This window comes from Pseudorca crassidens, chromosome 4 (genome assembly GCF_039906515.1).
Source record: "Pseudorca crassidens isolate mPseCra1 chromosome 4, mPseCra1.hap1, whole genome shotgun sequence".
In the NCBI taxonomy this organism is placed as follows: Eukaryota; Metazoa; Chordata; class Mammalia; order Artiodactyla; family Delphinidae; genus Pseudorca; species Pseudorca crassidens.
In genome coordinates, this window is record NC_090299.1 from 126,111,729 (window position 1) to 126,688,444 (window position 576,716).

The following is a 576,716-nucleotide window of genomic DNA, read 5'->3' on the forward strand; positions in this document are numbered from 1 at the left end:
CTTTAAAAAAAATCTCTTTGTCCTTTTGATCTATTTTCTAAGAGATTTCTCCAATTTTATCTTTTAACCCTTATATTGATTTTTAAATTTCTTCTCCTTTTTTTAAAAATTTATTTTATTTTTGACTGCATTGGGTCTTCATTGCTGCACGCGGGCTCTTCTCTAGTTGTGGTGAGCAGGGGCTACTCTTCATTGTGGCGCACGGGCTTCTCATTGCGGCAGCTTCTCTTGCTGTGGAGCACAGGCTCTAGGTGCGTGAGCCTCAGCAGCTGTGGCACTTGGGTTCAGTAGTTGTGGCTCATGGGCTCTAGAGCTCAGGCTCAGCAGTTGTGGCGCATGGGCCTAGTTGCTCCACGGCACGTGGGATCCTCCCGGACCAGGGCTCGAACCCGCATCCCCTGTATTGGCAGGCGGATTCTTAACCACTGTGCCACCAGGGAAGCCCTAAATTTCTTCTATTATGCTTTTGTTTTCTAAAAGTTCTTTTTGTGGTTGTTCTTTGAATGTTCCTTATTTGTGGCATTTTGATCTCTTGTCATTATTAATGAGATATCTTCATGTATTGCTCTGATTTTTTTGAAAAAGTTTTTTTTTCTCCATGAATAGTCTCTATGTTCTACAAGTTGCATTTTAAATAAGTAATTGGTTTTGGCCTATCTCCCCTAAGTAGGGAACTAAAAAGCTGCTTGGGAGCTCTGAGCATTTTAGCAATGTCAAATTTGAGCTTTACTGTGAGTGATCTAGGTGGGACATTAATTGGGTATTCAAACTCCCTAGATAAATGTGTTCTACTCTTCCTGGAGGGGAAAGTTCTAGCCTCCAGCCTTCTGGCACTAGGAAATGGGCCATGGGGGTGGAAAGAGGATGTCTCAGCATCTTGCCTCCTTCCTATATGTGCAGTTACTTAATCCTCTTGCTTTCAGTAGTTTTACCATGTCCTCACTTGCTTGGGATCCTCCCAATTCAAAGACCCTCTGTTTTACCCTTTCCAGACTTCAGTGGGAGTGATGGAGAGGGAACAGGGGCAGTGGTGAGGAGCATTGCTCCGCAAAGTGGGGTAGGGGAAGATGTGTAGGTATCTAACCACTTCTCAAATAGCTTTTATCCAGTTCTCCTTATTTTAGGTTCTTACCTGCCTACCCACCTTTGTCCCGATTCTAGAGGAACTGGCGCTACCAGTTGTAGAGCATTTTGGGGAATCTGTTGTGTAACTTGTTAGTTCTTGGCTTTTCCTGCTGCCCACTTAAGATTGAGCTTTCTTGGGTCTGATAAGTCAATTACTACTTGTGCACCTGCTTTCCATCTTCCAAAATTTAGTTGGCATTGTCTCCTGTCTTGTTCTTTTTGTTCTTGTAGGTTCATGTCTTTAAAAAAAAGGCCAAATTAGATGCTTTTGTTCAATACACCGTCTTGCCCTGGAACACCCTATTCAAAATGTACCTTTGAATGGGAAGCTTTGAGAAGACAGATCTTAAACTAATAGTGCTCCAGGGTCTGATGTAGAAAGTTTACTTAGCTGTGAAGAAGGATTTATTTTTTGAGTTAAAAGGAAAAATATATCAATTAAAATTTTGTATTTGGGGTATAGATACTGCAACTGTGTCTTTCTTGTGTGGTAGTTTTCTATCCAGCCACCCATGTGAATTTTGAAAGTTAAGACAAAGTATAATGCAGTGAAAAGGATGACCAAGGGCTAAGTATCTATTTTAATGCAGTGAAAAAGTTCATCAGGGGATAAGTATAGCCTGACATTTCTGCAGAAAGATGCTCAGAACTCTGAGATATTAATGCAGTTGTCTCATAACCAGGGTCAAGTTGTTAATTTCTACAACTATTACAATAAAGTAAAATGCTAGAGGCTTTTATCATGACCAGAGAGGCCTGCATTGTCACTTTGTTGTAGGGGAGGGCGACATTTATAATTAGCCAGAGTAGAAGGTCTTTTTTCAATTTACATCACTCAAACTGGAGGCAAAGTGTAAACAGTTCCTTCTCTTTGCATTTTATACCAGGGATAAGACAGACAAAAGTACATTGTCAGTCAAAGGTAAAAGGAAGTTGTTATTACTTCTAACCTATTTGTGAACAATAGAGATATGTCAACAGTTTAATTATCAATGTTATTACAAAATGTTTATATGAAATGTAGCTAAATTTTAAGACGATACACTGTAAATAATATTTGGGGAATAGGAGTTTTTACTGTCACTTAAGGGGTGTGTGTGTGTTTAGATGATCTGGAAGGTAGGATAGATGAGATGAGAGGCTGAATTTTAACCATAAAGTTTGTAGAGGCTCCTCTACCATTATATTCTCATTTGCATCTTTGCAGTATGGAGTTATAATCATATACTTCTGGTGCTCATTCCTATTCTCCAATTAAAAGTTAAAAACATGTAGTCAAACTAAAAAGACTATCTGTAGGGTCATTTCCACATGACAAAGGATTTGACCTTTGTCATAGTGATATTTGGTGTTTAAGGATAGCTCTTGGGAATTTGATTCTAGGTTAAAAGAAGCATTTGTATTTCTCAGTTCACCCAGAGGAGTAATAAACCATACTTCAACTTCTGAAGTCTGTTTCAAAGTCAAATGCTCTCCTTTGAGAGTACTTTGCTGTTCACTTATGAAACTGGAAAAGGGCATTTCAGTCAATGCTTTATTCTCCAAGTCAGGAACTGAGGCTGAATAGGTGGCCACCAACAGGAATAATTTAAGGGACCCTCACAAGGCCCTTCTATGAAAACATATCTCCCTGAAGGAAGCCTATATATTTCTCCCTACTTTTTAGAACTGTTTCAAATTCTGCCTACTACAGATTTACTTAGATTACAGTGTCCTCTTTTAAAATAAAAATATCCCAGGGAAGGTTAAGTAGTCTATTAATCAATCATTCACAATTTAATGTGGCTTAGTTTAATTAAATTGCTTTTCTCTAGTTAATGGGAGTTTTGATGGGGGTCAGGAAGGGAGAAAAGGGAAGTAATTTAGTCCCTGGGGTTCTTAAGTATAAGGCAAGTCTTGAGCAGAGGGCACTAAAGTGGGCTTACTTTTGACATCCAAAGGGCAGCATGAGGGCACTGGATATTTGGCATTGGGAAGATGAGACTCAGAAGCTAGGAGATGCATGAGGAAAGAGGAGTGGGAAAATGGCAAAGACAAATTTTCAACTTTGGAATATTGTGGGCCAGTTCTTTTTCTATGATAAAGGCTTTTATGTTAATAGTATTGGGCACTATGGAGAAATGGTTTTGTATTTTTGCCTGAAATTTGTGTTATGTTTGTGTAATGCATATCTTAATATTATGGGAAGGAAAATATAGACTTTAAAAACAGACAAGTTGTATTAGAAATATGCCATAAAACATATATAGTGCTGTTATATTTTATTCATTAAACAATTGCTTAATGTTTAAACAATTAAACAAATGTTTAATTCAATTAAACATTATTCCTTAGACTTCCATCAACTAGAGGAAAGAAATTTAATTAAACTATTTTTATTTTAAACTTAAGGGAATAAATAATCAGGGTTATGAGACTAATTATTGTCAAAGGCAAAGAGATCTCTGAATTATTCAGTAAAGCAATTCTGCAACTCTGTTAATTGAAAGAAATATTTCTTTCAGATACATATTTTTTTCTTTATAGTTTACTACATGGCAAGGATAATGCAATGTAGTGTCCTTGGTAGGCTTGAAAAATATTTTAGCTTAAGCAGGTATTTCTATTTTTTTTAAGCTTGCTCTAAATTGTAAAGCCTTTGAAATATAATCTACTTATTTTAGGAATTGTTAGACTTGTTCTTATAGAACAGCATATGTGAGTGGAAAAGCAAGCTAACATATTTTTGGTTAATCACACCCATGGGAAACTGAAAGCCACACTGGAGTCCAGACACCACCTACCATTTTAGAGCTTTTAACCTTATAATAACTTATAATGTTATAGGTTATTATGTAATTATAATAGCCTATAATTACAGATATATATTACCTGTGAGGAAATAAATGATCTCATTCATACCAGTTTGGAAAAATCAAATCTGGAAAGTCAGAAGTTACAGCTTCATATCTAATAGCTAGGGTGACCATATGATGTATCATTGAATCCAAATCCAGATAATTTTCAGAACGAAAGGTGATATTCAAAATAATTAAAATGTTATCCATCTGTCCTTATTTATGCCCAGTTTAAACTTTATCATTTTGACCTCTCTCCAGTTTCAGTACTATTTTCTTCTTCAGTGTGCAATCTGAAGTCCATCCAATGAATTTTAAAATTTCAGATAGTTGTATTTTTCAGTTTAGAATTGCCTTTAGTTTTTTTTTTTAGAGTTTCCACTTATCTCCTGAATACTTCTATCTTTTCAACCATTGTATCTTGCTTCTATTGAATATATAATCTCCCGATTATGGGTTTCTTGTCTCTTTGCAGATCTTGTAGTTTAAAAAGTTATATCCTATACATTGTATACTAAAGAACAGTAAAGGCTGAAATATCTAAATCTGTGTATATATCTATCTTAACTTTTTATTATCTTCTTTTTACTCCATTATTTCTTGACTTTATCTTATAACTCTTCCATTGAATTTTAATTTTAGTAATTATACTTTTAATTTCCCTTAAAATCTTGTTCTGTAATTACTCCCCTCCCGCCAGACACCTCTTTTTATTGTATGGGTGCAGTATTTCTTAGACTTTGTCTTCTGTTATTGATTTTCGTCAAATGCCTGGTGATGCATGGTTGTTCATTCTTACTTGTTAATGGGGAAGTTTGATTATCATCACTCGGGGCAGTGCTTTCCTTTGCCATTGTTTACCTCTGTTTCCCCTGATGGAAAGAGTTGATTCTTTCTATGTGTACCTGAGTAGGCATGTTGACTACTTAATTTCAGAGGCCTGAATTTAAGATGTGCATTGTATAATAGTCTGGTGCTCTCCTTTGGAGTCTACTCCTTCCATGAAAAATCATTTAAATTCTTTAGCGATGGGCTGTGTCCTATGGCATTTCTGCCAGTTGTCTGACAGTGAAAGTGGGAGAGACTTGTCCAGCTGTTCAGTGGTCAGTCCTTTATTCAAATACCCTCAGTACTGCTGTATAACCTACTCTTGTCTTCCACGCCTCCAGCTTGTGCTGTTAGAACCTTTCTGGGGTTCTCTCTTGGGCAAAACAGAGCTATCTACCTTCTGTGCAGCCCTCATCTGCGTCCCAGGCTTTGTCTTCACACAGAGTCACCACAGTAATGCTGTGTCCTGTCTTCTCTAAATCCATTAAATATTGTAGCCCACTCAGAGTTTACTGTGCAGTAGCTTTCTTACCTCATTCACTTTTTGTTTTTATATTGACTTTTCTATGTTTTTAGATTCATTTCAGTGTGATTTGAGGGGGAGAAAGGTAGAAGTTTGTGCTCAGGCTTCCACCCTGCCTCAACAGTAGCATGCATTATGAATGTGATTTTGTTATTTAAGTATTGAGGCTTTTGCCTTTTTTTTGTTGTTTTTAAAGAATTTTAGGGGCATTGAAAATAGGTTTAAGTATCTTACAGGTATTTTCCCCCCTCTTTATCCTTATAGATTTCTCTCAATGAGTGGATACTGCACAGACCCAGTAAATATTTGTTGAGTGACTAATTCTTAAAACCCACTAGCATGGAACCATCACTGAAAGTATTTTAACAGAGATGTGAAAGTTTTGTTGTGGCAAATTTGTGTTCTGGCAAATGCATACGAGCTAAAAACCAACACTCCATATCCATATTTAAAATAGTATGTACTTTGAATGAATTTTACTTAAACCATCTTTTGCTTTGCCTGATTTTATAGTTATGAAGCAGGAAAGAATCGAAGGAATGGACTCGAAGCTCGTGAAATTAGAGGAAAGCAGCACTAGGAGGAGTGGAGTAGAAGAACTTGCAGATGGTGGGGAAAGAGGCGCCTGATGGTAAAAAGTGAAACAGGAAAATATCTCGTCTCTTACCTGTTGCTTCCTTTGGGCATGGAAGAAACTTTGATGTAGCTCTGACCCTGAACACTTAGAGCTCAAAACTATAAAAGAAAAACAAATTTGAGTTTCTCTTGATGATCTTGGGTATAAATGCTATGGATTCATTAGTTTTCTTCAGTCAGAGGGTAGCTATCTAGTTTTTATACCAGTGGAGTGTTTATGCGAACTCATGAGGAAATGCAAACCTCTCTTAACACTTCTTAATTAGGCTGAAATTCCATCAAGGGATTTGTGCTGACCTCATGAATAATGAATGTGAAATTAAATTTTCTAAAGTCACACGGGCCCAGTGAAGGGCACAGACAATATATGTATTTTTTCAGGATAGCCTTCTGCATGTGAACATTGCTCCAGTGCTGAGATGCATGGGGCCCAGTGTAGAGCCTGCTTTTATACCACGGTTGAAACCTTCTGAAAGCCTTGGCTCCCATGAACACTTTGGAGAACACTCAGGTGCGTTACTGCCTGACTCACTGTAATATTGCAGCATCACTTGTATTTTTTATGACTTGGTTGGCTGTGCTTTTCTAATCTCCAGAAGTGATCTAGTAAAATAAAAACAGTAAGCGTAGCAGCCAACTATGTCTTCTGTTTGTAAACACATTGAATAGTACTAATAATAGAAGACGGTAATGATGATGGGTCAAAGTCAAAAGTAGAGATAACTGATATGTTAGATTTTTCTGTTGTTTTATAATCACCTATGATGCATTTTAGGAATAACTGGACAGAAAATATTTTTTAAAATCTGCTTCCTTTGCAAGGCTATCTAACCTTCCAATGACAAATTGGCCCAAACATGTAGCTCTATGAAAACTGCAGTGTGACTCTTTAAATTATGATATTCTGTAATTAGCATCACATAATACAAAGTGCTTCTGTCTGAAAATTTTATATTTAATTTTAACTCATGGAATTACACTGTAATTGTATGAATAGGCTTATATTATCAAAAGTAAGTTTTAAAATGCATATTTTCATTTTTACATATGGTAAAATTTTCTCAAGTGAATTAAAATACTCTTAATCTTTTCATCGAATAATAAATATGGGCATCCCTCTGATATAATTAATGCAACTTATCCTATTCAGTAGAGGACAGAAATGTTAAATCATACATAAAAAGTGGCTAAGTGTATTTCATTACCAAACCAGTTCTGCAATTTCCATGGACTTATGGAAAATGTTATTCACCTCTTGGGGAAAATCTTTGGCAGAAAGCTGAGTTTTGCTTGGCATGCTGTTTGCTTCAGTTTAGTCTCTGGTTAGCCTGTTCTTGATGTCAGTTGTATACACACTCTCTTCATGTTGCGGAAGAAAAAACAACTTTAGTTCTCACCCATACTTATTTTTCTACTGGTATTTAATCTCTGTGTTGAGTTTAAGATTTGGGATTCCAGTGTGATAGTTTAAATTTGTACTGTTTGCAATAATGACAGTTTCCAAGTAATTGAATGGGATTCTGGAGTTTTGTTTCTTATTCTGTTATAGGCTGTTCTTCTAAACATCCCTGTGGTATAAAATAAGGACGTCATATGAAATATGGTTATGTTTCTGATGTGCAACAAACTGTTTAGAATTCTTAGCTATTCAATAGCATGACTGCAGAATGCACATTAAAATTTTTTTCTAGGTAAAAAGGATAATTAGAGTCAATGAAAGAAAGGTGGAGAAAAACAACAAAAGACAGTAATAAAATATAGTCAATAGTGTTACCTACAAATGCTATTTATGTGTAATGAAATACAAAGCATAAATCTTATCATTAATTCTCTTATTGGAATTTTTGGTGCCTGAATAAAATTACTTGTACTTCATATTGCTTGGCTTTTTAATTACTGAATATTTGATTATCTAAAATAACCATTGTTCTTTCTAAAATGAAGTCAATGATCTAACATATAAGAGAGTATTAAGGAGTATAAACTCATAATATGTGTCTTCATGTTAATATTGAAATGATAAATTTCAAAGACCATTAAAATTGGATGATTGAGTTACTTAACTCAAGTCATCAGACTTCATTAGCATAAATGTATAGGAGCTACATTTGGTGTCTGTTTAATTGATGCTTAGAGGGAAGTCGGTGTGCGTGAGTGTATGTTTTTCTTTGGCATGTGGCCTGACCTCTGGGTTGTCTCAGAGTGGAATTTATAGTTGCTGAGCTGTGCTGTTTCACTGTCACTTTTGATATTATATTATGATTTTAGCCTATCTTCTAGTAAGAATTTCATCCTTAATTATGCAGGGACCCTCCCACTTAGTCTTTAATGTATTCCTAAATTTGGGGACCAGATTATCATTTTCCAGTTACCCCCACGAGTTATACCATATGAGTTATTCATTCCACTAACACAGGGTTTCTTGCAACAGAGAACACATTTTATTTGAGTTTATCCTTTTATGGTATCTGATCCATAGTAGAGGTTATACTTAAGTGATTTTATTGACAGGACTCTTTAATTAATTCAAAGCAGTGTTCACCTTTCCAAATATAAATTGTATATTTGAATGGTGGTAGGCCATAAGAAGGAAATGTGCATTTATGTTTGCCTACTATATGATTTTTTAATTTCCATAATTCATCTATGGTATGGTTAGATTAGGTTATTATTATTTCTACTATAAAAATGAAGAAACTGGGCTTCCCTGGTGGCGCAGTGGTTGAGAGTCCACCTGCCGATGCAGGGGACATGGGTTCGTGACCCGGTCCGGGAAGATCCCACATGCCGTGGAGCGGCTGGGCCCGTGAGCCATGGCCGCTGAGCCTGTGCGTCCGGAGCCTGTGCTCCGCGATGGGAGAGGCCACAACAGTGAGAGGCCCGCATACCGCAAAAAATAAAATAAAATAAATAAAAAAGAAGAAACTAAGATTTAAGAGATTAGGTAACCAGCCCAAAGTTATATGGGATATAGAGTTTGAAGTCTTTCTGACTCCAGAGATGATACGTTTTAGGAGAGATACTGGTAAGCCACTCTCACCCGAGTGAGTGGGGAAAGCATGGAGCCAGCGGAGTCTGGGAATAGGCAATAGTTGCAACATGAGGGCAGTTATGATATCTACATCCATGGCAACCTAACACAATGTGTAGAAACTAGCAGGTGCTCAATAAAATTTTATTGAAAGAAAGAATGAATGAAGTGGAGGTGATTCAGGGCTGGGTTCATACAGAAAAAGAAACTCAGGAACAAGGAAACTTCGGAACTGCAATACTAGTGGAGTGTTTATTTTGAGGAATGCAGCAAGAATCCAGTTATTAGGTTCAGGGAACAAAGTCAATAAAGGGCCAACACCAAGGCTGAATCAAGACGGAATTGTTGATCTGGGGTGCTTAAATTCTTCAGGACTAGAAATCTTGATGCAGGACTGTGTTTGTAGTTGGGGGGATAAGTGGTCTCAGTTTTAAGAATTAGAAGGATGAAGGAGTGAGTCGTCATAGTAGAAGACCTCCCTAAACTGATTTTCTGGTTGAATCAGCAAGAGTATTATTTGTTTTTGTTTAGTCATTGTTTTCTTTTACTTTTTGCTTGTATTAGGTGCTTTTATATCTGCCACATTCTACTGATTGGGCTGGTGCAGCAAATTGGTGTGTTTTTACCTCCTTCAAGTTAATTAACGTTTAATACAGAATGTTTTGTTAGGGAACCTGGTTTCTTCTGACAGACGTTATCAGATAGGAACATAGTAGTCTCTGACGGGTATTTTAGCACGTGAATTCCAGACAGCCCCAAGTGAAAGGATGTTAGTGTCACAGGGTTTTTGTAGAGACCATGGTTTGATCTGTATATAAAATGACTACTAGCCTTGGATAGTGAAAATCAAAATTTCTGGTACCAAAATTAAAAAAATTTTTTTAATAAGATTTCTCTGATGTTCCTTAGAGAACTACATGTCATCTGTTTTCAGTCCCTGTGATTTGGGAATATCTCCAAGGGAGGGTATAACCCACGCCTGATCAGTGAGAATATTGTGATTTGTTCCCAGATAGACAGGTGGCCCAAGCCAAGACCTTCAGAGCCAATGATAATTTATTCATGGACCTTTGCTAAAATTAAAGCAGAGTATACTGAGCTTTGACAATGTCAGCTTAGAACTGTTGAAGCCATCTTTTCATTATATTGGGATCTTGCTGGGGATAGGGCCAACATAGATAAGGGCTGAGAGATGAAAAAAGAGAAAATGAGCCATGATGAAATTTTTAAGCCTCTAGGTCCAGCCATGCCTGAAATGTTTTGCTTTGTACTTCTTAATTGCATGAGCCTATATATTCCCCTTTTGTCGAGCTCAAGTTTTACTTTACTCTCTGAAACTTACTACAGAAAGAGAATCAATTTTCTTTGTTTATGGAAGGCAGGCAATACAAAATTAGTAAATGGTAAATATTAAACAGTGATAGAGGGTGAATAATTAAATTTCATTAGATGCTAAATTATATATTTTCTGAATGATTAAAATTATACTCATCTAAGGTAACATAGTGACATAGGGATAATTGATACAAAGGACCTCATTAGTTTAGATGAGGTATTTTAAAATAGTCAATGGCTTTTTACAGTAGCATATTTTGCTTTTAAGTGAAAAAAGACTTTTCAACATTCGTATGTAATTAAGATGCTTATCTCTTGATCTGAATTCTTGTCCTTTTCCGTAGCACGAGATTGATAAATTTGAGCAGATATTTGCTTGAGAAGTATCAATGATAAGAAAGCCATGTATCATGACATACTGACTAAAATGCTGATCACTACAGCCAGCTCTTTAATGGAGAAATATAGATACTGATACATTGTGTCACCTTTGTTTTTTAATGCTAGATATACTAGGGACATGAGCCCAGCTAAATATGCTGAGGACATATGCCAGGTTAGAGCTAAGAGCCCACAGATTGCATAGAAGATTTGTCAGTAAACAATATGGAGTATAACAAAAAGACTCAGGGGATTCATTTGGTTCTGTTTATTCAGTTTCCAGCAAAAAAAACTTAAGTAGACAAAAAATGTGGAACCGCTGGAATCATCTGCCTCTTTTCAATTCAGCTCCAATGTATGCTTACATTGAAAAGTTTCCTTAGGGAAAATACAATTGGTAAATTCTGATTTATTCAAGTAGATAATATGATAGTGGGTATTTTCGTTGATAAATAATACAAATCTATCCGTCATTCAGAGATGAACCGGTTTGCAAGGCAGAAATAGAGACACAGATGTAGAGAACAAACATATGGACACCAAGGGGGGAAAGCAGGGTGTGGGTGGGTAATGGGATGAACTGGGAGATTGGGATTGACATATATACACTAATATGTATAAAATAGAGAACTAATAAGAACCTGCTGTATAAAAAAAATAAAATTCAAAAAAGTTTTGTTTTAAAGGAGTCTAAATATTGTTTTGTTTTAAAGGAGTCTAAATTTAAAAGTCATCATAAAAATGTCTATAGGATATGAATTTTAATACGATACACCTGAGCATTTTTTACATTTACTGAAATCAGCTTACTGATTTCCTTGTTTAAAAAGTGAAGCCAGAGGATAATCATTCTGAAGGATGTGGTGGGGGATGTGATTTGCATTGCATCTATAGGAACATATTTAAAGAACAATTAGAAATTCTGTAGATACATTTTGGAAGACATATTTTAGTTATTTGGGTAATGTATGCAAAGCACTCTTGTAAAGAATATGCAATCTTAATGATATAGTAAAGCTAACTTGATCACATTGTTCTCTATATTTAGTTGACTGCTTTTAAGATGTCTTTTTTCTTGTCCATTGTAGGAATTTTATTTTGTAGGGGAAAAAAAAAACTTTACTTACTTTCAGGACAAGTGTAATCCCTCTTGAAGCTAGAATTGTCTTCTATCTCATTTTATCTCCAGTTCACTGCGTTAGGACAGAAACTTATTCTCTCCTTTGGTGGATGTGGGCCTGATATTGCTCTTTACATCGATATTTTCTCACAATTACATGAATTGATTAGATGGCTTTCCTTAGGTGTCCCAGTTATTTTGTAAGAGTAAAGTTGTAATAATTTTATAATTCCTCCCACAGCTACACTGGGGTACAGATACCATCCTTTCAGAGCCCAATTTCTCAAAAAAGTGGTTTAAACCATTTTCTCCGCTGCCTCACCACTCACTCACTGCTTAACACCCTGCAATCTGGCTTCTCCATCTCCACTTTGTAGAAGCTGTACTGATCTTCCAATTTCTAAACCAAATGGCCTTTTCTTAGCTCTCTTGCTTATTGAACTTTTTGCTGAATTTATTGCTGTTGATCACATATTCTTTCCTGAAATTCTTTTGTTCATTGACTTCATGACATTACACTAACTTGGGTCTTCAATCGTTATTATTTTCTAAAAGAATAATGATTTTAGTATTCTAACATGATATTTTATAAAAATGATACACACTCATTCTATCTAAAGTTACAAAGAAGAAAGCTGAAAATTGCCCCTATTCCCACTGAGAAATAGCCTCAGTTATTAAATGAACATTCTCTATGTTACAAATGGATGGATAGCCAGATCGAGTGAGTGGCAGTTACTCAGAAATAATTTTAGTAAAATGGGATCATACTATGTACCATATGTGACAGACTCTAAGATGGTCCCCATTTATCCCTGCTTTCTCGTATTCAGACCCCACCAGTGAAGCCATCTGGACCAGTTTTCTTTTTGGGGAGATTTTAAACTACAAATATGATTTATTTAATAGACTTCTTTGCCATTTGTTTATAATTTTTTCTTGAGTGACCTTTGGTAGTTTGTGTCTTTCAAGGAATTTGTCTATTTCAACTAAATTGCTTAATTTATTGACAAACTATTAAGTATTTACTGACATAAAATATTAAGTCTTTGTTATTTCTGGTGGCTGCTATCATTTATTTTACTATTATCAATACTAAAAACAAAATTAAAACACTGGCCTTAGACAAGAGGCCAGGATGGGGATGGAAATGCTTTATTTATAATTTCTCTTATTATATAAATTTCATGTTTACAGCATTATAATTTGATGTCTGTATACACTACAAAGTGATTAGCACCACAAGTCTAGTTATCATCCATCACCATGTAGCTGACTCCCTTCACCCATTTCATCCACCCCCAACCCCCTGCTTCTCTGGTAACCACTGATCTGATCTATGTATCTTTGAGTTTTTGTTTATTTTGTTTGTTTGTTTTTAGATTCTACATTTGAGTGAAATCATAGGTATTTGTTTTTCTCTGGCTTATTTCACTTAGCATAATACCTTCAGAGTCTATCCATGTTGTCACAAATGACAGGATTTAACTCTTTTTTATGGTTGAGTAGTATTCCATTCCACATCTTTATCTATTTATTCATCGTTGGACACTCAAGTTGTTTCCATATCTTGGCTGTTGTGAATAATGCTGCAATAAACATAGGGGTGCATGTACCTTTTCAAATGAGTGTTTTTGTGTTTTTGAGATAAATACACAGTGGAATAGCTGGGTCATATGGTAGTTCTAGTCTTAAGTTTTTAAGAATCCTCCATACTGTTTTGCATAGTGGTTATACCAATTTACAGTCCTACTAACAATGTAGGAAAGCTTTTTTCCTCCATATCCTCTATAACATTTATTTTTTGTCTTTTCGATAATAGCCATTCTAACAGGTGTGAAGTGATATCTCATTGTGGTTTTGAATTACTTTTCCATAATAAATTAGTGATGTTGAATATCTTTTCACATGCCTATTGGCTATTTGTATGTCTTCATTGGAAACATGTCTATTCAGATCCTCTGCCCATTTTTAAAATTGGGTTGTTTGTTTTAATGTTGTTGAGTTGTATGAATTCTTTATATATTTTGGGTATTAACCCCTTATGGGATATATAATTTGCAAACATCTTCTCCTGTTCAGTTTGTTGCCTTTTTGTCTTGATGATGGTATCCTTTGCTATTCTGAAGCTTTTTAGTTTGCTGTAGTTACATTTGTTTATTTTTGCCTTTGTTTCCCTTGCATTTGGAGTCAGACATCACTAAGACCGATGTCAATGGGGTTATCACTTATTTTCTTCTAGGAATTTTATGGTTTTAGGTCTTATATTCAAGTCTGATTTACTTTGAGTTAATTTGTGTATGGTTTAAGATAATAGTCTAGTTTCATTTTTTTGCATGTGGCTGTCCAGTTTTCCCAACACCATTTACTGAAGAGACTATCCTTTCTCCATCTTTGTTCTTTGCTCCTTTGTCATAAGTTAATTGTCCATATATGTGTGGTTTATTTCTGGGCTCTCAATTAATCTGTGTGTCTGTTTTTATGCCAGTACCATACTGTTTTGATTACTGTAGCATTGTAGTATAGTTTGAAATTAGGGCGCATGATACATCCAGCTTTGTTCTTCTTTTTCAAGATTGTTTTGGCTGTTCAGGATCTTTTGTGTTTCCATACAAATTTTAGAATTATTGATATTTGTTCTAGTTCTGTAAAATATGCCACTAGAAATTATTTAGGGATTGCATTGAATCTGTGGATTGCTTTGGGTTGTATGGACATTTTAACAGTATTAATGCTTCCAATCCATGAACATGCAATGTTTTTCTACTTATTTGTGTCTTCTTTAATGCCTTTCATCAGTGTCTTATAGTTTTCAGTGTTCAGGTCTTTCACCTCCTTGGTTAAATTTATCCGTTTATTCTTTTTGATGCAACTGTAAATGGGATTGTTTTCTTAATTTCTCATTCTGATAGTTTTTTATTAGTGTATAGAAATGACACAGGTTTCTGTATATTGATTTCATATCCTGTGACTTTACTGAATTCATTAATTCTAACAGTTTTTTGGTGGAGTCTTTAGGGTATCATGTCATCTGCAAATAGTGACAGTTTTCTTTCTTTCTGATTTGGGTGCTTTTTTTTGCCTAATTGCTGTGGCTCGGACTTCCAGTGCTATGTTGAACAAAAGTGATGAGAGTGGGCATCCTTGTCTTTTCTCTGATCCTAGAGGAAAAGTGTTTAGCTTTTCACTGTTGAGTATGACGTTAGCTGTGGGTTTGTGCCTTTATTATGTTCTCTCTCTATCTACCTTGTTGAGAGTTTTTATCATAAATGTATGTTGAATTTTGTCAAATGCTTTTCTGCATCTATTGAGATGATCATGTGATTTTTATTCTTCACTGTGTTGTCACATTGATTGATTTGCAAATATTGAACCATTCTTACATCCCTGGAATAAATCCTACTTGATTGTGGTATGTAAGCCTTTTAATGTATTGTTGGATTTATTTTGTTAATATTTTGTTGTGGATTTTTGCATCTATGTTCAACTATGTTCAACTCTTTAATTTCTGATTTTATTTAGTTGACTCCTCTATTTTTTTCCTAATCAGTATAGCTAAAATTTGATTTTGTTTATCTTTTCAAAGAATCAGCTCTTAGATATTTTGATATTTTCTGTCGTTTTTTAGTCGTAATTTTATTTACTGGGTTGGCCAAAAAGCTTGTTGGGTCTTTCGTAACATTGTATGGAAAAACCTGAATGAACTTTTTGGCCACCCCAATATTTATGCTCTGATCTTTATCATTTTCTTCTTTCTGCTGACTTTGGGCTTTGTTTGTTCTTATTCTAGTTCCTTTAGGTGTAGATTGTTTATTTGGTATTTTTCTTGTTTCTTGAGGTAGGCCTATATTGTTATGAAGTAATCTCTTAGAACCATTTTTTGCTGCATCCCATAGATTTTGGTATGTTGTAATTCTGTTTTCATTTGTCCTTAGGCATTTTTTTATTTCTTCTTTGATTTCTGCTATGACCCATTGGTTGTTCAGTAGCATGTTATTTAATCTCCACGTTTTTGTGGATTTTTCATTTTTTTCTTGTGTTTGATCTCTGGTTTTGTGCCATTGGGGTTGCAGAAGATGCTTGATATGATTTCAGTCTTATTGAATTTGAGACTTGTTTTGTGACCTAACATGTGATCTACCTTGGAACCTGTTCCATGGGCTCTTGAGAAGAATGTGTATTCTGCTGATTTTGGATGGAAAATCTTGTATATATCTGTTAAGTTCATCTGATCTAACATGTCATTTAAATCCAATGTTTCCTTATTGAGTTTATGTATGGATGATCTATCCATTGATGTAAGTTGGCGATTGAAGTCTCCTGTTGTTATTGTATTGCTTTCAGTTTCTCATTTTAAGACTGTTAATATTTGCTTTATATATCTTGGTGCTTCTCTGTTGGGTGCATATACATTTCTAGATGTTACACTTTCTTGCTGGATTGACCTTTTATCATTCTGTAATGCCTTTCTTGTCTTTTATTACAATATTTGTTTTAAAGTGTATTTTATCTTAAATGAATATAGCTACTCCAGCTTTTCTTTTTTTAAAAAAATTTATTTATTTATTTTTGGATGCGTTGGGCCTTCGTTGCTGCATGCCAGCTTTCTCTAGTTGCGGTGAGCGGAGGCTACTTTCTGTTGCTGTGTGCAGGTGTCTTATTGCCGTGGCTTCTCTTGTTGCGTCATGGGCTCTAGGTGCGCGGGCTCAGTAGTTGTGGCTTGTGGGCTCTAGAGTGCAGGCTCAGTAGCTGTGGTGCTCAGACTTAATTGCTCTGTGGCATGTGGGATCTTCCCGGACCAGGGCTTGAACCTGTGTCCCCTGCATTGGCAGGTGGATTCTTAACCACTACGCCACCTCTTTTCATTTCTATAGAATATCTTTTTCCATTCCTTCAATTTCAGCTTGTGCATTTCTTTTCTTCTGAAATGAGCCTCTTGTAGGCAGCATATAGATGTTTCTTGCTTTTTTTTAAAATTTTACTCATTTAACCACTCTGTGTCTTTAGTTGGCAAATTTAGTCCATTTACATTTAAAGTAATTATTGATAGGTATGTACTTATGGCCACTTTGTTAATTGTTTTCTGGCTGTCTTTGTAGTTCCTCTCTGTTCCTTTTTTCTCTTCCCTTGAGTTTTGGTGGTTTTCTTTAGTGTTAAGATCAGATTCCTTTCTCCTTTTCTTTTGTGTATTTACTATAAGTTTTTTTCCTTGTGGTTACCATGAGGTTCACATATAACATCCTATGTAAATACTAGCCTGTTTTAATTTGGAAACAACCAAAGTTTAAACACATTACAAAGCTTTATCTCTCCCACTCCACATTTTATACTTTTGATGACACATTTTACATCTTTTTATTTTATGCATCCCTTCACTAATTATGCTAATTTTAGTTAATCTTACTACTTTTGTCTTTTAACTTTCATGCTTGCTTTATAAGTGATTGATCCACTACCTTTATTATATATTTACTTTTTCCAGTAAGATGTTTTGTATGATTTCGTATTATTAATTAGTGCCATTTCTTTTCAGCTCAAAGAAGTCCCTTTGACATTTCTTGTAAAGATGGTGGTGATAAACTTCTTTAGCTTTTGCTTGTCTGGAAAACTATTGATTTCTTCTTCAATTCTGAATGATAACCTTGCTGAGTAGAGAATTCTTGGTTGGATTTTTTTTTCCTTTTAGCACTTTGGATGTGTCATGGCACTCCTTTCTGGCCTATAAAATTTCTGCTGAAAAATCTGATAGACTTATGGAGATTCTGTTTGATGTAACACATTGTTTTTCCTTTGCTGTTTTTAGGATTGTCTCTTTATCCTTAACTTTTACCATTTTACTTAAAATATGGCTTGGTGTATGTCTCTTTGGGTTCATCTTATTTAGAACTGTCTATGCTTTCTGAACCTGGTTGTCTGTTTACTTCTCCAGATTAGGGAGGTTTTCAGCCACTACTTCAAATAATTTTTTGGCCCTTTCTCTCTCTTGTCTACTCCTGGGACCCCTATAATGTGAATATTATTCTGCTTGTTGTTGTATTGAAGGTCTCTTAAGGTAACTTCACTTTAAAAAATTCTTTTATAATTTTGCTGCTCTGGCTGGGTGAGTTCCATTGTTTTGTCTTCCAGGTTGCTGATTCATTCTTCTACCTCATCCAGTCTGCTGTTGAACCCCTCTAGTGTATTTTTTAGTTCAATTATAACTTCTGTTTGGTACTTTCTTATATTTTCTGTCTCTTTGTTGAAGTTCCCACTGCATTCATCCATCCATTATTCTCCTGAGTTTGGTGAATACTTTTATGACCATTACTTTGAACTTTTTATCAAGTAGATTGCTTTTTTTTTTTTTGTGGTATGCGGGCCTCTCACTGTTGTGGTGTCTCCAGTTGCGGAGCACAGGCTCCGGATGCGCAGGCTCAGCAGCCATGGCTCACAGGCCCAGCTGCTCTGCGGCATGTGGGATCTTCCCGGACCAGGTCACGAACCCGTGTCCCCTGCATCGGTAGGCGGACTCTCAACCACTGCACCATCAGGGAAGCCCTAGATTGCTTTTTTGTTGTGTTTAGTTTTTTCTTTTCCCTGAGGTATTGTCTCGTTCTCTCAATTGGAATATATTCCTCTGTCTCCTAATTTTGTGTAATTCTGTTTGTTTGTTTATATGTATTAAGTAAATCAGCTATCTTGCCCAGTCTTAAAAGAGCGGCCTTATTTAAGAGATGTCCTGTGGGGCTCAGAGGCACAATCCCACGTGGCCACCAGAGCCAGGCACTCAAGGGGCATCCCTTCTGTTGGTTGAATGAAACCTCCTCTTTTATCGGGCCTCAAATGTTGTGGGCTACTCATGGGCAGGGCTATCAGTCAGCTGGCAGTGGGGTGTGGCCGAGGCACAGGGGTGATTGGGGCTCTCAGCAGGGCGCACCCACTGTTGATAACATGTTAAAGGGAGAATTTTAAAATGGCACTTGCCAGTGCCAGCATTTGCAAGATAGCCTGAGATTGAAAAATGCTCTTCCCTCCAGTGTCTCAGAGCCACAGGAAGCATCCTAACTGGTTCCTGCCTCTCTGGCAGAATTTTTAAGATTAATAACTGGGTCCCCCTCACCTGTGGTTCATGAATTTTTCACTCTGGTGTTTTCTCACAGGGTTTTGGGTCAAGTGTGTCTGTATGCAGGCCCTTTAAGAGCGGCCTTTGTCTTCCCCACAGTTCTTTAGTTTTCTTGTATATAATCTCTTTTTGTTTTCAAAGCCAGATGTTTTGGGGGCTCATCTCTCCCATGCAGGATCTAGAGGTTGCTGTGCTTGATGTGGAGCTTATGTCCCTCTCTGTTCAGGGAAAAGATCTGGACCTTTGTGATTCCTACCAATTGTGGATTGCCATGGCTAGGGTGTGGTTTTTTCCTTGGTGAGATCATCTCTTTACTTCTCCTACCTGTCTTGGTGCTGTCCTTTTACCCTTTGTTGTGGAGGCTCTGTTCATCCGGTTTTCAGGTCTCCTTTTGAGGAAGTTATTCCAGAGGTCAATGTGTTGTATTTGTGGAAGGAGGTGAGTTCAGGTTTTTCCCATGCCACCATCTTGAACCCTCTCTCTTATCCCTTTTTTTGCTAATGATTCTGGCTAGAAGTTTATCAATTTTATTGATCTTCTCAGGTAACCAGCTTTGGGTTTCATTAATTTTTCTCTATTTTTTCTGTTTCTATGTCATTGATTTTTACTTTGATCTTTATTGTTATTTTCTCTTGCTTACTATGGATTTAATTCATTTTACCTTTACTAGGTTTTTTTTTTAATGGAAGCTGAGGTTTTGTTTTGAGAACTTTTTTTTTAACCTAATATAGACATATGTTTCTCTATAGGTATTACTTTAATTAAATCCCACAAATTTTAGCATGTTGTGTTGTCATTTTTATTTAGTTCAAACTGCAATATAATTTCTCTTTTGATATTTTTCTTTGACCTATGAGTATTTAGAAGAGTGTCACTTAGTTTCCAAACATTTTGGGATTTGCCAGCTATATTTCTGTTATTGCTTTCTAATTCAGTAATATTGTCAGGAACATAATTTATATGATTTGTATTCTTTTAAATTTATTGAGACTTGTTTTATTCTCCCCAAAGTGGTCTACTTCAATAATTGTTCTGAATACACTTGAATAGAATATATATTTAGCTGTTGTTAGGTGAAGTATTCTATAAATGTCAATTATGTTAAGTTGACTGATAGTATGTACAAGTGTTCTATATCCTTACTGATTTTCTGCCAATTTATTCTGTTAATTACTAATATATATGTGTTGAAATTTCTGACTATAACCTCTCATTTCTCCTTCTAGTTCTATTAATTATTGCTTAATATATTTTGAAGTTCTGTTATTAGGTACATAAGTGTTAAGGATTGTCATGTCCTCTTTATCAATTAACTTCTTTTTCACTATGAAATGACTCTGTTTATCTTTGATAATATTCTTTGCTGTAACATCAACTTTGTCTGATATTAATATTACCACTTCAACATTAGTTTGATTAGTGTTACCATAGCATACTTTTCTGATTCTTTTTTTCTAATCTCTTTGTATTTATATTTTAAATGGGTTTCATGTATGCAGCATATAATTGATCTTGCTTTTTACTCAATAAGACAATCTCTGCCTTTGAATTGGGTGTATTTTTACCATTTACATTTAATGTTATTATTGATATGTTTGGGTTTAAAGCTATTTGTTATTTATTTTCTATTTTTCCATCTATTTTTGTTCTGTTTTTCTTTTGTTTCTACTGTGTTTTGGATTAACAAAAATAAAATAACTAAAAAAATTCTGGTTTTTATTCCATTTTATCTCTTATTGGTGTGTCAGCTGTAACTCTGTGTTGCATTATTCTAATGATTGCTTTAGGTTTATAGTAAACACCTTTAACTTAACACATTCTACCTTTAAATGACATTAAACTACTTCATGGATAATATAGATAACTTACAAGTTTTCTTCCACTTCTCTTCTCATGGCCTATGTGCTATTGTCATACATTTTACTTACATAATATGTTATATATATGTCACAATACATTTTTATTATTTTTGCTTTAAATAATTATCTTTTAAAACGATTTAAATGGATTAAAAAGTTTTATATTCACCCACATATTTACCATTTTCTGTGCTCTTCATTCCTTTATTTGGATCCAGGTTTCTATGTGGTATCATTTTCCATCTGCCTGAAGGCCTTACTTTATCATTTATTATAGTGCAGGGTTGCTGGTGATAAATTATTTCTGTGTTTCTGTGTCTGAAAAGGTGTTTATTTCACTTTTGTGTTTTTTAAACTTATTTAATAAGGTTCAATTAAGATACTATAAAATTAATCTATTTTAAGTATACAGTTTAGTGATTTTTATTATATTTACAGAGTTGTGTAACCATCCCAACAATTTAACTTTAGAGCATTTTCTTTACCCCAAAATGAAGTCTCATGCCTATCTGCAGTCACTCCTCATTCCTGCCCCAGCCATGTGCAATCACTAATCTACTTTCTGTTACTATAGTTTTGCTTTTTGTGTAGCTGGAATCATATAATACGTGTTCATTTGTGTCTGGCTTCTTTCACTAAGCGTAATGTTTTTTGACCTTCTTTCATCATGTGTAAGTATTGATACTTTGTTCCTTTTTATCACCAAATATAAATCTATTGTATGGATATAAACATGTCTTTTTAATCCACTCATCAGTTGATGAATATTTGGTTTGTTTCTACTTTTTGGCTATTGTGAACAATGCTGCTATGAACATTTATGTATAAGTCTTTGTGTGAATACATGCTTTCATTTCTCCTGGATAAACACCTAGGTGTTGGATCCATGCTGGATCACATGGTTATTATGTGTTTAGCATTTTCAAAAACTGACAAACTATTTTCCAAAGTGAATACACCATTTTACATTCCCACTAGCAGTGTATGAGTGTTCCTGTTTCTCTAGATCCTTGTCAACACTTGATACTGTTTGTCTTTTTTTAAATTATAGCCATTTTTATGTGTGTGAAGTGTTATCTCATTATGGTTTTGATTTACATTTTACCAAGGATGAACCTACATTGACACGTCATAATCACCCAAAGTCTATAGCCTATCTTAGAGTTCACTTTTGGTACTGTATACTCTATGGAGGTGGGGAAATGTATAATGACATATATCTATTATTATAATGTTATATTTATACAGAGTATTTTCACTGCCCTAAAAAATTCTCTGCTCTGCCTCATCTCCTCCTACCCACCACCCCACAACCACTGATCTTTTTTATTGTCTCCATAGTTTTGCCTTTTCCAGAATATATGTATAATTGGAATCATATAATGGTAATATGCATTTAAGCTTCCTCCATGTTTTTTCCTGTATTGACAGCTTTTTTCTTTTTAGCACTTAATAATATTCCATTGTCTGGTTGTACTACAGGTAAATGTACTCACTCATCTGCTGAAGGACATCTTGATTGCTTCCAAGTTTTGGCAATTTTGCTTTAAATTTTTCTTTAAATAATTATCTTTTAAAGAAATATATGAATAAAGCTTTTATAAACATCCTTGTGTAGGTTTTTCTATGGACGTTAAGTTTTCAGCTCCTTTGGGTAAATGCCAAGGTGTATGATTACTGGGTTGTATGGTAAGAGTATATTTAGTTTTGTAAGAAACCACCAAATTGTCTTCCAAAGTGGCTGTACCATTTTGCATTTCTACCAGTGATATATGAGAGTTCCCACTGCTCCACATTCTTGCCAGAATTTGATGTCAGTGTTCTGTTTTAGTCATTCTAATAGGTGTATATCTTTGTTGTTGAAATGTATTTTTTCTGGGTTTAGAATTCTAGGTTGATATTTTCTTTCAGTACTTTGAAGCTGTGACTCCACTGCCTTTGGCTTTTCAGTTTGTATCTGTGTTTCCTTGTATGCAACCTGTCTTTTTCCTTGGCTGCTTTTAAGAATTTTCTCTTTATCACTGGTTTTAAACAATTTGTTGTGGTTCATTTTTCTTGAGCTTGGGGTTTATTGAACTTCTTGGATCTCTGGTTATATAGTTTTCATCAAATTTGGAAAGTTTTTGTCCATTGTATCTTCAAATATTTTTCTGTCCTCTCCCTTCTTTTTCAAGGATTCAATTAAACAGATGATTAACAGAACATCAATAAGTTGTAGGACCACTTTGAGTATTCCCACAACTCACTGATGTTTTATTTTTTTCCGTCTTTTTTCTTTCTGTGTTTAATTTTTGATTAATTTCTGTTGATATGCTTTCAAGTTTAGTATTTTTTTCTCTTGCAGTGTTTATCACTGTTAATCCCATCCAGTGTATTTTTTATCTTAGACATTATAGTTTTCATCTCTAGTGGTTAGATATTAAATATCTTCCAGATTGTCCCTTAACATGCTCAGTCTTTCCTCTAGCTATTTGAACATATGGAATACAGTATTAAGAGCTATTCTGATGTTCTTGTCTACAAATTTTGTCATTTGTGTAATTCCTGGTTTGGTTTTGATTTAGTTTTTCCTCATTGTGAGTTATATTGGCCTGGTTCTTTGCATGCTTTATAATTTTTGATTGGATGTCAAACATTGTGAATCATACCTGTCGGGTACCTCTTGACCAAAAGTCAAGGAAGTAATGTATAGGAAGTCCTATACATTATCTTAAAATTTTGAAATACAAAAATACCACTGTTAACTTTACTTAAATTTGACAGAATACTAGAGTGAAAATGAAAGAACAACAGAATTTTAGCTCAGTGTTACTTAACTCTTAGCCAGGGGTCAACAAACTACAATAAGCAGGACAAATTCAGCCCATGGCCTGGTTTTGTGAAGTTTGAGGGCTAAGGTTGGTTTTTACATTTTTAAAGGGTTATAAAAGAAACAAAGCAATACAAATACAACAGAGATTGTATGTGGCCCACAAAAATCTAAATATTTACTTTCTGCCAATCTACAAAAAAGTTTGTAAAAAAAAAATTCCTCAAAGTTCTAATGCTAGGAAAATTATCTGGAAGGATAAATTAAGTTGTTTGGGTAATTTAAAAAATTTTATGTGTCAATTTTTGAGATATAAATTTTCTCCCTGATGTGAATTGTGAGGAAATAATTAACCTTTTCCTTCTAACTATCTCCTCACTAATCTTTCAGCTTTGTTGGTTATTTTTCTTCATCATGGTTTAAAACATTCAAGTTATATCTTCTAACAAATTACTGTTGTTGTTTAAATAGGTGTATTTAAATTGATTCAGTGCCCACTAACACTTATTCATCCTTGCCTTTTCGTTTCTGAGTCCCTTGTTTCATCTATTTCTTGATTGCAGATTTCACTTTTCATGAAACTATCATAGAAAGTGCATTTCTTATGATTTTGTGAGATTAATAAAGTCAGTTGCCTGAATCTCAAAGGAAAAGATGAGTGAGTATAAAATCCTTAGGTCAGGGCTTCCCTGGTGGTGCAGTGGTTAAGAATCCGCCTGCCAATGCAAGGGACATGGGTTCAAGCCCTGGCCTGGGAAGATCCCACATGCCGTGGAGCAGCTAAGCCCGTGCGCCACAACTACTGAGCCTGAGCTCTAGAGCCCGCAAGCCACAACTACTGAGCCCACGTGCCACAACTACTGAAGCCTGCATGCCTAGAGCCCATGCTCCACAACAAAAGAAGCCACGACGATGAGAAGCCTGCGCACCGCAATGGAGAGTAGCCCCCGCTCACTGCAACTAAAAGAAGGCCCACGTGCAGCAACGAAGACCCAACATGACCAAAAAAAAAATAAATTAATTAATTAATTAAAATAAAAGAGCCCTTCTCTTAAAAAAAAAAATCCTTAGGTCACAGTCTCTTTCCCTTAGAACATTTTAGTTATTGCTGCATTGTCTTCTGGAAGTTGCTGTGAAGAAGTACGAAGTTAGCTTAATTCCCATGGTTAGAAAAATTATATTATTTTCTTCACCTGAATCAGGTGGAATTGGGAAATTATTATTTACTGTAGCTCTGAATTCTTTTTCTGTTTCATTTGTTAGTTAATTTATCTTTATAAATTTTTAAATTTACTCTTCATATCTATTAACTTCTCTCTAAGTTTTTCAGTATCTTTGTGATTTGCTTTGATTAATTCGTTAACTTATCTCTCCATTTACTCATTTGTTTCTTCAACAGATCTCCCCCATGTATAGATTAACAGCAGTTAACAAAATAAAGTCACTGCCCCCTCGGACTTTACATTCTGGTACAGGGAAAAATACTATAAGCAGATAAATGAATAAACACATATCAAGTGGTGAAATGTGAATGCTGTGGAGAAAATAAAGCAGTCAGATGTTAGTGCATGCTGAGTGGGGTTAGGAATTCCTATTTTCTTTTTAAGGGAAGGTGTCTCCAGCACAGTAATCTTTAAATGGGTACCTGAAGAAGGTGAGCTGTGAGCTGAGCAGAAATCTGGGAACAGCATTCCAGACAGAATGTTTGAAGGCCCTGAGCCAGTGGTGAATCTGTCATATTTGATGAACTTGTAGGCCATTGTGCAATGACAAAAATGGAGGAAGATGAGGTTAGAGAGGGTAGCAAGGGCCCAAATTGTAGAAATGACTTGGGATTTCACTCTTAAGACAGAAAGCCATTGGAAAGTCTATTAGTTTCCTATTGTTGTGTAACAAATTATCACAAATTAGGTGGCTGAAAACAACACATGCATTTATCATCTCGGTCTCTGTGGGCCAGGATTCTGGGCATGGCTTGAATGTGCTTTGTGCTTCAGGGTCTCAGAAGGCTTCATTCACTGGATTGGCCAGGTTGCGTTCTCAACTGGAGAAGAATCCATTTCCTAGCTCATTAAGGTTGTTGGCAGAATCTATTTCCTTGTGGTTATATAACTAAAGAGCCCAACTTTTTGCTGATTGTTGGTTAAATATGGCCCAGGTCCTAGAGGCAACCTGCAGTCCCTAGAGCCCTTGAGGTTATTGCATTCTTTGCCATGTAGGCTTCTCCATATGGCTGCTCACTTCATCAAGCCCACAAGGAAAGTCCCTTCTACCTACTGTAGGCAGAAAAGATAAAAGGTCTCAGGGAATAAACCTCAACACAGCAATAAAATGAAAATTCCTTTACTGTTACTAGCAGTCTTTAAAAGGATGACATGTGAATCTCATCGATAAAATCAACTAGTTTTGAGTTTTATAGGAACTGCTGTCTTTTATTTAGAAAAAAAGAGATTTTAAAGGCTGAAAGTCATATAAAACAGGTTGTATCAGGTTATTAGGGAAATAATATTGAATTGGACAATTTCCATAAAAATCACAGGCATGTCTTTTTATCATGGGCATTTTTTTTTGCTTGTCTGAGTTGAATGATCTAATTCCGGATGTCAGTAGTTATGCATTCTTTAAAACTGCAAACAGAGACAAATGTGCAATTTAAAAATTTCCAAGAATTTGCTGCCAGTGGCTCTAAGAGTGGGGTAGAATTTTGTCTTAGAGGTAGTGTCTTTATCCTCAAAGGGGAGATCTTAGTAAGTTCTGTTGGTCATAGATATAAGATAAATCATTGTTTTGGTGATAGCTCTGGAATTTGGAGAAATATGCAAAGCAGATAATTCAGAGTGGGATGTTAAATATTCTGTTCAAGATTGTAAATATATGATATAACTGGGGCAGAAGTCTATGTACAGAATGAGAAGTGGTCTGGAGGATCTTGGGGCTGGTAGGAAGGGGAGCTTATTGCTGGAACACAGAAAAATTATAGAGTTTTAAAATATTTATCTTGAATCTAACCATCTTACCCATTTTTCAAGATTCTAGTCATTATCAGTAGTATTATACAATCTTATTAGCAAAAAGAGGTGTTTTTATCTCCTTTTATCCAGTATTTATTCATTCCAACTTTCAAGAGAATTTTGAATAATGGTGATGAAGACATCCTCCCTTACTTTCTGATTTTACTTGAAATTATTTTAGCTCTTATTTTTTGGTGTCAACTTTATGTTATATAGTTTCCTTTTATTAAACTGCCTTCATTTATCCACATAAATTTTACCATGAAAATGATAATACTGTCAAATTGGTAAATGTTTTCTTATATCTCTTTAGGGGTCTCATAATCAGAACTATGCTTCCCACAAGTTGTAATTATAGAATGTAGCTATGTATCTAGTGGATACAGTTATTGATGAGGCAATATGTTATAGTGGAAAGACATTAGATTTGGAATTAGAAAATTTCACCTCAAACCTTGAACCCATCATTTGTTAGCTGTGTGTCCTTAGGTAAATCATTTCATTTCGCTGAGGCTTAGTTTTCCCATCTAAAAGTGGGGATGGTGTATTATTTATCTCATAACTTTGTTTTCAGGGAAAAAAATAAAGTAAGAATTTTGAAAAGCAGTTAATAAACTGCAAAACGTTATATACCATAGTTAGGGTGACTTTATTTCCCAGTTTTCCTGGGACAGACTTGTTTATGTCTGTTACCCTGGCTTAATTTTTGAGAGTACCTCTGTCTCACTCTCAGAAGTGTCATAGCTTGAATAATAGATTTGTCACACAAAATATAGTTGTTGTTCTCTTCATACCTGTCATCCTAGGTAGATTGAAAACTGACTGAGGGCAAGGATAGTCATCCATCTTTGTGTCATGTATATCAGCTAGCCCAGTGCCTTTCATTTGGGGTGCTCTTAACCCTTGAGTTAATGGATATTTTTAAAATAGGTATTTAAACATGAGATAGTGTTTCATTATGAACATTGTTATCTTGACTGATATCAGAACTTAAAATAGGTTGAGTGGGAGGAACTTGCAGCTATATAATATACAACTTTTTTCAACTTGTGCAAACAAATTATAATTTAAGAGATGTACCAGCAATGAATAAGAAAATATGCACTTAGAATCATGAATTTGTTAAAATTGCAACACATGGTGAGTCTCCGACCTGTGCTGACAAATAGAACTGAAAAGAACATTATAAAATCAGAAATGAAGAGATTGTGGTTTTATCTCAGATTATTTAGTAGAATTTAGTAGTTTTTGGGATCCATTTCCTTGTCTCTTTATCAGCAGAGTTAAGGTTCTTCTGAGCTGCCAGTTAATGATTTGCTGGGTTATTATTAGCTTCCCCTTTGTAGATCTTTAAAAATTTTAGGCATTACTTCTTTACTTGGTCTGGAAATATGTGTTCTGGGTCATATTTTGAAGCATTTGTTTTTGGAGAAGGAATATTCAGTCAGATACTTATTTCAGAGAAGATTGTATTTACTCATTTCAGGAACATGGGTAAAATCAGGAGATCTATATCTTAGAGACTTTGACTTTAGGGGCAGAATGTAAGAAAGTAATTTATCTTTTAAATGTTCACCAAAAAGGAGGAATAATCCAAAGTGAAATACTCTAGTTGCTGCATTGCCAAAGTAACTTCTTGGATTTTATTTTTTTGGAGCAAAAAGAACCCAATAAAAATGTTGGCTTATTTCCAGGATCATTAAGCGGCAATGAAGCAGTCAAACCCATGAAGCTGTCCAGTAATGTGGAAGTGATTACTTGGTGGTGATAAAATGAATGTCTCCTCATTATTGCAGCATCTTAACCTGCTAAATTTTCTTTTTTAACATCTTTGTTGGAGTATAATTGCTTTACACTGTTGTGTTAGTGGCTGCTGTATAACAAAGTGAATCAGTTATACTTATACATATATCTCCATATCCTCTCCCTCTTGAGTTTCCCTCCCACCCTCCTTATCCTACCCCTCTAGGTGGTCACAAAGCACGAGCTGATCTCCTTGTGCTTTGTGGCTGCTTCCCACTAGCTATCTGTTTTACATTTGGTAGTGTACATATGTCAGTGCTACTCTCTCACTTCGTCTTATCTTACCCTTCCCCCTCTCCGTGTCCTCAAGTCCATTCTCTACGTCTGTCTTTATTCCTGTCCTGCCCCTATTAACCTGCTAAATTAAAAAAAAAAAAGAAGAATTTTCTCTAACTTCTCTTTTATATATATACTTTCCTTTTGTGAAAGAGAAAATTGGAGGTGTTTTATTTCATCTCTCTGAAAGTAATTTTTTTAAGGAAGTAGAGAATTTTATTTTATTGGAAAACTTGTCACTTTAGGTTTGTAAGTTGAGGTGACATATCTTACAGAGTTAGGCAGTTTGTCCAGCTAATTATACTCTTGCTATATTTGGGCAAAACTAAGGAGAAAAAGTGCTTAAATGCCTCTTAAATTTTTTTTTTAACAATCACTTTCTAGGTATGATAAGAAATAAAATGCCTATTACTCTTCAAACTGCATTTATAATTGCAGTAGCATTAAAACAATATATTCTATGACATTCAGAGAAACCTGATATTTGAATGATTTTTTTCCAGAAAAACAGATGTGAGGTGAAATATTTGTATGTTCTCCCCTTTTTTCACAAATGTATTAAAAATACAAGAAAATCGGGCAAAATGAACAGAAAAAGCAAATTATTAAAAACAGAAGGTAGAATGGTGATTACCAGGGATGGGGGCAGGGTGGATAGAGGAGTTGTTTAATGGGTATTTCAGTTTTGCAAGATGAAAAAGTTCTGGAGCTCTGTTTTGCAACAATGTGAATATACTTAACACTATTGAATTGTACACTTAAAAATGGTTAAGATGGTAAATTTGATGTTATGTGTTTTTTACCACAATAATAATAATAATAGAAGCAAAGTGTTACCTGGTAAATGTAGTCTATTTTCTGTAAATAAACTTTCTGGATGAAGAAGTCATCTGAAATCTACAATAACGAAGCCTAGAGATGTTTATGATCCATTCTCTTAGAGTGAATGACATCTACCTTAGAAGTCATGGTAGAGCAGGACAGAGGATCAAAGGATCAGTCATTTGTAAAATGTATATTCAATTGTGATAAAATCAGAACTCTGAGTTAGGCTAGATGAGCTCTGCATTATCATGCCATTTGAGATGACAGTTACATTCTAAAGCCTTAATTGTATGTTTAGTTAACAGACAGAAAACACCTAATACATGGGAACTAGATAATGGGGATAAAGTGGTTAAGGGAGCACATGCAGAATACAAATTTACCACTTTGGCCAGTGGTATTAAACTCTTACATGTAGTCTGGCATTTTAACTTTTAATGTGAGTAAGAGTCAACCATTTGAATGAACTCCTCCGCCCTCTCCACCTCTAGTGGCAGTGCTAATGAACAGTGAAGTGGCTGAGAATAATTACTCACTGACTATTAAATGATGATACATCAGCTTTATCATACAGTTTGATGTAAAACTAGATGTGAGCAATGTGGATCAAACCTTAGATATATTAACATTATATCATGCGAGATTTGGAGGGGTCATTAGAGAATAGTTGGTCTAAATACTCATCTGATGCCTAGCTTCTCTAAGACCAGATTAAGAAGGATATTTTTACAAACAACAGCAGATTCCTAAGTGGTTGTCGTGTGAGTTCTTTTGCACAGTAACAGAAGTTCTCAAGTGGTTAGGAAGGGGGAACTCACTGCCTGATGAGAACCCCCATTTCTTAATAAGTTAGCTCTGACCATCAGCTATTTCTTCACCAGATGATGCAAAACTTTTGTCTGCTTAAATTTTCACTTCTTTTCAATAAGTAGTGTGAGTGTCCTTAAGTCTTCTTCATATAACATTCAGATTTTTTTTTTTTTTTTTTTGCGGTACGTGGGCCTCTCACTGTTGTGGCCTCTCCCGTTGCGGAGCACGGGCTCCGGACGCGCAGGCTCAGCGGCCATGGCTCACGGGCCCAGCCGCTCCACGGCACGCGGGATCTTCCCGGACCGGGGCACGAACCTGTGTCCCCTGCATCGGCAGGCGGACTCTCAACCACTGCGCCACCAGGGAAGCCCCAGATTTTTTTTTAATGTTAGTTGCTATCCTTTAAATATGTTCCATTAAAAAAAAGTTTATTTTAAAGTGCCCGCAGTATAAAACTCAAGGTGACATTGGACTATTTTAAGTTTAAGACTACTGTCATGTGAAAAAAAAATGCACAATGTGAGAGTTGTGAGTTAAGTTTTATTTGGGGCGAAATGAGGACTGTAGCCCAGGAGACAGCCTCTCAGATAGCTCCGAGGAACTGCTCTGAAGAGGTAGGGGGGAAGGTCGGTACATATGTGATTTTAGTGAAGGGGAATGCAATCATGCAAACTTGACAGAGGGTTGCTGCTAGTCACAAGAAGGTTGCTGCTAGTCACAAGGAACAGCTGCCTCCGTTAATGATTTTAGTGCTTTTCTAGATATGAGACAATGCAAGAAATTGCGCTCATAAAATCTTCTCCAGAAAATACCCAGCTATCTGAAGGCCTGTTCTGCTAGTTTTTCCCAGAGCACAGAGTGCCGCATTCCTGATCTCCACCCTGAACTCCTTTCAGAATGTGTTGAAGCTCAGCGACTGCAGAAGCTACTTCATTCTTCTAGAAACAGATGCTGACAGTTTTTAGTTGGCACTACTATATACTACTTCAGTTTTAGATACTTTTCCTGTTTGAATTAGTAATACTTGAAAAGGATGACAGTCACAGAAAATGACCTGTTATTAACCAATCTTGCCATGTTATTTCTAAAGATGCTTCTTGCTTTATGTTTCATTTACTTGCTCAAACTGGTCTCTCCACTGCCAAAACTCCAAAGTGTATATTTTTCATCATTCTGATTCTCTTTCTCTTATGCTCTCGTAGTAATGTTTATTTTTTGCTGGTTATAAAAGTGATATATTGTTAAAGAAAATTTGAAAAGTATGGCAAAATTTGAAGAAAAAATTATCCATAATCATTATGCAGTGATAACCACTCATCATTTTGTATATTTCTATTTTTCTGAGTGGTATATGTGTGTTTTTGTATTAAATATATGTAATAGGGTGGGACTTATAAATACATTTTGTACTTTTTTGTCAAAATTTTGAACTTTTCTCAGTCATTAACTATTTTTGGTAACAATGTTTAAGCACTGCATAACATCCCATTTATTTATGAACCATTACTTATTCAACAATTCTTCTATTGTTGGCCTTTAAGTTGTTTACCTTTTGTGCCTGAATAATCCCATAACGGACATATTTACATACAAATGTACATCTCTGTATCTGTGGTTATTTCCTTTGAATAGATTTCTTGAAGAATTATTAGATCAAAAGATATGAAAATGTCTTAAGTCTCAGAGTAATCTCTCTAAAAGGTAGGCTGACCATGTAGTTGATCCTCCAAACCAGGACACTTTCACCAGAAAAGATGCTAAGCTGGACAGAACTGGAATAGATGGAAACAAAGACTCAGCTAATTGAAGTAGGATCTAGGATCAGTCATCCTACTAAAAGAAAGTATGATTATTTCCCTTTTAAATTAAAATTCCTCTAATTCTACCCCCATTAGGATAAAAAATCCCTTAGCATGACTGAATTTTTTTTTTTACATCTTTATTGGAATATAATTGCTTTACAATGGTGTGTTAGTTTCTGCTTTATAACAAAGTGAATCAGATATACATATACATATGTTCCCATATCTCTTTCTTCTTGCATCTCCCTCCCTTCCAACCTCCCTATCCCACCCCTCTAGGTGGTCACAAAGCACCGAGCTGATCTCCCTGTGCTATGTGGCTTCTTCCCACTAGCTATCTATTGTACGTTTGGCAGTGTATATATGTCCATGCCACTCTCTCACTTTGTCACAGCTTACCCTTCCCTCTCCCCATATCCTCAAGTCCATTCTCTAGTAGGTCTGTGTCTTTATTCCCATCTTGCCCCTAGGCTCTTCATGACATTTTTTTCCTTAAATTCCATATATATGTGTTAGCATACGGTATTTGTCTCTTTCTTTCTGACTTACTTCACTTTGTATGACAGACTCTAGGTCCATCCACCTCACTACAAATAACTCAGTTTCGTTTCTTTTTATGGCTGAGTAATATTCCATTGTATATATGTGCCACATCTTCTTTATCCATTCATCCGATGATGGACACTTAGGTTGTTTCCATCTCCTGGCTATTGTAAATAGTGCTGCAGTGAACATTTTGGTACATGACTCTTTGAATTATGGTTTTCTCAGGGTATGTGCCCAAGTGGGATTGCTGGGTCATATGGTAGTTCTTTTTGTAGTTTTTTAAGGAACCCCCATAATGTTCTCCATAGTGGCTGTACCAATTCACATTCCCACCAGCAGTGCAAGAGTGTTCCCTTTTCTCCACACCCTCTCCAGCATTTATTGTTTCTAGATTTTTTGATGATGGCCATTCTGACTGGTGTGAGATGATATCTCATTGTAGTTTTGATTTGCATTTCTCTAATGATTAATGATGTTGAGCATTCTTTCATGTGTTTGTTGGCAGTCTGTATATCTTCTTTGGAGAAATGTCTATTTAGGTCTTCTGCCCATTTTTGGATTGGGTCGTTTGTTTTCTTGTTATTGAGCTGCATGAGCTGCTTATAAATTTTGGAGATTAACCCTTTGTCAGTTGCTTCATTTGCAAATATTTTCTCCCATTCTGAGGGTTGTCTTTTGGTCTTGTTTATGGTTTCCTTTGCTGTGCAAAAGCTTTGAAGTTTCATTAGGTTCCATTTGTTTATTTTTGTTTTTATTTACATTTCTCTAGGAGGTGGGTCAGAAAGGATCTTGCTGTGATTTATGTCATAGAGAAAAAGGGTCTTGCTGTGATTTATGTCATAGAGTGTTCTGCCTATGTTTTCCTTTAAGAGTTTGATAGTTTCTGGCCTTACATTTAGGTCTTTAATCCATTTTGAGCTTATTTTTGTGTATGGTGTTAGGGAGTGATCTAATCTCATACTTTTACACGTACCTGTCCAGTTTTCCCAGCACCCCTTATTGAAGAGGATGTCCTTTCTCCACTGTACATTCCCGCCTCCCTTATCAAAGATAAGGTGACCATATGTGTGTGGGCTTATCTCTGGGCTTTCTATCCTGTTCCTATGATCTGTCTTTCTGTTTTTTTTGCCAGTGCCATACTGTCTTGATTACTGTAGCTTTGTAGTATAGTCTGAAGTCAGGAAGCCTGATTCCTCCAGCACCATTTTTCATTCTCAAGATTGCTTTGGCTATTCAGGGTCTTTTGTGTTTCCATACAAATTGTGAAATTTTTTGTTCTAGTTCTGTGAAAAATGCCAGTGGTAGTTTGATAGGGATTGCATTGAATCTCTAGATTGCAGCAGAGTCATTTTCACAATGTTGATTCTTCCAATCCAAGAACATGGTATATCTCTCCATCTATTTGTATCATCTTTAATTTCTTTCATCAGTGTCTTATAATTTTCTGCATACAGGTCTTTTGCCTCCTTAGGAAGGTTTATTCCTAGATATTTTATTCTTTTTGTTGCAGTGGTAAATGAGAGTGTTTTCTTGATTTCACTTTCAGATTTTTCATCGTTAGTGTATAGGAAGGCCAGAGATTTCTGTGCATTAATTTTGTATCCAAGCATGACTGATTTTTAATAAAGGTAATAGAAGTATACCTTTTGTCATAACAACTCATTATCAAGCATAAGAATTTATGCTTGCTTATTCATCAGAGTTCTCCTTATGAGTGAATGTGAAGCTACACTGAGTGTTAGAAATCACACATACACACAATTTAGGACCAACAGTGTAACTCCATTATAAAATTATAAAGAGATCTGAACATAACACATTTCAAAGTATATACTATCAAGGATGAACCGAGTAACCAAGTAAATAAAGAAGGATGAAAGAACTTTATTAGCCTGTAAGTCAATCTAAATAAAAAGGGAAAGGAATTCCACTCTACAGTGGACTGTGTTGAAATAATATTCACAATGTAAGTGAATGAATTAATTAGCTTGTAATAAAGGACATTTTAAGACAGTATGACATTTAAGTGTGACAACTATTTTAAGGCAGTCTTTGTCTTTAGCTTTTGTTCTTTTGCCTTTGTTTTACTTGCATTACATGCAGGTAAGGAATTGTGTTTGACAGGGGCAGATATTTAAATGATAATTCTAAGACAGTAATGAAGTAGGACATTTAAAAAAAAAACCTGCTAATTTCTAAGTGGTTACCGTGAGGATTCTTGACACACAGTGATATTCAGTGTGTTTAGCAGAAGTTCCCTTGGGTCATCTGACAAAAAAAATCTGTTCTTCATAGGAAATATATAATTGTTGATGAATGCTCTTGTTCTAATTTTAATGGTGGAACTCTTTTACTATTTAAAATATGTAAAGAGAGAAATTTTAAATTATAAAATTAGAGGTATGGTATCAATAGAAAGAACACTAGATAATAAAGGCAATTTTCCTTCTTTTCCAATCTGGATGACTTTCATTTTCTTGCCTTACTGCACCAGCTAGAACCTCCAGTAGAGGAGAGTGAGAGCAGGCTTTCTTGCCTTGTTCCTTATCTTGGGGGAAAAATGTTCAGTCTTCTGCCATTAAATATGATGCTTGCTGCAGATTCTGCAGAGATGTTCTTTATCAGGTCAAGGAAATTCCCTTCTACTCATAGTCTGATGAGAATTTTAAAAAATTATTATTAAGAATGGATGTTGGATTTTGTTTAAAAATTTTTTCTGAATTTATTGAAAAGATCGTATTTTTTTTCCTCTTTTTATTTGTTAATATGGTGAATTACATTTACTGATATTTGATTGTTAAGCTAATCTTGCATTACTAGGACAAACCTCACTTTGTCATGATCTATTATCCTTTTTTATATATTATTGGATATAATTCACTAATATTTCATGGAGGATTTTTGCGTCTGTGTTCATGAGGTAGGTTTTATTTTCTTTTCCTAGTATTTGTCTGGTTTTGTCTTAATGCTTGCCTCATAAAAGGAGTAGGGAGTATTTTTGCCCTTTCCAATTTACTAGGACAGCTTGTGTAGAATTGATAACACTTTCCTTAAATATTTGGTAGAATTCACCAGAGAAGCCATCTGGGCCTGGAATTTTCTTTGTGGAAAAATTTTAACTACATATTCAGTTTTTAAAATAGACACAGAGCTATGCAGGTTACCTCTTTTTTGTTCTTTTTTTTTAACATCTTTTTTGGTGTATAATTGCTTTACAATATTGTGTTAGTTTCTGCTCTATAACAAAGTGAATGAGCTACATGTATACATATATCTGCATATCCCCTCCCTCTTGCTCCTCCCTTCCAATCTCCCTATCCCACCCCTATTAGGTGGTCACAAAGCACTGAGCTGATCTCCCTGTGCTATGCAGCTGCTTCCCACTAGCTATCTATTTTACATTTGGTAGTGTATATGTCATTGCTACTTTCTCACTTCGGCCCAGCTTACCCTTCCCCCTCCCCATGTCCTCAGGTCAGTTCTCTACGTCTGGTTCTTTATTCCTGTCCTGCCCCTAGGTTCATTAGAACCTTTTTTTTTTTTTTTCTTAGATTCCATATATGTGTGTTAGCATATGGTATTTGTTTTCCTCTTTCTGGCTTACTTCACTCTGTATGACAGACTCTAGGTCCATCCACCTCATTACAAATAGTTCAATTTCGTTTCTTTTTATGACTGAGTAATATTCCATTGTATATATGTGCCACATTTTCTTTATCCATTTATCTGTTGATGGACACTTAGGTTGCTTCCATGTCCTGGCTATTGTAAATAGTGTTGCAGTGAACATTGTGGTACATGTCTCTTTTTGATTATGGTTTTCTCAGGGTATATGCCCAGTAGTGGGATTGCTGGGTCATGTGGTAGCTCTATATTTAGTTTGCTTTTTTTTTAAACATCTTTATTGGAGTATGATTGCTTCACAATGGTGTGTTAATTTCTGCTTTATAACAAAGTGAATCAGCTATATGTATACATATATTCCCATATCTAGTCCCTCTTGCGTCTCCCTCCCCTACTCCCTATCCCACCCCTCTAGGTGGACACAAAACACTGAGCTGATCTCCCTGTGCTATGCGTCTGATTCCCACTAGCTATCTGTTTTACATTTGGTAGTGTATATTAGTCCATGCCACTCTCTCACTTCGTCCCAGCTTACCCTTTCCCCCACCCCGTGTCCTCAAGTCCATTTTCTACATCTGCCTCTTTATTTCTGTCCTGTCCCTAAGTTTTTCATAACTTTTTTTTTGATTCCATATATATGTGTTAGTATACGGTATTTCTCTTTCTGACTTCACTCTGTATGACAGACTCTAGGTCCATTCATCTCACTACAAATAACTCAATTTCATTTCGTTTTATGGCTGAGTAATATTCCATTGTATATATGTGCCACATCTTCTTTATCCATTTATCTGTCGATGGACACTTAGGTTGCTTCCATGTCCTGGCTATTGTAAATAGAGCTGCAGTGAACATTGTGGTACATAACTATTTTTGAATTATGGTTTTCTCAGGGTACATGCTCAGTAGTGGGATTGCTGGGTTGTATGGTAGTTCTATTTTTAGTTTTTTTAGAAACCTCCATAACGTTCTCCATAGTGACTGTATCAATTTACATTCCCACCAACAGTGTATGAGGGTTCCCTTTTCTCCACACCCTCTCCAGCATTTATTGTTTGTAGATTTTTTGATGATGGCCATTCTAACTGGTGTGAGATGATATCACATTTTAGTTTTGATTTGTATTTCTCTAATGATTAATGATGTTGAGCATTCTTTCATGTGTTTGTTGGCAGTCTGTATATCTTCTTTGGAGAAATGTCTATTTAGGTCTTCTGCCCATTTTTGGATTGGTTTGTTTGTTTTTTTTGATTTTGAGCTGCATGAGCTGCTTGTATATTTTGGAGGTTAATCCTTTGTCAGTTGCTTTGTTTGCAAATATTTTCTCCCATTCTGAGGGTTGTCTTTTGGTCTTGTTTATGGTTTCCTTTGCTGTGCAAAAGCTTTGAAGTTTCATTAGGTCCCATTTGTTCATTTTTGTTTTTATTTCCATTTCTCTAGGACGTGGGTCAAAAGGGATCTTGCTGTGATTTATATCATAAAGTGTTCTGCCGATGTTTTCCTCTGAGAGTTTGATAGTTTCTGGCCTTACATTTAGGTCTTTAATCCATTTTGAGTTTATTTTTTTGTATAGCGTTACGGAGTGTTCTAATTTCATTCTTTTACATGTAGCAGTCCAGTTTTCCCAGCACCTCTTACTGAAGAGACTGTCTTTTCACCATTGTATATTCTTGCCTCCTTTATCAAAGATAAGGTGACCATATTTGCGTGGGTTTATCTCTGGGCTTTCTATCCTGTTCCATTGATCTATATTTATGTGTTTGTTCTAGTACCATACTGTCTTGATTACTGTAGCTTTGTCTGGTTTTGGTATCAGGGTGATGGTGGCCTCGTAGAATGAGTTTGGGAATGTTCCTCTCTGCTGTGTTTTGGAAGAGTTTGAGAGGGATAGGTGTTAGCTCTTCTCTAAATGTTTGATAGAATTCATCTGTGAAGCCATCTGTTTTTGGGCTTTTGTTTGTTGGAAGATTTTTAATCACAGTTTCAATTTCAGTGCTTGTGATTGGTCTGTTCATATTTTCTATTTCTTCCTGGTTCAGTTTCAGAAGGTTGTGCTTTTCTAAGTATCTGTCTATTTCTTCCAGGTTGTCCATTTTATTGGCATAGAGTTGCTTGTAGTAATCTCTCATGATCCTTTGTATTTCTGCAGTGTCAGTTGTCCTCCCTTTTCATTTCTAATTCTGTCGATTTGAGTCTTCTCCCTTTCTTTCGCGATGAATATGGCTAATGGTTTATCAATTTTGTTTATCTTTTCAAAGAACCAGCTTTTAGTTTTATTGATGTTTGCTATTGTTTGCTTCATTTCTTTTTGATTTATTTCTGATCGTATCTTTATGATTTCTTTCCTTCTGAAACTTTGGTTTTTCTCTTTTGTTCTTTCTCTAATTGCTTTAGATGTAAGTTTAGGTTGTTTATTTGAGATGTTTCTTGTTTGTTGAGGTAGGATTCTATTGCTATAAACTTCCCTCTTGGAACTGCTTTTGCTGCATCTCATAGGTTTTGGTTTGTCGTGTTTTCATTATAATTTGTTTCTAGGTATTTTTTTATTTCCCCTTTGATTTCTAGTGATCTCTTGGTTATTTAGTAGCATATTGTTTAGGCTCCTCGTATTTGTGTTTTTTACGTGTTTTTCCCTGTAATTTATTTCTAATTTCATAGTTTTGTGATCAGAAAAGATGCTTGATATGATTTCAATTTTCTGAAGTTTACTGAGGCTTGATTTGTGACCCAAGATGTGATCTATCCTGGAGAATGTTCATTGTGCACTTGGGAAGAAAGTGTAATCTGCTGTTTTCGGATGGAATGTCCTATAAATATCAATTAAATCTGTCTGGTGTATCATGTCCTTTAAAGCTTGTGTTTCCTTATAAATTTCCTGTCTGCATGATCTGTCCATTGGTGTAAGTGAGGTCTTAAAGTCCCCCACTATTATTGTGTTACTGTTGATTTCCTCTTTTATAGCTGTTAGCATTTGCCTTATGTACTGCGGTGCTCCTATACTGGGTGCATAAATATTTATAATTGTGGTATCTTCTTCTTGGGTTGACTCTTCAATTATTATGTAGTGTCCTTCTTTGTCTCTTGTAATAGTCTTTTTTTTTGTGTGTGGTACGTGGACCTCTCACTGTTGTGGACTCTCCCGTTGCAGAGCACAGGCTCCGGACGCGCAGGCTCAGTGGCCATGGCTCATGGGCCCAGCCGCTCCGCGGCATGTGGGATCTTCCCGGACCGCGGCACGAACCCATGTCCCCTGCATCGGCAGGTGGGCTCTCAATCACTGTGCCACCAGGGAAGCCCACTTGTAATAGTGTTTAGTTTAAAGTGTATTTTCTCTGATATGTGTATTGCTACTCCAGCTTTCTTTTGATTTCCATTTGCATGGAATACCTTTTTCAATCCCCTCACTTTCAGTATGTGTCCCTACATCTTCAGTGGGTCTTTTGTAGACAGCATATATATGGGTCTTTTTCTTGTATCCATTCAGCCGGTCTGTGTCTTTTGTTTGGAGCATTTAATCCATTTACATTTAAGGAAATTATCGATAAGTATGTTCCTATTACCATTTTCTTAATTGTTTTGGGTTTGTTATTGTAGGTCTTTTCCTGCTCTTGTGTTTCCTGCCTAGAGAAGTTCCTTTAGCATTTTTTGTAAAGCTGGTTTGGTGGTGCGGAACTTTCTTAACTTTTGCTTGTCTGTAAAGGTTTTAATTTCTCTGTTGAATCTGTATGAGATCCTTGATGGGTAGATTAATCTTGGTTGTATGTTATTCCTTTTCATCACTTTGAATATGTCCTGCCACTGCCTTCTGGCTTGCAGAGTTTCTGCTGAAAGATCAGCTGTTAACCTTATGGGGATTCCCTTGTATGTTATTTGTTCCTTTTCCCTTTCTGCTCTTAATATTTTTTCTGTGTAATTAATTTTTGATAGTTTGATTTATATGTGTCTTGGTGTGTTTCTCCTTGGTTGTACCCTGAATGGGACTCTCTGTGCTTCCTGCACTTGATTGAATATTTCCTTTCCCATGTTAGGGAAGTTTTCAACCATAATCTCTTCAAATATTTTCTCAGTCCGTTTCTTTTTCTCTTCTTCTTATGGGACCCGTATTATTTGAATGTTGGTGTGTTTAGTGTTGTCCCAGAGGTCTCTGAGACTGTCATCATTTCTTTTCATTCTTTTTTCTTTATTCTGCTCTGTGGTAGGTATTTCCACTATTTTATCTTCCAGGTCACCTATCTGTTCTTCTGCCTCAGTTATTCTGCTATTGATTCCTTCTAGAGAATTTTCAATTTCATTTATTGTGTTGTTCATCAATGTTTGTTTGCTCTTTAGTTCTTCTATGTCCTTGTTAAACGTTTCTTGTATATTCTCCATTCTGTTTCCAAGATTTTTGATCATGTTTACTATCATTACTCAATTCATTTTCAGGTAGACTGCCTATTTCCTCTTTGTTTATTTGGTCTGGTGGGTTTTTACCTTGCTTCTTCATCTGATGCATATTTCTCTGTCTTCTCATTTTGTTTAACTTAACTTTGTTTGGGGTCTGCTTTTCTCCGGCTGCAGGTTTGTAGTTCCCGTTCTTTTTGGTGTTTGCTCCCAGTGGGTGAGGTTGGTTCAGTGGGTTGTGTAGGCTTCCTGGTGGAGGGGACTGGTGCCTGTGTTCTGGTGGGTGCTACTGGATCTTGTCTTTCTGGTGGGCAGGGCCATGTCCAGTGGTGTGTTTTGGGGTGTCTGTGAACTTAGTATGATGTTAGGCTGCCTCTCTGCTAATTGGTGGGGTTGTGTGTCTGACTTGCTAGTTGGCATGGGGCATGCAGCACTGTAGCTTGCTGAACATTGGGTGGAGCTGGGTCTTAGCATTGAGACAGAGATCTCTGGGAGAGCTCTCGCTGATTGATATTACGTGGGGCTGGGAGGTGTCTGCTGGTCCAGTGTCCTGAATTCGGTTTTCCCACCTTGGAGGTTCAGGTGTGACACCATATCAGATCACTAAGGCCCTGTCAGTTGCACGACCAGGTACATGGGGATTTTTTTGTCTTTTGGGAAGTCTGAGGTCTTTTGCCAGCGTTTGTTAGGTCTTCTGTAAGAGTTGTTCCACATGTCACTGTATTTTTGTGTATTTGTGGAGTGGAAGGTGATCTCTACGTCTTACTCCTCTGCCATCTTGAAGGTCCCCCTGCAATAGGAGACTCCACTGAAGATGCCAACCTCCTCAAGAGCTAGAGGTGCAGAGGCATTTTTTTTCAGAGGTTTTTCAACTTGCTTTTTTTTCTTTGTGTTTTGTCTAGTTATAGTTGTTCACAGGGTGCTTCATACAGAGGCCTTGCAGCCAGCACTTCAGTTCAGAGTGCCTAGTGAGGAATTATGAGTTGAGAGCTTGACATTCAGTGTAGAACCAGACAGCTGAGTCCCTCATCTTATGGAGCACACTTCCTGGCCTGTGCAGAGGCCTTGAACCTTACACACTGGATTAGAGTTCCCAGCACAGAATTGCTTGCCTGATGCTTCGGCTTGGCCTACCTCTTTCTTTGCTTGATAGTATTAAGATGCATATATCTTTACTGAATTTCTGTGTGCTTTGCCTATCAATTATTGAGAGATGTTGAAGTCTCCAACTATAATCTGCAATTCTATCAGTGTTTTGCTTTGTGTAGTTTGTAGTTCTGTCATTAGGTACATAATCTTTTAGGATTGTTATGTCCTCTTAATGAATTGACCTCTTTATAATTATGAAGTGATCTTCTCTATCCCTTGCATATTCTTTGCTCTGAAATCTAGTTTAACTAATATTAGTACAACCATTCCAGCTTTTTTTTTTTTTTTTTTTGCTTAGTGTAGCATGGGCTATCTTTTCTATCTTTTCACTTTTAATTTCTTTTAGCTCTTAAGCACTACACATTTTTGGGCTCTAGGTTTCATGTGATGTAGGTCTCTGATCTCCCTTTACACTTTTTAGGGACCTGGAATGTGTTTTCTTTCCCACATGTGTGCCCCATTAAAATGCTGGGTCTGAATGGTTGGTAGTTTTACCTGCAGAGATACGGAAAGGGACACATTTTGTATATAAAAGCACATGGATTTTATCTGGTCAGGTTGAGTTTGTGATTCCTGATGGACAACCTTGAAGGAGATATGTCCAGTAGTCAGTTCTGAATATATGGTTCTATGACTCAGAGCTATCAGCCCATGGGAGCTACTTCAATTTATGGGTATAAATGAAATCCCCTAAGAAAGCTGTTCAGAAAGAGAGAAGAACCAAGAACGAAAACGTGGAAAATGTGGATATTTAATGAGAAAGAATATGTAGTTTAGGTTAAGTTCTAATGCAGTAGATATACTTATGGTAATGAAAGTCTCTTATGTTTACGAATTGTTAAAGGCAAATGACAATGAATCCTTTATCATGGAAAATAATTTTGATATTTCACTCTCTGATCTGTGCAGGTTTTAATATTCCTTCAAAAGTGCTTGATCTAAATATATTACCCTAAGTAGTTTAAATTATTCATAAGTATTTTTCTAAATTTAGCCTCAGATGCTGAAAAGAATTGAATTGTCCTGGTCAACAAGTTACGTAAAGTGCCCAAAGGCTCAAGTTTTTCAGCTGTTTTGTTCAGAACTCTTAGTGCCAAGTAATTCCATGGAGGACTCACATATTTTAAGCCTTCATTAGATACGTGATTCAATTGCCAAATCTCGTGAGAGTTTTCCTTAATGATCCATGGTCTCTGTTTAAGTGCACCTGTTGTTGAGTAACCTTACTGTGACTAGGGTTGGGGAAAATATTGGGATAATCAAATTACAGACAGAAATATCACAGGCTGGATTCTACAGGTTGGAACTTTTGGCAGGAGAAACTGAAGTTCCTAAGCATTGTGTGGGCTGTTCAAAATATTCATCCTAAATAGGAATTTATTTTAACTTTACTTTTTAATGAATTAATTAGTTTTTAACGTTTTTATTGGAGTATAATTGCTTTACAATGGTGTGTTAGTTCCTGCTTTATAACAAAGTGAATCAGTTATACATATACATAAATCCCCATATCTCTTCCCTCTTGTGTGTCCCTCCCTCCCACCCTCCTTATCTCACCCTTCTAGCTGGTCACAAAGCACTGAGCTGATCTCCCTGTGCTATGCAGCTGCTTCCCACTAGCTATCTATTTTACATTTGGTAGTGTATATATGTCAATGCCACTCTCTCACCTTGTCCCAGCTTACCCTTACCCCTCCCTGTGTCCTCAAGTCCATTCTCTAGTAGGTCTGTGTCTTTATTCCCATCTTGCCCCTAGGTTCTTCATGACCTTTTTTTTTTTTTTTAGATTCCATGTATATGTGTTAGCATATGGTATTTGTTTATCTCTTTCTGATTACTTCACTCTGTAGGATAGACTCTAGGTCCATCCACCTCACTACAAATAACTCATTTTCGTTTCCTTTTACGGCTGAGTAATAATCCATTTTATATATGTGTCACATCTTCTTTATCCATTCATCTGTCGATGGACACTTGGGTTGCTTCCTTGTCCTGCCTATTGTAAATGGAGCTACAGTGAACATTGTGGTACATAACTATTTTTGAATTATGGTTTTCTCAGGGTATATGCCCAGTAGTGGGATTGCTGGGTTGTATGGTAGTTCTATTTTTAGTTTTTTAAGGAACCTCCATAATGTTCTCCATAGTGGCTGTATCAATTTACATTCCCACGAATAGTGTATGAGGGTTCCCTTTTCTCCACACCCTCTCCAGTATTTATCGTTTCTAGATTTTTTGATGATGGCCATTCTGACTGGTGTGAGATAACATCATATTGTAGTTTTGATTTGCATTTCTCTAATGATTAATGATGTTGAGCGTTCTTTCATGTGTTTGTTGGCAGTCTGTATATCTTCTTTGGAGAAATGTCTATTTAGGTCTTCTGCCCATGTTTGGATTGGGATTTTTGTTTTTTTGATATTGAGCTGCATGAATTGCTTGTAAATTTTGGAGATTAATCCTTTGTCAGATTAATCCTTTGCAAATATTTTCCCCCATTCTGAGGTTTTTCTTTTGATCTTGTTTATGGTTTCCTTTGCTTTGCAAAAGCTAAGTTACCTTCGGTCCCATTTTATTTTTGTTTTTATTTCCATTTCTCTAGGAGGTGGGTCAAAAAGGACCTTGCTGTGATTATGTCATAGAGTGTTCTGCCTATGTTTTTCTCTAAGAGTTTGATAGTGTCTGGCCTTACATTTAGGTCTTTAATCCATTTTGAGTTTATTTTTGTCTATGGTGCTAGGGAGTGTTCTAATTTCATAGTTTTCCATGTACCTGTCCAGTTTTCCAAGCACCGCTTATTGAAGAGGCTGTCTTTTCTCCACTGTATATTCCTGCCTCCTTTATAAAAGGTAAGGTGACCATATGTGCGTGGGCTTGTCTCTGGGCTTTCTGTCCTGTTCCATTGATCTATATTTCTGTTTTACAGAAATGTACTGGTACAAGCCAGTATTATACTGTCTTGAATACTGTAGCTTTGTAGTATAGTCTGAAGTCAGGGAGCCTGATTCCTCCAGCACCGTTTTCTCAAGATTGCTTTGGCTATTTGGGATCTTTTGTGTTTCAATACAAATTGTGAAATTTTTTTGTTCTAGTTCTGTGCAAAATGCCAGTGGTAGTTTGACAGGGATTGCATTGAATCTGTCGAGTGCTTTGGGTAGTATAGTCATTTTCACAATGTTGTTTCTTCCAATCCAAGAACATGGTATATCTCTCCATCTATTTGTATCATCTTTAATTTCTTTCATCAGTGTCTTATAATTTTCTGCCTATAGGTCTTTTGTTTCCTTAGGTAGGTTTATTCCTAGATATTTTATTCCTTTTGTTGCAATGCTAAATGGGAGTGTTTTCAGTTTCAGATTTTTCATCATTAGTGTATAGGAATGCCAGAGTTTTCTGTGCATTAATTTTGTATCCTGCTACTTTACCAAATTCATTGATTAGTTCTTGTAGTTTTCTGGTAGCAGCTTTAGGATTCTTTCTATATAGTATCATGTTATCTGCAAACAGTGACAGCTTTATTTCTTCTTTTCCAATTTTGATTCTTTTTATTTCTTTTTCTTCTCTTATTGCTGTGGCTAAAACTTCCAAAACTATGTTGAATAATAGTGGTGAGAGTGGGCAACCTTGTCTTGTTCCTGATCTTAGAGGAAGTGGTTTCAGTTTTTCACCATTGTGCACGATGTTGCCTGTGGGTTTGTCATGTATGGCCTTTATTAGGTTGAGGAAAGTTCCCTCTGTTTGTCCTTCCTGGAGGGTTTTTATCATAAATGGGTGTTGAATTTTGTCGAAAGCTTTCTCTGCATCTATTGACATGATCATATGGTTTTTCTCCTTCAATTTGTTAATATGGTGTATCACGTTGATTGATTTGCATATATTGAAGAATCCTTGCATTCCTGGGATAAACCCCACTTGGTCATGGTGTATGATCCTTTTAATGTGCTGTTGGATTCTGTTTGCTAGTATTTTGTTGAGGATTTTTGCATGTATATTCATCAGTGATGTTGGCCTGTAGTTTCTTTCTTTGTGACATCTTTGTCTGGTTTTGGTATCAGGGTGATGGTGGCCTCTTAGAATGAGTTTGGGAATGCTCCTCCCTATGCTATACTTTGGAAGAATTTGAGAAGGATAGGTGTTAGCTTCTCTAAATGTTTGATAGAATTCACTTGTGAAGCCATCTGGTCATGGGCTTCTGTTTGTTGGAAGATTTTTTTTTTTTTTTTTCCTATGGAGCATTTATTTAGTTAGATAAATGTGGGAGTGTTCAGAGAGAAAATATATGGTCCTTGCCCTTTACGTGACTCACAGGATGCTGGAGAACATTAACAAATAAGCATACAATTCAAATTTAATGTAATTGTTGCTGTGTTAGACCAGTATAAGCACTGTAGAAGCTTGCAGTAGGGGCTTATTCTGTTTGGGCTTCCATAACAGATAGCATAAACTAGGTGGCTTAAACAACAGAAATTTATTTTCTAAGAGTTGTGGAGGCTGGTAAGTCCAAGATTAAGGTCCTGGCCAAATTCGTTTCTTGGTGAAGCCTCTCTTCCTGGCTTGCAGATGGCTGCAGCTACCTTCTTGCTGTGTCCTCACATGGTGGAGAGAGAGAGCGAGCATGCTGTCTGGTGTCACTTCCTATAAGGTCAGTAATCCTTTTCTTTTAAGGCCCCAGCCTCATAAACTCATCTAACCCTGATTACTTTGTTGGAAGATTTTTAATCACAGTTTCAATTTCAGTTCTTGTGATTGGTCTGTTCATATTTTCTATTTCTTCCTGGTTCAGTCTTGGAAGGTTGTGCATTTCTAAGAATTTTTTCATTTCTTCCAGGTTGTCCATTTTATTGGCATAGAGTTGCGTGTAGTAATCTCTTATGATCCTTTGTTGTTCTGCAGTGTCAGTTGTTACTTCTTATTTTTCATTCTAATTGTATTGATTTGAGTCTTCTCCCTTTTTTTCTTGATGAGTCTGGCTAATTGTTTATCAATTTTGTTTATCTTCTCAACGAACCAGCTTTTAGTTTTATTGATCTTTGCTATCGTTTCCTTCATTTCTTTTTCATTTATTTCTGATCTGATCTTTATGATTTCTTTCCTTCTGCTAACTTTGGGTTTTTTTGTTCTTCTTTCTCTAATTGCTTTAGGTATAAGGTTAGGTTTTTATTTGAGATGTTTCTTGTTTGTTGAGGTAGGATTGTATTGCTATAAACTTCCTTCTTATAACTGCTTTTGTTGCATCCCATAGGTTTTGGGTTGTCGCGTTTTCTTTGTCATTTGTTTCTAGGTATTTTTTGATTTCCTCTTTGATTTCTTCAGTGATCTCTTGGATATTAAGTAATGTGTTGTTTGCCTCCATGTGTTTGTATTTTTTCCAGATTTTTTCCTGCAGTTGATATCTAGTCTTATAATGTTGTGGTCAGAAAAGATACTTGATACGATTTCAATTGTCTTAAATTTACCAAGGCTTTACTTGTGACCGAAGATATTATCTATCCTGCAGAATGTTCTATGAGCAGTTGAGAAATAGTGTATTATGTTGTTTTTTCATGGAATGTCCTATCAATATCAATTAAGTCCATCTTGTTTAATGTATAATTTAAAGCTTGTTTTTCCTTATTTGTTTTCATTTTGGATGATCTGTCCATTGGTGAATGTGACATGTTAAAGTTCTCTACTATGATTGTGTTAATGTCGATTTTCCCTTTTATGGCTGTTATTATTTGCCTTATGTATTGAGGTGCTTCTATGTTGGGTGCATAAATATTTTCAGTTGTTATATCTTCTTCTTGGATTGATCTCTTGATAATTATATAGTGTTCTTCTTTGTCTTTTGTCATAAATAGTCTTTGCTTTAAAGTCTATTCTGTCTGATATGAGAATTGCTACTCCAGATTTCTTTTAATTTCCATTTGCATGGAATATCTTTTTCTATCCCCTCACTTTCAGTCTGTATGTGTCCCTAGGTCTGAAATGGGTCTCATAGAGAGTATATAAGTGTATTTTTTTGTATCCTTTCAGCCAGTCTGTGTCTTTTGGTTGGAGCATTTAATCCATTTAGATTTAAGGTAATTATCTGTATATATGTTCCTATTACCATTTTCTTAATTGTTTTGGGTTTGTTATTTTAGGTCTTTTCCTTCTCTTGTGTTTCCTGCTTAGAGAAGTTCTTTCAGCATTTGTTGTAAAGCTGGTTTGTTTTTGCTGAATTCTCTTAGCTTTTGCTTGTCTGTAAAGATTTTAATTTCTCCGTCAAATCTGAATTAGCTCCTTGCTGGGTAGAGTAATCTTGGTTGTAGGTTTTCCCCTTTCATCACTTTAAATATGTCCTGCCACTCCCTTCTGACTTGCAGAGGTTGTGCTTAAAGGTCAGCTGTTAACCTTATGGGGATTCCATTGTATGTTATTTGTTGTTTTTACCTTGCTGCTTTTAATATTTTTTCTTTGTATTTAATTTTTGATAGCTTGATTAATATGTGTCTTGGCATGTTTCTCTTTGGATTTATCCTGTATGGGACTCTCTGTGCTTCCTGGACTTGGTTAACTATTTCCTTTCCCATATTACGGAAGTTTTCAACTATAATCTCTTCAAATATTTTACCAGTCCCTTTCTTTTTCTCTTCTTCTTCTGGGACCCCTATAATTCAAATGTTGGTGCATTTAATATTGTCCCAGAGGTCTCTGAGACTGCCCTCAATTCTTTTCATTCTTTTTTCTTTATTCTGCTCTGCAGTAGTTATTTCCACTATTTTATCTTCCAGGTCACTTATCTGTTCTTCTGTCTCAGTTATTCTGCTATTGATCCCATCTAGAGAATTTTAAATTGTATTTATTGTGTTGTTCATGACTCTTTGTTTGCTCTTTAGTTCTTCTAGGTCCTTGTTAAACGTTTCTTGTATTTCCTCATTCTATTTCCAAGATTTTAGATCATCTTTACTATCAGTACTCTGAATTCTTTTTCAGATAGATGGCCTATTTCCTCTTCATTTGTTAGGTTAGGTGGGTTTTTACCTTGCTCCTTCATCTGCTGTGTGTTTCTCTGTCTTCTCATTTTGCTTATCTTACTGTGTTTGGGGTCACCTTTTCACAGGCTGCAGGTTCATAGTTCCCCTTGTTTTTGGTGTCTTCCCTCAGTGGCTAAGGTTGGTTCAGTAGGTTGTGTAGGCTTCCTGTTGGAGGGGACTAGTGCCTGTGTTTTGGTGGATGGGGCTGGATCTTGTCTTTCTGGTGGGCACGTCCACGTCTGATGGTGTGTTTTATGCTGTCTGTGACCTTATTGTGATTTTAGGCAGCCTCTCTGCTAATGGGTAAGGTTTTGTTCCAGTCTTGCTAGTTGTTTGGCATAGGTGGTCCAGACACTGTAGCTTGCTGGTCATTGAGTGGAGCTGGGTCTTGGCGTTCAGATGTAGATCTCTAGGATATTTTCGCCGTTTGATATTACATGGAGCTGAGGGGTCTCTGGTGGACCAATGTCCTGAACTTGGCTCTCCCACCTCAGAGGCACAGCCCTGATTCCTGTCTGGAGCACCAAGAGCTTGTCATCCACACGGCTCAGAATAAAAGGGAGAAAGAAAGAAAGAAAAAGATAAAATAAAATATAATAAAATAAAGTTATTAAAATAAAAACCAAAAGATAATTATTAAAATTTTTTTAAAGTAATTAAAAAATAGAATAACCAAACCAAAAGAGAAAATCCACCAATGATTTCAAGCGCTGAAAACTATGCTAAAAAAAAAAAAAAGAAAAGAAACGGACAGACAGAATCCTAGGACAAATGGTATAAGCAAGTCTATACAGACAAAATCACACACAGAAGCATTCTCATACACACCAAAAGAGAAAAAGGCAAAAAAAAAAAAAAAAAATGTGTATCGTTGCTCCCAAAGTCCACCTCATCAATTTGGGATGATTCATTGTTTATTCAGGTATTCCACAGATGCAGGGTACATCAAGTTGACTGTGGAGCTTTAATCCACTGCTCCTGAGGCTGCTGGGAGAGATTTCCCTTTCTCTTCCTTGTTCGCACAGCTCCTGGGATTCAGCTTTGGATTTGGCCCTGCCTCTGTGTGTAGGTCACCTGAGGGCATCTGTTGTTCGCTCAGACAGGACGGGGTTAAAGAAGCAGCTGCTTTGGGGGCTCTGGCTCATTCAGGCTGGAGTGAGGGAGGGGTACGGGCTGCAGGGCGATCCTGTGGTGGCAGAGGCCAGCGTGACGTTGCACCACCCTGAGGCGTGCCTTGTGTTCTCCTGGGGAAATTGTTCCTGGATCGCTGGACCCTGGCAGTGGTGGGCTGCAGAGGATCCCTGGAGGGGAGGTGTGGATAGTGACCTGTGCTTGCACACAGGCTGCTTCTTGGTGGCTGCAGCAGCAGCGTTAGCGTCTCATGCCCGTCTCTGGGGTCCACGCTGATAGCTGCGGCTTGCACCTGTCTCTGGAGCTCGTTTAGGCCAGTCCTCTTCCTGGGATGCAACCTCCGAAGCCCGAGCCTCAACTCCCAGCCCCCGCCCGCCCCGGCGGGTGAGCAGACAAGCCTCTCGGGCTGGTGAGTGCTGGTCGGCAGTGATCCTCCGTGCGGGAATCTCTCCGCTTTGCCCTCCGCACACCTGTTGCTGCGCTTTCCTCCGTGGCTCCGAAGCTTCCCCCCTCCGCCACCCGCAGTCTCCGCCCGCAAAGGGGCTTCCTAGTGTGTGGAAACTTTTCCTCCTTCACAGCTCCCTCCCACTGGTGCAGTTCCCGTCCCTATTCTTTTGTCTCTGTTTTTTCTTTTTTCTTTTGCCCTACCCAGGTACGTGGGGAGTTTCTTGCCTTTTGGGAGGTCTGAGGTCTTCTGCCAGCGTTCAGTAGGTGTTCTTTAGGGTGTTCCACATGTAGATGTATTTCTGATGTATTTGTGGGGAGGAAGGTGATCTCCATTTCTTACTCTTCCACCATCTTGAAGCTCCTCTCCTATTTTAACTTTAAAATGCACTTGTCCAGAAATTTTTAAAGAGATGAAATGATATTTGATATGCTACCTCTACTTACAAATTTGTTTTTTGTCAACTGTTGTTTATTATTGGTGTAAATTATTATGCCTGTAACAATTCAGAAAGTTAATAAAATCAGTTGATTCATTATAAGTTATTTATCTAGTGAGTAAACTTTTCAATTTCTAACCCTTTTTTTGGCATTCTGCCTCCTGGTGTTGCAATTAATCCAATCTCCAAATTGCAGAGGCGTCACAGTGATTGTGAAATTTTGTCTCTGCTGAAAGCATGATTAGTAATATTAATAGTTTAATCTACCCAGCCCTTCACATTTTTGGTGTGTGTGAAATAAAAGTTTAATTGGAAGCAAAATGTAAGATATGTGAAAAGAATGTCACCTCCTGTCAAGTTATCCTTCTAGGAACTTAGGTGATAAAATTATTTGTATCAGGGCTGTGAATTAATTTCCTTGAGACAGAGGGTGGTACTCACAGTCATTTTATATAGATTTTTCTAGGCTCATGTAACTAAAACTAAACCATATATCTAAGTTAAAAATAGAAAATACCCAAAACTCGAAAACAGATCTTCTTAGTACATATATAGTTAGAAAAGGCCATTTTATGTTTTCTCTCTCTCTTTTTAAAGTGTATCTGTAGTCCTTCCTACACTCCCATTCTTTTTTTTTTTTTTTTTTGCGGTACGCGGGCCTCTCACTGTTGTGGCCTCTCAGCGGCTGTGGCTCACGGGCCCAGCTGCTCCGCGGCATGTGGGATCTTCCCGGACCGGGGCACGAACCCGTGTCCCCTGCATTGGCAGGCAGACTCTCAACCACTGTGCCACCAGGGAAAGGGAAACCCTCCCATTCACTTTTATTTCAAAAGGACTATCTAGCTCTGATGTCTGTGGTGCCTGTTTCTGCACTGAGGGATATTGCAGCATCGTCATGCTGGAATCAGGCACTTTGGTCACAAAGTAAATTTGGAATTTTTTTTTTTTTTGAGGAAAATAAATTTTTTCCCCTGGCAAATGAGGCATATTCCTCAGCTCTACCACTACGACCACCAAGTACTTTGTGCTCTCAACTCCTTTTCCTCATTGCACAGATTCTTCCATGTCAAAAAAAAAAGTTCCTGACTCTTCAGGCATTGCCTCTTTCTGTGAGAGTTTCTCTTCATTCCTTTCATAATAAGAAGCAGCATGTCCAGTGGTTAAAAGCTTGAGTTTTTGAGTCAGAGGTTCCTGACTTGAACCCTGGCTTTGCCATCTTTAGCTCTTTGGCCTTGAACAAGTTACTGGACTTCACCAAGCTCCGATGTCTTTATCTAAGAAATCTAGATTATTAGAACTAAGTGCAGAGCATTGTGTGGATATTCAATAAAATCATGCTTTAGAGGATTTAGCATGATGAAGATCATACCCTGAGGGCTTCATACACCAATTACTTTTATTTTACAAATCTTTGTGAGATTCTCTCTGATGTTCAAGTTTAGGAAACACCTTGACTTTTGTGCTTCTCCAAGCATGTTTTCCTCCTTCACGACCTTCTTAAAACCACGTATTTTCATGCACAGCCAAACTTAACATGTTAAAGTATGACATTCTGCAGCGATTGCAAATGATATTTATTTGTTCTTGCTGCTGTCTATAAATCATGCTGTACTACTCCAGCGATATCATGTGTTGTCCATGTTATTGCTTTCTCATGACAGTGATAATGATGCACTCTGCATAAATAGGAAGCCATCATATTTTTTAGATAAAGGCCAATATTAGCTTATATTTAATTATATTTAAACCTCACTCATTGAATGTACTCAAAAGCTTTCTTCAGATGATGTTATCAGAGCACGGACCTGGCTGTGTGTGTGTGTGTGTGTGTGCACTCCATGTATACATTTTGTTTAAATTTTATATTTTCACTAAAGCTGCTACTCAAGATTGCTGCATGGCAAAGGATTAAGATCTCTGGGAACCCCTACTGAGAGTAATTAGGAAAGGTGATTTAAATAAAAAAGTAGTTTGGCATTTGTCTGTTAGGGGTTGGTAGAGATCTGTGGAGAACCTTGTCTCTGAATTATAACTGAATAGGCTTTTTATAAATTAATCTGAACTAGAAATTATTTTTTCTAGTCCCTCCTGTGCAACTGTGCCACCAGGGAAGCCCCTCCCTAATGATTAATGATGCTGAGCACCTTTTCATGTACCTGTTGACCATCTTTATATCTTCTTTGTAAAATATGTCTATTCAGGTCCTCTGTCCATTTTTTTAAAAGAATTTTTTTTGATATGGACCATTTTTTTTTAAGTCTTTGTTGAGGTTATTACAATATTGCTACTGTTTTTATGTTTTTTGGGTTTTGGCCCTGAAGCATGTGGGATCTTAGCTCCCCGACCAGAGATCAAACCTGCAGCCCCTGCATTGGAAGGTGAAGTCTTAACCACTGGCCTGCCAGGGAAGTCCCCTCTGTCCATTATTTACTTGGGTATTTTTGCTATTGAGTTAATGTATCCTTTATGTATTTTAGCTATCTTATAAGATATATGATTTGCAAATATCTTCTCCATTCGGTAGGTTGTCTTTTCATTTTGTTGATGGTTTCCTTTGCTGTGATTTTTAGTTTGGTGTAGTTGCACTTGTTGATTTTTGCTTTTATTACTTTTGCTTTTGTTGTCAAACTTAAAAAATCATTGTCAAGGAGCTATGTTTTCTTCTTGGAGTTTTATGGTTTCAGCTCTTTCAGTCTTTGATGTCTTTAATGCATTTTTAGTTAATTTTTGTGTATGGTGTAAGATAGTGGTCCTGTTACATTATTTTGCATGTGGCTGTCTAGTTTTCCCAGCACCATTTACTGAAGAGGTGGTTCTTTCCACATTGCATGTTCTTGGCTCCTTGACATCAGCTGTGGGCTCTCTATTCTGTTCCATTAATCTATGTGTCTGTTTTTATGCCAATATCATACCGTTTTGATTACTATAGATTTATAGTATAGTTTGAAATCAGGAAGCATGATACCTTCAGATTTGTTCTTCTTTCTCAGTTGCTTTGGCTCTTTGGGGTCTTTTGTGGTTCCACGCAAATTTTAGGGTTGTTTGTTCTATTTTAATGAAAAATGCCATTGCCATTACTTCTTTTTTTTTTTTAACATCTTCATTGGAATATAATTGCTTTACAATGGTGTGTTAGTTTCTGCTTTATAGCAAAGTGAATCAGTTATACATATACATATGTTCCGATATCTCTTCCCTCTTGTGTCTCCCTCCCTCAGACCCTCCCTATCCTACCCCTCTAGGTGGTTACAAACCACTGAGCTGATCTCCCTGTGCTATGCGGCTGATTCCCACTAGCTATCTGTTTTATGTTTGGTAGTGTATATATGTCCATGCCACTCTCTCACTTTGTCACAGCTTACTCTTTCCCCTCCCCATATCCTCAAGTCCATTCTCTATTAGGTCTGTGCCTTTATTCCCGTCTTACTCCTGGGTTCTTCATGAATTTTTTTTTTTCTCAGATTCAATATATATGTGTTAGCATACGGTATTAGTTTTTCTCTTTCTGACTTACTTCACTCTGTATGAAGACTCTAGGTCCATCCACCTCACTACAAATAACTCAATTTTGTTTCCTTTTATGGCTGAGTAATATTCCATTGAATATATGTGCCTCATCTTCTTTATCCATTCATCTGTTGATGGACACTTAGGTTGCTTCCATGTCCTGGCTATTGTAAATACAGCTGCAGTGAACATTTTGGTATATGACTCTTTTTGAATTATGGTTTTCTCAGGGTATATGCCCAGTAGTGGGATTCCTGGGTTGTATGGTAGTTCTATTTTTACTTTTTTAAGAAACCTCCATACTGATCTCCATAGTGGCTGTATCAATTTACATTCCCACCAACAGTGCAAGAGTGTTCCCTTTTCTCCACACCCTCTCCAGCATTTATTGTTTGTAGATTTTTTGATGATGGCCATTCTAACTGGTGTGAGATGATATCTCATGGTAGTTTTGTTTTGCATTTCTCTAATGATTAATGATGTAGAGCATTCTTTCATGTGTTTGTTGGCAATCAGTATATTTTCTTTGGAGAAATGTCTATTTAGGTCTTCTGCCCATTTTTGGATTGGATTTCTTGTTCTTTTGTTATTGAGCTACATGAGCTGCTTGTAAATTTTGGAGATTAACCCTTTGTCAGTTGCTTCATTTGCAAATATTTTCTCCCATTCTGAGGGTTGTGTTTTGGTCTTGTTTATGGTTTCCTTTGCTGTGCAAAAGCTTTGAAGTTTCATTAGGTCCCATTTGTTTATTTTTGTTTTAATTTCCTTTTCTCTAGGAGGTGGGTCAAAAAGGATCTTGCTGTGATTTATGTCATAGAGTGTTCTGCCTATGTTTTCCTCTCAGAGTTTGATAGTGTCTGGCCTTACATTTAGGTCTTTAATCCATTTTGAGTTTATTTCTGTGTATGGTGTTAGGGAGTGTTCTAATTTCATTCTTTTACATGTAGTTGTCCAGTTTTCCCAGCACCACTTATTGAAGAGGCTGTCTTTTCTCCACTGTATATTCTTGCCTCCTTTTATGAAGGATAATGTGACCATATGTCCGTGGGTTTATCACTGGGCTTTCTATCCTGTTCCATTGATATATATTTCTGTTTTTGTGCCAGTACCATACTGTCTTGATTACTGTAGCTTTGTTGTGTAGTCTGAAGTCAGGGAGCCTGATTCTTCCAGCTGCGTTTTTTGTTCTCAAGACTGCTTTGGCTATTTGGGGTCTTTTGTGTTTCCATACAAATAGTGAAATTTTTTGCTCTAGTTCTGTGCAAAATGCCAGTGGTAGTTTGATAGGGATTGCATTGAATCTGTCGAGTGCTTTGGGTAGTATAGTCATTTTCACAATGTTGATTCTTCCAATACAGGAACATGGTATATATCTCGATCTATTTGTATCATCTTTAATTTCTTTCATCAGTGTCTTATAATTTTCTGCATACAGGTCTTTTCTCTCCTTAGGTAGGTTTATTCCTAGGTATTTTATTCTTTTTGTTGCAATGCTAAATGGGAGTGTTTTCAGTTTCAGATTTTTCATCATTAGTGTATAGGAATGCCAGAGTTTTCTGTGCATTAATTTTGTATCCTGCTACTTTACCAAATTCATTGATTATCTCTAGTGGTTTTATGGTAGCATCTTTAGGATTCTCTAGGTATAGTATCATGTCATCTGCAAACAGAGACAGCTTTACTTCTTCTTTTCCGATTTGGATTCCTTTTATTTCTTTTTCTTCTCTGATTGCTGTGGCTAAAACTTCCGAAACTATGTTAAATAATAGTGGTGAGAGTGGGCAACCTTGTCGTGTTCCTGATCTTAGTGGAAATGGTTTCAGTTTTTCACCATTGAGGACAATGTTGGCTGTGGGTTTGTCATATATGGCCTTTATTAGGTTGAGGAAAGTTTCCTCTATGCCTACTTTCTGCAGGGTTTTTCTCATAAATGGCTGTTGAATTTTGTCATAAGCTTTCTCTGCATCTATTGAGATGATCATATGTTTTTTCTCCTTGAATTTGTTAATTTGGTGTATAACGTTCATTGATTTGCATATATTGAAGAATCCTTGCATTCCTGGAACAAACCCCACTTGATCATGGTGTATGATCCTTTTAATGTGCTGTTGGATTCTGTTTGCTAGTATTTTGTTGAGGATTTTTACATCTATGTTCATCAGTGATATTGCCCTATAGTTTTCTTTATTTGTGACATCTTGTCTGGTTTTGGTATCAGGGTGATGGTGGCCTCATAGAATGAGATTGGGAGTTTTCCTCCCTCTGCTATATTTAGGAAGAGTTTGAGAAAGATAGGTGTTAGCTCTTCTCTAAATGTTTGATAGAATTTGCCTGTCAAGCCATCTGGTCCTGAGCTTTTGTTCGTTGGCGGATTTTTAACCACAGTTTCAATTGCAGTGCTTGTGATTGGTCTGTTCATAGTTTCTATTTCTTCCTGGTTCAGTCTTGGAAGGTTGTCCATTTCTAAGAATTTGTCCATTTCTTCCAGGTTGTCCATTTTATTGGCATAGAGTTGCTTGTAATAATCTCTCATGATCCTTTGTATATCCGCAGTGTCAGCTGTTACTTGTCTTTTTTCATTTTAATTCTATTGATTTGAGTCTTCTCCCTTTTTTTCTTGATGGGTCTGGCTAATGGTTTATCAATTTTGTTTATCTTCCTCAAAGAACCAGCTTTTAGTTTTATTGATCTTTCCTCTCATTTCCTTCATTCCTTTTTCATTTATTTCTGATCTGATCTTTATGATTACTTTCCTTTTGCTAACTTTTGGGTTTTTTTGTTCTTCTTTCTGTAATTTCCTTAGGTGCAAGGTTAAGTTGTTTATTTGAGATTTTTCCTATTTCTTAAGGTAGTATTGTATTGCTATAAACTTCCCTCTTCGAACAGCTTTTGCTGCATCCCATAGGTTTTGGGTCATCGTGTTTTCATTGTCGTTTGTTTCTAGGTATTTTTTGATTTGCTCTTTGATTTCTTCAGTGATCACTTGGTTATTAAGTAGTGTATTGTTTAGCCTCCATGTGTTTGTATTTTTTATAGATCTTTTCCTGTAATTCATATCTAGTCTTATAGCGTTGTGGTCAGAAAATACACTTGATAAGATTTCAGTTTTCTTAAATTTACCAAGGCTTGATTTGTGACCCAAGATATGATCTATCCTGGAGAATGTTCCATGAGCACTTATGAAAAATGTGTATTCTGTTGCTTTTGGATGGAATGTCCTATAAATATCAATTAAGTCCATCTTGTTTAATGTATCATTGAAAGCTCATTTCCTTAATTTATTTTCATTTTGGATGATCTGTCCATTGCTGAAAGTGGGGTGTTAAAGTCCCCTTCTGTGATTGTGTTACTGTCTATTTCCCCTTTTATGGTTGTTATTATTTGTCTTATGTATTGAGGTGCTTCTATGTTGGGTGCATAAATATTTACAATCGATCTTCTTGGATCAATCCCTTGATCATTATGTAGTGTCCTTCTTTGTCTCTTGTAATAGTCTTTATTTTAAAGTCTATTTTGTCTGATATGAAAATTGCTACTCCAGCTTTCTTTTGATTTCCATTTGCATGGAATATCTTTTTCCATCCCCTGACTTTCAGTCTGTATGTGTTCCTAGGTCTGAAGTGGATCTCTTGTAGACAGCATATATACAGGTCTTGTTTTTGTATCCATTCAGCCAGTCTGTGTCTTTTGGTGGGAGCATTTAATCCATTTACATTTAAGGTAATTATCGATATGTATGTTCCTATTCCCATTTTATTAATAGTTTTGGGTTTGTTGTGTTAGGTCTTTTCCTTCTCTTGTGTTTCTTGCCTAGAGAAGTTCCTTTAGCATTTGTTGTAAAGCTGGTTTGGTGGTGCTGAACTCTGTTAGGTTTTGCTTGTCTGTAAAGGTTTTAATTTCTCCATCAAATCTGAATGAGATCCTTGCTGGGTAGAGTAATCTTGTTTGTAGGTTTTTCTCCTTCGTCACTTTAAATATGTCCTGCCACTCCCTTCTGGCTTGCAGGGTTTCTGCTGAAAGATCGGCTGTTAACCTTATGGGGATTCCCTTGTGTGTTATTTGTTGTTTTTCCCTTGCTGCTTTTAATATGTTTTCTTTGTATTTAGTTTTTGATAGTTTGATTAATATGTGTCTTGGCATGTTTCTCCTTGGATTTATCCTGTACGGGACTCTCTGTGCTTCCTGGACTTGATTTACTATTTCCTTTCCCATATTAGGGAAGTTTTCAACTAGAATCTCTTCAAGTATTTTACCAGTCCCTTTCTTTTTCTCTTCTTCTTCTGGGACCCCTATCGTTCGAATGTTGTTGTGTTTAATGTTGTCCCAGAGTTCTCTGAGACTGTCCTCAGTTCTCTTCATTCTTTTTTCTTTATTCTATTCTGCAGTAGTTATTTCCAGTAATTTATCTTCCAGGTCACCTATCGGTTCTTCTGCCTCAGTTATTCTGGTATTGATCCCTTCTAGAGTGTTTTTAATTTCATTTATTGTGTTGTTCATCATTGCCTGTTTCCTCTTTAGTTCTCCTAGGTCCTTGTTAAATGTTTCTTTCATTTTCTCTATTCTATTTCCAAGATTTTGGATCATCTTTACTATCATTATTCTGAATTGTTTTTCAGGTAGACTGCCTATTTCCTTTTCATTTTTTATGTCTGGTGGGTTTTTACCTTGCTCCTTCCTCTGCTGTGTGTTTTTCTGTCTTCTCATTTTGCTTATCTTACTGTGTTTGGGGTCTCCTTTTTCGCAGGCTGCAGGTTCGTAGTTCCCGTTGTTTTTTGCCATCTGTCCCCAGTGGTTAAGGTTGATTCAGTGAGTTGTGTAGGCTTCCTGGTGGAGGGGACTAGTGCTTGTGTTCTGGTGGATGAGGCTGGATCTTGTCTTTCTGGTGGGCAGGTCCAGGTCTGGTGGTGTATTTTGGGGTGTCTGTGGTCTTATTATGATTCTAGGCAGCCTCTGTACTAATGGATGAGGCTGTGTTCCTGTCTTGCTAGTTGTTTGGCATAGGATGTCCAGCACTGTAGCTTGTTGGTCGTTGAGTGAAGCTGGGTCTTGGTGTTGAGATGGAGATTTCTGGGAGTTTTTTGCCGTTTGATATTACGTGGAGCTGGGAGGTCTCTTCTGGACCAGTGTCCTGAAGTTGGCTCTCCCACCTCCAAGGCACAGCACTGACTCCTGGCTGGAGCACCAATAGCCTTTCATCCACACGGCTCAGAATAAAAGGGAGAAAAAATAGAAAGAAAGAAAGAAAGAAAGAGGATAAAATAAAATAAAGTAAGTTAAAATAAATTTATTAAAATAAAAAACAATTATTAATTTAAAAAGTTTAAAAAGTAAGAAAAAATAAAAAAAGGACGCACAGAACCCTGGGACATTTGGTGAAAGCAAAGCTATATACAGACAAAATCTCACATGGAAGCATACACATACATACTCACAAAAAGAGGAAAAGGGGAAAAAATAATATATCTTGCTCCCAAAGTCCACCACCTCAATTTGGGATGATTAGTGGTCTATTCAGGTATTCCACAGATGCAGGGTACATCAAGTTGATTGTGGAGCTTTAATCCGTTGCTTCTGAGGCTGCTGGGAGAAATTTCCCTTTCTCTTCTTTGTTCACACAGCTCCTGGGTTTCAGCTTTGGATTTGGCCCTGCCTCTGCGTATTGGTAGCCTGAGGGCGTCTATTGTTTGCTCAGACAGGACAGGGTTACAGGAGCAGCTGATTCGGGGGCTGTGGCTCTCTCTGGCTGGGGGCATGGAGTGGTACGGAGTGCAGGGCGAGCCTGCGGCGACAGAGGCCGGTGTGATGTTGCACCAGCCTGATGCGCGCTGTGAGTTCTCCCGGGGAAGTTGTCCCTGGATCACGGGACCCTGGCAGGGGGGCTGCACAGGCTACCGGGAGGGACGGTGTGGATAGTGATCTGTGCTTGCACACAGGCTTCTTGGTGGCGGCAGCAGCAGCTTTAGCATCTCATGCCCGTCTCTGGGGTCCCCACTGATAGCCGCGGCTCAAGCCTGTCTCTGGAGCTTCTTTAAGCGGTGCTGTTAATCCCCTCTCCTCGCGCACCAGGAAACAAAGAGGGAAGAAAAAGTCTCTTGCCTCTTCGGCAGGTCCAGAGTTCTTCCCGGCCAGCCGTGGCGCACTAACCCCTTCAGGCTGTGTTCTTGCTGCCAACCCGAGTCCTCTCCCTTCGATCCTCAGCCCCGCCTGCCCTGGCGGGTGAGCAGACAAGCCTCTTGGGCTGGTGAGTGCTGGTCGGTACCGATCCTCTGTGCGGGAATGTCTCTGTTTTGCCCTCCCTTCCCCTGTGGCTGCTCTCTCCTCCATGGCTCCGAAGCTTACCCCCTCCGCCACCTGCAGTTTCCGCCCATGAAGGGGCCTCCTACTGTTTGGAAACCTTTCCTCCTTCACAGCTCCTTCCCAGAGGTGCAGGTCCCATCCCTATTCTTTATCTCTGTTTTTTCTTTTTTCTTTTGCCCTACCCAGGTACGTGGGGAGTTTCTTGCCTTTTGGGAGGTCTGAGGTCTTCTTCCAGCATTCAGTGGGTGTTCTATAGGAGCAGTTACACGTGTAGACGTATTTCTGATGTTTCTGTGGGGAGGAAGGTGATCTCCGCGTCTTACTCTTCCGCCATCTTCTCAAATCTCTCGCCATTACTTTTTTTTTTTTTTTTTTTGCGGTACGCGGGCCTCTTACTGTTGTGGCCTCTCCCGTTGCGGGGCACAGGCTCCGGACACACAGGCTCAGCGGCCATGGCTCACAGGCCCAGCCGCTCCGCAGCATGTGGGATCTTCCCGGACCGGGGCATGAACCCGTGTCCCTTGCATCGGCAGGCGGTCTCTCAACAACTGCGCAACCAGGGAAGCCCTGCCATTACTTCTAATTTGCCTAGACTGATTAATCTGTATTCTGTCCTTCCTAAATTTGACAGCCAATATCCTGGTGCCTCAGTGTTTTTTTTTTTCTTCTGATGAACCATGCCTAGATCTTTTATCCTTTAATCATGAAGATTATGTTGAGAAACTTACATCTTTTAGTATCCAATTTAAAAAATTTGTGAGGTCTCGCTCTCATGCTTTCACTTTCTTAAAGTGTTATCTCCTTATCTATATATATATATATTGTCCCAACTTATAATTCAACATTGTTAATGGAGATCAATGCCTCAGTTCCTTACTATAAGCTGCCATACCGCTTCTTGAGTGTTGTTATGAATAACATCTACTTTAGTTCTAAGGTACTTAATGTTCACATTATGTAGCACACAACTATTTTTTCATAAATTTCTTAAGTTGAAATTTTTTTTTATTAATTAATGCTATGTATTTGAGAAATTGATACCCCAGAAAAGAGGTTATGTTATACAAGAAGTCAGCAGCTGAACATTTTTTTGGTACATATATTTTTGGGGAACTGGATTTTTCTATTGCTAATATAACCACTGTAACTTTTTGCTATACTTGTTTTACAAATAATTTTTGAACACTTACATTGAGAGAATTTTCGTAGGAACTGTGAGGGATATTATGATAGTTCAGACAGGAATATCATCCTTAAGACTTTTGCTGTGTAGTAGGGGAAATCAATTTACACACAAATAATCATAATATGAGATATAAAAGGACAAATGTTATAAACGAGAGATAGTGTAAGTGCTCTGGGATTCTTAGGAGAGAAGGAAGACTTCTGATGTGGAGGATAAGGAGAAAAGTTTGTGGAGGAGGAGGCATTTGATATGTTCCTCTAAGGAAAATCAGGATTAGTTGCTCTTTGGGAAATAGGAGGGTTGATATTGTAAGGTCGGATCTTAACAAACGGCACCGCGAAACAAAGGAAAGCTTCAAGTGAGCTTTATTAGGGAGCGCTCCCGGGCGAGGTTCACTGGTCCGAGAGAAAGGGGCCAGAGAAGTCGCACCAGGGCGAGGGTTGGGCAAGATTTTATAGGGGAAGAAGGGAAAGGGGTGTGGTGAATCTGGGAGGGCGCAGGGTATTCCTTATTTGGTGGTCTTTTCGGGTATCCTGGGGGACCGTTAGTCCCGCGCCTGGAAAGGCGGAAAGGCTGGGCTGGGTTCAAAGTCCCCAGGTCAGTTCCTGGAACTGGGTGGTCCGGAATGTCTCCAGGGCAGTTTCTGGAACTGGGTGGTCCGGAGAATTTCTGTCTGATGCAACCTGTGAATCTGATTGTGTTCCCCTGCCTCGGGCCAGTTGGCCTTACAGATATCTTGGTGGAGAAAGTGACACGAGCAAAGCTGAGGAAGGAGGAAAGCATAGGGTGGTGCTGGTGGGAATAGGAAATGAGAAGCTTGCTTACCATGCATAAATGAGATGTTGGGACTTAGAGTTGGATTTGTGGCTTTGGGTTATTTGTTTAGACACTGACACTTTGATCAAAAGAGAAACATGAATAGATCCATAGCTAAGGGAGATTTTTTTTTTTGATGTTGAAAAATAAGGTCATGTGTGAAGAAATAGCTGAATTATATATTATTTATTTGACACTAAATATCCTTGTTCAATTTCACATTCTGGTCTATATATCATAGGCATTTTGGGGCCATGGAATTGACAGAACAGTAGTGATTCTATATTTTGTAATTTTAGGGATGCTATGAAAGCTGGTTTTATAAAGACGTAACAGAATTCTCTGCTAATATCTGATATTTTCTTATACATATTCCTTAAAGGCAAGTGATCAATATCTTGATGTATTTTCCCCTGTTAAAATACAAAAAGCCTCTGGGCATAGTCTGAGAGCCCTGTGCAGGGAAAGGATATCTCAAAGGGGAAGAACGTTTCTAGAAGAATATCTAGACAAACACTAATTTTTTTTTTTTTTTTTTTTTTTTTTTAGTGCACAATTTTACCTAATGCTGTTTTGGAAGATCTCTGAAATATATCAGATATAAATAGATACATACATACATGTAAATAAGCTCAGTAAATACAGCATACTGAGTTCATTGGTAGTTCTTATATAATTTTTATTTAATACAATTTTAATTTTATTAAAATAAAATTTTTATTTATTAAGTAAAAATGAAGCAAAATAATCAGTGTTTCATACATAAAAGGTGTTTCCTAGCACATGAAATCAGGAACCAGACCTTGGTGGGTAGTTAGATTAGGTATTCTTCTCTGGAGGAAGATTGGCTATGCTTTCTTAATGAATACCTTGATTTCTGTAAATGAGCTATTCAAATGTATAAAAGAACAATTAAGTTCACTCCCAGCCTTCTGCTACATTATTTTAATTTTGTATGAATAGTTCTTAATAAAGTCATTTTATTCTGAATTGATTTTATTATATGCTAGCTTTTGCCTTAGAAAGGAGCACACTTGAAGAGCTAGCCTATGGTTACCTTATGCTGCTCTTCACTTGCCTCTAATGTATTTGATGCTCTTTGTGGTCTTTTTTCCTCATTCTCTGTAATTTCTTCTTCCATGTAGGACTCAGTACTTTCATGCTGCTCTTGGATGTTGGAGTCTTCCTCACTCTCCTGCCTTACCTGGACCTGTTTGGTCCATCCAGCATCCTAACATATTTAGACTTCTCTCCCCATCCTCTTCAGCCTTAAGTTTTCCTAATACTGCATATTTGCCTGCCTACTTGCCTGCCTTTCTCTCTCTCTCTCTCTCTGCTTTATGTGGTACCTAGAAACTTGTATATGTTGTCAGTATTTACAAAGGACTTGCTTTTAATTTTGTTGACAATCTCTATTTTTTCATTTTTTGTAGTTGTTTTCCATTCCATTCATTTTAAAAATTTATTTATTTAATTTACTATTTTTTATTTCTTTATTGGAGTATAATTGCTTTACATTGTCGGATTAGTTTCTCCTGTACAATGAAGTGATCAGCTATATGTATACCTATAGCCCCTCCCTCTTGGACCTACCCCAACCCCCATCCCACCCATCTAGATTGTCACAGAACACTGTGTTGAGCTTCCTGTGCTTTATAGCATGTTCCTGCTAGCTGGGTATTTTACGCATGGTAGTGTATATATATCAATCCTAATCCCCCAATTCGTCCCACTCTCCCCTTCCCCCACTGTGTCCACATGCCCATTCTCTATGTCTGCGTCTGTATTCCTGCCCTGCAAATAGGTTCATCTGTACCATTTTTCTAGATTCCACATATATGCGTTAATATACGATATCTATTTTTCCCTTTCTGGCTTACTTCACTCTGTATGACAGACTCTAGGTCCATCCACATCTCTACAAATGACCCAATTATGTTCCTTTTTATGGCTGAGTAATATTCCATTGTGTATATGTGCCACATCATCTTTATCCATTCATCTGTCATTGGACATTTAGGTTGTTTCCATGTCTTGGCTATTGTAAATAGTGCTGCAGTGAACATTGGGGTACATGTGTCCTTTTGAATTATGGTTTTCTCAGGGTATATGCCCAGGAGTGGGATTGCTGGGTCATATGGTAGTACTGTTTTTAGTTTTTTAAGGAACCTCCATACTTTTCTCTACAGTGGCTGTAACAATTTACATTCCCACCAACAGTGCAAAAGGGTTCCCTTTTCTCCACACCCTCTCCAGCATTTATTGTTTGTAGATTTTTGGAGTATAGTTGATCTACAATGTTGCTGCTATACAGCAAAGTGAATCCGTTATACATATACATATATCCACTCTTTTTTAGATTCTCTTCTCATATAGGCCATTGCAGAACATTGAGTAGAGTTCCCTGTGCTATATAGTAGGTTCTTATTAGTTTTCTATTTTATATATAGTAGTGTGTCCATTCATTTTTGCTCTTATCTCTGTTGGTTTCTTTCTTCTGCTTTCTTTGAATTTAACAATTTTTTGCTCTATATCTGTTAAAGTAGAATGTTTAACTATAATAAATACTACTATTTTGTTTAATAAATACACTTAAACGAATAAAAATGACAACTTTGCCTGCATTCCACAGGTTTAATTTGTTGTCTTCGTCTACTCTTGTTCTAAATATTTCATAATTTCCATTCTGATCTACTGCTTATAATCAATGAGTTATTCAGGAATACACTTAAAAAATCTTTATTGTTGATTTGTAACAATTATATTATTCAAATATTTAACATTTATTGAGACATTTCATGTGACAGAAAAAATTTTAATGCCCTATATGTGCTTGAAAAGAATGTGTTTTCTCTATTTCTGCCGGATTCTAAAAATACATATTAGATCAAGCATGTTTCTAATGTTAAATCTATATCCTTACTATTTTTTGTGTACTTGATCTATGTTGCTAATAGTGGTATGTTAAAATCTGCCTGTCTAATTGTCATTTTATTAATTTTTCCTTGTAATTCTATTACTTAAAAGTTTGGAGCTATTTGGGGGAAAGGAGGGGATAAATTGGGAGATTGGGATTGACATATACACACTACTATATAAAAAATAGATAACTAATAAGGACCTACTGTATAGCTCAGGGAACTCTTCTCAATACTCTGTAAGGACATACATGGGAAAAAAATTTTAGAAAGAGGGCATATATATATATGTATAACTGATTCACTTTGCAGTACAGCAGAAACTAACACAACATTTAAAATAAACTATACTCCAGTAAAAATTTAAAAAAAAGTTTGGAGCTATTTTGTTAGGTATATACAAATTCATGGTTTTCCTGTCTTCCTGAAGCACTGTTCCCTTAATCATGATTTAGTGTACCACTTCATTCCTATTAATAATTTTTGATCTGCTGTCTATTTTTACCTGATAGTATTAGTACTACAACAGTTTTTAAATTTATTATTTACTGGCAAGTATTTTTTTCATGAGTTTTCAATCTTTCTTATGTTCTTTGGTTTTAAATATGTCTTTTATAGTCAATACTTTGGTTGGATTTTATTTGTATTATCTTATTCGACAATATATGTCTATTAATAGATGATTGTAGTCTTTATATTTGTGGTACTTACTGATAATTTATGTTTATTTTACTATCTTATTTTAGGTTCTGTTTATAGTCCATTTTTTTCTTTGCTTTTTCTAACCTCTTGCCTTCTTTCTCTTGATAATGTTTTCAATAATTATTATATGATTCCTCTGATAGTTTGAGAGCTATACATTATATGTCCATTTTATTAGAGTTAGCTTTACCATGTTAGTGGAAATGTTTGTCTCTATTTTTTTTCTTAAAAAATTACTCAATATATTTATTCTTGTCTCAAGCAAGACCAGGACACTGGACTCTTAGTCCACTGAAAACTGCTCCATTCTGTGTCTTCCCTTCTCTTCCTGTTTATTGTATTTCAAATAGTTCCACATAAAAACATTCATATTAACTACTCATATGTTTTTGTAGGTAATAGTTATTTAAATTTATAAATATACTTGATCAAATTTCTGTGCTTACCATTTTTTTTCACATTCCATTTATTCCTTTTGGGCTCAGTTTCTTCTTATTGAAGTATATCCTTTAACAGCTCATTTTGGGGGAAATCTGTGTGTATCTGTGTGTGTGTGTGTGTGTGAGAGAGAGAGAGAGAGAAAAGTCTTTATTTTGTTCTCCCTTTTGCATGATAGTTTAGATTGATTCTGAATTTTATATTTGTTTTTAGTTTCCCTTAGATGTTTTAAGATGCAATTTGTCTTCTGTCAGCTATCACTGCTTATGAGAGGTTTTGTCAAAGTTGTCATCCCTTTCTAGATGGCCTCTTTTCTCTGTGTGAGAATTTAAGTTTTTTATTCATTTATTCATTATTCTTCAAATATTTATTGATTGACAGTTAGTGTTCTAGGCACTGGGGATTCATCGGTGTACAAAGCAGTCAAAAATCCCTGTACTTGTAGACCTTACAGTCTAGCAAGTGAATATATTAGCTAAGATAAAGCTAGCTACTGTCATAAATTAAACCCCTGATTATTAGTGACTTAATGCCTTGCAATTTTATTTTTTATTTATCTAACTATCTCTTATGTATGTTCCTAGTTAGGCAGCTCTCAAGATACAGGCTTCTTCTTCCTCGTGGCTGTGCCATCTTTAACATTTGGTTCCAGTGCTATCCTGGAGTCCCAACATTCTAGCAGCCAGAGAGGGAAAGGAACATGGAGAGTAGCATGGGAGGTTTTAAAGTACCAGGCCTGCAAGTGACGCTTTTCACTTTGGCCCACGTTCTCATGGTTAGAACTCAGTCACTTGTTCACATTTAACTCCAAGGGTGCCTGGGAAAGGTAGTTCAGCTATGGGCCCAGGAGAAAGAGAAAAACATTTGGGGATCAGCTAGTAGTCTCTGCCATGGAGAAACAGATAGTAAATAAGTAAAACACATAGTATGCTAAATAGAAGTATCAATGCTAAGGAGGAAAACAAACCAAGGAGGGGACTAGGGAGGGTTGTGGAAGGTGGGGTCACAATTGCATACAGGTGGCTGGTGAAGTCCTTACTCAGAGGGTACATTTAAGTATACACCTACAACAGTGAGGGCTTGGTACCTTGTGGAGGCTTGAGAGAAGAACATGTCTGGCACAGCAAATAGCAAATGGCAAATGTCTTGAGGTGGGGGCCATCCCGGCCTGGCCAGAGCCCCAAGGAAAGGAGTATAGCTCTGGGAGAGTGAGCAAGGGGCTGGGGTAAAAATGAAGTCAGTGAGGTAACAGATAATGTAGGGCTGTGTGAGCCATTGTAAGGACTTCCGATTTCACTCTGAGACTGGAAGTGGGTTTTGAATGGAGGTTATGATCTGACTTAGTTTTTAGTGGGATAACTCTGGTTGCTGGGTTGGGAATAGACTGTGGGACGTGGGCAGGGAGTAGAGTCAGACAGGCCAGTTAGAGAGAGGGTGCTCTAATAATCCAGGTGAAAGACAATGATGGCTTGGATTAGGGTGTTCACAGTGAAGGTGGTGTGAAACTATCAGATTTATGAATATATTTTGAAAGTATTGCTGAAAGGATATGCTAATGAATAGGATGTGGGATGTACAAAAAAGAGAAGAGTCAAGGGTGATAGTTTGGCCTCAGTAACTGGAAGAGTGGTGATGTTATTTGCTGAGTTTGGGAAAATTATCGGAGGAAGATTAGGAGCTCAGTTTTGATGTATAAAATGTGAGATGCCGTTATGACATCTAAATGGACATGTGAAATAGCAAGGGGACAGGACCAGGTTGAATATTTGTGAATCATCAACATAGAGACTGGCATATAAAGCCATGAGGCTGGATAAAATAGCAATGTAAATGTATGTGGTGGAAAAGATATTCAAGGTCTGAGCCTTGGGAAATTTTGATGTTTTGAGGTCAATGAGATGAGGAGGGACCAGCAAAAGAGACTGAGGAGGAGGTAAGAGATGGTAAAGAGAAAATCTAGGACAGTGGGGGTTCGCAGGGGCCAAACACAGAAAATATTTTAAGAAGGAGTCAGTTATAAAATATATAAGTGCTGTTAATAGGTGAACCAAGATAAGGACTAAGAATTGACAGTTGGATTTAACAGCATGAAGGTTATCAGTGACCTTGATAAAAGGAATGGCAGGTTGTATTCCCCAGGAAGCAGACTCTGAGATGGAGATGAACAAGAAGTTTGTAAGGAAGTGCTTTTGGAATCATCCTCTGCAGAAGGAAAAGGAAGGGAAGGAAGCAGGAATTGGAGAAGTTGGGCTGTGATGCAGTCTAATGAAGACCTCAGCAGACTCCACGGGGAGGTCTAAAGATGCCCCTTCAGAGTTGCCTGAATTGGGACGAGGTATCTGGACGTGCATAAACCTCTTGTTGACTAGTCACTGAAAGTGAGCTGATTTTGGACAAGGAAAGCGGCATGATTTTGGACAAGGTGGCTCTATAGCTAGTGAAATCTAAGGAAGAGTCATAGGTGAGGGCTGTCTTCTGGTAGCATTTCCAGCAGCCAGGGAGTCAGTTCTTCAGGAGGCTCTGGGTGGTGCTTTACTGAATCCGTATTACTGAATCCATTAGAATCAGTTTAGATGGAGGTCAAGGGCAAAAGCCTGATGAGAGTGGGTTCAAAAGAAAATGGGAAGACAGAAATCGGCCCTGATCCTTTGCCTCACATAGGGATTGTGCTGGTGTGAGTTTATTTTTATTTTTCTTGCTTAGCATCTGGAGTGTACTTTCAATCTCAAGATTCATGTCATACTAAACTTTAAATATTGCTTTTCCTCCATTTCCTTTGCTTTCCCCTGGAACTTCCTTTATATACACATTGGGGTCTTCCAATCTATCTTTTAATTATTATTTCATCTTTTTATCTATATCTCTTTTTGCTGGCTTTTGGGAAATTCCTCAGTATTATCTTTCAATTCACTGGTTTTCATATACTGTGTTAAGCCTAGATTTTATTGTTTATTTGGTTTATAAAAGTTTTTTTCCATAGAATATATTTTTATTTCCAGGGCTCAGATAGGCTCCTTTTTTTTTTTTTTTTTTTTTTTTTTTTTTGCGTTACGCGGTCCTCTCCCGTTGTGGAGCACAGGCTCCGGACGCGCAGGCTCAGTGGCCATGGCTCACGGGCCTAGCCGCTGCACGGCATGTGGGATCTTCCCTGACCGGGGCACAAACCCGTGTCCCCTGCATCGGCAGGCGGACTCTCAACCACTGTGCCACCAGGGAAGCCTGATTGGTTCCTTTTTAAAATTTAAAATTTTTTTATTTATTTATTTTTAACATATTTATTGGAGTATAATTGCTTTACATTGTTGTGTTAGTTTCTGCTGTTTAACAGAGTGAATCAGCGATATACTATATCCCCATATCCCCTCCCTCTTGTGTCTCCCTCCCATCCTCCCTATCCCACCCCTCTAGGTGGTCACAAAGCACAGAGCTGATCTCCCTGTGCTATGCGGCTGCTTCCCACTAGCTATCTATTTTGTATTTGGTAGTGTATATATGTCCAAGCCACTCTCTCACTTCGTCCCAGCTTACCCTTCCCCCTCCCCATGTCTTTAAGTCCACGATCTACGTCTGAGTCTTTGTTCCTGTCCTGCCTCTAGGTTCTTTAGAACCTTGTTTTTTTTTTTAGATTCCATATATATGTATTAGCATACAGTATTTGTTTTTCTCTTTCTGACTTACTTCACGCTGTATGACAGATTCTATGTCCATCCATCTCACTACAAATAAATCAATTTTGTTTCTTTTTATGGCTAATATTCCATTGTATATATGTACCACATCTCTTTATCCATTCATCTGTTGATGGACACTTAGGTTGCTTCCATGTCCTGGCTATTGTAAATAGAGCTGCAATGAACATTGTGGTACATGACTCTTTTTGAAGTATGGTTTTCTCAGAGTATATGCCCAGTAGTGGGATTGCTGGGTCATGTGGTAGTTCTATTTTTAGATTTTTAAGGAACCTCCATGCTGTTCTCCATAGTGGCTGTATCAATTTACATTCCCACCAACAGTGCAAGAGCATTCCCTTTTCTCCACATCCTCTCCAGCATTTATTGTTTGTAGATTGTTTGATGATGGCCATTCTGACTGGTGTGAGGTGATACCTCATTGTAGTTTTGATTTGCATTTCTCTAATGATTAGTGATGTTGAGCATTCTTTCATGTGGTCGTTGGCAATCTGTATATCTTCTTCGGAGAAATGTCTATTTAGGTCTTCTGCCCATTTTTTGGATTGCGTTTTTTTTTTTTTTTTTTTTTTTTGCGGTCCACGGACCTCTCACTGTTGTGGCCTCTCCTGTTGCAGAGCACAGGCTCCAGACGCGCAGGCTCACTGGCCATGGCTCATGGGCCTAGCTGCTCCGCGGCATGTGGGATCCTCCCGGACTGGGGCACAAACCCGTGTCTACTGCATCGGCAGGCGGACTCTCAACCACTGTGCCACCAGGGAAGCCCGGTTGTTTGTTTTTTTGATATTGAGCTGTATGAGCTGCTTGTAACTTTTGGAGATTAATCCTTTGTCAGTTGCTACATTTGCAAATATTTTCCCCCATTCTGAGGGGTGTCTTTTCGTTTTGTTTATGGTTTCCTTTGCTGTGCAAAAGCTTTACGTTTCATTAGGTCCCATTTGTTTATTTTTGTTTTTATTTCCATTTCTCTAGAAGGTGGGTCAGAAAGGGTCTTGCTGTGACTTATGTCATAGAGTGTTCTGCCTATGTTTTCCTCTAAGAGTTTGATAGTGTCTGGCCTTACATTTAGGTCTTTAATCCATTTTGAGTTTATTTCTGTGTATGGTGTTAAGGAGTGTTCTAATTTCATTCTTTTACGTGGAGCTGTCTTGTTTTCCCAGCCCCACTTATTGAAGAGGTTATCTTTTCTCCATGGTATATTCTTTCCTCCTGTATCAAACATAAGGTGACCATATATGCGTGGGTTTATCTCGTGGGTTTTCTATCCTGTTGCATTGATCTATATTTCTGTTTTTGTGCCAGTACCATACTGTCTTGATTACTGCAGCTTGGTAGTATAATCTGAAATCTGGAAGCCTGATTCCTCCAGCTCCGATTTTCTTTCCCAAGATTCCTTTAGCTATTTGGGGTCTTTTGTGTTTCCATACAAATTGTGACATTTTTTGTTCTAGTTCTGTGAAAAATGCCATTGGTAGTTTGATAGGGATTGCATCGAATCTGTAGATTGCTTTGGGTAGTATAGTCATTTTCACAATGTTGATTCTTCCAATCCAAGAACATGTTATACCTCTCCATCTGTTTGTTCCGTCTTTAATTTCTTTCAACAGTGTCATAGTTTTCAGTATACAGGTCTTTTGTCTCCTTAGGTAGGCTTATACCTAGGTATTTTATTCTTTTCATTGCAATGGTAAATGTGAGTGTTTCCTTAATTTCTCTTTCAGATTTTACATCACCAGTGTATAGGAATGCAGGAGATTTCTGTGCATTAATTTTGTATCCTGCTACTTTACCAAATTCATTGATTAGCTCTAGTAGTTTTCTGGTTGCTTTTTTACGATTCTCTATGTATGGTATCATGTCATCTTCAAAGAGTGACAGTTTTACTTCTTTTCCGATTTGGATTCCTTTTATTTCTTTTTCTTCTCTGATTGCTGTGGCTAAAACTTCCAAAACTATCTTGAATAATAGTGGTGAGAGTGGGCAACCTTGTCGTGTTCCTGATCTTAGTGGAAATGGTTTCAGTTTTTCACCATTGAGGACAGTGGTGGCTGTGGGTTTGTCATATATGGCCTTTATATTGTTGAGGTAAGTTCCCTCTATTTCTACTTTCTGGAGAGTTTTTATCTTAAATGGGTGTTCAATTTTGTTGAATGCTTTCTCTGTATCTATTGAGATGATCATATGATTTTTCTCCTTCAGTTTGTTAATATGGTGTGTCACATTGTTTGATTTGTGTATATTGAAGAATCCTTGCATTCCTCAGGTAAACCCCACTTGATCAGGGTGTATGATCCTTTCAATGTGCTGTTGGATTCTGTTTGCTAGTATTTTGTTGAGGATTTTTGCATCTATGTCATCAATGATATTGACCTGTATTTTTCTTTCTTTGTGACATCTTTGGTTTTGGTATCAGGGTGATGGTGCCCTCGTAGAATGAGTGTGGAAGTGTTACCCCCTCTGCTCTATTTTGGAACAGTTTGAGAAGGATAGGTGTTAGCTCTTCTCTAAACGTTTGATAGCATTTGCCTGTGAAGCCCTCTGGTCCTGGGCTTTTGTTTGTCGGAAGATTTTTAATCACAGTTTCAATTTCAGTGCTTGTGACTGGTCTGTTTATATTTTCTCTTTCTTCCTGGTTCAGTCTCGGAAGGTTGTGCTTTTCTAAGTATCTGTCCATTTCTTCCAGGTTGTCCATTTTATTGGCATATAGTTGCTTGTAGTAATCTCTCAGGATCTTATGTATTTGTACAGTGTCAGTTGTTACTTCTCCTTTTTCATTTCTAAATCTGTTGATTTAGTCTTCTCCTTTTCTTCTTGATGAGTCTGGCTAATGGTTTATCAATTTTGTTTATCTTCTCAAGGAACCAGCTTTTAGTTTTATTGGTCTTTCCTTCAATTCTTTTTCATTTATTTCTGATCTGATCTTTATGATTTCTATCCTTTTGCTAACTTTGGGGTTTTTTGTTCTTCTTTGTCTAGTTGCCTTAGGTGTAAGGTTAGGTTGTTTATTTGAGATATTTCTTTTTTCTTAAGGTAGGATTGTATTGCTCTTACTTCCCTCTTAGAACTGCTTTTGCTGCATCCCACAGGTTTTGGGTCAACGTGTTTTCACTGTCATTTTTTTCTAGGTATTTTTTGATTTCCCCTTTGATTTCTTCAGTGATTTCTTGGTTATTTAGTCGCGTATTGTTTAGCCTCCATGTGTTTGTAGTTTTTACAGTTTTTTTTCCGTAATTGATATCTAGTTTCATAGCATTGTAGTCGGAAAAGATTCTTGATACAATTTCAGTTTTCTTAAATTTATCAAGGCTTGATTTATGACCCAAGATTTGATGGATCCTGGAGAATGTTCCATGAGCACTTGAGTAGAAAGTGTATTCTTTCGTTTTTGGGTGGAATGTTTTATAAATATCAATTAATTCCATCTTGTTTAATGTGTCATTTAAAGCTTGTATTTCCTTATTTATTTTCATTTTGGTTGATCTGTCCATTGGTGAAAGTGGGGTGCCAAGGTCCCCTACTATTATCGTATTACTGTTGATTTCCCCTTTTATGGCTGTTAGCATTTGCCTTATGTATTGAGGTGCTCCTGTGTTGGGTGCAAAAATATTTATAATTGTTATATTTACTTCTTGGATTGATCCCTTGATCATTATGTAGTGTCCTACTTTGTCTCTTGTAATAGTCTTTATTTTAATGTCTATTTTGTCTCATATGAAAATTGCTTCTTCAGCTTTCTTTTTATTTCCATTGCATGGAATATCTTTTTCCACCCCCTCACTTTTAGTCTGTATGTGTCCCTAGGACTGAAGTGGGTCCTTTGTAGACAGCATATATACGAGTCTTGTTTTTGTATCCATTCAGCCATTCTGTGTCTTTTGGTTGGAGCATTTAATCCATTTAGAGTTAAGGTATTATTGATATGTATGTTCCTATTACCATTTTCTTAATTATTTTGGGTTTGTTATTGTAGGTCTTTCCCTGCTCTGTGTTTCCTGCCTAGAGAAATTCCTTTAGCATTTGTTGTGAAGCTGGTTTGGTGGTGTTGAATTCTCTTAGCTTTTGCTTGTCTGTAAAGGTTTTAATTTCTCTGTCGAATCTGAATGAGATACTTGCTAGGTAATCTTGGTTGTAGTTTTTTCCGTTTCATCACTTTAAATATATCCTGAAATTCCCTTCTGGCTTGCAGAGTTTCTGCTGAAAGATCAGCTGTTAACCTTATGGAGATTGCCTTTTATGTTATTTGTTGCTTTTCCCTTGCTGCTTTCAATATTTTTTCTTTGTGTTTAATTTTTGATAGTTTGATTAATATGTGTCTTGGTGTGTTTCTCCTTGGATTTATCCTGTATGGGACTCTGCATTTCCTGGACTTGATTGACTATTTCCTTTCCCATATTAGGGAAGTTTTCAACTAGAATCTCTTCAAATATTTTCTCAGTCCCTTTCTTTTTCTCTTCTTCTTTGAGACCCCTATCAATCGAATGTTGTTGTGTTTAATGTTGTCCCAGAGGTCTCTGAGACTGTCCTCAATTCTTTTCTTTTTTTTTTTTTAGATGTTGGGAGTAGGATTTTATTAATTAATTTATTTATTTTTGCTGTGTTGGGTCTTCGTTTCTGTGCGAGGGCTTTCTCTAGTTGTGGCAAGCTGGGGCCACTCTTCATCGCTGTGCGCGGGCCTCTCGCTATTGCGGCCAGGCTCCAGACGCACAGGCTTAGTAGTTGTGGCTCACGGGCCTAGTTGCTCCGCGGCATGTGGGATCCTCCCAGACCAGGGCTCGAACCCGTGTCCCCTGCATTAGCAGGCAGATTGTCAACCACTGCGCCACCAGGGAAGCCCCTCTCCTCAATTCTTTTTATTGTTTTTTCTTTATTCTGCTCTACGGTAGTTATTTCCACTATTTTATCTTCAGGTCACTTATCCGTTCTTCTGCCTCAGTTATTCTGCTATTGATTCCTTCTAGAGAATTTTTATTTCATTTAATGTGTTGTTCATCATTCACTCTTTAGCTCTTCGAAGTCCTTATTAAATGTTTCTTGTATTTTCTCCATTCTATTTCCAAGATTCTATATCATCTTTACTCTCATTACTCTGAATTCTTTTTCAGGGAGACTGCCCATTTCCTCGTTTTTTATTTGGTCTGGTGGGTTTTTACCTTGATCCTTCATCTGCTGCATACTTCTCTGTCTTCTTATTTTGCTTAACTTACTGTGTTTGGGGTCTCCTTTTTGCAGGCTGCAGGTTCGTAGTTCCCGTTGTTTTTGGTGTCTGCCCCCAGTGGCTAAGGTTGGTTCAGTGGGTTGTGTAGGCTTCCTGGTGGAGGGGACTGGTGCCTGTGTTCTGGTGGATGAGGCTGGATCTTGGTTTTCTGGTGGGCAGGACTGTGTCTGGTGTGTTTTGGGGTGTCTGTGACTTTATTATGATTTTAGGCAGCCTCTCTGCTAATGGGTGGGGTTGTGTTCCTGTCTTGCTAGTTGTTTAGCATGGGGCGTCCAGCACTGGAGCTTGCTGGCCGTTGGGTGGAGCTGGGTCTTAGGGTTGCGATGGTGATTTCTGGGAGATCTCATGCTGAGTGATATTATGTGGAGCTGGGATGTCTGTGGTAGTCCAGTGTCCTGAACTTGGCTCTCCCACCTTAGAGGCCCAGGCCGGACCCCAGGCTGGAGCACCAAGACCCTGTCATCCACACAGCTTTTGAGAAGTCTGAGGTCGTCTGCCAGCGTTCAGTAGGTGTTCTGTAGGAGTTGTTCCATATGTAGATGTATTTTTGGTGTATTTATTGGGAGGAAGGTGATCACCATGTCTTACTCCGCCATCTTGAAGGTCCTCTCTCTTCACACCCAATTAGAATTAAGTGTCATTTCCACCAAAGAGAGACAAGCGTTGTTGAACTTTTTCATTGCCAACTGGAAAAATTGTGCCACATTGTTGGACTTAACAGCTTAAAATTGCTTTCTCCTGTTGCTAGAGGATCCGCATTTCATCTGGAAAGGACATAAATGTGGCTATTTCACTTCAGGTCTAGCCCATCCACCTTTTTTCCCTTTGTGCTTAGTCTGTTTTACTTGCTCATAGTGGGCTCTGTGCAGAGGCCTTACCACCGCCCCTTCAGACCAGAGTTCCTTGTGAAATAGCTGAGCCGACACCTCAGCTTGGGACGTGCGCTGAAGCTCCAGTTCCTTTTTTATATACCTGTTTTATTTCTGGCTACTTTGTTTCATATTTTTATATCATTTTTAGGAATATTATTTTCTCCTCTATCTCTTACTGGAGTCTTAACCCACTTATTTAAAAATATTTTTCATATTCTTTTATTGTTTTCATTTTTGTTTCATAGTCATATTCTGTGGAAATAATTACTATCCTAATTGTTGATTTTATTGGCTGTCTTCCCTAGTATTAGTTTTCAACATGTGTTTTATAATTTCAAAATTATTTCATAACAATTTTCAGACTTTTATGTGAAGTAGGAAGTTTTATTGTATTGTTATATTTAATTTATTTATTTTATTTATTTTTGTAAAAAATTTTATTGGAGTATAGTTGCTTTACAAAGTTGTGTTAGTTTCTACTGTATAGTAAAGTGAATCAGCTGTACGTATACATATATCCCCTCTTTTTCAGATTTCCTTCCCAGTTAGGTAACCACAGAGCATTGAGTAGAGTTCCCTGTGCTATACAGTATGTTTTCATTAGTTATCTATTTTATACATAGTATCAGTACTGTATATATGTCAATCCCAATCTCCCAGTTCATCCTACTCCCACCCCTTTTCCCCCTTGCTATCCATACATTTGTTCTCTATGTCTGTGTCTCTATTTCTGCTTTGTAAATAAGATAGTGTATAACAGTTTTTTCAGATTCCACACATATGTGTTAAATATGATATTTGTTTTTCTCTTTCTGACTTACTTCACTCTGTATGACAGACTCCAGGTCCATCCACGTCTCTACAAATGACCCAATTTCATTCCTTTTATGGCTGTGTAATATTCCATTGTATATATGTACCACATATTTTTTTTCTAACTTTTTGTTTTATATTGCCGTATAGCCGATTAACAATGTTATGGTAGTTTCGGGTGCACAGCAAAGGGACTCAGCCATACATATATATGTATCCATTCTCTCCCAGACTCCCCTCCCATCCAGGCTGCCACATAACATTGAACAGAGTTCCCTGTGCTATACAGTAGGTCCTTGTTGGTTATCCTTTTTAAATATAGTAGTATACCACATATTTTATTTACTTCTACATTCACCACTTTCTGATTCACAGTATTATAGTTCCCACTGTGTTTCCCATTCCAGAACCAGGTCTTGTATTGGTTCCTTGGGGCTCCAGCTCCTGTGATTTTGATATTTCACATCCTGACTCTGAGCCAGTGGCTGGTGTGGCTAGGTCCTAGTGGTGAGACATGTGTGTGTCTTTTGCCTCTCCGAGTATGGAACTTATGATAAGCCCTCACCCCAAGTGAGAAGCGGGTGTTGTATTTTCTGCCTCCTCTCAGTCAGTAGTTTTTAGCGAAGCCTGGTCTTGATCCCCGGTCTCACATAGGGATTGCACTGAGTTCTGGGGATCCCATGGGGACTGAACTCCAGGCTGCCTCTGCCTGTGTCGAGGAGCTGGGACAGCATCCACAGCTTCAGTCCTCTCATCACTCTGCACTTATTTTCTATCTCTGGTTCTTGAAGATGACTGAAAGTACATCCCTACCTTATTTATGCCTATTTCATTCCATAGGGAAAAGCTTTCAATTAGATATTGGTGAGAAAAGGATATGTGTTTTGATATTTGTTTTTCAATGTGTTATTCCTCTTAGAGGTTTATTTCTAGAAGGATATAAATGCTGGATGTGGTACTGTATGCATAAATGATGTGGTTATGGTAGATATTTTTGGCTCTTTGGGGGATTCTTCATGTTTCTAAAGTTATCCCATGTAGAATAGAAAATATTATACCTATTTATCCCTTACCCTTACTTCTTCTTTCTTACTTTTCTTTTAATCCTTTATAAAATATAATCTACATATATTTATAGACTCAAGAGTCAGGACTTCCCTGGCAGTCCAGTGGTTAAGACTGCGTGCTTCCACTGCAGGGGACGTAGGTTCCATCCCTGGTCGGGAGACTAAGATCTCACATGCCACATGCCACGCAGCACGGCCACATAAAAGAGTAAAATTTATTAGTTAGCCCTTCCGTGCATGCCATGGCCCAGGAATTCCCTTGTTCCTTGTTTGATTATGTTGACCAATGTGGCCTTGAAACACTCTCCTTCCTTCTTAGTGTTCTCTTTCTTTCTGTGCTGTTCCACCCTCCACGAGTCTGTTGCTTGTCTTTTTTCTCAGAACACTCATTCTCTCTCTGAGCTTTACATATAACCTCTGTTTTAAACTGCTTTCAAATCTACTCTCCAACATAGAAAGAGATCAAGAGGAAGTGACTGGTATGGAAATGAGTGCCTGTTGTGGGCCAGGCTTAGGTGCTGTACATTCATTCATTTGGTCTCCCAGCAGCACTGTGAGGTATAAGAATTATTGTTATCCATATTTTACAGATGAAAGAGCTCAAGCTAGGAGAGTAAAGTAAGTAGCTGTCCTAATTTGTCTGGGGCTGAGATGGCTGTCAGGACTCAGGCAGAACCTTCAGTTTTAAAACCAGGAAAGTCCCAGGAAAACTGGGATAAATTTGGCCCCACAAGGCCCAAGTTCAGTGACTAGGAAGTGGCAAAGCCTGGACTTGAACCCAGGCCCACTTGAGCCTAACGTCTTTGCTCTTCACCATGATGTTTTACTGTCTCCATCAGAACGAAGTAGGGAAAAAAAAAAAAAAGGGCTGATTTAGAAAGGAGGTAGAAGGTAAAGGCATGAAGGAATTCATAGAGGGGAAATACTGTTTTCCGGAGGCGATTTCGTCAGGGGAAATTTCTGATTCCAGTACATTCACAAACCCAGTGTGGAGCTGAACAAATCACATCTCCATGCTGCCATTCCCTCCCCTGTAAATTGAGGGGCTAACAAGATGACAACTCCTAAAATTGTTTCCAGTTTAAAAATTATATTACTTAAAACTGTCCTTTAAATGTAAGCTCTCCAGAAGCATTTCATTGCCCATTAATATTAGCTAGTTTTTACACGGTCATTGAGAAAGAAGAAATCTGAAATGTATGCCAGGATTGACAATATTTCCTGATTTTGCTCAAATTTCTAGATCTAGCTCTTTAACATCAGTTATTATTTCTGAGTATAGCAAAATTCCACTGCAGCCGTTTAACAGTTTTTTTGCCCTTAATTTATTTTATTTGACTTGTGAATTAACTTTATGGTGTTTTCATTGTTGTCTTTAACTGTTTATATAATGTCCCAAACATCTCAGCAGGAATTGCTTTATAAATCAAGTTTTCACTCTTTATTGTTATTTATAAAATGTTAATGGCTTCTATTTAAGGCATGTGTGATTTAATAGCTGAGAGAATATACTTTTATAACAGCACTGTTTTAATCTGTGAAAATCACAAGAAAAAGAGTAAAACATGCCACAATTATCATTGAAGGCATAGCCCCATGTATTGACATGGAAATCTTCATAAGATATTTTGAAAGCATTTGTTATATAATTGACTACTTGAGAAATAAGGCACTATTACCTTATTTTTTTGTTCCTGGACACACGGGTTCTGTCTGATATGTTTCTAACCGGAATTCCTCCCACCCCAAATTTATATGATAACTTCAGGTATATTTAACATTTTATTCAAGAAAAGCCTCTTCTTGCTCTTCCTTTTACCTCTGCTCCTTTCTGTCAGCATCTTAAGGTTGAATTCAAGACTAAATGGGAAATTGAGGTGAAAAAATTATGGAATAATATGGGCCTTTCTGAAACCAGTTTGTGTGTGTGTGTGTGAGTGTGTGTGAGTGTGTGATTAGCACTCATTTTGGGCCAAAGTAATTAACTTCTTTTCTCATTTGGATCATTATGGTCTTCCTAGCAAGATAACTAAGTATATAAAATTAAACAAGCAAAGTCCATTAACCATACTGCAAAAAATTATGACAAGTTACATGGAAACTTTAGTAGGAGTGAGATTTCTAAATAAATATTAAGAACTCTGCGAAAATTAAGCAGATTGTAATATTTCAGAACTTCCCTACAGGAATTTAAATCAACTGCTTTTATGGGATACTTATTGCTTGGCTAGCCATGTACTCAGTCTTATGGAAGACATAACAGAAATTTGAAAAACTAGTTTCTTCTCTGGTGGGGCTTATAATCTAGCATAGATATTGTTCCTTTTAGCAAAGCTCAATGCTTCATATTTCTTTTGAGGAACACTAATTGTGGCATGTTTTGGCTCTGTTTTCCTTGTGATTTTCACAGATTAAAACAGTGCTGTTATAAAAGTACATTTTCTCAGCTATTAATCACACATGCCTTAAATAGAAGCCATTAACATTTTATAAATAACAATAAAGAGTGAAAACTTGATTTATAAAGCAATTCCTGCTGAGATGTTTGGGACATTATAGGAGAAATGAAACTACCTATAATGACAAAGGTTGTGTTTTCAGAGTTTTACTAGGTTACTTTGAAAAACTAATAATTAAAAATTAAAATGAAAATCTTACTGTTAAATAAATTTAAATTGATGCATAGCAAATAATAAGAAAAGTGCACTATTCCTAAGTGTACAGCTCAAGGAATATTCAGGAAGTGAACACACCTGTATGACTACTATCCAATGATAAATAGAACATTACAAGCACCCTAGAGGCTTCCTTGTGCCACCCTCAGACACAAAAGTCTCTCTTCAAAGGATACTAGTACCCTGTTTCTCTATTAGTAAAATTTGCCTGTTTTTGAACTTTGTGTTAATGAAAGCATACTGTATGTCCTTTTTATGCTGTTTCTCTCTCAAGATTATGTGTGTGAGAATCAGTCATGTCTTGTGTATAGCAGTTCATTCTTGCTGCTATGAAACACTACATTGTATGAATAAACTGCAATTTATCTATTCTACTGTCAGTGGACATCTGGGTTGCTTCTAGTTTTTTGCTGTTACATAATGGTGCTACTGTGATCATCCTTATGTGTGTTTTTCGGTCCACATTATAAAGTGTGTCTGTTGGGAGTGGGAGGGCTGGGTCCTACTTAGGTATAGACTTAGGTTGTGAAGATATTACCAAATAGTTCTCCAAAGATTACCAGTTTACACTCTGACGGGCAGTGTATGAATATTTCAGTATCTCTATAGTCTTGTCAACCGTTAGTATTTTGTTAAAGACATTTGTTTGGGTATGTGGTGGTGTGGCTTTACTTTGTGTTTCCTTGATGACCAATGAGTTTTAAGCATTTTTTCACATGCTGATTTCCTACTAGGAAATCCCCTTTGCAAAGAGTCTATTACAGTCATTTGCCAACTTTTATATTAGATTTGTCTTTTTCATTGATTTGCAAAGAATATTTATATTGTATATGTTTTGTTTCTGCTTTTAATTTTAGAATATACAGGGACTAAAATTCAAAATTTCAGTTCCCTCTAGTAGTTGATCTCTTTACTGATGTGTGGCTCCATGTGACATTGATTGCTTCCGCTTCCCACCAAGTTACTTGACGTCACCACCATGGAATGCTAATCTTCTCTCTACCACTCCAGCCCTTCATCTCCTGTTGGTAATCTCTGACTATCAGTGGCCCTCAATGTATGTATTCATGTATCACCAAATCCTACTTTATACATCTCTAGATTAAAACCCTAAGGCAAGATCACAGAAAAACTCCATAGCTTATGGAATGTGGCTAAGAAGGACCAGTTTTCTTTTACACAGTGAGGCAAAAGGTGAAACAATTAGTATATTGTAGCTAAAAAGAGTATTTGAAAGCATTTTAAAGTATAATGTGAGAGTCTTCTCAGTTTCGCTTCTCCTTTTTAATGACTTGAGAACTGCAATGAAGTTAATAGCTTTTGCTTGTGATTTAAAGATTTAAATATTTTATGTAAAAACAGGATATGTGGGGTATCTTAATTAGTGTCCGTGTCCATACAAGCCCACAGGGAAATAGAACATAATGTTGATTTTATGAAAGAGTTGAATCTTACAGGCAGAAGGCATCTGTGAAGTCACTGACTGGGCTTCTCCAATCCTGGAATGTTGGGGCTGGCGTGGGTGGGAGTGATGGGGAGGTTCTACGGGGAGAGGCTCTGAGACCCTATTTGGTAAGAACAGCCAGGCTTTCATCTGTCGTCCTCATTAAGTTCCTAGAGTTTCTTCAAACAAAGGTTGAAGCTGCTCTTCTAAAATTGTGTGTCTATTTTAAATCCTTCACTATGGACAAGGCGGTGGAATTAATTCAGTGAGGTTAAGCAGTTTGGAAGAGGTCACATACTACCAAGGCAGAATCAGGACTGAAATCCAAGTTTGCTCTCTCCATAGTGCTCTGAGACTCTGATGTTTGCGTCAGCTGCAGTAATATCCTAATGATTCAATTATGTCCTCTTCCTTCACACTTCCTGACTCTGAGAAATATATTAATCCGAGTTAATTAGAGAATCAGAGAGAGGTTTCGTGCCAGGAAAGGAGTGTTACTCCATGTGCTTCCCGCTGTTGAATGCGTCCCCAGAATCACAGCTTATCTGATATTAATGGTCATGAATTCATAGAGTATTTTCTTTCCAACTCATCTTATGGCCCTCTGACTAATTTGGTTCATAATTTTAATTATGCAATTATGAATTTTTTATTCTCCTACCGTCTGGTATACCATTTTATCCAATATATTGGCCTTGTTATATTGGATCTAGTTACGACTTTTCCTTGTTTTCTTTGCCTGTTCTTCTTACTCTTTTCTCATTCCTCTTGTTTGCTGCCAGCATATCGGATGTCTCGTCAGAGGGTGGCTAGGAGAGGGAAGATGAGGAGAAGCATATTTTGAAGTTAAAATGTAGAAGACTGATGGATTGGATGTGATAGGTAAAAATATAGGAGGAATCAAAGTTTGATGGCTTAAGCAACTGGGTGGATATAGGTACAATTTCTAATATAGAGAAGTGGGGGAGAGAGTCAACATGTGATGGACAGCTAGGAGGATTTGGATGGAGGGCAAGTGAGGAGAAAATTTGGGGTAGAAAATGAAGATTTGCTCCTGTTCACCATATATCAACTGGTGAAACTGTCCATCTAGATCCCTATCCCATGACCTGTTTCCCCGAGTCCTGCTGAATACCATAGGGCAGTTTCTCACCACCAGGATACTTAATTATACAGGATATCATGATAAAGACATAAGATTTATCTTTGGAAGGACAAGCTGTGGAAGGGGAAGCTAAGACGAAAAGGTAGGAAAATACTGTTTTTACTTCTGTTTGTCTTATATCCATGTAGGAATGGAATTAGAAATCCTCTGCATCCCTGTAACCTGATTTAGGGAAGCCTTAAGTTGCATCTTCTGAAGGAGAAGTTGTGAAAGGACTTTTTCACAAATATGCTCAAGGAGACATGGGAAGGTGGGGCATCCCTGTCTAGCATGTTGTTGCCATAGTTACTCATTTCACAAATATTTATTTATTTATTTACCTGGTTTATTGAGAAATAATTGACATGCATCACTGTATAAGTTTAAGGCATATAACATAATGGTTTGGTTTGCATACACTGTGAAATGATTACCACAATAGGTTCTGCTAACATCCTTCTTCTTTTATGGATACAACAAAAAGAGAAGAAAGAAAAAAAGAAAAAAAGGAAAAAAATTCTCTTATGATGAGAACTTTCAGGGTTTACTCTCATAACAGCTTTCCTATACATCATATAGCAGTGTTAGCTGTAGTTGTCATATTGTGCATGAAATCCCTAGTACTTATTTATTTATAGTTGGAAGTTTGTACCTTTTGACCATCTTCATCAAATCCCCCTGTCCCATTCCTCCCACCACCCCCAGCACCTGGTAACCACAAGTCTGATCTATTTTTCTGAGAGTTTTTTGTTTGTTTTAAATTTTATGTATAAATGAGATCATACATATATGCCAAGTATTAATTGGATATTAGCATAATGCCTTTAATGTCCATCCATGCCACAAATGGTTTCTTACTTTTTTGGTTTCTTAGTTTTTTATGGCTCAATAAAATTTCATTGTTTGTGTGTGTGTGTATATATATATATATATATATATATATATATATATATATGCTAAAACTTCTTTATCCATTCATTCATTGATGGACACTTAGGTTGCTTCCATGTGTAGGCTATTGTAAATAATGCTGCTGTCAACATGGGGGTACAGATACCTTTTTTGTTCTCCAAACTATTTTTCCATAGTGGCTGTACCAATTTACAATCCACCAACCATGTACAGAGGTCCCCTTTTCTCCACATCCATACCAGTATTTGATATATCTTATATTTATGATGATGGCCATTCTAACAGGTGTGAGGTGATATTTCATTGTGGTTTTAATTTGCATTTCCCTAATGACTAGTGATGTTGCACATCTTTTTATGTATTTGTTGGCCTTTTGTATATCTTCTTTGGGGAAATGTCTGTTTAGGCCCTTTGCCCATTTTTAAATTGAGTTATTTGTTTTTTTGCTACTGAGTTGTATGAATTCTTTGTATATTTTGGATATTAACCTCTTATCAGATATATGGTTTGCAAATATTTTTTCCCATTCTGTAAGTAAGGGACGTTTCAAATATTTTTTGAAATCCTTCTACATGCCAGGTCCTGTTCAAGGCCCTGGGAATACAGCAGGAAAAAAAAACAAAGTCCTTGCCTTTATGGAAGTTAAATTCCAGAACGCTAATTATGTCAGTACGCTGTTCAAAAACTTTGTTGCCCATTTCAGCAGCATAAGATTTAGCCTCTTGCTTAAATCAAACAGACTCACTACTTGCTGTCCCCCAAACCACATATGTTCTCACTTCCTTGCGTTTGTGCTCATTCTCTCACCTGCCTGCTTCTCTATTCCTCTAAGTGGGCCAACCTGACCTACTCAAGACTGGTATTCAGGGTGTGCTGGTCAGTATCCAGTTCTAACTGGTTGATGCTTGTGCTGAACCAGTTACTCAACGTTTCACTGTTACCCATGCACCCACCCTTCCAGGTGTAGCTCAGTCTCTTGAGAGCCTTTCCTAGTTCCTTCCTCAGTCTTCAGTGACCTCATCTTCATTTGAATTCATGGTACCCATGGGTTTATACCACTTATTTCACAAAGCTTACAGACTTTCTTAGGACATCTGACATACAATTGTTTGCATTTTATTTAAAAATTTGACGTAGACTTTTGTCTTTTCTTCCAAAATAGATGGCATGCTTCTTGCACAACTGAGACAGTAAATATGTACTTCTTAATTGATCAGTGCATCAGGAGGCACTCAGCATCTTGTAACTGTCTGCTGGGGACCTAAAGTGGAGAGGGACCCTATCTGCTGATATTCTGTGTCACTGTGCTTATCTTTAAGCAATTCCATCCTCTGGGGCTTTCTTCCAACCCCAGCTCCTATCTCAGAGTCGTCCCCCATCACTTTGGGTTTGCAGGGGCATTACCATGCCAGCACCCCTTAGGATGCTTGGCTAGTTTTCTGCATTAAAAGGACAGTGGAATATCTTGCTTGTCAACCAATTTAACGCAGGCTGACACTCCTGGCACGCTGAATTAAGGTGGAGGAGCCAACTGCCTCAGAGAAGAGTCCATTTCTATGGAGATTAAAACAAGAAAATGACAGAGCACAGACACCTTTGTTTTCTTTTTATATTTAAAAGGAAAGAAGACAGTAGTTAAGCCAGACCAGAAGATGAGTTTTGATTGTTAATTGCTAAGGGAGGTGCAGTATTTTAATTTATCCCAGTCATTTGTAGAACTAGGCAGATTAGGTACATATTCTGCGTTCTTTCCCATGATATAAGGCTGACAATTTGAGAATTAATCCTTTTTGGATGTTCCAGATTTGTTATTTTAAAACTATAACTGCGGTAGTCTTTCCCCTCTGGGTAGGAGCTGAGGAAAAGTGTTGTCGCCTTTTATCTAAGAGCATGTGATTACAGAGTCGTGACTTCCATAGGGCAAAGATGGTTTACAGATTTACTCAACTAATCCCTAAATTATTTAACAGGCCTCAAATACTTCACCACAGTTTGATGGTCTAGTCAGCTAACTGAACAATTATACTTAAAGTTTTAAAACAACAGTCTCCATAAAGCATTTAATATTCCTATTTCTAATTATAAAGCCACGTGAGCACAAACTAGTACGCGTTGATGTAACTGACTTTCTGGCTGTAGGGACAGCATTTGATGCATCTTGGATAATCCTTTGGAAGTAAATGATAATTTCAAATGTAGGAAGAATGGCTCAGCTCAATCAACCCATTCATCAGCCCTTTATTGAGCATCCAGAATGTGATGCACTGAGCTGGGAACCTTGAAGTTCAAAGAACAAGGCAACTCCAACTGAACATTTAAATCTTTTGGGAAATGTCAAGAATTGTAGATGTCTAGGCCCCACTCTAGACTTGGTGTATTTTTAGCATTCCCCACCCTCTCTCCAGGCACTTGTCATCCTGGGTTGAGTACCTCTGGTATAAAGTATAGTTTGGTACAAGGCAGTAGGAGTCTAATCGGGAATATTGAACTTCTATTTACATCCATTACTCTGCCTTTTTAGTTCCTTACCCAGAAGCATATGATACATTTCAAGTGAGAGGCATGGACAACATAACTACTGAGTTTAAGGGAGGAACAGATCTTGGAGGCTGGAGATAGGATTTGAATCTATGCTTTAAGGATGGGTAGGATATAAATAAACATAGATGTAAGAACAGGACATTCTGAGTGGAAGACTGGCATAAACCTGAGCTCAAGTGTGTAAGCTTAAGGTGAGAATGTGTAAGGTATATGCCAAGTATTAATTGGATATTAGTTGGAAAATTGTGAGAAATCAGATGGACCTTCACAGGGACTTGGGCCCAAAGATCTGGCTTTGAGTTCTGTACCTGCCACTGAGTAACTGCTTACATTGACAAGGTATTTTCACTTCTCTGAGCTCCAGTTGCCACATCTGCTGAAAGTGGGACAAGAGTTCTTATGGGATTGTTTAGAACCAGTAAGGTAATGTGTATACAAGGGCTTGATAAACCACAGAGCACTACCCAATGCTAGCTGGGTATTATTATTGTCTTTTGGAGGGGAAGGCATTGAAGGTATTAGAGCAGAGTAGTGATGTATTAAAATTTTTAATCATTTATGCTATTTCATCATAAATAAGTAAAAGAAATAGCTAAAAATAAGTATTCATTATCACTGAGTTACTTTATGTCATTGTGTTTAGGGACGTGAAGCCCTGCCTTCAAAAGAGAAGGTCCCCCTAACTGCCCACCATGGCTGCAGAGGCTGGGCCCGACCAAGCAGAAAGTGAGTATCACTGCTTTCCTAACAACTCAGTACACAGTGCATGATGCTCCAGTGGCTTTGAGGAAACTCTCCTGTTAGTTACTGGCTCTCAGAGTGCTAACTTTATTGGCAAGCCTGCAAGAATCCACCTCATTCCCTTTATTTAAGTATAACCAACTTTTGAGAGATATAGAGCAACTTTTGACTTAATGTGCTGTCCAATACGGTATGCAGTAGTCACATATGGCTATTTAGGGCTTGAAATGTGGCTAGTGAAACTAAGGAACTGAGTATTTAAATCATTTTACTTTCAATATGAAACCTGATAATTCAGTTATTGGAAAACTTTTAAGCATGTTTGGAGCAACTTGGGCATGTGAATCTATTTTTTCAAGTGGACATTTTGTAAATACAGCTAAAGTATTTCTGATAAAAATTTGACATCTGAATTGAGATGTATGTAAGTGCAAAATACGTACAGGATTTTGAAGATAGAACAAAAAGAGAATGTAAAATATCTTGTTAATTTCTAATATTGTTTAATATTGAAATGATAATGTTTGGATATATTTTGTTTAAATAAAACATTCTATAATAATTATTATACGTTATTAAAATTAATTTCACCTCTTTTCACTTTTAAAAATGCAACTACTAGAAAATTTTAAATTACAAATGGGGCACACAGTATACTTCGTTTAGAGCTGCTCTAGACTTGGCAACACTTCAAGTAATCTTGAATTTAGGCTTAGGTAGCATGATTGAGAAACATTTAGTACTGTATGTAGAGCTGGGATCATTAAGATTTTCTGTCCTGCTACCTCCCCTTGGCTCTTGTGACCCCAGGCAGTATATGATACAGGCCAGCTGACTTCTGTCCAGGGCTACAAATAGAGTGCATTGTGGATTACATTAACTCTCTTCCTATTTGGATAATACAGCACATTTTTCAAGATGGAAAGGGCAGAAAGGGAGGAAGATCCAGGAAGTGGAGGAGGAATGTTCTCTAGTTTCATTTTGCCTTTGGGTCATGCCCATAATTACTTAAATTATACTTGAAGTCTTGCATCTATGAGCTTGGAATTCCCCTACATCTTCTTAGCAACCTAACACCAGTCTGAGAAATATTACCATAGAGATTTTGGGGTGGCGGGTACATTGTAAAATCTCCCTGAGGTACTTAGGTAACCTATTAATCATATATTGTTGCAAAGAGAATAAGACATTTTGCTTAAGAAGAATAAAATTGGGGAAGTGAGGAAAATTGTAGCTATAAGAGACAACAGAATGCCTTTAAGTTGGAACTGAAAAGTTGGGTCTTAATGCAGTGTGTGTTGTGAAAAAAATTGTTGAATGTGGACTTTAGGAGATGATAGCCATATGCCACTTGAAATTTGGGTTTTGCTTGGTTTTAAAATTCTTTCTGAAAAGAAATTAGAAATAAATTTTCTTTTCTTCACTTGTAAGTAATGGAACTGAATATAAACTATTTTATTTGAGGTCTTTCTCAAAGAGCATCTGTTCACTTTCTAGCTTCTACAACTCTTTGCATGAGAACTAATTAAAGACTGTTAGTTCTAGCTTCCCTCTCCTGCTTCTCGTCTCTAAGTTTCTCTGGTCCCCTAACCCTTCATTTGTTTTTTAATGGTTTGGTGTGTGTTTGTTATTTTTAGCTAAGGAATTTTTTTCCTACAAAATAAAACTTAGGAAGAGTTCAAATATGTAAAACAGACAAGGTCTAAGCTGCTCTCATTGAAGAAAAGCCTCCAAGGCAGTGAAATTGATGAGACAGTTTTAAAACCACTGCCTGAGTCTGGATTTGATTCACTGTGTTATTTCTCTTTGGGATATTTTCTGTTTTAAATCTTATCTCTAATAATACAGTGGAAAGCCTTATATCTTTAAAGGGAAATTCATACATTAGTGAGCTGGCAGTAGGGGGTGTTGGTGATTTATTTTGGCCTGTGTCACAGTATTTTACTGAATGTCATGGCATTTATTTACAATTTTATTTTCTGACGTTAGGCTCTAAGCACCTGGAAGGCTGGGGTACCAAGTTGTCTTATTTATTTCAGCACATTTAATGTCAAAACAGCATCTAGGACTAGTAGGTGCTTAACGAATGTATGCTGAACTGAGTCTCATTGAATGTGAAGTAGTGCTTTTTTAACACCTGTGAAATTAGGCATTTAGGCACTAAGTCTGACTGTATAAGCAAGGGAGGGCTTAGCCACGTGGCCGTGCATCTTTGTTCAGGATATCTTCTTAGTAAGTTGTCACAAAGGCTCTGAAGAATGCAACCAGTTTGTAGGAAGAATGGGAACCCTGTGATTAAGGGCAGTTATTTTTGTTATGGTTATAAAAAACACGTTTGTTAGTCCCCAGGTCTTTCTGGATGCAGAAAAGACTTGTTTAATCATTATAATCAAGAGATGGCCAGTGGCTCATTTGCTGTCATAGTTTCCATAATTAGATCTTCTTCTGGTGTCTTCACTTCAGAGATTTACTAGAGCAATTATACAGAATCTATAAGGCATTGAGAGAAATCTGAAGTTTTATGAACTATTAATCATAATAGCATTAAACTGATGATGTATGAAGAGTGAGTTTTAAAAATATATATAAAATAAATGTAAGAAAATCTTTTAGGCTAGTGAAATCCCTTGGTATTAGAGATTCATTTTTTTCCCCCATGGGAATGTTAATATTTGCACTCATGTTTTAGATAAGTTTAATATGACTATTTCAACCTCTTCATGAACTTTATCATAAAATATTTGTTATTGCTTATAATGATTTTTTATTGCATTTTGGGGATTTAGTAACTTGAAGAATCCAAATTATGAAGAGATTTTATTATTTGCAAACCTATTAATTAATTAGTTTTGGGTATAAAGAATCTATAATAAGACCAGATTCTTTCAAACTAATTTAGGAAGTTGAAATTTATCTTTGTGTTATTGAAGAAATGAGGATTGATTAATGAAATTAATTATATAAACACTGTTGGGTAGATGTTTAGCCCAATGATAGTAATACAGCTATAACTACAGTAATAATAATTGCTCACATTTATTGAAAGCTTATTATGTGCCAGGCTCTGTGCTAAGTGCTTTGTAACCAAGTCCAATGTAACCATCAAGACAGTTCTGTGCAAGATATATTATTATTATCATCTTCATTTTACAAATGAGAAAATGAAGGCTTAAGGACAATAAAATATGGTTCATGAACAAATTGGAATTCAGAGCTAAACAGTATGACTCAGGAATGAGAGCTCTTAAAAATCATTTTATATGCTGTGGATATGTATTTGCAAATAAACAAAACCTTAATTATAGAATTTTTAACAGAGAAGGAGGAGACCTTGACAACTTCTTAATAACTGAAGTTATAATGTACACTTGAACATATAAAAGCTGCATGCTTACATACTTACCCTGTTGTGAACAAAGAAACAGAAGCCTCAAACATTATTAACTGGATGAATTTTTAACATCAAAGTTGTTTAATTTCTTGTAATTTTAGAATGCATTTGTTGAATATATACATATCCTTGGATATTATAAAAATAAAGAACACACTCTGTCTTTGCCTTTTCTAAGGCATTGAGATATGAGTTATCTGTGATGCTCTGAAAATTTAACTCTTTGGTTCCAAGGCTAATTTTTAGTTACGAGAGAAAATCAGAACAGCTGCCTCAGTATCTTAAATGATAGTGAGGGCTCAGGACTGCTGACTTGGTGTCTATGCGTCCATGTCTTCAGTGGAACCATTTCTAGGTCTGTGTGAAATCATTCTCTTCTGGTGGTGGCTGCCTTTCTCTGCCCTTTTAAGAAAATTTCAGGCCTTGTTCTTGAGGATGGTGAATATCAGGCACACTGGTCAACAAAGAGCCCAGCTAGAAAGAAAATGTTACCTTGGGAATTTAAACTCCTCTGTCAAAGGCTAATTTTTTGGTTAGGAAGGGGAAAATCAGAACGGCTCCATCAGCACATTACATTATAATGGGGCAAAGGATTGCTGGCTTGAAATGAAGGTGTCTTAGTCCATTCAGGATGCCATAACAAAATGTCATAATGTGGGTGGCTTATAAACAACAGAAATTTATTTCTCATAGTTCTGGAGGCTGGGAAGTCCAAGATCATGGCATCAGCAGATTTGTTGACTGGTGAAGGCCTGCCTCCTCACTAATAGGCTCATATGGTAGAAGGGACTATCTAGCTCTCTGGGGTCTCTTTTATAAGGGCACTAATCTCAATCATGAGGCTCCACCCTCATGGCCTAATCATGTACCAAAGGCCCCACCTCTTAATACCATCACATTGGGCATTAGGTTTCAACATATGAATTTTGGGCGGACGCACATATTCAGTCCGCAGTAGAAAATGTCAGTGAAATAGGAGTACTCCACTAGGGTGACCAGCCAAACCTCAAAGGTCTCCAGAACTCACAAGGAGTGCATGACATTAGGAAAAGCAGCAGATGTGTTAAAAACAAAAAACAGCAAGCAACTCAGAAGACCAGTACCTTGTGGGTTCCCAGCCTGGTTGACTTTAGAAGGCACTTGGGCTCCCTGTGTCTCAGAGCTTTCCCTGCAAATGAAGACTAGATTATCTCTAAGGTCTTGCTTGGAATGAAGATGCAATGGCTTTTGTGAAGGTACATTTTCACCAAAACCTAATGACTTAATCATTTCATATATTAATAAATGATATTGTTTGTCATGTGTATGACACATGGCAATATTGTAATTATAAGTAATTGTAAGGGAGGTTTGATTAGTCAGAAGAAGAGAATTAAAGGAGGAAAGATTTTCATGAGAGGAGAAAAGAAGAGGACAGTGTGTGGAGCCACACCTTGGAATGCCTCACTGCCTTTCCTCTGGGAACTAAGTGGTCTGGTTAGAAGCCCCCTCAAAGTAGATGTAGATTTTAGTTGAAACTTGGTGAAAGAGACAGTTTAAATCCCTGAACTCCTGTCTCTTCCATGTGAGGACAGTGCATCTTATGGCTTTGAATGGTAAACTTTGTATGAACCATTTTATGATTCACATGTGGTTTTGTGCTCTGATGTATTCAAAGAATATGTACACTTTTTCAGAAGCGTGTGTGTGAAGTCTTGACAACTACTTTTGGAAATAAGAAAAAAAAATCCATCAATCATTGTCCTTAGAAATATGTAGACAGCCCTGAATGTGGGCAGATACAGTGGCAAATGTGGGAGAACAGGGAGATTCGAGTTTGGTAATGACTTTACAGCACTGTCCATAGGTATGAGTGGAAGGAAGAGAGAAGAAAGAGAGCAAGAGGAGATGCTCTTTCTAGAATAACTGCAGTGACAATCTCATCCCAATGATGAGACAGCTTAGTAGATGCTTTCTCTCCTAACCCAGCACTTTTAAGGTGGGTTAGAGCCCATTTGTTCCGTTCATTGCTAGGGTCTCCCCCAGGTTCAGTCCTCAGGATGTCATTGCCCCAAAGTAACAGTGGCCTGTTGCCCACTAGTCTACATGGTGAAAAACAAGGGGAAATTTTGTGAAGGAATAAAGAGTTTGCCTCAATGTTTCATTATGAATTTTCAAACATACAGCAAACTTGAAATAATTTTGAATCAACACCCAAAGATCTACAACCCAGTGCTCACCATTAATATTTTACTGAATTTGATTTATCACATATCCATCCATCAATCAACATACATATCATTAGTCAGAATTCAGTGTTTGTTTATAGTTTTTCTTTTTTGATGTACAATGTACTACAATGAAGTGCAGAAATCTTAGGTGTATATTCATTGAGTTATAATAATATACCTGTGTAATCTACTGTGTATCAAGACATAGAACATTGTCATGTCCCCCAGAAATTTCCTTCATGTCCCTTCTCAGTCAGTCCATGAAGATCAATGTTCTGGCTTTTTTTCTCCTATATATTAGCTTTATTTACTCTAGAACATAAGTGGAACCATACAGTATTTGCTTTTTTGTGTAAGGATGCTTACTTGACATAATGTTTTTGAAATTCATTCATGTTGTCGTGTATGTCAGTAGTTTGAGTCTTTTTTTTTTTTCTTTGCGGTACGCGGGCCTCTCACTGTTGTGGCCTCTCCCGTTGCGGAGCACAGGCTCCGGACGCGCAGGCTCAGCGGCCATGGCTCAGGGGCCTAGCCGCTCCGCGGTATGTGGGATCTTCCCGGACCGGGGCACGAACCCGTGTCCCCTGCATCGGCAGGTGGACTCTCAACCACTGCGCCACCAGGGAAGCCCCTGATTCTTTTTTGTTGTTGAGTAGTACTTCATTGTATGAGGATATCACAGTTTGTTTACTGTTCTCTTGTTGATACCCATCTGAGCTCTTTCCAGTTTGGAATTATTATGAATATACCTGCTGTGAGCATTCTTATACAAGTCTTTTGTAAGTATAATGTTTCATTCTCTTTGGTAAAAACCTAGGAGTGGGATTTTGCAGTCACAGAGAAGGTGTATATTAGGTTTTTGTAAGAAATTGCTGTAGCTTTTCCAAATTGATTATCCTATTTTATATTTCCACCAATGACACATGAGGGTTCCAGTAGCTCCACTGTCTCACCAACATTGGCTGTTTTCATTTTAATTTCAGTCTTTTTAATTTTAGCCATTCTGGTGGGCATGTGGTGGTATCTGCTATAGTCTGAATGTTTGTGTCCCCCTAAAATTCATATGTTGAAATCCTAATGCCCAATGTGATGATGGTATTAGGGGTTGAGGCCTTTGGAAGGTGATCAGGTCATGAGGGTGGAACCCTCACGAATGGGATTAGTGCTGGTGTAAAAGAGGCCCCACAGACCTTCCTACTCCCCTCCACTATGTGAGGATACAACTAGACATCTACGACCAGGAAGAGGGCCCTCACCCGACCATGCTGCCACCTTGATATTGGACTTCCAGCCTCCAGAATTGAGATAAACAAATTTTTGTTGTTTATAACCTACCCAGTCTGTGGTATTTTGTTATACCAACCCAAACAGACTAAGATAGTATCTTATTGTGGTTTTGATTTGCATGAAGATGGAGTTTTTAATGGCTTAAAATTTGAGTAGGTGAAAAGAAGAGAGAGAAAATCTTGATCCCAAGGGTACTAAAGGAGGTGTAATTAAAGAAATGGGGAGCATACAGGCCAGACTGAAAAGCTAATTTTATAAGTAATATATTTAAATTTTACTGAGTCCAGGTTAGGAAGAGAAAGCCAAGAAACTTAAAAACATCAGAATCAGCTAATAATAAAGGAAATATATAAGTAGGAAATCTTAGATGAGACTAAATGAAGATGATGTATTCTATGTACACGCTATAGAATTCTATACATAGATCTGGGTAAAATGAATAAGAATCTTAGGAAAATACAGATGAGGGATGAGTTATCATTGTAGTGTTACCCACTTGTAGGTACATATATTTTTATTTCAATGCTATTCCTACTTAATAAACCTTTTGAGTTTTATTATGCAGTTATAATTTTATCAAGTTGTAACGTAAATATTCTTGAAGAAATGTACAGCCATATTAATTAGTCATCAGGTATAGAAAACACAGATAGACTTACTAATAATTTTTGTGTCCAAATCATGGTGTGTCTTCTGTATTTAAAGAACTTTCAGAACTAAAGGAGATATCAATTTTGTGTGTTTTCTTTGGTCTCCCTGGACTTTAATAATTTAGGATAATCTACTTAACACTCTGACCATTGTAAGCTAATGTTTTTTTTAAAGTAAAATATTACATTAAAGGAACATTACATTAACTTCCTTTGCATTCTCTTAAAACATCCACTTATAAAATTTTCTTTTTATAACATCCTGCAAATTCATAACTCTCCAGGGCTTCCCTGGTGACGCAGTGGTTGAGAGTCCGCCTGCCGATGCAGGGGACACGGGTTCGTGCCCCGGTCTGGGAAGATCCCACATGCCACGGAGTGGCTGGGCCCGTGAGCCATGGCCGGTGATCCTGCGCGTCCAAGCCTGTGCCCCGGAACAGGAGAGGCCACAGCAGTGAGAGGCCCGCGTAACGCAAAAAACATAACTCTCCAAATTTCAGTTTCATAGTTTTGCCAGTTTTGGTTAAGAAAGTACGTTAACTACATTAAAAAAAATAAACTATTTCTCTGTTTCTATTTTAGGTCCTATATTAGAGATTCCCAAGCAAGATTTTTTTCAAGAAGCAAAAACTCTCATTGCCCAACACTATAAGAAAATAAATGAGGTTAGTGCTTTGCATTTATCTAACACTGTATTTTTCAGGAAACTAATAGCAATTTTTATATACTACAATAATTGATCCAAATGATTGCATGAACCCTAATAGATTTTGAATAGAAGAGAAAATGAAATCCTTACTAGCTATAAAAATTGATTTCAGATTGCATTTAAAAATTTTAAATTTAAAAATTTAAAAAGATTTTTCAGCTGTACAGCTTATTTAATTACATATATTTTAAGTTTGCACATTTAATTTAATTTTTAATGTCTCCTGTTGATGAATTATAACAAGTTTTTGGATTAAATATCTCAAGTAAATATCCCTCTCTAAACACTGTTAGGCAAAGCTAACAGATAAAATATACTGTGAGAGGCGTCTCTCTTATGCCACCTGCATGACATGCTTACCTGTATCTTCTCCTACATCACTTTGTATTAGGACTGTTTACTAGTCTAATAGCTCCTTGAGGGCAGTAACTGTCTTTTTTTGAATGTTGCATCTCTAGCAGTAAGCCTTGTGTCTGGCTCAATAAATAATTGCTTAATGGCATGGATTTGGAAGGTGAGAAGGAATGAAAGGGAAAGGGGTGGCAAAGAGGCAGGAGGGTGGGTACAGGGTGAAATTTTGGAGGAGAGCATCTACAGAGGAGACGGATAATTTGGGGAGCAGCTGCCGTTGTGACAATGGGCCTTTGGGGAGACAGGTGAGGGCAGGGGACTTAGGATGGTTTACTGTGTGCCACACTATTCTTCTCCATTTTGAATACTTTAAAAAAAAAACAAACAGAATTTTAAATAAAGATTTTAAGTATTTTTCTATGCTTACTGTGAGGGGGAAGAGGATTATAATTTTTACATATGTTTCTTTTGAATGGTCCTCTAGGCTGAGACTGACCATAGGTTTTATTTAATCTTGTAATCAACATTGTTAACATTGCTTAACTAATTTTTGCCTCTAATCAATTAGAAGTATTTGATTTCACTAGTAGGCATGTGAGATGAAAAGTGCACTGTCTTCACAGTTAGGTAGCTGTGCCTTAGAACCTTCACCTATTTTTAGAATTTTATCTAATAATAACAGCATAATATTCTACCTTTGGTTGCTTGGTAAAATGTAATACTAGTCTACTAAAACCTCCTTATTGGCATCTTCTATTTTGTTTTTTTTGGCCGTGTCAGGTCTCAGTCGCGGCATGGGGGATCTTTCCTTGTAGTGCGCGGGCTTCTCTCTTGCTGTGGCACGAGGGTTTTCTCTTCTCTAGTTGTGGCGTGCAGGCTCCAGGGCGCATGGGCTCTGTAGTTTGCGGCCCGCGGGCTCTCTAGTTGAGGCGCGGGTTCAGTAGTTGTGGGGCATGGACTTAGTTGCCCCGTGGCATGTGGGATCTTAGTTCCCCAACCAGGAATTGAACCCGTGTCCTCTGCACTGGAAGGCGGATTCTTTACCACTGGACCGCCAGGGAAGTCCCCTTATTGTCATCTTGAGTTGGCAACAGCTTGAATTTGTCTAAATCTTTTCTTGTGGGGAGGAGGAGAGCTGTAGCTCTATCTGTGGGCCAGAGAATTGCTAGACTAAAACAATTATAATTGTTTGGATAATTGCCTGTCAGAGACCTGGGACTGTATTATTTTTCTGTTGCTCAAAGTAGTCAAAATTAATAAGAAATTAAGTTATTGAAAGGATCTAAAATACATATTCAATTAGTAATATGCTTTTTTTGAGAATCTACCTCCATGTATGAGCAGTTATTTCTGGTTCAACAGAGAGTTTTGGGGGTGTTAGCATTTTTTTGACATTTGAAGATTCTCCAAAGATGGTTGAAAATAAATTCTTATATGTCTATTTGAAAACTTCTATTTTAAAATGGACTTTAAAGCTGTATTAGAAAATATCACATTTGAGGAAAAAATCACTATTTTAAAATTCATATATTTTTTAAGTTGAATGTAACCCTTATGCTTGTTAAGGGCTTTTGGAGAACTATAAAGGATAACATGTGCTTTATCTGATTATTGTCATGTGCTTTAAGTTAAGGTACTTTGTAAAATATATTTAGTGGATATAATTTTATTAATTTATTAACAAAATTGATTACATAATTTTTTATACAGTTAAAATTAAATTTTATTAAATTTATTTTTGTTTTGTTCATAGAATAAAGTTCCAGGTACTTCTATAAATGTCTTTAGAAATAAACATCAGAAACCGAAATGTAGGAAATTCATACCTTTGGAGATCAAAAAACAGGAAACACTTGATACGGTCCGAGAACTTCAGGCAGCATACAAAATGATTTGTTTTCTCAAAGACTGTTCCAAAAGTGGACATTCTGAGGAGGCTCCATCACGAACTTCTTTCAAGGAGCCACACATTTTCAATGTAAAAAAAAAATACAAGGGGTCTATAGATCTAATTGTGAAAGGTAAGTTTTTGGTGGAGCAAAGACATTTAGCAAGCCAGCAGGCAAAACTGTTTGCTTATGGTGTGCTTGTAATGGAATTTCCTTGTTCAAACAAAATCCTACACTTTAAATGTTAGCAGTGAAAGGTAGGGAGGCATGATTAAAAGGGCTGCTAACCTCTGGGAGCCACCAGATATTGAGAAGAGGGCATCCTAATGGGAGAGAGGAATGCAGGGGAACGAAACCGGTTAGCCACTTCTTCCAACAGACACTGTTCCTAGAGCATGCAGAGGCTCATGGCTCTGGATTTTGTTGTTGAGCAGGGTAGGTAGGGTAGGCAAGCTATTTGTGAGTGTGTCCCCCCAAAACCCTAAAGGGATTTTTGGGAGCTATAGAGTTTCCTTTAAGACCAATTGTGATAAAGGTTTATTCTCTTTCAGGAGCTTGGTAAGGTGGAACCTGGAGGTCTATTTAGGCAAAGTTATACTGTTTTCTGAGACTAACTGGTTTTCCTGGCTGGAATGACCTCTTAAAGTACATTTCTAGTTATAAGCTTTCATAACTTCATCTGCATTTTCCCTCTTTTGTTATTGCTTATTATGTTATTCATTCATTTGAATTTTTTCATTCAGTGAGTGCCTGCTCTGTGCCAGGCAGTATGTTAGGAGTTGGAAAAACAAAGCTTAAAAGGCTCAGAGAGTAATGGTGGGGATAAATACTTGGGTAATTTCTTATCATATAGTGTGACAACTGCTGTACTAGAGTCAGTACAAAGCATTATGGAAGCACTGAGGAGTAACCAACCAGATGCCAGAATGAAACTTTCTCAGATGAGATCTCATTAGAAATGGGTTTTAAGGAGAAGTTTGTTAAAGGTAGGTGGTAACAGGAAAGGCCATATTGAACCATGGGAGAAAAATATTAAAGCTCTGAAGGACAAAAGAAAGTGATATGTTTTGGGAAAGGAGAGATACGGTAAGAAATGAAGTTGGGGAGAGGGGTGAGGCTAGGTTTTGATGTGAATATAATAGCAGACCTAGGAGTTGACCGTATGTGTAATGGAGAGCCAGTGATGATGGGGGTGAGGTATGACCGATTCTTTCTGTTTAGAAAAATAAAACTGGTGGTAGAGGCTGTGGAGAGAATGGTGCCAGAGAGATAAGAAAGGAAGCTGCCCAGGAAAGAGATGGTCCATGTAAAGGATGGCAGGGGCTTAAAGTAGGGCAGTAGTGAAGCATGAAGTGTGGAGGAGGGATGTTCCAGCAGCATTTCTCAAAGTGTAGTTTTCAGAACACTAGTCCTGAGTGATTCACCTTGACATAAGTGTTCTTGGTAAGGTGAGTTTGAAAAAATGCATTTACTTCTTGGAGATCCATATTGAGCATTAATATATTGAAAACTCTAAGAAATACTACAGAAAAGAAATCTGTTTAATGTTTTTTAACCTGGCTATCACCAATTTGTTTGACCAAAGAATTCCTAAAGAAAGATATTCAGGTTTCTAGACTGGAAAGCTCAACAGACATCATTAAGCTGAGTTAGGAATTCAGAAGGAGAAGCAGATTTAGGGCAGGTGAAGAAACGGATGTAAAAGATAACAAATTCAGTTTTAGACCTATTAAGTAGACATGCATATGGAGATAGCCATTAGAAAGTTGGAAATGGAGGTCTGACACCTGAGAGAGAGATAGGTGAAGATTCAAGATTGATGTTGTGGGTCGCTGCTGAACTGAAACTGTGGGGTTCATGCATTTGTTCAACCAAATTTATTTACTAGGTGAGATATAGAGAGTTAAAAGATATGCTACTTGCCCTCAAGAAGTTGAAATTTGCTATATATAATTTGTGTGTGGTTGGATGAAGGAGGATAAATAGATGATTATAGTACAGTGTGACTGACTATAATAAAAACAAGCTCTACCTCTTTAAAAATCAATTGGAAAGATACCTGATTCAGATTTAGGAATAGGGATGGATTCCCAGGAGATTTAAAGTCTGGTAAATTTTGAAGGATGAATAAGCGTTAACTCAAGAAGGAAGAAAAGTCCTATCTAGTCAGAGCGTCTAGTGTCTACATGACAATGAATATCTGAGAAAGTAATTATAGTGTACTTGAGGGAACTGAAATAATTTTACATAACTGACTTAGGATTGGGGAGTAATTAGAGATGAGACTAGAAGAACATTGAATTTTAACCTAAAAGTAATCCAGATGTTTTAAAGAAAAGTTGCAGTGGTCACATTTGCATTTTAGAACATATACTGGCAGCAGAGATGAGGTATGATGAATTTTGGAGGCACAGAGACCAATGAGGAGACAGTAACTCCCACGAGAAAGGATGACTTGAATTAAGGCAGTGGCACTGGGGATAGAACTGAGGGGAGAGATTTTAGAAATATTTGAGAAGCAGAGTTATCTAGATTAGGTCAACAATAAGGTGGAACATAACAGAGAAGGGCTGTAGGATTCATTGGCTTAGTGGTACTGAGTGGCAGCATGGAAACATATAGCAAATTAAAGGGTTGGAGATGCTTCTTATGTATGCAATAAACTGGAATCTAAACCATGTATCTACTGAGCTTTGTAGCTCTAGGTGAAGAAGTTGGGAAACAGCATTATTAAAATATGTTGGTGGTTTGGGCTGCCTTTGGGAAGTTTTTATAAAAAAAAGAGATGAAGTAAGAAAAGTATTGGCTGGTTTGCAATCAGAAATGAAAGAGCATAGAGAGGTACCAAGTATTTGGGTCCTTGGTTTTGAGCAAATATCTACTAAGACTTATCATTGTAGCAAAAATCAGATTAAGGGTGTGTTTTTTTCCCAACCCAGCTCATTGTTTCAGATGACCTAAAGGCACTTACTGTTGAGAGACTAAGGCAGGGGGTAAAGAAGTGAGGATACAAAGGATATTTTAAAGCTATGTATAAAAAATGAACTTTGAATGTGGTTATTGGCATGTAGAATTGGAAGAAAATAGATTAAAACGTCTACCAAGTATTTTAGAAGATTTTGTTGCCAAAGAAACCATGAACCTTGATTTAATTGAATGTTTAAAAGTAAAATAACCTGGCTTTGTCTGGAAGTGGATTACAAAGGCTATACAGTCTCCAAGTAGGATAATAACAAGATGTGGCCAAGGTGCAAGGAAAAATCTTCCCAGAGTTGACCCGGGGCCAATAAAAAAGTGAACAAGGGAGTGCTGCTCAGAACAGAATCCTTGTCTACTCAGAGAATTTCCCCACCTGCAGCGTAGGGGACTTCTCAGTGCCTCCCCAGCAGAATTCCATAACTTCTTTGGCCTAGTGATTGCTATGCATCTTCTCATTTCCCCTTTCACTAGTGGCGTTTTTACTGAGGTTATCCTATACCTGCTCCACTACTGGCTGTTGTGTGCTTTTGGAGAAAGGTGGAAATAATTTATGAATTTGGTGCACATTATTATTAGACCAGAAGGAGCCACATCTGGGCCTGATGGAAAAGACTACAAACAGCCAGAGATCCTGGGCTCTGAGCTGGATGTAGCGCCTTGGTGGAACTTTGGGTTGTCTCCTTTGTGTCGTGTCAGAGGATAAGAATGGATATTTGATGTCCAAAAGGGCAGACTGTGGCAGAGACTGGCTATATGCTCATCAAACTTACTATATCCTTTTCTTCCTGGGTACTTGGCTAAATTACATTTCTCATGTCCCTTGTAGTTAGGAGGAGCTATATGACTGAGATTTGGCTCAGTGGATTATAGCTGGAAGTGATGCACATCCATAAAAATGTCTTGTGCTCTCAACATGGCTCCCCACATTTTCAAGTATAAAGACTCTTTTTCAACACTGTTAAAAAACAATTGCAGTTTCACTCATGCGGGAGTGGTAAAAGTGCTTTTAATATCTGTTGCTTGAAAAACTTTTGTTCGGACATTGAGTAAATATACAAAACTTGGTGAGTGAGAAAAAATGGTCATGACTTGATCCCTCATGGAACTTGTAGTCTAACTGAAGAAACAGATATTAATTAAATCATCACTTATATACAGATTGAGAGTATAGGACATATGAATTGGACCTGGTCTGGTGGTCAGCAAAGGCTTCCTAGAGGAAGTGTCATTTGAGCTAAGATGTGAGAAATGAGAAAAAATTTCTTAGATGAGGAGTAATTCCTGCTTGGAGTTCTAGGCCATGGGAAAACTATTTGCAATGGCCCAAGTGAGGGAAGCACAGACGTGCTTTCAAAGAAGTGCAAAAAGAACAGATGTGCCTGCAGTTCTGAGAAGGAGCTGGAGAGGGGTCAGCTGCAGCTGTCTGAAAGGCAGAACCTTGTTGTCAGTGATGCTGTAGGACATGTGCAACAACTGGCTGTGGTGGGAGGAGGGAGCAAGCCTAATCTGCGGTTTTTGCCGATTTCCATAGTGTAAATACTCTCACATAGCCGATTTCAAGCTACCGATATGACATCACTGATCACTGGAGTTGGGAAGAGATGCTCAGTCTGCTCTCTGGAGCATTTTGGCAAACACCGTCCATACAGCTTGAGATCCTCTTGGCTCACTTCTTATTCCTTCCCCTGCTGTGGTGAGGTTCCTTCCAGGCTTCCCCAGCTCCTTCCTGGCTTGGGACACCCACAGGAATGGGCTCAGCTCTGACACATGAGCAGTCCAGTAAGGGAGGGTGAGGGCTGATGGATAATGTTTCCTCCTTTCTTCCCCTGGGCGGAAGGGTCTCAGTTACATTCTATAAATCTTCTCAGAAGGTCCCAAATAGTTAAGCAGCCAGTCTCTTGTGGTGGTGGTCAACTCAAAAAGGATTCTTACATTATTTCTCACTTCTTTCTTGTTTTATTTTTTTCCCTCATTGTTCATTCCTGTTCCGTAAGCTCAAGTCCTTAAAATACTCCCTTGAAAATATTTTGGTGGCAAGTTGTCAGTACTTGCTGAAAGATTGGGGGTGGAGTGTGAGGGAAAGGACGATCAAGGAAGGGTGATTCTTAGGCTTTAGGCCTGATGAACTGGAAGATAAGAATTGCCATTTCCTGAGATTGGGGAGAGAGAGATAGAGAGATGCAGTTTTGGAATAGGCAGAAACCCAGAGTTGAGATTTAGACACATTATGTTGAGGTTCTTTTTATCAATACATATATAAATGAAAATGTCTAATAGGTAGTCTGTTATGTAGGTGTGGGCATATAGAAAAGGTTGGAGTCATTAACGTAGAGATCAATGTCCAATAGAAATATGTTCAATAGAAATGAGAGCTACAAAAGTTGTAACTGAAAATTTCCTAGTGGCCACATAAAAAGTAAAAAAAAAAAGGCAGGTAAAATTAATTTTAATAATAGATTTATTTAACCTAATATATCTAAAATATTATTTTAATAATTAGTATAAAAATTATTAAGGAGATATTTTACATTATTTTCATCTTAAGTTTCCAAAATCCAGTGTATATTGTAGAAATTGGACTAGCCACATTTCAAATGCTCAATAGCTACAGTTGATGAGTGGCTACTCTATCGGACAGCAGAGGTATAGATTTTATTGACAATCACAGACTTAGATTAGATCATCTAAGAAGTAAATGTAGGTAGAGAAAAAAATCCAAGGACTAAGTCCTTGGGGGATTCTAATATTTAGGGAATAAGAAGAGGAGTACCCAGCAAAGGAAGTGGAAAAGAGCAGCTAGGAGGGAAATCAGGAAAGTGTGAAATATGTTACTCATGTTTCAATCAAGGAGGAGGAAGGCCTTAGGAGGAGCAAAGAAAGCTCATCCATTGTCAGAGGAAGGCAGGGTCATGGGCACAGACACAGGCCTTTTGGTAGATTAGGTGGTGTGGTTGCTTCTATTTTTCAGTGAATTTAGAAGTGAGGTCTTCACTTGAGGATGGGATGGGAAGTATTGGAGTTCTGAGGTGTGAGGAGAAGGGTGAGATAAACAAAATCTGGGAAAGAGTGAAAGTTAATGGACTATGAAAAGATAGTTTGCTGTGAAAAATAAAATCCACCCCCCCACCCTTTTTTAAGAGAAAAGAGAAATGATTGGGAAGTGTCAATAAAGATCAAGGAAGAAGTTGACTTTATCCTTAGAGTAGGGAAAGGGTGTACCCCTTGAGAGTTGCTGAAGAAGCTATGCCCTTAGGAAAATAAGAACCAGAAGATGGTGGAACATATAGAGACATAGCTAGAGTGTCAATTTAGCTGATGAAAGACCTGATGTTTCTTAGGGCACAGTGAAGGGTTTTGGGGGTGATTCAAGGAAGGAGGAAATATTGAGGGTCTGTGGAGATTAAGGTAAACAGCAAAGAGAGTGAGAAGACTAGTTCTCAGGGTCTCTTAGAAAAGGTGAGTAATCCCATCTTAATGATGGTCTGTCTCCGGGACCAAATCCCAGCACCGTCTCCCCTAAGAAGCTTGGGGGCCCCTGCCTGGCCCCCGCCTGCGCACAGCATCCTCAGTGGCCCTTCATCGTAGCGGCCCTGCCTGACTGGACCACACCGGCTCTGAGTACCTCTGGGTGTCTGGGGCGCTTGCAGGGAGAGGGGCTCGCCACCCGACACCAACACCCAACAAGTGCAATTAATGCGACCTAGGCCTCGGTCCTTCCAGAAGTTGCCGGGGTTCTACTCCTGGAGTCCTGGAAAGACTGCAGGAAGCCGTCCGGTCGCATGTAGCTCCTCTTAAATGTAGAACAATGACCAAGCGCCATAACCACTGTGCCGCCTAGGTCACCAGCCAGGCCGGAAAGGTGGCGGGGCTTTTCTTTTGGGGGGTTGTTCTCTTTAGTAGTTTGTAATCACGAGGCCAAGGTTTTGGGGGGTGGGGCGTGGGAGAAAGGAGTGAAGGATTGATTAGTAGCACAAGGAGGACAGTGGTCCTCCTGACAATCCTATTATAGTCTCTGTTGAAGTCAGAGACATTTTACTAGGAAAGTTTGCATGTGTCCCACCAGACAGCTGTGAAGGGCTGATCTCAGAGTTTATATTTAAATTAAAATTGCAATTCATTTCTCCAGGTTCTTATCTCAAAAAGTGTATATTAAGTCTGTAACTTGGATCTATTTTTTAAACATATTTCCAATATTCACTTCAGTGTGAATGATCTAAGATACGCATGATCTAAGATATCAGTCACATTAATTCCAGAACTTGATTAAAGTTTGTGAGATTAGAAAGAAAAGTGAGTCCTGTGTGTGGGGTATATGTGCCTTTTGCTCATGCTGCATTGACAAATTTGGTTGCGTTACCTTCGAAAAGCTGAACATCTTAGGTGAGGACAGGACAAACATTCCTTGAATTTAATCCAAGGATATCAACTTTAAAAATACAATGTAACAATTATAATATCAAATATCTTTAGTAAATATGTACCCTGTGCTTGCATGTAATACATGCCCATATTTTTCTTAATAGAGCAAAATAAAAAAATATGAAATGATTTCCTTTCTGAGTATATAGCTATTCTACAGTGCTGCTTAACCAGTTTCTATTTTCATGCTGCCAGCGACTTATGGGTCTTGATAATTAGAAATCACATGTAAAACTCAATTTTTTTTAATATACATTAAATATTAGTTTATAGTTACCATATATTATATAGTAGTCATCTACGTATGCATTCCCTTGGGAACAAAAAAATACGTAGGTCTAATTTGAGTCGTTTAAATTTGAAAACAGATTTTAGTTAATCTCAATAAGATGTCGTGATATTCAGGTCAAGCAAATATATTTAGGGGATATTGGATTGTTCCTTAGCCAATTTGGAAAGGAGTATGTGTGTGTGTTCCAAATCACAAATCTATTCCTTTAAATATAAAATGAAGGCATAATGAATTTTAACAATGCTTTATGATAAAGAATGTTCATGCTTTAAGATTAACAGTGTTTATAAAGTCTTTTATTTTATATTTTGATGACTTTACGTATACTAGGATATTAACAAATATATTAATACTATTTTTTTACTCATTCTCACAAAATTATTTGGAGGAACTTAAGACCAGCTTCCATAACAATTTATAAGAAACGTGGAAGCTAGAGATTTTTTTTTAATGAAGTGTAAAAGAAAATTGAATTAGATATTACAAAATAATTTGATTTTTGAAGATCTGAAACATATTTATCTTCCTCCATGTATGAAAACAGACTATAATTGAGGGATTTCTAAATGAGGGAATAAATTTGGGATAATGTCTTTAGAGATCATCATACAGAATTTTGCAAGTGCTTCTCTGCTTCTCTTAGTTTCTTTCTGCTTTAGATATCTATGTTTCTTCCCATTTCTTGTCAGGAATTTTCTTTTGCTTGTCTATAGTATTGAAGAAAGAACCTCAACAGAATTCTTAAAATTAGCAACTGAAAAGAATTATATATCCGAGCAGCCAATGTCTTGAACATAGTCCGTTCTAATTTATGCTTTTTCTCTTTTTGTACTGACCTTGTGAACTCTGAAATAGAAAGATGCAGGATGGAGACTCAAAGTAAGACAGGAGACCCTGTGCCTCTGTATAACGTGGTTTACCACACTGAAGTAGCCACAAAGTTCATAACTTTTAATAAATTAATAGCATCTTAAATATGAAAATTATTAAAACATTATAAAGGATTTAGAGACCATAGAAAGGCATTCTTTTTACCATCTACCTTCTACTAATTCTCTTACTAGCCCCGAGGACAGCTTACAGAGAACAGAAATCTTAGACTAGATTAGTGACTTACAGAGATTTTCTGATGAAGCACATTTGTTCCATGCTTTGCATTGGACAAGGAACACAGGCAGAGAAGAGTTAGGAGGCTAGTGACATACCTTCCAGTGGGCAAGGGTCCTTCCTAGGTCATTTGTGCATAAGCTTATGTACAAGTAAATAATACCAACTTCTCTGAGGAGGTAAACTGAGAGCAAGTTGCTTCCTAGAAATGGTTTCCTGTTTGTAGTGAAAACCTTCTTCACTGGACATTTGTTATTTTGGGTCGGCCACTCAGTGTCTTTTAACCTGACCTCTGGTAGCAACACTCTGATTTGACTTTGGAGAAATGCCCTCCCACTATGAGTTTGTGCAATTTGAGCAGGGCTGTCACCCTACCCCCTAGCTCCAGTGTTGGCATGTGATTCAGGCACAGTCAGTGAGAAGAGTTCATTCTCCTGGCCACGGCGATGGGTGGAGTGATTGGGTTTAAACCAGCAAGGATGTTGTGAGCTCAGAGGTACCAGAGAACACAACAGGGAATTCCAGTCTAAAATCAACATGGGAGAGTGAGCTGAATGATGCAGAGAAATCAAGTGCTGATGACATTGTTGGAGCCTCTAGCCCAATCTTTGCTGAAGACAAATGTTACCTGGATTTTTCAGTTTGTATGAATTTGTGAATTTTCCTCTTTTGAGAAAGCAGCATAGTTTAGTGGCTCCCTGGAACGTAGGAATTCAATGCCCTAGATTCAAATCCCAGCTTTCTCACTCATTTGTTTCTTCTATTTCTTTAACCTAACTTGGTTTTCTGGTGGTTTTCAGTGGTTGTCTGATGGAAGCACCTTCCTCATCTAGTCATTGTTGAAAAAATTACACTTAAAGTGTGTGTAGTAGGCTGAATAATGACCACCCAAAGATATCAGATCCTAATTCCTAAAACCAGTAACTGTTACCTTCTTTGGGAAAAGTGTCTTTGCAGATACGATTAGATTGAAGATCTTAAATTAAAGAGATTAGCTAGATTATTTTAGTGGGCCCTAAATGCCATCACAAGTATCTTTATAAGAGAAAGCCAGATGGAGATTACAGACACACAGAAGAGGAGACACAGTGTAACCATGGAGGCAGGGTTGGAATGATATGTCCACAAGCCAAGGATTGTGGGCAGCCACCAGAAGCTGGAAGAGGCAGGAACAGATTTATCTATAGAGCCTCTGAGGTGCACAGCCCTGCTGGCACCTTGATTTTGGACTTCTGGCCTCCAAAACTGAGAGAGAATAAACTTCCGTCATTTTAAGCCACCCAGTTTTGGGTAATTTGTTACGATGGGCATAGAAAACTAATATAGTGTACTTACAAAACGAGGTTTCAATTCTAGACGTCACTTAATTTTTTTGTTATAATGAGTACCGAAGTGTGATCAATGGGCTAATTGTTTCGACTTGCATTTCCTCATTCATGTATTTATTCAGCAGCTCTATTAAGCTCCTACTTGAGCCAGGTGCTGTGTACCATGGGCCCTACTCTCATGGAACTTTCAGTTTAGCAGCAGTGAATTACCCTTTCTCTCTTTTAAAAAATATAGATATTGTAGGGGTTTTTTTGTTTTGTTGTTGTTGTTGTTTTGTTTTTTCTGGTGATGGGAGTGGATAACCAGGGTTATAATAAGGAACACTGCCCTTTCCCTTCTGAGTTTGGAGCCAACTGAATTGAGGAATAAGACCCAAGAACTGGGCAGATGGAGATTGAAACGTTCATTTTGTTACAGAGAAAGCTGATGAGAGAATTTGGCTCTGGGTAAGTAGCCCGGTAGCTTGTTAATGCTCTCCTAGAATGAAACTCACCTTCCCAGTCGTAGGCAGTATTTGCCAGCAGCAACCTCCCACTCCTGCCCTCTGCACAAAGCAGCACATGTCCTCCTCTAACTCAGCCTTGCAGTGCAGAGGAGAGTTTACTTGCTGCCTCCATGCTGGCAGGCTGGAGAAACGCCAAAGGGACTAGTCAGAGTGAGGAAGCGGGCTGGTGAGTCAGGCCTTCTACTCACCAACCAAAGCCTTGAACTATTCTTTCTAGCGGTACCCTCATGTCTCTTGTATAACTGAGCTAAGAGAAAGAATAAATGTATCTGTGCTCCTCAACGAAACAAATTCCTAGCATCAGAGGTCACTATGTTACTAACTACTTGTGGGATTTGCCTAGAGTCTGAGGTTTACATACCTTTTGGAGGATTTGGAAAAGGAACGGCCATGAAGTGGGTTTTAAGGTAATGAAATCTTTTACTGAGTGGCATGTAATTTCCTCCTAGCAATGCTAGGCACTTTGGGACATTAAGAAAAGTGTAAGCCATGGAACATTTCCTTCCTCTCAATGTATTATACGTTGTAGCCAAGGGACCCACAATTATTTCTGTTCTACTTTGTGGAAGTGGGTCAAACCCAATCCCTAACACTTGTATTACTTTAACATTTTTCAGGCACATATCTGATCATCACATCCTAATTGGTAAATCAAGCAAAGTTAACTTTAAACATCGAGGCTGAATTTCTTATTAGAATCTTAGTTGTCTTTCTGAGATCATACCTTTCTGAGATGGATATATGTTTATATAAAAGAAATCAGCAGAGGCTAACTTAAATGACTTCCCTTTTTACTAATTTTGAAATGGAGTTATTTTTCTTTGCTGTCCACATAAGCTAAAGAATCTTGTTAAGATCATAATCACATTTCCCGTAAGAAGAAAACTCTTTTGTCATTTTGAGCCTACATTATTAATGTGTTCCCCTAACTTGTCCCCCTGCCTCTGATCTAAACCTGACTTAATCTTTAAACAAAGTTACGCCAGAGTGATTTTTTTTGTGTGTGTAAAATGAAAATCCTACACTCTTTTTTTCTAAAATCCCTCAATGCTTCCCCGGAGCCTAGAGGATAGAGGAAGTGAAGTTATGTATTTTATGCATCCCAACTATGAATATTTTTAAAAACTTGATCAACCATGATAGAAGAAAGAGTGAATTATCTTTCTATTCTTTGTATGGAAAATATGAAATTTTTGTTGCATGAAGAAGTAACCAAACACTATATAGCCAAAAAAGTAGGAAAAAGAGTATTATAGATAGATAGGTATATCTGGTAGTTAGTTAACAAAGATATTGTTATTTTTCTGGATTTTGAAATGTTGTGATTATTTGTTAGTTTTTTAGAATTTGTCATTTGTGTTGATAACCACAAAAAAACCCCTTCTTTAATTCTAGCATTCACATTCACACCTCGTTTTGTGTTTCTGCTTTGACAGACACTTCCTTTAGTTAGGCCCCACAGTTTTATGTTTCAGTCCCCAGAATATCTGACTTCACCACCGATGGAGAGGCAAAGTTAGAAGCAGAACGACTGGAGGCTGTGGCTGTAAAACAGAAGCAGTGAGATGGTGGCTTGGATTAGGGTGATGGCAAGTATGTAGGATTTGGGTTTGTCTTGAAGGTAGAACCTTCAGCAGGATTTGCTGGTGAGTTGGTTATTGCATGTTATTGGAGAGACAGAGAAGAATCAAAGATGAGCAATTCATCAGCAAATCCTATGGAAGTTTCTACCTTCAAATCAAATCCCCAAAATGCTTTTGCTCCAAGTCACTGAGGATGGAGATGCCATTTACCAAGATGGGGGAATCTATGGGAGGAACAGATTTGATTCTTATCAGAGGTTCAGTCCTGTACTGTCTGAGATGTCTGTTAAATATCTAGGTGGAGATATTGAATAGAAAGGTGGTTGTCTGGGTTTGGAGTTCCTGGCAGAGGACTAGACTCAGATGTCATTTTGTGATAACCTCAGCTTACAGTTAGTGTTTAATGCCCAGAGGCTCTATGATATGCCATGGGAGTGAGTTAGAGGAGTCCAAGGACTAAGCTGTGGAGTATTTAGAGGTCACAGAAATGAGGAGAAACTAGCAATGATGCCTAAGGAAGGAGCATTAAGTGAGGAGCAAAAAAGAAAACCCCAAAACAGGACAGAGATGTGCTGGAAACTGGGTGAAAAGGGTGTTTCTAGGAGGAGGGAGTGTTTGATCAACTGTGTTGAATTATGCTTATAGATGAAATAAGGCAAGGACTGAAAATTGACATTGAACTTAGCAATGACCTCAATATCTGCTGTTTTAACAGAGAGGTCAGTTACAAAGAATGGGTGAAGAGAAATTAGACAACAAGTAGAAGAACGACTTCAAGAAGTTGTAGAGGAGAACACAGAAATTGGGTGCCTGCTGTGGAGGTGAGATCAAGAGACAGTAGGTCTTTTGTTTTCTGATGTGGGCAATCAAGAGAAGAGAGGAAAATCACTAAGAGGGGAAGGAGAGGGGAGAATAGCCAAAGCAATGTCCTTGAGAAAGCGAGCGGGTGAGAGCTGTTGTACAAGAAGAGGGATTGCCTTTAGATTGGAATGTGGATGATTTTCACCTGCAGTAATGAGAGGGCACACAAAGTGTATGGATACAGATGCTCTCAGGAGGGCAGCTTTGGCAGTCTCTTTTGATTGCTTTTGTTTTCCCAGTGAAATTGAAAGCAAGGACATCAGCTCCAAGTAAGGTCAGGGGGCAGTGCTGGAAGTTTGAAGAGTGAGTAGAAAATATGAGCTAGAGAGGGGAGAGTGAATGGACTAAGGAGTTGTACTGTGATTACTGGGTAACATTCAGGTCCACTTGGGTTCTTATTAATGAATGTGAAATGAGACCAATCATGTTTTTGTTTCTCCCATCACATCAATTATTCAGGGTACAAATACCACAGAATAGGTGTAGACTTAGATTCAACTAGGGTTTTGTGTTTTCTCAAATGAGGATGACAGAATGCGGCGGGCAGGGGTGATGGAGTTGGGAGTCTATGAGAGAGAGTGGTCATAAAGATTGACTTTGGAATTTAAGCTGGCTTAAGATATGAAGGTGGTGAGGGAGAGTGAAGAGGTGGTGGTATCAATGAATTACACGTCCTGGTAGGGGTCAAAAATTGTTGGTGATGGGGAATAAATAGAATGTGGGGATTAGAGAGTAGGCAGCTTCAAATTGACTCATCAAGGAGCAGTGACTGGTACTGAAGAGGATTAAGGTATGAATATGAACACGAAAGGCTCCTTGAGGACAGACAATAGTTTCTTTTGGTTTTTATAACCCATATGTCAGCCTGACAGACATTCAATAAATGTTTCTGAATGAATTCAGAGAAAAAGTTGACTATCAGAATGGAGGGAAGGTGACGAAAGTAGGTCACTATGAGTCAGTGTTTTAATCAGCAACTGCATTTGTCCTCATGCATTTGTGGAGTGCACAGAACAAAAGACCCAAGCAGGTAAAGGGAACTTATTTTAATTTTCAGACTTTGCTAAATGCAAAAATGAGAACATAAACTACAGTGGGGCTTCATAACTGAAATCCCCCAGGAACTGAGGTCTCTCATGCAGCTTCTCCTGGTGGGACTGCTTTCCTCTGCCTTTCCTCATAGATGGGTCTCTTCTCATCTTACACACAGACCAACATGGGCACCTCAATCCTAAGTCAGTGTGAACTTTTGATTTCCCTCCACACATCTAACTCACTTTCTTAGTGCTCATGATTCTGGAAGAGGGACATGATGGGCCTAGGTTGGGTTAGGTGATCCCAAAGCCACAGTCAGGACAGGAGTGATGGTGATAAGGTACCATTATGGCCACTTAGGCCCAACCTCACAGCAGAGTCTATAAACGAGAGTGGTTTGGGGGAAGGGGGTTGCATGGGACAGGCAAACCCAAACAAGTCAACTTTTTGTGAGGGCAGGGATCAGGCAGAAAAAAGCAAGACATGTTGAATTAAGCAAACATATTCTTGTATTTATAAGAACATATGCTTTAGCTAAAATAATCCTCTTATCAACTAGTTGATATTGCTAATTTTGCTAGCTACCATTACTATTAGCAAGCCTTGGCCACCCAATGTCTTCATAAACTTCTTTCCTCTAATGAGGCTGCTTATTTGTACCTTGACCTACTCAGTTGATTTATACCAGAACATACCAAGATAAGTTATTTTTCAGGTCAAATAACTTTTTTAAATTGACGTATAATTGATTTACAATGTTGTGTTAGTTCCAGGTATATAGCACAGTGATTCAGTTTTTTATATATATGTGTATATATATATATATATATATACACACACATATGTATATATATACGTATATATATTCGTTTTCAGATTCTTTTCCCTTATAGGTTATTAAAAATACTGAATATAGTTCCTTGTGCTATACAATAGGCCCTCAGGTTAAATAAGTTTTAAAATACAATACCCTTCTTCATAGCTCTCTACTACAGAGGTACTGATTAAGCCGGCATTGTAAGGATACCTTGGGCAGTAGCTTCATGATGTATCAAGTCTTCCAGGATGAGGGGAAAGTGTCCTTATTACCATTTTAGAGGAGCATTAGGTACTCCTCCTATTTGTAGCTCCAATAACATCTATCAGGTTGCTTGCCTGTGTACTGATCTGGATTCTCTGCTAGAAAGTAAGCCTTTAGAGGGCAGGGATCATATGTGTCTTGTTTGTATCTTTATCCACAGTGCCTAAGCAGCAGAATGATGGGCTCATTTAGCCTGAAAGATATTCTATAAATATTTGTTGAATAGTGCAGCAAAGGAGGTGTGAGTGTAAGCATGTGTGTAAATTACTAACCAGGTTTAAGCAAGCCTGGTGGTTCTTCGAACTATTCCATGTAATATTGAGTGGATACTTCTGTTATAAGGTTCTGATCTCCCATGTTACAGCTTGGGAGACCGTGTGTGTGTGTACATGTGTGTGAAGTGTGATAGTTACTGTACAGGATAAAGAGACGATCCTAATCACCATCTGGCGTAAAACAGCTGTTGCCTGGGCTATTCAGTGCCCAAGGCAGTTATTCATTTCTCTGGCCTGCATGGATACTTCCAAAATGATTCTGTCACAGCATGTGTATTCTGGCATTCCCTCTGAACACTGGTAAACCTGGAGCCAAGGATCTATTACTGCCTGAAGTGTGGAATGTGTGACATTGATCATCCCCTCCCTGAGCTGGCACTGCTCTGAAGCAGCCTAGGAACTAGGGAAATGAGCCCACTGCCAATCCATCTGGTTTTGATCCCATCGCACTTAATGAGTCAAAACATTTTTTTTAGAGTTGCTTTATTTTTTTAAGTATTCCAGAAGCCAATGAGTACTCTGACTATAGTCAGGAAAGTGTTTCATGTAGTCACTGTAGAGACATTCATGAAGACACATAAAGTGTTATCACGTGTTTAATAGGTGCTCACAAGTACTTCCTATGTATGGAGTTGATGGCAGTTTCTACTGAAGTTTTTGATTTCCAGCTACACTAAATCCTAAGTGTGACCTTTAAGTAGTATTCAAAAATAGACTCAGATACCTGGTTGTAGTTCTGTAAATAAATGACCTTTGATTTTTTATTTCTCAGTGAACGTTTGGAAATCTCTATATATCTCTACAAGCTGATTTTAAGAAACTAAAAATGCTTCCACTGTTCTTCTGCTGGAAGCTAATTAATGGAGACTAAGACAGAGGGGCTACGGAATGTCATATATTGAGCATCTGCTAATTATTAGGCACTATGTTAAGCCATGCATTATCAAGTCTTGAAAGATAGGCAGATCGTTAGTTGCGTTCCACAGATAAGAAAACTCTGGCTCAGAGAGAGACCTGCTCCAGCTGCTGGCACCTATTGGCAGAACCAGGATTTGAGGTCTTTCTGACTCTAAGGCTTGCAAACTCCTTCCACTCATGTGCTGGGCTACATCCTCTTTCTTGGTGGCATTAGGAGCAGTCCAGGGTGCTTGGAGGACTGAGGGTCTCTCAGGTGCTCTAGTGGTGTGGAAATGGTTCTAAATCTTTTCCTTAATTCTTGTCTGCCTTGAGCAAGTCACTTTTCTCAGTTTGCCTCATAAAACTCATCTCATCCTTGCTGCTTTAGAAAACTATTTTATTTTTATGAAGAGCTATGATCTTGCAGAAGAAAGGTGACATTTAATGTGCCCAACCTCATTCTTAGATAGTAATGAAAATGACACCTTTGTCATTTACATCCTGCAGCAATTGAATGCTTTTCCAGTTCTTCCAAAGATGGTTCCAAGTGGCAGTGTTGTTTTTAGTAAGTCCTCACAGAGGCATCCTGTGGATGAAAAGGAAGAATGCCAGGGAGTGGTGGCAGTCAGGTAATTCAGCCCTGATTGCTTGTGTGGATCTGTAGTCAAGTGTTCGACTACTGGCTGCTGCTTTCGAGTTCCTGTCTGACCAAAGCCACAAAGACCTGTTTCATTTCAGAAATTGCCCCAGAAAAGAAATGACATCTGAGGCGTCTATCGTGCTATGGATTGGAGAGCTCAAGAATTCCCGGGAAATGAACATATAGTTGTTGATAGTAAAAATGAAAATACAGCTAGTGTTACACAGATATTTTAAAGGTTAGAATGTTAGCTTTCAGATGAACTTCAGCAGTTGCTTTCTTTTCTTTTTATTGTGAAAATGGTGACCGTTCTACATCTACCCAGAGAATCATTTCTAACAATACCACACTCGTTAATGGGAGAGTGTTGGTTTTCTTGAGTGGGAAGAGCAGCAGGAATATGGGGAAGAATGGACTGTTTCTGGAAAAGAGGTGAGGGCATGATTACTTTGCTGGGCCAGTAATAATCAACTGCTCCAAAATGGCCATAAAAGTATTCTTGGTGTTCCTAGACAGTTTCCAAAATAAAATTATGTGAGTAGTTAGAATTTAGCAATGACACTGTGTGTTTACAATTTTAGGATCCAGTGCTAGAATTACCAAGACCTTGGGTTTATACTGCCCAAGACATTTCTTTGCCTGGCTTTTATATGAAACCTTTCTAAAATTTGTACATAGTGCTTTTGCCTTGTTTAAAGGAAAAAAATCGCTGGAACCCCAACTTTTTCAAAACTGCCTTTTGCAACTGATTTTATTTATTTACAGTTCTATTACACTTAGAAAAAGATTTATGGCATCAGCAGTAAAATCAAAAGAGTGTGTGACTTTTCTCTCATTTATTTCCTACAGAAATTTTAATCATCCAGATCTCCAGATTTGGGTCTCTTACCCTTGAAAAAGGAATGTTTTTCAAGTGTTGATTTTCACTGTAACTAGAGGTTTTACTCCTATTGAGGTTGGCCTTCAAGTTTTATTTTCCTGAACCTGGAGTGAATTTCACATCTTCCTAGATTTGTTCCTGTGTCTGCAGCCCTGATATAAATGTCCCATCCATGAGGGGAATATTTGCACTCCGTAAAGAAGCAGTTTCTGTGGCTGGAGAGGGTGGGTAACAAGAAGACCTTGAATTTGTGCGTCCATACTGTGAACATAGTCCAGAATGATGGTCTGTGCGTGGAGGATAATGGGAGTCTAATAAGCGTGTCACACTTAATAAACTCTCTGCATCTTCTTGGGAAAGAATCGGAGATATAGAAGTGAAAATCAAAAATCAAGGTCTGGTTCTCTTACTGCATGATCTGGCCAAATTATTTAACACATTGGATCCTCAGTTTCCTATTTTGTTAAATGGTGTTGATAAAAATAACTGCTGACTACATTGCTGCAAGGACCAAGTGAGATTTCTGTGTGAAAACATAATGTAAACTAGAAAATAGCAGGCACATTATTAATGACTCGAAAGACTCATGAGAACATATATGCTGATACAGAAAAGCTGTGGTTGTCTATCGGTGTAAAGCAGTTACAAAGTGCTTTTGCAAAAAGAAAATTTATCTGGAAATATGAGTGGGTTGACTGTGTTCCCTCCCATCTTTTACTTCCCCTCAGTCAGCAGATCATATTCCAACTTGACACCGGGTAGGGAATCTAAAGCTTGGTATGATACATTTGCCTGGTGGTTATCTGAAAACTAATGTTCTAGTTTTATGTAAATGTGTTCAAGTTACATTGGTGCCCAAGTGTATCATTTGGTTTTAAAGTTTCATGTATCATGTGCTTTTAAGGAGTTAATAAAACCTTAACTACTTAATAAACTGCTAGGGAACAACTGTGACAAGTGTTGGCATCAAATATACTGGGGAATAAAGTTTTCAGCAGAAGTGTCTTAATTAGGAGTGAGGCCAGGTTCCATTCTCTGTTTCACCTTGGTTTCTGCTTCTGGTCAGCTTTATAGCCTAGAGTTTCGTGATTGGCTGCACATGAGTTAGATTCCTGTTCTGTGTGGTGGTTAATACCGTTGGCAAGTCTGTGTAGATAAACAACAGAAAGAGTGCCAAATCCATTTGAGGACAAACAGCAGGTCGTGGTTTGGCAAGCATCCTTGGTCCTTTCATGTAGACTTAGTTTTAGGCATGGGAAAAATATGACTCCTGATGCAAAGTGAAAAAATATGTCAAGGTGTTTGAGATATTTTGCCTAAAACAAGTAATGGTATGAAATTTGTTTCATTTGTTGAGGAAAGCTAAGAGCTGGTAAGAAAACAAAGAAAGAAAGGATCATTTATAAATAGCTGTTTACCTCACTTGAAAACAATAATCAGGAATTTGCATTTCTTTAAAGCCTTTCTGTTGGTTATATAATATCCCTACCCCTATTTCTCAAAAGACAATTATCACATAAAATGGCTTATAATAGAAGTGTTATTGCTTTCCTGGCGTTCAGCATGTAAGATTTTTATTGGTATACTTGTCCTTTTTTTTCTAAGCACCTGCAATTATATTTACATTCTGACAAAATATGGTAGAGGTGGCACTTAAATCTCCAAGTTTCTGTCTACGATCCTAAGCAATTTTAGTCCTTTCAGCTCTGCCTATTTTCTCTAACAACTTCAAGTGCAGTTAAGGCACAGAAGTATCATTTTGTAAAGCTTCCACAAAGACAGTGTATTTTGGGTTTTGGTGCTAGATAACATCACAGTTGTGTGCTTTATAATTAGTTTGGCAGATCTAGAATTAGCTCAGAATCAGAACCTCAGCAGTGAGGCTGTAAGAGCTTAGCTTGGAATGTGGGAAAAATTTTGACTTTCTGTGTGAGGAAAGAAGGGGCTGAGGTGCTGGCATTTGTCTTCAGTAGTGCTGAGTGGTTGGTAGGATGGGCTGTTGATGGTAGTACAGTGAATTAGCTGACGGATGACAATTTGTGAGAACCAGGAAGAAGGAAGATCACAAACACCACACAAATTCTCTTCCTGGTTCTAGATTAAAATATAAGACCCTTTATTCTACTAAGAATAGGTAATGCACTTACCTTAGATCGCTACTAAGAAAAAGTAATGAAATATTATATATGAGATACCCTAATTTTACATTCATCCAACAATCATGCATTCACTAAGCATCTTCACAGGACCTGTGATGGGTATGGGGTTTCCTCCTATTCACAAGCTAAAAATTTAGCCTGCCACAGTTTCATGGATGCCGGCTGACTGCAGACACAGAATCAGGACCTGTCAGAGACAAGGACTTCCTTACAGCATAGCATGCAGGCTGAGCTTCGTGTTCATGTCAGTTTCCCTCACCCCCAAGTTCCCTGGGGCCACATGGAGGGGCTCAGGTGAATGCTGTGCATGTGGGTTTGTGTTATGGCTCAAAGTATAAGTTTGGGGAATCTATGGCTTTCAAAGAAAATATGCTCTTTTTCCCAGGGGGAGGTATTACCTCACTCCTCAAGGTTGCCTGCTGTGAACACAACCCTGGGAAACAATCTGGGTAAAGAGCAGAGAACAGCCAGAACCTGCCATTCTTGGCATCCAGTATGATTGATTGTCAGGGGTGCTCAGAACCCACGGTGGACTGCCTCTTCCAACACTAAGGAACTCAGGACAATTATCTTCCAAACCATATGTGTGTGTTGTAACATGCATAAACTCTATGCACAGGTATTTGTAGTTTCAAAGCATTATTATTCCCTCTTTTGAGGCCCATTGTGTTTAAATAAGAAGCTAAAATCACAAATAAATGGCACAACAGGCATAGTCTAATGTTACCATTAGCTGTTTTGCATTACTGCTAAAGGATTGTCAGGCTATGATGGCATGGTGTTGTAGTGAGGACTTTTCCATTATTTTATATACTACCATGTACGTTTCAGGAAATGAGGTCTCCTTTTTCTCATCTGTTCCTGCATTTTGATTCTGTTGGTCTAGTGTGTTCCTACATCTTTTCCTCCCCTTAGCTTAGATAAATCTGTTTATTTCTAAAGGCCCATAGCTTTCACAAAGTTGTAGGAAATAGGGTCAAAACAATGAAATTGCCTGTTATAGAACTGCAGAGCTGTAGAGAGAAAATGTACATCAGACACAATTTAGTCTAACTACCCCACCTCCATTTTATGAATAAGAAAGCAGAGGTCCAGAAAGTCTCAGTGAATTGCCACCCAAGGTTAAAGGTCTTATTAGTGGTAAAGAGAACACCAAACCCAAGTTTTTCTGTATATAAAATTCATTGTTTTTGTCACTGCACTACATTGCATTCTGAAAGAAAAAGAATCCAAGGATATTGGCAGAAATTAGTACCTTCTGATTATGTGTTCCAAATTCTGTTTAGTAACAATAGTATTTCTGTTTTTCATATATAGGATAAACAATCTAGGTATTGAAATGAGAACAGAATTATAATTCCTTTAAATCATGGGCTACAAACTTAAATCCCCTTCTAAGACCAGCAGATAACAGAAAAATAGGCAGTGTGGTCAATGGGAGGAATGGCGACAGCAAACGAGAGAAGGCACACCCGTCAGACACCCTGCTTCAACATTTCTTGAGTATCATATGTCCCCCAGATCTATGTCTGCCTCTGGACTTGGCCCTCCAGCTGCCATTTTGCAATACGCATAGGCTTTCAGAGCTAAATAGAATATTAGTTGTCAGCTGCTGTCACCCATCATTATGCTGAAAGAGAAGCAAAGGAGATGCAGTGACTTGCTCAAGTCAGTAAAGCTAGTTTGTTATACCAGTTGTGGCTAGAACCGAATTTCCAAACTCCTCGTCCTGTGTCCTTTCTACTTCATCTTGAAACAGTTTGAAAAAAAAGAATATTCAATTTTGTATGAAAAAGCAATGGGCAAATCAGTTTTGACATGTAGTAACACAACTTGTGGACAACCTCTGTGCACATGAGAAGAAAGTGTAATCTGCTGTTTTCGGATGGAATGTCATAAATATCGGTTAAATCTATCTGGTCTATTGTGTCATTTAAAGCTTGTGTTTCCTTATTAATTTTCTGTCTGGATGATCTGTTCATTGGTATGTGAAGTGTTAAAGTCTCCCACTATTATTGTGATACTGTCCATTTCCTTGTTTATAGCTGTTAGCTTTTGCCTTATGTATTCAGGTGCTGCTATGTTGGGTGCATATATATTTATAATTATTATATCTTCTTCTTGGACTGATCCCTTGATCATTATGTAGTGTCCTTCCTTGTCTCTTATAACATTCTTTATTTTAAAGTCTATTTTATGTGATATGAGAATTGCTACTCCAGCTTTCTTTTTTTTTTTTTTTAACATCTTTACTGGTGTATAGTTGATTTACAATGGTGTGTTAGTTTCTGCTTTATAACAAAGTGAATCAGCTATATATATACATATATCCCCATATCTCCTCCCTCTTGTGTCTCCCTCCCATCCTCCCTATCCCACCCCTCTAGGGGGTCACAGAACACTGAGCCAATCTCCTTGGGCTATGCGGCTGCTTCCCACTAGCTATCTGTTTTACATTTGGTAGTATATATAAGTTCATGCTGCTCTCTCATTTCATCCCAGCTTACCTTCCCCCTCCCCGTGTCCTCTAGTCCATTCTCTGCATCTGCGTCTTTATTCCTGTCCTGCCCCTAGGTTCTTCATAACCGGTTTTTTTTTAGATTCCATATATATGTGTTTAGCATATGGTATTTCTTTTTCACTTTCTGACTTAGTTCACTCTGTATGACAGACTCTGGGTCCAGCCATGTCAATACAAATAACTCAATTTCATTTCTTTTTATGACTAATATTCCATTGTATATACGTGCCACATCTTTTTTATCCATTTATCTGTCGATGGACACTTAGGTTGCTTCCACATCCTGGCTATTGTAAATAGAACTGCAACGAACATTGTGGTACATGACTTTTTTTTTTTTTTGCGGTACGCGGGCCTCTCACTGTTGTGGCCTCTCCTGTTGCGGAGCACAGGCTCTGGACGCACAGGCTCGGCGGCCATGGCTCACAGGCCCAGCCGCTCCGCGGCATGTGGGATCTTCCCGGACCGGGGCACGAACCCGTGTCCCCTGCATCGGCAGGCGGACTGTCAACCACTGCGCCACCAGGGAAGCCCATACATGACTTTTTGAATTATGGTTTTCTCAGGGTATATGCTCAGTAGTGGGATTTCCAGCTTTCTTTTCTTTTCCATTTGTATGGAATATGTTTTTCCATCCCCTCATTTTCAGTCTGTATGTGTCCCTAGGTCTGAAGTGGGTCTCTTGTAGACAACATATATACGGGTCTTGTTTTTATATCCATACGGTGAGCCTGTGTGTTTTGGTTGGAGCATTTAATCCATTCACATTTAAGGTGATTATCGATATGTATGTTCCTATTACCATTTTCTTAATTGTTTTGGGTTTGTTTTTGTAAGTCCTTTTCTTGTGTTTCCCATTTAGATAAGTTCTTTTAGTATTTGTTGTAGAGCTGGTTTTGTGGTGCTGAATTCTCTCAGCTTTTGCTGTCTGTAAAGCTTTTGATTTCTCCATCGAATCTGAAGGAGATCCTTGCCGGCTAGAGTAATCTTGGTTGTAGGTTTTACCCTTTCATCACTTTAAATATATCATGCCAGTCCCTTCTGGCTTGTAGAGTTTCTGCTGAGAAATCAGCTGTTAACCTTATGGGAGTTCCCTTGTATGTATTTTGTCATTTTTCCCTTGTTGCTTTTAATAATTTTTCTTTGTCTTTAATTTTTGTCAGTTTGGTTACTATGTGTCTTGGTATGTTTCTTCTTGGGTTTATCCTGTCTGGGACTCTTCATGCTTCCTGGACTTGGGTTGATATTTCCTTTCCCATGTTAGGGAAGTTTTCGACTCTAATCTCTTCAAATATTTTCTTAGGTCCTTTCTCTCTCTCTTCTCCTCTGGACCCCTATAATGTGAATGTTGGTGCATTTAAAGTAGTCCCAGAGGTCTCTTAGGCTGTCTTCATTTCTTTTCATTCTTTTTTCTGTTCCGTGGCACTGAATTCCACCATTCTGTCTTCCAGGTCACTTATCTGATCTTCTGCCTCAGTTATTCTGCTATTGATTCCTTCTGTTTTTCATTTCAGTTATTGTATTGTTCATCTCTTTTTGTTTGTTCTTTAATTCTTCTAGATGTTTGTTCTTTAATTCTTCTAGGTCTTTGTTAAACATTTCTTGCATCTTCTAGATCTTTGCCGCCTTTCTTTTTCCAAGGTCCTGGATCATTCTCACTATCATTATTCTGAATTCTGTTTTCTGAAAGGTTGCCTATTTCCACTCCATTTAGTTGTTTTTCTGGGGTTTCATCTTGTTCCTTCATCTGGTATATATTCCTCTGCCTTTTCATGTTGTCTTTCTGTGAATGTGGTTTTCGTTCCACAGGCTGCAGAATTGTAGTTCTTCTTGCTTCTGCTGTCTGCCCTCTGAGTTGAATTCTCCCACATTTTTATTGGAATATTCTCAGCTACCCAACAGTTGACCATTAGTGTAATTTTCCTTTTAACAGTAGTCATTTTCCCTTTGGCAGTCTCAGGAATATTCTGTATTATTACTTTCTAAATATAATTAAAATGACTTCATATTCTTCCTGAGGTATTATTCTCTAAGTCTGTTGATGGCTCTGACCATAATTTTTCTAGCTTTTGTTAACCCTTTGGCATCTGACAAAGTCTGATACACAAAGGGCAACATGTTCCTAATTAAAGATAAGCAAACATAATTGACTGAAGGCCCTATAGGTCTCTTTAGAGACCGTAGTTAGAGGCCCTGGTCTACCTTCTATACCAATATTTGCCTCTCTTTTTGGAGGAAGTTGTGATAGTTATGAAGTTTGCATATATTGTGTGGTCCATTTCTTCCACTCCTCACCCCACCCCTCCACCCCCAGTTCTAAACCTGCCACTGGGAAGTGTTAATTTTAACTTTAATATGAATTATAATTCATTTATTTTGAGATCCTTTTTTTAATTTCATGTGGCTGTTTGGTACAATTTCAGTACTTTGGGGCTACAGTAAACCTAGGGTCAGAATGTTCAGTCCAGGTGGCTAATATAGGTAATCAAATTAAATCAAAACCTTTTAAATAGTGTAACATTGTTGCTTTCTAAGTAGCCTACTTTCATCCTTACTGTAAAGAAGTTGTATGTTTTAAATCTTTTGCTGTGGTGGTTGCTGCTAAGCATTTAATTGTGCGTGCATTTAAAGAGAAAGTTGCAAATGTGCAATATAATCAGTAGAGATCGTTTTGAATTTTTAGTGTTGCCTTGTCAAGTTAGAGTTTAGGTTAAGTTGGGAACACAGTCCAGACCATGCTAGCATTCTGTCTTGATCAGCTTTTCATGCACCCATTGTCCATTCTGTGGAGGTCAGCTTTGTCTCCACACACCCACTTTCAGGATTACCCGGGATTCCTGATGGAATATTTGAAACTAGAGTAGCCCCTTTGAATTTTTAGTCATTCTGGCAACACGTCAGCATTATCAGTCATTATTTGTTTCTTTGTTAAGCACTAGATGGAAAAGTTACTCTTTTACTTTCCAGCAATTGTAATCTTTCAGATTGCCACATTTAAGCATAAATTCCCTCTTCCAACAAGGGAAAAATTATTTTAAAGTGTCAGAGGGAAATCATTTCAGATATTAAAAACTTACAGCATTTGTAAACATGTCACTACTTTAGTTTCCACCTGTATTTGCTTATTTCTCTTTTGCTCTATTTTCATGCTCACCAATGGCTCTCAGTTTCTATTTGTAATGAAACAAACCAGACATTTAAACTTGAGGAGGTATCTTGTGCAGTTGGAAAGACAAGGGGAGGAAGAGGATGAACCTTGACTTAGTGCTTGATTTGTGACAAGTGCTTATTCTAGATAATTCTCTTGTGTGGGAAGCTTCCTTTTTTGTGTGTCTTAACATGTTAATTATTTGGTTCACACATGTTAACACACATGTTAACATGTGTGTCTTAACATGTAATTTTTTGGTTCACTACTGGACAGGTTATGTTAATTAAAAAATGCATTCAGTATTTGGGTGGTCAAATGCCCAACTGCTGTATGTGTGAAGTGTGTAAGTCATACCTAGCAAGAATATACAGTCAGAAATAGGTCATCAAGTATGTATTTACCAAAATTGACAGTAAAATCTGTCAATATTTGTAGATATCGATCAATATGTTGTTCAGTGTATGATCAGTCTTAATGCATTTATATTTGTGACAGATATAGTTATTCTATCTTTGTTTAAATAGGCTCACTTTAACACATTAAACTGAAACATGCGTCAAGATGTATAGATAGAAATTCAGTCAATATACTGGGTTAGATCAGGTGACTGAATGGAGGCTTTTGGGTTTGTTATGTTAGAGCATATGGGTAAGTTGTAGGCTAGAAAAGATGTATGGTATTTTCAGTTTCCTTCTAATTATAGAATCTTATCTACATCAATAAAAGTTTATGTTTAACTTTATAAGAACTGTATGTGGTGAGCAAAATAATTGTATGCATTCATGCATCTGTAAAACATAAATTAGATTTTGATAAAAAGTAAATTGATTCATGATAAAGTTCTGAATATTAATGAGACAGAAATTCCCATCTGATTCTAGCCATTTTCTATTCTTGCAGTATCTTTTTCAGTGATATAGGCTGACTTTTTTTTTTTTGGCACCCACATATAGCAAATAACTGTGAAACATTTCAAACCTCAAAGTGACACTAAAACTGTGAAGCATGAAATGGAAATGCCAGAGCATGTGAGACACAATTGCATAGTGCTGCTCAGAAATTCAGTGTGTGCATGCAAGAGAAATGACAACACCACTGCAGGATGCAACGTGATTAATGCTACCAAAAATGAATAAATGAAAACAGTCTCCATTTGCAAGCGCTCACTAATGCCTTCAAGTTACCACCATCTATGTTTAGCAGCCCTGCCCTAATAATTACTCCCTTCTCACCCCACTAATATCTGCTGTGAAGAATAAAATTATAAATGAATATCCTCCTTGCTATGTCAAGGTTACTAAATGGTTATAATAAAGGGCTGTGGTGTTGGAAGCTTCTCCGTGAGTGCTTGTGTTTTTCCCACCTGACAAGTGAATATAATTAGTTTTATATTGATTGTCTTTACACCTGTCACCCCTCCTAATGATTGTTCTCTTCCCAAGTTTCTTCAGACAGTATTCCAGCTAGAGTCGAATGATTTCTTTGAGTTCTTTGAATCAAAATCTGATTCAGACCCTATGTGAGAGTGTCCTTATGTTTTACTTGCTACTGAGACTCAGTTTGTTTGTATGTCTCACTTTTGGGAAGCATGTTCAAAGAGATTTGGACTTATTACTAAGTCTCCTATATTTCCTAGATCAGACACAATGGGAAGGAAAGATGAGTTCATAGGAGTATATCAGCCCTGTTTATGTTAAGTCTTATCTATCTGTCTGTCTATCTTCCATATATTCATCCATCCACATCTGTAATCCTGATAAGAAACATGAGGTTTCTGGATTGGAGACAGACTTTTAATTACTCAGAGAGCATCTTATCTCAGTTTCCTCATGCCTCAGGTACACTGGAGGGAGTACCACAGAAGAGGAAGTCTGAAATTATGAATCTTAGTGTTTATATAGGGCATTTGGCACAATTACCTCTCCTCCCCAATAGAGAGAGAGAATGTAAGCAAATCCATTCTGGGAAGAGGAGATGAAGTGAAGTTCTCTAAGTCTGTTACTTTTTGGAATGTAAGTAAATGGCTCCAGAGAAGGTGCCTCTTTAACTTTTAAGGGTCTTTAACTTCCATGGCTTGTTTGCTATTTGAGCATCCTTTAACCCAGGTTCCAGAATTTGTTGCTCAGAAATCCTTGACACTGCAGAAATTGTGAAAACATTCATGGAGCATTATTTCTTGACATCTGTTTTAATTTTGTGTAAGGGAAAGATCAAGGGATAAACTGACTAGAGATATACACCAGTATTTTCCCATCGGGTTGATTTGTGAGAGTCATTGAATTGTAGCCACATCTTTGGATTTTTGTTGTTGTTTGTCTTTTAGTTTTTTGTTTGGTTTTTGTTGGAGAGGGTAGCCCAAGAAGATCAATATAAACACATTTCTTCTGGACAATTTTGTTAAGCCTTTGGCTATGGTATTTATTTGGTAGAGATTCAGCTATTTTACTAAGGTATAACTGGCATTATTTTCCTTCTGGGAGAATAGTGTATGCTACCTAATTTGCCAAAGGCTTGATGAGTACTGTTGTAATTTATGACTGGGTAAGAGAGAAATGAATGCCTGATGGAGAAGTTTTAGGCATAGGAGTATTTATTTAGCATAATATGACTGTGTTTTGTTTTTAATATGTTGTGCTATTACTTCAAGTTTACATAATTGATATAGTCTTTTGGTAGCATTTTATCTTATGGCACTTATAACATGTTATATGTCTGCTTCATCTCCTGTGTAGACTGTAATCAATGTCATGTTCTTATAATTTTCATCATTATTACCATTGCATCACTAATTTTATTGAGCACTTACTATGTAACCAGGTGTTGTGCTAAGTATTTTGCATGTATCACTCATGCAGTCTTCATAGCAGTCTATTATCATCATAGACATTTTTACAAATGAAGATGCTGAACTCAGAGATAGATTATAACTTGCTGAGGGTCATACTGATGATGAAGTTCAAATGTATACCCCCTTGAGTCTGTCTGCTTTCTTAACCACTTCTCTGTATTATCCATCATAAACAATACAGTATACCCACCTGGAGGATGAGATTCTGATTCCTGAAATATATCAGTTAATTTAATAATTTGTACCAATAGATATCAAATTGATTATACTTGAGTAAAATATCTTAAAGCTTATTGGAATTGTATAATTTTTGTCCTCCTCTTCATTACTATTACATTATATTTTTATATTCCTGAAATAGTTATCTATTTTTTGTTTTTTTAAAAAATTCAAGATGTTTTTAAAAACATTTCACACTATTGTTTCATACACTGAGGTCTCATAGTGGAGTTAAATTGTGCTGGCAAAACATGGATTAATTTACAGTACTCTTCTGCTGACATCATGTGGAATTACATATTCTCTTGCATTTAATTCAATTCTGCTCTTGGTTCCTGGCTGACTTCTGTTTGTTCATTCAGCATTTATTGAGTACCTAATATATGCTAGGCTAGGCACTGAGGTATTTGTTCAACAATGAATGAATGACTACCATTACTTTGGGATTGATAGGATATGAACTTCTGCAAAGTGGTGGTGATGTTTCCCCCTTTTCCTGTAACCTCCATTGGCTCTGACACATAGCTGAAGGGAGGTAGTTAATAATAATTTATTTGTTGAAGGGTATTATACTGGACAATAATAACTACATGAGGGTGGAGTAGAAAAATGTAAGTGAAATCTGAAGTATTCAGATAACCTGTCTAGCACAAATGTCTTTATTCCGCTTTCTGACATGACAATGAAATCTGAAATTTATTACATCTATATCTAGTAAACACATTAATTACTTCATTTATTCAATTAATATTTATTGGGCTGCTGATTTATAATGCTAGGTGTGAGTTAGAAACGGAATAAAAATGTTCCATTTTAAATAGCTCATAATATACCAAGAGAAAAATTCATTCATTCATTCATTCATTATTTATTTATTAAACATCTATTATATGCCAACCACTCTTCTTGACACTGGTGATATAGTTGTGAAAATGGAGCTTATATTCTGCTGGGAGAAAATACACAAAAAGCAAGCAAAGAGATAGACAAGATAATCATGAAATGTGAAGGTCACAGTGAAGAAAATAGAGTGATGTAGTAGACTGGGGACATACTTTAGATGTAAATGTCATGAAGGTGTCTCTGAGGACATCTTCTTTTCTGCTCTAATTGCTGTGGCTAAAACTTCCAAAACTATGTTGAATAATAGTGGTGAGAGTGGACAACCTTGTCTTGTTCCTGATCTTAGAGGAAATGGTTTCAGTTTTTCACCACTGGGAACAATGTTGGCTGTGGGTTTGTCATATATGGCCTTTATTATGTTGAGGAAAGTTCCCTCTATGCCTACCTTCTGGAGGGCTTTTATCATAAATGGGTGTTGAATTTTATCAAAAGCTTTTTCGCATCTATTGAGATGATCATATGGTTTTTCTCCTTCAATTTGTTAATATGGTTTATCACATTGATTGATTTGCATGTATTGAAGAATCCTTGCATTCCTGGGATAAACCCTACTTGATCATGGTGTATGATCCCTTTAATGTACTGTTGGATTCTGTTTGCTCATATTTTGTTGAGAATTTTTGCATCTATGTTCATCAGTGATATTGGCCTTTAGTTTTCTTTTTTTGAGACATCTTTGTCTGGTTTTGGTATCAGGGTGATGGTGGCCTCTTAAAATGAGTTTGGGAGTGTTCCTCAGCCATAGTTTGGAAGAGCTTGAGAAGGATAGATGTTAGCTCTTCTCTAAATGTTTGCTAGAATTCGCCTGTGAAGCCATCTGGTCCTGGGCTTTTGTTTGTTGGAAGATTTTTAATCACAGTTTCAATTTCACTGCTTGTGATTGGTCTTTTAAATTTTCTATTTCTTCCTGGTTCAGTCTCGGAAGGTTGTGCTTTCCTAAGAATTTGTCCATTTCTTCCAGGTTGTCCATTTTACTGGCGTAGAGTTGCTTGTAGTAATCCTGCATGATTTTTTGTATTTCTGCAGTGTCAGTTGTTACTTCTCCCTTTTCATTTATAATTCTATTGATTTGAGTCTTCTCCCTTTTTTTCCTGAGTCTGGCTAATGGTTTATCAATTTTGTTTATCTTCTCAAAGAACCAGCTTTTAGTTTTATTGATCTTAGCTATTGTTTCCTTCATTTCTTTTTCATTTATTTCTGATCTGATCTTTATGATTTCTTTCCTTCTGCTAACTTTGGGGTTTTTTTTTTGTTCTTCTTTCAGTAATTGCTTTAGGTGTAAGGTTAGGTTGTTTACTTGAGATGTTTCTTGCTTCTTGAGGTAGTATTGTATTGCTATAAACTTCCCTCTTAGAACTGCTTTTGCTGCATCACATAGGTTTTGGGTTGTCGTGTTTCCATTGTCATTTGTCTCTAGGTATTTTTTGATTTCCTCTTTGATTTCTTCAGTGATCTCTGGGTTATTTAGTAGTGTATTGTTTAGCCTTCATGTGTTTGTAATTTTTACAGACTTTTTCCTGTAATTGATATCTAGTCTCATAGTGTTGTGATTGGAAAAGATACTTGATACGGTTTCAACTTTCTTAAATTTACCAAGGCTTGATTTGTGACCCAAGATATGATCTATCCTGGAGAATTTTCCATGAGCACTTGAGAAGAATGTTTATTCTGTTGTTTTTGGATGGAATGTTCTATAAATATCAATTAAGTCCATTTTGTTTCATGTATCATTTAAAGCTTGTGTTTCCTTATTTATTTTCAGTTTGGATGACCTGTCCATTGGTGAAAGTTGGGTGTTCATTCCTCTAGTATTATTGTGTTACTGTCGATTTCCCCTTTTATGGATGTTAGCATTTGCTTTATGTATTGAGGTGCTCCTATGTTGGCTGCAGAAATATTTACAATTGTTATATCTTCTTCTTGGATCGATCCCTTGATCATTATGTAGTGTCCTTCTTTGTCTCTTTTAATAGTCCTTATTTTAAAGTCTATTTTGTCTGATATGAGAATTGCTACTCCAGCTTTCTTTTGGTTTCCATTTGCGTGGAATATCTTTTTCCATCCCCTTACTTTCAGTCTGTATGTGTCTCTAGGTCTGAAGTGGGTCTCTTGTAGACAGCATATATATGGGTCTTGTTTTTGTATCCATTCAGCCAGTCTGTGTCTTTTGGTGGGAGCATTTAGTCCATTTACATTTAAGGTAATTATCGATATGTATGTTCCTATTCCCATTTTCTAAATTGTTTTGGGTTCGTTATTATAGGTCTTTTCCTTCTCTTGTGTTTCTTGCCTAGAGAAGTTCCTTTAGCATTTGTTGTAAAGCTGGTTTGGTGGTGCTGAATTCTCTTAGCTTTTGCTTTTCTGTAAAGGTTTTAATTGCTCCGTTGAATCTGAATGAGATCCTTGCCGGCTAGAGTAATCTTGGTTGTAGGTTTCTCCCTTTCATCACTTCCAATATGTCCTGCCACTCCTTTCTGGCTTGCAGAATTTCTGCTGAAAGATCAGCTGTTAACCTTATGGGGATTCCCTTGTATGTTATTTGTTGTTTTTCCCTTGCTGCTTTTAATATTTTTTCTTTGTATTTAATTTTTTTTTTTTTTTGCGATACACGGGCCTCACACTGTTGTGGCCTCTCCCGTTGCAGAGCACAGGCTCCGGACACGCAGGCCCAGCGGCCACGACTCACGGGCCCAGCCGCTCCGCGGCATGTGGGATCCTCCCAGACTGGGACATGAACCCGTGTCCCCTGCATCGGCAGGCGGACTCTCAACCACTGCACCACCAGGGAAGCCCTGTATTTAATTTTTGATAGTTTGATTAATATGTGTCTTGGTGTGTTTCTCCTTGGATTTATCCTGTATGGGACTCTCTGCCCTTCCTGGATTTGATTGACTATTTCTTTTCCCATATCAGGGAAGTTTTCAACTATAATCTCTTCAAATATTTTCTCAGTCCCTTTCTTTTTCTCTTCTTCTTCTGGGACCCCTATAATTCGAATGTTGGTGTGTTTAATGTTGACCCAGTGGTCTCTAAGATTTTCCTCAATTCTTTTCATTCTTTTTCCTTTATTCTGCTCTGCAGTAGTTATTTCCACCATTCTTTTTTTTTTTTTTTGCGGTATGCGGGCCTCTCACTGTTGTGACCTCTCGCGTTGCGGGGCACAGGCTCCGGACGTGCAGGCTTAGCGGCCATGGCTCACGGGCCCAGCCGCTCCACGGCATGTGGGATCTTCCCGGACCGGGGCACAAACCCGTGTCCCCTGCATCGGCAGGCGGACTCTCAACCACTGCGCCACCAGGGAAGCCCCACCATTCTTTTTTCCAGGTCACTTATCCGTTCTTCTGCCTCAGTTATTCTGCTATTGATTCCTTCTAGAGAATTTTTAATTTCATTTATTGTGTTGTTCATGACTGTTTGCTCTTCAGTTCTTCTAGGTCCTTGTTAAACGTTTCTTGTATTTTCTCCATTCTTTTTCAAGATTTTGGATCATCTTTACTATCATTACTCTGAATTCTTTTTCAGGTAGACTGCCTATTTCCTCTTCATTTGTTTGGTCTGGCAGGTTTTTACCTTGCTTCTTCATCTGCTGTATGTTTCTCTGTCTTCTCATTTTGCTTAACTTACTGTGTTTGGGGTCTCTTTTTCGTAGGCTGCATGTTCATAGTTCCCATTGTTTTTGGTGTCTGCCCCAGTGGCTAAGGTTGGTTCAGTGGGTTGTGTAGGCTTCCTGGTGGAGGTGACTTTCTCCTGTGTTCTGGTGGATGAGGCTGGATCTTGTCTTTCTGGTGGGCAGGACTGCGTCCAGTGGTGTGTTTTGGGGTGTTTTTGACCTTATTATGATTTTAGGCAGCCTCTCTGCTAATGGGTGGGTTTGTTTTCCTGTCTTGCTAGTTGTTTGGCATAGAGTGTCCAGCAGTGTAGCTTTCTGGTTGTTGAGTCGAGCTGGGTCTTAACTTTGAGGTGGAGATCTCTTGGAGAGCTTTCTCCATTTGATATTATGTGGAGCTGGGAGGTCTTTGGTGTACCAATATTCTGAACTCATCTCTCCCACCTCAGAGGCACAGGCCTGACCCCTGGCTGGAGCACCAAGACCATGTCAGCCGCACAGCTCAGAAGAAAAAGGAGAAAGAAAGAGAGAAAGAGAGACAGAGAGAGAGAGAGAGAGAGACAGACAGACAGACAGACAGAGAGACAGAGAAACAGAGAGACATAGAAAGAGAGAAAGAAAGAAAGAGAGAAAGAAAGAGGGAGGGAGGGAGGGAAGGAGAGAGGGAGGAAGAAAGAGAATAAAATAAAAACAAAGTTATTAAAGTAAAATTTTTTTTAAATTATTAAAATTAAAAAGTTATTAAAGAAAAGAAAATATAGAGAAAGAAGTAAGAGAGCAACCAAACCAAAATACAAATCCACCAATGATAACAAGTGCTAAAAACTATATTAAAAAAAAAACCACGGACCGACAGATCCCTAGCACAAATAGTAAAAGCAAAGCTATACAGACAAAATTACACAAAGAAGCATATACATACGCACTCACAAAAAGAGAAAAAGGAAAAAAATATATATCTATATACAAAAAAAGAAGAGAGCAACCAAATCAATAAACAAATCTACCAATGTTAATAAGCTGTAAATACTAAACTAAGTTAACATAAAACCAGAAACAAATTAGATGCAGAAAGCAAACCCCAAGTCTACAGTTGCTCTGAAAGTCCACCGCCTCCATTTCGGGATGATGCGTTATCTATTCAGGTATTCCAGAGATGCAGGGTATATCAGGTTGACTGTGGACATTTAATCTGCTGCTCCTGAGGCCTTTGGGAGAAATTTCCCTTTCTCTTCTTTCTTCACACAGCTCCTGGGGTTCAGCTTTGCATTTGGCCCCAAATTTAAATTTTGGCCTCTGCGTGTAGGTCGCCTGAGGGCATCTGTTCCTGCCCAGACTTGGGGGGGTTGGTTAAAAGAGTGGCTGATTTGGGGGCTGTGGCTCACTCAGGTTGGGGGGAAGGAGAGGTATGGAATGTGGGGTGAGCCTGCGGTGGCAGAGGCCAGCATGACATTGCAACAGGCTGAGGCGCACTATGTGTTCTCCCAGGGAAGTTGTCCCTGGATCACGGGATCCTGGCAGTGGTGGGCTGCACAGGCTTCTAGGATGGGAGGTGTGCATAGTGACCTGTGCTCGCACACAGGCTTCTTGGTGGCTGCAGCAGCCTTAGCATCTCATGCTGGTCTCTAGTGTCCACACTGATAGCCATGGCTCGTGCTCATCTCTGGGGCTTGTTGAGGCAGTGCTTTGAGTCCCCTGTCCTTGCGCACCCCGAAACAATGGTCTCTTGCCTCTTAGGCAGTTCCAGACTTTTTCCCGGACTACCTCCTGGCTAGCTGTAGTGTACTGGCCCCCTTCAGGCTGTGTTCACGCAGCAAACCCCAGTCCTCTCCCTGGGATCTGACCTCTGAAGCCCAAGCCTCAACTCGCAGCCCCCGCCCACCCCGGCCGGTGAGCAGACAAGCTTCTCAGGCTGGTGAGTGCTGGTTGGCAGTGATCCTCCGTGTAGGAATCTCTCCGCTTTGCCCTCCGCACCCCTGTTGCTGCGCTCTCCTCCGTGGCTCCAAAGCTTCCCCCCTCCGCCACCCGCAGTCTCTGCCCGCGAAGGGGCTTCCTAGTGTGTGGAAACTTTTCCTCCTTCACAGCTCCCTCCCCAAGGTGCAGGTCCATCCTTATTCTTTTGTCTCTGTTTTTTCTTGTTTTTTTTGCCCTACCCAGGTATGTGGGGAGTTTCTTGCCTTTTGGGAAGTCTGAGGTCTTCTGCCAGCATTCAGTAGGTGTTCTGTAGGCGTTGTTCCATATTTAGATGTATTTCTGGTGTATGTGTGGGGAGGAAGGTGATCTCTACATTTTACTCCTCTGCCATCTTGAAGGTCTCCCCCACATTTCCATTTTGAAAAGATATGTTGACCTTTGTGTGTAGACTGGAGTGAGCAGAGTCTAGAGGGAAAGTGGGAGGGTAATTAGAAAGCTAGTTTTCAGTCTAGGCAAAAGATAATGTTGGCTTAGATTGAGTTATTTTTCAAGACACATCCGCTCTCTTCCTCCTCCACCGTGGGTTGGAGTATGCTTCCCTTCCCTGGCCAGCCTTTGAGACTGACCGTGTGCTTGCTTTGGCCAATGGAAAGTGACAAGATATAACACAGGCAATAGTTTTAAATGTTTTAGTGCAGGGGTCCCCAACCCTTGGACCATGGACCCGTACTGGTCTGTGGCCTGTTAGGAACTGGGCCACACAGCAAAAAGTGAGCAGCTGGCAAGCGAGTGAAGCTTCATCTGTATTTACAGCTGCTCCCCATCGCTTGCATTATCGCCTGAGCTCCACCTCCTGTCAGCATTATGGTGAGTTGTATAATTATTTCATTATATATTATAATATAATAATAATAGAAAGGAAGTACACAGTAAATGTAATGGGCTTGAATCCTCCCAAAACTATCCCCCCACTGTCTGGTCCGTGGAAAAATTGTCTTCCGTGAAACTGGTTCCTGGTGCCAAAAAGGTTGGGGACTGCTGTTTTAGTGGTTTAACTTGTATGTCTTACTCCTTGGTCTGCCATGAGAAGACCATGCCCCAGGTAGCTGCCCCTCCGGCATGGCCCATCTAAGCCACATGCCTCAGAGCCTGAAGCGGAGCTGCTCTGGCCAAGTCAAAGAACCATGAGCAAGAATCATCTAAACTTAAAATCCACTGAGTTTTGGTTTGGTTTGGTATGTAGCATTATTGTGGTGGTATTAGTGACACTGGAGGAAATTGGTAAATTTGATATATATTTTAGTGACAGGTTATGAGTTTCTGGTTTGAGTGGGTGGCTGTGTGGTGATGTCATTTACTGACACAAGAAAGACAAGAAAGAACAGTGTTTGGAAGAGAAGACCAAGGTTTCTATTAAATACATTATATTTGAAATGCTTATTAATATGCAACTTCACGTGTAAGACAATTATATACATGGGTCTGAAATTTTGAGGACAGGTATGGCCTGGAGGATAAAGTTTTAGAGTCACTGATGTATGGACATATTTACCTAAGGAACTGGATGAAATCTCCCAAGGAACAAGTGAAGTTAACACAAGTGAAAGGGCTTATGATAGAGGCTCATGGGACTGCATTTTTTAGAGGTCTGATAGAAGAAGGAGAGAGATTGAAAATGAGCAGCCAGGTGTTCATAGGATGGAGACCAGGAGAACTTGTCACATAGTCCCTACACAATACTATGGGAATTTGTATACAGATACATCCGGTTAGGGTTAGTGTTAGGGTTAAGGTCTTATTGTATCAATGTTAATTTCTTGGGTGGATATTGTGAATGTGTAGAGGATGTGCTTGTTTTTAGGAGTTATGTGATGAAGTATTTAGGGGTGAAATGTCATACTGTTTGCAACTTTCAAATTGTCCAGCAAAAAATAATGTATACACACATATTTACATAACTGTGTGCATACACATATATCAGTAAGGCTACAAAGTATTTGACTTAAACAACTAAATTAAGAAGCTTAATTTATTAGATGAGTACAGAACAACAGTGAGAGGATGTACATTTTCAGACAAGTATGGAACATTGTGAAAACTGACTACACATTGGTCTATTAAGTAGGGGTCAATAAATTTCAAAGATTTTAGAATTATATAAATCATGGTCTCTGATTACAGTGAAATTAAATTTTTAAATAATAACAATGATAATTTAAAATCCCATTATTTGGAAAATTATGGATTATTTATAGAAAGTATGGAGGATGGATTGGAGAGTATCATGGTTGGAAGCAGGAATCCAAGTGAGGAAGCTATTAGTGTTCCAGAGAAGAGATGGTAAAGCTCTGTGTTGAGACAGTATGAGTGGAAAAGTGGAAGGGATTTGATGACTGATTGTACTAGGAGGCTGAGGGAGAGTGAGTAGTAGAGGTGACTTCTGGGTTTTGAATGGATGGTGGTGTCATTAATTGTGAGAGGGGACATGTTGATTGGAATGTCTTTGGGACATGCATATAGAGATAGTTATTCAAATTTGGCCCTTGAGAGTGGTCTGATCAAGATATAGAGATTTTGTGAAGTATCCACATTTACATGATGAATATAGCCATGGGAGTGGACCAAATCATTTAAGCAAAGGGTTAGAAGGCAGTCAAGGAAAGAGCTGTGGGGCATACACAACAAGACTACAAGTTGAGGTAGTCATAGCAAAATGAGCCCATGAAGGAGACAAGTGAAATAGTCAGAAGTGAAGGAAATTGAATGGATGATTGACTCCAGAGGAATGAATGATTGATTCCAGCTGAACTCTGAGAAAAACATGGTAAATAGTGTTAAGGACTAGAGTTTTTTGGTTGGAAGTTCTAATGCCTTATGTTTCATTTGTTTGATTTCATTACAAAACCCCCAAATGTTCATCACTTTACCTGCATTTTCTTTTCCCAGTCTTCCTGTCTCTTACTAATCATTTTAACCAGAAGTGATTTATAGTTTATGTTCCAGAACTGAAATTCTAGAGTTGATGTAATTGTTTTAGAGACTAGATTTTACATAAAGGGAATGGTTATGAACTCAGAAATGTTATAATTTGCCCAAAGTCACACAGTAAGTCTTGTTCCCCATCTAAAGGTTTATCTAAACTAATTAGAAGTAATGTAGGATTTTCATATGCTTTAATTGCCTTTCTAGAAATCTTCATTAACTCTATACTACTTAAAAAAATTTTATTTATTTTTAATTTATTTTTATTTTTGGCTCTGTTGTGTCTTCGTTGCTGCACACAGGCTTTCTCTAGTTGCAGCGAGCCGGGGGCTACTCTTTGTTGTGGTGTGCAGGCTTCTCATTGCAGTGGCTTCTCTTGTTGCAGAGCACCGGCTCTAGGCGCATGGGCTTCAGTAGTTGTGGCACGTGGGCTCAGTAGTTGTGGCTCGTGGGGTCTAGAGTACAGGCTCAGTAGTTGGGGCACACGGGCTTAGTTGGGGCACACGGGCTTGCTCCACAGCATGTGGGATCTTCCCAGACCAGGGCTCGAACCCATGTCCCCTGCATTGGCAGGAGGATTCTTAACCACTGTGCCACCAGGGAAGCCCCTATACTACTTTTTGAAAGGGGTGTAACTGCACATATTTTCTATTTTGGATGCAGTACTAACATGATTTAGTTAAATGGTAATGTAGAGGGCTTTCAGTTTAGCGATTAAATGGATTATCCCTAAAGTTTTTAATACTTTTTTCTCAAAATGGGCATATCTTTTGCTTTATTAATTATTGTAGTAGCACAAGCTTAGTTCCTTTAGCATCACTGTAAAATTCACTCTCTAGATATCTGGGTTGCACGTCTCCTGACATTTCCCCACATCCTTTTTCTCCTTCACTTTTCTGAGTGATTTTCAGTTAGTTATGCTGTCCATTGAGAGTGGCAATCTTTTATTAATCATTATATCCTATATCTCCTCTCTAGGAGTTAGCATGACAATTTTCACTCAGTAGATATTCCTTAAATAAGTAAAATTAAAAATATGCGTATTGGGTATCCTACTGATTAAGAATGCAGGCTGTAGGGACTGCCTGCCTGGGTTTGAATATTGCCTCTACCTCCTGCTAGCTGTATAACCTTAGGAAAGTTAATCTCTGTTTCTCTGCTTCAGTGTTCTCATCTGTAAAATGGGGATAATAATAGTACCTAATTTATGGGGTGGTTGTGAGAATAAAATATGCTAATCTGTATACAGCAAGTAACGCACTTGGCATATGGCAGATATTTTTAAATGTTTCTATTTTTACGACTCTAACTTATAAATTCTTTCTCTACTTCTTCACTTTAATACGATATTTCTCAACTTACTGTGTATCTTTATGTAAAGTGTGTCTTTTGAGCTCTGTAGTCACCCTCCAAAGTAAGCATGGCAGAAATTATCCTTTTCCCATAGTTAGGCACCTGAGGCCCCGGGAGCTCTGCCTGGGGGCAGTGGAGCAGAGTGAAGAAGAGTGAATTTACAGTCAGAGGGATATGGGTTTGTGCCCTGGCTCTGCACCTTTTAACTTAGATCTTTGGTAAACTGTTTTCCTGTATAATAGAGAATAATCACAATACTTCACCAAAAAACAATAGAACAGTTTTGAGGTTTAAGTATGAGATAATTCACAGGGAATGCTAACCAACACCCCTGATATAAATAGTCAATAAATATTAGCATTCTGTTTTCCATTTCTCCCAATTTTTTGTGTTCTTTGTTATACATTTTAAATCTAGATTATATAATGCTATCGACTATGCTCTTTTATTTGTTAGCATTTACAAACCAAGTAGTTTGTAAAATTTCTAAAACAGAGGGTTTAATCTCATATGTTCTCTGTATCTTTAATATCTTTTTAATATACCTGAACTAGTAGCTAGAATGTCTTTAATAGATACATGACTTAATATTTTGTTGCAGTGTTTCAAACTGTGTTAGTCCCATTATTTGTACAAAATAGAAAGTAATAGGTATTTAAAAAATATTTATGTAGGTTTCTTTATAGACTCTAAGAACTAGATTTTTTAAATAGCAGAACCTTTGCCTTTTGTGGACTTCAGTCTTTCTATCAAATGGAGGAGATTTCTGGAGCACTCAGTGTTCCTATTTACATTAACTAATGATTGCTAAATTATTTTAAAATAGCAGGCTCTGCAATAAAACCTAAGCCTGCTGAAGATAAGGATGATAATAATGCTGATATGTATAAACGAGGCTTTTTGTACTCATTGGAATGTGCTGTATTCTTGCAGACATTTCTCTGGAAGCTATCTCCTTTCTGATATATGCAGTTCATTTACTCTACACTTTCAGTCCTAATTTTTAGTAATTGCAAAACATCTGAGGAGCATGGGGTGGAAAAAAACACTTAAATGTTTATTTTTACCATATCTTTGTGTTAGTAATTTTTTTGAAAAATATCATACCTATTATTAAAAAAATCTGTGATTTGCAGTTTAATTCAAAGAATGCACTTAGAACTTGAAAACTAATAGTATACAATTAAAGCTTTTCTTTTCTTTCGAATTCCAGAACAAGTTAACCTGGGTAAAATAGTGACTAATATTGATTCAGTGAGTAAAAAAATGGAGAAAGAGAAGCAACAGCACCATGCGAAGACCAGGTAATGTGTAATTGGTTAACTTATAGAAAACATACACTATTCTACTTTGCCAGTATTTGTTGACCAATTGTCATGGTTTGTCAAGTCTGTTAACACCCCATGCATGAGGCTAATTTGTCCTTCTGCTTGAGTACCTCAAAGCATATTAATTATCAAAATTTTAGTTTTTAGTTCAATTAACTTTTGAACTGGAAGATGTCTGAATAGTTAAGCAAACCATCTGGGTTTTACAGTGCATAAGCTCAAATCCAATTTGTGGCTTTCTTGAGAAAAATGCCATATTTTATGATAATATTACATAAGTTTGGTATTTTAATAATTCATCTGCAGCTATTATGGAGCAGAGTTGTTATAATTTTTCTTTTTTAATATAATAATTTAAAGTTAGTCTTTTTCTAACAGAAGGTGAGGATGATCCTACTGAGCATAGTTTGAAGGCAGGAATTTTGAGCATTGCTTCTGCTTTCCAAAGGTGTCTGGAGATGGGTCAGTTACTTTTCTGAGTTATTCCACTAAATAACAGCATCATCTTTGGGGTAATGTTACAATTGTGTACATAATTTTTGGCCCTAAAGCTACAGATAGAACCTCTAAAGGCCCTTCAGCACATTTTGTAGGAACATTTATACTTCTAGAATGTAAATACTGCTCTGTTAAAATGTATTTTTCAGTGGCTTGTTTTGTATTAATTCATTATATAACATGGTCAGAAATGTGGGGTAATTGGCACAGCTATAAATAATAGAAATTAGAAAAAATGTTGCTGTGACTGTAAAGAATGTCCTGGATCTTCCAACATTTATCCTGCAAACTGTGCTTAGCACTACAAGTTTTATGCTCAGAAGTAACCACTTTCTTGGCTTAAAGTGTAATACGATACTGGAATTTGGAAGAGTGGAGTATATGTACAGCTTTAATACTGAGGGTTTGGTTTTATCCATGGTAAGAGAAGATATTAGGAAGGAAAATAAATGATTGTATTGGAAATATACTAGTTAAAAAAAATATTCTTTTGCCTTCACTTAAGTTAACCTGAGAGCCAGGTTGGTCTAGCAGAGTGTTACCTGCTAAAAGAGTAGTTAATATAGCAATTTAACCAAACAGTTTAGAATTTCAGCTAAACTTTAAAACTAGAAAAGCTAACTGAACTAATGTTGAAAAACTACCATTTTCAGTATATTTAGATGGGGCTGTAATCCAAGGAAGAATAGTGATAATTTAGGGAAAATTAGAGCACTCATTAATAAACCTGATCAGGTTTAACATCTTTCAGTATGTCTTTCTCAAGAGAGTTGAGTATTTCCCAAAGAATTGTTTCTTCAGCAACTGGTGAAAGATAAAGATCTCTTGACATCCTAACAATCCATGTTTAATGAAAACAAAACCTGCTTAATGAGGAAGATAACACCCTTTGAAACTAAGAGCAAGTACTTCAATGACAGCCTGGGGTACATAGAGACTGAACTTCAATCCACTAAGGCTGCCTTGTCTTTTTTTTTTTTTTTTTTTTTATGCGGTATGCGGATCTCTCACTGTTGTGGCCTCTCCCGTTGCGGAGCACAGGCTCCGGACGCGCAGGCTCAGTGGCCATGGCTCACGGGCCCAGCCGCTCGCGGCATGTGGGATCGTCCCGGACCGGGGCACGAACCCACGCCCCTTGCATTGGCAGGCGAACTCTCAACCACTGCGCCACCAGGGAAGCCCTGCTTTGTCTTTATTTATAGCTAACTTATGGCGGTAACTTGTTTCCTGCCACAGCAGTTGGCTTCTTTTCATAAATGTTAGAAGTGACTTAGCCATGAGGGTATAAGCAACAGAAAGGAAAATGGAATCAGTCAGGAAATCAGGTAGGGGGTTGTTAACAATGCAGGGAAGGCTTTCGGACTAATTAGCATGAACTGCCCAACTCTTTGTGAGACCTTGGAAAGGTTTCTGTTCAAGACAAATAGAACCCAAAGAGAGGAGTTGTACAGAAATGACTTTTAATTTCCTAGAAGATGCTGTGGAAAACACTAATTTTTAAGGTGACACATAATATTTTTAGGTAGACCATAAAAATATTGACCCAACAAAAGAAATTTCCTTGGAAAATACATGAAGAAATATGATGGAATCTTATAAATGTATGTTTTTTTTTCCTTTTCCCAAATTTCTCTATGTTTGACTTGCAAAGGAAAACAAAATTGAATACTTCTGCAGTTTCAAGTTTAAGCTTAAGGAACTGAAGTTCTTCAATACACCTTTGAATTCTAACTTCAAAGATTAATTGTCATACATTAAATACTCTTTTTATTTCAATAATGATAAATGTGAGTGCATTCTAAATATTAATTTTCCATCAAGGAAATTTATTTATTATGCATTTATTTATTAGAGCTAATTTTTTAGTTAATAATATTTGGTACATTTGAAGGTATGACAACTGCATTTCTGTAAACGCATTCTGTATTTCAGGCAAGTGAAATACTTCCCGTAGTTTTGTGATCAGTGGGAGTTTCTTATGTGTTACATAACAATTTGTATTTAGGTTATTCTGATCAATTTAATAGCAGAATGAGGGTATTATAAAATAATGATAGAATTCCTCATGGCATTTGGTACATTTGTGTTGAAACAACTCTGGTATTTCACCTTAGTGTTTGCACAATATTTTGCTTAAGTGAACGAATTGTGGTCTACTTCTGTTAGAATCTTTCATTAATAGGGAATCATTGAAAAATGCAATTAATAGTTCTAATTTGGAGATTTAACTAATAGTTAACCAGGGACTAGTTATAAGGAAGCAAAGCAAACTACAACTATGTATGTTGATCCCATTCTTGATCATATAAATAAAATTCTAGAATTTCAAATGGAGTTTTGCAAAGCTGCCTGCATACTCAAACCTCTCGTATTTTCCCTTGACAATGTGATTTTGTCATATAAGGGGTACCTCAGTTCTTTGGCCAACTGCATAAACGTGACCACATGAGTGACAGACTAATGGATCCTATAAGTCACTCATTTATTTACTATTTATTGAACACCTACTATATGCCAGATATGAAACTCAAAAGCGGACAGTCACAGACTTTCTTCATAGACCCTAGTTTTTTGATGGGTAGAATGTTTTAAAATCCTAAAAATTTATGTAACATTTCTTTAATATTTGAACTAGCAATTGCATTTCTATACCAAAATAATGACGTGTATCTTTGTGCATTTACAAAGAAATATATTCACTATATGTTATCACGTATAAAAAATAAGCTAAAAAGTTCATGTACATTTATGTACACCTAAACATAGAGAAGGTGTGGGGTATATTACACATGTTAATCATGACAAATGGAGTGAGTATAAAGTAGTAATAAGGCGCTTACTTAGTTCCTTAAATCCCACTGCCTGGATTCAAATCCTGGCTCTACCCATTTGTAGCTGGAGTAATCTGAACTATATACTATTTAACCCCTAAATCTCTTAGTCTCTTCCTTTATAAAATGAGTATAATAATAGTAAATATTCAGAGGCTTGTTGTGAGTATTAAATGTGGTAAGACACATAAAGGGCTTAGAATAGTGCTCAGCTCATAGGAAGCATTTAAGGCTTTGCAATTATTATTCATGTACTAGGGTAGTGAACTAGGGGTAATTTTTATTTTCTTACTTTTGCTTATTTACATTTTCTAAAGTTGCTACATGGTGCCCGTTTTTTGATTCAGCTGACTTGGTTGAAGCTCTCCAAGTCATGATAGGAAAACATATTACTTAAAATCTCTTGCAAAACAGAAGAAATAGATATGATGCATGTTCATTTTTCTGATTTTTATTAGAATTTTTCTTTCAGAAAGCAAATGTTCCTATGTTATCCCTGCTTAGATCCAGCAAAATTTGGTATTATTTTGTCTTCATTCAATAATAAATATTTATAGAGGGCCTACCATGTGCCCCTTACTCTGCAGTGAGGGTCCTGATGATACAATAGTCATAGTCTCTGTCAATAGGAGATGAGGTTTTCTCTCCATGATTAGCATCTAATCCTGTAACATTAGTCTAGAAAGTTTGATTACTAGTAAATCACTCAAAGCTCTACCTTCATGTTTTGGAAACAGAATGGTGGACTCATTTTGTGCCTTCCCCATCATCAACCTTGGCTTGCACTCACAACCCATGACCTCCTCTTCCATGGGGCTTTTGAAAGAAAATGGTGAGTCATACTGCTTAAGTGTGGTAGCAACACAGTGACTTTCATTATTTTGTATTCATTTAAAATGCAAAGTCAAACAGCTGGTATTGAACAGTCATTTCCTTTATATTTCATTTCAAATAATGTGTCACAAGATAGAGATTTCGGAAACAACCACTAATAACTAATTTTTTAGCTCCTTTATTTGAACTTTAGAGATTGAATTTTTTTTAATGTGTGTAAATATTGAAGGTTTTAGGAAATTATAAGGATAAATTCTTATAATTTTAAATGTGTCTCTATAGTTGAGTTTTTGTTGTTTTAAAAAAATATGTATTTCTTCAAAAGAAAATATAGATGACCCTCTTATGTCCCTTAAGTGTGATTGAGCAACTCTGGAACTTGGTGAGCTATGTGATGACCTTGGGGGCTGTTGATTCAAAAACTATTTCGTAGTTTTCCCTCTTTTTAACTTGTTAGTCATGTTCTTGAGCTTCAGGCTGTCATTAAGAGAAAACTCTTCTTGTAGGGTGGGACTTTGATTGATTTTGGAATGCATTTTTGAAAATTTGCAGAATAAACTCCTTCTTGGTTTCTCAAGGCACTCTTGTTTAAAATTTCCTTTATCCATCTACAATTTTACCAGCCTTTATTTGTTTGGATTATTACAGAAGGAATTTAAACATCAACTGGAGGCTCATCAAACACATTTTTATTAATCGAACCAATATTCATCCAAACTATTACTGTTTGTGAATATAATGTCAGAATCTTGAACACATACAATAGGTCTATTTAAAATATTTACTTCTTGTATTTGTCCATAGCTTAAGTTCTTTTAAGGCTTGATCAGATAATTTGAAGCCCCAGGGTAGTAGAATAATGTGTGGGTCTCAGTTGAGTCTAGCATTAAGTATGTATGTGAAGAGGTAAGTGCTATCAAAAATTCCTCATATGGTACAGGGTCTGGTGGTGAAATAGTTTTAATAGATAACAGTCTTAAAATCTGATAACCCTAGGGACTTCCCTGGTGGTCCAGTGGTAAAGAATCTGCCTTCCAATGCAGGGGACACGAGTTTGGTCCCTGGTTGGGGAACTAAGATCCCACATGCTGCAGGGCGACTAAGCCCGTGCGCCACAACTACTGAGTTCTTGTGCCTCAACTAGAGAGCCTGCGTGCTGCAAACTACAGAACCCACATGCTCTGGAGCCTGTGTGCCACAACTAGAGAGAGAAAACCACACATTGCAACTAGAGAGAAGCCCGCCCGCTGCAACGAAGAGCCCACATGCCTCAACGAAATTTCTGCGTGCCACAACTAAGACCCGATGTAGCAAAATAAATAAATAAGATAAACAAATAAAATATTTAAAAAAAAACCAACCCGATGACCCTGAAAACTGATGTTTACAGCCCTTAACTACGACGTAGTCAAAATTCTACTAATTGTGTGACATTTAGAGTTTATTCAGGATCATCCTAAGGGTTGATAAAAGCCTCTATTTTCAAATACCATCCACCTCAGGTAAATCACATGTGTCTTTCCCTTGTGGAGGAGCCTATTAGCCCATTGAAGTGTTTGGTAATTCTCATGGCTTTAGTTTGAAAGTAGATATGTGAGTCTTCTTTCTCTGTATATGTGGAGCTTACTATACAGGAGCTTGACCACTGTTCATTTAGTGCTAAAGATAAGATAGAAGACCTTTCTTCTAAAATATTTGTTGAGAGAATCCCAGTTACTAGCTATAGATTATTGTGAAATTGTGAGTGTAAGGCTGGCACCTACATGATATGTTTTGAGATTTGCTAAAGGTTCTAGCTGTGCAAAAATGTTCTGCTGAAATATCTGAAATATTTACTAATAGAACTATAGCTTCATGAAAGCTAAAGAATTCATATACTTATCACAGTGACTGCCACATATTGGGCATTAATAAACATTTGTTAAATGAATGTATGAATGAATGAAGATAAATTAATAGGAGAAGCCACTCAAATGGAATATACTTCTGTATGTATCTATGTGTCTGTTTCTATACAGTAAGCTAAAACTTGATAACTGATAAAAGAAAAAAGAATTTGGGAAAATAAAATACAATAATAACAGCAGTGAATATAAACATGCAAAAGAATAACACTGGATACTATCTTTTTATAGTTCTTATTTATGCTGATTTTATGTAGACTGCTCAGATACCATAAAAATAAGTAAAATGTTATGCAGTGTACTTTACATGATTTAAAACCAAATTGTTGGGCAGATTATTAGTTTTATGATGTAAGTCTCTCAATACTCATAAACCTCATGGGAAATTTAAAGTTAAACAGGCTAAAAGTATAAAAAATGGCAGTAAAAATCATTATTTCCAAATGCTACAGGGTAGCTATTCTTTTTTCCTTAAAATGAAAGGTATTTTTAATCAAGTAAGAATGGGAATTTCATCACTGCTTTGTTGTATGTGAGGTTTTTGTTTTATTTTGTTTGGTTTTAAGCTAAATTGCTCTTTTATAATTGCAACATTTTTAAAAATAAGGGCAGAAATATCTGAGGACCTGTGGCCAGAAACTTATTTTATGTAAGCTACTAGTAAAATGTGAAAAATGTTGATTTTCTTTTTGAATAACCTAGGTGTGGTCCTGGCTTTGTGTCTTGGGTGAAGAAATAATGAATATATTTTTTATGCTTGCTAATTTTTTAGTTCATTTTAAGACTAGAGTCTAAAAATTTGTACAACAAAGCCTTTTATCCACATATTATTGTAACTCTGTTTAGTAAGTTACAGCTTCACTGAATGTCTGAAACAGCCACTGAGGTCTGTTTAACAACAGAATGTTGCTTAAATTGTGAGAGAATATAGATCTTGTGGTTTTCTCTGGGGTGTATGGTAATTTACTGGGCTCTTAAAGTTGCCCAGTTTTTTTTTAGGATAAATAAATTATTCTTATTAAAGGAAAAAGGAGAGGAAATTAGAACATAGGAATTAAGACAAAGTCATGATTTCTATCCTTTTGATATATAGTATATAATAATAATATATTTATAGTATTATATATGTAAATGTATGTACCTAATACTGCTTGAAGCCTTGCCTTTTAAAGCAGTATAGCACAGTGATTAAGAGTGAAGGCACTGGAGTTATTGTAGTTACTCTAATGAGGTTAGAATTCTGACCCTGCCAGTTTCTAGCTGGGAAACCTCATTCAAGTTAATCACTCTGTGACTCAGTCTCCTCATTGGTTAAATTGGGAATAATAACAATACCTACCTAAAGTTTTTTTGATAATGCTTGTGAAGTATATATCATACATCCTAGTACTTAATAAATTGAGCTGTAATTCTTAGCTACAGTTCCCTTGATATACATAGTAAAGCATGATACACTTGAAAAGGCTTTGACCCTGTCCTGAAGGACGTATTACTAGAAGCACAAGACACACCTCATTACGACTTTGCCTTACACTATCAAAGCACTGAACTCAGGAAGTGAGGTTTATGGTTATTGTATAAACACAATCATGGCAGCCTTTCCTGGATTCAACTATTTTTGCCATTGTCATTGTTCACATCCTATTCTAGACCTTGACTCTGCCTGTTTGCCCTCCTATTTCAGTGAATTTGGAAGGTCATTCTTAAAATGATATTCCTCAAGCACACCTTTCACTGGTGATTTTTCTCCCCATCTTTATGATTCTAATGGAATAGGCCCATGGTAGAAACTCTTTAACAGACTTTATCAAAGAGAGTTCTAGGAAGGTGGCCATGTGTCAAAGAAGCCCACGTTGCTCTCCATAAGAACCAGTTCTCTGTGTGGCCTGGTGCAGATCCTTTCAGTTCTCTGTCATCCTCAAGGAAAGAATGAAACTGCCCTCAATGAAAGGGATGAAAGGTTAGAAAATGTCCTTTTCCTGTATGGCTGCTTCTCAGATATTAAAACCTCTCTACATAATCATTGGCAGGAGAGAAGAGGACCAATCCCCCCAGACTCTGCTCTTGGCAAGATTTCTTACCTCTCCCTACTTGCTAGGTTCACAGCCTTGAGACCCTCAGGATGAATCTTATTAAATATGTCCTTTAACTCTGTCTATATTAGTCTCCACAAGACACCAAGGACTTCCAGGTCAACTCTTATCATCAAAACCCCACTATCTATATAATTCTGTATGTCTTTCTTCTCTGAGTTTATCCCTCACCCTTCCCACCTCTGAAACCTGTTTACTGTTATCCTTGAACTGCTAGCCAGTAGCCAGCAAAAATCCTGAATCCTTAACCTCTTCTAAGTGTTCCTTTCACCTTCTTGGTCTAGTTGAAATCTGTGCTCTGTCCCCAACCCTCAGGACATTTATTTCTCTGCTGCTCTCTTAAGAGGTGATGGTCTTCTCTCTCTCTCATGCTTCATGTCTCTGGGACTGGAGATGGTGAGGTGATCTCCTTATTCCTCATGATGTTTCTAGGCCATTCTCCCTCCCTCTTCACTAAATCTGCCAGCTTTGAATATCATGTCATCAAATGATATCCTTCATTACCTCTCCTTCCTACTGTAATCTATTGATTTGTATCCATTCTCTCATATCCTAAAGAATTTAGCCCTTGGATCCTTGTAACTTTTACTAGCTCTAGTCTTGTAATAACTCTTTGTGATTTTGGTATCCAAATAAATGAGCTCTGTAACTCATTGGCTTCTTGATTCCTTGAGTTCTTCTCCTCCAATGAGTTTGGTGCCTTTCATACTATATACACATATGTATGTGTATATATATATATATATACACACACACACACACACACACATATACACACATATACATATATATATGTGTGTGTGTGTGTGTGTGTGTATATATATATATATATATATATATATTCTCTGAAAGTTATGACCTAGAGACCTTTGAAATAGTTCCAAAATCTCATTTTGAAGAGCACTACCAGTCAACCAGACTACCTTCTAAACTCCAACATTTTTTTTAACTCCCACTGGGTGTCTGGGGGCCCCCAATGTTCATAGGCCTGGAGATTAATTTTTGAATTTTTTCTCGAGCTATACTCATTCTCTTGGTAATTTTATCTAATCCATAGCTTTAACTACCATTTATATGCAGATGACTCAAATTTATATCTCCAGCCTGGTCATTCTCCTCAATTCCAGCTCACATTCAAATGCTTAATCAACATTTCTGCCTGGGTTTTTATTACGCATTTCGAACTTAACATGTCTGACTCAGGAACTTTGTATATGTTGTTTTCTGCCTGGAAAGCTCTTTACCTTAGACGTCACAGCATCACTCCATTACAAATTCTGGGCTTTGTTCAGATGCCTTCAGATCAGTGAAGCCATCCCTGACCAGCCTATTATAGTAGCAACTATACCCCCCACCCAGCCCCATTTACCAATCCTGCTTTATTTTGATCTCTAACATTTAAGTCCTCAGGACATATTGCCTACTTACTTATCTGGTTTTGTCTACTCCTGCTATAGTGTAATCTCCATGAATGCAGATAGTTTTGACTGATTAATTCATTAATAAATCCCTTGGACCCAGAATCATTCCTGGAACATAGGAAGTGCTCACTATATTTTGTTGGATGAATGAAGATAACTGCTATTTTATTTTCTAAAAGAGTGGTAAAAATTTTCATGTTTATTTTTTCTATTCAATGAGGAAAGTTATCTAATTTATCAGAATAAATATTTTCACCAATGGAGCTCAAATATGTTTTTGTCATTTTGAATAAAAAACTTACAGCTAGAAAAAATACAGCTCTGTGTGTGTGTGTGTGTGTGTGTGTGTGTGTGTGCACGTGTGCACGCATGTTTCTGAGCATATCGTGAACAACCATGTAAGGAGAGACTTCTGGGTACAGGACACCTAAAATTTCTAGTTAAATATTAAAAAAATAACTTTAGTAACCTGGCTGAACTGCCAGGAAAGGACAAAAATAATAAAAGCAGAAAATATAAGAAAGCCTGATTCCATAGGGGTTTAATGTTCCTTAGAGTGATTTGTTTTTTAGGGCTTATACTTATTCCTGGTGGCCTAGAACTTTCCTAGTTTAAAAAAAAAAAAAAACTGGCATCACTTTTCTCTGTTTTCCTGTCTGTCTATCTATCTATCTACGTATCTATCAGCATTTATTGTACATGCATGTATTTGTTGTCTGGCCTCAGGTATCTAGAATTAGATTAATAGAAATTACTGTTTCATGATGCATTATCATCACTTGTCCATGAATTGCCCTCTTTAATTTATTTTTTGTATTATTTAGTATTATCATGAACACAAATAAAATCATCCCTCAGCCCCAAAACTATAATATTGACAGAAACTATCATCTACCGTGCCTCTTGCAAATTCTATCCCTTTGCTTCCACCCCAGATTTGGAGGAATTCTGTTACATTCTTGGTACTAATCCTTTGTTAATTATATTGTGGCTAGTCTTTTCACTTTATTTAAGGTGTCTTTGATAAACAAATAATATTGATTCAAATACAGTAAAATTTAGCAAAAATCTTATCCTCTCCGGGATAATAAAAGGGCTATGAAGCACTTTAGATTTGCTCTTCCTCCGTTTTGAATTTCTTACTATCATTTTCCATTATTTCAATTTTCTCTTTTTTAAAACTTTAACCCCACAAGCCATGCCATAATTATTATTAATTATTAAAGATAATGTTTATTTAGATATACCTGCCTCCAGGTAGATTAAGAATTGAGAAAAACAAATTTTTAGAATGAAATACAGATGGATATGAAATATCCTTCCTTTTATTTAGGCCTTCTTAGAACTGTCTCAATAATATTTTATAATATTCTGCATTTTTAAAAAAGATTTATTTCTATGCATTTGATGTTTTTGATGCTATTTTAAATGGTGTCTAAAATTTTATTTTATCCCTACCCCCTTTTCTGGAATATAGAAATCCAGTTGATCTTTTTTGCATGGACCTTATATCTTTATGGCTTTTATAAATTAACTTACTACTTCTAGTAGTTTATCTGGTGTATATATTGCTCATTTTAGACTTTCTATATACACAATCATGTTGTCCATGAATGATGATAGTTTTTGTTCTTTCCTTCCTATTCTAGAGCTTTTATTTATTTTTTCTTACCTTATTGTGGTAGTGAACACTTCCTACACTATGTAAAATAGAAGTGGTGAGAAGGTTTCTTGTCTCATTTCCTATCTCAGAAGGAGTTATTATATATGTTAGCATTAAGTATAATGTATTGTGTTTATTATAGACTCTCCTTCTTATACTAAAAAGTTCCTAGGTTGCTAAGAGTTTATCATGAATCGATGTTGTACTTTATCAAATGATTTTCTCTTTATCTCTTAAGATGATTGTATGATTTCCCTCATTTGTTCTTTTTTTTTAAATAAATTTATTTTATTTATTTATTTTTGGCTGCATTGGATCTTCGTTGCTGTGCGCAGGCTTTCTCTAGTTGCGGTGAGCGGGGGCTACTCTTTGTTGCGGTGTGTAGGCTTCTCATTGTGGTGGCTTCTCTTGTTGCAGAGCACAGGCTCTAGGCCCGCGGGCTTCAGCAGTTGTGGTACACGGGCTCAGTAGTTGTGGCTCACGGGCTCTAGAGTGCAGGCTCAGTAGTGGCGCACGGGCTTAGCTGCTCTGCAGCATGTGGGATCTTACCGGACCAGGGCTCGAACCTGTGTCTGCTGCACTGGCAGGAGAATTCTTAACCACTGCACCACCAGGGAAACCCCTCATTTGTTCTTTTAATGTAGTGAATTATACTCATTGGTTTTCAGATGTTAAACTAATCTTCAACCCTGGAATAAACCTAATATGAATTCAATTTGCTAATATTCTTTTGAGGGTTTTTTCTTTTTACTGAAGAGAGAAATGACCTGCAATTTTGCTTGTTTTCATCTTCTTTCATTTTTAGTAAGTTATGTTTATAATGATATTCTAAATTGTCAAAAGTATTGCCATAAAATTGTCCACAGTAACGTTTGTACTGATGTCTTCTTTTTAATTTTTGATATTAATTATTTAGGCGCTCTCTCTCTCTCTCTTCCCCCACCTCCCTCTCCTCCTCCCTCCCCCTCTTCCTTCCTCCTGTTTCTCTTTGGTCAGTTTTGCTAAAGTCAGTTAACTTTATTGTTTTCTTTTTTATTTAAACCAAATTTTTAGCTTTGTCAAATTTCTCTATAGTACACTGCTGTCTATTTCATGAATTTCTATTAATTGCTATATTTTCCTGATCTTCATGCTGTGGTCAGCTCTGACTGAGCACCTTGAGACCCTAATATTTGTTATTTGGTTTTACTTCAGCATTTACTCATAACAATGAACACTTTCTAAATTCTGTTATATATGGTATTGTTATCTAATAAGTGTGATGCAGTCTTCTCTCAGTAAAATGGATGAGTTTTTTGAGGACATCAGTCCTTCTTTAAAAATAGCCGATAGAAAGTGGAAGACACATGAGATCTCAAAAAATGTTTTATAAATAGTCCTCGTTCCCCTGTGAAGATCGCTTAAAATGAAACCCTCACAATTAGACTCATATTAAGATCAATAGCAAATTTTTAGTTTTCATTTCTTTTTGTTATAAAAATACATATAATCATACTAAAGAACATTTGGAGAAAAGAAAAAACTTGTCCATTAGTGCCACCACCCTCTCCATGACTAACAACTTGTTTATTTCCTTCCAATTTTGTTCCCTTTGCATCTTTTTAAAACCTAGTGGCTATACAAATTTTGATTTTTTTCTAATTAAGTCTATTAATTTCCTTTCATTAATTGGATATAAATGTCCATTTCATTTCTTCCCAGTGATTGTAAGAGAATTCTCCTCCACGTACCCGGGTAGCAAACTCTCCAGCTTCTTCACCTGCCTGCCCCTCCAGGGCTTACTCAGTGTACTAGTTAGCTTGGGCTGCCACAACAAAATACTATGCACTTGGTGGCTTAAACAACAGACGTATTTTCTCACAGTTCCAGAGGCTGGAGGTCTGAGATCAGGGTGCCAGCATGACTGGGTTCTAATGGGAGCTCTCTTCCTGACCTGCAGCCTTGTAGCTGTTTTCTCACCTGGCCTTTCCTCAAACCATACATTCAAAGAGAGAAGTCTCTGGTCTTCTCCTATCCACTAATCCCATCATGAGGGCCGCATACTTATGATCTCATCTAAACCTAATTATCTCCCAAAGATGCCATGTCCGAATACCGTCTCATTGGTGGGCAGGGCTTCAACACATACGTTTTGTGGGGACACAGTTCAGTTCATGGCACTCAGTATCAGAGGAGGAAAAGACATGTTCTTTGTTCCTGCCTTCTGACACTGTGTGAAGGCAGCTGAAGGAAGAAAGGGAGGGAGGGAGGGAGGGAGTCTCAACCCATTTCAGAAGTGGAAAATAGATTTTTTAAAGTAACAAAATCTAAGATAGTAAAATCTCTAAATAGATTGTTTTATGCAAGTTTCCACTATATCATAACAGGTGGCGTGGGAGGTAGTTGATGCTTGTCTTGTGTACATTTATTTATTTATTTTATTGAAGTATAGTTAATTCACAATGTTGCATTAGTTTCAAGTGATTCAATTATACAAATATATATATATATATATATATATATACACACACATATATATTCTTTGTCAGATTCTTTTTCATTATAGGTTATTATAAGATATTGAATGTAGTTCCCTGTGCTACACAGTAGGTCCTTGTTGTTTACCTGTTTTATATATAGTCCTGTGTGTATGTTAATCCCAAACTCCTAATTTATACCCCCCCACCCCACTATCCCCTTTGGTAACCACAAGTTTTTCTAAGAGAGTCGCCTTGTGTACATTTAGACTGTTGATAGTTGCCCTTTTAATTCTGTCCTTACCTATCTCTCCAAATTCTACTGTAATCATTAAGTACCTTCTCATAAATATTTTCTTTCATTAGTGCAATTTCAGTTATTATTTTATACCAAGGTGATTATAAAAGTGATGTGAAAAAGTGAAATTTAAGATATTTAAAATATTTTTATTATTTTTGCCACAATGCCTACTCAAAATATTAACTGAAGGATAGGTGTGTATAATAAAATAATAGAACAAATTTCTTTTTAATATAATAATATACTAGTAATAAGTTTCTTTTTATATGTTGTCTCCTTGATTCTGATGGGATTTTCAGGCATGGCCAGTCTGACTTTTCTCATCTTTCAGGTGAAGAAACTAAATATCAAGAAGCTTGCAACTAGCTCAAGTCTCACCAGTATCAGGCTTCTGATTCTCAGTTCTTGTTCCATTTTACTGTTTTGCTTTATAAATGTTCATATTGTCTTATATGTAGCAATGAATATTTTGCTCTATAACTCTAAAATTAGGATATTTTAAAGCTGTATTTCAAGGCAGAACAGAATGATTCAATATACAATGAGCTTATAAAATGACTGTTTTGTGGTACATTTAATGTTATGGACTGAAAGCTCGTGTAAATTTGTGTGATTTTTGAATCAGTTTTAGTCCATCTGATCCCATACAGTCTAAATTTTGTTTCTTACTACTCTACATACTTTTTTAAATTGCATTTTCAGTCAGTCTTAAAAGTTCATCAATGATGTTACTGCATCTGCCTTTATATTGAATTATAAATTGGTTTGTATTGCTTTTTCAGTATGTAACAATATAATAGGAAAGATAGCTGTCTTGTATGATGCCCCACTGCTCATGTTAACAGACATTTCATAAAAGCACAAGTGTTTTATTGTCTGAAAACACAACTTGCCTCATCTTTTTTAGGAAAATGTGAAAAATATTTTTAATGTAACAAATTCTAAACAACCAAAAATTTTCATGCTGGGAGAATGCATGCTATGATATTAAAAGTGTTCAGGAAATCTCTAAGAGATACTTGTGGGGTGTAAAAACTGTTTTCAATCCATTACAAGCATGCTTGTGTCTTGAATCCAGGTATTTCTCTGTTCACCATACACTCTGTCAGGAAAAGAAAAACAAATACGCTTTAGCTAATTTTAGGCCAATTTTAAAAATCTCAAGAGAGATGGGATATATAGTCAATAAATATTGATGGTGGGAGGAAGATGTATTCCACAGTGAATTACATATATTTCTTATTCAAACAATCTCAAAATATAGTTGATTTAAATATGAAATTTCTTATTCAAAATAATCTTGAGCTATAACCTATAATTTTAAAATTACAGATAGGCAATTCATTTATATATCCTGAAGTAAGATTGAGAGAATATCTTTTGGCCAGTGATGTACAGTCGAAATAAAATTTGAGAAACACTTATAATTTACAATTTTCTAGTAGCCACATTAAACAAGTAAAGAGAAGCAACTGAAAGAAATTTTAAACACACTTTTTATTTAACCTAAAGCATATATACAAAATTTATCATTTCAATATGTAATCAGTATGAAAAATTATTAACATATTTAACATCCTTTTTTTTCTTACTAAGTCTTTGAAATCTTGTGCATAATTTAACACACTGTACATCTCAATTCATACTAGCCACATTTCAAGTGCTCATGGGCACATTGTTACCATACTGACAGCACAGCCTTGGATTCGGGGCTGCACCAGATCTCGGTCACTCATTTCTGTGATAATGCTTGGCACATAGTAAATGGACAGTAAATGTTTTAAAAAAGAGAAAAAGGAAGCAACGAAAGGTAATAGGATAAATTTGTAGTCAGATAGAACCATGTGTATACCCACTTACTAGCTGGATGCCCTTGGATTGGGTATTTACTCTTCCTAACATCTGTGTCCTTTTATGTAGGGGTGAGATATTTGTATCTGCCTTTCAGAATTATTGTGAAAGTGTTGAAGTATCATAAGCTGAGCACCTGATTGGTTCCCTTTCACCCCCTTTCTTTTCCGAAATTGAATTAAGTCACATATTAGATGACTTAATCTATTTGTGTCCACTTTTATTAGATCTTATTCATTACCCCACCAAACATAGTACTTTTTTTCAGTTACATATGAGTGGAAAGGAAGAAACTAGAATCAGAGAGTAGGAGGTTCTTGGCATCAAAAGTGGAGCCAAGGACAATTACGTTCAGTTGCTTAGCATGCTGTGGAATTAATTGCCTGTGATCTTAATTATAAATACTTAATTTATAAAACAGCCTTTAAACACGGAGGCCTACATTTAGATATAGGAACAATTCTGGTAAATCAGTTTCAGCCTGATAGCCAATTTAAAACGTTAATGACACAATGACTTCAGATCTTCTCACTTCCCTTCTACTCAGGCCTGACCCAGGGCTCTGGGACTTGCAGAAGGAAATAGAAGGGCTCACACACATGCGTGTGCAATATAACCTACAGGCAGAAATGAACAGAAAACATTATATGTATGTTGTGGGGCTGGCTTCATGGGTATGCGACCCTTCAGTCACATAGGACTACACCCTCAGAAGGGGTAAGTGCTTGGGCCTTAATGCTCTGTGGTTGCCATTGTGAAATTCTTAATAATTTTACCTTTAAAATTGTGGTTTGTGAGTGAGTCTGATAGGATAATAGAACATGCACTGGAAGCTTGGAGCCTTAGTTCCCAGTTGGTTCCACCTCCCGGCCCCTTCTCTGTCCACCGGGATGGGGTCTTGACCACCCACTTCCAGGTTCCAGCCCAGTGACTGCAGCCACCCTCTGCCCCTGATGCGGGTCGGGATGCAGGAGCAAGAAAGGCCCCATGGGTGTACGCAGCCTGCACACCTATGTGGGTCTGTGCTTGCCCAGCCAGTGTCCTCATGCTCAAGGGAGCACATTAAATAGCAAATAAAACCACACCATGACAGACAGAGAGACAGCTGAATAAATGAAAACCTGGTATGATGTGATGAAGAATTAACACAGTTACACAGTTAATCCTGTGTAAGCACTATGCAGCTCATAAAATAGGACACTGTCAGTGCCCAGTAGTCACCCCTCCACACACACCATTTCTCTTCCCACTAAGAACACTCTTATTCGCCCCTCAGAGTTAACCACTAGCTTTAGTTTTGTGTTAATAGTGTCTGTGCTTTTCTCTCTAGTTCTACCATCCAGAGTGATGGTGAATTATTTGTACATATTTTAAAAATTTATGTAAATTAAATCATACTGCATGTATTTTCTGTGCTTTACCTGTTTTGGTCAACATTGCTTATAAAATTTGTCCATGCTTCTAAATATTACTGTAGTTTGTTATTTCCACTGCTGTACAGTATACCATTTTAGGAATAGATCATGAAGTTTTTAGTCTATTCTTGATGGACGTTGAGCTGTTTTCACTTTAGGAGTGTTATGAATCATACTGTGTATATCTCCTGGTGCTCATGTGTAGGACTTTCTCTAGGGTTTATACCAAGGAGAGAATTTTCTGGTTCGTGATTATGTATACCTTCAACTTCTCAATAATGTCAAACTGTATTACAAGATTAGTGCTAATTCACATTTACACTTGCAGAGAATGAACATTCCCATTGTTTCACAACCTCTTCAGGTCTTAGAATTGTTAAACACATAAATTTGTGCCAATCAGTTGGGATTCAGTGTTTTAAAAATTGTTTATTTTAATTTGCATTTCTCTGATTTTTTATGAGATTGAGCATTCTTAACATATGCTTCTTGGCCATGTGGATTTCCTCTTTCAAAAAAATCTTGTTTAGTTGCTTCTTTTACAATTTTCTTTTGAGTGTCTTTCTTACTAAGTTGTAAAAACTCTCTGTAAAATTTTATAAACTGCATCTTTGTCAGTTGCATGTGTTGAAAAAATTTCTCCCGCTCCATGGTTTGTCTTTTTTTTTTAACATCTTTATTGGAGTATAATTGCTTTACAATGGTGTGTTAGTTTCTGCTTTACATGGTTTGTCTTTATATACTCTTTTATGGTGTCTCTTGATAAGTAGGAATTGAAAATTATCAATGTTTCCATTATGACTATTTCTTTTTGTATCTTGTCTTTAAAATATGAAATTCTTTGCTACCTATCATTGAATTAATGTCCATTATTATCTTCTAAATTATTTATTGCTTTTATGTATATATTTAGGTTTTTAAGCACACTGGAAGTGATTTTTGCACAAGGTGTGAGAGGAGGATCGAGTTTTATTCCCTCCCCGTTCTCCCCCACTCCCCTCTCATAGAGACCCTCAATTGTCCTAGAAATGTTTACTGAAAAATCCCTTCATTACCTAGTGGTCTTCAGGGCCACCTCTGCCATATAAATGTCCACATATTCATAGGTATGTTTCTGTGCTCTTTTTCTGTTCCATCAATCTGTTTGTCTAGCCTTGGAAGAGTACTACTACACTCTCCTAATTACCATATATTTATAATAAATCTTTTGTCTAATTTTCTCATTGTTTGTGACAGGAGGTCAATTCCCATAGCAGTTAATATTTCATGAGTAGAAGACATATTTTCTTTATACATAACTATGACTCCCTCCTGTGAACAATAACAGAATTTGTGTGTATCTATTTATTCTTCCCTCCGTTCTCTTTAACCCACCACCAGATTTTGTTAGATATGTGTTTTTCTCTTACTCTATACCTTATACTTTAAATATACCTCTTTTTGATCATGCAGTTTACTAATTCCAAATGGTACTTTTCCGCCTTGACTATAAATGATGTTGAAATCGGCTACTCACATCATTTACCAACTTCTTTTCCCTCTTAAAATTTCAGTTAGTTATTTATTAGTTGTGTCATCTAGGCTAGGATAAAAATCTTACGTTACACTCATTTTTCTTGAGTAATGTGTAGACATTTCTCCACTGCCTTTTAGCTTGTGACTTTGCTTCTTATAGGCGTATTGTTCTTTTGGCCTGGCTATTCAAAAGATTCTTTAATTCTGCATTCTAATAATGTTTCTGAGATATGTTTCGATAAGCATCAATCAGAGACAGTTTTTTTCCTGATATAAAGTATGTCCTTCAATTTGAAGATCCTAATTTTATTTTATTTTGGTAATTGCTCCTGAAACTATGTCCTTAATATATTTTTATTTTATTATTTTGTTCTTTTTTCTTTTTTCTTCCTTTGCCTGTTCTCTATGTGTATCATTTTCTTGTAATCCTTTTAAAGTCTTTATTGTTTTTCACATTGTTCTCTTCTATCAATCCTGTTTTCAGTGTCCCATAGTCAGTCTTCATTTCTGTTTTTTTAAAAAATTCAATTTACCTAAACAAAAAACAAAAACAGTTCACCTATTTCTTCCACCCTCCATCCCCTGCCTCTGGCAGCCACAAATCTATTCTCCATATCTGTGAGCTTAGCATATATATACATATACATATATGTATTCATAGATTCCACATATAAGAGACATCATACAGTATTTCTCCTTCTCTGTCTGACTTATTTCACTTAGCATAATGCCCTTGAGGACATAGACCTTCATTTCTGCAAATGACTTTATTTCTTTCCATCAACTCACATGGGTATTTCTATTGTCTGACCATATCTTTCTTCAGCTTTTACATTCCTTTGCAGGGGGGGAGTTATTTAATAGAAACAATTACCTTTTTTTCCCTCCAAAAACCTTAGGCAATATGTTTGGTCAAAATGTTTACATTGTTTGTGGCAATAGTTTTCATCCCTTTTGTTACCCCTGGAGACATTTTTCTTGTGGTATTTATCCATCATATTTTTTAGCATCTTTTCCATTTTATTTGTTTCTGCAGTATTTTTTGTATACCTTTTTTTTTTTTTTTTTTTTTTCATTACTCACTTTGTGGTGAGTTCTTCCTGTGCCAGCCACTTGTAGGAGTTTTGGAGGTTTGTGTATGTCAGGGGTCAGAGCAGTTTTCCAGATTAATGGGAGACACCACTAATGACACAGGTCCCTGTTTGTATATGAGTTCCTTTAGCCTCTACTTCCCGCTCAGCCATTCTGTGCCCACTCTGAGGGACAGCTCACATTGCTGTCTCTCCTTACCCCCACAACAAGGAGGTTGAGTCCTGAAAATATGCCCTATCTCTGTGTGATTCCTCATTCAGCCCCCTTTCCTGACTTCTTGAGACCTTGTAAGAACGTGGTCCACGGTGCTTCTGCTGTCAGAATAAGCACCTCAGTTCCGTTCTTCCAAAGGGATTCGCTCCTCGGGTTGTGGCTACTTGTCGTAGCGAGCTATTCTCTGCATTGTCTGAGATCTGCAACCATGGGCATCTTTAACTGCCCTTTCTTCCACTCTCATTTAACTTTCATGTGTATTTGGAAGCTCTTTCTTGGATAATGTGCTTCCGAGTTGTGGATGTCTTCTCATTTCATCTCAGGAATTTGCTTTTCTGATTTTTTCATTTTTATTATTATTTTTGGACTGTTTCTAAGAGAAGAAGGGGTAAAGACTATATTTTTACCCCAAAATTTACAAATGAAAAGGCATGATAATATTTTGAGTAACTAAAGCAAATGCCAAGAAGCAAGCCTCCCTGAAAAATCTGCAGTTCATACATTAATGTTCAACACAAAGCTCTTATTATTACCTATCTGTACTTTTATGTTAAATGATAGTCTTATAATTTCTTCAGAAGTTACTGATGAGTAAAATTAAACATAACATTTTAATAGGGTGTATTAATTTGTTAGGGCTGCCATAACAAGTTACCACAACCTGAGTGGTTTAAAACAACAGAAATTTATTCTTTCACAGTTCTGGAGGCTGTAGTTCAAACCCAAAGTGTTGGCAGGGCCATGCTCCCTCTGAAGCCTCTAGGGGGGACCCTTTCTTGTCTGTTCCAGCTTCTGATAGTTCCAGGCATTCCTTGGCTTGTGGCAGCATGACTCCAATCTCTGCTTCTGACTTCACATAGCTCTGTTCTACTAGGTCTGTGTGTCTCTCCTCTTCTCATAAGGACATGAGTCATACTGGATTTAAGGGCCCACTCTACTCTAGTATGACATCATCTGAATTTAACTAACCATGTCTGCAATGACCCTATTTCCAAAAAGATGACGTTCTGAGATATTTGGTGTTTAGGACTTCAACATTTCTTTTTGGAGGACACAATTTAACCCATAACATGTGGGGTAGTATCTTTTGGTAGAGAATGGATTAGCTGATTGTTATAACTCACAATTTATTTTTTAACAGATAAGTAATATTTTTGTGAAACAAATCTAAAGTATTCTTAAAAACACATTGTGCTTTTTATAACAGCTATATTGAACCATTGAGACATATTGATTTCCTTATTTTAATACTGTGTTTAAATTTGTGTCTTTGTTAAGTTGGGAAAAAGGTGTTTGGAGACCTGCCAGTGATTATTATTTCAGGAGATAGAAATATAGGCCAACATTGCTTAGTTATCTACTTATGGACAGATAAATACTTATATAAAACTATTAAAAAAGTGTTATTTAGCCAAGGAACTGTGGATATTGGAATAGTATCTTGTTTTAGTTTGTGCGTAACAAAATCTATTAAATTTTGGCTTTAATAATTCTAACGAGGTATTTATTTCAGTTAATGGAGAGAAATGTTATTTGGGTAAATCATCCATTTTGAAATAAAAAAAAATTTTAAATAAATTACGTTTTTAAATTATCTTAAAAATCACTGAAGAACTAAAAAGACAGTGGAGAACTCCACTGGTCAATTTTTGATTGACCACCTATTAACCAGAGTGAGAAGCAGAACATTCGAGTGGGAAACTTGTTTATGCCATGAAAGCATTGTGATACTGGACACCTGGGAAGAGGAAGCGTGTATGTAAGGAGCACAGAGTCAAGGTTCAGGGCCTGTCCATGTTGGAGACTTTTATAAAAGAGCCTCCCTACATTAAGCCAGTAAGAGCAATCTAGGATGTATCCCATTTCTTCTCCAACCAAAGCAAAAACGTTTTAAAAATGTGAAAAAAGAAACATTCCCTGAGGAGTTGTGGCCACTCACAGGGTCTTGCATGGATTTGTACCTTGTGTATGCATAGCCTAGCTTAGTCAGGGAGCCTCAAGTTATAACTTAGGTTAAGATGATTTCCAACTGGAAATGCCCCCAGGCTGCTGGCAGAAGGAAATGTAAACCCTCTTGAATGAAAGGAGCTTAAATTAATTTTTAAGGGCAATGAAGATCAAGGAGTCCATAATATCTAAGCACATAAAGAAACAATGCAAAAGGTACAAAAACCAGCTAAAAAAATACACAATAGTAACAGGCTCATTTAGATTCACATATTGGAATTATCAGAGTCAAATATTAGAACGACTGTACTTAGTGTGTTTAAAGAAATAAGAGAAGTTGAAAATATCTGTAGAGAATAGGAAATTATAAAAAGTGACATAAATTTGAAATTAAAACAACAAAACTTCTAGAAAATAAAAGCACAATAACTATATTGGCATACTTGGTAGCATATTGGTTACAGCAGAAGAGATAACCAGTGAAATGATAGTAAGGTTAGAAGAAATTATCCAGAATGCAACATAGAAAGACAAGTTGCAAAATACAGAAGAGAAGGCAAGAATGATACTATGAAAATACTATGAAGAGATCTAATATCCCAATGATCAGAGTCCAAGAGGGAGAGGATATCCCATCTAAGGGATATGGCAGAGGCAATATCTGAAGAGTTTTTGTTAAGTATTCACTTTTTAATATCTAGAATATCACTTTCATAATTGTGTAACTTTTAAACTAGTAGTTAAAAATAGCATTAAGCATAGTACATAACACAAATGAGGGCAAGAAGAGGGAGGAAAGGAACGTGGTAAAATAGAAAATGAAAATTAGAAGGTAGATACAAGTAAAAAATTACTATTGTTTATATTCATCTATAATTATTATCACATACATTGAACAAAAATGAACAAAATACTCCAGTTAAAAGTCAAAGAATTTCAGAGTATAGGGTGAAAAAAATCAACTATATGTTGTTTTTGAGATACATTTAAAATATAGACTATAGAAAAGTTGAAGTAAAAGGTTTTTCAGCTTTCTTTTGACTTCTGTTTACATAGTATATATATTTTTATCCTTTTATCAATATTAAGAATATAAAAGGTGATATCACTATAGAAATAGACTTAACAGAAAAAGAAAGGGAATATTGAGAACTTATACACAATAAGAAGGTTTCTGGAAAAATATATACTACCCTAACTAACTTAACAAAACAATAGAAAACCTGAAGACTTCTGCAATTATTGAAGAAAGTACATCTTTGTGAAAAATATTTTTCCCCAAATTACCAGGGCAAATGATTCTGCTGGTAAAGTCTATCAAGGATTCAAGGGATAAATTAATATTATATTTCAGGGGATGTTAAAAATTTATATTTCAGAAATATAAAGGATTTATTTTATTCTAAGTCTAATCAGGAGACATGTACTACATAGTGATTTAAACTGGGGAAATTTAATATAAAGAGTTATTAAGACATGGTAAAAGAGATGTCAGTGAATTCTATAGGGTATTTTAAGGCTGAAGGAGAGTATGCAGAGATGGAAGAATTTGGAAGGGACCTCCCTCCCCAAGACTGGAGAAGGTGTAGTTGCAGCCTGTTGCAGGCAGAGAAGTTCCCTGTGTGGCTGGACCATAGCTGGTCTACAGTTACTGGGTGAGCAGGAAGCAGCCTTCTGAGTTGCATGCGAGCCTCAGTTAAGGACAGACACCAGGCATGCAGGCATGCAGGGGAAGTGGGCATGCTGCTGTGGGTGAGAGGCCTGGTGGGCCTGGTGTCCACTTTGGGCAAGGATAGATGAGCAGAGCGAGTTGGAGAGCCAGTGTGGACAGGAGGTCTGGAGTGTGATGTCTCTATTTCTAGGGCTGTCAGACAGTGATCACCAGGCCAAGCTGGGGCTGTGAGTTTGCCAAGGGATCTATACCTTATATAAAAATACATGATATACCAAAGAGGTAGCACTACATATGCATGGGAAGAAAAGGGAATTTTCAATACATTGTACTAGAATAAATATCCTTACAGAAAAAAGCACAACTAGACAACTATTTCACATCACCTCACTCTTGGCGAGTAGTGACTGAAGGGGAATATTAGGGGAGCTTCTGATTGCTAGAAATGTTCTGGTTCTTAATCTAGTCATAGTTAACAAGGATGTTTGTGAAAAGTTACTAAACTGAATTCTTATGTTCAATTTTCTGCATGAATAACATTTTAATAAAAATGTTAATCTTTTAATTTTATAAGACAATATAGTGAAATATATCCAAGGTCATGGAGTAGGAAAGGATTTCTTAAACAAGACACAATATCACCAAATGTAAGTGAAAGAACTGATTCACTTACCTATATCAAAATTAAGAACTTCTATTCATCAAATGTACCAAAAAGAGTAATAAGACAAGTCACAGAGTGGGAGAAAAAAATTACAATATATATATCACCAACAGTTCTCTAAAACCTAGTGTATATAACAGATTCCTTCAAACTAGGGCGAAAGTGAGAAACAACCTGCCGAAAACTGGACAAAAGACTGGAAAGGGAGTTTAAAATCCAAATTCCTTATGAACTTATACAAAGATGCTCAGCCTTGTTGGTGATTAGGTATATGCAAAGGAAAGCTAGGCGATTCCAGACCACACCTACCAGATGGTTATGGATCTAAAAGACTGAGAGTACAAAGTGTTGGTGAGGATGTTGAAGGCTGGGGATGCTCATACCCTTACTGGTGTCAAGTAAAGCTTAATGGTAGTGATTCCACTCCTTAGCTCACTGTAGAGCAGTGCCTCTCACCCTGTACTGCATAGTTTCCACACAGACTTTAATGTGCAAATGAATCTTGGTAAGATGAATATTCTGATTTAGTAAGTCTGGGTTGGGACCTGAGCATCTGCATTTCTCTCGGGTTCCCAGATGATGAGGATTCTCCTAATCCATAGACTTGCATTAGAGAACCTCTGACACACATAAATTAGGAGGCACATACAAGAATGTTCAGGGACTTCCCTGGTGGCCCAGCGGTTAAGGCTCCATGCTCCCAATGCAGGGGGCCTGGGTTCCATCCCTCGTCAGGGAACTAGATCCCGAATGCTGCAACTAAGAGCCCGTATGCCACAACTAAAGATCCCACATGCCGCAGCTAAGACCCAGCACAGCCAAATAAATAAATATTAAAAAAAATAAAAAAGAATGTTCATAGCAGCATGGTCTGTAATAACTCCAGGCTGGAGACAATTCAAATGTCATCAACAGCACAATGATGAATAAATCACGGTAAATCCAAGGGAAGAGTATATTGCAAGAGAGCGGACAACCTGTATCTACATGCAGCAACATGGATGAATTTTATAAATATGATGTTGAGCACTAAAAGCAAAACACAGAAGTATTTTGGTAGATCGCGTTCAAATAAAAAGGTAAAACTAAGCGTTATATTTTAATACTATTGGTACATTTATAAAAAAAGACACAAATGTTTAATAGAAAAGTCAGGGAAGTAGTTAGGTCTTGGGAGAGGGAAAGTACTTTGATTGGGAAGGAAGCATTCTGGGGTGGGGCAAATATATTGTTTCTGGTACTAAGTGCTCCACTCTTTGTTAAAATCTGTGCATATAACATTTAGTGTACTTTCCTCTATGTATGTTACACTTTTACAACAGTAGATTTTTAAAAGATCAGCTTCACCAGGAAAAGCAAGGCTGAGTACCTATTCTGCTAGAGGCTTGGGAGTGGGACATCTTAGGGTGACCAACTGGCTCAGTTTGCCCTGGACCGAGGAGGTTCCCAGGATCTGAGACTTTCAGTACTAAAGTAGAGGCAGTCTTGGGCAAAATGGGATGGTTGGTCACCATGCATCTAGACTACTTTACACTGCAGAGGCCATTAGGGACAAAGGATAGGTTCTGAAGATCTCGTCGTGTATTATAAAATTATGAAGAAGGCAGAGTCTTTAAACTGGGGTTTAAAGCAAGAATTGAAGGGCTAAACCCCTGGAGAGATTTATTTGGAGTTTCTAGTTAAAACAACTAGGACAATGGCACAGTGTTAAACAATTTGTTAGGTTTCTTGAGAGGCTCCTGACAGCCCAGTCTTGTTCTGCCTGAGCAGCCTTGCAGGGTATTGTGGGCAACTTCTAGTTCGGCTGCGTTCTCTCACCTACACTCTACTGTCTGCCTAAACAGTTCTCTGGACTTAAGTCTCAGGGATCTCCAAAGAGGATTTGAGTGTCCTGAGAATGTAGGACTCAGAGCCCTAATTCCTCTAAGGGACAGAAACTCTTCTACTCCACGTTAGACCCACTTACCATCCTTGAGGGTCCCCTTACCAGTGAAGCTGCCCCTAGAGTTGCTTTGTTTCTGAGTGAGCCTCCACAGATAAATCTACTAAACACTTAGTACAAAGTGGTGGTGAGTTGTCTTTGTTTATTTTTCCCTACTAGACTGTGTATTTCTCAAAGCTTGGGGCTGTCTTGTTCATCTTGTGTTCTCAACATCTCGTGTTCTCAACATGCCTGCCACACCATAAGCATCCATTGTTTAGCTGCATCTAGTAAATATGAGATAAATATCTGCTGAGGTTGCAGATGACAAAACCATGTACTGAACTAAAATACTAGGTGTAACAATTAGTTTGGTCCTGATGAAAGCCATGCTATGTTATCTTTCTATGTTTAGTTAAGTATTGCTTGCCTGATAGAGTGTAACTGTGGTAAATAACAGTTTTGATTTGAAAAAAAGTTAAAAAAGTAAGAAAAAAAACTAAGCACTTATCTATAGGCTACTGATTCTTATTGGATATATATGTCTTAGAACATACACCCCTCTAGAGCAGATACTATGTTACGTGTGAGTTCTGCTAGGTAACCATCACATTTATTATTCCTAATTAAGAAAAAAACTTGATATGTTTTCTCTAATACATAAGGCAAAGGGTGATACAAATTTTATGGACTGGGAGACATGTTTGTGTCCTTCAATATATTTTTGAATCTGTCCTAAGTCTGAGGAGAACTATTCATTACTGTGTCCTAACCCACAGGGAAACCAAAGTCAGTCATTCTTCAAATTTAACATCCTGGAACGATATTCTTATGTTCTAAAATGTACTTTAAACCAATGAGAATCTCTGTTGTATTTGGATGATTGAGCTTTGAAGGAGCTCCAAATTTTCTTATGCAGTCCATGAGATGGGTTTATAGTTTAGACAGATGAAGGCAGTAACTGTTGAGATCGCAGAATATCCCTTCTTTGCTAAAGGGGGAAAAGGATACTTTTAGTCATTCCTGAATGCTTTGCAAAAGGTAAAATATTCCATTGCTTTTAAGTTGGAACTAATTTATAGCAAGTATTCAAAGAATCTATTTAATTACACACCAATGGGTATGAAAATGGATTTCCTATTTTTTGACCCTTAATTTTTATCAGTTTGTGCTACACTGTGTCCACTGGGAAATACAGTGTATATAAGGGATGTTTCTTTCAAGCATTTCATGCATATGAATCTTTTAAACATGAGGTTTTGAAACTATGTTGGCAAAATATGCTACAATTCTATTGCTTACAAACAAAAGCCAAGGTGGTTTTGACTTGAAGTCAAAAAGTGCCATTTATTAAATGTCATGGTAATGACTTGTACCATCAGTTCCATAAAGGAAATCTCTGTGAGAGCATTTTCTGAAAGTGTTTTTTTTTTTTTCTCTCTCTCTTATTGTCTGCTTGGAATATTTCTTCTTGAATATACACACTGTGAATTTGACTTTGTCCATGAACAACCAAAATCTTAATGTTAGTCCATTTACTTACAGTGAACTTTGAATTAATTTTTAGAATACAAAAAGCAAGATCTTATTCTTTTAACCTGGCCCCAAACCCTTTTAAAGGCAATTTTCCAACTAGATTTATAATCCCTTTCTTACACCTAAGGTAGTTTTCTCTGGTATAAGTTTTAAAAATTAGAATTAATGATTCATGACCATAGTAAATTACATGTATGTCATAGTATATTTTGCAAGCTTATCTGACTTAAGGAATAGAAGGCTAAAACATGGAAATAAGGAAAATAGAATGTTAGAAAGTTTTCTTTTTCTGGGTTTCTAATTTTTGACTTAAATTCCTCTGTGGGGCAAAACTTGATTTGGGAATGTATTGAAAAATATTTAAATGACTGATGCATTTTCTCTTATTGTGTTTTAAAAAAGGATATAATTTATCACTTTACAAGAAAGAAAAACAGACTTTTAGAAAGAAATCTTATGTTTTTCATGATCTTAATTGCCCCTAATCATTTTCATGTGAATGAAAGTGTTTTTCCACAGTTAATCTTGTAGAACATGAATTTTTAAAATAGTATTCACAATTTTTTTTCAATTTTTAGTGTTTCTGAAATAATACATAATTAAAAATAGAATTTTGTGTGTGATTCTAATACAGAGTCTTTTAAAAATAATTCTCATTAGAATTAGTAAATTGTTACAGAGGAAATTAGTAAGTAAAATGGCTAAATAAAATTAGAGTCATTTTATATTATTCTTTATAGTTATAATTCTGTTTTCTTTTTTTATTGTTTTGTTTTTGTCAGAGTTAGGTTTTTAATAATCAGTGAAAGTGAGAACAAATATTTTCTCAAGGTTGTTAAAAAACTTTTACTGTATTCTTGGCTCCATTAAAATTGCTTTTGTATCCCAAGATAGGCCTCAAAATGAAAAAAAAGTTTGATAAAAAGGATAATTTATTTAGGAAAAGTGAGGATCTTAACTAAGGAAAAAGCCTTAAATGGAGATGTATAGAGATAGAAAAATGTGGTTAGAATTTAACAGGAAAACAGTTAAACAAACTCACAGGAATTTCACTCATGATAAGAAGAGTAAAAGAAGAAAAAAACCAGAGTTTTGTCTTATTTATAATGAGTGAGGGAAATCCCTCTTTATCTATTTCTCATGGTGGATATAAGAATCAGATGAGATTGTTTTTGTAGAAGTTAACTGTAAATTGTGAAGTACTAAACTCTGATTACTATTTTTAGAATGGAGTATTAATACTTGAATCACAACATAACATTGCAGAAGGTCTAAAGTTAAAAAAGTCTCATACTAATGAATTTAAAATATCCACAGGAATTCTTATTCTCAACAGAAAACCACCTCAGTGCAACATATAGAAAACTATTTTTGAATTTAGTTCATTTCCCAGTGAGAAAAGTAAGAGCTTAGTCCCAGGAAAACCACTTGGCTATTTAGATTTTGAAATACTCTAATTTGTTTTGTGAATTATTTATTCTCAAGATGAACTTCAAATTAGAAAGTACCTTTAAGATATATAGGAGGAGCTTTTAACCTTTTAGGACTATAACTCAGATTTGATTTGGCACCATAACAAGAATAATATAAATTGCTCATGTGAAGATACTACTAGAAGATACGTAGAATATTTAACTTGTCTTTATTTTTTTACTTAAATATAATTTACAGTAGTGAAATGGTCTTATCTCAAATGTACCATTCAGTGAGTTTTGGGGAACAGATACTGAGACACAGCATTTCTATCACTTCAGAAAGTTCCTGTCTGCCACTTCTCAGTCAGTCTACCCCTGCCCCACTCTCCGCCTCTAGAAGTAACACTGATCTGATTCCTAGTGTCATTGTTTAGTTTTGGAAATTTAGGAATTTCATATAAATGAAGTCATATACTATGTATGTTTTCTTGTCTGACTTCTTTCATTTAGCATAATGTTTTTGAGATTTATCCATGTTGTTGCAAGTATCAGTAGTCCATTCTTTTTTATTGCTGACTAGTAGTCAACTGTTTGACAATACCACATGTATCTATCCATTCTCCTGTTAATGGACATCTGAATTGTTTCTAGTTTTTAGCTGTTATAAGTAAAGCTTCCATTAATATTTGTGTACAAGTATTTGTGTGGACATGTGTTTTTATTTTTCTTGGACACCTGGATACAGAATTAATGGATCACAGAGTAGATGTATGTTTAACTATTTTAGAAATGAGAAAGTTTTCTAAAGTGGTGGTACCAATTTGCATTTCCATTGGCCTTCCAGTTGCTCCACATTCTCTGACATTTGTTGTTGTCAGTCCCTTTCATTTTAGCCATTTCAGTGGGAGTAGCTCATTGGGGTTTCAATTTGCATTCCTCTGCCTGATGACTAATGATGCTGAGCACTTTCTCACATGCGTGTTTTACATTTGTAGATCTCCATTTGTGAAGTGACTCTGTCTTTTGCCCATTTTAAAAATAGAGTCATTTGTCTTTCTGTTATTGAATTGCAAGAGTCTATATATATTCTGAGATTTAGGTCCTTTGTCATGTGTTATGAATACTTACTCACATGTGTTATGAATATTTACTCTCAGTAGCTTGCCTTTTTTTCTTGCATTTTCTTATTAGCACAAGGTTTTATTTTTGATGAAGTCCAGTTTTTTCATTTTTTTCCTTTGTGACTTGTACTTTCTGTGTCTTCTTTAAAATTACTTTGTTGATCTAAAGGTTGTGAAGACCTATATTTTTTTCCTAGCAGTTTTGTTGTTTTAGCCTTTATGTTTGGACCTATGATCCATTTCAAATTAATTTTTGTGTATAGTTTAAGGTAGTATCATTTGTTGAAGAGGTTTCTTTCTCCATTGAATTGCTTTTGTGCCTTTGTCAAAATTTTTGATTGTATTTGTACACATCTATTTGAGGTCTGTTTACTCTGTTTCACTACCTCATTATCTTATTCCTGTAGCTTTATAGTAAATCTTGATGTCAAGTGGTGTATATCCTCCAGATTTTTTTCCTTTTCAAGATTGTTTTTACTATTTTTGTTCCTTTGCCTTTCCAAATAAAATTTTAAGTTATTTTGTCAATTTCCAGAAAAAAAGATGGCTGTGATTATAATTGACATTGCTTTGAATCTATGTATCAGTTGAGGGATATAGAACAACAATCTTAACATTAAGTCTTCAATCCATGAACGCAGTATAACTCTTCATTTGTTTAAGTCTTTAATCTCTCAGCAATATTTTTTTTTTTAATATACATTTTATATTTATATGCTATTTGTTAAATTTATCCTTAATGCTTTGATTTTTGAAGCTCTTGCAAATGATACTGATTTTTAACTCCTTTTTCTGTTTATGGTACTATATAGAATACAATCGATTTTTTAATTGACTTTGTACTTTGCAGCATTACTAAAATTCATTGTTTTCTTTCTGATTCATTAGAATTTACTACATACATGGTCATGTCATTCTGAATAAAGGTAGTTTTACTTTATTCTTTCCAAATTGTATGTCTTTTTGTTTTTTTCTCTTTGTCTTGTTTTATTGCACTGGTTAGGAATTCTAGCATGATGCTGATCACAGATATCCTATCTTGTTTCAAATCTTAGGCAGAAGGCATTCACTATCTCACCATCATGTATTACATTAGCTACAGTTTTTTGTAGGTTCCTATTGTCAGGATTTTGAAGTTTCCATTTTTGGTAGTTTGCTGTAGAACAATTTTTTTATTCATAAATGCTTGTTGAATTTTGGAAGATTTTTTATGCATGTACTTAAATATTATTTGATTTTTCTCTCAATGTATTATATATAGTACACTATATATAATACACTATATTATATATAGTGTATATAGTGAATTGCACTGATTAATTTTCACATATAAAACCAACTTTATATTCTTGGGCAACACCTAATTGTCCATAATATATTATGCTTTTCATATATTGATGGATATAAGGCTAAAATGAGATGGTGTTTGTAGAAGTTATTTTTAATACACTAAATAGATGTAAGTTACTGATAAATAATTTTCAGGAAGAAGCATACATAAATAAAACTTAAATCTTTGATGTGAATTTTTTTTTATAAATTTTATTTATTTTTGGCTTCGTTGGGTCTTTGTTGCTGCACGCGGGCTTTCTATAGTTGTGGCGAGCGGGGGTTACTCTTCGTTGCGGTGTGCGGGCTTCTTCTTGCAGTGGTTTATTTTGTTGCAGAGCATGGGCTCTAGGTGCGCGGGCTTCAGTAGTTGCGGCTCACAGGCTCTAGATTGCAGGCTCAGTAGTTGTGGCACACCGGCTTAGTTGCTCCGTGGCATATGGGATCTTCCTGGACCAGGGCTCGAACCTGTGTCCCCTGCATTGCCAGGCAGATTCTTAACCACTGCACCACCAGGGAAGCCTCTTGATGTCAATTTTTATGTTAATAGTTTAATACCTATAATTAATAATTTATGGTCTTTTGATGGTAATCAGGAGAGAGCATATTTTATATTCAGGAATAACTGACAAATATTTATTGAGCACGTACTATGTGTGCTCTGCTCATTGCTGGAGAGGCACTGGTGAACATGACAAAAGCTACTGACCTTGTAGTACTTATATTCTAGTGGAGAAGATAGACAGTAAACAAATTTTTGATGCTCTGCTCTACCTGAGGGAGGTTCTGACCTAGGATTTTAGAATATTGTTAACAAAGCCACCATGTGAGGACTTGGGGATTTTGCTTAGCTGAGCTTCCTTACACCTTATTGTTCAGTTCAATTCCCCCTTTTCCAAACCAGATTTTGCCAGATAGAAAAGTATGTTATTTATGTTTTGCTCTGTGTTCTGCTCTCTTTCCCTGATGATCAGCTATTTAATTCAAACTTTCCTTGGCATTGGAAAATTTATGTATTTTAGAATAAACAGATAGAAAGCCATTTTATTATAGAATAACTAAATATATACAAAAATAAAGAGAGTAGGATACCAAATCCATATGTATCCAGTAATTACTGGCTCCAGTAATTATGAACTCATGGTCAGTGCTGTTTCATCCATGTACTCACTCAGTTCCCGTCTCAGTTTGGATTATTTGAAGCAAATTTCTTGCTATCCATCCATAAGTATTTTTCAATTTTATTATAAAATATAAGGAATCTTTTTTTAAAGCACACCAAAATATCATAATCTCATCTAAAAATTAATAAGTTATTAATATCAACTAATAACTAGTAATTGCTCAAATTCCATATTTTTCATCATATTTTGATAAAACTTCATTCAAGTAAAGACGGAGTTGTTATATCATTTTTGCTTCCATCTTTTACAGGAATAAAGACATTTGGTATAAGTATCTATATAGAAGTAAAGATGTCATCTGAATTTTGAAGGCAATGAAATTGATTAAAGTTTTCATTTTTAACGTTTTAAAAACTGACCATAGAAAATGCTGTGCTAGATATATAATGAGTACAAAAAAATTTTAGACCTCAACCATGTCTTATAAAGAATTTATAGCGTTGTGGCTGAGTTATAACACAAAAGGTAACCCACAATACAAGTTGTGTTCTGTCCCAGTGATGGGGATGAGTGGCTCTCAGCCTCCATGACCATTCACATTGGTGTATCATATCAGGAGGTGATTGCAAGGCACATTTTTTAATTCTGGAAAGACAAAACTTTGAAAATTATTTACCTTTTAAACAATTAGAATGGATTCAGGATTATTGTTGTAATCATGCCAGTTACATTCCTTTGAATTCCAATATGCTTTTATGAGTGAAGAGAAAAAGATGATGGAATTACAGCTTGGCCTTGAAAGTTGGGTGTGCTTTGGGAAGGTGGAGACTGGTTAGGAATAGTGGCCAGGGTTCTTGAGAGGAACAGAACCAGTAGGATCTCTCTCTATAGATACAGATATAGATACAGATATAGATGTCTATTGATCAATATATGTACATAGAGGTCTAGGTAGACAGATAGAGGGATAAACAGATAGATAGATGGATAGATAGACAGATGGATAGATAGATTTCTCTCTCTCTTTCTCCATATGTGATTTAAAAAAATAAATCTCTCCCCTACCTCTCCCCCTCATATATGGAGAGATTTATTTTAAGGAATTAGTTTAGTTTTTACAGAGGCTAGCAAGTCTAAAATCTGCAGTATGGGCTGGCAGGCTGGAGACCCAGGGAAAAGCTGATGTTGAATCTCAAGTCTGAAGGCAGTCTGCTGGCAGAATTCTCTCTTCTGAAGGCCTTCAACTGATCGGATGAGGCCCACCTACCTTATAGAGAGCAATCTGCTTTACTCAAAGCAGATTTAAATGTTAATCTCATCTAAAAATACCTTCACAGAAGCATCCAGATATTTTTGACTAAGTATCCAGGTACTGTGTCCTAGACAAGTTGACACATGAAAATTAACCATCACAAGTGGGCACCATGGCATAAGCAAATGAGTGGAGGTGGACTTCAATACTCTTTTGGATTAAGGCAAGTAGAGCATTTAAACTAGAGGAAAAATTCATATATGGACATAGCGGTTAGTAAAACCACTAAGAAATGATCCTAATTTTGTCCTCAATTATTCTTAAAGTTGATGCTAAAATGATATATATTATGTTTCTTGAAAGAACCAAATTTTGTTGAATTTGATCTTTTGATGTGTAGTAGTAAGAAGACAGAGCATCTGTGAAATATTTGATTAGTACAGTCAATTTTCATTTATTAGTAATAATGGAAACAGGGTCCACATGGCTACTGAGCTTCATAGATAACATTTAACACATTAATATTCAGAATTTTCATCATCCACTCAGAATTTAAACTTTTACTTGTAGTTATAACAAGTAGAAACATTGATTTATGTTTTATCTTTGCTTCCTTTCTGATAATGGTTTAAAGGACTGAAAAGGACAGGTTGAAATTGACTGGTCCTTAAAAAACCAAATTGTAAATGTTGATCATAACAATGGAAAGTCCTTGTTGTTAGCTTATTTCACTAACCTTGTTTGTTATATTTATGTATGATACTTACTGTAGCTTTATAGACTTGGGCTTTGTGAATCACTTTGTACTTACACAAACCTCTAATTTTATTTTCTACAGTTTTCTGCCTGCAATTGAGTCTTAAGTTTTCACTAATCATATATGGTCTATATATGACCATACATATGCAAGGTGACAATCTATCTCGATACTAGCTATGACTAGGAGAGTTGAATAGAGTGAAACATTTGGAATAAACATACAAACACAAGCAGGGCTAAAATGCTGTACTATGATTATCCTTTTGTTTCTGCCACCAGAGTCTTTTTTCTTCTGTTGAATGTATTGCTTTAATGAGCTTTCAGTAAAGATAATGAAACATTAATGAACTTCAATCTTCTTACCACCCAATCATCAAAGACAGGGGGAAATAACTAAAAATTAACAATCTTTCATAGGGGATTAGATTCTTATTTTCATTTTCTAATTCCATTCCAGAATTTCTAATTCTCATTCCAGAATTTGCACAATAATTCTAGCTCATGCATAAACTGCAAATATGAGGAAAACACGATTAGGATAGCTTTCCTCAAAATGTGAGTCAGTTACGAAGAATTTATGAACCTCGCACTCAGCCTATTAGGAACAAAAGAAAAGAATACAGACAAAAATTTGATCAAACCAGAAGCTATCAGTTTTAGCAGTTCGGCATATTTTTGTTTAGTCTTGTTTATGAATTTTTTGGTTCATAATTAAAAGCATATGAATTATGAATTTGTTGGTTGTTTATAAATTTTTTGGTTCATAATTAAAAGCATAAGGTATATGATATTTTTAATTTTCTATATAATGTAAAAAACTTCATGGGCAAAATTTTTGTTATTGAAAAATAACCCAATGTATGTCTGTCTTGTAATTTTCTTAACGAATCTCCCATTACTGGACATTTATTTTATTTCCAATTTTATTATTGTATTGGGGATCCCAAAGACCACCCCCAGGCTTAATGATTTGCTAGGAGGACTCATGGGACTCAGTACATAGCCTTATCAACAGCTAAGTTTTATTATAGTGAAAGGATACAAAGCAAAACCAGCAAGGGAAAAGGCACATGGGATGAAGTCCAGAGGAAACCAGGAGCCAGCTTCCAAGAGTCCTCTTCCAGTGGAGTCACATGGATGCACTTAATTCCTCCAGCAATGAGTCATGACACGTGTAAAGGGTTGTAACTGGGGAAACTCGTTAGAGATTCAGCACCCAAGGTTTTTACTAGGACATGGTTACATAGGCGCCCTCTGCTTAGCATGTACCAACATTCCAGATTTCCAGAAGGAAAGCAGGTGTTCTGCATAAACCATGTTTTTTGCACAGTTTAGGCATAGTGAGATACCCTTATCTTTTAGGGAAAGTTTACATCAGTGGGTAAGGAACTGTTTACCTGCCAAGTACTTAGATGCCAGCTGAGGATCAACCCTTGCAAGCATCTTCTTCTAAGAATAGCAGTCTCAAGTTTGTTACGCTAACTCTTTTTCTGCACAATTATTATAAATAATGCTGTAATAAGCATCTTTGTTAATAAATCTTTTGGCATATTCCAGATTATTTCCTTATGAAAGATTCCTAGAAATTGATATTACATCAAAAATATGAGCTTTAAAAGACTTCTCTTACTGATAAATTACTTTCCCAGAAGTCTTTTCAAATTTTCACTTTCACCAAGCATGTATGAGTGTGGGCACCAAAAACCTTGACTAAAATAGGTGAGATCCATATGGTCCAAACAGCAATTCATCATAAACCTGAAAGAATTAATTAAAAATAATTGAGTTTTATGAGAGGAAACAAAGACTAATCGTTGCTTCCATTTGTGGGGGGCAGGGACATTAAGAACGCTCCCATTAAATTATCACCCAAAATGCACTTTTCTCCTGGACCTCTGTCTCTTTTTGCCTAGAGATCTATGACGTCATTGTCATCTGTAAAACACACACCATCCAATTCATTTTAACATTCATTTGCTTTAAACAATTAGCACATATTCTGTACTAGGCATTGCAGTTGTGTGGAGGATAAAACAGTGCACTGGGCCTGCCTTTTCTCCTTGCTTTTGTTCATTTTGTTTTTACATAATTTTTGCTTATTTTTACCTAAAATTTTATGGCCTATTTTAAATGTTTTTCCTAAAACTGTAATTAGTTGTAATAAATTGCAGAAAACTTGGAAAATACAGAGCACTCACAAAAAATGACAGTCCATTGGTATTCCACCACCCAGAGATACTCACTGTTAAATTCTGGTGTATTTGCTAGAATCTATTTTCCAGGTGTAGTTTTTCCCTTAGTTAAACGACAGAGCTCCATAAGAACCCTCAGAGGGTGTTCCTATAATATAAAGAGGAACTTTGTGAAGGGCGATGCCATGACTCAGGTGATTCAGTTTGAACTTTTGAAAGGAGAAAAGTCATTATTTAAGTTCTCTGAACCTGAAAATAGCCATTATATTGTTCTTTGTTATTCTTGTCTTATTTACTGAGTCTCTAGGTACATGTTCCAAGTGTTTAACCATTGTAAGTGCGTGACAGAACAACATTGGTTATTGGCTATAGAGCAAGATTCCATTTGAAAGAACATTTCATTTGAACTGTGAGTGAATTCAAGTGTATACCCTAGGAAACAAATTGTTTGGTTCCTGACAAAGTAGAATAGCAGAAAAGAAACTATGAAGTAAAGCCTGGAAGGACCAAGCTTTACATCAGAGCTACAGCATCCACGTACCACAAGTGATCCTACTAGAATTGCATGCTGGTACGGCAAGAACTGCTGGTACTCTTACAGCATGATTTCTAAATTCTTTTATCCTTGAATTTGATTCCCATCTTGGTCTTAGGTAAGTGTTTGTTTGTTTATTTACTTAAACAAAAACATATTTTTCTGAGCATATTTTCAGGGGACTGGTATATTTGAAAATGATTTGTTTCCTGGCCTTTATACATTGAGAACAATTTTGTTATGAAATTTCTGTTTCACACCTTTTCTTTTCCCTTGGTGGTATTCTGTTATTTATGGGTTCTTTTACTGTTTCACAGAAGAAATTTGGAAGGAACCTGAGTTTTGCTCCTTTGAGCTTTTTTCTTTCTAAATATATATGAAATTTTCTTTATTCTTATACTTTAAATGTTCTTTATTCCTTTAATTTTGCAGAATGTACTTGTGTACAAATCCTTTTTAATTAACTTATCCTAAAACACAGTAAGCCCCAATACTCAGAAGATGCAAATCTTTTTTTCAGCTCAGGAAATTATTATTCAGTAGTGTATTTTTTCATTCCTGATTGTTCTGTTTTCAACTTTGGTAAACTGTATGATTCCTTTCATGGATATTTATCTTTTGTCCTCTTTAATCTGTAATCTTCTCTCTCATAATTTTCGTCTTTGGACACTTTTCTTCTGCACTCTAGGAGTGCTTGCCAAATCCAGTCATTTGGTATTCTGCACTGTCTTCTACTCCCCCACTAACACTGAAGTACATTTTTGGTTTCCTTGTATTTCTTGCCTTTTTAAAAACACTATTTCCATTTTCGTTTACCTTAACAAATATTATTTTCTAAAGTCTTAGTTTATTTTTTCCTTGTTGCTTTTGACCTCTATTTTTTAGATTGAAATATAGTTGATTTACAATATTATATCAGTTTCAATATTTTACTACATTTAAAGTTCTTGTAAAATATTGGCTATATTTTTTTGTGTTGTACAATATATCCTTGTAGCCTGTTTATTTTATGCATAGTAGTTTATACCTCTTACTCCCCTACCCCTGTCCTCCCCCTCCCCACTTCCCTCTCCCCACTGGTAACCACTAGTTTACTGTCTATATCTGTGAGTCTGTTTCTGTTTTGTTATACTAATTCATTTGTTTTATTTTTTAGGTACCACATATAAGTGATAATTTGACATATTTGTCTTCCTCTGTCTGACTTATTTCACTAAGCATAATACCCTCTAGTTCCATCCACGTTGCTGCAAAGTGTCAGAATTTCATCCTTTTATATGGATGAGTAATATTCCATTGTATATATATATACACCACATCTTCTTTATCCATTCATATGTTGATGGACACTTAGGTTGCTTCCGTATCCTGGCTATTGTAAATAATGCTGCTATGAATATTGGGATACATGTATCTTTTCAAATGAGTGTTTTCATTTTCTTCAGATATATTTTCTCACATGATATACAAAAATAAACTCAATGGATTAAAGACTTAAATGTAAGACTGGAAACCATAAAACTCCTAGAAGAAAACATAGGCAGACCACTCCTTGATATAAATCTTAGCAATATATTTTTTTGGGGGGGACACCTGTCTCCTAAGTCAAAGGAAACTAAAGGAATAAACAAATGGGACCTAATTAAACTTAAAAGCTTTTGCACAGCAAAGGAAACCATGGACAAATAAAAAAGACAACCTAATGAATGGGAGAAAATGTTTGCAGGTGATATGACTGATAAGGGGTTAATATCCAAAATATATAAACAGCTCATACAACTCAATATAAAAAAAACCCCAAACAACCAGATTAAAAATGGACAGAGGACCTGAATAAACATTTTTCCAAAGAAGGTATACAGATGGCCAACAGGCCCATGAAAACATACTCAACATCGCTAATCATCAGAGACATGCGAATCAAAATCACAATGAGATATCATCTCACACCTGTTAGAATGACTATCATCAAAAAGTCTACAAATACCAATGTTGGTGAGGATGTTGAGAAAAGGGAACCCTTGTACACTGTTGGTGGGAATTGCTGCAGCCACTATGGAAACAGTATGGGGGTTCCTCTAAAAACTAGAAATAGAACTACCACATGACTGAGCAGTTCTACTCCTTGGTGTATATCCAATTGGTGTATAAAACACAAATTCGAAAAGATACATGCACCCCCATGTTTTGGCCTCTATTTTGAAGAGTTGGCTTGCTACAATATAGTGAGAATGCCAACACTTTTCTAAAATTTTCTTCTGAGTCTAGTAGAATATTTTACTAGATTTTCAGAATTGCAGACTGCATTGGTTTCCCATGGCTCCTCTAACAATTTACCAAAACTTACTAGCTTAAACCAATACATATTTATTCTCTTATAGTTCTAGAGTCTAGAAATCCAAAATTAATGTCACTGGACTAAGTTGTCAAGAGTCTGGACTTAGAGTTTTGGGACTCTAGGGAAGAATCTGTTTCTTTGCCTTTTCTAGCTTCTGAAGGCTACTTGCATTTCTTGGCTCATGACCTCTTTCTCTAATCATTCCAGTTTCTTGCTTCTGTCATCACATTTCCTTCTCCCCTTTTAGTCACATCTCCCCTTTGTAAGGACACTTGCATGTACGGTCCGTCAGGATAATCCAGGATAATCTTCCCCTCTCAGGATTCTTAATTTAATCATACCTGCAAAGTCCCTCTTATCCTATGAGCTAACATTTACAGGTTCTAGGGATGAGGATGTGATATCTTTGGGGCCATTGTTCAGTCTACTGTAGGGAACTTTCCCCTTGTATCACAGTCACATGGGCTTCAAATTCAGAATGACCTGGGTTCACACAACCACTTAGCAATTGTCTGAACTTGGGCGAGTGACTTAATTAGTTTTCTTTGCTATTAAACTGGGATAAACTCAGCACCGACCTCATAGGGTTACTTTGCCAATTAGATCAAGTAATGTAAAGTGTTTAGCAAACTAGGTCCTCACTAAATGTTAACTAGCATTGTCATGATTAATGTAGGCCCCAATGTGTTTACTCTGCCCTGAATAAGGAGAAACAGATCTATGCAAAGTGAGTGATTTCACAAATAGAGAACATGGTGCATTTTTCTCAGCTCCACTCCATGTTCACTTGGTTGTGTTGGTCACCTTTTCTTGTTCTATAGTTGAGGAGCAGGTGTCAATGCCCACTTCTCTGCGCAATTCCTGGTAACTGCAGACATCTATCTATCTGAAATAGGTTGGCTCTGCCAAGGTGGGGCCTTTCCTATTCCACCCCTTCGTTCTTTATTAGTTTTAGCTGTTCAGCACATGAGAATTATAATCTCCATTATACATTGTTATCAAGACCTGCCTGTCCCCCCCTCTGCACAGAGCTCTTTCCTTGAAATAGGACTGTATTAAATCCTACCACCAGGATTACTTCATTCCTAGTTGTTTTCTTGGAGCTGTAGTGTCCCAAGTGGATCATGATAGATGGGGGTATGGGGAGGGAAATGGTTTTTCAATAGCAGCACCCACATTTTATTTTATTTTTAAAAATTTTTTGAATTAATTTTTATTGGAGTATAGTTGCTTTACAATGTTGTGTTAGTTTCTACTGTACAGCAAAATGAATCAGTTATACATATACATATATCCCCTCTTTTTTTGGATTTCCTTCCCATTTAGCTCACCACAGTGCATTAAGTAGAGTTCCCTGTGCTATACAGTATGTTTTCATTAGTTATCTATTTTATACATAGTATTAATTGTGTATATGTGTCAATCCCAATCTCCCAATTCCCCCCACCACCCGCCTTCCCCCTTGGTATCCATACATTTGTTCTCTACATCTGTGTCTCTATTTCTGCTTTGCAAATAAGATCATCTACACCATTTTTCTAGATTCCACATATATGCGTTAATATACAATATTTGTTTTTCTCTTTCTGACTTACTTCAGTCTGTATGAGGGTCTCTAGGTCCATCCACGTCTCTACAAATGACCCAGTTTCATTCCTTTTCATGGCTGAATAATAATCCATTGTTTATATGTACCACATCTTCTTTATCCATTCCTCTGTTGATGGACATTTAGTTTGCTTCCATGTCCTGGCTATTGTAGATAGTGAGCAGCACCCACATTTTAGAGAAATGGTGTTTGTTCTGTTTGGTTTTTTCTTAGGTGGTATTAAGCTTCTTTCTAATGGCTTTCAGATGGGCTAGGGGTTTATTATTATGTAAAGATCACTGATTGCTTTCCTCAGTTCACTTCCATCATCCTAATTAATGAAAATTTTTTCTCAACTGCAGATAGGTGAATGCTTAAATTTAATGTTTTTGTGACCTTGACATTTTCGTCTTTTTATGATTGTTATAGTATTTTCTTGAGGCTATAAAAAGGGCTGCCTCACAGTCGAAGGTAACAAGCCATATTGAACCAGAAATCATGATTCTTTTTGAACATTTTTTATTTACTGTGAGCTTGGAAGTATCTGCCAAACTTGTTCAAATACTTGGCAATTCAGAAAGATATTATGCAACAGTGATGCTACTGTTCTATTATGTTATATCCTAATCATGATGAAGTTCTCATATATTTTTCTAACTCACGTTAAGCTTATCCTGCATCTTAGTATTGCCTCTGTATCTACAAACAACTGTTTCCATTTGATAGCCAAAAAAAAAAAAAAGACTAAAGCTATGTTTTATTTGCTGTCTCTCAGCACACATATAAAAGTGTTAAGTAGAACCTAGTACAAAAGGAGTTACTCATATTTCTTAGATGTTTTGTAACATATGATTTGGGAGCCATGAATACTAACTGGTATTCAGTAGATATAAATAAGTTAGTTTGTTGGATCATTATTTTTATTGAATCCTTTTGGAAGCGGTTCACTATAACCAAAAGAAGGTAGATAGTTTAAGTAATTTTAGAATACATATTGTTCATTTTTGACTATAAATTAACAATATGAATTGATTTAAATGGACATTTCAGTCATTGATTCTAAAATCTGAACTAATACAAGAGATGGAATTCAGCTGCCCAAGCAAGCTTCTGGGGTTTGATTATTCAACTGATTAAGATGCTATTTGTCAACTCTAGTTTACCACCCCTTTTAATTATATAGATAATCAAACTAAGAACTGCTAATTCTGTCTCCTATTAATTGATTGTAATTACCTACAGATTAAAACTGCATGTGCAATTAACTCAGAGAATTAATTGATAGAAGGGAATTGATAAAAGGGAAACAGAACGAGCTTGGCATAAAAGAGGCTCTAGGGACAACAGGCCTGCTGAAACCAGTGGTGTCTTGGGCTCTGTCAAGTCCTCATAAAGATACACCGCACTTGCCTCTGGACTTCTCTGGCTCTATCAGAGGCAGTTGCATAGATTATTTCCTATGAACGTTTGGTTTCTTTGTTGACTGAAACAATATATTTGAAAGGTTTAAAATCCTATTGTCTTTGGGTTTTGTGCTGATATTCAGACAATTTGGACAAATCTATCAATTTGCAATATGGAGGAAATGCTTGGCACTACAAAGATCACAGAAAAGTGGTGAATGTTTTACCTAGTTAGAGATCCTTCCTTCCTCCCTCCTTTCCCTTGTTCCTTTCCTCATTTTCTTGGCAATATCACCAGATACAATCTTACCAGTTTTCTGTGACTCATCTAAATAATTTGTTTCTAAAGTAATTATGCTTATTAGATTTTGAAAATCCCTCTCATCTGTGTAAATAATTGGCTCATCGTTAACTGCATAAATTTGAATGAAAATGGGAAATAAAAAGCCACCCCCAACTCATATGTATTTAAAAACGATTACCATTATAAACATCAAGATAAATATCAAGAGAGGGAAGATGGTCTGATGAAAAAAATATTTGGTCCTGAAAAAAAGAATTTTAAAAATCCCTTTTTAAAGACTCTTCCATTTTTTCAGATGTTTATATCAGTTGTATTACATGGGGCCTTTCACTCTCAGCAGTTTCCTGAGTGGCCTTTCACCCAATACCAAGTCAGTGCAGTAGCATATACTAAACATATGCTTGGGGCACAGCACTGTATTCAATATTATGGAGAATACAAAGCAAGTTAAAGACTCGCAAGTCTAGATAGGGAGATGAGATCTGAAGAAGACAACAAAATAACATGAACTAGTGGTATAATAAAGTTTTTCAAAGAGTCTAAATAAGTATTGAGGAAACACAAGGACACAAAGACATCAGTATGGATATTTAACAATTTTTTTAATGTTCAGAGTTAGCTAATAACTCCTTGTTAATCTGATGGGATATTTTGGTTTCTTTCCAAATTTTGCTATTGTATTTTCCCCAGATTTGTTTAATCTCAGAGTATTTTATTTTGTCCTGCTGGCTGGTAAACTGGGAGTTCTAACAAGATTTCTTATTTTTTCACCTATCAATATACAGCCTACTCTTGCTTCCCCCCCCCCCCACACCCTTAGATTTCAGAATCTTAATTTCTCTTTGGCATTATCTGTGAAGCTTGTTGGCTCTGTGAAGGGTTTGTGAAGATTTAGTCTGATGTATGACTTTGGTCTTCTTCAAACTATCAGCTTATAACTTTCGACTGACTTTGTGGAATAAATTGGAATTTGTTGCATGTCACCTTCTGTGCTTAGCTTCTGAGGAGGAGTCATTAGTATAGATCAGTGTGTGAATGATTACCTTGAGGATTTTAGTGGAGACTTTACTGCTTCCTGAAGTGGAAAAGTTATAGCTATATTTTCTAGTGTGATACCTGTATACTGGAGAAAATAATGTATGGCCTTCTTGATTATATGAGTCTGTTTTGTGGGTAAACAAGATAAAATATTTGAAATGCTCTGGAATCTCTTGGAAAATAAGTCATATAGCATTTAGTTTCATTTGAGGTTGGGCTCTTCAGTGATCAGGAAGATTCCCTTTTGCCTGTGAGATTTAACCTTGTGAGGCTAATTCTAGTTCACCAGTGTTTACATAGTAACTTTAATCACATTGCTAATGAACCAGAATCACAGAGCAATTCCAAGTAAGATATTGTCCTCGCCCTGGAGGAGTTTATACATTTAAAAAGGAGATTGGAAAGAGATGCTCTGTTATCTAAAATAGTGAGAACATTTATTGTAGAAGTTCATTGAAGGAAGTGGGCGAAATAGGGATAGTGCTAGTAAATTGAGAAATGCTTCAAATTAGTCAAAAAAGCTTCATAAGAAATGTGGGGTATACACATCTCTAACACTCCTATGCTATCCTTTTATATCCCCCTGGGTTTATGAAAGTCCCCAGTAAAGGATGACGTGTATGGCCTTTCCTTTGCTATCCTCTTCTCAGATACTAATCTTTTCAGATTCTCTATGATCTACCCATTATTGGCATTCGCTTCCATTAAAGATATTCATTTCTTCATATTGGGTTGTGATTGAGATACATAATTTGTTATGGTGCCTCTCCTAGAGATTTTTCCTTTTTGATAGAGGGCAGAGACTGACTGAAATTGAGGAAATATATGTAAAATTAAGATGGGGTAGGATATGTGTGTGTATATTGATTAGAATGTCTCTGAGATAATATCACATTTTTATTATTTTATGTTACTACTCTACCTCCCTATATATAGGACACTTAACTTATGGTCCTATAAATAAATTGAAGCAATGAAATGAGAGAATACATTCCTTCTGATTTTTCTCTAAATTTATATGAAATTAACTGGTCCATGGAGGACTCTATTAAATTAAAAATTTCAGGAAAGAAGATATGTATATGAATGAGTATTAGAAAGAAAATTGGAAATGTAAAAATAGATTGATTCATTTGGATGGCAGGATTAAATTGTATTTCTGAGAAATAAGTGGACAAATAAATCTGAAATCTCCTCTTCATTAAAAAATTTTGTGCAGAAATCCCACATAACTACCATGAGACAGAAGAAATATGTGGGCATGTACTGGCTAACCTTTTGCTCTTCCAACCTATTTACCTTAAATACTTTCAATAATTTTATTTACTTCACAATATCAAAACTAGCACCTTGATAATAATTTTGAATTCTCTTTTAAAGTGCTTATGTAACAGGGAGAGGAGGTTTTCTTTTGTTTTCATAAGTGCTATTCACAAATCTGATTTTGCTTTAAGCCTCCCTTAAAAAAGAAGTCAGTGTTCTTGAAGAGAAGAATCAAAAGAATGAACTTATTAGTTTTCTGATGGGCACACTGTATGTAATAAAAACACGAGAGCTTTACTGTGTGAGGAAGCCCATTAACTGAAGCCTCTATGCAGTGCTATCACTTCCTCATCTTGTTATGGTAGATGAAAAGATGTGATTTTAATACAGAATAGTGGGGCCATAAAGATGATTTACGTTCCTCTTTGTAACACTAAGCAGTATGATCAGTGTGTACTTTTCCTGGATAAATATTCTTTTAACCTGCATTGATATTTCCAACAGACAGAGCGTTCTATGATTGGAGAGGAGTAGTGTCTAAAAGGTTTTCCTGTTTGACTCATGACTCCAGTTGGCCTAGTTTCTCTGGATCATCGTCAGTATTTCAGGATTATTGTAGTGTAAGTATTTGTAAAACCGGACATAGAGTTGCATTACCATTTTTCTAGCAAATGATTGAATTCATTTTGATATAACATGTAAGATGTTACTATGGGCATATTTCATTCCTAAAATGATTCCCCATTGAAATTCATCTTTTTTCTGAAGCAGTGCTTTTGTTCTGTTGTCTTATTTTGTGTAAATCTTGCTGATCACCTTAACTCCTAAATATGTATATTAGTTTTTGTTTGAAGAGTGGTAATAGCCAAAGTGATCATCACAGTGGTTTGCCCTAAATGTGATAGCGACTATTTTTGTAATGGTACCTAGACTATCAAGAAAATACAGTGGAAGCCAGTGGAGAATAAAGATGTTTGTTAGGAGTGTGGCACTAAGAGGACTTAACAATCCAAGGACAATGTCACGACCACATACTAATGGTTTTGTGAGTGAGGGCTCTCCAAACTGGGGCGTGAGAATCTATGACTTGAAGATGGAATCAGGACTTCACATTAAGTTCACCTGCTCATCAGAGCAAGTTCTGAGATGTCTCTATGTAAATACAGTAAGTCCCCTACATATGAACCTCCGAGTTGCGAACTTTCAAAGATGCAAATGTGTGTTCACATGTCCAATCACGTAAGTTAGTTCACGTGTCTGGCATACATTGTTACATGCGTGCGTCCTGTATGAGTGGTTGTGCTTTTGTGTATTTTATTGTGTAGTACTGTGTAGAGTACAGTAGTACAGTATGTTTATTTCAATCCCAGGATGTCCAGAAGCAGGCGTAAAAGCAGCAGTATGTATTGTACTGTTCTTTTCAAGGTACTGTACTATAAGATTAAAAATGTTTTCTTTATTTTTTGTGTTTTTTATGTATTATTTGTGTGAAAAGTACTATTACAGTACAGTAGTATATAGCTAACTGTGTTAGTTGGGTACCTAGGCTGACTTTGTTGGACTTACGAACAAATTGGACTTAACGAACGTGCTCTCGGAACGGAACTTGTTCGTGTGTAGGTGACTTACTGTAGTAGAAGCAACTCATGTGATTCTGAAATCTTTAGCAATGATTTCTTAAAAGAGTGCAAAATGCCATTTTATAATATTTGTGTCTCACGGTGTCTGTATAGATGTCTGGAATTTTTACATCTCCTATATGTTCTGCTCTGTATGTGAATGTGTCTGTCTCATTTTCCTTTTCTTTCCTCTTTTTATATCATGAATTATTTTTCCTTTCGACTTGTGATTTGTATTAGTATTCTTGGGCTGCCATAACACAATACCACAGACTGGGTGGCTTAAACAACAGAGATTTATTTCTCAAAGTCCTGAAGGCTGGAAGTCCAAAATCAAGGTGCCAGTACGGCTGTTTTCTCCTGGGGCCTCTCTCTCCTTGGCTAGCAGAAAGCTGCCTCCTTTCTGTGTCCTCACATGGCCTTTCCAGTGTGTGTTTCTAGTGTCTCCCTCTCTTCTTATAAGGATGCTGGTCATATTGGATTAGTGCCCTTACCCATATGACCTCATTTAACCTAATTACCTCTCTAAGGGTCGCATCTCCAAATACAGTCACACTGGGGCTTAAGGAGTCATATGAATTGTGGGGAGACACAGTTCAGTCCATACACCATTAGAGAGCTGATAACAATTATTTTTCTTATCTACTGGATAGTTCGTTATCTAGTATTTTTAAAAATCTTGAGTTTTTATATTTTTTCTGTAAACCAAAACTTTTGAATCACATCATATTTAACTTCTGCTGCTAAATTCTTTGTGAGTAAATATGCTAAAACTAAATCATTGCATCCCTGTTTTAGATAAGGGTATTATACAAACATTATTAAGGAAAATTATATGAATTTAGATGAGGAAATTATATGAATATTGTTTAGTGAAATTCAAAGTCTTTGTAATCTACTATTTTCAGAACATAGTAATTAATTACAGAATAGACAGTTACCTCCAGCTAATTGGATGTCTATTGCTAATTCATACATGTCCTTAGCAAAAGTAACACCCATAAAAGGCTGTTTTCATTTTCATTTTCCAGTAAAGGTGAATAAATGAACTACTGCTTACCCTGTTTTACACTAATCATTTAGAGATTGCTCCTAGCTGTGTGAAGAAGTACATTTAAACATATTTCTTTGGGGAATAAGTTGGGCAAGAGTAGACATGACTGTGGAGAGCTCCAGATGCAAGACTGGGGAATTGCCCACGGGGGAATTACGAGTACAAAGAGCTACTACCCATGGCTTTGGCATAATAGATGGTGCTTTGGGTATGTGTACCTGTCTAAAGAAATTTGGGGTGGACTAGAGTGGAGACTGGGTGAGCATTAATAGGCCTTTTGCCTCAGTCCAGTTAGAGGTTTATCTTACTCTTGCAAACCCACTATGTTGGGGGCGGGGTGTGAATGGGTAAGAGGGGATAAGATTCAAACCTTCAGATTTCTTTCCTGCAGCTCACTGCATCTTTAATTTTCACCATTGAACGTCTAATTTATTTATTTATTTATTAAGGATTCCCCTTTCATTTATCCTTTAAAATAATAACAGTACTAGAAGGGATCAGATATCAAGTTCTAAGTTCATCTTTTCTGCCATTTTTTTTATTGTGGTAAAATACACATAACATAAAATTTACCATTTTAACATTTTAGGTGTACAGTTTGGTGGCGTTAAGTACACCCACATTGCTGTGTAACTATTACCACCATCCGTCTCCAGAACCTTTTTATCTTTCCAAACTAAAACTCTGTACCCAGTAAACACTAATTCCTTGTTCTTCCTTCCCCACCATCCTCTGGCAACAAGTATTTTACTTTTTCTTTTGGGGCTGGCTCATCTCACTTATATGTCTTCAAGGTTCATCCATGCTGTAGCATGTGTCAAAATTTCCTTCTTTTTTAAAAAGGCTGAATAATATTCTATCGAATATATATGCCATATTTTGTTTATCCATTCATCTGTTGGTGGACACTTGGATTACTTCCACAATTTGGATATTGTGAATAATGCCACTATGAACAAGGGTGTAGAACTATTGTTTGAACCCTTTCTTTTTCTTTTTTTGGATATATACCCAGAAGTGGAATTGCTGGACCATATTGTATTCCTATATTTAATATTTTGAGGAATCATCATATTATTCTGCAGAGTGGTTGCACCAGTTTACATTCCCTCTAGCAATGCACAAGTGCTCCAATTTCTCCACATTTTCATCAGCACTTATTATATTTCTGTTTTCTTAATAGCCATCTTAATGGGTGTGAAGTGTTAAGTAATCTTGATGTGAGTTTGTTCAATCAGGTCCAGAAGACAAAAGTAACTAGGAAAGTTGAGAATGTAGAAAGAAGTTTGCATTGTTAAAAGAGGAAAGAAGACAGGGTGCAGAAAACCCTGTATTTGATTTTGTAGGAGGAGAGAAAAATATAACATATTTTGCTTTCAAAACACTCTTGATAGCTTAGCTAATCATCAAAATTTTAATTTGCTCAAATAAGAAAGTCACTGTGGATATGCTTTCTTTAGGCTAAAAGAAAATATCCCTTCTAAGCCAGAGTTTCTGTTTTCTTTTTGAAGTATTTTGAATCCTATATGTTTTTAGTTCTAATTAAATAATACAATAATGTTATATGTCTTTAGTTTTAATGTTTCATTTCTGCAACTGCCGACTTATCATATTAGAATTGTATTCGAATTCCCAGTTATTTTAAACAGTGGCATATAGCCCCCTAAAACTTCTTTACATGAAGTTAAAGAAACTGCATTCCTAAGAAAAAGTTACTAATTCTACTTTTTATGATCTCTGAAGTCCTGAGACATTTGTAGCCTTAATTATCTTGAAAGATAATATTTATCCAAAGTAAGTGAGCACCTGTGAATATGATCCCTTGCATAATATAAAAATATAGTATTACATTTCAATAATATAGGAAACACCACCCATCTCCAACTTCGTTGTTGCAATTTCATTTCATAACTCTTCTTTACAAGGTTTTCTAACTTTATGATAATGTATGAAGCACTCTGGAAAACCACAACCTGAAGGACTGTAGGTGTGAAAAACAACTCTGGTATTTATCAAAATTCTGAGGTGCAAAATTTAGTATCAATAGTGCTCTTAAAAAAGCTAGGATGAAAGCAAATATTGACAGAACTTTGTATAAGAAGTTAATTTCTATCTAATATTTATGAACATATAGAGTAAAAACTTTTATTCATTAGTCATCAGTAAGGCAAAACTCTCCTCTGTGAGTGGCTAACTCACAACTCTGTTGCAGTGGCTCTGGGATCAGAATGTTCCCTGACGGGAACTCTGCCATTTGGTGACCCCTAGAATGAGGATGAGATGACAAGCAAGGGACTGCCCAAGCATGCATGCTTGCATACTTATTGTGGTGGTGACAGGGTTCAGGGATGGAGGATCAGAGGGGAAAGAACAGTTGTGGTTGTCTGAATGGGAGGGCAGAGTGCATTTCAGGAAGTGAAAGAAGTTGAGTGTGGCAAAAGTATAGCATTCAAGAGGGCAAGTGGCAAGAAATGAAACAAAATTTAAGCAAGTTCCATCGTCATGAAGTGCCTTCCTTGTAGGAAGACATTTGATCCCTTTATTTTCTTAATCTTGGATGGAATTTGCCTAGCCTTGACACTAGGAAGTAGAGATTACAAGGAAATAGAACTTGGTTTAATACCTAGTTGCATTATACATAGTTTCGTGTTTCAAAGAATGCACTGTGAGTCCTCTGGGCATTTGGATCTCCCTCCTTTCAAGGAGAACAAGTCCTATATGAGAGAAGAAACCAAGAGTCACTTGTCCTGTTTTTAAACATACTTATAGATTCAGCTCATAAACAAAACAAAAAATTATTAGTTTTGCAGAAACATATTTTTAGAAATGAAAAAAGAAATTCCATATATAACATTATGCTTCACATTAGCTTAATTTTGACCATGAAATGGGTAGACTAGATTTTAATGAAATTTCTTATCACTCTTCTCTGGAGAATTTTCTTGAGCCATTTTGGGAAAAGAAAACTGTAAGAATCTAGGGGGATATTCTTCTCTTAACTTGGAAATTTAGATATTTTTGTGTGATTCTTTACCAAATTATGCTGTCAGAAGACTGTGGGCATTCACTTGATTTTAGTACATAATAAAAAATAGTAAATTAACTTATAATATGTAAAATATCTTTGCTCATTTTTTTCTCCTCCATCACATTTTCTTCTCTCTGCTCTTTTCCTTCCCTCCACACATTTGAGAGGTATTGTAATCATTTTCATACTCATGATTTTCTCCTCTTGTGGGTTGCATTTGATAAAAAATGTCATCTGATTTGATTTTCTGATATTTCGAAGAATTAACACAAATCATTATGACTATTAAATTTAAAATTTCTATTTATTCAAATGATTTCCTAAATTTTAAAAAATCATTTTGGGTATCAATGAAATTACATTTTGAAAATTCTGTTCTTACAGAATTAGGCTTGGGTTTAATTTAAGCCTTGAGTTAACTACGTGACTATGATTTTTTGACATACTGAAGAGCATTCCAACAGTTTACTCTTATCTGATCTTTTAATTTGTTTGTTTTGGTACTATTACAAGCAGTGATGTCTAATGCTGTACATTATCTTCAAACTTCACATTTTAATTTTGAAATGCATATGTATTTTCCTATGAAATATAAAATTTTGAATCTTTGTGAAAGAATGATATATTTATTTTGATATATACATATAGGTAAAACTATTATTTTTTTAACGTATATAGTTGCAGTTAAAACCCCACATTTTAATAGTTATATTGCCTTGTAGCAATATTATCTGAGCCTGACATTTTTATATATTTTATATGGGCCTAGGTATTTTATAATCATCATTTATTTTATTTTTATTAAATCTTTCCTTCTAGATAAAAATTTCTACTGTTGCCTTAATTAAAGTACTTTTTGGGAAAAGAAAGAGGTACTCCATTGCAGAATTCCTTTAGCAATAAATAGGTTAAGATGTATAGACCAACAACAAATTGGTCAAGACATATATATTTAAAACTATTCTCACAAAGTTTTAAAAGAAAGCACTCTTGGTGATTGCAAGATTTGGATTGTAATGTTACTTAGGCTTACCAATGTACCATCATTTAAACAGCTCACAATACCGTTTACACTAAATGATATTCAAAAGTGGAAGGTTAGGTAAATAAACAGGATAATTTTAAATTTGTATTTTTGGATCAATATATTTTTATAGAGAGAAATCTTGATCTATACTTCTCTTTTCTTTTATCATAAAAGACCACTGGATTTTTAGTTTCGTAAGTAACTTCACAATCTTTCTTTACTGTAGAAGCCAAAAGATTCAATCAAATTCTGTCAATCATGTTGCCCCTTTATTCTGAGATGTCCTCGTGTGGGAAAGGTATTTGAGGGACACTAGGCCCATGGGCATTAGTAACAGTGCTCGTCGTAGTTCTAGTTTTATAATAACCTCCAGTCAACATGCACATTCTTTCTGAGATAAGCTGGAGTGTGATTGTTACCAAAACCTGGATGAAAGAATGAAAAGCTGGATGCAAAGAACATTGGAGCAGATATTAGGTTAAGGGAGTGAACAGACTGTGCCTACCCTGGGGAATCCCCCCACCCCCACCCTTCTGGGAAGCTAGGTACGCTTGTTCTCTAGGAAAGGGAACATTAACTAAATTTCTTAAAAAGTAATGAAAGAGAACAAACTGTAAAAAGGCAGCCAAAAAAGGCAAACATCTGTTACTGAACATGTCTCACTTGACTTCCTTTTAATGTTCTTAGGAATAAATTTATGAACTAGGAAAGGTTCAGCACTAATTAGATTGTTTTCATCAAACAAAATGCACCAGACATGGATGTTGAATATGAATGAAAACTTCAGTAGTAATAATAAGTAGGCATAGAAAGTGCCAGGAGACATAGAAAGTGCCAGGAGACATAAACATCCTGGGTTATGGCCACAGGCTTTGGATAATGCTATGGCTGTTAATATTGCATTGACTTAGATTTGTTGTGATATGCTTTTTTAAATGATCAGAGAAATATGTCTGAAAAGTCAAGTGTATTCATTAAACAGTAGATGGATTAGGTGCAAAATTTTCTCTTCAATTATACTCATTTAGGCTAATGAGATGTTAGAATGAATTGGAATAACTAATACAGAGGTACTCAAAGGCAAAGTTTTTTAGTAAGAGCAGCAGCAGTGGTGATAGTTGTAGCTTGTCGTAGGTGTGGAGATCCATGCTTTATTCAGAACTCTTGGGACCAGCCATATTTGGGAATCAGAAAATTTCAAACTTTAGAGAGGTAAAAAGAAAAGTAGATCTGTAATCAAACCTGTAATCAAAGCATGGTAATATTTTGTAGTAAATCATATGAATATTCTCATTAAGTGGGAGATACAGGCTGCTATATAGGTCATTTGTTTGTTGGTTCTGGTTAGGTTTTGACACCAAAGGTTAGGTGAGTTAAATTCTCCCCTCCATATGTGTTATGAAAAATTTGTTGGTTTTCAAAGCTTTCTGGATTTCTGAGTTATAAATAAGGAATCATAGGCTTATAGTAGTAATAGTGATAGCAAAAGTAATAGTAGTGGTGGTCATAGTAGATAAAGGTGATGGGGAAGATAAGGAGATAAGGACAGACAGACAGACACACACACACACACACACACAAATATATATATACACACTGTGAAAATAAATAAAGGGAACCTCATTTAAAATGGAGCCATGCAGCCTGAGGGGGAACTCTCACGTGTATACCACTCTTTGCACTTGCATAACCAGCAGGAAGAAGGAAGGTAAGAATTGTTTTGACAAGGGAAGACATTAATCACAGGGGAATTTTATCTCCTGCTTTTCAGAAAAAGAAGGAAGGTCCCCCACAACCTCAAGCTCTTGCTCTTCTCCAATGAACTTTTGTTCAAAACAGCCCTTCTTTATTTCCTCCTAACACCTACTCAAAAGCCAGACCCCTCTCCTTTATTTTTCAGACTTGCCTGTGATTCACCATAGCTTGTCTGTCCCAAATTGCAATTCTCTGCTATTCCCGAATAAACCCATTTTGTGGGTAAAATAACTGGCTATTTTATTTTTAAGGTTGAAAACATACACACACACATTATTAGTTCTATAAGGAAAATACCATGATCGTATATTCATTGTTATTGATACTTGATGCAAGACACGTCCTGGAATTAACTGCAGAATGTCCATGTTTATGTGATTCCCAATAGCAGAATCAGGCAGATGTGATTATATATCTCTGATAGATGCTACTCCCTGTGATTGTTCTTCCCCGAACCCCACCTAAAGGAACACGACTACTTTTATTTTTTCAGAGTGCATCATGAATCTCTTTACTGGTTTATTACTGGCCTTCCTCACTAAATGTAGGTTCCATAAGGCTGAGGACATTTTAGATCACCAGTGCAACCCCAGTGCCTAGAATGGTTTCTGTCATAAACTAGAGGTTTAGAAAATATTTGTTGAGTAAATGAATAATAGGCTATTTGACATTTCCCCAAGTGGAACACATAAGAGACCCAAGGTTCCAAAGCAGTGAAAAACACAACCATGATAATATTATTAAGAAGAGGAAAAAGAAAAAAAAGATGATTTAAGGATGTTGCATTAATTTTTTTTTTTTTTCTGTATTGACTGAAAGAGTTGTACGATCCTTAATTCTTTGCCCTGAAATGGACTTTTTGGCCCATTCCTCTTCTCTGGAATCCGTGGCCATTCTCATTTTGTCACACAGTTCTCCTGTTGGGTTCTTTTTTTCTTTTTTCTAACCTCCTCCAACAGTCTCATTAGAAGATCCCTTTGAGTCTGCAGACAGGATGGGTTTCATTGGCTGTCTGGAGAGGACCAAACAAATCCATCCCAAGGGCACAAACTCAAAACTCTGAGTTGTAGGAGATCTGGTGATGAAGACTAGGTTGCAGATGGTGAGATCTGGTTGGTAGTAATCAGGAGGCCACACACACTCCCATTCAGTTGTTGTGTTAGGAGAGTATCAGAGGACGATGATCCTCTCAGCCACACAAGGCTGCTTCAGGGTTCTGTCTGCAGTGATTGATTCCTAATCTGACTCCAGTTGTATCCTTGAACCAGACACATAGGACAACTTTTAAACTCAAATTATTTTAGGTCTTTGTGTTCTTCCTTCTCTGTTCTCCCTGTACTGTTACCACATAATTATGACCATCCTATAAAGCCTTTAACATCTGCTTTTTACCACGTGTTAAAATAATTTTTATAAATATGCTCGTAATACCTATATTTTGAAGGAAACACAGATGAGCCAAAAATGAGAAAATCAACCATACTTATTATAGCAACAATGCTTTATAACCTTATTTTTTTCACTCAAAGATATATTCTGAGCATCTTTTCTTATTAACATATTTTCTTTAATATTAAATAACTCATTTTTGGTTATCTTGGCAATTGACAATGCTTTAATGGAATGCAGTGCATTATATTTGTAATTAAATCTTGGTGCATATTCTAAATTTCCTTAGGATAAATTCCTTGTAGTGGAGTTGCTGGTATGCTTCCCCCTTTTGCTTTGTTTTTTATTATATACTGTTAATTTTTCCTCCAAAGAAGTGTTGCTTTTAGATTTTCACATAGATTTCCACTGCTTCTTATTCCTCAAAAACAAAAGTACACAAAGAAAAAGCAAACCAATAACCAACTAAAATTAGATAATTCTCTGCAGGTTTAGTTAGGCCCTCCCGACTCCATGGGTCAATAGCATTGTTATCATCCAGGAACTTGTTAAAAATTTAGCTTTCAGGACCCACCCCAAATGTATTGAATCAGAATCTGTATTTGAATGAGATCAGTAGTGATTTATAAGCATATAAAAATTTGAGAAACACTGTTTTAGACAATTCCCCATAATATTTTGCCTTTTAAGTGAGCTTTTGATAAGCAGTGACAGTCTATACAATGTAATTGTTTTCCTGACAAATACCTGAAGTACAGATACTCTATGCTGAATTTAGTCATGTGGTGGGATAAGAATGTGGTTTATTGTGAACGTTGACGAGTGAGATTATAACTGATCAAAGATATCAGAAACACATTTTCAAGTAATGAAATAGAACTACAGTGAATGTCAAAATTGGCCTGGGAAAATATGCCAGCTATTTTGATAATACAGCTTTCACCCAAATAAAATAATCTGGACAATTTCAATAAGCTGATATATCATCCAAGTATATCCTGAGTCTCTAGGAATTAGATCTTAGTGATTTATAAGAGCATAAAGTTTGATAAGCACTGTTTTATGTAATTCCCCATAAACATGCTCCAAACAAGGAGAAATAGTCAAGTTGTAGTTAGGGGGCTGGGGCAGCTTTTGACCACCCCCACCATGCATCTGATTGGCTGTTCTAAGTCCCATTATGATTAAGTTCTACTGACTCCCTACAAAATCATTGGAGATTTTCTAAAAGAAATGAGTGGAAAACAAAATTTCTGAGTGCCAATCAATTAAAAAAATTAATGTAAACTCTAATGCTGTCTTTGTTCACTGTATTCTATTTTCATAGATTAAAAATTTTCTACCTGTATTACCAATTTCACCTTCCGGATAGAGTAGTGTATTGAGTCTGAATGAATCCCAGTCACCTCCTTCCTACTTGTGTAATCAAGGTAAAGATATTAAACTTCTCAACTTCCTAAGGGAAAGTGAGAATTAAAGTATCTATTTTGCAGAGTCTTGGTGAATATTGAAGAACATGAACATAAAGCAGATAGTAGGTTCTAATTATTAGTTATAACAATTTATTAGTTCTGGGATGCAGTTCCAGATCTAGCACATAGTATATAAATCTTATGATGGTAACCAAACTCACTGTTTACAATGGTCTTACAGTTAAATAAGTCCCAAACAAATGCACAAATGAAAAGGATTGAATTCAAAAGTTTAAAATTCTATCCAGTTTATAACCAAATTGTTTAATAATAAATTAATTACCTGGGAGGGTATGTTATATACAAAGGGGGAAACATATTCAAAATCAAATAAGCACCTTACATTCATTTGAGCATCAACTTTAATATCGATATGAACACAAGCACATTAAAATGTCCTCAAATTGTAAAACATGAACTCATTTCCTCATTTTGTTGTTTTAATTCTAGCTGATAAAAAAAATTAATCATATGTATTTATAGATTCATACACTTAAAATTTCAGAATAAGACAACACAATCCTGGCAGCAGCTGTTCCATTGCTTGGCATTCTTGAATTTTGAAGTTTCCAAGAACACATACAAACCACAGGAGAGATTTGGAGCCATGTAACCTCCTAGTAAGTTTTGATATATTGAATACTTGGGAAACCCATAGATTCCCAAGATCTTTTCATTCTTTTCTTTCTCGGGGGACAGACACTCATCTTAAACTCAAGGAATTTTTTTACCACACTATTTAAAAAATTTGTATTGTTTTATGTATCAATTATACAAAACAGTGTATTATTCATATACGTATCTATTTATAGCTCTATATCTTAAAGAATAACACTAAAACAAATACCTGTAAAACTTAGGGAACAGAACTCAATGTGTCTTTTCTTTCCCTTCATATCCTGAAGAAACCAGTCTCCTTAATTTTACGTTAATTGTTCCCTTGCTTTTCTTTATAATTTAGCACATCTACACACATCTCTATTTAGTATTTTGCTTACTTTTACTTGTTTTTCACTTTATGTGTGTGGAATTATAATGTTTTCTCTCTCTCTCTTTGCCCAGAAATGTATTTTTTTTTTAAATAAATTTATTTATTTATTTTTGGCTGAGTTGGGTCTTTGTTGCTGCACGCGGGCTTTCTCTAGCTGTGGTGAGCGGGGGCTACTCTTTGTTATGGTGCACGGGCTTCTTATTGCTGGCTTCTCGTTGCGGAGCACGGGCTCTAGGCACTTGGGCTTCAGTAGCTGTAGCACGCGGGCTCTAGAGCTGCAGGCTCAGTAGTTGTGGTGCACGGGCTTAGTTGCTCCGCGGCATGTGGGATCTTCCCGGACCAGGGCTCGAACCCGTGTACCCTGCATTGGCAGGCAGATTCTTAACCACTGTGCCACCAGGGAAGTCCCAGCAATGTATTTTTGAGAGCCATCAGTCTTCATAAATGTTAATCTGTGGCCCCATGGTTCATTCATTTTCATGGATGCACAACATCCCATTGAATGAATACACTACAATTTAATTATCCTTTCTATAGCTGAGAGATATTTGCCTTTTTAAAAAGTTATGTCCTATTATGAACAATTCTGCTACATTCTTCTACAAGTGTTAGGTGCAAGAGTTTCTCTAGGGTAAGAATTCCCAGCATCAATATGAACCTGCATCCTGTTGCATCGAGAACGGGTTATATAGATGCCAGAATATTGATCCCTTCAGCCTGGGAGGCAGGTGGACAGGGCCTGGGCAGTAGGAACTCCATAACTGATTATTAACTGCCTGAATAATTGATTGCCTCTAGCCACAAGCAGCCTGGAGTAGACTGGCTGTGCTGGCCAGTGGGCGTATATTCAGTGTTACCAGGCAATATAGAGAACAGTTTTCCACTCCTAGAAACAGTTTATGAGAGTCTGCATTGCTTCATATGCTTGGTAACACTTAATAATATGTCAAAATTTTAACCTTTTCCAATTTGGAAGATATGAAATATTTCTTTGAGATTTTAATTTGCATTTCCCTAATGACAAATCAGGCTGAGAATTTTTTTTCACATATTTCTGGGCCACGATTATTTCTTTTTTGTGAACATCATACAGTTGTATTTTCAAAAATATATTTAGATGCATTTATACCCCTTCTGTTCTGTGTTCTCTATTTGTTCTTTCTATTTTGTCCTTTTTTTTCTCTTTTGCTCCTTTGTCTATTTTGGAAATTGATTGACATGTTTTCCCCTCTTGTTCCATTTTTCCTAGTACTAGTTTTCCTTGTACTAGTTTTGTACTAGTACATTGTACAAACTAGCATTGTACTAGTTTTCCTTGTTCTCGTTTGACCTTTATGTTCTTTTTTTACTTTTTATAAGTGGTTAACCTATGGATTTTAATACATACTTTTAAAGTATATTTATCCTTTTCCCACCTCATACAGAAATCTTAGATTGCCTTAACTACCAGAGTTTAATTCTCTTATTATTTTCACTATTTTTAACTTCACAAATTAGAAACCATTATTTTGTTTTCTACCCCCTTGTCTGTTTAGGTTTACCTACATGCTTACCAATTTTTTTTTTACCTGCCCTTATATCTAGCGTCACAGGCTATAGGATGATTTTCCTTCTTGAATTACATCCTTTAGAAGTACCTTTAGTAAGGGTCAGGTGGCAGAAAACTTCTGTTTATATCTATTTTTTCCTCCTCAATAATACATTCTCAGAATCTTGAAGTTATCTTTCCCCTGTTTTCTGGCTGCCACTGTTGCTGTTGAAAAATCAGATGTTTGTCCAGTTGTCTTTCCTTTGTGAGTAATCTCTCTTCTCTACTTCTAAGGACTTCTTTTCATTGTTCTGCTGTTTTATTATGAGATGTGTAAGTGTGTTTTTCTTTCTATTTATTCTGCTTGGTTTCTGTTTGGCTTCCTAACTATGAAAGTCAGTGTCTTTCAGCATTCTGGAAAAAAATCTCTGTCACTATCTCTTTAAATGCTTTTTTTCTTCCATTTTTTTCTTTATAAGCTCTGCTTAAAACTTTTTCTAAAACTCTCCTTACACATATGTTGTCTTCCATTTAATTGTCACTCTTTGTCTTTTTTTCCACTTTTTCACATTTTCCATCTCTTTGTCTCTTATTGCTATATCCTGGGTCTTATTTTCCCTCCTGATTCCTCTTTTATGTGTTTTCTTTTTGTGTGTCCATTCTTTTTTTTTTTTGCTACTCGTTGAGTTTCCAATTATTCCAATTATTATATTTTTCATTTTTAGAATGTCTAGTTGTTACTTTTCAAATCAGCTTGTCAGCTTTGAAAATTTTTGGTTACTTTAACATATTTCTCTAAACATATAGAAACGGAAGCTCATTCTTATTTTATATTCTGTATACCTTAGTTTCAGTACTGGAGTCTTTGAGTTTCTGAATGTGTAGTTTGTTGTTTCTTCTGATGCTTTGATTGCTTATTTTCTTATGTTTGATGATTTTCTGACTGTGAGCTCATTTTTCTTGGTATTTTATTGTGAGAATTCTTTGAAACCTGAATTTAAACTGCATTCTTCTAAAAATGATTGATATTAGCTTTTACTGGGTACTCTTTCAGTGCACTACCAACCTGGGACCACTTTGTTCTTAATTTTTTGCTTTTCTTTGATAGGAGGTGTTTAGGGAATTGCCTATAGTGTGAAGTCAGGCCCCAAATCCATATGAATGAAGTCTTATCCTGAAAAATTCCTATGAGTGACTTTTTCTCCTCTCCACCCAGAGGCAAGGCCATGACAGACAAGTGGTCTCATGCTATCTCTTTCTCCTTCTGTTTCTACTTCTTTCTTTCTCTCCCCAGGGGAATTTTAAAATCCTGGTTTATATTCTAAGGATATTGCACTTCCAGTACCTAGGTTTTATGAGAGGTGTTCTCAGCTCTGATATTCCTTCATGCTCTGGGTTCCAGTGTTTGTCTCCCAACTTCAGGGCACGGGGCTCATTAGAACCCAGGTTCTAGGTTGTCTAAAATTTCCATGCCATCCCCAAGGCTAAGACAGGCTCCAGAACTCATACAACAGTAAATTCAACATTCTCGTTGTTTTCTACCAGAAAAGAGTTCTATTACTTTCCCTTCATTTCAGCTATGCATTTAAAATATATTTGATTTTTCGTTTTAGAATATGTGTTAGTATTATGCTGTGATTTGTTGCTATGAACGTGCTACTGGAAACAACAGCCCTGTTATATCTTTTACAAATAGGTTCCAACCCTCAGAGGGACTTATAGTGGGATGTAAACTTCTCTGTCCAGCTCCCTCTTTCTCATCAGTCTTTGTATTGCCTCCTATGTGATACTTAAATTGCTAAATATCAAAGAGTTTTCATTTCCCTTGGAGGTTAAAGAAATTTTATCTAGTGATTGATAAAGGAAAAACCTATGTTTTGTTGGGCCACCTCCCTCAGTCTTGCCTAATTTGAAAGTTGAATGGCTTTTTGAGGTCATGGCTATTACAGAGTGACCAGCATTACCTATGGTATTCCCTCCACTTCTCTTAAGAAATGTAAAAGAAATACCACACTTGAGAACACCTTCACAATGGGGCTTCTGTGGCTCCACAAGAAGATTTTGAGAAACTATGGGTTTCCTGGGCCTATCACAACTTCCTGGGTGTGGCTCTATGGCTGGAAAACCCTTCTGTGGTTTGTATGTGTTCTTAGAAGCTCTAAAATACAACAGTGTAAAGATAATGACTTGTGAAAAATTCCAAAATGATGTGTTTGGTGCCTTCTGGTTCTGCATGTGTGCAAGTTACTGACAGTTTTCTTTTTAAAACATTTCTTACACAAGAAGCAGTAGCAGTACAAGGAATGCAACTCACTGCTATTTCACAGAATGTGCTGGTGACATGACTGACTTCTGCTGGGGAAACACAAGTTTCAAGCCTGGCAGAAAAAGCTTTTCAGTTTATTTCACATGTTTTAATGTGCAATTTTTAATTTTATATGTATATGCTATCAGTGATTTTCTCTTCACAGTTATCTATTTTTAAAGAAACCTTTCATTTACCTTGAATGGTGTGTTTATATATGCTTCTGGTAGGGTCACAAAGCTGTTTAAAACTATGAAAATTTCTTGCTACTTAGAAAATCCCCTTTAACCACATTTTAGGGTAAGTATTGGAGGTGTAATGTGCCAATTATAGATTACCTTGTTATTGCAAACATATTGCAGAATTTCACACTAATAGTAGTAATATAGAAGTATGGCTAGCATTATGATGTGAAATGAAAGGCTTTCTTCCATATTTCATCTGTGGTTAATCAATGCAAGAATTTAATCATCAGACTATGAGAGAAATTAGCAGCATTGTCAAAAGGAAGAAATAAATTCCAGATGAGATTTGGAAAGAAGGGGGAATTGGTGGATTAGGTAGCTGCTTCTAAAAAGAAGCTTGAGATTTAATATTATGTGAATTATCAGAAGTTGGTGCCGGTTAAGTTGTGGGATTTGAGAAAATATGTGGGGGAAAGGAGTCTGAAAAAGGTTTGAAATAAATTCACACAGGTTGTTAAAAGAATTGGAAAATTTTGACATGAGTATTTAATAAGTGACTTACATCATTATCCAAGTATTTAGAATGTGTCGCTTCAAATGCATTGTCATGGAGAGACTAGGATCTTGAAGAAGTCTAGAGAAGCAGCTGGCAGCTGTGGAAAGAAGAAACATTTTGAGAGAGAATGGAATTGAAACATCAAGGCAGAATGGACTTGAGATTTTAATATATAAGTATGGAGAAAACTAAGACTTAGAAAAAAAACCCCAGGACCCCTTAAAGAAAAGGACTGCTATTGACTTCACAAAAAGGTGACCAAACTCCCCCGCCACCACCGGTTTCTAATTATGGTAGGTAGGAAGAAAAAGACACAACAGAGGTAACTGGAAAAAAATCAGAGAACATTTTATTAAGAAAAATCCTCAAGAATGTTTGTCTGAGACTGTTTTGCTTAGTGGCCTTGATATTTGACACCTTTCATGGTGGAGAATATGAAAATCTCAGTTAGTCTGGCCAAGAAGGAAGCAGTTAAAAAAATTTAGTTGGCAAGTGTAAATAGTAGTATCACATAAGGACAGTGTGTTCCAAGCCAAGCACTTTGTTGTGTGCAAAAGTATGGACTACATAAGTTAAAAAATAATTTTTGTAGCCGTGAGTATTTTTTCTAGCCATGAATATGTGTCATGGAACATCTTGAGAGCAATATTTAAAATATAGGTGCTTCTTCTTGTTTTATTATCACTTACATGTTGCACATAAATTTTAAAAAGTACAGTATTATTTTTGAGGGTGAATGCTTTGAAAAATAAAACATGATCAGGGAATTCTAAAAGTGACAAATAGTTGAGAGGTGATGCAAGTTAATTCTCAAGGTTATTCTTGCATTCTAACATAACAGTAGAAGAAAAGTTAATCTTCAGTCTTAAACAATGAATGGCACGAAATACAAGTTTACATATACAAGTCAGACTGCATCCGAGAGAGCACTCACTATAGGACAGAGTGAAGCTTGTATTTAAAACAATCACTCTGCATCTTAAAACTGAGTATTTTTGCAATACAGATACAAATTTCTTCCACATTTCATCTTTACACTTTTTATATATCCTGAGATTTTATAGAAGAGACTTCTTTGGGTTCAGTTGCCAAATAATGGTTAAATACATATTAGCAACTTTATGTTTTTAAATAAATTTATTTATTTATTTTTGGCTGCGTTGGGTCTTCATTGCTGTGCGTGGACTTTCTCTAGTTGTCGCGAGGGGGGCTGCTCTTGGTTGCAGTGCATGGGCTTTTCATTGTGGTGACTTCTCTTGTTGCGGAGAGTGGGCTCTAGGTGTGCGGGCTTCAGTAGTTGTGGCACAAGGGCTCTAGAGCGCAGGCTCTGTAGTTATGGCGCACAGGCTTAGTTGCTCTGTGGCATGTGGGATCTTCCCAGACCAGGGATTGAACCTACGTCCCCTGCATTGGTAGGCTGATTCTTGTTTTAAAAAAATTAATTATTTTATTTTTGGCTGTGTTGGGTCTTTGTTTCTGCACGCGGGCCTTCTCTAGTTGCGGCGAGCAGGGGCTACTCTTTGTTGCAGTGCGTGGGCTTCTCATTGCAGTGGCTTCTCTTGTTGCAGAGCACGGGCTGTAGGCATGAGGGCTTCAGTAGTTGTGGCGCATGGGCTGTAGAGCGCAGGCTCAGTAGTTGTGGCGCATGGGCTTAGTTGCTCCACAGCATGTGGGATCTTCCCGGACCGGGGCTCGAACCTGTGTCCCCTGCATTGGCAGGCGGATTCTTAACCACTGCACCACAAGGGAAGCCCTGGTAGGCAGATTCTTAACCACTGTGCCACCAGGGAAGTCCCTATTTGCAACTTTAAAGCAAAAGTAAAATAAGCATTTTCGTTGTGGTATCAGGAGCATTACATCAATAGCCAAGGTACTTTCTGGCACCGACTTCTTATAGAGTCTGAGAGGGAAGACAACACCAACAATCCAAAATCCGTTAACCTTTACTCATTGTCAGGATTACCTCAAATTCCTCTTATCTGAGGCCATTTTTTCAAAAGCTATTTTGGGCAAAATAATTGTCATAGCAGATTATAAAATGGATATGCAATGCCTCTAGGTATCAGTTTAACCTTTGGATCACACCGAATGACCAGAAAGGGAATGACCCAGTTATTTTGAGATCTTGGAGAATCATCTCCTAAGTTGTTCTTTCAACTGTTGACTGACATTGAAGGACTGTGTAAAAGATCCATAGTAAACTCTCAAGTGTCATTGTTGAAGAGATGCTATTGAAGCTGACCATTACACTATCCCAGGCTTCTTATGAAGGACTCATGGAAGAAATTTTTCACAGAAAATAAGTTTACTTCTCTTATAGATATTGTGAATGTTAGAACTACTGTGTTTTCTTTGTTACTTTGTGTTTTAGTTTGCCAGGCCTGCCATAATACAATAGTATAGACTGGGTGGCTGACACAACGGAAATTAATTTTCTCACAGTTCTAGGGCAAAGTTGGTTTTTCCTGAGGCTTCTCTCCTTGGCCTATAGATGGCTGCTTCTTGCTGTGTCCTCACATGGCCTTTTCTCTGTGCACACATGCCCCTGGCATCTCTTCCTCTTCTTATAAGGTCACCAGTCCTATTGGATTAGAGCCTCACCCTTATGACCTCATTTAACCTTAATTACCACTTGAAAGGCCTTATCTCCAAATATAGTCACATTTCGGGATTAGGGCTTCAACATATGACTTTTAGGGGAACACAGTTCAGTCTGTAACACTTTGGTAGCTGGGAATTTGAGAGGCAAATCTTTGTAACACAGTAAGCAGTATCAGAAAACACTTGACATTATTTTTCTATCCGTATTTTCCCTTTAACTTGATATCCTTTTTTTTCTTTTTTCACACATACTATATTTTTTGTAAGCTACCTTAAAACTTTTTATAAGACAGAGGGCAAATAAGTAATTAAATAAATAAATTCTTATCTCTAGTAGATTTTTATGGCTATTTGCTCACTGAAATGATCAGAAGGAATTGTATTCCTGGGGGCCAAAAGATGCCGGAGGAGGTTCTGTGATCATACTCCTCTGAGTATACTTATTTATATGTGTTTAGGTTTATAATATATACTTATATCAACGTTTAGGCTTATATATTAAAATGGATCAGTTGTTTTTCCCTTTGATAATATAATAGAACATCAGTGGAATTAAGATTTTATAGACAATGAAGTTGGTTTCCTAATTGTGTCAATTCTTCTTTCTCTTATTCTAGAAAAGTTTTATCAAAAAAGAACAACAGTCTGTCAAGCCAGAATCAAAGCCACAACCCAGGTATATCTTTATATAATAGCAGAAAAGTTTAAATTAATATGCTTGCTTTTGGTTTTATCCTGACTTAAGTATCTGGTTTAAAGAAATGTAGGTTGTTGAAAGCTCAAGTTTTCAACGTATCTTTTTCAAAGTTCCCATTTAATTTGACTAAGGCAAGGATAAAAAATTCTTATTTTTTTTGAGTGTATTAATGCTCATTCAGTAGACCAGGCTGTAGGTTTACTTTGCAGTGGCAAGTAAAAGCATTGTAAACAGTACTGTATGATGTTTCAGCAGTTTTGTTTATTAGAAACTATGTCCTGCAATTCACTATGGTACAGCATGCCTTTCAGTGACTCCATGAGGCATTCTTAAGATTGCTCTGCTTCTTTGTGTAGCAAATTTGTTGACAAACTTTTGTGAAAAAATAACTGATTTTGTGAGATAGATTGGAGAGTGAGATGGAAAGAAGGGATTATGGAAAATTAACAGTGAAGTTTCTGAAAAGGACAGGTTTCAGACCTGTGCTTTCTTTTTCACTGGTAATGCATTAATTTATTAATTCACCAGATATTATTTTTGTACTGACTCGGTGCAAAGCTCTGTGTCAAGCCATATTGATGCAAATAGCAAAAGGGTAAACCTTGGAGACTGAAGTTTGTCAGAGCAACCAGTTTGGAAAACTTACCCCCTAGTAAATACAGGTTTATTCAAATATATTATTCAAGCTACCTTCTCTTACTTGACATCCTTCTTAATTCCTTCTCTCAGTTACTCAAAAGGTGTGGTCCATAATCCTTTATTCACAATTCCAAAATCTGGAAAGCTCCAGAAACTGAAAGTTGATGTCACCTAAGGTGGTGCCAAAACTCTTAATGTCAAAACCTGACCTGAAGTAATAAGTGATCATGATTACTCATAGTCTCTACTTTTCCCACTTCATGTGAATATTCATACTTTGCATACATATTAACATTAATTATATTAGCTAATTAATATTAATATGTTCAATGATGGGACACTGCCCCAGACATGTTACATAATATATGGTATACATGCTATATTAATTTCCTAGACTTTGAAACAAAATCTGAATTCCCAAATACATTTGACTCTAAGGTTCAAGTATTATGGAATTGCACTATATGGTAAATCTTGGCCAAATATGACTGTGAAATAATCCCAAATAATTGTTTAAACCTCCAATAAATAAATATCCAGTTTAAGATTAGGTGTTTTCTGAGATTTAGTCTCATACTAAATTTAGTAGTAGCTAAATTCATTAGTAGTAGCATTCATTCTGTGCTTAGTTTGTATGAGGTACTTTCATATAACTCCCGTAACAACACATGATGTATTTTATTATCACCATTTTACTGATGGGTAAACTGAGGTTGAATATTTCACTTAGGGTCAATCAGCTAGTCTGTGATAGAGCTGGATTCAAACATAGGTCCTTTAATTGCAGTCATTGCTACATACTATAAGCTAAATTATGCCAGAATGATCCCTGGCTAAAATTTCAAGTTCTGTGAGAGTAGGGGTGGTTGATTCTGTTAACTTTTCTATCTTTAGCTCATGGCACAATCCCAGCAATGTAGTAGATACTCAGAAAATATAACTGAACAAATGAACAATTTCCAGAGGAAAAGGAAAAACAGATTGTGTCTTGTCCTGCTCAGAAAATTTTCTTTCAGTCTTTCACAGTTTATTCATTTAACAAGATGCTAAGGACGGGATGAACAAGAGAGACTCCTTACATTTGTGGAATTTAAAGCCTAGGCAGAGTTCTCAGTTGCTGTTCACCATGGAGGGAGACAGAAGTTGGAGTTTAAGTCCTTTCAGATGACAGTACTTAGTAAACACCTCAGTCTCTCCATGGAAATCTTGGAAGGCCAACACCTATGGAGTGGAGAATATACCCCAGGACTAAGGAGTTCACCTTAGTACAAGGGGCGAAACAAACAGATTCACCCTAACAAAAGCATAAAACTAAGCCTCAACAAGTTCAAGATGATAAACCAGTAACTTAGCTGCCACCTAGAATTAAAAAACAATCAATATTCTTTCAAGGACGGTAACATAATCCACAATCCCTACAATATACAATGTTTAGTACACAACAAATAAAATGTTAGACATGTTAAGAAACAGGAAAATCTGGGTTACATCAAAGAAAAAGATATCCCAAATGTTAGAATTAGCAGACAAGAGCTTGAAAGCAGTTATTATAAATGTTCAAGAACTTAAAGAAAAATATGTTCCTAATAACAGAGAATCCCAGTGCATAAATGGAAAATATAAGGACAATAATCAAATGAAAATTCTGGAACTGAGAAATAACGTATCTGATGTGAAAATTTCATTGAATGGTTGAACACCATATTGGAGAAGGCAGTAGAGAAGATTAGTAAACTTGTAGATCTATAGAGACTAATCTGAACAAAACGATAGATTGAGAACAAAATGAACAAAGCCTGATGGGCCTATAAATTAATATCAAGTGGCCTATCATATGTGAATTGGAGTCTCAGAAGAAGAGAACTAGAATAAGACAGAAAAAATAGTTGAAGAAATAGTAGCTGGGGGCTTCCCTGGTGGTGCAGTGGTTAAGAATCCACCTGCCATTGCAGGGGGCATGGGTTCGAGCCCTGGTCCGGGAAGATCCCACATGCCATAGAGCAGCTAAGCCTGTGCGCCACAACTACTGAGCCTGTGCTCTAGAACCCACGAGCCACAACTGCTGAGCCCACAGGCCACAACTACTGAAGCCCATGCACCTAGAGCCCGTGCTCTGCAACAAGAGAAGCCACCGCAATGAGAAGCCCGCGCACTGCAATGAAGAGTAGCCCCCGCTCGTTGCAACTAGAGAAAGCCCATGTGCAGCAATGAAGACCCAATGAGCCAAAAATAAATTAATAAAATAAATACATTTATAAAAAAAAGAAAGAAAGAATAGCTGGAAATTTCCAAATTTAATGAAAAACATCTTTATGCGTCCAAGAAGATATCACATCTAAGCAAGATAAACACAAGAAAAAACACGTAGGCATATCATAGGCAAAGAGTTGAGAATTAAAGGCAAAGAAAAACCTTTGAAATAACCAGCAGGGAAAAGTACACATTGTACAAAGGGTTACAATTCTGAGAATGATGGATGTCTTCTCACTGGAAATGATGCAGACCAGAAGGCAATGAAATTATATATTTAAAGTGCTAAAAGAAAGATTATCAACTGATAATTCTGTATCTAGTGAAACTATCTCACAGTATTGAGGTTGAAAAAAAATTTTCAGCTAAATTAAAGAAATGAGAATATACTGCCAACTGATCTGTTTTTCACAAATGTTAAAGGAAGCTCTTCATGCTGAGAGAAATGACACCTGTTGTATATTTGAATCTACAAGAAGAAATAAAGAACATTGAACATAGAAAATATATGATGAAAATATATGAAAAAGAATATTTTTTCCAGTTATTTTTAAATTGAACATTTTAGGCAAAATCATAACATTATTATGGTACTTATAAGTAGGTAGATGCAAAAACATATATGACAATGCTAGCAAAATAATGGACTTATACTTTTCAAGTTTCTTTCATTTTATGTGTAGTGGTATTAATTCTAAGTAGAGTGGGATAAGAAAGCAAATTGTAATTCCCAGAGCAACCACTAATACAAAAAGATAAACCTAAAAGATAATACGAAAACTAAAATGGAATATCAAAAACTATTTGGTTATCCCAAAAGAAGACAGGAAAGGGAGAACATATAATGGGTGAATAAAAAACAAATAGTAAAATGGTAGACTTAAACCCAACTGTACCAATATTTCATATACAGAATAAACATGCAGTTAAAAGTAAGAGCTTGTCAGGATGGATAAAAAAGCAAGAACCAACTCTATGCTATTTATAAGAGATGAACATAAAAAGACATTAATTGGAAGTAAAAGGTTAGAGAAAAGATACACAATGAAAAAAAGCTAGCAGAAGAGTGCTAGGGTGGCTAGACATCAAAGTAGACTTCAAGGACGATTTCCAGACATAAAGAGGACACTTCATAATTGTAAAAGAATGAATTAATTAGAATTAGATAATAATCCTAAATGTGTATGACTTAATAATAGAGCTTTAACACAAATAAAGCAGAAATTGACAGGACTAAAGAATAAAATGGACAACTGCATAATTATGACTGGAATGTTTTTACACGTCTTTTAGTAATTGATAGGAAAATTAGTAAAAAGTAAATGACAACATAGCAGATTTGAACAAACCATCAACTGATTTGAACTAATTAACATTTGTAGACTACAACCAACAAATGTAGAAGATATGTTTTTTTTTAAGTGCACGTGTAACATTCGTTATAGAGGTAAGAACAGAAAGCAATGAAATAAAAAACAGAAACAATAAAGCAAATTAAGAAAGCCAAAAGTTGGTTCTTTGAAAAGATTAGTAGAATTTGTAAGCTCCTAACAAAACTAAGAAAAAGAGATAAAACACAAATTACCAATATTAAAAATGAAAGAAGTGGAATCACTATACATTGTATAGACATTAAAAGGAGAAAAGATTATATGAATAAGTTCATGCCTACCACATTCAATAACTGAGATGAAATGGACAAATTCTTGAAAAAAGACATACCAAACTGACACAGAACAAATAGAAAATCTGAATAACCCATATCTACTTTTTTTTTTTTTTTTTTTTTTTTTTTATTCTATTTCCTACAGCACATTGAAATCCTAGAGGAAAGTTTCTATTCCTACTGGTCTTTTTTTTTTTTTGCGGTACGCGGGCCTCTCACTGTTGTGGCCTCTCCCATTGCGGAGCACAGGCTCCGGATGCACAGGCTCGGCGGCCACGGCTCACGGGCCCAGCCGCTCCGCGGCATGTGGGATCTTCCCGGACCGGGGCACGAACCCGCGTCCCCTGCATCAGCAGGCGGACTCTCAACCACTGCGCTACCAGGGAAGCCCCACCCATATCTATTAAAGAAATTGAATTTGTCATCAAAAACCTTTTCATAAAAAGACTTGCTTTAAGAAAAAAATACTATATATTTTTAAACTATTTGATGGTGTTAGCTTATCTTCTTGTGTAAGTCTTTTTCCTGTAAATATCCTTTACCTGGTTAGTTTGAGTGGGAAGTCATTTTTTTTCTCATAGGTATTACTAAAGTAAAATTTGGTCCAGCCCTTTCAATAATAAAAAGTTGTACACTCTGAAAGGTGAGTGTTTATTGTATTTATTTTCCTGGAGCCAACCAGCTACTCTGAATGCTAAGCATTTTCCTGTACCGTCTGCCATCTGTTGCAGCATAAAGAGCTGTGGCAATTTTGCAGGGACATCTAGCTAACTTTTGCAGGGCTGTCGTAAATGTTTTAGAGGATGATGGCTGAAGGGAAGTTTAGAGATCACTTGATTCAATTCTTTTAATTTCCAGGTGAGAAAGTAAAAGTTTAAAAAGATTAAGTGTCTTCTTCAAGGTCACAAAAGTAAAAAGAAAAAAAAAACCCAAAATTGTTACTAGAGTCCAACACTCAATTCACAGCGTTCTTACTCAGTCATGCTGCTTTTATGCCATTTGTATCTTAAATTTTAACAGCCTTTCTGATGATTACTTAAGAGAAGTAGACTGAAATTAATGAATTAGCAAGTACAAGAGTGGCTCTAGTGATTAAAACGTATTACTAGATAGAATTCTGGAGGAAGAGAGATAAAAGAAAGTGAAACAATGTGAAAACAGAGTGAAGTAGTGAATGATATAAAACTAAATATTTCACATGCAGACACATTTCATTGAAAATATTTAAGTGAAACACTATTAAGATTTTCTTCTTCATTTGAAATCCTATACCATTTATGTCATAGAAATTCTGTGAAACTTTAGAATCCAAATGTTGGGACCCTTTAAGCTTGTCTTAAAGAGTTTTTCTTGTTAGAGAGAAATCTCTCATATATTTTCAGCTAGAGGTTTCCGTAGAATCTGCATGAGACAGAGTATATTATAACCTTCCATCAGTCATCTGTCAATTTCAGTAAGGTACTGGCCAATTTCTAAAGTACTTTTGCATTTCAAGGGTGAAAATATGTCACACATATATCACCATTGCCAGGCTATAATAAATATAAGAGAGTTTGGTTTTTTCCCCCTCTTCTTAGTTATAGAAAAAGAAATGATGGAATTTATTTACCCATAGCCACAAGCTTTGAGAGAACTCTCTACAGCTGGCAAATAGAACTGGCTTATGCACCCACTCAGCAGTGTTTTTTAAGGAGGCAGTCACTTGGCTGTTAAAAGGTTGGGATGGGAAGTTAAGCAAACTAAAAATGCTGTTGCTGCACTTGATTTGGAATTACTGCAAATTTGGGCACCCACTCCTGTTCTTGAGAGGGAAGGGAACCTGTTACCTTATATGGATAAAGAGTGGTAGATAAGGCAGAGTTATAATTATTTTTGTCCTAATCTTCAGTGATCATGAACCTAAAATGCATATTTTCACATTTCTATTTTTTTTGTCCATCTTCTAGTGTTTTCAACTGTAAAGATCTCAAAATTTAGAAGGAGAGAAAAAGATATAACAGTAGTGCTTAGGTCCATTTGCTATACAAATATGTATACAGATGTATATAAGACTTTTCATTAGCAGCATTATTAAACAAAGAACTATAATGCTCAAATCCAGTACATTTAGGATAAATTTACCAGGTTCCAGATTCCACACGGTGGCTACTTGATTTTATTTTAGGGTTCTTAAATATATATTTGTGTTATTTTTATGAGAGATATGATCTTATTGTCTTGATTTTCAATTCTGCTAAAAATACTCATTTCATACACACCCTTGCCCAACATTTAGAGAATATAAATTTCATAAATGAACAATATAAAGCAAAATTATTTGATTTCAGAATGCAAGTTTCTATTTCCTCAATATTTCAATTTAAATGGTAAATTTTGAAATTTTAGAACTCCGTAAATGTCAGAAGATTGTTAGAAATCCTTAAGGTTAAGGTATGGTTGAGAAAGCCTAAAACCTTTTTTAAGGGAAAAGAAAGGTTATGATGAGCTTTTCAAAGCGAGCCAAGCAATTTCATTTCAAATAGAATTGCCAAAGGAACGTTTTTACGAGTTTTATTGTTTTTCAAAGTAAAATACTTTATGTAAGATTTCTAAACCAGAAAGAATTAAAGCCCAATAGATGTAATTCTTAATTTGTAATTTAAAAAAAGTAATATGTACACAAATTATAGTATATATGTTTATGTTTTTACCCTGATAAAGGTAAAAAGTGAATGATATTTTGCAATGAAGTGGGATCTTGTCTTTTCCTAGCATCACCTTTTTTTTAATCTTTTCATTAACTTCTTCATGCTTAACACATTTTCTCTTATTTTGTGTGGTATCATAAATATAAAAATATCAAAAGCAGTTTATATTATTAACTAAAAGGAAATAATACATTAGCACACAGAGTTAATTCTCAATATCTAAGTGAAAATTGTGAACCAGGATTGTAATCTATTGTACTATTACCATGACATTGTACTTTTATTTTCTGTGAGAAAGATTTCTTCATATATCTTCCTTGAGGTCCACTTGAATTTGTTTGGCACCTCTAACTATATTGCAAATAGTATCTCCTTCTTTGTTCAGATAAACTATTGTATTTCATGAATAAAACACTTATTCTCTTTTGATGTCTTTCAGCAGTGAGCTGTTAATTCTTTGCAGATTCATCTGACTTTAGTGATAAATTTTCCTTTCGATAAATTTTCCTTTCGTTGAATTTCTAAAGTACATAATTGTTTTTTAAAATGACTGACTGATTTCCAAGTACAGAATAGAAAAATTGATGGGTCTTTAACTCATAGAAGAAAAATATTCTATCGTTAATTCATAATGTTAAAGTTGTAAGAAGTTGTAAGAAGTTGTAAAAGGTGGTCATCAGCCCTTCACCATTTTACTTTTTAGTTTGTTTCAATTCTGGATGATAAAAACATTGTTTAAATATACCATCTATGAAGTGTACCATTTAGAACCCTTAAGTTCCTCTTTTTGTTTTCATTCTTTAGGATTCTAAGCATCCAGATAGTTCATGTAAATATGTAGATGAGGAATAATTATATATTTTCCCTTCCTATTTTGTAGCATGCTAAAACTAAAAGGGTAGTAGTAACCAGATATGACTCACTAATATGTTACTGAAAAGCAAAACTGTGCTAAGAATTCTAAATTTTCTCTTTTTTCATATAATAGAATATAGTACATTTACTGTCATATCTAAGTATGAAATTCACATTTCAGAGTCTGGAGATTTAGCTAGGTACTTTAGTGTTTCCTTTATATCTCTAAAATTACTGCATTTGTCCATCATCATTTTTTCTGAAATGGGTCAAGTCCTCTTATTTTATCTCAAAACAATTTTACAGTTTACCACCTAATAACTTTCCTTTGGTCTCTTCTAAAATTTGTTAATTACTAATGTAATATTAGCTTGTTTATGGTATCTTCTGTGAACAGATTATTTTTTCTGGGTCAGTACCCAGCCTAAGCATTTTTTGAAAATAAATTTATAGTGGATATTTCTCCAATGATACTTCCTCTAGTTGTATTTTGTCTTTGGGGAATCATAGAATCTCAAGAGTTTAAGGAACCTTAAAGATTTTCTACTGAAACCCTCTATCCAAAGGGTGAATCTCCTCTATAACATGGTACCTACATCACCTCTACTTGAAAACTCCAGGGATTAGTAATTACTCTGTTCAAGTGGAATCCATTTCATTCTAATTAGTGCTCTGACTTTGACAGCTGTCTCTGTGAGGCTCAGCACCTATCCCCCTTGAGCTGGTACCCACTGGTCCTGATTCTGTCTTCTTGAAGCCACTCTAGTTACCAGTTCTCTCTTTAGATTCTCTCTTTCTATACACACACACATATCTTTATTATATTTATATATTTATTAGGATGCTAATTCAAATTAGCTTAAGCAAAATGGTAATTAAATCTGTTTGCTCATATAAGTAGAGGTTCCAAGAGTGTAGAGTATGTCAGACATCCGTTCTTTTTATCTCTTTAACATCTTAGGCTCAACTGATTCAACAGGTTCAAGTAATGTCTTTAGGATGTGCTCTCCTTTCATTCATTTTAAATCTCTGCTTGCCCCTATTTGGCCTTAAAACCTCTTACTATAGACTTTTTCTCCATGTGGTAAGCAAAATGATTGGCTTCCAGCTGTTTGTAATTGACTTACTTCCTGCTCTTACCAGAAAGAAAGGTCTCTTATTAGACACACACACACAGAGAAATATTCTGGCTGACCTTCCAGCTTGGATGACATGGCCAGCCCTAGACAAATCCTAGTCATACAAATGGAGAAGGAGAAGTGCAATTCCACAAGGGAAAGGAGGTAAAAACAGAGGAAAGGAACAGATGCCCACCATACTCAAAAGTATCCCTCTTGAAGTGTGATGCTTAGGAAAGAACATAGTATTTCAGATGTAATTTTATGAATAGTGTAGAGTGGAACCAAACTGTAGATATTCTAGATCAGTTCATGCAGTCCATCATATGTCAGCTTTGGGGGTCAGTCTCTTAAGGGCAATACTCACATTGATTTCATTTCTGAAAAATAAATAAAACCCCAGACAAGCAAACCCTGAGCCTTTCTCAGATATTCTAACGTATCCCTATTCTGTTCTTTTGCTGTCCCTCCTTTCTTTTCTTTCTCTATCCCTTTTTTTCTTCCCTTCATCTATTATACATTGCCAGGTACACAAGGAAAAGTAGTTGCTCTTAGGGAATTCAGAGTATAGAGGGGTGATAGACCAAGAGAATTAAGTTATGTCGTAACTACAATGATGGAGGAAAGGTACCTAACCATCCTCATGAGTCTGAGAGGAATTATTTGTACAATCATGTATATTAACCAATTGCAGAACTTTATAAGCATAGCTATCACATTTCAACATTGGATTTAACTCCTTATCACTTTTGCCTGAGATAGTTAGCTCACACGTTACCTTTTCAGTAATCCCACACCAGCCATAACACACTATTTAAAAGTGCAATTTCCACCCCTGCTAGCACTCCCCAACTTCCTTACTCTGCTTTATTTTCTATCAAAGCATACATTGCCTTCTAAAATACTCAATAATTAACTTGTTTACTGTGATTACTGTCTGTCTCTCCCACTAGAATATAAGCTTAATGAGGACAGGGAATTTTCTATGTTTTATTTATCAGTGTATCCTCAATGCTAGAAGAGTATCTTACACTAAATGAATGAATGAATGAATGAGTAAATGAATATATATTTGTTCAATGCATGGATTAAATTTTTGGATCTTTTCTCTGCCTTCTAATGATTTTTTTCCCTTTCAGGAATTTATAACTCCTATCTCAGACTTTCTGCTCCTTCCTGGGTATCTTCACTGGGATATCCTATAACCGTCTCTCAAAATTGCAATAATTATGTTTTCCCTTCCCCATGTCTTCTCTCCTATATTCCCTATCTCAGCTAGTAATGACACTATCCACCCTACCGCCCAAGACTGCCCAGTCAGCCTATATTTCTCTACCTTGTTTACAAAGATTTTATGAGAATCTTGAAATTTGCCCTCCTGAAATTGAGAAACATCATAAATAATTCCCTGGTATAGTAATATAGTGAAAACAAAACAAAACAGTAATAAAATTAAAACAAAGGAAATGAATTCAGGATGGCCTGGCATCCTTTTTGTACACATTCTGGCTCTTGGCACCACTACTACTTTCTTTAGTTCTTCACATACCATCTGATTGATAACTAATACGATCTGATATTAAACAAACACAAGGATACCTGCTTTCCTCAAAAAAGCAAGGAAGCACCCCTGCCCCCCAAACTCATTTCTAATAAAAACCTCCCTCTGGACAAACTTGCAGAAAACCAAACTGACTGTATCTTCTAGCTGTGTTTACATTGACAGTACCAAGAGGGCTTAACTACAAGGAAGTGGTATAAGCTGGCTGAACTTGAAATTGGGACAAAGGTCTCTCTACAACTATTTATCATCTCATTTTAATGCTAAAATTCCTGCCCAAGGACACCATGTTGGTTCCCTCTGCTTCTGACCCAAACTCCAAAGGACCATAAAAGGGCAGAAAAGAGGTGCAGACCCTGGTCCAGGAAATCACCACCCATTTCCATGAACCTAAATGACAAGACCTTTGCCCCATACCGCCCCTTTAGCCCCTTTTCCTATGAAAATCTCACCCTTGCCTACACTCAGGGAGAAGGGGCTTTTAGAGCAAGACCTCCTCCTCCTCCATTCCTTGGTCAATGAATAATTTTTCTGTCTGCTGCTATAAAAAGTAATTTTGCCTTATTGATGCGAACAATAACCGGGTAGGGAAAGAAGCAGACATTATTGGTAACAATTCCTGTGTGGAATCAGAAGGAAAACATCTGAGAAACAGCAAGCAGAATAATGAGAGGGAGAACACATAAGTTCTCATCTCTAAGTCACAGTAATCCTACCCAGAAAAGTAAAATAAGAATGAATGGAGAGAAGCAGATTTTCTCAAGCAGAGAAAATCAGATTTTCCATTACTTTTTCATGGAAGCATTCATACAGAGGGAGAGTAGGGAGGCAGAAGCATGGGGAGAGGGGGTTACAAAGTCCCATCCCTCTCCAGATTGTTCCAAAGACTGTCCACATTTCCTGTTTTTCTAGTAGAATTTGACCTGCTTTCTGACCACCACTCTGAGCGTGTTTGCTTGAGGGTCTCCTCAATTCCTGGAAATGACAGTACCTAAAACAGTTATGTGGGTGGGAATAAAATATTGAGTATAATATCAGAAATTGTTTTTAGAATCACCTGAACTGTTGTGGGGATTTATTTCATTACCTAAAGCCCAGTTCTAGGGAAAAGGAATCTGTGGACAGGCACCCATCTTCATTGTCTGCTCTTTTGGAGCAGAGATGAGAGAGACGGATGGCAGGGGGTAGAGCCAGCTCTTCTCCATAACTGACCAAAGTTTGGGTTGAGAGCAAAGGGCTACCCCAAGAGGAATAAATGAATGTTTTGGGAGAAAGACTATACAACTCATTATGTTCCCTATTGCATAGATAAGCTCGTGAAAAATTGACACCTCTGGGTGCTGTGCCACAGAAATATCAGCTCCCATTACACCTTTGGCATAAACACCCTAGTCATTACAGACATCTTCAGTGGTAATGTTTTTCAGTGCCCTTCAAATAAAAACATGTAGGTACAATAAAAAGGTGGTTTAAATGTTTGTTTTAGAGAGAATTCCCTGGAAGTGCATCATGCTTACCTTGCCCATAATGTCAGAATCAATTAAATTTGAACAAAACCAGTGTTTCCTCTCTGCTTTTGTTTTTGTATTGTCTGAAATGATAATTTCAGTTTAATTCATAACAAATAGTGTTCCTCCAAAAAGCTGATATGTGCAGGAAAGAATAATTGCATTTTTTTGAACTGAATTTGAAATTTAAAAAGCTCTATCTTGTTTTGAGGAAGAACTGTTAGAAACTTGAAACCAAGCAGCAGCAGCAGCAAAAATAAAACCCATCTTTCCAGATATATGACATGATGGGCTGGGAGAATGTCTTCCTAGGAAAATCAGGTATGGGGGCAGGGAGAAGAAATTCTCCCAGCCCGTTGTATGATTTGCATTTCTGGATAGGTACTAGTTAGAGCACTTGAGGTTGTAAACTGTTGAAGCCAAGTACCCTTGGCTTCAGAATATCAACCTCACCCTTTAATATGATCTAGTGAAAGAGATTGCCATGGAACTGGGAACTACCCAAAATAGGAGGGGTCTTGGGTTTTATGGCTCAGGGCAGGCTAGCATTTTGAGGAATGATCAGAACACAAAAAAAGTGTGGAAAGCACAGAAGAAAACACATCTCATTCACATATTTAAACTATTTAAAATTTTTGCCTTAACTAAACTGGTGTCTATCTTCCACTTCAGGAGGATTGCACCTATTTTTAAAAGTTCCAGGAATCCTGTTTTGATTTTTTTTAAGTGAATAGGTTTTGCTAGCATGAAGTACTAAACCCTTGGGAAGATTTGAAAATGGAGTACTAAATAATATTGAGACAAGATTTTTCATGGAAATGTGTAACATCCCTGTTCTTAAAAATCTCTTTCACCCATGCTGAATTTAATACATTGTTTTTAAACTGAACAGATCTCATATAGGACATTAAAGTAGGCCACAAACTTGTTTCACTTGTTAGCCAAGTTACTTTCAGATCCAGCATTCAAAGCATGAGGGCATCACGTGTTTCTACTTCAAGGCTACAAGTACAGGAAACGAAAGCCCTTGACACAGCTTGGTAGCAGAGGATCCAAATCAGAGTAAATTGTGTAAATTATAACTAAATTACAAAGCATTTGGACAAAGCAGGCATGATAGTCTAATCAGGAAAGCGGTGATATTTACTTCTCGATAATGCAGGTTGGAAGAGGAATTGGGGGTAGGGAGGCATCACAAATCTCTTTTAATGTATTTCCGAACTTGGCAACCTGAATTGATTTTGTCACATATTTGCAGCTTAAAAAGTATTTGGCTTCTACAACAGCCAAAATAAGTGTCCTTTAATCACTTTCAACCTATGAACAGATGGGCAAAGAGTGCTTTTATAAATGGAACATACAAAATACTTCAATATCAGCCAAAACTAATTAGTAGCAATATCTGAAACAAACTCTAAAACTGATGTAGTGTTTAATATATATTATCGTATAAGCTTTAGCAGTTGAAAGGAAATTCCCTGTTCAAATGTTTGCCAAGCTCAGTGTCTAATGTTTAGATATGATTAACTTAATAATGAACTTATTGTATCTTTTCTCACATGCAATCTTGTTTAATGATTCCTTCTTTCACTGAAAACTATCTGATCTGATAACCTTGATCATAGCCTAGATTCATTGGTAGGTAACCTATGATTCTACCTCTTGATGGTTGGGGCTATAAAATCACATTGCAAAGATAGGGACATAAGGAAGCATTAATTGGCCGTCAGTGTAATCAGTTTACCACAGTGAGCTCCTAATATATTTATATTAATAATATTTTAGTTGTTATATATTTAACTTAAGGAGGAGACTTTTCTTTGATTTTTTTTCATGGTTTGGACTTGGATAAATAGGACAACTTTCAATGTATTGACTATTTGAATATATTCAATAGTAGTGCTGAATTAAGTAAAACTATGGATCATTGTACTGAGTTCAAAGATCATGGGGATAATCAAGGAAAAGGCATGGCCATGAAGTGGCAATGGCACATAACAAGCTTTATCTGGGCATCATATGGACAGCTTTGCGTGAGAGGGGAAGTCTCTCACAGCAGGAGACCTTCTAGAAACCATGACATAGAGCCATCACCCAGAAGGGGAAGAGGGTAAGGGAACTCCTGTGGGAACAGGAGAGTCAGAGGGGGGCTTACATGTCTACGTGATATCACTCACAGCAAGATGGGGGTGTCTCTGGGTCAGAGAGCTCCAGTGGGCAGCAGTGGCTTGCGGTCTTTTATGGCCTCAAGGTTTGTCTTATCTGTGGCTGGTAGATGTTGGTTATAGTTTCATGGGACATGCAAAACAGGCAGGCTCTAAATGGCTAAAAAATATGCTTGTTTGGGCCATATTTAAAACAATTGGATGTTTAAGAATTTTGAGTTTGGAGCCAGCAGGCTTTTGAGCTAATCCTTGCCTAACATAAGAAGTAAACAACATAGGGGCCAATATACAAGGGCCATTTTTGACTCATTTATGTAACAACTATGCCACACATACCTTGCCATTTCTAGCATTCCTCCTCTTATACAGTGAAGGAAAAAAATCTTTGGTATGGTCTTGCAGCCATCTGGGACACCCAAAAGATAGGTTAAAAAGACATCACAACAGTTTGTTTTTAAATTTGGGGCTTGAATTTGAATTGGAAAGAATTTTCACAGGAGGCGCAGTATCAGTAAAAGTTATAGGTGCCTTTAGAGTAAAAAAAAGTAACATATCTACAAGTAACATTAAATATTAGGAATACCAGATTTTGTAAGAAGTAGATCACAAGGAAGAAGAAAAAAAAGATTTATAAGCCTGATAGGAGAAATATTTTTGTGATACAGGAACTTTTGTTTCCTAGGAAATCTATAATGAAGGTACTGAACGATTTTTCCTTTGTCATATTAGGAGCAGACTGTTATTCAAAAATCAGTTTCTCAGTGTAACAGAAAGAAAATCAAATTCTAATTTTCCTTTCTTTCTGTATAACACCTATACAACATTCCATAGCTGAGTATTCATTCACAGGCATTTCTCTATTTTAATATTAAGCTTGCTTATCAAAAGTGACCTAACTTTTTCAAAATTTTGTATATTTCATAGCTTCTTTTCAAACCCATTATTTGTAAATATAATTCACCTTCCATCAAGCCTTCAATAAATTATTCTTCAACTTTAAATTTCCCTTTCTTTTATTTTTAACATTCTAATTGTTTAGAGATGTGCTGTTGATGAAAGTCCATATGGCTAGGGCCTAAGATAAAATTCTTTTCTTCTTCAATTGATAAAAAAACAGACAAAACCTATCCATCATTTTGTAAACATGTTTGTGTTTCCTTATAATCCTTTTAATTAATGTAGTTCTAATCACTCATATTAACTACAGCTTTTAACCAAAAATAGCTAATTTCATTTCTCCTTCTCCCTTCCCCCGACCCCCTCCCACACTACATATACTTTTCATTACATGACTAAGAACTCTGAGCCATTCAAGGCACTTTAGGAGACCAGAAGAGATGTGGTGACCACTGCTGGTACTTTAACACTATGCATTACACATCACCTTACAGTCAGTCACACATATCCCTTTAAGATTTTTTTACACCTTATTGTTAGAACATGAAACTTTGACTATAAAGTTGGCTCATCTAGGTATTTCTAGAAGACTTATTTCTTCTGAGAAAAAGTCATCAACTCAGGATCCTTTAGATTTCACAGTAGGTCTTGAAACTCTGGCCAAGCCAGAAGTGACCATTTCTATTTCATCCACATTCCCAGTTTATCTCATACATGGAGGCCTGTTCATAAAAATTGTTATATTAAAGGGCAAAAATACTCTTAGAAGGCAGAGCTCCCTCTTTTCTAAGCTATTCAAAATCAATCTTAATTCAAACAAACAAAAATAAGACTTTGCCTTATTTTCTTTGCCTTTTCTAGTAGCTTTGTCTACTTGAATATTTCTCTACAGCACATGTTGTATTTTTGACTCGTTAATCTACAGAAATTTTCTCAAGAGAGAGGAGAAGAGAAAGAACCAACCAGAGATACAAAAAAGCTACAGTTACAAGAACATCATACAAGGCTAACTTCCTTTCTTTTGCAAAGACAAAAAGGACATTTTTCATTTATATACACAAACACAAAGAAATAACAGCCTCGGTTCTGTATCTTTAACTATAGGTCAAAAGTAAATATGGAGGACAATTTTCTGTGCTTGAGCAAATGTCATTGATCAGTAGTGGCTACTTTTTGTGCCAGTACCACACTGTCTTGATTACTGTAGTATAGTCTGAAGTCCAGGAGCCTGATTCCTCCAGCTCCGTTTTTCTTTCTCAAGATTGCTTTGGCTATTTGGGGTCTTTTGTTAAAAAAATAAAAAAATCCAGCAACAACAACAAAAAAGAAAAATATGTTTGTATGCTAAAAATTGCAAGGAAACTACACTTTGAACTTTGGAAGACTTTGAAAAAAACTGACTACCTATAAAAAATGCAACAGATATATAAAGGAAAAAAAGCAGACACAAGATTGCCAAGGTTACAGACAGTCTGTTCATAGTAGAAAGTCTGTAGTTTTCTCACATGGTCATCATCACTGCAAGGACGGACCATCCATATCAGCGATGCAGGGCTTGTCCTGTTTTCCAGTATGATCCCTCACTTCTGCGATTCTGTAGTCCATGGCCCTAACAATACACTACCCTGCCTCTCAGTTGAGTGCATTTGGAAAATAAAATTACTTTTCAGATGATGTTTGGTAAGTAGATTATCAGTGCCAAATAATTTTGAAGCAATCTTTAGTTTAAAATAGCTTCTGGGACAGGAAAGTTATTTTTACTAATGTGCCCTGTCATAGGAAAATATTTTGTTCCTTAGGTACTATATCTCTCTTTTGAATAGTTGTGGATAAGCTTTGACAGATTCACTTTCTTTTGGGTTTCCCTTCTTCAGAAGATTAATTTATACATGTTATATTAATTCTGGCATATTTAACCTTCTTTGGAGAGCTCTGTTGGAATGTTCAGCTGATATACCTATGAACTTTATGTGCTAATTAAAATATATTTCCTATTTCAATATATTCCCTATTTCAAAATATTCATTATGAAAGTGAATTTAAGACTTTTTAGAAGTTTATTTTTCTTATTAACTCTAATAAGAAAGTTTTATATTTTATTTTTAGCCCAAAATCTATTCTAAGTAAAAGTGATAAACTTGACAATAAAGTTAAAAGAATTGGACCACAAATGGAAAACTTCCAAGTGTTCCGGCGAAGGAAAAAATTCGCAATTACCAAAAACATTGTTAGAATGGTCATCATCATGCAGGCACTTGTCAGAGGGTGGCTCGAACGCAAAAGATTCCAAAGAATAATGATCAAGGTAAAGCATATATTGAATATTATAATGTGTTTAAAAAGTCTTTTATTCTTCCAGTTTTATTGAGATATAACTGATATACAGCACTGTACAAGTTTAACGTATACAGCCTAATGATTTGACTTACATCACAAAATGATTACCACAGTAAGTTTAATGACCACGCATCATCTCATATAGATACAAAATTAAGAAATAGAAAACAAATTTCCTTGTGATGAGAACTCTCAGGATTTACTCTTAACATCTCCCATATATAACATACAGCTGAGTTCATTATATTTGTCTTGCTATACATGATATCCCTTGTACTCATTTATCCTATAACTGGAAGTTTGTACCTGTTGACTGCCTTCCTCCAATTTCCCCTTCGCCTCCCCCTCTCCTCTGGTAACCACAAATCTGGTCTCTTTTTCTATGAGTTTGTTTGTTGTTTTTGAGGTGTAATTGACCTACAACACTATGTTAGTTCCTATTTCACAACATAGGAGTTGATACTTTTATACATTTCAAAATGATCACCACAACAAGTGTAGTTATCATTTGTCACCATACAAAGATATTATGTAATTACTGAGTAAATTCCCCATACTGTACATTTCATTCCTGTGACTCATATATTTTACAATTGGAAATTTATACCTCTTAATCTCTTTTACCTGTTTCTCTCCTCCCTCCGACCCCCTCTCCTCTGGCAAAAACCTGTTTGTATCTATGACTCTGTTTCTGTTTTGTTGTTTATTCATTTGTTTTCCTTTTTATATTCCATATATACGTGAAATCATGCAGTATTTGTCTTCCTCTGTCTGACTTATTTCACTTAGCATAATGCCCTCTAGGTCCATACAGATATCCTCTAGGTTGTCACAAATGGCAAGATTTCATTCTTTTTTTTTTTTTTTGGCTGAGTATAAGTATATAAATATACACATTTTTAGCCATGTATAAATGTATAGACTTATATATATATTTTAAATATATTTAAAATATAAATATATATTTATATATAAAATACATTTATGTATATACTTTATATATATATATATATATACACCACATTTTTTTTAAGCATTCTCCTGGATATTTATTTATTTATTTATTTATATGTTTATTGGAGTATAATTACTTTACAATGTTGTGTTAGTTTCTGCTGTATATCAAAGTGAATCAGCTATATGTATCCCCATATTCCCTCCCTCTTGAGCCTCCCTCCCACTCTCCCTATCCCACTCCTCTAGGTGGTCACAAAGCACCAAGCTGATCTCCCTGTGCTATGCAGCTGCTTGTCACTAGCTATCTGTTTTACATTTGGTAGTGTATATATGTCAATCTCACTTTCTCACTTCATCCCAGCTTCCCCTTCTCCCCTCCCCTGTGTCCTCAAGTCCATTCTCTACGTCTGCGTCTTTATTCCTGTCCTGACCATAGGTTCTTCAGAACCAATTTTTTTTAGATTCCATATATATGTGTTAGCATACGGTATTTGTTTTTCTCTTTCTGACTTACTTCACTCTGTATGACAGTCTCTAGGTCCATCTACCTCACTACAAATAACTCAATTTCATTTCTTTTTATGGCTGAGTAATATTCCGTTGTATATATGTGCCACATCTTTTTTATCCATTCATCTGTCGATGGACACTTAGGTTGTTTCTCTGTCCTGGCTATTGTAAATAGTGCTGCAATGAACATTGTGATACATGTCTATTTTTGAATTATGGCTTTCTCAGGGTATATGCCCAGTAGTGGGATTGCTGGATCATATGGTAGTTCTATTTTTAGTTTTTTAAGGAACCTCCATACTGTTCTCCATAGTGGCTCTATCAATTTACATTCCCACCAACAGTGCAAGAGTGTTCCATTTTCACCACACCCTCTCCAGCCTTTATTGTTTGTAGATTTTTGATGATGGCCATCTGACTGGTGTACCACATTTTCTTTATCCATTCATCCATCAATGGACATTTAGATTCAATTAAGCAGACTTTTGAGTAGTCACCTTGTCAATATACCTATGATTTTTCTAAATAAAGTTCTGTCTACATTCTTTGGTTTAAGAAAATTTTATTTATAATATACTCTTGTGACAGTTTCAGATTGTATCAAGCTGGAGACTGTGAACAAGTGCCTAGCTTATCCTTAACCCAACAGTTCTGGGATTACTTTTACTCTAAGGCTGGGACCACCTATTTGCATTGATTTTGTTTCTCCTATGCTATCTGCTTATTCTCTGTTTAAAGTAACTTTCCACTTCCCACACTCCTGAATACTCTTTCAGTGCATAAACCTTCACCTTAAAAAGAAACTACACACACATCCACACACCCACCTGAGCAACTTTTATAAACAGCAATCCTGACACTCAGAATAAAACATAAGGACCTATTTTGGCTGGGCAAATGCAGAAGAACCTGAGTGGATGGATTTTGGCAAAACTTTGAGAGAATCCAAAAATGTTTCACCTTGAGGACTAAAGTTGTGCTACTCATAAAGGAATTTGGAAAACCAACTAGAAATAGAAGAATAGATCAGGAGTGCCCACTTGAATTCCTGGATTATCTGGGAGGACCCCCCCCCCCAAATGGCCTCTCATTGGGCACCCTGAATGAATTTCTCTGAGAATACAGGCTTGCTGTTAGAAGTTAGTCCATTTGCCTATCGACGTGTGTATATTTGTACATGCATTAATATGTACATATAACATACATTTGTAGTTCTGATGATTCAATGTGATAATGCGTGTAAAACTCTGACAATAAGTAAGCATTCCATATAGTTAATCTTTCAGTAATTCTGTGAAATCTCTGCTTCACATTTTATATGTGAAGGAACTGATGCTCAGAGAAATTAAGTCATTTGACTAGAGTTGCCCTCCTGGTAAGTGACAGAGCTAGAATTCAAACCCTTGTCTGACCCCAAAGCCCATGCTCATTCTACATATTGTATCATCAACTTAAACTACTTTATAGCTGATTGCTCCCTAATCTAATCTAAGGCCCTATCCCAGACCTATCTCTCCAGCTCTAGATTTAGGCATTTAATTCCCCATTTGCAAGGTCCATAGTTAAACCAAACTCCACGGAGCCTTCAATGAACTTATTTTCTTACTCCACAAAGTTCTTCCTTTCCTGTACTACCTATTTTGGTGGACTGTCCCACCACCCATTGTCCAAGCTATACACCTGGAGTTTTCTTAGTCTCCTTCAACTTTCTCACCCCCATATTCAGTTGGTCACCACTTCCTTAACATTTCCTGTGCTGCTCTTCCTCTCTGGGCTCTTACCATAGCTCCTATTCATCACTCTTCACATGGAGAACTGCAGTAGTCTCCTAATTGGCCTCCCTGCCTGTAGACCTACTCCCATCTAATCTGTCATCTGCAGTTGAGGAAATTCCACTCTGATGACCTTATTCCATTTCTTTATAGTCTTTTGAAAGCCCCATGTTTCTTATCAGATGAAATATGAATTCTCTAACATAGTACACATGGCCTCCCTGGTCTGGCCATTTCCCACTGTCCAGCCTCATCACAGGACACTTCTTCACTAATACCCTGTGCTCTAGCAAAGCCCAAATCCTTTAATTCCCTGATTGTTTCCTATTATCTTATGTTTTTATACTGTTCTCTCAGACTGGTATACTCTTCCTAATTTTCTGATAAACTCCAACTCATTCTTTAAGATCTTGCTTAAGTGTTCATACCTAGACACCTTTTTTGGTCCATCAAGCAGAGCTGAGCTCTCTATTTTTGGTCGTTATTGTGCCCAGTCCTCTACATTTTGACCTTTTGTTTACACCTCTGTCATGGGCACTACAATTTCTGTGACCTGTTTGGGAGTACATACTCTTTACTTTTATATTATATAGCACCACATACTGTTTTGATACATGCATTCTCTCTTATTTTAACTATATTCACTTATTATCTGCTGTTTTTCTTGTTTATTTTCTTGTTTGTATATGTTTATATTGTTTTCTGTCTTGTTTGCTACCATGTCCAAAGGCTTAGAATAGTGCTTGGCATATGGTAGCTATTCCATAAATGTCTTAGAATGGATGAATTAATTCAACAAAATATAGTTGTAGAAGTTTATCAGGGCACTCTAATTATTCATATATATATATATAAACATATATAAATAAATATATCATACACGATATTATGTATATGATAATATACTTATATTATAATTTAACTTAATTTTAGCATTTCCTGATGTTGGAGAGAACGGTAGCATCATCCATAACCTCTGGGACAAAATGGGTCTAGAAAACGTAGAGAGCAAGAGTGAGCCCAAGATGATAGTGAAAAGGAGAGCTCGGCAAGGAAAATGTTGAATTTCTATGTGGAGGTAGAATTGAGATAAAAAGAATGAGAAGCCTTTTTCAAGGGTCTGAGCAAATATAAACTAGATTGTTTACTTTGATTTGGTTGTGAAATTTGTTATGATCATTGATTTTCTTTTTTATTCCACCATTGGTGTGTATGTTGCATGGCTGCTCTGCTGATACAGTTAATGTTGTTCTGCTTACTGTTGAAATGGTCATGTGGCAGGCCTGTAATGCATGCATAGTCCGGTTCCAGGACTGAGCCTTGTGCAGTGTTGCTGTTGGGGGAATTCCTGATAGACTTTCTGGTGTAAAGGCTGCACAGCAAATCACTGGGTAATTGTCAGCACTGTGGGAATCCCTCCACTGGGAAACTTACATAGTCATATTGTTCGGCTGGCACTTCAGAGCTTGTGGCTGTAGACAATATCTGCTAGAATGTTGCTCTAAAGTACCTCAGGAGACTGTATAGTTTCCACCATTTCCTGTGAAATGCTCTAGTTTGGGTTTATTTAGAAATAATGAAGCAGCATTGAATTATATCAGTCATAAGGAGACCACAGAAATTGCTGCCTTTAACCATCAGCATTATTTATTTCCACCATTAAAAATATCCTTTTCCTTTTAAAATTTCTATGTTGTTTGTTTGCATGTGTTTTGGTATAAGTTAATATGATCCAGAAAAAAATCCTAAAGACACAAAAACAGTATTTTCCTCAGTGTAATGCCTCTAAGATTTTAACTTAAAGATTTTTCCGTGAATATTTATAATTTAAATTTTAAAATTTTAGTCTTAAGTTGATATGTTCAGTTGCTGTTTGTCAAAAATACTGAAATTCTAAAACATTTGAATGGCTGGTGGTTGCAATAAAAAAGTGTTCAAAATTGGCTTTGAATAAATATTTGTTGAATAAATAAAATTGGAGAAATCCTAGAAATCTGAGTTTTAATATCCCATGCATAGGTCAGTGGTCTTTATTCTTTTGGGGGTTACAGAATCCTTTGAAAATTTGATAAAGTATGGATTTCCTCTCATTATCTAAAAAAAAACCCAATAAGAAATAAAAAGAAAATTCTGAAGCCCATTCATGGACCTGTGGCACTGGTGACCTCATATGGAATAGTTTTATTACATAAATGTGTTAACTCTCAGGTACTGGGAGAACTGTATTAATGTATTCCAGAACACTTTTTAAGAAATGTGATCATAGTTACTATTTACTAGATCTGATATCTTGCCTGATGTATAGAGCAAATAGTCCAGATAGAAATGGAGGTAACTAAGTCTTAGGTATTATTAGAGAACTTAGAAAGACCACTGAACCCAAAGGACTGTGTCTAGTGTGGGGGTAGTGTCAACAAATTGAGATCTGGAGGATGAAGGGTAGTTGTGTTTTGTCATGTAGATGGGGAGGTTGAGAGAGTTGTAGGCCCAGGGAATCTCAACGGCCTTAGACGATACAGACATTTAGGGGGCTGGCTGGGAGGAGGACAGTGGCAGTAGAGGAAGATGAAGGTAGGAGCAGATTAACAATGTTCTTAAAAACCATGCTAAGGAGTTTATACATAGTGTATGGGAATGGATGACTTTAAAGCAGGTCAGTGACATGAAGAGATTTTTTATTTTAGAAAAATTACTGACTCTGGACAATGAATTGGGGAAAGAAGGTGGCAAAATTAGAGAAAGAACAACTAGTATGCTTTTTCAGTAATCCAGTGCATGATGGTGGTGGCTTGGGGCAAAGTTGGAGAATTGCACAGTAGGTAGGACATTGGGTTTGATTAGATTTGGAGATAAGGGAGCTGGAAGAGTCAGGAATGGATCCTAGGTTTTTGTCTTGGGCAACCTGATGGATGATTGTGAAATATAGAACTTCGGAGGAGTGAGTGGGAGAGGTGGGAGGAAAGGAAAGGAGACAGAGTCGAGTTTTCAACACTGAGTTTGAAGTGCCTATGGAACATCCTTGAGATGTCTGGGAAGCAGTTGGGTATATGAGTCTAAGCTCAGAAGGAAGACTGGGCCATAGGGAAACATTTGAGATTCGTCAGTAGTTCTTAAACTTTTTCCACCTTAACACACCTGAAGAAGAATATAAAACCATCCCACCCATAAAAGTGGCTCAATTTGGCAATGATTGTCATTTTATCTCTGAGAAAGCTCTTTCCCAAGGTGACTGCATGGCTCTCTTATTTCATTCGTCTTTCTGTTCATTGTTACATTATCAAAAAGCCTGCCCCATACTACCCTATAAAAAAATAACACTTACTCTGGTCACTCCCTATTCCGTTTAAAACACTATTGTTCTTCATACCACGGACTGCCACCTAATACATATATATTTGTTTATTGGATTATTTTTCCTTCCATCAGAATGTAACTCATTGTGAGACAGGAATTTTGTCTTTTCTGTTCACTAATCTACAAGGTCTAGAACTTCCCTGGCACATGTCTTTGAATAAATTATTTTCAACATGGTGGAGAATGGGATGAGAGGATGTGAAATCTGGGAAATCTTTTCTACACATTTTGATTCAGGTCCCTGAACAAGGATACCCTCTGTACTCTGCCCTCATCCATAGATTTGAGAATCATTATTAGTGATACTGTCTAGAGACATTGGAATTGATGTCATTGTCCAGAGAACATATGTAAAGTAAGGAGAGAGGCATGAAAAGGCAAGAGTGAGAAATACCAATGCTCAAGGGAGAAGGCAGAGATGAGGATTCCACAAATGAATTCCATAGCTAGAGAGGTATGAAGAAAACCAGAATATGCTAGATCAAGGAAGTTCAGACACAGTATAATAAAGAGGGTTAGATCAGTGATTTCCAATGCTGCTAGGAATGAAGGCCTAGGCAAAAATAGGTAGAAGAACTAGTACTTCACAGTAGGAGAAACATAAATGGCTTGTAAACATGAAAGAAGCTACTCTTGCTAGTAATCAAAGAAATTAAGTTCCACTAAGTATCATATGGTAGTGGAATCCTCCCAACAAGCAGTCAATTCATTACTTTAAAAAAAGACATGACCATATCAAATAAAAAGCTGACTTACATTTGGAAAATATTTTTAAATCCTGATATACGATAAGCATGATACATTTACACTTTAAATCAACATGGATTGGAAAATTAGAATCAGTAATTTGCATTGTCTTTTATTTCAATATTGCTGTTGTAAATATCAATTTGTACATTTTTCTGATTAATTCTGTCTTGAGAAACGTTTAGAAATATGGTGAAAGATCCACATACTGAGATGACATAGCATCATAACTGAGGCATATTTCTGTACAGAAGGCTGGCAGAGAGGCATGCTATAATAAGAACCACACAGATGGACCATTGCCATTTTCTCTGACCCAAGTTCTTAACCATGAAAACCTCCTAGGTAGCCTTCTGAATGCCTCAGATCTGAGAAGGGTTTCTTCACAAGACAGGTTGTGTCCACAAAAGAGGATTTATTAAATTCAGAGGAAAAACACTCATATTGGGTTTGGTGACTGACCAAATGCCCCTGCTCTCTTAGCAAATGTCATCATTCAACTAAGCAACACTTCAAGCAGGGACCTTTTGCCTCATGTTCTAAGAATACAATTAAAACAATGCTTGATTCTTAATTATTAGCAAAAGAAACCTACTGGCAGACTTAAGCAGAAAGGTATTGACTAGAATATTGGGCAGAGGTCTGAAGAATTAAGCTCAGGAACATGAAGGAATGATGAAGGCTAGCCTAGATAGCTCCTTGGACTCCAGTCAAATCCTGCACAGAGTCTGTTGCAAATGCTGAATCCTGTTCTGCTTCCACCAATGCTACCCTTAGAAAATGGATATTGCTGCCACGGTTACTCTACCACACAAATAGATTTCTCACTGTTTGTTTCACTTTTAAAAGCATTATTAGTTTCGAGTGAAAACCTGAGTCTGGTGTAGATAATGGAGGAAGCTTTGTCACATGTCTGCATCCCAGCAACAGAGGAGGCTTGGATCATGAGCAACTGATTTGTGGCTTCAAATTGTAGGAAGTGAGTTATGCCTTCTGCTAAGATTCACATTATGGAGAGTGCTCCAAAAGTGTGGCTTACTTCACTCTGTATGACAGACTGTAGGTCCATCCACCTCACTACGAAATGTAAAATAGATAGCTAGTGGGAAGCAGCCACATAGCACAGGGAGATCAGCTTGGTGCTTTGTGACCACCTAGAGGGGTGGGATAGGGAGGGTGGGAGGGAGGGAGACGCAAGAGGGAAGAGATATGGGGATATATGTATATGTATAACTGATTCACTTTGTTATACAGCAGAAACTAACACACTATTGTAAAGCAATTATACTCTGATAAAGATGTTTAAAAAAAAATTAAAAACCATAAATAAAGTGTGACCAATCCATTATTTAAAACAAAACAAAACAACAACAACAAAATGACAAGAGCCTATTGAACAAAAGGCAGATTAAAAATACACACTGGAAAATGTTATTAAATGTTGAAAGACATTAGCAAACATTCAGAATCTGCCTGATTCTGATGGAATTCAGATGGAAGGAGAAAAGGAAAGTAGTGAAATTATGCTAATTTATTTTTTTATTTAGGTAAATCAAGAAATATTATTTCATTGATAGTTTTGATAAATTAAAAAATATAGGCTTAAACATAGTGTTTTAAAAAGGTGAAGAAAAATAAAATAATAAAAACAATCTTCCAAGAATCACGCAAAACAGAAAATAAATAAGAGCAAGAACAATCATAAGTGTAATAGTAACTATACTAGGAAAGAAACCAAAACAAAAATTTACAGAATGGGTGAAAAATGTGAAATTCAAGTAAATTAAGAGGAATACTTATATAATTAAAAGTGTGGGCTCTGAATTGTCCTTATTTTGAATTCAGAACCAATTCTGCAATTTACTAACTATAGGACCGTGGGAAAGTCATTTAAAGATGTTATGCTTTAGTGTTTTTACTTGTATAATGGTATGCAAAGCACATCAAAGGAAAGTGGACTCAGAAGGAATTTTATGAACTTCAGTACATTTGTAAAAAATTAATGAAAATAGGTTAATTAAGTCTTTAATTCAAGAAGCCAAGAAGGAGAAAATAAACCTTAAAAAAAAGGAATTAATAAAGATAAGTAGAGAAATTAATGAGCTAGAAAATAAAAATATTTGAATTGGTAAATAAAATGGAACTGGCTGTTTACAAAACCAAAAAAAAAAAAACCTGAAATAGATGAATTTTTATACTTTAATTTAAAAAAGTGTATTATAGGGCTTCCCTGGTGGCGCAGTGGTTGAGAGTCCGGCCGCTGATGCAGGGGACGTGGGTTCGTGCCCCGGTCCGGGAAGATCCCACATGCTGTGGAGCGGCTGGGCCCGTAAGCCATGGCCGCTGAGCCTGCACGTCCGGAGCCTGTGCTCCGCAACGGGAGAGGCCACAGCAGTGAGAGGCCCACATACCGCAAAAAAAAAAAAAAAAAAGTGTATTATAGTAGAATGTATAAAATGAACATACAGAAAAATATAGTCACAGATTAAAGGTAAACTGACAGAACAACATTTGCACATATGCTGAAAAGGGTTACTTTCTTTAATATTGATGGTGTTTTTAGAAATCAACAAGTAAAATCTGAAAATACCCAGTGAAAAATAGGTACAATACATAAATATATAATTTTCAAGAGAAAGAAAATACAAGGATTTGAGCACCCAGAGTGGATAGCTTAGGTAAGAATCATCCATTACAGAGTAATGCCTTAATAAAACTTCTATTTTTTTTCCTGGCTAAGTGGGCTACATATTATAAAAATCTGTACACCAGCCTAGGAAGCTTCTATCACCCATCACCAAAACCTCTTTTTTATGGGAAGTATGAGTATGTAATAACAGAGCAACTCAAAATGATGTTCTCTGAACTTTAGGGAGATTAACCCACTCTATAATGCATGTATTTAACCAAACTTATTTAAAAACATAAATAAAATACATCATAATCTGAGAAACTGGGTGAGACAGATGAAATGAATAGGGCAAAATCAGATTAAATATAAATAGCAGAAATATATAAAGAGTTCAGCTGTCTATATTGCTCTTTTATAGGCTTTGTATCATGGACCAGATTTGAGAACAGTTATAAACATGTATTGCAGACTAATCCATCGTGTTAAATATCGACTTGGTCTTTGGAGGACGAGACAAATTATAAACCTTACAGAGCTAGAGGAATGGATGGACAGAAAAAAATGTATGTGATGCTATCATTTCTGATTTGATTTTAGATTTGGAATTATTTTAACCATTAATAATTTACATAAAATTTACATATAATTACCCATAGACAACACAAGTAGGCGATATTTTTATTGCTTCAAGCTATTTACTTTTTAAGTTGATGTATATGTGGATTAATTTATTAGGATCTCATTCTGGCTAAACAAAAAGGAAATTTAAAGGAAAGATAGCTAAAGAATGAGATTTCAGAAAGAACATGAACCAGAGCTGCTCCAGAGATCTAAGGAGCAAAAAATAAGAGGCAATCTCTGTTTGCCTCTGGGGGATAGAAAAGCTGCTATCACTTTATGACTTTTTATTCTTGAGCTTTAAATTCAAATTCTAGGTTGGTTTAGCTTGAGTTATGTGTCCAACACTTTGCCTTGATAGGGCAAAGAAATCTGCTTGGGAGTTGCATAGAAACTTAGAAACTATATTCATTGAGGGGAGGGAGTAGCTCCCCAAAGGAAAACTACATATTTATAACAGAAGAACAGTTAAAGGACACTGAGCAGACTAAACAACAGATATCCATTACATGTTGCTTATTAGTGTTGAAATTCTGCGTGAAGAACAGGTTTTCCAATTTCTATCTTAACTTTCAGAATCCTGATTTTTATTATATTTAATGAATTTATTATTGCTTGATTAGGATGGATATTACAGTCTGTTTCTTGATTAAAAAAAATAATAAATGAGGACTTCTGGTTTCTGCTTCTGTACGTAAGGAGCTTGGAAGTCAACACTCTATCTTAACAACAAGTAAAAAAGCTGAACAGACTAAAAAATCAACAAGTCTTCTTGGATTCGTAAAAGAGGGGAGACACAGGGCAAACTGCTGCCCCTAAGACTGGAGAGACAGGCATACAAAGTCACAGCTTACCAGAGCAGAGACTCATGAGCAGAATCCGATGTGGGAACCAGTGCTGGGGTAAGAAAAATGAACTGTAATTGACAAATGGCAGGAGCACAATTCTGAGAGTTAAAAATTCCAGAGGATCCAGTCATAAAGGGGCCTCCACAATACTGCGATATTTACCTCCAGGAGCTCAATCAGATTCCCACAGTAAATATGAGAAAATGAACCATTTTGAAATATGCCAGAGCACTCCATTCTTCTTAACAAGGCCTGCCTTCAGAGGAAACTAATTAACCAGAGCCTAACCTGCTGGGTATTATCAGAGCCTAATTAAACCTGTGGAAGGGAAATACCCAACTCCAGTCCACTCTGACCATCCTGTCCCACCTAAGGAGGAAGAAAAAAACTGGGAAACATTCATAAAGTTCACAGTCAAGAGACATAGGCTCCATAAGAGACTGAGACCTAATCATTAGAACACTTCCTCTCCCCCAGCACCTTATCACCACGTTACTAAAGACCTTTTTACAGCAGTTTCTTTTACCCACTATGTCATGACTAGCTACATGTATACTACAAGGTATACAAAAACGCAAAAAACACAATTTGTAAAGACAAAGCAAATGTCAGAAGCAGACGTGGCAGGGATGTTGGAATTATCAGACTGAGAATTTAAAACAACTATGATTAAATATGCTGATTATGCATAAAATAGACAGCATGCAAGAACAGATGGGCAAGGTAGGCAGAGAGATGGAAATCCCAAGAAAGAACCCCAAAGAAATGATAAAAATAAAAAATATTGTAACAGAAATGAAGAATGCCTCTGATGGGCTTCTTGGAAAGGTGGCTGAGGAAAGATTCTCTGAGCTAGAAATTATATCAATAGACTCCTTGAACACTGAAAAGCAAAGAGAACAAAAACTGAAATAAAAAACAGAACAAAGTATCTAGGGACTGTGGGGCAACTACAAAAGGAGTAACATATGGGAATACCAGAGGGAGAAGAAAGAAACAGAAGAAATATTTATAACAATAATAACTGAGAATTTCCCCAAATTAATGTCAGACACCAAACCACAGATCCATGAAGTCCAGAGAACACCAAGCGGAATAAATTCCAAAAAACTACACCTAGGCGTATCATCTTCAAACTATAGAAAATTAAAGATAAAGACAAAAATTCTGAAAGAAGCCAGATGGGGAAGGCACCTGGCCTCTGGAGAAAAAAAAAAAAAAGAATTACATTTGACTTATCCAAAACCATGCAAGTAAGAAGAATGGCATGAAATAGTTAAAATGTTGAGAGAAATAAAACACCAACCCAGAATTCTGTACCCTTAAAAATTATACTTAAAAAATGAAGGACTTCCTCAGACAAACAAAAATTGAGGGAATTTGTTGCCAGTATATCTGCCTTGCAAAAAGTGTTAAAAGAAATTTCTTAGAGGGGAAATAATATAGGTCAGAAACTCAGACTACAAAAAGTAAAGAAGAGCACTGAAGAAGAAATAAGAAGGTAAAATAAAACATTTATTTTTCTTATTCCTAAGTGATCTTACAGATAACATGTTCAAAATAATACTAATAATATACTCAATTACAATATACATATATAGCTTAGGTATAATTATATATGCTGATATATGTACATGTATGTATAAGTGAAGTGAATGACAACAATTATACAAGGGATGGGAGGGAGGAATTAGAATTATTTTGTTATTGTAAGGTATTTGCACTACCCATGAAGTAGGATAGTGTTATTTGAAAGTGGATTTAGATTAGCTATAAATGTATATTGTGAACTCCAGGGCAACCATTAAAATAAAGTAAAAAAAAAAGGATAATAGGTATGCTTTGAAATGAGAGAAAATAGAAACATATAAAATCCTCAATTAAAATTACAAAAGGCAGAGAAAAGTAGAAGAGAAAAATAAGAACAAAGAACAAGGGCAACAAATAGAAAACCTATCAGATATAGTAGATCTGAATCCAACTGTGTCAGTAATCACTTTGAACATTAAATGATCTAAATCCACCAATTAAAAGGCAGACATTGTCAGAGTAGGTCAAAAAACACAACCCAATGGTATGCTGTCTACAAGAAACCCACTTTAAATATAAAGACATATATAGGTTAAAAGTAAATGGATGGAGAAAAATGTACCATGCTAACAATAATCAAGATAAAGCAGGAGCAGCTATATTAATTTCAGACAGAGCAGGTTGCAAATTAAGGAATGTTATCAAAGGTGAAGAAGAGCATTACATAATGGTAAAGGGGTCAATTCTCCAAGAATACATTAACAATTGTAATTGTGTATCTGCCTAACAACATAGCATCAAACTATGTAAGTCAAAAACTGATAGAACTACAAGGAGAAATAGATGAATCCACTAACATAGTTGGGCAAAATCCAACACCCATTCATAATAAAACCTCTCAGTAAACAGGAAATAGAGAGGAACTTTCTCAACTTGATAAAGACTATCTACAAAAAAACTACAGCTAACATCATACCTAACGTGAGTAACTCAGAGTTTTCCTAAGATCAGGTACATGACAAGGACATCCTCTCTCACCACTCTCTCTCACCACTTCTTTTCAACTTCATGCTGGAAGTTCTTGCTGATGCAATAAAGCAATAAAAGGATATAAAGGCATACAGATTGGGAAGAAAGAAAACTATCTTTGTTTGCAGATCATATGATCATTTGTGTAGCAAATCTGAAAGAATTGACAAAAACCCTCTGGAACTAGCAAGCCATTTATATCAAGGTTGCAGGATACAAGGTTAATATACAAAAGTTAATTGCTTCCTGGATACCAACAATGAACAAGACTTTGAAATTAAAAACACACTACCATTTACATTAGTACCCTCCAAAAATGAAATACTTAGGTTTAAAGATAACAAAATATGTATAAGATCTTTATGAGGAAAACTACAAGACTCCAATGAACAAAATCAAAGAACTAAATAAATGGATAGATATTTCATGTTAATGGATAGGTAGTCTCAATATTGTACAGATGTCAGTTCTTCCTAACTTGATCTATAGATTTAATGCAATCACATTCAAAATCTCAGCAAATTATTTTGTGGACACCACTAAAATGATTCTAAAGTTTATATGGAGAGGCAAAAGACCAGAATAGCTAACACAATATTGAAGAAGAACAAAATTGGAAGACTGATGCTATCTGACTTCAAGATTTATGATAAGGCTACAAGTTCAAGTGTGATATTGGTGAAAGAATAGACAAATAGATCAGTGGAACAGAATAGAGAGCCCAGAAACAGACCCCTATAAATATAGTCAACTGGTCTTTGACAAAAGAACAAAGGCAATATAATAGGGCAAAGATAGTCTTTTCAACAAATGGTGCTGGACTAACTGGGCATCCATGTGTAAAAAAATAAATCTAAACACAGACGTTACACACTTCACAAAATTAACTCAAAATGGATCATAGACCTAAGTGTAAAATGCAAAACTGTGAAACTCCTAGGAGGTAACATAGGAGAAAACCTAGATGATCTTGGGTATGGTGACTTTTTAGATACACCACCAAAGACATGACTCATTAAAAAATTAATTGATAAACTAGACTACATTAAAATGAAGAACTTTTGCTCTGTGAAAGACAGTATCAAGAGAATGGGAAGATGAGCCACATACTGAAAGAAAATATTTGCAAAAGACATATCTAATAAAGGACTGTTATCCGAAATATATAAGGAACTCTTAAAAGTCAACAATAAGAAAGCAAACAACTTGATTAAGATATGGGCCAAAGATCTCAACAGAGACCTCAGCACAGATAACAAATAAGCATATGGAATGATGTTCCACATCATTTGTCATCAGGGAAGTGCAAATTAAAACAACAAAGAGATACGACTACACACCTATTAAAATGGCCAAAATCCAGAACACTGACAGCACCAAACGCTGGCCAGGATGTGAAGCAGCAGGCACTGTTATTCATTGTTGGTGGGAAAGCAAAATGATACAGCCATTTTGAAAGACAGTTTGGTGTTTTCTTACAAAATTAAACGTACTCTTGCCATACAATCCAGCAATCATTCTCCTTGGTGTTTAGCCACAGGGGATTTATGTTCACACAAACCCTACACATGGATATCTATAGCAGCATTTTCATAATTGCCAAAGCTGGGAAGCAACCTTCCAAGCTTTTCCCTCCATTAGTAGGTGAATGGATAAATAAACTGGTGCACCCAGACAGTGAATATCATTTCGTTATAAGAAGAAATGAGCTGTTAAGCCATGAAAAGAAATGGAGGAACCTTAAGTGCATATTACTAAGTGAAAGAAGCCAATCTGAAAAGGCTACATTCTGTATGATTCCAACTATCTGACATTTTGGAAAAGGCGAAACTGTGGAGAAAATAAAAAGATCGATGGTTGCCTGGGGTGGGATTGGGTGGGGGGAAGGATGAAACAGCAAGCACAGAGGAGTTTTAGGACCATGAAACTATTTTGTACAGTGATGGATACATGTTATTATACATTTGTCCAAACCCAAAGAATGTACAACACCAAGGTAAACTATTGGCTTTAGTGATTATGATGTGTCAGTGTAGGTTTATTCTTGATAACAAACGCACCACTCTGGAGTTGGTGCATTGATTAATAATTGATAATGGGGGGAGGAGTTATCTTTGAGTGTGGGGGTAAAGGATTTATGAGAAATTTCTGTATCTCCTTCTCGAGTTTGTTTTAAACTTAAAACTGCTTTTGCACGTGCAGACTCAGTTCCTGGAGAAAGATGGCAACAGCCAAGAAGCAGAAACACGATGGGTGGGTGAAGATTGGCCCCTGCATCCTGGGGAACACGCTGGGGGTCAGGAAGTTCAGCAAAGTGAAGGCCCATAGAAACTTAGAATCCTGAAATTAGAACATTGGAGAGGAGACTGTGAGTTGACTTCTGATAGGCTATGAAGGATGAGACACAACTTCAAAAAGCAGAAAACTCTAGGAGCTGGAACATAATAGCCTGGGAGCAAGAAGTAACTCCCATGGATGTCACTGTGTGAGGGCACAGGGAGTAACTGATGCTCATACAAGGTGAACATTTGCTTGGTTCCCTGTCATCATTGTGTTCCATTTAAGAATTCTTGGATGGGACTTCCCTGGTGGCACAGTGGTTAAGAATTCACCTGTAGGGCTTCCCTGGTGGTGCAGTGGTTGAGAGACTGCCTGCCGATGCAGGGGACACGGGTTCGTGCCCTGGTCCGGGAGGATCCCACATGCCGCGGAGCCGCTGGGCCCGTGAGCCATGGCCACTGAGCCTGCGCGTCCGGAGCCTGTGCTCCGCAACGGGAGAGGCCACAAGAGTGAGAGGCCCGCGTACCGCAAAAAAAAAAAAAAAAAAGAATTCACCTGCCGAGCAACTAAGCCCGTGCTCCACAACTACTGAGCCTGTGCTCTAGAGCTCACGAGCCACAACTACTGAGCCCGCATGCTGCAACTACTGAAGCCCACGCGCCTAGAGCCCGTGCTCCACAACATGTGCACCGCAATGAGAAGCTCAGTCACTGCAATGAAGAGTAGCCCCCGCTTGCCGCAGCTAGAGAAAGCCTGTGCGCAGCAATGAAGACCCAACGCAGCCAAAAATAAATAAGTTTATTTAAAAAAACCAACAATGGCTTTTGTAACTTTTCTTTAAAAACGAAATAAAACTACAACAACAAAATGATCCGAATAACTTATATTTAACTGGAATCAGCAACTTATTGCCTTATAAAGTAAAGTGCTACATTTTTGGTAGTTTCAGCTAGTCATAAAATGTTTATTTTATAGTGGACTGTAAGTTCCATGAAGACAAGAACTGTGTCTGTTATGTTCATTAATACATACCCACTGTTAACAAATGCTTGGTTTATCAGAAGGGCTCAAAAATATTTTTTGAAAGGATAGTTTTCATTAAGCTTATTAATTATGCTAAAATTATGTAACAAAAGTATTTATCAATAACCAGAATTCTTTGAGTTAGAATGCCTCCTTTTTGGTGGCTAGAGGTTGAGGAAGGAATAATCCAGAGAGAGAAAGAGATTCTATGTAAGTCATAGAATCAGTCACAGAATCATAGAACTCAGATCAGTTTCCCCAGTCCAACAGCCTGGTTTCTAGAGAAAAAAGCAGGAAGGAGCAAAGTATTTGAGAGATGAAAAGGCAGGAAGAAGAAGGCAGAAAGAGAAAACAAGAGAGGCAGAGAAAGAGAAAACTCTTCTTTCATTAGGAAACTGCTGGGGCTTCTTTTACTTAATCCTTTAAAAAGTGAGAGGGAGTGCAACTAACTTATTTGGGGAAATACTGTTAGCAGAATGGAGAAATGAGTCAGGGAAGAGATGGAAGGAAGGAAAAGGTGCATCATCCATCCATCTAACCAAAGGTGCCCACATGGTTACCATGTGGGCAACCAGAGCTTAATCCCTCTAGGGAACAGTGTAGCCACCTTGCCTCAAGTGCTGTGTCTTTACCCACCAACTCCCCCAGTCAGAGATGAAGAGCTGCTCCAATGGGAGCCTTGATCGCCTGGCACTTCTGGCTTGCTGCACAGGTAGGCAGAGTGGAGTCCTGCAGCCAGAGGGACCCCTTAGGCAATGAAATGCAGGTGCTGGAAATTTAAATCAGATTAGCATGCACAGACATGTAAGGGACAAGGCAATATGAATGGAGACAGCAACTGCTCTAGTTTGCTTGTTAGAATAGAAAAAAATCATAGAGATATTAAATAGACATTTATGTTTATTTTCTGCTGTGTTTCAGAATCTGGAATAGCTACTCGTATTCAGGCAATCACTAAATGTTTCTTGAACTTGTTGATGGCTTATGACTGTCCATCTCAACTGAATGAGTGGATGAGTGAATGGATAGAAAATTGAAGTCTATATGGTTGATTGTCGGAATGATACATTAACTTCTGTTAGAAACCACTTTGGTGCCCTTTGTCATTGGGAGCCCGTATTTCAGAGCTAAACCTGTGCTGAGGACAGACCCTGTCAACTTGTAAATGCTGATTAACAATCAGATTTATGGGGCTAATCCATATACTTTAGAATGGAGACTCAATTTCATCTTTTTGAAACAAAAATAAAATGGAGAACTACACTTATGAAACGCGTGCATCAGTTCTCTTGGTCATTATCTAAACCCTGTCTAATGCCAAGTATGGGAAATAGGTGAGGGTTGTCCCGACTGAATGATTTTCTGGGGAAGCCTTGAGCCAGGAGTGACAAAAGACATTAAAGTAGGAAGTAGGAATGCATGATGTTACCAAAAAGTAGATATTTTAAGGGCAAAATCAGCAGTAGAATAAGCAGTCCAATGTGGAATCACCAATTCAAGTAAATAGTTAGAATGTGGGTAGAAGTCAAAAAGAGATGAAAAAAATTAGGGAAACTAATCAAAACTAATAAAAAATGCATGCTGAAATGGGTCAACAGAAATCAGGCCCCCAGAAGCCCTGAGCTATGTCTTATGATGTGGTTTGAACGTTGATATATGTAGAGTCTATGGACATCTGTCATGTAAACCAGGCCAGAGGATGCCAGTGTTCTCTTTGGGGAAGCAAGACCAAATTTCCCTCCTTTGGAGTGGGGGAGGGAGAAGCATGCCCACTTCCTCTGCCTGCCCCAGGAGGCTGACATGGTCCTACTCACCTCATGGAGGCTTATCACCAGACATCAAAATAAAACTGGAGTGAAAGTGTCTTCAAATCCAGATCACACTTTCAGGTGGGGTGTATATTTGATTTGTTATTTACAAAGAAAATATTTTATTTTATCTTTTTTCCTTGTAGTCTATGAAACAGTGTTTGCTAGAAGAGAAGATTGGCAAGGATTAGAAAGAAGTGAGCTCCTTAAGTACTTCAATGACTGTGGTCATTTCCCAATGCACCAGCAAATTGATGAGGTTTGGGACCTGGTCCATAGAGGTATTTTCTCATTTCTTTTTTTTGCTTTCTCCTTTCTTTTTTTCCTCCGTGTTTTCCTCCTTTGTTCTTTCCTTCCTTCTCTTACTTTCATTAAACTTGTCTTATAAGTCCCTTTTTTTCAAATTTTCAAAACCTGATTTTAATATATCAGAAAGAAGAGATTAAAAGAACAGGTTAAAAGAAGTTAATACGGTAAAATTATTTTTAGAGAGGTAGAAGAGATTCTTTAGCTTTTTAAGCTTTTAATGTATTTTTGATACAATATAAGTTATGTCAGGATATATTTTAAACCACCATGTATTTTAAATACTGATGCTAAAATGATTTCTGCTGAATAGATTTGGTACCAAAGAATATAGTCAAGTTTAAATGTTTAAACATTATCAATTATTTCAATGCAAGATTTTCACAGTTAGAAAATCATTTCTTTTCTGAACAGTCAATAAGTGAAATGATAATATTGTTTTTGTATGGGAATATTTAGTAAGTTAAATGGAACAACATTTCTCCATTCTCTAAAGATTAGTAATGGAGTGCAAATTGTCACCAAGGTTTGGGAAATCTCATTGAATTTTCCTTAACTCCTTAAGATTCTTCTCATCATTTCTTTCTGTGTCCACACTAATGCTATGGCTGGCTGCCATGTTTAAAGATGATGAATGATGTACCCGTAATTTAATTGAGAGGAAAAGATAAACAAGCAAAACAAAATATTTCAGGACCTTTTTTTTTAGTAGAGGTGAAGGGCCCACATACCAGTAGGAAGGTATGATTAATGTCAGAGTGACAAGATTGAAGCTTCATTAAAGGTTGAAGTTCTCTTCCTTTGTTAGTTCTTAGTGTAATTATCTAATTCTTTACCTATGTATGGACTTTGCTTTGCCACTGCTGAATCCCTAGTACCTAGAAAAGTTTTCTAGACTCTTGGTAAATATTTGTTCACAGTCTGGAGAAGCATCCAGATCATGTTGGATGTTTAAGCAAATTTTCCCTGATGACAAAAACATTAAATATTTATTATAGAAAATTTGGGAATATAGAAATATATAAGATTACTAACCAATAGCAATTAACATTTGATGTTCATCATTCCCAGTTTTTTTCTGTGCATATAACATTTTTATGAAAATTGGAATTTTCTAAATATTTGAAAATCTACTTTTTTGCTTAACAATACTCATTAATTTCCAAGCCATAAGTATCTTTTACATTATTTATGATAGAGTAATAACTTGTCATAAGGGTATTCTGTATTTACTGTTTATATTTAAATTCTTACCATTTTTCTTTATAATAAATAATAATAAAATTTTAAAAATTGAATGCAGCAAAATAAAATCAATTAGGGATTTCAGAAACTTATACTTCAGAAACTTGGTAATTTAAAATATGTTTTTCTTCAAATTAACAGTTTCATAGTGATATTTTCCTTCACTGATTATTTTGGAGTATATCATAAAGGCTTAGGTTTAGGGCATGGCTTAGTATTAGCTTGACTGGATTTAATTCCTGGCTTCAGCACTTATTAGCTGTATGTCTTTGGACAAGTTATTTATCTCTGCTATGCCTTACTTTATATATATGTAAAAGGAAGATAATACTCTAAGTCATTGGGCTGTTATGAGATTAAAATGAAATAATTCATGTAAAACATGTGGCCCATTATAAGTGCTCAATAAATGTTTGCTATTATTATTCTTAAATAATTTTAAGTATACTTAGATAATTATGACAATTAATTTTCATAATTTTTATTTTGAAAATGTTAAAATGTTGAACCTAATTGTTGAATGACGTATTTCTATAGAGATTTTTGTATTGAATGTTATCAACTGGTTTACACCCATATCATCTCTTGCTTACCATAATGACCTGTGTGCTAGAGAAGATGATATGCTCATTTTTGTTCATTTTACAAATGAGAGAACTGAGACTTAGAGACCTTTTTAAGTCATTAGGAGAGCAGAAACTATCCCTGGTCTATTCAAGTCAAGTTCAATGCTCTTTCCATTTTACTATGTGGAATAAAATTTAAAAGTTCAGTGTTACAAAAGCATAATTAGATAGATGGTTAAAATATTCTTGACAGAAAGTATTGCCTTTTATTGATCTTTCACAGACTAGATAATGCCTTGCAATATAGTAGGTTTTCTGAAAATGATGTACTCTATTAAATTTCTTATTAAAACTAGAATTTTCAAAAGAACAGTTAGTATAAAACATACTGTTTTTATTATAATGCCTAAAATTGGGAAGCTTTCCTTTATAGAAAGAAGCCACTCTAACATAATTTAAAATATATGTCCAATTATGCTGCTACATCCAGTTCAAAAATTCTAGTGGTTTATAAGAAGCTTTAATTTAAAATGGAGATATTCTAAAATAATGGAAAGAAAACAGAAAATTTATGGGAAATGGAGCTAAATTAATGTTTTCTGCTTGCTTCTTCTAAGAGAATCTGATTTTATGCATTTTGGATTGTCAATCTTCTTCATTCATACTGACTTATTTGATTGTGGATAATAGCTCCAGATGTGCAACCTACACATTTTTTCATCCAGTAGAATATTTCACCTAACCCATATGTACTTAATTAAACTGATTAACTTCGTCAGTGTATGACACCAAGTAGGTCAAAGTTCCAAAACTGTCTGTATGTGTTCAGGTATTTTTAGCTTTTTTTTTTTTTTCCATTTTTTTTCTTATCACTATGGTAACAAAAAATTGTGACTGAGGATGTGATTTTTGTCTGAAAATCTTCCTTTGGGATAATGAAGCCCCTTCAGACTGCATGTAGTGGCTGATCTTAAAAGCTGAAGACTATGCAAACATGAGAACCTTTACTTGATATTCATTTACATCTCAACAAATGAAACTAATAACAATAGGATGGCATATCTCAAAGGAAAGAAAATCATAATTTGGTTCTATATTATCTATCCTCATATCTAACTAATTTTAGAAGTTTGAACTTTGAAGGTTTTCCAGTGTTTTCTCAACACATAAATAGAACTTTTAGGTTGTTTTCTGCAATTGAAATGAACTCAACAATGAAGACAAATCCACTTTCACTGTGGAGCCCTAGACAAAAATGTTAAAACCCGAAATACCCTCTGCATCTGAAGAAACAATGGTCTGAGATAGGATATGAATTATTTCAGCCTCTCTGACTAGTTGGTGGCAAATTGTAACTGTATCCTGGGCCTCCTGCTCCTCAGGGCACAGCTTTACCCACTACAAGCAGACAACACTGGATTTTCTGTTATTTTCTCAAGATACGGCTTTATGTTATTAAATGGAGAGCATATAATGAGTTTCCCCTAAAATTGTTTTCATATGAACAAGCTGTCTAATAATAAGATTTTTATTTTTTAATTTTTTTTTTGCGGGACGTGGGCCTCTCACTGTTGTGGCCTCTCCCATTGTGGAGCACAGGCTCCGGAAACGCAGGCTCAGCGGCCATGGCTCACGGGCCCAGCTGCTTCACGGCATGTGGGATCCTCCCGGACCGGGGCACGACCCCGCGTCCCCTGCATCGGCAGGCGGACTCTCAACCACGGCGCCACCAGGGAAGCCCTAATAATAAGATTTTGATTAAGCATAGAAGGGATTAAAGAGGACTAAAAAAGGTAGTATTCTAGGGCATAAGAAATTTTAATGATAAAATAATGCAAGGAGATTGGTTCAAGATGGCGGAGTAGAAGGATATGCTCTCACTCCCTCTTTCAAAAACACCGGAATCACAACTAACTGCTGAACAATCATTGACAAGGAAACACTGGAACTCACCAAAACAGATACCCCACATGCAAAGACAAAGGAGAAGCTGCAATGAGAATGTAGGAGGGGTGCTATCACAATAAAATCAAATCCCATAACTGCTGGGTGGTTAACTCTCAAACTGGAGAACACTTATACCACAGAAGCCCACCCACTGGAGTGAAGGTTCTGAGCCACATGTCAGGCTTCCCAACCTGGGGGTCTGGCAATGAGAGGAAGAATTCTTAGAGAATCAGACTTTGAAGGCTAGCGGGATTTGATTGCAGGACTTCAGCAGGACTGAGGGAAACAGAAACTCCACTCTTGGAGGGCACACACAAAGTAGCGTGTGCATCGGGAGTCAGGGGAAGGAGCAGTGACCCCATAGGAGACTGAACCAGACCTACCTGCTAGTGTTGGAGGGTCTCCTGCAGAGGTGGGGGTCAGCTGTGGCTCACCAAGGGACAAGGACACTGGCAGCAGAAGTTCTGCATAGTACTCCTTGGCGTGAGCCCTCCCAAAGTCTGCCATTAGCCCAACCAAAGAGCCCGGGCTCCAGTGTTGGGTCACCTCAGGCCAAACAACCAACAGGGAGGGAACCCAGCCCCACTCATCAGCATCAAGCAGATTAAAGTTTTACTGAGCTCTGCCCACCAGAGCAACAGCCAGCTCTACCCACCACCAGTCCCTCCCATCAGGAAACTTCCACAAGCCTCTTAGATAGCCTCATCCACCAGAGGGCAGACAGCAGAAGCAAGAAGAACTATAATCCTGCAACCTGTGGAACAAAAACCACATTCACAGAAAGACAGAAAAGATGAAAAGGCAGAGGGCTATGTACCAGATGAAGGAACAACAAAGAACCCCAGAGAAACAACTAAATGAAGTGGAGATAGGCAACCTTCCAGAAAAAGAATTCAGAATAATGATAGTGAAGATAATCCAGGACCTCGGGAAAAGAACGGAGGCAAAGATCAAGAAGATGCAAGAAATGTTTAACAAAGATCTAGAAGAATTAAAGAACAAAAAAACAGAGATGAACAATAAAATAACTGAAATGAAAAATACACTAGAAGGAATCAATAGCAGAATAACTGAGGCAGAAGAACAGATAAGTGGCCTGGAAGACAGAATGGTGGAATTCACTGCTGCAGAATGGAATAAAGAAAAAAAATGAAAAGAAATGAAGACAGCCTAAGAGACCTCTGGGACAACATTAAATGCAACAACATTCACATTATAGGGGGTCCCAGAAGGAGGAGAGAGAGAAAGGCCCCGAGAAAATATTTGAAGAGATTATAGTCGAAAACTTCCCTAACATGGGAAAGGAAATACCCACCCATGTCCAGGAAGTGCAGAGAGTCCCATACAGGATAAACCCAAGGAGAAACACGTCGAGACACATAGAAGTCAAATTGGCAAAAATAAAAGACAAAGAAAAATTATTGAAAGCAGCAAGGGAAAAATGACAAATAACATATAAGGGAACTCCCATAAGGTTAACAGCTGATTTCTCAGCAGAAACTCTACAAGCCAGAAGGGAATGGCATGATATACTTAAAGTGATGAAAGGGAAAAACCTACAACCAAGATTACTCTACCCAGCAAGGATCTCATTCAGATTCAATGGAGAAGTCAAAAGCTTTACAGACAAGCAAAAGCCAAGAGAATTCAGCACCACCAAACCAGCGCTACAGCAAATGCTAAAGGAACTTCTCTAAGTGGGAAACACAAGAGAAGAAAAGGACCTACAAAAACAAACACAAAACAATCAAGAAAATGGTAAATGGAACATACATATCGATAATTACCTTAAACGTGAATGGATTAAATGCTCCAACCAAAAGACACAGGCTTGCTGAATGGATACAAAAACAAAACCCATATATATGCTGTCTATAAGAGAAAAACTTCAGAACTAGGGACACATACAGACTGAAAGCGAGGGAATGGAAAAAGATATTCCATGCAAATGGAAATCAAAAGAAAGCTGGAGTAGCAATACTCATATCAGATAAAATAGACTTTAAAATAAAGAACATTACAAGAGACAAGGAAGGACACTACATAATGATCAAGGGATCAATCCAAGAAGAAGATATAACAATTATAAATATATATGCACCCAACATAGGAGCACCTCAATACATAAGGCACCTGCTCACAGCTCTAAAAGAGGAAATTGACAGTAACACAGCAATAGTAGGGGACTTTAACACCTCACTTACACCAATGGACAGACCATCCAAATAGAAAATTAATAAGGAAACAGAAGCTTTAAATGACCCAATAGACCAGATAGATTTAATTGATATTTATAGGACATTCCATCCAAAAACAGCAGATTACACTTTCTTCTCAAGTTTGCATGGAACGTTCTCCAGGATAGATCACATCTTGTGTTACAAATCAAGCCTCAGTAAATTTAAGAAAATTGAAATCATATCAAGCATCTTTTCTGACCACAATCCTATGATATTAGAAATCAAGTACAGGGAAAAAACGTAAAAAACACAAACACGTGGAGGCTAAACAATACGTTACTAAATAACCAATAGATCACAGAATAAATCAAAGTGGAAATCAAAAAATACCTAGAGACAAATCACAATGAAAACAGGACAATCCAAAACCTATGGCATGCAGCAAAAGCAGTTCTAAGAGGGAAGTTTATAGCTATACAAACCTACATCAAGAAACAAGAAAAATCTCAAACAATCTAACGTTACACCTGAAGGAACTAGAGATAGAAGAAGAAACAAAACCCAACATTAGCAGAAGGAAAGAAATCATAAAGATCAGAGCAGAAATAAATGAAATAGAAACAAAGAAAACAATAGCAAAGATCAATAAAATTAAAAGCTGGTTCTTTGGGAAGATAAACAAAATTGGTAAACCATTAGCCAAACTCATCAAGAAAAAGAGGGAGAGGACTCAAATCAATAAAATTAGAAATGAAAAAGGAGAAGTTATAACAGACACCACAGAAATACAAAGCATCCTAAGAAACTAGTACAAGCAACTCTATGCCAATAAAATGGACAACCTGGAAGAAATGGACAAATTCTTAGAAAGGTATAACCTTCCAAGACTGAACTAGGAAGAAACAGAAAATATGAACAGACCAATCACAAGTAATGAAATTGAAACTGTGATTAAAAATCTCCCAACAAACAAAAGTCCAGGACCAGATGGCTTCAGAGGTGAATTCTATCAAACATTTAGAGAGGAGCTAACACCCATCCTTCGCAAACTCTTCCAAAAAATTGCAGAGGAAGGAACAGACCCAAACTCATTCTACAAGGCCACCATCACCCTGATACCAAAACCAGACAAAGATACTACAAAAAAAGGCAATTAGAGACCAATATCACTGATGAATATAGATGCAGAAATCCTCAACAAAATAGTAGCAAACAGAATCCAATAGCACATTAAAAGGATCATACACCATGATCAAGTGGGGTTTATCCCAGAGATGCAAGGATTCTTCAGTATACTCAAACCAATCAGTGTGATACACCATATTAAGAAATTGAAGAATAAAAACCATATGATCCTCTTAATAGATGCAGAAAAAGCTTTTGACAAAATTCAACACCCATTTATGATAAAAACTCTCGAGAAAGTGCACATAGAGGAAACCTACTTCAACATAATAAAGGCCATATGTGACAAACCCACAGCAAACATCATTCTCAATGGTGAAAAACTAAAAGCATTTCCTCTAAGATCAGGAACAAGACAAGGATGTACACTCTCACCACTATTATTCAACATAGTTTTGGAAGTCCTAGCCATGGCAATCAGAGAAGAAAAAGAAATAAAAGGAATACAAGTTGGAAAAGAAGAAGTAAAACTGTCACTGTTTGCAGATGACATGATACTATACATAGAGAATTGTAAAGATGCCACCAGAAAACTACTAGAGCTAATCAATGAATTTGGTAAAGTTGTGAGATACAAGATTAATGCACAGAAATCTCTTGCATTTCTATACACTAATGATGAAAAATCTGAAAGAGAAATTAAGGAAACACTCCCATTTACCATTGCAACAAAAAGAATAAAATACCTAAGAATAAACCTACCTAAGGAGACAAAAGACCTGTATGCAGAAAACTATAAGACACTGATGAAAGATATTAAAGATGATACCAATAGATGGAGAGATATACCATGTTCTTGGATTGGAAGAATCAATATTGTGAAAATGACTCTACTACCCAAAGCAATCTACAGATTCAGTGCAATCCCTATCAAATTTCCAATGGCACTTTTTACAGAACTAGAACAAAAAATCTTAAAATTTGTATGGAGACACAAAAGACCCTGAATAGCCAAAGCAGTCTTAAGGGAAAAAAATGGAGCTGGAGGAATCAGACTCCCTGACTTCAGACTATACTACAAAGTGACAGTAATCAAGACAATATGGTACTGGCACAAAAACAGAAATATATATCAATGGAACAGAATAGAAAACCCAGAGATAAACCCACGCACATATGGTCAACTAATGTATGATAAAGGAGGCAGATATACAGTGGAGAAAAGGCAGTCTCTTCAATAAGTGGTGCTGGGAAAACTGGACAGCTACATGTAAAAGAATGAAATTAGAACACTCCCTAACACCATACACAACAATAAACTCAAAATGGATTACAGACCTAAATTAGACTGGACACTATAAAACTCTTACAGGAAAACATAGGAAGAACACTCTTTGACATAAATCACAGCAAGATCATTTTTGATCCACCTCCTAGAGTAATGGAAATAAAAACAAAAATAAAGAAATGGAACCTAATGAAACTTAAAAGCTTTTGCACAGCAAAGGAAACCATAAACAAGATGAAAAGACAACCCTCAGAATGGGAGAAAATATTTGCAAATGAATCATCGGACAAAGGATTAATCTCCAAATTATATAAACAGCTCATGCAGCTCAATATTAAAAAAACAAGCAGCCCAATCCAAAAATGGGCAGAAGACCTAAATAGACATTTCTCCAAAGAAGACATACAGATGACCAGGAAGCACATGAAAAGGTGCTCAACATCACTCATTATTAGAGAAATGCAAATCAAAACTACAATGAGATGTCACCTCACACCAGTTAGAATGGGCATCATCAGAAAATCTACAAACAACAAATGCTGGAGAGGGTGTGAAGAAAAGGGAACCCTCTTGCACTGTTGGCGGGAATGTAAATTGATACAGCCACTATGGAGAACAATATGGAGGTTCCTTAAAGAACTAAAAATAGAATTACCATATGACCCAGCAATCCCTCTACTGGGTATATACCCAGGGAAAACTATAATTCCAAAAGAGACATGTACCACAATATTCATTGCAGTACTGTTTGCAATAGCCAGGACATGGAAGCAACCTAAACGCCCGTCAACAGACGAATGGATAAAGAAGATGTGGTACATATATACAATGGAATATTACTCAGCCATAAAAAAGTATGAAATTGGGTCAATTGTAGATATGTGGATGCATCTAGAGACTTTCATACACAGTGAAGTAAGTCAGAAAGAGAAAAACAAATATCGTATGTTAACGCATATATGTGGAACCTAGAAAATGGAACAGATGAACTGGTTTGCAGAGCAGAAATTGAGACACAGAAGTAGAGAAAAAACGTATGGACACCAAGGGGGGAAAGCGGTGGGGGATGAGGATGGTGGTGTGATGAATTGGGAGATTGGGATTGACATGTATACACTGATGTGTATGAAATGGATGACTAATAAGAAAATAAATAAATAAACATTAAAAAAAATAACGCAGAATTAGCAGAGGTAACATGTTACAAAAGCCTTATTTTAAATTACTTCTAAAAAAGAAAGGATTTCCCTGATGGCACAGTGGTTAAGAATCCACCTGCCAATGCAGGGGACATGGGTTCGATCCCTGGTCTGGGAAGATGCCACCTGCCGCGGAGCAACTAAGCCCATGCGCCACAACTACTCAGCCTGCGCTCTAGAGCCTGTGAGCCACAACTACTGAGCCCCCGCTCTCTGCAACTAGAGAAAGCCCATGTGCAGCAATGAAGACCCAACATAGCCAAAAATAAATAAAGAAATAAGAAATAAGAAATTTAACACATTCTTGTCATAAATCATTTTGAAAATGCATACAAAAAGCAAAGATGAAATGAAAAATACTGACAGTTTTATGATTCAGAATGACTAGAGGTCAACTACAGCAGGTAGCCAGGTCTTTTAAAGGTCTCTTAGTGCCACCATAACCATTTGGGGAAAGTGTCTGGCAATGTCTTCTTTTTTTTATATATATATTAAAAATGTGATCACACTATGTATTTATGTTGCTGGTACAAATCTCAATCCATGAACTCACTGTTTCTCTATAAGGAGTTAATTTTTATTTCTAACCTCCATCCATTAAGCTTTAATTTCAGTCAGTTTGGCTTTTCGTTGTCTTTTTATGAGTTTGTGGCCAGATAATGATGGCGGGCTATGTAGCATGTGGCGCGTCCTGCCCCACTGATCTGAAATATCTGCTCATTTATCTCTTATCAAGTGTGTTATGTATACTGTTAATGCCAATGGGTGTTGATTTTTTTCTTACCTCTTCAAATCAGTTTAGATTCCTTTGATGGCTTGTTATGCGGAGAAAATGATTCTCATTTTAGACATATTGATATTGGTCAGGTCTTCAGATCCTTGTCATGATCCAGTTCAGTAGAGCTCATGACGTATAGGTCTACATTTATTCACTAGAGGAGGATGAAATGCTCAAAAATGTGGAGGCAGGTAAATGAATATAATTCCTAGCACAAAATCTACTTATCAGAAATGAAGCAATAAAGATGATTAAGGCATGTGGTCAATATTAGGAAAGTCTGGCACCCATGCTGATGACTGAACAACAGGAATAGTCTTTCTACTATCACTTCCACTTCACCAATGAGTCCAATGAATTGTACTGCCATGAAGTTTTTTAGCAGGATTTAAGTATTTTGTTATGCAACACTGGATAGCTTGAGAAGTGTTTGACGTTTGTCCCACCTGCTCTGAGGGATTACTGCTAAGGTCCCCTGAATCTACAGACTCTTTCTGTGCATTACAAAGATATAAAGGTTTTGTCAGTGGTGTAGTGTAACCCTGTGTAAAAGGATGCCACTTTTTTCCCCCTGGTATTTTAACCGATATTCTCTAATGCTTTCAGCCATGTGAAAGGTACATGCACTTTCTCTTCTCTGATGGATAATTTCTGGTATAAGTCATAAAGAGAAAGGTAATGCATTAGAGCATATTATATGGATGTCTTCCTTGGTTGAGACAATCCAGAATCTTTTTTGATAAAATTGTTGTTGCAAATATATTCAACAAAGATCTTCTAAGCACTTAATATGTGCTATGAAATGTAATGTGGTTCAAAGGTTTCAGAGTCTCCATAATAACTGGAGGGACATGCACATATATAACCGGATAAATACAATGTTGTAAATGCTTACACATTCACACATGTATCAGGTGCTAAGATGATACAGATATTAATTATGTCTTAAGTTTGGAAATCAGGGAAAGTTATAGAGTGTATTTAAGACTTAGTCAATCATTGTAGGATGAGTTAACTAGATAAAAAAAAGACCAAGGTTTAACGCATAAGGGATTGTGTGCAAAGCAAATTAGAATTTACAGGGTTTCTGGTAACACTGAATAGAGGAGACGTGTCTGCTGGGTGGGTACCTGGAGAGGGCACGATGTTACTAAAACTGCTGACTAAAAGATGCCAGATCATTCACTGAGATCTAGTTGATGGGGGCTGCTTTTCCCTATAGGATTCCTCTTATTTTAAGTCCCTTATTCACCTGTCATCTGCCTATTGAAAATGGATGTTTCCAAATGCACAATGCAAATTAGATTTTGGATATAAATCAGTTTGTGACAGTAGGAGCTATTTAAACACTTTTCCCTAGAGCTTGAATACCCCTGAATAAACTAGAGACCAAACCCTAGGGGCAAAGAGCAATCCTGAAAGGTCTGACTCTCCTCACCTTGCTTCAGCTACCTAATCCAAGCAGCTGCTCCTAAAATTCTGCCTGCTTTCTCCTCTAACACTTTTAAAAGATAGTTCTTGACATTTTGTCTCATCTTACATTATTTAACACTGTTAATGCCTTTTTTTGACCCTATCCATGGCTCTGCAAAGCCTGTGAAAGCCTATGCTAATGATATGCCCTGGGAATGGTCATTGCCTGTGGAAAACTTTCCCCTTTCCTTTCTTTTCTATCCTACAGTCACATGAGTTGTTACTCCGATTATTAGGTTACCCTAATTAGCCATTCTGGGTTTCTTTAAAACTTTGAGTCTTTTATTATTTGGGTTGAAATATTTGTACCATTGTTATATAAGCTGCACAGAGAATCTGATTAAATTGTGTAATATTACTGAACACCAGCTATTCTTCTAAAGCCTGTCTGTTTTCTTTAAGTAGAAAATAACCATCTTTAAGAAACAGCAGGAACAGCAGGGGTTTGAGAGTGGTGTAACTTCAATAAAGGTATAATTACTTTTATAAGTCTGTTAGAGAACAAGGCTTTAGGCTTCTTTTGTTAGATCACTGTTTATTAAGATTACACACCCAGTACTCCCAACACACGGAGATCCACCAGCAAGTCTTTGGTTTATGTGATTGAATTACTATAAGATCAGGAATATAAACTCCTCGGTGAGAACAACTTTGCTCTGGAAGTCTCTGATAAATGGAAGAAATGTTAATATAAAATATTTCATCAGAAATTCTTATGAAATGCAAAATTTTATGTTACAGTATAATTATTCCAACATCATAAACACTGCATTAAAGAGCTTTATTTCTTTTGGCATTTCACTTGATCCAGAGTCCCGTTAATTCCCACAGTGAAATGAAAATGTCCAAAGGGCTTAAAGTAATTCTCAGACCTTTACGGTCAAGTAAGTTTTACAGTTCTCAATTCACTTCTTAAGTCACCTTTAGGAATGAACATTTTCTAGCATTCCTGAATCAAGCTTTTAAAAGGAATTATGCTCTGCTCAATAAAGCACCATGACACTCCTATGCTGTGAAGTCTATCATGCTGATCTAAGTTATAAGTGGTATTGAAATGAAAGCTTGTGATTCAGATTCATAAAAACAAGCCTCTTGCAGGATGCTGCCAGTTTGGCAGCATAGAAGCCAAAAGTTAATGCTAAAGGATTGTTTCCTTAAAGATTATCTCTTCAGGTACAAGCCCACGAGAGTTTCATTTTGGTATTTCTGTTTCCAAAATTTAAAATTCTGTGACTGTTACCACACTGAAGTCAACAGAAGTGTTTTGTTTTTTTTTAAATCAGAGTCATGTTGGCCTGTTGTGCAAGGAGATGTTTATAGAGTAAGCTTCTTTTAGAGCATAGTTTCTTAGGAATCTTAATGTAAATATCTTATTTTCCTACCATAAAGATGTTGGGTTTCTATTCTTTAGAAGTATTCCTGCCAGTGATTCTTTATCTACCAATGCTTATATATATTTTTAGCATGATGAGGGACCAGACATCTTTTTAGCTGATGTTGTTTAGTGGTTTGGATATAGAGGACTTGATTTTCATATACATCCTTAAATGCACTTATAATCCTTTGAGGTAAAAATAGGAATACCCATGTAATCACATTAGTATAGCATGTGCTTTATAGTTAGTAACTCCTATCAGTACTAATAACTGCCTATAAGAAAGGCAGATATCATAACCTTCTCTTCCTTTTATTTTTTTATGGAGTTTAATTCATAGTACCAATCAGAGAAGACACAAAATTGAGTGTACACCTACAATTTATTGTGCATATTTTCTAGCACCGAGATTTACATTGAATATTAAATAATCACTTAAACTAGTGGCTCTTAGCCAAGGTCTCATAACATATTCATGTATTTAAATAAGTTGTAAAGTGAATTCCAAATCTTTTGATTCTAAGAAAGTTAATGTACCCGGACTTTTAAAGTAAGAAATAAATTTGAATGGATTAAAAGATAATTCCTATAACTTTCACTTGCTGGAATTCCAAAGACTTTGTCAAGGAGAGAGAAGATGGAACCATCGCTAGAGTGCTAGAACTCCATGGCAGTGCGGTCTCTGTGCCATGCAGTGAGCCTCACCCTTGGGCTGTTGGAGCCAGAAAGAGAATGAGAACCCCTGTCTTGCATTAATGCCCCCTATGAGCTAAATAATTTCTAGCAGGTAAATCTTAATCTGCTTAATCTTCCCTTGGAAAAAAAATTCTAATTATTGTACAGAATAAGGAGTAGGGTTGCTTTTCGGGGATGAGATGATTGCTTGTATAACTACTGCATACCTCTTGCTGACGCCATGCTTTCGTATTTTCTGTGGATACCTAAAACCAATCATTGTTTGGAACACTTCTAATACTATGTTCTTCATGATGTTTTGGTTACAGTGAAAGACAAAGAGGTCTATTACCAACTACCATATTCTAAATGGTTAGTCTGCAGATGATAACTAGCTCCTTAACATAAAATTTACAGGATGTAGCATTTGGAGTACCTTAAGGAATTTTTATTTTTCTATTTACTTCCAGCTGTTTTGTGTTCTCAGTCTTCTGAAGGTGCTTGCCGATAACAGTTTTCGCTGCATCTTGAGCTCTCATTTTCTAGAGTCTTCATTTCTAATGATTGTATTTCGAAAGCTACTTAATTATAATACTTCCTAGGTTGTAACTAGATTTTTTCATTACCAGTAATATCTTCCATCTTTCTTTTCAGCCTATTACCCTCCGATCCCCTCCTCATATGTTTTTGGCTCTTCTCCCCTTTCAATAAATCTGCAACCCCATGGGGACATTCAATCCATTAACTTTACTATGTTTACAGTATTCATAACCCCTGAGATTTTTTTACCTTTCTCCTTACTCAGCTTAGATTCATTCCGTGGTACCCCTGCATACATTTTTAACCTCCTCACCCACCGCAGACTTATTTTCCAACAGGCTGACTCTGATAAAACAAACTTTCTGCCTAGTTCATGTAGATAAACATGACATGGCTGGAGAAAAATCATAACTAGGCTGATTTATTTCACTTTCAATTTCTGATCACAAATGTCAAGTGGACCCTCAGAATAGCCAGGCAATTTTATTCCACTTTTCAAGTTAATTCAGTCTCTTCCTCTCCCCAATTAATATTCCACATGATCTTGGCCCTCCTCAAACTATATATCTCATCTTCCTCCTTTCTGTTGATGACCTTGTCTCTAATAAAACTGATATAGCAGACACAATTAGAAAAGATTATTTTATCTTCCTACCTCCCAATCTATCAACCTTCCAGCATCTTCAGCCTCAGAACCTGCTTTTCTTCCTCCTGCAATGGATGAACTTTCCCTGTTATCCCTTCTTGACCACAGTCTCCTGTTGTCTCTGACTTACTCAGGGATTTTATTACTGTCTTTACTTTCTTTACTCCAGATTATTTCCTGTCTTACCTCTGTTATTTATTTCTGCTCTCCTGGACTGTATCTCAAGAGCATACAAACATGCCGAGAAATTTGCCATCTGACAAACACCCTCCCTAGATGTCACATAATCTATTGTTCTTCTTCAATTATCATTCCATTTCTTTGCTCTCCTTTATAAGAAACTCCTCAAAATATGGAGTCTATTTGCCAAGTCTACTTCCTTCTTTACCTCCTATACCATTCTTCTTTTTAAGACATATTATCAAGTACTTCAGACGTATAAAAAGAACCAGTAAAATATATAATAAACACCACTCAAGTAGTGAGCTAGTGCTGCATGTATCAACATGGATAAATATTTGTAAAAAGAATTATGAAAAAAGAAAGTTTCAAAAGGACACAATTTATGTAAAACTTGTTGATATTCAAAATGATATTTTATATTGTTTGAGAGCACATATATATGCAGTAAAAGCATAAAAACATGAATGGTAAAGGAAGACAGCAAATTCAGAATAATGACTACTTCTCTTTTTCTTTCCCACCAAAGAAGAAACAGCTTTATGAGGAGTCTGGGCATGTCAGGGAACCTCAGTCAGTTACAGAGAAGAGAGGCTAACATTGGTACAGAGCAAGAATCTAGCATTTAAAAAGCCAAATGTGAAACTAAAACCTCCATCTTAATAACCTCACAGTCAGAAATGCTGCCGAATTTAGCCCAGATGAAACTTCTCTGGAAGCTGCTGGTGAAATAATGAGATTTTTGCATAAAGGGAGAGCTCTCCAGCACAGCTAAGTCTGAGCTCCATATAAGGTTATGGGTCTGGAGTGAAAGAAATCGAGAAAAAGATAAGGGGGGTGATACACTGCTTCTACCAGATGTCAAATTTCCAACTAAATCTGGGTCTGTTTCCGGATATTCATTTCTATTTCTTTTATCTCTTAGTATATGCCTAAACTAGCACCCCAATTGGTATAGCTTTGTAATGAGCCATACCTGGCAGGGGAAGTTCTACTACTTTTTTTTTTTTTTTTTTTTGCCTTGGAACTTCTTGAATTTTTTCACTATTTATAAATGTGGGAATGGGGACTTACCTGGTGGCACAGTGGTTAAGAATCTGCCTGCCAATGCAGGGGACACGGGTTCGAGCCCTGATCCGGGAAGATCCCACATGCCACGGAGCAACTAAGCCCATGTTCCACAACTACTGAGCCTGCGCTCTAGAGCCCATGAGCCACAACTACTGAGCCCATGTGCCACAACTACTGAAGACCTCCTGCCTACAGCCTGTGCTCTGCAACGAGAAACCACCGCAGTGAGAAGCCCCCACACTGCAACAAAGAGTTAGCCCCTGCTTACCACAACTAGAGAAAGCCCGCACACAGAAACGAAGACCCAATGCAGCCAAAAATAAAATTAATTAATTAATTAAAAAAAAAAAGAATCTGTCTACCAATGCAGGGGACATGTGTTCAATCCCAGGTCCGGGAAAATCCCACATGCCACGGAACAACTAGCCTGTGTGCCACAACTACTGAGCCTGTGCTCTAGGGCCCGTGAGCCAGAGCTACTGAAGCCCACATGCCTAGAGCCTGTGCTCCGCACAAAGAGAAGCCATAGCAATGAGAAATCCATGCAACACAACAAAGAGTAGCCCCCGCTCGCTGCAACTAGAGAAAGCCCGTGCATAGCAATGAAGACCTAATGCAGCTAAAAATAAATAAATAAATTTATAAAAAAGAAAATGCGGGAATGAATCTTTTTCCTTGCATTAATAATGCAGTTAATAGTGAGATAATTTATAGAGAATTGACTTCTTTTTGATATTAAATCCTTTTCTTCAATAGATTGTCTTTATATTTTATATATTCTATAAAAATTATAAAATTATGTAGTTTTACATCATATACTTTGTATTTACATATTTTATGTTTTTCAGTGGTTTTATTTTTTCTCCCTAAAGATCTTATAAATTTTTGTTAGAATTATTTCCTTTTTTTAATTTTATTTTATGTTGTTGTAGTAGGAACACTTTCCATGAGATCTGTTCTACTAACAAATTTTTAAGTGCACAATACAGTACTGTTGAATATAGGTACAAAATACTACAGCAGATCTTTAGAGTTCAGTCATCTTGCTTTAATAGGCTTATTTCAAAGTACTTTCTTTAGTCTTGTAATGTTTCTTACGGCAGATGCTGGGTACACAGTGCTCATTTTCTTCCTTTGTTTCTTTTTTACATGTCTGAAATACTTAAAAATAAAATTTAAAAGTTCTCTAGTTCCTTCCTATCACTTGTAGAATAAACTTCAAACACCCAAGAAGTGAGACATTTTCTACCTTTCTAACCCCAGGTCCTATCACTCTCCCTCTTGCTTACTCTACTTCAGTCAGGCTGATGCCTTCTGCTTTTTTGAATACACGAAATTCTTTGCACTTGCTGTTTCTTCTATTTAGAATTTTCTTTCCTCATGGATCACTTTGCAAGAGTTTGACTCACATCTCCGCTCAAGCATCATTTGCTCATAAAGGCCTTTCCTGGTTTTCCTGTCTGAAACATCCCACTCTCCTCTCTCTGTCCTCTGCCCTCTATCCTCTTCCATCTCTTTAATGTTTAGTTTTCTTCATTCCACTTATCACTAACTGATATTTTATTACACACATATTTGTTTGTTCATGGTCTATCTCCTCCAACTGCCTGTTGATTTCAACATGGCAGGGTTCTTATCTTTCTTGTTCACTGCAATGATCCAGTTCATAGGATAGAACCTTGTATACAAAAAAGAGGGTAGATGTGGTGTCACCAGTCACAGCAGAATGAAGGACATATGCCAGTACTAAGGTGAGAGACATGAAAAGAAAATCTTTAACTACTTTCCTCTAAAATAAGTGGAGTAGAAAAAAATTAAAAAGGTAGAATATACCCATATAGTCCTAGAGATGATAAAAAGTAGATGATTTAGTTGCCCTATATCTTGTCTTGGGGCCATGAAGGGAAGTTACCCTTCAGAAAAAATCTGCTCCTCTTAGAACTTTCCAAAACTCTTCTCCAGGCAAGTTGGTGGAGATCCTATAATAATATTCAGGCTACAATTTCTTATTCATGAGTAATCTGTATCAGGCATATTCAGATAGTTTTCTGCACTGATCTGGTGAACTTAGGACATGTGTGCATAGCCAGCCAAGTGTGAGTCACCCAACAAAAGGGAAAGTTAGGAGGGGATTAAATCTGATTATGATTCAGATGCATGAGGTGATAAAGGAGCTGGACCTACTACTACCAGGCAAACTATGTAGCCAACAATGAAGCTTCAGTGACCAGTTATGTTAATCAGACACCTGCTATAAACAATATATTCATAGGAAAGTTAATAAACAGTACCAGGCCAGTGTCTGTTATGAGTCAGCAGAAATGGAGTGTTTAATCAGAACAAATGTTTAATATTAAAAAGGGGCATTATTCTTATTGTTAAAATAAAAATAAGACAGAATGATAACTAGTATGCAGTCTCCTCTGCAGGGCCTGGTTCTGTTAGTGCTGCATATAATGAATTTTAAAAACTGGTAGCTGCCAGCTTACATTCAAGAAATTATTATTTGTAATTGTTTCTGAAGACAAATGCATTGAAATTAAAAATACAGATTTATTTCACCAATAAATCTAGTGTCTTTGTCAGCTTGGACTGTGATAACAAAATACAATATACTGGGTGTTTAAGCAACAGATATTTATTCCTCACAATTCTAGAGGCTGGGAAGCCAAAGATCAAAATGCTGGTAGATTTGGTTCTCAGTGACGGCCACCTTCTCACTGCATCCTCATCTGGTGAGAGTAAGCTCTCATGTCAATTTCTTTTTTTTTTTTCATGTCAATTTCTTTTCAAATAAGGACACTAATTCCATCATGGGAGCTCCACTTTCATGTCATCATCTCAGCCTAATTACCTCCCAAAGGCCCCACTTCCTAATACTATAACATTGGGGGTTAGGGGTTCACCATAAGAAATTTGGGGGAGACAAACAACAGAGAAATGCATATGTTATATAAAGCAACACATCTACAGGTTCATAAATGTTAGAAACTTCATGTCCTTTCTTCCTATTCTGGGGAAAGGACTCAACTATCAAATCTGCTTTGGTTGGTGCTTAGTTTAGTGCTACCTACTTGATGAGAGTGATAATCATGATCTATTTATAGTAAACTGATCTGGTGATTCCCTTCACAGTTTGGTATCACTATTATACTTCAGTTCTTGCTGAGATCATAATTCCAGGAGTCAGATAGGAAAGTACTTTGGCATATAACTAGAATTCCCCTCACGGTACTCATCTGTAGATGTCCTATAACTTAACACATGTGTAATTACTTTTATGAGAGGTTATAAAAAATAGTAGAATTGATTATTTGTAAATTTTTATAATAAATAATTTCCTTAAAATAGAGTATAACACTTAGCAATAAGCAAAATGTGTAGGAAATAACAAAAAGTATGCCAGAATGATTATTTTATTGTTCTGGATGTTAATTCTTCATATTCAGTTTACATATTTAAAATATTGCCATAAGATTTTTTCTTTCATGGAATTTCCTAGTTCCAATGTTTACAAACATGTTCAATTGACAAAAGCAATATCAAATTGTTAAAGTTCTATTTAGAGCATTTTGTCATTGTACTATTATTTATTTATTTATAAATGAAACGTGGATTAGTCTCATGATTACACAGAGAAGTAGCTTTCATTCTGTGTAGATTAAATTTTCACTTCTGTAATGTAAGCAGGCTGCAAAGCATTTGAGGAAGAGCCATTTTTTCATATTGTATAGCTTTGAACTTTTTCACAGTAAAAAAACTTTTTGATGATGTAAATAATGTAGTATCATTGTAAAATTTAAATTTTCTTCTATGCTCTTCTTGCTTATATATACATATGAAAGTACATGTTTATGATTACTGTTTTTTTACAGACTAGAATCATATACATTTCTCAAAAATCTTTTTTCACTTAGCAATATATCATGAGAACCCTCTAACTCTTTCTCATGCCTTAATAATATTCCACAATACATATACACTCCAGTTTATTTAGTCATTTTCCTGTTGATTAGAGCTTACTTTGTTTACAGTTTGGGACCATTACAAACATCTTTTTGTATTGGTGCTTTTATTTCTGTGGGATAGATTTCCAAGAATGAGATTATTAAATCAAAGGTTATACATTTAAAAATTTTTCATTGAGATTTACAGGATAATTTTTAAAAAGGCTGTGATAATTCAAATTCCACACCCCCCAGCAAAGTTTGAGTGTATCCTTTTTATCTGAATTGCCAGTTTGGTGAGTAAGGAATAATTTAAACTTACCTTACGTTTCTCTCTCTATGACATTTAGCTGCTCTTCATACATTTGTGCTCTCCTCTAATTTGCCTATTTACAATTTTTGCCCATTTTCGTTATTTCTCTTTATGTTGTTGGTTTTAATGTGCTTTCTACAATATTCTATATAGTAATCTTTCACTTATCATATATTTTACAGTCATTTTCCAGTCATTTAATTGTAAACTATGTTTATATGGTGTTTTGTAATAAAAAATTTGTTTCTATCAATGTATATCTTTATACCTTTGGTTTTACTTTTTTGATTGAAAAGATTTTTCATAAAATAAATAAGCTACAAGGATATATTTTACAGCACAGGGAATATAGCAAATATTTTATAATAACCTTAAATGGAGTATAATCTGTAAAATTTTGAATCACTGTGTTGTACAACTGAAACTGATATAATATTCACATCAACTATAATGCAATAAAAAAAGGTTTTTCAAGTTCTGAGTTACACAGAGTCTACTAAAATTTTCTTCTAAAATTATTGTTATATTTTCTTATCTTTAATACACCTGGAGTTTATATCTGGTTATGACGTGAGTCCAACTTTCTTCGAAATGGATATCTGCTTGTATCAACAACATTTAGTAAGTTAATTATCTTTTGACCACTGAATGAAAATACCTCTCTGTATATTATATTCCCATAATGCTTAGATCTAATTAAAGACCCTTTATTCTGTTGTATTCATTCATGTGTCTATTATTTTAAAGTTTTTCTTAGGAGTGGCTGCTTGATTCAATCTGTTGCCAATTCAGCATCTATTGATCGCTTGTTTTTTTCTGTTTTAATATGTTTTTCTTGAAGTATAGTTGATTTATAATGTTAATTTCAGATGTATGACATAGTGGTTCAATATTTTTATAGATTATACTCCATTTAAAGTTATCATAAAATACTGGTTATATTCCCTATGCTGTACATTATATCCTGTATTTTATTTATTTTATATCTAGTAGTTTGTACCTCTTAATTCCCTTCTCCTATGTAACCCCTCCACTCCCCTCCTCGGTAGTAACCACTACTTTGTTCTTGGTTTCTATGAATAGTTTTTGATTTTTAAAATTCATTTGTTTGTTTTATTTTTTGGATTCTACATATAAGTGAAAAAATACAGTATTTGTCTTTCTGTGTCTGACTTACTTTGCTAAGCATGATCTCTCCAGGTCCATCCATGTTGTTAAAAATGGCAAAATTTCATTCTTTTTTATGGCTGAGTAATATTTTATTGTATATATATATGCCACATCTTCTTTATCCATTCATCTGTTGATGGACACTTAGGTGGTTTCCATATCTTGGCTATCGTAAATAATGCTGCAGTGAATGTTGGGGCACATGCATCTTTTCGAATTAGTGTTTTTGTTTTCTTCAGATATATATACCAAGGAGTGGAATTATTGGATCATATGGTAGTTCTAGTTTTAGTTTTCTGAGCAACCTCCCTACTGTTTTCCACAGTGGCTGCACCAATTTACATTCCTACCAACAGTGTACAAGGGTTCCTCTTTCTCCACATCCTTGCCAACATTTGTTATTTGTGGTCTTTTTGAAAAGAACCATTCTGACAGATGTGAGGTGATACCTCCTTGTGATTTTGATTTAAATTTCCCTGATAACAGTGATGTTGAGCATCTTTTCATGTGCCTGTTGGCCAACAGTATGGCTTCTTTGGAAAAATGTCTATTTAAATAAGTCTTCTGCTCATTTTTTTCTTTGGGTTATATGGATTTTTGATATGTAATTGTATGATGTCTTTATATATTTTGGATATTAACCCCTTTTCAGAATATCATATGCAAATATCTTCTTCCATTTAGTAGGTTGTCCTTTTAGTGTTGTTGATACAAAAGCTTTTAAGTTTAATTAGGTTCCATTTGTTTATTTTTGCTTTTGTTTCCCTTGCCTGAGGAGATAGATACAAAAAAGTTATTGCTAAGACTTAGTCAAAGAGTGCATTGCCTATGTTTTCTTCTAGGAATTTTATGGTTTCCAGTCTTATATTCAGGTCTTTAATCCATTTTGAGTTTATTTTTGTATATGGTGTAAGAAGGTAGTCCACTTTTATTCTTTGGCATGTATCTGTCCAGTTTTTCCAATACCATATATTGAAGAAACTCTCTTTCCCCGTTGTATATTCTTGCCTCCTTTTTGTAGATTAATTGACCATATTAGTGTAGGATTTATTTCTGGGCTCTCTATTCTTTTCCATTGATATATGTATCTGTTTTTGTGCCAGTACCATACTTTTTTGATTGCTTAGCTTTTCATGATAGTCTCAAGTCAGGGAATAGGATAACTCCAGCTTTATTCCTTTTTTCTCAAGATTGCTTTGGCTAATTGAGATCTTTTGTGGTTCCATACAAATTTTAGGATTATTTGTTCTAGTTCTGTGCAAAATGACATGGGTATTTTGATAGGGATTGCATTGAATCTGTACATTGCTTTAGGTAGTATGGCCATTTTAACAATATTAGTTTTTTCCAGTCCACAAACACGAATGGATATTCTTCCATTTATTTCTGTCATCTTCAGTTTCCTTCATTAGTGTCTTGTAGTTTTCAGAGTATTAGTTTTTCACCTCCATAGTTAAGTTTATTCCTAAGTATTTTATTCCTATTTTTGGCAATATCTTTTTTTTAGATTGAAATATAGTTGATTACAATGTTATATAAGTTACAGGCATACAATATAGTGATTCACACTTTTTAAAGGTTATACTGCATTTATAGTTATTGTAAAATATTGGCTATATTCCCTGTGTTGTATAGTATATCCTTATAGTTTCTTTTATACATAATAGTTTGTACCTCTTAATCTGCTACCTCTTTATTGCCTCTCCCCCTTCCCTTGACTACTGGTAACCACTAGTTTGTTTTCTAATTCTGTGAGTCTGATGCTTTTTTGTTGTATTCACTAGTTTGTTGTATTTTTTAGATTCCCTGTATAAGTGATATATACAATATTTGTCTTTCTCTGTCTGACTTATTTCACTTCACATAATACCCTCCAAGTCCATCCATGTTGTTGCAAGTGGTAAAATTTCATTCTTTTATATGGCTGAGTAGTATTCCATTATGTGTGTGTGTGTGTGTGTCTGTGTCTGTATATTTGTATAAATACATTTTGTGTATATCTATTATATCTTGGCAATTGTAAATAATGCTGCTATGAACATTGGGGTCCATGAATCTTTTCAAATTAGTGTTTTTGTTTTTTTCAGATTTATACCAAGGAGTGGAATTGCTGGATCTTATGTTAGTTCTATTTTTAGCTTTTTGAGGAACCTCCATACTGTTTTCCACAGTAGCTGTACCAATTTACATTCCCACCAACAGTACGGGAGGGTTCACTTTTCTCCACATCCTCACCAACACTTTTTATTTGTGTTCTTTTTGATGATAGCCATTCTGACCAATGTAAGGTGATATCTCATTGTGGTTTTGATTTGCATTTCCCAGACAATTAGTGATGTTGAGCATCTTTTCATGTGTTTGTTGACCATCTGCATTTCCTCTTTGGAAAAATGTCTTTTCAGTCATTCTGCCCATTTTTTAACTGGGTTGTTTGTTCTTTTGATGTTGAGTTGTATGAGCTGTTTATATATGGTGGATATTAATCCCTTATCAGTCATTTAATTTGCACATATTTTCTCCCAGTCAGTAGGTTGTCTTTTCATTTTGTCGATAGTTTCCTTTGCTATGCAAAAGCTTTTTAAATTTAATTAGTTTATTTTGTTTAATTTATTTATTTATCTTTGCTTTTATTTCCTTTGCTTTAGGAGACAGATCAAAAGAAATTTTGCTGCAATTTATGTCAAAGAGTGTTTTGCCTATATTTTTCTCTATGATTTTTATGGTTTCTGGTCTTACATTTAGGTCTTTCATCCATTTTCAGTTTATTTTTGTATATGGTGGTAAAAGACCTTTACTTGGAAAACTATAAGACGCTGATGAAAGAAACTGAAAATGACACAAACACATGGAAAGATATACTATGTTCTTGGATTAGAAGAATTAATATTGTTTTTGTTTGTTTGTTTTTGCGGTACGCGGGCCTCTCACTGTTGTGGCCTTTCCTATTGTGGAGCACAGGCTCCAGATGCGCAGGCTCAGCAGCCATAGCTCATGGGCCCAGCCGCTCCACGGCATGTGGGATCTTCCCAGACCGGGGCACGAACCCATGTCCCCTGCATCAGAAGGCGGACTCTCAACCACTGCACCACCAGGGAAGCCCAAGAATTAATATTGTTAAAGTGACCATACTACCCAAGGCAATCCACAGATTCAATGCAATCCCTATCAAAATACCAATGGCATTTTTCACAGAATGAGAACAAATAATTTAAAAATTGGTATGGAAACACAAAAGACCCCGAATAGCCAAAATAATCTTGAGAAAGAAGAACAGAGCTGGAGAAATCATGCTCCCTGATTTCAGACTATACTAGCAAGTTACATTAATCAAAACAGTATGGCACTGACACAAAAACAGACACATAGATCGATAGAACAGAATAGAGAACTCAGAAATAAACCCACACACTTAAGGTCAATTAATCTATGACAAAGGGGGCAAGAATATACAATGGAGAAAACAAATTGATGTGTTTATAAATAGGATTTTTTTGCATTCTCTTTCTGCTAGTTCATTTTTAGTGTATAAGAAAGCAGCAAATTTTTGTATATTAATCTTGTATCCTACAACTTTACTGACTTCCTTTATTGGTTCTAATAGTTTTGAAGTGGAGACTTCAGGGTTTTCTATATATAGTACCATGTTGTCTGCAAATAATAACAATTTTACTTCTTCCCTTCCAATTTGAAGGCCTTTTTTTTACTTTTCCTCATATGATTGCTATGACTAGGACTACCAAAACTGTTAAATATAAATAGTGAGAGTGAGCATCCTTGTCTTGTTCCTGATTTTAGAGAAAAAGCTTTCAGCTTTTCACCATTAAGTATAATGTTAGCTATGGGTTTGTCATAAACGGCTTTTATGTCAAGATATGTTCCCTCTGTGAAAACTTTGCTGAGAGCTTTTATCATGAATGGATGTTGAATTTTGTCACATGGTTTTTCTGCATCTATTGAGAGAATCATGTGATTTTTATCCTTCATTTTTTTAATGGGAGGGTATTACATTGATTGATTTGTGAATATTGGATCATCCTCCCATCCCTGGAATAAATCCCACTTGATCATGGTGTATGATCCTTTTTACATATTGTTGAATTTGGTTTGCTAATATTGTGTTGAGAATTTTTGCATTTTTGCTCATCAGGGATATTGGCCTGTAATTTTCTTTTTATTGTAGTGTCTTTTTCTGGTTTTGGTATCAGGGTAATGTTTGCCTCACAGAATGAATTTGGGAGTGTTTCCTTTTCTGTAATTTTTTGGAATAGTTTGAGAAGCATAGATATTAACTCTTCTTTATATGTTTGGTAGAATTACCCTGTGAAGCCATCCAGTCCTGGACTTTTGTTTGCTGGGAATTTTTTGATTACTGATTCAGTTTCACTACTAGAGATTGGTCTGTTTAGATTATCAGTCTTACTGGTTCACTTTTGGAAGATCGTAAGTTTCTAGGATTTTCTCCATTTTTTTTTTTTTTTTTTTTTTGGCATATAACTGTTGATAGTGTTCTCTTGTAATTGTTTGTATCTCTGTTGTAATGGTTGTTATTTCTTCTCTCTCATTTCTTATTTTGTTTACTTGGGTCCTCTTACTTTTCTTAATGATCCTGGCTAAAGGCTTATAAATTTTGTTTGTTTTTCAAAACGCTAGGTCTTGGTGTCATTGATCTTTTCTATATATATATATTTTTGGCCTCTATTTATGCTCTGATTTTTATTATTTACTTCCTTTTGCTGACTTTGGGCTTTGTATGTTCTTTTTCTAATTCCTTTAGATGTTAGATTAGGTTGTTTGTTTGACATTTTTCTTGTTTCTTGAAGTAGGCCTGTGTTGCTATAACCTTCCCTCTTAGAATTGCTTTTGCTGCATGCCATGGATTTTGGAAAGGTGTTTTTTATTTTCATTTATCTCAAGGTATTTTCTGATTTCCTCTTTGATTTCTTCTTTGACCCATTGGTTTTTCAGCAGTATGTTGTTCAGTTTCCATGTGTTTGTGTTTTTCCCATTTTTCTTTCTGTAATTTATTTCTACTCTCATATAGTTGTTCTCAGAAAAGATGCTTGATATAATTTCTGTCCTCTAAAATTTGTTGAGACTTGTTTTGTAGCCTAGTATATGATCTAACCTGTAAAATGTTCCATGTGCTCTTGAAAATAACATATTCTGCCGTTTGGGGATGGAATGTCCTGTAGATATCCATTAAGTCCAACTGGTCTAATGCGTTATTTAAGGTGACTGGTTTTTTTATTGGTATTCTGTCTATGATCTTTCCATTGCTGTATGTCAGGTGTTAAAGTCCCCTACTATTATTATATTATTGTAAATTTCTCACGTTATGTCTATTAATATTTGCTTTATATATTTAGGCTCTCCTATATTAGTTGCATATTTGTTTATGAATATGATAGCCTCTTCTTGTATTGATCCCTTTATCATTATATAATGCCCTTCTTTTCTTTTGTTATAGACTTTGTTTTAAAATCTGCTTCATCTTTGCAAGGCAGAAATAGAGACACACGTGTAGAGAACAAATGTATGGACACCAAGCAGGGGGTGGGGGGTGGGATGAATTGGGAGACTGGGATTGATATACATATACTAATATGTATAAAATACATAACTAATAAAATCCTGCTGTATAGCACAGGGAACTCCACTTTGCTGTAAGTAGAAACTAATACAACATTGTAAAAAAATCTTTTTAATTAAAAAAATAATAAAAAATAAAAATAATAAAAAAGAATGAAAGAGGATATTCTGGGTAAGGAGGTAAATAAAATGATCTTTTGACTGTATTGTTGGGTGGAAAATCAATGTACAGAGCAGTGTTTCTGGGCAAAAAGCATTTAAAATAATATTCTTAAATGTTAAAAAACATAAAGTCTACTTCATCTGATATGAGTATCACTACCCCAGCTTTCTTTTAATTTCCATTCACATGGATTTTCTTTTTCCATCTCCTTTCAGTCTGTGTGTGTGTTTAGCTCTGAAATGAGTCTTTTATAAGCACATTTTAAATTCTGTTTTTTTGGTAAATTACATATAACTGGATTTTGTGTTGTACTTATTGGGTCTGTTGTCATGTTGCTTATCTTTTCTCTGGAGATATTAAGCTCTTTTCTTTTCTCCCCTCTATCTCTTAAATTATTTCCTTCATGAATCTTCTAAGCTACTAAATCAGACTTTAATAGTGATTATTCTCTTTTTCAATTCACCCACTGAATTATTAAAGTAGAGAATTATATTTTTGTTACAAAAAGTATTTTTTATGCTTTTAATAGTACTTATATTTTCTTACCTTATTTTGTTTAGTGGTTTTCTGTTTCCATCAACAGTTCTGTTCTATTATAAGCCATCTGTCTGGGTGTTTTCTTTCTTTTTCTTCTGTTTGGCTCTTGGGTTCCTAGAGAGCAGAGCAATTTTCCTTTGATATGTATGGTTCTTTATATCTTGGTGGCCAGGGCTAGCTAACCTGAAGTTGTGACAGTCTGGATAATGGTGGTGGGAACAGCTGTCCTTCTGTATAGTTGGCAGGGACTGACTGGCAAGTTGGCAGTGGATGGTGAGGCACCAGAAAACCCTGGAAGAACCCTCTCTGCTCCCAAGTGGTCTTAACAGCAGAGGCTCTCTCAGCCTCTAGTGTCAGAAGCTCTGGGCTCACCTGTTTGTTCCTCTGTAACACTTCCAGTGAAAGGGAGACTAGCATTTGCTCTTTGGAATAGGCAGCCTTTTGTTTCCAGGGTTCTTATAACTCCTCGTCCCAACTCTCTCAGAGTAAGGGGTAGTGGTCTGATCCTTACCTGAGGATCCTCAGCCTCCATTATTTTGTATAGCCCAGAGGAGCTTAGATGTACTGATCCCTGGCAGATCCTAGTCTCTCAGACTCAGTAGCCACATCCAGTCTGGAGAACAGTGTAAGTACTCTGATCAGTAGGGCTGTGGTGGCAGAGGAGGGCAGCAGGTGTGAGTCTAAAGGGTCAGTATAACCTGATTGATTAATTCAGGAACTATTATTTTGTCTCCAAAACTGGATAGCGGAGGCAATGAAATTTGGTGTTTCTCTCAGTCACACCCACTTAATCCGGTAAAGCCTTTTATATTGTTGTTGAAGATATTTAAATAATAGCTTATCTTTGGAAAAAACTTAGATAATTGTCTAAAGGGTCAACTGACTTAGAGACTCTGCAAATTGAATGCATTTTAACGTAAAACCTCTGATCCTTTCTGAGGGATCTTGAAAGATTCACATATTTAAATAGAATTAAACAATTATAAAAATTAGGATAATTTTTCTTTCTGTCTCTGAGACTGAAACTGAGATATTCTTTATGGAAATTGTGAGCATTGTGAGGTAATTATTTGCATGGTGAGAAAAATAAAGGGAAAAAATCTTTTAATTCTTCTTTTCCTTCCTTCCTCCCTCCCACTCTCCTCTCCTTCCTTCCTTCCTTCCTTCCTTCCTTCCATTTCTTGTTCTCCCTCTCCTTCTTTTTATTCTCCTCTTCCTCTTTTTAATGCCTAGATACTAAGAAATATGGCAAAGAAGAAAATTGAGATGAAAGACTATTCTCTGCCACCTCTGATTTTCCAACTAGTAGACAGATTTGAGGTCTTGTGTCAAGAGAGTTTATGCCTATGAACAGAAAGAACTGTTCATGAATATCTTGGGAGATTTGAGTCAAAGATGACTCTTATGGACCCAGGTAAGGAAAAGCACCAGCCCACAGTGGGTTAGGGAGCCATTCTGCCCTTATCCCTGCTTCATCACAGAGCTCAGGGCAGCTTGGGACCCCACTACATCCTAGTAGCCACCAGCAGAGAGTTTATGTGCCCAGTAGAGCAATAAGAGAGTTTGGTGCACTTGAGAGAGTGATGTTCTTATGGGGCATATGGGATAGGAAAGATGTCCCTGCTAAGTGTAAGTAAGGCAGACTTCCACTGAGGAGGCAAGGTAGAAAAGCATGACTGCATGTGTCTATAGGTATGTGGTACATATTTTGGAGACCCTAATATAGCTGAGGAAGACTTCAAGGAAAGCATGGTGTTTTAGAATCATTCAAACGGGCTTAAGAGCAATTAGAATTTGTGCCCTAAAGCTAATGGAACTGTATTTATGCTGACAGGTTAGTGACACCTAGAGCATTCAAATTACATTTCTATAATAAGGAAAAGAACACTTTATATATTCTATAGCCCTTGGGGATGGTACATTTTAACTAATCTGCCTACTGCTTTTAGAAGCACTTTCTTTATTTTCCCTTTTTTCTTCAGCACTGCTAGCTTTCTGCCAGAGAGGCAGCACTGTGTAGTTGATAAGGGTTTGGGCTCTGGGGAGGCTAACCATATAATTTATCATCCCAAATGGGACACTTTGAGAATTAAAGGACATGCCATTAATAATTACACTGGAACCATAGGGAAAACTGTGAATCTTTGGTGTAGAGAAGGACATATTGTCAGCTGAGCTTTGGAGCTAGACTGTGTGGGTTTGAGTTGTGCATCTGCTGTTCATGAGAGCCTGAGTTCATTGCTCAAACTCCTTTTGCTCTGATTTTCTTACCTGAAAAAGATGATAAAGGTAACCCACCTTATTAGGTTGTTGTGTGGAATAAACAAGTTAATATACAGAAAGCACTCTGAGCAGTACCTGGAGTATAGATGTGTGCTGTAACAAGGTTACCTATCTGTTATTACCATGGCTTTACCATTTGGTGGGAATGTCTTAGCCAAGTCTAATAGATATTGCTTAGCAGATATCAAACATGACAGCATTTTAAAAGCAAGACACGTATATTAAATGGCACATTTTTAAGAAAGCAAATTCAAGGATATGGTCTGATTCAAGGAAAAGCCAATATCACTCTCTTCGCATGCAAAATAATTAGAATTTATTTTTCAATTTTCCAAAATGGTACAGCGTCAAATAGTCACCAAATACTCGCAGAAAACTAATCACAAATTTGCATAATGCTTTCTCTGTGTTGTAAATAGCATAAAGTTGCTCTTATTTATTTTTACTGGATTCAAGTACACGATTTCTATCTAGCAAAACAGCAGTAATGCCTGGTAAATGGTCTCTTTCACTGTTTGACAAGACCTCACAACACAGGGATTTAGTCTCATCTCTCTGCTATCTTCTCTAGACCAAATGATGTGACCTGTTATCAATTATTTATTGTACGGTGACTTGTCCTGAACAAGAAAGCTTAATTCAGGTGTTCTCTCTGTTTCCTTTCCTAGCTTTTCCCTAAATGCAGGAACTCCCCAAGAGTGTCTCTTTAACTGACTTCTGTACTTTTCCTCAGAGCTTTCTTAGGTGATCTCATCACCTTTCTCAACTTTCATTGTGATTTCTATGTACAAGACTTCCACATCTCTCTTCTATGTCTCTTTGTTTCTCTCTCTCTTGCACATGAGTGTGTTCTTGGCTGAATTCTCTCCTTACACTTTCAATACAGAATTGTGAGTCATTTCCATCTCAATATCCACTGGAACCTAAAATTCATTGTGATTCTTTCCATTTGTTTCACATTATCCAATCAGTTGTTAAGTTCTCTTGATTCTTTTGTCCTGGTATCTCTGACTTACTTTCTCCTTCCTTTCTATTTTCTTGGCTGCTACTTTATATCTGACCCATATAACTTATGAGTATACTACTAAGACAGTCCCCTAAATGTGCTCTTTTTTGGGGGGGGAAAAGACATAAAAATATATTCCTTTGTTCAAAATGTATTGTTTCCTTTCTGGAAAGTTTGAGTTATAATACAGGAGTCCTACATATCACAGAGACTTTACTCAAAGGAATAAACTTAAGAGTGATATTTTGGGACTTCCCTGGTGACCCAGTGGTTAAGACTCCATGCTTCCAATGCAGGGGGAGTGGGTTTGATCCCTAGTCGGGGAACTAGGATCCCACATGCTGTGTGGCCAAAGGAGTGACATTTTAGGTAGGTGATGATGAGTAGGATAAAACCCCTTCCCACGTCTTCCTCATCTACCCAGTTAGCACTAAGTTAGCAGTGATCTACTGTAATTTTCTTAAGGTAAATTAAAACTTTTAGACTTGTTAAATAGTCACTTCCTCCCTACCAACTCCATGGTAGGAGTATACATACTTTCCTACACCCCTGCTGTTGGACTTGGCCATGTAACTAGCTTTAACCTCACAGTGGATGGAATATGCTTCCTCACGGTTTGGCTTTGGGCTTGGCCATGTGACTTGCTTTGGCCAATTGGATATCAGTGAACGTGACACCAGCAGAGACTTGACATGTGCTAGTCTTCTTGTGCCTGTGTCGTTGCATGAGAGTGACATGCCGCAACTATTCCTCTGGTCCAAGGAGGATAAGAGACGTGGAGGCTGAATAAACCACTTGCAGCTTATAGCTGCCTAGATAAGCCTAGCTTAGTTCAGCTGACTCACATGAGCTAATGAAATGTTTCTCATCGATAATGTGCTAAATAAATGCTTACCCTTGTATGCCCCTAATATTCTATGCTGTTTGTTTCACAGCAGTAGTTCCCTGACATAAGTTTCCAGAAAGTTTTTTTAACTTCAAATAAGCTAAGTATTTCAGTATGTGATACTCATTACGAGAGAAAAAATAAATTCACGTACTTTATAAAAATTGTCATGGTAATGCTAGAGGAAAAGAGAGGAATCCTAATAGTCAGATATTCAGCATGTCCTTTCACTCAGCAGTCTACTTCAGTGGTCTTAAACCTTAATGTGATGAAGAACCACTTGGGTAGATTATTTATAGAACAAATCCCTGGCCCTAAGACTAGCAATTAATTCATTAGATTTAGGGTAACTACCAGCATTCTGTATCTTTAGCTGTCACTCCTAGGTAGTCTAAGAATCATTGATTGCATTTGTTTTGTTTTCTTATATTCTTTCATTTATTTTATTTTATTTTATCTTTTGGCCACGCCACATGGCATGTGAGAGCTTAGTTCCCTGACTAGGGATCAAGTCCATGCCTCCTACATTGGCAGGACAGTGTCTTCCCTGGACCGCCAGGGAAGTCCCTCTTATATTCTTTTCTCCTTCTTTCTTTTTAGGATTTCTTAGAGAGAAAAGTATAAGATATAGTTGGGTGACACATGAAACAAATATAAGGTAGAAAATAAAATGATAAGGGATCTACTCTACTCTCTTTTACCCTCCTGAATCTTTTTATTCATTGTGAGTAAAAGATTGAAGAGCAACATTATCCTGTTATTTTTCGTTTCCTGTAGTTCACGTCATAAGTTCAGTATGCTTTAATTTTTATTTTGCTATTATTTATAATTGATACCAAACAGTTCTCCAGAGGCCTCTTTTCAACAACCAATGTTCCCTTTGGCAGTGAAATCCACTAACCTTAACTGACTATGATTATACTTCAACCTAGTTCTCAGAGTCATGATGGTAATATTCATTTTACTATCCCAAAGGGCTCTTAGTATTCATCAAATATTTGATTAACATCATCTAATAAAGCTTATAGAATGCAGAAACATGAAACCTAACTCCATCATGATTTCTACTACTGTCCCTTTCATTAACACTGTGAGTTTCTTCTCTAAAATAATTAAAATCCATAATTGAATACACTAGAATAATTTTGGAAAATTAGTTTCATTATTCCAGTACTTCCATTTGGAAAGTTTGCATTATTTATTACAACTAAATGGGTAAATGTGGCCCCTCTTTTCTTTCTTTTCATTTTACACTTACTCTTTTGGAGAGAATATTTGTTTTGTATATTTGTAATTTTTTAAGGGTGTGAGTAATAGCTCTTAAAGCTATGTTGACAAGAACATAAGGATGACTTGGACACTGTAAATAAGATGAGTGCACTAACTGCAGAAGTCTTATTCACCTTCAGAATTTGGCTCATTATACTAAGAAATATCCAACTCCCTTTCCTCACTGAGTTTGCTGTCCAAGTTTTAAATTATGCTATACCCTTTAGAAGCGAAGTATACCATGGGAAATTATAGATCTTTCAAAGATTCTCTTTGGAATAAAGAGTAGATTTAGATTTCTCTACTCTAGACTTATGGTCCACTGGTTAGCTCAAGTGGGTTTGGGCTGCATGGAGTTCATTAGTCTGAATTAGCTCTGTAGTTGAGCAGGGCACCTAGGACATGGCTGGGTTATTTATGTAGCACAAAAACTGGAGGTATTTTATGGACTGGAAAATAAAAACCTAAACATGGTATTTTAAACTTTGACTAAATCCCTCTCGTTCTATTCACATAGCAATCCAAGCAATCTTACTGTGGGAAGTAAGGGTATCTTTATTAAAAACACTTCAGCTTTATGAGATAAAAGCTATGCAGAACACTGGATGACTGTAGTGACTTCATTTTTTTTTTGAAACATATTTATGAGAAATAGCAAAGGCTTCAGCGGAAATTACACAATTAATATTTTAGGAGGTCTGGGGTTCACCCAGTCAGCAGTAACATGAGGTGGCTGGGTCATAAGTCACAAGTATGCTTGGATTTCATAATTGTAAGCTTCACCTCTGACTTAGAATAATTCAACTGACAACACAGAATCAAATGAAAATACTCAAACAATTTGAAAGAGAAATAAATTAAACCTAATATGAAAGGTCAGAAGCTCTCCATTAAAATTTATATGTATGAATTCTCTCAAGTTAAGCTAAATAAATATCTATAATAAAGGGTCTTAAAATGCCAGTGTCATTTCTGTTGCCAAATTTCGTAGTCTAGCATTTGAAATAAAATTTGCAGGTCTAGGTTTTGCATGATATCACTGCAAAACACTGTGGAAATCTCCAACTTCTAAACCATTTCCCTTCCTTCCTTTCACATTTCTATCCCTCAATCCTACCCCACCTTCCCAACCCCTATAAACTACTTACTTGTGCTTTCTAAGGGAAGTTGATCAGTTAGAATAAGAGGACTTGATTTATATTTTCTGTTAAGTAGAGCTCATATTCCCTGGAAACTAAGAGGTTGATCAGTCAGTGTTGACAACCATAGTATGCATAAGTGACTTTTTGGAATGGTCTCCGCTTCTTAAAGGTTTTGTGATTTCTTGTGGTGTATGATTATAAAGTAACAAGAGCAGTTATGTCTGCCTTATACCCTAGGCATCTAGCACATATCTGGCACAAAGAAGGTGTTTAATAAATACTGGTTGAATGAATGCATGCATGGATGAATGAGTGAAGAGCAGTAAACAATTATTATTGAGGGCCACTGTAGTCAAGACCATAGTATTTGGAAGCAGCATTTATTTATTTACCATCAAGTATTTATTGAATATCTGTTATGTATCAGGCACTACGTTAGCCCCTGGAGACACAAAAGAAAGAGGAAAGACACTATCACTGCCCTATTGTAATGTGTAATCCAGTGCAGGATACGGAGGATTATAACACATAATAATAAGGTTTGTGACAGGGCAGGACAATGTGCTCTGGGTGCACAGAGATGTGTCACCAGACCCAAACTGGAGATCTCATGAAATATATTTGTGAAAAAAAGTGATATATCAGTTGATATCTGAAGAAAGAATGGGGCTCACCTTAGTGAAACAGATGTGAGGGAGAGAAAGGAAGAGTAGAATAGGCATGTCTGAATGAGGCTGTGGAAGATGGGAGGGTCACATCCTCCGTGGACTTGTGGGTCATGTTGAATAATGGCCCAAATGGTTAGTTACCAAAGTCAATCAATATCTCTAAAACAAAGAAGCCTCAGTGGTGGTGGTGGCCTGGCTCTTTAGCTAGTTGTATGGCTGGTGATGAGTTTATTCAAAAGAGCCTTAGTGGGATGCCTCTATAAAATGAATCCCTTGGCAATCAAAGCTTAAGTCAGGCACTTGCATTATAAAAAAGAAAAAAAATACTGTCAGGCCTTACGCTACAGTATTTGATTATGAAAAAAAATGTATGGCTTTAATGACTTGCTTCCAAAGAATAGAGTATGGAAAGGGAAAATTGGGAACTTTACAGTGGAGAAACCTGGCAAACACTGTGGTATGCAAGTGATGAAGGTTACCATCACCAGTGATGTCACACAGCATCAGATACTGCCTGATAATGTGTGATGGAGCACCTCTGTGGTACTATTTCCAAAAAACTCATCGCTCCAGTCTAATCATGAGAAAAACATCAGACAGATCCAAACTGAGGGAAAAACTACAAAATACTTGATCACTACAGTACTACTCAAAGCTCTCAAGGTCATGAAAAACAAAAGATTGAGAACCAATCGCAAACAAACCAGAGGATACTAATGAGATAACAAATCAAAGCAATGTGTTATCCTGGATTAGATCCAGGAGCAGAAAGAGAACATTAATGGTAAAGCTGGTGAAATTCGAATAAAGACTAAAATTTAGTTATTGGTAATATACCAATATTGAGTTCTTAGATTTGACAAATATACCATGATGATGGAAGATGATAACAGCAGGGGGAAACTGAAGCTAGGTAAAGAGTATTCATGAATTCTCTGTACTTTCTTTGTAACTTTTCTATAAATCTAAAATTCTTCCAAAATAAAAATTTATTTAAAAAAGTTTATTTTAAAAGAATGAAAAAATAACATATGGCTAAGATTTGATTGATTTGCAAATAATATTAATACTTGGGAAATAAATTTAAATTCTATACTATAGAATTCTATACTATATGAAATTCTATACTATATGAAAACTCTTTTAAATTGATATGAAAAAGACAAATAACTGAGTAGAAATGTAGGTAAGTGATATAAGGAACTTCCTAGAAGAGCAAGTTCACATGACAAATAAAACATGCTCAACCTCACTGGTGGTCAAGGACATGCAAATTAAAATAATGATGAGATATCTCTTTAGTTTGTTCAAAATTAAAAAGTGGTAATATCCGGTGCAAGTGGGGATTCCAAGAACATGGTACTCATATATTGCTGGTGGAAATTTTGTTAAATTCTTTGTGGAATTCATTTTGGCAATATATTAGAATATAATATACATATATATTCCTAGCAAACAGACTCCTGGAAAATGATTCCATAAAAATAGAAGTTAGTATAAGAGTGCATATTTCAGGGGTGTAGCAAAAAATTACTGAAATGAAATGAAAATCTATAATATGGGAATGATGAAAAAGCTGACATCAACACCAAGGTCTCAAAAACGACCATTATGAATGAATTAGAAATAAGCTTGGGAGGCTTTCCAGAGTGTATTATTAAATAACAAGAGGAATATATGAAAAATTTACAAAATATGTAAAATATGATTGCATTTTATAAATTTCATAGTGATGCACGATATATATATATACAAGATATCTATATTTATCTATCTATGTATATTATTTATTAAATGTGATAGTCTCAAGGGAATGCAAAAAGGAAATAACTTACTTTTCTCTACTGATGACTGAACAGACTTTCTGGGATATTCCTTGTCCCTGAATTAATCTTGATCTCAGATCTCTTGGCAGTTCCAGCCAATTTTTAAGATAATAAAAAATCCAGTCTAACCTAATACCAAAACTTCAATCTCTCAACCAATTCAAATCTTCTCCCTTACCCCTAGCTCAGGCTGGATTCTTGCTTCTTCAAAGTGGCAGTAAGGAAGATGGGAAGGGAGGGGTGAGTAGTGATGTAGTATCATCTATTCTTTCACTGTTTTTCTATCTTGTTCTTGCTTGCCTTCCTCACTTTCTTGCTGCTTCTGATTCTTCCAGTGTCAGAGCAGGGAGAAGAGATGAGAGGCAACCAGGCAGAAGCTGATGCTGTTTGGAGTTCTTTCTTGGCTCTTATATGCTGTCTTTTGTGACAGACCTCCAACTGCTGCTGGTTTCTCTTGAGAATGAATTTGTAGATTCTGCATTGCCACCGCTGCACCTTGGTGCAGTGGCCTTTTATATTCCACCTTTTCCTAATTTGAGTGATGCACTTTTGGTTTATCCTTTTATAATTTTCTCTTAGTTCCTTTTCAAAGGATTTATATTTGGGGTCATTTCCTTCTGCCAGTTACCCTGAAAGGGGATTCTTTTAAGGCAGCTTTAACCTACTTACATCTATAGTATCACTTGACTTATGGAAAACTTACCCTCTTGCCCCACATCTGTGGAAATGTACTTTACTCCCATTGCAATCTTCTCTTCTTATTCTGGTGTCAGGAGAATTCTAGCAGCCTCTGATTTTATGGCATATTCCCCAAACTCTTGTAGGACTATATCATATTCTCAGAATTCTTTTGTAATAGAAGTGGATATAGTGCTGGCTGGGCTGATGAGTTAGTTTCCTTAGGTCAACAAGCATCCAATCAGAAAATAACATGGCAGAATCTTCTTATGTAAGCCTCCTTTAATCTTCTCAAAGGATTTTATTACTGCCCTCCTCACTCCCTACTCTTGCACTTGGGTTGGTACCTGGGAAGATAGCATCCCATCCTATATTAGGAAGAGGAAATGCTGGCTCATTCTCAGGCCAACCAACACTCTTCATATTAATAAATATTCACACATAGGCTCAAGTTGGGGAGTGACTAAGATTCACAGGCCCCATTTTATTCACCTTTTAATAAGTCATGTGAAAATGTGTCTGGGGTCTCTCTTTAAAAATGGTTAGAATGTTTTGACACTTATCACTCATCATTTCTGTTTAGCGTTTCAGCACACTCTGAGTACAGAACCAATCCCAATTTAACATCTTCTTACAATTTAACATCTTCTTACACAAAAATTTGTACATGATAATATGAATATGGAATAAAGTAACAACCAGATCCTTAATAGTGATTTTCAGGATGGAGGATGGAGAGGTGAGAGAAAAGAAAAAAAGAGAAAAGTGCATATACAATAAGGACAGTATTTTAGAACAATCTCTAAATACACATTTTGACTGTGTGGTTATGTCGATGTGGAGAGACGAAAGAAAGGAACAGCAGCAGCAAAACATTTATGTGGTTATCTCAGGATGGTGTGACTTCAGATGATTTATATTTGCTTCTTTATACTGTTCTTTATGATAGTGTTTCAAATACATTTTTATATGATCTGGTAAAAACTATAGAGGTACATTTTTAAAAAAATATATAAGCTTTGGAAAGCTTAAAGAAAATGAAATAGATATCTTACTTTCAGAACTTTTCAGAGCCTTGTAATGTATTAATTGGGAATCTCCAAGAGTATTTGCCAATAGAATGGGACTATAGTATTCCCCCTTTTTCAGTGTGACACATCTTTAAGAAATGCTACATCAATAGATGTGTCAAAGAAAGATTATTTTAAAATTATATCTAAGTCATTGGTGTTCTATGAATTTATGAATTTGTTTTCTTTCTTACATACCTTTTAGGTATTATATTCAGAAATTTCAATGATGTGCCTATTGTTTCCCTTTTTTCCCCAATTACAGTGTAAACTCCATGAGATTAGGAATCTGAGCTGCCATATTTATTACAAAAGGTACCCATTTAGAATTGTACCTGGTACACAATAGGTAATCAATAAATATTTGCTCACTCAAGAGGGAGGGGATATGGGAATATATGTATACATATAGCTGATTCATTTTGTTATACAACAGAAGCTAACACACCATTGTAAAGCAATTCTACTCCAATAAAGATGTTAAAAAAATTAAAAAGAAATATTTGCTCAATGAATAAATGGATGATTTTTCTATATCATTCTTACATTCTAGTTTGTGTTCATTTTGTTACCACCAGTTGTCTATGAGAATATCCATTTATTCTCATCCTGGCCATCTTGGGGTAGTATCATACTTTTTCATTATTTCTAATCTGACAGATGAAAAATGATTTCACAGCATTGTTTTGAATTGTCTTATTCAGTTGCTAGTAAGAGTGAATCTTTTCTCATAGGCTTGCATGCCATTTGAAATTCTTCCTTTTTAATGGTCCATTTGAGTCATTTGCTAATTTGTTTAATGGTTTGGTTGTATTTTTCTTGATAATTTGGCTATGTTTTTATATACTAGGAATAATAACCCTTTTTCTATCAAAATTCCAGATGCTTTTTTTTCCCAATTTGATGTTTATTTTAAAATTTAGATGGTGTAAGTGTTTTGAAATAAGCATCTCTCTCAGTACCCTCTAGTCTATACTTTATAGTTCCTCAGTGTTTCTGGCTTGATACAGATTCTTTTTTATAGTTTGGTATTTTGTTGGTCATTTCAGTTTTTTATTTATTTTTTTCCTGTGGTTCACCTCTTGGTTGGCTGGTGTAAGCCTTCAAATAATATTTATAGAAAAAATATCTAATATCCAAGAGCTGTGGCGTTGAGAGAATCTTTCCTTTGTGTTTACACATGACCTACAATTTGGCTACACGTCAAAATCTTGGGTTACAGTTATTTTCTCTAAAAACTCTGCAGATGTAATTTCATTTCATTTTAGCATTTAATATTTGGTAGAAAAATTCTGAAGCCACTTTGATTCCCCTCTTCCCTCAAAATAATTCAGTCTGGATGGTTAGGGAGTCTTTGTCTCTGAAACTTAAAAATTCCATTGCCATGTAGCCATGTATGTTTTTTTCTGGATTAATTTTTTTTGTTTTTTAGTAAACCTTTTAGATATACAGATTCAAGCATTTCTATAGATCAGGAAAGTTATTTTTAATTTAATTATGTATTTTTATTCAGATTTTTCCGGTATTTTCTTTAGGAACACATAGATGTCTGTTGAATACCAATTTTCAAGCCTTTTTGCTTGCTTGGAAATTTTCTCCCTTTTGTCCCCTACATGATGAATTCAAGTTTTCTGTAGTGCAAGTTTTACTATTCATTGCTCCTGATGCATATTTCAGTTCTGTGATTGCGTTTCTTCAGTCTCTTACCTCATTGTGATCTGTTTTCTTCTTTTTCTCAGCCTGTTGCTTTACCATTTTATTTTTTCATCTCTGGTTTCAGAATCCATTTTTTACTTGATGTTTATAGTGATCACAATGTTGATATATTTACAAATTTCACTTTTGTTTTCTATAGTAAGTTATTTTGGCAAAAGTCCCTCTGTCTCTCTTTCTCTGTCTCTCTCTCTATATATATATTCCTTTATATATTTATACACTTTTAAAACTTATTCATTGAGCATAAGGCTATTTATAGATAGTAATTGCCCATAAAGAGCTTAATGGGTTCTCATTGTCTAAACTGTGCCATTAAAATCCTTTATCATATCTTGTGATTTTTGACTGGTGGACTGCATTTACTTAACCAGTGATCTAATAGCCTAACGTGAACTGAGAGGGAACTAAAATTATAGGAAGTTCTATAACTTTACTATAAGGACTTTCCTCTGTAGCTAACAAGGGAACTTCCTTATAGAGCATTTTCTTCTTTATTAATGAATGTGCTATGTTGGGAACTGGCTTCCAGATGATGTGTTTTCTTTTGGCTCTCAGCCTTATACTCACATCAGCCTTCCTGGTACTGCTGCTGCTCTACTCATCTGCTGACAATGCAGCCCAAGTGCAGCCTCCCAGGACCATTGATTTCCTAGTGGCGGACAGGAGTCTAAATGTGTGCTCCATATTGGTCATGCACTGTCCATGAATCCAGTATTTCCTCTTCAAAGTTAAGTGGTGTTAGTGGGTTTCTGCATGGGTTTTCTTCCTTCCTGCTGATTCTTAGCTTTCACAGCTGGAGAATTTGGGCATCATCTCTCAATTCCCGTCTTCAGTATGATCCCATCTATACTACAGTTTGTACTAAAAACTGTTGTCATGTTGGTGGACCCTTACATTATTGATCAAATTTCTCCATATCTTTATTTTCATGTCTTTATTTTATCTTACAATCTCTTGGTCCTTTCCGTAGGAATCTGGAGCAATGAATGGTTAAATGTCTTTCATGTTACCAGGAATTTTCTTTTCTAATATCTAGATATTCTAATATCTAGGTAACTGCAGTTTCTTCTGCAATTTCTGATAAGAATTTTTCACCATCCCAACTAACATCTAAAATCATGCAAGTTGGTTTTATTCGTCAAACAATGAATACCTATTATGTTTCAGACACTCAGAATGCCAACATGAATTTAAAGAAAAATATCCTTTCCTTTCAAAGGATCAAGACAGTCACAGTCTAGATGCTGAGCAGCAAGTAAACAACTAGTTTACAACACAATGTGATTAGTTCAGTCACACAGGTAATAGGAAAAATATCTCAGTAGCCCAAAGTATGAAAGTGAAAGAATTTCAAGTATCTCATGCTAATAAATCTAGATTTTTGTCTTCTACACATGGATAACCATGACTTCCATCTTTTCTTTTAAGTCACCGGGAAACAAAATTGCCAAAGGAAAGAACCCAGTGGCATAGAACAGCGTAGCACTCCGGGTTGCTATTTCATTGTTCCATATCTTTCTACATCATGTTCCATGATACCATGTGATTTTTTTTTAATATTTTAATGAAATCAGGGCCATGAATGTCTGAGGTATTCTTCTACTCTTCTAATAGAAAAGTAGTACTGACCCTAGTTGTGCTCCTTTGATTTCTAACCTTTTTTTCTCTAAATATATACAAGTCATCTGCTCAAAAACCTGTCCCATAATTTTATCTTGAGATTGAAGTCAGTGTTTCTGTGGTTTCTGAAACCCATCCTTAAAACTAAAGGGACAAGACACCTTTTGCCTACCTTAGTCTTTTGCTGCCTTTTCAAGTTTGTATGGCTCCTAAAAGTTAATTCAAGATAGTGTGTGTTCATATCTGATGATTCTTTCAGCCATCTCTGATTTGGTCATCTGGATCTGAGTATTTGAACTCTTTTTATAAACTTACATGTTCTTTTAATTTCTTCTCAATTATCTTAAGGTTCCATTCAGTACATCTAACACAAGATTGTTTACCTCCTTCCTAGATGAAGTGAGAGGATTTATGTTATCTCAAAGATACTAACTTAAGCCTACATTTGGCACTTTGCTGGCTTAAGTCATAAATATTCATGTAGACTTCTACAAGGGAAAAATGAAAAGTGTTGCAGGGATATCTCCCTTTATTGATAGTTGAGACCTTTCTCATATAATCATTCTTTATTGCTATCTTAGATTCTTTACCTTTCAAACTGAAAGAAAGGTTATTGAAACAAAATTTCTCAACCAAATTGTATTTGTACATGTTGTGTTTGGACAAACAGAAGCTTATTAATTGGTTGTTCATTTAAACCATTTTTTCCCAGAGAGGGTTTGGAAGGTCTGCCACATTGAGGGTGTTGCCTTAGGTCAGCTGAAGAAAGAGCAGGATGTTCTCTGGATGGAGTGAGTTTCAGGAAGGTGTTGAACAAGGAAGGTTCAGACAGAAGAACTTACGTAGTCTTAAGGCAATTTCTGAAACCTTTTTTTATTCCCCTGCCTCAAATATTCAAATAAAAATTACATCCCAAAGTAAATGCTGCTGACTCTCTGTCCACTGTTTTGAGCAGTCTACATTTCCTTTTTCATTACAATGGGTGATGGAGTAGACATATTGAATTTATTTCTAAGCCACCACTTTAATTATTATCACATTACTGTAACATAAAGTTTGGATTTAAAAAAATCATGCCTTTAAGAGCTTTTATTTCTTGCCTATGGGGTATACAGCTGTTACTTAGATAATAAATAAGGACTATTTCTATAAAAAAAAGTCTCTGGTAGCAATTTTTGCTTTGCTGAAGTAAGCTGTTAGTCATCTGTCTCCAAAGGGTAATCAGTGAGGTTTTAAATATTGCTGTGTCTTTCTGCTTTTACAATATATTTGATTAGCCAATAAATATAGGTTAGTATATTTCCAAATTAGAGTTACTATGTTTGCATTCTCCTTTACTAAGGCAAATTATTTTTTTCCTAATATTTTGATGAAAAAATATTGTTTGTGAAATTTAAAGGAGCTAAATAAAACTGTGGAGATTGTACTATGTTGTTTCTAGAAAAAGTAGCAGGTATATGCACATGTATGTGTATTTTTAACTTACAGAGCAATATACGATAGATGAGCACTTGCACCTAACATTCCCAGTCTCTCTATAATATCCTCCCTTCCCCTGTCCTGTTTCTCAAGAGCCAGAATTGTGTTTGTGTTTTAGGGACTTTAAGAAAGTTGATTATGTGTTTTTCTCCACTCATTTGAAAGGGATAAATCAAGATATCACTTGTAAAATCTAAGCTCTGACAAAGTGAGAGAGTGGCATGGACATATATACACTACCAAACGTAAAATAGATAGCTAGTGGGAAGCAGCCGCATAGCACAGGGAGATCAGCTCGGTGCTTTGTGTCCACCTAGAGGGGTGGGATAGGGAGGGTGGGAGGGAAGGAGACGCAAGAGGGAAGAGATATGGGGACGTATGTATATGTATAACTGATTCACTTTGTTACAAAGCAGAAACTAACACACCATTGTAGAGCAATTATACTTCAATAAAGGTGTTAAAAATAAATAAATACCCAGCTCTGCTGGTAGACCCCAGTTATTGAACAGTATAAACTTTGTGGGGAACATTTATTTTTGTTTCTTTCTTCATTCACCACCTTCAAACATGCCCCTTACAAGTCAGGGTATACAAACCAACTTGCAATTGATAGTAATATAGAGAGCTTTTTGGTAGTTGTTTTCTTTTTAACAGTGAAATAAAATTTCAACATTATTTTTTACCTTGATAAACTTTCAGGAAAATGTGACATTTACCCCATAAGATCTAGCCTTCTGGAGAGGAAACAAAGGATTGATTTTGTCGAGGATACCTGTGCCTAAAAGCCCTGTGGCTTTTCTATTGTTCATCCTGAGAGACATTCTCAGGCCCAGGCCCTCTATGAGTTCCTCCAGCTCTTCCAGGAAACTCAGGACCCAGCTCAGGGGGCAGTAGCTGCCATCACTCATAGACTTATCCCTTGGCATTCCATTCTCTGAAAGATTGACTGGAGAATGGAGTATTTATACAACTTCCTAGTACAATGTCATAGTTCTGTCCAACTCAGGATTTTTAGTTATTCTAACAAAAAAGAAAAAAAAGAGAGACAGAGGGAAAAGATTCTACGAAGGCTTTCTGAACACTTCTCCTCATCCCGCCCCTCCACAACTAGCAGAACTTGTTTCCTTTCTTTGTCTCCCCACTATTTCCACACTCCATCACTTAAAGCAGTGGTCTCCAACCCCCAGGCCATGGACTGGTACTGGTCCATGGCCTGTTAGGAACTGGACTACACAGCAGGAGGTGAACGGCAGGCGAGCAAAGCTCCATCTGTATTTAGAGCCACTCCCCATTGCTCAAATTCTTCTAAAAAACTGAAGAGGAAGAAACACTTTCAAGTTCATTTTATACACTTCCAGGTTCATTTTATGAGGCCAGCATTGCCCTGATACCTAAGCTAGACAAGGATACTATAAGAAAAAACAAAAACAGGAATTAGATTCTCATAGGAGCGCAAACCCTGCTGTGAACTGTGCATGCGAGAGCTCTAGGTTGTATGCTCCTTATGAGAATCTAATGCCTGATGATCTGAGGTGGAGCTGAGGGGGCGATGCTAGCACTGGGGAGTGGCTACAAATACAGATTACCATTAGCAGAGAGGTTTGACTGCACAGAGACCATGATAAATCAGTTGCTTGTAGACCCATATCAAAACCCTATCAGTGAGTGGCAAGTGAAAACAAGCTCAGGGCTCCCACTGATTTTGCATTATGGTGAGTTGTATAATTATTTCATTATATATTACAATGTAATAATAATAGAAATAAAATGCACAATAAATGTAATGCACTTGAATCATCCCCAAACCATCCCCCTATCCCTTGGTCCATGGAAAAATTGTCTTCCATGAAACAAGTCCCTGGTACCATAAAGGTTGGGGACCGCTGACTTAAAGGATTTTATTGCACTATCTGTTTTTGTCCCTTCCACTAGACAGTGAGCAAATCTCTTGTCTTATTTACCATCATATTTTAGGCAGTAAAGGAGACCTTAGCAAGCCTTGACGCTTGATAAACGTTTGATGAATAAAGGGATGAATGATCACCAAGGATATTAGCCTGTAGTTTTTTGTTTTGTTTTTTTTTTCTTACAGTATCCTTGCCTAGCCTTGGTATCAGGGCAATGCTGGCCTCATAAAATGAACCTGGAAGTGTATAAAATGAACTTGGAAGTGTTTCTTCCTCTTCAGTTTTTTAGAAGAATTTGAGAATGATTGGTATTAATTCATTTGAAATGTTTGGTAGAATTCACCTGTGCAGCCATCTGATCCTGGACTTTTATTTATTTATTTTTGATTACTGATTCAGTCTCCTTGCTTGTTATTGGTCTCTTTAGATATTCTATTACTTGATGACTCTGTCTTGGTCTGTTGTATTTTTCTAGGAATTTATCCATTTTTTCTAAACATATATGCAAAAGTCCTCAACAGAATACTAGCAAACTGAGTTTAAGAGCACATTAAAAGGATCATACACATGCAAAGATGGTTCAACATCTGCAAATCAATCAGTGCTGTACACTACATTAACAGAATGAAGGGTAGAAATCATATGATCATTTCAATAGATGTAGAAAAAGCATTTGACAAAATTCTACATCTTTCATGATGAAAACTCTCAACAAATTAGGTATAGAAGAAATGTACCTCAATGTAATAAAGACCATATATGACAGACCCACAGATAACATCATACTCATAAGTAAAAATTAAAAACCTTTTCTCTAACATCAGGAAAAATACAAGGATGCACATTCTCACCACTTCTATTCAACATATTACTGAAAGTCCTAGTAATAGCAATTAGGCAAAATGAGTAAAACACATCCAAATTGGAAAAGAAGATGTAAAATGATCTCTGTTTGCAGATGATATGATCTTATATATAGGAAACCCTAAGACTTCAAAAAAATTCTGTTAAAACTAATGAACGAATTCAGTAAGGTTGCAGGATAAAAAATCAACATACAAAAATCAGTTGCACTTCAATGCATGAACAATGAACAACAAAAAAGAAATTAAGAAAACAATCCCAATTCAGAAAACAATCCCAATTTCAATAACATCAAAAAAAAATACTAAGGAAAGTATTTAACCAAGGAGGTGAAAGATCTGTACACTGAAAACTATAAGACATTGATGAAAGAAATTGAAGAAGACATAAATAAATGGAAAGATATTATGTGCTCATGAATTGGAAGAATCAGTATTGTTAATATATACATACTACCCAAAGAGACCTACAGAGTCAGTGTAATTCCTATCAAAATTCCAATGAGATTTTTCACTATAATAGAAAAAAATAATCCTAAAACTTATATGGAACCACAAAAGACCCTAAACAGCCAAAGCAATCTTGAGAAAGAAAAACAAACCTGAAGGCATCACATATCCTAATTTCAAACTATGTTACAAAGCTATAGTAATCAAAACATACTGGCATATACACAGACATATAGATCAGTGGAGCAGAATAGAGATCTCAGAAATAAATTCACACATTTACATTCAATTCATTTTCAGAAAAGGTGCCAAGAACTCATAATGGAGAAAGGATAGTCTCTGCAATAAATGATGTTGAGAAAACTGGATATCCATATGTAGAAGAATGAAATTGGACTCTTATATAAAAATGGACTTGAAATGGATTAAAGACTTAAATGTAAGACCTGAAGCTGAAATATTCTAGAAGAAAACATAGGGAAAAAGTTTCTTGACATTGGTCTGGGCAGTGATATTTTTTGGATATGATTTTAAAAATACAGGCAAAGAAAGCAAAAACAGACAAAGGGATTGCATCAAACTAAAAAGCTTTTGGACCCCAAAGGAACAATTGTCAAAAGTGAAGAGAAAACCTACTGAATGGGAGAAAATATGTCCAAACTATACATTGAATAAGGGGTTAATATCCACAATATATAAGGAACTCAAACAACTCAATGGCAAGAAAACAAGTGACCTCATTTAAAAATGGACAAAGACCTGTATAGACATTGTTCTGAAGAAGACATACAGATGGCCAATAGATACATGAAAAGGTGTTCAATGTCACTAATCATCATGGAAATGCAAATCAAAACCACAAGGAGATATCACCTTACCCCTATTGAATGGCTATTATCATAAAGTTAAGAGATTACAAATGTTGGCAAAGATAGGGAGAAAAAAAGAACTCTTATACACTATTGGTTGGAATGTAAATTGGTGCAGCCACTATGGAAAACAGTATGGAGGTTCCTGAAAAAATTAAAAATAGAACTACTGTATAATCTAGCAATTTCACTCCTGGGTATATGTCCAAAGAAATGAAATCAGTATCTCAAAGAGCTATCTACACCCCTATGCTCATTGTAGCATTATTCACAATAGCCAAGATGTGGCAACAACCTACGTGTCTTTTAATGGATGAATGGATAAAAAAATGTGATATATCTATGTATCGACATTAATATATCTCTATATCTCTATCTCTATCTACCATCTATCTATCTATAATGGAATATTATTCAGCTATAAAAAGAAGGAAATCCTACCATTTATGAAAGTAACATGGGTGGACCTGGAGGCCATTATGCCAAGTGAAATAAGCTAGACAAAGAAAGACAAATACTCTATGGTATTACTTATAGATGGAAACTAATTAAAAGAAAGTCAATTTCGTAGAAACAGAATAGTGGTTGCCAGGAGTGAGGGGGAGGGGGAAATGAAGAGATGTATGTCAAATGGTACAAGCTTTCAGTTATAGGAAGAACAAGTTCTGAGGATCTAAGGTACAGTGGTGGTGACTATAGTTAATAACATAGTTAATAATGTAGCATTGTTTACTTGAAATTTGCTAAGAGTAGATCTTAAATGTTCTTACCACACATACACACCCAAACACACCCACCCAAAAGTTAACTATGTAAGGTGATGGATATGTTAATTATCTTGATCTTATAAATCATTCTACAATGAATATGTGTGTGTGTATGTGTGTGTATATATATATATATATATATACACATACACACAAACAATCATCACATCGTATGCTTTAAATATATAAATATATCAATTATTCCCCAATAAAGTTGGAAACAAAAGGAAAGAATGAATGTTGAACAAAAGGAGCAATAAAAAAATGAGCAAGCTACAAAAATTATAGACTACTAGTTTCTTATTGATGCTGTAACAAATAACTACAAACAGTGGTTTAAACAGCACACATTTATTATCTTGCAGTTCTGGATGCCAGAAGTCCTAAAATCAAGATGTCAGTGGGGCTGCACTTCTTCTGGAGCCTCTAGGGAAAAATCTATTTCCTTTCTTCTCCAGCTTCTAGAGGCTACCTGCGGTCCTTGGCCGGTGGCCCCTTCTGTCTTCTTCAAAGCCAGCTTCAACTCTCTCTCTTATCTCTGCTTTCATCTTTACATCTCCTCCTCTGACTCTCACTCTCCTTCCTCCCTCTTATAAAGACCCTGTGATTACACTGGGCCCACCCAGGTAATCCAGGATAATCTCCCCATCTGAAAATCCTTAATTTAATCACATCTGCAGGGTCTCTTTTTGCCATGTAAGGTTTTGGAAATAAAGATATGGACATCTTTGAGGAACCATTATTCTACCTAAATTAGGTAGAATTGCAAGATTCTAGTTCTTAATGCCTGACCCCATTAGGGATAAGTAAGAACCATGTCAGGTTGGTATACATAGTATTGTTATTTGCCAATACTCCCCTCTCTACCCTGCTTACCTCCCTACTCCTCCACCCTCCAGTCTGAGTCTCCCTTTAGAAAAGATCTTGCTGGCCACTCCTGAAAGGTAATTTCACTTCCCTGTACAAAGGCCTGTAGATGGAAACTGCCAGGTCCCATGTTATCAGAATCCGGTTCTATTTGCTTAATCTCATGCAGCTAAATATCTCCTCCTCTTCTGAGATGGTAGAACACTCGGTACGCAGGATTTATGTAAGTAATGAGCTATCAGATTCTCACCATTATTGAAATGAATTAAACAAACCCCTCTACCAGCTTAGTATAGACATTTGCTTTGTGTCAGTTGTTTTGGCAAATCATGACTTAGACAAAATTGTATCTGAGAAGAAGTAATTTCTCAAGCTTTCCTTGGATTCTCTAATGAAGGTGCCTTTCTTTTACCCGTTTTATACTTATACTAACCATTTTGCCTTTTGTGGTGTTAGCAAGCACACCATGCTCTTCCTTTCTGTCAAAAACTTACCTAGCCATCAAGGTTTGTTCTGCATTGCCCTCCTCAGAGTGGCTTTTCCACATTCCCAGATGCTTAGAGTTGGCATCAATCTTTATTCTATTGTACCTTTACCATAGAACTTTGCATGTGTGTGCGTGCATGTGTGTGTACCTGTGCACAAGTGTGTGATTTGAAAGTTGTATGGTATAAAAGGTTAAGGGCGTACACTTTGGAGGCAGACTGATTCAACTTTAAATCTTAGCTCTAACATTTATCAGCTGGGTGATCTTGGGCTTGTCGCTTTACTTCTCTGGGCCCCAATTTCATCACGTGTAACCTGAGTTTGTGTGAGGTTTAAATGAGAAAAGCTCTTAGACTAGTGCTTAGCTCATATTTTATGTGTTATGATTACTTATATTTGTCTCTCTGTGTTATAGTAGATTGTAAGCTATTAAAAGGCAATGGTGGGCTTCTCTGGTGGTGCAGTGGTTGAGAGTCTGCCTGCCGATGCAGGGGACACGGGTTTGTGCCCTGGTCCAGGAAGATCCCACGTGCCACAAAGCGGCTAGGCCCGTGAGCCATGGCTGCTGAGCCTGTGTGTCCGGAGCCTGTGCTCCACAACGGGAGAGGCCACAACAGTGAGAGGCCTGCGTACCACAAAAAAAAAAAAAAAAAAAAGGCAATGGTGATGACAATATTTATGGTTATACAGTAGACAACGCTTGATACAGATCAGAAACATGAAAACTGTTGACTTAAATTCTATATAAGCTCTCATTCTGTATAGGCTTTCCCCTTGCCCTGTGTTCCCTGTCTCTGTAAATGGCATCCTCCTTCTCCTGTGTGCTGAGGTCCCAACCTGACTCGTTCTTTACCTCTTCCTTTTCCTTTCTCCTCTAATACCTGCCCTTGATCTGTCTATTCTTTCTGCCTCTATCGTCCCACCTCTGAATACCAAACCAGCCACTACAGTAGTCCATATGTGGTTTCTTTGGTTTCATTCTTGACATACAATCTATTTTCTAACCAGCTGCCCAAGTAACCTTTAAGACACATAAGTAAGATCATGGTGCCACCTTGCTTAAAACCCTCTCATTTCTTCATTGTACTTTTTTTTTTTTAACTGTCTGGCTTTTTTTAAAATTAATTTTTATTGGAGTATAGTTGCTTTACAATGTTGTGTTAGTTTCTACTGTACAGCAAAGTGAATCAGCTATATGTATACATATAACCCCTCCTGTTTGGATTTCCTTCCCATTTAGATCACCACAGAGCACTGAGTAGAGTTCCCAGAGCTATACAGTAGATTCTCAGTTATCTATTTTATACATAGTATCAATAGTGTACATATGTACTTAGAATAACATCCATTCCCCTTATCCTGACCTACCAACCTTTCCACAGCCTGCTTTTCCAACCTCATCTTGCTCCTGTGGCATTCTCCCTACTCTTCATACTGTCCAGCGCCCTCCCACCTTAGGGCATATTGTTCTTTGTGGGTAGAGTGCTGAAGGCTTGCCATGTTTGTTTCGGACTGAGGCATTATAATTCCTTTCTGTTGTGGAGATGATGCAGTCACCCAAGTGCCATGAGTTCTCTGCTGGTGTCTTTGGCACAAACGTGAAAGTTTAAGTCTTGGTTTTGGTTTTTGTTTCTTAATCAGTGTTCTCATTTTTTGGCATTAAAAGTACAAGCTCATTAGTGACTGTGGGGTATTGAAATTACTGAAGGCAGCAAAAGATCAGAGCTTTGAATGACATTCATACTCATGCCATTGTATTGAGACTTGTTTCCTGGCTCGCTGCTGGTTATTTTTCTTTATAGCCCCTTATTTGTTGCAGAGACTTGTTGCAATTGTTATAAATGTTTATATCTACTTATTAGAGTGATTACTTTGCATTTATGTCTCAGCAGTGTGCATACTGTAACTCATGCAAAATGTTAGCTGTTAAAAAAGACTGCTGGGCCTGAGTTAATTAAAAATACAGAGGAGGCTGAATCTTATTGTGGGTGTAGCATCAGGCTCTGTTTGGACAGGAGTTTTTATATATTATGAAGTAGAAAAGGCAGAAAATAAAAAAGAAGAAGAAAAGCATTGTATCTGGATAGAGCCACATGCTTGAACCACAGTTGCTAATTTTTATACAACAGAGTAGATGGTTTATGTTCAGTTATGATTCTCCTTTTCAGAAATTTATTCTCCAGCAAGCACTAGGCAGAATGTAGCTTTTTGTGCCATTTCCAAATTTCTTTCTCTGTAGTCCTCCCCACTACCCGCACCCACCTATTATTTATTTATTTTTCTCCTCAGTGAAGGGCAGTGTTAGCAGCAGCAACAGCACTTGAATTAACCTAATTTCTTTTTCTGTGTGTTAGCAGAATGGTTCAAGGTCCAGAGCAAGGTGAATTTTTCTTAGACTATGCACACATTCTCTAACTGCAGAGATCACCCAAGGGCAAAAGTACCTATTGCTGAGAGCCATTAGGATCCCTTCCCTTCACTTCCTTTAAAAAGAGAGTTGCTTGATGCCTGAAACATGATATCTTTCTCTAACCCACATGGTTACAGGCAATTTCAACATATATGTTTTGGGGAGTTAATATATGATAACAGGCAATTCTAGACCTGCGTGGAAGGACTAATAGTATTCAGTCCACATTTATGATGATAAATTGGTGACACATTTTCCAAAAATGGTAACATTGTGCTGTGCAAGTTAAAGTATTATTTTAAAAATCTTAGTGCTGGCTTTTAATGAGTCTAAAAATATTTCTTTTAATTCAAGGTAAAGCTCATTCAAGTTTTTGTTGTAGGAAAATTATTTTCTCTTCTATGCCCACCTTCTCAATGAGAAAAAAATGAGAGAATTATTGAGGATGATAAGAAAAATAAAAATTTTAAGATATTTAAAGGTTGTTATCTAATGGAATATAAGGATGTGAGAAAATTTTCTGATTTCCTGCTTGGGTGGTTGAGCTAGCAGTGTTACCATTAACTGAGGTAGGGAACATAAGAGAAGGACGGCTTGTGCAGACTAATTCTAAGCTGGGTTTAGTCTGTAGATCATTGAGTTGGAGACGCCCACCAGGCAATTCGATGTGTCTAAGTAATGAGGGTGATCGCTTATCCCACTGGTGCTAGAGTTGATTTCAGTCATCTAATTTGCTAGGTCATACACAGTCTTTTCTTCCCTTTCCACCCTACATTCTGTAACCTATCCAAAGCTGTATAAGAGGATGACATTCCCTGGTATAAGAGATGCTTTCTTTGGTCAAAGACCTATTTAGGAGTTGTAGTCATCTACAAGAACCTCCAACACGGGTCTGGAGTTCAGAAGTCAAAGCTGGCCGTTTAGATATAATTATTTTAGGCACCATCCATAGGCTAGTGGATGGCAAAAGAGAAACTTGCAAACAACCATCAGCTCAACTCACAGTTTATTAGCAGAGAAGACATGAGAGCAGCATGGGAGTCAGTGTATCTAAGCTAATGCTTCCTCCCTCCTGTTCCCTCATGGGCTATTGACAGGGTGGCTGCTAGGGTTAGTAATCTGCTTGTGGCAGGCAATCATCCAGGTCACAGAAAATTGCAGTCAGTACTATGAAGGATAAATACATCTATCGTATGCATTATTAGCAGGTAATATTTCATTAGAGAATGGAGTTTTCAATGGGATAGCTGATAGCAGGAAGAGAGGTACTGGAGATGCTACAAACATCAGACCTCAAAAATCGTGTTTGACTATTGAAAAATGCATTGTTATGGAGGGAAAGGACTGATAAGAAAGTAGTGGGAAGTATATTTATTCTATTGAAACAGAATAATGGAGCAAAAGGATAAAGAGTAGCCAGAGATACATTGATAAGTAAACCAGTCTTACTGCTTTGGCTCATAGGATGTTTTTATTTTCTATTGAAGTTCTATCTTAAAAATAAAGATTCTTTTATTATGAAAACTCAATACCATTAGAGTTGGCAATAAAACATATTTGAAGTGCATGGCTTATCTTTTTGATAAATTGAAAATGTCTGCATAATAATAAAGGGCTATTATGCTTATTGTTATTGTTTTTAATATTTAATAGAGTGGGACACTTGGCTTCAAAATGCTTATCAACATATATCTATCTAGATACATAAATCTCCTATTATGTGTGCTGTTAAATATTATGTGCATATTTATATATCTGGTAAGTGAAATTCAAGGAATTTTAAGAATCACAGCTAGTCTTTTTAGAACCATTATTTTAGTACTTTGACTTTTTTCATGGATTATGCAACTTATTTTTCCAACTTATTATAGAAATATTTCACACTTTATTAATCTGTTCACTTTTAGTAACTTATTATAGAAATATTTCACACTTTATTAATCTGTTCACTTTTAGTAACTGTTTTTCTGGTGTTCATAGACCTAACACCAATAAAATGCAAAATTGAAGACACCTACTCTCTCTAATGTTGGATTTTTTTAACACATATATTGATGTTTGCAGTTAACCAAATAAAAAACAAATATTTTCATCATTTTTATGTTTATCTTGTATTTCAAATTCTAGACAATTTCTCACTAATATATTTGTTATACTTAAGAGGATTCCGGTAGACTGATAAAAAACCCTATTTTATGTTTATATATATGCATGTATATATTTATATACATATGTATTTAATTATAGAGATATCCTTGAGCCCATAAAGCATGACAGCAAAGCAGGTCAATTTCTTAAGCAACAGTATTTCATTCAGTACCTTGGTGGTTGTAATTAACATTTCTGTTTAGTTCTAATTATAGTTTTTGTACCACAGCCATTATGCTAATGGTGTTATTCAGTAGTATGTGAGATTGCATTCATTATCACTGGTGAATTAAACCTTTATTAAAGAAAAATTCCCACAGGCCTCATTCTGGAGTTAAGTAATTATTCATTTGGTTTTATCCTAGCAATTAGCTTATATACTGTAGCACTCATTGTTGGGTTTCTATACCTCACTGAATGAGATTAACCCACCATGGTAAATAAATGCCTAACAGCTCCCAAGCTCACAATGTGTTGCTTTTTAAGCATATTATTATGTAACAAAATGAGGAATCAGAATGCACTGAAGCAGTATTCTGGCTTCCAACACATAATGTACTTGCTGGGAAGACCATGTTGGGCATTTTGTGTTTAATTCAGAATTAAAAAAAAAAATGCAGTTGAAGCCCTCCAATGCTAAGTTCACCTTTGTGGGTGTATGTTTTCCTTTGTTTAATTCCATTCCATTACTTGCTTGCTTGTTGAATTATGTCACTATGCCCATTTGATGTTGATAAAAGCCTTTTTCAATAGCACAGACTCTAAATAGAACATCCAATTAGATCTCCATTCCAAATGTATTTGGAGAGGGCTAGATCATTGAAGTCTTTTAGCTGGATGAGATCTTGAGCCATTCATTATAAATCACTAGACTTTGTTTGATCTATAGTTTTAGTAAAACTATTTTAAATTAACACTCTGCTTTTTACATAGCCATTCATGTCATCAAAATGTCCACCTTCTCACCGTCCTATAGAAAAGCCCACCCATGTTTTCAAGTTTCCACATTCATTATCAGCTGATGTTACCTTTTGAGATGAAGTGTCTGCTATTACCTTTTCTCTTCTTGGGAATTAGTCTACCTACTCTGCCTCCTCTATTTTTTTCCAGAATTTACTTAGTTCACAAAACACTGCAAATTAAAGTATAAAATGGAGTCCTTTGGGGTCATATTTGCATCTTTTCAGTACCTAAGAAGAGAATTATCACTTTTCTCTTTACACATTTTAATGCAATCTGGAGTCTGTATATTAAGGGACAACCTCAAAAACAGCAGTGTGAAGTTTGTTATCATGGCAATGATATATCTGGAAAGGTTCTATTAACAACTTTTCATAATGTATTTATATTCTGGACCTGAAATGAAAGTTATATGAAAATGAATTTCAAAGTTTGGTTGTTTCCAATTCCTAGTCTATCCCAAATACATTTTTGAAAAGTGAACAGCATTTTCATAGGGAGCATTTTTATCATCTTAAATTAGTTTGCTCATTTTAGCATAACTGTTTTTTTATGCCTGTTTTGCAACTAGGATATTTCTTATGGTACTGGATTATATTGGTAAGTATTTGTAAGGCAAATTAATATATTTATTTCTGAGTGCTATTTTTGAGTAAATAAATACTGCATGGTAACCATATATTTTTCACATGAAATCCTTTACGGTATAGCAATACCAATAAACTCATACAAAGAGTTTTATGTGTTAAAAGAATCAACTATCAAGAAAAAAAATCTATAAAAAAATCTATCTATCTATCATCTATCTATATCTATCTAATTATCTTTTAAAAACACTATTTTTAAATCATAGTGATCAGGGGAGGGTCTACTGATGGCATATTAACAATGCTTATCCTGTTTGAACAGAGGACTTTTACATGTCAGTAGTCATATAAAGATCATCCTTTAATATCTGTCAGTGGCCTATAATTGCAGATCTATTTGCTGCTCTTTTTCTTTTATACATCGTCTAATGTTTCTGCATACTTTATTTTCCTGGGTATCACCTTATTCCCTCTGTGGCAGTCATTATTCCAAAAGGTCTAGGCATTTAGCACACTATTTGATATCAAGCTTTCGTACAATCTCTTGGGCATCATCTTGGGCTGTTTGTACATGGCTGTCTTCCTCACTCCCTTTAGGATCCAGTGCACTGTGCCAGGCTGTCCCTCTGCAGGGGTACCCTTCTTGTTCTGCCCAGACCTTCACTCCATCACCCTGTGCCAGGCCAGAGGACTGCGGCTCGCCTACCTGGTGTGGATGCCTACCATGCTCAGTCTCATCTAGTGACTTTAGGACTGCCTTGTTCAGGAAAGGAAAAGAAGAAGAGGGGACTCCCTGAATTCTTACCTTGGCTCTGCCACTTAAAATTGGTGTGACCTGTAAATGTTAGTTTACTGTTTCCCAGGGTCCTCTTCCTTTAAAGGAAGTAATGAGTACCTTTCTCTTAGAGTTGCTAAGAAGATCAAAGGCATTGATAGGTGTTAAGCCCTTAGAACAGTGATTGGCAAAGATAAATACCCCCAAATGATAGAAGTTTATAATTATGATCATCATTATTATTTTAAAATTTAAGTGACATGCCCAACATATCATAACTGAGGCCATGTGGCAGAACCAGGACTGGAAGAGTGTTTTTCCCTCTATACACCAGGCCACTGGGGATGAACACTTTTGAAAAATACATAGTTTATCTTACTGAATTTCTATCTCATACTTAAGCTAATAGGGTCAATATGGTCAGTCATTGGCATTAAGTGACTCAAATATGAATTATTCCTATTAAACTCTAAAGAGTTTTCTATTCCTGCTATGATATTTTCTCTCCAGCAACACTTGTCCATATTTTGAGACAGAGAGAAACTGAATGATTCTTTACTTCTAAGATCTGGAATTCTTGCCTCCTTTGAGTCTATTGAAACCAAGACTCACCTTTACCATCATCAACTGATATTTATTAAATGGCTATTTTATTAGTAGTTTAGGAGATATAGTGTATAGTCTGCAAGGTTACATTTTACTTGGAAAAATAACAAGCATATATATTCCAAGTATCCCCAGTCATCATCAACCTGTAGGTACAAATGAAGTTGCATTAATGTTAATACCCAAATTTCACCTACTTATAACCTGAACTAATTGCAAGGAGTTCTGTAAGTATCAGGAAATCTCACCCCGTACATTCCTGGAAGACCCAGAAGGACTCTTTTAGATTCTCATGAACAAGAGCACTTGTGCCCTCCTTTTGTCCTCAGATCCCTTGAGGGAGGCTCAGGCCATTGTGCTATTGCCTGCTGCTGTACTCCCCATGAAATTGCTCATGAGTGTGTCTCCTGGTGGTTCAAAGCAGCAGAACTCTAGAGGAACCAAACATATTATGTTCCCTCTAAGCCTCACTGAGCCAGAACTTTGTGTGTTTGGTGCCTTAATGGGAAGACTGCCCCTCTGGCTAATTATGTATTATGACATCCTTGTGACTTGGTACCTGAGCTGCAGAGTTTGTGCCCCATGTATCATAATGCCCTGTAGCCGTTTGCTATATTCAGGCCCACAACTCTTGTTCCAGGCTGGGGAATCGCTCCAGGCTGTCAGAATGTAGGAATCTGAGAGATCTACATCCTCTCAAATGGCTACAATCTCGTACCTGCCATTATCCAGACAAGAAACACCAGTCCTATGATGGCTAAAACTGCTGCCCACCTCCTATCAAAGACTGTTGAAACTTGCTCACTAACTTCTTGTCACAGTGGCTTTCTTTCTGTTCTTTGAACATGCCTTAGAGGCTTTTCACATGCTTCTCCACTATCTAAAATTATAATGATAATATTAATAGACAATACTTATTGCACACTAACTCTATTCCTGGCACTATTCTAAGTAACTTATAGGTATTTACTTGTCTCATTCCTCAAAATAACTCCATAAGTGTTATAACCATTTAGAGATTAATAAGACACATAGCTTAAGAAAGGTTCATACATTAGAAGGTGTAGAGTCAGGATCTGAAGCCAGGTAGTGAGATGCCAGAGCCCTGCACCTTGCATACCACACTAAGCTGTCCATGGCCTTCTGCATGGCCCACTCTCTCTCTCTGTCCCTTCACTGCTATCTGGAATGATCTTGTTTACCATTTTGCTATAGTTATTGTTTCTTTTAAGAATATAAGTTGCCTGGGCTTCCCTGGTGGCGCAGTGGTTGAGAGTCTGCCTGCCAATGCAGGGGGCACGGGCTCGTAACCCGGTCCGGGAAGATCCCACATGCCGTGGGGCAGCTGGGCCTGTGAGCCATGGCCGCTAAGCCTGCACATCCGGAGCCTGTGCTCTGCAATGGGAGAGGCCACAACAGTGAGAGGCCCGCGTACCACAAAAAAAAGAAAAGAAAAAAAGAATATAAGCTGCCTAATAACAAACATGTATAGTCCTGTGTTCCAGAAGATATTCTAAATGCTTCACAAAGACTAAGTCATATAATCCTCAAACTTATTAGAAAGGTGTATTATATATTACAGATGTGACAGTCAAAGTTTAGAAATGTAAAGTAACTTGCCCAAGGTCACACAGCTAATAACTGTTGTAGCCAGAATTTAAATCCATGCGGGCTGGCTCCAGAGTCAGTGCTACTAACCATCCAACATCTACTACTTGCTAGTGAAGGGAGGGACCTGCTTCTTTAAGGTCTCACTGGATCATCAGCCCTGGAACCCATGGGGATGCTTAATATTTGTTCAGCTGTTAAGTAAATGAATTAACCCATCTTTTCATCAGTCAACATGCAAAGTATAGGCCCTCGGCCCAATAATATTTTACTTTTCTTTCCCTGATTCTTTCCCTGATTCATCTCCTCTCACTTTATGATAGCCTACCCTTGGAGCTGCTGGTCCCCCAGTCATCCAACCCTGCAATATCCTCACTCTTGTATGTAGTTTCTTTAGCTCCTGGACTTACTATGAATGTGGCTCTCTCCTGAACATGCCAGTTCTCTCGTAACCCTTTCAAGTATTGGCTCTTTGTTTTCTTAAGATCCAGATACCTCAGAGCAAGATATGGGATTGAAATGTTTCTGACATCCCACTTTTGCTTGCAGACCATTAAGTCCTTCTTGTAAAAGATTTTGTTTTAAAAGGTCTGTGCCATTTGACCATACCACTCACACCACCCAGCATCTGCCACACCACACACAACTATTTTTGCCAATATACCCCCCAAAATCATACCTTCCATCATAAGTGCTCCATTTCTGTTTGCATTTATCTGTGAGACTATTTGATTTGACGTGTGTCTCCTCCCAGCCCCCACCAGACAGTAAAGCCCTGTGAAGTTAAGAGCCATGTCTATGTTTGCTTCCTTATGTACCCCAATTTCCGAGAAAAGTGTTTGGTACAAAGTAAATGCTCAATAAATATCCACCTCCTGGTTATTCATGTTTCTTCCCCTTCTCAGCAGAGAGGAATATCTTCTTTGAAGGCTCCCTTACCCTTGTGCAAATCAGCTCTTGTTAACAGGCCCCTGGCAGATCACAGCCTGCCAGTTCATCAGAAAATGCCTAAAAGTCAGTCCTGGTTTAGGTTTATCTGAGACATGAAAACATAACTTTAATAGAAAGTAGTCTAAGATAAGCCCCAATGAACATCATCAATTGATTTATCAAAGACAGGAGTAAGGGCTTTCAGATCCTTAGTTTTAACTTTATGAACACAGCCATATTTCACAAAACAATATCTTTTAGTAGATGTATGACCTAATGCTTATTTTCCCCTGAAATTCGTCTTTGTTATGTGATTAAACAAAAATGAAGAGAATTTGGGACAGCGCTGATGGCATGTAAACTTCCAAGTAGCCAGCTGTCTTCCCAGAAACCAGATTTCTCTCCTTCCTCTATTTGTGAGACTCCTTTCAATTTAATTTCCATTTAATGTAGTACAAAGCTTTGTAGATTGTTATTCAAATAAAAGGTTGCTATTATTGTACTAATAGGAATATAATTAAATAGCAAGAGGACTCAATGCTACTGATCTGAGATGGGTTCCTGGGTCTGACGGGCAGGGAGGTGTGCCCTCTCAGTTTTTTTCATATCTGGCTCATCACGTTTCTTGTAACTGGCTAAAAGGAAAAAAAAATTAAGGAAATTTCTCTCCCTACAACTTATACCAAATCTAGTCTGTTAGAAGATATCTGGAATCTGACTTCCTTGGACCTTTAAAATAATTAGCAATTTATTTATTTTTTTCTAGGTTACAGAGGATACACTAATACAAACTTCTACTGCATTTTCAGGCCTATATTCCCAGACTCTTCTTGCCTTTAGGTGGACTCAGAGAGTGACTATGCTGAAAGTGACACAGCCCAATCTTACTGCATGTCACTTAAGACTTAGTAATGCTTTGATCACTTTCTATCTTTAAGATAAAGTCAATTTACCTATACATTAATTTAGTTTCATACTGTAATATAAGTCCTCACTCATAATATAAAACCAGCCTTCTTCCTGCCACTCTGGGGAGCTTAAGTAAAGAGACTCAGATTTATTTTGAATTTTTTACCCTACTATCAGGCAAACAGGCTAAGCATTGTTCCTTACAAGAAATGTTCATGCTTTTGTTACTTCCATCAGTTACCCTGTCTTCCTCTTGCTACCATAGATGCTCCAATTGATTCATGTTCCAGTCTTAAGTTGGTCCATTCAGTTGTGCCCTAGATCCAGCACCATCTTGCCTTCTTAAGGACATTGCTCCAGCAACCCTGATATCTCTCTCCAAACCATCAATCTTCCTTTTTACTGGATATTTCCCATCAGTATACAAACATGCTGCTGTTTCTCCCATGCTAAAAAAAAAATAAAGTTTCTTCCTCTGTTAGTTCCCACTTCTTTTGCAGCAAACTTTCTTGAAAGAGTTGCCTACACTCCTTGTCTTTGATTTCCTCTCCATTTATTGTCTTTCAAACCCACTACTGTCAGGCTCTCATGTCCTTCCTCCCCATTACTCTAAAGACACTGTTCTTGTCAAGGTCACCAAAAGCCTTCATTCTGCTAAATCCAGTTTTGTCATCTTACTTGGCCTATAAACATCATTTCCCACAACTGGTTATTCCATTCTCCTGGATAGACTTATTTTTGTTGTTGTTGTTCAAAGACATCTCCTGGTTTTCCTCCCCTCTCTCTGTCTTTTCTTTATCTGTCCCCTTTGCTGATTCCTCATCTTCTTCCTACCACCTTAGTATTGCAATTCCCTGAGCCTCAGTCCTTGGCCCTCCTACCTTCTCTATTCATACTCACTCCCTTGGTGATCTGTTCCATCTCACAGCTTTAAATATGTTGACCACTCGCAAATTTCCATTTGCGGCCCAGACCTCTCTCCCGACTCCAGGATCATTTGTCTGCCTAGTCAATATATCCACTTCAGATTCAGTAAGAGATTCAGATTCTCCTATTCAATATATCCAAAATAAATTGCTGATCTTCTGGTTCAAATTGGCCCCACTTACGTTCTTGCCAGTGCCATTCTTCCCATTGCTCCAAGGCAATCCAGGGGCATCCTTGACTCCTCCGTTTCTCTTATCCCAGCATCTAATCTATCAGGAAATCCTATTGGCTGTACCTTCAATTATATCTGACTACTACTAAGCTCTGCTTTCACACCCTAGTCTGAGCATCATCTCACTTGGATTACTGCAATAGCGTCATCACTCGCTGCCCTGATGCTACCCCTGCCTCTCCCTGCCACAGTCTATTTCCAACACAGCAGCCAGAATGATCCTTTGAAAATATGTAAGGTCGTGTCTTTACTCTGGTCAAAACCCTTCTTCAGTTTCCCACTCAGCTCAGTAAAGACCAAAGCCCTTTCAATAGCCTTTAAAACCTTGCATGATCTAGCCCCTTGAAACACTCTGTCTCCATCTCTTACTATTTTCCTCCCCACTCACTCTGCTCCTTATTTTTTCTTAAAACACAACAGCCATACACAGACCATTCCTTCTTCTTGGAATATTCCTTACCCTGATATTCAGCTGGCTAACTTCTCTATCTCCTTCAAGTCTTAGTTGAATTGATACCTTCTCAGTTACATTTACTCTAGTCATTTTATTTTGCAATACCCTCTCCTGATCCCTAAACTTTTTATCCCCCTTTCCCTACTCTGTCATTCTTTGGATTACTTTCCATATTTATTACCTTCTAACATACCATCCTGGATATTTTTCATTTGCTCCTTCAGAGCCATTCTCTACCCTGCTGTATGCCCTGGGATAGTAAAATGTATGAACCACATCAGTAGGCTCCCTAGTCCTTCAGGTTCCAATTGAGTGTAGCCAATGGGAGGCAACAGTGCTAGATCAGAGGGGAGAAAGGAAATGAGGCTGAGGTATTTATTTCCCCGGCTCCTTCCCTGCTGTGTCTCTACCATTGGCTGTTCTTCTCTACTGAAAGCCACATGGCCCTTTCTGAGTTCTGATAACTATGCTCTTTGCTTTTTCCATTGGGCCTTCCATGTAACAGCTCCCTGAAATTGCTTCCCTGGGATTTTGCATCAGCCCTTGTTGGTTTCCCTAAACCTTGCCCTTACCTTTTTAAAGAAGTGTTTTCATTAAGTATGTCGTCTGTTTCCTACTGAGATCCTAGTTGAAATGTACTTATTTATTTTCTGTATTCCATAACAGTGACCGTTGACTGTTTTGTTTGTTGAATAGTACCTGGCACACAGTATACCCTCAATACATATCTGTTGTTAGTATGAATAAGCAAATGAATTGAGAATTCTCATCATGTCTTTTCTCCTTCCTATAATAATGTGGTTCTCTATACCCTTATTCAGATATTCTCCCAAATTTAAGATCATAGCTTATCAGTGTTGGAAAGTATGTTTGTGGGCCTCTATTCTCGTGCTCAACAATCCTGAAAAGTGGTTATCTGGCCACACAGCCAGTGTCAGAACACTATTGCCTGTGACAGAATATTTTCATTTTCAAACATCACTAATTATTAAATAATATGTCATTACACTGAGTGAAAACTTCTCTCTCTGAAATTCACATCATTTTCTCCTAATTCTGCCATCTTGCCTGTCTTTCCTCTGGCATTTTTCCTAACATTTGTACATAGCTGCCAGGGCCCTCTGCGATTTTACTCTTTTTTATATATATATAATTTTTATTGGAGTATAGTTGATTTACAATGTTGTGTTAGTTTCAGGTGTACAGCAAAGTGAATCTGTTATACATATGTCCACTCTTTTATAGATTCTTTTCCCATATAGGTCATTACAGAGTATTGAGTAGAATTCCCTGTGCTATACAGTAGGTTCTTATTAGTTATCTATTTTATATATAGTAGTGTGTATATATCAATCCCAATCTCCCAATTTATCCCTCCCCTCCTTCCCCAGGTAGCCATTCGTTTATTTTCTACATCTGTAACTCTGTTTCTGTTTTGTAGGTAAGTTAATTTGTAGCCTTTTTTTAGATTCCACATATAAGTGATATCATGTGATATTTGTCTTTGTCTGGCTTACTTCACTTAGTATGGTAATCTCTAGGTCCATCCATGTTGTTGCAGATGGCATTATTTCATTCTTTTTTATGGCTGAGTAATACTCCACTGTATATATGTACCACATCTTCTTTATCCATTCCTCTGTTAATGGACACAACTTTACTATTCTTGAAGGTAAGCATCCCAGCTCTTTCCTGATAAACAGTACAATAATCCTTGGAACCTTCCTTTGGTCATGTTCCTCTTGATAAAAAGTCTGCAAAAAGTGTAATGCATAGAATTTAGTATATCATTTCAGATGTGGCCTGCCCCATACAGAAGAAAACAGAGCAGACATCTCCTTTGATCAGATTATCGCATTTGCACTAGTGCAAACTAAGGAAGCACTAGTTAATTGAATGTTATTATTATACCTCAGTTATGCACCAAGCATGAAGAAAGGCTCTCAGGCTATATGATACATGCAACAGACTTCCTTCACTGGAGAGGCTTGCAGCCTATCGGGAGGGATCTAGACAGATAAACAAGTGAGAGTAATGGTGTGTCCTAGCTGGTATGATGGACGTGTGCACGGAGAATTGTTCAAAACCACATCACATGTTGATTTACTGAAGCAATATTTATGGCAGTGAAAAAGATATTGAGTCAGCCTAGATTTTGATTCTACTGTATTCAACATTGTCAATTTGTTTACTTTTTGAAAATTTGATGAGCAAAACGAGATTTCAGTTGTTTCAATGTATTCTTCTCTGGTTGTAAACAAGGTTGACATTCACATCTTCATTAGCCATTCATATATCTTCTGCAGTTAAGTTTTGATAATTATTTTTTACTATTTCTCTATTTGTTAGATTTTTTTTTTAACATCTTTATTGGGGTATAATTGCTTTACAATGGTGTGTTAGTTTCTGCTTTATAACAAAGTGAATCAGTCATACATAAACATATGTTCCCATATGTCTTCCCTGTTGCGTCTCCCTCCCTCCCACCCTCCCCATCCCACCCCTCCAGGCTGTCACAAAGCACCGAGCCAATATCCCTGTGCCATGCGGCTGCTTCCCACTAGCTATCTACCTTACTGCGTTTGTTAGTGTGTATATGCCCATGACTCTCTCTCGCCCTGTCACAGCTCACCCTTCCCCCTCCCCATAACCTCAAGTCCGTTCTCTAAGAGGTCTGCGTCTTTATTCCTGCTTTACCCCTAGGTTCTTCATGACATTTTTTTCTTAAATTCCATATATATGTGTTAGCATACGGTATTTGTCTTTTTCTTTCTGACTTACTTCACTCTGTATGACAGACTCTAGGTCTATCCACCTCATTACAAATAGCTCAATTTCGTTTCTTTTTATGGCTGAGTTATTTGTTAGATTTTAAAAATTGATTTGTTAGAGCTCTTAGTTACTAAGACTAATCCTTTGTTATATAGGTTGCAAATATTTTCTCATTATTTGTATATGGTTGGATATGCTATATATATTTTTTTTTCTTTTTTTTTGCGGTACGCGGGCCTCTCACTGTTGTGGCCTCTCCCATTGCGGAGCACAGGCTCCGGACGCGCAGGCTCAGTGGCTATGGCTCACGGGCCCAGCCGCTCCGCGGTATGTGGGATCTTCCCAGACCGGGGCACGAATCCGTGTCCCCTGCATCGGCAGGCGGGCTCTCAACCACTGCGCCACCAGGGAAGCCCGATATGCTATATTTTTATTATCATTTGGTTCAAAATATGTTCTACTTTCTATTGAGATCTATCTCTCTATCACCTATCATTTATCTGAGAGTACAATACTTAATTTCCAAACATTTGTGGATTTACCAGTTATCTCTTTAAAAAAATTGATTTCTAACTTAATTTCACTGTGGTCAGAAAACATACTTTCAATTATTTTATCCCTTTAACATCTGTTGCAATTTGCCTTACGGCCCAGGATATGGTCATTTTTGGTAAATGTGCTATGTGCAATTTGAAAAGAATGTGTATTTTAGGTCAAGCTTGTTAATTATGTTGTTCAGATCTTCTATAATCTTGCTGATTATTTTATTGAAGTATAATTTACAATATTTTATTAGTTTCAGGTATACAGCATTGTGATTCAGTAGATTTACAGATTATACTCCATTAAAATTTATTATAAGATAATGGCTCTAATTCCCTGTGCTATACAATATATCCTTGTTGCTTATCTATTTTATACACAGTAGTTGTATCTGTTAATCCCATACCCCTAATTTGCCCCTCCCCCCTTCATTCTCCCTTTTGGTAACCACTAGTTTGTTTTCTATATCTGTGAGTCTGTTTCCATTTTGCATATACATTCACTTGTAAATATTTTTTAGATTACACATATAAGTGATATCATACAGTATTTGTCTTTGTTTGACTTATTTCACTAAGCATAATATTCTCTGGGTCCATCTATGTTGCTGCAAATGACAGAATTTTATTCTTTTTTATGGCTGAGTAATATTCTATTGTATATATGCATACCACATCTTGTTTTTCCATTCATCTGTTGACGGGCACTTGGGTTGCTTCTGTGTCTTGGCTGTTGTAACTAGTGCTGCTATGAACATTGGGGTGCATGAATCTTTTCAAATTCATGTTTTTGTTTTTTCTGGACATATATTGAGGAGTGGAATTGCTGGATCATATGGTAGTTCTATTTTCAGTTTTTTTGAGGCACATCCATACTGTTTTCCACAGTGGCTGCACCAATTTACATTCCCACCAATAGTGTACAAGGATTCTCTTTTCTCCACATCCTCTCCAGTGTTTGTTATTTGTAGACTTTTTGATGATAGCCATTCTGAAAGGTATGATGTGATATTTCATTGTTTTGATTTGCATTTCTCTGATAATTAGAGATGCTGAGCATTTTTCATATGCCTGTAAATCATCTGTATGTCTTCTTTGGAGAAGTATCTCTTCAGGTCTTCTGCCCATTTTTTGAGTGGGTTGTTTATTTTTTTGATATTGAGTTGTATCAGCTGTTTATATATTTTGTATATTAATGCCTTGTAAGTGATACCATTTGCAAATATTTTCTCACACTCAGTAGGTTATCTTTTCATTTTGTCAATGATTTCCTTTGGTGTGCAAAAGCTTTTAAGTTTAGTTAGGTCCTATTTGTTTATTTTTACTTTTATTTCTTTTGCCTTAGGTTCAACTTGTGAAGATTTCCTAATTTTGTTTGTTTGAATAGATTTTTTTTTTCATTTTTCAAGAATAAGTTAGTTGGGTATAAAGTTCTAGCCAGGTATTCATTTGCTTCAAATTTTGATGATTTAATTCCACTATATTTAGGCTTCCATTATATTATTAATAAGTCAGGCCAGTCTTATTTTTCCTCTCTTGAAGGAAATGTTACTTTTTTCTGTGTTCTTTTATCATCTTGGTTTTGATTTTTAGAAAATTGTTATCCATACTTACATATAATTTGCTTTGTAGTTATAATTCTTGGGTTTCTTAGTGCTTCCTGAATTTCTGGTTTGATTTTTGAGTTTCTCATTATCTCTCTTCTTTCCTTCTGAGATTTCATTACATATGTGTTAACAGTTTTACATTTTCCACAAATATTTTTATACCTTTTTCTGTGAATTTAATTTTTTGCTCATCTTGTTAATTGGGCACACGTTGTGATACATACACATGCATGCCTGGATGCGTACACTCACACCTATACCAGTGTATATTTTTCTGATTCAGCTCTAAGTGATTTACATAAGGATGTCATCTCATTTTGGAGTAAAGTGAAATAATTTAATAACGTTCCTCCAGCTATCTTGTATCAACCTCCACCACACATTTCTATGCTGGGAATACATTTATATTAATGATGTCTCAGTATAATGCAGTAATGTTTCTGTCACTTCCAGTTACTAAACCACCCTCATTTCAGTTTGGTAAGACTCTGACCAACTAATTTTATATTTACAATCTTAGAAACTAAGCCCCCCTCCTTTCTCACACAGGTTGACCTGTGAGTTAGAAAGGTGGAATGAAAATTGGTAAAGATGCATGGTTTGTACTTTCACTTTCCCATACCTTCTCCTGGGCAATTACTGTCCTAATGTTGGGCAGGAGTGGGGTTAGGAAAGGCAGTGATGGCCTAATTTAACTTCCTGTGCCAAGGTTGGTGGTATCTGTTGTTCTAGCTTATTGTATATAGATGTAGTATCTGTGGTGAGAGCTTCATAAAGACTCCCTGGAGAAAGGCTCATACCCAAGAAGCCCCTATAGGCTTTGATGGCCCTTTGCTAGGATGTACTACATCTTCTGTTGTTGGTGTCTTGGTATATTCCTCTAATGCTCAGATGTGTTTGCATGATTCTTTCAGCGTCTGAGGCAAAACTTGGCCACACATTCCTCCCCTGCCTCCTCCCAATCCGTCTGTGCTCCTTGATCTCACAGAAAATGGGGACATAGGAGGCAGCCCTTCTTTTGCCACCTGCATGTTCTATCATGTAGTTTTTCATTATTCCCCCATGTTCTTTTCCCCTGCTCCAGTAGCACAGAGCAGGTCTGTAAGCATAGTGCCTAACAGAAAGCCAACTACAACCCAAAAAGCCAATTTCCCTTTTTGAAGAGGCCACCATTATTTACAATCAATTCTTTGGACTCTTTCTCATTTGACTTTGGGAAGGTTCCCAGAAGGAGGTGAGAAGGAACAACTTTCCTAAAGTGGTCTTTCCTCAGAGGCGCCTTTATTTCTCCCAGTGGCTGTGGTGGTTGTCTAGTGAGGTAAGTCTTAGGGGAGTTAGAACTGGTTCTAGAGTATACATCACTCAGCATGCCCTGAGGGGAGATAGCCTCAACAGTAATACGTAGCTTTCTAAACTTAAAATGTAGTGTCTCAGTTTCTCATACTCACCTGGAGTCTTAGTTACCTATTTTGTCCCTTGGCTCCTAATATCATTCCATTATACATAGAAACGCTATGTTTTTAGTGACAATGCCACAAAGGTTTATGTGGACTTGGAGACCAATTAAAAGCATGTGTATTATTTATATAAACTGTGCTTTTCAAGCCACATATTTCACATTTTCTGTTAAGTAATTTGTTTAAAAACCAAAATGTAAAACTATTTTTCTCTTCATTGAAGTTTTTTCCTTATCCAATAGTCTAAGAAATGGTACACAAAGATTAGCATTTAAATGTCATTTCTTCTTTTTCTTTACATATCATCTTGAATATGTTGTTAGTTCTTATATTAATGGTTTGTGTACTCGCACAAGATGGTTAGTAACACAGAGATAATGAAAATGGGGGGGGACAAAAACGAAAATAAAATCATGGTTTTCTTCTATCTGTATCTCTATGTACATCTAGACTTCATGACTCTTCCTATTTATCTTTATATTATGATTTTTATTTGTAAACTACCAAGAGGTTAGGGGAGGACCTGGATCTGAGATATCTAATATGATATTCAATTAATCAAAATTTTAAAAATTCAGGGGCTACACTAATATGTATAAAATGGATAACTAATAAGAACCTGCTGTATAAAAAATTAAATTAAATTAAATTTAAAAATTAAAAAAAAAATGCAGGGCCTTCCCTGGTGGCACAGTGGTTGAGAGTCTGCCTGCCAATGCAGGGGACATAGGTTTGAACCCTGGTCCGGAAAGATCCCACATGCCACGGAGCAAGTAAGCCCGTGTGCCACAACTACTGAGCCTGCACTCTAGAGTCCGCGAGCCACAACTACTGAAGCCCACGTGCCTAGAGCCCGTGCTCTGCAACAAGAGAAGCCACCACAATGAGAAGCCTACACACCGCAAATAAGAGTAGCCCCCGCTCGCTACAACTAGAGAAAGCCCGTGTGCATCAACAAAGACCCAACACAGCCAAAAATAAATAAATAAAATAAATTTATTTATTTAAAAATTTTAATTCAGTTCCTTAGTCACACTAATCACATTTCTAGTACTCAAGAGCCACAAGTTCCCAATGGCTACCATTTTGGGCAGCACAGATATAGAACATTTCCAACACCCCAGGAAGTTCTATTAAGTAGTGTTGATCACATAAAACTAGAACCCTGAGACAGGATGTAGATCTCCTGTGTCAGGCAAGACAATCTCCAAAGGTTCCAACAAAAACTATAATTGGAGGTACAATTAGACAAGTTAAGTCTGCATGAGAAAGGCTTAGTGGTTTGCCATAGGTAAGAAAGGCATGACATCTGAGGGTATAGGCAATAGTCAGAGGTCAAGACAAGGAAATCAGACCAGTCTGGCAAGAGAGTGGCTTTAGGGGCTGGGTGCCTAGTCCAGAAAGCTCCAGCAAGATCCAAGCAGGATAAGTTCTAATCCTTGATAGGACTAGACACATATAAGATATTGTGTCAAGAATTTAGTTAGGGGGACAGGAAAAATCCCCTGGGTGCTGGATTTGGAGTAATTTTAAGATGAAGACTGTGGTTTATTTATGAGGAACTAGTCTGGAAGCCAATTAGTAGAATTAAATTATAATCTTAGAATAGGACTAATTTGAGAGCAATTCAACTCCCTCTGATTAAGAATGTGATGTAAAGCAGAACCCTGAGGTAGGGTTTAGTGTCCTTTCTGTGGGGTGATAGGTATGCACAATCTGAGATCAGTAGTTCATTTTATTTAGCTGAGTAGCAATATTTACATATACAATAAAAGAGGGAAAAGATGAATACCACCAAGCTTTATGATTCTACCTCCGTACCCAACCTAGAAAGAAATATGCAGTTTACCCTAATTTCTTATCTGATGAGCTACTTTGAGATTCAAGTTTTCTTTCCAAGTAGTGTGATTAGGAACTTTCTAAAAAGTTTCCTACTTATCAGTTCTACTGGTGTTATTTTCATGTTTTACTTTTCAACTTTTTTTTAAAGCTTAGTCTGTGTTATTTCTCCAGAAATGCTGAACATCTAGTATGACAATTGTAATCATTCTTTTATATTCACTAGGATTTTAAGGTTGGTTCTCAGCCATCATATTTTGAAATACCATACTTGCTTTAAGTTACCTAATCAAAATGTTATAGGTATCTTATAAAAGAACAATGAGTTCATTTTAAAGGGAAACAAAATAAAAACCTATATGCTTAGTACTGAGGTAGTAGTTACAATAATGCACTATATAGGGACTTATAATTTAGCCATCATGATTTCATAATCAATTGTTCCCCATTCCTCAGGGATTAAGAATATGGTTTCCATGGTAATTCTGGATTCTAAAAATGCTCATCTTTTCCCTAAATGAATAGTAAATAGTTTGAATAGAAAATGACCTGTTAACCAGAGTTATGCTTTAGTGTTATAAGAAGGAGAAATACACTACCTCTTTAAAAATAGAATAGACCATAATAGGTTCCAAGTCTGTAAAATCACAACCCCTTGATTGCCAGTGTTAACAAAAGCTTGTTCTTTAATTACCTATATTGCATTCAGCTTCTGTTTCCTTCCAAAACCCAATTATGGGTAATAGCAGCGGTAAGCTGTACTCCTGTTCTTTATGGCAGTTCATTTTAAAGTGCTCTGTTTGATCATCATTTGCCTTCATGACTTAATGAATCAGGTTCAGATTTTCATTGGACACTTCCAGTTTAGTAGTCTTCACCTTGCCTGTGTATATAAACGGAACTGTTATGTAATATGGCTGTCTTTTTATATTTCCTAACCAGAGGCTGTTCCCTCAGTGATGGAAATCATGCTATTTTCCTAAGTACTTTCTAACAGTTTTTTTTTTAAATGCAGTAATTCCAGTGCCTCACAGCAAAGGGATATTTTGAAATTTGTAGAAAAGAGATGGAGAACTTTTATTTATCCCTTCCTCCCACAGATCCATTTTCTCCCAGTGTGTTGTTCATTGCCTAATCATTCTCTGCAGCTCAGATTCATATGTTCTCCTGCAGAGACTAGCAGTCTGCCTTCTAGAGTTGAATCCAGAATAATTCAGCAGTCTAATTTCTGATTTAATTTTGCTTCTGTCCAACTGTGGTGTAAACCTAGCTCTGAGAACTGAATAACTTGTGGCACTTTGCCTCAGTTGAAAATACTTATGTCTGTATTCCTCATGTACATTGTTTCCATTGTTTCCATGAGTCATTGTTTCCATGATAACTAATGGGATCCGAGTGGAAAATGGAGAAAAAGACACATGTAAGATAAACAAGAAAAGACAGAAATTCAAACAGTAGGAAACCTATTGCTTTATTGAAAATTAACTTCCGTATACTGTATGTACGTGGTAGGTGCTATTGTGAGATGGGAAAAGATGAGTAGTTTTTCATTTGCATCCATCCCTCTAATGCTCCTTCTTCTGCCTCCCATGTCTTTAGAATAGTCAAGGAAACACATGCACAGTGAGACAATGGGGCTGGCCTGCCACTCTCTACTGTTATTTGTCACTATTTTGACTGAGTCATTTTCTGAAGAAAGGTCATTCTGATTTTGATGTATCCCTGAAAAAGACCCTTCCCCTGTATTGGTTAGTCAGCCTGGTAGAACCTTTCCACTCAGTGTTCATTGATATCAGCAACATTGATGTCATTTGGGCTTATGTTAGAAATGCATGATCTCAGTCTCCACCTCGGACCTACCAAATCATGGTGTGCATTTGGGCAGCACAGATATAGAACATTCCGTTGATAAGATCTCCAAAGAATTCATAGATGACTTAATAGACATTACACATAAACCCTTTTAGGTACAATGTATCTAGAGAGGTACATAATATATATGCAATAAAGCCTGTAAAAACATCTGATTTTTATAGGGTAGGAAGGATCTCTACTTTCTCATTTACTAATGCTTTATTTCATTTTGGGGTTTTTTTCTTTACTATTTGTTTTTTCATTTTAGATTTTAAAAAATTTTATTGAAGTATAGTTGATTTCAATGTTTCAGGTGTACAGCAAAGTGATTCAGTTTTATTCTTTTCCAGATTCTTTCCCATTATTGGTTATTACAATATATTAAATATAGTTCCCTGGGCTATACAGTGGGTCTTTGTTGTTTATTTATTTAATATATAGTAGTGTGTATCTGCTAATCCCAAATCCTTAATTTATCCCCTCCCCTTTGGTAACCATAGGTTTGTTTTCTACATCTGTGAGGCTATTTCTGTTCTGTAAATAAGTTCCTTTGAATTATTTTTTTTAGATTCCACATATAAGTGATATCAGACGATATTTGTCTTTGTATGACTTACTTCATTTAGTATGACAATCTCTAGGTCCATCCATGTTGCTGCAAATGGCATTATTTCACTCTTTCATGTCTGAGTAATATTCCACTGGGTATATATATACCACATCTTCTTTATCCATTTATCTGTTGATGGACATTTAGGTTGCTTCCTGTCTTGGATAGTGCTGCTATGAACATTGGTGTGCATGTACCTTTTCGAATTAGAGTTTTCATCTTTCCCAGATATACACCCAGGAACGGGATTGCTGGGTCATATGGTAGCTCTATTTTTAGTTCTTAAAGGAACCTCCATACTGTTCTCCATAGTGGCTGCACCAATTTACATTCTCACCAACAGTGTAGGATTCCTTTTCTCTGCACTCTCTCCAGCATTTATTATCTGTAGACTTTTTGATGATGGCCATTCTGACTGGTGTGAGGTGATACCTCACTGTAGTTTTGATTTGCATTTCTCTAATAATTAAAAGAAGGCTCATTTGGAATAGAAGTTTGCTTCAGTTCTCAGGCTTCTATATCTTCCCTCTAGCTTAGATTTGGGGTTTCTTCAAGTAGTCCTAAGGTAACTAATATTTACCTTCTATGCAAGCCACAGCCATTTTGACCATTTATATTCTGGGCATATGTTTTCTCTAAAACCTCTTCACTCTTTAGTCATTTATCACTTCTTTTCCTAGATAGTATAATAAGCAACCTCATAGAATGATGCAAGACAAGATATTTCTATTAGGACGAATCCAAGTTTTGATAAAATTCAGTCATTTTTTTTTTCTTCTTTCTTTTTTTTTTTTTTTTTGCGGTACACGGGCCTCTCACTGTTGTGGCCTCTCCCGTTGCGGAGCACAGGCTCCGGACGCACAGGCTCAGCGGCCATGGCTCACGGGCCCAGCCGCTCCGCGCATGTGGGATCTTCCCGGACCGGGGCACGAACCCGCGTTCTCTGCATCGGCAGGTGGACTCTCAACCACTGCGCCACCAGGGAAGCCCAAATTCAGTCATTTTTAATGGAAATTTCTTCTCTTGAAAATGATCCAGGGACTTTCCTCTTGGTGCAGTGGTTGAGAATCTGCCTATGCAGGGGACGTGGGTTCGATCCCTGGTCCGGGAAGATCCCACATGCCGCGGAACAACTAAGCCTGTGCACCACAACTACTGAGCCTGTGCTCTAGAGCCGACGAGCCACAGCTACTGAGCCCGTGAGCCACAACTACTGAAACCTGCACGCCTAGAGCCCATGCTCCGCAACAAGAGAAGCCACTGCAATGAGAAGCCTGCACACCACAACAAAGAGTAGCCCCCGCTCACTACAACTAGAGAAAGCCTGCTCACAGCAACGAAGACCCAACGCAGCCAATAAATAAATAAGTAAATAAAATAAAATAAAATAACCCTTTTCCCAAAATCCATCAGGGAGTTTGGGTCTTTAAATAAATAAATAAAACTCTATACCCATTAAATAATATTCCCTTTAAAAAAAAAGAATAAAATGATCCACAATGTCACGTTTAGCCTCAGGATGTATATATGTAAGTTATTCCTTCAGTTTTATTGGCTTCATGTTACCATTAACAAGAAATTTGCCACACTACAATTTTTCTTATTTTTTTTCAACCAATTTTAAAATTGAAAATAAAATCAAAGGTGATATGTTTTCCTCGTGTTTCCTTTCTTTGACATTTTCTAATCTAGTCTGATATAAATAAAGCTAGATGTTCGTAAGCATAATTGGTATTTTTTCATTCTTATCAAGGAGAAATGATTCTTGATGTTATAAAATGATCATTAGATGTTACCTTACCATGAGCAGTAGCATTCCATGTGCCCCTTTAGCTTACTTTAATGACATATTTTGACATTGACTTTTTTAACAGAGAAAAATTTCGAAGTAATATAATAGTAACATGTCGAGGGATCCAGCACGGATTTTGAAAATCCATACTTGATTATTTTTAAAAGCAGATATCTTTATTCCATTAGAAATAAAGATTTTCCAGTGACTTTCGGTACCTTTTATTCTGCGTGGCAGTGGTGAGTATTAAAATGCATTACAGCTTTCTGTGTCCATAGGTTAATTTATACTGTTAGTCATTTGATCCTTCCTTCCTCCCCTCCTCCCTCCCTTCCTTCCTTCCTTCTTTCCCTCTTTTTTTCCCCCTTTTTTCAATGTATTAGTATTGATCCTCTTAGCTGACACTCTACGTTGTACCAAAAAAATTCCATCCTTGATCCCAGAGATTTTTTTTAACCTGGGGCATTATAATTATGTTACTCAGGCTAATTCAGACATTTATTTGAGTAACTCTAGGGTGGACTTTTTATACAGCTAATAATGTTATGCGTGTACCTACCCATTTCTAAAACTTTGAAAGCAAGTTAATTGAGAAAAAAATTATAGGGAGGCATTTCTTATTTTGTTTTTGCAATTTCTTCTTCATTGTTCTCTTCTCAGTTAATCCAACAGTCAACATTTATTAGTAGCTAAGTGCCAAACATTGGCGAGACAGGGATGAATGGCCAAGAATGCTATATCTGACCTTAGGGAGAGAAAATGAGATAAATACCTTAACACAGAGCATCCTTAGTTTTCATCCTGTAGTCTGTTTGATCCCATTGAAAGCAGAAGAACAATAATTATTTCATGTTCATCTTGAACATATGATCATGCCACAGCCTATTAGAATAAGGAGTATAATGTTTCTTGAGCTATTTAGACCTTATTTGTTTCAGTATAGTGAAACCCACTCTATGAAACATATTGGAATATTTTCAAGGCATCATTCAGGGATTAACACTCCTACTGCACTGTAATCTAGTGGTGCTGAAAGTAAAATACCAATAACAGAAACCCTCCATCTAGCTTTTTGTTATGCCGTATGTTAGACATATACTAGACTGGATGGCTGCCTATGGTACCCAAATGATAAACTATTTAATCTGTGGTAAAGCATAATCCCAAAATCTAGTACTTTTCAGACGATCATGGAAAATGGTGTTTATGGATTGGGTTTGTTTGTTTGCAATCTATAACTCAATTATTAAACTTCTCTATTTTTGCTAATTGGAGAAAGATTTTGCACCTAAAATACTGAATTTTGAATTAACTTTCAAAATGTTTGACACCAAACTAATTTGTCTATAAGAACATTGGATAAAATAGTTTGAATCTCTCTTTTCTAATCTTTTCTATAAGAAAATTAACTCGTTTTTTTCCTGTTTTGCAAAGTAGATGTTATCAAATTAAAACCCACCAAACAACAGGATTACTAAGATTGGAAATTAAGAAAAGTAAAAAAACAAAACAAAAACAAAGCACTAAGAGGATTATGGAATAGTCTTATACTTTAGAATTTAAATACTCTCAATATTTTCATTCTTTTTTTAATTGCTTTTCATTAATCTTGACCTCTAAATTTACTTATAGGATATATATATATATATATATATATATATATATAAATTTTACTTTATTTGTTTATTTTAACATCTTTATTGGAATATAATTGCTTTACAATGCTGTATTAGTTTCCACTGCACAAAAAGTGAATCAGCCATATGCACACACATATCCCTATATCCCCTCCCTCCTTCATCTCCCTCCTAGCCCCACAATCCCACCCCGCTAGGTGGTCCCAGAGCACAGAGTTGATCTCCCTGTGCTATGCAGCTGCTTCCCACTAGCTAGCTATTTCACATTTGGTAGTGTATATATGTCAATGCCACTCTCTCACTTCGTCACAGCTTACGCTTCACCCTCCCAGTGTCCTTAAGTCCATTCTCTACGTCTGCGTCTTTAATCCTGTCCTGCCCCTAGGTTCTTCAGAACCTTTTTTTCTAAGATTCCATATATATGTGTTAGCATATAGTATTTGTTTTTCTCTTTCTGACCTACTTCACTCTGTATGACAGACTCTAGGTCCAACCACCTCACTACAAATAACTCAATTTCGTTTTTTTTATGGCTGAGTAATATTCCATTGTATATATGTGCCACATCTTCTTTATCCATTCATCTGTTCATGGACACATAGGTAGCTTCCATGTCCTGGCTATTGTAAATAGTGCTGCAATGAATATTGTGATACATGACTCTTTTTGAATTATGGTTTTCTCAGGGTAAATGCCCAGTAGTGGGATTGCTGGGTTGTATGGTAGTTCTATTTTTAGTTTCTTAAGGAACCTCCGTACTGTTTTCCATAGTGGCTGTGTCAACTTACATTCCTACCAACAGTGCAAGAGGGTTCCCTTTTCTCCACACCCTCTCCAGCATTTATTGCTTGTAGATTTTTTGATGATGGCCATTCTGACTGGTGTGAGGTGATACTTCATTGTAGTTTTGATTTGCATTTCTCTAATGATTAGTGATGTTGAGCATCCTTGCCATGTGTTTGTTGGCAATCTGTATATCTTCTTTGGAGAAATGTCTATTTAGGTCTTCTGCCCATTTTTGGATTGGGTTGTTTGTTTTTTTGATGTTGAGCTGCATGAGATGCTTGTATATTTTGGTGATTAATCCTTCTCTCAGTAGCTTCATCTGCAAATATTTTCTCCCATTCTGAAGGTTGTCTTTTTGTCTTGTTTATGGTTTCCTTTGCTGTGCAAAAGCTTTTAAGTTTCATTAGGTCCCATTTGTTTATTTTTGTTTTTATTTCCATTTCTCTAGGAGGTGGGTCAAAAAGGATCTTGCTGTGATTTATGTCATAGAGTGTTCTGCCTATGTTTTCCTCTAAGAGTTTGATAGTGTCTGGCCTTACATTTAGGTCTGTAATCCATTTTGAGTTTATTTTTGTGTACGGTCTTAGGGAGTGTTTTAATTTCATTCTTTTAAATGTAGCTGTCGAGTTTTCCCAGCACCACTTATTGAAGAGGCTGTCTTTTCTCCACTGTGTATTTGCCTCCTTTATCAAAGATAAGGTGAGCATATGTGCGTGGCTTTATCTCTGGGCTTTCTATTCTGTTCCATTGATCTATATTTATGTTTTTGTGCCATTACCATACTGTCTTGATTACTGTAGCTTTGTGGTATAGTTTGAAGTCAGGGAGCCTGATTCCTCCAGCTCCATATTTTTTTCTTAAGATTACTTTAGCTATGTGGGGTCTTTTATGTTTACATACAAATTGTGAAATTTTTTGTTGTAGTTCTGTGATAAAAGTCATTGGTAGTGATAGGGATTGCATTGACTCTGTACATTGCTTTGGATAGTATTTGGATAGTATTTTGTCATTTTCACAATGTTGATTCTTCCAATCCAAGAACATGGTATATCTCTCCATCTGTTTGTATCATCTTTAATTTCTTTCATCAGTGTCTTATAGTTTTCTGCATACAGGTCTTTGTCTCCTTAGATAGGTTTATTCCTAGATATTTTATTCTTTTTGTTGCAATGGTGAATGGGATTGTTTCCTTAATTTCTCTTTCTCGTCTTTCATTGTTAGTGTATAGGAATGGAAGAGATTTCTGATTTAATTTTGTATCCTGCAACTTTACCAAATTCATTGATTAGCTCTAGTAGTTTTCTGGTACCATCTTTAGGATTCTCTATGTATAGTATCGTATCATCTGCAAACAGTGACAGTTTTACTTCTTCTTTTCTGATTTGGATTCCATGACAGTTTTACTTCTTCTTTTCTGATTTGGATTCCTTTTATTTCTTTTTCTTCTCTAATTGCTGTGGCTAAAACTTCCACAACTATGTTGAATAATACTTGTGAGAGTAGGCAAACTTGTCCTGTTCCTGATCTTAGTGGAAATCGTTTCAGTTTTTCACCATTCAGAACGATGTTAGCTGAGGCTTTGTTATATATGGCCATTATTATGTTGAGGTAAGTTCCCCCTATGCCTACTTTCTGGAGAGTTTTTAATCATAAGTGGGTGCTATATTTTGTCAAAAGCTTTTCTGCATTTATTGGAGATGATCATTTGGTTTTTATCCTTCAATTTGTTAATATGCTGTATTACATTTATTGATTTGCGTATATTGAAGAATGCTTACATTCCTGGGGATAAACCCCATTTGATCATGGTGTATGATCCTTTTAAAGTGCTGTTGGATTCTGTTTACTAGTATTTTGTTGAGGATTTTTCATCTATGTTCATCAGTGTTATTGGCCTGTAGTTTTCTTTTTTGGTGACATCTTTGTCTGGATTTGATATCAGGGGGATGGGGGCCTCATAGAATGAGTTTGGGAGTGTTCCTCCCTCTGCTATATTTTGGAAGAGTTTGAGAAGTATAGGTGTTAGGTCTTCTCTAAATGTTTGCTAGAATTTACCTGTGAAGCCACTGGTCCTGGGCTTTTGTTTGTTGGAAGATTTTTAATCACAGTCTCAAATTCAGTGCTTGTGATTGGTCTGATTATATTTTCTATTTCTTCCTGGTTCAGTCTTGGAAGTTGTGCTTTTCTAAGAATTTGTTCATTTCTTCCAGGTTGTCCATTTTATTGGCATAAGTTGCTTGTAGTAATCCCTCATGATTCTTTGTATTTCGGCAGTGTCACTTGTTACTTCTCTTTTTTCATTTCTAATTCTGTTGATGTGAGTCTTCTCACTTTTTTTTCTTGATGAGTCTGGCTAGTGGTTTATCAATTTTATCATCTCAAAGAACGAGCTTTTAGTTTTGTTGATGTTTACTATCGTTTCCATCATTTCTTTTTCATTTATTTTTGATCTGAAATTTATGATTTCATTCCTTCTGCAAACTTTGGAGTTTTTTTGTTCTTTTTCTAATTGCTTTAGGTGCAAGATTAGGTTGTTTATTTGAGATGTTTCTTGTTTCTTGAGGTAGGATTGTATTGCTATAAACTTCCCTCTTAGAACTGCTTTTGCTGCATCCCATAGGTTTTGGGTCATCATGTTTCCATTGTAATGTTTTCTAGGTATTTTCTGATTTGCTCTTTGATTTCTTCAGTGATCTCCTGGTTATCAAGTAGTGTATTGTTTAGCCTCCATGTGTTTGTAGTTTTTACAGATTTTTTCCTGTAATTGATATCTAGTCTCATAGCATTGTGGTCCAATTTTCTTAAATTTACAAAGGCTTGATTTGTGACACAAGATATGATCTATCCTGGAGAATGTTCCATGAGTACTTGAAAAGAAAGTGTATTCTGTTGTTTAGGGATGGAATGTCCTATAAATATCAATTAAGTCCATCTTGTTTAATGTATCATTTAAAGCTTTTATTTCCATATTTATTTTCATTTGGATGATCTGTCCATTGGTGGCAGTGGGGTGTTAAAGTCCCCTACTATGATTGTGTTACTGTCGATTTCCCCTTTATGGCTGTTAATATTTGCCTTATGTATTGAGGTGCTCCTATGTTGGGTGCATAAATATTTACAATTGTTATATCTTATCTTGGATTGATCCCTTGATCATTATGTAGTGTCCTTCTTTGTCTCCTGTAATAATCTTTGTTTTAAAGTCTAAATAATCTTTGTTTTAAAGTCTATTTTGTCTGATATGAGAATTGCTACTCCAGCTTTCCTTTGATTTCCATTTGCATGGAATATCTTTTCCCTTCCCCTCACTTTCAGTCTGTATGTGTCCCTAGGTCTGAAGTGGGTCTCTTGTACACATCATATATATGAGTCTTGTTTTTGTATCCATTCAGCCAGTCTATGTCTTTTGGTTGGAGATTTTAGTCCATTTACATTGAAGGTAATTATCGATATGTATGTTCCTATTACTATTTTCTTAATTGTTTTTGGTTTGTTATTTTAGGTCCTTTCCTTCTCTTGTGTTTCCTGCCTAGAGAAGTTCCTTTAGCGTTTGTGGTAAAGCTGGTTTGGTGATGCTGAATTCTCTTAGCCTTTGCTTGTCTCTAAAGGTTTTAATTTCTCCATCAAATCTGAATGAGATCCTTGCTAGGTAGGGTAATCTTGGTTATAGGTTTTTCCCCTTCATCACTTTAAATATGTCCTGCCACTCCCTTCTGGCTTGTAGAGTTTCTACTGAAAGATCAGCTGTTAACCTTATGGGGATCTTGTGTGTTATTTGTTGTTTTTCCCTTGCTGCTTTTAATATTTTTTCTTTGTATTTAATTTTTGATAGTTTCATTAATATGTGTCTTGGCGTGTTTCTCCTTGTATGTGACTCTCTATGCTTCCTGGACTTGATTAACAATTTCCTTTCCCATATTAGGGAAGTTTTCAACTAGAATCTCTTCAAATATTTTCTCAGTCCCTTTCTTTTTCTCTTCTTCTTTTGAGACCCCTATCATTCGAATGTTGTTGCATTTAATGTTGTCCCAGAGGTCTCTGAGACTGTCCTCAATTCTTTTCATTCTTTTTTCTTTATTCTGCTCTGCAGTAGTTATTTCCACTATTTTATCTTCCAGGTCACTTTTCCGTTACTCTGCCTCAGTTATTCTGCTATTGATCCCTTCTATAGAATTTTTAATTTCATTTATTGTGTTGTTCATGACTGTTTGCTCTTTAGTTCTTCTACGTCCTTGTTAAACGTTTCTTGTATTTTCTGCATTCTATTTCCATGATTTTGGATCATCTTTACTATCATTATTCTGAATTCTTTTTCAGGTAGCCTGCCTATTTCCTCTTTATTTGTTAGGTTTGGTCAGTTTTTACCTTGCTCCTTCATCTGCTGTGTGTTTTTCTTTCTTCTCATTTTCCTTAACTTAGTATGTTTGGGGTCTCCTTTTTGCAGGCTGCAGGTTTGTAGTTTCCATTGTTTTTGATGTCTGCCCCCAGTGGCTAAGGTTGTTTCAGTGGTTGTGTATGCTTCCTGGTGGAGGCGGCTAGTGCCTGTGTTCTAGAGGATGGGGTTAGATCTTGTCTGTCTGGTGGGCAGGTCCACGTCTGGTGGTGTGTTTTGGGGTGTCTGTGGGCTTATTATGATTTTCGGCAGCCTCTCTGCTAATGGTTGTGGTTGTGTTCCTGTTTTGCTAGGTGTTTGGCATAGGGTGTCTAGTACTGTAACTTTCTGGTCGTTGAGTGGAGCTGGGTCTTGGCATTGAGTTGGAGATATCTGGGAGATTTTCACCATTTCATATTACATGGATCTGGGAGGTCTCTTATGGGCCAATATCCTGAACATGGTTCTCCCATCTCAGAGGCACAGCCCTGATGCCTGGGTGGAACACCAAGAGCCTGTCATCCACATGGCTCAGAATAAAAGGGAGGAGGGAGGGAGGGAGGGAGGGAGGGAAGGAAGGAAGGAAGGAAGGAAGGAAGGAAGGAAGGAAGGGAAGGAAGGTAAGAAAGAAAAGAAAAGAAAGAAAGAAAGGGAAAGAAAGAAAGAAAGAGAAAGAAAGAAAGAAGGAAAGAAAGAAAGAAAGAAATAGAGAGGGAGGGAGTGAGGGAGGAAGGAAGGAAGAGAAAGAAAGAAAGAAAGAAAGGAAAGAAAGGGAAAGAAAAAGAAAGGAGATAAAATAAAATAGAATAAATTTATTAAAATAAGAAATAAATAATTATTTTTAAAAATTTGTTTAAGTAATAAAAAAAAAAGAAAGAAGGAAGAGAGCAACTAATCCAAAAAACAAATCCACCACTGATAACAAGCACTCTAAGCTATACTAAAAAACAAACAAACAAAAAAAGAAACCAGACAGACAGAACCCTAGGGCAAATGGTAAAAGGAAAGCTATACAGACAAAATCACACACAGAAGCATACACATACACACTCAAAAAAGAAAGGGAAAAATATATATATATCGTTGCCCCGAAAGTCCACCTCCTCCATTTGGGATGATTCGTTATCTATTCAGGTATTCCACAGATGCAGGGTACATCAAGTTAATTGTGGAAATTTAATCCACTGCTCCTGAGGCTGCTGGCAGAGACTTCCCTTTCTCTTCTTTGTTTGCACAGCTCCTGGGGTTCAACTTTGGTTTGGGCCCTGCCTCTGCATGTAGATCACCTGATGGCGTCTGTTCTTCGCTCAGACAGAACGGGGTTAAAGGAGCAGCTGATTCGGGGGCTCTGGGTCACTCAGGCCGGGGGGAGGGAGGCATACGGAGGTGGGGCGAGCCTGCGGCAGCAGAGGCCAGCATTACATTGTACCAGCCTGAGGTGCGCCTTGTGTTCTCCCGGGGAAGTTGTCCCTGGATCACGGGACCCTGGCAGTGGCGGGCTGCACAGGCTCCCTGGAAAGGAGGTGTGGATAGTGACCTGTGCTCACACACAGGCTTCTTGGTGGCTGCAGCAGCGGCCTTAGCGTCTCATGCCCGTCCCTGGGGTCCGCGCTGTTAGCCGTGGCTCGCGCCCATCTCTGGAGCTCCTTTAAGCTGCGCTCTTAATCCCCTCTCCTCGTGCTCTAGGAAACAGAGAGGCAAGAAAAAGTCTCTTGCCTCTTCGGCAGCTTCAGACTTTTTCCCTGACTCCCTCCCAGCTAGCTGTGGCGCACTAGCCCCCCTTCAGGCTGTGTTCACGCAGCCAACCCCAGTCCTCTCCCTGGGATCTGACCTCCCAAACCCGAGCCTCAGCTCCCAGCCCCCACCCTCCCCGGCGGGTGAGCAGACAAGCCTTTCGGGCTAGGGAGTGCTGGTCGGCACGATTCTCTGTGCGAATCTCTCTGCTTTGCCCTCCGCACCCCTGTTGCTGTGCTCTCCTCCATGGCTCCTAAGTTTCCCCCCTCTGCCACCCGCAGTCTCCGCCCGTGAAGGGGCTTCCTAATGTGTGGAAACGTTTCCTTCTTCACAGCTCCCTCCCACGGGTGCAGGTCCCGTCCCTATTCTTTTGTCTCTGTTTTTTTCTTTTGCCCTACCCAGGTACGTGGGGAGTTTCTTGCCTTTTGGGAGGTCTGAGGTCTTCTGCCAGCCGTCAGTAGGTGTCATGTAGGAGTTGTTCCACATGAGATGTATTTCTGATGTATTTGTGGGGAGGAAGGTGATCTCTGTGTCTTACTCTTCCACCATCTTGAAGCTCCTCCCTCCCCCTATTATAAATTTTTGATAAGAGGTTTTATTTTTTCTTCCTGAACTTATTTTTGTTCATGCATTCAAAATTTTTTACTGAACATAATATACTTCATTGATCTTATTTTAATGTGATGAAATCACATTATTTCTTAGATGGCCAGGATAATTTAATTAAAGTGATTAGCACAGTGCTTGAGTTATTAAGTACTTTCAAGCACAAAATTAAACATTTAAACATTTTCCAACACTTCCACTTTTGCTTTCTCAATGAAATTTTATAATTTTTCTTCCGTGCGTGTTACATTTGACTTTTTTGTTAGTTGTGTGACATATATATCTCCTTATTCTATATTTTTTCATGGCATGCCCATTTTTGTATTCCTTCCTCTCTTTTCTCTGAGATCACATATGATGGAGTGCATATAGCACTGCTTAATTTACATTTCCTGAACTCACTTTAACTGAGATATGTAGGGAAAAGGAAATAAAGTAACAAGTCAAAATAAATTTCTGGTTTTTCACTTTTTCTCTTCACACGCATACAAACATTTGTCCTCATTTTTAAAAAGAAGCGCAGTTGAAATAGAAAATGTTAGTCATAGAAAAAAGTAGAATTTAAAATTTTTCCCTTTGTCTCTAAAACATTGGCATCATGGTACACTTTTTCCAAATCTTTTTTTTCATTTTATTGTTACACAATTTTGATCATGCTTTTCTATCTTTTTTGTTTTTTTCACCCAGCCAAACTCTGATATGTCTTTTTTCATTTGTCACACTAATAGCAAAAAACAAGTAATGTTTTCTGATGACCTTGTTTTGGATTTCCTCATATTTATTATAAATTAAAAAAATCAGCTATGCCAGGGTTGATGAGACTTTGCTAAAGCCTGTTCTGGAAATGCATATTCAAAGAGAACACACTGTTCAGTTTATCCTTTCTATTACAGGGCACATTTATATCACTCTGCCTCTGTTCTTCTAATGCTAGTGACCAGAGGAACTCACAGGAGACTAGAGAAGATAAAGAGAAGATTTCCAGGGCTAATGCATGTCTGTTTGTGGACAAATAGGACACTGCTTTTCCAGAAAGTCCTAATTGTAATGCAATCCAAGAGCAGAGAAAGTTTCTCAATGTTTTCTCATAACTCTAGTTATAACTAAGTGAGATATGGAAGAACTGTACCAATTTTAAGAAAGAAAGAAAATAAAAGATTGGTATTCTTTTTATTGTGGAATAAGGAAAAGAATTGAAATCAGACAAATCTGAGTTTGGAACCACAGTGACCTCATTTAGAGCTGTGGAACATTAGGCAAATTTAACCTCTCTGAGCCTTTAAAACAATCTCTAAATGAGAATTAGAACAGAAACATAAAACCTCTGTGATCCATGAAATCTCATGTATGGCAATGCCTAGGACACCACTGGGCTTATAGGAAACTTTAAATGTTAATCTACATCATTACTTTTCTTTACTGATAGCTTTAATAAAACTAAAGTCATTTATTCATTAAGGCATTAAACAAATGTTTATTAAATCCAGGTGTGAACTTGGTATTTGCTCTACAACTTACAGCAAGATACACATGGTCTCTATTTTCTAGTCAAGTGGGCACTGTAACTTGAAGATAATGGTAAAGAGGATTCCAGACCAAGGGAACTACACATCTCGCAGTCTAAATAGATAACTGATTTCATGGATAATTGTTTTATTTATATATTTTATATAAATATATGTTGTATATATATACTTATATGCTACATAATTATATTTAATATTTATATAGTTATATAACTTTATAATATTTATATTTACAAACATATATGTGTATATATATATATACACACACATACAGAGAGAGAGAGAGAGAGCCAGCATATATTTATAAATACAGCCCAGTCCTGTCCTCTCAGTTTCTGATTAGTACATCTAACTTACTACTTGACAGTATCACTGAGTTAATAGTTTTGCCAGGAGTTACACTTGATTCTTCTTTCTTTCTTAACCCCCACATATAATCCATTACCAAATCTTGTTTTTAATTTATGTGTATTGTATCTGAAATAATTTTTTCTCTTTCCTGTTTTTCATGAACAGTTTTATTGAAATATAATTTACATATTAGAAAATTCATCCTTTTAAAATGTATAATTCAGTGGTTTCTAGCATATTCACAGAGTTGTGCAATCATCACCATAATCTAATTTTAGAATATTTTAATCATCTCCAAAAGAAACCTTGTATCCATAGCAGTCACTCCCCATCCCCTGCTTGGCTGCTATCTACACCCAGTCCCCAGCCTTAGGCAACCACTAATCTACTTTCTGCCTTTATGGATGTACCTATACTAGATATTTTACAGAAATGGAATCATACTATATGTGGTATTTCATAAGTGACTTTCTTCATTATTTAGAAGTTCATCCATGTTGTAGTATGTATCAGCACTTTATTCTTTTTTTATTACCAAATAGTTTTCACTGAATGGATAAGCAGCATTTTGTTTATTCATTGATCAGTTGATGGATGTTTAGGTTGTTTCCACTTTGGGGCTATTCTTAGTAATGTTGTGATGAACAATTATGTACAAGTTTTTATGTGGACATATGTTTTCATTTCTAGTGGGTAGATCCCTATGAGTAAAATTTCTGGGTCATATGATAATTCTATCTTTAGCATTTTGAGGAACTGCCAAACTCTTTTCCAAAGTGGCTGCATCATCTTACAGTCTCATCAATAAAGTTTGACGGTTCTAACTTCTCCATAATCTTTGTTGACCTCTTACTGTCTGTCTTTCTGATTATTGTCATTCTATTAGGTGTGAAGTGGTATCTCACTGTAATTTTGATTTACATTTCCCTGAAGACCAATCATGTGAGCATCTATCTGTGTGCTATTGGCCCCTTGTATATCTCCTCTGGAGAAAAATCTATTCAGATAATTTTCCCACTTTAAAAGTTGGGTTGTCTTTTTATCATCGAGTTATAAGAGTTCCTTACCTATTCCGGATACAAGTCCATTATCACAAATAAGATTTATAGATATTTCCTCCCGGTCTGTGGGTTGTCTTTTCCTTTCCTTGATAGTGTCCTTTGAAGCCAAAGTTTTTAATTTTTTCAAAGTCCAGTTTATCTTTTTTTATTTTGTTCCTGTCTTTTTGATATTGTTATCTCAGAAACCATTGCCTAATCCAAGATTATGAATTCCTTTGTTTCCCTCTAGGTAGTTTTACAATTTAATGCTTATATTTAAGTCTGTGAACCATTTTGAGTTAATTTTTGTGTATGGTGTGAGGTAGGCATCCAAATTCATTCTTTTTCAGTGCTTAGTATACAAGTCTTGCATTTCTGTGATTAATTTTATTTTTAATTATTTTCTTTTTTATGCTATTGTAAATGGGATTGTTCTTAAAAGTCATTTTTGGATTGTCCCTCTCTGCCCCCTTTTTACAAAGCCCCTTGTTTTGTGCCTGGATTACTGCAAGTAGCCTCTTAGCCAATCTGTATCCTTCCACTATTGCTTTTCAGCACATAGGAATCAGAGTGGTCTATTAAATATGTAAATTCAATCATAGCATTAGCCAGAATAAAACCCTATTATGGCCTTCCATTATATATATAACAATTAGTAATTGTTGTCTACAAGGCTAGATGTTTTCTAGGCCTTGCCTATCTTTCCAATCTCATCACTAATCTTCTCCCACAGTCTCTATGATATAGCCACCTGGGTCTTTTACTTCCAGTTGATTACATCGCATTTCCTGTTTCTTTAAAGCTTTTCTACCTACCCTTTCTCTTTTAAAACTTAGTTTCTAGTTTTTTTCCAAATTAAACTTTTCTAGAAAATAATCCATTTCATTTAAGTTGTTGAACAGCTTTATTGAAACCTAGTTGACATATAATAAACTGCACATATTTAAATGAACTCAAAGTTTGATGTTTTGACATTTATTGAAAAGACCGTCTTTCCTAAACTAAACTGACTTTGTATCTTTGTCAAATATCAACTTGACCATATATAACTGGGTCTATTTCTGGACTCTCTATTCTGTTCTATTGATCATATTTGTATATCTTTATGTAAATAATCACACTATATTGAATACTGTAACTTTATAATAAGACTTAAAATTATGTGGTATAAACCTTCCAACTTTCTTCTTCTTTTTTCAAAATTGCTTTGGCTATTTTAGGTACTTTGCATTTCCATGTGAATTTTAGAATCATCTTGTCGATTTCTGCAAAAAAAGTCCTATTAAGACTCTGATTGGTATTGCATTGAATCAATAGATCAATTTGGGGAGAATTGACATCTTAACAATATTGAGTCTTCTGATCTTTATGATATATCTCTCAATTTGTTTAGGTTTTCTTTAATTTCTCTCAGCAATGTTTGTAGCTTTCAGTGTTCAAGCCTTACATATATTCTATCTAATTTATCTTTACATACTTTGTATATTATCAAATTTTTAATATCTAATCAGATTTTTTGTTACATATAAAAACACAATTGATTTTTTATATTGCTCTTGTAATCTGCAAGCTGGCTAAAGTTACTTATTACTTCTAGTAGCTTTTTGTAGATTCCATAGAATTTTTTGCATAGACAGACATGTAGCCTGTGAATAAAGACAATTTTACTGCTTCCTTCCAAAGATAGATGACTTTTATTTATTTATTTTTCTGGGCTTATGACACTAACTAGAACCATGAGTGTGTTAAAAAGAAGTGGTAAGAATGTTTATCCTTGCTTTCTTCCTGACTTTAAGAGGAAAGTACAGTCTTCCCTCAATATCCTTGGGGGATTGATTCCAGAACCCTCTGCAGATACCAAATCCGAGGATGCTCAAGTCCCTTACATAAAATGACATAGTATTTGTATATAACATACACACATCCTCCTGTATACTTTAAATCATCTCCAGGTTACTTATAATACCTAATACAAAGTAAATGCTATGTAAATAGTTGTAAATACAATGTAAATGCTACATAAATAGTTGCCAGTTCATGGAACTGTCTGTTAATTCTATCATCTAAGTTATTTGTGTCTGTTTAGGTTGATTGATTTTTCTCCTCAGTATGGGTTGCTTCTTTGCATGCCTAATATTTTTTATTGGATGACAGACATTTTGAATTTTACCTTATTGATATTTGATAATTCTATTTCTATAAATATACTTTCAATTTTTATAAAGCAGTTTCTTTAAAACCTAGCTAAAGTGATTCAATCTCCTTCTACCACTCACCATATTATTTTCTTTCATGTCTTTTTCCTTTGTTACATGAATAATAATTTGTATGTATATATTTGTTGATTTACTTTCTTATTATCTATCTCATATCCAAATAGACCAGATTCAAGGAGGAAAGTGCCACTTTGCTCACTTTTTATCCCTAATATCTAACAGTATCTAGCATATAATAATTACTCAATAAATAAATGAATGATTTTAGATTTTGGCTATGTTAATGCCATAGATAAACGTTTTGGTTTGGGGATTTAACATTTTGACAGCATTTGAATTTCACTTAATAAATTTTAAAATATAAACCATCTTCAAGTTCATAATTCTGGTTATAAGGAATTATAATTGATTATCCTGGCTTTATTTTAAGAGATTTTAAAACAGCGTATTTGCCCTAAATTTCTCTAATGAAATGTTCTACTAAAATGAACGCTTCATGGAAATACGTTTATATGTACAATTTAGAAGAATGCATACTGTCTTTAATTTGAATTTTTAACATGAAATCTATAGCTGTAAAGTTAATGAATAAGTGTAAGACCCATTATTTTCTTCAACTATTTCCAGAGACTATTAAAATTAAGGTCTTGGTGTCATGTAAAAAATTCTGTTTTCAGTTAGCTATAACTTCTCAAGTTTTCCCCCATGCCTGTGCAATTTACTGTCCATTAAAATGACACTTTGCATCTTAAACACTTTTTTAAAAAGCAAATATATCTTCCCACATATTTTTATTATTGTTGAAAGTTTAAGTATTATTTATATTTGAGCCAGCTAGCTCCTTTGAATGGAGCATATTAGAAAGACCTAGCAATATAGATTCAGTTATTTCATGGGCCAGTTAGCTTGACACAAAGAATCCATTGTATTCAACTGCACAAAAATGAAATCCTCTTTAAAGACAGCTTTCTTATAAATACATCTCAGGGATCGTAGGAGTCACCAGATAAGAAAACATGAATGGCCCATGCCAAATTTCTCGTGACAACTAATAAAAGAAAAAAAAAATATTTAAACTGTATTTTTAGTATTTTAATTCAGTAACATAATTTTATCTAAAATATTACATGTCAGAATATAATAATTTTCACATTTTTTTAGTCCTTGGTGATTTCTCTGAAAGTTAGATAAAATAAGGTCAAAATTCTGGGAGCGGGGGTGTACTCATGCCAACACCATGGAGGAATATATAGAAAATATTCTTTAGTTTGGAACAATGATTTTAAATCTCATGTGAGTGTAGGGGGAAACTTTTTTTTTAACCAGATCAGTAGCAGATCACATGACAGCCCAAATGAATGGGCAGCTATATTTCTCAGAAGAAAAAATAAAGATATTCCCTTTTTATTTCCAACTGATAGCCTGAGTAAAACATGTTGATGCTGCTTGAAACATAAACCTTCCTTTAAAATTTTGAATCAAGATCCCAGATTTTAGGGTAAATCATCAGAGAAACAGCTGTTAGTCTGTTATGAAGGGATGCAGAGAGTAACAATACAGAAAAAAATTCTGAACTAACTAAAGTTTTTATGTTACTACCCAGTGATGATAACAATTACCCTAAGCACAGGCAACATTTAACAGCACTGTTAAATCAGGTCCCTGCAACTTATCGTTTTGACCCAAAAGTTAGGTTGTATAATTTATTTTCTTTCATTACAATCACATTTCTAACCACCAGTTGGCTGGTTTAATGTATTGATTTTAATTCTAATTTTGAAATTTGATATCTGGAGTATCAAATGTATACATACTAAAAAGCTTGATAATGTAAATTAGAAATAACTTTATACATATTCCATGTCCTCTGTTAAAATAGCCTAAAACTCAGGCATTTATATAAATACACATATCTAAACACAGACATACCCATAGTTACCTGAGCTTCTGCGGGAATAGAAATTTACCTTACATTGACAGCCAGGCTGACCATTTAGCCACCATTCTCTCAGTCACTTATATCTAGTTAATGCTAATTTTTGACCAAGAAGAAGACTGCACTGAAGTGCAGAAAAAAAGTGCACCGAAAGGCCTGTCTACAGGTTATACTGTTCATCAGGAGGAGCTGGTTGTCAACAAAATCTCTTGACTGTGCTTCAGGGTTAACAGTAAAAAATGAACATTGTGACTGATAAAATCTATATATCATGTTATCAGGTTGTGCTTATAAAGGGTTTTTCAACCCAAAAGGAAGTGAAGATTAAGGGGAAAAGTGGTCCAGTAGTTTTTAATTTTAATGTAGTCATAGTCATTTATCTTTTCTTCTTTGTACGATTTCTGAAGATTATCTCAATGCATTTTCTGAACTACATTATGTTAACGTTTTCCCCTTTTTCTCAAGACAATACAATATGTTAGGCTCATATTTGTTATCAATTTAACTAATATCTGCTGTCAATTTGCCATGGAACACTAGAAACAATCTGTTTATTATTTCTGCCAATCCATTTGATCTTAGTCCCTGCTAATCTGTTTTTCTTTAATTTACATTTAATTTTTTAATAAAATCTTCTTTAAAGCCCCATTAAAATAGAGAGATATCAGGACTCTAATTTATCCTTTAAGCTTGTTATCACATGAAAGAAATTAAATACAGCACAGTGGATGACATACACATTTATAAATTATGTAAGCCTATCTTTATTCCAGCAATTAATCTTGCTCTTTTGGAAAAAACCCAAGGGGAAATAACCCAAGTTATCTTATATTTCCAAGAAACGACATGCACAAAACACTGGAATTTTGCAGCTTACCCAATCTCAAATGTAAGAAATATATCATTAAACATCACTTTTCTCCCAAATGCAATTATTAGATAACTTGATTGATGAATGTTTACTTAGATTTAGAAAACAGCATAGAATTATATATATATTATAGAAAAAGTATGATATTTATGTCTTTATAGAAAAAGTATCTCATGAGAGTTTTTTTTTCCCAAATGCCATTAATTCATTTGGAGAATGCGGTGAAGATACCATAAATATATATGTGTGTGGTCTTTCCCCTTTTCATTGGTAACCAAACCTCTAAATTGTTAGAGGCAGCAATATGTCTGGCTAAAATACTATATATACTACTCAATGGGAGTTTAGCTTTATCAGGAATTATTCTGCAATGTTTTGGGTCTTTTTAAAGAATACTTTAGGAAATTTAGGGGGGACAATTCAAGATGGCAGTGTAGGAAGTTACTGAACTCACTTTCTCCCATGGACACACCAAATATACGGCTACATATTAAACAATTCCCTCTGAAAAAGACCTGAAATGTAGCTGAAAATCTCCTTCCACAACAGAGGATAAAAGGGCCACATTGAGATGTGTAGGAGAGGCAGAGATACAGTCTCCCCCAAAGCCCTACCCCTGGTGCAGCAAACCATAATTGGGAGGGATCTCAGAAATATGGAGCTTCTCCCTGAGGATCAAGGGGTTCAAGCCCCTGTGGGATAAATTGGGAGATTAGGATTGACATATATACACTAATATGTATAAAATAGATAACTAATATACCTGCTGTATAAAAAATAAATAAAATTCAAAGAAAATAAGTAAAGATAAAAAAATTTTAAATTAAAAAAAAAAGGTTCGAGCCCCACATCGCACACCCTAAACCTTGAGACCTATATCAGAGAGAAGCCCCCAAGATATCTGGCTTTGAAAACAAATGAGGCTTAACATCCAGGAGACCAAAAGGGCTGTAGGAAACAGAAATTCTACTATTAAATGGCTTGTGCACAGACTCACTAGCTCTGGGACCCAGAGCAAAATCAGCAGTTTGAAAAGTGCCTAGACCGTATGTGTAGGAGATTAATCTGCTAATCTTAAAGAATCTGCCAGAGAGGCAGGGGTCTGTTGGAACTCTCTCCAGGGACAGAGGCTCTGTTGGGTGATGTTTAGCACTCTCCTTTTATTTTGCTGGTGCCAGCAGGCCTACTTCTTCCCAGTACCCTCCTACTGCCCCACTAAAGCCAGCAGGCAGGTTTTCCCTCGCCTGGTGCCACCCCACCAAAGCCCTATGAAAGCCAGCAGGTTGGTTTGCCCTGGCCTGGCACTCCCCTCTGGCCCTGCCAAAGCCAGTGGGTGTGCACAGTCCACACAGGGGATTCCCCCTGAATGCCTAGCTCTGGGCCCCATGGGACTGAAAAAACTGGAGAGACAGCTTTGCGCAGGCTACCACCCCTAGAGCATTGCACAAACAGATGACTGAAACACCCCCCCACCCCACCCCGTTCTTCCTGGGTCAATCCTTCAAGACTGGGGGAGTAGCTGTTTCACTTAATACATAGAAACGAATAGAGAGTCACACAAAATGAGGAAACAGTGGAATATGTTCCAAATAAAAAAATAAGGTAAAACCCCAGAAAAAAATCCTTAATGAAATGGAAATGAGTAATTTACCTGATAAGAGTTAAAAGCAATATTCCATTGTAGGTATGTACCACATCTTCTTTATCCATTCACCTGTCAATGGACATTTAGGTTGCTTCCATGTCTTGGCTATTGTAAACAGTGCTGCAATGAACATTGGATGCATGTATCCTTTCAAACCATGTTTTTCTCCAAATATATGCCCAGAAGTGGAATTGCTGGATCATATGGTAGCTCTGTTTTTAGTTTCTTAAGGAACCTCCATACTGTTCTCCATAGTGGCTGTACCAATTTACATTCCCACCAACAGTGTAGGAGGGCTCCCTTTTCTCCACACCCTCACCAGCATTTATTGTTTGTAGGTTTTTTGATGGTGGCTATTCTGACAGGCATGAGGTGATATCTCATAGTTTTGATTTGCATTTGCATTTCTTTAATAATTAGCAATGTTGAGCATCTTTTCATGTGCTTCTTGGCCATCTGTATGTCTTCTTCGGAGAAGTGTCTATTTATATCTTCTGCCCATTTTTTGATTGGGTTTTTTTTTTTTTTGATATTGAGCCACATGAGCTGTTTGTAAATTTTGGAGATTAATCCCTTGTTGGTCACATTATTTGCAAATATTTTCTCCTATTTTGTGGGCTGTCTTTTCTCTTTGTTCATGATTTCCTTTGCTGTGCAAAAGCTTTTGGAATATTACTCAGCCTTTAAGAAGAATGAAAAAATGCCATTTGCAGCAATATGGATGGACCTGGAGATTATCATACTAAGTGAAGTAAATCAGAGAAAGACAAATATCATATGATATTGCTTATTTGTGTAATCTAAAAAAAATGATACAAACGAACTTATTTACAAAACAGAAACAGACTCACAGACTTAGGGAATGAACTTATGGTTACTGGGGGGAAGGGAGAGGGGGAGGGATAGATTGGGAGTTTGGGATTGACATGTACACACTGCTATATTTAAAATGGATAACCAACAAGGACCTACTGTATATATAGCACAGGGAACTCTTCTCAATACTCTGTAATAACCTAAATGGGAAAAGAATTTGAAAAAGAATAGATACATATATATGTATAACTGAATCACTTTGCTTTACATGTGAAACTAACACAACATTGTTAATCAACTATACTCCAATATAAAATAAAAATTTTTAGAAAAAGATAATGAGAAAAAAAGTTAAAAGTAATGGTCATAAAGATGCTCATTGATCTTGGGAGAAGAATGATGAGCACAGAGAGAACTTCAACAAAGAGATACAAAATATAAGAAAGTACCAAACAGAAGTCACAGAGCTTAAGAATACAATAACTGAACTGAAAAAATACACTGTAAGCTTCCAAGAGCAGACTAGATGAAGCAATAAAAAAGGATCAGTGATCTAAAGGACAGAGCAATGGAACTTAGCAGCAAAAATAAAGAATTTTTAAAGAGTAAAGATAGTTTAAGGGACCTATGGGACAAAATTAAGCAGAACAATTGCATTATAGGGGTCTCAGAAAGAGAAAAGATAGAAAAAGGGACAGAAAACTTATTTGAAGAAATAATGGCTGAAAACTTTCCTAACCTGGGAAATGAAATAGACATCCAGATCCAGGAAGCTTGGAGAGTTCCAAATAAGATGAACACAAAGAGATCCACACCAAGACACATCATAATTAAAATGCCAAAACTTAAAGATAAACTTAGAGAATCTTTAAAACAGCAAGAGAAAAACAACTTGTTATGTACAAGGGAACGTGCATAAAACTATCAGCGGTCTTTTTAGCAAAAACTCTGTAGGCCAGAAGGGAGTGGAAATGCTAAAAGCAAAAAAAATCCAACCAAGAAAACTCTATCTGACAAGGTTATCATTCAGAATTGAAAGAAAGAGTTTTCCAAACAAGCAAAAGTTAAAGGAGTGCACCATCACTAACCAGTTTTGTAAGAAATGTTAAAAGGGCTTTAAGGACTTCCCTGGTGGCGCAGTGGTTGAGAGTCCACCTGCCGATGCAGGGGACACGGGTTCGTGCCCTGGTCTGGGAGGATCCCACATGCCGTGGAGCGACTGAGCCCATGAGCCATGGCCGCTGAGCCTGCGCATCTGGAGCCTGTGCTCTGCAACGGGAGAGGCTGCGACAGTGAGAGGCCCGAGTACTGCAAAAAAAAAAAAAGGGCTTTAAGCTGAAAGAGCACTAATTAGTCTAAACAAGAAAACATATGAATATAAATCTCACTGATAAAGGTAAATATATAGTAAAATTACTGAACTAATCACTTATAAAGCTAGTATGATGGTTAAAAGACAAAAGTAATAAAAAATAACTATAACTACAATAATTAGTTAAGGGATACACCAAGTAAAGAGATGTACAATGTGACATCAAAAACGTAAAATGTTGAGGAGGTAAAAGTGTAGTGTTAGAATGTGTTCAAACTTAACTTACTATCAACTTAACTTAAAATAGACTGTTAAACATATAGGTTGATATATGTGAACCTCTTGGTAACCACAAAGCAAAAACCAATTGTAGTTACACAAAAGATGAGAATGTAATCTAAACATAGTACTAAAGAAAATCATCAAACCACAAGGGAAGGGAGCAAGAGAAGAAGAAAGAAATACAAAATAGCCAAAAATAATTTTTAAAATGGCAGTAATACATACCTATCTATAATTACTTAAATGCAAATGACCTAAATTCTCCAATCAAAAGGCATAGAGTGGCTGAATGGATAAAAATATAACACCAATCTATCTGCTGCCTACAAGAGGTTCACTTCAGATGTAAGGACACACACCAACTGAAACTGATGAGAATGCAAATTGGTGCAGCCACTATGGAAAACAGTATAGAGGTTCCTCAGAAAACTAAATATAGAACTATTGTAAAATCCAGCTGTTACACTCAGGGTATTTATCCAAAGAAGACGAAAACACTAATTTGTATGTGCACCCCTGTGTTGACTGCAGCATTATTCATATATATATATATATATATACACATATGTATATATATATACATATACATATATGCCTTGTGTATATATGTATATACACAATGGAATACTACTCAGCCATAAATAAGAATGAAATTTTGCCATTTGAAACAACATGTATGGACCTTGAGTATGAAATATGCTAAGTGAAATCAGTCAGACAGAGAAATACAAATATACATATATGTGGAATCTAAAAAATGAAACATGAACAAACAAAGCACAACAAAACCAAACTCATAAATGTAGAGAATATAATGGTGGTTGCCAGAGGGAGAGGGGTTGGGGCTTAGGCAAAATGAGTGAAGGGGATCAAGAGGTACAAACTTCCAGTCATAAAATAAATGTCATGGGGTTGTAATGTACAGCATGGCAACTATAGTCAATGGTATTATATTGCACATTTTATTACTTTGTATGGTGACAGAGAGTAACTAGACTTATCATGGTGATTATTTCTACAGTGTATACAAATATCAAATAATTATGTTCTATATCTGAAACTAAAATTACGTTATATGTCAATTTTACCTTAATTTAAAAGAAAGGAAATTTAAATATAATACTTAAAGTTTTTGCTAATTGATCAAAAATCTCTACTGACATCCTACAAATATAATGAGAAAATTATCACATTTAAACTTCCTTTTAATTCTACTCTAAAACCTCTCCCAATTTTAAAATTATATCTTATGATTTTTGAAAATATTTTCAAGGTTTCTAATATATGTACTTTTTCTCTAAGGCCTACAGTGGTTCAGCCTTGTAGTTCTATATATTTACATGGGCTCAATACTTAGCAGTTTCCTTCCTCCCTCCCTCCTTCCCTCCCTCCCTCCCTCCCTTCCTTCCTTCCTTCCTTCCTTCTTTCCTCCCTTCCTTCCTTCCTTCCTTCCTTCTTTCCTTCCTTCCTTCCTTCCTTCCTTCATGTTTTACCATGGGCTTCTCCATTCTTTAGTTCTTTATATTAATTCAATTTTATTTGGCTTGATTTTAACAAAATGTAGTCTTTTATTGTTTTGTTTTATTCCAGGAAGAGGTTGTGGGTGCTTTATTTCTTGAGAATATATTTTGATATCTTTAAACTTGGCTTCATATAAAACTCATGGATTACATCTTCTCTCAGCACTTTTTAAGTATTTTTCTTCTTTTGTTGAAAGTTGTTTTGGAAAAACTGAAGCCAGCTCTTACCATCTGTTGGAAGTGATTTGGGTTCCTAATGGATGCTTTCTATATTCTTAAGTTCATTAAGCTTGTCATGGTCATGTGTAAGCTTGAGTAGACTACAATTCCCACTTATTCAGTCAAACACTAATCTAGATGTTGCTGCAAAGGTATTTTGTAGATGTGATGAAGTACATAATTGGTTGACTTTAAGTAAGGAAGATTATCTGTATTGGGGTAGGCTTGATACAATCAGTTGACAAGCCTTTAAAAAAGAGCTGAGGCTTCCCTGAGGAAGAAATGCTGCCTGTGGATGGTAACTTCAGTCCCTGCCCAAGAATTCCAGCCTGCCCGTCCTGATGGCCTGCTCTATAGATTTAGGACTTACCTAACCACTCCCTAACTTATACAATTGTATAAGCCAATTCCTTACAGTAAATCTCTTTATATATATATATCTCTTACTGGATCTGCTTCTCTGGTTGAACACTGACTGATAAAGATTGTCTAAAAATGTAGAACTGAGCAGGTGGAGGTTAGAATACTGTGGACCTTCATAGGAAAAGCCTGGATTGCCTTCCATAGACTGTTAGTAGAATTATGGATGCTAATGATTCTGCTAATATGGACTCAGAAGGAAATGAGGAACATAGTAGAGAAATCCTAAATCACTTTAGAGAATACCAAAATCAAAAACAGACTATTAGTAAGAATATGGATGTTTAAGTTGCTGCTACTAAGGGCTCAGAAGGAAATGAACATGTTATTGGAAACTAGGGGAAAAAGAGATCCCTGTTCTATAGTGGCAGAAAGCTCAGTGGAATTGTGTCTTACAGTTTTGTAGGAAGTAGAATGTTTTATCTATGACCTTCAGCTGAGGAGTTTTCCAAGCAGAGTTGATACTGCAACCTGGCTACTTTTTGCTGCGTATAGTAAAATGCAATAGGATAAATTGAGGGAAGAACTGTTAAACAAAAAGAAACCAAGACTAGGTGATTTGGGAAATTCTCAATTCATTCCAATTATGAAAGATGCTAAAATTAACAAGTTCACTATCAGGAAAAAATGCTCTAGAGGAAAAGCTGAAAATGTGGCTGGACAATCTTTTGCTAATACATCAGAAAGATGAAATAAGGGAATTCAGTCACACAAAGGTTCTCTGAAGAGAAAAAAATACGTGACTCATTGAACTTCTCAGTCATCTAAGCAGAAGAATGGGGATGAGATTTTCCCGGAAAGATGTCTGGAGAAGCCTCATGTCTAATGGAGTGGATCTCCATAACATATATGAGAGAACCACAAGATTCTTGAAAATTTTACACCAATGGAACATTGCCAGCTTGGACGAAAAAGGGACAGAGACAGTATGGAATGAAAGAAGGCTGCTGGACACCCAAAAGTGTATAGGCAGGAAAGAGACTAATAAAACTACTCAGCTACAAATCCATGCTACCCTTCATGAAAAAGGAAAGATGATTCAGCGGATGGAGCTGAAAATCACAGAGGTTTATTTCCAGCCCTTGAATCTAATGGAGTTCTTCCAGCTGGATTTCAGAAACACTCCATGTTTTCTTTCAATTTTTTCCCTTTTGAATGGCGATATCTTAATTGTTACCTTACACTTGTTCCACCTTTGTATTTTGGGAGCAGACAACTTGTTCTTAAGTTTCAGAGGCCCATAGGTAGAGAGGAATTGTGCACGAAGATGGATCATACAGAGAGCTTCACCCATAACCAAGTTTAAGTGATTTAGGAACTTTTGAGCTGATGGGAATTTTGGACCGACTTGATGCTATCAGTGGTAGAGACTAGGGAACGCTGGGACAAAGTGGATGTGGTTAACGCGGGAGACAAACATGAATCTCCTTCCTTCAGCTCTGCCTCAACTGTCATTCTGAGGTGTGGCATGGACTGGATTTCCCAGTTACATCTTTTGTTTCTTCTCTGTTTCATCCACACACATAAGTCTTGTCACTTCCTTAACAGGTCCTTGAAGGGGTCTTTCAGGACTACGATTCTTCCTTTCAGACATGTCTGTATCTTGTCTGAGGACTGAGGAGGTTTGTGTCAGTTTTAGGCATTCTCTCACTTAGGTCTGAATTTTATTGTTTCTGTCACATATTCTTCAAAGTTATTGGAAGTTGTGGTAATTTTCATGTTTCATTAAAGATGTAAATATATTTGTATTTTGATAGATTAAACATGTTTCTTTGGGGTGTCCTGGGAGAGGAGGAGAGGAAAAAATTCCTTTTGCTATACCATGTTTTTTTGTTTTTTTTTGTTTTTTTTGCGGTACACGGGCCTCTCACTATTGTGGCCTCTCCCGTTGCGGAGCACAGGCTCCGGACGCACAGGCTCAGCGGCCATGGCTCACGGGCCCAGCCGCTCCGCGGCATGTGGGATCTTCCCAGACCGGGGCACAAACCCGTGTCCCCTGCATTGGCAGGCAGACTCTCAACCACTGCGCCACCAGGGAAGCCCCTACTATACCATGTTTAATGAGGGATATTATTACCTATTGATACCTGTAAATAAATTAAGCCAGGAAATTGGACATTTGTTAAATAAGTAAATTCTTCCACTTAATAATTAGCTTGTACCCAACCTTGTTTCATAAAGAATTCAGATTAATCTTAACTTTTCTATAATCAATAAACAGACCTCGAATTATAGACCCTTTACTGGTATTGGGAAATCTAAATTATTCTGGTGAATGAACTCCAAAAAGCTAGAGAATGGTTTAGTTCTAAAAGGCAGCATCAACTGTTTAAAAAAATCAATATCAAATAATTTTCCAAGTGAATACCACTTGGTATTTGGTATTCACTTGGAAAATCCATCAGGAAAGATTCTTACTGATTTGGAGTTCATTTTTGCTGTATGAAATAGCATGGTATTAGTTTTGTCTCCAGAGTTTAGAGACAATCCTAAGCACATAAAAGGGAACGTAAATCTTTGGGGTTTTGTGAGAATATTTTTTGCTTGCAGGATGACATTGTTGAGTAAAGGTATAGAGCTAAGCCTGTTATAGTCATCTGCCAATTATTGCATTTTTTGCTCAGGGATTGAGATAATATGGGACAGTAATACTTACAATGTTGAATTGTGTCTTTAACTTCAAATTCCACTCCCCTCCCCCAGTATACCTTTTAAAACTCATATTACCAAGGAATAGCCTACAGATTGGTTGAATTTTCCCCAGTCCTTAAGGATATGTATACATATAGGAAAATAACCAAAACGATGGCAGTATGTGGCAAGAAAGACAAGAGGATTGGGTAATTCAAATGTAATTTAACAATTTAGAATAGCTATATTTATTTGGAATTTTTATGCTTCCAACCCTGAAAGGTGACTTTCTTTATTAAAATACTCTTCCAAACTAAGAGAAAAGAAATATGTTTTGAATTATGTATGGTGAGTCCAATAAAAACTGACACTGTGCTAAGTTTTAAGAATTTTTTGTGCTATTATATTTTTCTCAAAGTGAGAACATTTTAACTAAGGTGAGAGGAGCATTTGTCTTTAGTCTGTCAGAGTAAAGTCGTGTTAATGGATTTAATCTGGCTATCCTGAGACTCAGACCTTCAGAGAAAAATGAAGGGCATATTTTTAAAAGTACTTAAAATTAATCATAATACTAATCATTTATGAGACAATGTTTGCATTACTTCTAGTACACAGACACACACACACAAACACACACACAGGCTTTTATTATTGTTTTCAGCTGTTTTGTTTGCGATTTAAAATTTTTTTAATCATTTTTTTTCTAGTATGTATTCTAACAAGTTTTTCTTGTATATAGAAAGACTGTTAATTTATATGTTTATTTTATAATCAGTAGTTGTATTTTACCCTCCTAAATTATAATAATTTTCAGCTTATCTTGAGTTTTATAAGTGTGTAATTGTTTCACCTGAAAATGGTATAAAATTTTTTCTAATTACACATTTATTATTTACGATATGATTAAAGATATCTTTTTCTTGACTTTTGCATTAATTAGAACTTTTAAAACATTAGATAATATTGATAATGATGAACATTGGTATTTTCTCACTAATTTTAATGTTATTGTGTACCATTGACTTGTTTTAAGTTGTATCCTTCTCTTCCTAGTTTACTAGATGTCTTTATGAAGAGTTTTAATTTCATTTTTATTAAATACTTTTTGAAATCTATGGAGACAGTTTACATTTTATTTGACCTATTGCATTCCCACCTTAAATCTTTGTTCCTCATTATGTGTATTTAAGTATGCTCTTGGGTATTTAGATGTAAAGTTCTTTTAGTCTTTGTTGTTTAATAACAAAGTGCCATTTTTAAAATGCAAATTTATCATTGAACATTTCTTTAGCAGTTTATTATAGGTTTTAACATATTTTTATTAACATCGCTTTTAAAATAAAAGAAAATGCCGCTCATAAGGAATCCTTATAATTTTATCAGAATTATTAACCAAAATTATTTGTTTTATGTAGCTACGTGACATGTTAATATGGCTTAATATGTTCTGTGTTTTTGTCTAAATTCCATGAAGACAGAAAAAGGGAAAGGTCTTTTAGCTTTCTTCATCCAACACTTGCAAATGTATTTAATTTGCTTATAAGTCTAAAAGGCAAAAAAAATCAATATGGAAATAAAAATAAATGTTAGCATATTTATGAACTCTGTATACTTATGCCACTGAAGAAGTGAACCTTTTGAAATAACTGTACTTTGATTATTGAACAATCAAGTGGCTGCAATCACCTAGTTTCCTATTTTATATTAGAAATTTGATTGGATTTATAAAGGTTTGTATGTGTTAATGACACAGTGTTCCCACATTTAACCTTTTGAATTATATAATAAAGAAAGTTCTGGTGGAATTTATAATATGTACTTTTTTTTCATGAAATGAGGGGATTTAAAAGTAGTAATTGCTATATTTAACTATTCTATTTTTTATTTTTATTTTTTATTTTACTGGAGTATAGTCGATTTGCGTTGTTTTAGTTTCAGGTGTTCAGCAAAGTGATTTAGTTATACATATACATATATTCATTCTTTTTTAGATGCTTTTCTCATATATGTTATCACAGAATATTGAGTAGAGTTCCCTGTGCCATACAGTAGGTCCTTGTTGGTTATCTATCTTATATATACTAGTGTGTGTGTGTGTTCATCCCAAGCTTCTGATTTATCCCTCCCCTGCCCCCACATTTCCCTTTGGGCAATCATGTTTGTTTTCGGTATCTGTAAGTCTGTTTCGTAAATAAGTTCATTTGTTTATTTTTTTTTAATCGGATTCCACATATGAGTGATATATGATATTTGTCTTTCTCCTTCTGACTTTACTTAGTATAATACTGCTATACTTTAACAAAATTTTAATTAATTCATGTCCTTATTTTATATTCTTTACTCTGATTCAAGTGTTAATGAACGTTTTTGTTCTTCTTTAAATTAAACAATGTTGGTATTTAATTGTAATATAAGAGATCAATGTTCCTTGCATTTATTCTTACCGGTTGTATCATCCAGTGGCATGTTGTTTAACTGCCTTCTTAACCATTTTGCTCTTTGTTTTTTTTTTTTTCTTAACTTATTTATTTTATTTATTTATTTTTGGCTGCATTGGGTCTTCATTGTTGCACATGGGCTTTCTCTAGTTGTGGTGAGCGGGGGCTACTCTTTGTTGCAGTGCGTGGGCTTTTCATTGCAGTGGCTTCTCTTGTTGTGGAGCATGGGCTCTAGGCACGTAGAGCACGGGCTGTAGGCAGTAGTTGTGGCGCATGGGCTTAGTTGCTCTGCGGCATGTGGGATCTTCCCGGACCAGGGCTTGAAACCCGTGTCCCCTGCATTGACAGGCAGATTCTTAACCACTGTACCACCAGGGAAGCCCCGCCCTTTGGTTTTGATTCTTAACGTTTTGCTCTTTCATCAGTGATCTTTAAGATCTCATATTTCAGCTTAAGATAAATTAAATGTAAGAAAGTTTCATTAATTTATGAATGGCGATGCTTTAGATTCACTTTCCCTTGTTCATAATATATGGAATTTTTTATACTGATAAATTGGCATTCTTCTTTTAAATTTACTGATGAATAGAGAAAGCTTAGATAAAAGTGTCATGACAAAAAAGTATGACATTCATCTAATTCAAATCAAAGAAAATGAATGCAGCATAAAAACATAAAGTGCTCTAACAGTGACAATATATTAAAAGTACAACATTTAGAAATTGGTCATTTACACTGGGTTATAGATTATTTGACCACCACTTTGAACTCACGTTTGATAACCCCATGCTGAAAACCTCATATGACTGGTCAGTGGCCCATGAGAGCTAAGTTTGCATTTTAATAAATGCATAATATTCACAATGGAAGGAAATCTTGATTATCTGTCACCATTGTTTTTAGCCTGTGAATTCTTTGTTCATGTGAAGATTATGAAGTGTATTTTTACCTTGGTGATAAATTTAGTTACATAATAATGCAGGAACTGGGCAAAGGGAAAGGATTAGGCTATTTTTACCCATACTTGCAAATACTTCTTAATAATTGACTTCAAAAATGAGGTCTTCTATTCTGGTTTAATAACCCAGGGTCACTAGTAAAGCTTTATTAGCCATCTAACTCTCTCTTGATACACTTAGGACTGGTCCTCAACTTAACAATTTATATACGAGCCCTTTTTAAGTAGTAAGTCGGTGCTGGGGATTTGTGTTGAGGACAGGCCCATTAGGAAGAAATTCACACTTCCAAAATTCCTAGAAGCTCAATTTCTCATCATTTGCTGTAAAGTACATTTACTTGTGTACTGTGTACATGACTGAGATTAATAATAATTTTAGAAAGGAACAACTGCGATGATAGATGTTTTTTCTTTTTATCACACCTACCTATAATGTAAAGCTGACAACTTTATGTCTGTTTCCTAATTCTAAGAATGATCTGCCACCAAGTGTCCTGTTAGTACTAATGTGCTATTATACATTCTTGGGGGTTGTGGGAGAAAAAAATCACACACATGGGATTAGAGTTGGCAAATGCTGAATAATAATTATTCCTTATACTTTTTTGTATTTCCAAAATTTCCTATCATGAACATATAATGCTTTTATTTATTTTTTTAATATTTAAAAAAAATTTTATTGGAGTATAGTTGATTAACAATGTTGTGTTAGTTTCAGGTGTACAGTAAAGTGAATCAGTTATACATCTATATATATATCTCCACTCTTTTTTAGCTTCTTTACACATATAGTTCATTACACAGTAAGAAATAATATTTTTTCACAGTAAAAGTATATCCCAAACATTTCATAGAATATGCTTATACTAAAAAATTGTTATTTTTTTAAACATCTTTATCAGAGTACAATTGCTTTACAATGGTGTGTTATTTTCTGCTTTATAACAAAGTGAATGTTATACATATATATATATGTCCCCATATCTCTTCCCTCTTGCATCTCCATCCCTCCCACCCTCCCTATCCCACCCCTCTAGGTGGTCACAAAGCACAGAGCTGATATCCCTGTGCTTTGCGGCTGCTACCAACTAGCTATCTATTTTAAGTTTGGTAGTATATATATGTCCATGCCACTCTCTCACTTTGTCCAGCTTACCCTTCCCCCTCCCCATATCCTCAAGTCCATTCTCTAGTAGGTCGGTGTCTTTATTCCTGTCTTGCCCCTAGGTTCTTCATGACCTTTTTTTTTTTAGATTCCGTATATATGTGTCAGCATATGGTATTTGTTTTTCTCTTTCTGACTTACTTCACTCTGTATGACAGACTCTGAGTCCATCCACCTCACTACAAATAACTCAATTTCGTTTCTTTTTATGGCTGAGTAATATTCCTTGTATATATGTGTCACATTTTCTTTATCCATTCATCTATTCATGGACACTTAGGTCAATTTTGTTTATCTTCTCAAAGAACCAGCTTTTAGTTGTATTGATCTTTTCTATTGTTTCCTTCATTTCTTTTTCATTTATTTCTGATCTGAAATTTATGATTTCTTTCCTTCTGCTAACTTTGGGGTTTCTTTGTTCTTCTTTCTCTAATTGCTTTTGGTGTAAGGTTGGTTGTTTATTTGAGATGTTTCTTGTTTCTTAAGGTAGGATTCTATTGCTATAAACTTCCCTCTTAGAACTGCTTTTGCTCTATCCCATAGGTTTTGGGTCGTCGTGTTTTCATTGTCATTTGTTTCTAGGTATTTTTTGATTTCCTCTTTGATTTCTTCAGTGATCTCTTGGTTATTAAATAGTGTATTGTTTAGCCTCCATGTGTTTGTATTTTTCACATATTATTTCCTGTAATTGATACCTAGTCTCATAGTGTTGTGGTCAGAAAAGATACTTGATACGATTTCAATTTTCTTAAATTTACCAAGGCTTGATTTGTGACCCAAGATATGATCCATCCTGGAGAATGTTCCATGAGTACTTGAAAAGAAAGTGTACTCTGTTGTTTTTGGATGGAATGTCCTATAAATATCAATTAAGTCTATCTTGTTTAATGTATCATTTAAAGCCTGTGTTTCTGTATTTATTTTCATTTTGGATGATCTGTCCATTGGTGAAAGTAGGGTGTTAAAGACTCCTAGTATGATTGTGTTAATGTAGATTTCCCATTTTATGTCTGTTAGTATTTGCCTTATGTATTGAGCTGCTCCTGTGTTGGGTGCATAAATATTTACAATTGTTATATCTTCTTCTTGGATTGATCCCTTGATCATTATGTAGTGTCCTTCTTTGTCTCTTGTAATAAATAGTCTTTGTCTTACAAGCTATTTTGTCTGATATGAGAATTGCTACTCCAGCTTTCTTTTGATTTCCATTTGCATGGAATATCTTTTTCCATCTCCTCACTTTCAGTCTGTATGTGTCCCTAGGTCTCAAGTCAGTCTCTTGTAGACAGCATATATATGGGTCTTGTTTTCGTATCCATTCAGCCAGTCTATGTCTTTTGGTTGGAGCATTTAATTCATTTACATTTAAGGTAATTATCAGTATGTATGTTCCTATAACCATTTACTTATTGTTTTGGGCTTGTTATTGTAGGTCTTTTCCTTCTCTTGTGTTTCCTGCCTAGAGAAGTTCCTTTAGCTTTTTTTGTAAAGCTGGTTTGGTGGTGCTGAATTCTCTTAGCTTTTGCTTGTCTGTAAAGGTTTTAATTTCTCCATCAAATCTGAATGATATCCTTGCTGGGTAGAGTAATGTTGGTTGTAGGTTTTTTTTCCTTCATCACTTTAAATATGTCCTGCCACTCCCTTCTGGCTTGCAGAGTTTCTGCTGAAAGATCAGCTGTTAACCTTATGGGGATCCCCTTGTGTGTTATATGTTGTTTATCCCTTCCTGCTTTTAATATTTTTTCTTTGTATTTAATTTTTGATAGTTTCATTAATATGTGTCTTGGCGTGTTTCTCCTTGGATTTATCCTTTATGGGACTCTCTGTGCTTCCTGGACTTGATTAACTATTTCCTTTCCCATATTAGGGAAGTTTTCAACTAGAATCTCTTCAAATATTTTCTCAGTCCCTTTCTTTTTCTCTTCCTCTTCTGGGACCCCTATCATTCGAATGTTGGTGCATTTAATGTTGTCCCAGAGGTCTCTGAGACTGTCCTCAATTCTTTTCATTCCTTTTTCTTTATTCTGCTCTGCAGTAGTTATTTCCACTATTTTATCTTCCAGGTCACTTATCCATTCTTCTGCCTCAGTTATTCTGCTATTAATCCCTTCTAAAAAATTTTTAATTTCATTTATTGTGTTGTTCATCACTGTTTGTTTGCTCTTTATTTCTTCTACATCCTTGTTAAAAGTTTCTTGTATTTTCTCCATTCTATTTCCAAGATTTTGGATCATCTTTACTATCATTACTCTGAATTCTTTTTCCGGTAGACTGCCTATTTCCTCTTCATTTTTTAGGTTTGGTGGGTTTTTACCTTGCTTCTTCATCTGCTGTGTGTTTCTCTGCCTTCTCATTTTGCTTATCTTACTGTGTTTGGGGTCTCCTTTTTGCCGGCTGCAGGTTCGTAGTTCCCATTGTTTTTGGTGTCTGTCCTCAGTAGCTAAGGTTGGTTCAGTGGGTTGTGTAGGCTTCCTGGTGGAGGGGACTAGTGCCTGTGTTCTGGTGGATGGGGCTGGATCTTGTCTTTCTGGTGGGATGGTCTGCATCTGGTGGTGTGTTTTGAGGTGTCTGTGGCCTTATTATGATTTTAGGAAGCCTCTCTGCTAATGGATGGGGTTGCGTTCCTATCTTGCGAGTTGTTTGGCGTACGGTGTCCATCACTGTAGCTTTCTGGTCATTGAGTGGAGCTGGGTCTTGGCGTTGAGATGGAGATATCTGGGAGATTTTCGCCATTTGATATTACGTGGAGCTGGGAGGTGTCTTGTGGACCAGTGTCCTTCTGAATGTGTCTCTCCCACCTCAGATGCACAGCCCTGATGCCTGGCTGGAGCACCAAGAGCCTGTCATCACACGGCTCAGAATAAAAGGGAGAAAAAAAAGAAAGAAAAAAAGAAAGGAAGAAGAAGATTTAAAAAAATAAAGTAAAATAAAATAAAGTTATTAAAATAAAAAATAATCATTAATAATTTTTTAAGTAATAATAAAAAAAGCAAAGAGAGCAACCAAAGCAAAAAACAAATCCACCAATGATAACAAGTTCTAAAAACTTTCCAAAAAAAAAAAAAAAAACAAAAACGGAGAGACAGAACCCTAGGACAAATGATAAAAGCAAAGCTATACAGACAAAGTCACACACAGAAGCATACACATACACACTCACAAAAAGAGAAAAAGGAAAAAAATATATATATATTGTTGCTCCCAGCGTCCGTCTCCTCAATTTGGGATGATTCGTTGTCTATTCAGGTATTCCACAGATGCAGGGTACATCAAGTTGATTGTGGAGATTTAATCCACTGCTCCTGAAGCTGCTGGGAGAGATTTCCCTTTCTCTTTTGTGTTCGCACAGTTCCTGGGGTTCAGTTTGGATTGGCCACGCCTCTGTGTCTGGGTCGCCTGAGGGCATCTGTTCTTCGCTCAGACAGGACGGGGTTAAAGGAGCAGCTGATACGGGGGCTCTGGCTCACTCAGGCCAGGGGGAGGGAGGGGTACGGATGCGGGATGAGCCTGCGGCGGCAGAAGCCGGCATGACGTTGCACCAGCCTGAGGCGCCCCGTGCGTTCTCCCAGGGGAGTTGTCCCTGCATCACGGGACCCTGGAAGTGGCGGGCTGCACAGGCTCCCGGGAGGGGAGGTGGGATAGTGACTTGTGCTTGCACACAGTCTTCTTGGTGGCGGCAGCAGCAGCCTTAGCGTCTCCTGCCTGTCTCTGGGGTCCGTGCTGATAGCCGCGGCTCGCTCCCGTCTTTGGAGCTCTTTAAGCGGCGCTCTTAATCCCCTCTCCTCGCGCACCATGAAACAAAGAGGGAAGAAAAAGTCTCTTGCCTCTTCGGCAGCTCCAGATTTTTTCCCGAACTCCCTCCCGGCTAGCCGTGGTGCACTAACCCCTTCAGGCTGTGTTCACTCCACCAGTCCTCTCCCTGCGCTCCGACCGAAGCCCGAGCCTCAGCTTCCGGCCCCCGCCTGCCGCGCGGGTGAGCAGACAAGCCTCTCGGGCTGGTGAGTGCTGGTTGGCACCGATCCTCTGTGTGGGAATCTCTCTGCTTTGCCCTCCGCACCCCTGTTGCTGTGCTCTCCTCCGCGGCTCTGAAGCTTCCCCCCTCCGCCACCCGCAGTCTCCGCTCGTGAAGGGGCTTCTAGTGTGTGGAAACCTTTCCTCCTTCACAGCTCCCTCCCACTGGTGCAGGTCCTATCCGTCCCTATCCTTTTGTCTCTGTTTATTCTTTTTTCTTTTGCCCTACCCAGGTATGTGGGGAGTTTCTTGCCTTTTGGGAGGTCTGAGGTCTTCTGCCAGCGTTCAGTAGGTGTTCTGTAGGAGTTGTTCCACGTGTAGATGTATTTCTGATGTATCTGTGGGGAGGAAGGTGATCTCCGCGTCTTACTCTTCCACCGTCTTGAAGCTCCTCCTCCTGTAATGCTTTTAAAACCATAAAATAATGTTAAAATAATCATGGAACAAAAATATTTACCAAACAAAAGTATGTCTTTAGTATGATTCCATTTACAATGTTTTTTAAAATCCCTGTGATTCTTGAAGTACAAGTCTGGGGACCACTGCCTTAAATATTCAAATTCAGGGCCTGCAGTAGGGAAGCAGTGAGACCTGAATAATACAATCGGCCTGTGCAGGAGAGGGAGGGACAGGCATCTTTGGGTCCTCTGAACACTCACCATCTATTCTAAATATTAAGCATAATGAGCCTTGCTTATCTGAGAGGCAGGAGATAACTATAGGTGTCTAAGGAGGTCCCACTGTGGGGTTTTATTCTGGCTTCCATCCTTAGCAAACTAAAAGGGTTATAATCAGTTGATGAACTGTGGTTTTGACCTGAGGGGTTGTCAATAGTCTGTAGAAAATAAATTCTTGTGGAGAAGACTAACATCAGAAAACCATCTGGAAAGAGCTATGAGTTCTTGTGAGAGAAACCATAGTGCTGACTATGCACGGACAGCTAAAGGATTTAGAAAGATTGGAAGAAGACTTCAAAGGGAGAGGCCATCAGAAAACTAGCAACCCCTGAAGGCGCTAACAGTCCCATGATACCAGGAACAGTGTGTTTAAAATGATATGGCATCCTCATTGAAAGGACCGACTTTCAAGTTAGAATTAAGATTATACTGGCCTCACCACTTACTGTGAGGCCATGAAAATGCTCTTTAACCTCTATATGCCTCAGTGTCTTGAGCTATGTTATGAGTATGCTAGTATTGAACTCATAGGATTGTCAGTAAGTCACACATATGTGATTTTAGGATTAATTTAGCTAATGTACATAACCTGCTTAGCACACTGCCTGCTATATACTAAGCTCCCAATGAATACTATTAATTATTGTTGTATTTATTTGTTAATTAAAAAGCCTTTTATTGACCCTTTCCCAGTATCAGGCACATGGCTAGGTGCTAGGAGATTCAATGGTTAGCAAACAATCATGGACCTTGTCTGCCTGTAACTGATAGTCTTGTGAACGAGGCAGATCTCAAGTAATAATAGGAATAATATAATTACAAACTTCAGTAAGTGTAATGGAGGAAAAGTACAGAGAACAATAACTCTGAGATGATATAATGTGAAAGCTTGATCTAGTTGGTGAGAGTTAGAGGACACTTTGAGAAGAGACATGAAGGTGTTGTAGACGTTGATGAGGCAACGGAGGAAAGGGTTTGGGAGGAGAACATACCAGCTACACAGAACATCTTATGCAAAGCTTCTGAAGTAGGAGGATGCAAGATGTGATTCTGAAACTGAAAGAAAGCCAAGGTTGCTAGAGTAGAGATGGAAGAGGAGGCAGGGGCCAGAATGTTCAAAGTCTTTCAGGGCATAGTAAGGACTTGGCATTATTTTAAGAGCATCAGGAAGCCATTGAGTAGGAAAATGAACCAGGGAAACTGCTGAGTAGGAAAATGAACTAGGGAACTGCTGAATAGGAAAATGTATTAAAAATACTTTAAAAAATATTATTCTGGAGCTTCCCTGGTGGCGCAGTGGTTGAGAGTCCGCCTGCCGATGCAGGGGACACGGGTTTGTGCCCCGGTCCGGGAGGATCCCGCGTGCCGCGGAGCGGCTGGGCCCGTGAGCCGCTGAGCCTGTGCGTCCGGCAGCGGGAGAGGCCGCGGCAGTGGGAGGCCCGCGTACCGAAAAAAATATATATGTATATATTATTCTGGCTGCTGTTTAGAGGCAAGATCCAAAGGGCCAAGAAGACTGTTTAGGAGGCAAAAATGCTTGTATAAAAATAGATGATAGTTTTTCTAGGAGGGTGGCAGTGGGTAGTGCGGTGTCAAGATCTAGTTTTCTAGGTTGTGCCATTAAATAGGGGCTATTTACTGAGACAGGGAATCCTAGAACAGGACAGACATTGGTGCCTATTTGTTAGCCAAGTGGAGTTGTCAATTAGGCAACTGGATATCATGATTTTGCCATATTTTGTTAACGCTAAGATGTATATTTTCATATTTTAATGTCTCTAAAATTGAGCTATATCTTATAATCAATGGTATGCCCTAGTTAAATTTCCAGTCTTTTATATTTCTTCGTGGTGTGTAAACTAACGGGGTCATCAACATCTATAATGTCTTAGATTCAACAAAATATGCTAATAATAGCAACAAGGAAGACCACCATAACATCAGTTAGTAGCTCACAAGCACTAATTAACACAAAACTTCTGATCAGTATAGAACAGGAACCACTTACCCTTAGAATATCCAAAATAGTGTAGGAGTGACCAGAAAGAGCAACGACTTCAGGATGACTGTCCACTTTTCCACCCACCCATCCAGAAGACAAGTAAGATGGGGGACAAGACAGGAAACTGCCCTCATTATCTAAATAGGATAGAGGCTGTACCAGCATCTGTTAAATGAAGAGCATGATAATAATAGTAATAACACTTAAATAATGCTGGCCATAGACTAGGTGTTCTTCTAAAGACTTTATATCAGCTCATGACAACACTATTATGTGAACAGTTTTACTATGATACTGAGCTGGAAAGAGGTTAGCTAACTTGCTTCGGGTCACACAGATCATAAATGGCAGATCCAGGTTCACACCCAAGCAGTGGTCAGCTCTAAAGCCTCTGCTCTCAACCACTGCTGCTACCTCTAATGAAGATAATTAATTACTTGGTGACCTGGGAGCAATAGAGATTTATGGAACTATTGTGTGGGCTTTTGCCAGACCTAGACACATACATCTAAGATCTTCAGAGTTTTACTATGTACATGGCTTGGGGAAGAAGGCATAAGGAAGAGCTCTTATTCTTTTGAGTTCTGAGAACTGTATTATTACATCTAAATGTAATGTGGCAATATTGACTTAGTGACTTAGCAGTGTATCAAAAGGAAGGTGCTTTATAAATAACACATTATCAATATCAGCAACAAAAATTAAATTCCTGTTTTTATCTTGGGATGACATATGTAATAAAACAAAAAGAAGAGGACATGTTTTACAAGCCATATGTCTTCTAAAATGAAAAATGCTTACTTGTAATCAACTTTGATATTATGAAAGGAGGTACAATTATTCCAAAATCATTATGCCTTGTTTATATAAGCTCTAAGTCTCCATTTGTATTACCTGATGGCAAATGGTGGCATTAGCAAGATTCTGAGCTGAAAACCTTGAATGTGTGTCTGATACTATAGCTATCACAATATCACATTGTCATGGCAAGTTCAGCTTCCACAGACTTCATGTGTTTCTGCTTAAGTCTTCAATCAGGATAAGCCAGGAAGAGAAAGTGGCAGGTCTACATTCACCACTGCTTAGATTTTAGTGTAGGCATTTTATTTTTCCCCAAATGAAAACATTTGCCTTTATGGAAAATAAAATGCTTTATTAAAACTGATAAGCATAGGACTTCCCTGGTGGCGCAGTGGTTGAGAGTCCGCCTGCCAATGCAGGGGCACGGGTTCATGCCCCGGTCCGGGAAGATCCCACATGCCGCGGAGCGGCTGGGCCCATGAGCCATGGCCGCTGAGCCTGCGTGTCCGGAGCCTGTGCTCCGCAACAGGAGAGGCCACAACAGTGAGAGGCCTGTGTACCGCAAAAAAAAGAAACCCCAAAACTAATAAGCATAGCCCTATTAAATAACGTTACTAAACATCTTGTTTAAGCTAAAGGAATTAGAAACATATAAATCTTGAAGAGGAGAGAAATCTAAGTGTAATTTGGTTCTTCACACTAAAAAGGCTGCTATTATTGCTAGATTTTTTTGCTACTTTATTTTTTTTTCTTTATGGTTTTGAAGAGGGAAACTCTGATCTATTTTATTTCCTCACTTTGTGTGTGATGGAAAACTTCAGGATTGTATTTAATTTCACTCTATGATTTCTCATAATGTAATTAATGCTGCATCCTCCTTCACAATTCATCCTCCTTCACAAAACGCTGTCGCCTTCACAACTTGAAGAGACCTCTACTGCCTGAGGATCTCCCTTGATCAACTTCTTGAAGAAGTATGATCAGAATGAAAAAGTAAAGCAGGGTTGACTCTTTAGCACTGCTTTGTAATAGTTCTGGCTTCCTTTCTTCTGTTGACAGTTGAGAAAGGATTTAGAATTATTTAAATGAGCTATATCTAATAACTGCATATCTGAGCACATATGAAGATGTCTGCTTTTTTAGTTAGAGGGGAATAATTTTGAACTTTTCCTTTTAAGAAGAGGCAGAAAACTTCCTAAGATGTTTATAATTGAAAGATGCAATAACTTTATTTCCTGGCTCTCTCATGGTTTTTATTAGTGTTGGAATAATACTAGATGAAAATTAAAACTAACACACTCATGTAGTACTTATAGACATGGTGCTATAAATTTTGATATATCTCTTATATCACTTAATCCTAACAATAACCCTATGATGTCAGTATTATCACCAGGAGATAAATGTGATTCATCTAATATTTCATAGCCTGTTAATGGTGGTTCAAGAATTAAAACCCAGGTCTGTTTGTATCAATCAGGATCCAGTTAGAAACTAAAACTACATGGTGACTTGAGAAGGAAAAGATTAATATAAAGAATTATTAACTATGATGGTGATTAAATAAGATTGGCTACGAAGGGTAAAAAAAAACCTAAAGAATTGAGAAGAGCAGATATAAGGAGTGGCGCTAACCCTCGGTCTGAGGCAGAGCACTTAAGGAAAGAACAAATTTTAAAGAGTGCCCCTTACCCTCTCCCTTTACCCTGGGATCCAGCTCTTCTTGAAGAGGACATAGCTGTGACCCAGTGAGTGGCAGAGACGTTTGCTGAGGTAGCATGCTAGTGGAACTCCCAGGGAAGCCACTCTCTGGGGTTCTGGGGAAACTTCCCATAAGGAGGTGTCTCAGTGTGGAACCCATTCAAGGGAAGTTGGTGCCTCACGGAACGTGCTAGCCAGCTCCTAGAGTGTGAGTCAGGGAAGCCCTGTGGGGTGCCAAGCAACATGGCCCAGAAGGTGCCCTGCACTGCTGCTGGTCACTATGCACAGTAGGAGCTATCAGACAAAAGCCCCCGGAACCAGGAAGAGCCTCTTTGTCCTCTAGTTTCCTACCTTACCCTCTATGAAGGATGCTTAAAAATTTCCCATATGGCAAGGGAGAAATATTCTAGTCTCACAAATAGGACAATGAAGGGTGGATTTAGGGTGAGGCAATAGATGGATACTACCCGCCAACAAATCTGCTTTCTTAATCATTTAATCATTACGTTGTACTGCCTTATACTTACTGTACCACAAAATATGATATTTGAAAAAATAAAGGGGAAAAAAGGGAAGGAAGGTAGAGGTAGGAAGAAAAAGATAGACAGTGTAACAGGATTATAAATGAAGATTTACATCAGTATCTCTCTTTTCTTTGAAATGTTTCTAGGTAGAGTCACTTTGAATTAATTGCTCAGGAGACTGCCTTATTAAATTTTAGAACATTGGCTTATCAACCAAAAACTGAAGACACAAACTGCAGGCCCAAGGGCCATAACCAAAGATTTTTCACTCTACAATTTAAATTATTTTTTAATCCCAGCTTTCTCATCTACTGGTTAATGCAGGTCATGTTCACTTGACAAACATTTGTTTGCAAATAAGAGCTTCTCCTCAGACAATCCAAATCCTAATTGCATCATTTACAGACTCTAAGATTTAGGCAAGTTATTTAATTTCTTTGGGCCTCCAATTCCTCATGTAAAATGATGATAACAACAGTATCTACCTTACAGATGTGTTATGAATATTAAGTGTGTTAATATTCAAAAGCACTTGGGACCATTTCTTGCATATAGTAAGTGCTATATAAATATTTGTATAGATGTTATTATATTTTCTTAAAGACCATAGCCTAAGAATATGTATTCTTTCAGTAGTTCCAGTTTATGGAACTCTTCATTTAATCAACATTTTTGTCAGATTATTCTGATTTCATAGTTTAATGGCAATTAAAAAAATATGATTACGTTATAGTATGTATAATGTGAATGCTGTTAGTTGGTTATCTTACTTTTTTCTACAGCTATTAACAACAGTGCTTTAAACTGATAGTGTTTGAAGATTCTACTAGCAAGCCCGTACTCCTTAATTTTTGCTATGAATTATCTAAACGGTAAGATTTTTGGTGAAGTATTTTTGGCTAAAGAAAACTACGTTGTCAGCATAACCATTAGCATTCAAATTATTCAATAGTTTTAAATTTACATCCCTTAAAAGAAACACATTAGAAATTTTGTAAAAATGTCTAAAATTAAAAACAAATTAATGTTCTTTTTTTTTACAGAACACCATGCAAAATACTCTGATATCATCAAGAAGTCCAATGCAATTGAAATGTTATTTACACTCTACCCTCCTCAAGGTGCCCATGTGCGTACTAATATGAGGCTTAGGTCAACTTGGCTAAGACCCATAGTAAATGGGGAAGAAGGATATAAATATATAGGTAAGATGCTGAACCTTATAATTTCCTTTTATAATAAGGCAGAAATGACCTTGTACTTTATATAACCCTTATCCATCGCTTAGATGATATGGGATGATAGGCCCTATAGAATATTCCCTTTCGTTCTTGAGTATTATGCTTGCAATTTAAAAAGTGGCTGATTTATACTTTGGTGACTCCATTAAAATACTGGAAACACTGTGTTTATCCATTTATCTGATGATGGATATTTGGCTTGTTTTTTAGAAAAAGTGATACTACAAGGAAAGCTGCTACGAACATTCATGTACTGGACTGTATATAGACACATGTATGCATTTCTCTTGACTAAACTGTTTTCCAGCATGGTTAAACCATTTCATATTCCCCATCAGTAGAAATATGAGAGTTGCATTTGTTCCATGGCCATATCAATACTCAGTGTAATCAGTTTTTCTAATTTTAGCCATTCTAAGAGATAGCGTTGATATTCCATTGTGGTTTTAATTTGCATTTCTCTAGTAGACAATGATATACAGCATATTTTCATGTATTTGTCATTTGTGTATCTTCTTTGGTGAAATGTCTGTTCAAATTTTTGGCCAGTTTTATATTTTTTGCTGTTGTTTTAAGTGTTGAGAGTCCTTTAGATATTCTGAATATAAATTATTTAACATATATATGCTTCGCAAATATTTTCTCCCAGTCTGTGGCTTGTCTTTTCTTTCTCTTAATAATATCTTCTGAAGAGCAGAAGATTTTAATTTTGATGAAGTCCAGTTTACCACTGTATTCTTTTATGACTCACGCTTTTACTGTCATATCCAAGAAATATTGGTTAGACCTCTGGTCACAAAGTTTTCTTCTAGAAATATAGTTCTAAATTTTATATTTCAGTATATAATTTGTTTTGAGCTCTGTTTTGTACACGACTCAAGATTGAAATTTTGTCTTTTTTCTAACATATTGATACCCAAATGTGCTAGCACTATTTGTTGAAAAGACTATCCTTCTATGAATTAACTTTGTATTTTGGAAAACCAGATAGTCCAAAGAAAATATATAGATGGCAAATAAGCACATGAAAAGATGATCAATATTATTAGTCATTAGGAAAATACAAATAAAAGCCATAATGTCATACCACTACTCATCTATTAGAATGACTAAAATAAAATTTAAAAATCTGACAATACCAAATCTGGCAAGAATGTAGAAAAACTGGAACATTCATACATTGCTGGTGGAAATACTAAATTGTACAACCCATTTCTAAAGATTTTGATACTTATAAATTAATATGCTCTAACCATAAAGCCTAGCCATCATACTCCTAGGTAATTTCCTAAGAGGATTGAAAGTATTTGTTTACACAAAAACCTATATATAAATATATGTAGCTGCTTAATCATAATTGCCAAGGGCTGGAAAAACACAAATGTTCTTCAACTGGTGAATGGATAATCAAAATTTGTTAACATTTGTACAGTGAAATAGTATCCAGCAATAAAGAGGAATGAGATACTGATACAATAACATGGATGAATTTCAAATGCATCATGTTAAGTGAAAGAAGCCAAACTCAAAGGCTATATATTGATTCCATTTAAATGACACTTTGGAAAAGCAAAACTAGTAGGACAGAGTCAGCCCTGTGATTGTCAGGGGTTAATGCTGGTGGGAGGGTTTGACTACAGAGAGGTTGCATGAGGGAGTTCTTAGGGTGATGAAACTGTTCTGCATAGCTAAAACAAACTGTATGCCAAAAAGAATGAATTTTGCTGAAAGTAAAATTTTTAAAATAAACACAAAATAAAAAGAGAATAATTTAAGAATGGCAAACAAATCCAAAAATGATGCGCACTGCTATTAGTCATTAGGGAGATGTAAATTAAACACAGTAGGATACCACTACACACCTACCTTAAGGGCTAAATTAAAAAGTCAGAACACACCAAGTGCAGCAGCTGGAACACTAATATCCTGCCAATGCAAATGTAAAATTTTAAAATCACCATGCAAAATGGTTTGACATTTTCTCAAAAAGTTATAGATACACTTACTATATGACTCAGCCATACCACTCCTAGATATTTGTCCATGAAAAAGTATACGTACATACAGGGACTTGTACATGAATATTCATAGATTCTTTTTTTGTTAAAGACCCAAACTAGAAACAACTCAAATGCCCATCTACAGGTGAAAGGATAAACAAATTGTGATATATCCATGCAGAATACTACTCATCAATATAAAAGAACAAACTATTGACAGTATATAATACATATAACAAACAATATGGCTGAATCTCACATGAATTATGCTGAAAAAGGTTAGACAAAAAAGAGTACAAGAGTATGATTCCGTTTATATAAAAGTCTAGAAGTTGCAAACAAACTACGCCTGTGACAGAATCAGATCCGTGGTTACCTGGGACAGAGGTGGGAAATAGAAGTGAGACCTGATGGATTACAAAATTTGAGGGATGCTGTCAATAGAAATGTTTATTAACTTGATTGTGGTGATAGGTGATGGTTCCATGGATGTAAACATATGTCAAAATTCATCAAATTATACACTTTAAGTACATGTAGTTTTTTATTTACACTTCAATAAAGCTGTAAAAATAAAGTTGAAGACATAAAGTTAAACAACCAAGATAGTTAAATTTGTATTTTGGGATTTTTTGAAAGATGACTTCTCTTTAAGTTTAAAAGTAGCATATTAGAACTCATCTGGAGAGTCACAAATTTAATGCAGTCTCATTTGGCTTGTGCATATAAAGATCTATTTAAGTGCTCAGTTCTGAAAGATAACCTGGAAGAAGAAGCGGGAAAGAAAGAGAAAGAAAATTATGAAAAGGAGGTTGAAGGCTTTAGGTTCTATAAGATGAACCAAGACCCTGATTGCAATTTATTTTCTCTTTGCAATTTTCTCTCTGAAAGTTAACCTATCATTCTAAAAGATTTGTGTTCATTGTCTAAAGCCCATTTGTGAACATTTGGTTCAAATAAAACAAATAGGAAATACGGAAGTGGCCTTATAAGTTGAGGACTCCATCTTCTGAGGTTTTATGCTTTCTTTCTCCTTTTTAGTAGGTGGCCAGGGCCTTGCATCTTTTTGAATTATAGTTGTTATTAAATTGATTGACAATAGAGTTTGCAGCATTTGCCTTGAAAAAGACTAGTCTATTATAGAAGTGCTTTCTGAAACTCAGTTAACTCCTTGACTATAAACATTTTAGGGAATATAGCTCTGGGAATTTATTACATGTTCCAATATTAATACTCCACAATGTAGGCACTCCTGTTTATTGATTTCACTCTGTAGATTTAGAGATGTATCATCAGCAAGAACTGAAGAGTAGTTAACAGAGTTACTGAATGCTCTGTAAATGGCATGGGCTACTAACAAAGTATGTAGTATTAAGACCATACATACTCTAAAAATATTTCATATACCCATATTTTATATCCCAGAATTCCTAGCACAGTGGCTTGAATGTAACTGGAGTGCTGCATATGTCATAATTTCAAATTGCTTAATAGGCACAAAGCATTTATTCTGAATCATAATTTTGTAATCTTAGACCATCAATGAAGTTAAAAAAAAAAGTCTTTAAATTTTTTTTCCGGGAGCATAGTCTTGTCAAACCTGTTTTCGGAAAGGTTATTTGGAGGGCTAGTCTTTTAATATGTCTTTGGTTATCTTTCCTTATGAGTTGTCTGTCTCTGAGCTCCCCTGACCTTATGGCCTATCACAGGTACACTGAACTTGTTCCTCTCCTTCATTAAGTTTTTGTGACTTTGGTGAATTTCCAGCCTGGAAGCTGTATATTACATTAATGAGCTCTTGGAATTCTAATAGGAATACCTTGAAAGGGGTAGGTTAGTCATTGTCTTTCAGGGAAGTAATTTAGGGAATACAAATGAATGATTAAACTACTTTCTCAAACCAATGGTCCATTCTTAACTGAAATCATATTGTTATATTAATGTAAGTTTTCTAATCAGTTCAGATTCTGAGTAATGAGCAAAGACCTCTAGTTCTATTTCTTTTTCATACATCATTTTGAGCCCTTATATAGTAAGTTTTACTTACCTTTATAACATATGGTTATTTAAGTTGTATAATTAATACTGGAACCTGATTTCCTGGCCTAATCACTATTATGTTACCTATTACGAGTACAAGGTATCTTTTTATGCCCTTCAGTTTATTCCACTGCCTTCAGGCAAGACCTGATATACATTAGCCAAATGGGAATCTGTCCCATCTTTAAAGACTGTGGCAATTACTCAGTCATCCTTGACAGCTCAGAATTTTCTACTTTGCAACATGACTTTCTTTTCTTATGCATCCTTTATTGCAGTTGTAGCTGTTTCACTCTCCACAAAACAAAGGCTATGCCTACAAGATTAAGACCTTTTCTTTTTTCTGAAAATATTCCTTTTCAAACATTATTCCTCAGAAGTCCCCTTTCTAATCCTTAATGTCTTTTGGCACTTCTCTCTAAACTTTCCCACATTTTCTCATTTGTTTTAAGTGATGGAACTCAGACTAATATATAATAATCCAATAAGTCTGATTTATTATGAATATAATCCTACTTACTACATGTTCTGCTTATATCTTTGTGCTTTTTTAGACCTTTAAAATACACATCTCCGGGCTTCCCTGGTGGCACAGTGGTTGAGAGTCCGCCTGCCGATGCAGGGGACGCGGGTTCGTGCCCCGGTCTGGGAAGATCCCACATGCCGCGGAGCGACTGGGCCCGTGAGCCATGGCCATTGAGCCTGCGTGTCTGGAGCCTGTGCTCCGCAACAGGAGAGGCCACAGCAGTGAGAGGCCTGTGTACCGCAAAAAAAAAAAAAAAAAAATACACATCTCCGCATTTACTTGGATTTCTATCTATCATTTTTAATCTCCTTTTATGGACATATTTCTTGTAGCTATTTGATATATGTGTAATTTATTTTGCCTTCTTAAATTTCCTACCCTGACTTCTCCTGATTTTCCTTGACTTATTTAGAATATGGACATTTATTACTCTTGTCAAAACTCAGTTGACAATGTTGAACCCATTCTCTGAGGTGTTTTATAAGATTATTATATAATGTAAAACCCAAATAAATCCTGATTTGAAAGGAGCTATATATATATATATATATATATATATATATAAAATTAACATCTTTATTGCAGTATAATTGCTTTACAATGGTGTGTTAGTTTCTGCTTTATAGCAAAATGAATCATTTATACATATACATATGTCCCCATATCTCTTCCCTCTTGCGTCTCCCTCCCTCCCACCCTCCCTATCACAACCCTCTAGGTGGTCACAAAGCACTGAGCTGATCTCCCTGTGCTATGCGGCTGCTTCCCACTAGCTATCTATTTTATGTTTGGTAGTGTATATATGTCCATGCCACTCTCTCACTTTGTCCCAGCTTACCCTTCCCCCTCCCCATATCCTCAAGTCCATTCTCTACTAGGTCTGTGTCTTTATTCCCATCTTGCACCTAGGTTCTTCATGACCTTTTTTTTTTTTTTCTTAGATTCCATATATATGTGTTAGCATACGGTATTTGTTTTTCTCTTTCTGACTTCACTCTGTAGGACAGACTTTAGGTCCATCCACCTCACTACAAATAACTCAATTTCGTTTCATTTTATAGCTGATTAATATTCCATTGTATATATGTGCCACATCTTCTTTATCCATTCATCTGTTGATGGACAAGTTGCTTCCATGTCCTGGCTATTGTAAATAGAGCTGCAATGAACATTGTGGTATATGACTTTTTTTGAATTATGGTTTTCTCAGAGAATATGTCCAGTAGTGGAATTGCTGGGTCTTATGGTAGTTCTATTTTTAGTTTTTTAAGGAACCTCCATACTGTTCTCCACAGTGGCTGTATCAGTTTACATTCCCACCAACAGTGCAAGAGGGTTCCCTTCTCTCCACGCCCTCTCCAGCATTTATTGCTTGTAGATTTTTTGATGATGGCCATTCTGACCGGTGTGAGATGATACCTCATTGTAGTTTTGATTTGCATTTCTCTAATGATTAATGATGTTGAGCATCCTTTCATGTGTTTGATGGCAATCTGTATATCTTCTTTGGAGAAATGTCTATTTAGGTCTTCTGCCCATTTTTGGATTAGGTTGTTTGTTCTTTTGGTATTGAGCTGCATGAGTTGCTTGCATGTTTTGGAAATTAATCCTTTGTCAGTTGCTTCATTTGCAAATATTTTCTCCCATTCTGAGTGTTGTCTTTTCGTCTTATTTATGGTTTCCTTTGCTGTGCAAAAGCTTTTAAGTTTCATTAGGTCCCATTTGTTTATTTTTGTTTTCATTTCCATTTCTCTAGGTGGTGGGTCAAAAAGGATCTTGCTGTGATTTATGTCATAGAGTGTTCTGCCTATGTTTTCCTCTAAGAGTTTGATAGTGTCTGGCCTTACATTTAGGTCTTTAATCCATTTTGAGTTTATTTTGGTGTATGGTGTTAGGGAATGTTCTAATTTCATACTTTTAAATGTAGCTGTCCAGTTTTCCCAGGACCACTCATTGAAGAGGCTGTCTTTTCTCCACTGTATATTCTTGCCTCCTTTATCAAACATAAGGTGACCATATGTGCATGGTTTATCTCTGGGCTTTCCATCCTGTTCCATTGATCTATATTTCTGTTTTTGTGTCTTGATTACTGTAGCTTTGTCATATAGTCTGAAATCAGGGAGCCTGATTCCTCCAGCTCCATTTTTCTTTTTCAAGATTGCTTTGGCTGTTCAGAGTCTTTTGTGTTTCCATACAAATTGTGAAATTTTTGTTCTAGTTCTGTGTAAAATGCCAGTGGTAGTTTGATGGGGATTGCATTGAATCTGTAGATTGCTTTGGGTAGTAGAGTCATTTTCACAATGTTGATTCTTCCAATCCAAGAACATGGTATATCTCTCCATCTACTGGTATCATCTTTAATTTCTTTCATCAGTGTCTTATAATTTTCTGCATACAGGTCTTTTGTCTCCTTAGGTAGGTTTATTCCTAGATATTTTATTCTTTTTGTTGCAATGGTAAATGGGAGTGTTTCCTTAATTTCACTTTCAGATTTTTCATCATTAGTGTGTAGGAATGCTAGAGATTTCTGTGCATTAATTTTGTATCCTGCTACTTTACCAAATTCATTGATTATCTCTAGTAGTTTTTTGGTAGCATCTTAAGGATTCTCTAGATATAGTATCATGTCAACTGCACACAGTGGCAGCATTACTTTTTCTTTTCCGATTTGGATTTCTTTTATTTCTTTTTCTTCTCTGATTGCTGTGGCTAAAACTTCCAAAACTATGTTGAATAATAGTGCTGAGAGTGGGCAACCTTGTCTTGTTCCTGATCTTAGTGGAAATGGTTTCAGTTTTTCACCATGGAGGACGATGTTGGCTGTAAGTTTGTCATATCAGGCCTTTATTATGTTGAGGAAAGTTACCTCTATGCCTAGTTTCTGGAGGGTTTTTATCATAAATAAGTGTTGAATTTTGTCGAAAGCTTTCTCTGCTTCTATTGAGATGATCATATGGTTTTCATTCTTCAATTTGTTAATGTGGTATATGATATTAATTGATTTGCATATATTGAATAATCCTTGCATTCCTGGGATAAACCCCACTTGATCATTGTGTATGATCCTTTTAATGTGCTGTTGGATTCCGTTTGCTAGTATTTTGTTGAGGATCTTTGCAACTATGTTCATCATCGATATTTGCCTGTAGTTTTCTTTCTTTGTGATGTCTTTGTCTGGTTGTGGTATCAGGGTGATGGTGGCCTCGTAGAATGAGTTTGGGAGTGTTCCTCCCTCTGCTATATTTAGGAAGAGTTTGAGAAGGATAGGTGTTAGCTCTTCTCTAAATGTTTGACAGAATTCGCCTGTGAAGCCATCTGGTCCTGGGCTTTTGTTTGTTGGCAGATTTTTAATCACAGTTTCAATTTCAGTGCTGGTGATTGCACTGTTTATATTTTCTATTTCTTCCTGGTTCACTCATGGAAGGTTGTGCATTTCTAAGAATTTGTCCATTTCTTCCAGGTTGTCCATTTTATTGGCATAGAGTTGCTTGTAGTAATCTCTCATGACCATTTGTACTTCTGCAGTGTCAGTTATTACTTCTCCTTTTTCATTTCTAATTTTATTGATTTGAGTCTTCTCCCTTTTTTTCATGAACAGTCTGCCTAATGGTTTATCAATTTTGTTTATCTACTCAAAGAACCAGCTTTTAGTTTTATTGATCTTTGCTATCATTTCCTTCATTTCTTTTTCATTTATTTCTGATCTGATCTTTATGATTTCTTTCCTTCTGCTGACTTTAGGGGTTTTTTTGCTTCTTTCTCTAATTGTGTTAGGTGTAAGGTTAGGTTGCTTATTTGAGATGTTTCTTGTTTCTTGAGGTAGGATTGTTTGCTATAAACTTCCGTCTTAGAATTCCTTTTGCTGCATCCCAAAGGTTTTGGGTCATCGTGTTTCCATTGTCATTTGTTTCTTGGTATTTTTTGATTTCCTCTTTGATTTCTTCAGTGATCTCTTGGTTATTAAGTAGTGTATTGTTTAGCCTCCGTATGTTTGTATTGTTTGCAGATCTTTTCCTGTAAATGGTGCCTAGTCTCGTAGCATTGTGGTCAGAAAAGATACTTGATACGACTTCAATTTTCTTAAATTTACCAAGGCTTGATTTGTGACTCAAGATATATTCTATCCTGGAGAATGTTCCATGAGCACTTGAGAAGAATGTGTACTCTGTTGTTTTGGATGGAATGTCCTATAAATATCAATTAAGTCCATCTTGTTTAATGTATCACTTAAAGCTTGTGTTTCCTTATTTATTTTCATTTTGGATGATCTGTCCATTGGTGAAAGTGGGGTGTTAAAGTCCCCTACTATGATTGTGTTATTGTCAGTTTCCCATTTTATGCCTGTTAGCATTTGCCTTATGTATTGAGCTGCTCCTATGTTAGGTGCATAAATATTTACAATTGTTATATCTTCTTCTTGGATTAATCCCTTGATCATTATGTAGTGTCCTTCTTTGTCTCTTGTAATAGTCTTTGTTTTAAAGTCTATTTTGTCCGATATGAGAATTGCTACTCCAGCATTCTTTTGATTTCCATTTGTGTGGAATATCTTTCTCCATCCCTTCACTTTCAGTCTGTATGTGTCCCTAGGTCTCAAGTCAGTCTCTTGTAGACAGCATATATATGGGTCTTGTTTTTCTATGCATTCAGCCAGTCTATGTCTTTTGGTTGGAGCATTTAATCCATTTACATTTAAGGTAATTATCGGTATGTATGTTCCTATTACCATTTTCTTAACTGTATTGGGTTTGTTATTGTAGGTCTTTTCCTTCTCTTGTGTTTCCTGCCTAGAGAAGTTCCTTTAGCATTTTTTGTAAAGCTGGTTTGGTGGTGCTGAATTCTCTTTGCTTTCACTTGTCTGTAAAGGTTTTAATTTCTCCATCCAATCTGAATGAGATCCTTGCTGGGTAGAGTAATGTTGGTTGTAGGTTTTTCTCCTTCATCACTTTAAATATGTCCTGCCACTCCTTCTGGCTTGCAGGATTTCTGCTGAAAGATCAGCTCTTATCCTTATAGGGGTTCCCTTGTGTGTTATTTGTTGTTTTTCCCTTGCTGCTCTTAATATTTGTTCCATGTTTTTAATTTTTGATAGTTTGATTAATGTGTGTCTTGTGTGTTTCTCCTTGGATTTATCCTGTATGGGACTCTGTGCTTCCTGGCCTTGATTAACTATTTCCTTTCCCATATTAGGGAAGTTTTCAACTAGAATCTCTTCAAATATTTTCTCAGTCCGTTTCTTTTTCTCTTCTTCTTCTTGGACCCCATCATTCGAATGTTGGTGCATTTAATGTTGTCCCAGAGGTCTCTGAGACTGTCCGCAATTCTTTTTTCTTTATTCTGCTCTGCAGTAGTTATTTCCACTATTTTACCTTCCAGGTCACTTATCCGTTATTCTGCCTCAGTTATTCTGCTACTGATCCCTTCTAGAGAATTTTTAATTTCATTTATTGTGTTGTTCATCACTGTTTGTTTGCTCTTTATTTCTTCTACATCCTTGTTAAATGTTTCTTGTATTTTCTCTATTCTATTTCCAAGATTTTTGATCATCTTTACTATCATAATTCTGAATTCTTTTTCAGGTATACTGCTATTTCCTCGTCACTTGATAGATCTGGTGGGTTTTTGCCTTGGTCCTTCATCTGCTGTGTGTTTCTCTGTTTTCTCATTTTGCTTAACTTACTGTATTTGGGGTCTCCTTTTCGCAGGCTGCAGGTTTATAGTTTTGTTTTTTTTGGTGTCTGTCCGCAGTGACTAAGGTTGATTCAGTGCGTTTTGTAGGCTTCCTGGTGGAGGGGACTAGTGCCTGTGTTCTCGTGGATGAGGCTGCATCTTGTCTTTCTGGTGTCAGGTCCACGTCTGGTGGTGTGTTTTGTGGAGTCTGTGGCCTTATTATGACTTTAGGCAGCCTCTCTGCTAATGGGTTGTGTTGTGTTCCTGTTTTGCTAGTTGTTTGGCATAGGGTGTCCAGCACTGTTGCTTGCTGGTCGTTGAATGGAACTGGATCTTGGCCTTTAGATGGAGATCTGTGGGAGATTTTTGCTGTTTAATATTACATGGAGCTGGGAGGTCTCTTGTAGACCAGTTCCTGAACTTGGCTCTCCCACCTCAGAGGCCCAGCCCTGATGCCTGGCTGGAGCACCAAGAGCGTTTCATCCACACAGCTCAGAATAAAAGGGAGAAAAAATAGAAAGAAAGAGAGAAAGAGAGAGAGAGAGAGAGAGAGAGAAAGGGAGAGAGGAGAGAGAGAAAGAGAGCGAAAGAGAGAAAGAAAGGAAAAGAAAGAAAGAAAGAAGATAAAATAAAATAAAATAGTAAAAATAAATTAAAGCTATTAAAACAAAAAATTATTAAGGAAAAGTTTTTAAAAGGTAATAAAATAAATGGACAGACAGAACCCTAGGACAAATGGTAAAAGTAAAGATATAAAGACAAAGTCACACTCAGAAACGTACACATACACAGTCACAAAAAGAGAAAAATGGAAAAAAATATATATATCGTTTCTCCCAAATTCCACCTTCTCAATTTGGGATGATTTGTTGTCTATTCAGGTATTCCACAGATGCAGGGTACATCAAGTTGATTGTGAAGATTTAATCTGCTCCTGGGAGAAATTTCTCTTCCTGTTCTTTGTTCGCACAGCTCCTGGGGTTCAGCTTTGGATTTGACCCTGCCTCTGCGTGTAGGTCGCCTGAGGGCATCTGTTCTTAGCTCAGACAGGACGGGGTTAAAGGAGCAGCTGATTTGGGGCCTCTGGCTCACTCAGGCCGGGGGGAGGGAGGGGTACGGATGTGGGGCGAGCCTGCGGCGGTAGAGATCATCATGACGTTGCACCAGCCTGAGGCACGCCGTGTGCTCTCCCCAGGAAGTTGTCCCTGCATCACGGGACCCTGGCAGTGGCGGGCTGCACAGGCTCCTGGGAGGGGAGGTGTGGAGAGTGACCTGTGCTTGCACACAGGCTTCTTGGTGGCGGCAGCAGCAGCCTTAGCGTCTCAGGCCCGTCTCTGGGGTCCACACTGATAGCTGCAGCTTGCGCCCGTCTCTGGAGCTCCTTTAAGCGGCGCTCTTAATCCCCTCTCCTCGCACACCAGGAAACAATGGTCTCTTGCCTCTTAGGCAGTTCCAGACTTTTTCCCGGACTCCCTCCCAGCTAGCTGTGGCGCACTAGCCCCTTCATGCTCCTCTCCCTGGGATCCGACCTCCGAGGCCCGAGCCTCAACTCCCAGCCCCCGCCCGCCCCGGCTGGTGAGCAGACAAGCCTCTCGGGCTGGTGAGTGCAGGTCGGCACCGATCCTCCGTGCGGGAATCTCTCCGCTTTGCCCTCCGCACCCCTGTTGCTGTGCTCTCCTCCGCGGCTCCGAAGCTTCACCACTCCGCCCCCCACAGTCTCCGCCTATAAAGGGGCTTCTAGTGTGTGGAAACCTTTCCTCCTTCACAGCTCCCTCCCACTGGTGTGGCCCCGTCCCTATCCTTTTGTCTCTGTTTATTCTTTTTTCTTTTGCCCTACCCAGGTACGTGGGGGAGTTTCTTGCCTTTTGGGAGGTCTGAGGTCTTCTGCCAGCATTCAGTAGGTGTCTTGTAGGAGTTGTTCCACGTGTAGATGTATTTGTGGGGAGGAAGGTGATCTCTGTGTTTTAGTCTTCTGTCATCTTGAAGCTCCTCCTTCCATATATTTTATATCTCTTATATCTGCTCAAACATAGGAAATGGTCTGTTATTATTTGGAGAAGTTTAAATGTACTATGGCTAGTTCAATGTTGCAATTTACCTATAGAGGTAAATCTTCTTGCTTGAGGAGAATAATGTGGTCACTTGAAATTTTTCAAGTCAACTGAACAGGAAAAATTGTTTAGGTGTATACCCATTGATCTCCCTTTACCAACTATAAACTCCCAACAACCTCTACTTTCATATTCTTTAATGTCTCATATTCTTTAATGTCCCTTTGATTTTCTTCATTAAGGGCAAATGATGTGAATGTGTTTTTGTGATAAGTGTAATTGCTGCTAGGAAAAGTGTCATTTTATTTTTATATGGTTCAGTTGGTTAAAACTTTCAACGTTTAGTACACTCACAAGAATAACCCAATGGAAAGATAAAAATGAACGCTATATTGTATCTGGTTAAAGTGTTTCTTAACTATTGTCAAATTACTAAAAATTCTTTAGGATGATGAAATATATCTTCCTCATTGTGTTCTTTGTGACTTCCATTTCTTTTCTTGGGCTTCAGTGGTAAAATCAGAGATGTGTTTCCCATTCCCTCAACCCCAGTTTTACCAAGCAGGTTGGAAGCATTGAGGAGGCAGACTTTAAGATAAGGCATCAGATCCATAAGTTAAAGGAAATGTGAGTTGCACATTTACAACCACCTACCACTCCATACTTTACTGCTTATCTTTGTAAAATAAAAATTGTAGGATCATTGTTTCATTATTTGCCTTCTGCATCTATTTATTTAACAAGCATTAATTAGGTGTCTACTATATGCTTGGCAACAGAGATTGAGAAACAATTAAAGCTTAATCCCTGCCCTAGAAGTGTTCACATTCTAGCAGATCCAAAACACTATGAGATTTTGGCTCAGTTAGTCTCAGTGAGCACCCCTATTGGTCCATGAGTCAAATAGAGTGATATCAAATGAGGATCTTCCAAAAATTTTTTGGAAGAACATCTCCAAATAACGAAGGTTGCCATTAATACTCAGTATCTGAAATAAAAACTCAAAGCTGAGTTCACTGTCCATCTAAGTAAGGGAGAGTCATGCCTAGTGATGGTATGTGACTTCTCAGGCTAGGCCATAGAAGACTTTGTGGCTTCTCCCTTGCTCTCTTTTGGATAAGCTAGTCAGGAAAGCTAGCTACCATGTCATGGAGACACTCTAGCAGCTCTGTTGAGAGGTCTATGTGCTGATGAACTGAGGGCATGTGCTACAGCCAGTGAGGAACTGAGGTCTGTGTGAATAATGCAACATGGAGGTGGAACCTCCAGCACCAACAGTACTTCTACAACGATGACTGCAGCTCCAGTGACAGCTTGACTGCAACTTCATGAGAGACCCGGGCCTGACCCACGCAGAAAATCCAGTCCAGATTCCTAACTAATATTATGTGAGACAAATGTTTGTTGTTTTAAGCTTTTAGTTTGGGGGTAATTTTTTACACAGCATACAAGTCAGTGATTAGTGTTTTTTAACAGTGGAAGTGAAATGACATAGGATTGAGTGTAGTTCCTCAGGAAAGACTGGGCTGCTGGTTGACTGACCTTCAAAAAACTTTGTAACTAGAGTGAAACTTTTGTTCATTGGTTAACTTTCAAAAGTAGGATCTCTCACTGATTGGTTGGCTTTCAGAAGTGTGTTTACTGAGGTGAGTTTTTACCAGCTGATAAAACAGGCTTGATATTGGTTCTGGGGGTTACTTGTCAGCATGGCTATGGAACTATAATTGATTGGTTAAAGAGGTATAAAAAATAGTTTAAGTATTAACTTGTTACATAGCTGTAGAACTGTTAGACTTCTCTTAATACTGTGGGGAAAAAGTTATTTTCAATAAATAGGCACAGAAAGAAACAAAGATTACATGGTAATTGATTTACTAGACGCAATTAAGCATAATTATGAGCCTAGGAAAAGAGAATGACTATATCTGGCAGTATTAGAAATGATTTTATAAAGATGATGATATATGAGTTTATCCTTACAGAATAGGTTAGAATTACTAAGTACAGAAGAGAAGAAAGATTGTAGGCAAAGGGAAGAGCATGGGAGAGTCCACATGTGGGAACTAACTGTTTTAAGAAGCTCTTTTTTATCAAATTCTCCTGAACAATTTAGCAGAAGGCTCTTCTTTTCTTATTGTGATATAATTGGCATATAACTTTATATTAGTTTCAGGTGTACAATATAATGATTTGATATTTGTATGTATTGTGAAATGATTAAAACAATTAGTCTAGTTAACATCCATCATAATACATAGCTACAAATTTTTTTCTTGTGACAAGAATTCTTAAGATCTACTCTCTTAGTAACTTTCAAATATACATTATAGTATTATTATATACAAACTATACATTACATCCCCATGATTTATTTATTTTATAACTGTAAGTTTGTACCTTTTGACCACCTTCTCCCATTTGCCCCACCCCCCCACCTCTGGCAACCACCAATCTATTCTCCGTACCTATGAATTAAGGGTTTTTTGTTTTTGGTTTTTAGATTCGATATATAAGTGCAATTGTATGGTATTTGTCTTTCTCTGTCTGATTTATGTCACTCAGTCAGCATTATGACTTCATGGTCCATCCATGTTGTTGCAAATGGCAAGATTTCCTTCTTTTTATGGCTGAATAATATTCCACTGTATGTGTGTATATATATATATGTACATATATATACAATATATATGTATATATATCCCTATGTCAATGAATAGAGGGATTAAAAATTGTGGCGCATGTATACATATATATATATATATATATGTATACATGCTCCACAATTTTTAATCCCTCTATTCATTGATGGACACTTAAGTTGCTTCCATGTCTTAGCTATTGTAAATAATCCTGCAATAAGCATGGGTACATATATTTTTGAGTTAGTGTTTTTGTTTCCTTCAGATAAATACCCAGATATGGAATAACTAGTTGGTAGTTCTATTTTTAACTTTTTCAGGAAACTTCATATCTCTTTCTCTGGTATTTCTATTAGTTTTTGAGAACATATTCCTTATTTCCAGACTAAAATTCTTTAGCACATAGTAAGCATTTATGCATTAACTATTTGTTTTATGAATGAATGCATATGTGAAGTATTACTATAGCAGTTAAGCCATTTTTTTCATCTTTTATATATTAAAATTCCTTTTGTTTACTCTCTCTGGATTGCTTCAGAGATTACTGTAGTGTGATATGGATATAATATAGTATGGCACAGTTCTTTAATATTTAACCATTTTAATTTAATAAAATATAATTTAACCATAATGGAGGCAGAAAGCCAAGGTAAGAAGAGCATTATTCAGTCACTCCACAAATGTTTATTGAGTGCCTTGTGTTCAATGCTTTGTGATAAATGTGAGGAAGTTTCAAAAGTTAACAGAATAGCTTCCCTCTTGTGTGTTTATGATTTAGCCTGGGGCAATGATACATATACATAATTAACTACAATAGAAGACATAAAGTGATGAGTCTTGTAAAACAAGCACATCTCAGCTGCTCTGCTTAACAGTCTTGTCAGGCAGGGCACAGAAGGGGCTTTGCAAGAGAGGAGCCTGAGCTGTGGCACAGACACTCCCGGCATCTTTGGAGAGCTGTAAGGATAATTCTAAAGTTATTTCATGCTCACGTTCATAATGTGCATAGCCAGCCCTTCTAAAATAACAATAATTAAAAACAGTACACTTGTTGAAGTAAGTCAGAGAAAGACAAATGTCATGTGATATCATTTATATGTGGAACTTAAAAAAAGACACAAATGAACTTATTTACAAAACAGAAATAGACTCACAGACATAGAAAACACACTTATAGTTACTAAAGGGGAAAGAGGGGGAAGGGATAAATTAGGAGTTAGGGATTAACATATACACTACTATGGATAAAATGGGTAAACAACAAAGACCTACTGTATAGCACAGGGAACTATGTTCAATATTTTGTAATAAGCTATAATGGAAAAGAATCTGAAAAAGTATATATATATATATGTGTGTGTATAACTAAAAAATAAAACAGTACATTTGTTTACTAAAGAGTAAGCACTACTTCAACTGTAGTGTATTATACATTGATAAGAGTAAGCACTACTTCAACTGTAGTGTATTATACATTGATATTGTTATGTATAAATTTAATATAAAGATGGCTTTTAGAAAATTTGTAAAATTATAAAAATAGGGAAGTATTACTAAGAATTCAGTTTCTTTAATATAACCACTTTTTATTATCTTGGCATATTCTTTTACAGTAATTTGTAAAACTACTTGTAACTAGAATATTTAAGCCCTGGAAGGGACACTACATGTCATTTTGCCCAATTCCCCTTTCATTGTTATGGGGAGTCAGTTAGGAGGTATTAGAAAGGTATCATTTGAATTGAGAATCTGAGGATGCAGAGGCTAAGTCAAGGTCATGACCTTCACTGTAACTGTGAAGATGATGATTCAAGTTCAGAGTCGCATCAGGCCCATCACCCCCACCACTACCACACACAGACATGCTTCCCAAGCCATCCTGGCTTTTTATGAAAAGTAATTTTTCTGGACAAAGTAAGTACCACTGTATCTGCCTTTGAACTAGTCTTTTTTTTTTCTTTTCCTCAAGCTTTACAATTGCTGCTACTTTTGTCCTTTGAATATTTTCTGAAGCAAAATCTGAAAGAAATATACTCACTCCCCCTTTTGCTCTATCTTGGGAGTGGAGGTGAGGCAGAGGCCTGGAGTCCAGGCAGCCTGGCCCTGCAAAAGCTCTTATTGCCTGTGGACAGATTGGGTTCCAAACTCCTTGGAAAGCTCTGACCACGCATTTTTGGCCCCTCATATGTTGCTTCGCATGACTGTTTTAAGCTCAATTCCTTTCTTTTTCCAAACACACATATTAAATAGTAGGACATAGTATTTCATCATGAAACTTCACATAAAACAAAAGCTGATCCTTATTAGATGTAAATATTTTTTAAGCTGAAAATCCTTTAATATCCCTGTGGGAGAATGATGACTTTTCTCCCCAAGACTGCAGTATAATGAGGTAAAAATGTTTTCACAATACTTTGGAATTGTTATAATTGTCTTCTGTGTTGTTTGACTGTCAGTTAAATGAGAACATTTGATAACTGTAGGGAGCTGATAAGACTTTCTATTAAAGTTACGTCATTATGTTAATCTGGGTTCAAATATAGTTTGCCTGAATCCTATTTTGATTATATTAGAATAAATTAACCTATTAAATAAAATTACCCTAGAGGGCACAGAACATTTTAAATGCCTTTCAAGTTACAAGTATATAAAATCATGTACTACTAAATCTACAGTTGTCTTTCCTCCTTAAGGCCTTTATGATTTGGAGCATAGATATTTCCACATAAATACAGATTGTTTGAGACTTAACATCAACCAATGAACAAGATTATTTAGCTTTTAACTCTTTGCATATTGTGGGAAAATAGTGAGTAGTGAAGTTTAAAAAATGTAGAGGCTCCCAGATTGCATGTGGTATGCAAACAACCAGAGACTGGAGTTATCTAATAAATATATTGACAGCTGCTTGTACAAAACACATAACTTTATTTTAAAAAGTTGATCTTCGTGTCATGGTGCAGATAATAGAGGTCTTCCAACAATTTTAACTGTAATTCCTTTATCCATGTATGGGAAGGACTCAGTGACCATGAGTACCATACATAAGTTTATAAACATTCACATAACAATTATATACTGTCCACTTTACAGTGATATGGTCTGCTTTTATTCAGAGTAAGTTTGACATATGTTTATGTAAAAATGAACTATTCTAACTCACCTAATTTAAAAGAAACTTCCACAACTTCATTTATTTATATATTCATTCATTCAATAGATATTCTGAAGTTCATGCTATGATACTATGTACCAGGAAACTGTCGCAATATAGAGACATAAAAGGATCATAGAGCAAACTGAACATTGAGTAGATTTCTTTCTAGTCAATATAGCTGACACCTGAGAGTGTGGATTCTCAGGACCACTCAACTAAAAACTTTTTGGTGTTTTGGTGCCATCAAACATTTGTGCTTTTCATGAGTATGCATATTAATCTCCATCTGACTGTCTAATGGGCTCTTATTAGAGATTTTAAGAGTGGGATTGTAAAGGCAGAAGAGGGAAAAGTATAGATGAGATGAGTGGGAGAGGAATTTTATAGTAGATGCCAGTACCTAATTATTTGCAAAAACATCACCACACCATTACACACTGTCATAGGTACGGACAGAAGTCAAGAGAACTATTTCTGGCTTTTAAAAAAATTGCTGATATAATATACAATCTATGTATGTAAGTAGTAAAACAATTCTTCCACACTGTAGAACGCACTAAGTGTGCTCTTCAATATATACTCCCTGTTTAAGAATAACCTGGTATTGTGATTTTGGTTTCTGGCTTTAAGTTTGAGGTTAATCAAAATTCTTTAAAGTCAAAGCAAATCAACATCTGTTTAGTGAACTAGAACTGTGCTCCAGATACTATATTATTTGGAAAAAAAAAAGAAAAATAATTATACTTCACATGTATTGAATGCTTTCTATATGCAAAGAATTATGCTAAATGATTTACCTGAATTCATTTAAATAATCTTATTTAATCCTCCTAGAAACCCAATGGGCCATGCACCATAAGAACACTGAATCACAGAGAGGCAATATATCTAAAATGCATAGCTAAAAAGTGGTAGAGTTATGACGTGAAACCCCAGTGTTCTGACTTTTCAGCCCATGGTTTCAAAATATTTAAAGTAATGTAGGATTTCCAACATGTAACCTGTAAAAGAAGTAGATCAGAATAAAAGCTTCAAACAACAGTTCAAAAGCAAGGCCAACACTTATACACAATTATTTGGATGGTAATTATTGAATATTGTAAATAGATATAATGTTTTACTGGCAATTTTAGGTGGTAATCAATAAAATCTTTTTTTGGGAGGACAGAGGCATGCAAAATTAGTTCTTATGAGCCAACATCAATTACCAACGTTGCATTTTATTGCCTTTTTTCTTAAAAAGACTGCAACATTTACTTATTACCAAAAACTTTTTACAATTAGAAAGGATAAAGAAGAAAATTCATTCATTTATTCAACAAATATTTATAGAGTGTTAAGATCACCTATAAAATAGGCCACCAAGAGATAACTACCATTAACTTTTTGCTGTATTTTCTAATGTTTTGTTTTTTAAAATACATACTTGTAATGACAGGGTACACAAAAATTATACATACACATATGAACTTCAAAATCCGTTTTTCTGATTATAAACATAATACATGCTCATTGTGGAAAATTTAGAAAATGCAAATAAGTAAATTTTTAAATAATACTTGGAATATCTACCTCCTCAAAATAATCTGTTAATATTTGTGTGTATTTCATTAATTGCATAATGAATTATAAGACATTTCACTTACTGTATAGGTTAATAAAGTTAAACGCATCTGTAGGTATTGATTTTTATCACAGTGAACTCAAGAATATTCATATGTCTGAATGAAAAATGATAATGGAAGAGTACAATGAAAACATACTATTAGCTTGGGAAAGCTTAATAATCTTTCTTGATTGAATAATTGAGTGTTCAGGGTCATTCGACATGATTCAACAGATGCAGAAGAGCGTCAATCACGATTCTCCATAAAGAATATGGCCAGTCTGTTTCTCTATCCTCTGCTTATGTTCAAGGAAAAGAAAAATTAGTAGTACTCCCAGCACAGTATCCAACTGTGTAAACAGTTTAGCCAATAAAGAAGTTCTAGAAGATAACAGAACCCATCATGGCTTTTGCTAGGCTCAAGTGTACGTAGGTAATGACCCTCACTGATCCCACAAACCCAGATTACTATTTATATGCTCCCACAATCTTCAAGTTTCTAGTTTTGCCTGTTTAAATTGCCTTTAATGAAAAACAGTGAGAAAGGAAATAGGGAATGTTTTTTTATTGCTTGGCATCTGAACATATATACACCCAGTAGCTTGGAAGAGTCTAGCCTAAAGGGCGAATCACTGAAGAAGAGACAGGAAAGCACATCTCTCTCCTGTAGAGCAGAGGGGGATGACTCAGCTGTACAACTTAGATTGTACAACTTAGCTGTACAAGTATTAGATTGTGGACTTTGAGTCTAGCAGGTTTTGTGTACCAAACAATGACACACCCATCCAAAGTGTCCACCGTGATGTATAGTGAATTATGTTTCTAATTAGTCACGTTAGAAAACTGCTAAATTAAATTCCAGTGGACTTAAGCTAACAGAATGAGGTAACACCCAGAAATATCTTCAAATAAGATCAATTCCAGTGGAACCAAAGTGCTCCAGAACAACTAGCTGCAGAGTGCTGAGCCCACTGGAATGTAAATACGCTGCAGTTCCGATCTGACATGAGGTGATAAAACCTCATGTTCAAGGAGAGAAGCACTAAAATGCAAATTTAAGGGTGAGTCCTAAAAGATCTTATTAGTCATCAGCCTGGCAAGAAATCCCATCTAAAATTGTGGGTTAAAGGGTGTGGCACAAGAAATACATTTCCTGAGACAGGGAAAGCAGCAAAAGCAGAAACACTGCTAAGGACAGAATCAAATCAGGCTGCACCAAAGTTCTGACACATGTAATCAAACAGGACACTTGAGTTTGGGCTCCAAGCTGAATAAGGGCAAACCTATTATACACAACGTTTCCACCCTTAAGTGTAGTTTTGATTACTCCATCTGTTAAAATCCATCTAAAAGATTTTGAATATATGTCCTCACATAGCTGTGAAAGTTTGTCCCTTCAGAGAGCTAGAAAGCATATGAAGTTCGTGGGTCCAACTCTTTTCCCTCAAAGGCGCATAACAATTCTTCATTTATTCTACATATTTAGACTGCTTTTTATTCCCAGAAATTTTCAACATGCACAAAAATAGAGGGAATAGCCCAGGGCACCTCAGTACCAGCTTTCTCAGCTATCAGTGTTTTCTTGGTGTTCAGAACATACCTTGTTCTTTCTCCACTTCCTCCATTCTTACTCAAGTCACATTATTTCTAGTCTGGACTGGTTAAAGTCTCTCAATAATATTCCCTTTGCTCACCTACCAGTCTATTTTCCACACAAAGTCAAAATGGTCTATAACTGTAAATCAGATCTTGCCACTCCCCTGCCTAAAATCTCCTATGTCCTCTCATTTAAAAATCCCGAACACTTATGGTCTGGAGAGCTTTCTGATCTATCTCAGTTCAGATGTCACCTTTTTTTTTTTTTTAACCTCCCTCACCACCCCATCAAAAATGTCCTGCCCCAGTCCCTTCAGTCCCTCTCCCAAGTGCAACAAGCTGTTTTGTTTTCATCATGGCTTTCATCACTATCTAAAATTTTATTATTTCTCTGCTTTTGCCCCAACTCTTACCTGGAGAACGCTGGCTCCAGGACAGCTGGAATCTTGTCCATGTGTTCACAGCTTTCTCCTCCACCTCTGGCCGAGTGGTTCTCAACCTTGGTGGCACATTAGAATCACCTGGGCAGCACTGACTAATATAATTTGCCTTGGGGCCCAGGCACCATTAGTTCTTTTCAGACCCCCCCCCAGGTGATTCTAGTGCATACCAGGGACTGAGAAACACTGCCTCCTGAAAATGCCTGGCACATAAAAGGTACTGAATAACCTTTTGTTTAAACAAATGAATGAGGGCTTGCCTCCTACTTCAATTATATTTTGAATACAGCAGTAGATAATGTGTCAGGAATACGTTATTCCTCTGAGTCTTCAGGATCACTTTGGTTCTGTGGTATTTATTTTTAAGTCCATATTGGTAGAGAGATAGAGAGGGAGAGAGAGAAAAGAGGGAGGGAGAATGTGTAAGAGAGGGAGAGGGAAGCATGGGTTGGTGGGGAGGAGAGAAAGGAAGAGAGAGAGACTGATTGTGTTTCCTCTGTTTTCATCCCTGAATCTTTCTTGTACTAGTGTTAACCACTTGTTCATGGGTCATACTCACTCAGCCCTCTGATTAGGAGGCTTCTAAACTAACTCTACTAGCAGGCTTTTCCCCAGTCCAGCGACCTTACTGCCCAGCTCTTTGAATAGATGAGTTTGTGAAAAGCTGTCCTTTCAGAAGGCACTACTACTTTACCTATAATCTTACACATCTCAGAATGGAAGATGCTAGCATCTGTCCCTTTCCTGACGTTTTTTTTTCCTGGCTCATTTGCAATATGTGAATAGGTGTGGAACGAACATCACTGTTAAACTGGGAAATTTAGAAAAGTACTCTGGCTGTTCTGAAAACTCAGGAGCCACAAAGCAGAGTAACAGTCATTCAGCAAGCTTCTGCCGTCTTCCTTATGAATATTTGCAGTTGTTCTGTGGTTCACACAAAGCATTATAAAACTCACTGATCACTGTCACTGTGAACATTTCAATAATACCGAGGCAAGTATTAGGTAGGTAGACAGATAGAGATAGACACAGATAGATAAACCTTTTTTCATTTAGCAGAGTTGAAAACTGAGGTTTAAGGAAATTATGTCTTGCCCAAGATGCCACAGTCAGTTTATGGTAGACTCCTTTTCATATGGTGGTATCATCAATTACAAAGAATGATGAGTAGGAAATAGTGATTGAGCTTTCTTCACAAACCAATGCCTGCAATGTAATTTTTCTAGGTAACCTCAAAACTTCAAGCGTTCAAGGCCGTCCTTTTCCAATGCATTTTTAAATGTGATGAAAATGTGGCATGATGGCATTTTAATTGAAGTATCCATTTCTTTTTCCAACATAATTGACATTTTTAGATGTTGTGTAAAATGAATTTATTTTCAACTAGATACAAGTACTATGGAATATAAGTGGAAAATAAGAATTATAAAAGAAAACATATAATTGAGCCCATATTATAAAATATATTTTTATTAGATTTGATGCAAATAATTTTCTCCATGAATCTACAAAACAGAAGAGTTGCTTTAATATTTCTGATATTTGCAGTTTTTTCCCTATGTGATTTATTGTCCTATAGGAATCCAATTAAAATTTTCTATTTTGTTAAATTTTACATTTGAAACCTCTGATTGTTATTCCACAAAAGTGAGAATAAAATTCTTAGGTAGAACTATTGATATTAGAAGAAGTCCTCAGTTTGTTAATATTTTTGGATTGTTATTTTTTTCATTTATAAAGATTAATGACAAACATTAATTGTACAACTGAGAAGTATCTGCAAATATGGAAAATTCTCATGGGGCCTTTTAAAAGGGGAGAGGGAAAAGATAAAATGAAAGTATTAAATTTTTATCACAGAGAGCATAATGGACCAACTCTGAGTGCATCTATGATTATTTATTTCATGAATCTGTGATTCTCTCTATGCACTTTAAGTGGGTTCATACCTCACTTTCCAGCACTGCTTTTCCCTTGTAATTGAGAGTAAATGAATGTACCATGAATCAGAGACTAAAATTCACACCTCAGTATTATTATATAACATAGAAAATCTATCATCGTGAAAGCAATTCCCTTACTCCTGAGATAATTCGAGGTATCCATTTTGGACAGGATCATCCTTTATGAAGAAGGTACAGAAGTATCGATTGAGTACTTTAGTGATATTCAGAATTTATTGGAGCTCCATAATCTTAAGTAGTCGGATGAAATGAAAATGCTCTGAATGTAATCATTAGTTATTCCTCAAACCTCCCTTAGGAAAACATTCATTGTAAGATAGGACTTGGTAAGGTAGGACAGGGATTTTAAATATGAGAAGCATCAAAATAATTACTCTATGTGGCATTCATCACCTTCAAAAATGTGCATATTTTAAGTCATTGGATTTTAGGCAAGACTTTGCAGTCATACCAGAATCAGAAATGTTTTTATAACATGCCTGGAGGAAAATTCTTTGTTACGCCTTCACTGAACACATTAATTTTGTATCAGAAGAGGGGAGTTGATAGCAATTTTGCACCTATCTGCAGATGTATGAAATGTTTAGTCATTTTAAGGTAAGAAGTGCTCACATGTCAACATTTCACTGAATTTAACAAAACTGCTTCGTTTCTGTAAGAAAAATGTAATGTTTAATAATCACAGGTATCAAAATTCTCTGTTAGTTAGTGAAGTAGATTTAAACATGTAAGCATGTAAATCTATTTTTATTTTAACATATTTCCCAACATAGAGAAATACAGCAACTAATATAATCAGCACCCACCTATTCACTACCCACATGGAACTCTTAAAATTTTGTTCATATACTTCTCTGTATTTTAAATTTCTATTTCATTTCTTTATCTTTCTTTAACAAGGTCTTGATATAAAAGGTGCAGAAGAAGAGTTCCTCTAAGAACTGTGTGTATATGGTTCTGAGTAGCCCCGGCAGATGGATAGTTAGACCCTCAGCGTGGTCCTGGCCCTGCCCCTCCCCGACTGCCTTCCCTGCCTGCTCCCTTGCAAGGATCTCATCAGTCACAGCCCTTGCTCCTGCTTCAGGTTGAACCCAGGTTCCCAGCAGCCCCCCTGCTCCATCGCTCTAGGCTCCACCTGATCTCTTTCAGTCCATTCTCCACTCAGCTCCCTGAGTTAGTCTCTTAAAAAAGCAAAGCTGATGGTTTTCAAATCTCTTGAATGTTCGTTGCCTACAAAAGTTGCTTCTCAAGTGGGGTGCAGAGACAAAGGAGGATCCACGGGGTTGGGAGAAGAAAATCCCAGGACCTTTATCTGCCTTTATTTTTTATATAGTATTTGAGATTTGTATTTAATGTGTGTTTTAGAATGTACGTAAGTTCATCTATACATAGATAAATATGCGTATACTGGGGGAATCATACTAATAGAGGTGCAGAGTAAAATATTTTAGAGACCACTGTCTTGGAGAACAAAATTCAAGCTCCTTCTTAGTCTGGCCCTGACATTTTTCTCCCTACCCCATCACCTCCTGCTTACCTACCTCCTTGGCACTTTGAAATTTTTAAATATCCCTGGACCTGCCTCAGCACAGATTCCCTTGTACAGAAAATCCTCTTCACATACCTCAACTAAATCCAATGGCACCATGGCATGAAAGTTAATATTTCCTTAATGACTCTATCCCCTGTGTTCCCATAGCCCTTTTTTTCAGATGTTGAAAATGCCTAGCACAATACATTATAATTTAGATCTATGCAGATCTGTTTCCTAAATTCGGTGGGAATCATTTCTTATTAACCTTTGCATCTACAGTACCTTGCACACTGTCTGGTACATCACAAGTGCTCAATAAATACTTCTGAATATGTGTGAATAAGTGTACAGAAACATGGGCCTGTATTACAGAGATACTACTGCTTATAACCAACACTAAGGCAAATCAATATATGGCTGTAAATTTAGTTACATTGACTCCAAGAAGATATTAAAATACAAATATAGGAATTTTCTTTGGGAAGGCTCTAGGTATCCATAGTTGTATATTTTCAATGGTCAAAACATAAACATATTATAATTTATGTACTTTTAAAAATTGGGGTATAGTTGCTTTACAATGTTGTGTTAGTTTCTGCTATACAATGAAGTGAATCAGCCAGATGTATGCATATATCCCCTCCCTCTTGGACCTCCCCCCCCCCCACATCCCACCCATCTAGGTCACCACAGAGCACCGAGCTGAGCTCCCTGTGCTACACAGCAGGTTCCCACTAGCTATCTGTTTACACATGGTAGTGTGTATATGTCAATCTCAGTCTCCCAATTCATCCCAATTTATGTACTTTTGAGGAGAAAACCTTACTAGCCTTGTTATTTTTAAGTCTTGAGGAATTTCTTAGGCTCAGGGTGACCTGGGCTCACATCTTCTTTTTTGCCTTAGAGCCCAAAGATATAACTTTTAGACCCTCATATCCACTGTGGCCACCATAATTGTTTTCCTGTTCTATTCTCCAAGACTGGTTGCAGAATGAGAGGCCAAAGAACAAACAAACTAACAAAACCAAAAAGTATATATATAAATAAAATTTATATGTATTAAGATATATATGTGATATATATGAAGATATATAAAATATAAATATGAAGTTATCTATAAGACTAGTTTAATTGATTATATTTATAATAATAAAAATATATAGTAGAGACCTTGCATTCTGGAGTAGAACAGTAGAACAATTTGGGCTCAATCTTGCCTCCATCACTATCGATTGTGTATATTGGGACAAATTCTTTACTTTCCTCAGCACCAGTTTTCATATCCATAAAATAAAAATTCTGAAAAGAATATTATGTGGTTTGAATAATGTAAGGTGCTTAAGTAACATAGCATAGTGCCTGATTTTAAAATACCTAGTAATTTTTAGCCACCTTCATTATTCTACTTCCTAGTAAACATAAGCTACTTTTTTTAACCTAATAAAATGGATCTTATGGTGAACTAGAAACATACTAACCTAGTAAAAAACACCTCAGGAATTCCTTTTACTCCTCTTTCTCTGGGTGGAATATTTAAACAATAGATTCCATTTTTCTATAGAGTCAAAATGTGATTTACTTATTTCAGCCTCTGTTAAAGCTGCCAAATAAATTTTCATTCCAAAATACAAACTAGTTAATACAATCAAATCACCTAAAAGAAACCTTGACACATCGTGAGCACTCAAGAAATGTTAGCTACAATTGACGTTTCTACTGACAGGTTTTTAACCTATTTTGCATGACCACAATATGTGTAAAAATACAAACATATTTTGAACTGTTAAACAATTATGTTTTATCCAACAGAACTGCAATGAACAGAATCTGTATTTTGTTTAAAAATACACGAAAATATTAATCATTTAAAAATGACATTTGAAAAACATATTGTAGGAAAAAACTGCTACTAAAGACTCTATTGAAAGTAAAATATTGAGGATACATAAATTTTATAAATTTAATGGGACATTGCAATAGAAGTGTTACTTGGTAATTGGTGATTTTAATGAGCTTCAATTTCTTTGAAAAGACCCTTATTATAAATAGGACGTTTATATCCATGGTAACAGGGAGGATGCCTCTTAGCTTTTCAAAACATACTAAGAAAATTAATTAAGTTTTCTTCATTTCTTTTTTTTTCTCCATAATTTAAAAACAACAATAAAGGAGAGTTTTGCTCATTTGTTCGCCAGGATATTATACATAGTTCCAGTGTAAAAATTAAAATCTAGTGAGGTGAAATAAATCAATAAAGTTCACTCTGTTGGTGGATTGGGAATAGGTCCTTGGTCCACAAAAACTATTGGACAGTTGTAAGATAGCTTCCTTAAGACCTTCAGTGAAATCCACAAAATCTCCTCTTCATCAGATATCACTAGATAAAGATGGAAATCTGACTTTGGCTAATTTTAGCCTAAATGTAATTGAAAATAGCTCTTTTTAAGGCAGAGATACATGAGCAATGTGCTTGCCTAAAAAAAACCAGTATAGACAATGTAAATGCTACTGTTAATATTCTAGGTCTTGAATTTCAGTCTATAAAAATGCAAATTTACCATCAACAACCAGTTGTTTATAAATTACAAAATGAAAATATTACATATATAAATTTTATTTTTATATATTGATGTATATCATATCCTCTGATTTAAAATATGGAAATATTACATCTGAAAATAGTATATCTAGCAACTAGCTATGTATTTGTGTATATTTCCTTCCCCACAGGAAGGAAAGCTTATTATAATAATTTAGCATTCCGTTTTATGCTATATAAATATAGTACTATAAACTATGATAGCTAAAATTGTGATTTCAAGGAGTGCTAGGGTCAAAAGTGAGCATTTTGGTGCCTTTTGCTGTAGAACTGGCTCTCTTGGAGTACTGGTGTGATACAGAATGCAGTGTGGATAGCTGGCAAGGGAGGTATAGCCCAGTGAAAGGCTTTTGCTACTTCTACTTCCCCTCTCTGTGTTACTGCTCTGCTACAGAGATGCATGCATACTTCCTTTAGAAAAAGGGCAGAGGGTCTTCATAAGCAGAGAGAGGCCATTCCCTAGGAAAGAATAGGGACATTTTCAGGATTCCAGATCATTAAACACTCAGAGCTGTTCACAGGCCCTTTAACACACTACCAATGTTTTATAATTCATTAAAAAAACCAGTTCTACTCTATGCCACCACAGAAATTTCTAATTGACTTCAAAAAGGGATTTGGTGGGAGGAGCTTCAAGATGGCGGAAGAGTAAGACACGGAGATTACCTTCCTCCCCACAAATACATCAGAAATACCTCTACATGTGGAACAACAACTACAGAACACCTACTGAACGCTGGCAGAAGACCTCAAACCTCCCAAAAGGCAAGAAACTCCCCACGTACCTGGGTAGGGCAAAAGAAAAAAGAGAGACAAAGAATAGGGATGGGACCGGCACCAGTGGGAGGGAGCTGTGAAGGAGGAAAGGTTTCCACACACTAGGAGCCCCTTCGGTGGGGAGACTACGGGTGGCCAAGGGGGGAAGCTTCAGAGCCGCGGAGGAGAGCGCAGCCACAGGTGTGCGGGGGCAAAGTTAAGCGATTTCCGCACAGAGGATTGGTGCCAACTGGCACTCACCAGCCGAGAGGCTTGTCTGCTCACCCGCCGGGGCGGGCGGGGGCTGAGAGCTGAGGCTCGGGCTTCGGTCGGAGCACAGGAAGAGGACTGGGGTTGGCTGCGTGAACACAGCCTGCAGGGGTTAGTGCGCCACGGCTAGCCGGGAGGGAGTCCAGGAAAATGTCTGGAGCTGCCGAAGAGGCAAGAGACTTTTCTTGCCTCTTTTTTTCCTGGTGTGCGAGGAGAGGGGATGAAGAGCGCTGCTGAAAGGAGCTCCAGAGACGGGTCCAAGCTGCAGCTGTCAACACGGACCCCAGAGACGGGCATGGGATGCTAAGGCTGCTGCTGCAGCCACCAAGAAGCATGTGAGAAAACACAGGTCACTATCCACACCTCCCCTGCCGGAGCCTGTGCAGCCCGCCACTGCCAGGGTCCCATGATCCAGGGACAACTTCCCCGGGAGAACGCACAGTTCATCTCAGGCTAGTGCAACGTCACTCTGACCTCTGCCGCTGCAGGTTCACCCAGCACTCCGTACCCCTCCCTCCCCCGGCCTGAGTGAGCCAGAGCCCCCAAATCAGCTGATTCTTTAACACCGTCCTCGGACCGAAGAACAGACGCCCTCATGCAACCTACATGCAGAGGCGGGTCCAAATCCAAAGCTGAACACCGGCAGCTGTGCAAACAAAGAAGAGAAGGGAAATTTCTCTCAGCAGCCTCAGGAGCAGTGGATTAAATCTCCACAATCAATTTGATGTACCCTACATCTGTGGAATACCTGAAGAGACAACGAATCATCACAAATTGAGAAGGTGGACTTTGGGAGCAACGATATATATATATATTTTTCCTTTTTCCCTTTTTGTGAGTGTGTATGTGTAGGCTTCTGTGTGTGATTTTGTCTGTATAGCTTTGCTTTTGCCATTTGTCCTAGGGTTCTGTCTGTCTTTTCTTTCGAAAAATTTTTATTAGTAATTATTTTTTACTTTTTATTTTAATAACTTTATTTTATTTATTCTCCTTCCTTCCTTCCTTCCTTCCTTCCTTCCTTTCTTTCTTTCTTCCTTCCTTCCTTCCTTCCTTTCTTTTTCCCTTTTACTCTGAGCCATGTGAATAACACGCTCTTGCTGCTCCAGCCAGGCATCAGGGCTGTGCCACTGAGGTGGGAAAGCCACGTTCAGAACACTGGTCCACAAGAGACCTCCCAGATCCATGTAATATCAAATGGTGAATATCTCCCAGATATCTCCATCTCAGCGCCAAGACACAACTCCACTCAAGAACCAACAAGCTACAGTGCTGGACACCCTATGCCAAACAACTAGCAAGACAGGAACACAACACCACCCATTAGCAGAAAGGCTGCATAAAATCATAATAAGGCCACAGACACCCCCAAAACACACTATCAGACATGGAACTGACCACTAGAAAGACATGATGAAGCCCCATCCACCAGAACACAGGCACTAGTCCCCACCAACAGGAAGCCTACACAACCCACTGAATCAACCTTAGCCACTGTGGACAGACACCAAAAACAACGGGAACTACAAACCTGCAGCCTGCAAAAACGAGACCCCAAACACAGTAAGTTAAGCAAAATGAGAAAACAGAAACACACAGCAGATGAAGGAATAAGGTAAAAACCCACCAGACCTAACAAATGAAGAGGAAATAGGCAGTCTACCTGAAAAAGAATTCAGAATAATGATAGTAAAGATCATCTAAAATATTGGAAATAGAATGGAGAAAATGATTAACAAGAAAATGATTAACAAGGACGTGGAAGAACTAAAGAGCAAACAACCAGTGATGAACAACACAACAAATGAAAATAAAAATTCTGTAGAAGGGATCAGTAGCAGAATAACTGAGGCAGAATAACGGTTAAGTGAGTGGAAGGTAAAATAGTGGAAATAACTACTGCAGAGCAGGATAAAGAAAAAAGAATGAAAAGAATTGAGGACAGTCTCAGAGACCTCTGGGAAAACATTAAACGCACCAACATTCGAATGATAGGGGTCCCAGAAGAAGAAGAGAAAAAGAAAGGGACTGAGAAAATATTTGAAGAGATTCTAGTTGAAAACTTCCCTAATATGGGAAAGGAAATAGTTAATCAAGTCCAGGAAGCACAGAGAGTCCAATACAGTATAAATCCAAGGAGAAACACGCCAAGACACATATTAATCACACTATCAAAAATGAAATACAAAGAAAAAATGTTAAAAGCAGCAAGGGAAAAACAACAAATAACACACAAGGGCATCCCCATATGGTTAACAGCTGATCTTTCAGCAGAAACTCTACAAGCCAGAAGAGAGTGGCAGGACATATTTAAAGTGATGAAGGAGAAAAACCTACAACCAAGACGACCCAGCAAGGATCTCATCCAGATTGGATGGAGAGATTAAAACCTTTATAGACAAGCAAAAGCTAAGAGAATTGAGCACCACCAAACCAGCTTCACAACAAATGCTAAAGGAACTTCTCTGGGCAGGAAACATGAGAGAAGGAAAAGACCTAAAATAACAAACCTAAATCAATTAAGAAAATGGTAATAGGAACACACATATCGATAATTACCTTAATTGTAAGTGGAGTAAATGCTCCAACCAAAAGACATAGACTGGCTGAATGGATACAAAAACAAGACCCATATATATGCTGTCTACAAGAGACTGACTTGAGACCTAGGGACACATACAGACTGAAAGTGAGGGGATGGAAAAAGATATTCCATGCAAATGGAAATCAAAAGAAAGCTGGAGTAGCAATTCTCATATCAGACAAAATAGACTTTAAAACAAAGACTATTACAAGAGACAAAGAAGGACACTACATAATGATCAAGGGATCAATCCAAGAAGAAGATATTACAGTTGTAAATATTTATGCACCCAACATAGGAGCACCTCAATACATAAGACAGATACTAACAGCCATAAAACGGGAAATCGACAGTAACACAATCATACTAGGGTACTTTAACACCCCACTTTCACCAATGGACAGATCATCCAAAATGAAAATAAATACAGAAACACAAGCTTTAAATGATACATTAAACAAGATGGACTTAATTGATCTTTACAGGACATTCCAACCAAAAACAACAGAATACACATTCTTCTCAAGGGATCGTGGAACATTCTCCGGGATGGATCATATCTTGGGTCACAAATCAAGCCTTGGTAAATTTAAGAAAATTGAAATCGTATCAAGGATCTTTTCTGACCACAACACTATGAGACTAGATATCACTTACAGGAAAAAATCTGTAGAAAATGCAAACACATGGAGGCTAAACAATACACTACTTAATAACCAAGAGATTACTGAAGAAATCACAGAGGAAATCAAAAAATACCAAGAAACAAATGACAATGAAAACACAATGACCCAAAACCTATGGGATGCAGCAAAATGAGTTCTATGAGGGAAGTTTATAGCAATACAATCCTACCTCAAGAAACAAGAAACATCTCAAATAAACCACCTAACCTTACACCTAAAGCAATTAGAGAAAGAAGAACAAAAAATCCCCTAAGTTATCAGAAGGAAAGAAATCATAAAGAACAGATCAGAAATAAATGAAAAAGAAATGGAGGAAACGATAGCAAAGATCAATAAAACTGTAAGCTGGTTCTCTGAGAACATAAACAAAATTGATAAACCATTAGCCAGACGTATCAAGAAAAAAAGGGAGAAGACTCAAATCAATAGAATTAGAAATGAAAAAGGAGAAGTAAAAACTGATACTGCAGAAATACAAAGGATCATGAGAGATTACTACAAGCAATTGTATGCCAATAAAATGGAAAACCTGGAAAAAATGGACAAATTCTTGGAAATGCACAACCTTCTGAGAGCGAACCATGAAAAAATAGAAAATATGAACAGACCAATCGCAAGCACTGAAATTGAAACTGTGATTAAAAATATTCCAACAAACAGAAGCCCAGGACCAGATGGCTTCTCAGGCGAATTCTGTCAAACATTTAGAGAAGAGCTAACACCTATCCTTCTCAAACTCTTCCAAAATATAGCAGAGGGAGGAACACTCCCAAACTCATTCTACGAGGTCCCCATCACCCTGATACCAAAAGCAGAAAAAGACATCACAAAGAAAGAAAACTACAGGCCAATATCACTGATGAACGTAGATGCAAAAATCCTTAACAAAATATTAGGAAACAAATCCGACAGCCCATTAAAAGGATCATACACCATGATCAAGTGGGGTTTATCCCAGGAATGCAAGGATTTCTCAATATATGCAAATCAATCAATGTGATACACCATATTAACAAGTTGAAAGGGAAAAACCATATGATCATCTCAATAGATGCAGAGAATGCTTTTGACAAAATTCAACACCCATTTATGGTAAAAACCCTCCAGAAAGTAGGCATAGAGGGATGTTTCCTCAACATAATAAAGGCCATATATGACAAACCCACAGCCAACTTCATCCTCAATGGTGAAAAACTGAAATCATTTCCACTAAGATCAGGAACAAGACAAGGATGCCCACTCTCACCACTATTATTCAACATAGTTTTGGAAGTTTTAGCCACAGCAATCAGAGAAGAAAAGGAAATAAAAGGAATCCAAATAGGAAAAGAAGAGGTAAAGCTGTCAGTGTTTGCAGATGACATGATACTATACCTAGAGAATACTAAGGATGCTACCAGGAAACCACTAGAGCTAATAAATGAATTTGGTAAAGTTACAGGATACAAAATTAATGCACAGAAATCTCTTGCATTCCTATCCACTAATGATGAAAAATCTGAAAGTGAAATCAAGAAAACACTCCCATTTACCATTGCAACAAAAAGAATAAAATATCTAGGAATAAACCTACCTAAGGAGACAAAAGACCTGTATTGTGTACGGCCCCGGGCGTCCCCGGGAGTCCCGACCAGCAGGACAAATCCTTGTGAGTCTGAGGAGGAACCTGTGGGGGTTGAAAAAAGGGGGAAGGGCAGGAGACGCGGAAGAATGGAGGCAAGACAGAATTCTGATCAAGCCTCAAACTTTTATTGCTGCGGTAGCTGTATTTATACACTGCAGAGAAAGGGGGGCGGGATTCAGAATGAGGGAAGTACTTGGCTAATCATCATTGGTGCTGCGTGCGCGGGCTTTCATTTTAGGCGCGAACTTCTATCTCATAAATCAGGAAGAGAAGCAGGGTGTCGGCCATCTTCTAATGGCGAAAACTTCTTGGCTCCCAACATTTCCTCCCTTTTTATTTCTTTTAAGGAGGTGGGCATTAACCGAGTGAGGGAGTAGTGACCTGAATCCTCCCGTGGACAAGGTATGTGTGTCCACACTCATCGGCTCTTGGTATCTTTTGGGGAGGAGAGGCAGAGCCAAAGATAATCTTAGCTACTAAAAGCCAAAAACAATGTTTAGATACCAACCTCTATCATAATTCAGGTACACTCACAGGGAATAACAGAGATTACCTTGTATATACATATATACACGTTTTCCCTTGTGCATGCTTTGCTGCCACACTCAACTCGGTACCCATACCCTCCATCAAAGAGGGGGGTAGGCATGTCTCTGTTTCATGCCGCTCCAGTGGAGGGGCAGCCAGAATCATCCTTTGGTTCTGCTTCTGTAATGGCGAGGCGATGGTAATGTATCAGGTTAAATTTTGAGGCAAGTGGGGAGTGCTTTCAGCCTGTCCAACAACCAGCAAAGATGACAGGATCAGGGTCACAACGGATAACTCATGTCGTCTCTGCCGCTCTTTCAATATTAGGAGGGTCTCCATCTTTTTCTGAAAAAGAAAAAGAAATACAATCTCAGGGAAAAGGGCCCTGGATAAAATTTATTACTTTATAGAACTTATAGGTTTAATAAGGCGCTCAGGCAACCAGCGTGCTCCACCTTCTTTGGTATTATATACACATGCGGATCCCCTCCCCCAGATGAGGAGTGGATCGGGTCCATGCCATTTAAAGGTCAAAGGGTCTTTCCACATAACTTGTGCATATTGATTTTTAGTTTCTTGATGCCAAAGGCGATCGGCGGCAGATCTACCATTATTATCTAATTGTAAAAAATTAATTACAAACAGGGCATGACTAAGAATATTTTTTGGGGAATTTTTTGTAGCAGTTAAATCATTATTTTTAAGCTTGGAAATGGTATTTTTAAGGGTTTGATGGGCTCTTTCTACTATGCCTTGACCCTGGGGGTTATATGGAATTCCCGTAAGATGTTTTATTTGAAGCCGGGTGCAAAAATCTTGGAAAGCCTGGGAGGTATACCCAGGCCCATTATCTGTTTTAATTATTTGAGGCTTGCCTAAAACTGTAAAACATTGGAGCACATGTGAAATAATGTTTTTTGTGGCTTCTCCTCCCTGAAGGGAGGCATATATAAAGCCGCTAAAGGTATCAATGGACACATGAATAAATTTTAATTTTCCAAATTCAGCAAGATGGGTAACATCCATCTGCCAGATTTCATTAGGTAATAGACCTCTTGGGTTTACCCCAAGATGTGGAAGAGGTAAAAATGTAACGCACCCTGGACAATTTTTTACAATTTGTCTTGATTGTTCTCGAGTAAGCTTAAACATTAAGCGAAGAGTATGTGCATTAACATGATGTAGCTGATGAAATTGAGTAGCTTGAGAAACAGAATCAGAGGTTACGGTGCACATCAGGCGGGCATTTTTATCAGCTAAATCATTGCCCTGAGAGAGGGGTCCAGGAAGATCTGTATGAGCCCTAAGATGATCAATAAAAAAAGGCGCTTGTCTTCGAAGTATAAGACTTTGAAGTTGTTGAAAAAGGGGAACAGCATTGGAAGAGGGTTTAATATATGGAACAGTTTCTAAAAGGGGGACGGACAAAGCTATATATGAGCTGTCCGTATATAAATTAAAGGGGATATTCTGTAACATCTCAAAAACCTGAAGAATGGCAAAAAGCTCAACAAGTTGTGCTGATAAAAAGGGGGACTGTACCCTATAGGGCTGATTATTTATAACAAATACAGCAACACCGGATGATGATCCATCAGTGAATACTAGGGCAGCATCTCCCAGAGGAACAGCAGAAGTGATTTTGGGAAATATAAACAGATGTTTTCTAGCAAACTGAAGGAGCTTATCAGGTGGATAATGATTATCAATATTACCCTGAAAGGAGGATAAGGAAACAAGCCACTTATCATCAGTTTGTAATAACCAACTAAGCTCTTCTTTGGTATAGGGGAGAATCAAATGATCAGGATCTCTGCCAAAAAATTGACGGCTTTTTTCTCTGCCCAAAGTAAGAACCTGTGCTACTAAGGAAGGGTAGGTCTTAAGCACTTTATTAGGAGATACGGACAAATGTATCCACAAGAGGGGATGATCTTGCCATAGGACTCCAGTGGGTGTATGTGCAGTGGCACAAATAATCAAACTAAAGGGACGACCATAATCTAAAAAGGTAATCTGTTGACATCTAATGGCCTTTTCTACTAATTGAAGAGAATTTTTAGCCTCCTTAGTCAGCCTACGGGGTGACAAGGGATCTGATGGCCCTTGTAAAATTTCGAATAAGGGTTTTAACTCTCCCGTAGTAAGTTTAAGATACGGTCGTAGCCAATTAATATCTCCCAAAAATTTTTGAAAATCATTGAGGGTTTGCAAATGTGATACTTGTATGTGTATCTTTTGAGTGGTAATTATTTTTTTGTTTAATTCGAAACCAAGATAATAGTATGGATCTTTTAATTGTACCTTATTTGAAGCAATTTGAAGGCCAGAGGAAGCAAGATTATCTTTTAAATCTTGATAACACTTAAGGAGTTTATCAGTTGATTTTCCAGCCAAAAGAATATCATCCATATAATGAATGATATAGATACCAGGCCAACGAGCCCTAAGAGGGTCTACAGCTTGTGCAACAAATTTTTGACATAAGGTGGGGCTATTGGCCATACCCTGCGGGAGGACCTTCCATTGAAAACGTGGCATTGGGCCTTTAAAATTAATTACTGGGAGACTAAATGCAAAACGCTCTCTATCCTGAGGATGGAGAGGGATAGTAAAAAAGCAATCTTTAAGATCAATAATGATTTTAAAATAGCCAGCTGGAATGGCAATAGGAGAAGGCAAGCCAGGCTGTAAAGCTCCCATAGTAAACATTGTTTTATTAATTTCCCTAAGATCTTGGAGAAGTCGCCATGAGCCAGATCTCTTTTTTATCACAAATATAGGGGTATTCCATGGCGAAGTAGTGGCTTCTAAATGTCCAGCGGCCAATTGTTCCTGCACTAACTTTGTGGCAGCTGTAAGTTTTTCTTCTGTTAGAGGCCATTGGTCCACCCAAACGGGATCATTAGTTTTCCATCGTATTTTGTCCGCATGGGGCACAGGAAGGTCAATGGCCGCTAAGAAAAAGGCGAACTGCCTAGGCCCTGGCGATTTATGTTAGATGCCAGGGAAATAGGTCGTGTAATACCCTGATTATTTTTTCCTAAGCCTAAGCCTGGTAGAAACCCTTGGTTTAGCATTTGTTGGGTCACCACCTCATTGGGGCTGGCCATGATTAACTTTAATTGTGACAGGATGTCACGTCCCCAAAGATTCAATGGGATATGTGGCAAAATATAAGGTTGTACCTGTCCAGTATTACCTTCAGTATCTATCCATATAAGAACTTTAGAGCTCCGTTTAGGATTGGTAGAATGTCCTATGCCTTGTAAATGAGTTATAGACACTGTACAAGGCCAAGAGGAGGGCCAATATTTTTCCGAAATAACTGTTGCATCAGCTCCTGTATCGACTAAACCCTCAAATTTCTTTCCATCTAACCACAGGGTTAGGAGTGGCCTTTCAGGAGTAATTTGTTGGACCCAATAAACATCTGAGGAGCCAAAAGCAGCATCTGCTCTAGGACAATTAGTATGGCTCTTATTTAAAGAATTTAGGGGCAACAATACTAACTGTGCTATCCTTTGACCTTTAGGGATTGATATAGGGCCTTGTAAAGCAGATGCCAAAAGGGTAATTTGACCTGAATAATCATTATCAATAACACCAGGTATAATTTGGAGGCCAGCCAAAGCGGAACTACCTCTTCCTAAAATTAAACCAAAAGTATTTGGGGGCAGGGGGCCATAAACTTCTGTGGGAATTGGTTGTACTCCTTGTTCTGGGACTAATATTGAGTCGGTGGAGGCACAGAGGTCCAATCCTGCGCTTCCGGGTGTGGCTCGACAGAGGGAGCCAACATCTGGGTGCAGGGAACTTGTCCAGATTTTTGAGGAACAAACCGAATTGCCCCTTGGTTTGGTTCCAAGGAAGGGGCCAGGGGCTGGCCCCGTGAAAAGTTTCCCTGTTTTTTGGGGAGCAATTGGCCATTTATATCCGTTTTTGAAAAACATTCTGAAGACCAATGTTTGCCTCTTTTACAACGAGGGCAAACGGTGGTGGGAGGAGCCCGGGATTGATATCGGGGTTGTTGTGGGTTAGCCTTTAATGACTGTCCTTGTCTATGTAATGAACAATCCCGGGCAAAATGTCCAGGTTGTTTGCAATTATAGCAAGTTTTTTGTTGTTTATCTAGGACGGATGTATCTTTAATAAAATCTTTTAGAGCAGCTCCAATCGCAAGACCAACAGAATGGGAGGGACCAATTCCGGAGCACAACTTAATGTAATCAGCCAGCCTACCACCACGATGAGCCCGAAGGGCAGCTTGGCAGGCCGGATTGGCATTTTCATAAGCTAAATGTTTAACAAAGGCATTATCAGTTTCACTATCACCCACTACACGCTCGGCGGCGTCCGTGAGGCGGCTAATAAACTCACAATAAGGCTCTTCTGGTCCCTGGCGAATTTTTGCCAAGGAAGTTGTGGGCGAACCCTTAGGCGGAAGACGGCGCCAGGCCTTAAGGCCAGCATTTTGTATTTGAGCCAACAAACCAGGGGGAAAAGCAGCCTGAGACTCATTGGATTCATAGGGGGGACGGCCAAGTAATTTATCTCGGGTCCATGATCGGGAAGTTCTGTTTTCAGCATTTCTTTGGGCAGTTTCTCTACAATTTTCCGCAAATTCAGTGCGCCATAAAACAAAATCTCCCCCAGAAAGGGTGGACCGAGCCAGGGTAAGCCAATCATTTGGGGTCAGCCAGCGATCGCTTAATCCCTCCAAGATTGCCAATGTATAAGGGGCTGTGGGCCCATAATTATTGACAGCAGATTTTAAATCTTTTATATGTTTTAAATTGAGGCGGCGATATTTATGTTCAAAAGGGCCGCCCCCAGAAGAATTATGAATATCTGGTCCCTCATCAGGTTCAGGAGATTCTTCTCCCTCTTCCTCTTCCCCTTCCTCACTATCTTCAGCTTGAATTTCACCTTGAGTGGGTAAATTTTGACTGCGAGTAACAGGGAAGGCTAACTTAATGGATCCTGGTTTTTGTCGAAGCGGGGGTTTATTGGGACCGTTCGAGACATTAAAAGAAGTAAGCTCCACCTCAAGGGCCTTAAGCTCCTTTAGGAGATCCAAGCGTTCCCGTTTTTGTTGTAAAACATCTCTCAAAGAGGAAATTTCCTGGGTTAAGGCCATCTTAGCCTGTCGAAGGGGATCAATCAGGGGGGCAATGGGAGCGGGGGCGCTAAAGGCAGGCATCTGATGAGGAGTATTATAAGATGGTGGAGGCTTCAAAAGGGGGAATCCCCAGGGATCATCATTGCGATGATAACGAGCAGCCTGCTCATCGAGAGTTTCCTGATCTTGGGGGGAAAGCTGGTCATCATTGGGATCACCCTTAATAGCAGTAAGGGAAGGATAAATCTTTGGGATAACTTTATCATCTGTGGGATAATGATGACCGGTTTCTGGAATTTTTGGGAACTCTTCATTTGAACCCATATCAATGGTAACGGATGGACAAGCTGAATGGAGACGAGAGGCTGCTTTAAGAATTGTTTCCCCGGTCTCTACAACCTTTTGGACATCGGGGTCAAAAAAATGACCCATGAGAATCTCCCTAATTAAATTCCAATACGAAAATGCAGTCACAGGCACTTTAGAAGGCCCAAAGGTTTGATAATAATCATTTAAACAATTTCCTACATGATTCCAGCATTTTTTATCTATTGTCCCTTCCTGTGGGAACCATGGGCAAACATCAGACAAGAACATAAAAAATTCACGCAAATCTTTTTTTTCTAGCCTTAATCTTCCGCATCTTGAGGGAATCCTCGATCCCCTGAAGAAAGAGTTCATGGGAACTCAATTCCTGTCCCATATTTATAGCTCCGCTTACCTTATCCTCAGGTCACGACTGCCGAAGGGCGGCCAGTCCTCCGGGGACCTAATCAAGCTGCACTTTCGAGTAAGTCTCGCGGCAGCTCAGTGGGTGCCTGGCCAGGCGTTCGTAAGCGTGCTACCTCCGTCAGGATCCGTTCCTCAGGCCCCACGTTGGGCGCCAATTGTGTACGGCCCCGGGCGTCCCCGGGAGTCCCGACCAGCAGGACAAATCCTTGTGAGTCTGAGGAGGAACCTGTGGGGGTTGAAAAAAGGGGGAAGGGCAGGAGACGCGGAAGAATGGAGGCAAGACAGAATTCTGATCAAGCCTCAAACTTTTATTGCTGCGGTAGCTGTATTTATACACTGCAGAGAAAGGGGGGCGGGATTCAGAATGAGGGAAGTACTTGGCTAATCATCATTGGTGCTGCGTGCGCGGGCTTTCATTTTAGGCGCGAACTTCTATCTCATAAATCAGGAAGAGAAGCAGGGTGTCGGCCATCTTCTAATGGCGAAAACTTCTTGGCTCCCAACACTGTATGCAGAAAATTATAAGACACTGATGAAAGAAATTAAAGATGATACAAATAGATGGAGAGATATACCATATTCTTGGCTTGGAAGAATCAACACTGTGAAAATGACTCTACTACCCAAAGCAATCTACAGATTCAATGCAATCCCTATCAAACTACCACTGGCATTTTTCACAGAACTAGAACAAAAAATTTCAAAATTTGTATGGAAACACAGAAGACCCCGAATAGCCAAAGCAATCTTGAGAAAGATAAACAGTGCTTGAGAAATCAGGCTCCCTGACTTCAGACTATACTACAAAGCTACAGTAATCAAGACAGTATGGTACTGGCACAAAAACAAAAAAATAGATCAATGGAACAGGTTAGAAAACCTAGAGATAAACCATGCACATATGGTCACCTTATCTTTGATAAAGGAGGCAAGAATATACAGTGGAGAAAAGACAGCCTCTTCAATGAGTGGTGCTGGGAAAACTGGACAGCTACATTTAAAAGAATGAAATTAGAACAGTCTCTAACACCATACACAATAATAAACTCAAAATGCATTAAAGACTTAAATGTAAGGCCAGAAACTATCAAACTCTTAGAGGAAAACATAAGCAGAACACTCTATGACATAAATCACAGCAAGATCTTTTTTGACCCACATCCTAGAGAAATGGTAATAAAACCGAAAATTAAAAAATGGGACCTAATGAAAGTTAAAAGCTTTTGCACAGCAAAGGAAACCATAAACAAGACCAAAAGACAACCCTCAGAATGGGAGAAAATATTTGCAAAGGAAGCAACTGACAAAGGATTTATCTCCAAAATTTACAAGCAGCTCATGCAGCTCAATATCAAAAAAACAAACAACCCAATCCAAAAATGGGCAGAAGACCTAAATAGACATTTCTCCAAAGAAGATACACAGACTGCCAACAAACACATGAAAGAATGCTCAACATCATTAATCATTAGAGAAGTGCAAATCAAAACTACAGTGAGATATCATCTCACACCAATCAGAATGGTCATCATCAAAAAATCTACAAAAAATAAATGCTCGAGAGAGTGTGGGAGAAAAGGGAACCCTCTTGCACTGTTGGTGGGAATGTAAATTGATACAGCCACTATGGAGAACAGTGTGGATGTTCCTTAGAAAACTAAAAATAGAACTACCATACGACCCAGCAATCCCACTCCTGGGCATATGCCCTGAGAAAACCATAATTCAAAAAGAGTCATATACCAAGATATTCATTGCTGCTCTATTTACAATAGCCAGGTCATGGAAGCAGCCTAAGTGTCCACCAACAGATAAATGGATAAAGAAGTTGTGACACATACATACAATGGAATATTACTCCGCCATAAAAAGAAACGAAATTGAGTTATTTGTAGTGAGGTGGGTGGACCTCGAGTCTGTCCTACAGAGTGAAGTAAGTCAGAAAGAGAAAAACAAATACTGTATACTAACACAAATATATGGAATCTAAGAAAAAAAAAATGTCCTGAAGAACCTAGGCGCAAGACGGGAATAAAGACACAGACCTACTAGAGAATGGACCTGAGGATATGGGGAGGGGCGAGGGTAAGCTGTGATAAAGTGAGAGAGTGGCATGGACATATATACAGTACCAAACGTAAAATAGATAGCTAGTGGGAAGCAGCCGCATAGCACAGGGAGATCAGCTCGGTGCTTTGTGACCATCTAGAGGGGTGGGATAGGGAGGGTGGGAGGGAGGGAGATGCAAGAGGGAAGAGATATGGGAACATATGTATATGTATAAATGATTCACTTTGTTATAAAGCAGAAACTGACACACCATTGTAAAGCAATTATACTCCAATAAAGATGTTAAAAAAATATTTGGGAAAGAAATGTAGAAATAGTTTCCTGCCATCTCTTGTTCTGTTGTCAGTTTGGCCGTCACAAAGCAGAACAATAGCAACCCCATGAGTTTTACTTTGTGAAATGCCAGGATGATAATTTCTGGACGATTTGTCACATCCTGTCACTCAGTGTGCAGCCGTAGGGAGTGCCAGAATGTCTGAGTGGAGACCATTCTTCTGTGGGCCATGAATTTCTGGGCTCTGGGTTGACTAGCATGGGTGACAGACTGACCCCTGCCAGGTCTTTCTATACTTCAATTCACACACGCCACCTTGGACTTGTCTTAGAGTCAGCTGTAATGTCTTTGGACGCCCCATCTTGACTGACCTTTTGTGAATCTTCTTGGTAAATATTTTCTCATCTGGCTTCTCACCCACTGGATAAGGGCCAAGGGCCCTGGAACTGGCTGAGGGCCACTGTTGGTGTGAGAGTCCATCCTTGTTTTCCAGAATGGCCTCGGACAGTATTTCTGTCATCTTCAGGAGGGTTGCTGAAAGTTGTTGATCACTTTACATAACTCTACCTCATTTGGAAACTAAAAGTAACTGCAGAAGTAATTTTGTCAAAGGTTGTGTTGTGTGCTTATATCTGACCAAAGTGCTGAATAGCTAGGTTGGAGCAAGGTTAGGTTTTTCTGGGATGGCATGAAAAACAAACTTCTAGACCTCCCTGCTTTTCTTTCATATTATGTTCTTTCTCATTAGCCTGAGAGCATCAGTTAGGAACACAGGCTCCTCTTAAAGAGGAACAGTTGTGTTTTGTACTATGGTATTATCTGAAAAAATAAAATTAAAACATAGAAAAAGCTTTAAAGGATATTTTTTCGATTTTTAAAAACAATGTTACATGCACACACAGTTGCACAAACACAGACATACTATAGCTAGTAATCAAAGATGTATTTGGAACTAAATGGAATCTAAACAAATTTAAACAAAGTTCTTTAAGACTAACCTCCTGTTGTTACAGTAGCAAGAATAGGAACTCAGTGACTGCTAAAGTCACTTCTTAAAATTGCCTGGTTTCTAGTGGGAATTTCTTAGATGATAGGAAACAATTGCGTTGAAAGGCAAAAGAAGCAGTTCTGTTGTTTATTTGAGTACAGATGGCATAGTGTATCAGTTCAGGAGGGACTCTTACAGATTTTAGGATGGCATATCTTATCAGCATTTATTCTTCATCAATTATTTTCTAGCCAGTCTACTTGTCTTACTTTTAACAGAATAATCATCTGTTGAATACATGTATCATTCATTTTCTTTATTACTACATACGTCACAATGAGTCGGTCCAATTTTAAGCAGAAAAATACCTGCTTTTCCTGGCATAGTTGAGAATTAACTGTTTCATGCAATCTAATTTTTTAGATAACTGAAATCTACCACAGAAGCATCAATTTTTAAAACATATTCATTTTAATGGAAAACGCTGAAAATATTTACAGCTTCCAAAGTTCCATGCACTCATAAGCAGAATACTTTGTGTGTGTGTGATTATTGTGAATCTGATCATGTCACAGAGTCTGCTTCTGCTTAAAAAAAGCCATTCTTTTTTTTTTTTGCGGTACGCGGGCCTCTCACTGTTGTGGTATCTCCCGTTGCGGAGTACAGGCTCCGGACGTGCAGACTCAGCGGCCATGGCTCACGGGCCCAGCCGCTCCGCGGCATGTGGGATCTTCCCGGACCGGGGCACAAACCTGTGTCCCCTGCATCGGCAGGCGGACTCTCAACTACTGTGCCACCAGGGATGCCCGCCATTCATTTTTTTCACCTTGCTCTTAGAATAGAGACTAAAGTCTCTAGTATGATCTTAACCCCCTTGCCGCCTTCTCCAGCCTCATTGTACATTACAGCCCTCTGATGTTCTCATTGCTTTACCCATGTTGTTCTAAAGTCTCTTGCCATACTCTCTCCAGCCACAGGACCTTTGTGCATGCTGTTACTGCTACCTTGAACATTTTTCCTTCCCTTCTTTCCTAGATCATCCTACCTATCCTTCAGATCTCAGTTCAAGTGTCACTTTCTCAAAGAAGCATTTCCTTACTGCCCTGACCATTAATATGGGCTCAGAACTATCCCCTAGCATTTGTCACTGTACTGAGCCTGTATTAATTATCTCCCTCTCTAGATAGTGAGTTCCATAGCTTCAGAGACCTTGTCTGTTTTGCTCACCATTAACCAGTTCAGTGCCTGGGAATCAAGAGCTGCTAGACTTGATTTTGTACCCCAAGAAATAGACACCACCTTCTCTCTGTGCATTTCTTATATTCTCTTCTACCTCTGTGTTCATAGATTGGAACTTTTTATAACATCTCTACCTCCTGTGTATATCAGTGTTTTTAGCAATGATTATTCAAACTCTCCCTGGGTATCTTTTCATTTGATAAACAGTCAAGAGCCCAGAAACTCTTCTCTGAGATTCCACCTGTTTAATATTTCCAAGCACCACTTATAAATAGAGGACAAAAGTCGACTATTCAGAATCTGGAAAATTGTGTTGATTGGCCAACAGAGATGTGGCAGCTGGAGTTGCCTCAATGTACTCAGTTTTTGCCTCAATATACTCAGTTTTATCTCTGTAACTCCAGATAAATACCTGAGTGAATTGAAGCAATGGTGTGAGATGTTTCACAGGACGGGTGTCTTACTCATTTTGTCCACCTCTATATCTATTTTGCGTGACAGAGTGCCTGACAAATATTGGGCATTTAATAACTGCTTGCTGAACACTTGATGATGAAAAAAATACTCACTTGGTTGTTTGTCCATACTTGACTCATTTCTCTCCTTCATCAGCACCATTTACTTTCTAACTAACTCATCTTTAATTCTGCCCTAGTATTATGAATATTTAATAAATGAAAAATTGAAGATGTTTAATTACTTTTCCATAATGTATTATCTGTGACATCAACTACCTAATCAATATTTTACCTCTAATTGAATGTGCACACTAAGGACATTATAAATGATGTTGTACGCACTCAATTTTGTCTTCTGACTCCTGAAAGCTTTTCCTTTCTCCTCGATCTGTTCCAATGTGCCCCCGATTTGATGATGATGCTACTGTCTGCAGGGGCATGTGTGTTTGTAGGTTGAGTGAAAAGACGCATGCAGGAGCTCATCACTAATTAGCCATGCATTTCCCATAGTGAAAAACTGGCCTAAAGTTTCAAGAAAAAAATAGAGTTCCTGAAGTTGAAAATTAGTCTGCCAGTTCAGACCCATAGCAAATGGTTATTGCTCTCAAACTTAGGATTTACAATAGATAATTGAAGATTCTCTTAACTAAGACATTGTAAATGGCATAACTATAATGATCCTATTTGGAATTCAGCCCTTGTTTTCAGGGATTTACTGTTTTGAAAAGTGTTTGATAAATTTATAGCAGAAGAGAAAATACTTCTGCCAACTATGTAAGTGCTTTTGACATAATTTGTATTCCTGCTGTTACATGTAAAAAATTGTGCTAGAGGGGAGAAAAAAACAAGTAAAAAGAAATGTTGTTTGGAAAGAAACCAGCAGTCTAGAAAGGTAGTTTTGATCTATAAATATCTCTCTTAAGGAGATTTGAACACCAACTAATGTTGCTACCTTGAACATTTTTCCTTCCCTTCTTAAGAAATAAAATGCTTAAGATAATCAAAATATTCCATTCACTTAAAGATGCTTATACTGGATATATTTTTGATGAATTTTCAAATAAGAATGACATGAGGATTATGATACATTATATCATAATGAAAAATGGAAAAACTTGTACATGTTATGTATCATGAAATGTAACTAACCATGTTATAATGGAGATAACGAGACAGAATTGAAAGACCTTGATTAGCAACTTGGCTTGCCATTTTAGGCATATGCCATTGAAAAACCTAGATTTTCTCATTTATAAATGGAGGCAACTACTCAAAAGTTAAGAAGTTTAGATAAAACCATGTTTGTGAAAGTGCTTTGTAAATTGTGTAGCACCATACCAACAAAAAGGATTGTATGACCTGGGATACTCCAAATAGAGAAAATTTCTAATAAGTACTTAAGAAATATGTTATAATCACATAGTTCTACCTGTTGATCAAAGCATTGTTAGACAATTTCTAAATTTTGTTTACGGAGTACTAATCCCCATATGGGTATTTCATGAAAAAAAGGAAGCGTGCTTACTGAATGTGAATAAACGTCATTGAGTTCGTGGTCCTCTCTTCTCTCATTCTGCCTCAATCCTCTGTAGGCCAAGCTTCTCCTCACCTTGCCTTCATGGACAAAGGAATCAATGATGGCCTAGAGTTTAATATCAGTTATATATATATATATCTTCTATTGATTTTCATTTTGTACAGCATTATCTTGTAAAGACAAGATACAGTGACAACCTCCAAGCTATTTGCATATCAGAGCTGAAACTGAAAGTATCTCCATAATTGAATTTTCACTTATTTGTAATAAGTTTATCCTTAGGAGGATACTTTCATAGTGTTTGATCACAGATGAGTTTGGGCGTTGCTATCACTCAATAATGTTAAGCTTCTGTCAGGTTCTCTCCTATACTATATATTAATTTTTTCTCCATGAAGCAAATATTTATTGGTGGCCTGTGGGAATAAGATACACCTAGGTCCTCTTTCCTTGGTATATTCACAAAAGCCTCTGAACCTAAATTTCCAAGTCAGGCCATACTAAGGCCTGGCATAATAAGTTTTCATCGTTAACAGGTTTTTTGTGTTTGTGGGGTTTTTTTTTTTTTTTTTACATCTTTATTGGAGTATAATTGCTTTACAATAGTGTGCTAGTTTCTGCTTTATAACAAAGTGAATCAGTTATACATATACATATGTTCCCATATCCCTTCCCTCTTGCGTCTCCCTCCCTCCCACCCTCCCTATCTCACCCCTCCAGGCGGTCACAAAGCACCGAGCTGATCTCCCTGTGCTATGTGACTGCTTCCCACTAGCTATCTGTCTTACGTTTAGTAGTGTATATATGTCCATGCCTCTCTCACTTTGTCACAGCTTACCCTTCCCCCTCTCCATATCCTCAAGTCCATTCTCTAGTAGGTCTGTGTCTTTATTCCTGTCTTACCACTAAGTTCTTCATGACACTTTTTTTTTCTTAAATTCCATATATATGTGTTAGCATATGGTATTTGTCTTTCTCTTTCTGGCTTACTTCACTCTGTATGACAGACTCTAGGTCTATCCACCTCATTACAAATAGCTCAATTTCGTTTCTTTTTATGGCTGAGTAATATTCCATTGTATATATATGCCACATCTTCTTTATCCATTCATACGATGATGGACACTTAGGTTGTTTCCATCTCCAGGCTATTGTAAATAGAGCTGCAATGAACATTTTGGCACATGAATCTTTTTGAATTATGGTTTTCTCAGGGTATATGCCCAGTAGTGGGATTGCTGGGTTATATGGTAGTTCTACTTGTTAATATCAGTTATATATTTTAAAAGGCATTTTCAGAACAAATAGATGTCCACCAAAATGATCTATAGACCTGCAAATACTAATTTCTGAGACACACATTTTCAGTTGAACACATCTGGACATAAACTCCCTCATGTGTATTTTGTGCCCTTAGAGCTCCTCCTCTGCTTCTTCTGCCTTGAATTTTTACAAAGGTATGGGTAGAAGATCATGTGGAATAGCTGTTTTCCCAGAGCCCTACAATATAAACTAATGGTTTTGGCAAGGGAATATAGAAAAATGAAAGCTGGTGGGAGAAGAGGAATCCAAGGACCTGAATATTGGTTTATGCCTTAATAACATTCACCAAATGAGTCTTGAATTTCAAAGATTTTTTATTCTCTCTGCACCTAGATATGTGTGTCTGTCAATAGCAATAGCAACAACAAAAGAAACATTATCATCCAGCACAAATTGTCTATATAGTCATTATGCAAAATCACAAATTATGTCAGTGCACCCACCTTTCCCTTCCATAGAAGTGTTGTGTTAAGTGCATTTTCACATAATCCAATTGAACCATTATAGTTTTGCATTAAAATATAATTAACGTTCAATCAAAATTGCACATACAAAATGCTTTCAATATCCTGGAAACTATCGACTCTTGTAAAAGAATCCACTAAACTGTGCTAAGTTTTTATGATGTAATCATTGGAAAGTTGTCGTTTTCATTAACAGCATTGTGATCATTTAGAAAGTTTCATCACTCTAAAGTTACCAATGAAATGTAATGTTTAACACCTGCATTTTAAAATATGCATTCATTGTATCATGATCAGCAGCATTGTTCCTGTCCTATTAAAATAAATATTTATTTGCTAGTTTATATGGGGACACAATCAGGTTATCTATTACATAAATATTGGTAAAAGCTTAGCTACAAATATATGAATCAAAGGTCCTTAACTAAGTGTTCCTGACCAAACTTCAGGGGAGTCCTTGAATCTCCTGAAATCATGTGCAAAACTGTTATCTATGGATATAGGAGCATTTATTGGTAAGGATTGGATGCCCAAAGTGACCCATCATCCACTGAAAGATAAAAACACTATTCTATATAATACATATAAATTTAAAAATTTTGTTTATGTTTGATAAACATAAACATTTGATAAAAACATAAATATTTCCCTCTGTCTTCCTTGATTTCATTTGAACACTGTGAATTCCCAGAATATTTTATTTTCATTCACCTTAAGATATTTATAGCATTCTGCTCATATTATAATTTTCAGAAGTTACATTGTCATATGCTCTTTTCTGGTTGTGAGGTTGTGAGGGTCTGTCTGATTCACGTACATTTTGTACATCCAGAAGCATCTAAAGAGATATGCATTCAATTACTTATTGTACATTTATTGAGCCCACAGCTATTTTAGGAGTTGGTGTTAAAAGACAAGCAAGTCAATACTTCTAACATATGTGAAAAGTGCCAGAGCAAAGTGTGCAGCAACAGCACAGAACACGGCCCCTGGGTTCCCCTCGGCAGACATGGTCCACCACAGGGTTAATCTTAAGGCTTTACCTAAGAAGATGTGTGGACAAGTGTCTTTTTTTTTTCAAATTGATGACTTCTTAAAAAATTATTGAGTTCTTTCCTTCTCCATCATTTGGTCATGCCTGATTTATCAAGTATTATACTTTTAGATATTTATTAGACTTTAATACTCCTCCATTGATCTAACATTTATTTGTCACCCAGAGATATACTAATTTTGCTAATTTTGCTTCAAATGCATTTTAATATGCAGAAGGTCTGGTAGTATTAGTGTTCCTCCTTATTCTTTTTCTGAATATTCTTTGATATTCTGAACTACAAATTATCAAAAGTGGAATTTAAAATGAAAACATTATGTTTTCAGAAAAATTTTTATAAGATTTTGATTTCTATCTCTATCCGTTAGGAATGCATTTGGTTGAAAAGACCAGAAACCAGACAAAAAATAGCTTTCAAAAAGTAAAAATTGTTCTCATTATAACAATTTAGAGAGTGCAGCAGCTCTGTGGTGACATAAGGAACTCAGGGTTTTTCTACTTTTCATTCTTCTATCCTTAAACTGTAAGACTTTGTCTTTAAGCTTCTTTTGCCTTAAGGCCTGAAAGTAGCTTATGTACCATTAGACCACAGGTCTGAGTTCTGGGTAGAAAGAGGGATGAAGGAGGGAAAACAAACAAACTCTAAAAGCAAACAAACAAAAAACACTATTCCCCATGTCCCAGTGATACTTGGCTTCTTTATGGGATGAGAAGGTCTGGGACTCTCACCTACTCTCATTGACCATAATAACGTTTCATGGCATCAAGAGCTGCAGTGGAGGATAGACAGTTGAGTAACAGAGGTTTTCAGCCTCTAAAGTTCAAGAGATAAGCAACAAAGGTGTTGCTACTGTGTTTTGGTAGCCAGTCCAAAGCCTATAATCGTATTTCATCAAATTAGTAAATATCTTGGAGTCAATTTACACGTATGTGTGTTTATTACCTTTCCCTAAAATCAGCAGGGTGTTTTTCTCAGTAATTCCAGGCTTCTTACATAATCTCTCTAAAAGGACAACAGTTAACATTTATGGAGAGCTTTCTATTTTATAGGCATTGTGTTAATAAATGCTTTGCATACATTCACTCATATTCAATGTAACCTGTGAGGTAAGAGAAATGGAGATGCCCAATGTACACCGATATACAGAGATCACAGGTATAAAACTTTAAGTGAACAAAACTGCATACAGCATGCTTCCTTTCACATAAGAATTTATGTATTTTTCTCAGTAAAAGAATTGGAAAGCTAAACCAAAGTCTAATTAAAAGAATTACCTATAGATAAGGTAAGACATTTGGGGAGCAATTGTGGCAGTTTGATCATGGACTGGCCATTGTATGAGATTAGGATATTGTTATTTCTGTGTGAGATAATGGTATTATTGTTAGGTAGCATCTGCAGCTTTCAAACAATTTGGTAAATTATGTATGTGTGCATTCGGGTGTGTGATAGATCATCAACTATGAGAAAAAGCTGATAATGCTGAATCAAGTTGATTACTTGGTAATGTAGGCGCTCCTTGTAGTATTCTTTGAATTTTCATGTTAAAAATATTTATAATTAAAAGTTGTAAAAAGTAAATATTAGACATGACTGACTTGAACTCGATGTTGACCTTTATTCAGAAACATCAAAAATTTAACAAAAGCCACCCCAGTTTTTGCTAATTTACTACTTGTGAGGAAAAAGTAAAATGTGAGTTTTATTCGTAAAGGAAATCTGAAGAATAACATTAGTGTTTTCAGGGTTACGAGGATTTTTATAAGATGCAAAATGTCTAGTCATTTTCCCCTTCTGGGAATAGAGAACAGAATCTTAATACTAATTATAAAACTTGCATTTGCATAGCACTTTATTGTTCCCAAAATACTTTTCTGTCTCCTGATAGGCATGGTTGTAGGAAATCGAAGTGAGCTACTTAGAATAATTTATGATTCACCCTCATTCTTTGGCAGAGAACAGACAACCCCATGACAGATGGGTTGTACAATTCACCAGTGGTTGAAGAGAAGCAATGTGTAACCCCTTGGGATCCCTTTCACTTTATGCTTTTATAATTTCCATCCTTTGTTATACAAAACAAACTATGCTTAAATAAAACATTAAATACAAAGTAAACATATGTAAACCATTCTCCAAAGAGCAGCACTTAATGAGACCTGAGGTCTATTTATTCACATACTGTTTTTTTTTTTGCCTGAAATCTGTATATATTCAGCAAATGATATTTCTATAATAGAAGCAGTTATCATTACTGCAAAAGTGAACCTTTACAATTCGTGTAAAGTGGCACTTGCTGAGTTTTAAAACACATACAATACCCCTAATACTTTGGATTCCAAGACAGGTTAGCCCTTTAACTGCTGGCAATGAAAATATGATTTTCTTCCTAGTTGCCATGTGTTTCCCAGAGGAACGTGTGATCAAAACAAATGTTAGCTATAGATATGTTTATATGTTTTGCTTTGCGACATCTTTCCCATTTGAATTGGCCTCTTTTAAATTCTTAGATTTCACTGGGGCATATTTAGATACCGATTTGTGGACATGTGCTCTGCTCTTCCTGTTCCCTTAGCTAGGTTTTATTTGGTGGGAATTCCAAGATATTTTCTGTGTCAGTTAAATTATAGGCCAGTAAAAAGCAAAATAAGATTGTTTGGAGGCAGTGATGTGGACCTCAAGGCAGTGTAATTGCTTAATCAAGCAAATTCTCTAGAAGCACTTGGTTCAAGTCCCTTTCTCTGACTTAAGTTAATGAACAACTAGGTAAAAATATTCAAATTAGTCTTTTTCTCAAGATGAGGAGATTAAATGTACAAAACTAGTTAGAATAGATCTTTCAGATTAAATCTTGCAAGTGTGTAATTGCTGCTTCAGAAGACAGATTCTATGAGCTTCAGGTTAGTTTGCAAGTAGTGGGATTGAATTTAGTTGGGCAGAACCTAGGCATGCAACCTGTAGGGACTCCCACCTTGGCATTCACCCTTGAGGCCATGGAACCCGACCTCACTCCAAAAGAGGCCAAGATAACTGCTTGAGCTAGGAAAGAAAGTGAGATGACCCAGTGGGACTTTTATAAAGTAAGTGATCAAGGCACCAGAGGGGGATGATGTGACTGAGCAAACTTAGGGAGGAACACAAATTAAGCCCAGAACAACAAACAGAGAACCAAAACATTGCTTAGAAACCAATAATATAATAAACATTTTTAAAAAAAGGAATCTTTGCAAGATAAAGAAATATCTCAAAAGAAAAGGATGGAGTACATAAAAAATAAAAAACAAATGAAAAATAACAACCAAATGTAAGAAAATTAGAGGATTAATCTGTAAGGTACAACTCTGAAATATTAGAATTTCAAAAAGTAAAGATAGAAAAAAATGAAGGGAGAATATAGAAAATTTTCAAAGAACTAATGGAAGAAAACTTTCCAAACATTTAAGATCCCTCAATATAACCATCAAAATAAGTGCAGTACGACACCCATCAAGATATGTTACTTTAAATTATTCAAAAGCTTACAAAGACAATAAAACAAGTAAAAAGAGGTTACATTCAAATTGTTATGAACAAAAATGGCATAGAGCTTGCCAAGAACAACACTGACTATGAGAAGACAATGAAGAAATACATTTGAAATCGAGCCTCCTGACTTAGAAACTATTATTCAGTGTTTTTAGGCCCACCTACTTACTGTTTATCCATTCAACATTTGTTTAGATTTTTTTGTGTTTTTACCAATTTCTTTGCTCATCAATTTTTCTTGAATCTCCAACTTCCTTCTGGGATCCTTCTTTTTCCAGACATATATCCTTTAGAAATTTTTTTATTTGATGGTAAACATTCTCATTTTTATTTCTTGGAAATTATCTTTGTTTCCATTTTGGTCATGAATGATAGTTAAGCTGGGCATTTAATTCTTCACCTATAGTCATTTTTTCTCAGTACTTTAACAATATTAATTTGGTCTATTGTTGCTGCCATTTTTATTGTCACTCATTTTTATGTAAGTATGTGCCCTCCCTTGATTCTTTTAAAATATCGTCTTGGTCTTTGATTCCATACAGCTTCACTAAGAGGTGTTTAGATGTGGAAAATATATTTTTTAATTTCTAAAAAAAATAAAATTTTATTTGTTTTGTTTGGGATTCCAGAATCTTGAATTTCTATGTTTCATTATGTTCTTAAAATTCTCACCTACTATTCTTTAGAACATTTCATCTTTTCCATTATATTCTTTTCTTGTAAAGCTCCCATTAGGTTTATAATGGAACCTCTCATTCTTTCCTTCATATCTCATAACTTATCTTTCATGTTTTCGATCTACTCTATCTTCTTGCTAAGTTTTTCAACCTCTTCTTTTGGTTTACTCATTCTTCTTCAACACTATCTATTTTGCTATTTCACCAATATTGAAGTTTATCATTTCAATTATTATATTTCTCATCTCTAGCCATCTATTCAGTTATTTTCCACATCACTTGATATTTTGGTAGTATCTTATTACTTGGTCATCTTTTTGATCCAATCTTATTACTTTAAACTTTAATTAATTTTTATTATATCATATATTTTTTAAAATTCAAAGTTCTCAGCAGTCAAAATCTGCAGTATGTTGTTCTGCTTTCAGTAATGTCTGCCTATTTCCTGGGGCATTATGTAAATTTTGGATTATGAGTCTATACATCTCTTAGAAAAGATTTGTTGTGGCTTCTTTCCAAGTTTCTGGGACATCCCTATCATGGAAAAACTATAAATTTATATTTGAGTTTGGAGTTTTTTGGGACAATATGGTTAATGTAAATTTAAATCCTAAACCCATGAAAGAACAGTGGTTATAAATTCTCAATGAAGGGTATTTTCTTTTTCTGTTTTTTTCTTTTCTTTTTTCCCTATCTAGTGTCCAGGTTATATCAGACATGTTTCTTTTCCCCATGGGCAGATTTTTGTCCAGTCCATTCTTTCACTGAAGTTGAACTATGTATGGATATAATATATAGAACATTATATGGAGAGAGTAACTCCAATTCTTCACTTTAAGTAACCTCAAGGCTTGTCTTCTGCTTTTTGTTCACAGCTGTAGTTATTGGTTATAGAGGACAAAGTTTAACAAATGACCCCTGAGAAGCTATAGCTTCTTCAGCCTTTTAATTCCCTATTTCTATCTCCCTATTAATTTTTGCCCCATGTGCATTTTCATTACTTTAATGGGGGGGTCATAGAATCTCCAGTTTGCAAGGAACATGACTTTTCTACCTCCCTTCTCCCATTCCCCATAATTCCTATGTTTTAATATAACACACTTCCAGAGTCTTCTTAGAGCCACGCTTGCCTCAGTTATCAGGCATGGATTCCTTTTAAAGGTAGTCCATCCTTCATTTTATGATCGCTTGTTGACTACATTTAATTTTTGCATGATTTTATCCAGATTAATCTTTATATTTGATAAGCTTTAACCATTCATTACACTGCCTCATCCTTAAAACTTTTATATCATGGTGGTATTTTGTACTTACATGTTAGTTTGATTATTTTAAAGAATCTAATTTGAAAAGAAAGGTTCAGTTGAACTGTGGTATCATATTTGTCAGAAATTAGCTTATTTCACAAATCCTAAAAAAATTTATTTCATTTGTTTATATAAATTTTAGATATGTAATAAAACCTCACTAATTTTTATTAATTGGGAAGAAAGTGATAAAGGTCAACAAGAAATATTAATAGAATCTAATAGGAAATTCAGAGTCATTGCTTTTAGTAAAACAAGCTACTAGCTGATAAGATATTGCCAAGAATATGTGACAAACATCTATAAACCATATTTGCCTGCTGACAGAGCCCCAAACTCCATGAAGCAAAAAAATGACAGAAATAAAGGGAGAAATAGAAAATTCAAAAATAATAGTTGGAGGCTTCAATTCCCCACTTTCCATAATGGATAGAAAAACTAGGCAGAAGATCAACAAGAAAACTGAAAACTTATAGAAGACTGAAAACCAACTAGACTTTACGGACATCTGTAGAACACACTACTGAACAGCAGCAGAATACACAGTCTTCTCAAGCATATTTAGAACATTCTCCAGGATAGAGAATATGCTAGACCATGAAACAAGACTCAATAAATTTACAGGTATTTTATTTATGCAAAGTCTGTTCTTTGACCACAGTGTATCTAAGTTAGAAATCAACATCAAGAAAATTTGGGAAATTCACAATATGTGGAAAATAAGCAACACTGCCTAAATAACCAATAGATCAAAGAAGAAATCACAAGTGAAATTTTAGAAAATACTTAGAAATGAATGAAAATAAAAACACAACATACTGAAACTTATGGGATACAACTAAAGTAGTGTTTAGAGGGAAATTTATAGCTGCAAATGCCTATATTAAAAAAGAAGAAAGATCTTCAATCAACAACCTAACTTTCCACCCTAAGAAAGATTTCCAATCAACAACCTAACTTTATATTTTATTTAAAAAATAAATTAAAATAAAGTTTAAAGAGGGAAAAATGAAATAAAGAATAGAAAAACAATGGAGAACTCACTCAAGTTGGAAGCTTCATGATTTTAAAACTTCGCTACAAAACAGCAGTAATCATTTTTGTTTTTATTTCCATTTCTCTAAGAGGTGGGTCAAAAAGGATCTTGCTGTGATTTATGTCATAGAGTGTTCTGCCTATATTTTCCTCTAAGAGTTTGATAGTGTCTGGCCTTACATTTAGGTCTTTAATCCATTTTGAGTTTATTTTTGTGTATGGTGCTAGGGAGTGTTCTAATTTCATACTTTTACATGTACCTGTCGAGTTTTCCCAGCACCACTTATTGAAGGGGCTGTCTTTTCTCCACTGTATATTCTTGCCTCCTTTATAAAAGGTAAGGTGACCATATGTGCGTGGGTTTATCTCTGGGCTTTCTATCCTGTTCCATTGATCTATATTTCTGTTTTTATGCCAGTACCATACTGTCTTGATTACTGTAGCTTTGTAGTATAGTTTGAAGGGATCTAATGAAACTTAAAAGCTTTTGCACAGCAAAGGAAACCATAAACAAGACCAAAAGACAACCCTCAGAATGGGAGAAAATATTTGCAAATGAAGCAACTGACAAAGGATTAATCTCCAAAATTTACAAGCAGCTCATGCAGCTCAATAACAAAAAAACAAACAACCCAATCCAAAAATGGGCAGAAGACCTAAATAGACATTTCTCCAAAGAAGATATACAGACTGCCAACAAACATATGAAAAAATGCTCAACTTCATTAATCATTAGAGAAATGCAAATCAAAACTACAGTGAGATATCATCTCACACCAGTCAGAATGGCCGTCATCAAAAAATCTAGAAACAATAAATGCTGGAGAGGGTGTGGAGAAAAGGGAACACTCTTGTGCTGTTGGTGGGAATGTAAATTGATACAGCCGCTATGGAGAACAGTATGGAGGTTCCTTAAAAAACTAAAAATAGAACTACCATACGACCCAGAGATCCCACTCCTGGGCATATACCCTGAGAAAACCATAATTCAAAAAGAGTCATATACCAAAATGTTCATTGCAGCTCTATTTACAATAGCCAGGACATGGAAGTGACCTAAGTGTCCATCAACAGATGAATGGATAAAGAAGATGTGGCACATATATACAATGAAATAATACTCAGCCATAAAAAGAAACGAAACTGGGTTATTTGTAGTGAGGTGAATGGACCTAGAGTCTGTCATACAGAGTGAAGTAATTCAGAAAGAGAAAAACAAATACCGTATGCTAACACATATATATGGAATCTAAGGAAAGAAAAACAAAAAAAGAAAAGGTCATGAAGAACCTAGGGGTAAGACGGGAATAAAGACACAGACCTACTAGAGAATGGACTTGAAGATATGGGGAGGGGCAAGGGTAAGCTGTGACAAAGTGAGAGAGTGGTATGGGCATATATACACTACCAAACCTAAACTAGGTAGCTAGTGGGAAGCAGCCCCATAGCACAGGGAGATCAGCTCGGTGGTTTGTGATCACCTAGAGGGGTGGGATTGGGAGGGGTGGGAGGGAGGGAGACGCAAGAGGGAAGAGATATGGGAACATATGTATATGTATAACTGATTCACTTTGTTATAAAGCAGAAACTAACACACCATTGTAAAGCAATTATACTCCAATAAAGATGTTAAAAAAATTAATTAAAATTAAAAAAAATTAAAACAACAACAAACAAACAGCAGTAATCAAAACAGTGTGATTGCTATGAATGTATTCTTCCCAAATTCATATGTTGAAGCCCCAATCCCCAATGTGACTGTGAAACACACAGCATCACTTAAGTGTTCTTGGTGGGAGGAGATAGGAAGGACATTAAACCTGAATTTATTTAAAACTTTCAAGGTAACTTCCAATTTACAGAAAGTTTCCTGGTAAAATAAGTTAAATGAGACCACAAAGGAATCAAACTGAGACATTTAAGTTATAGAGCATTCTATAGGACAGCTAACCAGTTTCTTCAAACTAATGGGATGAAAATTTTAAAAATGGGAAAAAGGACTGCTTCGGATTAGGATTTAGGAGACATCACCAAACACACTGTATGGACCTTGTTTGGATCCTGATTCTAATAACTGATATGTGAAAAAGACATTTTTTGATAAAATTTAAAAATTTTAAATTCAGCTTTGAATCAGATAATACCAAGGAATTCTTACTGTTTTTGTTAGGTATGATAATGACATTGTAGTTTGCAAGAAGGTGTGCATATTGTTAAAGATGCCTATTAAAACATTCTGAAATGAGGTGACATGAGGTTTAGCATTTCCCCTAAAATACTTCAGCTACAAAGAGTAGAGTATAAAATATCGATAATTGTTAAATGTATGTGTTAAATGTTTGTTATATATTCTCTATACTTTGTGTTTGAAAATATTTATAATCAGAAATTTTGTTTCAAAAAGTGTGTGCCATGTGGGATCACCACCTTCCTCCCCAATCTTTTCCCTCCTCTTGTATCCACTGAAGTATGGCAAACTCAGAGTTCCCAATTATTCAATGTGGAGGTTGACATCACAGTGCAAATCCTATACAGTGGTAATAAATTACAAGTACACAGACACACATTTCTCATCTTGTTTTGTGCAAGACAGAGCATTAACCAACCCATTCATGCAGGACCTTTTAAGCCTTATTAATTTTTTTTCTTTAAAGCCAGTGTGGTTTTTATATAGGAGAATGGCATGATAATACTAGAGAGCTGAAAAGACCATTTTTCCCCTTGGAAAATGAATTAAAGGTAAGCAAAAGGGGTACAAGGAAACCAGTTGAGTCAATCATTTATTCAGTATATTTACTGAGCATTTACTATGTACTAGGCATGCTTCTAAGTCCTTAAGTAATGCAATAGTAGAAGTGGTTGATGCTCATAGTTTGAATTACAGTAGTAATGGAGAAAATTGAAAAACTTGAACTTATTTGAAAGGTATTCTGCGGGTAAAATCAATAACTTGACAATGGTTTGATAATAGAAAGAGTCAAGTTTGACTCGAATTTCTAACTTGAGAAACAGATGGAATATCTATAGTGAAGAAGACCAGATTTGTAAGGAAAGATTTTAAGTTGGGTGTTAAACATGTTGAACTTGATGGATTTGTCAAGTCAGTTGGATATTTGGGTCTGTATTTTGGGGAAAACGTCTTGGCTTCTAGGAATCTTTGAGATGAATTTGTGATTGACTCAGTGTAAAAGTGGCATATCTTACTTATCACCTTCCTCTTCACAGGCAACTTTTCATGAGCTCAAGGGCCACCTTCTGTATTCATTTTTGTCAACCCATACTGTGATATAGTTATCTACTCTCGCCTTTGTCCTTCTGTTATTCTGGCAACAGGCTACTATCATGGTGTCTGTAATCTCTTCATTCTACTCCTTGTTTTTTAAACTGTCTCCTCATGTTCGACTGTAAGCCCTTTAAGGATAGGCATCACGGCTTCCTCATTTTTAGCAAGTGTCTGATATTTTGTAAGCACTTAACTGTGTTCAGGGTATTAATAAGGAGGCAGATTAAGACTATTTAAAAATTAAATCCTGAAATATAGCTAGTGCCACAACTTTAAACCAGTAGGCTCTCTCTCCCTCTCATATCGTTCTAAAACAGTCTTTTAGGATGAACGGCAATAGCACCCACTCCCCGCATCTCCCCTTCTCCTGCAACACGTGTAGAAGATAAAAGGGATGGAGTTCTGAAGTGGATAGTGTAGGATGTACAATTTTTTAAGTAATAAAGCTAAATCACCCACAGCTAGATTATAAACACACTGTGGAAATAGCTGTTTCTGAGTAAATTCTTAACTCAGAAATAGCTGTTTCTGCGTAAATTCTATTTAACTGAGTGGCAAATAATCGTTTGTCATGTAGGGCAGGAAAAACTTTTCCTCTACCCTCTTAGGTTTATGAATGAGACTTGCAAGTTAAGCTGACAAAAGACAGACTAACAGGAAAAAAAGCATGCATATTTTATTGACTTCAATACTTTTACATGCAATGTATGGGGAGGGGTTCACAGAGAAGAAATGAAAGTCCCAAAGAGTCAGTTAAACCTGCGGGCTTATATACCATTTTACCAAGTAACATTAGGTTGTGGAGAAGTAACTAGACAAAGGAAAAGGGGTTTGGGCTTCTAGGTGTAGCAAATTTTGGGAAGGTAAATATATGGGGATACTAGTGGAACATATGGATTGTTTAATAAAGTTTGTTATGCAGGCTCAAGTCAGTGACTCTGCAGTGAGATTAAAAGTCATTCTCTTCCTGTTACAGGAGAGGGGAGGAGAACACCTTCACAAAGGAAAATGTATGCCCTGCTTTTAGGCAGAAAGTGGAAGAGCAGAGAGTTCTTCCTGCCTCTGCTGCCCTTCAGTTGCCCTCAACTCAAAATAATTCTTTTGCCAGAGTGACGTATTTTGGGACTGCATATTCTGATCCCCTTCAGTCACATAATGCAATTATAACTATTAATATGACTCCATATCATTTTCTTTACTGGAATTGAAACTTCTTATCTGTAAAATGAAAGAAAAAACTGAGCTTAGGTGATCACCAGTGTTCTTCTCAGGTCTCAAATTTCATTAGAAGACATACTTTCCATCATCTGTCCTACATGATTTTCACATTCATAGAAACTGTAACTTCATAAGAAATTCTAATGTATAACATACTCCAGAATGTTCTATAGAGAATGTGAGGATTAATAATGGAGGAATTTAGCCCATCCTTTCAGTCGACATTTGGCCAAAAAGATCCAGCTGTCCAAATTTAATAGTCAATTTTGCAGCTGAATATTTAAAAATTTCTGAAATCAGCTACTCAGTTTGTGACATAACTTTAATTGTACACTTAAAAAACAGAATTGTGTCAACTGTGTTTTATTGAATATGCCAGAATGCTGTCCATCTGATCTCAGTGTCACATTCATGTGGTAAAAAATTCTAGTGTCTAATTTGGAATCTGCATTATCCTTAGAGGGCCATAGAGATATTCATTATCCACATATTTCAAACATAATTTAATGACTAGAGATCCTCTAAATTTCCTAGATTTATGAGCAAGTCAAAATATATGTATGATGCATTTTGTCTCTGGTTTCTATCACCTACATCATTTTTTAAAGTGTCTACATATGGCAATGGAAGCAATTACCAGTCTAACCAGACTTAAAAATCTTAGAATGTGAGGGCACAAGAGATTCAAGACAAGGACAATTAGTATTACTATTTTAGCCTGGGAACAGGCAGGGGTCTCAAGATACTTTTAATGCTGGTGTTGTCCCATTAGGACATATGTTTGTGTGTATTTCAGGGTATTGATACCACAGTATAATTTTCCTTTTTTTTTTTCTGTTCAAGAATATGATCAATAATGTCCAAATAAGACTAAAAAGAAAACTCAAGTTTCCATTTTTTTCATTTTGGTCTAAACTAGATGCACCAGCCATTGTTAATATTGATGAGCTTAAGTATGTGTCATTGTCCTAACTGATGTATCCAAGCCTCTGGGTGATTCTGCCTTTGGCATCACTGAAACTTAATGTGAACAATATCATTCAAAACAATAACATAATAGGGCCTTTATTGTTGGTTCATTAGCATATAGCAAGGGATTATTCCCTTCTGGTCTGCAGGAGATTTTTTTCCTTTCTTCTCACTGACTCTGTGTTTTTATCTGAGAAGATTGCTGTGAATGATCAGGTGCCAAATACAACATGAGCTTTTTATCTAAGTTTTGTAAAAAAATAAAAGGACCTGGGAAAGTACCCATTCTGCCACTAGAAAAACTTTATAGTGGAAATTAGAATTATAATATGGCATGGTGTCATATTAAAGCTAGGACCCACTGCCAATTTCATTGTAATCAGTTTACCAGGCATCCATGGAAACAACTTTTTCCCTGACTAAATTACTATACATCCCCAAATTTTGGAAACGAACTCTACACAGATGCAGAATCAAAATAGAACAAAACAAAGAGTTGGCAATATTCCATTGAATTAAGGCAGTGGAGGCAAATAGTTTGTGTAATTCAGCCATTTTTCCAACTTCACCCCCACAAGTATTTTTATTTATTATCTGAATTCACTCATTCATTTATTCAAAGGTTTATTGAGCATCTACTATATAGTAGGCATCATTCTAGGCACACGGGGATACAGCTCTGATCTAAATAGTCAACAATTTCTGCCAGCCAAGAGTTTATATTCTAGTGGAGAGAAACAGAAAATAAACAAAATGAATAAAATACACACTGTGTTATATGGTTGTAAACTGTATGGCAGAAAGGGGCTAGAAGTGATTAGGTTGTCCTGGGAGTAGGTGGTGCTTCAATTTAAATGGAATGAGCAAGGAAATCTGCATGTAGAAGGTGCCATTTAAGCAAACACCTGAAGTGGTGAGGAATTGTGCCAGGGGGATCATTGAGGAGAAATTCTAAAAAAAAGGAACAGCAAAGGCAAAGAACCTGAAAGGAGAGTGTCTGGAGTGTTTCAGGACAGCAGGGGAGCCCGTGTAGTGAAGGAAATAAATGAAGAGGTGCATAGTTAGAGGGGAGGTTACAGAGCTAAAGAGGCAGGGGTCATTATCAAGTTTTTGGCTTTTAGCCTGAGGGAAATGGGAAGCTTGATGGAGTGTTGATCAGAAGAGTGACAAGATTTACTCTGGCTGCTGTGTAGAAAATAGACTTGAGGGGTGGGAGGGTGAGGCAGAGAGAGGCAGAAGCAGGGACTAATAAGAGCTATTGCAATAATCCGGGCAGGAGAGGATAATGGCTTGGAAAAGGGTGGTGACAATGGAGATGATGAGAAGTATTCAGATTCTGAATATATTCAGAAGATAGAGCCAGCAGGACACGCAATGGGAGAGGATACAGTTATGTGTGAGAAAAGGAGTCAAAGTCTAATGATTTTAGCCTGAACAACTAAAAATGTTGGATTTACTGAGCTGAGGAAGAAGAGGAAATGTGAATGAAGCAGCTTTGGGGGAAATTCAGTTCAGTTTTAGACGTGAATTTTGAGATGACTAATGCACATCTAAGTGGTGATTGCAAGAGGTCAATTTGGTACCATATCTTGATGTTAGTGGGATATTTTTTTCTCAACTAAATCTTTAACGGCAATTTTTAATAAGAACTTTTAAGCAAAACATGTTTATTTAAAAAACAGAATGTAGGCACATGAAACCCAATTGCAGACAGCAGAGCCATGCTACATGGGATTATGGGTTATGGAATGTCAACTTGCCTTCTCTCCCTCTTTCCTGAACCACAGGATCTCTTAGCACTGTTGCTCTTTGCATATTTGCTTTATTCTGCCCATTACTATCTCATTTCCTCTGCTCTATAACACATTACTCTTCACAGCAGCAATGTCAGGCAGAATATATACCTATGACTCTCCAACTTTGATGTTACTGAACAGAGAATTGGGAAGAGATATGTAAAATCTCCTCTAGTCAGTCTAGGATATCACTGAAAGTGTTCATTTTTCTTACCCTTGATATGCAGTGGATTTTAGGGTCCCCTTTCACATCAAATCTGGAGCTTAGAGAGCTATTGAAGCTGGAGATATCAATTTGATAGCTGTTAACAAATGTATGTTATTTAAGGGCATAGTTCTGGGGAAGAAGGGGGATAAAGATAGAGGAGGCTTCAAGGCACAGAATTTGATACCAAGTCAGAGAGAAGGAAGAATAATCCTTAAAAGAATAAGAAGCAGCAGCTCATTATGGTAAGAGAAAACTAGAGTATTGCCTTACCTAGAAATCCTGTGAACATCCTTCCAGATGAGACTTGAAAGGTAGGAAGGGGCCAGACCTTTTAGAGCCTCACAGATAATGTTAAGAAATGTTTTGTTTATCATAAGCCAACAGTTGGTTTGTGTCTTGAATTGGGAATGTTACAAAAATTTCAATCTAAATATTTCATTTCCTTTCAGAAGTTCAAATGTTTCAATCCTATCAAATTGGCCAATGTGCCAAAATATCTTGAAAATATAATTTTTAGTTAGACGATTTAAAATAATGAATTTTTAAAATTTTAAAACTAGAAAATTTCAATGTTCTGGAGAAAAAGAACAGATTATAAAATATTATTCTAAACTTTAGTTTGACCCAGTAGTTTAATGTGCTAATTCATATGTTTAAAAATTAGAGACTGACGTAAGCTAGTGTGAATGGTGGCATGATTACATTAAATCATAGAGATATTTTTCCCTACCTATTTTCCCTTCATTTATAGCAAATACAAGCTGTAAATCTTAACTAAAGTCTTGAATAGGCACACAATATTTAAACCCTTTTTAAAAAGCAGAAAGATTTGTGTTTATTGTTTTTTATGTACACATTAGGCTCAGTTAGATAAAAGTAAGTGAAAATAAACCCACAACATATTTTTAGTTCATTTTTTATTGCAGAAAAATGCATTTCTTATCTCTGTTACCACATAAATATTAATCTGGTATCTTGTTAGAGTCACTGAATGATCTTAAAGACTGAGCGGCCAGTGAGTGCCATTTGTGAATCACATCAACAATTTCAGATGGTCCCTATCATCTGTCACTGCACATTGTCATCTCAGCTGGGCAACCCTGGCAATATTGCAGCAGGCTATTGTTTATTGAGAAAGCTAATATTAGGAGTAGATGTGATAAGAATGCCCTTAAAAAACTAATTGAATGCTATCTGTTTTTGGCAATAGCATCTTATATCTCTCTGTAGTTTATCGCTTTAGAGTCCTTTATTCAGTCTTTTTATAAAATCCCATTATTTAAAAATCGAGGGCAGAGTCGTGACATGTAAGGAGCTTTATATATTACTCTGATACTCAAAGATAACCCTTCTTCCTCTACTGCTCAACAAAACCTGCATTATTGAAAAACATGGGAAAACCTGCCGAAAACGTTGAGATATGAGTCATAATCTCAGTGTTCATTTCAAACATCCTCCAAATGTTTATAGAAATGTTTAGAGAGGAAAAAGCAAAGTCAAAATGTTGAAAATATTAAGAGTGAGGGGATTTCTATTCAGTCATGCCCATGTTTTTCAGCTCATTCTTCCTATTATTTGATTACAAAATCCTTAAACAGGGCGGATAGATGGAGAGATACATGATAAAGTCCAGTAAATTATTAATTGTAGAATCTAAGTGGTTTTCATTGTATAATTCATTCACAGTTTTAGTATGTTTGAAAATATTCATAATAAATTGTTGGAAACAAAATACTCAAATATTACCCTCTGGCCCTGTCAATGAAAATGGAATAGACATTTGCTTATTTCATTAAATGATTATTTATAGTAAATTTAAATTAAAATAATCTTGCAGCATCTAATACTATTTGCTAAGGAAATTCCATACTTCCAATCTGAATTTAAAGAGACATAAACTGGGAGGAAGAATCAATGAATTATAATATTTAGGAAAAACACAATGGAATAGCAAGAAGATGTAAATGGGAATTGTGTTTATGTTTTTGTAAAAGATCTGGAAAGAAACCAGAGTGCAAAAAGTCCCAGTTCTTTCCACAGAAGTGCATTAACCCGATTAACTTTCAAACTAATGTTTGAAATAATCTGAGAGTGGAAATTGTATTTTACTTAATTTTTTTTCTTTTTTTCTACAAAATCCTTGCCATCCATAAACCAAAAAGTAGGAGCTAACTTAGCTCCTGTTGACAAAGACTTTCTCCTTTGTTAGGATATTCCTCTGGTTTGGCCATGGCATTTTGGGACTTGGGCATAGTTTTTGGTCTCTCTGTCTCCTCCTTCCCTTCTTCAGAGAAAGAGGATGAAAGCAGAAGTATCAGATGGGCTGTAGGCGCCCATCTATGTAGTAGCACAAATACCAGCTGAACATATTTTTGGTCAGGTACAAAGAAAGAAATGGCGGATGGTTTCCCCAAATGTTGTTTACCCTTCTGATAGTCTTCCCAACAACCATCACATATAAATATGTATGGTATTTATTTTAGTGTTTAGCTGAGAACAAATTCAGCAAGGTGCTCTGGTACCAATATTTATTGTTTGATATGAACTTACTGAGCTTTTTAACTGAATGGATTTGGGACTTCCTTTTTTTTATATACAGCAGGTTCTTATTAGTCACCCATTTTATACACATCAGTATATGTACGTCAATCCCAATCTCCCGGATTTGGGACTTCCTTAATGGCTATTCCTAGGCTAAATTTTGCTCATAAAGAATATCCTAAAAAAAATAAAATAAAAGGTGGGATTTTCAGCACAAAGGATTTTGTGCAAAACTGTGGCAGAGGCAAGGGACTTGGCATGATCTTGACCACTAATTTTTATACACACTTATCTTGAAAACATTTCTATTTTGTGACAAATGCAAAATATCAAGTACAGTACCTACACTACTTTTCGAAACAGAATTTTCAGGGCAAGGGTGAAGCAGCAATAGTAGCAGCAGCAAAGGATGTAGCAGCAGTGGTGAAAAGTGGTAGGAGCTGGGGATCAGGACATATTTCCTGGTTTAAATATACCAGAGAAGAGAAAAAGAAACAAACAAAACTTCCCTTCATTCAGAACACTGTCATTTTAAATGCCTTAAAACAAACATTCTATTTCCTGAATTTTCTTTTTCTTTCAAAATGATGTTAACATTCCTAAACTGGAACCAAGGGATAAATTAAGCTTGATTGACAAAATAGTTTCCATAAATGGTTCTAAAGTAGTGAATGGACAGGATTACTAAGGAAAGGAGGACTAGGTGAGGACGATGGACCAGAATGCATGAAAAGAAAAAACTGCAAGATGCAGCAGCTCCACAGTCTCTAAAAGGCATCAGCTTCAAGAACTTTTACCAGACAGCAGTAATACAATTCAGACAATGAATACTTTATCAGTCAAGGCTCAGCACAGGAAATGAAAAGCACACTAGAAATGTTAAGAAGAAACTGATTTGATGCCAAAAATTAATACTTTAAAAAATGCTGAATGAAATAATGCCATTTGCAGCAACATGGATGGACCTAGAGATTATCATACTAAGCGCAGTAAGTTAGAAAGAGAAAGACAAATACCATATGATTATTATATGTAGAATCTAAAATATGACACAAATGAACCTATCTACAAAACAGGAACAGACTCACAGACATAGAGAACAGACTGTGGTTGCCAAGGGGGGTGGGTGGGGAAAGGATGTGTTGGGAGTTTGGAATTAGCAGATACAAACTATTATATATAGAATGGATAAACAACAAGGTCCTACTTTACAGCACGGGAAACTAGATTCAATATCCTGTGTTAAACCATAATGGAAAAGAATATGAAAATACTATATACATGTAAAACTGAGTCACTTTGCTGTACAGCAGAAATTAAATACAACATTGTAAATCAACTATATTTCAATAACATTTTTTTAAAAAGACCTGTAAAAAATTGTTGAATGGTGAAGGGATGGTTTCTAGTTTGGATTTCTAGGAGTGACTCTCAGAGCAATGAAGGTCTGACCCACTAGGGAAGTTACCATCTTGGTGGCTGCCACTGGAGCTATGAATACAAGAACACATCCCAGTAGCTGTTCCGGAAATCAGGATGTGAAGTCACGAAGATGTTTTTGTTGCTGCTGCTGCAAATACTTCTAGTCACCCAGGAGTTTAGGTAAGAGTCTTTGGAATACTTGAGCAGAACAAACTTGCCTTTCTTTGACCTTATCTACTAGCAGAAAGAAAAAAAAGAAAAGGGTAGAAAGATGGTCTCCACATCACTTTCCCTTCCAAATCTTATGAAAGTGTAGCTAGTTGGTAGAAGGCAATTAACATCCAGAGTCAGTTTCAAGGCCATCTCAGAAATACAGTTTTTGTATCTCCGGTTGCTCTAGATCGAGGTGGAAGGTTGAAGGGAGGAATCAATCCACTACAGAATCGAGATCCAAGAATAGAAGATGTTTATAAATGCTTGTATAATTTTAAATTTAAATTCCTAGAGCTAAAATCATAATGTGCATAAAATATTTGTGTACCATATAAATATATATCTCAGTTAAATATGTATGCAAATAATTAACATTCAGACAAAAGGCAAAAGTACAAAGTCTGTTGACCGGCTAGATTCAAATCTTGAATAGTAGTGTGTATATGGGCATTTTCTTATGATGAGTAAAAATTAGAATTCTTTATCATTACCCTAGATTATGTCAGAAACGAGATCACATGAACCCCTGAATTATATTGGGGTAACATTGTGGGATCTATAATCTAGAGTTTTAAACCCAACTTGCTGGGCTCAGCATTAAAATTACTCTGTAATTGAGCCAAGAGTACATTTCACCATTTTTTTTTTTTCTGATCAAAGGGAGCTGCAAAGGAGAGAGACATCCACGAAACTGAACTTGTGCTAATTACAATTGTGTTTAGGATGACCTACTTAAGGCAAGAAATGCCAGAAAGAGAAGAAAACCTATTCAGCACCATATAAATTTACTAGATTAAGGAAGTACTTTTTAAAATTTTCAATTGGACATGAGTTTTAACCAAGTCTCAATGGAGACCTAATTTTTGAAGGGTTTAAAATTCTTCTGTTCAGAGAATTTTCATGTCAGATAAACTTGGGCCTCTGAGAATGTGTCCACTGCTGTGGAACTTGCAATTAAGCAAGTTTTTTTCTTGGTTCAGAATAATTACAATAATTTTTTAAAAACTTGAGAAATTCATAAGAAGCATCAAATAGAGAAAAAGGACTTGGTCATGATTAGAACATGCCACTAAATCTCTAGGGCTGGGCTTCTTTGTAAGTACAAAATGTTAAGTGTGATGTAGAATGCTTAGAACTGGGGTCTTTTCATGACCTCAGCTCCACAAAAATGTTTCTGGGCTGGACTTATTGAAAAACTGTTGCTGGAATTTATCTGTTCAGTTCTTGTGCATCTTTGAGAAAGAAAAATGCCCATTTTCAGCCTGAAAATTAACTTCCATGACCTGTCAGCAGTAGTAGAATGAATCTTGGAGAATCAGGAACAATTGGATCATGTTTACATAGGAGTTTTACATGGTAAAGATGTATTGGTTTTCATCACAAAATTGGAAGCTCATCTGAGTTCTTGCTAGTGACACCACAGTCTGATACCATAGTGACAGCACAGTCTGTGGGGGTAAAAGGTGATTCCATAAGCCTCTGGAATGATGGAGTGTGGAAAGCTGGATACTGTTGGAGATAGAAACACTGCAGGTAGCCTTCAGCCCACTGGAGGTGGGTACCTATTAAATGAGGTTCTTGTTGGTGGAGATAATTGGATTTTCCTATCCTCATCAAGGCCAGACTTGGTCTTACATTGGAAATTATTATTTGCTTCCAGTGTGACAAAGTCACTGTTACTGTTAGATGTTTCTCAGGTGCAGGCCAAGTGCCTACTGCAGAGCATTTTGGTAGTAGGAAGTGACCCCACATTTGCTTCGATATGACAAAGAGTGCCATCTAGTGGTAAAGTATAACTGTGAGCGAATTTACCCTTTGAACATACCCTGTTCTCAACCTTTCCGCAGATGTGGATCCTGTATGGAAAGGGATTAATAATTAATAAATTAATAAATATGCTTGCTCAGAAGTTGTCATTGCCTAGATTCAAGGTCTGGGAAAATGAAACTGGTGGAACTCTACCAGCCTGAGTCTTTCAATATTTCCAAGTTTTGCTCATAAAAGAAGGGAGAGGTGGGAGGGCAGGAAGTTTGGGCTGTGCATTGGTAGATCTCTTATACACACCAGATAGATTTATCTATCCGATTAATTGAAGAAGATTAAACAAAATGAAATTTCTATTCCTCAGAGTTTAACTTGGGAAATGTGTGTGGGCAGGGGAGCTAGTGTTGTGTATTGAAACCCAATCAGAATGGAGAAAGAATTGTACATTTCAGTTGTCTTCACATCAGAATGTAGGCGCATCAGTGGTAAATAGAGAATATATAGGAAAAATTTAGAGGAAACAAACTGGCGGTCCATTGGAAGAGGTTGTTTGCCTGTCTGGAAGTTGCATTCACATAGCAAACACACTTTTTTTTTTTTAACCTCAATATACCCAATAAATAAATATATACTAAGGCAGATGCTGATAAACTAATCTCCATCTCAGTAAAGGATGACTGAAAAAAAAAATGAGAAGGGCAATAACAACAGCTAAAATTTATTAAGAAATTATGATGTATTCAAATCTAAATCAAGTGCTTTGTGTGCATTTTCTCATTAAATTCCTATGCTAATCCTTTTAGGTTAAGTCCTCTTATTATCTTCATTTTACAGTTGAAGAAAGGCAAGCTCATCTTTCCTGAGAACACAGAGGCGCTAAGTTAGTAGTGCCAGTATTTGAATTCTCTTCTTGCTGATCCCAAAATTTGCTTTGTGCTAAAAATGTCACAAGAATTTTTATCACTTCCTGGTGAGATATTGACCATCCTGCTTTGTTTGTCCTTAGCTAAATCCCATTAAGATCAATTGGATTTCAGTTAGAGCTCAGTAGGTTATAACACAGATGGTTGAACCATCTTTGCTCTTTTCCAGTGTACACATATATTGGAACACTTTAATTTTCTTGTGATTGTTTCTTCTCAGAGGCAATTCAGCAGTTTGAATCTTCACTATGCTATTGTCCTAATATAGACTAAAATAAATAATGAAGCACTTGTTTGAGTATTTCCTAGTGGATTTTTGTAATAATACCATACCACGTTCATTTTATGACAAGGAGATGGAAAACCAAGGAAGGTCAAGAGATATACTAAGTTATGGAGAACATCTGGGGTAAAATACATTTGTACACATTTTTTCCTAGGATTTAAAAATGTGTTTTCTAGATGGGCCTCCTCCTCAAGTTAATCTCATATATTTGTTTGGAATGTTAGGATCTACATCAACTCAGAGAAATTTCTTATTTGTGTGTTTTACATATATTCTAAAGTCTTATGCTTGTGTTAATTTGTCTTTTTCTATCACCCCCTTAAAGAAATATGATGAAGGATTTCTATTTGAAAATTCTAGAATTGCTCTTGTATTTTCATCTCTAACGTCTTTGCTTCAAAGCCTCATTTCTTAGCCACTGGTCAGAGAATGAGAACCAGCTCATGGAAGATGCCCAGGTCACTTTTATGTAAACCTGGCTGAAGGGCTCTTACTAAGAGTTGATTTCTTGTAATTGGGCCTGAAAGATCCAAAACAGTTTCTGACAGGGTGGAAGAAGTTGGCAGTCTTTGCCTTAGTAGTCATGAGTACAGAGTACTTGGAGACAAGTAAGTTGTCCCAGCCATCGATTAAACATTCTGTTCCAAACAGAAGGATGATACCATATTAAGAATTAAGAATTCTATTCCCATAGTTTATTACATCAACATTTTTAGGGAGAAAAAAATCATATGATAATATCAATAGATACTAAAAGAGGCAGTTGAGAAAGCTGAACAACCATGTAAATAAATAAATAGGTATATAATTAAGTAACTAACTAAATAAATAAATCTGATAGGAAATCTAGAGAACTACATATTTAAGGTAGGAGCAGGAAAGATAGTACTCAAAAAGAATACAGAAGAAAAGAAAAATGACCTTGCTTATACATAAAACTTTCAAAACTTTTCTATGAAAAAACACCATAAGCAAATTTATTTAAAAAATTGATTTGGATTCAAAAAGACACATGCACCCCAATGTTCACTGCAGCACTATTTACAATAGCCAGGTCATTGAAGCAACCTAAGTGCCCATCGACAGACAAATGGATAAAGAAGATGTGGTACATATATACAATGGAGTATTACTGAACCATAAAAAGGGACGAAATTGGGTCATTTGTAGAGATGTGGATGGACATAGAGACTGTCATACAGAGTGAAGTAAGTCAGAAAGAGAAAAACAAATATTGTATATTAATGCATATATGTGGAACCTAGAAAAATGGTACAGATGAACGGGTTAGCAAGTCAGAAATAGAGACACAGATGCAGAGAACAAACGTATGGACACCAAGGGGGGGAAAAGTGGTAGAGGGGTGGTGGTGGTGGGATGAATTGGGAGATTGGGATTGACATGAATACACTGATGTGTATAAAATAGATAACTAATAAGAACCTGATGTATAAAAAATAAATAAAATAAAATTCAAAAATTCAAAAAAAAATTAAAAATAAATTTGATTTGGAGTGGAATTGCATTTTTGAAGGCAGAGGTTTAATACAGTGAGCTATTTAAAATCGGGAACAAGGGAACAATCATAGCAAAATAGACAAAAAATGTAGAGAAACCATTCACAAAACAAAAATCCAACAGCTATTGGATATATGCAATGATGCTCAAAGTCACTAGTGGATGAGGAAACTCAGTAGATTAGCAGCTTTTAGATCGGCCAAAATTAAAACAAAACAAAATAATTGCTATTGTTGGCTGGGATATGAGCAAAGAAGTACCATCACACATTGCTGGTAGAAATATGAATTTTACAGTGTTTTAGAAAGCACCTTGACAATATCAATTAAAATTAAAAATGTGTTTCTGCACTCCATCTTGAGAATCTATCATATAGAAATAAAACCACTACCTAACAAACAAACAAACATGCTTATTTTAACATTATTTTTCTTTGGAAAAACTGAGAAACAAAGTAAACATTAATCAGTAGAGGAATATTATGGTCTATTCATATCACAAAATACTATGTACCGCTTAAAATAATGAATTAGAGCTATACTAGTTAGCTTGAAGGAATTTCCATGAATTAATCCTTCTTGAGTGAAGAAAGCAAAATATGCATGGTACGATGTCATTTTTATAAAACAAAAATAAGCATTATCAAAATTATTTATTGAACACTCATCTATCTGCAAGACACACTCATAGAGATTAGTGCACTGAGAAAAAGAAGTGAATTATTGATATTTTGAAGATACAGGACAAATGTATAAAAAAAGAAGCAATAATATAATGTAACTTAGACCTACTTTAAAAATAAGTGATATATATAGAGTGCTATGTTTTCCAATGAGTTGTTATAAAAGGTTCTGCAGTCCATATGTAGATCAAGAATTATTTATCCATTGAAACATGTCACTGATATGAGTCTTAGTTTCCTATAATAATAATCATGATAGCATCAGGTATTGGTGGAAAGAGAAAGTAAGGTAAGTAAAGTGCTCGGCACAGTGCCTGGCACAGAATGAATGTACATTAAATGACAGCTGTTATTCTCATTGTTATTGTTTTTTTAAATGCTGAGATTATACATTTTTTGAAAGAATGTCAGAGGTGACGTGCCCTCCTCACCACATCATATCAGCAGGAACATGCTATCAATATGACTTATCCCCAGTGCTGTTAACCTTAATCACCTGGCCAAGGTAGTATTTGTCAGGTTTCTCCACTCACTATAAAGTAACTTTCCTCCCATCCACCTTCTGCAACCTATTTTTTGAAAGCATATATCTAAGTCCAGCTCACACTGGGGGAGGGAATGGGGAGGAATGGAGGAATTCAACTTTTTTCTTGGAGGTGGGAGTATCAACATAAATTATTAAGAATTATTAGATATTTTCTCCCCTTTTATTCAATCATTTATTTATATCAATATGTACTTATAAATATTTCTTTCCTACATATTTCTTTCCTACTATGAGTTATAATCTAAGACTACATTATTCTGTTGTTGTTGCTGAAATTATTCCAGCATTAGACTTTGGGAGCTTTTTCAGGTTGGTTCCTGAGTCTCTTTAACGTTACTTTACCCTTTCAGGTTTTTTTGTTTGTTTGTTTTGTTTTGTTTTGTTTTTTGCGGTACGCAGGCCTCTCACTGTTGTGGCCTCTCCCATTGCGGAGCACAGGCTCTGGAGGCGCAGGCTCAGCAGCCATGGCTCACGGGCCCAGCTGCTACGCGGAACTACATACATAATCACAAAAATAGTGGCACATAGAATTTTCTACCTACTCTTATGCAACTTCTGGTCTCTTTGAAAGCAATCCTGGTAGCTGCAGTTATTTCTAGAAGTTCTCCTAGGATATCTCACTTGTGCTCATAAATACACCGTTCTAAGCTGCAACATAGAAATTTCGCCCCCCTCCCACCCACCCCCTTGCAGTGCTGTCTGCGTTGTCACTCCAAAGCTCAGGAAGCCTGATGGAGGTGTCTTGCTGCTGCTATTGCCACTAGCACCTGTCCAGGCCATGGTGTGTGGATTCCATATGGGCCTAAGCCAACCTGCTGAAGGGAAAAGCCCATCGCTCTCCTGGCCTTGTAACCCAGTTCCCTTAATCTCAGAGCACTGATACCCTGTTCTCTCAGTATCCCGAGAATATGGTATAGGAAAATAGCTTTTTCAGCTCCATTATTTTCTCATTTGAGTCTTCCTTTCACAAGGCTATAGGCCAGAATCTCTTTGGCGGGGTGGGAGGGTGGGGAAGAAGGGAGTGCAGAGTCAAGGCAAAATCATCTTAGCAAGAGGTAGCTCAGAGCACATGAAACCACTCATCCCTGCCAACAGCCATCATCTTATTGGACCAAGATGAAAATATTCAGCTCACTCTTCTCATATTAAGAATTTTTTTCCCCAAGAAGATTTCTTGGTCTTTCTTTGCAGAGAGATCTCTAGAGCATTTATTCAGCCAGTCTTCATGGACGTAACTCTGTTTGAAATACTCAGATGCACAAAACTTGGGTTCAAATTTGTACCCTTGCAACATATAAGCATCAAATGTAACTACTTAAATACGTCCTTTATTGTTTGTCATCTAGGACTATATTTTTGCTTTGTATTCACTATGATAATCTTCTGGTGGGCAGGGCCATTATACCGCATTAGGTAGATACTTTCATTTTTTAAACTAAATGTCTATGAGTAGCATAATAATTGCAATTGTTTGTTTGTTTTTTTAATTGTTTCTGGATTAGGAAATGAAGACCCAGAAAGGTCTCAGCTAGTGCCTTTTATATCACCTCATAGCCCTTAGCAAGAACCTGAACAAATAGGACTCAATAGATACTCAACGACCTAAATGTGTATTTTATGTTCTAACACAGTCAGTGTTTGTTTTCTTTCCAAGTTGCTCTACAAAGATTCATTTTGAAGCACTGACAGGAAGTAGCCAATAGTGTAGAATAATACAATATATAACCTTGAGTGGGTCATGGAAATGGCATGAAAAATCATAAAATAGACTTGTGAACATAAAAACATAGAGATGGTTTAGAAGAAAACAGAGGACAAAAGCTTACTTTGAGCCTTTGAGGAAAATTTAGTATCCCTTTTCTGAAAATACAGCCTATTAAATGAATATTAACCATATTATCTATTTTTATTTGATTATTTTCCCAAGTTGAAATCATTTATTCAAATTATTGACTATCAACAAAGATCTAACTTCTGATTATTCATTATCTACAATAAAAATGACTTTCTACCGTATATTCCAATCTAGAAACTTGAACATCTCTAATACTGTTATTTTACATAAATAATATCTTCTGTCATAAATATGGATAAGCGAAAAGAACTAAAGCTAAATTATAATTCCAACCACTGTGAATATTTTGGTATTTAATACTGTACATGGTTTCCTATGCATATAACTTTTTTAAAAACTGGGATCAGGGCTCCCTGGTGGCGCAGTGGTTGAGAGTCCGCCTGCCGATGCAGGGGACACGGGTTCGTGCCCCGGTCCGGGAAGATCCCACATGCCGCGGAGCGGCTGGGCCCGTGAGCCATGGCCGCTGAGCCTGCGCGTCCGTAGCCTGTGCTCCGCAACGGGAGAGGCCACAACGGTGAGAGGCCCGTGTACCGCAAAAAAAAAAAAAAAAACTGGGATCACATTGTAGATACTGCTTTGTAGCCTGTTTTTCTATTTAAAACTGATTGTAACATATAAGGGTTTAATAAAATATGTTTCTATGACATATTTTAAAGACCTTGGTTGAAGTTGCTTTCCTCTAGAGAGGTGTTTTCATTTGTTCTTGGGGCCCAACAAACTCTAAATTTATTTAAGGTATTTTGGACCACACAGGTGACATGAACCAGGGCATCAAACAATGGTGGCTTTGAGGCTCTGCTCCATCTACCCAGCTTCATGGAAAAGGGAAAGGTTCCTTGCTGTCCTCTTCTTTGAAGTTTTCTCTTCTCTTCCCTTGCCTTCATTTCCCTGCCCTTCTCTCTCTCTCTCTCTCTTTCTCCTTCTCTCTCTTTATTTTGTGATATTATCCCACCTACTCTGATGTGTAGCCCTCTGGGGCCCCGCACTCTGCTGTGATCTCATGCCGGGCTTCCCATTTTGAGTGAACCTTATGCTTTACCTCCTGACCCCACTCCCCTCACAAGGCTGAAGCTCAGATATCCAGGGCTCAGCAGAAAACCTTAGAAAAAAAAACTGGCTTTAGCACTCAAATATTCACTAAGGTTACTGATTTTACTTTTTTTGGCCTTTGCATTTTCTTCCTTCTCTGCCAATTTAGCAATGCAGTTAAAATACACTTAATGTTTTATTCAGGATTTGAGTTGTTTTAATCAAAAAGATTTTTCTCTGAATCTGTTCTGCCATATGACAAAAATGAAGGTCGAGAATACTTACTTTGAAGGGTTAAAAATATATCATGTATACTTACATTTTTATCCTTCCTAAAATTAATGATCCTTTATTTAATTGAAATATTTATGAAATTATATATTATGCAATTTAGGATTCTGCTCCCAGTCCCACTTCCGGTCACCAACTAAGATTCTGGTCGCCAATTCCAATGTGTGAGTTTTGTTTTTTCCCACGTCAACAAGCAATTCTCTGACACTAGCTGGGTGTCCTACAATTTTACTCAATTCTGACACAATCCACCTGGAGAGAGAATCAGATGCCAGTCAGATCTCCCAGGTTAAGTGCTCCATCCCAGGAGACTGTCCCCCACTTCAGATGCCAATTACAAGTAGTAGGTTATCAAGTTATCCACAACTTGTGTCCAACTTGGCTACAAATCAGAGGTTCCCATAACTCCCTCCTCAGGTTTTATCAATTTGCTAGAGAAGCTCACAGAACTCAGGGAAACATTTACTTCTATTTACCATTTTATTAAAGGATAGGATAAAGGATACCAACGAATAGCCAGTTGAAGAGATAAGTGGGGTGAGATCTGGGAGAGTCCTGTACTTCTGTTTTCTGTCCCTGTGGCATCACCCTTCCGGTCCAAGGATGTTTTCATCTACCTGGAAGCTTTCTAAACCCCGTACCACTGGGATTTTTATTGAGGCTTTATCACATAGGCATGGTGGACCATTAACTCCATTTCTAGCCCCTGTCCCTCCCTGGAGAAGTGTTGGTGGGAGGGGGCTAAAAGTTCCAAGCTTTTAATCATGGCTTGGTCTTTCTGGTGACCAGCCCCCATCCAGTAGCCCACCCAGAGTCACCTCATTAGAACAAAAGATGCTCCCAGTGCTGTTATCACTTAGGAAATTGTAAGCGTTTTAAGAGTTCTGTGTCAGGAACTGGGGACAGAGACCAATATATATACATTTGCTATTATCTCACACAATTATTAGTGATTTCTTTATAAAGCCTACATATATTATAACTTCATAGTGTAAATAATAATAATACAGCAACTATATTTTGAATACTTAATGAATTGTCAGGCACATATCTTTATTTTTAACTAATAGACTTTATGTTTTTGAGGAATTTTAGGTTTACAGAAATACTAGTGGAAAGTACAGGGTGTTCCCATATACCCCCTCACCTGCAACCCCTTCCTCCTGTTGCCTATTATTAACACCTTGCATTAGTGTGGTATATTTTATAATTGATGGGTCAATATTAATACATTATTCTTACACATATATCTCTTGACATATGTTTTTGGATCCTTTTAACAACCAGACAGGATAGATATTATCCCTGTTTCAAAAATAAGGAAACTAAGATTGAGTATTAAATTTGGATTCACTCACAAATGTATAAGAACAAGAGCTTGGACCATTATATTCACTTTTTCTTCTATTTTACCTACTTTGAGTAATCCTGTATTTCAGCTATTCTCTGCCTGATGAAATATATGGTTGGTATTGCATATTATCAAAAAAATTGCAGTAGGAAATCATTTAGTCCTAAGATCTCACCTTTAGAACTAACACACTTATCTTGTATAACTACTATATTGGGACATCAATTGGTGATTGCCTTTCCCTGTGATTACACCTGCAATGATAATTACTAATACTAATTATTTCATAAATATTCGGAATGTAGTCTAATTTAGTTTTTTTATTATAAGCCTTGCTCTTTTTCTAATGGCAATATAGATAAACCTGAAAACAACAATGCCCTGCTTCTCCTTTTACAACACATCAAGTCATTCATTTTCTGTTAGTAATGAGGATTGTTCTTCTCACAACTTTAACTGTTTTTTTGTAGTTGGTTATGTTTTTGTTTAATAACAACAATAGGTCTTAAAAGGCAAAGTATATGACCATATCTGTAAATTAGTACTGTCTAAAATGGTGTCTGCAGTAAATCTATGTTTTTTATTTATTTGAAGGCATTTTATACATAAAGATGAATCAAGTACAAGCCATCTATAAAAATAGTGCTTTGTATTGATTTGAATATCAGTATCAGAACTGATTCCATTGTAATGCAAAAATTTTCAATGCTGTTGTTCTTATGGTCAAACATATGTTGCATCTAATTTATTTATTTCAAGTATGCTGTAGATTGGTGGAATCCAGATTCTGCCATCCTTCCTCTCAACTCTTTGGTCCAACAGTAATTCTTGCTGAATCTCGTGGTATGATATATAATGTATCTCAATACACCTGAAGGAAATGTGCCCAAGTCAAATCTTTGTTTTAGCACAACCATAACTGATTTCCTATAATATTTTAAAATTATTTCAAAAGCATGATACATTGTGTCATATAATTTAAAATTTATTAATGTAATTATATATTTTGTCTTACAGTCAGCGGACATCCAATACTCAAAAGAGCTAACATCCAGATTGTTGGGAACCTGGTGGCCGGATCTATGAGAGAAAGGAAAATGAGACAACAGTATTCATCATGAGAAGTAAGATAGTATTTTCAATACAATGTTGAAACCTTAAGAGTTGAACCTATCTACCCAAAGACATAGATTAACATAGGCCATGGATTAATTCTGTATCAACAGGAAAAAAGGACAAGCATCTTTGCACATCCAAAGAACTTCAACAAGTCAGTCTATAATTACTAAATATCTTTGGATGAACCATTCATTGGACCTTTTTTTATAAACGACATCTCTTTTATCGTAATGAAGTTGAAATCACATAGTATCAAGAATTCCTTTCATTAGACTTAAATTTGGTTTGTTGCAGTACCAATAAATGCCATAAAGAAATGTTAAGATTCTTATTTCTAGAACCTCACATTTTTTTGGAAATGGTTTCTCAAAATGTGTTTTAAAATATTTTATTAGTGTAGTCATCATATTATGTTTTCCCTATTCTTATTGCTCACTTTAAAGTGAAAAACTGAAAGCTAATATATAGTATTCCTGAATTACCTACCTTAGTTCAGAAAAGATTTGAAGCACAGTGGCTAACACCAGTCTCTAAAGAATCTTGAATTTAATTTTATCTATCCATCATTCATCCATCCATCCATCCAACCATCTAACCAGCATTCATCCCTCTCTCCCTCCCTTCCTCCCTCCATCTATGAATGAGATTGTAGAAATAATAGTAGAGGGAACAGAATCCATGCACAGCACAGTGACTTGATATGAATAAAGAGACAGGAAATACATGACAGGTGTTCCATTTTCTCAATTCTTGGCCTGATCTATTACCTCTGTAATAGACACTTTGGTTTTAAAAAAAAAATCTCTCAGACTACTTCATGAACTGTAAATATGGAAGGTACTAGAATGAAATTTTTAGAAGGCTAATTACAAGAATCATGTTAAGTCAGGGCCTCACCAAAACCAGAACCAAGATGGACTAAAAAACATGCTGATACCCTATTCAGAAAATGTTAGCAGTAAAACGTTTGATAGGGGGGAAAAGTGATTACTGGCTAAAATATAGAGGTTAGCTTATCTGTGAAATTAAATGATCTGTATTATCCCAGTTGATAATTGAGAGAGCCTGATTTTAAAGAAAAACATTTTATTTCAGTACTGAAAAAAAGCTGGAAAATGCGCAGTTAAATAAAGGGAAAAAAATCACACATGAGTTGAGTCCCAGCATGATAACAGATCAGAAGCCTGCTCCTTTTTATAGCATTATTAGGATAAAAATTTCACTAGATTTCTGCCTTCAATATTCCAGAGAATTGGGAGCAAAAGCATAGAATATAATGAAATGCATTTATAAACTAAAACACAAGATTTCCTAATGAGTGTTGTGTAATGAGTGCCACTATTTCAAATGGCAAATGTATTTATAAGAGAAAACAATTAATATAAAAACAATATCAAAATTACCTTATAACAATAAAATATAAAAATTAAGTTATGATTATGACAATCGGGGGCAGGACACAGAAGAAATTTATTTTTCCTTTAAAAAAAAAAGTGTGATTGTTCTTGTCTCATATTTTCTAGATTTGACTATTCTTCTTGATTTTTTAGCAAACTGAGGTAGGGCTCCTGAATGTCTTTTAGAGGTGTGATCCTACATTAAGTTCAGTGACATGTCACTCTAGACCTGTAGAAGACAGTGTAAGGTCAATGAAAAAAGCCTTCACTTTTCAATAGTCAGTTTCTATATAAAAATTGGCAGTTGGTGCTCATCAAAGAACAAGAAATATTGGATATGCTCGAAATGTCCATTGTGTTTTTGAGCCAACTACCTGATGGAAGTCATCACTTATATGTAAATGAACTGTCAATGGCTTGCCACTGTTGGCAATCACTGAACTGTGAAGGGTATGTCTTAATAAGAACCGAAGCTCTTCACAGACTTTGATTTACTGGAAATAAATTAGAAAAGTCCTCTGAGACTACAAAGGACACTTGTTTCAGATAAAACGTCTAGACAGTAGCAATATATTTAGGGCTTTTATTATAGCAAAACTGCAAATTAGAATGGAGTGGTGAGAAAGTTCCTGTGACCCAGCTGAGTTCTACAGCGCTGCTTCTGACTAGAGTAATACAATCTTTAAAATAGCTAAGCCAAATTAAATAAAAGTGCGTTAAGAAAAAGAAAGCAGAAACAACAAAAGGTCAAGACTTAGCTTTCTTACATCTTTTAAATGATCTGTCTTATGTCTTACATTTTCTTATAAATTGATATTTTTCTAAATAAATGCAGCTATTAGAATAATTGAAAGCCAAACTTCCATGATCCTGCAACATGGACTACTTTTCAGAAAATTCAGATTTAAGGTAATTTTTCCTTGTTGATTCATTCCTTTCCCCAACTTCCATTCTAGAACACAAAATTGAAATACTGAATTCCTTGACACTATTAATATTTTTATTAATGTTGTTAATAACAAAAATATATTAAATTTGCAAAATGCTTTAGAATTTGCAGTATACTTTCACACAAATGTGAATTACGGAAACTGTGTTAAAAATGATAAGACAATCTAAGTGATTTCATGAAGTGGACAGTCTCCATTTGGAGAACTGCAAAATGGGGTGGAAGACAGGAAACTTTTATAGGATAAAAAAATAAAGAAAAAGGAAGAGAAAAATAGAAAATGTCTGATTGGCTGGGGCCACACAGGCAACCTTGTTTGGGTGAAAAGGAACATGGAAATAAGTGTAGAGCCCAGAGTTGGCTTGGTGTTTGGGGATTGGCTGTGTTTCTGGTCAAGTGGAACATGTAAGGGACACAGAAGTTATCTAAATTTTGGTTTGCTGTTGTGGCACCCTGAGTAGCAGCAGCTCTATCTTGGGCCTATTTCAGCAATAGGTAGACCAAATTTTTATATTAACTGCTTTCTCCCAAAGCATATTATGTTCAAAGAAGTATATAATTCCAGGTAGGTTAATAGCTTTGAAAAACAATCCCCCAAATCCCATTAGCTTAAATAATAACTTCTTTTCTGCTCACTTCACAATCCAATGTGAGCCAGCAGGTACTGCCCCATGCACTCTTTTAGACATTCAGGCTTTTTTCATCTTAATAGCTTTGACATGCTTTAGGGCCTGTACTGTAGTCTTCACAGCCAGGCTGTAGATAAAAAAAAGAGTGTGGAGAAAGCATACCCACTGCTTATCTACTTCAGTCTGAACTTGGAACATATCACTTCTACTCACATTATACTAGAGAGAATTTGTTACCTGGTTCCATCTAAATGCAAGGGGCCTAGGAAGTGTAATCTAGTTTTACATCCTGAAAGAGAATATGCCACTTTAAGGCATAGGGAGTAAATTGCACTCCTCGTTAGTTTAGGGAACAGGAAAAATTTCAAATGCCTTCACTTGAATGGTCATCATTCTGGTTTAAAATATTCTTATAAGGAGTCTGGATCAAGATGACAGTGTTGGAAGATCTTGAGCTCACCTCCTCTAATAGCCCACCAAAATTACAGCTACTGATAGAGCAGCTATCTCTAAGAATGATCTGAAGACTAGCAGAAAGGATTTTCCACAACTAAAGATATAAAGAAGGGGCCACAATAAAATGGGTGTGAGGGGTGTAGACATGGTCTACTTAAGACCAGACCATCAGCATAATGACTCGCTGCTGGAGGGATAACATAACCATGGAGGTCCTCTCCAAGGAACGATGGATCCATGCCCCACATTGGGCTCCCAATCCCAGGATCCTGAACTGGGAAGACAAGCCTTTAAAAGTCTGGCTTTGAAAGCCAGTGGAGCTTTGGGTCAGGAGAGCCAGAGGGCTTTAGGAAACCAAGACTCCACTCTTAAAGTGGGCACATAACACCTCACTTGGTCCAAGTCCCAGTGCAGAGGCAGCAGTTTGAAAGGTGCCTGGATCAGACCCATTTAATGATCTTTGAGAGCCTCCTGGTGAGGCAGGAGGTAGCTGGGACTCCCCCTGCGGACTGAGAAGCTGATGGCAGCCAGCTAACAGCATACTCAACAGTGAAAAGCTGAAAGCATTTCCTCAAAGATCAGGATTAAGACAAGGATGCCACTCTGGCCACATTTATTGTTATTTTATTAATATAGTATTGGAAGTCCTAGCCACACAGATAAGAAAAAGAAATAAAGGCATCCAAGTTGGAAAGGAAGATGTAAAACTGTCAGTATTTGCAGGTGACATGATACTACTATATATAGAAAATCCTAAAGATTTCACAAAAAACTGTTAGAGCTAATCAATGAATTCAGTAAAGTTGCAGGGTGCAAAATTAATATACAGAAATCTGGTGCTTTTTTATACACTAATAATATATGAGCAGGAAGAGAAGTTAAGAAAACAATCCCATTTACAATTACATCAAATAGAATAAAATACTAGGGAATAACCAAGGAAGTGAAAGACCTATACTCTGAAAACTATAAGACATTGATGAAATAAAATTGCAGATAATACAAATAAATAGAAATATCAATATATACTGTGCTCAGGGACTGGAAAAATTTATAGTGTTAAAATGTCTAGACTACCCAAGGAGACCTACAGATTCCGTCTTCTCAGGCAAGGGAAACAAAAGGAAAAATAAACAAATAGGACTACATCAAACTTAAAAGCTTTTGCACAGTAAAGGAAACCATCAACAAAACGAAAAGGCAACTTACTGAATGGGAAAATGTATTTGCAACTGATATATCCAATAAAGGATTAATATCCAAAATATGCAAGGAACACATACAATTCAATATCAAAAAAAAGCAATCAGGTTAAAAAAGTGAGCAGAGGACTCGAACAAACATTTTTCCAAAGAAGACATACAGATGGCTATGAAAAGATGCTCAATATCACTAATTATCAGGGAGATGCAAATCAAAACCACAATGAGATATCAACTCACACCTGTCAGAGTGGCTATTATCAAAAAGACAAGAAATAACAATCATTAGTAAGGCTGTGGAGAAAAGGAAACCCTTGTGCACTGTTGGTGGGAATGTAAATTGCTGTAGCCACCATGAAAAACAGCATGGAGTTTCCTCAAAAAACTAAAAATACAGCTACCATATGACCCTACAATTCCAAATCGACGTATGTATCCAAAGAAGCAAAAACACTAATTTGAAAAGATATATGCACCCCTATTTTTATTGTGGCATTATTCACAATAGCCAAGATATGGAAGCAATCTAAATTTCCATTGGTCTTAACAATATATTTTATGATCTGTCTTCTCAGGCAAGGGAAAGAAAAGGAAAAATAAACAAATAGGACTATATCAAACTTAAAAGCTTTTGCACAGTAAAGGAAACCATCAACAAAACGAAAAGGCAACTTACGGAATGGGAAAACATTTGCAAATGATATATCCAATAAAGGATTAATATATACATATATATATATCATATATATAAAATGAAATATTACTCAGGCATAAAAAAGAATGAAATCTTGCCTTTTGCAACAACATGAATGGATCTAGAGTGTATTATGATAAGCAAAATAAGTCAGACAAAGACAAATACCATATGATTTCAATTATATGTGGAATGTAAAAATCAAAACAGGTGAACAACAACAAAAAACCCAAAACAGAAACAGACTCATAGATACAGAGAACAAACTGGTAGTTGCTAGAGGGGAAGGAGGTGGAGGAATGGACGAAATAGGTTAAAGGGATTAAGAGATACAAACTTCCAGCCATAAAATAAATCAGTCACAGGGATGTAATGTACAGCATAGGGAATATAGTCAACAACATTGCAATAACTTTGTATGGTGACAGATGGTTACTAGACTTATTGTGGTGATTATTTCGTAAAGTATATAAATGTCAAACCACTGTGTGGTATACCTGAAACTAATATAATATTGTAGGTCAACTATATTTCAATAAAAAAATACCAGCAAAAATAATTTATTATAAAAATATTAAAATAATCCAGTCTTTTTTAGTTTTTTAGCATTTTGATGCTAATTCCCTTCCTCATACAATTCATCAAGAATCCTGAAATATCTAGCATCAATTTAAAGGGAAACCATTTTTCTTTTTTATTTCTGACATATGTGCTTTTCTTTCTAGAAATTGAAGAACTTCGGGTTTTATTTTTGTTATTCAAATAAATATGTCAAATAAATAATTTTCAATAATATGTTGATAAGAATCATCTTTTTATATTAAAAAAAAACTTATTTCCAGTTTGAGAAGCAGTCTATCAAAAATTAATGCTTGCAGAGCAATAGAGGGAGACTTTTCTATATAAATAATCAAGAAAAGAAAGGATAATAAAATGGTACTAAGGCAAGACTGACTTACCATCTCAGAAGTAATTCTTTTTATTTCAATGGCAAGAATATTGAGGAATTAAAAAATCCCCATTTTTAAAGTATTTTTAAACAACTAAGAGGAAAGAAAAAGAGAAAACTTAAAGAAACAAAATTCTAAATAGGTTTGCTGAAAGTTTTGAACACATGTGCTAACTTAGGTACATTCCCTTGGGTATCTCTTTCTGGAATAAATGCTTGAAACTTTCAAGTTTGGGGGTTATTAAACAAATTTCACTTTGGACTTCTATTTGTGTTCTTCCAATTATTTTTAAAAGTCTGCACATTTTACTAGTTTTCCACATTGTAAAACATACATTTACAATGTAACAATAATAATAATAATGCATGCTATATTTTCAGCCTCCTCCATACAAAATTTTGCTTAGGAAATGAGCTATGTAGGGATAAAAGGTGAGCACAGAGCATTGACCCTACTAGAATACTTCATGGCAGTGTCCTGGCCTTGATCAGCGGGTATGGTGTAGCTTTCTGATTCAGAGTTTCCTAATTTTGTTAAGCCAGTTCCTGAGGTGATACAAGGGGTGATTCATGGAACTCCTGCCATCTGTTTTTTCTGCCATCCCAAGTTTTTTTAGTTGTCTATATCTCTTAATAAATCTCTTCCTGATTAATATAGCTGGTGCTGCCATGTCATCTTCAACTGAGAAGCAATTACATATGTTGAATTATCAAATATATTCCTTTTTTTATTGAGGTATAGTTGATTTACTATATTATATTAGTTTCAGGTGTACAACATAGTGATTCAAATTTTTATAGATCATACTCTGTTTAAAGTTATTATAAAATATTGGCTATATTGCCTGTGCTGTACAGAATATAAAGTCCTTGTTGGATCCTGCCTCCCAGGCTAGCCAATGCAAAGTGTTTGAGGTAAAGAACCAAAGAATTAGAATTTTTTAAAGTTTCTTATGTAAAAATACTTTACCAATTCTCCTTTTTGTCACAATACTTCTTGGATTTGTCCCTTTCTTTTTCACTCTCGCATTCATTCTGTTAGGTCAGAACCTTATCAGTTCTAATCTAGACTACTTAATATGTCTCAGAATTTTCTCAAATATGGATGTCCCATTCACCAATCCATCTAGCAATGTATGGCCTTCCCACTCAAGTCCCTTGTCCATGAATTTCCAGACCCTCAGATGAAGTTCAGTTTTTACCTTTGCATTCTATGCTGCTTGCAACACACCTTCACCTTCTTGCCCAATCTACAGACCACCCAAGGAAAGACATCTTCCTGCCCTAGTTCATGGCACCTCTTCCATTTTCTCCTCATCCACACAAGGTTTAGCTAGTCTTCTCAGCAACCAATCCTAGAGTTACCTTAAAACCTTTCCCAGAAAACTGTCATCCTTAGTCTTTTTTTTCTCTTCTGCCAGAGTGAATTTGCACCATTTATTTGTGTTCTTGATGACGTTATTTTGCACCAATTTATACTGGTCTCAACCAGTTGTTTCATGTGCATGACTTTTAACTCACCAGAAAAAAGAAAAAAACATCCCTGAGAGCAAGGATTATGCCATTATACCTAAACATAGCACACATTTTTGAGAAATGCTCATTTTATTAAGAGGGTTTTAAACTAGACTGCTCAATCAAACAGAAGAGGCTACCAAGGGTTTTACCAAGACATGAAAGGCACCAGTCTGTAATTATATAGCGAATGCTTGAAAAAATACAGACAGAAGCAGGTCACAAAAAAGCTAATGAAAAAATGTATCATCCAAACGGAAACAATTGTGAGAGTAAAGATGGTATTAAACATAGCTAAAATTATTTTTTTCAATGAACTCATTTTATTATATCAGTGGATCTATAAAATAAGTCAATTGAAGCTCTTTTCAAAGATAAAATTCTTTTTTAAAAAGTGAAAACAACCTTCATCTATATGCCTTAATGTAACATAGCAAAACATCTTTTTAGTGATTATTTGAACAATAAAAATGACAAGCAGAATGTTTGTTCTTGTTATTAATTCACATTTTTAAATCACATACTTTAATGAATTACATAGCTGTTTAATGCCATGACATTTGTATCTTTCTCAAATATGGTATCACTTTAATTTTTTCATAAAATTGCCTGAAGTATTCTTCTAAATTGCATTTTATGTTTAACAGATTTAAAATTGACACTTTCCATTGAATGTTCTCCATAGATTATATTATTTGGAATTGAGAAAACACTCTTTTTATATGTGCTGAGGTAAACTCAGAGCAAATTCTGCTAAGTGGAGAATATTCTCAATTGTAAATTTTTTGTATTGATGTATATAAATATTTCAACCCAAATATTTTTACCGTATAAAAAATTAATAAGCAGAAATCTCAATTACATACAGTCAGGAGGCCAGAGGGGGAGATCTTGCTCCCTGTGATAATAGCAGAGCCCAACAGGAAGAAAAAAAGACTCCTCTTCTTTCCTGTCAAGGACTCACCCAATGAAAAGCCATGGACTCTGTGTTTACTATAGCCCTCCCAACTCCCTTTTCCCCTCTATAAAAGAGTTCTTCTTCCCTTGTGAGGTCTTGTGCATGGCTTGCCATGGTTGCAGACCCCAAACCCATGGTTGCAATTTTCTGCTGATTCCAAATAAATACGTCTTTGCTGGAGAAATATCTGGCAGTCTATTTATTTCAGGTCAACAACAGATAATCACATTTAGCCTCCAGTTAGAGACCATTCTTTAATATTTTTACATGGAAAAAGTGTATTACCTATGTTCTCAGTATGATTTTTTGAATGTTTTATTAACTTCAGATTGTGCAAAATTACGCACAATTTTTAATTTCACTGCATTCCATAACATAACTTATACAATTAAATATTAAAACTCCAATAACATTGTTTTCCTACTAAAGATACTCCAAAGTGAAACTATAGAATTTTAGAATTAAATCTTATATATCATTTAAGCTACTATTGTCTAATTTGCTCACTCCGTCTCTTGCTTTTATATGGATAAGTATCAGATATGAATAAAAACCAGTCTTCCTGTTCACTAGTATTGTTTTTCAGTAATTGCAATGCAATAAAATCTTTAAAAAATGGCATTTTGTCAACTCCCGTTATTGATTATTTTTAGGAAAGATTTCATATTGAGGGCTTCCCTGGTGGCGCAGTGGTTGAGAGTCCACCTGCCGATGCAGGGGACACGGGTTTGTGCCCCGGTCCAGGAAGATCCCACATGCCGCGGAGCAGCTAGGTCCCTGAGCCATGGCCGCTGAGCCTGCGCGTCCGGAGCCTGTGCTCCGCAACGGGAGAGGCCACAACAGTGAGAGGCCCGCATACCTCAAAAAAAAAAAAAAAAAAAAATTTCATATTGATTCTGAAGAAAATAACCCGCAAATACAGAGGACTCACAAAAAGTTTATTAGTAAAGTAGTTTAAAGAAAAAACACTTCTAAAATGGGCAGCAAAGAGAGAAATTGCATACTGCTATGCAGAAGTATTGCTTCATTTTCAATGTCCTCTTCATCCTGCAAACTTTGTATCCATAGTATAGTTATTCTAACTCTGGTTACAAATGTGTGTGTATGTGTTTGTGTGTGTGTGATATTTAGCAACTGCAGTTTCTATTTCAGAATACTGCAGCTTGTTTGTATGCAATTATGAATTCTCTGTGTACTACAACCAATTCTAAGAATATTTCTGCCCCAAATATTTCTTAATATTGTAAGAACATTTTTTTACCATAATCCCATTCTTTAAAATATATTTATTTATTTATTTATTTATTTATTTGCCTGCGCCGGGTCTTAGTTGCAGCAGGTAGGATCTTTGTTGCTGCGTGCAGGCTCATAATTGCAGCATGCGGGATCTAGTTCCCTGACCAGGGATCAAACCCAGGCCCCCTGCATTGGAGTGCAGACTCTTAAGCACTGGACCACCAGGGAAGTCCCCATAATCCCATTCTTAACAAAATTTATATTGATATTACTACTGCAAAAACAAAAATTGTATTTTCAATGTTGAACTTTTTAACTGAATTTACAGAAACATTTATAAAAATATCAGATTTCTCACCTTTCAAAGAATGAAATTTCAAAAACCTTTACTTTAATGACATGAAGTATATGAAAAAAATTATATCATTATTAGACTTACCTTAATTGATATCTTTGTAGGATCTGATGATATTAATATAATATGGTTTGTGTAATTATTTTCTGCTAATAGAGTTAGTACATTAATGACTATCATTTAACTTGGAAATTATTAAAAGAAAACTTTGAATTGAAAATAAGCAAAAATCCAGTTAGTAATTAAACCAGTGTTATACTTCACAGAATTATACTTAATGGCATCTTCTGAATCTACATTTTAAGTCATGATCTTTGGGCATGGTCTTCTTAAAATAACTACTGGAAAATTTTATTATTCATTTTTTCAAGAAATAAATTTAGTTCTTAATTTTTAATTGAATGTAGACATTGTTTCCTTGAGTTCATGGCTACTAGAAAGTGTTTGTTACAAAATTAAAATGTTACCATACAAGATATGGGCTAATGATTCTGAAACTATTTTACACCTGTACTAGGCTTGGACAAAGAAGTAAATATGTTTCAGATAATGAAACCTAAGACTCTCACTTTCTGAGAAGTTACAAATAAAGTGTAATTTTTTAGAATAAAATTTTCTAAATGCTAGAATGAACTCTAATAATACTATTGGATTTTAACCCCAAAATTAAAACAAAATCAAAAGAAAACAAAAAACTCCATGAGTTCATAATAATACACATAAATGATTGAAAAAAATAAGAGAAAATGTTATCAAAATAAATGTAAATTATAAAGCCACTGTGCGAGACTATTTAGATTACACCCTATGTTTGATTACTGACTGTTCAGCATCCATTTCCTCTACGTATTCCATATACATCTAACCTGTAATTTGCCATTATTTCCTATGGACCCCACAAACTCAAAATCTGGAAGTTCTGTGCATCTTGTGAACTGGGAGAGGGGCAATAGCACAACTGTCTGGTACATCATGTGGCTGGCAGAGGCAGCAGCATCAAATACATCTCCCACTTGGTTGTGGGAATCCTTCTGTAATGTATATGTACAGGCATACCTCGTTTTATTGCACTTCACAGATACTGCTTTTTTTTTTTTTTTTTTTTTTTTTTTTACAACCTGAAGGTTTGTGGCAACGCTGCATGGAGCAAGGCTCTATAGGCATCATTTTTTCAACAGCATTTGCTCACTTCATGTCAGGTTCACATTTTTGCAATTCTCGTAATCTTTCAAACTTTTTCATTATTATTATAATTATTATGGTGACCTGTGATCAATGGTCTTTGATGTTACTATTGTAATTGTTTTGGGGAGAAGCAAACTGCGCCCATATAAGACGGCGAACTTAATTGATAAATGTTGTGTGTGTTCTGACTGCTCCACCAACTGACTGTTCCCCTGTCTCTATCCCTTTCCTGAGACCTCCCTATTCCCTGAGACACAACAACATTGAAATTAGGCTAATTAATAATCCTACAATTGCCTCTAAGTGTTCAAGTTAAAGGAAAAGTTAAGTGTTTCCCACCTTAAATCAAAAGCTAGAAATAATCAAGTTTAGTGAGAAAGACATGTCAAACCTAAGAAAGGCTGAAAACTAGGCTTCTTGCACCAAATAGTTAGCCAAGTTGTGAATGCAAAGGAAAAGGTTTTGAAGAAAACTTAAAGTACTACTGCAGTGAACACACAAATGATAAGAAAACAAAACAGCCCTATTGCTGATATGGAGAGACATTTAGTGGCCTGGATAGAAGACCAAAGCAGCCACAACATTCCCTTAAGCTGAAGCCTAATGCAGAGCAAGACCCTAACTCTATTCAATTCTATGAAGGTTGAGAGAGGTGAGGAAGCTGCAGAAGAAAAGCCTGAAGCTAGCAGAGTTGGTTCATGAGGTTTAAGGAAAGATGCCATCTCCATAACATGACAATGCAAGGTGAACCAGCAAGTTATCCAGTAGGTCTAGCTAAGATAATGAAGGAAAGTGGATGCACTAAAAAACAGATTTTCAGTGTAGATGAAACAGTCTTATATTGGAAGATGCCAACTAGAACTTTCATAGCTAACGAGGAGAAGTCAGCGCCTGGCTTCAAAGCTTCGAAGGACAAGCTGACTCTCTTGTTAGAGGCTAATGCAGCTGGTGACTTTAAGTTGAAGCCAATGCTCACTTACCATTCTGAAAATCCTAGGGCCCTTAAGAATCATGCTAAATCTACTCTACCTCTGCTCTATAAATAGAACAACAAAGTCTGGATGATAGCACATCTGTTTACAACATGGTTTACTGAATATTTAGAACTCCAATGTTGAGATCTACTGCTCAAAAAAAGAAAAAAAAAAAAGGATTCCTTTCAAAATATTCCTGCTCAATGACAGTGCACCTGGTCACTCAAGAGCACTGATGGAAATGGACAATGAGATTTGTCCATGCCTGCCAACACAGCATCCATTCTGCAGCCCATGGATCAAGGAATAATGTTGACTTTCGCGTCTTATTATTTAGGAAGTACATTTCGTAAGGCTATAGCTGTCATAAATAGTGTGATTCCTCTGATGGATCTAGGCAAAGTAAACTGGAAATCTTCTGGAAAGGATTCACCATTCTAGATGCCATTAAGGACATTTGTGATTCCTGGAAAGAGGTCAAAATATCAACATTAACGAGTTTGGAAGAAGTTGATTCCAATTCTCATCGATGACTTTGAGGGGTTCAAGACTTTAGTGGAGGGAGTAACTGCAGATATAGTGGAAATAGAACTAGAATTAGAAGTGGAGCCTGAAGATGTGACCAAATTTCTCCAAGAGATGTTAAAACATTAAGTGTTGAGGAGTTGCTTCTTATGGATGAGCGAAGAAAGTAGTTACTTGCAATGGAATGTACTCCTGGTGAAGATGCTGTGAAGATAGTTGAAATGACAACAAAGGATTTAGAATATTACATTGAACTTAGTTGATGAAGCAGTGTCAGGATTTGAGAGGATTGACTCCAATTTTATTTATTTATTTTTTAAAAGTTAATTTAATTTAATTTTTTTATTGGAGTATAATTGCTTTACAATGTCGTGTTAGTTTCTGCCACACAGCGAAGTGAATCAGCCATATGTATACATATATCCCCCCCCCTTGGACCCCCCTTCCTCTCCCCCCATCCCACCCAACTAGGCCATCACAGAGCACTGAGCTGAGCTCCCTGTGCTATACAGCAGGTTCCCACTAGCTATTTTACACATGGTAGTGTATTTATTTGACTCCAATTTTAAAAGAAGTCCTACTGTGGGTAAAATGTTATCAAACAGCACTGCATATTGCAGAGAAATTGTTTGTGAAAGGAAGAGTCAACTGATGTGGCAAACCTCATTGTTGTCTTATTTTAAGACATGGTCACAGCAGCCCCAGCCTTCAGCAACCATCACCCTGATCAGTCAGCAGCCACCAGCATGGAGGCAAGACCCTCCACCAACAAAAAGATTACAACTTGCTGAAGGCTCAGATGATGGTTAGCACTTTTAGCAATAAAGTATTTTTAAATTAAGTATGTACATTGTTGTTTAGGCATAATGCTTTTGCACACTTAATAGACTACAATATTGTGTAAACCTAACTTTTTCTTTTTTAATGAAGACTTGAACCATTCCTATTTGAAGATAGCAATGCTCCTCAACTCTTTTACTATATATATATATATATATATATATATATATAAATATATATAAATTTTACTTATTTTTGACTGCGTTGGGTCTTCGTTGCCCCGCATGGGCTTTACCCTAGTTGCGGGAGCAGGGGCTACTCTTCGTTGCAGTGTATGGGCTTCTCACTGCCATGGCTTTTCTTGTTGTGGAGCGCAGGCTCTAGGCGTGTGGCTCAGTAGTTGTGGTGCACAGGCTTAGTTGCTCTGCAGCATTTGGGATCTTCCCAGACCAGGGCTCGAACCCGTGTCCCCTGCATTGGCAGGAGGATTCTTAACCACTGCGCCACCAGGGAAGCCTGAAACCTAACTTTTATATGCACTGGGAAACCAAAAAATTCGTGTGATTCCCTTTATTGCAATATTTGTTTTATTGCGGTTGTCTGGAACCAAACCTGCAATATCTTCAAGGCATGCCTGTATATCAAATCATCATGTCATACACTTTATATATATTACATTTTAGTCAATTATACCTCAATAAAGCTGGGGAAAATACTATTAAAAGCTAGGATATTGCTAAAATAAATGAATGGAGGTTAATTTACATTTCTATTCCTAAGACAAATGGTAAGAGCTTCCATCTTGATGAGAGTCCTTAGTAAATAAAAATATGCTTAAATAAAAAAAATACATTCCCCAGTGTAACCGGAGACCAAAAGAAGTTTGCTGTCTCTAGCTGCTCTTGTTGGTACACACTTTGTTTTATCAGTGGCTATTCTGCATGTTGTTCTTTAATGGAAGGTGTAAGATGTATTACTTATGAAAAGTTTTGGGAAAAGGGAGGTGGGTTATTGAAGACTGATTTCCTGAATTAAGCTCCTGTTGAATGAAAACTGTTCACTGCACATATAGATCACATACTACTAGATGAAAACTATGATAGAAGCTGGACATACACAGAGGCATGTTACCAAACTAATTCTGGCTTATTTTTAATGTAATTATTAAAAATAATACTTGTTAAAAAATAAAACAATCTGGGGAAAATGCTAACCAGATTGGAAGCTGGGGCAATAGCTATAAGCCAGCACTGTTTTCAAGGAAAACAGAATTGTCTGTTAATGCCTTTAGCAAGGAGCACTTTCAAATTTTCCATAGTCTTTACTACATCTTTTTATTCTGCAAAGTGGTTTTATCAATTAATTTGGGTAGAACTGACATCTTTATAATATTCTCATTCATAATCATGGTAATTCAGGTAAGATAAGGAAAAGTACCCTTAATAGCTCTTAGCTGTTAACTGGCTTGTGACAGTTAGACGGTGGTGACTATAATATCACAGAATCCATCAGATAAGGCTCCTGAGACTGTGATGGAGTAAGACTAAAACAAGGCCATGACCTAATGACACAGAAGAAAACAAAAGCACCATGCTAGCCACAAAGATGACCAACCATGCCCTTCCCAGCTAACATGAGTGAGTGTTGCTTCTTTGCCAGTTACAGAATGAGCTCCACCCTGTTCCTCTCACCTCTTAAAGTTGTTAAGATCTCCAGTAACCTGTAATCTTTAAGCAATTACCTTTGTTTTCTCACATAATCCAGTCCAGAGCAGTCCCTCACTTCCTTAAGCCCTCTCCAAATCATCCGCACAAGCCCAAATGATATCAGAAGCTCCCCATACACATCCTTATCTTACTGAGATACCCCACTGTTCCCCATGGCATGCAGTTCTCCCCACTGAGTCAAGTAATCTGTAGAATTGATGACAGGTCAATTTGAAGACAGGTGTTCCTGATGGTCTTTGTCTTCTGGACAGTGATACAGGTCTTCTATGTCTTTAAATAATAATTTGAATTTGGGGATTGTTATGCACTGAATTGTGTCCTCCAAAAGATACGTTGAAGTCTTCACCCCCAGTACCCAGAATATGACTTTATTTGCAAAGAAGATTGTTACAGATGTAATTAGTTAAGATGAGCTCATACAGGTACAGAGTGGGGCCCTGATAGAATATGTGGTCTTTATAAGAAGATGACCGTGGACCATATGAAGACACAGACACGCAGGGAAAGCACCACAATTAAGATGGAGGCAAAGGTTGGAGTCCTGCATCTCCAAACCAAGGAGCCCCTGAGGCTACCAGAAACTGGAAGAGGCAAGGAAGGATCCCTTAGAGGGTTTAAAGAAAGTATAGCCCTGCCAACACCTTGATTTTAGACCTGTAGTCTCCAGATCCGTGAGACAAGAAATTTCTGTTGGTTTAAGCCACTCAGCTTCTACTATTTTGTTAAGGCAGCCCTAGGAAATGAATACAGGGCTTACATATTTTTGTAGGTATTTTCCTAGGTACTTTATAATTTTCACTGCTATTAAAATCAGTACCATTTTCTATTATAATTTTAATTGGTTATTTTGCTGATTTTATATATTTAATATATTAAAATATAAAAATTCCTTTTGATTTTATATACTGATCTTATACTAATCATTTTGCTAAACTTTATTATGTGTTCTTACTGTTTGTTTGGAAATTATTGTACATTCTCTTTATTGATAAATGTGTTCTATATAAATAAATATTGTTTTATTTACTCTTTACCAATCCTTATGCTTTATTTATTTTTCTGGTAGCCTTGCCTTGGCTAGGAACTTTAGTACGATTAATAACTATGAATGATGCATGATAGTGGGCAACACTGCCTTATTGATGTAGAATGGATATATTTCTTAAGTTTTACTTATATATATATATTTTTTCTTAAATAGTTTTTATTTGTCAATGTGTAAATTACATTGCAGTATTTTCTGATGTTGAATCACTCTTGAGTTCCTGTGATAAATCCCCCTTAGTTACAAGGTATACATTAACACTGCTGGATTTGATTTATAAAAATTAAATTTAGGACTTTTTCATCTATGTTACCACAGGAGATTATCTATAATTTTAGATTTTCTTGAATTCTCTGTCAGGTCTTATTTTCAAACTTATATTAACTTCCTAACATTAATTTGTTAACCTACTCCCTAATTTAATTATACAAAACTTTTTATATAACATAGAAATTAATAAAATGATTCTATAAAATTGCCTGAGCTTACTAATAGCTTTTTAGAGGGAGAGGTTTTAGACTGCCAGTTCTGTTTTTAAAAATAGATATGGGGTTATTTAGCTCTTTTCTTCTTAAGTTACTTTTGCTAATTGACATGGACAAATTTTCAATGTAGTGGCAAAAATTGTCTTCAGAACTTACTACTATTTGTCAAATCTCTGTTGTATTTATAGCCATGTTCTCCTTTTCCCTTCTCTGTTAATGTTTATTTGTACTGACACTTAATAATACCTACCATATAGGTATTATTATTCCTGTAAGGATTAAACAAATTAATGTAATGTAAAGCACTCACATCAATGTCTTGCTAGAGGATAGTTCATTTTATTAGTCTTTTAAAGAAACATTCTATTGCTTTTGTGACTATTTTTTCTATTTTGTTTTAGTCTGCTCTTGTTTCTTTTATTTCCTTATTTCTGCTTTTTTAAGGTATAATCTGTTTCTCTTTCAATAGCTTCTATAGTTAATTTGTTTTTAATGTCTCTTGTTTTTAAAATAATTGCATTTGTCTAAAACTTCCATCTAAACAATGCTTTAGCTGCATCCTATTAGGTTTTTATATAATACTTTTATGTTATTCATTGTAAATATTTTGTAATCTTAATCTTATTTAATCTTTAATTTATGTATTTAGATTATTTTATTTTCCAAATATATAATTTAATATTTAAAGATTTCTCACTTCATCACATTTTAGACTGTTGAATTTGGAACTATCTCTAACATTTTGTGTTTTCTGTTTCCTATGCTTTTCCTTTGCTTATTTGTCTCCTTATCTGCCTTCTGTTGGATTGATAAGTTTGTTTTGTTCACTCTTTCCCCTCTACTGGTTTATTATCTTTAAAAAAGTTAGCATACATACTCAAATCATTTTTCTATCAGAGTCTAAAGTTTTCATTACTTCTATTCTCTTGAATGAGGAACAAAACTTAGAAAGTTAACTCTTCATTGAACAGAATTTACTTTTAGAATTTTAGATTTGTACATATTTTGACCAAAAAGTAGTAACTCTATGGTAAATATTTTAATGTTTGTGGTATTTTTATTTCTGGGTTGTTTTATTCTTGTTAAATTGCATGCTTTAGTAGTTCTTCCAATGAGGTTCTGTGGGTAGTAAATTCTCCTATTTGTTTAAATATCTGAAAATATCTTTAATTCTCTCTCTTTAGAATGATACTTTATTTAGCTGGATCTAGAATTTGAAATTGCAAGTTATTTTCCTCCAGTACTTAGATTTTATTCCATCATCTTCTGTCATTCATTTTTGCTGATGAGCTCACTGCTGTAAGTGTAATTGTCATTCCTTTGTAAGTACTTTTTAATATTCTTCTTGAAGACTTATAAGATTCTTTTTCTTTGTATTCTGAAATTTCACGAGAATGTGTCCATGGAAGTAGTTTGTTTTCATTAATCTAGCTGAGCTTTATATGTACATTTAAAATTTTCTTCAAATGTGGAAAATACTCAGCCATATTGAACAAATATTGCCTGTCATTACCTCTATTATCAATTTTGGGAAACTTATTATACCTAAGTTTATTGGTGCCTCATTTTACCCTTCATGTCTCTAAATTTCTCTGTTGTGCTTTTTTCTTTCTTTATCTCTCAAAGTGATGTTCTGAAAGAATTTCTCAAGGCTATATTTCAATTCAGTAATTCTCTCTTTGACTGTCTTTCTAGAGTACTATTTTGTCCATGGAATTAAAACAATTTTTTTAATTAACATATTTTCATTGCAAAATTTATTCTTTTATATATTCATTTATTCTTGATTCATACCTGCCTAATTTTTCTGCATAGTATGTTTAAAAAAATATGTTTGCTCTTCTTCCCTTTTACTCACTTACAATCATTTGAAAAAATGTATTAGTAAATCCATGTCCTAATTACTGATCTTGTTGATTTGTTCCAAAGTGTTAGTTTTCTACACAGTCCTGTAGAATATAGACCCTTCTTAGTAGGAATTGTTTCAAATTGCTTACTGTTCCTTTTTCCTTTTCTCCCTCCTTTTAAACCATCCCTATGTATTTTGTGGTTTTGGAGTGCCTAACTCGATCGCCATTTCATCCAGTGCAGCATCTGAACTAATAGTGGCAGCAGAATATAAATGATCTGAGAGCTATCACAGATCTGGTCATTTACCTAAATGGAGGCTTAACTCCAGTCTACACACACTATGCAGCTTTGTACAATCTACAGCATCAGGAGGCTCCTGAAATCTTTCAGTCTCCCATTACAGATGACCCTACTCCAGCTCCTGTTCCCCTTCGAGAAGCAACTCTTAGTTATCTCTGAATATTTCTGGGCTTGGAAACCAGCAAGCCTGTAGCTTCAGGCCTTGATTTTTTAATGAATTTCTGTTCAATTTGTGGTGCATGGAGACGTTAACCTGTTTTTCAGAGTGTGACTAAGATATATATATATGTGTGTTTTATATATATAAAAATAACTAATATATGTCATTAATATATATACATTATACAAACATCATACATATATATGATATATACATATGACATGTATATATGATATATATACATATGATATATGTATATATTAATATATGATATGTACATATCATATATTAATGAAATTAATATATCACTAATATATATACATCATACAAACATCATTAATATATAAACATCATATATATAACATATATACATCATACTCTATGATCTAGAGTAGATAATAGAGTGAAACATTTTAAAAATATTTGCATATGAAAATAGTTTAAAAAGTAACAACTGAAATCTTTTATCTTGCTCTATATCAGAGAACTGTGAGAAAACAAAGAAGAAAAAACAGCAAGTTAAAAAAAAAAAACTTAAAAAATCACATTTTAGGCGATTAGAACATATTGATAAAATCTCTGTGTTGAAGCAGATCAGGCATTCCTCTTCCCAAAGAGGGTTAGAGACTCTGAAACACAAAGAAGCGTATTGGGAAAGTAAAATAATAGTAATGTTGGGTGCTTACTATGCATCAGGTCCTTGCAGGTAGATGATCTTAATTTTCAAAATTACCCTATGAATATGTTATTATCCTCATGATATGGATGAAGAAATTAATGGGGCTTAGACCATGTGGTTAATCCAAGCTGAACTAGTGGAGAAGTTTAGGAGTGCCTAAATCTGAGCTTAATCTGTGCCTAAATTTCTACCCAATTACCTTCCTATATGGAAAATGTGATTCCCCACATATTAAATACATAATACACATAATAGTGGAAAAAACTTTTAAAAATCCATTAGGCTGAAATATCTTTTCCCCTTCACTGTAGCTAATCCTCCCATATTCCCCAGTCATAACTTTCTCTATCCAACACCTTTTCCCCTTATTTCTCATATTACTGAGAATACATGCATTAACCTGTGGGAAAGAGTATTTGTTCCTTGGCAAATTTAAAGTTTCATGAAAACCAAACAAAAAGAAAATCCATAGGGGATGGTGAGACCAAAAGTCTCAATTTCCTTTAATCACACTTCTGACTCTTTTTAGGTCCTTTAGCAGATGGACTTGGATTTATTTGGGGGATTGTTGAAATCCCAAAAAGATGGGTGCCATCACGGTAGAGTTTTCCACAGGGACAGAGCTTAGAGCAAAACAAACGTCTTCCTAGGAACTGAAAATGTCAACAGGATAAGCTTAAAAATCAATCTGCTAGTTCACAGAAAGGATCAGAAAAAGTGTAAAGTGATCACAGATGCTCAATTTTCAGAGCAGACATGGTGTGGTGCAAAATAAAAAGGAGTACACATACTAACCATCAAAATTCAGTATTTCTCTAGATTAAGGAAGCCGTTCTTTTGGGGAGGCAAGGCTAGGGTGTATCCCTCAAGACAAAAACTAAGAAATGTTCACTTGTCTGGCATAGAGGTAAAAGAAATAGAACAATACTAATAATAGCAATAGCAAATATGTACGGAGTGTTTGCCATGTGTCAGGCATTGTTCTGAGCAAATTTAGAGTTTTATGAAAACCAAACAAAAAGAAAATCCACAGGGAATGGTGAGACCAAAAGGCCCAATTTCCTTTAATCCTTTTAACCCTAACCCTAATATGGAGGACATTGGAGCAGCAGCTAGTGAACTTTACCATTTACCCTGAGTGTGGGTGCTATTTATATAATGTCTCATTTAAACCTCACAATAATCTATGTGAGCTACGTATTATTATTCCCATTTTGTGGATATATAATTGATATTTAGGGAGGCTAGTAAATGAAAGAGTCTGGACTTCAAATCCATCTGGGCTTTTTTGAGTTTCATGGTTGCCACAGATCAAAGTTTCTCAACCTCAGTATATGGGGCCAGATAATTTTTTGTTGTAGAGAGTTGTTTTGTGCTTTGTAGGATGTTTAGCATCATCGTTGTCTTCTACCTAATAGATGCCAGTAGTACTTCCATAGTTGTGAAAACCAAAAATGTCTCTAAACATTGCTAAATATCCCTTGGGGAGCTAAACTGCCCCCAGTTGAGAACCACCACCCAAATCAATTCATCGCAAACAAGAGCAGAAGTAGGTAAAAATTAAACCTGCCAATAATTATGGGCAGGTTTGAGTCTTATTATATATTATACACTTTGCTTGGCTTAAAATGTAAAGTGTTTCAGTCATGCCTAATAAAGATCCATGTGCATTTGCTACAGACACTCAAAAGAAAACGACTTTACACCAAAAGTATTCACTTAGCTGGCTGGAGAGTCACAAAAAGCCAGGACATAATATAATACAGTAGAAAAAGAACAGGCTTTGGAGTTTGATGAACTTGGGGTTTGAATATAGATAGGTCTTTTATTTATAGTCCTATTTGAATGATCTTGGGAAAAATTACTTACACTTACCAAGCTTCCATATCTTTGTCTCTAAAGTAGAAATTTTTACTCTTTTCTACAAGGTTTTTAGAGGCTTATATGTGAACATGAATGTATCTGATATAGAGTGTAGTAAATTGTAACATTTGACATAAGTGACACCAAAATAACATGCAAGTAATTGTTCCATTTATGTTAAAAGAAACTGACATATAACCAAGAACATACATAAGCCTGCTTCCGCATGTCGTAACAGCCAAGATGAAGAATGATATTCTCATCAGATACTGTGTAACAAACCCTAACTAACAAATTCCAAACCAGAACTGCTGTTGTGTATCAGGAACATTGGCCAAGTTCCTCTAGATGATATATGATTCTAGAAGCAGAGTTCACAACAGACAATTGTGACTTTGAGAACAAGAGGCGATGACATGGTGTCACCAAGACCTTGGGAAAGAGGCATCAAAGTTGGCTTTTGAGAGTTAAAGTGTAAAATCACAATGGATCAGAGCACAGATGGGCAAAATCATTTTATAGACTAAATGATTCCCAGACCAGCAAGACAAAAACATAACCTGACTAACCGTACTGGCAAGTCTAGGAAAACACTGTGTCACACCTTCAGGAAGTGGGGAGGGAATCTGAAAGCCAGAGAAGCACAGAAGGAGAATCATTTTGGTAATGCCACTCAAGTCTGTCCTGGGCAGAGAAAACTTGGCACCAGCAAACACCAGGAACTTCGGACTTATTAGCAAGGCTGTTTTTGGAGAAGGTTGCATAATTCCATCAACATATTTTATTCATTCAACAAATATTTATTGGGTTTCTACTATGTATCAGACACTCTTCAACACACAGGAAAACACAACATTGAATAACAAAGATAAGTCTCTGCTTTCAGATATTACATTCTAGTGTAGAAGATAGACATTTAAAAATGATGAAATATACGGTAAAATGTGCTATGGGAAAAAAAAGTACAAGAATAGACACAGAAGTGCTATTTTTGATAAGTTATCAGCAAAAATTTCTCTGAGGAGGTGACATTTGAATGGAGACCTGAAGGATGGGAAGGAGTAAACCATCTAAATATCTAAAAGAAGAGAAAATTAGACCGAGGGAATAACACATGTCAAAGTCCTCAGGCAGGAGCAGGCTGAGGAGGGCTAGAGGAAGAGCAAGGAGACAAGATAGGATGAAGTGCACTGGAGAGTAGATATGAAGTCAGACAGATGTCAGATATTACCAGCCAGATTATGCAGAACCTTATGGGCCATGATTAGGCTTTTAAAATTTAATTTAAATGGATAGGAAGCCATTAGAAGGTTTTGAACAGAAGAATGTCCTGGTATAATATATGCTTTTAAAGACTCAGTCGGTGATGATCGGAGAATAGATCATGGAAAGCAGATAAAGGTGGAAGCATGGAGAATAGTCAGGAGTCTATTGCAATAATCCAGGTGAAGAATAATAATCTTGGATTTGTGTGGTAACCGTGAAAGTGATATGAAGCAGTCAGATACCAGATAATTTATGAAGTTGGAGGCTGCAGGACTTGCTGGCAGATTAGGTGAGGGGTGTGAGAAAAAGAGAGGAGCTAAGAAGGACTCCAAGAATTTGTGCTTGATCACTGTCTCAAGAGAATTGTATTTAGTTGAGATGGGATATCCTGAAGGGGAGGTGTGCACATCTAGAGAGTAGTTTAAATTTGAAATGCCTAGTAGACTTCAGAGAGTAAAGCAGGCTATTATTGCAAATGCAAATCTAGAGTTCATGGGGAAGGGTTGGGCTAAAGATATACATTTAGGGTCTTCAGTATGAAGATGATAGTTAAACTATTGGATTGGATGAGATGCCTAGGATGAGTGCATAGAAAAGAAACCAGAAGTATGGACAAGCCCTAGATTATTCCAATGTTCACAGGCCAAGAAATTAGAAAAAAAGAAAAAGATCTAGCTGAAAGGGATTCAAAAAATGTAACAATTTCAGCTTCAACACAAACGATGAAAGCAGTGAATTGAATAAACCCGTTGATCAACCTATTGAATACAATATAAATCCATGACTTCACACTGTTATGAAATATGATTCTCCAAATAAATGGGGGGAAAGAGGAAACTTTGCCTTATGGTGAGTAGGATGCCAACAAATGTAGCTGAAGCTAGGAAGTCACCATTTTGCAACCCTTATCATAATAATTGACTAAGACAAGAATCATCAGCAGGTGGCCTAGACTAGAGGCTGTAAGTTAATGTGAAGCAGAATTTATCCAGAGCCTCAAAGTATCTCCTCATTAATTACATATTAATTGTAAATGGAAACGTAGTAACTTTACAGGGAGAAACCCAGAGGACATCAGTCTAACCAAATGATCAGAGATAATGTTACCATTAGTGGGACAAACCAAGCCAACACTGTGTGCCTCCTGATGAAGATGTGCTGAAGAGACACAGTGTCCTGTATGTGGTATTCCTACCAAACATGCAAACCTGAATCTAATCATGAGGAAGACTCATTCTACAAAATAGTTGTCTGATATTCTTCCAGAAGTCAATGTCATGGAAACAAATACAGCCTGAGGCACTTGAGATTAAAGGTGACATAATTGGAAAATGCAGTCATGATCCTGGATTGGATCCCAGACTAGAAAAAAGAAAATCCTATAAAGGATATTATTGGGGCAATTGGTAAAATTTGATTAATTCTAATAATGGAGAATACTGATAGTATCACATCAATGTTACATTTTCTGATTTTGATTATTATATTAAATGATGTCCTACTTCTGAAGAAATACACAGAGAAGTAAAGGAGTCAAGGGGTCTGAGTGCTCCAATCTATGCTCAAAATGTTCAGGGGAAAAGATGAATGACTGAAACAGAAAATGATACAGTGTGGCAAAATGTTAGCAGTTGGTGAATCTGGGTGAAGGGTCTATGGAACTTCTTTGTACAATCCCTGCAACTTTTCTCTAACTATAAAGTTATTTCAAAATAAAAGCTAAAAAAAAAAGTCGTTAAGAACCAGTGTGGTGTTGGAAAACCAAGGGAATATGGTACTGGGCACATTATGGCTAGAAAAAAGTGAAGGAATGTTTCAAAGAGGAGGATGTCAGCAATGATGTTTTACGTGGTTGTACACTGCTGAAAGATCAAGTTAGTGTGGACTGAGAAATGACCACTGGATTTGGCAACATGGAAGGCTAATTGGAGTCAGTTCAAGAAAGAATGGAAGTTTCTGCTGTACAGCAAAGTCAGTTATACATACACATATATCCACTCTTTTTTAGATTCTATTCCCATATAGGTTATTACAGAGTATTGAATAGAATTCCCTGTGCTTAGCACAACATTGTAAATCAACTATATGTCAATAAAAAAAAATTTTTAAAACCTTTCTCGTACAGAAATTTTCTTTCAAGTGTTAGATGATCAGCTAGTGTCAGGGGTTGAATTGTGTTCCCTCAGAATTCGTATGTCAAAGTCCTAACCTCCAGCACCTCAGAATGTAATCTTATTTGGAGAAAAAGTTTATAAAATGGTAAACAAGATAAAGGGAGGTCAATAGGGTAAGCCCTAATCCAATATAACTGACTGCTGTCATCAAAAAAGGGAGAATTTGGACACATAGATCCTCATAGACTGAAAAGTATGTGAAGAGACACAGAAAGAAGTCAGTGTCTATAAGCCAAGGAGAGGCCTGCGATAGGTCCTTCCCTCATAGCCCTCAGAAAAAAACCAACCCTGATAACACCTTGATTTTGGACTTTTAGCCTCCAAAACTGTGAGATAATAAATTTCTGTTATTTAAGTCAAAAAGAAAAGAAAGAAAGAATGGAAGGATGGGAGAGAGCAAGCAGAGACAGCATTACAGGAAACGCTTCTGAAGAGTTTGTTAGGGATTGAGAGCAGAGCCACGGGGTAATAACAGGAGGGAGATACATATTCAAGGAAGCCTATTGTTTGTGTTTAATTAGTTCTCTATTTTATACATATTAGTGTATACATGTCAATCCCAATCTCCCAATTCATCCCACCACCACCACCCCACTTTCCCCTCTTGGTGTCCGTACATTTGTTCTCTACATCTGTGTCTCTTTCTGCCTTGCAAACCGGCTCATCTGTAGCATTTAAGGAAGCCTATTGTTAAACACTGAATTGAAACAGTGTATTTCCACTCATCTATTTCCACTACACTACTCTTGGTCTGATTTCTGCTTTTCAAGGAAAACTTCTAATTTGTATTTGGCTTGCATTTAGACCTGCATGCCAGGATTCGAATACTTTGGTTTCATTACAGAGATTATTCACTGTAAATTAATGAGTTGGCATTTCAGTTTTATACATGAACTGGTTAATATGATTCTGTCCTTGAGAGATGAATGAAATTGTTTCTGCCATACACAATTTGGGGACAAGGAGGCGATATGTCTAATTTTGCAAAGTTCATTCAGAACTGTATTGATCTTTGAAGGGGCAGTAAGTCAGTTATATGCATTATATAGCATTAGAGTCGGTTCTACTTGTTCTGCACTATTGTAAAAACAACTTTTCAAGAAAAAAGAAAAATCTACCCCTTACCATAATTAAATCTTAGTAATTGTGACCTCAAATATTTTAACCATAAAAAGTGTATATGTGAGCATGAAAATTAGATGGTTATTCCTTGCACCCTGGAGACTCAGGGGTCCTGAATGTCTCCCCATGAAGCCTCTTGTGACACCATCTGCCTAACCTTATCCTTTGGCAGTGCCAGTCCAGCTTTACCTTGAGGCTAAAATTTCAGGATTATTTTTCCACTCTAGCCATAAGGCACTTGCAACATCTTGCAAAACCTCACTTGAAACTTTCTGTAGTAAAGATTTCAAAAGAAACCTCACTGTTTTGTTTTGTTTTATTTAATGAAGAGACACTTCTAGCAACACCATAGTAAGTTTACTTTGTGTAATTTTATGATGTTCTTGTCCTACTGTATTACTTGATTTTAGGATGATCTAGTCATCTAAAAGAAAAACCTAAGTAAACTCAAGAAAATAATTCCCTACTAGTAGGGAATTCCCTGATTTCCTACTATTGAAAATTTACAACGTGCAAAGATTCCACTGGAAGCTTTACCTATCTCATTACTCCTCACAAAAATCCTATGGGTTAGGCCATTATTATCGCATTACAAGAAATGAGGTAATTGTAGCTTAAAGTACCCAAAGCAGGATTTGAACTGAGGTTGAGCTGGCCCCCAAAGCCTCTGCTTTTTCCACTATGTGCATTGCTTCCCTGCCATAATCATCTGCTTATCCACCACTTCATCTAATCCGATTTTACTTCCTTATCCTTGCTTCTTGTGAATATCCACTGAGATTTTTATATTCAAGGAGACATAGTCTAGGATTCTAATACTTTACATTTTTAAATGGTCTTTAAACCTGAATCTGAAGAAATTTGAGGGAAAGATAGTTGAAAGTGTTCAGTCAAAGGGATATACTGAAAAGGGAATCAAAGCTAAGATAAAATTGCTGTGGTGTGTAGTATCTTCCACTGGCCACTTGCCTTCTCAGCAATATTGAGTTAATAGTGCTTCCGTGCAGGTGCAGATGAGTTGGACATTATTTGTAGCATCTACCTGATTTTTAGAAAACAGTCTATAATTATCAAGTATTAGCATTCTGTATACCATGATAAGCACATCAAATCCTAATATACCTTTTCAATAGGGAAAGTAATAGTTAGAAATATAGTTACTAAAAATGGATGGTGACCTAGAATCATATTCATTTTTCCCCTTGTTAATAGTATCTAAGCTCCATAGTCACAGTATATGAACTCGTACATTTTCAGCTTCTCTACTGGGGATAACAAAAGCTCAACAGATTCTCTGCTTCAATTAGCAAATTTTATTTTTATAAAAAAGAAAATGTTTGAAAAATTTCATCTTACAATTAACTCTTGCTGAGAGGATATAAAACTATTGGTAGACTTCTCTAAGCAATGCTTTTTACTCAATATATATTTTCTAATATACTCTTTTTCCCATGGGAAGAACTTAATTACCAGAAGGCATCACTGTGAAGATGTAAAAGAAAAAAATGCATTTATAATTGGACTAAAGAAAAGTCAACTGGGATGAAATGACATTATCATTGCCATATATACATTTCTGTTTGTAGTTGGTCAAATATGTTTCCATTTGAATTTAAGTGACAAAAAGAGGTCAAATCTTATGAATGAGGTTTTTAAATATGGACACAGTAAGAATTACTGATAGTTAAAACAAAACTGGGCTTATATGATTTTTAAGTTACAAACATAACAGACCAAGGCAGACTTGTGTTGACTACTTTGTAAACTTCCATTTTTCTGTTGTGTTTTAAATAACATCTTACTCATCTGAAAGCATTAATGTAGCTTTCAAAGATGATTAACTATTATTTAAGAAAAGTTTATACACTGAAAATGTAAAATTAAGAATTATATAAGATATAAAATCTTTATAGTCTCCTGATTTCTTATTTTTCTATAGCTACTTTGCCCAATCTGAAATTATGATAGCTTTGTCATAGTAATTAATATAAATACAATGATTTGAGACATTTTAAAAACATGCTGTAAATGAACTGAGTAATCTTTTATTGGAAAGTGTGGTCAATTAACTTAAATTTAACAAATGTTTATTAAGCATCTACTATGCACTGTCCACAGTTCTAGGCACTGGGAATAGGCAAGTGAGTAAAAGACAACACTACTTATTATTGTGGAGCTTACATTACAGTAAGAGGAGATAGTCAAACGAAAAAAAATGTACAAAGAAGTGAACTTTAGAGTATTCAAAAAATAATACATGCTATAGACCAAACTAAAAGTGCAGCCCATTGGGTGAGGACTGCACTCACTTGTGTGATCAGATACACCTCATTTAGAAGGTGACATTGAGCATGTTTTAAAATGGTAAGACATTTCTGCAGACATGTGGGTTTTCGCATTCTGTGTTGAGGCAACAGGTAGGTCCAAGGCCGGGAGACAGAAGCGTGCTGTCATGGGTGGGTACAGTAAGGAGGCCAGCAGGGCTGCAGTGAAGCAGACAGTGGGTGAGGAGGCTGGGTGTGTGTGTCTTGGGGGTGGAGGCAGGATCATGGAGAGACCATCATGAGAATTTGACCTTTACGCCTAGTGAAACGGGAGCCATTACAGGATATTGAACAGAATAGTAACATGGCCTGACTCACAGTTCAAGAGGATCACTGTGGGTGCAGAGAAGAGCATGGACCATGGAGATACAAGGGCAGAGGCAGCAAGACGAGTTAGGAGGCCACAGCAGTCCTCAGAGAAGAGGTTTGGGCAGTGACATGGAGCGGTCAAAGTCATCAGGTCCTAGCAGACTTACTAATGAGCATTGTGGTCCCTTATGAAGGACAATAGAGCAGGAGGTTATAATTTTGTGAAAACAAAAGGTAGTCACATGAAATAATTTTTTAAATACCATGTAACTAATGATAAAGCATGAAATAGCACTAGTTTTGGGGGGATGTGTATGTGTGATAGGATGGGAGGTAAATGAACAAATACGTAATGTCCACTGGGTTCCAGTCCCAGTTATGTCATAACTAATGGAGTGATTTGGGCCAAATTATTTAACCTCTCTGCACCTCAGTTTCTCTTCATGTAAAATGTTGGGTTTAGCTCAGTTGATCTCTAAGACGCCTACTATTTTAAATGTTTTATAATATATGTTCTAAATTAATTCATGTAACATTTATTTATTATTGAATAAATTTGGCTTGTAACATTGTGTAAGTTTAAGGTACACCATGATACTATGATACATTTATATATCTTGATATGGTTGCCAATGTAGTGATATTTATTGCCTTACACAGTTATAGTGCAATATTATTGTCAATGTTCATTCTACTGTACATTAGATCTCTATGGCTTATTATCAAATAAGGGATTAATATCCAAAATATGTAAAGAATGTAGGAAACTCAATAACCCAAAACTGCCCAAATAATCCGATTAAAAAATAGGCAGGAGAACTTATTTATTGATCATAGTCTATGAGTAGAACACAGAGCTTACAGTTTTTATTAAAAATCTATAAATGTAAAGGAAATTTCAAGAACAAGAGCACTTAAAAAGGACATTTTCATGCAGAAGCGATCTAAGTGATTTTCAGCAACTCTCCAGATTATTATAATTATATGGTTATATAAAAATAACATCTTAGAATTGTGTTGCATTTTGGTATTTTTCCAGTGTATTATATCATGTCAATGTAATTAACTTTGGTATGGTTCCAAAGAGTCATGCATGCACAGATTTTAGATTTGATTTTGTATACATACTAAAATCATGAAAATTTTAATAAAATTAGATTGTATGTTGATCTTAGGATATATTAATAATTTGATTCTTCTGTGAAATATGCATAATACCCACTAATCCATTGAAATTGTGTGGTAAGTTTTAAATTTAAAACTGTTTTCACAGCTTACCTTTGAAAAATATATATTCATTACCTCCATGTGATATGTAGTAAAGTGTTTTGCGTTATTTTGAAACTACATAATCACATAATATTATTTTTCCAAATATCTTATGCTAAATACAGTTTATATCAAGTGGTAAAATATTTAGTGGTAATAATGGAGGAAGTTTACTTGTTTCACATGTGGCCATATTCCAACTTTTAGGTCCATTTCTGTTAATATATAATATTAACATGTGTAATAATAACATTTATTGACACTTCCTTGTTCTCCTCTCATAAGCAAACCGCCTGGAGCTTTCTGACATATAAATTCGAGAAATCTGTATTCTTACAACTTCATGAGATGTTCAGAATTTCTTTATTCTTTCTTTTTCCAAAATTAGACTTCCCACACATTTTGTTCATTGTTTTTATTTTACATAAAAGAAGACTACTTGTAGAAAATCCCTAATTTTTGTGTGTTCTTGATACTCTTCAGATTTGGTTCTTAAAAAAAAAAACAACATAAATGCTTCATTTGTATGTGAAAATTGTTTCTAATTAATATTGATAGTATGAATATATTTTGATTGGTAATTGATAATATTGATAAATTTTCTAATTTGTGTATTAGAAATTTTCTAATGTGTGAAATTAGAATTTGTAGATTCTTGAATTCTAGAGCTCCTGTAACTGGGCACACACTAAAGAAAAAATGTTTAGCCTAACCAGTAATTTAATAGAGTTTATTATAGCAACATTCTTCAGCATCACCTCAGAAAGAGTTTTGAATCCCTCTATCCAAGAAAAACATACAAGAATTAGTTATTACCTTGAATAGCACATGTATAAATACTGCATATGCACTCTTGTGTGTATGTATATGTGTATGCATATGCATGTGTATCTATTTAGCACAATATATATATCACATCGCTTAGGGAAACTTTTCTGATAGTTCAAATTTTTAAACTTATATGTAAAATTTAATATAGTTTTTTTGCTATTTTATTTCAATAAGTGTTTTCCATTTTTAAAATAGAGTATTAACAGTAATGAATACTTTTTAAGTTTCTTGTATGTGCCTCTACACTAAAATATAAAAATATCTCTTGTTATCTTAATGCCTATCAGTGAAAGCTGATTTGTGTCTACATGCCAAGTTAATCTTTCAACTGGAATATAAAGATTTTTAAAGTGTGTGATTTATATCAATGACAGGTTCTTATTTGTCTAAGTTGAAAATATGGTTTTTCATCAGTGTGGAAATGGATATATTTCTTAGATATTATTATAAAACAAATCATTAAAAATTTTACATGTATGTGAGCAGAGTTTATATGTGTGAGTAATATATTGAAACCTGTGCTCACATATTTGAATAAGGAAGCTGTAAGACAATGAAGATATCAATCTGTCCCATTTCCTTGACTACAGATGTAACCCTACTTGTGTATTACCTCAAAAAAAAAATCTTTAGGGCGAGATATTCTGTCTTTGATAAATCATGAGTTATAGTCAGTAATTTTCTCAAAATATCTAAAATTAACTTTTTCTTATGCAATTTGAATACTTTTTTCTCTTTACTGTAACTCCCACATTCTATATACTTTTAATTTAAAAATTCACATGGCCCTGGCCTCAATATCTTGTGACTACAGAATAGTTAGGTTTCCACAGATATCAGAAATAAGGTGATTTTAATTAAGCCTCCCCTCATCTGGGGTAGATTCTGCCTCCTAGAGTGCCCATCCTTTGTCTCACAGAATTTCTCAGAGTGTTGTCCCTCGTGTGCTCAGAAGACAACCCCCATTTTCCAGTTCTCTGGCCCCCTGCATAGGCCTCCACCCCTTGCCTTGCTGCCCCAACGTGCCCTTGGGTCCCCCGGGTACCACCACCGCCGCAGAGGCCACTGTGTAGAATACAACTCAGAATGCAAAAAAGGCACAAACGAGCTGGGGCATTCATCCACTAGTTTCCTATATATCAGTGGACAATGGATTTTTTTTTTTTTTGGTGGTATTACTTCCTAGATGCTTTTAGATTTGCTCTGCATATAGGCCCAGTGCCCACCCATAGCCAGGAGAAGAAAAGAAACTAGAAAGTTAGTCTCTAATAATGACTGTTATTGAAGCACTCTCTTCCTTTGGCTTCTATAATAGCACACTCTACTGGTTTGAGAGTACTGACTCCAGTATTTATTCTTCTAATTCAGTCTTCTTTCATGCTCCTTAGACCATTTGCCTGTGAGATATTATTACTTAGAGAGCTCACATGCATCTGAAATTCACCATATCCAAAACTCAACTACAACCTTCCCACCTTCTAAGATGGCTCCTTCCTCTGAATTCCCTGAATATATGATTGGCACCTTCATACGAGTTGCTTAAATCAGAAACCCAGGGTTATTCTAACCTTGTCTCTTTCACTCCCTTCCCTCATTTACCAGCCACTTGGAACCACCATTCTGTTTTCTAAATATCTTTTAAATTCACCTTTTTTTCCTCCACGCGCACTGCCCTAGTGCAGACTCTCATTATTCTTACCTGAATTACTGTTACAAAAGCCTAATTGATCTCCCTGCTTTCTACTCCAACCATTTTCCTCAGTGCAGCCACTATAATATTCCCAAGGGTAAATTTGATAAATTGTTCCTATACTTACAACCTGAAATGATTGCTCATTGGGCTTAAAATGAAGACCAATCCTATTGAGGTAATGATCAAAGCCCTTTACGAGATAGCCCCTGCTTTTCTCCCTATCCTCAATTCTCGTCACTTCCACACTTAAAGACAGGACTTCAGCATCTTCACACATGTTTTCCCTGCCTGTAAAACTCCCTTTCCACTCCCCACTCTGCCTTGACCTTATAACTGCTAATAATTCTTTAGGTCCCAACAGACATTTCCTCCCCAAAGTCTTCACTTCTTGATTAACGTGAGTGGTTTGGTGGGCAGTTATGTATTCCTCTTAGTAATCTTAACTTCCTTGTCAGTCTTTCTCATATTTCGTTGCAATTAGTTCTAACTGACTTCCTCTTATGCTACACTCTATGATCTGTGGGAGCAGTAATTATGTCTTTCTTATTCACTTTAAAATTTTCAGCAACTAGTTTTAGCCAAATTTTAGCCATAGTTTCTGGAACATTAGGTGCTTAATATATGTCTGCTTATCAAAAGGTTACTTACTACCTTTAGCTCTTTAACAAAGTTACTGGTTACAATAGACTGCCTTTTATGGATATTTTTCTTGATCGTCTCTGTTTCTTCAGTGCCTAGTACAGTGCTGAGTATGTAGAAGACACTTGATAAATGTTAGTTAACTTAAGAAATAAAGATCTTTATATCAATTAGCAATGATATCAAGCACACTGCACATTACCAATACTAGACCAACACTCCTAATGAGAATCACCAGTACCATCATGTTTGTGTTCAAGGTAGGTAAGTCATTTTCAGTTTATTAATGTTATTCTCCTTTCTAATTATATAAGCAATGATACCAAGCAAATATTATTTCTAAATGAATTCAGAATGAAAGAATACTTGGTAAATAGTATCTGTGAATATTTCCCTATTTTGAGGAAATAAATAATTCACATACTCAGACTTACGAAAAAATTGACAAATCCCTGTAAAAGTGATGAAAATCATTACCATTCCAAGATTCAGTGGTGTGTTTTAGATAGGAGTTAAAGAGACATCCTCAGGGAATTATCCTAGCAGGGAAGCAAAAGAATTTCCCCTATAAACTCTTTGCTCCACAGAACTAAATGTTAAATAGCTTCATGTTAGAAAATGTATTCTCCCTTCCACTAGCTAAATATTTCTCTGTGGCTTGGATGATCATTTCCTAAATCTGTTATGACACACTCCTTCAGAGTGCAGCTCCAAGATGCTTCTGTTCCTTTCCTTCGTCCTTGGAAGGAATGTCTAGTAACTTCCCACCAAATCCTTTATGTCTTTGTTTTCTATCCTGGAAAACAGATGGTCTGTTTCATCCAAAGAGAGTTTCTGTCAGGCAATTGAGAGACCAGGATATCCTGTTTTAAATTGGGGTTATCTGGTGGGAAATGCCATTTTTTGAAAATATCTATTATTCACTGTCTTGTCAGGAAGATATCCATGAAACTTGATGAGAGAAGGAGAATATGGTAATACAGATACTGTTTCCTATTCTTCATCATGCTGTAGTCACCCCTTCCTCTCTCCCCAGCAAAGAAAGAAAGCAAATGTCTCTTTGGAAAAGTTCTAAAATAGTACTGAACAAAAACCTTTCAAAATGATTGATAAAGCCCTAAGACTTGGCTATTGGGTGATTGGAACAGGTAAGAGGAGTCAGTGCTGTTGAACTAGTCATTTAATAAGGGGTGGCCCATATTGGAAAGATATGTTTCTGCCATTTTGCATAAGGCAAAAATTCAGCAAGCTTGACTGAGCAAGAGTGTCTGCTGTCAGATACAGTATAGTTCTTTCATTAACCTTAGATTGAATTCTTAAGGTGGTCCAAGCCTTAGGGAGATCTACAAGAAAACCTGATTCACATTTGTTGAATTTTCCATGTATTCCTGAAAAGCTGCCAGATCTGATATCATTGGAAGTACTATGTATTAAAAGAAAACGCAACAAACTATCTTCCCTTGAGATGGGACCATCCCTCATACCTTGACTTTTTTTTTTGGTTCAGTTGCATCAGGTGCTCTGAGAAAAACAAAATGGTATCCTTTTGCATATTGAAATTACTACATTAATTTTCTTCCTGAAAACTAACAAAAGTGTAGAATTTCTCTAGGAATGAAATGTCCACATAGGACATTTCAAAATGAGAGTCCCCTTATTTAAATATGTATGCTTATAGTAGCATACATACTATACAGAGATAACAACTATTTTATATGAAAGAATAAGTGTCAATATGCAGGCAAAAAAAAGCTTTTATATTGTGGTGTTTTTAGGAAAGTTTCAGTTTGATTTTAAACTTGTATTTGATTTTAAATTCTTGTAACCTGCAGAGTTTTATATTACCATGATTACGTTGTTAATTCTTATATTCAGAGTTCTACAGCCCTCTGAAAGCACCCAGGCATATATTCAATGGCTTGTGGATTACCTTGTATTTAGTGAGTTAATATTTTTAGAGACCTTCAGAGAGTCCAATTCACTTCTTAGTATAATACAATACAAACTGCTAATGAGAGATAATTACTATTTTAAGCAGTGTTTTGTGTTAGGTTGTTTGTTCTTTTTTTGTTGCTGTTGTTTGTTTTGTCTTTTGTGTGTGTATGCATGTTTCGTATGTGCCTTTCAAAATACCAATACCTTTTCTTTTTTCATAGTGAAGTTGATATATGCCCACTGATGTACATTAAAGTCTTAAATTCTACTAATTTATATAAGTGTGAGCAATGTAGTCATAGGTCAAATTTCCATATGACCCTGCCACCTCAGACAAAAAGTAAATTTCATTGTGTTTCTATGCTAATGTGAGTTAAAATGCAATAAACCCTTCTTTCTTTTTTTCATTTTCTTGTTCTAATTTTAACAGCAACACCTGCTCGCATATTCACATAACTCTGGCATCTCATTTAAAGTGCATATGTTACAGATTGAAATTCAGTATAGAATAAGGGAGGAGAAATAGTAAGATGACAGAAATTCGAGGGGTGTCATAATTTATTAAGAAAGTTATATCAGCACTTCAGCTTTATTCAGTGTAAAACCACTGCTAACAAGCATAATTTTTTTTCTTCTAAGATATATCTGCTAATTCTGAACAGTGCTTAGACAATTCAGTATGTTATTGACTAATAACATGAGAAGAAATAGTCTTGATCATTTAAAAGTATACGTGCTAAAGATTTCTGTCTTCAAATATATAATTAACTGGCCATATGGAAATTTTTTGTCAGCGCGTTGATTGGATAGACTCGCAATAGATATAATTTTAACTTTTTAAAATGTTCTCTAAATTCATCTACTGAACGTAAGAGATTCACATTGGCATTTATGTGTTGTGTTTAATAATTCATTGTCAACTCGAAAGTACTGAGTTTAAAATCTTCCTCTTTATTCCAAATTTACTGCATAGGAAAATATTGAGGAAAATGTTATCTCACATCAACATTGTAGACTGAAACTGTCATGCCCTTTACTTTCAAGGGACATAGAAAAATGCATGAATATTTCAGGAACTCTTTACTAAAGTACAGGAGAATAAGATTTGCTTCAGAATATTTATTTGAATTGAGAAAGAACAAAGATGAGATGCTTATTTACTTATACAGCATTTGTATACTACAATGAAAACCTACGTTATAATAGACAAAGAGGTATTCTATAAGAGGAAGTACTTCAGTTTCTGTATTGTCATACTTTTTGACTCCAAGGGGGTGATTCATTCCTTTAAATTTCATCTCAGAAAGATGTTCAAGATCTCAAACAGCTACCCTTGTTGGTCCGTTGAAATTCACACCATACTTGCAAGAAAAACCAATGACACATTTATTTCATGTGGGGCTTATATGGTTGGCGTGCATCCTGAGCCTCTTTCCTCACATAGTATTTTGGAGTATTACAGCACAGTCTAGGAATGTTATCCATTTCAATAGAAGCATCTAACAAGCTTGACCTCAGAATGAGCCTGAAATTTACAAGCTAAATAAAATAACTATATTCTAATCTTGGGAATAGGACCAAAACTATATGGATGATGCAGAGGAAGGAAGATGATTGCAGTTTCTTAGAAAATGCCAGGCACACATAAAGTCTGGTTTCAGCTGTGCTCATAATTACTGCTATTTGACTTTGGAGTTGGAGCCCACTGCTGTATTTCAATATAGGGAAAATGAGAGAGTTCACCTCAGTATAATTGGTATTCTGTTCGATTTTACTTCATTCTGTATTGTTCAAGCTAATAATAAAATAGTACCTGAGAGAGGTTTTTTTCCTCTTGGCATCGAATATATGGTGTTTGCCCAATACAATTTCTCTAACTTGAACTTTCTGACACCAACTAGATGTCCAACAATTCCATTCAATTCAGACACTAATAACTATCTGGAATTAGTGCAGACCCCATAGCTGAAGGGCTCAGTCCCACAAGACTGCTCTCACTTCAGAAGTTCATGGGAAGTCTTGGGCCACATGTACTTTTGACCGACTGGCTATATAACTCAGGGGTTCCCATGACCCCCTTCTCAGGTTCAATAATATGCCAAAATGGCTACAGAACTCATAAAGACACTTTACTTATGCTTAGCAGCTTATTATAAAGAATACAAAGAAGCCAGGTGAAGAGGTACATAGGGTGATGTCTGGAGAGGTCTCCAGGATCTTGTAGAACTGGGGTGTGTCACCCTCTTGAAGAATTGGGGTGTCAGCTTGGATGCATTCACCCATCCAAAAGCCCCCCATACCTTGTCATGGAGGGGTTTTTAATGGAGGTTTCATTAGGTAGGCGTGATTGATTCCATCATTAGCCTGATGATTAACTCAATTTCCAGCCCCTCTCCCCTTCCCAGAGGTTGGAGAGTGGGATGGCATGTTCCAAGTTTCTAATCAAGGATTGGTCTTTCTGATAACTAGCCCTCATCCTGAAGTTACCTAGGGACCCATCTCATTAGAACAGCAGACAATTCTATCACCCTTATCACTCAGGAAATTCCAAGGGTTTTAGGAGCAGGGAACAAAGGAATCAGGGACAAAGACCATGTAAATTTCTATGATATCACTATACCTATTATAAATCAAATGGGTAAATCATAAGTAAAAAGGAGTTAGTTGAAATTATGTTTAGTTTTCTATATGATTGCTGGTTTTAAGTCACTCATATTGAATACTGATTTTGCACATGGCAGACGCTTGACTATCTTAAATGCCAAGGTCTCTGGGCATCAGGCACAGTTTCCACACCCTCCAAAATGAGACTAAATTGACCACGTTTCCTGTGTGTGATTTTGTCAGTTGACACCTGTGGTATTAGCCACCACCCTCTGTTTCCCACAAGGCTTTATGTTCATGTCTTCAACTTTCTCCAACTCTCTGTGTCCCCTGGAGCTATCCTTCCATAGTTATCAGCCTGTCTTCATAACTCAAACAGTTCTCCATGTGCTTCCTTCTCCATCTGCTTTAGTAAAACCTGCCTGTGCCCTGAGGACCCAGGTTCTGCAGGTGGTCTCTCCAGTGGTAGCACTTTATTCCCTCACTGCTCATGTACTTTGGTCGCAAGTCATGGGGTTACTACTCTCCTTTGCCTCTTGCAACCACTACCCTCTACTCTATTTAACATTTCTATATGACTCTTTCCTCTTTCAGCTTTTTGTCTTTCATACTCAGGTCAAGTCATCCTCTTTCATTGTACCTAGGGACAACCAGTTGCATTCTTCTCCAAATAAAATTCAGCTAGAATTCTGTGAGGTTCCAACATACCACCAAGCCTGGTTGTCAAACTCATGAAGTTTCTAGTCCACTGACCCTTCAGTCTCTCATTTAATCATTTCAGTCTCTCTTTCCTCACGTCTCTTTTTTTCTACCATGGCCCCTGGGTCTGATAACACTTTTCCTTATATCTTAAATGTCCTGTTCTTCTCTTTTAGTTTATTTACATGTGAGAATTTATTGAAGTTACATAACAGTTACATCTTCCATTTAGATCACATCATGTATGCATAAAGTTGCAGGAAAGTTATATGTTTCTTTTGACCTTGTCCATCAAAGTATTTAGTGATTTCAGTATGAGAACAAAATATATTACTCTTTATATACTTACCTTTAAAAGTGAGATACCATTGCCACAGTCTTCTGTACTTTGTTCTCATAAGTTATTCCCTCTAAGAAAAACTTGGGATCCAGGGCTGAATTTCTCTGTCCTGCATGCCTGAGTCTCACTCAGTTGGACAACTAGAAAGAAGTCCCTGGTTAAAATAAATTATCATAGCAAGGGGAAAACTTCAAGGTTAGACCTGGTCCTACAGGAAAAAACTGAGAGTAGGAGGAATCCAGTCTTAGGGGAAAGGGTGGTCAGCAATAGGACAAGAGCTTGAAATGGGGTCTGTGGACCTCCTATTAGACCCTGTCTACACTATCTCCCCAATCCTTCCACGAGCTTCTCCCATCTTCCTTAAATCCCTTTGGGATCATCCAAATGTAGAAGAAATTCAAACTGGCTCCACAAAAAAATAGAAATAGACAATAAATATAATTTGCTCAACCTCACTGGTAACATGAGTACTTGGAATAAAAACAGTAAGATACATTGGATGGGTTTTAAACAATGAGGGATGCTTTTGAAGGAATATATTTTGTTCCAGTTAGAAATGTAATGTGGCATAAAATGCTATGGAGGCATTTTAAGGCAGCAATGATCCAGATTTCAGATTTTTAAAAATACCAGAATAACAATATTACAATAACAAAATACTGTTATTTAGATATTTAATAACATCTCAATATTCTGGCATAATGGAATACTGGAAGCCAGTATCACCCCACCTGCGGGCAGGGAAGAGTAGAGGAAAGTTTGTCTCAAAACATAGATTTGATAGTCTGGGGACTTCCCTGGTGGCACAGTGGTTAAGAATCCGCTTGCCAATGCAGGGGACATGGGTTCGATCCCTGGTCCTGGAAGATCCCACATGCTGCGGAGCAACTAAGCCCATGTGCCACAACTACTGAGCCTGTGCTCTAGAGCCCGTGAGCCACAACTACTGAGCCCGGGTGCCACAACTACTGACGCCCACATGCCTACAGCTCGTGCTCCCCAGCAAGAGAAGCCACCGCAATGAGAAGCCCACACAGTGCAGTGAAGAGTAGCCCCTGCTCGTCACAACTAGAGAAAGCACGCACACAGCAACAAAGACCCAACGCAGCCCCCCCAAAAAAAACAACCTGTAAATAAATAAATAAATAAATAGTCTGGTCTGTTTAACAGTGTCTGTAGATGTCACAGTGTCAGAATTTGAGGTATCATAGTACCAGCGCCTTTTTGGTTACCCCACTCTGATTTTACCTTGCACCTCTCAAATGATAAACAGTAGCGTTTCAAAATTCTTGCACTGAATGTATTGAAGTTGAATGAGACACAATCTTCTCCAGTAGATTATCTCTTTAATTGTTTAATAATAGTAAAAGTACGGTGTTTAATCAAGATCTTTAATAAAATGAAACATACATTTATACCAACCAGAGCTATAAAAATAAACTGTGGCACACAGAAAGGAGACTCAGAAGATAAAACTCAAATTTAATATGAACAATGAAGGAAAAGTTTCTCAAGTACTCAAGTGTATCCATACACACATAGTAATTTTAAAGGCTCTCTTGTCTAGGGAGGCAGAAGTCACAAAACTCTGCTAACCCTGAAAGGGCCAGACATGAAGACAATAGTGTAAACCTGGGAAAGCAAGGATTTCCCCTAAAAGGATCAAAATTAATTTTTCTTCAGACTAGCAGAGTTAGGAGAAGGAAAGCTCCAAGTCCAAAATGATTGGCTATTGTTTAAAATGTTCTGTCTGTAAACATTGTTTAAAATGTTCTGTCTGTAAACATTGTTTAAAATGTTCTCTCTGTACACAAAGAAAGTAAACTTGCTACTTCTCTGTCTGAAACCCATCATGCTGATATCCAAAAACTGTACCAAAAAGAAAATGAAAAACCAATCTCACTTAGGAATATTGATGCAAATTCTAAATAAAATATTAGCAAATAGAATCTAGAAGTACATTAAAAGAGTACTTCAGCATGGCCAATTGGGATTCAACCCAGAAATTCAAACTGATTCAATGTTTTAAAAGGCATTAATAATATTCAGCATATTAATGAGTTAAAGGAGAAACAAGCAAAGGATGGCTTCAACATATGCTGATATGACATTTGAAAAATTCCATTACCCACTCCTGATTTAAGAAGAAAAAGTCTTAGAGAAATAGGAATAAAGAGAAATTTCCTTTACATGAAAAAAATGTGGATGCCAACTAAGTTTCATGATGAAGAGTGAAGCACTTGAAGTATTACAATTAAAGTCAGAAATATAACAGTGATGCCCACTATTATTGGTAGTGTTTAAAACTAATGATGAAACATGTGAAATGTTGGCACAAAGGGGAAAATGTTATTTCAGCCATTTATTCCACAAATATTGATAGACAGCCTATCAAGTGTTGGCCATATAATAAGGCTCTTAGGATATATAGTCAGTCCTCCATATCCAAGAGTTCTGCATCCGCAGATTCAGCCAAACTCCAATCAAAAATATTCAGAAAAAGATTTCAGAAAGTTCCCAGAAGCAAAACTTGAATTTGTCACGTGCCAGCAACTATTTATACAGTTTTTACATTGTATTTACAACTATTTACATAGCTTCTACATTGCATTAGGTATTATAAGTAATCTAGAGATGATTTAAAGTAAACAAGTATATAGGATGATGTGCATTGTTTAGCTGCAGATACTATCCATTTTATATAAGGACTTAAGCATCTGGATTTTTGTACCCGTGGGAGTCCTCGGATCAGTCATCTGTTGATACTGGAGAACCACCGTATAGCCATGTAAAGATGGACTGGTTGCACTCTTGGAGTTTATATTCAAATGGGGTAGATTATTTGCAGATTATATTAATATTATGACTGCAATGCCTGGAGGTATAAAAAACAGTATCAACTGCATTTTAAAATTTTAGTTGGACTTTAAAATTACCATACAAATGTTAATAAGCAGTTAGCAAAGATAATTAAATAAAACTATTCCAGTTGTTTGTTCCAGTAAAGAAACAACAAAAAAATCTAGGCATATAGAAAAATGCATACTTTTAAGAAAATGATAAGTTTCAAGTGTGAGAAATAATGCCTTTTAAAAGAGGAGACAATTCCTATTCTTGTATAGGAAGATTCAATACTGTCATGATAAAAATCCTTCTTAAATTAATCTCTAAAACAAATAAAATCCCAATGTGAATCACAACATAACTTTTTTTTAAACTTCATGAATTTCATCTAGAAATATAAATATCTGAGACTTGGATGGGAAATGCTGGAAAGAAAGAATAATCTAGAGGAACTATTCATGTCAGATTTTAAATTGTTTTCATAAAGCTACAATAATTAAAATAGTGTGGTAACAGTAAGAGAATAGACAATCCAGTGGTGCAGAATAATCAACAAATAGATTAAAACATTTATTGGAATTCACTGTGTGATAAAGATGGCATTGCAAATCACTGGGAAAATGATAAGTATTCAGTCACTGATGTTTTGTACAGTAACATAGTCATTTAAAAATAATGATAATACAACTGGATCCCTACCTCAAAGTTAACAACAGAATGAATTCCAAATGAGTTAAAGGTTTAAATGTTCTTAAAAATCAGAAGAAGTATTGAAATGAGATGTGATTGAATATTATGATAATCTTGGATTAGGGAAGAATTTCCCAAGCCTGGCACAAAATCTAGAAATCATAAAGAGAACTGGTACATTTTTACTACATCCCAATTTAAAACTTCTACATGAATCAAGAAACTCCCCTAAATATTAATAACAAAATATATTCATAACATATAGTACATAAAATAAGCTTAATGTCCTTCAGATAAAAGGAGATCTTATATATTGATGATTAAAAAAACATTTTTTAAATGGGCAAAGGCTATATGAACAGGTAACTCATGGAACAGGAGGTACAAATACCCAACATCAAATAAAATATGTTAAATTTCACTAAACAAATAAAAGTTAAAACAACAAAGAGGTGTAAATTTTAACCTATCTGATTGGTAAAAGGCAAAATGACTGGTACTCTCCAGTCTGGGTGAGAGTGAAGGAAATGAGCACTCAGAATACTGCTTGGATTGTAAATGAGTTCAGTATAACCTTTTTGGGAGCAATTTGTCAATATAAGTCAATATTTTAATTGCTAATGTCCTTTTAACTATAAATTGCAATTTTAGGAATAAGTCTATAGGAGAAAAATAGTATATAATGCATGTTTGGATGTTTAAGCATGGTATTTGTGTTACTTTAAAAGCAGAAATTTGGAACAACCTAAGTTTTCATCTTTAGGGGTTGGTTAAATGTTTCTTTACAATGCATATACTAGAATATTATGCAGTGGTTGAAAATATTGAAGTATATCTATATATTCTAATTTGGAAAATGTCCATGGTCAATTGCTAAATGAAAAGGTAATAGTATGTTCTCTACTATATAATCTAACTACTGTAATTCAACTGGCTATGGGGTTTATATTTGTAAATTCACAGGGACATTTGAGTAAGGCTATACATCAGATTAACAGTTCATCCCTAGAAAATTAGATTCAGAAGAAGAAAGCAGAGCAGGGAGAGGAGAGTATCATATGTTCTACTTCATATCCTTCTGTATTGTCTAAATTTCTTTTATAAGGAGCATGCATGACTTTTATAATATAAAATATCTACAAAGATCTAAAAGTTCTTTGCAGAAAATAAATCTGAAGATAGCCCTCTGTGTTTTCCAATTCCCTTTGAGAAAAAGTTCTTTTATTTATACTAGCATGCTGGATTTCTAGCAAAAGTTAACTTTATGAACAAGTTAATAATCTAAGTTTTGAATTATTTATTTGCATTTTGAAACTTTAAGGCAGAGAGGGCAGCTCCATATTTCCTCCCCTTCAGATCATAATCCTCCCTCTGCTACTACTGTCTTCTCCATATTGATGAGGTGCAGAGAGCGGAAAGAATGTTCCATTTCAGGTGGAGGGTGTGCCCTGCCCTCTTCCACACGAGAATTGTGAAGGGCAGCAGAACTGAATTCAGCTGACAAATGTTTAGCCATTCCAGGACTTAATAGTGAGGTAGCATAGAAAAGTACATTTACAGATATTGGTAGGATGGATTCCTGATTAAAGATTTTTTTCCTGCTTTGGCCTAGATTCAAGGATCTGCTTCATCTCCAACCCGCCTCCACCCACTAGCCTTACAGGCTGGTTTGGTCCTTGGGGAAATTTGGGATTTGATTCTAAGACTTTAAGAGTACTATCTCTGGTCCTGGTTCCTACGGTCTGGAAGTCCATTTGGCTTCTAGTGTAACGCAAGAAATTTGTTTGTTGCGAGAAAGGAATGTGGGATTTATTTTGGCCAGTCCCCATGGAGTAAGCTCCAAAAAGCGCTCGTACGGATCCAGTCCCCTGGAGTGATTCTTGCTTCCTTGCAGTTCTCCTGACCAGTGAGCAGCACACCAGACCAGAGGTGCAGCCCAGGCCAGGCCCAGGGTATCATAGGTTCTTAAAAATGAATGTACCTGTATTTGTATCCATTGTGCTACTAATATTTGCCTGAGGACCAGTAGTTCTGTAATTTTCTATTTTCTAGACAGTGGCTCTTATCTATTGAGTTATGTTTTGTCTGTGTGCTGAGCAGATCTCAGAGTAAAGCAGTTTTTAATGTTTTCTAAAGATTCTCATTGTTCATTCATCACTATTCTGTCAAATACTTAGCACATTAATTGACCAAAAATCCGGCAGGTGTGAATGGCATTGGTTTGAGTTACTTCCTCTCTAATCCTTTGCCAGATCTCTGATACTGTAAGAAACATTACTCCATGTCTGATCTGTCCCCTGTATTTCAAAAACTCATTCTTCTAGAATGACCAAGTCCTTCCAAGGCTGGGAAAAAAAGTCAATGCTGCACTTCAAACATGATTAGGAAACAATAGAGCCACTGGCACAAAAAAGGAGAGCTGAAGAGAATTTACCAAGCCTGGCTTGGCATTTTACCATGCATATTCTGCCTGTTTTTAGTTTTGGCAACTAACCTACTGGTGGAATTGTGTGCTTCCAGGATGAAAGAGAAAAGACACATAGGCAGGAAGGAACAAATTCTATTTTAGCAACACACTTTGTTATTGTGGTCACACAGCAGATGCCGTGTTCTACAGCAACACTTCTCTAGCTCCTGATAAGCACTTAAATATTGCAAGGTTGCCTGAGATTTTATCTTTGGTGACCTGAGAGCCTTAAGCTTCAGGGAGGTAATATGAAACACTTTCCTTATCAAATTTCCTTTTTTTTTATATACCATTTTCTTACCTGAAACCCTTAACAGTTGTTTTAGTGCAGGGATCATCGGATGGATTTATCTCGAAGAAAAAATGCTGTGGCAAAGGCTTTTAGGTTTTCTTTCTGATTTCTGAAGATCCTGGAAAACCCTCCAACTGTGAAACTTTTATGTTGAGACAAAAACTACCAGGAAATGACAACAGTCCTGTTTTAAGAGTAGCATAATAATATTGAAGGAATAGGAAGCATGACCATAAGTTTTAAGGGGGTGTATTGTCTGCTTGGGTTGCCGTTACAAAATACCACCGATTAGGTGGTTTAAAGAACAGAGATTTATTTCCTCACAGTTCTAGAGGTCAGAAGTCCAAGATCAAGGTGTTGGCAGGTTTGATTTATCTTGAGGCCTCTCTTTGTGGCTTGAAGATGGCTGCTTTCTTGCTGACGTCACATGCTCGTCCCTGGTGCCCCTCTTCTTATAAGGACAGCAGTTATATTGGATTAGGGCTCCACCTGAAGGGCCCCATTTTAACTTAATCACCACTTTAAAGACCTTATCTCCAAATATGGTTACATTGAGGTACTGAGAGTTGGGACGTCAACATAGGAATGGGGGTGGGAGGTGGGAATTCAGCTCATAACTGGGGAGAGAATGTGTTCCATAGAAAGGCACACGTGTAAATAGAAGGAATAGGCAGTGAGTAACAGCAAAGTTCACGGGCACTAAGGAGAAACTGTGATGACTGATTAGGGCCAGTGACTTGTAGAAGGAAACTCCCTGGTTTCTTTAGTCATAATATTGGCTCTTCTACTAACTATGATCCTGGAAATCCCTTAACCTCTTGAAGTCATACCAGATCCTTCTCTGTGACATAGGATAAAAATGGCCACTGAACCCATCATGCGGGGATCAAGTAAAATCTATAGGTTTTATTTTTTAAGTGAAATCTGTAAATGCAAAGCCTTTTTATAATCAGGGTGTCTCTGAGGAAATTCCTTGGTGGAGGTGGGTGTCAAAAACATTCCTTTTTTTTTTTTTTAATACAGCAGGTTCTTATTAGTTATCTATTTTATACATATTAGTGTATCTATGTCAATCCCAATCTCCCAGTTCATCCCACCACCACTCCCCCCCCGCTTCCCCCCTTTGGTGTCCATATGTTTGTTCTCTACATCTGTGTCTCTATTTCTGCCTTGCAAACCGGTTCATCTGTACCATTTTTCTAGATTCCACATATATGTGTTAATATACAATATTTGTTTTTCTCTTTCTGACTTACTTCACTCTGTATGACAGTCTCTAGGTCCAACCACGTCTCAACAAATGACCCAATTTCATTCCTTTTTATGACTAATATTCCATTGTATATATATACCACATCTTTATCCATTCATCTGTCAATGGACATTTAGGTTGACTCCATGACCTGGCTATTGTAGATAGTGCTGCAAGGAACATTGGGGTGCATGTGTCTTTTTTTTTTTAAATCACACTGGATTAGTTTTATTTATTCCGTATGAATTTGATTTAAAAGCTGTCAAACATAAGTCTACATTTTTAACAGCAGAATAATTTCACAAAACCGGCTATGAGAGGTATTCAGGTAGAACACAGTTTTCAAAACAAAACAAAACAATGTCTGATATGTTCTAGACAGTTACCCTTTTGTTCACCCATGACAACTGAAACTAACCATCAAATGGATAAAGCAATCCAAGTCCAGTCAAGTAATCCTTAGGGCATATGAAAAGAAAGCCTTTTTATTTTTTATAATATCTTTATTGGAGTATAATTGCTTTACAATGCTGTGTTAGTTTCTGCTTTATAACAAAGTGAATCAGCTATACATAGAAATATATCCCCATATCGCCTCCCTCTTGCGTCTCCCTCCCATCTGCCCTATCTCACCCCTCTAGGTGGTCACAAAGCACTAAGCTGATCTCCCTGTGCTATGAGGCTTCTTCCCCCTAGCTATTTTACATTTGGTAGTGTATATATGTCTATGCCACTCTCTCACTTCGTCCCAGCTTGCCCTTCCCCTTCCCTGTGTCCTCAAGTCCATTCTCTACATCTGCATCTTTATTCCTGTCCTGCCCCTAGGTTCTTCAGAATCTTTTTTTTTTTTAAGATTCCGTATATGTGTGTTGCAATACGGTATTTGTTTTTCTCTTTCTGACTTACTTCACTCTGTATGACAGTCTCTAGATCCATCCACGTCTCTACGAATGACCTAATTTCGTTCCTTTTTATGGCTGGGTAATATTCCATTGTATATATGTACCACAACTTCTTTACCCATTCATCTGCCCATGGGCATTTAGGTTGCTTCCATGACTTGGCTCTTGTAAATAGTGCTGCAATGAACATTGGGGTGCATCTGTCTTTTAGAATTATGGTTTTCTCTGGGTATATGCCCAATAGTGGGATTGCTACATCACATGGTAATTCTATTTTTAGTTTTCTAAGGAGCGTCCATACTATTCTCCATAGTGGCTGTATCAATTTACATTCCCATCCACAGCTCAAGAGGGTTCCATTTTCTCCACACCCTCTCCAGCATTTGTTGTTTGTAGATTTTCTGATGATGCCCATTCTGACTGGTGTGAGGTGATACCTCATTGTAGTTTTGATTTGCATTTCTCTAATAATTAGTGATGTTGAGCAGCTTTTCATGTGCTCTTTGGCCATCTGTATATCTTCTTTGTAGAGATGTCTATTTAGGTCTTCTGCCCATTTTTGGATTGGGTTTTTTGTTTTGTTAATATTGAGCTGCATGAGCTGTTTGTATATTTTGGAGATTAATCCTTTGTATGTTGATTTGTTTGCAAGTATTTTCTCCCATTCTGAGAGGTGTCTTTTGGTCTTGTTTATGGTTTCCTTTGCTGTGCAAAAGCTTTTAAGTTTCATTAGGTCCCATTTGTTTATTTTTGTTTTTATTTCCATTACTCTAGGTGGTGGATCAAAAAAGATCTCACTGTGATTTATGTCAAAGAGTGTTCTTCCTATGTTTTCCTTTAAAAGTTTTATAGTGTCTGGTCTTACATTTGGTCTCTAATCCATTTTCAGTTTATTTTTGTGTATGGTGTTAGGGAGTGTTCTAATTTCATTCCTTTACATGTAGCTGTCCAGTTTTCCCAGCACCAATTATTGAAGAGACTGTCCTTTCTCCATTGTATATCCTTGCCTCCTTTGTCATAGATTAGTTGACCACAGGTGTGTGGGTTTACCTCTGGGCTTTCTATCCTGTTCCATTGACCTATATTTCTGTTTTTGTGCCAGTACAATATTGTCTTGATTACTGTAGCTTTGTAGTATAGTTTGAAGTCAGGAAGTCTGATTCCTCCAGCTCGGCTTTTCTCCCTCAAGACTGCTTTGGCTATTTGGGGTCTTTTGTGTATCCATACAAATTTTTAGATTTTTTGTTCTAGTTCTGTAAAAAATGCCATTGGTAATTTGATAGGGATTATGTTGAATCTGTAGATTGCTTTGGGTAGTATAGTCATTTTCACAATATTTATTCTTCCAGTCCAAGAACATGGTATATCTCTCCATCTACTGGTATCATCTTTAATTTCTTTCATCAGTGTCTTACAGTTTTCTGCATAGAGGTCTTTTGTCTCCCTGGGTAGGTATTTTATTCTTTTTGTTGCAATAGTAAATGGGAGTGTTTCCTTAATTTCTCTTTCTGATCTTTCATTGTTAGTGTATAGGAATGCAAGAGATTTCTATGCATTAATTTTGTATCCTGCAACTTTACCAAATTCACTGATTAGCTCTAGTAGTTTTCTGTTGGCATCTTTAGGATTCTCTATGTGTAGTATCATGTCATCTGCAAACAGTGAGAGTTTTACTTCTTCTTTTCCAACTTGTATTCCTTTTATTTCTTTTTCTTCTCTGATTGCCATGGCTAGGACTTCCAAAACTATGTTGAATAATAGTGGTGAGGGTGGACATCCTTGTCTTGTTCCTGATCTTAGAGGAAATGCTTTCAGTTTTTCACCATTGAGAATGATGTTTGCTGTGGATTTGTCGTATATGGACTTTATTACATTGAGGTAGGTTCCCGCTATGCACGCTTTCTGGAGAGTTTTTTTTTTTTTATCATAAATGGGTGTTGAATTTTGTCAAAAACTTTTTCTGCATCTATTGAGATGATCATATGGTTTTTATTCTTCAATTTGTTAATATGGTGTATCTCATTGATTGATTTGCATTTATTGAAGAATCCTTGCATCCCTGGGATAAATCCCACTTGATCATGGTGTATGAGCCTTTTAATGTGTTGTTGGATTCTGTTTGCTAGTATTTGTTGAGGATTTCTGCTATATTCATCAGTGATATTGGTCTGTAATTTTCTATTTTTGTAGTATGTTTGTTTGTTTTTGGCATCAGGGTGATGGTGGCCTCATAGAATGAGTTTGGGAGTGTTCCTTTCTCTGCAATTTTTTGGAAGAGTTTGAGAAGTATGGGTGTTAGCTCTTCTTTAAATGTTTGATAGAATTCATCTGTGAAGCCATCTGGTCCTGGAATTTTGTTTGTTGGAAGATTTTTCATCACAGTTTCAATATCATTACTTGTGATTTGTCTGTTCATATTTTCTCTTTCTTCCTTGTTCAGTCTTGGAAGGTTATACCTTTCTAAGAATTTGCCCATTTCTTCCAGGTTGTCCATTTTATTGGCATAGAGTTGCTTGTACTAGTCTCTTAGGATGCTTTGTGTTTCTGCGGTGTCCGTTGTAACTTCTCCTTTTTTGTATCTAATTTTATTGATGAGTCCTCGCCCTCTTTTTCTCGATGAGTCTGGCTAATGGTTTATCTATTTTGTTTATCTTCTCAAAGAACCAGCTTTTAGTTTTATTGATCTTTGCTATTGTTTTCTTTGTTTCATTTATTTCTGCTCTGATCTTTATGATTTATTTCCTTCTGCTAACGTTGGGTTTTGTTTGTTCTTCTTTCTCTAGTTCCTTTAGGTGTAAGCTTAGATTGAGATATTTCTTGTTTCTTGAGGTAGGCTTGTATAGCTATAAACTTTCCTCTTAGAACTGCTTTTGCTGCATCCCATAGGTTTTGGATCATTGTGTTTTCATTGTCATTTGTCTCTAGGTATTTTTTGATTTCCTTTTTGATTTCATCAGTGATCTCTTGGTTATTTAGTAACGTATTGTTTAGCCTCCATGTGTTTGCTCTTTTTACGTTTTTTCCCCTGTAATTCATTTCTAATCTCATAGTGCTGTGGTCAGAAAAGATGCTTGATATGATGTCAATTTTCTTAAATTTACTGAGGCTTGATTTGTGATACAAGATGTGATCTATCCTGGAGAATGTTCCATGCACACTTGAGGAGAAAGTGTAATCTGCTGTTTTAGGATGGAATGTCCTATAAATACCAATTAAATCTATCTGGTCTATTGTGTCATTTAAATATTTTGTTTCCTTATTAATTTTCTGTTTGGATGATCTGTCTATTGGTGTAAGTGAAGTGTTAAAGTCCCCCACTCTTATTGTGTTACTGTCAGTTTCCTCTTTTAGAGCTGTTAGCAGTTGCCTTATGTATTGAGGTGCTCCTATGTTGGGTGCATATATATTTATAATTGTTATATCTTCTTCTTGGATTGATCCCTTGATCATTATCTAGTGTCCTTCCTTGTCTCTTATAACATTCTTTATTTTAAAGTCATTTTATCTGATATGAGTATTGCTACTCCAGCTTTCTTTTGATTTTTGGAATGTCTTTTTCCATCCCCTCACTTTCAGTCTGTATGTGTCCCTAGGTCTGAAGTGGGTCTCTTGTAGACAGCATATATATGGATCTTGTTTTTTTAACCATTCAACAAGCCTGTGTCTTTTGGTTGGAGCATTTAATCTATTCACGCTTAAGGTAATTATCTATATGTATGTTCCTATTAGCATTTTCTTAATTGTTTTGGGTTTGTTTTTGTAGGTCCTTTTCATCCCTTGTGTTTCCCACTTAGAGAAGTTCCTTTAGCGTTTGTTGTAGAGCTGGTTTGATGGTGCTGAATTCTCCTAGCTTTTGCTTGTCTGTAAAGCTTTTGATTTCTCCATCAAATCTGAATGAGATCCTTGCCTTGTAGACTAATCCTGGTTGTAGGTTCTTCCCTTTCATCACTTTAAGTATATCATGCCACTCCCTTCTGGCTTGTAGAGTTTCTGCTGAGAAATCAGCTGTTAACCTTATGGGAGTTCCCATGTATGTTATTTGTCATTTTTCCCTTGCTGTTTTCAATAATTTTTCTTTGTCTTTTATTTTTGCCAATGTGATTGCTATGTGTCTCGGCATGTTTCTCCTTGGGTTTATCCTGTATGGGACTCTCTGCACTTCCTGGACTTGGGTGACTATTTCCTTTCCCATGTTAGGGAAGTTTTTGACTATAATCTCTTCAAATATTTTCTCTGGTCCTTTCTCTCTCTCTTCTCCTTCTGGGACCCCTATTATGCAAATGTTATTGCTTTTAATGTTGTCCCAGAGCTCTCTTAGGCTGTCTTCATTTCTTTTCATTCTTTATTCTGTTGTGCAGCAGTGAATTCCACCATTCTTTCTTCCAAGTCACTTATCTGTTCTTCTGCCTCAGTTATTCTGCTATTGATTCCTTCTAGTGTATTTTTCATTTCAGTTATTGTATTTTTCATCTCTGTTTGTTTGTTTCTTTAATTCTTCTAGGTGTTTGTTCTTTAATTTTTCTAGGTGTTTGTTAAACATTTCTTGCATCTTCTTGATCTTTGCCTCCATTCTTTTTCTGAGGTCCTGGATCATCTTCCCTATCATTATACTGAATTCTTTTTCTGGATGGTTGCCCATCTCCACTTCTTTTAGTTGTTTTTCTGGGGTTTTACCTTGTTCCTTCATCTGGTACATAGCCCTCTGCCTTTTCTTTTTGTCTGTCTTTCTGTGAATGTGGTTTTCCTTCCACAGCCTTCAGGATTGTAGTTCTTCTTGCTTCTACTGTCTGCCCTCTGGTGGATGAGGTTATCTAAGAGGCTTGTGCAGGCCTCATGGTGGGAGGGACTGGTGGTGTGTAGAGTTGGGTGCTGCTCTGGTGGGTAGAGCTCAGTAAAACTTTAATCCGCTGGTCTGCTGATGGTTGGTGAGTTCCCTCCCTGTTGGTTGTTTGGCCTGAGGTGACCCAGCACTAGAGGCTACAGGCTCTTTGGTTGGGCTAATGGCAGACTCTGGGAGGGCTCCTGCCAAGGAGTCCTTCCCAGTACTTCTACTGCCAGTGTCCTTGTCCCCAAAGTGAGCCACAGCCACCCCCCTCCTCTGCAGGAGGCCCTCCAACACTAGCAGGTAGGTCTATCAGTGTCCTGTGGGGTCACTGCTCCTTCCCCCAGGGTCCTGATGCACACACTACTTTGTGTGTGCCCTCCAAGAGTGGATTCTCTGTTTCCCCCAGTCCTGTCAAAGCCCTGCAGTCAAATCCCACTAACCTTCAAAGTCTGTAAGTCTAGGAATTCCTTCTCCCGTTGCCAGACCCCCAGGTTGGGAAGCCTGACTTGGGGCTCAGAACCTCCACTCCAGTGGGTAGACTTCTGTGGTATAATTGTTCTCCAGTTTGTGAGTCACCCAGCCAGCGATTATGGGATTTGGTTTTACTGTGATCGCCCCCCTCCTACCATCTCATTTTGGCTTCTTGGTCTTTGGATGTGGGTATCTTTTTTGGTGAGTTCCAGTGTCTTCCCATCAATAGTTGTTCAGCAGTTAGTTGTGATTTCAGTGCTCTCACAAGAGGGAGTGAGTGCACATCCTTCTACTCCACCATCTTAACCCAATCTCCAAGAACCTTCTGAACAGAGGAGAAAGCTGGCAGAAGAAAGAGCACATTGTCCATGTGAGAATGGTCCATGTACATAAGGCAAGTATTTTTTGAGTAAGGGGTAATTAGAAAATCTAGTTATTGGACTGGACAGCTCAAACAGAACAAATAGTGAAAGGTACACTTACTATCTCTTTCTCAGGACTTGCAGTCTTAATTTTGTTGTTGTTGTTTTTGTTTTTGTTTTGCAGTACGCGGGCCTCTCACTGTTGTGACCTCTCCCGTGGCGGAGCACAGGCTCTGGACACGCACGCTCAGCGGCTATGGCTCACGGGCCTAGCCGCTCCGTGGCATGTGGGGTCTTCCCGGACCGGGGCATGAACCTGTGTCCCCTGCATTGGCAGGTGAACTCTCAACCACTGCGCCACCAGGGAAGCCCTGTTTGTTTTTTATACCCCGGGGAACTGGATAATTAGGTAATTGCTACATGACCTAGCCACCCCACATAGATCACAGTGCCCTAGTTTCCACATATATAAAAGTCAGAAAACATCTGCTTAGTTGATTCACAGAGATTCAATGAAATAATAGATGAGAAAGTTCTTTGAAATGATTAAAAGAAACTATCCAGTTGGAAAGTAACATTTTATATAACAAACTAGTTTTTATCTAACACCTAGCGTATGATCAGAGCCAAATAAATTGTCCATTGGCTGAAAATGATAGTCTAAACAAAACACTACATTTTTAAGGAGGGTGTAATTCCAAGATGATACTTTTGGAATTCAATTCTCAGCATTGTATAGGAAGGAGAAATGAAAGCAACAGGGTGGCTGACAGGGATGTTGTTATAGCACACCAGGCGTAATCCAAATAGGGCCAGTCCAAATATTGTGAAAATGGTGGGGGAAGTGATGACATACTTTGAAAATTGGTGACATCAGCAGATAAGTAAAGAAAGGAAGAAAGCTAAACAAACTGGCCAGTCCTGCAATGTATTGACATAAGGCAAGTTTCTTCTTTATAGAATGAAAAAGTGTGTTTCTACAAGCTTTTATCAAATCCTTATGCAATGCACAATAAATTGCTTTGTCTGCAAGATTATTCTATAGAATAATAATCTTTACTCTTAGAACTTTCATGGAATTCTGCCCAAGTTTTCTTTTTCTCAATTTCACTCTCCATTACTCCTAGATTGAAGTGCTCTTTATAATTTTTAGCATTCAGCATTTTCCATTTCTCCCTTTCACCATCAACAAAAGTGTCCCTCCTTCTGTATTTAGGTATTTTCCCCACATATTTTCTTATTCTTTTTCCATACTTGTGTAATTATTTTCCCAAACTTAAAATTGGCATAGAGTAACTTCCTGGATCTCATAAAATGGGTAGAGTAGATTGTTTGAAGAACTGGCTATATTATTCTCCTTCCTATAAACATACCCTTACCATGTTACTTGGCAATTCTGCCCATCAAGAGATGGATTCTACCCTCCTACCCCTTCAATCTGGGCTGGCCGTGTGACTTGCTTTGGCCAATAGAATGTGGCAAAAGTTATGGCATGCAAATCCAAGTTCAGGCATCAAGAGAGTCTTGATTATCTGCTCTGTTGAAAAATTCTGACCAGCCGATGTGTAGACTAGCTTGCCAGAGGATAAGAATTTGTGTTGTAGAAATGACTCATCCCAGCAGACTGTAGATACATAGGCAGCTGAGCCCAGAAGAACCAGTCAGTTGAGCTTAGCCCAAATTGCTGGCCCACAGAATCAAGAGCTAAATAAATACATTTTGAAGTGGTTTCTTATGTAGCAAAAACTAACTATTAAAATGGGCTACTATGAGAAATATTTGTAGCAGTTTGATGCAATAAAAACTGTAAAAAACATCAGTGTGTTACTGAATAAATAATGAGAAATAAAATTCTCTCCAGGATATATCAAATTCTTTAATTTTATAATATTTTAACGTCCAGATATGTTCTTTATTAACATTTGGAACATCCCAATATTCTTAAATATGCCAAAGCAAAAAGTTGAGAAGGTGTACTATTTTCTTTTAACTTCATTCTTCCTAACATCTCCTATGAGTTCAAGTAGGAAGAGGATCTCACAGTGAACAGAAACCAGAAAAAGTTAATTTTCTTGGTGCTGTCAAGGAGAGGACATTGGCTTGATGCCATTGCTGCTTTGGGGTCATAGCCAACCTGGGAATGAACAGCTGTTGTTATTCAGAAAAATTCAGACAATATTTGGGAAGACATAATTCAGGGGAAAAAAGTAAAAGGAAAAATGGGAAAGAAAGCAAGCTAAATCAGAATAGCACTTTTAGACTTTAAAAATATCTAATGATTACAGAAGTGTTTAATGTACCTTTCAATATAGTTGGGGGTGGGGAGGATGGGAAAAGCAGAATTTGTGATGTCCCTAGCAAGGCATTTGGGAGGGAAATGATATAGTGAAAGAATATGTGATTTGGGATCAAGAGAAGTAGATTCTAGTTTTGGCTAAGACAATAATTTCCTTTTTTTCTCATACACAGAGAAATAAATATCTTTCAGTTCTGTTTTCAAATCTATCTATAATACACACCATTTTAAAACATATTAATGATATATAAAGATTCATTGATGGAGAAATTTTCTTGTCAAATATTTCTTTCTCCTTTTTCCTATTCTATAAAGCAGTAGTTCTTAAAGTCTGGTGTGAGATCCCAGGGGTCCCAGAGACCAGACACAACTATTAAAAAAATCCAGCTGTCTTCCATTAAGCTGGGCATTAGGACATTTGAAAATATTTTATACAATTTTATTATTCTCACCATTTTATTTAATTTGGAAAATAGTTTTTATAAAAAATGTTATTTGTGTTAATATGTAATAGTTTTGTTATTGTTATTTTTAAATGAGTTAATAGATATTTACATTTGTTCTGTTTCAGTTTCTAATATTGTAAATACTGATACATATAACCCATATAAATAAAAATTCTTTGACATTCTTAATAATTTTTAAGAACTTAAATGGAAATGGAGATTAAAAAACATTGAGAACCACTACTGTTCAGAAAGTTGTGCTAGGTATTATTATATCCATTTAATAGATTGAGAAAAATTAAAAATGAATTCACTTGATGAAGGTGATTTATTAGATGATGATATAGAATGAGCTTCTAACCCAAAGTTCCTTTCACATTTTAAGTTTACTTTTCCCCAATGAGTTTTCATTTTTAGAAAAGTATTATTGCTCAAATTAAAATAAAATAAAACCACATAAAGAGTACAGTCCTCTCAATTTTAACATAAGTACACATTCATATAAAACGTCATCCCTGAAGGGTACTAGAATATGCCATCCCAAATTATGCCTCTTTGACATGTGAATTATTTTGAGCTAAAGGCCATTGAGAACCAGCAGATGCAGGGAAAACTCTAAAAACAGGGGACAAGGTTTCCTTTTGTAAAGGAAATTTCCCTTTGTAAAATGTGTCTCCTTCTTCCATTAGGAAGAGGAAGACTCAATAGCTCATACCAATGGAGAAGGCAAAGATTTGAATCTGCATAACAAACCTTACTAAACAACCTCTGTAGACCATACTTCCCCACCCCCCAACTTTTCCTTAGCTTGTCTTCCCCACCCCACCCAGAACACAAAACCACTTTTCCATTATTTAGCCTAATTAGCCCAAGTTCTAACCACCCATTTGGGTTACACATCATTGGATGTTTCCATGTGTACATGCACTATGCACATGTTGATAAATTTGTTTGTTTTTCTCTTGTTAGTCTGTCTTTGACAAGTCTAATTTATAGGGTCCCATCTGGAGAACCTAAGATAGGTACAGAAAAAGACTTTTTCCCTCTCCTACACCACCATCAGGATATAAAACATTTCCATACCTACGAAATATCCCATCATGCTATCCCTCTGTAGTCAGACCCTTCCAAAGGACTGTAGTTTGTCTTTTTGAGAATGTCATATACATGGAATCATACTATATATGACTTTCTGAGGCTGGCAAGTTTTCCTCAGCATAATGCCTTTGAAATACATCTAAGCTGTGTGTATTGAGAGTTCACTCCTCTTTATTGGGAATAGTAAATTCCCAATGTTCCACCATTTGTTTATTCATTCACCTGTTGAAGGACATCTTGGTTTTTTCCAGTTTGGCCCATTATGAGTAAAAGGGCTGTAAACACTGTTGTTTAGACTTCTGTATAAACATAAGTTTTTAGTTCTCTAGGGTAAATGCCCAGGAGTGAGGTTTCTGGGTCATATAGTAAGTGTATGTTTAACCTTGTAAGAAGCTGTCGAATTATTTTCCAGAACGGTTATGACATTTTGCATTCTCACCAGCAACTAATAAAGTTCCAGTTGCTCTGCATTCTCACTAGCCCTTGGGGTTATCAGTATTTTATATTTTAGCCATTCTAATAGGTGTGTAGTGGTATATATCAACATAGCTTTAATTGAGCATGTCTACGATGTTGAACATCTATTAATGTGCTTATATTCCATCTGTATATTTTCTCTGGGGACGTATCACTTCAATCTTTTGCCCATTTTTAAATTGGATTTTTTCCTTACTGTTGGGCTTTGAGTGTTCTTTACATATTCTGAACTCAAATCATATTCCAGATATGTGATTTACAAATATTTTGTCCCAGTCTGTACCTTATCTTTAATTCTCTCAATAGTATCTCTCATCACACAAAAGTTTTTAATTTTGGTAAAGTCTTATTTATCAATTTTGTCTTTGATGGATTATGTTTTGGTTGTCATGTCTAAGAACTCTGCCTAACATGATTTTGCCTCATGGGATTTTCTTCTACATTTTATCCCCCCAAAACTTATAGTTTTATGTTTAACATTTAGATCTATGATCTATTATGTGTTAATTTTTGTATAAAGTGTAAGGCTTAGGTTGAAGTTTATTTTTATTTTATATACAATTCTTCTAACACCATTTCTTTAAAATCCTATTCTTTCCTCATTGAATTGTTCTTGTAATTGACTGTGCTTGTGTTGGTCTATTTTTTTACTCTGTACTCTTTCCCACTGATCTATAGACCTATCCTTTCATTAATAACACATTATCTTGATTACTGTCCTTTTACAGTAAGTCTTTTTTTTTCACATCTTTATTGGAGTATAACTGCTATACAGCAAAGTGAATCAGCTATATGTATACATATATTCCCATATCCCCTCCCTCTTGAGCCTCCCTCCCACCCTCCCTATCCCAACGCTCTAGGTTATCACAAAGCATCGAATTGATTCTCCTTGTGCTATGCAGTCTTAGAATTGGATATTATGATTCCACACAACTTTGTTTTTTAAAACTCACTTTGGTTATTCTAGTTCCATTGCATTTACACACACACTTTTGAATCAGTTTTTCTATATCTACCAAAAATCCTGCTATGATTTTGATCAGAAACATGTTAAAACTACAGATCAACTTGGGATGTTGACTTAAAGAAAAACGTACAACATAAGAGTTGTGAGTTTAAGTTTTATTCAGTCTTACTGAGGACTATAGCCTGGGAGTCAGCCTTTCAGTAGCTCTGAGGGAACTTCTCTGAACAGATAGGGGAGAAACCAGCTTATATATGATTTTTAGCTACAGAATATGTATGCAGTCAAGCATACATTCTGGTAAAAGATTACTCTTACTCACAAGGAACAGACATCTCAAGTTAATGATTTCAGTGCTTTTCTCTGTATGGGGTGATTCAACTATCTAAGATGCCTGTTTTTCCAAAGCACAGAGTGCCTAGTCCTGTTTTTCATCCTAAATTCCTCTCAGAGTGCACCCTAGTTCAGTGACTGCAGTGGCTGATGACTTAATCTTTGTAGAACTAGGTGGTGAGCAATGCTCTTTGTTCTTCTTTGTTTACAGGGAGAACTGGAATCTTTACCATGTTGATTCTTCTAATCAATGACCAGGTGACCACAGTATGTCCCTTTATTAGTTTATGTCTTTGTTTTCTTTCATCAGTGTTTTGTAGTTTTTAGCATATAGATAGACAGCCAGAGTACAGTTTTGTTACATTTACATTTAAGCATTTCATTTTTTTGAGCTGGAGTCCATAGTATTATTTTCTTAAATTATGGTTTTTAACTGTTTATTACAGAAATACAGAAATGCAATTGACCTTTGTACTGCCTTCTCACTTGTGACTTTTCTAAACTCTATTTTTAGGAGATTTAAAAAATATATTCCTTGGAATTTTCTACATATACAATCATATTGTCTGAGTATAGAGGCAATTTTATTTATTTATTTAGATCTGTATGGCTTTAAATTTTTTTCTTGCTTTATTGCGCTATTGCAGTTTCATATTGAGTGTGAGAGTAGAAATTCTTTTCTTCTCATCAATCTTAGTGGGAAAGAAGTCAGTCTTTCACCAAGTATGAAGTTAGCTGTAGGCTTTTTGTAGATGCTTTTTATCAAGTTGAAAAATTTACCATTTATTCCTAGTCCACTGAGAGTTCTTATCATGAGTGAATTTGGAGTTTTGTCAAATGCTTTTTCTTCAACAATTAAAAATCATGTTGGTTTTCTCCTTAGACTGTAATGTGGATTACACTAATCACTTTTTGAACATAGAAACAGTCCTGATGTCCTAGGATAAATTCCACTAGGTTGTGGTGTTTATTCTTTTTATATATTGCTGGATTGGATTTGCTTATATTTTGTTGAGGATTTAAAAATCTATTTTAATGAAGGATATTGGCCTGTAATTTTCTTTTCTTGCTATTCTTCATCTAATTTCATCAGGGAAGTGCTGGCCTCCCAAAATAAGTTATGAAGTGTTCTATCCTCTTCTATTTTCTTTTAGAGATTGTGCAGAATTGTGCAGAATTTACTTTTTCTTTAAATGTTTGGTAGAATTCTCCAGGGAGACTCTGGGCTCAGAGATTTCCTTTCTGGAAGGCTTTAAAATATGAATTTAATTTCTTCAATAGTTATAGGGTGATTCAGCTTATCTATTTCCATTTGGATAATTCTTGGGAGTTAGTAGTTTTCAAGAATTTGTATCATTTCATCTCAAAGTTTGTGCTAGACTTGTTATAGTTTTCTCTTAATGTCTTCAGTCTATGGTGATACAACATCTTTATTCCTTTATTAGTAATTTGGGTCTTTGTTAGTCTTGCTAGAGGTATATCAACTTTACTGATTTTTTTTCAAAGAAACTGCTTGTTTTATTGACATTTTTTCTCTACTGCTTGTTGTTTTCAATTTTATTGTTTTTTTCTTTTTTCTTTTATTCTTTCTGCTTGATATGAGTTTATTTTGCTTTTTTCCTTAAGGTAGAAGTCTATTATTAACTTTAAGCCTTTCTTCTTTTTCAAAGTAAGCATTGAATGCTATAAATGTACAGCTAAGCACTGTTTTAGCTGCCTCTCACAAATTTTGATATGTTCACATATTTTCTATTTTTTTCTTGAGAATTCCTCTTTGAAGCATGGATTATTTAGGAATATCTTATTGAATATCCAAATCTTTTGAGATTTTTCTGTTAGCTTTCTGTTATCTATTTCCAATCTAATTCCATTTTGGTCAGAGAGCCTACTCTATATGGTTTTAATTATTTTGTATTTTTTAACATTTGTTTTATCGCCAGGATATATGACCTAACTTGGTCAATGTCCTAGGTGCACTTAAAAACAAATGTGTATTCTGCTGTTGTTGTCTGTGGGTTTTGTAAAAGTCAAATAGGTCCAGTTGGTTGATGGTGCTTTTTGCTTTTTCTGTATCCTTGCTAATTTTCTGTCTACTGGTTCTAACAATTACAGAGTGAGGAGTGTTGAAATCTCAAACTATAATTCTTAATTTCTCTAATCATCCCTTCAGTTCTGTCACCTTTTGTTTCATGAATTTTGAAGCTCTGTTTTGATGCATAAATATTTAGGATTATTATGTGTGCTTGGTAAATTTACTTCATCATTATGTAATGTTCTTTTTGTTCCTGGTAATTTTATTAGCTCTGAAGTCTATTTTGTCTGACATCAATACAGCCATTCCAACTGCCTCTACATTAATGCTTGTATGGTGTATCTTTTCCTATCCTTTAACTTTTAATCAACATCTATAATTATATTTAAAGTAAATTTTGTAGACAGCATAAAGTTGGATCATGTTTTTCTTTTCCTTTCTTTTAAAAAAATGCATTCTAATCTCTTTTAGTTAGCTTTTTAAGACCATTTTTGTTGGATGTAATTCTTGATATGATTGGAATTGTGTCTACCATTTTATTATTTGATTTATATTTGTTTCTTCTATTATTTCTGCTTTCTGTTTCTCCATTTCTGCCTTCTTTTGAGTTATTTGACCAATTTTTTTAGTATTCTGTTTTACTTTATCTATTGCATTTTAAAATCTATTTCTTTGTAGAGGATTTTAGTGGTTGCTCTAGAGATTATAGTATGCATTCTTAACTTTTCTCAGTCAACTTAAAATCAGTAGTTTACTGCTTCAAGTAGAATATAGAAACTTGATGACCATTTAGGTCTCTTTACTCCCCTCCCCCTTAGGATATAATATTCTTATGTGTTCAACACCTACATACATAGGAAACCGTATCAGGCAGTGTTATAATTTTTGCTCTCTGCTATCAAACTTATTTTTAAAAACTTAAGAAAAGAACAGTATGTTATATCTACCCAATTATCTGCATTCTATTGTGATTTCTTTACTCCTTGCCATCCAAGTTTCCCTCCCATATCATTTCTTTCTCTCTGATGAACTTCCTTTAGCAATTCCTTTAGTCCTGGTCTGCTGGCAATGTATTCTTTCAGTTTTCCTTCCTCTGTTAATGTCTTTATTTCACTTTCATTTATGGGTGATATTTTTTCTTGATATAGAATTCTGGGTGTTTTTTTCTTTCTCCTAGCACTTTAAAAAGTGTTGTTCTACTTCCTTCCAGACTCCATTTTTTTCTTATCAGAAATATGGTCATTCAAACCATTGTCACCCTATAAATAATGCAATATTTTTTTCTGGTTTCTTTCAGGATTTTTTCTTTGCCTTTAGTTTTGAAGAGTTTAATTATATGTCTGTGTGGGGATTTCTTTGGGTAAATTCTGTTTAGGGTTTGCTGCACTTCTTGAATCTGTAAATGTATGTCTTTTCCCAAATTGGGGGAGTTTTCAGCGATTATCTCTTCAACTATTTCCCAGAATAATGCTCTTTTTGTGTTAATGCTAATGCTTTTTGTGTTAATGCTCCTTTTGTGTTTCCAATGATATAAAATTTAAAGCTTTTGGCATTGTATTACAAATCCCTGAGGTTCTGGTCATAATTTTTAACCTTTTCCCGTTTTATCATTCAGACTGGATAATTTTTATTACTCTGTCTTCAAGTTCACTCCTTGTTTTGTTATTTCCTATCTGGTATTGAGTCCATCCAGTAAGTTTCAAGTTTTGATTATTTATTTTTCAATTCTAAAATTCCCTGGTTCTTATTTATTTCTTTTTTTCCTTTGGTGAGACTTATCTCTTTCCATTCATTTTAATAGTATTTGACATTATTTCTTAGAGAGTTTTTTTTAATAGCTGCTTTAAAGTCTTTGTTAGATAATCCCAACATCTGTGGCATCTCAGTGTTAGCATCTCTTTGTTGCCTTTCCATACAAATTGACATTTTCCTGGTTCTTCATGTGCCATGCAATTTTGGATTGTATGCTAGACATTTTGAATATTATGCTAGGAGTCTCTGGGTCTTACTTAACTCCTCTGGAGAATGTTGATATTTTAGATCAGCAGGCACTTGACCTGGTTTGTTTCAGGTTGCAAGTTCTGACAAGACTTATGGGAGTTGCGGTCCCAATGTCACTTCCTTTATAAATACCTTTGCAATATTATTTAGATCTGTCTTATGTGTGTGTCACCCTGTGGCCACTCTTAGTTCTGGGTGGTGATCTGTCTTATAGTTCAGTTCTCAAAGTCGATGGTATGCTGTTTTCTGTCAAAGCTCTACATGGGCATAGTGGGAGTGCTCTCAGTAGTTAATAACTATTTTTTTCCAGCTACTCTCCCAACTCTTTCCTCTCTGTGACATCCTTAGAACGTTTTAGTCTCTCTGTGGCTCCTCTTTTCAGTTTAGCCAGAAAGCTTGGACTTTATTTTACCAGTTCTGTCATTCATTACCAATTGTGATCATTTCCTGAGCCTAGATGCAGCAGGAAAAGATGGAGGGAAAAGCATCAGGTGCTCACCCCACTTTCTTGGGGCCTCATCTCCTCTGATTTGTAGGGACGCTTCTAATTCCTCATTGTGTGTCCCTAAATCATCACTGTTGCTGTTGCTTCCAGTGCCACCACCAATTGCACTGGATCGCTTGAGGACTGGGGGAAGAGAGAAAGGAAAAAAGAAAACAACAACACAGGAGGTTTTATCCCACTCTCTCTGACCATTAGAATATCCCTTTCCCATCTTGCAAGCCAAAATTTGGAACTTCTGGAACTCTCTCAGTCTATAAGAATGCCCACTTCCGGGTTTCAGACTGCACTGAGACTGGGTTTGGAGATAACAGAGACAGAAATGGTAAGATCATTGGTGGTTTAGTGGCACTTAGAATTCTGATCTTCTTTCAAATCTGGCTGCTACTATTTACTTTTCAGATTTCCCAAATAGCTGCTCATGCGTTCTATGTTTTATAACTGCATTTAGTGGAAGAATGTGCTTATTCAATTTTACCAGACACCAGAACCCTAATAAACTTTTTTGTAATCACATCAGAGTGCTGAAATGCCCAAAGAAAATCTTCAGAGCTGGTATTAGTGAAAAGTGATGGTTGGACTTTATAACCTCAATTTACTCTTGTGACTTCTGTTTTCATATGTGATCTTTTACTTATTATTACTGTTATCTCTCTACTGGCTCAGGAGGAGCTGCCCTACCCTTAACCAGTAGTGCATTTTCCCTCAATTTTTAATAAATTACTTAAAATATAATTGGAATGTTTATATAAAAATCTAATAAAAGTGCAGGGTCAAGAGAATAAGACAAATTACAATTTGAGAGAACATATTTACAAAAGACACATCTGATAAAGGACTGTTATTCCAAATATGCCAGGAACTTTTGAAATTCAACAATAAGAAACAGCCTGATTAAAAAATGGGCTCAAGAACTTATGGACACCTAGCCAAGGAAGACATGCAGATGGTAAACCAGCATGTGAAAAGATGATCCACATCACATGTCATCGGGGAAATAAAAATCTAAACAGCAGTGAGATACTATTACATGCTTATTAGAATGACTAAAATCCAAAACACTGACAACATGAAATGTTGGTGAGGATGTGGAGCACGAGGAACCCTCATTTATATGTGATGGTAATGCGAAATAGTATAGCTACTTTGGAAGACAGTTTGGCAGTATCTTACAAAATTATACACATCCCAACGATGTGAGCCAGCAAAGGAGTCGAAACCTTATGTTTACAAAGAACCCTGAACACAGATGTTTACAGCAGTTTTACTCATAATTGCTAAAACTTGAAGGCAACCAAGATATCCTTCAGTAGGTGAACGGATAAAGAAACTGGTACATTCAGACAATGGAATATTTTTCAGCACTAAAAGAAATGAGCTATCAAGTCATGGAAAGACATGGAGGGAGGAACCTTAAATGCACATTACTGAATAAAAGAAGCCAGTCTGAAAAGGTCACATACTGTATGAATCCAACTATATTACATTCTGGAAAAGGCAAAACTAAGGTTACAGTAAAAGGATCAGTGGTTGCTAGGGAATGAGAGAGGGAGGGGTGAACATACAGAGTGCAGAGGATTTTTAAGGCAGTAAAAATACCCTGTATGATGCTAAAATAATGGGTACATATTATCCAAACATTTGTCAAACCCATAGAATATATAACATCAAGAGAGAAACCATGAAATTTGGATGATTATGATGTATCAATGTAGGTTCATAAGTTGTAACAAATGTACCACTCTGATAGGGGATGTTGATAATGGGGGAGGCTGTGCATGTGTAGAGGCAGAGGTATGTGGGAAATCACTGTACTTTTCTCTTAGTTTTGCTGTGAATCTAAAACTTCTCTGGAAAAATAAATCCTATAAAAAAGATGAACTTCTGATTTATACTACAACATGGATGAAACCTGGAGACATTATACTAAGTGAAATAAGCTAGACACAAAAGGACAAATATTGCATGGTTCTATTTATATGAAGTATAGACAGTAGTTGAATTCATAAAGACAGAAAGTAAAACAGTGGTTACCAGGGGCTGGAGGGAGGAGGGAATGGGGAGTTATTGTTTAACTGGTATAGAGTGTCATCTTGGGATGATGAAAAAGTTCTGGAGATGCATAGTGATGGTCATTACACAACAATAATGTATTTAATGTTGCTGAACTGTTCACTGAAAAATGGTTAAAAAGGTAAATTTTTTGTTATGTATACTTTACCACAATCACAAATAAAATACAAAAATTACTTAAATTTTTAAAAAGGGTGTTGGTAAATAAAGGAAGTAGGGAGAAAGTAATATGTAACTAGATCATGGTTGGCAAACTATGGCCTGCCAATGAGCCAAATCCAACCATAGCAATTCTTTCACTTATTGTTTATGGCTGTTTTCATACTATAACAGTAGAGTGGAGTACTCCTGAGGAAGACTGGCCTTCAGTGCCTAAAATATTTATTATCTGACCTTTACAGAAAAAGTTTGACAGCCACTGAACTAGATGATCTAAACTATAAGGTATAGATCATCATGGTCATCTTGGGATATCCTGACCTAGGATCTCTGAATGGAAGCATATTTTCTGCAGACAAAATCGTCCAGAGTAATGGGAAGTCCTTTCCTTCTCTTTCCAAAATCCTAATTCCATTCCTTTAACTATTACTGATAGGATAACTATTATTTTTCTAGGCATTGTGCTCCATGCTTGGATACATGCTAAAAAAGACAGATGTTGTTCCTGCCCTCATGAAGCTGTAAATGGAAAGCAGTTTTGATAGATAGTTGAAAGCAATCTCTCTCCAACAACCTCTTATTGATCCTGAATTTATTTGATTAGGCAACATAGATTAAATCTAGCATCTCTTGTACATCACAGCATGTATGATCAGAAAACATCTTTTTATGCTTTCTTAGAATCTTCTTTTTCAGCTAAACATTTGCCCTCTTCATTTGTGATCAAGAAATTATGCTAAAAATGCAAGTCCTGTCACCAATACGTGCGTTTGCTATATCACTTTTGCATTATCTACAAATGCTATCCAGAAAGTACATCTAATTTGCTGGTATATTTTCCTACAATAGATATAGAACATTATCCCTGATAATGAATAAAAAAGTATTAGTTTCAGAACTTGAGAGACATTTCCCAATACAATTGCATTTCCATTTACTTTATAGGGAATAAATATGACTGCTCTTAAAAAGAAGTGGACATAAAGTAAAATTACACAAAATTTAAAATCAGTTATTTCAAAATTAGGGGGTACATTTATCAAACCTGTTGAGCAGCAGAATCACTGAGTTAAATTTTTTCTACTAATTGATTTATCTAATCCCATGAAATCTAGTGAATGGTTTCTGGATTTTTCCTGGACTCCTCTTGTTGTCATTTTCTTCTCAACCATAAAATATTATTTTCTCTCTAGAAAATACCCATAATACAAATCAGAAAGAAGTTAAAGCACATTTTAATTTCAGAGGTGTTACAAAGTGATATAAATAGAAAATTATTATGGCTAATGCATGGAAAGTCTATAAATCATTTTGTTGGAGTGTTAGAGTCTAGATTAATGAGGCTATGCTTTATTTAATGGTTCAAAGTTTACAAAAATGCCAACTAGAATCTGGAATGGTAAAAACTCAGTGTTAAGTAAAAATCCGATCAAAAAAAATAGTTGTGGGAAACAGCTGGAAAGGTGCTGTCTCTAAATACATGCTGTGTTGTCTGTAGTGGCTGGTGAGGTCTCTGGTTCTAGATAGAGGCATTTTCAGAACTTAAATAGTTTTTTTTTTGACAGGTGTGCAGCGTGATTTTGTGATCTATTGCTCCAAGAGGAAATAAAAATTTGGTCAATATTTTAAAGAAAACAAAACTTACCCCCCCCCCAAAAAATTAGAAAAATGAATAGGGAGGAATGGACATAATAAAGATGTGAAAATAGAGTTCACAATAGGGCTGACATGCACTCAACTGTATCTCCTAAAACATGTGCTTTCCAGAGATAATAACAATACAATTCATCATGCTTCCTTTTGGTGTCAGTGAAGTTCAGAGGCAAACCTAGAGTGTAATTGTACAGTTGAGCTAATCCTGCCATTTGGCTACCTGCATTCTTCTCTTTTCCTTATGTCTTAATTGCTGATTTTTTCCCCATCATATTATTATGCTTGCTATTGTGTCTTTTCTCTAAGTTGACTTAAATCATTTTGTAAGGAATGAGACAGACAAATTCAATGTTGAAAAAGCATACAATGCAGTGTCATCACAAGAACATGATTTAGAGGCCATGAGATCAACAATTTAGGTTGTTACTTTGAGAAATATTCTTAGTTATGAGTTTTTCAAGACTAAAGTTCTCTCTCTTCAGGCAAACAACAGTAGGAACTGAGTAGTACAAAATACAGCTGTGAAGGGTGACCTCAGAGCATTTAGAAAATTTTCTCTGATAATAACACAAATGCTAGCCCAAACAGAAAAGCATCAAAGCAAAATCCTATGACTGCATTGGTACCTTTCATTACCTGGGTAAGAATATATTCATCAACAAGTGACCAGAAATGGAGAAATGGCAAGTGAATGACAGTAAAACAAAGAATAACTCATTTCATTCCAACATTTTTATAACTTCTGCCTTTTTTGCCTATTAGACATAAACAATGGCAATGTGATAACCATGAAATCAACTAAAATAGTGGGATAGCAAGGTAGTTGTATGACATTATAGTCAAAATGACGAGGGTCTGTCTCTTGTCTTATGACCCTGGGAATTTTTCAACCCTTGAATGTAAGTTTTCTCACGGTAATATAGAGATGATAATATTACCTACCTTCATAAAATTGTTATGAGAATCAGTTGAGGTGATAGATAGATAGATATTGGACTATCACAATTATAAATGGTCAGTAGTATTAGCAACAATCATCATTGTTTGTAAATACCAAAAGACATAGTCTGTTTTTCTTTTGTTCTAATGGAATCTAAAGATGTCATTTTGGGGTACAAAACAGAAAGGAAAATAAACACCTCCATATGATTAATGGCCAGGATGACCACAAGTGAATTCTATAGACCAAGGGACCACACACGTCACAGGCTGGCAGTATTGTTCACATTGCACTCAGATGGGACTATCAGAGCAATTGATTAGAATACTGTCCCTAATTTTGTAGATCACAAGGCAGGGAAGACTAACTTCTCCTGAACTCAGATCTCTTGAGAAAGCTCTGATGCCTTTAAAATCAGACAGTGACTGGCAACAGTGTTTATGAAAAATAATTCCAATAATTTCCAAAAAAATTTAAAAAATAGGGACTTCCCTGGTGGTCCAGTGGTTAAGAATCTGCCATTGAATGCAGGGGACGCTAGTTCGATCCCTGGTCAGAGAACTGAGATCCCACATGTTATGGGGCAACTAAGCTCATGCACTGCAACTACTGAGGCCAAGAGCCACACCAGAGAGCCCACGTGCTACAACTACAGAGCCTACATGCTCTGGAGCCCGCGCACCACAACTAGAAAGGCCCGCGTGTCACAACGAAAGATCCCACAAGACACAATGAAGATCCAGTGTGCCGCAAATAAGACCCAATGCAGCTAAATAAATAAATATTAAAAAAAAATTCAAAAGGAGTATTTTTTATCGCAACATGCCCAGAATTCTTCTGTAACTAACTGGAAGTCCAGAATCACATGTTTTATTTCAGAATTCTCTGGTTCCTGTAATTGTCTTCCTTCATCATGATTGTATTGACACCCAAAGACTCTTCCCTGTCACCCTCAGGGTCCTTTCCTTTCTCTGCACACTCTCTCCTGTCCTGTCCTTATTGACTTTTCTGATCCTATAAATGTAAGATTAGAAGCTAGAGTTACTTTCTTGTATTAAAAGGAAACATAATCATCTTCCCTGCTAAAGATTCCTGGCCAATATCCTTTCAGAAAGGAACATTCTCCTTTGAACTCATAGATGAGCCATTTCTGAACACTCAATCGTTGGTACTATTTTACTTCCACAGTCATTGTGTAACCTCAGCATTCATCGTTCTAGAAACAGCTGTGGAGAACCTGAGTGTGAGAGGTGCAATCCAAAACTCAATATTATTCTTTCTAGGAATATCACTAATTACAATTTCACAGAAAGTGAATATCTAGCAACTGAGAGTGGAAAAAAAAAAACTGGAAAGACTCACTGAGTAGAGAAAACCCACAGAAACCTTCTTTAAAAAAAAAAATAGAGGAAAATCTTTAAATTATTTGACACAATGCAATATGACAAACCAGGTCCACCCATTAAATAAGAAGTCCCCATCACAGATCCTCAGATTATTTACGAACACAACAGAATGGGCTCAGCTATTTACAGGAAGCTGTGACTCTTATGTATGTCTTCCTAACAGTATAAAGGAGAGAAAAATCTGTTTTGGACCATTAGTTAGCTCACAGCTGGGTTTAATAATGAGGGTGTTTGGGATATCTGATGTAGGATGTTAAGACAAACCCAGAGAGGCTGACTTAATTGTGGTCCATGGCCAGAGGCAGCAAAGGCTTGGGGGAAATATCTATTTCATTGGAGTTCCAGAGTCTAGGGAAAAGGCTATGTTATAGAACCTACACTCATCTAAAGGAATCTTTTAGCCACACATCAACACTTTCTATTTCTTCTTCATGTTTTCTTATTAAAAGAATTGAAATTTGCTAGTAGGGGACCAAGTATCTCAGGAAAAGAAGAAAGATCCAAGGGAAAGAGTGAAGCAGGAGGACAAACAGGTAAGAAGAAAGGGTAGAGAAGGAAAACATTGGTTTTCTTCTTTTAGGAATTTTGGTCACTAAGCCAGCACGTAGTAGTCACTTAGCCCTGGGTTCTGTAAGATTAATTCACAGAGTATTGTCTTAAAAGTACAGTTTTACATTGTAGAACATACAGTAACTTGAATTCAAATAGTAATTTTATATTAGTGATTCTAAGTTGCTTTACTATTTGACATAAGAATCATTAACAGTTAATCATGTGAGTTATTTACATTCAAAAATTTGCTCCTCATTTCTTGAAAAGCTGATCTTTCTTTGTGGTTAGAATTCTCCTCAGAACCCCAGCAATCTTTTGCGCTCTTTTTCAAGATCTATTGACTTATTTAGCAAGGTAAAGTTCTGTCCTGGCCTTTGTGAATTATCAAAAATGATCAGAATTCTTATCAGATTGTACTTTGCTATTCTGGGTCTCAATTCCCTTGAGTAGTTGAAGAGCAAAATATTGTATCTTTTTTTTTTTTTTTTAATTGCCTTACACTTGGTTTTTCCTGTTTTCTTGTCAAGAGGCTTGTGTTTCTATCCCCTGCTTTTGGTTCCAGGAGGATGCTCTGCTCTACATCTTTTTGGTATAAACAGTGATTCAGTCTCCCTGGCCCCTCCTAGTTTTCGGCAGACATAATCTAATCTGTGTTATGCGACAAGACCAATTAGTCTCGCCCACTCTCCAGCCTTCTGTCCCTCCCCTGTCAGCTGCCACCCTCTTGGCACTCCGTCTCCTTTAGGAAGTAGCAATGGGAGCCAAATTTCCCAACTGAATTCATTAGATGAATATGCAGGTCCAGATTGCAGAAATGTGCTCACACCCTCAAGTAGAACTCCGAATCAAGACTTCTGACTCTTTTCTCTCATTGCATGTAATGTTTATCAGAAGATTTCTAGCTACAAAACTTCCTCACTGGCTAGAAAGGAAGGAAAGCTGCATTTGACACGATGAGGCAAATGGAAGACCCAGAACTGCCCTGAACAAAATAAATGCAGAGAATGCCAGCCTTTTCAGGGCTGGGCTCAGTTATTTTCTACAAGTAGCAACCTGCTTACTTTTGACAAGTAGAGGTGGCCTGCAGAATCCAGATGATGGATGGGCAGGGCATGTCATTCATAATGCATGCTCAGAGCACCGGCACTGCAAACATTTGGATCAACGGGAATCAGAACAGGACCTGGAGGGCAAGACGTGGAACAGCTGGTGGTGTTCGAGTCTGATGAGTCTATTGTCACATAGCCAGACTGTGGTCACCACAGCTGGGGACAGCAGGTGCCCAGAAAGCTTGACCCATTAGATTTCCAGGAACCAAAGAGAGAAATCACTTAAGATTGCTTCCTTTTCTGTTATCAGAAGTCATTTTTAGATTTGTAAAATCTGTATCATGATTTTTTTAAATTTATTTATTGAAGTATGGTTGATTTACAATGTTGTATTAATTTCTGCTGTACAGTAAGGTGATTCAGTTATATATACATATATGTGTGTGTGTGTATATACATATATATATATATATATATGTATATACACACACACACATTCCTTTTCATGTTCTTTTCCATTATGGTTTCTCACAGGATGTTGAATACAGTTCCCTGTGCTGTACAGTAAGACCTTGTTTTTTATCCATTCTATAGGTAATAGTTTGCATTTGCTAATCCCAAACTCCCAGTCTATCCCTTCCCCACACCCCCTCCCCCTGGGCAACCACAGGTCTGTTGTCTATGGCTGTGAGTCTGTTTCTGTTTCATATGCATCATTATTTTCAATATCATAACTGCTGAAGGAGGGATGAACGTTCTAAAATGTTCATAGCTGGTAGCTTACATTTCAAAACTGATAATCATAAATATAGTTTCACTTTACCTGATTAGGAAGATTGTAAGTTACTATCTCTGGGTCAATTGCTCAAATAAACATTGGGATTTTTAAAATATTTCACAGTGTCCATCAATAAAACCTGAGTTCCTTTGCAAATATGCCCATTAATTAGTATTCCTTACAGAATAAGGTTGGTGATCTCCTGTTGTTTTACAAAAGCACAGGCAGATTTCTTGGATTAATTGAAAATTCCCTTATAAACACATAAGTATAAGAGTGAGTCAGAAAAAAAGTTTGGGAAAGGAACAGAGAAATAAAACAAATGTCAAAGCCTTAATAACAAATTCTCTCTAGGAATTTGAGGTGACAATATAACACCATTTCTTTTGTGTGTCAGTTTGCCCATCACTGCAAAGTCCTACAGAGTTTATTGTCATCTGCTGCCACGGGAAGCACAAAGGTACTTCATGTGGGTTCTCAGCCATGTCCTTGTGACAGAGAAAACCTTGGCTATGACGCTGTGAATTCTGTGTTCTCATCTGCCCTATACAGCATACTTGAATCACTTATGGGACCAGTTAGGTGGAAATTCCCAGTAATATAGGCAGGAAAATAAAAAGAGTAAGAGAGGATCCCTGGTCAATTTAGATGCAGCCCGAGAGCACTAACATAGCTGCTTGGACACGAGGCCATACTCATGAAAACATTTCAGAGAGATGCTTCTTTTTCTAACACACCTTGACAATGGAAACAAGACTCAGAACTATTTCCTTTCTCTTCTTCTTCAACTGAGTTTTAATGTCCTGTTGCTCTAATTTTAATTTAGTAAATTCCCAATATCACCTGTGCAGTAAACTTTGTATGTAATCATGGGAATCAAGAACAGCAGTCTGGGGAGGGAAGAGACGTTCTCCTGAAAGACCTCTTACATTAACTTGCCATTTCTCAGCATCTTCCACACTGTGACTGGTCCAGAATTACAGGAGTTACTGAAAAGCCAGAGGGATTCTTTGTCTTCCCTTGACTTCCAGCCAGCCTCCATTCATATTGCTGCTACCAGAAGATTAAAAGAGAAAAAAAAAAAAAAAAAAAGAACTCATAGGGTTAAGAAGTCTTTACAACTGTGGTAGAAAATACATCTGAAGAATGATCAATCTATTAATGCCTAGTAAGCTTCTACCTTGGGTTACATATGCAAAGCACATAAGGGAAAATAAAAATGTATACAGGCAAGTCTTTGCCTTCATGGAAGTTTCTATAGTTGGTGAGTTGGGGAAATAATTCAAATTTATCATGTATTTGAACTTCAGTAGAAGTGTCACATGTCTGCAGGTCTTAGGGAATTACATTGCACACTTGAGGGTGTACAGATGGGGAGTCTTTCTGGAAAGTAATCATCAACTTTTATCAAGTGTCTTAAAATGTTCATACTCTTTGACCAATAATCCCAATTCTAAAAACCAAACAAAAATCAATAATGTACAATATACAGAAAGAATTATATATAAGGAGAGTCATCATAACACTGTTCAAAATACTAAAAAAAAAAAAAGCAAGAAATTAAGTGTAAAATAATTAATAGCACAAGAGTTAGAGTATGGTTATCCTAGTATGATATTTCAGTACATATGTCTAGTCTGGATTTTGAATTAGAAATGTATAAAGATGTGAACTTAAATTACTAGATGATTTTTAATAACATAATTTTAAATGACTTCTATCTTTAGACTCTGGTCTAGGTTGAGGCAAAAGAAGTGCCTTGGTAGCAAAATTTAAGGAGGCTCTCACTCTCAGAGGTCTGCAAGAGCAGTGTGGACATTGGCACAGCCCTGAGAGTGAGTGATTCCTGAAATCATGTGCTCTGAGCTTCTCCTTGTCCCAGTCCTGCACCTGGTATCCTATAGATGTGCCGTGATATACATAATCAGTGCTGTACTTTTGGACATTTAGGTTGTTTTTAATGTTTTTCTGTTATAAATAACGTTCCAATGTACATGTAACACAGACATATTTGATTTTATCATTGGAATACATTTAGAGTAGTTGGATTTTTTGTCTTAAAACGTTTAAGAATTTGATCCAGATTGACACATTTCCTCCAGGAAGTTGCTATGCCTCTCTGCTGATTCTTTTAGTAGTATGTATTTGAGAGTTTTCATACATATTTTTTCTACCTATTTTAATCTTTTCAGTATGACAGAAAAAAATCTGTTTGTTTCTATTTTCAATTTTTAGTTAGTCATTTCATTTAGTTAGTCATTAAATATTTTAATACTTTATTTCCCATTGCATTTTTCTGTATGTGTATTATCTGCTATGCCTCTTAGCAATTTTTCCACTAGGGCCTTTGTTTTTCCTTAAAGATTTGTAAGCTTCTCATAAATTAAAACCATATGCTCTGCCTCTCAGATATGTTACCTTTTTTCTCATCTATATTTATTTGTTATGTTTTGGTGTGCTAAATAAAAAATAGTAAAAAAATAGTAACAGTTAACACTTTTGAGTGTTTGCTTTGTACCAGACACTGTTTTAATCCTTTATAATTATTAACTCACTTAATCCTAATAAGAGATGTGAACAATTATTATCTTAATTTTATAGTGGATGAAACTGAGGTACAGAAATGTTCAGGGGCAGAGTAACATGCCCCAAATTATTCAAGTCTAGTGACCAGATATCTTACTCAGAACTTAGGCTCCTGGGTCTGAATTCCTATGGGCTACCCTGTACTACCTCCTATAGCAGAATGGATGGCAATAAAATTACAAATCAAATCTACTGATCATTTGTTTTTTTACTATCTCTAATGTTATGTTATTTTCTTTTATTTTAGGATTTTCTCTATTTAAATCAATAAAGATGAATTATATAATAGATGATGTTTGAGATATCAGATATTAGAGATATTCCATAAACAAATATTTTTTTAAAAGTCAATGCCTCTATCATATTATGTACTAAAGTTTATTCCAGAAAGATTGAGTTAAATGCCAAAAAATTAGGTAATTTGTGTTTTCTTAGAAAATCATTTATTACATCAACATTATCATTTAGTTATATGTAGTATTTTCTTATAATATTTTGTGACTTCTTTATCTGTGTTTTATACCTTTCCTAATTTTCTGTATTTTAAAAATTTTCATACAGGTTGTCCAGCTATTATCTTTTCCTTAAAAAATTATTTCAACCAATTAACCCTGGGGTTTACTTGGCTGAACTTTCCTGAGTTGCTTGGAAGAATCATTCAATGTTGTTAAATAAATCCTGGCTCCTATTTAGTCTGTAGCCTGCTACATAGTGAGATGCAGAGCAACTATAAATCAATGCCTGAAATTTAGAGCATTTATGTATGTTTAGAGACAATTCTCCATGGGTCTCCCTCACTTCTGTGTATATTGTGAGCAGAGGCATAGGTGGCCTTTGTCCTGGACTATCTTTTCAAGGATGTTTCAGAGGAAATAGCCTTGGAAGATAGAGATAATGTCTCCCTCTGGAGAAAAGGGTAGATGTGTTTACTGTCTAGCTTAAAAAAGGTAATATCCCGCTTGGGCAAAAAGGTCAGGCAGATTTGCCTGCAGTCTATTTTAAAAGATTTGGGTTCTTGCTGAGGATTCCTCAAATTCCTTAGCTGTGATACAAATCCACTGTGTGCACAGCATCTACCTGGCTTACTCCACATCACCCCCCAGGACTTGGGGTGAAAGAAGAACTGATACAAACATGATACAAAGTCTTTTGACTCTGACCCATGGGTTTTGTGTAGGCAAACTTAGTTTGAAAGTAGGATAAATAAAATCTCACACCCTTCATAGTTCTTGATGCTGATTTTTTATTCTATACTTATAATGAAATGCCTTTTTCTTTCTTTATTATGTTTTAAGACATGTGGCATTATCTCTTCTATTTTGTGGTCTGAGAATCACTCATTGTGCTGCAGCTCTAGTTGTTTGTAAGATTACGACCTTCTCTTTTAGCTATGCCCATGGGCTCCCAAAGTGAAGTTCATGTATCCCTCATGGCCTTTATTTGACTGCAGACCATCTCACCTGTTCTCAAGATTAGGTGAAAAATTCATCTCAGTTTTAGCTATATTGAAGTATGAAACATATTTCTTTGAGTTACTCAGAAATCTCTAAAATTAATTTTGAGGTGTCCATGTATCCAATATTTTAAATCAGGCAATCTCAAACATAATTTCATATTTTTATTAACATCTGTAAGACCATTCTGAGTGATATAATAGAAGGAATTTCTTTTATTTACAGATTCTAATCATTTTTTGCTTATACTTGCTTCTATATGTAATTTCATTAATCCCTATTTCTACTTTCTTTTGAACTATTTTGTTATTTTGTTTATTGCATATCTTCATTCCTTCTTTTAATCATAGTATTTCATGGTGTAAATTTGCTTTTAATTTCAGCTTTGGCCGGGTTCCATGGGTTTTAGTATTCAGTGTTGTCATTATCATTCCCTATGCATTTGATAAATTCAGTTTTGATGTGTTTAATCACCCACAGTTTATCTGGAAGAGTATTTAATTTCCCAGGGTTTCATCAATATCAAGAACAAAATAGTATTCACTGGCTTCCTGTGATGCAAGATGAAAATATTACCATACTTTACCTTCTCACCCACATCCTGGTTTTATTTTCATATAATCTAAGTTTTTAGTTCCAGTTTTTAAAATTCTCACAGTATCACACATTTTATTTTCAAAATTAAAGTTATCACTTTTGCAACCACATGTATAACAATTATTCAAACTTTTCAAATTGGATTCGATGCACACCTTTAGTCAGTTATATACAACTTTCCTAGTCTTTAAATCTATTATGTTAGCACTTTTTAGCCAAACAGAGCTGAGTTTAAATCTTGACTCAACGGTCATTAATTTTCTATGTTTTCTTGTATAAGTAATAGGCAATCTCCTAAAGAGGAGTGAGGCCTTGGCACTGTCTTTTCATAGTGGTTGATGGTACCAGTGTGGCCTGGGAGAGGCTGCTCATCGCTCATCCATGGCCTCTTCAACAACAGACCTGCGGCTTCAAGGAAAAGCCCATCATAATCTTTCTGTTGTGTATAAATGCCCATGAACCTGGGCATACCTGCTTAGTTTCCCTCAAGTATCCTCAACACAACTGCCAAAGGAAACTCCTTTTGCCCTATAGCTCACCCTCATTTCCAATCCTCAGCTCTCCAAAACAGATGGTGTTGTGGGGGTCCCTGACCTCATCTACTTGGGATCCCACGAGGCCACCTCTGTGGCATGGGGAAATGAGTTGCCGTAAGCCTCCGAGCATCTTTTCCCAGTATGATTTTCTTGCTGTTGTTTCTATCAAACAATCTTGAGAATTCCATAATGACGATGATATCTTTCCCATGTCTTTTTTTTTTGTAACAGATACCTCACACTCCCCATTTTTACACATTCTTGGTCATTTCCTTTATTATTAGAAGAGCAGTCATATGTTTGTATACACAAGCATTCTACCCAGACATCTAGGTAACTTTTATTTTTCCTTGTCTTGTATCCTGTTGCAATTGAGAGTAAAGTTCTTATACGTGCACCCCTGTGTTCATAGCAGCACTATTCACAACAGCCAAGACATGGAAACGGCCTAAATGTCCATCGACAGATGAATGGATAAAGGAGATGTGGTACATATATACAGTGGAATACTTCTCAGCTATAGAAAAGAATGAAATCATGCCATTTGCAGCAACATGGATGGACCTGGAGATTATCATACTAAGTGAAGTCAGTCAGAAAGAGAAAGACAAATACCGTATGATATCACTTGGAATCTAAACTATGACACAAATGAACCTATCTCTGAAACAGAAACAGACTCACAGACATAGAGAACAGACTTGTGGTTGCCAAGGTGGGGGGAATGAGTTGGAGTTTGGGGTTGGCAGATGCAAAATATTATACAGAGAATGGATAAACGACAAAGTCCTACTGTATAGCACAGGGAACTATATTCAATATCCAGTGATAAACCATAATGAAAAAGAATATGAAAAAGTGATATATATATTAAGTGATTATATATAACTGAATCACTTTGCTGTACAGCAGAAATGAACAGAACACTACAAATCAATTATACTTCAATAAAATAAATTTTAAAAAAGAGTAAACTTCTTATGACCAAAAAGGGCAATATACATATTTTCTAGGTGATAATAGTTGTCACCATTAGGAACTGAACGCAGTGCAAAGAATTTTGTACACATCATCTGGGAGACCCAAAACCACCTGTGAGTACATATATCTGTTGTTCATATTTAACAGATGGGACAACTGAAGACCTGGGAGACTATGGCATTAGCCAAAGCCACACATATGCTAACTGGGAGATGCAGGTTTGAGGCAATAAGTGGCAAGGGAGAAACAAGTGGAAACAATAGCTCCATAGAGATTTAGAATGAAGGAGCTCGCTGTGCAGTAGAGTGATCTAAGGAAAGAAAGGGGGCTTAAAATTGCCTCAGTAAGTGTTATGTGGGAATTCCCTAGCGGTCCAGTAGTTAGGACTCCTCACTTTCACTGCCAAGGGCCTGGGTTCAATCCCTGGTCGGGGAACTAAGATCCCACAAGCCTCATGGTGCGGCCAAAAAAAAAAAAAAAAAACGGGTTATGTTTGGAATCAAGACATGAGAAGTGTTTGGGGCTTTTAATCAGAAATAAGGGATAGGAATCTGCTAATAGCTAACTTCTCAATAAAGAACAGATGAAAACCAGATGAGACTCTGGCTAAAGAGGGACCTGGGCTCAGGGAGGTGAACTGTCTTCTGTGATCATGGGGCCTCTTTGAGGTTGCTGGAGCTGCAGCTGATGCAATTTAATCATGGTTAGAGGAGACCAAAGGTACAGGATGAACTAGCCATTAAAGACGAAAGTAGCGGGCTTCCCTGGTGGCGCAGTGGTTGGGAGTCCGCCTGCCGATGCAGGGGACATGGGTTCGTGCCCCGGTCCGGGAAGATCCCGCATGCCGCGGAGTGGCTGGGCCCGTGAGCCATGGCCGCTGAGCCTGCGTGCCCGGAGCCTGTGCTCTGCAGCGGGAGAGGCCACAGCAGTGAGAGGCCCGCGTACCGCAAAAAAAAAAAAAAAAAAAGACGAAAGTAGGAAAGATGTTTAAGAAGCCTTTGTGTTGAAGTCTGAACCAAGAGAGTGGCTGGAAGAGATGCAGAGACATCATCAGGAGTCATTGTGGAGTGACTGATGATGGGGCCCTGGAGAAAGGAGGAATCCAAGATTGACTCCATGGAATACAAGAAATGATAGAGAAATGAAATAATCCAGTCCACTGCCCTCACTTTATAATAGCATAAGCTGTAACTGAGAAGGGAAATATATAGAATCTTCCAGTCTGTTATTAGGAAAGCCCCCTCACTACCAGCCATATTTTCACTCTATATTGTACACAGCAGACTTCTGGGTTTAGGGAAATCATGCAATGTTCATCCAAAGTTGTAAACTCTGTCTGAAGTAAAACACTAGACTAGATGTTATTTTATCACAGTATCCACAGATTTTTCTCTCCGCTATTTAGCAGACTTCCCTGGGACTGATTGGGACTCTTCTCTGCACGGAATACTATAAATGTATTTTCTCAGTGGAAAAAATAAGAGATCCAGAGTGGTGGAGGGAAAATCTTGCCTTGGAAGCATCTCTGCTTAAGAGTGCATAGGAAATAAATTACATTTCCCAGGGAAAAAAATAGTCATAGAGACCTTCGGTCCCAATCAATGACCAATCTAGTTTTTTTTTTGTTTGTTTTTTTTTTTGTTTTTTTTTTTTTGCGGTACGCAGGCCTCTCACTGTTGCGGCCTCTCCTGCTGCGGAGCACAGGCTCCGGACGCACAGGCTCAGCGGCCATGGCTCACGGGCCCAGCCGCTCCACGGCATGTGGGATCCTCCCAGGCTGGGGCACGAACCCGTGTCCCCTGCATCGGCAGGTGGACTCTCAACCACTGCGCCATCAGGGAAGCCCACCAATCTAGTTTTTATAAGATCCTGAATGTGGTCAAAAGAAGAATATAAAATTAAAACTATTCCCTTTCTTCCACATCTTTCACAGGCAACTTCAGCATTCTTTGGTATTCCTCACTATAACTTAGTCATTATGACAGTTCTTACTGCAATGCCTCAAATTTTCTACTTTTTCCTAGGTATTAGACTATCTATAATTTATATCATCTGAATATTGCCAGAGCAATCCTTTACAAAGTTTATAGGAATGTTTCTGAAAAATATACAGGTTAAAAGTGAATTTAATTGGGATATAAGATTAAGAAAATGAAAGTAGGCATTTTGAGCTGCTTGGCTGGGAGCTAACAGCAGGCGACTTGTCTTCTTAGGAGTGTTGTGCTTATGACGAGTTAAGTGGAAAATACCCACATTGTTTAGTTTAATTTCTCAGATACAAAGGAATAGAGCTGTGCCCTCCTGTACACCTGCCTTGGTGATGAAGGTCGGTTAAAGTTGTGTGATACGTGGTGTTCTAGAGGTTTCTAAGCACACAGCAGTGAGGGTGAAAGATTCCACGCCCCCACTCCACACACATTAATATCAACGAGGATTTTTGGAACCCTCGTGACCTGCAACACATTTGGTGAAGTGCCATGGAGGATACTAAGATGTACAAGACGAGGTGTCTACCTGTCCTAAAGTAATTTGTGAGATCGTTCCAACAATTCATTGGAAAGGCTATGAGGGAGAAAGATGTGTTTCCAGATTCTGAAATAAGTAATGGGCAAAGAAAGTAAGGGGTGAATGATGGTGTGTCATTGTGAGACTAGGCAACTTTTTTTTTTAATTAATTATTTTTGGCTGCGTTGGGTCTTCGTTGCTGCACGCGGGCTTTCTCTAGTTGTGGAGAGCGGGGGCTACTCTTCGTTGCAGTGCGCAGGCTTCTCATTGCGGTGGCTCCTCTTGTTGCAGAGCGCGGGCTGTAGGGCGCTCGGGCTTCAGTAGTAGTTGCACGCGGACTCAGTAGCTGTGGCACACAGGCTTAGTTGCTCAGCGGCATATGGGATCCTCCCGGACCAGGGCTCAAACCCGTGTCCTCTGCATTGGCAGGTAGATTCTTAACCACTGCACCACCAGGGAAGTCCTAGGCAACTTTGAAATTGCTGCTTTTACTTTAAACCATACTCATTTTCGTAAGACACTTAAAAGTGAATATTACTCAGCCATAAAAAGAAATGAAATTGAGTTATTTGTAGTGAGGCGGACCTAGAGTCTGTCATACAGAGTGAAGTAAGTCAGAAAGAGAAAGACAAATACCGTATGCTAACACATATATACGGAATCTAAAAAAAAAAAAAAGGTCATGAAGAGCCTAGGGGCAAGACAGGAATAAAGACACAGACCTCCTAGAGAATGGACTTGAGGATACGGGGAGGGGGAAGGGTAAACTGGGACAAAGTGAGAGAGTGGCATGGACATATATACACTACCAAACGTAAAATAGATAGCTAGTGGGAAGCAGCTGCATAGCACAGGGAGATCAGCTCGGTGCTGTGTGACTACCTAGAGGGGTGGGATAGGGAGGGTGGGAGGGAGGGAGATGCAAGAGGGAAGAGATATGGGGATATATGTATATGTATAACTGATACACTTTGTTATAAAGCAGAAAGTAACACACCATTGTAAAGCAGTTATACTCCAATAAAGAGGTTTTATTAAAAAAAAGTGAATATGGAGAAAAATATATTACAGTCAGATACTTAATGTCTTCCCAGTGTTAAAATGAAACTATTTCTATGATGTTTCATTAGCCTGCTTCATAAGAATGAAAGACTAGGGTCTTTCTTAGTAAACTTGGCTGTTTTATTACGTGAGACTCTGGAATAGCTAAGGCAGTCCCAAGCAAAATCATGCAAAAATGCATATAAACTAGGCGATCATATGAACAGATGTTTTTAAAACTGGATTTCTCTTCACTATCGTATTTTACTTGATTTTTCATGGTTAATTCTTTCTCATGTGCTGTCTCACGCACGCACGCACACACACACACACACAGCCAAAAGAGTTTGTGGTCTGTTACCTTAGCCATGTGAAGAAAGATGGGAATGGGTGGTCTTGTTGGAAAAAGAAAGTGCTGACACCCTCAAATACAAGAAAGCAAAATACCTAAGTGGTGAAAATGTGGCAGGCAGGGTGCAAAGATTCTTGGAATTTTTTTTGCAAGGCTTTGAGCAGCTATGTCTATATTCACAATGATGTTTCTGTCTTGTCAACATTTTCCCTTTATTTGTGTTGGACTTTATGACATATCTAAGAATAATAAATAATTTATAAGATGCAATAATGGCCTGGTACATTTCTGGCAGATTTTTAAAAAAATTCTTTTCCAGTAACTCATTTGATAAACTCTTGAGTTCTTTTCTCTAGAACATTTCACACAACAATGCTTTGTTTTAAGGGTTGTCTATCAATGAGTTGCAAAGCATTCATTATGTATTCAAGCCTCCTTTTTTTGTCAATCCCTTTCTTGCCTCCTTTTATTTTTCCCATTTAAGTGGCATTTTTCTGGGAGTAATCTGATTCTTTGGGATGTGAAATGAAATGATGCTAGAAAAAAATATTAACTCTTTAGACTCAAAAGGACAATTACAGTCTTTTATAGTAATCTTCACATTTCAAAATGCAATTCCATTGAATACATGTTCTTTATCATTTGCCTACTCATCCCTGCCCAGATGCATGAACATGCACACCTAGTGGCTGGACTGCTCTGCAAAGAAAGAGGAAAACTAAACAGCATTTTCCACATATATTCCTAAGAAATAAGAATGTCTTCTTGTTCTATCAGAGACTTCCCGAATATATATACTTAAGTGGCTGCCCCGGCCATTATCCAAAATTAATGCAGTGTGTGAAGTCTCTCTTCTATTCACTTTTATAAACCTTATGGATAATCCCAAAGTAGGCAGCAGGGGATCAGAGAGGGTTCTCTATTTTTTTTTTCTTTTTGGTTCCCTATTCTTGATTATTTCCTGCCCTGCCAAGCAGGTAGCTCAGCCTCCTGCTCTTGTGATTAAAATTGTGCTCACATCATACTGTCAGCACGTCTAGTGCCAGGGAATGTGTTTCTAGTAGTAGAATTCTAGGTACACTATGTGATGCACATTTCCTGTTCCTTCCTGGACCTCTTTGTAAACAAGGATTTAATTTGCAAACTGACAAACTGTTGTTTGGCTGTGGACCCATGATTTTACATATCCGAAGTAACCAGTGTTTATTGTGAATGAGAAAGTCCAGGCAAAAGATGAATGAAGACAGAAAGGAATGGCAGGGCTTATTAAGTGACGCAATTATACTTAAAGATGGGCATGAATCACAGTGATACTAGGGGCCTGGGAAATTAACAGATTCACATTTGAGGACAAAATAATGCAGGAAGAACAGTGAAGAATATCTCTCTTTTAACACTTACTTGGAGTTTTTCAGAGATCAGTACGTCATCTAGTCAAAGCAAATACTTACTAGTTTCACTCCAGGCATGCAAGCATAGAGCAAAAATTCTACACCTCGCTGGAAGGATGAAAATTTCTTTTTCTCACATTTAACCATGCACTCTCTCATGGACACATGAGAACCCAGTAACTGATCTTGCAGTTAGAAGTTTTGACCTGTATTCTAGTTTCTCAACTACTAGAGCATGGACTTGAGGATATGGGGAGGGGGAAGGGTAAGCTGGAACAAAGTGATAGAGTAGCATGGACATATATACACTACCAAACGTAAAATAGATAGCTAGTGGGAAGCAGCTGCATAGCACAGGGAGATCAGCTAGGTGGTTTGTGACCACCTAGAGGGGTGGGATAGGGAGGGTGGGAGGGAGGGAGATGCAAGAGGGAAGAGATATGGGAACATATGTATATGTATAACTGATTCACTTTGTTATAAAGCAGAAACTAACACACCATTGTAAAAAAATTATACTCCGATAAAGATGTTAAAAACAAAAAACAAAGATGCTATTCGTTCTAAAATGTGATATTGATTAATAACTGCTTCCCCCCCAACACAATCAACAGTGACAATATTAAATGTACGTATCAAAAGTAAGAAGTATTCTGACTTCAGAAACATTATAATTAAAAAGTATGCGTCTAAGACTCAAGAATTTGTTGTGAGTATCCAGATACAGAATTTTAACTTGAATGCCCTTGTACTAATGACATGGACCTTATTCACTCATGTAGGCATGCATGCATACACTGGGGACTTTCTATAGGTAAACCATGCTCTAAATGTTGGAAGTGTTTCAAAAATAAATTAAACTTGATCTCCTTTCCTCAAATACCTTATGGTTTAGAAGAGGACAAAATATATTCTGTTCAGTTCCAAAGTGGAGATGATAAGCACCCCAGTGTGGTTGAGAAAAAAAAAATCCTTGAGAAATAAATACCATGTTTTGGGTATTTATCTCAGGGAATCATTGCTTCTAGTTTGGCTGGGGAGGGGAGGGGACTGGATAAGGAAAGTATTCCTGGAGAAAGTGGCGTTTTTTCCCTACCGCTTGAATGTTGAGTAGGAGTTTTACACAACTTTTTCAAATAATCTTTAAAAACTAATTCAGGGCTTCCCTGGTGGCGCAGTGGTTGAGAGTCCACCTGCCGATGCAGAGGACACGTGTTCGTGCCCCGGTCTGGGAAGATCCTACATGCCGCGGAGCGGCTGCGCCTGTGAGCCATGGCCACCGAGCCTGCGCGTCCAGAGCCTGTGCTCCGCAACGGGAGAGGCCACAGCAGTGAGAGGCCCGCGTACTGCAACAAAAAAATTAATTAATTAATTAATGGTTCAAATTATCTTTAAAAATTAATTTTATCAAATCACAGTGCATTACATATTTCAGCTTGAACTTTCACACAATTTATCACCGACACTGTTCATAGTTTACACTTGCGTTGTTAACACTGGGCTTCATTTTTATTATGCTATCGTATCATTAGACTAGCTTTGAACCAGCGTTCTTTAAACTCAAATTTACTGAGCACTGGGGTGTGCTAATGCAATGCTCTGGGTAACTGCTATGTGACAAAATCCATGATATGACTCCTGTTCTTCAAAAGACTCGACCTTGATTAGGAATTGTGTCTGTGAATTAAAAACATAACTAATGATACAGGATAACATGTACTAATAAGAACTAGGAGAATTGGGGGAAATAGTAAATGCCTCAGGAAGGGGAAGGAGAGAAAATTTGTGTTTTCTGGGAAACAATGTCTCATAGACTATATCTTATAAAAAAAGGAAAGAGTGAAAAAGTAAAGAAGAATCAGAACCTCCTAGAAGGACACAGGGTATAAGCTAAAGCACAAAGGAGGGGATTTTCAGTGTCTGGGGATGTAAGCGGATCATCTGGGTTCAAGATATGTTTATGTTGAGGCATTTATAATGAGAGAATTAAATGAAGTTCAGCAATTAGTATTGAGCACTTGCTTTTTTGTCAGGAACCTGACAGACATAAAAATTTATGACAGACATAAAAACCTGACAGACATAAAAATCTCTAGGCCCTGGAGACATAAAAATTACTAATATACTATTTTGTTCTTTAACCTCCAATCTATTGGGAATGACTGCCCAGTCGATAGATAATATCGATATCTCAAGTATTGATATTATCTTAGGTAATATCAATATCTGAGGTACCCCATGGACAAAGAGGACCTATTGAGGGTCTTGGGTTGGGGAAGATATTTGCAAAGTAGTATTATTGAGAGCAGAGAAGTGAATGCCAGATGTTAGGAAACAGCTATGAAACTCATGCAAAATCCATTTGCAATGTTTATTTCTTTTCCTAACTACTAGATATGAATATTAATATATGAGTAAGATATTCTGTATATAGAATTCTAACTAAATACTACCTTTAAGCTAAACAGCAAGCTTAATGGTCTGTTTTCAGCAGATAACTATTATTTATAAACCGACCTGGGTAAAGCTGCCTCTTGGGGGATACATTTTCCATATTTTTGGCTGACATTTCTAGGTCCTTGAGCAGATCTTATTAGCTTGGTGATTTTAATCTCTGCCTTTTAAAGATGAAGGTCTTTGGCTAAGAATTTCTTCAGTTGATTTATACCATCCTTATCCTTTTCATCATGCTGCTATCTCCCCAGTGATATTAAAGAGTGATTATTGGGCTTGATCAACACCACAGGCTCCCTTTTGATTTAACAGTTGAAGATATACATGTTTCAGTGATCAGTTTAAAATGCCTTGTAAACTGTATTTGTATGCTGAGCTCTTGAAACAGAATAAGCAACTTCTTAACCTTGAAAAGAGATTGATGCCACTGTGTTTTCTGTCATTTTAGGCAATATTAATTTTAATGTTTATTGGCCCAACTAAAACTCATTTAGGGTCTAAAAGGAGGCTCTGGAAATGGCAGTATCAGTTCTTTTCTCTGTCTTCTTTTCTGTGTTACATACTCCTAGTTTACAAATAAACTGACATTTATATTAATCAGCTCTCTAGAGCAAACATAGTTGAAGAAGGGCTAATATATCATCCCAAAATTGCTACCTAAGTTCTAACTCCAAAATCCTTATTTCTGCTGATAATAAATGGCTTAAAGAAAGAAGGAAATTTGAGGTTTTCAGTGGTCTGATAACTGTAGGAAAGAAAATGTTCTGCATTTTGAAATACATTCTGAAATAAATTTTTAAATGGCTTTGATAAACCAATAAAGATGAGGCATTATAAAATGCGTATTTACTATTTTTCCCAGGAGGTTATTTTAGATGAATACAACATTGATAAGTCTCAGTTTTGCTCCTGGAATGGCTCCAGAACTCATTGCCCAAGTCTAAGAATGAAAGCAACTGTATAGCAATGACCAAAATACTTACAGCCAGAATCAGGATGATATCCATAGACTTACATAGGCTTCTTTTAAAATAGCCTTAAATTTCAATAGTTTTTCACAAGATGAAATATCATAGCCAAAGGACAAAAAACTTCCTGACAGGATCTGAGAAATGTAAGCTTATACCTACAGATCATAATGAAGGTAAGACATGAAGTAGACTGGTCTTCAATCGTTTACAGCACTGAAACCTGCGACTGTCTAATGATTTTAAAGCAAGATGCTTAAAGCTGCAAGAGCTTCCATCAGCCTCTGAAACATCACCATAATTAAATTTCAAGGCTGTGCTCCACAGATCACTGGAACAGATATTAGAGTTGAAAAGGTCTCATTGATATGAATGGCATAAGTCATCTAGATGCCCACTAAGAGATGCCACTTTAAATATCACCCTTTGATTAACTCTGAAAGAAATATATCTACTGGGAGGCAGTGAAGGGCCACCTGAAGGTCTACTGAGAAGTAGGTGGTGCTTTTGATGAAAAGATTATAAACAGTAAATCTCAAGACAGGGCAGCAGAGCAAAACACGAAGAGATGGTGTTGTGTATATGTAAATACAAGGTCTGAAGAGAAAACAAGAAAAAACCCACATGCACCAAACTTTAGGAATGCACTGCCACGTCCACCAAGGTTTCCCCGAGCCTTTCTTCAGATGCTATCAGGAGAGACTACTGCTTTATAAAGTGCCACCTAATTCAAAAGACCACTTCCTGCTAAAGCTAAACTTTCAATCTAGCTTCACCTGAACCTGCTTCATGTCATTCTAAGCAGAGGGAAACAGGATCATTGTGAAAACAACACACAGATTAGTGACAGAGTCTTTATTTGAGCTTCAGCAGCACCATTTTTTTCAACTTTTTGAGCTTGAGCAATTTCTCTAAGCTACATGAGCTTCATTTTATATTTGTGAGACAAGCATAATATTCATACCCTTCTTGTGCATCGCGTAAGAATAGGACTTTGAAAACGACAGCGTTATGCTGATTGAGAATTGTTACTATTAAGAATCAGTTTGTACATAAAACAGTTCATTCTTATTGAGAATCTATTAACTATAGATATTAGAAATATCAATGAGAATAATTAACAAGTAACTTGATCTTCAACTTTGACAAACGTTCCTAAAGACAGTGTATTTACTCATTTTCCGTTGGGTGGATACCTCAAGGTATATGACTTTGGGAGTCTCTCTGGAACCCAGGGACCCTGTATCTGAAATTTGCAGCATTTGTCACCAGATGGCGCTGTGTAGCAAGTAAACACCTCTTGCCTCTGCCTCTGGTAGGGAATTGCCTGTGCTCCTTTCAGCACAGGGAAAAATAATTTACGGAAAAATACTCCTGATGGTTATTTGCAAACTGTACACAATAGTTTTAAAGCAATAGAAGTAGAATACTATTGAAAATAACATGTAAACAACCAATATCTAATGCTGTATGTGTGTCTTCTGTGTCTTACCCATCTTTCTGTGATTTTAAGGGAGTGAACGCTTCTGTGGCTAGCTCAGTACCCAGGTTCTCAAGGGTGTCTACCTTGAGTAAAAGTAATTATCTACATTCAAGATAGTCTTGAGTGAATATAATGGAGATATGAACTATGTAGAGTTTGTTGAGTTTTGTTGTTGTTGTTTTTATCTTAGAGGTGTGAATATTTCCCCCATGCCATCTTGTCCTGATTTAAGCCTCGCTCTTTACAGTGCTACTCCAAAGCCTTCAATAATACTATATCTGCTCTGAATTCTCTTAAAGTGGCAACAAATGTGTTACCAAACAGGAAGTGGACAGCATTTTTTAAAAATAACAACAGCTGCCCCAAACTCTTTTCTACCCCCCTCAAAATTTTGACACCCTCACCTCTTTTCTTACTTTCCAGATCTGTCTTTTTTTTTTTTTTTGTCCCTCAAATTATGTCTTGTTTCTTAGGTAAATCTTAGGTTTCTTCTGGTTCTCCTTTCCTAGCTAAACTCCATCAGCAGCATTGCAGAACCCAAGAGGTGAGTGGTGCAACCTTGGATTCTTCTAAGAATGGTATATTTTTGTCCCTAATGAGCAGTCTAAGTAGTTACAGGTAACAAGTAATTACAAAAATCCAAGTGGTTGAATTTTATGGTTAAGAAAGAGTGAGCAAGTCTTGAAGTCATCTGGAAGTGCATTTTCCCCACACTGACAAATCTCACCAATCCTTAAAATGATCAGGAACCAGCTCTTTCTGGACCACCTAAGCTGCAGCGATCACCCGTCTTCTGGACTCTATCACAGTCCTCTATGATATGTTGCTCTACATGGCTCAATATCCTTTAATAAACATATGTTTCAGAAAAGCTAGTTTAATTTATCAATTACTAAAATATAGAGTTTATAATTACGTAATAAGGTCATCGGGGCAGCGGTTCAGTAACTCACTTGGAAAACTCATGAACCCTATTTCTCCTTCTACTGGCTCCACATCAGATGTGGTGGCTTGAGCTACCATCTTGGATTATAAGGCAGCTGCTTCTAGCAGGGAAACTGAATAGCAAGAGCCTGGGTTGCTAACACACTGTGGAGAGTCATATCAGCCTTTAACTCTTTGCCTAGATTTTACAAGAGAGAAATAAACTTCAATCTGGTTGTAGTGGGTTGAATTATGACCCCCCAAAAGATAGATCCACATCCTTATCCTTGGAACCTGTGAATGTAACCTTATTTGGAGAAAGAGTCTTTGCAAATATAATTAGAGATGAGATCATCTCAAATGGTCCAGGCGGGCTCTAAATTCAACTCTAAGTGTTCTCATTGCAAACACACAGAGGAGAGACACACAGACCATGGAAGAGAAGGCTCAGAGACATGGAAGAGAAGGGGAGGTGAAGACAGGCGGAAAATTGGAATGATCTAGCTGCAAGGAATGCTGGAGGCCACCAGTTGGAAGAGGTAGGAAAGGAATCTCTGTTAGAGCCTCTAGAAAGAGCATGACTCTGCCAACACCTGGATTTTGGACCTCTGGCCTTCAGAACTGTGAGAGAATAAAATTCCATTGTTTACAGTCATGAAGTTTGTGACAATGTTGTACAGCAGTACTAGGAAACACATACCCTTGTTTAAGCTGCTATATTTTGAGTTTTCTCTCACTCATAAAGTAACCTATTCCTAAACAACATTGTCCCAAACTGCATTATAACCATCTTGAAATCAAAGATTGTAGCTTAATTATTTATCTCTCATATGGACTAGAAGAGAAAGTGTGTGTGCATGTGTTATTATTAGTGGTACTATATTTGCATTTCTACCAATTCATAAGGGAATTGGTGTATAGCAGAGACTGCTGGTTTCAAATAAACCTTGGAAGAATTTCAGGAAGAGGTATTATTAATGATCATTATTACTGCCTAGCAAAACATGTAAGCTTAGCAAAAGATGGGTGAAAGTAAAGTAAAACCTAGAGTGATGAATCAAAGTTTTGGATATGCTAATATTTTGATGTCTATTACAAGGTTTGATTTACACTGTGAATGGAATAGATATTTCTCTCAAACTCACCAATACTAAAGACCCAGCATGCTGTCTGCTGTGCTTATGTTTTACCTGCTTCCTGAGTTAATTTGTTTTCTTCCAGTTTTAGCATCTTGAATACTTCCTCAGTTTTCTATCATGCTCGTTTGTGTTTATTTCGCTTGAACGCTAACACACATGCATGTGTGTATATATATATATATATATATATATTTGTTTTCATTATAGTACTTAATCAGATATAGAAATAATTAGAGCAACTTGATTGTTTTCAGAATGGAGCATTAGAGGTTTCTGCTGATTTACTGTTATTTATGAAGATCGCATTAACTAGAAGGAACTTTAGAAGATCTGTCTTGGATTCAAACCTTATTATGCTATTGAAGAGCTATGTGTTCCTAGGAAAGCAAATTCACGAGTCAGGGTCTCACTTTCTATATATGTAAGGGAGGAAAAAGTACATATACCCACACCCACACAAATACACACTCATACACACAAAAATGTACAACTGCATATGTTAAGTATATACTGTATGTGTTTTCTACGAACCAGCTACTTTTCATAAATTATATTATTACATTCTTTCCTCTCAGTTCTAAAGGGTAGGCATTCATATACACTATCTCCAGGGCAAACACAGAGCTTTGTTTAAATCATTTGTCCATGGTTGACACCAATAAGTATTAGAAAAAGGATTCAATCCCAGGTCCAACTAACTCCAAAGCATGACATTGCAAATTTATTCTTAAAATTTTCTCTTGGAAAAACTTCCTTGATCTACCATTTTGTATAAATATAAGCTATGACAAACTTAATATTACTAGATAATTCTTGGCTTTTCTACTCTAAATTTGTTCTTTATCACTGTCCCTGTTTCACATTTTACCAATTTAATTCTCTAAAAAATTCTTGGGGCTTATCCTATTACTACTTATCCCTCATTAAAAAATGTAGAATACAAAATTTAATGAACGTTGCCTAAAGCTTGTGATTTTAAACACGGACAAAAATTAGCTTACATTGGTATTTTCTAATATATTTTACTTTTAAGACCATCTGGGCATTTAAAATCTATCAAAAATGTAATACTGATTTAATAACTTCCTTCTAAGATTACCCTTCATGATGACAGGATAAAACTTGGGGCCCATTATTTTCTGAAAGTGGATCAGTCTTGAAGTGCTAGAGATCTTATTTCAATGAAAAGTGCTGCTTAATTCAAGCTCCACCCATCATTCCCCAAATTGTCTACATCTAGGAGCAGCTAGGTAGCTAGAAACTTCCATGAAATTAGAAAAGTGAACTCTATTCACTTTTTCTAGGAATGGAGAAGAAGTCCTGTGGTGGACAAAAAGTTACGGCAAGTATTTTGGATGTCCCTTTCCCTTGGGAACATCTCTTTTGAGCACTTCAGAAAATGCACATTATCAAATGCCAGCTATTTGAAGGGCATCCATTTCCCTTTTGATGGTATTGAATGTAACAGATACAATGCTATTGAAAGTCTACATTAATATCTAAACTGTCAAGAGATCCAGGAGTTCAGCTGTCAGGCCAATAATGGACATACAGTGTACAAACGTTTGAATCCATTTACATTTAAAAAAATAATTTCTTGTGCCAGTCTAGATGAATAGAAAAAGTGCACTGGACAACACTCAAACCCTTTACATAAATAACACATTGAAAGGGTTAAACCCATGAAAAAGTAGAAAGGAAATTAATAACAAATAAGAGGAGTTCACCCAATGTGCATCTATTTCTACACAGCCCAAGGTGGCTTATTGGAAGGGCCAATAGTTGTCTGGATAACAAGGAGCTCTCTTTGCCCTGGTGCCAAGCCAGTCCTAAGGAGGGCTCTTCAGGGGGTGCATTCATTCTTCAAGGCATTAGGAACTCATTTCATATCCTAAAATGGACTCATTATTTTCTAAAAGCAATGCTACAGTCCACCTAAAAAGTCTTTCATACCAAATCCCACAGTTTAAACTAATTAAATTCTGCATTGTTTAGTTGAATGCACATCATTAAAGTCTTTTTTCTTCCTTGGGGGTGTGCTGAATTCAAATAAAAACAATGCCTTGTATTTGTAAAGAACTTGACTTACAGAGCATTTTCCCCTTTATTCTGTCGCTTGATCCTTAAAACAAGTATATGAAGTTGTCTGCATGGCTGACAACTCCACCGCAAACTGAGACAAGTGCAAGGGCAAATCTGTCTTCTTCCCCATCATTGGTGGAGGGCCAGGTGCGATAGTGCAGTCAACACCCAACACCCACTGTGTGCTGGGCACCACTGCAACCATTTGTAAGAACCCACTCCTTTAATGCTCAGAGCCTTCCTAAGAGGCAGATCCTATTGTTTTCCTCATTTTACAGATGAGGAAAGTAAGGGGAAAAGGCGCTGAGTACCTTGCCGGATATCATGCGTGGGAGGTTGTGGACCCACGACGTTTTACCACGGTAGGAGTGTTCCCCGTGGTGGGACACGAACCTAGCCGGCATTTGTGAAGCAACGCAGGGAGGTGGTGAACAGGCGCAGTATTAATACCCGCAGTTTAGAGATCAGAGCACCAAGGTTCAGAGTGTAATTTCCACAGTCACACAGCTGGGAGCTAAACCAGGTCGCCTGATTCTACCCGATATTTTTCCACTGTATCTTTTCTGCCTTTCTCTCCTGGTTCACCTATGAGCCACCTTTTTTATTGTTTTGTTTTGTTTCTGGTGCTTTCACTTGTGAGTCCTATTCAGCTCATTATGGCCCAGACCCGATACACTGGGTTGTTATTCTACGTGGCTAATGCTGACCTCCTCAGACACCAGAGTCACTCACAGTCCCCTCAGCACAGAACAGCATTCTTCATTCTTTCCAAGTACATTAGAATAGATCCAATGCTAGGATCTCAAAGCCTCTCTCATTCGACACTGTATCTTTAACTCAATTTGATGTTGCCTGGGAACAAGAAATTATCACTTCCTAAAAATAAATTGAAATTTAAAAAAATGCTTAGGAAACTGTTTGTTAATATTTCCATTCAAAAGGAATTTTTTAAATTTCCAAATAAATTCAGCAATGAGAACGCCTACTGCACAGGATCCCTCACTGGGAGTTAGCAGAACATTTTCTAAGACAGTTTGAGTTTGGTTTGTGGGGAGGGTGGAAGCTCTTTCCCTATCTGTACATTTTCACAGTCATATAATAGAATTCTTTAGCCTACTTCTACTGAATAAATGGAGACCTGCACTCAGAATGATGTAGGTTACATTATAACTATATTTGGAGGAAAGCTTTGATAGGACAAGTTTTCCCCAGCCAACGGAGAAGTAGACCAACCTCCTGGCCTCTGGCACCTTCTTCTCCCAAATGAGGGTCATGGTGCTTCTGTACACACATGCTCATTAGCAGAGATACACAGCACAAAGGAGAATTAGAATTTTGGCCTCAGAATGACTGTTGATAAAGACTTAGTAATTCTATCATTTGTCACAGGTCTGGCCTGAATGAAGAATGATGGTCTATAGGTAGCAAGTTTCAATGTTTGAAGGGCAGCGACCACATTCAATGTTTTCTGTTTTTTCCTCTGTATCAAAATGTGAACAGAGACCAACAGCGGCTGGTTTCAAAGTCCCAATTCTCAAAGGGAAGCAAAGACAAAATTCATTTTCCCCAATTATCATCTTAGACTCCCAAGAAGACACTGAAGACCTGGCCTGGGGACATTTCATGTTATGGGGAAGATATCACAGAACAAGACACAGGAACAGAGTGTGGTCCTCACGGATGGAAAGGGCCCCCTGGCTCTCTCACTCTATGACATCCTGAATCTAATGTCAGCACCTGCTCCTCCTGTCAGAGGTGATGAAAACTTAACCAGAGTTGTTTCCGTGGAGTCTTGTGGACAAACTCTGGATTGGGGTGAGCAGACGCAGGGCAATGAGGAAAAGGACACAGTGCGCATAGACACCTCTTTGGAGGGTTTTTGCTATAAAGGGGAGCAAATGAATGAGCAAGAGTTAGCGGGGCCCCTGGGGGGAAGTGAGTTCTGCTTGTTTTATTTTGTAGTTTAGATTGGAGGTAATGCAGCTTGTTTGTATGCTGATAACATTAGCCTGGAAGAGATGAGACAGGTGAGAGAGAGAGATGAGAGAGAGATAGGTGATAAAAGAAGGAAGGAGCAGAAGCCTTGAGAAGGTGAGAAGGAATGGAATCCGGTGCAGCTTGGAAAAGGTGGTGTTAGATGTGCTCAGGGACAGGAAGCAGGTGACCACTTTTAACCAGAGGTGTGAAGGGGATGGGGACAGACCTACACATAGATGCACTGCTAACTGGTGCTCGGGCCTAGTTCCCCAGTCATGGAGTTAGTTCTTCCCATGAATTGCTTTGCTTCTGGCCACCCCAGGTCAACAACTCTCCCTGTTCTGCCTGGTCTTGGGACCCTCCTACCCTGGCATCACCTGTGACACCAGGAGCAGGGGCTGATCTCAGATGCAGGATGGCAAAGAATTTGAAAGAACAAGGAAGCCCTTCTTGACCAGGATGCCGAGATTGTTCCTGAGTCTCTCTTTTGTTCTGGAATATCTTTCCCATAACAGAAAATGTCCTCAGGCTCTATTGTCAGTGTTTTCAGTGGTGTCCATGTTGCCAAATCCAATGGTCCACTCCCAGCCTCTCTTAGTCTCTCCCGCAATATTTGACACAGCTGTTTACCTTCTCTACTTGGGCACACTTCTTCCCTTGGCCTTTGGAAGACAGCACCCACCTAGTTTTTCTTCTATCCTACTGCTTTTTTTTCTTCTTGACTGCTTCCCTCTTCCTTCTGAATGCTGGAGGACTCAAGCCTTGGTCCATTTCCTCTCATTGGTTTCCTTCCTTTCCTCTCTCTTCTGTTTCCCTGTGTATATATAGTCCCTTCAGCATCCATGCCCACAGCCTGGGTTGGTAATGACACTTGCATGGAAATGAGAGGTATAAAGAAAAGGGAGTTGTATTCATTTTCAGCATGTCACATTGGGTGATTCCAGGGCACAGGCCAACTGTGACATGGCCTCCGAAGATCCAGGCAGTTGAAGTAACATGGTTTCCCAACATACATAGTGAACCAACATTGTAGAGGAAAGTTAGAACCCTAATTATTACCCACTGTGTCTCATTTACTGAGGGCAACGCTGTCCACCCAAACTTTGTTTGATGGACACCAAGTGTTTTACAAACTTAAGAGTAGCTTTTTGGAAACATACACTTTGATATATTTTCCTTTAGATCTTTTGTGTGACAGGATTCAGATATTACTTAGAAATCCTGTGTTTCATCAGTGAACATACACACGGTACGGCAAGGAGATAACATAGATACCCAGTTCTACTTTATTTTTTTAAGTAAGGGTGGATTTATCAGGCAATTTCTTATAAATTTTTGCAATGATTAAATAACACATTTATACTTAACTTAGAGTATCAAAAGAAAGATAAGGACCTAAGAAGTCTTATTATAAAGAATGCACAGATAGTGAGCTGATTTTAATTTTATTCATAATTTTCCGAACTGTGTATTCACACTCTCTTCAGGGATGCTAACTTGTCACAAAATAGGTTCATTTGAATTTCATTATCCATTACCTACCTTCTGAAACCTACATAAATTAGCTCCAAAATAGTCAAAAGGCTAGAAGTCATGAAGAAGAAGATAAAGAGACTACAGGATTGAGTAATCCCTGAGTAGGGTTAAAGATGCTCTGTGACCTGAGACCAGTTTAGGGGAGAGGTAACTTCCCTGCACCTGACATACCCACACCAGTGGAATAACAAAGCATCCATTGAAGGGATGGGTAACATGGAACAAAGCCAGTATTTTCTAAGCTCTGTGGTCTGGAGGTAAGGAAATGGGATGAGATGAACTATGGCCTTTCTTGGTGAGATTTCAAAAGAGTAAAAATACTTTGCATAAAAACCATAGAGAGAGATAGCTTTGTGTGTTGGTAGAGCATGGATTTTAGACACAGACTGCTTAATCTTACACACCAACCTTGCCACTCATCGGCTGTGTGACCTTGAGCCATTTAGTTAACCTCTCTGTGCCTCACTTTCCTTATCTATAAAATGAGCATAAGAACAGCACCTACTCTATAGGGCTGTTATAAGGATTAAGGAATTAATAGAGGGTTTTTCAACACTGGTGCTATTGATATTTTTGGCCAGATTAATTCTTGGTTTGGGGAGAGTGGCTGTCCTGTGCATTACAGAATGTTTAGCATCATCTCTGACTTTTACCCACTAGATGAAGTAACAATACCCCATCTCGAATTGTGACAACCAAAATTATTTCCAGATGTTGCCCCTGGCTGAGAACCACTGAGTTACCATTTGTAAAATTCTTAGAGTAGTGCTCCGTATATAGTTAGTGCTATACAAATATTTGTCAAATAAAACTACTAATAAACTGCTAGCAGCATTGCAAAAGTAAGTGATAAAAATAAGGCATAGGGAGGGTCTAGATATAAGCAACAGGCAGAAAAAAATAAGGTGTTTGTCTTCCTCAGTTCATGCATTCCACCCTTCACAAATGATAAAGACATGATTTATTTAGAAATAATTGCCTAGGGATCAATCTCTCAAACCTATGACCGCTGTTAGCATTGGAACTTCTCCTAAAGCCACCCACAGTTCTTGATTCCTTTATACCACACTCTTTCTCTTCCATCCAGGTGCCTGCTTGCTGTATCATCCAACTTGCCTTGGTGAATGTCCCGTTATCTTCATGCAGCAACTCTGTAGAATCTCACCTTTTGAATAAGTTGCACTTCCTCTTATGTGTAAGGTCACTTTGTTCCACTCTGTGGAGGTAAATGCAGAATTCCCAAATCTAGTGTCTCGGGGGCAAAGAAGCTCATCAGAAATGGCAGAAGTCGGTCCAGGGTGGACCGTGGTGAGCTGAAAAGGCATGCCTGTCAGAAGGGACCACCATTGAGCTCCAGCAGCTCCCAGCATTGGGGACGTGGGCCCTGAATCCAAGTCTTCTCCCTAGAACCTAGAGAACTTGTGGGACACAACTTGGTAGTGCATCAAACAAGGAGGTGAGGTTTTTCCAGCACTTTTTTAATTGAATTTTCAGAGAATTGTAGACTTGACACCAGCATGTTTTGAAACTTTGAAGCAACTGTGTGGGGCATTTCGAATAAATGTGCAAGGATAATTCTACTACTATTTTCCATATGCCCATGTAGTCCTCTATTCCTGATAAAATAACTAAGGAGTAAGTAGCATTTAACTAATGCTTAAAACCTAGAACTCAGAGAAGCCAAGGTACTGACCTGCAGAGACATATTGCTTGCTTTGATACAACCGATTTTTTTAACCAATATTTTAACTTTGGGTTTTGGGGTAGGGCATATTGATTTAGAAATTACATTAAACTACACTATAGCATTTTAAATAATAAAGGCATAGCCTGCCTAATAGTCTTTCACTAGAAGGAGTTCCATTAATTTTGAATAGATTGATAGTAACTAATTGTGCAGAACTAATGGTTAAATAAAGCCAAAATAAGCAATTCAATTACACTTTGGCAATTCAATTACACTTTGATTTTAGACTTTGCCATTCATGTAAGATCTCACAGTCAATAACTCTGGCCACGCCTTCTCCACTTGCCACCAAGCAATTCTGTAACCTTGTAATTGTCATGTTCCATGAATCTAAATCTCAAAGAGAGAATAAGATAAACTCTATTATCATTTTGATAATATTTATTGAGCGTGTACTAGATACCAAGGATTGTACTATATACTTCAGGTAAATGGTTAAATCTCACAACAACTTGTGAGATAGGCATTATAGTTTAGTAACCTATAAGGGAAAAGAATCTGAAAAAAAAATAGATACATATGTATGTATAACTGAATCACTTTGCTGTATACCTGAAACTAACACAACATTGTAAATCAACTATACTTCATTAAAATTAATTAATTAATTAATTAATTGAAACAATTTTTACAAGTGAGAAAATTCAAGCTCAAAGAGGTAGATTATCTTGCCCCATACTATAATCTGCTAAGTTGTGGGAATTATTTTTAGGTCAAAAATTTTCCTACTATGCAGAACTAAATTTCTTCTTAAAGTTAGAATAAACACAATGTTGGAATGTTAGTAAAAAAAAAAAAAGAGACAATATACTAGGTGTATGTGTGCTTATACGTATTTAATTTATATATGTAAAGTTGTCTGTAGGCTACATAAAAGCAAATGTGTGACAATCACACAGAAAAACCCAGAGTTACTACCATCATAGAAGATTGATCGTTCACACAGAAAAGATTTAGCACCATCCAGGAACAGGAAGTTCAGAAGTAAACAAAATAGAAGTCCTGCCTTTAGAGAACCCATGTTTTAGTGAGGGAACAAAGCAGTGCCAGAAAAATCAAAGAAAAGGACTGAAACTTACAGAGGCCAAAGTCAATCTCTTTAGCCAAATTTACCTAAGAATGTCACCAATTTAAGAAAGGATTGGATTGGATGCTGAAGTTGGAACCAGTGTTCATTAGTAATTAAACCTAAGTGAAGCACATGGAGTTCTCAACCCACAGCTACCTCTTTGTGGTTTAAGATTTAGTAAAGATTCATTCTATTATTTCTATAAACAGGAGCTTAAATCATAGGGCAACTGAAAATTGCCCTTAGGATTCTGGTACACAGAATGAACACACTAGATTAGAAACACTCCTTACATAATAACACCTTAGCAGCAATCAATCTCTTCTAGAGGCCAAAGGAAAAATAAAAAATACATGCAAATATACATATAGTTGTAACTAAAGGGAGTAAAAGGAAACATACACTGACATACAAACACACTTGATTTATGGGCAAAGAATAATTCCCACTTGTACAGAGACAACATAAATTGGAGCATGCTCAAAGTCTATGATTTTGAAAATTGATGGCTCTCTGCAAGACTTCTACTGGATCCTATTTTAAACTTTATGGACTTTTAACCTCCCTCTGGTGACATACCATTGCCCATGGAACTGTGCCCACTGGAACAAGAGAAAGTGACACAGCCACTTCTCCTATCCATCTCAGTAATATGGTCACTTTCAAACCTAATTACAAGCACCTAAATGTCAGCTCTGTTAAACATTTCACTTCTAATCATTGTAATCACTGTTAATAAGTTCATTTTGTATAAAGAAAGGGAAGAGAAAATGACTTGTCAGGTCCTGGTAGTCTCTGGGCAAAAAGACATGTAAAACTTTATGAATATTCATGAGTTGAGTTTGACTAATTGAGATCCTTTACATTCTGTAATTATGTTAAAATATACTGTTTTGAGGAATATACATGTACTCTGGGTCCTATGGGTTTTTTCAAAGATGGTGAAGGCAGTTTGAATTAATGAACAAATACCCTATAAATGACCCTCCTTGTAGATATATTTGGTTTTAAAATTTGAGTCCTTGACTCAAGGGAGTATATCAATAAAAAATATTACCTGTTTGTCTTCAATTCAAGTATATCCCAGTGTGTAATTTTATTGGAGATTCAACCAATAGCATTGCCAAGTGATCTTTAGGTTTTAGTATATTTAGACAGTGATCTGGGGCTAGCAGACAAACTGAAACTTATAACACCGTCCTGCAGCTTATCAAACAGACACTAGATGAAACTGACTGATGGAGGGCCTGAGGCCTAGGGGAACGACAGGAAATTAAAAACAGAAAGGGGGTAGGAGAAACGAATATGGATAGAGGATATGGTGAGACTAATAGACTTGCGATGCTAACTCCACCCCAAAATGTGTACTATTTCATTAGTATTAAATAGCACATATATTGTCAATAAGGAAATGAAGTATTAAAACTAAATCCATTATTCATAAATAAACATTTTTGTATTATGATTTATGTATCTGTCTTTCTCCATTAGATGGTGGGCAGGGACAATGTCTTCTTCATCTTTGTGTCTTGAGGGTTTAATTATAAGTGCTCAATATGTGTTAGTTTAAGAAATCAATACACCTAACTGTATATCTTCCACCCTTTGCATAGAATGCTGAGAAAACATTGGAGCATGCCTTCCTAAGTCATAAACCAACCATCAGCCTCATAGCCCATATAAAGAGAGCCTCCTCCCAGGGTACCAGCCCACAGTTTTCAGAAGGATTCTTTGGAAGATATCTGAGGAGAAAAACCCTTGAGAGTTATGCTTGCATTGGAGCACAACATTATGAAGAAATGAGTGAGGAATAATCTGTTTTAGACCCAACTGGGTAATATACTCAAGAGTGAGTTCAAAGAAATATTCACTTCTGCAAGGATTCCGCTTTAGAAGAATGCAATTTATTGATCTTTGCTCTTTTGACTGGGCTTCCATACAGAGATCCTTGCATCCAACATCTTGTCTCTTTGTGACTCCTACCAATAGTTTTCAAAACTAACACAAAATACAAATGTAGGTCAGATATATCTGCAAGGGCATGTGTGGGTCATCAAAGTCCAGAATGTACAGAAAAATCACAGTTGGGGACAAACTGAGATCAATACTTGAATTAATAGCAGAAGATATCAAATCTGACTATAGCACATCATGAAAAAAGGGGGAAAAAAAAAAAGAGTGAGGATTGCTCTGTCCTCAGAGCCAGCTGGGAGTGAACAAGGAGAAACCAGGCAAAATTCCTGGAATCATGGGCTGCTTATTGGGAATTTTTTCACTCACAGATGCACTTTCTGTAATATTAAAAAGGAATCTGTTTTCCATGGCAGAGTTGAAGTGATCTCTGACCCCCTGGAGATTTTTCTTCCCTAATAGCTTGGAAGGTGAACCAAAGCACTGACTCAGATGCACATGGAAAAATCAAGTCCAATTATTTCTACCACTTATATCACTGAAATATGGAAACAGCATAGAGTCCCTACACAAACATTAAACTTTGAGAAACATAGCGTGTGAGACTTAAGGTTCATTATAAATTTCTTCTATGCCCACCAATTTATTTTCATTAAGCTCACTCTCAATTTCACTTAAAGAGGGGAAAAAAAAGAAAAAAATAACTCAAGTAGGTTGAATGTGGTGCCAATATACAATCCAGTTTTTGGACAAATAGACAAGCAAGTTTTTAACCTTCTGGAAATGAAGTGGCTTACACCTTCCAAATATATCCCTCACATCAGGCTTCCTGAATAACATCACTAATATACATGGTTTGGATGGATAAAGAAATCTTCCAATGAGTGAGCCTTAGACAATGTTAAATAGCAAGATGGCTGCTCTGTAAAGAGGACCTTGAGACACAATCAATGCAGGAATGAAGGGATGCAGGATGCAGCACACCTGAGACTGTGGCAGCAGGACCCTTAAGCACCTGTTCTGTGAAATCATGGAGCAGGAATGCCCTGGGCAGAGACAGAAATTGCCTCACAAAGAGAAAAGAAATGCAACACAGTGAAGAAAGGGAGATACCTACAGGAAAACCACAGAAACTGGGGAAGAAGGATGGGAACAAATCTTTACTGAGTTCCTATCATGAACCTGGAACTACACCACTTATTGTTCAAATGCCATCCTATGATGTACTAATAACACAAATCACCATTAGCGGTTTCCTCGGTCCCAGGCATGAAGTTAATAGCTTTACATACCTTATCTCTTGGAATCCTCCCAACAGCTCTCTTGCATATGAGGAAACAACATAGAGAGTGCAAGTATCTTGCCCAAGGCTATGCAAGAGGTAAATGATGCAGGTGGGATTTGATCTCAGGTCTCTGACTCCAAAGTAGATATTTCTGCAGTGTCTTCCTATGTGGCCAAGGGGCAGAGTCATACCTAAGAAATGAACCCTGAAAATGGTTGAAACCATCAAAAACTCGTTATCAGTTCTTTAGAACAAACAACGTGTACATCAGCAGAGATAACATCTTACAAACAGTTTTCTATAGTAAGTGGCAGTGACATGCATCTATATGCCTGTTTTTGTCTAGCATATGAATTCCAACCCTCCTAATCAGTCACCAACTTGCTTTGCTTCCTAAAGGACCTCAACTTTGAGTCAACTCTAGAACACTTGCATTGGACTCATTCCGAGTTAGCACAGTTTTCCTCACCCACCCCACTTGTCACCCACAATATGCACTTGCGAGATGTCTGGCCAGGTTTAGGGGTACAACTAGTGAATGTACAGTAGGTTGGTTTTTCTCTCTGAGTCCTTTTTCCTGGTTTCTATGGGGAAAGAGCCCGTGCTTTTGGCCTTATTAGCTCCACACCAAATGAGCTCACTGACCCAGATAAATTGTCTATTTGACATGTGCTAGAGAATAATAAATATGCAAAGCTATGGACTCTGCTCTCAAGGATTGGTATTCATGGAGAGAATCAGAGATTAGAATAAGCCCCAGCACCCGATAGTCCCAGACTTCCCCAAAATATCATTCTTACTTGCCTTTTGCCTATACTGTAGGATTTATTTTCTGTGGTTTGAAGATTCTAATAATGGTTTGGTGAAGCTAAGGTTAAAATTAGTTTTCATTTCCTGCCCACACAGCAACTGATGGCAGGGAATTTATCCTGGGAGCGTGCTGCACAGTGGGAGAAGCTGGCTCAGGAAGTGCCTGAGGTAATCTGGGAAATGGAAAATGCCTGTGATGATAATTGAAAGGCAACTATAGATCACTGTGATCATAAAAAAATCCTCTTCCTGTCCAAACACAGGGCAAGAAGGGCTAGAAGACAGGAGTTCGCAACTATAGGGGAAAAGATGCGAGAAAAGTTTGTTACATAAAATGCTGCTGGTGTGGTCGCCATAGGGAGTAGATGCCCAGTAGGAAAGATGACAAGGGACCAATCTTCTTCAAAAGAAAAATCCAACTATTGTCATAGATTTTCCATAAACGATATCTTTTCCTAGTGTAACTTATTCATCTGGAAGCATAAAAACCATGTCACTTTTCTTCTTGCCTTATGAGACTTCTATTTCATTTCTTTTACTCAGGAGAATTTGTAACTTAAGAAAAGTTAGAACGCTTCTAATTAACCTGCTTTGTTCATCATTCAAGGGATGTCACTGCCAAGGCCTTCATTTTGACTTAATAATGAAACCATTGAAGTTGCAGGAATAATGCAAGGAGTTAAAAATGTAAAGAATGGCCGAGTAATATTCCATTGTATATATTTGTGTCCACCTAGAGGGGTGGGATAGGGAGGGTGGGAGGGAGGGAGACGCAAGAGGGAAGAGATATGGGGATATATGTATATGTATAAATGATTCACTTTGTTATACAGCAGAAACTAACACACCATTGTAAAGCAATTATACTCCAATAAAGATGTTAAAAAAAAATGTAAAGAATGCCACCAAAAGTGATTTGCTTCCATTGGACCCTTTTTGTATATGGCCTGGATAACCACTGGAAATATGTTTGTGTGTAGGTAATTTTGTAATAGTTTTCCCTTCTTTTTTTTTTTTTTTGCGGTACGCAGGCCTCTCACTGTTGCGGCCTCTCCTGTTGCGGACCACAGGCTCCGGACTCGCAGGCTCAGTGGCCATGGCTCACGGGCCCAGCCGCTCCGCGGCATGTGGGATCTTCCCGGACCGGGGCACGAACCCGTGTCCCCTGCATCGGCAGGCAGACTCTCAATCACTGTGCCACCAGGGAAGCCCAGTTTTCCATTTTTAGAAGAAATGTGTTTCTTTTTGTTAAGAAAGGGATGATAATGAATGCTAAAATTTGTGTTTTTCAAGCTCAGAGTACTAAAATGCAGCCAAAAAATTATGAAAAGCATAAGTCATCTGATATTTCAGAGTTGCTTGGTGTGTGAGACAGCAAAAGTGTCAGTCACCATACACTGAAATGCATTTTAATAGTCATTTTCACTTAATGTAAAATTCTGGTGTCATGAAACTGTTTAGCAGGTAGGAGACCATAAGATGTGGTTCTCTGACTGTTGTATTGCTAATCATAAAGCAGCTAGGAAACAAACAGGCATCTGACAAAGGTTCTTTATCTTGGCAAGTTTATGAGCAACTCATCTCAAACTAAAGCACTATAGCCCGCTACTACAGAGACAGACAAGGTTTAAAATGTTGAAGGCAGCACTTTCCCCCTTAGTACACTAAGCTCTTCTTGGTTGACAATAACTTAACCCGCAAGTTTCTGTGCTTCCATGCATGTCTTTACTTGTGTTCTGCTGGTAGGTTTAGGAAGATCCAGTCTCTGCATATTCGGGGGCCAGGGGCAGTACTTGTTCCTTTGAGCCTCAAGGAACACTTTAGGGAGGATTATCAGAAAATGGCTTGCAAATTGCTCTGGAGCAAGTGGTGGTGTTTTCTTCCTTTCATTCTGGTAACCTCTTCCAAATGACTGTCACATTTGCCCAGAGTACCCTGGAAGGACCGGAGTGGGGTATTGGGCAGTGCTCAAGCTCAGAACTCTGAGCTAGACCACGTTAGTTCCTGAACCAAAGGTAGGGTAGCACGTGCATCTTTTTCACCCTAGAAGTCAAGGAATAACTTCCACAAATGTGTACAGGTGACTGATTAGATGAAACACCTACCTTTGGCTACCTGCTGGAATTGGAGCAGACCCTTGCCCCACACACCAAAAATGGGACAGCACGTAGGTGAGGAGAGAGTGAAGGTTGAGGTGGCCAATGCAGCCCATCACTAGCAAGCAAACTATAGACTACAAGTATCCTGAGCTGCCATGGCTACTTCTTCATGTTGCAGATGTTGATTATTTGGACCATGGAGGGGTAGGAAAAATGCTTTCCCTCAGCTCTTACGTGCAGATATTCCGGTAGCCTGGTGATTTGGGTTTTTACCTCAGTGCCAAGATATAGCTGGCGATACTAACAAGTGAGAGCTCAAAGTCATCAGTAACAAGCTGATGTTTAAAGAAATAGTCTAACAGTTTAAAGCATAGCTTGAGTTCAACATATGTATCATGTAGTGTTGAAATCAGCTGTTATAAAAACTTGATGAGCAATAGGATGAGTAAAATTGGTGATTATCATTCTCATGTAGCAGAAAGTTCAGAGGTAGGAGTTTCAGGGCTGGTTTGATTGTTCAAAGATTTTATCAAAGACCTGGGCTCCTTCTAACATCCTTATATCTTTTTGGTTGCAAGATGGCTATTGAACTTATGAGACATCCTGTTTTTGTCCCAGTAGGAAGAAGGAAGATAGACAAAGGGCAAAAGATCAAGGATGAAAGTCTTCTTTTTGTGAAGTTTTGCATTTTTGTTTGAGAAGGAAAGCCCTCCCTAGGGACTTGTGCTTCCATCTCCCTGATCAGGATTATTTCACAGAATTATGCCACCTCTAGAGGAAGGAAAGCTGATATCTATCATATATATTGTATATAGCTAGCATCTATCATATATATTATACAGGAAAATGAAGAATTAAAGTGTTGCAAAGATTGTTGAATGAGCTGACCACAAAAAAAATACAGAGGGAGAGACCAAACTGAAAACATCAAGCACAGAACATGAAAGACCACCTATAACTATAAGATAACCAAGTAAGACAAAATAGAAACTGATTAACCTTATGGTGACCTAATGATCTTGATTTATGTAAAGCAGACTCTTCATGAAATGTACATTTTGCACCTTAATAATAATCAGTAGCAGCCTACTACAAAGATGACTTAAGAAGATCTGATTTCACTTTTCCTTTTTGTAATATAGATACAGTCTCTCCTCCCTAAATTATTTCTGCTTGCTTGTCCTCTGTTGTTCTCATAACCATATGCCATCATACCTTGAGTTCTCTGTAAAACACTATAAAATTTCTAGGGCAATTAAAGTTCTGATTTGTGCATGCTTCATATGCAGTGCTCATAGATGAATGAGGTTTGCCTAGAAAACCTCAATAGCATCCTTGATCCAGTTACCGAGAAGCTGAAACTATTTGCAAGGTATATCTCAACACAGAGCTAGGTACAAAGTACAGAAGACACGGTCGACCAGCAGATGCTGGAAATTAGTGGGCATGTTCACTAAGGAGGGACAAGCACCATGCTGTGTGTGGGAAGAGGCAGATTCAGTTTCAAGCAATTTGAGGAATCCAGTCCTGGTTCCATACAGCAGTAGTTCTCAAAGTATGCTTCCTGGATAAACACCAACGGTGACTCCTGGATATTGCTGGAAATGCAAACTTAGTCCTGCCTTGGGGTAGGGGTTCAGAGAAGGCCCCCAGACTCAACAGAAAGTTTAGCAAGAGCTAAGTATTTGTGGTGTCTGAGGTGAGCGGAAGGTGGTAAAAGGAACTTGGGTAAAAGTTTTGAGACTTGGTATCATTGACAAAGCCAAAGCTTAATTATTCTATGATGAGCAGAGTTTAGAAAGGGACTACTAACAATGGCGATTGGCAGCCATTTCCCATGACGATGGGATTAAAGCTTCTTGAATTTCCCCTAAACAATTCTGGCAGCATATTAGAATCACTTGCGTCATGGGTTTTAGAAACCCAAACCAACTAAATCAGAATTTCTGAGGGAGGTTTCCAGGCTTTGATAATTTTAAGAAGCCCGCCAAGTGGTTCTAATGTGCTACGGAGGTAGAACACCACTGCCCAGGGACTCTCTAGGTGAGAATCAATTACGTCAGTGTGAGGAAGTTCAGAGCTATGGAGACAGGGCATTATGACACGGAGCTAAATGATTATCGTTTTCTCGTCTGAAACTGGATAGAATGATAGCACCTGCCTGATGCATGCCAGAGATAATATATAAAGAACACTTAGAGGAGTTTCTGGCACAAAATATATATTCAGTAAATGTTTGTCAGTCCCCCCTTCTTATAATAATGTAGGCTCCATAGGAATGGGGACAGTTTGTGACACTAACCACAGCACCAAGTCCATCATAAAGAATCAACAAAGAATGAATATTTGTTAAATAAACACATGGGTATTTCAACTTTGGGGGATTAAACATGAAAGTTAAGTGTATTCTCACCCTTCCATTATCACGGAGATGGAGTAAAGACAGCTGAGCTCAAGTTCATAAAACCTGTTTTTTTGTGCTTCTTAAAAAATTTCTGTCTAAAACCGTGCTGTTAATGCAGTAGCCACTAGCCACATGTGGATATTGAATCTTGAAATGTGGCTAGTCCAACTTGAAATGTGCTAGAAGTATAAAATACACAAAGGATTTTGTAGGCTTAGTATGAAAAAAGAATGTAAAATATCTGATTAATAATTTTAAAATTGATTATACTTGAAATGATACTATTTTGCACGTTGGATTAAATAAAATACATTATTAAAATGTTTCTTCTGTTTCTTCTCCTTTGTTAAAAAAATGGTACCAGAAAAAAAATATTTTTAATTATTTTATTTTTGGCTCTGTTGGGTCTTCATTGCTACACGCAGGCTTTCTCTAGTTGCGGTGAGCGGGGGCTGCTCTTTGTTTTGGTGTGTGGGCTTACTGTGGTGGCTTCTCTTGTTGCGGTGGCTTCTCTTGTTGCAGAACACAGGCTCTAGGTGCACAGACTTCAGTAGTTGTGGCTTGTGGGTTCTAGAGCGCAGGCTCAGTAGTTGTGGCGCACGGGCTTAGTTGCTCCGTGGCATGTGGGATCTTCCTGGACCAGAGCTCGAACCCGTGTCCCCTGCATTGATGGGCGGATTCTTAACCACTGAGCCACCAGGGGAGCCCCAGGAAAGTTTTTTTTTTTTTTTTTTTTTTTCTGTATGCGGGCCTCTCACTGTTGTGGCCACTCCCGCGGAGCACAGGCTCCGGACGCGCAGGCTCAGCGGCCATGGCTCACGGGCCCAGCCGCTCCACGGCACGTGGGATCCTCCTGGACCGGGGCACGAACCCGTGTCCCCTGCATCGGCAGGCGGACTCTCAACCACTGCGCCACCAGGGAAGCCCCAGGAAAGTTTTATATCACATATGTGGCTTGCATTTTTGGCTTATATTTCTGTTGGACAGTTCTGGGCTACAAGTAGACAGCACTATAAGGTTTCTGTTGCATTTGATGACTGTGACACAGGGAAACATTATTAGGAAGACAATGAAATCAGCAAGACCCTGATATTTTGAGACAGAGTAGCCCACTTTTAACTGTGTGTCAATTATAAGGAAAGTTCAGGCAAAAGTATGAAGACATTTAAACCAGAGAGGTAGGTTTTATGAAGTCAGGCATCTAATCTCAGCACACCGCTTACCTTGAAAATAGTTCTCATCTGAACTAAGTTTAGTGCCTACTTAGTTATGTGTGTGCTATCCATTCCAGGCCTTTGGCAAGGAATTATTGATTGCATATTGTTTCTCTGAAACTTCTACATCAACACTGTTACTTTGACAGCTGTGTTTCTTAATCTGTTTATAACCATGGTAATATTCTTCATAAAATTTGCTTTTCACTATCTAAACATTTTTACTAAATGACATTTCGCCAAATATTAGATGTATTTATATATTGATATATTATCAACAAAACTTCCCCCTTCTGTCCAAGAAAAGTGCCAGGAACTTTTTAAATTGGATCACTGATAAAGATGTGTGTGTGCATGTGTGTGTGTGTGTGTGTGTGAGAGAGAGAGAGAGAGAGAGAGAGAGAGAGAGAGAGAGAGAGGGAGATAGAGAGAGAGAGAGAGAGTGTGCCTTGCATACTGTACAGGAGAATGAAAAATAAAATAGAGCATTATCTGGTTCATTATTTCCTTGAACTCCTACTTATTAGTAAAGACTGTAGGTTTTAAAATTAGTATTAAATTAATTGAGTGGAGGAACTGATCACATGCTTTTAAAATCACAGTATGTTAGACTGATAAAAATAAGCCTTGAAAATTCACTATGAGAAGAACCTACTTCTCTCTCAATCTCTACCTTGTAGGTATTAGAAAATGAAACAAAGTGTTAATAACAATCTAATGCTCAATAATGTAAAGAGAGACAACATATCATTATCCATCTGCAATAGAATTATCATTCAGGAAGACTTCTGTAACGAGGCATATATCCATCTCTCTGTTCATTCTATTCATGGATAAGAAGAACTATGTATTCTTAAGTACTTAAAATTTGCTGTCAAAGATCTTTTTAGATTAAGCAAATAATTTTATGTGCTTTGAAATACAAGCTATGAACTTGGGAACTCCATTTTCTCAGATGCAAAGTAGAAATCTATGCTTTTAGACTAAAAAGCAAAATGAAATAACTTTGTGGCCTTATATCCTGCAAGATACACTATTGACTAACCCATTTTTTAATTGGCTCTATTTTCTTAAAGTACACTGTTCAGTTTAAATCACACATTGTCAACCATTCCTCCTTTGTTTCCTCCAAGGAAGCTGGATTTTATGCCAAGTCAAAAAGAACTCCATAAAAGTTTGACATGTTCACAGTGTCATGTGAAACACTGTGAAGAGAGTGAAACTAGGATCCAGGTGAAAACCCACTTGAGGGCTAAACTTAGGATGCTGTAGGTGGGACAGAGAAAAGGGACAGATTCTATAAATATTAAAAAAAAATAGCTGTTTTCTATGTATACCAGTATGGTAGACTGGTTACTCTGAAAAATTATACTGCAGAAAATTACTAATAATCTGGGCTAAATTAAAATATTTTTAATATCAAATTTTAGTATACAACTGAGGTAGCAAAAAAAAAAGAAGGTTGGAATCTACAGAGGCCAAAAAATGAAGTGAAAGCCTGAACTCTGGGAGGTAAGCCAGAGCCTAAGCCATTCAGATGATATCTGCCAAACCCTAGTGACCTTGAGTTTTAGTTTCAACAGCTACAGCATGTGTGAGAGACTCAACATACAGCCTCCAGCCAGACACAAATATGGAGTCTAATACAACTCTCTTGCAGAAACCTGGGGCCCAAAGGTTATATGGGCAGTGTCAGGTTGCCTAGCAGAAGTGGCCAGCACGCAATCTTTCCTCTCTTGATCATGTTATTAGAAGAATATGAAAAATTCTCCTTTGAGATGTTACAACACAATCCTCCCATCATGTGAGTCTATAGCACAAATTCATGCCAACCCAGGTAAAGTGAATCCAGATTAGTGGTGCTCCTAGGAATAAGCAGAAACAAACTCAATTCTCCTCTAGAGACTGCACCTCAAACTAGGCCTCAAAGAATTCTATAAATAAAATGTTCCAAGGGACAAAAGTTCAGAGTTAAAAGTCATAAAAAAACAGAGATATGACTCCATATAAGGGTCAGGAAAAACAGCAGAAGGTAGCATCATATCCCTGATAATATTTAAATTGTAAGAGTAAAAATTAAATAGCGTTAATAAATTTGAATTAATAAAAGTGATTAAATATATGAACAAAGAAAAGAGCATATGAAACTTATCAAGCAAATTTGAAAAACAATCAGAAAGAGCTTCTATGCATAAAAACAACAATCATAATTTTAAAATTAATGCATAAGTTAAGTTACATATTCAACTCAGGTAAAGAAGGAATTAAAGAATTGGATGAGAAATCAGAAGTTATTCAAAAAGTAGCCTAGAAAGAGGTATTTATTATCTATAACCAGATAGAGAGAAGAGGAAAATGAAATTATTCAGAGACAATCTTCCTTAGTTTTGGAAAAACAAAATGAGAAGCACAAAATAAAAGGGTAGAAATAAACAAATTGACAAGTATTAACAATAACATAGATGGACTAAACTCTTCAATTTTAAGGAGAAAGACTGTCAGTTTAGACTTTTTTAGTTGAGCTAAGTACTCTTAAAATATAAAAATATACAACTCTTACAAGAAGAAATATCAAAAAGGTACAAGAGACAAATACTAACCAAAAGAAGATAATGTAGTTATATAAATAAGAGAAAAAAGAAACAAAAGTTTACTAGTGACAAAAAAGAATCACCATATACTGATGTTAAGTTCAATACCAGAAAGATATAGTTGTATGAAAGTAATGATATAGTCTCAAAATATATTAAAAAAAAATTCCAAATAAGAAGCTGAGTTTGACAAGGCTATCAATTTCCATAGTGCTTGTTTTATTACCAAATCCAAATTATAACTGATTACAGGTGAATAAAAGAATTAATGTTCAATAATTGATAGATCAAGCAGACAGGAAAAATCAGTAAGGACATGATTTTGAAGAATTTGATTAGCAAATTCAACCAATGAATATATAAAACACTATATTCCACAAATGAAGAATGCACTTTTTTTTCAAGCACATATATTATATTTAGGAAACTTAACCATAACTTAGGTATATACAATGGAATATTACTCAGCCATAAAAAGAAACGAAATTGAGCTATTTGTAATGAGGTGGATAGACCTAGAGTCTGTCATACAGAGTGAAGTAAGTCAGAAAGAAAAAGACAAATACCGTATGCTAACACATATATATGGAATTTAAGAAAAAAAATGTCATGAAGAACCTAGGGGTAAAGCAGGAATAAAGACGCAGACCTCCTAGAGAACGGACTTGAGGTTATGGGGAGGGGGAAGGGTGAGCTGTGACAGGGCGAGAGAGAGTCATGGGCATATACACACTAACAAACGTAGTAAGGTAGATAGCTAGTGGGAAGCAGCCGCATGGTACAGGGATATTGGCTTGGTGCTTTGTGACAGCCTGGAGGGGTGGGATAGGGAGGGTGGGAGGGAGGGAGACGCAACAGGGAAGACATATGGGAACATATGTTTATGTATGACTGATTCACTTTGTTATAAAGCAGAAACTAACACACCATTGTAAAGCAATTATACCCCAATAAAGATGTTAAAAAAAATAAAAATAAAAAAAATAAACGTTCCAAGATGTGACAACCAACTATAAAATTTGCCATATTATCAAAATAAAAAGATACATAATATTGATACTATCAGTATTTTCTTTTTATCCTATTTTCTCAAAAAACTGCAGAAAATCATTTGATAAAATTCAATAACAAAAAGATGACACGAAAAGATGCCATACTGGAATTTAGAAAAACATATGTGCGTGTAACACATATTAAAGAATAAATAATAGTGGAAATTGGTCAATATTTAGTAGTAAGTTTTAATGAAAATAATTCATATCAAAACTTTTGGTGTGCAGCTAATAGTGTGCATCGGGGAATGTAAACTTAGACTTAAGTGCTGACATGTTTAAAAGAAGGGCTGAGAATTAAAGAATCAAACATCTTAATTAGGAAATTAAAAAAGAAGAGAATTACCCTGCCAAGAATAGGAAAAATTAATAATAAAAGTATAAATAAATGACAAGGAAAATACAGATACAATGAGATCAACAAAGTTGATCAACAAAGTTGATACAGATCAACAAAGTTAAGAGCTGAGTTTGAAAACATAAGAACAGAAAACATGATGGCAAGACCAATTAATTAAAAAAAAGAAAAACAAAAAATATTAGGAAATAATCGAGTTCATACTTACAGATGCAAGAAAAATTTAAAGGACCATTGGAAAAATTAGCTAATGAATATGAATAACTAGATAAAATTGATAAATTTCTGGGAAAATATAATTTATCAATCTTATACCCAAAGAAATAGAAAATTAGAATTTTCACATGACAATTAAAGAGAAAGAATCAGGAGTTAAAAATCTTCTCAAAATATACCACCAGTCTCACACAGCTATATGGCTGAGTTTTACCAAATATTTCAGGTTTAGATAGCTCTAATATTTTATAAAATTTACCAGAGAATAGAAAAAGTAAGAACATATGCTATTGCTAATTTATTAAGTTAGTAAAGCTCTTGAAAGGTGAGTACAAGAAAGGAAAATTAGAGCAATCTTTATCATGAATACAAGGGCAAAATTATAAATAACAATAATTTTAATTTACATTGTATTAGATGTCAAGCACAATTCTCAGGATGTTACATACATAAACACATTTAGTCATTAAAACAACCCTATGGATCAGATACTAATATTATTCTCAATTTACAAACAATAAGACTGAGGTACAGAAAATAACTTGTTCAAGGTCGTACACTAAATGTTGATGCCAGGGTTCAAATTCTGGCAGTCTTACTCCAGAGTCTATTAAAAAGGCTGGCAATAATAAGTGTTGTCAAGATGTAGAGGAACTGGCATGATCGTGCGTTGCTGGCGGGAGTGAAAAATAATGTAATCCTTTGGAAAACAATTTGACAATATCTTATACACATCCACCTGCCCTATGACTCAACAATTTTACTCTAGGACTTAGTCCAAAGCAATGAAACATACAACCATAAAAGATTTGTGGACAAGAATGTTCAAAATAGCAGCTTTATTCATATTATCCCCAAGCTGAAAACAACCCAAACATCAAAATCAGGTGAAGAAGTAATCAAATTGCAGTATATTCACATAATAAAATACTTAGCAGTAAAAAGAACAAACTGCTGATACACACTAAAATATGAAGCAAAAGGCCAGACACAAAATATTTTATTTATATATGTGTTACAATTTTTATGAAATTCTAGGAAAGGCAAAACTAAGATATGGTGATTGAAATCAGAACACCCTCTAGGATATGAAAATTACCTGGAAAAAAGCAAGAGGAAATGTAGTAGTTTTCTATCGCTGCATAACAAGTTACCAAAAACTTAGTGGCTTAAACAATGTCTGTTTGATATCTCACAGTTTCTGTAGGTCAGAGTCTGGGCATCGCATAGCTGGGTCCTCTACTCCGGGTCACACAAGGATGAAGTCCAGATGAAGTCCCCATTCCTTTTCTAAGTTCCTTGGATGTTGGAAGGCTTCAGTTCCTTGAACCTGTAGAACTAAGATCCCTGTGTTTCACAGACTTTCAGCCAGGAGTCATTAAAAATACCTAAGGGTCAGCCTCAGGTTCTAGCCATATGCAATCCCACCCCCATAGGCAGTTCACAACATGCCTAATTGCCTTCTTATGGACCAGAATAAATAAGAGTGTCCACTGGTGCTGCTTCTTTCTTTTATGGCTATCTGACTAGGTTAAGCCTTCCCAGGATAATCTCTCTTGTGATGGGCATAAACTGGTAAGGTACGTTAATTTAATCTGCAAAATCTCTTTGGCTATAGAACATAACGTAATCAAGGGAGCAATATCCTAACATATTCACAGGTCTCACCCTCTCTCAGGGGGAGGGGATTATAGAAGATGTGTGTCCCAAAGAATGGAAAACTTGGGGGCCATCTTAGAATTGTGTCTACCACAGGGACCTTACTGGGGTCTGTGTACATTTGTGAAAACATCTATATTATATTTAAATTATGCTTGAATAATAGCAATAATAATATAAGAAATGGTAATGACATGGAATTAAACATTTCATTTAATGATAAAATTTTGAAAGCTTGCTGCCTGATCTAGAAGAAGAAAAAGATGCTTGCTATTTCCAGTTCTACTTAATATGTGTACAAGCAGCTATCTTGGTCTTCTGCATCATTCCCATGAGGTTTGGGGATGCCTGTCATGGGGGAAGAAGGGAAAGTGACACAAACTTTAATATTCATGCTGCTTGCTGTGGCATGAGAGATAAATTATTTATCTCTGACCCAGGAGTCTCCTGTCTTCTTCCATGAAAGAGTCATAGACTAACTTACTAGCTTTTAAATAGGGAAAAATAAAATTCTAGATCTAACAGGTACATACCAGTTAGAAATGTAAACATATGTGCCCCAGGATGGATACAGAAAAGTTCATAACTATACTGTTACTAATAGACAAAAACTACACATCAATGGTTAGAATAGAAAATTAAATTGTGGAACATTACAACAATAATATTATATGGAATGAAAATGAACAAGCTAATGCTACATTATTACATTGATGAATCTCACAAATATAATGTTGAGCTGAAGAAACTAGTCACATATTGTATGATTTTACTGAATTAAAGTAAAAAAAAAACCAAATAAATTTATGAATTAGAGAGGATAGTGGTACTTGTAGGAAAGGAAAATTTTGAGATGCATCCTGCAGGGATTTTCTGGGGTTCTGATAATGTTCAAATTTTATATCTGTTTGTTAATTACATGGATGGGTTCCCAGTGTCATAATTTATTGTTTTATATACACGAATGTGAACTTTTATGTATTATATTATTCTTCAGTTGAAATTTTATCATAAGAAAGGAAACATCTACATTATCATTAAATGCATACAACACTTTAAAACGAATATACAAAAAGGCAAGCTTTTTGTAGAGAATATTATAACACATTATTAAAAGACAAAAGAGAATTTAATAGATCAAGAGATATGGCATTTATATATGTAGGAATATATAAGTTCTACCAAAATTTTCTATATAAAATTAAACTTTCAATAAAATTTCAACAAGATTATTTTACATATTCTGTATAAGATTTTCTAAAATGTATGTGGAAGGACAATGGGCCAATGATAACCATGGCATTTCTGAACAAGGTAGAGGTGGGGATGGGGACTTTCCTATAAAACATCAAGATATCATAGAGTTCTATTAATTAAGACAGTTTGATATTAGTGCACCATTAGTCAACTGAGCAATGGAACAAAGTAGAGAATCCAGGATTATATTCATGCACTTGTGGAAATTTAATTTGTAATAAAGCTGGCATAAATATTTTTGAATGAGAGATGGATTGAGTATCCATGTGGAAAGTCTGGAATACTAAATAAATGGTAATGGAACACTGATTATGCCCACTGGGAAAAAAGTGAATTTTCTTTCCTATATCACACTATACAAAAATAAATGACAAGAGAATTAAGGCCATTATATAAAAAGCTAACCTGTAAAAGTTTTAAAAGAAGTTAGAGAAGAATTTCTTTATATTTTTAGAGTGATGTAAGATTTCTTAAACAAGATACAAAAGGCACTAAAAAATAAAGGAAAAGAAGAGTATATTTGAATACATTAATGTAAGTACTTTGGATGATCATAAGACACTAAATGTGAATAAAATCATAAGAGAAAAACTGGGAGAAGATAAACATATATAATTAACAACAGATTAGTAAGTTTAGTTAACATCCATCACCTTACATAATTACAATTTTTTCCTTGTGATGAGAATTTTTAAAATCCATTCTCTTAGCAACTTACAAATATACAATACAGTATTGTTAACTGTAGTCACCATGCTGTACATTACATCCCCAGAATTTATTTATCTTGTGATTGGAAATTTGAACTTTTGACCACTTTCACCCAATTCTCCCATCCCCACTTCCTGCCTCTGGCAAACACCAATCTGTTCTCTTGGAGACCCAAATCCAGAACTAGAGACTATTAACAAATGTTAACAGAGTATAAAAAATTTGTATTACAAAGTTGTAATACAAGTAAAATATCACTGCACAAGGCAATATTGAAAGACCTCAAATACTTTGAAAAAATGTCATGTTACAGAGGATGCATAGTATACTATTATACTTATATAAAGTATAAAATCAGAGAAAAATAAATATATATTATAGAGGGATACATACATGAATATTAAAACTTTAATGAAAAGCAAGTCATTATTAGAAACCTCAGGATGTCAGTGACCTTTGGAATGAGGGAGTAGAATGCCTGTGGGGAACAGATAGGGCACCCTATGATTCCTTAAGCTGGGGTGTGGGTGCTTACACACATTCTTTACTGTACATGTACATGGTATAAACTCTTATGTATGTGTGATAAAATTAGTAATTTTAATCAAAGTGCGTTAATGATATGTGGGTAGTTGCATGCGTTAAGGGAGAAGTGTGTGTTGACTTTCAAGTTTTCTGGCTGTTGTGGGCCTGCGGCTTCAGTATTTTCCTCTTGGGCTTCTCCACATGCTGCCTGAGCTTCCTCACAACATGGTGCAGGGTTCCGAGATTGAGCATTTAGGAAGTGAAGCAGCTAGTTTCTTAAGGTCTAAACCCAGAAACTGACACAGTGTCATGGCGGTCAAGCAGTTACAACCCAGATTAAGGCAAAAAAGATATAGACTCCACCTCTTGATAGGAAAAGTGTTAAAATATGTTGGAGCCACTATTTAAAACTGCTACAGTCCACCCATGACCACAAATTAATTTATATCCAACCCAAGTGCAAAATATACTCACACCTTCCCAACGCACCTCCACTCCCAAGCATCTCATTTCATTATAGGATCAGGCTCAGGCTTGAGCTTTAGGAACATGTCATGGGTGTCAGGTCCAGGTATAAATAAGTTTCCTTGGGCACAGCTCCTCTTAAATTGAAGACCTGTGTACTAAATAAATAGGCTATTTTTCCCCTACTACCCATACAACCAATATACAGTGTTGGAATGGGCATAGGATAACCACAGTAAATATTCCCATTCAAAACTGGAATTCAGGGCTTCCCTGGTGGCTCAGTGGTTGGGAATCTGCCTGCCAATGCAGGGGACACGGGTTCGAGCCCTGGTCTGGGAAGATCCCACATGCCACGGAGCAACTAGGCCCGTGAGCCACAACTACTGAGCCTGCGCGTCTAGAGCTTGTGCTCCGCAACAAGAGAGGCCGCGACAGTGAGAGGCCCACGCACCGCGATGATAAGTGGCCCCCGCTCGCTGCAACTAGAGAAAGCCCCTGCACGGAAACGAAGACCCAACACAGCCAAAAATAAATATATAAATAAAAAACAAAAACAAAACTGGAATTCATTCAAAGTGGGTGAAAATGGATGCAACGCTGGCTGGTCCGTAGTGATTCTTTAAGCACCCCTGACATATGTTGCCACTTCCTTGATTAGCGCCCAGTCCTGCTCGCAGTCCTGTGAATGATTCTCTGTTGCACTTAGCTCTACCCTCCAAGCTCTTGGTCCTGACCACTAAATCATTCTTCCTTTTGCATAGGAACAAAGTTTGCCACTGAATTGCCTCCTCAGCTGCTTCTTGCCCATAAGAAGGCATAGGTTGAGGGTCTAAAAGCCCCTTTTCATTTTGTACTGCCTCTGTCCCTTTTAGTAGCAGTACTTCTTCCAGAACCATTATCCTTAAACCTGTGTAGATTTTTCTATAAACCTTACTGGAGTTCACTCAACCAGAAAAAAAGTTACAACCAAAAATGTATTTGAGATAAACCCTGCTCTACCATGCCCTACTGAGGGGCCATATTTTTAATTTTCTTAGAAGCCCTGTTGTTCAATAGGGAGGGTCTGTGAGGCATGCCTTTAATATTTTTAGAAAGTCTTTTGTCTGTTTGAAAGGCTCTGTAAAGTGTTGCCTTACATCTTCATAATGTCTTAAGGAAGGAGTTTGGAGGCCCACTGTGGATTTGACCCTTTTGTGGAAGCCATATTTTAATTTGAGAATAGCTTGTCATCTAGTGAGCCTGGGAATAAGACACTTTTATTTTTGAGCCTAGCAGATCCTGAATCATTTATATTTCCTCTAAATTTTGCTCCAAAACCCAACCGTTCTTTTTTTAGCTCATCTTTCTCCTCTTTAATTTTATAATAAATAGCCAGAGGAAGCCAGGCAGGACTTTCAACACTAGAAAATCCCCTTAGCTAGTATGCAGTTGAATCCAGTGGGTAGATTCCTATTTCCATGTTTCTGCAGGTGACAGCGTTACCAAATTTCTGCCACTAGACAACAAAAGTCCCTTTTCTTCCAGTTTTCAGTGACATTTTCCTTATTTTAAACCATCGCCAACAGTATTATGAAGCCCTTTAGACTTCCTCTAACATTCTCCTCATCCCTTGAGGCTTTTATTAGCACTCTCCTTGAATTTTCTAGGCTTCTACAAACAGGTTTCTCAATGTCCTTCCAACTTCTGGTAACTGTCTAATTCTAAAGTCGATGATTTTTGTTTTTTTGTTTGTTCTTGGTTTTTTGTTGTTTTTCTTTTTTTTTGCGGTACACAGGCCTCTCACTGTTGTGGCCTCTCCCGTTGCGGAGCACAGGCTCTGGACGCACAGGCTCAGCGGCCATGGCTCACGGGCCCAGCCGCTCTGTGGCATGTGGGATCTTCCCGGACTGGGGCACGAACCCGCGTCCCCTGCATCGGCAGGTGGACTCTCAACCACTGCGCCACCAGGGAAGCCCCAGATTTTGGGGGTTTTCTTAGAGCAGCATATCACTTCCAGCACAGACACCTGCATCGGCCGTCCAGTGCTACATAACAAACCATCCCCAAACTTAATGGCTCAAAGAAAAATAATCATTTATTTTGTTCACAAGTCTGCAGTTTGGGTAGGGCTCAGTGAGGAAAGATCATCTCTCACCATGTCAACTGGGGCAGATCAACTGGAGCTGGAAGATCCACCTCCAAGATTGCTCCCCGAATGGCCAGAAAGTTGGTGCTGTCTGTTAGCCTCTCCACAGTATGGCTTTGGTTTTCTCAAAGAATGGTGTCTATTTTGCAAGAAACAAGAAGTAGAAGCTGCCATTTTCTTAAGACTCAGTTCTGGAAACTAGCACAGCATGTTTTGTTGTCAAGCATCCCTAGAATGAAAAATTCTAGGGATGGGGCATAGACCCCAGGTCTCAATGGAGAAGAGTCAAAGGAATTTGGGGCCGTAATTACTTTCCTATCTGTCTTCTTTTCACTGTCAAACATTTGCAACCATTTTAGATCTTTGCTTTCTCCACTTCCTTATCACTCCCTTACTCTTTAATTCAGTAATCTGGCTTCCATTAATCCTCAGCTGCACTGAAAACTACTCTTTACCTTGGTCATCAGCAATCCTCATGTCACAATCAAAAGGGCATTTTTAGTTCTTTCTTTCTTTGGCATCTCAGCAGCCACTGACACTGTTGCATTCTTTCTTAAAAACCTCTCCCTACTGTTTCTGTGTCTCCCAGGCTCTCTCTACTCATTTCTGAATAAAGAGTCATACTCTTCTTTCATTTTTGAGTCTGGTTCATGACTGAGCCTAGTCAAAGTAGTGTGAAGTATGCAGGAACATTAATGACAATTTCAAGTAGAAAAATTTTTATTTCATTTAACTCTAAAACCTGAGAAAACATTACTTCCAAGCCATCTTCTAAAAGACAGGCCAATATTTAATAACTCCTTTGTCTATTCCTGTCTTGTCATATTATTTTTGTTTGTGTGCTAGTTAGGTAGTCAAGTTTAATGACAGTTTTTAAATTGTCAGAAATACATTTGATTAAATTCTAAGGTCTTTTGATTTTAAAATCGTTCTCTTCTAACAGTAGGGGTTGACAGAAGATAGGAATTTTCCTGGACCAGAGTCCTCACCAGCAGGGCAGGGGCTCACACAAGCCTTGGAGCTAGTCACTAAGCTATTGAACAAGAACTTTGAGAGGAATTGGTACTAACAATGGATTTTAGTGACATTCGTGCTGAAAGAGGATACAGAAGTTCCACTTCTATTTCACGCTTATTAAATGATTTTTGTTTGCTTGTGTATTAACCTGTTTTTCCCCATAGTAAAGACTACATACAAAAATAATAATGTGTCATGGAGAAAATAGTGCATATTATCCAAAAATGTAGTAATCCATAATCTTTATTAAGACAGAGTCTATGTTTCAGAAAGAAATATAATGTTCAATACAAGATAAATGTACACAAGATTATGATTTATTGAAGGCTATGCTAATTTACTATACTTAACAAGCGACATCATTTTGATCTTGAATGATATATCTTCATCGGCACTGTAACCCATTAAAAATATTTATACCTTACAATCATTCAACACAGTTTTTATTGAACATCCCAGTCGAGCGCTGGGATACAATGAACAAATGTGTAAGATCCTAACCCTGTAGAAACTCCTATGACAGTCATTAGACATTCTTTGCCTATATAAATAATTAACTAAGTTTTGGACTTTGATATAGATTTTAAAATTTTTTAATTTTAGAGGTGGATAATTATTTGTGGAATGTTCTAATTAATTAATGATCCATTTTGAAGTAACTCTTATATGTTATCTTTTTAAAAATTGTTCTTTTCTTTTGATGTTTGCTTTTGAAAATTTACTCTGTGGTAGGAAATCAAGAGTATAAAATAAAAACAAATACTACATTAATGATATTACTGTATGTCACAAGACTTCTCTTACATGTTTAGAGACAAGAAATACAACTACGTGAAATATTTTCCGACTCAAATAAATTTATATTAAAATAACTTCGATGAATTATTAGCATTATTTCACCTACTTCGTGAGCCAGAGTTGAGGTCATTCTGTAGAGGAAAAAGGCCAAAATATTATCCTAGATTCTTCAAGGAGACTAAAATAAAATTCTAAGTATTAGCTAGCACTCATGCTGATTTAGGGATCCATAGTTCAAAGCAGATAAGTTTTCTTGATTCTATTATTTATGGCCTAAGTAAAATGGAACCCCCTCTTCCTTTAAAAGTTTGTCCAAAATTAATCTGGAAACATTCTATTTCAAACATAAGGGAAATAGTATAACTATAACTAGGTTATAATGTCAAAAGTATCCATGCAGAAATTATATTAGCTTTACAGTTTGTAACTTAAAAGAATCATGTCCCATTTTGTCTAAAAATCTATTAATCTATTAATAATAGATTAATAATTCTGCCTTCCAATATCTGTTGTGAAAAAAAAATTTTAGTTTTTAATTTAATACATTGTAAATTGATTTAACACGTATTTCAAGAAAATTATGAAAATATTAACTCTTTAGCTAATCTGGAGGTTAATCTTTCCAAACCTAAATTCACCTCAGGAAATTCATGTAACAAATTACTACATTTGAATAGTGATTCAAACCCTATCTCTTCCATATACATTTGTTTTTCTTTTAGATATCAGGTTTCAACATAATTCAGGTTAGCCAGGTTGTTCCAGAAATTTATACTGAGAACAGTCATCATCAAGACAAACAAAACAATAAAACAAAATAAAATGAAGACCTTGCATAGTAAGCTTGAAATGAATCAAAGAGATCTAGCTTTCATTTCAATTTTTGTCTTCTAGAAACATCTACCTGCCTGATGACTTGTTGGTCTATTGCTATGGGGAAAGTGGAATATCCTGTGAAAGAATAAGAACCAGTGAAAGGAAAACCTGTCCCAAAATAGAACTAAGTACTTATATTAATTACATAGCTCTTGTGAGAAATAGCATCCATATAGATTGGGATTAATATCTGACAATGCAATACTAACATTTGTGAGGATTTAAATATTTTAACTACAGTTAACTCCTGGAAAATGTATTAGCTTTTTTTTTTTTTGCTATTACAATATAACTCTACTACTTTCTATGCTCGCCCCTCTTTACAAGACCTGCAGGTTATAAACTATATCTCTCAGATTCTCTTGCCTCCAGGATTCTAGCTGCAATTTACATTCTGCCAAAGGGAGTTGCTTAGCTGGGCAGAAGCATGGGCCTTGGGAAACAGAAGATTTTGCAGCAGCTTCCAGGCATTGCCTGCCCGAGTACTCCAGACGGCTGGCACCTGTGGTCAAAGTTTGCCCCAGTCCCTAACTTGGGTGTTCAGGGTAACTTCCTAATTCAGTAGAAATCAGTGGTATTCTAGAGAGACAGTGTTGGCTTTCCTGTATCTTCACTCCAGTCTTTTCAATGATTTTTTTTTTTTAAACACACAAAACTCCTTATTAATTACCCCTCTGCTTCTAATATCTAGAATGTGTCTATTTTCCTGATGGAACTCTTTTTTTTTTTTTTAGATTTTAAAAACATATTGATGGAACTCTTACCTAGAAAAGTGTCCTTATGACTTGAGTATGACTTGATTATGGTTTATCAACAATGACTTCTTTTAATGAATCATTTTACCAGAAGCTTAACTAGAAATATGAGGACTAGTCACAAAGAAATGACCATTTAAAGGTATGCTCCTTCATGCCTTCTAAAGATGAATCAACATTCTAATTACTTTAAAAACTCTTATTCATATAAAACTCACATAACATAAATTCACCAATTTAACCTTTTTAAAATATACAATTCAGTGATTCTTAGTGTATTCACAATGTTGTATAACCATCACCACTATCCGATTCCAGAAGACTTTCATCACCCTGAAAAAACCACATATATTCCACTCGCCCACCCCTACTATCCCTTGGCAGTCTCTAATCTAACTTGTGTCTCTGTGGATTTGCCTAGTCTGGACAGTTCCTATAAATGGGATCATACCATATGTGCCCCTTTGTGACTGGCTTCTTTCACTTGGCATAATGTTTTCAAGATTCATCTATATTGGGACATGTATCAGTGCTTCATTCCTTCTGTGGGTGAACCATATTCCATCTTACGGAATGGAACAAAACACATTTTGTTTACCCATTTATCATCTGATGGACATTTGGATTGTTTCCACATTTTGTTTACAATAAGTAATACTGCTGTGAATATTTGTGTACAAGTTTTTATGTGTACATGTGTTTTCAGTTCTCTTGGGTATAGATCTGGGAGTGGAATTACTGGGTCATATGGTAAACTTACACTTAACTCTTTGAGGAACTGTCAAATTGTTTTCCACACTAGTAGCACCATTTTATATTCCTACCAGCAATGTATGAGGTTTCCAATTGCTCCACATCCTCACCAACACTTGCTATTTTCCCTTAAAAAAATATGTAGATATCTTAGCATGTGTTAAGTGGTATCTCATTATGGCTTTGATTTGCATTTCCCTAATGACCAATAATGTTGAGCATATTTTCATGTACTTATTGGCCATTTGTATATCTTTTTTAGAGAAATGTCTATTCAAATACTTGGCCCATTTTAGAGTTGGGTTGTTTTCAATTGAGTTATAAGAATTCTTTATATATTCCAAATTCTAATTTCTTATCAGATGAATTATTTGCAAAGATTTTCTCCCTTTTCATGGGTTGTCTTTTCACCTTCTTGATAGTGTCCTTTGATGCACAAAGTTTTTAATTTTTATGAAGTTCAGTTAATCTATATTTACTTTTGATGCTTGTGCTTTGGTATCACGTTTAAGAAATTATTGCCTAACTCAAAGTCATGAAGATTTACACCTATGTTTCTTTCTGAAAGTTTTGTACTTTTAGCTCTTGCATTTAGGTTTATTCTAATCCATTCTGAGTTACTAATTCCTTTCTAGATAATGCTACTTACTTTTGCTAGTATTATTTTTGTTTTCTATTCTTATTCTCTCTATTAGTGCAGATAATTGAGAATTAATTCTATTTTGAAGTCCTGCTGATTAAGGAAGCTTTCAAGAATGCAGGACCGATGCCAAGAAAAGGAAATTCTAGCACAATAACTTTAAGAACATAAAGTGTTGTTTGAGTCAACTTGGGAAATAATATTGTAACATCTGGGGTCTGAGTTACATTGTTGCCCACTATAAATTTTTGACCCAATTAAAAAACACATTATAAACATTTTCTATATATGCTTACACCTTCCTACTACTTGTGTCCTCTACTTTAACCTTCTTCCTTATCTCCTTACCAAAATATCTTGTTGGAATGCTTTTGTTGTAGTTGCTTTAAAAATTATCTGAATTAAGGTCACATTAGAGCTGCTTAGAAGTATAACACTTAATCACAATAGTCCTGTAGTCAATATTGAAATGTGCTATCACTTGTGGACAGAAGGTATGAAAACATAAGATTATATACAATTGCAGAGCTTCCTGAGAAATGACATCATGAGAACTCCATGAATATTCTAGGCCAGGGATTATAACAGATTTTTCAGGGTCCATGTTCAGGGTGGCTGAAACTCTCTTCACCTGATTTTAGTCTCTGGAAAGCCCTAGGGGACTTGTCAAGTTCCCTTTACAAGGGAATTTTGTTTTAACAAATGATATTATGAAAGTCAGTTCTGTATGAGTTAGCTTTCTAATCTCAAATTCTAGTAGGGATTAATGCTGCTTTGTTGCATAACTAAAAACACTTCTATTTTTCTTTTTGAATGAATAGCCTTTGTTAAAGCAATTTTCAAAAATCCCCTATTTGTTGGTTTAACAATGAGATTCTTTCTAAAAAATGTGTCTACATATTAGGAAACATAGATATTTCTCAGGCCTTTAAAATCCTTGCCCACTTTTGTCAGACATAAAAATCCAAAGTCTTCATTTAATGTCATTTGAAATCCCAAAATAAATATTTGTTTTTCATTGATAATATATAATCATAATATTTGAAGCATTTTTTCAAACTAGAGCTACAGCCCAGAGTGCTTCCCTCCTTATTCCTATCCCAGCTACAAGATTCTAATATATAGTACCTAGAAATGATATGTTTCCCAGGATACTGGGTTGAAAATTCATTGCTCCATACTAGATAAAATATCTTTTTTTTTTTTTTTATAATTAGGAGTAGAATGGCTGAGTCATATAGCTGAATGTTTAACTTTATTTATTTAGTTGTGCCGGGTCTTAATTGCGGCAGGAGGGCTTCTTTGTTGCAGCTTGCGGGCTCCTTAGTTACGGCATGCAAACTCTCATTTGCCGCATGCTGTGGGATCTAGTTCCCTGACCAGGGATCAAACCCAGACCCCCTGCACTGGGATCGTGGAGTCTTATCCACTGCACCACCAGGGAAGTCCATACATAAAATATCTTTCTTCCCATTTTTGTGAGTCCAGGAATTTCCATCTTGAGTCAGACCTAAGATTTATCCAGTCAGTGTTCTGGGAATAGAGATTTTAAGATTGTTCCACTGGAGGGCAATGACACAGTTTATTTCAATATCAGCTTAGGTATACCCAAATTTCTTATTTTTTTTAACATCTTTATTGGAGTTTAATTGCGTTATAATGGTGTGTTAGTTTCTGCTTTAAAACAAAGTGAATCAGTTATACATATACATATATCCCCATATGTCTCCCCTCTTGTGTCTCCCTCCCTCCCACCCTTCCTATCCCACCCTTCTAGGTGGTCAAAAAGCACAGAGCTGATCTCCCTGTGCTATGCGGCTGCTTCCCACTAGCTATCTATTTTACATTTGGTAGTGTATATATGTCCATGCCACTCTCCCACTTTGTCCCAGCTTACCTTCCCCCTCCCCATATATTCAAGTCCATTCTCTAGTACATCTGCGTCTTTATTGCCGTCTGGCCCCTAGGTTCTTCATAACCATTTTTTTTGTTGTTTTTAGATTCCATATATATGTGTTAGCATACGGTATTTGTTTTTCTCTTTCTGATTTACTTCATGCTGTATGACAGACTCTAGGTCCATCCACCTCACTACAAATAAATCAATTTCGTTTCTTTTTATGGCAGAGTAATATTTCATTGTATATATGTGCCACATCTTCTTTATCCATTCATCTGTTGATGGACACTTAGGTTGCTTCCATGTCCTGGCTATTGGAAATAGAGCTGCAATGAACATTTTGGTACATGACTCTTTTTGAATTATGGTTTTCTCAGGGCATATGCCCAGTAGTGATATTACTGGGTCGTATAGTAGTTCTATTTTTGGTTTTTTAAGTAACCTCCATACTGCTCTCCATAGTGGCTGTTTCAATTTACATTCCCACCAACAGTGCAAGAGGGTTCCCTTTTCACCACACCCACTCCAGCATTTATTGTTTGTAGATTTTTTGATGATGGCCATTCTGACTGGTGTGAAGTGATATCTCATTGTAGTTTTGATTTGCATTTCTCTGATGATTAAAGATGTTGAGCATTCTTTCATGTGTTTGTTGGCAATCTGTATATCTTCTTTGGAGAAATGTCTATTTAGGTCTTCTGCCCATTTTTGGATTGGGTTGTTTGTTTTTTTGATATTGAGCTGCATGAGATGCTTGTAAATTTTTGAGATTTATCCTTTTGTCAGTTGCTTCATTTGCAAATATTTTCTGCCATTCTAAGGGTTGTCTTTTCGTCTTCTTTATGATATCCTTTGCTCTGAAAAAGGTTTAAGTTTCATTAGGTCCCATTTGTTTATTTTTGTTTTTATTTACATTTCTCTAGGAGGTGGGTCAAAAGGATCTTGCTGTGATTTATGTCATAATGTGTTCTGCCTAGGTTTTCCTCTAGGAGTTTGATAGGGTCTGGCCTTACATTTAGGTCTTTAATCTATTTTGAATTTATTTTTCTGTATGGTATTAGGAAGTGTTCTAATTTCATTCTGTTACATGTAGCTGTCCAGTTTTCCCAGCACCATTTATTGAAAAGGGTGTTTTTTCTCCACTCTATTTTCTTGCCTCCTTTATCAAAGATAAGGTGACCATATGAGTGTGGGGTTATCTCTGGGCTTTCTATCCTGTTCCATTGACCTATATTTCTGTTTTTGGGCCAGTACCATACTGTCTTGATCACTGTAGCTTTGTAGTATAGTCTGAAGTCAGGGAGCCTGATTCCTCCAGCTCTGTTTTTCTCTCTCAAGATTTTCTTCGCTATTCGGGAACTTTTGTGTTTCCATACAAATTGTGACATTTTTTGTTCTAGTACTGTGAAAAATGTCAGTGGTAGTTTGATAGGGATTGCACTGAATCTGTAGATTGCTTTGGGTAGTATAGTCATTTTCACAATGTTGATTCTTCCAACCCAATAACATGGTGTATCTCTCCATCTGTTAGTGTCATCTTTAATTTCTTTCATCAGTGTCCTATAATTTTCTGCATACAGGTCTTTTGTCTCCTTAGGTAGGTTTATTTGTAGATATTTTATTCTTTTTGTTGCAGTGGTAAAGGAGTGTTTTCTTAATTTCACTTCCAGATTTTTCATCATTAGTGTATAGGAATGAAAGAGATTTCTGTGCATTAATTTTGTATCCTGCTACTTTACCAAATTCATTGATTAGCTCTAGTAGTTTCCTGGTAGCATCTTTAGGATTCTCTATGTATAGTGTCATGTCATCTGCAAACAGTGACAGCTTTACTTCTTCTTTTCCGATTTGGAATCTTTTATTTCTTTTTCTTCTCTGATTGCTGTGGCCAAAACTTCCAAAACTATGTTGAATAATAGTGGTGAGAGTGGGCAACCTTGTCTTGTTCCTGATCTTAGTGGAAATGGTTTCAGTTTTTCACTATTGAGGATGATGTTGGCTGTGGGTTTGTCATATATGGACTTTATTATGTTGAGAAAAGTTTCCTCTATGCCTACTTTCTGGAGGGTTTTTATCATAAATGTGTGTTGAATTTTGTCGAAAGCTTTCTCTGCATCTATTGAGATGATCTTACAGTTTTTCTCCTTCAATTTGTTAATATGGTGTATCACATTGAATGATTTGCATATATTGAAGAATCCTTTCATTCCTGGAATAAACCCCACTTGATTATGGTGTATGATCCCTTTAATGTGCTGTTGGATTCTGTTTGCTAGTATTTTGTTGAGGATTTTTGCATCTATGTTCATCAGTGATATTGGCCTGTAGTTTTCTTTCTTTGTGACACCTTTGGTTTTGGTATCAAGGTGATGGTGCCCTCGTAGAATGAGTTTGGAAGTGTTCTTCCCTCTGCTATATTTTGGAAGAGTTTAAGAAGGATAGGTGTTAGCTCTTCTGTAAATGTTTCATAGAATTTGCCTGTGAAGCCATCTGGTCCTGGGCTTTAGTTTGTTGGAAGATTTTTAATCACAGTTTCAATTTCAGTGCTTATGATTGGTCTGTTCATATTTTCTATTTCTTCCTGGTTCATTTTCGGAAGGTTGTGCATTTCTAAGAATTTGTCTGTTTCTTCCAGGTTGTCCATTTTATTGGCATAGAGTTGCTTGTAGTAATCTCTCATGATCCTTTGTATTTCTACAGTGTCAGTTGTTACTTCTTTTTCATTTCTAAGTCTATTGATTTGAATCTTCTCCCTCTTTTTCTTGATGAGTCTGGTTAATGGTTTATCAATTTTGTTAATCTTCTCAAAGAACCAGCTTTAATTTTATTGATCTTTGCTATCATTCCTTCATTTTTTTTCATTTATTTCTGATCTGATCTTTATGATTTCTATCCTTCTGCTACCTTTGGGGGTTTTTTTGTTCTTCTTTATCTAATTGCTTTAGGTGTAGGTTAGGTTGTTTATTTGAGTTGTTTCTTGTTTCTTAAAGTAGGATTGTATTGCTATAAACTTCCTTCTTAGAACTGCTTTTGCTGCATCCCATAGGTTTTGGTCCATCGGGTTTTCACTGTCATTTATTTCTAAGTATGTTTTGTTTTCCTCTGTGATTTCTTCAGTGATCTCTTGGTTATTACATAGTGTATTGTTTAGCCTCCATGTGTTTTTATTTTTTACAGATTTTTTCCTGTAATTGATATCTAGTCTCACACCATTGTGGTTGGAAAAGATATTTGATTTGATTTCAATTTTCTTAAACTTATGAAGGCTTGATTTGTGACCCAAGATATGATCTAACTGGAGAACGTTCCATGAGCACTTGAAATGAAAGTGTATTCTGTTGTTTTCGGATTGAATGTCCTATAAATATCAATTAAGTCCATCTTGTTTAATGTATCATTTAAAGCTTGTGTTTCCTTACTATTTTCATTTTGGATGATCTGTCCATTGGTGATAGTGGGGTGTTAAAGTCCCTTACTATTATTGTGTTACTATTTCCTCTATTATACCTGTTAGCAGTTGCCTTATGTATTGAGGTGCTCCTATGTTGGGTGCATAAATATTTACAATTGTTATATCTTCTTCTTGGATTGATCCCTTGATCACTATGTAGTGTCCTTCTTTTTCTCTTGTAATAGTCTTTGTTTTAAAGTCTATTTTGTCTGATATGAGAATTGTTACTCCTGCTTTCTTTTGATTTCCATTTGCATGGAATATCTTTTCTCATCCCCTCACTTTCAGTCTGTATATGCCCTAGGTCTGAAGTGCGTCTCTTGTAGACAACATATATATGGGTGTTTTTTTTAATATCCATTCAGCCAGTCTATGTCTTTTGGTTGGAGCATTTAATCCATTTACATTTAAGGTAATTACCAATATGTATGTTCCTATTACCATTTTCTTAATTGTTTTGGGTTTCTTACTGTAGGTCTTTTCCTTCTCTTGTGCTTCCTGCCTAGAGAAGTTCCTTTAGCATTTGTTGTCAGGCTGGTTTGGTGGTGCTGAATTCTCTTAGCTTTTGCTTGTCTGTATAGGTTTTAATTTCTCCACCAAATCTGAATGAGATCCTTGCTGGGTAGAGTAATCTTTGTTGTAGGTTTTTCCCCTTCATCATTTTAAATATGTCCTGCCACTCCCTTCTGGCTTGCAGAGTTTCTGCTGAAAGATCAGCTGTTAACCTTATGGGGGTTTCCTTGTGTGTTATTTGTTGTTTTTCCCTTGCTGCTTTTAATATTTCTTCTTTGTATTTATTTTTGATAGTTTGATTAATATGTGTCTTGGCGTGTTTCTCCTTGGATTTATCCTTTATGGGACTCTCTGTGCTTCCTGGACTTGAGTAACTATTTACTGTCCCATATTAGGGAAGTTTTAAACTATACTCCCTTCAAATATTTTCTTGATCCCTTTCTTTTTCTCTTCTTCTTCTGGGACTGCTACCCTTTGAATACTGGTGCATTTAATGTTGTCCCAGAGGTCCTTGAGACTGTCGTCAATTCTTTTCATTCTTTTTTCTTTATTCTGCTCTGCAGTATTTATTTCCACTATTTTATCTTCCAGTTCACTTATCTGTTCTTCTGCCTCTGTTATTCTGCTATTGATCCCTTCTAGAGAATTTTAAATTTCATTTATTGTGTTGTTCATCACTGTTTATTTGCTCTTTAGTTCTTCTACATCCTTGTTAAACGTTTCTTGTATTTTCTCCATTATATTTCCAAGATTTTGGTTCATCTTTACTATCATCATTCTGAATTCTTTTTCAGGTAGACTGCCTATTTCCTCTTCATTTGTTAGGTCTGGTGGGCTTTTACCTTGCTCCTTCATCTGCTGTGTGTTCCTCTGTCTTCTCATTTTGCTTAATGTACTGTGTTTCGGGTCTCCTTTTCGCATGCTACACGTTTTTAGTTCCCATTGTTTTTGGTGTCTGCCCCCACTGCTAAGGTTGGTTCAGTGTGTTGTGTAGGCTTCCTGGTGAGGGGACTAGTGCCTGCATTCTGGTGGATGAGGCTGTATCTTGTCTTTCTGGTGGGAAGGTCCATGTCTTGTGGTGTGTTTTGGGGTGTCTGTGCCCTTATTATGATTTTAGGCAGCCTCTCTGCTAATGGGTGTGGTTGTGTTCCTGTCTTGTTAGTTGTTTGGCATAGGGTGTCCAGCACTGTATCTTGCTGGTCATTGAGTGGAGCTGGGTCTTGGCATAGAGATGGAGATCTCTGGGAGATTTTCACCGTCTCACATTATGTGGAGCTGGGAGCTCTCTTGTGGGCCAGTGTCCTGAACTTGGCTCTCCCACCTCTGAGGCAGAGCCCTGACACCTCGCTGGAGCACCAAGAAACTGTCATCCACACGGCTCAGAATGAAAGGGAGAAAGAAAAAGTAAAGAAGGTAAAATTAAATTAAATTAAATTTAACAGTTATTAAAATAAAAAATAAAAAGTATTTTTTATAAAGTTTAAAAATGTAATAAAGAAAAGAAAGAAAGATAGAAAGAAAGAAAGAAGAGAGCAACCAAACCAAAAACAAAATCCATCAATGATAACAAGCGCTAAAAACTATACTAAAAACAAAAAAACGAAATGAACAGACAGAACCCTAGGATAAAAGGTAAAGCAAAGCTGTACAGACAAAATCACACACAGAGGCATACACATACACACTCACAAAAAGAGAGAAAAGGAAAAAAATTATATATCGATGCTCCCAAAGTCCACCTCCTCAATTTGGGATGATTTGTTCATTGTCTGTTCAGGTATTCCACAGATGCAGGTACATGAAGTTGATTGTGGAGATTTAATCCGCTGCTCCTGAGGCTGCTGGGAGAAATTTCCTTTTCTTTTCTTTGTTCACACGGCTCCTGAGGTTCAGCTATGGATTTGGACCCGCCTCTGCGTGTAGGCCACCTGAGGGCATCTGTGCTTTGCTCAGACAGGACGGGGTTAAAGGAGCAGCTGATTCGGGGGCTCTGGCTCACTCAGGCCGGGGGGAAGGAGGGGTACGGATGCGGGGGGAGCCTGCGGTGGCAGAGGCCAGCGTGACGTTGCACCAGCCTGAGGCGCGCCGTGCGTTCTCCCGGGTAAGTTGTCCCTGGATCCCGGGGCCCTGGCAGTGGCGGGCTGCATAGGCTCCCGAGAAGGGAGGTGTGGAGAGTAACCTGTGCTCACACACAGGCTTCTTGGTGGCAACAGCAACAGCCTTAGCGTCTCATGCCCTCTCTGGGGTCCACGCTGACAGCCGCAGCTCGCGCCCGTCTCTGGAGCTCCTTTAAGCAGTGCTCTTCATCCCCTCTCCTTACGCACCAGAAAACAAAGAGGCAAGAAAAAGTCTCTTGCGTCTTCGGCAGGTCCAGACTCTTTCTGGGACTCCCTTCTGGCTAGCTGTGGCGCACTAACCCCTTCAGGATGTGTTCACGCCGTCAGTCCTCTCCCTGCGCTCTGACCGAAGCCCAAGCATCAGCTCCCAGCCCCCACCCGCCCCAGCGGGTGAGCAGACAAGCCTCTCGGGCTGGTGAGTGCTGGTGGGCACTGATCCTCTGTGCGGGAATCTCTCCGCTTTGCCCTCTGCACCCCTGTGGCTGCACTCTCCTCCGTTACTCTGAAGCTTTTCCCCTCCGCCACCCGCAGTCTCCACCCACGAAGGGGCTCCTAGTGTGGGGAAACCTTTCCTACTTCACAGCTCCCTCCCACTGGTGTGGGTCCTGTCCCTATCCTTTTGTCTCTGTTTATTCTTTTTCTTTGCCCTACCCAGGTACGTGGGGACTTTCTTGCCTTTTGGGAGGTCTGAGGTCTTCTGCCAGCGTTCAGTAGGTGTTCTGTAGGAGTTGTTCCACATGTAGATGTATCTCTGATGTATTTGTGGGGAGGAAGGTGATCTCCATGTCTTAGTCTTCTGCCATCGTGAAGCTCCCCAAATTCTTTTTTTTTTTTACATCTTTATTGGAGTATAATTGCTTTACAATGGTCTGTTAGTTTCTGCTTTATAACAAAGTGAATCAGTTATACATATACATACGTTCCCATATCTCTTCCCTCTTGTGTCTCCCTCCCTCCCACCCTCCCTATCACAACCCTCCAGGTGGTCACAAAGCACTGAGCTGATCTCCCTGTGCTATGCAGCTGCTTCCCACTAGCTATCTATTTTTACTTTTGGTAGTGTATATATATTCATGCCACTCTCTCACTTTGTCCCAGCTTACCCTTCCCCCTCCCCATATCCTCAAGTCCATTCTCTAGTAGGTCTGTGTCTTTATTCCCGTCTTACCCCTAGGTTCTTCATGACATTTTTTTTTCTTAGATTCCATATATATGTGTTAGCATACGGTATTTGTCTTTCTCTTTCTGACTTACTTCACTCTGTATGACAGACTCTAGGTCTATCCACCTCATTACAAATAGCTCAATTTCATTTCTTTTTATGGCAGAGTAATATTCCATTGTATATATGTGCCACATCTTCTTTATCCATTCATCTGATGATGGACACTTAGGTTGTTTCCATCTCCGGGCTATTGTAAATAGAGCTGCAATGAACATTTTGGTACATGACTCTTTTTGAATTATGGTTTTCTCAGGGTATATGCCCAGTAGTGGAATTGCTGGGTCATATGGTAGTTCTATTTGTAGTTTTTTAAGGAACCTCCATACTGTTCTCCATAGTGGCTGTGCCAATTCACATTCCCACCAGCAGGGCAAGAGTGTTCCCTGTTCCCCACACCCTCTCCAGCATTTATTGTTTCTAGATTTTTTGATGATGGCCATTCTGACTGGTGTGAGATGATATTTCATTTTAGTTTTGATTTGCATTTCTCTAATGATTAATGATGTTGAGCATTCTTTCATGTGTTTGTTGGCAGTCTGTATATCTTCCTTCGAGAAATGTCTATTTAGATCTTCTGCCCATTTTTGGATTGGATTGTTTGTTTTTCTGTTATTGAGCTGCATGAGCTGCTTGTAAATTTTGGAGATTAATCCTTTGTCATTTGCTTCATTTGCAAATATTTTCTCCCATTCTGAGGGTTGTCTTTTGGTCTTGTTTATGGATTCCTTTGCTGTGCAAAAGCTTTGAAGTTTCATTAGGTCCCATTTGTTTATTTTTGTTTTTATTTCCATTTCTCTAGGAGGTGGGTTAAAAAGGATCTTGCTGTGATTTATGTCATAGAGTGTTCTGCCTATGTTTTCCTCTAAGAGATTGATAGTTTCTGGCCTTACATTTAGGTCTTTAATCCATTTTGAGCTTATTTTTTGTATGATGTTAGGGAGTGATAGAATCTCATACTTTTACATGTAGCTGTCCAGTTTTCCCAGCACCACTTATTGAAGAGCCTGTCCTTTCTCCACTGTATATTCCTGCCTCCTTTATCAAAGATAAGGTGACCATATGTGTGTTGGTTTGTCTCTGGGCATTCTATCCTGTTCCATTGATCTATCTTTCTGTTTTTGTGCCAGTATCATACTGCCTTGATTACTGTAGCTTTGTAGTATAGTCTGAAGTCAGGGAGCCTGATTCCTCCAGGTCTGTTTTTCCTTCTCAAGATTGCTTTGGCTATTCGGGGTCTTTTGTGTTTCCATACAAGTTGTGAAATATTTTGTTCTAGTTCTGTGAAAAATGTCAGTGGTAGTTTTATAGGGATTGCATTGAATCTGTAGATTGCTTTGGGTAGTAGAGTCATTTTCACAATGTTGATTCTTCCAATCCATGATCATGGTATATCTCTCCATCTATTTATATCATCTTTAATTTCTTTCATCAGTGTCTTATAATTTTCTGCATACAGGTCTTTTGTCTCCTTAGGTAGGCTTATACCTAGGTATTTTATTCTTTTCATTGCAATGGTAAATGGGAGTGTTTTCTTGATTTCACTTCCAGATTTTTCATCATTAGTGCATAGGAATGCCAGAGATTTCTGTGCATTAATTTTGTATCCTGCTACTTTACCAAATTCATTGATTTGCTCTAGTAGTTTTCTTTAGCATCTTTAGGATTCTCTATGTATAGTATCCCCAAATTCTTGAAAGTAGATATTTTTAGCCTTTTCAGTTGTAAATTCTTCCCAATTTTTTCAAAATTGTTTACCTATGTTACTTTTTTAAGTACTGAGTACACAAAGACCTTTTTTTTTTTTTTCTTAAACTTATTCTGAATACTCTCCCTCTTTGTAGGTTCATGTTTGGAGGAAAGGATTCATCTAACTTTACACATGTTGACTTGGAAATACCTATGTAATATTGATGGGGGGTATTTCAAACCATCTATGGAGATGAATATCATCCCAAAGGAATAATATCTGAAATGAGGAGAGAAAAATACCAAGGAAAAGTCTTGGTCAGGGATGTTATGTACGTAACAGTGGGAGGGAGAGAAGCAAACAACAAGGCAAAGAATGAGACACTGAAGTAAAGGAAGGAAACCAGGGATGTGAAATATCCCAGAATCCTGAGAAAAAAGAAGTATAAAACAAGCTCAGATTTTCAGAAAATCAAAACAAAGTGGTGGTCAATTAAACATGGATAATTTCCTCTAGACTTTGGGAAATGAGATTATTATTGGTCGTTACCCAAATTGCTTATGGTGAAATTGTAGAGGTAAATCCTCAACATGAGTGCAAAATAAGAAAGTGGAGACAGCACACATAGACTCTTCATCCTAGGAGCTTACTGAGAGAGGATGCGAGTGCTAGAATAATAACAAAAAGGAGAGGTAAGTTTGAGGGGGGCTATTTTTTAAGGTATAAGAGATTTGACCATATTTATAGAATGCAAGGGATAATTAGAAATGGGTAAGAGAAAGGGATTATTTAGAAAAACGTATTTTTGAAGGAGGAAGGCCAAGATGGGTTCACAACTAAGTGGTACTTACAGGCCTTGAAATGAAACAAGACATCCTCTTCCTCCAATCCTTGAGGAAAAATTGTGACAGTGGTTGAATTTTCATAAAATGTGTGTTGATGATTATGGCAGGTGGGGAGTGGAGGGGGTTCCCCTGTGATAGTCTCTAAGAGGAAAGATTATCTCTGAGAAACTTAGGAGTTATTTAGAAGTCTGGGGGAGTATTGAAGGTAAGAAATGGCAGGTGAGTGAAATATATACAAGTGATTACCAGGGACAAGCTGAGAAGCTAGGTGATCTTTTTTGGGCATATCAATCAGAAGTTTATTTATCTCTTATAAAAATAAAATACAGTGTGTGTGTGTGTGAAAAAAAAAAGTTTACTGATATTTTTCCCCCAGCAACTTTAAGACAACTAAAGTAATGGCAGTTGGATTTGAGGGAAAGGGACAGACTTTAGATCTCTGGTTTGAAGATGTTCAGTTCCAAATGGTCACCAGTGCCTTCGATTGATTTTTCCAATTTATTTGTATCTTAGTAAAATTAACTTTATTGTACTAAGCCTGAGAATGCTGAGTAAATTCTGGATTACTAGACCTTGGAAACTGAAAGAGCCTCAATACTTGATTTACTTCTGTCCCCACAATTTAACGACATTAAACTCTTTACAGATGGTATAATCAAGCCTCAAAGATTTGCTCAAAGCCAATAGGTAGTTAATGGCTGAATGGGAAGTTCAGGGTGTCAGGAAGGAAAATGCCACCTGGAAAACACGATGAACACATTTCCAAGAATGATGAATGGCTTGGGATTCATTTTGCAAAATGTGGTTTGGAAAGTTGGAGCTGAGCCATGGCTTATTGTGTCTAATATAATGCAAGGTGATTGGACACTGATCATCTAACACTCGTTTGCTCTTTAAAGATGTTAAATGCCTTTTTATTCCCATACTTTTGTTGTAATAATATGTTGGACTTTTTCAAATCTAAGCATTTACCTCCTCATTTGAAAAGGTGTTGTCTACCATAGGATGCACAATGAATCTAGCTATCTGAGCTAAACACCTCTGGTAATCAGCCAAAGTGAAACCGGAAGCAAAAACAAAATAAGCCCTTCATGATGATTATGGCGCCACAATAGAGCAGCTACTTGAGCTTCTATGGTTCTGTTATACAAGGTCTTTATTAGGTCATAACTAAATATATATTAAAGATTTTCAAGAAAGAGCAAAATGGAATAAACTCAATGGGCTAATTCTACACAGTGGAAGAATCCAGCTTTCAAAATTCATAAAATATTAAAATAATCTAGAAATCTCCTTGTAACAAGATGGCAATTTCAGGGTAGCTACTTCCAGGACTACATTAAATTTCATCCATTCTGCACTGTGTGTATACTGGGGTTGTATTCTGCTAAGGGGATTGGCTTTGGTTTTAAGACACATTGGTTTCTTAAAGCAACATGTGTATAAGTAAACTCCTGCTGTTTTCAAGGCTTTTGCCTTTTTTCCCCGTTGGAGATCTTTGAAGAAAGCCTAAATAATGAACACATAGAATATGCATATACCTGAATACATAGCATAGAGAAATATTATTCATTGGTTCAACATTATTAAACTTCTCCCATATGCAAAGCACATATTTGACATTTTAGGGTTATAGATTCATTCAGTTAAACAAATAACTATTCAACTCTAAAATGTTGCAGACATGGGTATAGACATGATTCATCATGGCCTTTGATCATAGGAATCTGATTGTTTCTTTTGCATGTACTAACTGAAAAGGAAGAAAGTAACACAATAATAATTGTAGATATGCATACGATAATCTCCCCAGGGTTGTTTGTTTGCATAGCATTTGCGAATGACTAATTCTCTGAGGAAGATTGTAAGCACCTCTCTGCTGGTGGTGCAAAGAGTAGTTTGGCTGCGATTATATTGGTCCAGGCAGGATATTACAAATGCCTGAACCAAAGCAATAGAAATGGAAATAGAGACATGAGGGCACATTCAGTTTATACTTATGGGTTATTATCAATAGGGATTGATATTGGATTAGATGGGGACAGTGAAGAGAAACAGTTCCTGTTTTGAATTTCACTAGCATTTGTGGGCTTTTTGATCAAAGTGGTCAAATAGTGGTCATTTGGAGGCTCATGGACTACTTTAAAATATGGTAACAACTATATATAGTCTCCCAGAAAATGTATGTGGACACAGAGAAATTTTGCATGTAACATGATGGTCTTCTTGAAATCCGTCTATGACCAGAACAGACGTGATGCCTTTGTCATAAAGACTGCAGGATGATTACTAATGTAAATTGTGCTCTGAAGAGAAACAGGGTGCTATGAAGATATTGTCAGCCTAAAGATGGAGATGGAGGTAGGAAGGTAACAATGTCAGGGAAGGCTACTCTGGGGAAGCGAATATAATATACATGAATGAAAAAACAGTAAGTGATAAATGGATAAATTGGATTTTAAGCCCCTAAGGTTTCTTTAAAAATATATATATATATAAAACAAAGCTTTATTTATATATAATTTACATACCATACAATTCACCCATTTAAAGCGTGTGAGTTAATGGCTTTTAGTATATTCATAGAGTTCAACAACCATCACCACAATCAATTTTGGAACATTTTTGATATGCCCCAAAGAAGTGCATCCCTATTAGCAGTCACTCCACATTTCCCTGGAGCTTGTTTCTCCCACCCCTACAAGCCACACACAAGCACTAACTGCTTTCTGAATCTATAGGTTTACCCATTCTGGACACTTCATATAATTGGAACCATAAAATATTGATCTTTTGTGACTGACTTCTTTCTTGATATAATGTTTTCAAGATTCATCCATGCTGGGGCAGGTATCAACACTTCATTCCTTTTTATAGCTGAATAGTATCCAGTTGTATGGATATATCACATTCTATGTATCCATCAATTGAAGAACATTTGAGTTATTTCCACTTTTTTGGCTATTTGAATAATGCTGCAATGAACATTTGTGTGCAAATTTTTGTGTGGATATATGTTTGTTTGTTTTCTTCTCTCTTAAGTGTATAGCTAGAAGTAGAATTGTCATATGGTAACTATATTTTTAACTTTTTGATGAACTGCCAAATAGTTTTCCTTACTTTTTATTTTAAATTTTATTACATTTGTCTTATTACTCCATCTCTTGCTTTGTGTAATAGATGTTTCCTGGAAAAATCCCATTTAGGTTGAATTATTTGTTAATGAAATCAGGTTTTATGTGTTCAAAGGGAGCTTGATATTTAATGGCATCTGGATTTTTTTT

General features: G+C 36.6%; 1 protein-coding gene across 1 annotated transcript; it reads left to right on the plus strand.

The window, feature by feature from the left end:
- Positions 1-87,756: 87,756 nt before the first annotated feature.
- IQCM (IQ motif containing M) lies at positions 87,757-437,364 on the plus strand. The gene is made up of 15 exons (XM_067734648.1): positions 87,757-87,790; positions 95,926-96,008; positions 98,157-98,424; positions 139,046-139,136; positions 164,274-164,299; positions 171,940-171,995; positions 182,556-182,565; positions 185,153-185,268; positions 193,762-193,770; positions 204,776-204,834; positions 222,308-222,506; positions 232,929-233,073; positions 241,793-241,927; positions 358,074-358,235; positions 437,261-437,364. The coding sequence occupies exons 1-15, from the start codon at positions 87,757-87,759 to the stop codon at positions 437,362-437,364; spliced, it is 1,497 nt and encodes a 498-aa protein (XP_067590749.1).
- The last annotated feature ends 139,352 nt before the right edge of the window (positions 437,365-576,716 follow it).

What these genes read in the sequence shown, in the direction of transcription:
- IQCM (XM_067734648.1), top strand. Translation starts at nt 87,757, where the DNA reads ATGGCTGCAGAGGCTGGGCCCGACCAAGCAGAAA. An exon ending in TCCAAAGAATAATGATCAAG is followed by an intron (nt 222,507 to 232,928) that starts GTAAAGCATATA and finishes GCTCTTTTATAG; the next exon opens with GCTTTGTATCATGGACCAGA. An exon ending in TTGGGACCTGGTCCATAGAG is followed by an intron (nt 241,928 to 358,073) that starts GTATTTTCTCAT and finishes TTTTTTTTACAG; the next exon opens with AACACCATGCAAAATACTCT.